At 35.5% G+C, this 576,716-nt stretch overlaps 13 protein-coding genes across 15 annotated transcripts; 7 read left to right on the top strand and 6 right to left on the bottom strand.

Moving 5' to 3' along the window:
- Positions 1-83,951: 83,951 nt before the first annotated feature.
- LOC101900508 (gamma-tubulin complex component 4 homolog) lies at positions 83,952-86,135 on the bottom strand. Its single transcript, XM_005187208.4, has one exon. The coding sequence runs from the start codon at positions 86,034-86,036 to the stop codon at positions 84,030-84,032; it is 2,007 nt and encodes a 668-aa protein (XP_005187265.2). The 5' UTR covers positions 86,037-86,135; the 3' UTR covers positions 83,952-84,029.
- A 9,359-nt stretch (positions 86,136-95,494) lies between these two features.
- On the bottom strand, positions 95,495-103,466 carry LOC101900218 (polycomb protein Scm). Its single transcript, XM_005187206.4, has 5 exons — positions 102,229-103,466; positions 100,174-101,091; positions 99,454-100,086; positions 98,706-99,305; positions 95,495-96,735 (listed from the first exon to the last, which is right to left on the bottom strand). The coding sequence occupies exons 1-5, from the start codon at positions 102,733-102,735 to the stop codon at positions 96,601-96,603; spliced, it is 2,793 nt and encodes a 930-aa protein (XP_005187263.1). The 5' UTR covers positions 102,736-103,466; the 3' UTR covers positions 95,495-96,600.
- Positions 103,467-131,647: 28,181 nt separating this feature from the next.
- On the top strand, positions 131,648-238,587 carry LOC101888397 (uncharacterized protein DDB_G0283357). The gene is made up of 4 exons (XM_059126480.1): positions 131,648-132,273; positions 182,774-182,909; positions 195,409-195,531; positions 227,088-238,587. Exons 2-4 carry the CDS (start codon positions 182,778-182,780, stop codon positions 227,835-227,837), a joined length of 1,005 nt encoding a protein of 334 aa, XP_058982463.1. The 5' UTR covers positions 131,648-132,273; positions 182,774-182,777; the 3' UTR covers positions 227,838-238,587.
- An 8,362-nt stretch (positions 238,588-246,949) lies between these two features.
- LOC101889360 (dynein axonemal heavy chain 5) lies at positions 246,950-383,041 on the bottom strand. The gene is given in 33 exon segments (XM_059126490.1): positions 246,950-248,551; positions 263,852-263,984; positions 280,847-280,903; positions 281,427-281,522; positions 299,269-299,425; positions 302,190-302,379; positions 307,569-308,061; positions 308,122-308,414; positions 308,477-308,629; positions 308,687-308,855; positions 310,992-312,560; positions 317,929-318,177; positions 318,249-320,926; positions 329,677-329,910; positions 329,966-330,551; positions 330,615-331,001; positions 347,243-347,453; positions 353,936-354,091; positions 356,070-356,242; positions 356,306-358,180; positions 358,240-358,439; positions 363,041-363,821; positions 363,881-364,095; positions 364,150-364,283; positions 364,343-364,397; positions 371,467-371,623; positions 371,683-371,802; positions 371,856-372,935; positions 375,901-376,008; positions 376,072-376,708; positions 376,926-377,076; positions 382,491-382,650; positions 382,713-383,041. Coding segments are annotated over 33 exon segments (14,076 nt in total). The 5' UTR covers positions 382,878-383,041; the 3' UTR covers positions 246,950-248,297.
- A 24,362-nt stretch (positions 383,042-407,403) lies between these two features.
- LOC101889534 (uncharacterized) lies at positions 407,404-412,962 on the top strand. The gene is made up of 6 exons (XM_059126491.1): positions 407,404-408,048; positions 411,728-411,838; positions 411,914-412,156; positions 412,219-412,370; positions 412,427-412,633; positions 412,698-412,962. The coding sequence occupies exons 1-6, from the start codon at positions 408,036-408,038 to the stop codon at positions 412,836-412,838; spliced, it is 867 nt and encodes a 288-aa protein (XP_058982474.1). The 5' UTR covers positions 407,404-408,035; the 3' UTR covers positions 412,839-412,962.
- A 6,341-nt stretch (positions 412,963-419,303) lies between these two features.
- LOC101889871 (coiled-coil domain-containing protein 149) lies at positions 419,304-426,760 on the top strand. The gene is made up of 6 exons (XM_059126456.1): positions 419,304-420,184; positions 420,241-420,384; positions 422,322-422,429; positions 422,535-422,628; positions 425,161-425,299; positions 425,361-426,760. Exons 1-6 carry the CDS (start codon positions 419,501-419,503, stop codon positions 426,178-426,180), a joined length of 1,989 nt encoding a protein of 662 aa, XP_058982439.1. The 5' UTR covers positions 419,304-419,500; the 3' UTR covers positions 426,181-426,760.
- Positions 426,761-427,928: 1,168 nt separating this feature from the next.
- LOC101888828 (protein Lilipod) lies at positions 427,929-477,104 on the bottom strand. Of its 2 annotated transcripts, XM_011294144.3 has the most exons (9): positions 476,139-477,104; positions 443,737-443,861; positions 443,444-443,583; positions 443,093-443,323; positions 442,824-442,892; positions 435,258-435,937; positions 434,948-435,179; positions 432,015-432,171; positions 427,929-428,112 (listed from the first exon to the last, which is right to left on the bottom strand). In XM_011294144.3, exons 1-9 carry the CDS (start codon positions 476,208-476,210, stop codon positions 428,085-428,087), a joined length of 1,734 nt encoding a protein of 577 aa, XP_011292446.1. In that variant the 5' UTR covers positions 476,211-477,104; the 3' UTR covers positions 427,929-428,084. The 2 variants fall into 2 exon arrangements, with proteins under 2 accessions (XP_011292446.1, XP_011292445.1); XM_011294143.3 differs by lacking the exon at positions 427,929-428,112 and having other exon boundaries at positions 430,741-432,171.
- LOC101889185 (tetratricopeptide repeat protein 12) lies at positions 437,022-438,027 on the top strand. Its single transcript, XM_005183307.4, has 4 exons — positions 437,022-437,244; positions 437,300-437,533; positions 437,598-437,720; positions 437,779-438,027. Exons 1-4 carry the CDS (start codon positions 437,108-437,110, stop codon positions 437,996-437,998), a joined length of 714 nt encoding a protein of 237 aa, XP_005183364.1. The 5' UTR covers positions 437,022-437,107; the 3' UTR covers positions 437,999-438,027.
- Positions 477,105-478,277: 1,173 nt separating the features above from the next.
- Positions 478,278-479,263, bottom strand: LOC101889007 (kxDL motif-containing protein CG10681). Its single transcript, XM_005183306.4, has 2 exons — positions 479,033-479,263; positions 478,278-478,954 (listed from the first exon to the last, which is right to left on the bottom strand). Exons 1-2 carry the CDS (start codon positions 479,227-479,229, stop codon positions 478,480-478,482), a joined length of 672 nt encoding a protein of 223 aa, XP_005183363.3. The 5' UTR covers positions 479,230-479,263; the 3' UTR covers positions 478,278-478,479.
- Positions 479,264-481,180: 1,917 nt separating this feature from the next.
- LOC101890036 (peptidyl-prolyl cis-trans isomerase sig-7) lies at positions 481,181-483,121 on the top strand. The gene has a single exon (XM_005183312.4). It carries the CDS (start codon positions 481,296-481,298, stop codon positions 483,060-483,062), a length of 1,767 nt encoding a protein of 588 aa, XP_005183369.2. The 5' UTR covers positions 481,181-481,295; the 3' UTR covers positions 483,063-483,121.
- Positions 483,066-483,862, bottom strand: LOC101892822 (complex III assembly factor LYRM7). Its single transcript, XM_011297958.3, has 4 exons — positions 483,721-483,862; positions 483,514-483,657; positions 483,366-483,447; positions 483,066-483,296 (listed from the first exon to the last, which is right to left on the bottom strand). Exons 1-4 carry the CDS (start codon positions 483,742-483,744, stop codon positions 483,133-483,135), a joined length of 414 nt encoding a protein of 137 aa, XP_011296260.2. The 5' UTR covers positions 483,745-483,862; the 3' UTR covers positions 483,066-483,132.
- Positions 483,863-518,894: 35,032 nt separating this feature from the next.
- On the top strand, positions 518,895-539,595 carry LOC101893781 (synaptic vesicle glycoprotein 2B-like). Its single transcript, XM_059126485.1, has 10 exons — positions 518,895-519,133; positions 522,428-522,797; positions 522,860-523,038; positions 534,146-534,327; positions 534,397-534,614; positions 534,679-534,844; positions 538,843-538,960; positions 539,027-539,186; positions 539,278-539,405; positions 539,478-539,595. Exons 1-10 carry the CDS (start codon positions 519,076-519,078, stop codon positions 539,525-539,527), a joined length of 1,629 nt encoding a protein of 542 aa, XP_058982468.1. The 5' UTR covers positions 518,895-519,075; the 3' UTR covers positions 539,528-539,595.
- LOC131804108 (uncharacterized) lies at positions 529,902-531,843 on the top strand. 2 transcript variants are annotated; one of them, XM_059126487.1, is made up of 2 exons: positions 529,902-531,066; positions 531,141-531,843. In XM_059126487.1, the coding sequence occupies exons 1-2, from the start codon at positions 529,974-529,976 to the stop codon at positions 531,212-531,214; spliced, it is 1,167 nt and encodes a 388-aa protein (XP_058982470.1). In that variant the 5' UTR covers positions 529,902-529,973; the 3' UTR covers positions 531,215-531,843. The 2 variants fall into 2 exon arrangements, with proteins under 2 accessions (XP_058982470.1, XP_058982469.1); XM_059126486.1 differs by having other exon boundaries at positions 529,902-531,071.
- Positions 539,596-576,716: the final 37,121 nt, after the last annotated feature.

The following is a 576,716-nucleotide window of genomic DNA, read 5'->3' as shown; positions in this document are numbered from 1 at the left end:
TATTTAGCTGCGAAATCTGCTAGACATAAATCTTCCAATTCATCTGGTCGTTGAATATAATGTTCCAAAATACCAACAACATATATATCTACAGAATCAGGGGGCAAATTCTGTAACTGTTCCCGAGACCTAAGCATTAATACTCGCTCTTCAGGTCGTCCAGTATTTATGTAAACCTCAGCATTGCTGCTTTCTGATAGCCGCATCCCTAAACAGCAATATGTGGCTTCTTGTGCAGATATCTCCGTACCCGAGATAAACTTGTGAGCAATATGTTGCAATTTTTGCTTTATTGTGTGATTGCCCGCTCGAATTTCTTCAACGGCAGCACGAAGGATTCTGGATACTCCACGATTTGACTTATTAATGTAATTAATAATATAACTACAACATGCGTATGGATCTAAAATATATTGAATATCCATATTTGCTCTGTGTAGCGACAATATAGTTGGATTATAAGCATTCACCATCCTATCTTGGAATCTTCTGCGTAAAAAAATTTTAGGTTTCTTTAAAGATGATCGCAGAGATAGCAAATAATTTTCATAAGTTAAGCTTATATTTTCATGAGCCAGAAAATATTCAAAATTATTTAATTCCGCCTCTATTTGGGAGCCCAAATTTGCATTTAACATATTTTGAATTCTTTCATAGTTTACTCTATACTCCTGCATATTTTCGCAGTTCTCAGGAAGCGGCAATAATATTTCAGTTGTAGGCATTGGTGGATATGGCATACCATAACGACAAATCTTTTCACCACGGAACTCCCTAGTGCATGACCGATTGTGATTGCGTCGTTGATAAGCAATATATTCCTGTAAACTATCATCGGAACCATTTGTGGAAATATATTTATCAATAAAAGTGATCACGGAAGAAAAGGAAGATGAGTCGTTCAGATCAACTTTTGGAGCATCCTTTAACCAGTACATTACATGAATGTGGGGAGATCCACGTTGTTGGAATTCAACTCTCCAATAATATTTTTCTACAAAATGGTTGTCGAAAATTCCATTATTCATTTTAAATAAAGAAAATAATTGCCTGAATCGGAAATCAAAGTAGCGGGAGCATGTAACCGCGTCGTTGCGGATTAAGCGAGCTTTTTCGGAGAAGGTGAGATTAGCAGCTTCCTCTTCCGAAAGATCAATATTGTCAACAGTTTTCGACAGGATTACTAAAAGTTCACACCATTTAGTTTCGGCAGCAGACAAAGTTATGAAGAATGTTGGAAGTCCAAATTGCCTGATCATGGCAACAGCCTTCTTTTTCTCTGCTTCCCAGTGGGCAGGAGAAGTGCGTATACCCTTGAGTATGCGAAAACCATCGTCGTGTTGAATAAGGCTATTCATATATGTTTCATCCAAAGCATTTGCGACTGTTACATTTCGGGATCTGGTATGTTTTCTCAATGCAATTGACATAGCACTTTTAATTGACAAAAGCTCTAGCTTTTTGTAGCTATACAATATCTTATCAATTCTGCAGCACCTTCTGTCATACCTCCGAAGTTCAGATCGTATAATTTTGGAATATGTTTCCGTGCAGGATCGTTTTTTACCACAATATATGGAAACAAAGGCCAACTCTTCAGAATCAGCGTCCATAATCATATCAACAGGTCGGCGACCTTCACCTGGAGCCATGACAACTCGTTGATGAGGCACATTTTCATCGACCCTACTCTCGAGCATTGTTTGGTGACCACCTGGATTAAGATTTTCCATCGCATATTCATCATGCGGAATGTCTGCCCTCTGGCCATCATTATGCATTTGACCTTCGAAAATTTGTTGAATTACCACTTGGTCTTCTTGATTCGCAACAAAAGGTACGACCTCTGAAGAGCTAAAACCTGCAAACCACGCCTCATCAATTGTTATACCATGGCTGCTTCTGGCTGCTTCAATTACTTTCGCCGGTCTGATTGTTTCAGTCATATAATCATGCTGATATTCCAAGCGGCGTTTAAGATGCAATTGAATTACCTGTGCATGATCAAAGCCTCTAGGAAGGGACGTAACTGTTTCATTCACCGATATAAGTACATTTACTACAGCACCACGAATTGCACTTTGCCTTTCAAAACCAAGGCAATAATGATCATGAAGGGCAATCTAGCAGTTACTAGACGTTCCTCTACTGACGTTAAGTCTTTGAGAGGATTTGGAATATTGGGAAAGTCTAAGCCGTTTGACAGGCAAATATTGGGTTTTTTCCCATTCTTAATATCTCTGCTGCAAGTTTTACAAAATGTATAAAAATCATTATCAGATGGAAAACGTTCAGACAAAAAGAAAACCTCCGAAACAAAATTTAAATTTGACATACCTTCTTTTTTTAGGAGTTCTACTTGGTGAGGAAACCACAAACCTCCGCAGCACGTACATATCCTTGTTGGTCCTTGCTTGATGGTTTCGTTATAACGATGAAATCTCTGTTCATTACGGCGGCTGATTATCCTCGCTGATTCCTCCTGTTGCTCTTCTTCACGATATAAAGGGTCCTGACGTCGGATCGTATGTTCGGCAGTGTTCCTCTGTTGCTCTTCTTCGTGATATAACGGGTCCTGGCGTCGGTTACAATGTTCGGCTGTGTTTCTCTGTTGCTCTTCCTCACGATATAAAGGGTCCTGTCGTCGGATAGCATGTTCGGCAGTGTTTCTCTGTTGCTCTTCTTCGTGATATAACGGGTCCTGGCGTCGGTTACAATGTTCGGCTGTGTTTCTCTGTTGCTCTTCTTCATGATAAAAGGGGTCCTGGCGTCGGATAGCATGTTCAGCAGTGTTCCTCCGCTGTTCATCTTCATGATAGATGGGATCCCGGCGTCGTAGTGCATGGGCTTCCGTGTCTCGTTGTTGCTCCGATGCTCGAAAATCATAATCCTGTCGTCGTAACCTTCTCCATTCTGTACCATATGATCTTTGAATAGCATGATGTTGGGTAGATCTAAGCACTTCTCGTTCTTCCTGCATTACCGTGTGGCGGCACTTTGTCTACGCGTTCTCGGCATTTTAAATTTTAATAATTATATTAATTTTTTTTTAACGTGTATACTATTTGAAGTTTTCACGTGTACTAAACAGGTGGTTTACAAATTAGGTGTATAAATATCAAATGACACAGGTAAAATTTTTGCATACATTTTGTAATGCCCCCGATTTTTACCTACTATTTATACTCAAATAATAACCTTTTGCACGTGAGCATTGCAAAACAACAATATTTTATTACTTTAGTGCAGGTAGATAATAAATTATGAGTAAATAAGTTGTAAACTTATCAATTTTCAGGTAGATTTTGCTACTACCTATAATATTTCAGCACTTATAAATTGTAAACAATTTAATATAGGTCAAAATATTTGAAGGCATTTATTATCGTCTAAATGGTTTTGACACATAAACATATTGCGTTAATAGATTCAGGTAAAGAATGCACGAATACGGTGAATTTAATTTTATGCAAAATCATGCACAATGAGCCTTCGCTTTCATTATAATAGCTGATTCCACAATCTCATTAGAATCAGTTGGGAACTAAGTTTTAGGCTGTATTCGGTCGTATTTGATATATGCATTTTGGTGTAGCATAAATATAAAAACAAATAAATGTATTTGTAAAACAATTTCATTCAATTTTTAGCATTCCAAAAATTTGTACGTATTTATATATGACAGACATAGCTATATCTGGATGGATATTCATCAATTTTAACGTGGACTGTGGACTGAACTAAATTTGGGCTGTTATTATGCTTGTCGTAAAGAATAATTATGATATATAGGAGCCATATATAATTCTGATTTTAACCCATAGTGACAGATATACATCTTATTTGGACGACTACGCATTCATATTCAAATCAAATCGGATGAAGATATATTTGGGAGCTATAGCTATATCTGAAACGACTTTTACTAAAATTGGTGTCCTTGCTTCTAGGCTGAATTTGGCCAGATATGCCAAAATTCATGCCATTTCGGTTGCTATTGGCCATTTGTTGCACAATTAACACGAAATCGGATGAAGATACATATGGGTGATATATCCAAATCTGAACAGATTTTCATAAAATTAAAATCGACTACTTTTGGACTTTATCTGATATCTGGTACCAAATATCATTCCTGTGAAGAGTATATATTACGAATGTAAGGAACTTAAAGAGCAAATCGGATGAAACATATATATGGGAGCTAGAGCTATATCTGAACCGATTTTTACTAAAATTTGTGTACTTGCTTATAGGCTGGATTCGGTCGGATTTGCCAAAATTCATGCCATTTGGGCTCATATTGGCCATTTGATGCACAATTAACACGAAATCGGATGAAGATATATATGGGAGGCATATCCAAATCGGAACACGATTTTAATAAAATTAAAATCAACTATTTTTGTGCTTTATCTGATATCTGGTACCAAATATCATTCCTGTGGAGTGCATATTACGAATGTGAGGGATTTAAAGACGAAATCGGATGAAACATATATATGGGAGCTAGAGCTATATCTGAACCGATTTTTACTAAAATTGGTGTACTTGCTTATAGGTTGGTTTCGGTTGAATTTGCCAAAATTCATGCCATTTGGGCTGATATTGGCGATTTGATGAACAATTAACACGAAATCGGATGAAGATATATATGGGAGGCATATCCAAATCGGAACTGATTCTAATAAAATTAAAATCAACTATTTTTGGGCTTTATCTGATATCTGGTACCAAATATCATTCCTGTGGAGTGCATATTACGAATGTGAGGGATTTAAAGACGAAATCGGATGAAACATACATATGGGAGCTAGAGCTATATCTGAACCGATTTTTACTAAAATTGGTGTACTTGCTTATAGGTTGGTTTCGGTTGAATTTGCCAAAATTCATGCCATTTGGGCTGATATTGGCCATTTGATGCACAATTAACATGAAATCGGATGAAGATATATATGGGAGGCATATCCAAATCGGAACAGATTTTAATAAAATTAAAATCAACTATTTTTGTGCTTTATCTGATATCTGGTACCAAATATCATTCCTGTGGAGTGCATATTACGAATGTGAGGGATTTAAAGACGAAATCGGATGAAACATATATATGGGAGCTAGAGCTATATCTGAACCGATTTTTACTAAAATTGGTGTACTTGCTTATAGGTTGGTTTCGGTTGAATTTGCCAAAATTCATGCCATTTGGGCTGATATTGGCGATTTGATGAACAATTAACACGAAATCGGATGAAGATATATATGGGAGGCATATCCAAATCGGAACAGATTCTAATAAAATTAAAATCAACTATTTTTGGGCTTTATCTGATATCTGGTACCAAATATCATTCCTGTGGAGTGCATATTACGAATGTGAGGGATTTAAAGACGAAATCGGATGAAACATACATATGGGAGCTAGAGCTATATCTGAACCGATTTTTACTAAAATTGGTGTACTTGCTTATAGGTTGGTTTCGGTTGAATTTGCCAAAATTAATGCCATTTGGGCTGATATTGGCCATTTGATGCACAATTAACACGAAATCGGATGAAGATATATATGGGAGGCATATCCAAATCGGAACAGATTCTAATAAAATTAAAATCAACTATTTTTGGGCTTTATCTGATATCTGGTACCAACTATCATTCCTGTGGAGTGCATATTACGAATGTGAGGGATTTAAAGACGAAATCGGATGAAACATACATATGGGAGCTAGAGCTATATCTGAACCGATTTTTACTAAAATTGGTGTACTTGCTTATAGGTTGATTTCGGTTGAATTTGCCAAAATTCATGCCATTTGGGCTGATATTGGCCATTTGATGCACAATTAACATGAAATCGGATGAAGATATATATGGGAGGCATATCCAAATCGGAACAGATTTTAATAAAATTGAAATCAACTATTTTTGTGCTTTATCTGATATCTGGTACCAAATATCATTCCTGTGGAGTGCATATTACGAATGTGAGGGATTTAAAGACCAAATCGGATGAAAGATATATATGGGAGCTATATCCAAATCTGAACCGATTTCGATAAAATTTAAAACAGCTATTCCTGTGCTCCATCTAATACCTGGTACCAAATATCACGGTTGTGGAGTGAATATTACGAATGTGAGAGGCTTAAAAAACAAATCGGATAAAACATATATATGGGAGCTATAGCTGTTTCTGAACCGATTTTCTCCAAATTTGTTGTATTTGCTTTAAGGCTGATCTCGGTCACATGTGCCAAAATTTGGGCCATTTGGGCTGATATTGGCCATTTGGTGGTCAATTAACCCGAAATCGGATGAAGATATATATGGGAGCTATATCCAAATCTGAACCGATTTCCATAAAATTTAAAACAGCTATTTCTGTGCTCCATCTACTACCTGGTACCAAATATCACGGTTGTGGAGTGAATATTACGAATGTGAGAGGCCTAAACACCAAATCGGATAAAACATATATATGGGAGCTATAGCTGTTTCTGAACTGATTTTCTCCAAATTTGTTGTATTTGCTTTGAGGCTAATCTCGGTCACATGTGCCAAAATTCGGGCCATTTGGGCTGATATTGGCCATTTGGTGGTCAATTAACCCGAATTCGGATGAAGATATATATGGGAGCTATATCCAAATCTGAACCGATTTCGATAAAATTTAAAACAACTATTTCTGTGCTCCATCTAATACCTGGTACCAAATATCACGGTTGTGGAGTGCATAGTAGGAATGTGAGGGACTTAAAGATCGAATCGGATGAAAGATATATATGGGAGCTATAGCTATATCTGAACCGATTTTCTCCAAATTTGATATACTTGCTTCTAGGCCGAACCCGGTTGGGTGTGCCAAAATTCAGGTAATTTGGACTGATAGTGGACATTTGGTGCATTTTAACCCGAAATCGGATGAAGATAAATATGGGAGCTATATCTAAATTTGATCCGATTCTCACCAATTTCAATAGGGTTCGTCCTTAGGCCAAAAAAATATTGTTTGGAAAATTTCATCTCAATCGGATAATAAATGCGACCTGCATTTTGTTCACAAGAATACATGGACAGACGGACGGACGGACGGACAGACGGACTGACATGCATAAATCGACTCAGAAAGTGATTCTATGAAGGTTCTCAAAAGTAACTATGGGTCTATCTCGTTTCCTTCTCCATGTTACAAACAAATGCACAAAGACATAATACCCTTACCACTATGTGGTGTAGGGTATAAATATATATCGAAGCCGAGTTGCACAAAATGGAAACGTACGAACCGAAATTCACTCTCTTTTTGGGCTGATATTAGCCATTATTTACACAATAAACCTTAAATCGGATTAAGGATATATATATGGAAGCTATATTCAAATCTTAGTCGTTCTTGATAAAATTTGGCCAAGGTATTCCCGAGCTTTGTCATTGTTCATTGTTGACGAATGCATGTTACGAATGTGAGGGACATAAGCACCAAATCGGTGAAAACATATATATGGGAGCTATAGCTATATCTGGACCGATTTTCTCCGCCTCTAATGCACTTTCTTCTTGTCTGAATTCGGTCAGATATGGCAGCTATACGAAGACGTGGACCTGGATAGACAATTTTCGGTCATAAATTGTAGTAGTCAAGACGAACGTCAGATACGATATTTGAAACAATTCCGGTAAATAATGTCGCTACAATCATCAAAATACCGAATATAGGAAGGTACCATTATTTGGTGGATATAAGAAAACGTGGATCGAAATGGCCCATCGACTTAGAATTTTACGCTGATTCAGAATATATATACTTTGTAGAAATGACAAAGTTAATATACCCTCCATAGAATAGTTGATATTGTAATTATGGACTGGTTTAAAATATTTTTAGATCCAATTATTTCCCTGTTGACAAAATTTCTCGTGTTTGTTGAAAACACAAACAAGACAACCCATTTCAGCTATTTCGTTAGCTTCAATTGCAACGAAATATATTTCTATAACAAATTTAAATCTGTCCACATTAATATTCCACTCTGCAATGTCTCGTCTCTTTCATCGCCAAAGTATATCTTTTACATTCGTGAAAGCATTACTAAAGTTTTCTTATTATTTGGAAAGATTTTCCCATCGAAATTGTCCTTGGAAAAGAAATTACACTAAAATGCTTAAAGAAGATATAAATGGATTTATTTTAAGTCTTTGTAAAACCATTTAATGTTTTTACAACGATTTCGAATGAATTAATAGTTTTAGATGAATAAACCAATCGGTATCACCTGAACAATTAAAAGGCACCCATAAGGGCAAATGTCCGCCAACATTGAAAAAATGTTATTGGAACATGATAAATTTTGAATAGGGTTACATTCTGTGATATAATAGCACGATTCTAGTTCGTCCATATTACCATTTTAATAGAAAAATTTAAAAAAAATTCTAAAAAAGCCGAAAAGTTAATATTTAAGGAGTCAAAAGGTTATTTAAAAATTAGCAATTTTTCATTTTTAGAAAATCTAATGTTAAAGCCCGTTTCAGTTAATTTTCGATGTTCAATAAAGTCGACATATTAATAATATTTAAACAATAATTTTGAGACTAAATATTCACATTAAACCATATCTACTGGAACCGTATGAAACACGTGACTCCTTTGACAAATGTTCATTGTTTCACTTAATATTTTTGCATACATTTGTCTCTATGTATGTGCATACATATGAACATTGATATTTGCATAAAAAAAATGCAAAAGTAACACCGTCAGTTGTGAATGTCATATTATGTGAAAATATAAAAATAAACATTCTAGTCGTATGAATGCAACGGTGCCAGGGAGACAGTGCTAAGCGACAATAATAAGTCTGAATGGCATGCTGGTGTTGACAGCTATAAATTGTTAAGTAAACAGCCACTCACAGTGGCAAGAAAAGAGACAATGGATATATTATGAAAATAAAATAATATTATAATATTATTTTGTTTAGAATTTAAGTAACATTTAAATGATCCTTTATATAAAAAGTGAGAACATATAAGACTATCTATATTAATAAAAGAGTAAAGTATTTGACTGACAAGCTGACTTAACGATTCATCAACACCCAGACAAAACGGCTGAAGCTAGAATCTTAAAATTTTGGATGTCCGGAGTGGTCACATTAGACTGGGTTTTGGAGATTCGTACTAGAACGGTACGAAAAGTATTAAAAGGAACTAAATATGGTAAACATTTTATATTTAAGAATGCTGCTATTGCATTCTAGGATTGAGAAATATATGTAATTTTGGAAACTCGTACTAAATGGTAATTTGGTGATAATCTGGTACAATTTAAATTTTGGGATAACCAATAGAGGTGGAATCTTGAAATTTGGAAATAAGATTACTTTTGCATTGTAGCACTGACGTATGTTGGTAGTTTTAGAAATTCGTACTTATGTGAAATAAATGGTACTAAATTTGGTACAATTTAAATTTTGGGTGGACTTGGAGTCCTGGAATTTGAAAATACTTGTAATAGTATGTTGTAGGTAGTTATGAAAATTTGTACTTAAGTGTACTAAATGGTACTACACTTGGTACAATTTCTATTTCGGTGAACCAATAAAGCTGGAATCCTGAAATTAAGATTACTAAGATTACTGTTGGAGTATAGGATTGGGTTATGTAGGAAATTCGTACTTATCAGTACCATATGGTTCTAAATTTTGTACAATTTGCACTTAGGTGAACCGATAAGGATGAATGCAACGAAAAGAAAATAGATTCAAAAGAGCTAAAGAGTTACTTCTCTTGGAAGAAAGTGGTGAACTGCCGCATTTGGTTTTTTCCGATGAGAAAACGTTCGTTGTCCAGCAGTTTGTAAACAAACAAAATTATTGTGTTTACTTGCCAAAGACGTTAGCTGAAAATGTTCAACTTCAGTTGGCCATCAGGACTCAAGCGACGGCCGCCATAACAGCGGATGGTCGCTCTCCGCTCGTATTAATCGGTCGTAGGATCAGAATAAATGCCGAATATTATCGCGAAAATATTCTGGAGGGTGTATTAAAGCCTTGGGCACGCAAACATTGTGGCCGCAGACCTTGGATATTCCAACAGGACTCAGCACCATCGTACTCAGCACGCGACACCCAAGAATGGTTTCAAAATGAGGTTCCTCGTTTCATTTTCAGCGTACAATGACCACCAAAATCTCCGGATACCAATCCATTAAACTATTGTGTCTAGAGTATTTTGGAAAGCAAGGTTGACACTAAAAATACGGAAGTGTTGATCACCTCAAGCAAGCGCTTCGCCGGAATGGTCCAAAATATCGCAGAGCAACATTCCGGCAGCGTGTGACGGTTTTATTGACCGTTTGAAGGTCCAAATTCGAACAAATCTAAACTTATTCTAAAATTTGATGCTATCTCCGACATTTTTTGCTTTCATTCGATAAAATTAAAAAAAAATATGGCGTTTGACTTTGTTGCAGTTTTTTATCTCACCCATAAAATAGTTGCTGAAATAAATGATTAACTGAGAATCATCGCTGAAGTAGAATGAAATTTTGCACGAGGCCCTGTTTTGGTGCGTATGCTTATGATAAGGCTGGGTTTTTGAAAATTCGTACTAAAAGTATACGAAAAGTACCTAAATGTACAAAAAATTTAATATTTTATATTGGACAAACGAAATTAGTAAGAGTTCTGAAATTTAGAATAAGATTCACCGATGAAGGGCAGGATATATGTACCAAAGGGTTTTTGCAAATTCGAACTTTGCGATTATGAAAAGTTCTTGAATGCTACTAACACTGTACAATTTGGTATAATGTGAACGGATAGAGCTAAAATGAAATGAAATTTGAAATTTAAATGAAATGAAATTTGCTATGAGAATTAAGGTTGAAAAGTAAATTTGATATTTGAAGGTAGTTTTTGAAATGTGTACTGTATTGGGGTCCCTGTTGGTAGTAGGTTTGAGAAAAAGAGGTGGTTTTTTGGGAAATGTGTACAAAAATACTAAATAGTACTATGTTTGTTACAATTTGGTCTAGGCTTAGCAGATAGTGCTTGCAGTTTGAAATTTGGAATAAAGGTTTATGTGTAGGCCAGATATGTGGAGGTGGTTTCGGAAAAGAACTGAATGTTACTACATTTGGTATTGGATGAAGAGATAGAGATAAAATTCTGAAAATTGATGGTTAGATTACTGATGGTACCTGAAATCGAAATATGGAGGTGATTAAGGAAATGTGTTCTATAATTGTACGAAATGTACTAAATAGTACTTATTTTGTAACAGTTTGGTTTTGGGGGGCGGGTGAAGATGGAATTTGTAAAATTCTGTTTTGGTTGGTATGTTTGTATTGGTGGTAGGTTTGTGATAAAAGGGCAGTTTTGGAAAATATGTACTACAAGTGCTCAAAAAGTATAAAATAGAACTATATTTGGTACGACTTTGTATTGGGTACAAAGATAATGCTTGCAGTTCGAAATTTTGTATTAGGGTCGCTGCTCACTTTGCCAGGACATATGGAGGTGGTTTCGGAAACATGTACTATAATGGTATGAAAATTACTGAATGGAACAATATCTTGTATTGGGTGAAGGGATAGGACTAGAATCCTCAAATTTGATATTGATGTCTCTGTTGGTATGTGGAATTTTATATAATTGTAGGAAAAGAAATATATGGTACCTAATTTGGAACACTTTGGTTTAGGGTGAGAAGATGAATCTGGAATATCTAAAGTTCTATGTTGGTTGGTAGGTTTGCTTTGGTGGTAGGTTATTGATAATATGGTAGTATTGGGAAAGTGTGCTATAACTGTACGAAAAGTACTAAGTTGTACTAAATGGTATGTTGGGTGAATGGATAAAGCTGGAATCCCGAAATTTGATATTAAAGTATCTGATTGTGTCTGTGGTTGAGATATGGAGGTGGCTTTGGAAATGAGTTCTATAATTGTACGAAAAGTACTAATTGGTACCTAATTTGGAGCCGTTTGGTTTAGGGTGAACGGTATTTCTAAAATTCTGTATTGGTTGGTAGGTTTATGATAAAAAAAGATGATTTTGGAAATGTGTACTACAAGTACATAGAAACCAGAATTGATTCTACACCTAAACGAAGTGGTCGTGTTCTTTTCTTGTCTTTAATAGTACTATGTTTGGTACATTTTGGTATTGGGTGAACATATCGGGCTTGAAATCTGAATTTTTGTGTTTTGGTCGCTGTACATGTGTAGGCTGGACATATGAAGGTGGTTTCGGAACTATAGGTGTACAAAAGCTACTAAGTGGAACTAAATTGGGTATTTGGAGAACGGTTAGAGCTGGAATCTCGAAATTTGATATGAAACGTCTCGGTTGGTATCTGGGTGTTTACTTTAGTTTTACGAAAAGTACTAAACAAATTTGGTATTAGGTGAACTAAATTGGCATTGGGTGGAGAGATAGGGCTAATATCTCAAAATTTGATATTAATGACAATATTGGTGTCTGTAGTTGAGAAAAAGAGGTTGTTTTGGAAATTCGTACTGTAAACGTACGAAAAGTGCAAAAAAAAAACACAACATGTACCGTTGGGTGTTGGGATAGAGTTGGAATTCTGAAGTTTGCTATCGAGGTCACTGTTTTTGTCCAGGGTGCAGAGAAGGAGGTGGTTTTGGACATGCATAGTATAACTGTACAAAAAGTATGGTAATAAAATTGTAATAGGGTCTTAGGTAGATCTCGAAATGTGAAATTTGATGTGGAGGCCTTTGTTAGTATACAGTTTTGAGGAAGAAGATGAACTTGGGTATGCGTACTATAATCTTCAAAAAATACAAAATGGTACGACTTAAGTGAATGAACAGAGCTTGAATCCTGAAATATTATATTGAGGTTAATGTTGGTTTCTAGAATTAAGATATGATGGTGTCAATTTTTATATTGAAAAAACGTTGAAATAGTTTTGGCCAGAAAATTTGGATGTGGGACCATTGAGCAAGGTTTAACCAATATCCACTTCGGGAAACTTACTCTTGTATAATTTTGTGGCAGACCCATTTCAATTGAGATTCCTAGAGTGATTACAAAATTTGGAAGGAGAAAATCAATTTGCAAAACTAAAGTTTGTTAAATGACCTTTTTTCGTCCTGCTACAAAACTTTGAGCTAACAATATATTTCCTCCACAATTTCTCGTGTATGGTTATGAATTAGTACCTGAAACACTCGCTGTTTTGTTTACACATTATGTTGTTGTTATTATTTTTTGTAATTTTCCCATAATAACAATGTCCTAGAATGCTACTTGATTAACTAACTACACCTAATATGCTAATGTGTATTGTAATGAATAGCAGCAGCAGCATCAGTAACAACAAGAACAACATCCTCATGACACATTCATATTTGCCTTGATGATGCATTCATGCATTTCAATGACTGAATTGTAAACAATGGCATGAACACATAGATATGAATGCATGAGTGTGTGTGAACATTAGCATTTTGTTATTATGTTAATGTATAGAAATGCAAATGATTACATAATACAGGTGGAAATTAAAACAAGTAAGGAAGTAGAAAAGCTAATTTTAAACTGACAATTATAACACAATCTTAATTTAAAGTTTGCCCCATTTATTTAAAACAATGTTAAAACATAGGATAAAATTTTATAAAATACTAGCAAGTACTCGCTACTTCGTCAGCGAAAGGTCCACCTTAAAATTTAGATTCGTTCCCAGATTTCGTGGTAGGTCTTTTCAGTACTCAAAATGCCTAATCTTTTCTTGTTGACAAAATTTGTAATCATATCTTCATACATAATTTTCAGACTTTCAAGGTTTTCTATATTGTTCAAGTTTTTTTTCCTTTTTGGAGAGAATAATGGAAACATTTTTATACCCTCCACCATAATATGGTTGGTATATTAAGTTTGTTATTCCGTTTTTAACACGTCGAAATATACGTTTTATATCCCCTAAAGTTTATTCTTGATCAGCATAAAATTCTATGTCGATTTATCAATGTATTGAAAATGGGCTATATAGGTCCACGTCTTCATGTAGCCCCCATATAACTGTACCCTCCGATATTCGGTATTTTGATGATTTTAGCGACATTATTTACCGGAATGGTTTCAAATTTGGTATTTGAAGTTCGTAATGGATTCTACAGCCTAAGACAGAAAATGAGCCATGTAGGTTCACGTCTTCATGTAGCCCCCATATAACGGTACCCCCGATATTCGGTATTTGGGTGATTTTAGCGGCATTATTTACCGGAATGGTTTCAAATTTGGTATTTGAAGGAGAAATATGACAGAAAATTGTCTGTGCAGGTCCACGTCTTCGTATAGCCCCCATATAGCGATACCCTCCGATATTCGGTATTGTGATGATTTTAGCGACATTATTTACCAGAATTGTTTCAAATTTGGTATTCGAAGTTCGTAATGGATACTACAGCCTACGACAGAAAATGAGCCCCCATATAACGGTACCCGTATATTCGATATTTGGATGATTTTAGCGACATTATTTACCTGATTTATTTCAAATTTTGTATTTGACAATTTTCTTATGCCAGACAATTGTCTGTGCAGGTCCACGTATTGTACCTCCCTATATTCCGTATTTTATTTATTTTAGCTACATTATAAACAGATTTTTTTTTCAAGATAAGCATTTGAATATTATAACAGCTTATGACAAAATTTTCCTATGCAGGTCCACGTCGTTGCATAGACCTAATATACGGCTACATTCGGTATTTTTAAGATTTTAACAGAATTTTTAATGGATTTTATTTTTTTGAAAATTGCCCAATTTGCACCAAATGGCGGAGGGTATCCAAAGTTCGGTCCGGCCGAACTTACTTAACGTTTTTACTTGTTATATAAGTAAAACCAATGTAGAATGGACCCACATCCAATTTTTTTCTGTCCAAAACTATTTCAAAGTCGCAATAGCAAATTTCAGTTCTATCCCAGTAAAAAAATTAGTAACATGTAGTACGCATATCCCAAAAAATCCTCACCTCGCCATCCCAGACAAAAAATTAGTATCATTTAGTACTTTTCGAACAATAATAGTACACAGTTCCTAAATTACCCACATATCCCAACACCACATACCAAGAGAGACCTCAAACTCAAATTTCGCGATTCCAAGTCTCAATACCAAATTTAGTAACATTTGGTACTTTTCATATAATTTTAGTATACATTTCCAAAACCTACTCCCCATCTCATATCTTAAGATCTCTTCTCTTCATCTTCATATCTCAATCCCTCTCAACCACAGACACCAACTGTGACATCCATTTAAAACAGCTCTTGAACTTCCCCCGTTACCAAACTTTGTTCAATTTAGTACTTTTCGAACAACAATAGTACGCATTTTCAAACCCGCCTTCATATCTGAGACCTTCCTTCACACAATACCAAATTAAGTACAATTTGAAGCTTTTCGTATAATTATAGTTCATATTTCCACAACCACCTCTATATCTTAATCTCAGTTATCAACAGAGTCCTCAATGTCAATACCGGCATTCCAGCTCTTTCCTTTCACCCAATATTTAATATTGTACCAATTAGTACTTTTCGTACAATTATAGTATACATTTACCAAACCAATTCCATATTTCAGACCTCAATATCAAATTTTGGGATTCTAAGCCCATCTCTTCATCCAATAACAAATTTAGTACTTTTCGAACAATTATAGAACGCCTTTTTAAAATAATCTCCATATCTAAACACCAGATGCCATGAGAGATACCTCAATATCCAATTTCGGGATTCCAGCTCTATAGATTCACCCAATATCAAACATAGCATCATTCAGTACTTTTCGTACTATTAGAGTCCACATTTTCAAAAAAAACCCATATCTTAATTCCAGATACCAACAGAGACCTCAATATCAAATTTGAGGATTCCAACCCTATCTTTTCACCCAACACAAAATTTAGTACCTTTAGTACTTTTTGTACAAACATAGGACACCTACAGTGACGTCAATTTCTAATTTCAGGATTTAAGCTTAGTGCCTCACCAAACATTAAATTTAGTAATATTTAGTACTTTTCGAAAAGTTATCGTACACATTTTCAAAAAAAAATCCATATCTTAATCCCAAATACCAACACAAACCTCAATATCAAATATCGCCGAATACCGAATTTAGTACCATTTAGTATTTTGCATACAAATTTAGAACGAATTTCACAGATGCCATCAGTAATCTAAATATCAAATTTCTGATTTATTTTCTCTATCCCTTCCCCTAATAACAAATGTAGTACCATCCAGTTCATTTCGTATAATTAAATTGTTTTAAATATAATACTATTTGGTACTTTTCGTGCACTTCCAAAACCAACTCCATATCTTAACCACAGACACCAACAGTAACATCTATATCAAATTTGAGAATTCTAGCTGTATGCCTTCACCCAGTACCAAATTTAGTACCATTTAGTACTATTTGTATAAATGTAGAACCCATTTCCAAATCCACCGCCAAATCTATTTTAAATAATATCTGTTCACCAAAGCCAAATTGTACCAAACGTAGTAATATTTAGTAATTTTCGTGCACTTATAGTTTTCATTTCAAAAACTTAAATTTAAACTTTGAATTTCCAATAACCTTTTTGTGCATCTAACCTGCACTCCATACTACTATCCCATTCCAATTTTAAGAGTTCTAACTCCATCGGTTCCATTTAGTACACATAAGTGCGAATTTCCAAAACTGCCAACATGCAACAGTCCTACAATACAATAACAATCTTATTTTCAAATTCCAAGATTCCAACTCTATTGGTTCACAAAAAAATTAAATTGTTCCAAATTTAGTACCATTTAGTACACATAAGTACGAATTTTCAAAACTACCTACATTCGTCAGTCCTAGAATGCAACTGTAATCTTATTTCTAAATTTCAGAATTCCAACTCTATCGTTTCACCCAAATCCAAATCGTACCAAATTGAATGGTACTATTCAGTACTTTAGTACCATTTAGTAATTCTACACTGAATTCGGTAGGATGTGCCAAATTCAGATCATTTGGACTTATATCGGACATTTGATGCACAATTAACCCGAAATCGGCTGAGGATATATATGGGAGCTACATCCAAATCTGAACCAATCTTGATACAACTTGGCAGAGCTATTTCTGGGCTGTATCTGATATCTTATACCAAACATAATTTTTGTGGGATGCATATTACGAATGGGTGGATTTAAACACCAAATCGGATGAAACTTATATATGAGATAGCTATATCTGAACCGACTGATATTGGCAATTTAGACCGAAATCGGCTGAGGATATGAATAGGAGATATATCCAAATCTGAACTGAACTTGACGAAATTTTAGGCACTTATTTCCGAGATGTATTTGATATCTGGTACCAAAGATCACTATTGTGGAGTGCATATTACGCTTGTGAGGGTCTTAAGCCCCGAACCGGATGAATTCGCTTCTAGACTGAATTCGGTGGGATGTACCAAAATACAGGTCATTTGGACTTATATTAGCCATTTGATGTAGAATTAACCCAAAATCGGTTGAAGATATATGGAAGCTATATTAAAATCTGATCCGGTTACCACCAATTTCAAAAAGGTTCGTCCTTGGGTCAAAAAAATATCGTTTGCAAAATTTAATCTCAATCGTATTATAAATGTGACCTGCATTTTGTTCACAAGAATTCATGGACGGACGGACTGACATGCATAAATCGACTCAGAAAATGATTCTTAGCGACTATTGGTCTATCTCGCTTCCCCCTCCCTGTTACAAACAAATGCACAAAGACATAACACCCTTTCCACTATGTGGTGAAGGGTATAATTATGTCGTGTCTCATATCATCCACAGATATTTTAAGTCAAGGATGTCTTGGGTATATATTAATTAATACAATGCGGGTTTTATCCTTCAAATTATGTGTTTGGAAAAAAAGTTTAAATATTTTATCGAACAAAGTAGATAATATTATGCAACTACGTGGATAATTATAACTTTATATATTACTAGCTAACTATATTACTAGCGCGCTTCGCTACTCCTTTCGCTTTTATATGCATTGAAAATTTTATATATGAATATTTGTTGGTTAAAAAATATAAATAAAAAAATTCTAAAATTTTATAAACGTTATTATTGTAATACTTTAATGCGGAAACAAACAAATAGCTCGATCTACAAACCCGTGAACATGCCATGAACAGCTGACTATGAGAAAATCAGGAACATGCTAAAATTAGTCCGCATACACGAAGAGATTGTCCTTCGGATTTATTACTTTCATAGCAAATGCCAAGCGTGCCGGAAACTGCAATCTTTTGAAGTTGAATGGTATTTCTGTTACAATTGGAGAATTCGAGGTAGCAACATACATCCAGTAATAATCCTACTCTCTCCACCATAGTATGGAGGGTATATTAAGTTTGTCACTCCATTTGTAACACCTCGAAATATACATTTTAGACCCCACAAAGTATATGTATTCTTGATCAGCATAAAATTCTATGTCGATTTAGCGATGTCCGTCCGTCTATCCGTCTGTCAGTCTGTGGAAATCACTCTAGCTTTCGAAAGAAATAAAGTAGGGTGATACTATTTTACTCAAACGTATATTATGTCTGCAGGACATCGGTACCTCCCGATATTCGGTACTTTGACAATTTTAGAGACATTATTCCCCAGAATTGGTTCAAATTTGTTATTTGATGTTCGAAATGCATACTACAGCTTATAACTTACAGCTTTCTTTACTTGTTTACTGTTAGCCTTATACCATAGCAAAAGCGTTGTGGGTCAATACTTCTTAATAAAATCATATCCCAATCTGAAACGATTTCAATATAATTTGACAAAATGTACATTTAAACCAAATTCCGTTACACCTCCATATTTCATTGAAATTGGAGGTACATACCGTGTTTGGTACATCAAATATGTGAAATCGGACGAGAATATATATGGGAGCTATGTCCAAATTTTTCCCGATTTCTAATTAATTTGTCAAATTTATTATTGTATCCAATTCCGCAACACATTCTGAATTTAATTGGAATAGGACATACATATATATGAGAGATGTACCCAGACCTCAACCGGTTTCAATCATTTTGCAAATTTATTTTTGAACCAAATTTAGTCACTCATGCAGAATTTCATTGGAATCGGACATACGTATCTTGTTTGGTGCATCAAATACGTGAAATCGGACGAAAACATATATGGGAGCTATATCCAAATCTGAACCGATTAAAATATAATTTAAACAATTTATTTTTGTACCAAATTCAGTCACTCATGCCGAATTTAATAGGAATCGGATATACGTATCGTGTTTGGTGCATCAATTACATGAAATCGGCCGAAAATATATATGGGAACTATATCCAAATCTGAACCGATTTCAATATAATTTGGCAAATATATTTTCTAATCAAATCCCGTCACACATTTCAAATTTCATTGAAATCGAACATATACAGCGTATTTAATGCAACAATTGCATGAAATCGGACGAAAATATATATGAGAGCTATATCCAAATCTGAACCGATTTCCATATAATTTGGCAAATATATTTCTAATCAAATCCAAATCCAATCCATGCCAGATTTAGAGACTGTATCTGTAATCGATCAATAGATATGTGCATATAAAATCCAATTTTTTGGGAGGTACCTCCGATTCTGATGCAATATCTCCAGTTCCGAGTGGAATTTCAAAAAATTTTATATCCTATGTTACTTTCAGGCGATGTTGTAGTATACTTGGAAATTTTCAGGAAAATCTGTTCAGCGGTTTTCGAGTCCATAAATTACAAACAAACGTACAAACATTTTCCTCTTTTATAGATATAGAAGAAGAAGATAGATAATGGGTAGTAGTTTTATCCATTTTTGTTCTATTCACGTACGGTTTTCCCCTTTTAGGGACTTTGAAGGGATTATTCCGTTAATTCTCTCTTTTTTTGCAAACAATAAAAAAAGATCTTAGATTATGATTATTCTAAAATATTGTTAAAAAATTGCCTCTACAAATTCCCTCCTAGACTGAATTTTAAATTCTCCATTTATTAAAGTTATAACTTTTGTTCACATACAGATTTTGGCAGCATATCAAGAACTTTGTCAACATTGCATTGTTGAAAATTTGACAGGCAAAAATGCTAATATTATGCAAATACTACGTTCACATATGGCGTTAATAATACAATTTGCCAAAAATAAAAAAAAAAAAATGGCGCCCAACTTCTAATGGTTGAGTAAGTTTAATTTGCTGAGAGAGAAGCTTGGCTTCAGTTTACACAAAAAATGTGGCAGAAGGAGCCACATATGACTTCTAGAGAAATATAAATAAAAATGTAAATGTTGCAGAGTAAGTTAACACTTTTTGAGAGAAAAAATTAAAACAAAGTTTTAAGTTTAGTTTAAAATGCATTTTTTTATTTTCTAATTTTCATTTACCTTTTTCGTAACGTAACGTAGTAAAATGATAAAACTGTATTCGCTTGCATGTTATAAACTCGAAGAATGGCAATACAATGTCTGTAATGACACAAAACTGTAATTTTCATTTGCAGCAGCAGCTGTACTTTCGAGCGGGAGGGAACAGAGAGTAGTGGGAGGCAAATAATGCTCTCATTGATGTCAATGACCTAACAAAATTTACACATTTTCACATCACTTCACACCGTTTGAGTGTGAATCGCTGCGTGAGTGTCTGTGCGAACGGGAGAATAAAGTTTGACTGGCGAACTCAATTGTCGCTCAATCCTCTTTACACGAAATTATGTGCGGAAGTTCGTCGTTTGCTTCATTTGCATAAGGCAAGACAGGAAGACATTATGACTGCTTCCGCTATAAAGAGAATGACTTCAATGCAAACACATACATACACACATATTTTTATGAGGATGCTAATGTAGGTATGGCAAAGACGTTTGTGTTGTGGGAAAATATGAAATGAGAAACTGGTAGTTATTTGCCAAAAATATTTTTATCGATCAAGTCAAACATGTTGGATATACAAGAGGACAATTTCTTGTCACTAAGGACTAAATATACCAAATAAGTTTTTAGTTACATTTTTTTGTCCAAACACGAACCAGCGCCTAATGATCTGGAATTCGTTTACACTGGCCCAAAACTTAATTTTTTAAGTCGCTGATTTTTCAAATATTAATGCGATTTAATAATGACACCAAAGTTGAGGAAGGTAATTTTTCTGCTGTATATGATCGCTGTAAGACATTTGATTGCCACAGAGTGCACTTTATGACCTTGAGACGGCTGAAATAAAAAATCGGATGGATCATATATGGGGCTATATTTACATCGGAATAGATCTTGTCCAAACTTGGCACACTTTATGCATTACATTGTGGGGTACACAAATTAAGAGCTGTGAAATCGACCACCAATTCAATTCAAGTGTTCCAGGACAAGTTATTACAAGTAAAAAACCTTAAGTTCGGCCGAGTCGAACTTTTAATACCCTCCACCTTAGAGTAAAGGAAACATTAAAACCCATTATGACCCACAAACACCAATTTTTAGACATGTTTTTGGGAAAATGTGGCAAAAATCATCCAAATACCGAACAACAGGAGGTACCTCTATATGGGACTATACAAAAACGTGGACCTATACATCCAATGTTTCGCCACCGCAGCCAGAACCCATTATGATCAACAAATACCAATTTTTAGACAAATCCGTGAAAAAATGTGACAAAAGCCATCAATATACCGAATATCGAGAGGTACCTTTATATGGGGGCTATACCAAAGCGTGGACCTATAGATGCAATGTTTCGCTACATGAACTAGGCCCCATTTTGACCCACCAGTACCAATTTTCAGACAAATCCGTGAAAAATGTGGCAAAAATCATCAAAATACCGAATATCGGGAGGTACGGTTATGTGGGGACTATACTAAAACGTAGACCGATATATCTCATTTTCAATTCCAACCACCCTAGACACAATACAAATTGTTCTGCTAAATTTTGGCGCTCTACGTCAAATAATGTGGTCTGTATCGTGATTTCAACAGGCAGACGGAGGTCCTTAAATGGACTTAGAATTTTATGCTGATTATGACTATAAATATACTTTATGGGGTCTACGACGAATATTTAGGGATGTTACAAACGGAATGACAAAGTTAATATACCCTACATTCCAAGGTGGAGGGTATAAAAACATTGTTCCGACTGGTACATCCCTCAGAACACGACCTGATATCATCGAAAGGTTGGTCCTCTTTGGATCAAATCCATTTCAGAACATTTGCAGTCGATGTAGGATTGTCCGTTAGTCTGTCTGACTGGTGTGCATGATAACTTCCGAAGGGAGTATTTGATTTTGCCAAATATTAATATTATTGTCAAACATAGATCGAGTTTGCAGATGGATAACATCTGTCCAATCCTTCTGGTACCTCCAAAAAAAGTTTAAAAATTTCTGAAAAAATATTTAAACCCATATAAAGAGAAAGGATCAATTGATTTTGTTCAAACTTTGCACATCCTAATATTTTTGCTAGTGCTGGGTTAGGTGTGAAAATTAACAATATTGGTCTACTTCATCATGTACATCCCCCACAAAGGTTGAAAATTGTGAATAATTATATCTCCTATAAAATGTGATGTAAGTGTCTGATAGTCTTAAAATTTCACAGATCTCAATATTTTTATAACCCAAGGTCTGGTGTGAATATGGAATTTATCGGTCCACTCCTTCTGGTACCTCCCCCACAAAGGGTCAAAATTTTGAATATTCATGAAGCTCATAAAACACGAAATTAACATACGATTTCATTCAGACTCGGCACATCTCAATCTTTCCATCAACACAAGATCTGTTATAAAGATGGTACAAATCGGAACATTCCTTCTGGTACCTCCCCCACAAAGGGTCAAAGTTTTCAATAACCAAAACGATCATAAAATACGAAATAAGCATCCGGTTCTTTTCATATTTCCCTCATCCCATTATTTCTACTAACACAAGATCTGCTGTGAAGATGGGATATATTTGTTCACTCTTTCTGCTACACCATTCACTACATTTAAGTACAACTTCAGTTTGAGGACGAAAGCATGTTTCCGGGGCCAACAAATCACAGGCATGAGGTAGTCCTTCCAAAATTCATTTTTACGTGTTCGGTATGATTAGAACAACATTTGCCAAATTAGTTTCGAAACGGCAGAAATATACATATAGCTCCTACACTTAAGTTTCATCCGATTTGACATTTTTGCACATCCGAGTCGGAATATGTACTCTATAATTCTGATATTCGTTACGAAATATCAGATACAGCTTAGAAATATTTTGGCAATTTTAGTCGAAATCGGTTCAGATTTAAATACATTTCTCATATTTATATTTCCATCAAAAATTTTTGTATATGGTACACCAGCAGTGCTACTTTTGTCTAATTGGATTGAGATTTAGATCATACGATAAAATCCCGACTAGATAAAATTTAGCCATATTGAAGTAAATGGCATGGTTTTAGATCTCATATATATGTTTCAGGCGATTTCTTCGGAGATATATAGTAAAACTAGGAGAAGAACATTTTTCCTTAACGTCGTCCTTCAAAAATTATGTGTTATAGGAGAATTTTGCTCAAACTCAAGTGAAGTATGACTAGAACCCTAAAATATGTTTCTGGTATTTATAAATTCCTCACGTTTATGTAAGACTAGCTGAAAACGGCGCATTTTGCTACTCTTTAACCTTTTATATGCATTCAAAATTTCATATATGAATATTTTGTGGTTATAAAAAAAATCAAAAATTTAAAATAAAATTCACTCCTTCCCCTTTTATATGCATTCAATATTTTGTGGTTATAAAAAATCAAAAATCAAATCATAAAAGCGTGCTGAATTCATTCCGTGTACACAAAAAGTTTGTCCTTTTCATAGGAAATGCCAAATGTATAGGAATCTCCAATCGTTTAAAGTTTAACCGGATTTTTTGCTATTACTGGGATTCGACGTAGCATTTGATATGATAGGTAACATATGAACCTATATACTTTCCCGTAATAATCGTAGTCTCAATTAAATTGTTGTGTACTTTTTGTACTGTTGCAATTTTAGACAAAATTCAATCACACATACCAAATTTCATTGAAATTTGACATACAGAGTTGTCCATATTCGACCGACCCATCTAACAACGCCATAACTTTTGACAGAGGTGTCTCATCGCTCAATGACATACCGCGTTTGAAGCGTCAGTCCAAGCAGAATTTTACCATGAACCAATACACGCCACTCGAGCGTCATCGAAATGGCCGAAGATGACGAGCAATTTTGGAACAAAATTATCATGTCCGATGAAGCCCACTTCACATTGAATGGGAAAAAGTCACAGTTTGGTGCGGCGTTAGTGCGAAAACGGTAATTGGGCCGTTTTTCTTGCAAAATGAAAATGGCCATGCTGTTACCATCAATCAGGAGCGTTATCGCGACATGATGACCAATTTTGTGATGTCAATTATTCGTCGAAAGCGTATGAGGCAGTTCTGGTTTCATCAAGACGGCGCTCTACCGCACACAAGTCGCATAACAATCGATTTTCGATTTTCTGAAGAATATATATATATATATATATATATATATATATATATATATATATATATATATATATATATATATATATATATATATATATATATATATATATATATATATATATATATATATACATATATATATATATATATATATATATATATATATATATATATATATATATATATATTCTTCAGAAAATCGAAAATCGATTGTTATGCGACTTGTGTGCGGTAGAGCGCCGTCTTGATGAAACCAGAACTGCCTCATACGCTTTCGACGAATAATTGACATCACAAAATTGGTCATCAATGGAAGACTGTATCTATAACCAATCAATAGATATATGCCTACCTGAGGTACCTCGCTTATAGAAATAGATGATCACCACACACTATTCTAAGGCGATTCAACGATGTATGTCCGTCTGTCTGTTGTAATCACGTTAGAGAGCACATTATTTGACGTTGAGCTTTGACATTTTGTACAACAGTTTTAATTGTGTCTAAAATGGTTGGTATTGAAAATGAGGTACATTGGTTTATGGGTATTTGAATGATTTTAGCCAATTTTTCAACGAAATTGTTTCAAATTTGGTATTTAGAGTTTGAAAAGGGTTCTAACTCCAGTAAAATAACATTGTATATATAAGTCTAAGTTATTCTATAGCGCCCATATTAAGTAGTTCCCTCCTAGTACTATACTCCCTGGTATAGAATTGTCCATAATGGTCCACGATATCGTCTAGCCCCCATACAATCTGACCCCCGATGTTCGGTATTTTGATGATTTTAGGGACATTATTCATTGTACAGCCTAAGACGGAAAATTGTCTATGTAGGTCCACGGGTTCATACAGCCTACATATATTTATTTCTTTATTCGGTATTTTGATGATATTAGCGACATTATTCACCAAAATCGTTTCAAATTTCGTACTTAAAGTTTGGAATCGTAGTACCGATTATGATAAGACAGAAAAATACTTATATAGACCAACGTCTTCGTATAGTTCCTATATATAGGCTTTCATTTAAGCGGTATTTTCGAGGGATTTTTTTTAAGTTTTTTCAAGTTACTTCCAACTGGTGTAGGGCATTAAAAGTTCGACCCAGTCGAACTTAGCTGCTTTTTTACTTGTCTCTTCTTACTTAGTGGCCAAAAAATGTGTAATGTTGATTTGTTAGGAGCAATGACTGCCAAAAATCGGTTAATAAACCCATTATTTGGTAATGCGAGTATATTACTGGCCAGCTACCTACCTGTGAAATGTCTTCCTGGCCTTTGGAAGTCCCGAAAATTGATGCTGGGGTACCTCTCCCACAAAGGGGCGATATTTTGAATAAATATAAGTGATTTAATATGCAACATTTTTCGCCGATTCTTTCACTACATTGCAATATGACGAAGATGGGATATATCAACTCCTTCTGGTAACTTCTTCACAAAAGGTCAAAGAAGAAATTAAGGACCGATTTTCTTCAAACTGCGAACATGACAATATTTCAGACAAGGTAAGACTTTATGTCAAGATGGGAAAAAACAATCTTAGGTCAAACAATGTGCTCAGGGTACATATCTGTCGGGAAACAGACTGAGGCTTTCTAATTGTTTTAAATGCACTTTGTTTACCATTTTGATATTACAAAGTGTCCGCTGACAAAATCGATATTTAAATTCTTTTTCTATTTATATAATTTTCAAACACCAAAAAAAAGAACATTTAAGTACTATCACATTTAATGGTTTAATGGTGCTTTTCACATGTTTTACATAAAAGTTTAAAAAAAAATAACAAATATTTCCGGACTTACACTTCATACCAAAAATTGTTGACATAGACCCATGTTATTTTTATATCCTACACCACAAGGTGGTCAGGGTATTATGTCTTTGTGCATTTGTTTGTAACAGGCAGAAGGAAACGAGATAGACCCATAGTTCCTTTTGATGATCTGCATAGAATCACATTCTGAGTCGATTTATGCATGTCCGTCCGTCCGTCTGTCCGTCCGTCCGTCTGTCCGTCCGTCTGTCCGTCCGTCTGTCCGTCCGTCTGTCCGTCCGTCCGTCTGTCCATGTATTTTTGTAAACAAAGTACAGGTCGCATTTATTGCCCAATCCAGATGAAATTTTGCAAAGATCTTTTGTTTGGCCCAAGGACGAACCCTATTGAAATTGGAGATAATCGGTCAAAATTTAGATATAGCTCCCATATATATCTTCGTCCGATTTGCCTTTTATTGTGCACCAAACGTGTAATATCAGCCCGAATTGTATGGAATTTTGCATATACACCCAAATTAGGCCTGAAAATATGTGTGCCAAAGTTGATCGAAATCGGTTCAGATATAGCTATAGCTCCCATATATATTTTTCATCCGATTTGTTATTTTTGTCCACCGCCGCCGTAATATGCACTCTGTAACAACAATATTTGGGGAAATATATCAAATGCAGCTCAGAAATACCTTTGCTAAATTTTATCGAGATCGGTTCAGATTTGGATATAGCTCCCATATATAACTTCGTCCGATTTACTTTTATTGTGCACCAAACGTCTAATATTTGTCCAAATGGGATGGAATTTGGCACTTACGACCGAATTGAGTCTAGAAGCTAGTATGTCAAATTTGGTTAAGATCGGTTCAGATATAGCTATAGCTTCCATATACATTATTCACCCGATTTGTTATATTTGTTACCCACAACCGTAATATGCACTCCGTAACAACGATATTCAGGGAAATATATCAAATACAGCTCAGAAATATCTTTGCCAAATTTTATCGAGATCGGTTCAGATTTGGATATAGCTCCCATATATATCTTTATCCGATTTCAAATTAATTGTGCACCAAATGGGCAATACAATTCCGAATTTAAAAGATACAAATGCTTCGGCATATCATAGCGTATATGATTGAATTCTCCCATAAAAACTTTTAATTTTTATGTGGAGCTCTACTAAATTAGCAAAGTGGTGTAGGGTATCATAAAGTCGGCCCCGCCCGACTTCAAGACTTTCTTTACTGGTTTTAATTAAAACTTTAATCTAAACTAAGTAAATCTCTTCTTACCTTATCATGCAAATATGTTCTATTTAAATATACTCTATTTCGGACTAAGTTAAATAACAAAATTCCAATGCAAAAAAAAAAATCTCACTTAATCTTCATTTGTACTCATTACATACATATTCGTTTTCTATTTACATCTTTCGTTCTTCTTTTCAAATCTAACACGACAATGCAATCAACAAAATTGGAACTGCAACTGATGTCCTTTTTTCGTTTTCCGTTTCACATTCGTTTTGCAGTCTAATCCCCATAGACCACAAATTGCCCTAACAAATACTACACCAGACACATGACCGACCATTCGACTCACACTCATACTTGCACAGAATTGTATTCCAAAATAACCAAACCAACACCACCACGACCACATGAAAAACGTCATGTGGCGGGTAGAATGCTGATGTGGTTGGCAATGTTTAAAATTTTAACAGTGGGAAAAATATTTTGTGTTAATGAATATTTGAATTATATATTTCTGTTGGATAAAATGATGTTTTAAGGGAAATATATGTCCTCAATTAAAATGCGGTTTATACATTACAAATAAATTCATTAAAAGGATATTCAAATTCCCCCAGTATCACGTCACTCTGCCTAGATGTTTTCCAAAGTGTAATGATTTAATGAGATATAGATCAAGTTCTAGTATAGCCTATTTCGATCGACCACTACAAGACATATTTATACAACGGGAAGAAATTTGAAAACTACATGTATAAACCAGTAAGGAGGACCAAAAGTCAGGTAGGGCCGACCATATGATACTCTACACCACCATGCGTATTTGGTACAGCTCCAGTAATAAAAAAGTTTTATAATGGTCATTTATGTGAAGTAGATCATATGAATTAATGGAAAATTATAAATTCCATATTCATCTCAGGTTTTAGGTAAAGATATATTTAGATATAGCAAATTGTAAAGAATCACTCACAGAATCACTTGTTTCGCAAGTTATGACAGATAAAAGTATTGAAAATTGTGATCCTTTGTGAAAGAGGTACCAGAAGGAGTTCACAAATATATATCATCTGAACAACAGATCTTGTATAAGCAAACTCGTTTATATTTGTGAAATTTGAAGAGAGTTGGATGCTTATTTCGCTTTCGTTGAGCCTTTGTGGGGGAGGTACCAGAAGGAGTGGACCGATATATTCCATCTTAACACCAGACCTTGGTTTGATAAAATATTGCGATGTTTGAAGTTTCAAGACAATCGGACTATTACGTCACATTTTATAACAGTTTCAATTATTAACTTTTGACCCTTTGTTGGAGTGGACCGACATTGTCCATTTTCGCGTCTGGCCGAGAACTGTGGCCAATATTAGAATTTGCAAAGTTGGAGCAAAATCGGATTATTCTTTACCTTTCTGCGCAATAAATTATTTTCCTTGAAAATTTTGACATTTTGTGTGGGAGGTACCAAAAGGAGTGGACCGATTTTGTCCATCTCCGAACTCGATCAAAATTTGACAATAATATTACGATGTACCTACTTTGGATGAAATCGGATAATCTCTTCGAGAGTTATCGTGCGCACAAGCCAGACAGACAGACGGACAGACAGACATCGCTAGATCAACTCCAAATTTCCTGAAGTGTCCCACGGATTTGGTCCAAAGAGACCCAGGGTCTAAAACTGTTATTTCGATAAGACACGTTTTGGCCGTATCAAATGTAGCCATATGGCTGAGGATATAAAAAATATTTATTGGAGCAATAGATATACCGGACCCAGTTCACCAAACGGAAAAATTCGGTTGAATATGAAAAAGTCAATCCAATTTGGGCTAATTTATGGTGGACAATAACCATAAAATAGAATAAAGGTATATAAAATTCTAAACCGTTCTCGATAAAATTTGGCAGAGATATTTTTGTGTTGTGGAGTGCATATTACGCATGTGCGGGACTTTAACACCAAATCGGATGAAACATATATATGGGAGCTATAGCTATATCTGAACCGATTTTCACAAAACTTCCTTTATTCCGTCGAAAGTGCCCAAATTCAGCCCATTTAGGCTGATATTTGCCCTTTTGTGCACAAAAAAACTTGAAATCGGATGAAGTTATATATGGGAGCTATATCCAAATCTGAACCGATCTTGACAAAGTTGTAGGTACTTATTTCTGAACTGTATCTGATATCTGGTACGGCAGATCATTGATGTGGAGTGCATATTACGCTTGTGAGTCACTTAAAACCCAATTCAGTCGCAATTGCCAAAAAATCGTTCATTTGGGCTGATATTAGCCATTTGGTGCACAATAAACGTCATATCGGATAAACATTATATGGGAGCTATATCCAAATCTGATGTGATCTTGACAAAATCTTAGGCACTTATTACCTACTTCCAGGCTAATTACGGTCACATGTTCCAAATACAATTCATTTGGGCTGATATTAACCATTTGCTGCAAAATAAACCCAAAATCGTTTGAAAATACACAGGGTGAGATGAAAAAACTGCAACCAATTTCAGACTGCTGTCATTTCTAAGCCAATCGTCCGACTGCTGTTAAAATTTTTCCAGTGACAGCTCAATATATTGTTTACAAGCTTACAAAAGCATTTTGGTGAGAAATTTGAAGAAAAAAGTAATTCGTGATGGAATTCAAGCGTGATAGTGTGATTTTTTTATATATGGCTGCAAAACCAGAGGTGGCTATTGTTAGAGCACTCCAGCATTTAAATGTGAATAAATATTTTGTATCTCGTACCATCGCTCGTTTCCGTGATACTGGTAGCGTAGCCCGACGTCAAGGAAGTGGACGGAAGAAAACACCAACATCAGCAGAAATGGTTCGAAAAGTAAAGAAGCATCTTGATCGAAACCCGCGTCGCAGTGGCCGAAAAATGGCTCGTGAGCTGAACATATCACAATATTCCATTAAGCAAATGTTGAAAAATGAGCTCGGGGTAAAGCCATTGAAATTCCAAAAGAACTTACACCGCAATTGGAAGAAAATAGACTCAAAAGAGCTAGAGAGTTGCTTCGCTTAGCAAAAAGTCGTGAACTGCCGAATTTTGTTTTCTCCGATGAGAAAACATTTGTTGTCCAGCAGTTTGTAAACAAACAAAATGATCGTGTTTACTTGCCAAAGAGGTCAGCTGAAAATGTGCACGTTCGGTTGGCCACCAGAACTCAATCGCCGGCCATGGTGATAGTGTGGACCGCCATAACAGTCGATGGTCGCTCTCCGCTCGTATTAATCGACCGTGGCATCAGAAAAAATGCCGTGAAAATATTCGGGAGGGTGTATTAAAGCAGACCTTGGACATTCCAACAGAACTCAGCACCATCGTACTCAGCACGCGCTGATGCTCTTGCAAGGGATAAAGTACCCGCAAGGAACTCCTTGTGTAGAATTGTCGACAATTCCGTTGAAAAATGTGGCTAAAATCATCAAAATACCGAATATGGGGGGGGTACCGTTATATAGGCTATATACGATATAGTGCACCGACATTGTATTCGAACTTGACCTGCCTGCAGACAAAAGAGAGATCTGTGCAGAATTTTAGCTTCCTATCTTAATTCCTTTTGACTGTAGCGTGATTACAACAGACGGACGGACAGGGCTAAATCGTCTTAGAATTTTACGCTGATCAAGAATATATATACTTTTATTTCGATGAGTTGCAAATGGAATGACGAACTTAATTTACCCTCCATACTATGTATGGGGGAGGGTATAAAAATGTAAAAATAATGGCGTTTGACTTTGTTGCAGTTTTTTTTATCGCACCCTGTATATTTGAGCTATATCTAAATTTGAACCGATTCTCACCAATTTCAATAGGGTTCCTCCTTGGACCAAACAAATATTGTTTGGAAAATTTCATCTCAATCGGATAATAAATGTGGCCTGCATTTTAATTACAAAAATACATGGACAAACGGACGGACAGACGGTCTAACATACATAAATCGACCGAGAAAGTGATTCTATAAAGATCCTCAAAAGTAACCATGGATCTATCTCGCTTCCTTCTTCATATTACAAACAAATTCACAAAGACATAATACTCTTACCACTATGTGGTGTAGGGTATAAAAGGACTAAGTAAAAGAAGTCTCCTATTGAATCCATCTTTTGCAAATCGTAAATTTTATCTGCATTTGTATGTTTCTATCTGCATTTGTATATGTTTTTAGTTCTGAAATGGGATGTTATCTAATTTCCACACAGCTGAGTGAAAAGTTCCCTTTTGTCTCTTTAAAAATAATAATTTTTAAATTTTAATTCCCACTGTATTTTTGTTCTAAACTAAACGTCATAAGCAGTTGTGTTAAGCACTACGCCGTATAACCGCAGACAAATTTGTGCTTAAGCACTCATACCAAACTAATGCAACAAAGCACTGTAGCATTTCTATCCAACTGGCGCGCGACAAAAAAATAAAATAGTAATAAAACTAAATTCGTAAAACGAATAATTGCCAAAGTGTTCTGCACAAATGGTAGCCAGCCTTGGTAATTTAATAACCATGACACCACTGTCCAAGGCTAAAGACATAATTGCGATGAGACAGAGAGAGACAAATGCTGCACAACTTAATTAGTGATGTGCCTACTTAAACTTTTGCCACGACAAATTAAGCTTAACCGAACAAAATAGTTTCGAGTTTCAAAAAGTTGTGAACTCTTTCACATACACACACACGCATAAACCATTTAAGATTTTTTAAAACATGAAAGGTTTAAAGGGCTTAATAGAATAACTTTACAGACTCAAATATCACTTCTATTCTATTTCATGGTTTTAAGCTTTGATACATACTGCAGGAACAAACATTTAAAAACAAAATATGATAAAACGGCCCAAAATCATGTAATTTCGGCATGGTGACACTGTGTGTGTGCAATTTTCCAATTCATAGGTTATTAACTATATTATGACACCGTAAAATTGTAGAAGACCAAAAAGGAGGCCGAGTAAGGTTCATACAAATGTTGCAAATCTCCATAAAATTTCATCCTAAAGTTCTAAATCATCAAGGTTAATTATACCCTACACCACATTTGTTGCATTTGTTTGTAACAAGCGAGATGGAAGCGAGATAGGTCAGGTCTCAGTTTGGCACAACCGAATTCAGTCTAGAAGCAAGTATGTCAAATTTGATGAAAATAGGCTCAGATATAGCTATAGCTCCCATATATATCTTTCAATCAATTTGGTGTATAAGTCCCTCACATCCGTAACAATGATCATTGGTACCAGGTATCAGATATAGCTCCAAAATACCTCTGTTAAATTTTATCGAGATCGGTTCAGATTAGGATATAGCTCCCATATATATCTTTATCCGACATCAGGTTTATTGTACACCATATGGCCAATATCAGTCCAAAAGTCCTGAATTTAAGCACAGCCGGATTCAGTCTAGAAGCAAGTACGTCAAATTTGATGAAAAGTGTCTAAAATTTTGTCAAGTTCAGAAATTCATTTGCCAAATTTTATAGAGAACGGCTAAGATTTGGATATGACTCATACATATCCTTAATCCGATTTCAGGTTTATTGTGCAGATAATGACTATATATTTTTATTTTTTAATATAATACTTCTCCAAGTGATATCATGCACTCTATAGCAAACTATAACTCCTCTAACGCCAAATGTTGAAAGGTGATATGATCTACTTGAAATAATTTCTTTTGTTACGGGAGCTCTTCTAAATATGCATAGTGGTGACTTACCCTTACTGATTTTATTTATAATTCCTTCACTGGTATACGGATACCAAAATTCAACCAAATGTTGAATTTCAAAAATACACGTAAGATGACCTTGGAATCCATGCATTTTAGAATTACAGGGTATTCGGGAATTCTATTTCATGATTTTTTTGTTATAAAATAAATTAGCCTTAAGTCGAGTCATTAAAGAGGTCTTTTAGGCCCTTTGCTTCCAAAATATTCGATAGCTGCATTAAAATCCAATATTTTTGGTAATAAAATGTTGTTATAGGTCTAAGAATACACAAAATCATGACTAAGAGACGGTCACTTTTTCTGAAATATTTATTTAAAACTTATTTTTATACCTCGTAGTGGAGTTTTGTCTAATCCACTGTCCACGTTTCCTTATAGCCCACATATAACGATACTTCTCTATATTAGACATTTTAATGTTTTTAGTAGCATTTGTCATGTATATGGCATCAACATTTCTCTGTGAGCGTATACGATGTGGTACAGTGCTCATAGTTCCAATAACTTTATGTTTTTTTTTTAAACATTAACTGCTTTCTTCAACCTATCTCACTGGCATTTGCAGTTTAAAATCGAACATGTTCGAATATAGTCTGTCTGTTGAAATCACGATACAGCCCACATTACAGGGTGAGATGAAAAAACTGCAACCAACTCTTAAAATTATTCCAGTGGCAGCTCATTATATTGTTTACAAGCGTACAAGACCATTTTGGTGAGAATTTTCCAGAAAAAATGTTATTCGTGATGGAATTTAAGCGTGATAGTGTGATTTCTTTATATTTGGCTGGAAAAACTCTACTTGCTACGTTAAAGCACTCCAGCATTTAAATGTGAATAAATCTTTAGTGTCTCGTATCATCGCTCGTTACCGTGATATGTCGTAGCCCGACGTCAAGGAAGTGGACAGAAAAAAACAGCAACATCAGCCGTAATGGTTCGAAAAGTAAATAAGCGACTTGATCGAAACCCACGTCGCAGTGGCCGAAAAACGGCTCGTGAGCTGAACATATCACAATATTCCATTCGACAAATATTGAAAAATGTACTCGGGTTAAAGCCATTGAAATTCCAAAAAGTGCAAGAACTTCACCGCAACGAAAAGAAATAGACTCAAAAGAGCTAAAGAGTTGCTTCGATTGGCAGAAAGTGGTGATCTGCCCATTATGTTTTCTACGATGAGAAAACATTCGTTGTCCAGCAGTTTGTTTTACTTGGCCACCAATATCTCCGGATACCATAACCTCAAGCAAGCGCTTCGCCGGGAATGGGCCAAAATACCGCAGAGCAACATTCGGGCAGCGTGTGACGGTTTCATTGGCCGTTTGAAGGTCTAAACTTATTTTAAAATTTGATGCCATTTCCGACATTAATTGCTTTCTTTCAATAAAATTTAAAAAATCTAAAAATTATGGCGTTTGACTTTCTTGAAGTTTTTATATCACCCCGTATATGCTATAAAATAGTGCCCCCGAATTCAAAAGTATACCTGCTCCAAAGCAGTCAAAAATATACAAGTTTTAATATTAACAATAATTGATGTAATTTTTAATGGTATATTAAGTATACAACTTTCATTTGTTCAGAGACTCGCCAAGAAATTTGATGTAGAATAATTCTTCCTTTGACACTTTCCCCAAAAAATGAAGTATAGAGAGAGATTTTGACTCGGATTGGATTTGTGTTCAATTAACAGTAAGAAAAGTCAACACATCATTTGACTTTAAGTACATTTTTTTACAATTTTCATAAAAACTATTGTAAATTGACATATGGTTTGTTTAAGATTTATTGTGAAATTTTGTGTAAAATATTTCTGCTTTTAACACGATCCCTCTAAAATGAAACTTTATGAAACTTTCCGGGGTCAAATCGAAAATCCAGGGAAAAATTTAATAAAAAAAATAGGAAATATGTTTTTTTTTTCTTTGTTGGAACATTGATGTAAATCCAATGGAAATATAGATTTCTCTTTTTGGCGACTTATAGTAAAATTAAACGAAGATTATTTTTGTACTCAGCGTCCGCCTTCTAAAATTATGACCTGTTCCCGTTTAAGATAGATAGAGAGAGAGAGAGTTTAATAATATTTTCAAAAAGGGACCAAAATTAAAATTTTCGGTCAAAATATTTCCCGTATTTTTATTGCCGAAGATACTATATACAAGGAATCCGAGGAATCTTTATCCCAAAGTTTAGAAGAGGGAAAATTTGCCCTCTTTATTTAGGTTACTTTGCGATGTAAGCTTTCAAGTTTCTTCTTTTCTTAGCTATACTTTCATAAACTGCTGAATTTCCCCGTAAGAGCGTAAATATATATTAATAAATAACGAAAATAGAGATTAATATAAGTATTCGATAAGAAATACTAAACGATATGCAATAATAAAAAAAAACAGTAAGGAAAAGTCAAAATTTGGGCTGGGCCGACTATTGAAATCGAATTAAGGATATATATGGCGCTATATACAAACCTTAGCCGTTCTCGATAAAATTTGGCAAAGGTATTTCCGAGCTTCATAAGATATCTGGTACTAAATATCATTGTTGTCGAATGCATATTACGAATGTGTTACACCAAATCGGAAGAAACATATATATGGGAGCTATAGTTATATCTGAACCGATTTACAGCAAATTTGAAGTACTGGTTTATAGGATGAATTCAGTCATAATTGCCAAAATTCAATTGGCATTTGCGCTGATATTAGCGCACAATAAACCCGATATCGAATAAAGATATATATGGGTGCTATATCCAAATCTTAAATTTTCGAGCAGTTTTTGATGTCCATTACCAAATATCATTCTTTTGGAGTGCATATTAGGCAGGTGATATTTGATATACTTGCTTCTAGACTGATTTCGCTGGGATGTACCGAAATACACGTCATTTGGATATTAGCCATTTGGTGTACAATTAACTCGAAATCGGTTAAAGATATATGGTAGTCATATCTAAATCTGGGGCATCTCAATCAATACGAACTGCAATTTGTTCACAAGAATACATGGACGGAAGGACTGACATGCATAAATTGACTCAGAAATAATATCCTCAAAAGTAATGAGTAAAAAATATTAAACAAATATTAAATTGAAAAATTCATAAATTTTTAATAATTAATTTAGTATTACGGAATGAATTGAATAAATTAATTAATAAATGAATATTGTGTTACATTCGTATATAGCAACTTCTTTCGATTTTTAACAGATTTCAAGCACACCAATTTAGGACCTCTGATTTTTTCAGTAAGAATACACATACATGTAAACGGTATCATGTGGTACCGTTGCAGTGATTGGCTTAAGACAGTGTGTTTATTCTGTGAAAAAATAATAGTGTCACTATAAGCTCTCTTAAATGTATTCTGTTCATGGATCACCTACGCCACTAGAGTGGAGATAAAATCAATTTGCAAGAGCTCAGTTGCACAAAATTGCATATCAGAACTATTTCGAGTATTCCATTATACTCCGTCGCAATCCTAGCTCTTCTAATTATAACAGTTACATTATTTGCTATCTTACTATTTGCTATCTTTTAATTTTCCTCTATCGTTACCCTCCCCCCACAATCAACAAATCTAAGCTCATTAAAGCATTTACTGACAATTAATTACAGACACCTTCCACGCTACACATACACTCACATCTACTGCCACAGACATACACAACTACACGCAAGTAATTTTGAACTTATTTTAAACTCAATTAAACATCAACTGAAAACGGTGAATGTTTAAGCATTGCGGTTCTTTGCACTGCTGCTGCTGCTGTTTTGGCTGCCATACCAGCTGCTGATGCTGTACTGCCGCTGTTGCTTTCAACTTCAACTTTAGACCACAAACGAAGCATGGAGATTTGCTATTTTTACAGCTGTGGTGTTAAGTACTTCACCGGCAAGAGTGCACTCGTGAGGTGTTGCACTTATTGTGAATATTTGTATGGGTGTATTCAGGTACGAATGTATGCCGATGGTGGCGAAAAAAGGGGCTTTGTTTATTTTTTCTGTTTGAACGAGGCTTTAGTTTTATAATCAGTGTGGCTGCTATACATTGAAATGTTATAAATTAGTGCAATACCGAAAGAAACTTCTATGTTTTGGAAAACTTTTTTTAGTTTTTGGAAAGCAGGAGAAGGATAATATAAAATATTGTCTTATGCGGGAGCCAAATATGGTGTATGTTCTATGGGGATCACTCGTACCGATGAGAGTATTAGGAATCCAGATTTGTTTATTAAATAATGTCGTAATTTACTATCTATGACTTCGTAACCCTTGATAAAATATTTGGGTTTAACCAAATAACCGTTAGGAGTCATTTAATTTAGTACGTTTTTTCATACTGTTGTTGAGGGTATATTAAGTTTGTCAATCCGTTTGTAACACCTCGAAATATACATTTTAGACCCCACAAAGTATATATATTCTTGATCCGCATAAAATTCTATGTCGATTTAGCTATGCCCGTACGTCTGTTCGCCTATCCGTTTAGCCGTCTGTGGAAATCACTGTAGAAATGAAGTAAGTTGATAAAAATTTACTCAAATGTCTATTATGTCTGCAGGACTTTTGGTACTGAAAATGGGTCATGTAGGTTCCCCCATATAACGGTACCTCACGATATTCGGTATTTAGATGATTTTGGCGACATTATTTACCGCAATTGTTTTAAATTTGGTATTTGAAGTTCGTACTGAATTCTACAGCCTATGACAGAAAATTTTCAGTGCAGGTTCACGTCTTCGTATAGCCCCCATATAACGGTACCACCCGATATGCGGCATTTTGATAATTTTTGTAACATTATTTACCGGAATTGTTTCAAATTTCGCATTTGTAGTTCGTAATGAATTCTACAGCCTGTGACAGAAAATTTTCAGTGCAGGCTCACATCTTCGTATAGCCCTTATATAACGGTACCTCCTGATTTTCGATATTTTGATGATTTTAGCGACATTATTCACCGGAATTATTTCACAATTGGTAATTGAAGCTCGAAGTGGATACTACATTGAACCTAAGAACCTAAGACAGAAAATTGTCTGTGCAGGTCCACGTCATCGTATAGCCCCATATAAAGGTACCTCCCGATATTCGGTATTTTGATGTATTTAGCGACATTATTAACCGGAATTGTTTCAAATTTGGTATTTGAAGTTCCTAATGGATACTAAAGCCTATGGCAAAAAAGGTCCACGTTTTATAACGCCCATGGTGTATCCCTATATTCGGTATTTTGCTGATTTTAGCTACATTATAAACAGAATTTTTTTTCAAGTTTCACATTTGAATTTTGTAATAGCTTACGACAAAAGTTGCCTATGCATGTCCACGTCATCGTATAGACCCTACATTCGGTATTTTTAAGATTTTAACTAAATTTTTAACGGATTTTATTTTTTTTCTAATTACCTCCAAATGGTGGAGGGTATTCAAAGTTCGGCCCGGCAGTATAAAAAATAAATTTTTTCACTTCGAGCTTAATTTTGAATCCCACAAATATGAAAATGGGATATGTCGATCCACTTCTTTTGAAAAAGGCAATAATTAAAAAAATCATATATCTTGGATAAGCCGAAGGAGTTCGAATTAGTTGAAACCGAGCACTCCATGAAAATATGAAACGAATCGCGGATTTTCTTTAAAATTCGCATGTCTCCATATAACGTCCGAAACACCAATACTGATCTACAAAGTCAAATATACGACTTCGTCCAAACGTAGCACAAAATAATATAAGTATCACATTAATGTCAGGCATCTATAAAACCACTTCTCTCACCACCCAAACATACGAGTCTAAATTTTGAATAATCGTGTATATAAAAAAACGGCTGAAGCTACAATTGCTCGAGTGTCAGTTTTGGTGCGTAGGTACTAAAATTTATTGCTTTTATTGGACAAACGAAATAAAGTAGAATTCTGAAATTGGGAATGAAAATCTCTGAGGAGTGCAGATAAATAAATGTCCCAAATGCTTTCGGGAAATTCGAACTTAAACGTTACGGAAAGTTCTAAAATGGTACAATTTGGCATTATGTGAATAGATAGAGTTAAAAACTAGAAATTTTATAGAAGAATGAATGTTGAAAAGTAAGTTTGATATATGAAAGTTTACTAAGGGTTCGAACTGTACTAAATGGTACTAAATTTATAACACTGGGTTAGAGTGAACGCATGAAGCTGGAATTTTGCATTTTTTATTGGCGTCCCTGTTGATACTATAAGTGCATGAAAAGTATGTAACTTAAACATACGGGGGTGGTTTCGGAAAAATGTACTATAATTTTACGAAAAATACTGAATGGTACTGAATTTGGTATTGGGTGAAGGAATAGAGATACAATACTGAAATTTGATATTTAGATTACTTATATTTGTACGTTGGTATGGGGTGAATAAATAGGGCTGAAATCCACTATTTTGATATGGATGTCACTGTTGTTTTATGTGGTTAAAATATGTAAGTGGTTTTGGAAATGTGTACTATAATTGTTGGAAAAGTGCTAAGTGGTAGTTAATTGGATATTGGGTGAAGAGACAGAACTGAAATAACGAAATTTGACATTGAGGTCTCTACTGGTATCTTTGGTATTGGGTGAAGTAATAGACCTGAAATCCTTAAATTTGATAGAGATAAAACTGTTGGTGTCTGTGGCTAAGATGTGGAGTTGGTTTTGGAAATGTGTACCATATTTGTCCGAAAATTACTAAGTGGTACTAAATTGGATACAGGGTGAAGAGACAGAGCTGAAATTCCGATATTTGATATTGAGGTCTGGTTTGTATCCAGAATTGAGATATGGAGATAGTCGTGTACTATAAATGTTCTAAAAGTACTAAATGGTACTAAATTTGGTATTCGGCGAAGGAATAAAGCTGGAATATCAAAAATTGATACTGAGATCTCTGCTCTGTTGGTATTTGGGATTACAGTCTGAAGTCACATTATTTGACGTAGACCTTCAAATTTTGGCAGAACGTTTTGTATTGTGTCTAGGATGGTTAGTATTGAAAATGAGATATATCGGTCCACGTTTTGGTATAGCCGCCATATAACTGTACATCCCGATATTCGGTATTTTGATGATTTTTGCCACATTTTTTCACGGATTTTTCTAAAAATTGGTATTTGTAGGGATCTAGCTCGTGTGGCAAGACATTAAAGGTTTAGGTCCACGTCTTGGTATAGGCCCCATACAAAGGTACCTCCCAATATTCGGTATTTTGATGATATTTGCCAATTTTTTCAAAGGATTTGTCTTAAAGTTGGTCTTTGTAGGTCATAATGGGTTCTAGCTCGTGTGGCGAAACATTGAAGGTCTAGGTCCACGTTTTGGTATAGACCCCATACAACGGTAACTCCCGATATTCGGTATTTTGATGATATTTGCCAATTTTTTCAAAGGATTTGTCTAAAAGTTGGTCTTTGTAGGTCATAATGGGTTCTAGCTCGCGTGGCGAAACATTAAAGGTATAGGTTCACGTTTTGGTGTAGACCCCATATAAGGCTACCTCTCGATATTCGGTATTTTGATGACTTTAGCGACATTATTCACCGAAACTGATTCGAATTTGGTATTTTAAGTTCGTAATAGATATTACAGCCTAAGACAGGAAATTGTCTATAAGGGTACCTCCCGATATTCGGTATTTTTATGACTTTCGCTACATTATTCAACGATTTTTCGTAAGTTTCGCATTTGAATATTGTAATGGATAATGACAAAAGTTACCTATGCAGGTCCATGTCGTCGTATTGACCCTAATATAACAGCTACAGTACCAAATGGTGGACGGTATGCAAAGTTCGGCCCGACCGAACTTACAGCTTTTTTACTTGTTTGTCATAAGTTGTAGTACACATTAAGATCTTCAAATATGAATTTGAAAGAATTCCGGCCTATAATGCCTCTACAATCATTAAAATATAAATTGGTAGGTACCGTTATATAGAGGCTATACGAAAACGTGAACCGGCATATGTGTGCAGAATTCTATCTCAATTTATTCGAAAGATAGCGTGCTTACAACAGACAGACAGACGGACTTAGAATTTTACACTCACCTATAATACCTATTCTTAATAGGCTCTAACATGAGTATTTCGAGGAGTTACCAACGGTATAACAAATTCAATATACCCTCCATAAAATGGTGGAGGGTATGAAAACGCCTAACACGAACTGTTAGAACGAATCAAAAATTTTAAGGTAGACTTTTCACTAACTAGTAACACCATAAAATTTGAAACGTCTTTGATTTCTTAAAATTTCCTTTATCTCAATATTTGTGTGAATACAAATATTTACCCAGCTTTGAGCATCTGTTCCATTCAAATAATCCAAAATCATTTGTACGAATTATTCCCTTCGAACAACAACTATCAACTTCTCTATTTGCTCGTTACAATACTCATCAATGGATGCCAATAGTTTCTAACATTACTCGTTTCCAAACATTTATCAGTTGTAAAATTTCATTGAAAATTAAAAGAATATGACATACTAAAATTCCTTTCAAAACAATAAGTCTTTATGTACAGCACCATTTTTGCAAGTATGTGTTTGTATATATTCTCCCACAAAAAGAATCCATGCCATATGGATTACAATAAAACAACTACAACGACAACAAAAAAAGTAGAACACTTTAGTTTACCAAGTCTCACTCACACAAAGCCGATGGCTCACATCAACATCTCCATCATCAGCGGAAACGACAACGCCAAGCATTGGCAATATCCACCAGCAGTGTAAACATCTGTGTGCTTTTGTTGCAAATGCTTTTTTTCATCCAACACTCCACATTGTATTGAATACTACTACTCCAGACCATATGGAGCATAAGGACTATGACTGCGACTGCTCAAGAGTATAATCACAAAGCAAACCTTTTAAAATATTTAGACGATAATTTACTGTTTAAATAGTCAATATTGGGAAACGGATTTTTCATCAGCATCATCATCACAGTAACATTTCTTTGCCTTGCGAAAACATATCAACATCATCGTTGATAGTTCGATAATGTTCGAGAGTATCAATCCATTGGTTGGATCCATGCTGTGTTATTCACGAAAATATTGTCTTTGTAAATAAAAGTTGTTTGTACAGCAAGGATTCAATAAAAAAGGAAACTCGTGAGTAGTGATTGAAGAATTAATGTTTTAAGGCTGGCCGTGCAATGCTTACGCCAGCCTACAAAAATGTAAGTCTTCAAAATATATTCATTATACCCTCAACCTACAGAGGGTATACATAATTTGATACTGTCAAAATATACCTCATCGAAATAACGGTTTTAGACCCTGGGTCTCTTTGGACTAAATCCGTTTCAGGACATTTGGAGTGGTCCAAACTTGTTATATCGTAATATTATTATCAAGCATAGATCGAGTTTGGAGATGGGCAATATCGGTCCACACCTTCTGGTGCCTCCCCTTCTGGTATCAATGTTTTTTGCTTGTATTAGAATACTTCGGTCCACCATATCTGGTACCTTACGCTCATTTGAACATTTTCTAAAAATTCGCACATATCTCATATAAAGTGAAGGAAGTAGTCGTTGTTGTTCCAATACGATACGAAATGTACAATATTGGCCCACTGTACAATTCCCACTACAATGTTGTGCCTTGTAGTACTTTTCGTAACGTTAATGTAGAAATTTAAATAAGTCACACCCTATCTTAATGCTCTACGCCAAGAGGGACCCTCATGTAAATCGTCAAAGTCCTTGTCTTTACGGATTGCTTGGGGACAATGTGGTACCATTTCGCACGTTCTCTTTAAGAAAAACATTTAAAAAATTAATCTTATTTCACTCCATTACAGTAAGAATTTCCTTACGTAATATTTTAAAAGTCCGACTGGCTAATTGAGAAACAACGCCCAAAAGAAACGGCATATGTTAGAATTTTAAAATTTCGCACAAGGGTCAGTTGATGCGCAGGCGTGTTATAATGCTGACCTTTTTTAATATCGAAATAAATGGGTATGAAAAGTACTAAAATGTACTTTGTATTGGACAAACGGAATGGGTCAGAATTCTGAAATATAGAATGAAAGAACCTAAGAATTTTTTTTGGAAATTCGAACTTTAAGGTTACGAAAAGTTCTAAAATGGTACTAAACTTTTGAAATGTTAATATTATTGAGAATGATCTAACTACTTGAAATTTAGTATGAAAATCAACGTTGGAATGTGTTCTAGATTTGTGAAATGTACTAAATTTTGCAACAGTTTGGTTAAGGTTGAAAGGTAGAAGCTGAAAATTTGTAGTCTGGTTCCTGTTGGCAGTAGGTTTGTGGTAAAGACTTGATGAAATGTGAACTAAAGTGCACGAAAAGTACTAAATAGTACTATTATTGGTACAATTTGATATTGGATGAACAGACAGTACTTGGCAGCGGCTCGCTCATGTGTAGCCTAGACATATGAATATATTTTCAGTAATGTGTCCAATAGTGCTAAATTTGGTATTGGGTAAAGGGATAGAAATAAAATTCTAAAATGCGTCCTATATTTGTACAAAAAGTACTAAATGGTATTGGGTCAAAAAGCCTAGAATGCTCACATTTGATATTGAGGTCTCTGTTGGTATCTGGGAGTGAGATATGGGGTTGGTTTTGGAAATGTGTTCTATAATTGTACTAAAAGTACTAAAAAGTGCTAAATTTTGGATTGGATGAAGGAATAGAGCAGATATCCTGAAATTTGGTATAGATGTCACTGTTTGTGTCTGTGGTTTAAATATAAAGGTGGTGGAAATGTGTACTAAAATTGTTCGAAAAGTACTAAGCGATACTAAATTAGATATTGGGTGAAGAGATAGAGCAGAAATCCTGAAATTTTATATAGATGTCACTATTGGTCTCTAGGTTTTAAATATGATGTTGGCAAATTGTTATTATGAAAAGTCATTGAAATAACTTTGGCCAGAAAAATTGGTTGCAGCATCATTGTGCAAGGATTTAACTAATATTATTTTCGGTAAACTTCAAAACAAAAGATTTTAAAGTCTTTCTGATGCAAAAATTAATTATTTTTCGATTATCCTTTTCGATAGAGGAAAAACTTAAATATGAATAAAGTATTATCGAACTGGTGCAGCCGAAGTTTAGTTTGGAAATTGTGTACAAGAAATAATGGACAAATTTTATGGTGGACGCAGACGAAGTAACGGGCACTTGCTAGTTGGAAAAAAGTAGTAAGTTCGGCCCGCAGAACAAAATTTGAAACAATTTCGGTGAATATTGCCGCTAAAAGCATGAAAATGTCGTATAGCCCCCATGTAATATGTGGGCTATACGCAGACGTGTGCATATGCCATTTTTTTGTCATAGGCTGTAGTACCCATTGGGAACCTCATGTACAAAACTTGAAAAAATTAAAATAATGTAGCAAAAATTATTAAAATACGAATTTGACAGGTACGGTTATATGGGGGCTATACGAAGACGTGGACCTGCACAGGCAATTTTCTGCCCATACAAGAACATATGGAGCGATAGTTATGATACGATACATATAATTTGTTGGTATTGTCACCCTCAGACGTTCCAAAATTATGGAATCAAACACGATAATTGCTTCTCAATTTTGTTGGTTATAACCTTAGATATATGGCTAGAGCGGGTATATATCATTTGATACGACCAAATCGAAATAACGGGTTTAGACCCTAGATCTCTTTGGACCAAATCCGTTTGAGGACATTTGGAGTCGATCTAGCGATGTCCGTCCGTTAGTCTGTATGTCTGGCTGTTGCGCACGAATACTCTCTAAGGAAGTATCCGATTTGTCTAAACTTGGTACATCGTAATATTAGTGTCGAACTTAGATCGAGTTCGGAGATGGGCAATATCGGTCCATTCCTTCTGGTACCTACCCCACAAAATGTCAACATTTTCAAAAAATATTTGACTGCACAGAAAGAGAAAGGATAATCCGATTAAGTTCCGGCTTTCCGAATCCTAATATTTGGATCAGTGCTAGGTGAGGTGCGAAAATGGATAATATCGACCCACTCCATCAAGTACCTCCACCACAAAGGGTCAACATTTGGAATAATTATAACTTTTATAAAATGTAAAATAAGAATCCGATTCTCTTAAAATTTTGCACATCTCAACATTTCCACCAACACAAGATCTGGTGTGAAGATGGAATATATCGGTGCGCTCCTGCTGGTACCTCCCCCACAAAGGGTCAACATTTTGAATACACATGAAGCACATAAAACTCGAAAATAATATTCGATTCCATTCAGACTTGGTACATCTGAATATTTCTATTAACGCAGGATCTGTTATAAATATGGTAGAGATCGGACCATTCCTTCAGGTCCTTCCCCACAAAGGGTCAAAATTTTGAATAACCAAAAGGATTATAAAATCTGAAAGTAGCATCCGGTTCTCTTTATATTTCACACATCCTATTATTTCTACTTACACAAGATCTGCTGTGAAGATCTTGTCCGTCGGTCCACTCTTTCTTGAACCTTCCCACACAGGGTCAACATTTGTCTGTCGGTCCACTCTTTCTTGAACCTTCCCACACAGGGTCAACATTTTGAATACCCATGAAGCTCATAAAACACGAAATTAACATCCGAATCAATGCAGACATGGTACATCTTAATACTTCCATCAACACAAGATCTGTTATGTATTAAGATGGTAGAGATCGGACCATTTCTTCTGCTACCTCCCCCGCATAGACTTAAAGATTTTGAAAAACAAACGCGAAAAAAGCATCCAACTCTCTTCACATTTCACACACACAAACATTTTTTTACCTGGTACCTCACCCACAAAAGCCAAAATTTTCAACATTTTTATCTGTCATAACTTGTGAAACAAGTGAGCGATTCTTTTCAACTAACTATATATAAAAATTTTTAAATGACTTCACATAAAATTGGATATAAATGTGTTACATTTTTATCTGTATTAGATGAAGTGCGAATATTAAATACTTCGGTCGACTATATCTGGTACCTCACGCATATTTTAAGATTTTCTAAAAATTATCACATATCTCATAAAACGTGAAGAAGGTAACCAATATAGCCCAAACTTAGCAATTCGTTATATTTATATAATATTTATTTAGGTCCGATACGAAATGAGCAATATTGGCCCATTCCTTCGGAACCTACTCCATGGAGGTTCAAACATTTGAATAATCATAACAGAAGTCAATATATATTTAAGTAATCGAACATTGGCAAAACTGACAGATATTTTTTATACCCTCCACCATACTATGGATGGTATATTAACTTTGTCATTCCGTTTGTAACTCCTCGAAATACTCATGTCAGACCCAACAAAGTATATATATTCTTGATCAGCGTAAAATTCTAAGTCGATTTAGCTATGTCTGTCTGTCTGTTGTAATCACGTTATCTTTCGAACGAATTGAGATAGAAGGCTAAAATTTTGCAGGCAGGTTAAGTTCGTAAATGGGTCATGTAGGCCCACGTTTTCATATAGCCCCCATATAACGGTACCTCCGGATATTCGATATTTTGATGATTTTGGCGACATTATTTACCGGAAGTTTTTCACATTTAGTGTTTGAAGTTTATAATGGAAACTACCGGCGTCTTCGTATAGCCCCCATATAACGGTACCTTCCGATATTCAGTATTTTGATGATTTTAGCGACATTATTAACCGGTATTGTTTCAAATTTCTTATTTGAAGTTCGTAATAGATACTAAAGCCTGTGATAGAAAATTGTCTGTGCAGGTCCACGTCTTCATATATCCCCCATATAACGGTACCTCCCAATATTCGGTATTTTCATGATTTTAGCGTCATTATTCACCGGAATTGTTTCAAATTTTGTATTTAGAGTTCGTAATGGGAACTACAGTCAGTGACAGAAAATTGTCTATACAGGTCCAGGTTTTCGTATCGACCCCATACATCAGTACCTTCCTTATATTCGGTATTTTGACGATTTTAGGTACAATATCCATCGTATTTGAAGTTCGTAATGGAAGCTACAGCCTGTGACAGAAAATTGTATATGCTGGTCCAGCTCTTCGCACAGCTCCGATATAAAGGTTCCTCACAATATACCATATTTTATTATAGTATGGTAATATGGTAATGGCTTATAACAAAGAATGCCTATGTAGGTCCGCGTTGTATAAACCCCAATATAACGGCTATATTCGGTATTTTTAAAATTTTAACAGAATTTTTTAGGGATTTTTTGTTTTGGAAATTTCCAAATTTGGTGGAGGGTATTCAAAGTTCGGCCCGACCGAACTTACTGCTTCTTAACTTGTTTAATATTTGTAGTTTGACATATACTCTGTATTGCCGCCGATACTCATTGATTGGTAGGATAAAAATAAGATATTTTCCCTTTTAAATTTTATAGGAATAACTCAAGATACCTCATGTTGTTGTTATTTTTGTAGTGCTGAGAGTGTTTTAAATTTCTATGAAATTTTTGCTGGATAAAAAATGTAATCAATTGGAAAGGTAATCAATACAATATATATACAAATTTCATTCAATATTTTCATGGTATTAAATATTGCTTCTCCTAATCGCTTTATCTTTATCTTTTCTGTATAAGTTTAGTAATATTGTATTACAATATATTCTTGTCAAGTTTATAGAATTTTCCCTTATTTTTATTACATCTTCCATTTCCCTTCCCGCAAAATTTCAATTAAAGTTAACTCGATTCTATTTTTCAAGAATTAGACGCTCCAGCCAATCTATTTCCGACCACAACAACGACACAACACCAAACAATGAGGATTGTAACAAAACTTCAATGAATTCTAAAAATAAAATAAAAACTAACTTCAATTAAAACCCCCCCGAAAGCTTACATTTTTATTAAATCCGAAACGAAAGGGGTAAGGGGCGAGAGGGTGAGACTACTGCATCAAATTCAAGCGATTCACGTTACACGAAATACCGCATGCAGTGGATGGATGGATGTGTGGATGGAACATGTTTTATCCAGTTGTAAAATACATTGTTCAAATTTCGATGCACGTACATGTAGGGACCGAGGGTGGTCGATGGATGTTATTCATCAACAAAATAAAATCTAAACTTTCGTATTTAACGAAATAAATAAAGTTTGGGGAATGGGGATGTATGAGACGGTGGTTAAACAAAATATTGGAAATGTGAAAAGAAATTAAAAACATTGATCAAATAAGGATTTTTTTAACGATTCACAATTGAAACAATCGAATAAAAAGTTTCAATGTAACTTGAAAAGTTGTTGGTCGATATACCCAAAACACTGCAGGGACGTAATTATGTGCTGTGGAAATTATGTTGATAATGCAGGCAAGGACGTAGGTACCATGTCATTTTTCATATAAAGAATTCTTTAAATTGTTCTGAAGAGGACCGGTGAAAGGTCACTATCTATAGAAGATTTACAAAAGGGTAACTAACAATAGAAGAACTTTAAAAAGGCCTGTGTTTTTTGAAGATATACAGGTTATGTTTAAGTTATTAAACACTCCATTAGCAGATAATGCGCTCCATGGCGCTGTAAATTTTATTTTTGATTGAATTATAAAAGTAATATTTATTTGTTGCAATATTTTATTGTTGCAAATTTTTATTGACCGGTTAACAATCAGTAGTCAAACACTGAGTTGTTTTTAGTATTATGGGATATTGAATATTTTTGTTGTAACACCATTGCAGAATGAAAATGGGTAAGAAAGATAATAGTAAATAATTGTAAGGACACGTTAAATAGTATCAGTCGGGATGGGTCAATATTGTCCATTTCGTATCGGAACTTAATAAACATGATGCATGAGGTACCCGATATAGTCGGCCGAAGTATTCCACTTTCATACTTCATCTACCACATTTAAAACAAGTAAAAAACTGTAAGTTCGGCTGGACCGAACTTTGAATACCATTCATCATTTGGAACGAATTTGGTCATTTTCAAAAATATAATAACTGTTAAAAATTCTGTTAAAATCTTAAAAATACAGAATATAGCTTTTATTTTACGGCTTTTTATTTGACAACTTTTGCCATAAGCCGTTACGATATTCAAATGCCAAACTTGAAAAAATCGGTGAATAATGTAGCTCATACCGAATATAGGGAGGGCTATACCAAAACGTGGACCTGAACAGATAATTTTCAGTCATAGGCTGTAGCATCCATTACGAACCTCAAATACCAACATTTAAAACGACTCCGGTGAATAATTTCGCTAAAATCATCAAAATACCGAATATCGAGAGGTATCGTTATACGGGGGCTATTTAAAAAAGGGGACTTGCACAGACAATTTTCTGGCACAGGCTGTAGCTTCCATTACCAACTTCAAATACGACATCTCAAAAAATTTTGGTGTGTATTATTGTACCTAAAATCGCCAAAATACCGACCTGCACAGACAATTTTCTGTCTTAGGCTGTAGAACCCATTACGAACTTCAAATACCAAATTTGAATCAATTCCGGTGAAAAATGTGGCTAATATCATCAAAATACCGAATATCGGAAGGTACCGTTATAGGGGGGCTATATAAAGACGTGGACTTGCACAGACAATTTTCTGTCATAGGCTGGAGCATCCGTTACGATTCCAAATTTGAAACAGCTCCGGTGAATAAATTAAATTACCAAAAAAGGGAGGTACCATTGTATGGGAGCTGTACCAAAACGTACATCACCCATTTGAAAAAAAAAATTTATCAACCTACTTCATTTCTTTGGAAAACTGACGGACATCGCATAATCAACATATAATTTTATGCAAATCAAGAATATATATACCTTGTGGGGTCTAAAATGTATATTTCGATCTGTTATAAACGGAATGACAAACTTAATACCCTCCATACTATGGTGGAGGGTATAAAAATATTGGTATGAGCAAACTTACAAGAAAATCGAACATTTATATCCAATTTTAGGCGAAATCATAAGTTCCTCATTCATCTCAGGTTTCTGGTTGAGAGGAATGTTTAGATGTAGCAAGTTGTCAAGAATCGCTGACTTTTTCGCAAGTTATGACAGATAAAAGTATAGAAAATTTTGACCCTTTGTGGGTGAGGTACCAAACGGGATGTTTTTATCTGTGAAATTTGAAGGGAGTTTCTTTGAGCGTTTTGTTTTTCAAAATCATATACGGGGGAGGTATCAGAAGAAATGGTCCGATCTCTACCATCTTTATAACAGATCTTGTGTTGATGGAAATATTGAGATATACCAACTCTGAAAGGAATCGGATGTTAATTTCGCGTTTTATGAGTTTCATGGTGGGGGAGATACCAGAATGAGTGCACCGATATATTCCACCTTCACAGCAAATCTTGTGTCAGTAGAAATAATGGGATGTGTGAAACATGAAGAGAACCGGATGCTTATTTCGAACATTAAATTCGTCTTTGTTATTCAAAACTTTGATTCGTTGTGGGGGAGGTACCAAAAGGAATGGTTCGATCTCTACCATCTTTATAAAATATCTTTTGCTGACAAAAATATTGAGATGTACCAAATCTGAATGAATGTTAATTTCGTGTTTTATGAGTTTCATGGATATTCAAAATGTTCACCCTCCATCCATCTTCAAAGAAGACCATGGGTTATATAAATATTGTGAAGGTACTTGATGGAGTGGACCGATATTTTTCATTTTCGCGCCTGATATAGAACTGATGGACATATAAGGATTTGTAATTTGGAGTAAAATCGGATCATCCTTGCTCTTTCTGTATTTATTTATTTTTTATTTTTTTATTTATTTATTTATTTTTTTTTTTTTTTTGAAAATGTAACCTTTTTGTGGGAGAGGCACCAGAAGGAGTGGACCGATATTCCCCATCTCCGAACTCGATTAAAGTTTGACAATAATATTACGATGTAAAATGAAATAACTCCCCAATGAAATGAAAAAACTCCCCAAAATAAAATGAAATAAGTCCCCATAATTGGGGATTTATTTCATAATGAAATAAGTACCCATTTTAATAAATGAAATAAACCCCAAAAATGTTTTTTCTCCAAAATAGATTTTTATTTTGTTTCTATTCAAAAAAATTATAATCCATACAAAATTTACGTTTATATACATTGTACTGTATAATTAATAAAAAATAATTTTATTATATATATCTATCTAAGATATATCAGGTAAATATTCTCATTGTGTCCTCCACAATACCTCGGAAACAAGGACATTTTAATGTATTGTTTTCTTCGGCAATTGCCTTAGCTTGGAGTTTGAGGACGCATTCATCGCATGTTTTCAAATGTCTGCATGGTAAAAGAACCGTGTTAGGAGCTTCTGTCATGCAGACAACACACAAATTTCCCTCTTCTTGTGTTTCCTCGACAACTACATCTTCTTCTTCTGAGGAAGAATCTTCTCGAACTTCTTGGAAAATATCTTTTTTCGGAACCATATTAATACATACACCATATCTATCGTACACTATACGAGATAAAAATGTTTCCACTGTTATCATTCCTTTTTCTAAAAGTTTTGTAGAATCTTCTATTTTGTTGTGTCTAACAGCACTGCTCTTTCGCTTTTTCTTGGACAAGGATCCACCACTCTCACACAACATGTTGAAATGACGATTCTTAAAAAAGTCGTCGTCGCGAAAGGTTCCAACAAATTTAAAAAAGTGGCCATTTTTTTTCCAAGAGTTTACCAAGCACACCGTTGTAGGCCACAACTGCAGAAGTTGTTCTAATTCTGCTATTGCAGACACTAATTTTCTTGCTTCCAATCTGTTCATTATAATTAGTGTTAGTAAACTAAAGAATTCATATATATATATATATATATATATATATATATATATATATATATGTATAAGCTGTTTGAAGCATCCATGTGGGACGATTTTGAAAGTTGCATCCATCAGATATGTCCTCTGTGATGGTTGAATGTTTTCCTTAATTAACTCAATTGATTTTAATGAGGAGAATAAACAGAATGAGTTATTTTCTTCCTTTATGCAGGCAGTAAAAAGTGTCTGGGGTTATCCTCATCTTTTGTCAATCCAAACTGTGTCCACACCGCCTCGTAATTAAATGATTCAATAACTTGAACGGCATTTTTCGGGGGAAATTAACACATTTTTACTAACAATCCTTTGCAGACCTCTATGTATTTTAGGAAACGAAATATTTTTCGAATCGTTTTGGTTGCTGAATATTAAATCAAAACAATATATGCGTATTTATAGGTATTTCAACTTAAATGTTTACTTACTTTTCGCATGCATTGCGGAAAGATGACCGTATAGTACTAATAGCAGTTCGATTTCCTTCCAAGACACTCCCAATTCCTTCACAATCCGTCTTAATTTGATTTAACACCTTTACTTCCTTGTAGTATTCTTCTTCATTGTCATGATTATGTTCAATGTACTTTTTAGCCAAATAACACTTTTCGTTTTCCACGTTCACTCTTGATTTACAACTTTTTATTCTGCATACATATTTAAGCACACCTTTATATGCAGATTTTTCACATAAATCATTTTTTGTTCCGGAACATACAACAACTGCGAAGTTTTTCTACGACCTGAAATAATTTCGAATTCCATTCTAGTCATTACGCGTTCTTCAACAAACTGATTGATAATCAATCTCTACCCGAAATATCACAGCGACTGTCCAGCAAGTGTAACGGGATATTTTATAAGTTTCTGAATAATTTACAATTTTAGAAAAATGAAATAAGTCCCCAAATTTATTTTTGGGGAATTGTTTCATTTTGATTTTTGGGTACTTATTTCATAGTGAAATAAGTTCCCAAGTTTGTATATGAAATAAATACCCAAAAAATGAAATAAATCCCCAAAAACTGAAATTTAGTTGTTGTTGTTTTGTGTGTACAATTTTGGGGATTTATTTCCTTTTCAGTTTGGGGACTTATTTCATTGGGGACTTATTTCGTAACGCCAGCTATCTCTGGTATTTGATTATATGTATCAACGAATTACTTTCAAATAATTGTTTTAATGCTTGTATGGACCTTTATTTTCCAAACCTACAAGAGTTGCACTTATGAACAGGAAATGTTAAACCTTTAGTTTCAATATGATTTGTACAATAAATAACCTCTTGCTATTTTCCATAATGTACATATCCTCCGTGAACCAAATGACACTTTTTCCACTCCAAGTAAATCAAGAAAACGCACACTTACCTTTCGATGCGAGTGTGTGTGTCAGTCAATCGCACAGAGACGGAAACTACGCATTTAAGACATTTGAATAAGTAAAGAACAGGAAATTGTATCCGTCTATTTCCGATGTACAGGCTATGGCATCCGGGAATTTTCGCAACAGTATTCTGTAGGTAAAGAGATTTGATTGCAAAAACCAATGGAAGAAATTTATTTAAAATAAAAATTTTATTGTTTTAATATATTTTTGGAGAAGGCAATAATTTGATACGATTGTGATTTGACTTTCTTTAAATTTCAAATCAGAATTATGTATGTTGTCTGATGGGCAAAATGGCCGACCTTAAATTTGACATGTTTTTGAACGATTTAATTGACTTGCCTTATAGAAGTCTGGTTCTTTTGTTTGACTGGAGTAAGTAGTTGTTGGTGAACTATATCCCACGTTTTGTTTGAACTTTAAATGTCATAAAATTCCTATTAAATGAAATACTCAATAAAAACAATTCTCAAACTTTTCAAACATATTCTGACAGCAAAATGACAATAAAATAGTTGACTTGGCAAGACGTTTGCACATTTCCAACTTGTGTTTAATGTCCCTCCATGCACAATGGGGTGGCAGTGGATGAAATTCGAAAGGAAATAAATAAATCTTCACAACAGATCTTTTGTTGGCAAAAATGTTTGAATGTGTGAAATTTGAAGAGGGTTGGATTTTTATTTCGCTTTCTTTGAGCGCTTGGGTTTTCAAAATCTTTACCAGAAGAAATGGTCCGATCTCTACCATCTTTATAACAGATCTTGTGTTGATGGAAATATTGAGCTGTATTATGTCCGAATGGAATCGAAAGTTAATTTCGCGTTTCATGAGCTTCATGGATATTCAAAATTTTGACCCTTTGTGGAGGACGTACCAAAAGAAATCATCCGATCACTACAATCTTTATAGAAAATCTTTTGTTGATAAAAATATTGAGATGTACCAACTCTAAATGGAATTGGATATTAATTTCGCGTTTTATAAGCTTCATGGATATTCAAAATATTTACCCTTTGTGGGAGAGGTACCAGAAGAAGTGGACCTATATATTCAATCTTCACACCAGAGCATTGGTTAATAAAAATATTGTGATGTATGTAATTTGAACACAATCGGACTCTTGCGTCAGATTTTATAAGAGCTATAATTATTTAAAATGTTGACCCTTGTGGGGGAGGTACTTGATGGAGTGGACATTGTCGCACCTGACATAGCACTGATTCAAATATTAGGATTTGCAAAGTTGAAGCAAAATCGCATTATTCTTTCTCTTCCTGGTCAGCAACATATTTTGAAAATGGACACGTTTTGTGGGAGAGGTACCAGAAGGAGTGGACCAATATTACCAATCTCTCGATACTCGATACAAGTTTGATAATAATATTACGATGTACCAAGGCTGGACCTAATCGGATACTTCCTTCGAAAGTTATCGTGCCCACCAGCCAGCCAGGTAGACGAACGGACGGTCATGGCTATATCGACTCCAAATGTCCTGAAACGGATTTGTTTCAAAGAGATCAGGGTTTAAAACGATTAATTCGATTAGGCACGCTTTGACCGTATCAATTGATATATACTCTCTCTGGCCATGTGGCTGAAGGTAGTGCTTAAAATCTGAAATTTGATATTCGGATCGCTGTTCATGTATAAGATATATAGAGGTCGTTGGAGGAAATGTGTACTATAATTGTACGAAAAGTTCTGAATGGTAATATATATGGTATTTGGTGAAGGGATAGTTATACAACTTTAGTATTTAGATTACTGATAGCATCTGTGTTTGAGATTTTGCGTTGGTTTGGAAATGCGTCCTATATTTGTACAAAAAGTACTTCATTTGGTATCGGGTGAAGGGATAGGCCTGGAATCCTCAAATTTGAGATTATTTTGGAAATGTATACTACAATTGTACGAAAAGTACTAAGTGGTACAGTTTTGGAAACGTGTACAACGGGATAGGCCTGGAATCTTCAAATTTGATATTGAGATCGCTGTTGTATCTGGAATTAAGATATGGAGATTGTTTTGGAAATGTGTACTACAATTACACGAAAAGTACTAAGTGGTACTGTTTTGGAAATGTGTCCAGCACCGGGTTGAACGGATGAGGATAACAGTTTGAAATGTTGGTATTGGTGTCCCTATTGGTGGTAGATTTTCAATTAAGAAGTGGTTTTGGAAATGTGTACTACAAGTGCATGAATATTACCGAATAGTACTACGTTTGGTACAATTTGGCTTTGGGTGGACAGTTAGTGCTTGAAATCTGAACTTTGGCATTTGAGTCGCTGTTCATGTGTAGCCTAGACACATGGAGGTGGTTCCGGAAATGTGTACTGTACGTCATATATTTGTACTAAGTGGTACTAAATTTGGTATCGGGCGAAGGGGTAGGGTTGGAATCCTCAAATTTGTATTGAGGTCTCTTTTGGTATCATGAATTGAGATATGAAGATGGTTTTGGAAATGTGAACTATAATTGTACAAAAAGCATCGGATTAAGGAATAGAGCTGAAATCCCGAAATTTGTTATAGATATCACTTTTGGTGTCTGTGGTTAAGTAATGGAGGTGGTGTTGGAAATGCTTCCTACACTTGTACAGTACTAAATTGTGATAACTTTGCTCTTGATGCCTAGGATGGAGAGATGCAGATTATTTGGTATTGTATGAAGGGACAGGGCTGTAATTCACAAATTTGAAATTGAGGTCTTTCTTGGCATCTAGAATTGAGATATGGAGATGATTTTGGAAATATGTCCTATGTTTGTACGAAAATATTCAATGGTACTATCATCAGTATTAGGCGAAGGAATAGAGCTGGAATCCCGATATTTGATATTTGGTATTTGCTGCTGGTATTTGGGACTGAGATATGGAGGATATCCGTTTAGTACGAAAAGTACTAAATAGTGCAAAATTTGGTATTGAGTGAATCTATATAGTTGGTACCTCGAAATTAGATATTGAAGTCTCTGTTGGTATCTTGGATAGAGATATAGAGGGGGTTTTGAAAATGTGTACTATGAAGTACTAAATTTTGGCACTGGGGGAAATTAAGGAGCTGAAATCCTGAAATTTGAATTCACTGATGGTAACTGAGGTTGGGTGAAGGCCTAGAGCTAAAAAATTAAATTTAATATTGATGTTACTGTTGGTTTCTAGCTTTTACTTATGGAGATATTGAAATAGTTTGGTACAAAAAAAAATTAGATGTTGGCCTATTCTGTAATGGTTTTACTGATATTCTCCTCGGTAAACTTCACAATGAAAGGATCTGAGGACTTTTTGGTGTAAAAGGTAAATATTTTCCTGAAATTTTGATTAAAAAATGTTTTCGAACTGAAGAAATTGTCCATATTGAATACTAAACAAGTTAAAAAGTAATAAGTTCGGGCTGGCCGAGCTTTGAATACCCTCTACCATTTAGAACGAAGTCATTACCATATTCAAATTCGAAACTTAAAATAAACGGTGAATAACGGAGCTAAAATAATAAATCAAAATATCGTATATAGGGAAGTAGCGTTATATCGGAGATGTGCGAAGACCTGAACCAGCATAGACAATTTTCTGCCATAGGCTTTTGCATCCATTACATACTTCAAATTCGCGTCTCAAACAATTTCGGTGGGTATTGTACCTAAACTCGTCAAAATACCGAATATAGGGAGGTACTGGTACGTAATTTCAAACAATTCCGGTGAATAATGTCGCTAAAATCATCAAAATACCGAATATAGGGAGGTACCGTTATATGGGGGCTCTACGAAGACGTGAACCTGCACAGATAATTCTCTGTCTTAGGCTGTAGAATCCATTACGAACTTCATATACCAAATTTTAAACAATTCCGGGGAATAATGTCGCTAAAATCATCAAAATACCGAAGGTACTGGTATGTGGGGCCTATACGAAGACCTGGACCTGAATAGACAATTTTCTGTAACAGACTGTAGATCCTATTACGAGCTCTAAATACGTAATTTGAAACAATTCCGGAGAATAATGACGCTAAAATCATCAAAATACCTGTCATAGGCTGTACCGATATATGGGGCCTCTACGAAAACGTGAACCTGGACAGACAATTTTCTGTCTTAGGTTGTAGTATCCCTTTCAAATACCAAATTGGAAACGATTCCGGTGAATAATGTCACTAAAATCATCAAAATACCGAATATCGGGAGGTACCGTTATATGGGGGCTATACGAAGACTAAGCCCATTTTCGAACTTAACCTGCCTACTGGAAAAATAACCATGTGTGCAAACGTTTAGCCTTCTATCTCTATTCGTGATTACAACAGATAGACAGACGGACAGACCGACAGCGGACATAAAATCGACTTAGAATTTTACGCTGATCAAGAATATATATACATTGTTGGGTCTGACATGAGTATTTCGAAGAGTTACAAACGGAATGACAAAGTTAATATACCCTCCATAGTATGGTGGAGGGTATAAAAAGTCTAACACGAACTGTTAGAACGAAAAGTTTAAAGGTGGACTTTTTTATTTGATGTTTGAGGTATTATTGAGAGACTCTATAAATATCGTTTTTCAAAAACCCTGTCAATAAAAAAATATTCACTTAAATCATAAAACATATGATCTTCGCCTTAACAAGGCAAAACTCAAAAAATATTCATATTTTTTTTGTACACCTACTTTTAATGTAAACCAACCCATTGTAAACTGAATGATAGAGTCAGAAGACGTCACATCACAAAAAAGAGGTTAAAAAGAAAAAAGCGTTTAGTTGAAGTTGTTCTAGCTGTTGTTGTTTCGTTCCGTGTGCTAAAGTTTGCACTCAAATACAAAGCACGTAAAGCCTTCACAGAAATAAATGCTCAAATATGTTTATTCCATACATTCACACAGACCCAACAACAATGCAGCCACATGCTTCCACACACTAGAACTCACATACACACACACTAACCCATTTAGCTGTAGAATTCTTTTCAAGGTATTTTAACGATTATGTTCCTGAATTTGCCTAGGATTAATATGAATCTAAAGTAATTTCAATTATACAAACATTTACAATCACAAACCATTTATCCTACGGCGGCCTATGCACCTCACAACCTGGCTATCCTTGTGTATGTAAGTTTGCTGTACACACACCCCACCCCATGGTCGGCAATAATTTTTAAAGAAAATTTAATATAATTTCTGTGAGAATCATTCAGTGGTAAATTACTTGAAATTATTTTAATGCGTGTTTTAATTTAATCGCATTAAAATAATATTATCAGAGCGGCATTTCACACAATCCAATTAAGTGCCGGGTTAAAATAACAGGATTTATAAACAAATGCACACACAGCCACACAGAAGTGCACATGTCATACAGGATAATGGGTTAAATGGTGTGTGCGAGGATGATGTGATTTAAATAAACATTCATATTTATTATGAAATCTTAAATGATATTTGAAGCAGTTCTCATTCACGGCGACCCCAAATGAACCTAATCTTATTATAATTTCAAAACAATATATGGTATATATGAACTAAATATTATTTATTAAACCTCGGCTGTGTGGCTACCCATATATCATTTGATAGTGTCATCTTATCCATCTATCTGGTTGTTATCACACAATCTCCAATTGTGTCCGAACTTACCCCATCGTAAAGCTTTTGTCAAACTTAGATAATGTCCGAAGATAAGTAATAGAGAACCACTTCTTCCCCTATAAATTGTAAACTGAACATAATTTTATTTCATAGAGAAGGAAACGAGATAGACCCAAACTTACTTTTGAGGGTCTTCATAGAATTACTTTCTGAGTCGATTTATGCATGTCCGTCCGTCTGTCGCATTTATTATCCGATTGGGATTAAATTTTGCAAACAATATTGGTTTGGCCCAAAGACGAAATCTATTGGAATTGACCATAATCGGATCAGATTTAGATATAGCCCCCATATATCTTCAACTGATTTCGGGTTAATTGCGCACCAGATGCCCAATATAAGTACAAATGAACTGTATTTTGGTACATCCCACCGAATTCAGTTTAGAAGCAAGTACATCAAATTCAAAATCGGTTCAGATATAGCTGTAGCTCCCATATATATTTTTCATCCGATTTGGGGTTTTAGGTCCTAATATTCGTAATATGCACTCCACAAGAATGATATTTGGTACCTGACGTCAGATACTGCTCGCAAATAACTCTGTCAAAATTTATCGAGATCGGTTCAGCTTAGGATATAGCTCCCATATATATCTTTATCCCATATCGGAATTATTGTGCACCAAATGCTAATATCAGGCCAAATGGACTGAATTTTGGCAATTACGACTCGATTCATACTAGAAATCAGTCAGTCAAATAAGCTGAATTTTGGCATATCCGACCATCTAGAAGCAAGCACATTAAATTTGGTGAAAATCGGTTCAGACATAGCTATAGCTCCCACATATATGATTCACCCGATTTGTTGTATAAGTCCCTCATACTCGTAATATGCACTCCACATGAATGATGTTTGGTACCGGACGTCAGATACTGCTCGAAAAAAAACTCTGCCAAATGTTATTAAGATCGGTTCAGGTTTGGATATAGCTCCCATATGTATCTTCAACCGATTTCGGGTTAATTGTTCACCAAATGGCCAATACCAGTCCAAAAGCCCTTAATTTTTGTGCATCCGATCGAATTCAGTCTAGTAAGTACGTTAAATTTGGTGAAAATCGGTTGAGATATAGCTATAGCTCACATATATATGTTTCATCCGATTTGGCGTTTAAGTCCCTCACATTCGTAAAATGCATTCGACAACAATCATATTTGGTGCCAGATATATTATAAACCTCGGAAATACCTCTGCCAATTTTTATCAAGATCAGCTTAGATTTAGATATAGCTCCCACATATATCTTCAACCGATTTCAGGTTAATTGTGAAGCATATCGTCAATATCTGTCAAAAAGTCCTGCATTTTGGTACATCCAACCAAATTCAGTCTAGAAGCAAGTACCTCAAATTTGGTGAAAATCGGGTGATGATATTTGGTTCCAGAGCTTGGAAATACATTTGCCAAATTTTATCAAGATCGGCTCAGATTTGGATATAGCTCCCATATATATATCCTTAATCCGATTTCAGGTTTATTGTGCAAATAATGGCTAATATCACCCCAAATGGAGTGATTTTCGGGACGAACGTTTCCATTGTATGCAACTCGGCTCCCATATATATTTTTTTTTAATATAATCATTCTCCAAGTGATATCATGCTTTCTATAGCAATGTTATTTGGTATGAAAGATTTAAATGGCTACGTCAAATTTAGGGAAAATCGATTAAGAATTGGATATGCCTCCAATATATTAGTTCCTTCTGAAATCAAACTATAACTGCTCTAAAGCCAAATGTTGAATGGTGGTATGATCTACTTCAAATAAATTCTTTTGTTATGGGAGCTCTATTAAATATGCATAGTGGTGTAGGGTATTATATAGTCGGCCCCGCCCGGCTTTTGACTTTTCCTTACTGGTTTATAATTTAGTTAATTTTTAATTTTTTTATATGGGTATAGGTGTACTACAAATATCTAATCGAAATTTCAATACCTTAATTTCAATACCTTCCTCTTATAAGGCAACGATCACTCCTCATATCTTAGCCAATGTTTTAAGTCATCATATAAGACCAGCTAATTCGACCCGAGTTGTCAAAAAGCAAACAATTGTGAATTATGAAAACGTAAACGAGACTTTTGACAGTATGAGAATTTTCCCATTTAAAAAGTGGATTTTCAGTGTGACTTACACAACCTGGTTAATGGGCCTTGTCCTCATAAAAATAATTGTGTATGTGAAAGACGGTGCATCGTGCGTATAATCACTTATAATTAAATCTAACAAAACTAATCATACGCCACATATAACACATTTGCCAAATAGCGTCAGATCATAATGCAAGCTCTAATTTTAAGAGGTTGATATTTGTAATCGATATTCCATTTAATTTGGTGAAATATTTCGTATTATTTAATCAAATAATTACATAACCAGAATTATAACCACTTTCAATAAAGTTCCAAACAAATTGGTTCTGCAAATTGTAATCTCAATTGGACAAGAAATGCGCTTTTAAAAGACGGACTGTCGAATGTATGTTATGTATGTTCATAAATCGACTTCAAAATTGATACTAAGTGGGTCTATCTTCTCCTATGAGAAAAATAATCGCCAACCGTATCAATAAAAAAACCAATAAAGAAAAGTCAAAAGTGGGCGGGCCCGACTATATGAGACCCTACACCACTATGTATATTTAGTAGAGCTCCCGTAACAAAAAAAGTATTTGAAGTAGTTCATACCACATATCAACATCTGGCTGTAGAACAGTTATAGTTTGGGTTCAGAGGGACGTATACATTTTAATCTTTTATACCAAATAACATGGTTCTAGGCTACATGATATCACTTCGAGAAGGATTATATTAAACCAGTAAGGAAAGCTCAAAAGTCGGGCGGGGCCGACTATATGATACCCCACACCACTATGCATATTTAGTAGAGCTCTCGTAAAAAGGTTTATACAGGGCATTTCAGAGCTCTATGAGATATTTGGTACAAAATCAAAATCTATCTAATTCTATCGTGCATTTTACGAACTATAGCTATCTCTGAACCGGGTTTCTCCAAATTTTACGTATTCTTCTTCTTCTTCTAGACTGGTGATTTGGGCTGATATTGACCATTTTGTGCACATTTAACCCGAAATCGGATGAAGATATATATGAGAGCTATATCCAAATCTGAACCGATTTCGAAAAAATTTAAAACAGCTATTCCTGTGCTCCATCTAATACCTGGTACCAAATATCACGGTTGTGGAGTGAATATTACGAATGTATGGGACTAAAATTCTAAATCGGATGAAACATATATATGGTTGCTATATTTATATCTGAACCGATTTTCACCGATTTCAATTTGATAAAACTGCTTCTAGGCTGAATTTGGTCCGATGTACTAAAATTCAGTCCATTTGGACTTATATCGGCCATTTGGTGCACAATTAACCCGAAATCGGATGAAGATATATATGGGAGCTATATCCAAATCTGAACCGATTTCGATAAAATTACAAACATCTATTTCTGGGCTGCATCTTATGTCTGGTACCAAATATCATTCTTGTGGAGTGCCAAAAAAATATTGTTTGGAAAATTTCATCTCAATCGGATAATAAATGCGACCTGCATTTTGTTCACAAGAATACATGGACAGACGGATGGACGGACGGACGGACGGACGGACGGACGGACGGACGGACAGACGGACGGACATGCATAAATCGACTCAGAAAGTGATTTTATGAAGGTTCTCAAAAGTAACTATGTGTCCATCTCGTTTCCTTCTCCATGTTACAAACAAATGCACAAAGACATAATACCCTTACCACTATGTGGTGTAGGGTATAAAAATGTACATTGGAGCCGAGTGCCATAAAATGGAAACGTAGGTCCCAAAATTCACCCATTTGTGCTGATATAAGTCATTATTTGCACAATAAACCTGAAATCGGATTAAGGATATATATGGGAGCTATGTCCAAATCATAGCAATTAAAGATAAAAATTTGGCAATGGCATTTCCGAGCTCTAAAAGGTATCTGGTACTAAATATTATTGTTGTCGAATGCATATTACGAATATGAGGGACTTAAACACAAAATCGGATGAAACTGTATATGTGAGCTATAGCTATATCTGAACCGATTTTCTCCAAATTTGATGTAATTGCTTCTAGACTGAGTTCGGTCGGATATACAAAAGCCCTGGACTTTTGGACAAAAATTGGCCATTTGGAGCACAATTAACCACCCGAAATCCGTTGAAGATATATATGGGAGCTAAATCCATATCTGATCCGATCTTAATAAAATTTGGCAGAGGTATTTCCGAGCTCTTTAAGATTTCGGTACAAATTGCATTGTTGTCGAATGCATATTACGAATGTCAGGGACTTGAACACCAAATCGGATGAAGCTATATATGTGAGCTATAGCTATATCTGAACCAGTTTTCACCAAATTTGATGCAATTGATGCTAGACTGAGTTAGGTCCGATTTACCAAATTCCAAGACTTTTGTACAGATATTGACCATTTGGAGCACAATTAACCCGAATCGGTTCAAGATATTTATGGGAGCTATATACAAATCAGAAACGATCTTGATACGATTTGGCAGAGGTATTTCTGGGCTGCATCTGATAGCAAACATAATTTTTGTGGGGTGCATATTAGGAATGTGGGTGACTTAAACATCAAATTGGATGAAACTTATGTATGGGAGCTATAGCTATATCTGAACCGCTTTTCTCCGAATTCGATGTACTTCCTTCCAGGCGGAATTTTGTTGGATATGTCAATTGGATAATAAATGCGACCTGCATTTTGTTCACAAGAATACTTGGACGGACGGACTGAATTGCACAAATCGACTCAGAAAGTGACTCTATGAATATCCTCAAAAGTAACTATGGGTCTATCTCGCTTCCTGCTCCATGTTACAAACAAATGCACAAAGACATAATACCCTTACCACTATGTGATGTAGGGTATAATTAAAACTTAAGTTATAAACTCATATAATCGGCCATCAGAAAAATGACTTTCTTCCAATAACATAACAAAATAACAGGATATAAATAATTTTTCCGGAGATTTAAAGCAATGGTGACAAAATAGATTGAGTGTTCAGCAAAAGGGGTATTCGTTTAGATTTAAATACGTAATCCTATCCGATTTGGTTCAAACTTGGCAACAAGCAAAAATCTATGTTGCATATCAACATAAATTCTTACCTCGCTTTTACTGCCTGATCGACCTCTGAACATTGCTTTAATTTTCTGAGTAAATTAATCGATTTTAGATTCTAAATTTTGTATTTTTGATGTTGTATATGATTCCGAAGACTTAATTGAAATAGCATAGACATCCCAAAATTACATCGGATCTGTAATTGAATCTACCAATTGAGCTAGCTTGTACAATAAATGATTGCTCACCCATAAAATGGCTCGAATGTGCTCGAAAAGGCGATGCAACCATCGTCCAATACATCGTCCAAAACTTTATTTGCGGTCATCTCTCGAAGAAGTGTTGATGGCTTCTTGTCAACCATCACACCCGATTATTACGCCATAATGTTGGGCTATGAGTTCATCCATTATAGATATTGTAGACCTATTACCTTGTTCAGATGATGGATGACTTACACCTTCTAAAATGACCTGATCCAGCATTTCTTCGTTGCCTTGACTTGCGGGTCATCAATTAAAGTCATCCGAATCATTTTTGATCAAATATTTCTTTATTTTCCAATCATTCTCTTGATTCGATTTTTTTCAGACTTTGTATTTTTTAATTAACAATTTATGAAAATTTAAAATTCATGGCTAAACTGATTTGAGCAAATTTCAATGTTAACAAAAGTTTCAAATAAATAAAAATCGGATAAAGTGATTTGTAAAAACCACTTAATGCTTTCAATTTAGAATTACAAGATAACTCTATCGAGCCAGGTGGTGGCAACTTGATATGCCAATAAAATTGTTGTGATTTGAATTCGCCACACATATGCACATATAGAAATTTTTGAACGATTTGAATATTTAGATAAGCCAAGTGTGAGTTAATCGAGAAAATATGTGTATGTCTGTCTTTTTACGCTTTATGAGACCAGGGCACATTTTAGAAATCTTCTTTATCTAGTAGCTACACAAAAATGAACATTAATTGACATTATTTCAAGGTATAACAAGTAAAAAAGCTGCTAAGTTTGGCCGGGCCGAACTTTTAATACCCTCCACAATTTGGAAGAAACTTGAAAATTTTTAAAAACTTCCGGAAACTAACACTTAAATGAAAACTGTTACGTAAACTTAAGATTTTTTTTCATAGCCTGTAGTACCCATTACGAACTTCAAATACGAAATTTGAAACAATTCCCGTAATTAATGTCGCAGAAATCATCAAAATACCGAGTATCTGGAGGTACCTTTATATGGGGCTATATGAAAACGTGGATATGCATACACAAATTTTTGTCATAGGCTGTAGCAGCCATTACGAACTTCAAACGCGAAAATTTAAATAATTCCGGTAAACAATGTCGGGAGGTAACTTTATATGGGGCTATACGAAGACGTGGACCTGCATACAAAAATGTTTGACATAGGCTGAAGTACCCATTACGAACTTTAAGTACAAATTTGAAACAATCCCGGTAAATAATGTCACAGAAATCATCAAAATATCGAATATCGGGAGGTAGCGTCTATTATAAAAATTTTGAGGAGTTACAAACGGAATGACAAAGTTGGAGTTGGAGATTGTTCATAAATAATGTTTTGCCAAAATGATTTTGGATAAAAATGATACGCAAATCGTTGATAAAGTCCATTAAAATCTTCTGTGGCTTGACATATTTTTAATGTCAAGTAAATTCGCCTTGGTATTTCTACCATGCTTTCAATTACTTTTAAATTCGAAAGCATTAAGCGTTTTTTCACCACAATTTTGAAAAGCCCCATATATATTCATATCAGTACATCGAACCAAGGTTTTTCTAAATTTGATGCTTTTTTAGGTAGCCGGCCTCCGGTCGAGGTTTTAGGTTTTTCTAAATTTGATACTTTTTTTAATTACCAGCCTTTGACCGGATCTTGAGATTTGCTACTCTGGATTTTCTAAATTTGATACGCCGGCTGGGCGAACTAGAGTCTTTCTAAATTTGATAATCTTTGAAGTAACCGGCCTTCGGAATGTGCTTGAAATTTTCTCCACTAGGTATGTCCAACACAGGCTCCGCGAACCAACGTTTTTGCAAATTTGATACTATTTTTAAGTAGACGGCTGAGTTTCTCTACTGGGGTTTGAAATCTTTTCCTCTGGGTAAGGCCAACACCGGCTACTCGAAGTAGTTTTTCATACTGACAAAATAAACAATATACTGAATAGAATCGGGTCGAGCTGGTTCAAAGGCCCATATATCTTGATCAAGGAAAGATGATAATTTGTAACATTTTGGAAAGTTTAAAATGTCAACTAAGCTTGGCATTTGTTTCGTGGACTCAAAAAATGGGACCTTTTCGACTTCTAGTGGATTTTTTACAAAATCCGCATTCAAAAAGTCGATACAACTCCCGAACCGTTTCCAATAAACCCAACATGTGACCACTTGTCGAATAGGTATTTTCATTATGATATGATATCGGTCCATATCGGGATTTGGAATTGAGCTTTCGGCTTAAATATCCGGGTATCCCGGTCCGTCCTCAAGAAAAAAATTCTTTTCCGGAATCAGGGCATAAAAACACAAAAAATATCACAAAAATCTGAGAGGTTTTACTAAACTAAAATTAAGCTGGAAATGTTTATTGAGGGTCACTCAGAGGTAAGATAATACACTTCGGTAATTATATTATATTAGGATGGAAAATTAAAAAAATATATATTATAGAGGTATCAGTCAGATCTAAAACGTAAGGCTTTTTTTGGAAATTAATTCGTATTGTTGCATATTGGTATTACTGATGCTCAATCTTTACAGGGTAATATAAAAAACTGCAACAAACTCAAACACCATAATTTTTACATTTTTTTCTAAATTTTATTGAATGAATAAATGTCGGAAATAGCATCAAATTTTAGAATAAGTTTAGATTTGTTCGAATTGGTAAACTTTGGCACGAATTATGGGCTTCAAACGGCCAATGAAACCATTACACGCTGTTCGAATGTTGCTCTGCGGTATTTTGGCCTATTCCCGGCGAACCGCTTGTTTGAGGTGATCGACCATTTGGTATTCTTTAGTGTCAACCTTGCTTTCCAAGATTGGTATCCGGAGATTTTGGTGGCCATTGTGCGCTGGAAATGAAGCGAAGAACCTCATTTTGTAACCATTCTTGGGTGGCGCGTGCTGAGTGCGATGGTGCTAAGTCGTGGAATGTCCAAGGTCTGCAGCCAAAATGCTTGCGTGCCCAAGGCTTTAATACACCCTCCAGAATATTTTGGCGATAATATTCGGCATTTATTCTGATGCCACGGTCGGTTAATACGTCCATCGGCTGTTATGGTGACCTACACCATCACCATGGCCAGCGCTTGCATTTTATTGGCAACAGAAGGTGCACATTTTCAGCTGACCTCTTTGGCAAGTAAACACGATCATTTTGTTTGTTTACAAACTACTGGAGGAGCAATGTTTTCTCATCGGAGAAAACCAACTTCGGCAGTTCACCACTTTCGAGTCTATTTTCTTTCTATTGCGGTGTTAGTTCTTGCACTTTTTGGAATCTCAATGGCTTTACACTGAGCTCATTTTTCTACATTTGCCGAATGGAATATTGCGATATGTTCAGCTCACGAGCCATTTTTCGGCCAATGCGACGCGGATTTCGATCAAGTCGCTTCTTTACTTTTCAAAACATTTCTGATGATGTTGCTGTTTTCTTCCGTCCACTTCCTTGACGTCGGGCTACGCTACCAGCAACCAGTATCGCGGTAACGAGCTATGGTACGAGACACAAAAGATTTATTCAAATTTAAATGCTAGAATGCTCAAACGATTGCCACTTGTGATTTTCTAGCTAAATATAAAGAAATTACACCATCACGCTTGACTTCCATCACGAATAACCTTTTTCCCGGTACGCTTGTAAACAATATAATTAGCTGTCACTGGAATAATTTTAATAGCTATCGGACGAGTGACTTAGAAATGACAGCAGTCTGAAGTTGGTTGCAGTTTTTTCATCTCACCCTGTATGTATAGAGCGGAAATAATTCCGGAACGTGGCAGATAATTTAATTTTTCCTTTCCAATGCCCGGAAGATTGAAAATCTTAGCATGAAATATGCACTAAAATCCCCCAAATTCCAATAAAAGATTTTAAAACAATTGCATGACCCAAACTAGTTATGTATATTTATTGTTAAAATAAAATTTAACCATTTACAAAACATGGTTATCTACGAATCACACTAGTGGACAACTATCTATGTACAAACATATGTATGTAACTACATACACATATGCAACCGTAACAATGAAACATTATAAATTGCTGTTTTTGGATTTCGCTGACATGAGGGTTTTTTTAGGTTAGATGTATTTTTTAACAAGCTGGCCACAGTCGTTTCGTTGCGGGATTCGAAAAAAATAAACGAAACGAAAAAAAAAATTAAAATGTCAACAACAAACGAGAATAAAAAATTATTTGATGAAAAATCAACAATTGAAGTACACATGTACAATAATGTATGTATGTATGTCACTATTAACATGGATCTGTGAATAACAAATAAAAAATACGTTGATAACAAAAAATTTTGCTCCCAAAAAAAACAAAGAGTTATTGTCCTCTGTTACAATAAAACATACCCAACAAATATTTAAACAATTTTTTAATAATAAAAAATTCACAATTTAAATGGAAGCAAAATAAAAGCATGCTCTCGTCTAAAATAACAGCCAAAAATATGGAACATAAAATTTATCCGCAATTCCATTGCCAGTCATTTCCTTCCGTTTTTTCTGCGTTTTTTATTTGCCAAGTTTTCCGTTTCCTCCTTCTCCCTTTCTATCTCTCTCTCTTGCACGTCCTAGTGCGTTTATTTATGTCTGTGTCTTTAACCTGCTGTTCCTCTTCATCAAGGAAGGATATTGAGGTCTTTATGAGTTTGAATAAAAAAATATAGACGATTTGTGAGTGTGTGTGTGTGTCTGTGTATTTGAGTTTCTATTGGTGCTTGGGTTAAGTGTGGAAAGTGTTTAGCTGTGAAGTTGGAAGTAGAGAATAAAATATGAGTATGTATGTGTATGTATTTTTTTTAATTTGAACTTTTAACATAACAGTGAACTTTAAAGGTTAATCTGTTCAAACAATTATTGCCGATGTTGAAAATTTTTTGGGGAAATTTATTGGCATAATTTTTAATTGCCGCAAGAGGAGACGACCGCAGTCTAAATAATCACATCAATAATTTGCTAAAGTATGTTCTATGGGAAAAAGTTAACAATATTGCTTTGACTATCCAAATGAAGTTGTTGTTTTAACTGAAAGAGCGAATTCTTCCCAAACCCTATCAAAAAATGCTGTCCAGTATTTCTTTGATCGAACATCCTTAGATAGTGTGGTAAAGAAAAAGTTACAGTGGAGGATATATATTTGGTATAATAATTGGTCATTACGGGGCGTTACGAGAGGAGAGTAACACAGAATCTGGTTTCTTGGCCAAAAAGCTCCAAGTTGAATGAATAATTATTTTTTTCACAATAAATTATATAAATAATACCTTATTGCCACAGTGACTTTTTAAGAATTCAAGGGTCGAAGTCCAACATTCGAATTTGTTTGTAATGCTGAGAGAGATTTTATATTTAGTTTTTCTACTGGTGCAATACTTTACTGTAACATACTGTGGTACATTATGTCTTTGTGCATTTTTTGTAACATGCAGGAGAAACCGAGATAGACCAATCGTGCCCTTTGCAATAGATTCACACTCTAAGCTGATTTCTGCTTGTATGTATTCAATGTAGTATTGTCAGCAAAGTATAGATCGTCATTATACTCAGCCATGTGGCTAGAGAGGGTAAATATCATTTGATACGGCTAAAACGTGTCTCATCGAAAAAACGGTTTTAGACCCCAGGTCTCTTTGACCAAATACGTTTCAGAACATTTAGAGAGGATCTAGCGATGTCCGACCGTCCGTCTGTCTGTCTGTCTGGCTGGCTAGTTCGCACGATAACTCTCGATGGGAGTATTCGATTGATCCAACTTTTCAAATCCTAATATTTGCATCAGTCCTAATCATCAGTTTATTAACCCAAGATCTGGTGTGAAAATGGAAAATATAGTTCCAGTCCTTCAGGTACCTACCCTACAACGGGTCAAGATTTTGAATAGCCACGAAGCTCATAAAATGCGAAATTAACATCCGGTTCCAATTCAGACTCAGTACATCATCAACATAAAATCTGTTATAAAGATGGTAGAGATCGGAACATTTCTTCTGCTACCTCTCTCACAAATTGTCAACATTTTGAATAACCAAAACGATCAACCCTTCAGGTACCTCCCTTACAATGGTTCAAAATTTTGAATAGCCACGAAGCTCATAAATCGCGAAATTAACATCCGGTTCCAATTCACACTAAATACATCATCAACACAAGGTCTGTTATAAAGAAGGTAGAGATCGAAACATTTCTACTGCTCATATAAATCTCATATATGGTATAGGAAGTATTCGATATAGTCCGAATCTGGTACGTTGTAATATTTTATCAGCCTTAGATCAGATAAAATTTGGTTAATATTGGCCTACTGCTTCGGGACCTCCCCAGAAAGGGTCAACCGTTTGAATAATCATAACTCATAGCTGGGATCTTAATCGGTAGGCAAAACCGAGGGATAGTATTTTACTTGTTATTATACGGCATAACGGGAAAATCTATACTTCGCAAATGGTAATATCAAATTTGGAATATTATACGATGATTTTCATATTGCAATAAATGTTTGACATGCGATATTACAAAATGCCAAATTTGACCTACATCGACTGATTTCTGTACTTCACATGAGATATGTGATAATTTCTGGAAAATGTAACAGATACAGTGGACCGATGTATTCCACTTCATCTTATACTGACAAAAATATTGAGATGTGGAAAATATAAGGAAAAACGAATACTTATTTACAATTCTCTGGGAATAATTGTTTTCAAAAGATTTACCAGAAGCAGTGAACCGATTGATGAAAATCGCTTATTTGTATCGCATGTTAGAGATATATAGTATTCAAAATGTTGACCCTTTGTGGGGAAGGAAGGTGACAGGTGATACATTCCATGTTCACACTAGTTCTTCTGTTAGTGCAAATATTGCAGTTTGTGACTCTTTGTGGAGAAGGTACCAGGAAATATTGCAGTTTGTCCCACTTTGTGGAGGAGGTATTTGAGGAGTGAGTCGATATATTTTCAGCAAATCTTGTGTTGATAGAAATAATGAGATGTGCCGAGTTTGAAAGAAATCTGATGCTCATTTTGCATTATTCAAAATTTAAACCTTTGTAGGGAGGTACCCGGAAGGGTGATATATATCCCATTTTCACACCAAACCTTTTGTCAATAAAACGTAAAAAACATTAGTACGGCCGGACCGAACAAATTTTCGGAAAATGTGCCAAAATCACCGAAATACAGAATATCGGGAGGTACCGTATATGGAATTCAAGCGTAATAGTGTGATTTCTTTATATTTGGCTGGAAAACCACAAGTGGATATCGTTAGGGCACTCCAGCATTTAAATGTGAATAAATCTTTTGTGTCTCGTACCATCGCTAGTTACCGTGATACTGGTAGCGTAGCCCGACGTCAAGGAAGTGGATGGAAGAAAACAGCCACATCAACAGAAATGGTTCGAAAAGTAAATAAGCGACCTAATCCAAACCCGCATCGCAGTGGTCGAAAAAGCTGAAGCTCGTAAGCTGAACATATCGCAATATTCCATTCGGCAAATATTGAAAAATGAGCTCGGGGTAAAGCCATTGAAACTCCAAAAACTACAAGAACTTACACCGCAGCAGAAAGAAAATAGACTCAAAAGAGCTAAAGAGTTGCTTCGCTTCGCCGAAAGTGGTGAACTGCCGAATTCGGGTTTCTCTGATGAGAAAACATTCGTTGTCCAGCAGTTTGTAAACAAACAAAATCATCGTTTTTACTTGCCAAAGAGGTCCGCAAAAAATGTGCACCTTCGGTTGGTCACCAGAACTCAAGCGCCGGCCATGGTGATGACGTGGGCTGCCATAACAGCCGATGGTCGCCCTCCGCTCGTATTAATCAACCGTGGCATCGCACTCAGCACGCGCCTCCCAGGAATGGTTACAAAAAAAGTTCCTCGCTCCATTTCCAGCGCACAATGGCCACCAAAATCTCCGAATACCAATTCGTTGGACTATTGCGTCTGGAGTATTTTGGAAACCAAGGTTGGCACTAAAAAATACCAAAGTGTCCATCACCTCAAGCAAGCGCTTCGCCGGGAAGGGGCCAAAATAACGCAGAGCAACATTCGGGCAGCGTGTGACGGTTTCATTGGCCATTTGAAGGCCATAATTCGTGCCAAAGGTGACCAATTGAAACAAACCTAAATTTATTCTAAAATTTGATGTTATTTCCGACATTTTTATACCCTCCACCATACTATGGAGGGTATATTAATTTTGTCATTCCGTTTGTAACGCCTCGAAATACTCATGTCAGACCCAACAAAGTATAAATATTCTTGATCAGCGTAAAATTCTAAGACGATTTAGCCATGTTCGTCTGTGTGTCTGTCTGTCTGTTGTAACCACGCTATCTTTCGAACAAATTGAGATAGAAGGCTAATATTTTGCACACATGTATATTTTGCCATTGGCAGGTTAAGTTCGTAAATGGGCCATGTAGGTCCAAGTTATCATATAGCCCCCATATAACGGTACCTCCCGATATTCGGTATTTTGATGATTTTAGCGACATTATTCACCGGAATTGTTTCAAATTTGGCATTTGAAGTTCTTAAGGGATACTACAGTGTAAGACAGAAAATTATCTGTGTAGGTCCACGTCTTCATATAGCCCCCATATACCGTACCCCCAATATTCGGCATTTTGATGATTTTAGCGACACTATTTACCGGGATTGTTTCAAATTTCGCATGTGAAGTTCGTAATGGATATTTCAGCCCATGCTAGAAAATTGTCTGTGCAGGTCCACGTCTACGTATAGCCCCCATATAACGGTACCCCCCATATTCGGAATATTGATGATTTTAGCTACATTATAAACAGATTTTTCTTCAAGTTTCGCATGTAAATATTGTAATAACTTATGAAAAAAGTTGCCTATGCAGGTCCACGTCGTCGTATAAGCATTCGGTATTTTTAAGGTTTTAACAGAATTCTTAACGGATTTTATTATTATTTTTTATTTTTTTTTTTTTTTTTGGAAATTGCCAAATTTGTACCAAATGGTGGAGGGTATTAAAAGTTCGGCCCGGCCGAACTTACAGCTTTTTTACTTGTTTACTTTCATTTCATGTTTTATTGGTTCCAAAAACGCTAAATATTTTGAGATCGTCTCCAAATGCAAGTGGCCCCTCTGTATCTCCAAATCTAACTAGCAAGTCTAACTTCATGCGAAAGTTCGTGTCCTTTGGTTTCTATTTGTGACCTTTATAACGGCTACCAAATCAGAATATTTATAGTTCTTGGTCCATTTCAACCCCTAAATAAATTGCGGACATCTTTAAAAACATCCAAAATTTCGTGAGGATCGGGCCATAATTGCAACCTGTAGAGTGATTACAAATTAACATGGGCAAACGGTTACAGAAATTAGACTACCTAACTATAAAAACGCGATTTTTTTAATAAAAAATGTTCAGGTATGACTTTCGTAAAACGACAGAAATACACTGAACTATGCCGGCAAAACTGGCGAATAGATTTAATGCGCGTCTCGCAATTTACGCGTCTTCCAATCATTGATTTTGAAAATATTCTGTTTTTTACCCTCCACAATAGTATGGAGGGTATATTAAGTTTGTCATTCCGTTTGTAACACCTCAAAATATACACTTTAGACCCCACAAAGTATATATATTCTTGATCAGCATACAATTCTATGTCGATTTATCAATGTCCGTCCGTCCGTCCGTCTATCCGCCTGTCCGTCTGTGGAAATCACTCTAGCTTCCGAACGAAATGAAGTAGGTTGATAAAATTTTACTCAAATGTGTATTATGTCTGCAGGCCTTTTGGTATTGAAAATGGGCCATATAGGTCCACGTCTTCGTATAGCCCCCATATAACGGTACCCCTGATATTCGGTGTTTTGATTATTTTAGCGACATTATTCACCGGAATTGTTTCAATTTTAGTATTTGAAGTTCGTAATGGATACCACATTCAAGAACAGAAAATGAGACATGTAGGTCCACGTCTTCGTATAGCCCCCATATAACGGTAACTCCCGATATTGGGTATTCTGATGATTTTAGAGACATTATTTACCGGAACTATTTCAAATTTTGTATTTGAAGTTCGTAATGAATACTTCAGCCTATGACAAAAAAATTGTGTGAGCAGGTCCACTTCTTCGTATAGCCCCCATATAACGGTACCCCCCGATATTCGGTATTTTGATGATTTTAGCGACATTATTTACCGAAACTATTTCAAATTTGGTATTTGAATTTCATAATGAATACTACTGCCTATGACAGAAAATTGTCTGTGCAGGTCCACGTTTTATAACCCCCATGGTACCTCCTTATATTCGGTATTTTGATGATTTTAGCTATATTATAAACTGATTTTTTTTTTATCAAGTTTCGCATTTGAATATTGTAATAGCTTGTGACAAAAGTTGCCTATGCAGGTCCACGTCATCGTATAGACCCTAATATACGGCTACATTCGGTATTTTTAAGATTTTAACAGAATTTTTAACGTGTTTTAATTATTTATTTATTTTATTTTTTTGAAAATTGTTAAATTATTCCAAACAATACTTACACAAATTTGGCAGAAGTCGGACACACTTAGAAAAAAATTGTAATCAGCTGGTAGCTCTACCTTACCTTTTTATTGTTCCATGGACATTTATAAATTTTGATCAAGATCTTCCTGGCAACATGTAAAGTGTTTTAAATATTTTCAAGAAATTCCTGGCTATAGAAATCGTTGATTTTTTAAAAAATATATATGAAAATTATCTAGCTATAAAACTTATTTCTAAATGTTTTCCAAAATCTTACATAATAAAAATTGTGTCCTTTTTATATATTTTTCAAAAAAAATTGTGGCTATAGAAAACATGGATTTTCAATAACTCTCCTGCCTTACCCGCTAGTAAACATTACCATTTTTCTCCACTAATAAACAAACGTTGTTTTTGTACAACAATATATAATAGAACAATATGTAAAAGTAAGCCAGACAATTTTGCAACAAAAAACATTTTTATGATCCTCCGGGCTATAGAAATCTTTAATTTGGTTAAATATTTTTCCATTTTTTTAGGGCATTTCAAAATTTTTTAAATTGGATTTTGTAAAAACTCTTTTATGGACTTCCTAGCCTTGAATCCCAAACTGTTAAATTACTATCTGCTCTTTTTAAATGAGTGTTTCGATCAAAATAGATAACATAGGAAGTAAAGAGGACATATTACCCTTTTTATTTAACTACTAATATCATCCCTTGGATATAAAAGTGCAATAAATTCACCCAAATAAGAAACCTTCAAAAAAATATACCAAAAATGTCATGCCCTTGTCAAAGTCAAGCAATAATTCCCAAATCGTTGCCGCCTCCCCTTTTTTTATTACCCATTCCTGTGAACTTCGCCATAATCCACACAGGTGGTTTTCCTAAAACTAAAGTTAAACAATTCAAAATCTTGACGAAAAATTGCAATACAGCCAAGTTTAATTATTTTCCATAAAAAAAAGTTTTCCTCGTTCTTATGAAGTTCTGGATAAGGATAAGTGTTATTTCCCAGATGTTGATGGCGACGATGCTGGGGCATGAACGTGCAATTATGCATGCAAATAAGTTGAAAAGAGATTTCCACGCTGAAAGGGGTTAGACGCAACGGAATGTTCCATTCAAATGGAGGAGAATGTTTCTATTCTGTTATTACTTGAAATTGTTATGTTTCGTTGGCAGGGAGCGAAGTCAGTCAGGACTTCCTCGTTGTCATCAAAAACAACAACAGCAACAAAAAAGGTGAGGAAATGGCAAATTTTCCTTTAGTCATGCTTTAAGAATAAATCTTTAGAGAATTCCTTTGCAGAAATTCAAGGAAATTAACTCCCATATTTTCATAATGAAGTTGGGACATTGCTATTTTTGTTGTAATTTAAACCATTTTTTTTTCTTTGCGGCATAAAACGTCCTACCATTTTGGTACCCATCTGTAAACGTTCATATTGAACATGACAAGATAATTACATGAACTTTTCTAATATTGTAGGCAAAACCTAGTCATGATTAATGACACTGGGCTATGTGGAAAAAAAACGGCTCAGGTCACAAAGATGAAAATGAAAAATTACACCGGACTTCCGTGCCGCAACAAAACAAAAAGAGAAAGGATTATAAAGGAAACCAAATTAATTGTTGGGTTCCGAGAACTTTTTTTTTGGTTTTTGGTTGAGCCGGTTCTCATTAATAACATTAGGAAAAGCTCGTAAATGAGATACCCTACAACAATCAAACCAAATATTTTTTTAATTTTTATACCCTCCACCATACATAGTATGGAGGGTATATTAAGTTCGTCATTCCGTTTGTAACTCATGGAAACAATAATTTTAGATCCAACCAGTAAAGAAAGTCTTAAAGACGGGCGGGGCCGACTCTATGATACCGTACACCACTTTGCTAATTTAGTAGAGCTCCGCATAACAATTAAATGTTTTTATGGGAGAATTTAATCATACACGCTGTGATTATAATTATAATTTAAAGTTCAAAAGACTAAATATGCCGAAGCATAAATTCGGACTTGTATTGCCCATTTAATTTATATGGGAGCTATATACAAATCTGAACCGATCGTAATAAAATTTGGCAAACATATTTCTGAGCTGTATTTCATATATTTGCCTGAATATCGTTGTTACAGAGTGCATATTACGGCTGTTGACAACAAATGCTACAAATCGGAAGAACAATATATATGGGAGCTATAGCTATATCCGAACCGATCTTCACCAAATTTTTTTTCATTCTAGCTTCTTGACTGAATTCGGTCGTAAGTGCCAAATTTCATCCCATTTGGGCAAATATTAGACGCTTGGTGCACAATAAAAGGTAAATCGGATGAAGTTACATATGGGAGATATATCCAAATCTGAACCGATCTCGATAAAATTTAGCGAATGTATTTCTGAGCTGCATTTGATATTTTTGCCCAAATATTGTTGCTACAGGTGCATATTACGGCTGCGGAGGACAAAAATAACAAATCGGATGAACAATATATATGGGAGCTATAGCTGTATCTGAACCGATTTCGATCAAATTTGGCATACTTATTTTCAGGCCCAATTTGGGAGCTATATCTAAATTTTGACCGATTATCTCCAATTTCAATAGGGTTCGTCCTTGGGCCAAACAAATGATATGTGCAAAATTTCATCTCAATCGGATAATAAATGCGACCTGCATTTTGTTCACAAGAATACATGGACAGACGGACGGACAGACAGACGGACTGACATACATAAATCAACTCAGAAAGTGATTCAATGGAGATCCTCAAAAGTAACTATGGCTCTATCTTGCTTCCTTCTCCATGTTACAAACAAATGCACAAGACATTATACCCTTACCACTATGTGGTGTAGGGTATAAAGAAAACTATGGCTTTGACTTTGTTGCAGTTTTTTTTATCTCACCCTGTATTTATTCCTGATCAGTGTAAAATTCTAAGGCGGTTTAGCCCTGTCCGTCTGTTCTAATCACGCTACTGTCAAAAGGAATTATGATGGGAAACTAAAATTTTGAACAGATCTGCCTTTTGTCTGCAAAGTCAAGTTCGAAGATGGGCTATATAAGTAAACGATATCTTATATCTTATATATTTTTCAACGGAATTGTCTGAAAATTCACACAAGTAGTTCCTTGTGAATACTTCTTCCCCTGGAAGAGAATTGTCTATATGGGTGCACGATATCGTATATCACCCATATAACAGTATAAGCGATATTCGTTATTTTAATGATTTTAGCCACATTGTCCGAAAAATCACACAAGAAGTTCTTTCTGGGTACTTTGCTCTCTGCAAGAGAATTGTTCATATAATTCACCGATATCGTATAGCCCCCATATAAAGGTATCCCCGATATTCGTTATTTTGATGATTTCAGCCAAATATTTTAATGGAATTTTCTTAAAATCCACACAATAAGTGCCTTCTGAGTACTTTGCCCCCTAGAACATAATTATGTAAATAGGTCCACGTTTAAGTATAGCGCCCATATAACGGTACGCCCAGAGATTCGGTATTTTCATGATGTTTCCGACATTATTCACCGGAATTGTTTCAAATTTCGTATATAAAGTTCAGAACAGTTACTACAGCCTATAGCACAAATTACTTATGCAGGACCACGTCTTCGTACAGCCCCATTTAACAGACTTCATTTGAGCGGTATTTTCCGACTGTTCTCATAGTAATTTTGTAAATCAGATATACATAGTTTTAGAAGTCAACTATGAATTAAAAATATTGAACTAAGGCAGGCGAGTCCGATTTTATGATATCCTGGGCCACTGTATATATTTAGCTAAACTAACAGCAACAAATATATGTTTTTACCAAAAAGCGCCCGCTACTTCATAAAAGAAAAGGGAATATAAATCAGTTTTGAAATTATATCCTTATCCATGGTACAATGAAGAGAAGGTAGGCCAACTTTGAAAAAATTGCAAGTATAGAGGTCTACCTGTTTGGCTTGTAATGTCAGAATTAGTATCAAAACAATAAAAAATCATTGCATTTTTTTTAATAAATAATTGAAAAACGCGATAACTGAATGAAAGATCAACACTTCTTTTCAAAATCATGTACTATTTATCTCTAAAGGTATATTTCGCTACAAAAACTCTAGTTTTTGTCGATGCATAAATGATGAAATAAACATGTTGAAAACACCCGAATTTGAATATTTTCTGGAAATTTTTTTTTGTTATTGAAAAGATAACACATACATAAACAAATAAAGATGACATATTAAGCCAAGAAAATAAAAAAATTAAAATCATATGGTATCATAGCCCTACCTTGATATCATTGTACCATGTCCTTATCCTTAATTGACCAAAGTCCCCAGTTCCACCCATTCATTCTTGGTTATTTGTTGTTATACGGTACATTTTTCAGCACATATTCAAGATCTATCCAAATAGAGGACACTAGCAAATGCCCGCTTCTTCAAATTTGTACTTAAATATAAATTTTATAAATTTAGTACCATTTAGCACAATTCTTATAATAAGAATACGTTTTCAACCCCACATCCTTATATCCTACTTTTTAAACGTGATTATCATAGCAAATTTTAAGTTTTTGTTTTACCTAAAAAACCTTTAGTACCACTACTGCAACCCTCCTCTCAAATTTCAGATTGCTAGCTTCATCCCTTCCCCAAATACCAAATTTAATATAATTTAGTATTTTTGAAGTTCGTATTTTCAAATCCACACCCATATTGGAATCCAACCCCATAAAACGGATTCCAAAATAGAATTTTAGATTTCCAAATCTATACTCTCCCCAAATACAAAATTTAGTACCATTTAATAGATTACGTTCCTTTTTAGTACGTGTTTCCAACCAAACAACCTCTAAATATCAACGCTACACACCAACAATGACCAAATGACAATTTTCCGATTTTGAGCACTAACCATTGACCCCAGTACCAAATGTAGTACTTTTCGTACAATTGTAGAACGTATTTCCGTTCACTCAAAACCAAATTGTACCAAATACAGTACAGTTTTTACACTTAGCACACATTACGAAAAACACCTACTTCTATAAACCTAACTTCGCAAACCTGACCAAATGCTAATATTTTAGCTTAATCCGTTCGAATAATACCAAATGGTAACATGTTCAGAGCTTTTTAGTACACCTATAATTGGAATATCCCAATGTTGAGTTATTGTCAAAATTCAAGAAGAGTTTTTAAAAGAGGAATTATAGCATATTCTAAAATGGTCATAACTCCTTAAATATTGACATTTCGGGGTTTTGTGATCAGTTTTAAAAAGAGGAAATATAGCATACTTTAAAATGGTCATAACTCCTTAACTATTGACATTTCGGGTTTTTTAGCTATGTTTTGTGATCAGTTTTTAAAAGAGGAATTATAGCATATTCTGAAATGGTCATAACTCCTTTGTTTAGTGATCAGTTTTTAAAAGAGGAAATATATCATATTTTACAATGAACATAACTCCTTAAATATTGACATTTCGGGGTTTTTAGCTATGTGTTTTAAAAGAGGAAATATGGCATATTTTGAAATTGTCATAACACCTTAAATATTGGCATTTCGGGGTTCTTAGCTATGTTGTGTGATCAGTTTATTAAAGAGACAAAATACCATAATTTAAAATGGTCATAACTCCTTACCTATTGACATTTCGGGGTTTTTAGCTAAGTTTTGTGATCAGTTTTTAAAAGAGGAATTATAGCATATTCTAAAATGGTCATTACTCCTTAAATATTGACATTTCGGGGTTTTTAGCTATGTTTTTTAAAAGAGGAAATATGACATATTTTGAAATGGTCATAACACCTTAAATATTGGCATTTCGGGGTTCTTAGCTATGTTTTGTGATCAGTTTTTAAAAGAGGAATTATAGCATATTCTAAAATGGTCATAACTCCTTAAATATTGACATTTCGGGTTTTTTTGCTATGTTTTGTGATCAGTTGTTAAAAGAGGAAATATAGCATATTTTAAAATGGTCATAACTCCTTAAATATTGACATTTCGGGGTTTTTAGCTATGATTTGTGATCAGTTTACTAAAGAGACAAAATACCATAATTTAAAATGGTCATAACTCCTTAAATATTGACATTTCGGGGTTTTTAGCTACATTTTGTTATCAGTTTTTAAAAGAGGAATTATATCATATTTTAAAATGGTCATAACTCCTTAAATTTTGACATTTCGGGGTTTTTAGCTATGTTTTGTGTTCAGTTTTTAAAAGAGGAAATATAGCATATTTTAAAATGGCCATAACTCTTTAAATATTGACATTTCGGTGTTTTTATCTATGTTTTGTGATTCGTTGTTAAAAGAGGAAATATAGCATATTTTAAAATGGTCATAACTCCTTAAATATTGACATTTCGGGGGTTTTAGCTATGTTTTGTGATCAGTTGTTAAAAGACGAAATATAGCATATTTTAAAATGGTCATAACTCCTTAAATATTGACATTTCGGGGTTTTTAGTTGTTTTGTGATAAATTTTTAAAAGAGGAAATATAGCATATTTTAAAATGGTCATAACTCCTCAAATATTGACATTTCGGGGTTTTTAGCTACGTTTTGTGATAAGTTTTTAAAGAGTAAGTATGGCATATTTTTAAATGGTCATAACTCCTTAAATATTGACATTTCGGGGTTTTTAGCTATGATTTGTGATCAGTTTACTAAAGAGACAAAATACCATAATTTAAAATGACCATAACTCCTTAAATATTTACATTTGGGGGTTTTAGCGGTTTTGTGATCAGTCTTTAAAAGAGGAAGTATAGCATATTTTAAAATGGTCATAACTCCTTAAATGTTGACATTTCGGGGTTCTTAGCTATGTTTTCCGATGAGTTTATTAAAGTGAAAAAATAACAAAATTTAAAATGGTGATAACTCCTTAGATATTGACATTTCGAGGTTTTTACCACCATATTTGACTTATTGTGTCAATTGTAAACGCATCCGAAATTTCAAGATTTTTGTTCTAACAATATAGGCTTTAGACTTAGTTCTAAAACAGATTTTTAATACTTTAGCCAAAAAAATGTGTATTTATATCCTCAGCCATATGGCTACAGAGACTATATATCATTTGATAAGGCCAAAACGTGCTTCATCGAAATAACGGTTTTTGACAGTAGTTTCCTTTGGATCAATTCGTTTCAGAACATTTGGAGAAAATAATTTAACTCATGGTACATCCGATTTTACAAATCATAAGTCAGGTGTTAAAATATCGACCTTTTTCATCAAAGGGTTAAAATCTCAGTATTTCTACCAACACCAGTTCTGGTATGAAGAACACATAGATCGTACCTCCTCCATAACCGGTCAAACTTTGAATAACCCTGAAGCTCATAAAAGCCCTTGACCTGAAGCTCCAATTTCTTTAAAATTCAGCACATTCCAATGTGTCTTCCAATACAAGATTTTTTTGGTAACTTTTCCACAAAGCGGTCAAATAAAATGAAATTCGAAATAAGAATCCGATTCTCTTTAAATTTCGCACATCCCAATATTTTTATTAACACAAGATCAAGCGTTAAGATGGAATATATTAGGCCCCTCCTGCTAGTGCCTCCCCCACCAAGGAGTTAAAATTATGAATAACAAAATGCTCAAAAAAGCAAAATATGCCTTCAATCCTTTCTAAACCACATACATTCTACTATTTCTACTAATACAAAATCTGTTGTAAATACTATAAACTACTAAGTTCGGCCGGGCCGAACTTTTAATACCCTCCACCATTTTAAAGGAACTTGAAAATTTTCAAAAAAAAAAAAATCCGAAAACTACCACCTAATTGAAACCGCTGCATGGGGACTATACGAAAACGTGGACCATTACGAACTTCAAATACGAAACTTGAAATAATTCCGATAAATAATGTCACTAAAATCATGAAAATGCCGAATATCGGGAGGTACCGTTATGTAGGGGCTATACGAAGACGTGGACCTGTATACGCAATTTTTCCCATAGGCTGCAGTACGAAATTTGAAACGAAGCCGGTGAATAATGTTGCTGAAATCATCAAAATACGGAATATATGGAGGTACGTTATATGGGAGCAATAATTCTTGTCATAGGCTGTAGTACCATTACGAACTTCAAATACGAAATTATAAATAATTCCGGTAAATAATGTCGCTAAAATCATCAAAATACCGAATATCTGGAGGTACCGTTATATGGGGACTATACGAAAACGTGGACCGACATGACCCATTTACGAACTTAACCTAAATTTTAGCCTTCTACTTCAATTCGTTCGTTCGAAAGATAGCGTGATTAGAGCAGACAGACAAACGCACCTCGCTAGATCGTCTTAGAATTTTACGCTGATCCAGAATATATATATATATATATATATATATATATATATATATATATATATATATATATATATATATATATATATATATATATATATATATATATATATATATATTCTGGATCAGCGTTACAAACGTAAAGCAAAGTTAATATACCCTCCATAGAATGGTGAAGGGAAAAAATGGAAATGTTGACCAGGAGGTAAGGTAAGTAATACCATGGTTTCGGGAAATACCGCCAAACTTTGACAGCTCTCCTGGTTTTTGTGTGGGGATATTCTCCAAGTGAGTTGTTTGAAAACAAATTCTATGACGCATGTGTACCTGACCAATAAAACCATTACAGGTGAATTCATTGTGTTTATTAAAAAAAGAACGTAGAAAAAATAAATTATTTAACAATTACAATATTTAAAATATGTAACTTATGAGATTCCAGCATTATCAATTTTTCTGCTGCTAAACCAGTGATTATAATCCAAACGTAACAGAAGCTGCGATAAGGGTGCAGTGCTTGTTGCTGATTTTAAACCAACCAACAAATTTATAAGCTGTTGAACTAAGGTGGCAAAACGTTCTCCCAATTTATCAGTGTTCTCATCGACATTCTCCTCGGACTTTTCATTATCGATTAATGTACAAAAATCATTACAAATATGAAAGACTTCATTGATGATCAAATAAACGGGATTATTACAATTCAATAGAGATGTCTGTAAGACGTTTGTACGGCTGGCGTCCTCATCGGTTTGCAAGAAGCACAATGATAAAATATTCGCTTGAAAGACACTATGTGCTCTTTGGATCTGCTCGAAATCTGCTTCATTTAATACTGTGTTCAAGAGTATGCTAAATTGACTGTCAAGAACATCGACTTGTATGTAATACTGAAGATTATCCACAAAGAACATAAGTTCGTTGCGTAAAAGCATAACCTTAACTTTGTGATCGGCCGATTTCAATTTGAATTTTCGTGAGGATTTGCACCATACCATGTGAAGATCATATTGCATTTTTTTGATTAGAATCAGAAAACGAAAAAGGATATTGTAACGTTCTAACACCTTTGGAGAGAATAACAAATGCAATGGCCAATTAATTTTGTACTGCAATTGAATTAGCTGCAAATAACCAAATTCCAAAGATTCATCGTTTTCTGGATGTGCCTTGGGCATGCTAACAGAAAACTGTTCCAACTCTTCGGAGACACCAATACTATGAGCTGCAGATTCAAACGCCTTGACAAAATCTCTTAATTTATTTGTATTCTCCGTTTCCTTGTTGATGATATAAATTTGACGTATATATTCCAGGAATAGTTCACCACGTCCCAGTAAAAAGAAATCCTTAAGCAGTTTCAATTGTTTAACCAAATCCGCCTGATTGACGGCAATCTCCGAGAGACGTGTGGTCACATAAGTTTTCAACTCATCGATAACACTTTCATAATGGGACACTATCAAATCCTCATCGTGCAACAAAGCTTGAATCTTGGCAAAGTAAATATGTTCCTTGTCATTCCAAAAGGATTGCTTCTGATCAAAATAACTATTTTCATCTTTATTCCAAATATGGCATTTCTTTTTGAGTTTATCAGTATCAACTTTGAATATCAGCACTGTTTGGCCAATGAACAGGACCTTCTCTGCCCACAGATATGACAAATAAGAAGGCAACAATTCATAGCGTACCTCATAACGCCAGATATCGGCATAATTGCTGGCCATTTCGGAATTGCATGTGGCAGCATAACGACCACTACCAGTTGTTGTTCCCTTATCACTGCCCAGGGTACTGTTACCATCCCCCTCGGAACATTGTATGAAAAATTCTCCATATGTATCCTGTAGTTTGGCATACAGAATCCAATGAGTCAATTGTTTCAGGAAGATGACATTCACCTTTTTCTGCAGCAATTTCACAGCTTTTATGGCTCGAGCGTCTCCATGTAAAGTATTCTGTTGCAAATATTGAATAATGGCACAGCCATGCAATCTTTGCACACAAACACCTCGTATCAAATTGGCCAGATATAAGGCCAGTGGTTCGTATTCCTGCAGCTTGTTGTAAATAAACATCAGCGACTGATGCGGATGCATAAGATATTTACGCTCCAACTCGGCCACATCTTCTAAATATTCATCCAACACTTCAGCAATTCCATTGGCAAATGCCTTTAGATAGAGACCATTCTGCAGTGACTCGTCTGTATCAAAAGCACAGGTATTTGATGAAATATTACGATTGATGCTGTAAATTTGTGAAAATCTTGCAATATCCCTCAACAAATTGATAATGCGTATTATATCCTCCAGGATATTTCTTTCACAAGGATGGAAATACTTATGCACAGCTTCTGAAACCAAGAACTCTTCAATTGGCAATTGGTCGCTGTGCAAATTAAGACATGACAGGAGAATGTCATGTATCATTGTTACAATTGGTTTTTGCCGGTTTTATTAATAAATAATAAATTTAAAATTATGACTTTTGGCGTACACAAACGCCAAACACCCAACACACAGAGATTTGCGAATGAAGAAGCAACAAGCCGAAAGTATAGAAACTGGAAAAGGCAAATTGCCAAAACAGCTGTTTATTCTTCTGTCAACAACTCAAAGGTCAGTCTGGCAACTTTTTGCCTGAGTTGCCGTGTTTTAACAAAAATAAAATGACAATTTTGTCCTTGTACCATAATAAGAAGTAGAACCCATTATGATCTTCAAATAACAAATTTTAAAGAAAAGTGGCTTAAATCGTCGAAATATAGAATGTCCTAAGGTTCCGTTCTATGTGCGCTATAGTGTAACGTGAACATATATATACATTGTTCTGTCAACTTAGCTAGAAGTACTTAGAAGTACAAATGCCAATTTTTATACAAATCCGCAGACTATATGTCACTATAACTATAGCTTTTGAATTTTTTCTTTTTCTCATAATATGAGTTTACAATTATATTGATCTCGTAAGATTTATGATTAGCTGTGTCTTTCGCATTTTAATGAAATTTCTGGAATTTTTTAAAAATACTCTGAATTTGTATAATTATTTTTGTTGGTTCCCCATCTTACGTGCCTTGTATAATTTTGATGTCTTTTAACATGAATATGGGTGAGGCGATTAGTGGAAACACGTATTTTAGATTTATTTTTAATTCAAGCGAAGGAAGATTTATTGTGGCTCATTTAAATTGCCAAAGCATAAGGCCTTCTAGTAATTCAGTTAAATTTGATGAACTTAGTGCAATGTTGGCTGGATCCAAAATTGATGCTTTTGGTATCTCGGAAACGTGGTTGAAGCCTTTTGTATCCAGGAAAGCGATTAGTATTCCAGGATATAACTGTTATAGAAATGATCGTGAGCAGTCAAGAGGTGGAGGTGTGTGCATTTTTGTATCTAAATCCCTCAAACACAAACTGGTTTTTAAGTCCTCAGTGTTGGGAAAGTGTGAATCGCTCTTTTTAGAACTATATTCTGGCAACACAAAGTGCGTTTTTGGGGTTGTTTATTTACCACCTGTAGGGGATCTGGTGGCTTTTGAAGAAATTCACTATGATTTGTTAAGGAGTTTTTCAAATGTGATTGTTGTTGGTGATTTTAATTGTGATATGTTCAAAGTTGCGAGAAGTAGTTTAATGCGTGCTATGTGCTCTAGGTTTAACTTATCCGTTTTACATAACTCTATACCGACGCACTTTGATGTGGCTCATGCCTCCTTTTCTTTGATTGATTTTATGCTAATAAGTGACAGCTTAAAGCCCCAGTATTCTAATCAAGTCCAATGTCCCTCATTATCACACCATGCTTTAATTTTTTCCTCTTTTGATATTAATATGAAAACCTTGGATGAAATTATAGAGTATAAGGATTACAATAATATAAACTGGGATGGCTTGCAACAAACCTTGAGTAATTTTGACACACCTTTATTCTTCTCAACTAGTGACGTCAATGCTAAATGTTTGCTACTTGATTTGCTTATAAAAGAGCTATTTCTTTTTGTACCTACAGTTAGAAGAAAAATTCATTCGTTTGATCATGAGTGGATGAGTAGAAGGGAAATTGTATTTGCTCAGTCTTTAAGAGATGCGTCATATAAAGCATTCCAAGAGAATAGCACTAATGAGAATTGGAGTATTTTCAAAAGATATCGTAACCGCGCTAAATCATTGATTAGAAAGGTGCGGCGTCAGTTCTATTCTAGACATTTTAATGGAATGAATTGTAAAGAATTATGGCGGGCTTTAAAAAGGTATGGTTGTTCAGGTGCTGAGGGTGCAAATTACGATGATGATGTTAATGCGCTGAATAACTTTTTCGCATCAGGTGCTGGTCCTGATGTAGTTGGATTGTTTGATGTTGATCACTTTGAAGATGTTAGTAATTCGTACTCATTTGAGTGTGTAGGTAGAGAGGATGTTGCAATTGCTTTAGGTAAAATTAAGTCTAAGTCTGTTGGCGTGGATGAAATACCACTTGAGTTTTTAAAGATTTCGTTTCCTCATATTTCTCACTTGATCTTGGACTTGTTTAACTCGATTATAACTACATCAGTTTTTCCTATAGCATGGAAGACAGCGCGTGTTGTTCCTATCCCGCGCGTGTTGTTCCTATCCCTTCTGCTATACGTTCCTTTGATGATATGCGGCCCATATCAATTTTACCTGTCTTATCCAAGGTATTTGAACATATATTAAAGAATCAAATTCTGTCTTTTACCAGAAATAAAATCTTTGAATCACAATATGCTTTCCGTGCTGGTCATAGCAGCACATCTTTGCTGTTGCATCTCACCGAGTCTATCAGAGGCAATATGAATAAAAATTATGACAGCATCTTGATTTCCTTGGATCTGTCTAAAGCGTTTAATTCTATATGTTATGCTACTATGATACGTAAACTCAGGTATGGCTTTAATTTTTCCTATACAGCGTGTAAACTGATTATGGATTATATGAATCATAGGTTTCAATTCGTTGAATTGAATGGTATAAGATCTAGGGTTGCACGCCTGACTTCTGGTGTACCACAGGGCTCTGTTTTAGGACCACTCTTATTTATACTTTATATTAATGATTTCTCTGCGTGTTTGAATACAAACTCCTGTGATGCATTCGTATTTGCTGATGATATTTTCTTATTGTTTAGTGCTGATAAGGGATGTGAGACTATTTTAGAAAATAATATAAATGTGTGTCTTAATTCAATACTCCAATGGACAAGCAGCAATTCTTTGACGATAAATCCTTTAAAAACAAAAGCAATTCGATTTACTTCTAATGAGATGGTAATAAATATTTTTATTGGACAAACTATGGTACAATTTTTAGATCAGCACAAGTGCTTGGGAGTCATTATTGATAGAAGGCTTAATTTTGGACCTCATATTGACTCTGTTCATGCTAGAGTTTATGGAATTTTACGTGGACTTTACTCAACTTGTTTCTGTTTTCCAAAATGGATTAAGTTCAGAATTGCTTATGCGCTATTAATGCCGTTGGTTTCCTACGCCTTAGAAGTCATATCTGGAACTGTCTATTACAATGTTCTTAAGTTGAAATGCATTGTTAACTCTATTATCCGATATGTCTATAATATTCGCCGGCGTGATCATGTTTCCCCATTTGTTAAGCAGTTTCTGGGATTGCCTTTCGAACGATATATTGACCTTCGCAATTTGCTTTTTTTTACAAAATTATTAAAACTGGTATACCCTTGCCTCTGTGCGATATGTTTAAATTTACCCGTTCCACTAGAAATACCCAGATTGTTTTACCAAGGATTTTTAACTCTCAATTTGAGAAGTCTTTTATAATTCGCGTTGCAAGATGCTGGAACTTCCTACCTGTTGACCTGCGCATTTTTTCGCATTCTAATAATGTGATTCGTTTAAAGTTATGTAGCCATTTAACTACTACTGAATTGTAACTTTGCATAATCTTACCTTTGCCTTACAAATTTCCATTTTTCACTTGTTGTTTCTTCGATTTATTCGCCTATCCTATAATTCTGTATTTAATCTTTAAGTATTTGCGGCTGGGGAGCCAACAAATTTAAACTCTAATTTAAACAAAAAAGATAGAGTAAGATAAAGTATTTTATAGTAATGTGTCATAAAATAAATATTTGTATTTGTATAATTAAGATTTTTTCTATTTGGTAATATTACATTGTAATGCTATTTTTGGCCTAAAAACGTTTCTGTGTTACGAAATCTTGAATAAATAAAAAAAATGTGTCTAAATCCATAAAAATATATATGGAGGCTATAATAAAACGTAGACCAATACAGCCAATGTTCTGCCACCAGCAGTAGAACTTGTTACTAACTCTTAATATCAAATTTAGAACAATTCCGTGAAAATAACGAATATTGATGGTGCTATACCAAAGCGTGAACCGATGTATCTCATTCTCAATACCAACCATATTAGACACAATACAAAATATTGTGCAAATTTAAAAGCCCTACTACGGTACAACAATTAAAAGGTAGGACAGAATAATTACAAGGTACCCTCAGCAATACGGCTACAGAGAGATATAATGGTTTTAGACTCTAGGTCTCTTTGGACCAAATCCGTTTCAGGACATTTGGAGTCGATCAAGCGATGTCTGTTCGTCTGTCTGGCTGGTGAGCACGATAGATCCCGAAGGGAGTATCTGATTTGATCCAAACTTGGTACATCGTAATATTATAGTTGAACTTAGATCGAGTTTGGAGATGGACAATGTAGGTCCACTCCTTCTGGAACCTCCCCCCACAAAAAGTCAACATTAAAAAAAAAATTCCGCACAGTAAGGGAAGCAATCTCCTTATTTTGCTCTAACTTTGCATATCCTAATATTTTCGTCAGTTCTAGGTCTGGTGTAAAAATGGATAATATCGGTCCACTCCATCAAGTGCCTCTCCCACAAAGGGTGACAATTTTGAATATTTATAACTCTTATAATATATGATGTAAGAGTCCGATTGTCTTCAAATTTCACACATCGTAATATTTTTATGAACCCAGGATCTGGCATTGAGACGGAATAAATCGGTCCACTCCTTCTGGTACCTCTCCCACATAGTGTTCAAGATTTTGAAAAACAAAACTTTGAGCGTTTTGTTGAAGGCGAAATAAGCATCCAACTCTCTTCAAATTTCACACATACAAACATTTTTGCTAACACAAGATTTGTTGCGAAGATGCTATATATCTACGAAACCCTTCTGGTACCTCACCACAAAGGTGTCCTAAATTGCGAAACAACACAGCAGTTCTTTACAACTTGCTGTATCTAAATGTATGTCTTTCAATCAGAAACCTGAGATAAATATGGAACTTATGATTTGGCATAAATTGGATATAAATGTTTGATTTTCTTATAATTTTGGCCATATCAATATTTTTATCTGTATTAGATGAAGCATGAAAATGGAATACTTCGGTCGATTTTATCTGGTACCTTACGCACATTTAATCATTTTCTAAAAATTATCACATATCTCATGTAAAGTGAAGGAAGTTACCAATATAGTCCAAACATGGCACGTCGCAATATTGATATCTTATTTATTTAGGTCCGATACGAAATGGACGATATTGTCTTTTTTTTTTTTGTCTTTTAAGTAGCCGGTCTTCAGTTGGGTCTTAAAATTTCCCCTCTGGGTATGTCCAATACGGCTAAGGGAACAAGTTTTTCTTAACTAATTTTTTTGTGTATTTGGACTTCGACCGGGACCAAAGCTACGTCCCATACTGGCTACGTGTACTTAATTTTTTGTATATATCATTAAAATGGACTAAACAGACCAGAGAAAGATAATAAAACATATTGTATCACTTTGGTTTCTAACCGGGTCTTGATCTTTGATTTTCGTGTAAGAACCACCCGTACAAAAAGAAAAATACTTTCCCTGATACAGGGAACAAATACCGAAATCTGATTCAAAACCGATTTTAGTGTAATTCAAGACATTTATTGTTTATGCTAAATTCTAAATCAACTGAAATTCGTAAAAATTGTCTAAATGATCCAATTAATACGTTTTATACGGACTCACCAAATTCTATACAAACGGCTGTCTCCATCCTTTAGCAGAGATTTCTTCAAAGATATTGATATTAGAGCACAACGTAGAGATTAAAAATTCGTTAACTAAATTGAAAGTATTTTTTTTTTAATTATTAACAATTTTAATTCAATTTTTTGACACATATATCAAATTTTTCAAAAGATACAAAATTTTAATTGAAATAAACATCCTGGGCGATCGTTGATTCACACACATTAAGTTACACTTTGAAATCAGTCTATGTCAATCATTTGCTTCTTCTTCCACAATCAAGATGTTCGATTTGGATTTGATATTTTTCGGATCATATATGTATTTTGAGACTCCTCTATGATGCGACTTAAGTTTTAAATGTGAAAATCCATGGTTGAGAGGTCTACATCTCAATCGATAGAGGTGGAAATGAGTGATGCTTAGTTTGTTCGAAAAAAATAACAAATTTATCTTCAGAGTACCACATCCACATCGGCTAATTTATAGAATTTTGACAAACAGGATGTGTGTGGAATTGGATATGTATATTTTCATACCCTACATCACATAGAGGTATAGGTTTTATGTCTTTGCGCATTTGTTTGTAACGTGGAGAAGGCGAGATATACCTATAGTTACTTTTGAGGATCTTCATCACTTTATGAGTCGATTTATGCATGTCAGTCCGCCTGACCATGTATTTTTGTGAACAAAATGCAGGTCGCATTTATTATCCGATTGAGATGAAGTTTTCCAAACATTATTTGTTTTGTCGAAGGACAAACCCTATTGAAATTGATGAGAATCGGCTAAAATTTAGATATAGCTCCCATATGCGTATATCTTCAATCGATTTCGGGTTAATTGTGCACCAAATGACCAATATCAGTCTAAATTACCTGAATTTTGGCACATCCGACTAAATTCAGTCTAGAAACAAGTACATCAAATTTTTTTCATCCACATGCGTAATATGCACTCCACAGCAATAATCTTTGGTACCAGATATCAGATACAGCCCAGAAATACCACTGTCAATTTTTTATCGAGACCGGATTAGATTTAGATTTAATCAGGTTTAATCTATACCAAATGGTTAATATCAGCCCAAATGGATTAAAATTTGGCACTTCCGACGGAATTTAGTCTAGAAGCAAGTACATCAAATTTCAGATTCAGATATAGCTATAGCTCCCATATACATGTTTCATCCGATTTGGTGTTAAAGTCCCTCACATTTGTAATATGCACTCCACAAAAAGAATATTTAATAACGGATATCAGATACAGCTCGGAAATACCTCTGCCAAAATTTATTGAGATCGGTTTAGATTTTTATATACTTTCGATATACACCATCATCCGATTTTACGGTTATTGTCCACCATATCCGATTTTACGGTTATTGTCCACCATATATGTAATATCAGCCCAAATTTAATAATTTTTTTCATATTCAACCGAATTTTTCCATTTGGTGAAACTTGGTCCGGTATATCTATTGTTCCAATAAATTTTTGATACTAGAAGTTCAAAAGCCTCCGTCCAATCCAATTTGTTAAAAATCGACAGAGTTGGATATAGTTCCTAAATTGTAACCAACTTCAGATTGCTGTCTTTTCTAAACCTCATTATATTGTTTACAAGCGTACAAAAGCGATGCAATTATAGCGTGATTTCTTTATATTTGGGTGGCAAATCACAAGTGGCTATCGTTAGAGCACTCCAGCATTTATGTGTGAATAAATCTTTTGTGTGTCGTACCATTCCTCGTTACCGCGATACTGGTAGCCTTGGCCGACGTCAAGGAAGTTCACAGAAGAAAACAGCAACATCTTGATCGAAACTTAATCGAAACCACGTCGCAGTGGCCGAATAATGGCTCGTGAGCTGAATATATCGCAATTTTCCATTCGGCAAATATTGAAAAATGAGCTCGGGGTAAAGCCATTGAAATTCTATGAAGTACAAAAACTTACACAGCACCACAAAAAAAAAAATAGACTCAAATGAGCTAAATAGTTGCTTCGCTTGACCGAAGGAGGTGAACTGCCGAATTTGGTTTTCTCCGATGAGAAAACAATCGTTGGTCAGCAGTTTGTAAAGAAAAAAAAATTATCGTGTTTGCTTGCCAAAGAGGTCAGCTGAAAATGTGCACCTTCGGTTGGCCACCAGAACTCAAGTTGATTGTGTTGGCCGCCATAACAGCCGATGGTCGCTCTCCGCTCTATTAATCGACCGCATAAATGCCGAATATTATCGCGAAAATATTCTGGAGAGTGTATTAAAGCCTTGGACACGCAAATATTTTGGCCTCACACCTTGGACATTCCAACAGGAATCACCATCGCACTCAACACGCGCCACCCAGAATGGTTACAAAATGAGGTGTCTCGCTTCATTTCCAGCGCACAATGGCCACCAAAATCTCAGTATAGCAATCCGTTGGACTATTGAGTGTGGAGTATTTTGGAAAGCAAGGTTGGCATTAAAAATACCTAAGTGTCGATCACTTCAAGCAAGCGCTTCGGTGAGAATGACCCAAAATACCGCAGAGCAACATTCGGGAAACGTGTGGCCCTTTGAAGGCCATAATTCGTGCCAAAGGTGACCAATTCGAACAAATCTAAACTCATTCTAAAAATTGATGCCATTTCCGACATGAATTCATTTAACTAATTAAAAAAAAAATGTAAAAATTATTGCGTTTGACTTTGTTGCAGTTTCTTTATCTCACGCTGTGTGTAATATCATCCCAAATTGAATAGATGTTTTCATATTCAACCGAATTTTTCCATTTGGTTAAGCTCGGTCCGGTATATTAATTGCTCCAATAAATTTTTGATACTAGAGGTACAAAAGCCTCCGTCCTATTTGTTGAAAATCCATTCAGAGTTGAATATAGTTCCCATATTGTGACTACTCTAAAGCCACACATTCACAGAAGGTTCATAGTTGGTATGATCTACCTCACATAAATTCCAAATGTAAACTTTTTTGTTACGATAGCTCTACTAAATACGAAGAGTGGTGTAGGTTATCAAATAGCAACGAACCGAACAAAAACCACGGTTCGAGTCACCTTAAAACCTATTTCAAAAACCGGACTGTGTTTCAAAGTGTAGCGTGAATCACTAAACCGAAGCAACCCAAATCGACAAGTGGTTTGTAGTCCTGTTTTAACAGAAGTTCGTGCTAGAAAATTTGTATAGGCTGTTCATAATATCGAAGTTCTACGACAAGACCGGACACACTCTATAACTTGACGAGTTCCCTAATGTGGCTGGCTTGAAAAAGTACCGAACACGAGTCCGTGATAGGTTTAAAATAAACAACATCGTGTAGGACATGAATTTCGATTTAATAACTCAAATCTTTTACATGGGATTTTTTTTTGAGGATAAAGATATTTGTTTGTTTTATATATTATTTATATACATTTCTTTGTTTCTATTATGGAATATTATGTATTTATTTCTTTTTGTTTTTTTTTTTTATTTCATATTCATTCATTTTCTTCTTTTTGTTAACATTAAAACTAAACTAAATTACAATTTGTTTTATATACGTACTTAATAAGTGATAAAAACGTTACAGAATAGATGCGATAAGAATGATTGATGCCAGTGAAACGCAAAAGAAAAAAATCAAAACTTTAATTTAAATATACAATTTTGCATAATAGTTTCGTTTCGTTTTGTTTTTTTTTTTTTATTCAATAGAATACAATATTTGTAGATTTGTGCCAAAAATAAAATACAAATAATTTACACATAAATGAGATAGATTGCTGCTATTTGAGGCATCCTTTTCCTAGGCTTTTAAGTTTCAAAATTTGTTATTTTATTTGAAAAGAAAAATCAAACTTAAAATTCACAATTTAATTATAATAATGAGAAAATTTCGATTTTTATTTTGTGTGTGTTTGTTTTGTGTTATCTTTATATGTATGTAATATTATCCTTTTTTCAATGCATATGTTTGACATTTGCCGCTGATTAAAAAATATGTATATGAATAACTAAAATACAAGAATAAAATAATACAGATTAAATTAAATAATAAAAATAGGTTTCCCAGGGGAAAACCCCAAGATTTGTGTATACGTATAGTAGGTAGATGGAAAAGTGTTTAACTAAAAAGAAAATCAGTTGATATTACAAAAAAGATAACAAGAAATTAAAATAAAAATATATTTTTTAATTGGTATACATCACACCACCGCCTTGGGCGCCTTCTATATTCACTACCGTGTTATTGCTATATATGTATGTACTGTTTGTTTTTGATATAGGGGGCGATAGTGTTTATTACACAAATCATATTTATAAACAAATTTATTAAAAAACCAAACCATAATCCTTAAAAATGTTATGTGTCCCGAAAAGTAATAATACACAATATTTGTGTAAAGGAAAATTAATTAAATCGTCACTTGAAATCTAGGCGAAATTCAATTTTTTGTGTCTTGTAAAATTATTGTGTAGCGCTATGTATGTTTGTGTATTAGTAGTATTGATCTGTTCCGTTCCGGTATTGTGCAATAAAAGAGATTTCATAAATGATACTATGTGTGACTGTGTGGTTGTGTTGTGTTCTTTTTCTGTCTATATAATTTATTGATTATATATGTTTGAATGCGTGTTATGGTTTCCTTTGAGAAGTTATATATCTACTTCATTGTTTTTTTATCTGTTTAAATATGTTTCTTGAGATATTTTCCCGTTTTTCATTTTCGTATATATTCTTTATGAGGGGATTTGTTGAATGGAATATTTGGTGTTTTGTCGGTTAAGGTAGTTCACTAAATATGTTATTTGTAGGTATGTAGGTTGATTGGTTGAATTGTTTTGTTTATATGAGGGCATCATGTATTGGTAACAGGTGGCGGAGAGGGTCTAAAGGCTGTATGAGCTGTCTGCTACAACTTCATTGTTGCTGCTGCTGTTTCGTTTTATTTACAGGGACATGTTGCGACGACCATTCACTTTATTAACTAAATTGCAAATTTTTAAGGCTGGTCCTAATTTGAGACCCATATATTTCATCATCATTTCTGAGGTTAACAATAACAAGGCTTTGCCATCAATTTCCTAAAAAAATACGAACAAAATACAATTATATAATAACGAAACGGATATATAAAAATTATTTTATGCAGAACAAAAAGTTTTATCAAGTAAGGTAAAAAGGCTGTCGGTTTTGCCGACAGATGTATGCCCTCAGCCAATGTTCGATTATTAAAAAATATATTTTGACTTCTGTTATGATTTTTCAAATTGTTGACCATCTATGGAGAAGGCTTTGGTCGAAGGAATTGGCCAATATTGTCCATTTCCTAAATAAATATGATATTAATATTGTGACGTGCCAGGTTTGGACTATATTGGTTAATTCCTTCACTTTATATGAGATATGTGAAAAATTTTAGAAAATGTAAAGGTAAATTTCGCGTTCTATGAGCTTCATGGATATTCAAAAATTTGACCCTTTGTGGGGAAGCTACCAAAAGGAGTGTCAGTAGAAATGGGATGGGATGATTTCACACATTCACATAAAGAGAACCGGACGTTTAGTTCGTATTTAATAATCGTTTTGGTTAAACGAAACTTTATCCCTTTGTAGGGGAGGTACCAGAAGGAATGGCCCGACCGATCTTTATAACAGATCTTATGTTGATAGAAATATTGAGATGTGCCAAGTCTGAACGGAATCCGATGTTGATTTCGCGTCTTATGAGCTTCATTGATATTCAAATTTTTCACCCTTGGTAGGAGAGGTACTACAACTAGTGGGCTGATATATTCCATTTTCACATCACACCTTGGGTTAATAAATTTGAATTTGAAGTCAATCTGACTGTTACATCACATTTTATAAGAGTCATAATTATTCAAAATTTTGACTCTTTGTGGAGGAGGCACTTCGTGGAGTGGACCGATATATTCCATTTTTGCACCTGACCTAGAACTAATGCAAATATTAGGATGTGCAAAGATGGAGCAAAATCGGAATATAGCTTCTCTTTCTGTGCAGAAAATATTTATTTGTTTTTTTTTTTTTTTTTTTAATTTCGAATTTTTGTGGGGGTGTTTCTTGAAGGAGTGGACCGATATTATCCATTTTCCCTCCTGATCTAGCATTATTGTGATTTGAAAAGATGGAGCAAAATCGAATTTTTGCTTTCTCTCTCTCTCTCTCTCTGTGCAGTAAAATATTTTCTTTGAAAATTGCGACATGTTGTGGGGAGGTACCAGGTGGAGTGGACCGATATTGCCCATATCCTAACTCGATGTAAGTTTGATAATAACATTATGATGTACCAAGTTTGGAACAAATCGGATAATCCCTTCGGTAGTTATAGTGTGCACCAGCCAGACAGACGAGCGAACATCTCTAGATCGACTCCAAATGTCTTGAAACGGATTTGGTCCAAAGAGACCTAGGGTCTAAAACCGTTATGTCGACTAGGCAAGTTTTGACCGTATCAAATTGTATATACCCCCTCTAGCCATATAGCTGAGGGGATAATTATTTAATATAGAAAACATAGGATATAAAAATTAACTTATGAAGTACAAAGCTAAACGAAGCTAGCCACCCTCCTTTTTCCAAAAGTTGGAATCCTATTGCAGCCTGGCATAATATTACGTGAACGTCTTAAAACATTTAATGCTACCTGTGGCGCTGAGGATGATAGTTGAAAGATTTCGAATTATATGTGTAATCCCCCACTTACATTTACAGTCAAATTGTTTATTACACTGACTAAGTGTTGACAATCCTACAAAGCATGGAGGTCAATTGGCAAACAATTCTGTCCACTAACTACTCCACAATCTCTGGGGGTCATATTCGACATCTGTTTATATCGAACTTCCTGTATATTTCGAAATTCGTTTATTTCCAAAAATTCTGTATCTTTTAGCAATGATTTTTTCCGAAAAGATCGCGATTAATCTGAAGGGACAAGTGGCAACTTTTTGGAACAACTATTATAGCAACTACTATTGCTACATTCTTAAATGTCTTAATATAATCCTCGGAAAATTGTACAACTTACATGTTTCCTGAAGAGATCACCGTGAACAGCCAATGAACTATCATTGCTCTCGATAAACTGTATAACTTCCTCAATTGACCAATCCCCTGGTTGGGCACGTAATGGAGGTAAAGCAGCACCCATTGTACCATTTGTATTATGTGGATTATGATGTACTGGCACAGTGACAGTACCACCGTATGAACATGTTGAGGGTATGACGGCCGTAGCCGAGGCTACCGTCGACGATGTAGACTGTGAGGCGCAGAATGGTGTAGATACGGATGTAGGTAACGAAGCACTAGATGATAGTGTGGAAGGAGATTTATAGGTTGTGGACGCTGTGGCCGAGGCAGCAGCAATTAAATTTGATTGTTCTGGATGTACTTCTGCTACCATGGGTGCCAAGTACTTGAAATTCGAATTGTTTAGGGAATGTTGATGTGATTGCTGCTGTTGTTGCTTGTGTTCGTCTCGATGCGTTCCAGTGGATGAAGTTGTCGACGACAGTGATAATGATGATGGTGTGGAGGAAGATGATGCTGCAGCAGCTGTCGCCGTATTACTATTTGAATGATGATGTATGCGCACTTGCCTTAAAGCCTGGGCCTGTGTTGCATTCTGAAAATATAAAATTTGGTTGATATCATTAATATTAAAAGTTTTAACGAATAAAATATATCATCTATTAAGTGGTTTAAAAATTTAGACCAAATGGCCTTCTTCCAGGAGTATAAACGTCGTGTGATTCTACCAAATAAAGACTAACCTGGACACCATTTGTGCTTGCCGCCGTCGCAGGAGCCACTGTCGACGGTTCAATTTTAATATGGGCATTATTCGGTAGAACACCAACACTGCCGCCATTGCTAGTTGTCGTCTCATTATGATTATTAATATTGCCACTATTGCCATGCATATTTTTGCCACTACTGCTATGTGGAGATTGATTTTTATTTGTCGATGATGTGGGTGCCGTTGGAGTACTATTGGAAGGCTCCTTGGCGTTGCTTTGATTGTTGAAATGATTATTTGTATTGGTTGTGGATGTTGCATTTGTTGTACTGCTCCCTGTATTGTTACTACCACTACTGTCCACAGATGAATTTGCCGCCGTTGTTGTGGAAGTGGCTACCTCCTGTTTAATGGTTATCTTTTCACTGCTGCTGGGAGTTTTACTGCGTTTTTCTGGAATTACTGGTGTCGAACTCTCGGACGAGCCAGTGGCGTTGGACGTTTGTGACAATGGTCTCTTCTTGGAATTCGAACATTTTTCACAATCCTCCGTATCTGGAGATAGCGATATTAGATTTGGACATGCCCTGCATGTTGTACATAGAGTTTCAATAAATTGTGCCAAACTATCGTCATCTCTCATGCGTAGAGGTGATGGAATTTTTACCTGAAATCAAGGAAAACCAAAATCAACTATTTCTAGTACACACCTCCTACTTGATAAACAAATTGACACATCTATCCCTTCACTTACCGTAAAATTCTTTCCTGCGGCCGTAACTATGTGAACATCACCTTCCAATGCAAACAATAGTTTTGATAATTGTTGCGTATCTGTACTGGCTGCCAACACCTCCTGAAGACATAACTTTGCTAGCGTTTGATGTGTTGGCCCCGTCACCATTGATGGTAGCTTTGCACTGTTGATAAACGGTCCACCCTTACAATTGGTATGGAAATGTGCTGTCACTGGTGTGGCTGGGACCATTGAATCGGTTTCCTGTATAAATGTATAGCGTTGGCGTGGACTACGATGTTTACTCGAACTGGAATCCATGCGTGATTTATGACCCGGCGGTTGCATTGGATGACAACTACGGGCGCACCAACCAACTGGGAATATATCACGAGATTTGTAGCTGCACCAATAGTCGAAAGCTCCACGCCACCCATCGAATGTCACATGGATCTGGTCGTCTTTAATCGCATCAACTGTTGCACAGCAAATCAATTGTGGATTCTTTTTGTCGACCGCCTCGAGCTTTTGGCCCACACGGAAGAGATTTTCGGGTGGATCAGCTGGCTCTGGCTGGAAAATCTCTTCCGGTGCTACCATGGCATTATTTAAAATTTTACATAGATAGCCGGGCCAGCTGGAGGCATTCATGCGAAACCCAAGTGGTGGTTGCAACATGCCGAAGTTCTTTTCACAATGGCCAATGGCATGAATCTCGTTCGAGTCGACCAAACGCCAGAAATCATTTTGACTGTCACTACCATCAAGGCGTAAACGTAAACGGGATCCGAGGACACCAACAACGGTCGCTATACAGGTTGAGGTAACATTACGTGGATCTAAAGCTTCTAGTTTCATGCCGATTTTAAAATCATTAACTGGTGGATTCAGCGCCTGTTTAAAACATTCTGGCGGAGCTGCCTCAGAACCAGTTTCCTGTAAAGAGAAATGAGATAATTTATGTTAATATGGTTTCGAAGCAAAACGTTAGCAGTGTAGCAGTTGAGAAACGCAATCGTTTTAACGACGGAGAATGTACAGCATGTATAGCTCTTGGAATCCTGAGCCTAATTCTCCCGTCGTTTTGACTGGGGAAAGAAAATATAAATTTTTATTAACTAGATAACTACACTCGTGCCTAAGTGGCTCACTCCGTAAAAGTCCAACTTCTCTGGAATGCCTTCGACAATCACAAAACGATGATCCAAAAAAGAGAAGCTTTGGATAGGGTATTAAGATCAATATACCCGGTACTTAAAATCTTACAAATTTCTTTTAGTAATACTGGTATCAAAATTGCTGTAGTGATCATCACCTGATAAGATCCATGACTACGACATGGAAGGGGGAAATATCAGATATATATAAGAAGATAAGTTGGAAAGACATTAGATCAGCATCTCTTTTAACGATCCCCCTGACTATCAGATCGGATTCATACACATTATTTGCATTTTAGCTACAATTTAATACAGCTCCTGCGTACTACCTACACTTTATCTTTTGGGTTGAGATCTTCCAAACAGCTAACTATAAGAAAAATGGAAAATTATAGAACAACAGCTTGATTTGAAAAGTTTTCGGATATCTCAAAAAGACCCTTGCCTTAAATTAGACTTGAAATGTTATCTCGAAACCATTTAAAGGAAGATGTCCGTGTTACATTGTATAAGAATTTCTTGATAGGTAGGAAATAGGGACTCTAATATGAATCACATTGTAATTTAAAATTTTGTTGTAAACTTCTCATGGCTTGGAAAATTATTTTGAATAATCTCTCAACTTCTAACGGAAGGTTCTTATACCCTATAATAACGTTCTTCTTTTCGTTTCCCCTAATTTCATATCTTAAACTATTCTTAGAATATCAGGAGAGTATTGGAATGAATTGCTGGTCATGCAGCTACCATCAGCATTACAGTGGTGGTAAGCACTGACAATACATCCGAAAAATTACCCTGAGAAAAAGTTGTTTGGGTTCTTAATTTATCCATTAGTTTGCTAGATTAACTGGGAGATAATCGAAACGTTATTGATACGTAAGAACACAAACCATGACACACATCAACTCACCTTTAAATAAGCATCCCAATCAAAAACATGAAAACTTTCATATTGGAATGGTCCAGTTGGTGTACACGAACCACCGCCGCCCATTCCCTTGCCACCCGGTGTATCTCCCCGCGAACCGTTGCTCAGCGATCTTGTTGGACCATTTTTCTTCTGATGTTTATTCATGCACATTAGCGAGCAGAATTCTTTATTGGGTGCTCCCTCGCGAATTACATTGTCACACTGGGCGCAAGCACCTTTACTATAGGCCTTACGAAATTCCGCTATACAGGTCTCCGAACAAAATTCCTTTTTACCATTCTGGGTTGGTAGAACATATTGCAACGGTTGTTTACTTTCGCCACACCAAGTGCAGGTTGCCCGTTTAGCCGGTCGGCCGCGAGATCTTTGATTCAGCGATTGTCCGGTCGATGTGGGAGTTGTGGCTACCGCTGATGATGACACCCCATTAGTTGCACTGCCATTAGTGCTACTACTGCTAGTGGAGTCTTGTCCACCACCAGACATAATTGTAATCTTTGAGGGATTTTATATTGAAGTTTTTAAACGCAGCAAATTGGCAAAGATTTTTTGGGGCTGGGGCTTTTAATGGGCCAATTGTTGTTGCTGTGAAAATTCTTCTTCTTAGCTTCTGACAAGCGAGTTGTTTGTGTTTTTCTTTTTCTTCGATTTGCAGCCTTTTCTTCGTTTTCTTTGGCTGCTGCTGCCAACAAAAATGCTGTTGGTTTTTCTTCGCCTTACGAAGACTTTCCTTTTATTTAGCGTTCAAAATATAATCCTCTCAGTATTTAAAACTTAGTTTTCTTTTTTTATTGCGGCATCCCATCAACTACACTTCAATTACCGCTTGGATTTATTTACGGAAAATGTAAATTAGTTGATATTTGTGTTTCGTTTTTTGACGGGCTTACGCGTTATGTTTTGTTGTGGTGCCTCACATACACACACGCATACATTGACACCGAAATTTGTGTGTGCCGATTTTTCTCTTTTTTTCTTCGATACTCTTTTTTTTTTGTAATTGGCAAACACGTATGTTTCTTTCTTGTTTTATTTTGTTTCAACAATCATTTTTATGTGAATTTTGTTGTTACTTTGTTGGCAAGTATTTTTTTCACAGTTTTGTAATAATTTATTTATGCTTTCAGTTAAATTCCACGCAAATTTTCAATAAATTCTCAGCACTGATATGGAAAGCAACACAAATATTACGCCATTTTTTACTTCTATATGAATTGCCCACGGTTGGTTAGGAGAGTAGTGAGCAAACATGGTGGAATGGAAGAAACGAAGAACATTTTTGGTGCGGACATATTGGCAACGCGGAAAACTATGAAACTGAGTTTGGAAATAATCGTTAATACCGGTAAAATAGCAATAATAATCGTTGGATTTGAAAAACGAAAAGCGAAATATAATATTGAAAAAAAAAAAATATTATATTCTTGACGTGTAGCATATTAAAGTAAATATTTAAATGATCACATCCCAACAAGGTTGTTCAATAATGGCGTTTCCACATTGTTTACTACTATCGACCAGTAGGTGGCGCAAAACATGCAATGTTTCTAGAACATTTAACATAATTCTATAGCTCCGAAACCTCGTACACATTCGTGAAATTTGAGTTTATAAAGAAAATATTCAGAAAATATTCAAATTCGGCTGTTTTCAAAATGCCTATTGCAACGTATGCATATGTCTACATAAAACATGATTTTGTAAATAAATGTTGACCATCCATTCAGTCTTCGCGTTTTTAATCAATAATTCAAAATCTATGCAACAAGTTGTTCGAGTTTTCATTGTTTTGAAAGACATTACAAGCCAAACAGGTACACCTTTATACAGGGTGAGATGAAAAAACTGCAACCAACTTCAGACTGCTGTCATTTCCAAGCCACTCAAGCGTGATAGTGTGATTTCTTTATATTTGGTTGGAAACCATTGGTGGCTATCGTTAGAGCACTCTAGCATTTAAATGTGAATAAATATTTAGTGTCTCGTACCATCGCTCGTTACCGTGATGCTGGTAGAGTAGCCCGAAGTCAAAAAAGTGGACGATATAAAATAGCAACATCAGCAAAAATGGTTCGAAAAGTAGAGAAGCGACTTGATCGAAACCCGCGTCGCAGTGGCCCAAATATGGGTCGTAAGCTGAACATATCGCAATATTCCATTCGGCAAATATTGAAAAATGAGCTCGGGGTAAAGCCATTGAAATTCTATGAAGTGCAAAAACTTACACAGCACCACAAAAAAAAAATAGACTCAAATGAGCTAAATAGTTGCTTCGCTTGACCGAAGGAGGTGAACTGCCGAATTTGGTTTTCTCCGATGAGAAAACAATCGTTGGTCAGCAGTTTGTAAAGAAAAAAAAAATTATCGTGTTTGCTTGCCAAAGAGGTCAGCTGAAAATGTGCACCTTCGGTTGGCCACCAGAACTCAAGCGCCGGTCATGTTGATTGTGTTGGCCGCCATAATAGCCGCCATAATAGACGATGGTATCGACCGTGGCATCGGAATAAATGCCGAATATTATCGCTTAAATATTCTGGAGGATGCTTTAAAGCCTTGGGCACGCAAACATTTTGGCCGCAGACCTTGGACATTCCAACAGGACTCATCGCACTCAGCACGCGCCACCCAAGACTGGTTACAAAATGAGGTTCATTTCCAGCACACAACGACCACCGAAATCTCCGGATATCAATCCGTTGGACTATTGTGTCTGGAGTATTTTGGAAAGCAAGGTTAGCACTAAAAAATACAAAAGTGTCGGTCACCTTAAGCAAGCGCTTCGACGGAAATGGGCCAAAATACCGCAGAGCAACATTCGGGTAGCATGTGACGGTTTCATTGGCCGTTTGAAAGCCGTAACTCGTGCCAAAGGTGACCAACTCGAACAAATCTAATATTATTCTAAAATTTGATGCTATTTCCGACAATTTTAGCTTTCGCTCAATAATTCCGCAACACATTTTGAATTTCATTGGAATCGGATATACATATCGTCTTTGGTGCATAAAATACATGGAATCGTCCGAAATATTTATATGGGAGCTATACCCAAACCTGAACCGATTTCAATGTAATTTGGCAATATTTTTTTGGTACCAAATTTCGTCTCTCTGTCCGAATCAGACATACTTTTCGCGTTGAGTGCATCAAATATGTAAAATCGGTCGAAAATATATATGGGAGCTATATCTAAATCAGAACCGATTTCAATATAATTTTGCAAAAATTATTTTCTGATCAAATCCCGTCACTTAATCTAAATTTCATTAAAGTAGAACATACTTATCATGTTTGGTGCATCAAATAAACGATATCAGTCGAAAATATATATGGGAGCTCCATCCAAATCTGCACCGATTTCAATATAATTTGACAAATGTATGTTCGTTTTAAATTTCTTTACACATTCCAAATGTGGAGACTGTATGTGTAATCGGTCAATTGATATGCGCATATAAAATCTAAATTTTTGGGAGGTACCTCTGGTTTTGATGCTATATATCCAGTTCCAAGTGGAATTTCAAAAATGTATATAGCCTATGTTACTTTTAGGCAATGTTGTGGTATATTTGGAAATTTTCAGGAAAAGCTGTTGAGCGGTTTTCGAGTACATAAATTAAAGACAAATAAACATACAACGATTTTCCCTCTTTTTTGGATATAGAAGATGTTATATCAAGATATAATAACATATTTTTCTACTACCAACGTCATCTATTGAATCAAAGCACGAATGATATGTCCTATCAAAGACATATAATATAATTAGATGCGACATTACATTTTCACTTTTCTCCAATAGATGGCGCTGGTAATAGAAAAATATGTTATGTCACGATATCGTGACATGTTATAATTTATCAGAGCTGACACTTTTTAAGGGTTGTTGTTGATTTTTATCGATACAATGTACAAGGAAATGCTCTGGAATAGATTTTTGAGAGCATGTCTATCATACCTGATATTTTTTTCGCGTATTTCCGCAATTTTTGGCGATATCGGAATAACATATTTTTCTAAAATTTCCAATGTATTTCTGTTATGTCGCCTGCCATCTATGCATTTTGTCAAGTCTTTATAGTTTTATGTCTCTGTCCTATCTTTGTTTTATGTGTGTAAACCTTACGTTAGTAATGTCTCTTTCTTACACTAGTTGTCGATAGGTGGCGCTAACAATCATAAAATATTTTATCTATTCACTGTTAACTTTGCGCAAAACATGAAAAGACATAATTTTAAATACCATAATAATCACAAAGGAATTTCATCGGAAAGAATGTAAAGTAGAATATTAATTGAGAAAAGTTTAAATAGGAATCGAAACGGACGAAATTTAAATATTCTCCACCATTTTAAAGGGGCTTGGAAAATTTCCAAAAGATTCCGTCGAAAAATAACCTGTCAAATGATAACCGTTATATGGATGCTATACGAAGACGTGGCCCTACATAGACCATTTTTTGTCATTGGCTGTAGTACCCATTACGAACTTAAAAAAATCGCTAAAATCATCAAAATACCGAATTTAGTTGTTCTGTTGTATGGTGGTCATTCGATATCGTGGGCCAATATAGACAATTCTCTTCCAACTACATAATGTTTTTCCAGCTCAGTGCCGGCCTTGCACCAAATATTTGCCGAACTTTTATATTCTGGAGGCTTATTTATGAACGAATGCTATCCCTGTTTATGACTGAAATTTACGGTTTTCTTCGAACAACTCTTCCATGAAATCCAGCTCTATGTAAAATTTTTCTGGATGTTTTGGCATAGATGCTTTTTTATACCCTCCACTATAGTATGGAGGTATATTAAGTTTGTCATTCCGTTTGTAACAACTCGAAATATACATTTTAGACCCCACAAAGTATATCTATTCTTGTTCAGCACAAAATTCTATGTCGCTTCAGCGATGTCCGTGAGTCTGTGGAAATCACACTAGCTTCCAAACGAAATTAAGTAGGTTGATAAAATTTTACTCAAATGTATAATATGTCTGCAGGACTTTTGGTATTGAAAATGGGCCATGTAGGTCGACGCTTTGGTATAGCCTCCATATAATGGTACTTCCCTATTTTCGGCATTTTGATGTTTTTAGCAACATTATTCGAGGGAATTGTTTAAAATTTGATTTTGTAAGTTCGTAATGGATACTACAGCCTAAGAAAGAAAATTGTCTGTGCAGGTCCCATCTTCGTATAGCCCTCATATAACCGCAACTCCCGATATTCGGTATTTTGATGATTTTAGCGACATTATTCGCTGAAATTATTTCAAATTTGGTATTTTAAGTTCGAAATGGATACTACATCCTAAGACAGAAATTACCTGTGCATTTCCTCGTCTTTATATAGCCCCCATATAACCGCACCTCCCGATATTCGGTATTTTGATGATTTTAGCGGTATTATTCGCCGAAATTATTTCAAATTTGGTATTTGAAGTTCGTAATGGATACTACAGCCTAAGACAGAAAATTGTCTGTACAGGTCCACGTCTTCGTATAGCCCTCATATAACGGTACCTCCCGATATTCGGTATTTTGATGATTTTAGCGACATTATTCGCCGAAATTAGTTCAAGTTTGGTATTTGAAGTTCGTAATGGATACTACAGCCCAAGACAGAAAATTGCCTGTGCCCCCATATAACGGTACCTTCCGATATTCGGTATTTTGATGACTTTAGCTACATTATTCAACGATTTTTTTTCTAAGTTTCGCATTTGAATATTGTAATGTCTATGACAAATGCTGCTTATGCAGGTCCATGTCATCGTATAGACCATGATATAACTACATTTGGTATTTTTATGATTTTAACAGATTTTATTTTTCTGAAAATTGCCAACTTCGTTCCAAATGGGTATTCAAAGTTTGGGCTAGCCGAACATACAGATTTTTTACTTGTTTATCATTATTTTAATATTTTCCACAATTTTCGTTGATGTTTTACTGGGATTATTTTTTGCCATATTGACCACTTTAAGCTCTTCCAGAACGGATAATATTTTTGGACTCCCAGACTGAGGCTTTGAAGCTAGAATGGCGGTTTCTTTGTTATTATTAATTACGCGCTGGAAAGAAGAATACGTTCTTCCAATAGTTTCACCAATTATTTTGAGGCTATGTCCTTCTTTCCACAATTTAATAATTATTTTCCTTTTATTCCTTATTTTATCTCCTTTGCTTTCCATGTGTGTATAACATCCGTAAACTTCACCTGGAACTTGTTCCTTATGCAACGTCTAGAATCTAATGACAATTCCTCTTGGATTTTTATGAAACATCAACAAATAAACTTTTAATTTTTGTACTCTCCACTCCATTATAGGGGGTAAATTAAGTCTGCCATTCAGTTTGTAAGTTCTTTATATAAAATGTATATATTTTTGATCAGCATAAGATTTTATATCGAATAATCCATGTCTGTTCGTCTGTAGAAATAACTCTATATAAAATCCACGTTTTAAAAGTTTATAGACAAAGGATATTTTTGTTGCTATTTTTTATCTACTAACTATATAAAATAAACTTAAACTTTTAAAAAGTGAGGCTCATTTTGCATATTACCTTAGGTTATGGCGAACACAATTCAATTCTTATAATGAGTCTGGAAAGTCTATGAAAATGTCACACAACAAGTTTAATGGCTAAAGTTTAATTTGTAGCCGCCAGTACAGAAAATCTATTAAAATGTTCATTACAAACGAAAATTAAATTTGAAATTTTATATTGAATATCAACTTTCTTAATAAATATCTACTTACCTTAACTAGCCAACAGTATGAGTAACTCCTTCGGGGAAATCTTTCATCGGAACCATTTCCAAATATTAGTTCATGTTGCAATATTTCAAAGCGAAACCGAAGACATAATCGCATTAACTGCCATTTTAACTTCATCGAATGGTCTAATCGACTTGAAATAAGATGCGATGTACGATGGTGGGTTGGAAAAGTTGTGGTAAATTGTCTGGCTTGTTCTTGATCGCTTTGAAATGATGTCTATACAAATGAATTGAGATACGTTTCGAATATGTCTTTAACTGATATGTAGAATTATTTATAATAGAGTTATAAATACCGAACCAAAGCAATGCTTTGAATCTGAAAGGAAACCTTAGCATTCATGAACAGATATTACTTGATTTGAGAGGGCTTTCCTTTTTTAGGAAAAGTGGACATTTTGAAAAAATATCTTGAATACCGTTGAGATAAAATCTGTACCTAAACATTTTATAATCGATAAATGTAATATAAAGAAATCGGTGGAATTAAATAAAAAACTATATGGGATAAATATGGAAGACGACTACATCTTGGTTTCATTTGACGTAGTTTCATTATTTACAAATATACCAATCCATCTAGCTAATAAAAACATAATACCGAAATGGGATGCTCTTCAAAAATATACATAATTACCAAAATCCTAATTGCAATCCTGTCTAAACGACAATAACTATTTCATATTTGATGGGTAAATATATTCGCTATATTATACATATTCAATATATGGTATGACCGTATCCTCCACAAAAGCTGGCATTGTCCAAAACAATCTTTTGCAGAAAGTAATAGAAGATCTCAACAAGAAAAAAAAAAACATTCAAATTTTTGACGAAATATGTCGATGACACATTTGCAATAATAAAGATAGGAGAAGAAATTAAAATTTTAAACAAATATTACAACAAGCTCGATATCAGATTGAACACACTTAAAAGAAAGAATTTAACGAAAAACAAGTAAAAAAAGCAGTAAAATCGGCCGGTCTGAACTTTGAACAACCTCCATCATTTCAAAAAAAAAAAAAAAAAAAAAAAAAACCATTAAAGAAAGTCTTAAAGTCAGGCGGGGCCGACTTTATGATACCCCATAACAATTAAAAGTTTTTATGGAAGAACTCAATCACACAAGCTATAATTATAATTATAATTATAATTTAATTTAAAGTTCAAAGGAAGCATTTGTATCCTTTTAAATTTGGACTTGTGTTGCCCATTTGGTGCACAAATAATTTAAAATCAGATAAAAATATATATGGGAGCTATATCCAAATCTGAATTTGATATATTTCCCTGAATATCGTTGTTACGGAGTGCATATTACGGTTGGGGTAACAAATATAACAAACCGGATGAACAATATATATGGAAGCTATAGCTATGTCTGAACCGATCTTCACCAAATTTGACATACTAGCTTCTAGACTCAATTCGGTCGTAAGTGCCAAATTCCATCCCATTTGGGCAAATATTAGACGTTTGGTGCACAATAACAGGTAAATCGGAAGAAGTTATATATGGGAGCTATATCCAAAACTGAACCGATCTCGATAAAATTTGGCAAAGATATTTCTGAGCTGTATTTAATATATTTCCCCAAATATTGTTGTTGCATAGTGCATATTACGTCTGCGGAGGACAAAAATAACAAATCGGATGAACAATATATATGGGAGCTACAGCTATACCTGAACCGATTTCGATCAAATTTTGCATACTTATTTGGAGGCCTAATTTGGGTGTATATGCAAAATTCTATACAATTCGGGACGATATTACACGTTTGGTGCACAATAAAAAACAAATCGGACGAAGATATATATGGGAGCTATATCTAAATTTTGACCGATTATCTCCAATTTCAATAGGGTTCGTCCTAGGGCCAAACAAATGATCTGCGCAAAATTTCATCTGGACCGGGCAATAAATGCGACCTGTACTTTGTTTACAAAAATACATAGACAGACGGACGGACGGACATGCATAAATCGACTCTGAATGTGAATCTAAGCAGATCATCAAAAGGAACTATGGGTCTATCTCGTTTCCTTTTGCCTGTTACAAACAAATGCACAAAGACATAATACCCTGACCACCTTGTGGTGTAGGGTATAAAAAATAATAATAAAATAGAATCCGGTGAAAATTCCGCTAAAATCTTAAAAATACCGAATAAATCTACGTGGACTCGCATAGGCAACTTCCTGTCACAGGCTATCGTACCCATTTCGAAGTGCAACTACAAAATTTGAAACTACTCCGGTGAAATGACGCTAAAATCATCAAAATACCGAATATTGGGAGGTATCGTTATATGATGGCTATACGAAGACGTGGACCTGCACAGACAATTTTCTGTCATAGGCTGTAGTATTCATTTCGAAATTCAAATACCAAATTTGAAACAATTCCGGTGAATAATGTTATATGGGGGCTATATGAAAACGTGGACCTACATGACCCATTTACGATTTAGCCTTCTATCTCAATTCGTTCGAAAGATAGCGTGATTACAACAGACAGATGTACAGACGGACATCACTAAATCGACTAAGAATGAACAAGAATACTTTTTTTGGTCTGACATGAGTATTTCGAGGAGTTACAAACGGAATGACAAAGTTAATATATCCTCATTAGAAATGTGGAGGGTATAAAAATATTTATTGGAGTAATAGATATGCCGCACCGAATTTCACCAAATGGTAAATATCGGTTGAATATAAAAAAAGCAAAAACCGTAAATTCGGATGAAGATGTATATCGAAGCTATATAAAAATCTGAATCGATCTTGATAACGTATTTTCGAGAAGAATATATATGGGAGCTGTAGCTATATCCGTACCGATATTCTTCAAATTTTATGTACTTTCATCTGGACTGAATTCGGTCGGATGTGTTAAATTTCGGTCATTGGTCATTTAGTGCACAATTAACCCGAAATTGGTTGAAGATATACAGGGTGAGATAAAAAAAACTGCAACAAACTCAAATGCCATAATTTTTACATTTTTTTTTTAAATTTTATTGAATGAAAGCACAACATGTCGGAAATAGCATCAATGTTTAGAATAAGTTTAGATTTGTTCGAATTGGCCACCATTGACACGAATTATGGCCTTCAAACGGCCAATGAAACCGTCAAGCGCTTGCTTGAGGTGATCGACACTTTGGTATTTTTTAGTGCCAACCTTGCTTTCCAAAATACTCCAGACACAATAATCCAACGGATTGGTATCCGGAGATTTTGGTGGCCATTATGCGTTGGAAATGAATTTGTATGTCAAATGTTAGTGAAGTATTGAGTGCGTGATGGAATTAAGTCTAAAATATTTTTTGTAAAATTATATTGAAATTGGTTCAGATTTGGATATTTATACCCTACACCACATAGTGGTAATGGTATTATGTCTTTATGCATTTGTTTGTAAGATGGAGAAGGAAGCGACCCATAGTTACTTTAAAGGATATTCATGGAATCACTAGAATCAGTCCGTCTGTCCATGTATTTTTAAGAACAAAATCCAGGTCGCATTTATTATCCGATTGAGATGAACTTTTCCAAACAATACTTGTTTGGCCCAAGCACGAACCCTATTGAAATTTGTGAGCATTGGTTCAAATTTAGATATATCTCCCATGTATGTTTCAGGTTAATTGTGCACTAAATAGCCAATATCAGTCCAAATGACCTGAATTTCGGTACATCCGACCGAATTCGGTCTAGAAACAAATACATCAAATTTGGGGAAAATGGGTTTAGCTATAGCTCCCATATACATATATGTTTCATCCGATTTGGTGTTTAAGTCCCCCACATTCGTAATTTGCATTCGTCAACGATGATATTTGGTATCAGATATATTATAGAGCTCGGAAATACCTTTACCAAATTTAATCGAGAACGGCTTAGATTTGGATATAGCTCCCATATATATTCTTAATCCGATTTCAGATTTATTGTGCAAATAATGACTAATATCAGCCCAAATGGAGTGAATTGCGGGACGTACGTTTCCATTTTGTGGAACTCAGCTCCGATATATATTAATACCCTATACCACATAGTGGTAAGGATATTATTTATGTCTTTGTTCATTTGTTTGTAACATGGAGAAGGAAGCGAAATATACCCATTTTTACTTTTGAGGATCTGAGTCGATTTATGCATGCCAGTTCGCCTGTCCTTTCGACCGTCGTCCGTCTGTCCATGTATATTTGTGAATAAAATTAGTGATAATCGGATCAGATTTAGATATAGCTCCTATATATTTTGAACCGAATTCGGGTTAATGACCTGAATTGGGTAACATCCGACCGAATTCAATCTAGATTCAAGTACATCAATTCTAGAAGCAAGTACATCAAATTTGGTGATAATCGGCTCAGATATACCTATAGTTCCTATTTATATTTTTCGTCCGATTTGGGGTTTTAAGTCCCTCACATGCGTAATACGCACTCCACAATAATAATCTTTGGTAACAGATATCATATACAGCTCAGAAATAAGTACCTATGTTTTTGTGAGATCGGCTTATATTTAGATATAGCTTCCATATATACCTTTATCCACAAGTGGCTATCGTTAGAGCACTCCAGCACTTAAATGTGAATAAATTTTTTATGTTTCGTACCATCGCTCGTTACCGTGATACAGGTAGCGTAGCCCGTCGTCAAGGAAGTGGACGGAAGAAAACAGCAACATCAGCTTGATCGAACCCCGCGTCGCAGTGGCCGAAGAATGGCTCGTGAGCTGAACATATCGCAATATTCCATTCGGCAAATATTGAAAAATGAGCTTGGGGTAAAGCCATTGAAATTCCAAAAAATGCAAAAACTTACTTAAACTTAACAGAAAGAAAATAGACTCAAAAGAGCTAAAGAGTTGCTTCGCTTGGCCGAAAGTTGTAAATTGCCGAATTTAGTTTTCTCCGATGAGAAAACATTCGTTGTCCAGGAGTTTGTAAACAAACAAACTAATCGTGTTTACTTGCCAAAGAGATCAGCTGAAAATGTGCACCTTTGGTTGGCCACCAGATCTCAAGCGCAGGCCATGGTGATGGTTTGGGCCACCATAACAGCCGATGGTCGCTCTCCGCTCGTATTAATCGACCGTGGTGTCACAAAAAATACCGAATATTAATTATTTTTATATATTATTAAAGCTGCAGACCTTGGACTTTCCAACAGCACTCAGCACGCGCCACCCAAAAATTGTTACAAAATGAGTCCATCAAATATAAAAAAAAGGCCGAAAATATTTATGGGAGTTATATCCATATCTGAGCTGATTACAATAAAATTTGGCAAATTTATTTTTATACCGCATTCCCTCACACGCATCAATAGATATGTCTATACAAAAACTATTTTTTTGGCGGTACCTTCGATTCTCATGTTATATCTCCAGTTCTAAGTGGAATTTCAAAAATTTATGTAGTATTTGTGGAAATTTTCAGGAAAATCAGTTTAGCAGTTTTTGAGAATATTAATTACAAACAAACAATCAACCAAACCTACAAACATATTCCTCTTTTATAGATATAGATAGATGCCTGAAATATCTAAGTTAACTATCTCACTCTCTCTCTTTAAATTCCCATATCGAATACCTTTCCAATACATATCCTCGTTTTACAGTACTCCTTAATCCCCACCCATCTTCTCGAAGTACAACTTTCGCAATTTCATGAAAATATTTAAGTAACGGCACAAGTAGACTTTTCCACTTTGCTGTCAAAACTTTATGGTATATACGTCAATTTCAATGCAATTATTATTACTTTGCAGACATTTTCCCACAACACAACCATTTTGCCAGTCGGCCTGCCTAGCCGCCTTCTGACACCAACAATATGCTCACTCTCTTGCCCCTAGATTATGCGTTCGCATCCGAAGTGGAAACATAAATATTTTGCAATAGTTTTCCCATGAGGATAAGTGACTTCCTTGGTCAAATAAATTATGGTGCGAGGAGTAAGACATCCTTTCCAACACCCTCACATGCTACCCCACCTCCCCCCATTCTTCAACTTAAAAATGCTTATTATTACACATTTCTATCTACTTGAAGCTTATTTTAGTTCCGTTTAATTCTTCATTGGCAAAGGATGAACTTTGTTGCTGTTTTGTAATCGAATAACTGCTCACAAAAATACCTTGAGAAAGTATTTCGAAACTATTTTAAGAAATAAACATAAATTGTTTGAAACTCCTGTGGTGTGTTTTGTTCGAGTTTTGGCTTGTTTGCTTTAGAGTTTTAACAAAAGCCAACATATTAGCTTGAGTATAATATGCTGAAATTTAATTGAATATTTCTCATGTTTATCCTCTTAGCCTCAAGATGAGAACGAATAGAAGAATTATTTCTGGCTTAAGTCATCGGTGAGCTTTTTCGTAACAAAAGTATTAATCGGTTTGCCGACAGATGTATACCCTCAGCCAATGTTCGATTATTTAAATATATATTGACTTCTGTTATGAATATTCAAATTGTTGACCATCTATGGAGTAGGGCCAATATTCTCCATTTCGTATCGGACCTAAATAAATATGATATAAATATTGCGACTTACTAGGTTTGGAATATATGAATTACTTCTTTCACTTTATGTGAGATATATGATAATTTTTAGAAAATGTTAAAATGTGCGTGAGGTTCCTGATATACAGGTTGAAATAAAAAAACTGCAACAAAGTCAAACGCTATAATTTTTACATTTTTTTTCAATTTTATTGAATGAAAGCAAAAAAATTCGGAAATAGCATCAAATTTTAGAATAAGTTAAGATTTGTGCGAATTGGTCACCTTTGCCACGAATTATGGTCTTCAAACGACCAATGTCACACGCTGACCGAATGTTGCTCTGCGGTATTATGGCCCATTCCCCGCGAAGCGCTTGCTTGATTTGATCTACACTTTCGTATTTTTCAGTGCCAAACTTACTTTCCAAAATATTCCAGACGCAATAGTCCAACGGATTGGTATCCGGAGATTTTGGTGACCATTGTACGCTGGAAATGAAGCGAGGGACCTCATTTTGTAACCATTCTTGGGTGGCGCCTGCTGAGTGCGATGGTACAGAGTCCTGTTGGAATGTCAAAGGTCTGCGGCAAAATGATTACGTGCCCAAGGCTTTAATACACCCTTCAGAATATTTTCGCGATAATATTCGGCATTTATTCTGATAGAACGGTCGATTAATACGAGCGGAGAGCGACAATCGGCTGTTATGGCGGCCTCCACCATCACCATGGCCGGTGCTTGAGTTCTGATGGCCAACCGAAGGTGCAGTTCACCACTTCCGGCCGAGCGAAGCAACTTTTTAGGTCTTTTGAGTCTATTTTCTTTCAGTTGCGGTGTAAATTCTTACACTGTTTGGAATTTCAATGGCTTTACCCCAGCTCATTTTTCAATATTTGCCGAATGGAAAATTGCGACATGTTCAGCTCACGAGCCATTTTTCGGCCATTGCAACGCGGGTTTCATTCAAGTCGCTTCTTTACTTTTCGAACCATTTCTGCTGATGTTGCTGTTTACTTCCGTCCACTTCCTTCATGTCGGGCTACGTTACCAGTATCACGGTAACGAGCGATGGAATGAGACAAAAAATATTTATTCACATTTAAATGTTCGAGTGCTCTAACGATAGCCACTTGTGGTTTTCCAGCCAAATATTACGAAATCTCACTATCACCCTTGAATTTCATCTCGAATAACAATGCTTTTGTACGCTTGTAATAATATAATGAGCTGTCATTGAAATAATTTTAACAGCTATCGGACGAGTTTCTTATAAATGACAGCAGTCTGAAGTTGGTTGCAGTTTTTTCATCTCACCCTGTATTTTGACTTGCGTTATAAATATTCAAACTGTTGACCCTTCATAGGAGAGGTTCTGAAGGAGTGGGCCAACATTTTCCATTTCGTATCTGACATAGATCTGATAAAAATTATTTAAAAAATTTTTGACCCGTTGTGGGGGAGGTGGTACCAGAAGGAGAGGTCCGAGATTGTCCATCTTCACAAAACATCTAGTGTTTATGGAAATATTAGAATATACCAAATATGAATGGAATCGGATCTTAATTTCGAGTTTTATGGATATTCAAAATTTTGACGCTTTGTGGGGGAGGTACCAGAAGGAGTGGACCGTTATATCCCATCTTCACATCACCACCAGAAAGAGTGGACCGATAAATCCCATATTCACAACAGATCTTGAGTTAGTAGAAGTTATATGATGTGTGAAATATAAAGAGAACCTGATGCTTATTCCCGTTTTATGACCTTCATGAATATTCAAAATATTGACCTTTTTTGGGGGAGGTAACAGAAGTAATGGTCCGATCTCTACCGTTTTTATAACAAATCCTGTGTTGATGGAAAAATTCAGATTTGCCAAGTCTGAATGGAATCGAATGTTAATTTCGCGTTTTATGAGCTTCGCGGGTATTCCAAATGATTACCCTTTGTGGGGGAGGTACCAGAAGGAGTGGACTGATACCTATCCATATTCACACCAGACCTTGGGTTAATAAAAATATTGTGATGTATGTAGATTGAAGACTATCGGACTCTTACATCACACTATATAAGAGTTTATATATTCAAAATGTTGACCTTTTGTGGCTGATGTACTCGATGTAGTTGATCGATATTGTCTATTTTCACTGAATCAAAAATTAAGATTTGCATAGTTGGAGCAAAATCGGATTATCCTTTCTCTTTCTGTTCGATAAAATATATATTTTTGAAAATTTTGTGGGGAAGGTACCAGAAGGAATGGCAGACAGACAGACGGATGGTCGGACGGATATCTCTAGATCGACTCGAAATGTCCTGAAAGAAATTTGGTCGATAAAGACCTAATGTCTAAAATCGTTATTTCGATAAGGCACGTATTGGCCGTATCAAATGACATATACTCTCTCCAGCCATACGGCTGCGGGTATAACAAGGTAGCTTTAGCTCATTTTCAGTACATAATTAATATAACTTTTGAGGAGTTACAAACGGAAGGACGAAGATAATATAGTATGGTGGAGGGTATAAAAGGTAAAGGGATGAGAGAGTCCCATTTTAAACTGCGAACGTCATGGAGATGGGATGTCGGAGTTTTTTTTTAAATATCATAAAACAGGAGGGTTATACCAAAACGTGAAACTACATTAAAAACACTGTGCAAAATAATCCTTAAATTTTAGGTATATAGGTGCCTTCGGCCATATAAAAGATAACAATACGAGGATTATTTCGGTCAACAATATTCAAGCGAGTCACCAAAAGTGTCTTATTGGTCCTTTTTTTAAAATATGGTTAAAAACTCTCCTTAAACGGGATAGAAGTAATTCAAAATTTTTCACAAAGTTATTTTTCATAAAATTCTATTATAGGTCCCAGAAGACATCAAAATTCCATCTTTAAAACATCAAAGTCAACCAGTAAGGAAAGTTCAAAAGTCGGGCAGGACTGACTATATGATACCCTACACCACTATACGTATTTAGTAGAGCTCCTGTAACCAAAAAGTATACATTTGGAATTTATGTGAAGTAGATCATACATAATATGAGCTAAATAACATCGTTGTATAATGCATGTTACGCATGGGAGGGACTTCAATACCAAATCGGATGAAACATTATATATATGGGGGCTATGGCTTTATCTGAACCGATTCTAACCAACGTTTTTCGACGACGAACGAATTCCGCCGGAAGTGCCAAAATTCAATCCATTTGGTGCACAAAAAACCTGAAATCAGATGAAGATATATACCGGAGATATATTCAAATCTGAATCGATCTCGACACAATTTGAAACATTTATTTCTGATCTGTATCCAAAGATTATTGCTTTGGAGTGCATGTAAGTGACTTAAACCCCAAATCGGATGAAACATATATATGGGAGCTATAGCTATGTCTGAACCGATTTTTACCAAATTTGAAGTACTTATTTTAAGGACGCATTAAGACGGAATTGCCAAAATTCAGTCCATTTGGGTTGATATTAGCCATTTGGTGCACAAAAAACCTGAAATCGGATAAATATATGTATGGGACCATTTTGACACTATTTGTGAGCTGTATCTGATATCTGGCACCAATATATATATATATATATATATATATATATATATATATATATATATATATATATATATATATATATATATATATATATATATATATATATATATAGGAGATTTAGCTATATCTGATTCGATTTTCGCCAAATTTGATGTACTTGCTTCTTGACTAATTCGGTCGGATGTGCCAAAATGCAGGTCATTTGCACAGATATTGACCATTTGGTGCACAATTAACCCGAAAACGGTTGAAGGTATATGGTAGCTATGTGTAAATTTGAGCCGATTCTCACTAATATTGTTCGGTAAATTTTATTTCAATCGGATAAAAAATATGACCTGCATTTTTTTCATAAGAATGCATGGACGGATAGACGGGCTGTCATGCATAAATCGACTCAGAAAGTGATTCTATGAAGATCCTCAAGAGTAACTATGGGTCTATCTCGCTTCCTTCTCCATGTTACAAACAAATGCACAAAGACAGACTTACCACTATGTGGTGTAGGGTATAAAAATCGCATGCGATAAAAAAAATATGACAAGAATTTGAAAAAGATGTAACAAAAAATATTCACTTTTTATTGACATATTTTTCCGCGATCTTATCTTTTTCTGGCAAGAGACCATTTCAAATTGGTGAGATTTGTCAAAATCAGCACAGCGGTTGTTGACTTATAAACGAAATAACTAAGATCAATTTTTTTACAAATATATTGTACCTAATTTACTATATATCCGATATTTTGGATATCAGCATCAATAAAATGATCAGACGACTTCTTCGTGTGTTTCTGGTTTCGCCAGGATTTAAGATATTCGCGTTTAATTGAAAATTAAAGATATTTTCTTACATAACTGGTAGGGTTTATTTCACCCGCTAAATATTGCCTGGTGACTATCCAAAGTGGTAGGCTTCTACCCAGCCGTAACCTTTAATTCCATGATAAATTTCGCGTTGTTGGTTGGTTTATAATTGTGGCCTGTAGAGCTACTGCAAAATCAGGAAATTTTTTGTGTGTTTGGTTCATATCAACCTCTTAATATTTTGTGATTATCTCCAAAAACAATAGGCTTCTGACACTAACGCCACCTATGTTTTTAATTTTGTGAGGGTCGGGCCATAATTGTGACCTGTAGTCTGATTACAAATTAACATAATTTTTTGTCCAATCAAACTTATAATACCCCCAACACATAGTGTTGTAGGGTATAAAAATATTTAATTACACCAGTACCTATCCATTTCAGAAGGCCTGGACATTTGATCCCGAATATCTCTGTAGTGAACTGCCGAATCCTAACAAGTTTCTATCTCTCTTAGAAAGCCTGGACATCGGCACCCGGCACAGTGAGCTGCCGAACCCGTACGAGTTCCGATAAATGTTAGAAGGTCTGGACATCTGATCCCGAATATCTCTACGGTGAACTGCCGAATCGAACCAGACTGCCGTACCCGAATAATTTTACGAGGAAACCCCAATTCGCCTTAATAGGACTGGACACATTGTCTCAATCACTTGTCAATATCCGACCATCATTTAAGAGTTCCTGATCGCCTTCGATTCATCGGTAACGGTAGATTGTAATTTAGTGTTTGAAGCAATAATCAATAATTATCTGTCTGTTTTTTTGTCATAGGAGTTATTCCAGACACAAAGCAAGGGAACTGATGAGGATTGGTCGCTCTTTCCGAAACATAGTTGTTCCCTGCCTTACCTCCTGGTAAACATTACCATCTTTCTTAAGCCTAACTATTTTGCAAATATTTTATTTTAAATTTTATTATGATTAAATTAATGTTTATATTACATTACATTTCTTTGGATGTTACCATCCACAAATATACCCCTCTATTCCAAAAGCCATGGAATTGATCAGTCTTGACATAATTTAAATTATTTATGCACAGAAATATTTAACCAAATTATTGCAAGAATTTAGATTTTTATTAATATTTAAAATATTCAAAGGACCAAGATCCATCACTCTCGTGTGCGCGTGTGAGTGTGCCCAACAAATTCAGATCTCCATTAGAGGGAGGGTGTAACAACGTCATTCAGTCGGTCGTCTTTAATCAATAAATTAAACCAAAATAATCAATGCATAATTAATGAAGACCCTGACGTACCTGTGATGACCCACCTTCAACAGCCATCCGCCTCATTCGACCTGACCTCATTGTAATGGCCATGTTCTGGTTAAACGGCAACATTTAGTCGCCTAAAAGTGAATGACATTCTCCATTAATAGCAGCAAACGATTTTATTTTTATTATTAAAGAAAAAAATAATTATTTTATTTTCCATGTGAATAGACAATTTGTTAAAAGCATCCAAATCGAGAAAGGCTGTCAGGGATGACAGGCCATCATCAGCGACCCCTATATCATTTGTAATGTGTGGTTGTGGTGTTGACCACCCAAAGGGTTGCAGTGTTAGTGACGGTTAGATTGAATGTCATTTGACCAACCATATTTCCTGAATGCCGAGTTATGCTGAGATTTTAATTAAAAAATGTGTGTTTAATGGGATTCGTCGCCGACGCCATGCCACCTTCTGTTTATAATTGCTTGATCATATTAAAAATATAAAATTTTAATTTATAGATAGAGGATGAGTGTGTCAATCATAGATGTACTCGTACACATATGTGTGTGTTTATGCATGTGTGTTTGTATGTATATTTATTAATGATATGCAAATATCGACGAAGAGCAAATTCATTTATTGTAGGTATATGTTTTGATTAAAGTTTGCTTGTGTGCGAGTGCACCTGTGCTTGTTGGGACTACGTTTGTTAGGAAGGAACAAGCTACAGTAATTATACACTGAGCTCAACTTAAATATGTTTTTAATATTTTAGCCACTCCGCTCTATGGCTACCAATGTTATATATTATTTTTTATATCGTCAAATTAAATCAATACTTCCCGAGAAAGACTGTTCCAATTTTTTAAGAGTATCCCTTTTTTGCTTAGCTATTTCTAAAAGTAAAATCAAAATAAAAGCTTCAAAATATTGCCACTGATAGGTCTTGTTATCCTTATTACATTTACATTTTTTGGGGGGAAATCCTTAATTACCGAGATATTAAGTTCGAAAACAAAAAATGCTTTAACCTAATTGTTCAGTATCTACTAAATCACTATGGATACCATAGCACAGCTCAAGACTGCATTTTTCAATTTTCCCCACATATAACGGTACCCCCGATTTTCGGTATTTTGACTGATTTGATTTGATTTTTGCCACATTTTTAACGGATTTGTCTAAAAATTGGTATTTGTAGTTCATAATGGGTCCTAGCTAGTGTGGCAAAATATTGTATGTATAGGCCCACGTTTTGGTATAGCCTCCATTTAAGGGTACCTGCTGATATTCGATACATTGATGAATATTCCTTCATTTTTCCACGGATTTGTCTAAAAATTGGTGTTTGTGGTCCATAATGGGTTCTAGCCTGATTGCAGAAAATTGAATATGTAGTTTCACGTTTTCCTATAGCGCACATAGTATATCGATAGCCACCGATATTCGGTATTTTGATAATCCTAGCCACATTTACGCACACAATTGTTTCAAATGTGGTATTTTATTAGATTTGATAGATGACAATCCTTAAAATATAAAATTGTCCATAGAGTTTCCTTTACCCTAAGGTGGAGGTTATTAAAAGTTCGCCCCGGCTGAATTTAATGTTTTTTTACTTATTAAATTTAATAATTTTTTTTGTAGCTCTGGAGTATGTCCAAACCGGTTTTGCGAACCAAAGGTTTTTAAAGTAGCCGGCCTTCGACTGGGGCTTCAGAGTTTCTCTTCTGGAGTATGTGCCATAACAGCTAATTTTTAAAATAACCGAAAAATATATGGACGGTACCTTTTTCAAATTTGGAGCGCTATGTTTCGTGAGTGTAAACCCAAATCCCGAATATATTTTGTTCTTGTAATCAGGATATAAAACTCTCCCTGTGATGATATTTGGAAGCTTTTATTTTATTTTTCGGGCTAGAAATATCAAAGTAAAAGAGGGACATTTTTGCAATCTGGAATCCTTGATAACGGTAAGAATTGATTTTTCCCCGAAACAAATTATATCGTTGTGATAAGGATAACAAGACCTACCTTCAGTAAATTTTGTTTCACCAGCTGGGCGTAGATACTGCGTACAAATTTGATATAAAGACCCAATTCTCCTGGTATATCGCCCAAAAAAGTTGTCAAACAAATAAATATCATTGCGTTTGGTCGGGTCGAACTTTTAATACTCTCCATCGTTGCGCAAAGAACACATTTTATATCAAAATATCCGAATTCAAACGTTTTCTACTTTAAACTACAAATACCAGCAAGACCGTTTGGATAAGGCTGTTAAAGTTTTCAATAAACCATAAAGTGGGTGAGGCCATTATATGGAGGCCATACTTACCAAAACACTTTTCATGAATCATCCCACATTATATCGTCTATATACCCTACACCACAAGGTGGTCAGGGTATTATGTCTTTGTGCATTTGTTTGTAACAGGCAAAAGGAAACGAGATAGACCAATAGTTCCTTTTGATGATCTGCATAGAATCACTTTCTGAGTTGATTTACGCATGTCAGTCCGTCTGTCCGTCCGTCTGTCCGTCTGTCCATGTATTTTTGTAAACAAAGTACAGTTCGCAGTTCGCACTCTGTAACAACAATATTTGTGGAAAATATATCAAATACAGCTCAGAAATACATTTGCTAAATTTTATCGAGATCGGTTCAGATTTGGATATAGCTCCCATATATAACTTCGCCCGATTTACCTTTTATTGTACACCAAAAGTCTAATATTTGCCCAAATGGGATGGAATTTGGCACATACGACCGAATTGAGCCTAGAAGGTAGTATGCCAAATTTGGTGAAGATCGGTTCAGTTATAGCTATAGCTCCCATATATATGGCTCATCCGATTTGTTGTATTTGTTACCCACAGTCGTAATATGCACTTCGTAACAACGATATTCAGGGAAATATATCAAATACAGTTCAGAAACACCTTTGCTAAATTTTATCGAGATCGGTTCAGATTTGGATATAGCTCCCATATATATTTTTATCCGATTTCAAATTAATTTTGCACCAACTGGGCAATACAAGTCCGAATTTAAAAGATACAAATGTTTCGGCATATTTAGTCCTTTGAATTTTATATTATAATTATAATCATAGGAATTCTCCCATAAAAACTTTTAATTGTTATGTGGAGCTAAACTAAATTAGCAAAGTAGTGTAGGGTATCATAAAATCGGCCCCGCCCGACTTTAGGACTTTCTTTACTGGTTTTAATATAATATTTTTTAAAGATCTCGACTTAACCATGCTCTCATATTTTGATTTATTGTTTTATTCTGCATTTGTATTTTAATGTTTACTTTATTAAATACAAGTTGGTCGTCAGTCAGAACATCACATTGATTTATCTAGTTTGATCTCATATTTTGTGGTAACCACTAAGATTTGGCATTGAAAACAATAGGAATTCAATTTGAAACCATTCACAGGCAATGTTCAAAGAAATTTAATTGAATCAATCAGCGATGGTACACTCAGCCATGAGATACAGTGGTCATAAAAGAACATTGCTTGAATATTAAATATCAGAACATGGCAATCTGACGAAGCAGAATTTTCAAATAAATTTATTGGTCAAGGGTATTGGTCTAGGACATTTTATATTTTTATACCCTCCACCATACATAGTATGGAGGGTATATTAAGTTCGTCATTCCGTTTGTAACTCATCGAAATAATTATTTTAGACCCAACAAAGTATACATATTATTGATCAGCGTAAAATTCTAAGACGATTTAGCCCTGTCCGTCTGTTGTAATCACGCTACAGTCTAAACGAATTAATATAGGAAGCAAAAAGTTTGCACAGATCTCTCTTTTGTCTGCAGGCAGGTCAAGTTCGAAGATGGGCTATATCGGTCCACGATATCGTATAGCCCCCATATAACGGTATCCCTGATATTCGGTATTTTGATGATTTTAGCTATATTTTCCAATGGTATTGTCTGAAAATCCACACAAGGAGTTCTTTGTGAGCACATTAACCCCTGAAAGGGATTTGGCTATATAGGTCCACAATATGGTATATCCCCCTTATAACGGTACCCCCGATATTCGGGATTTTGATGATTTTAGCCACACACAAGGAGTTCCAAGTGAGTACCTTACCGCCAGACATAGATCTGTTTATATAGGTCCACAGTATCGTATATTCTCCCATATATCGGCACCTTTCAATATTAGGTATTTTAAAGATTTTAACAGATTTTTTTTTGAAAATTTTCTAATTCGTTTAAAATGGTGGAGGGTATTCAAAGTTCGGCACGGCCGAACTTACTGTTTTTTTACTTGTTTTAATTTCACTTTATATTTATATATATTATATATATTATATTTGTTTCAATTGGTCACCTTTGGCACGAATTGTGGCCTTCAAACGGCCAATGAACCCGTCACACGCTTCCCGAATGTTGCTCTGCGGTATTTTGAACCATTCCCGGCGAAGTGCATGCTTGTGGTGATCAACACTTTAGTATTTTTTAGTGCCAACCTTGCTTTCCAAAATACTCCAGACACAATAGTCCAACGGATTGGTATCCGAAGATTTTGGTGGCCATTGTGCGCTGGAAATGAAGCGAGGAACCTCATTTTGAAACCATTCTTGGGTGGAGCGTGCTGAGTGCGATGGTGCTGAGTCCTGTTGGAATGTCCAAGATCTGTGGCCAAAATGTTTGTGTGCCCAAGTCTTTAATACACCCTCCAGAATATTTTTGCGTTTGGTCGATTAATACGAGCGGAGTGATCATCGGCTGTAATGGCGGCTCACACCATTACATTAGTGTTGGTTTCCATTTGTGGCATTATTTTTCGAACTTCATGCCTGACATTTCTTTCCCAATCCGGTGTACATATTTTATTTCCTTGCAGTGTATAAACATTTATTTGAAACTCATGTTAAGATTTATTAATTTATTGAAACATTTATTGAACTTGTTTTATTGAAAATGATGAGTAAGAGTTTGGCAACAAAAAAATTCATTCATAAAAATTTAGCAAATGTTTTGCAACAATGATGCTAAACATGTATCCCAATGACGATTTATCAGGAAACATTTTTGTGAAAGGACATTGGTAACAATGGTCAAAGTTTGGGTTTAACAAGTAAAAAAACATTAAGTTCGGCCGGGCCAAACTTTTAATACCCTCCACCTTAGGGTAAAGGAAACATTAGAGGAAATGTGGCAAAAACCATTAAAATGCCAAAAATCGGGAAATACCGTTATATGGGGGCTATGCCAAATCGTGGATCTACACATGCAATGTTTCGCCAACGGAGCTAGAAGCCATTATGACCTACAAATACCAATTTTCAGACAAATACATGAAAAATGTGGCAAAAATAATCAAAATACCGAATATCGGGAGGTACCGTTATATGGGGGCTTTATGAAAACGTTGACATATACATATAATGTTACCCCACTGGAGCCAGAAGTCATTATGACTTACAAAGGCCAATTTTTAGACAAATCCGTGGAAAAATGTGTCAATAATCATCAAATTATCGAATATCGGGAGGTACCGTTATATGGGGGCTACATGAAAACGTGGACCTATACATAAAATGATACCCCACTGGAGCCAGCATCCATTATGACTTACAAAGGTCAATTTTTAGACAAATCCGTGGAAAAATGTGGTAAAAATCACCAAAATACCGAATAACGGGAAGTACCGTTATATGGGGGTTACATGAAAACGTGGACCTATACATATAATGTTACCCCACTGGAGCTAGAATCCATTACGACTTACAAAGGTAAATTTTTAGACAAATCCGTGGAAAAATGTGGCAAAAATAATCAAAATACCGAATAACGGGAGGTACCGTTATATGGGGGTTACATGAAAACGTGGACCTATACATATAATGTTACCCCACTGGAGCTAGAATCCATTACGACTTACAAAGGTAAATTTTTAGACAAATCCGTGGAAAAATGTGGCAAAAATAATCAAAATACCGAATATCGGGAGGTACCGTTATATGGGGGCTATACCAAAACGTGGACCGATATATCCCATTTCCAATACCAACCATCCTAGGGACAATACACACACTTGTGCCAAATTTCAAAGGTCTACGTCAAATAATGTGGGCTCTATCGTGATTTCAACAGACAGACAGACGGACATTGCTAAATCGTCTTAGAATTTTATGCTGATTACGAATATATATACTTTATGGGGTCTACGACGAATATTTAGAGGTGTTACAAACGGAATGACAAAGTTAATATACCCTCCTACCCATGGTGGAGGGTATAAAAATTATGAAATTATAAGTTAAACCATAAAATTTTGGAGATTTCTCAAAATTGGAATTTCACAATATTTGTTTATAGAATGATGTACCAAATGGATTTTAAAAATGCGTACTATAAATCAAAAATAGCATCAGAAAACTGATATTATTTTGGAATTTTTGAAAAAAAAAACAGCCACTTCTCGCAGACTATAATTTATGTCACATAAGGGTTAACATAAGTTACTGTATCATTTAGCATTTATATGTGATGCGTTATTTTATGTTTCCATAATTGTAATTATGAAGGATCAGAAGTTAAAAGGCCTAAGAAATATACCTGCATGTTTTCTCATCCAGCCCATATGTGTATTTTTACATCCAATTACATTATTACATGACCACTAAAAGTCGATTAAAAAAGTAATTGTTTATCGACCTTAGACAAAAAATGTCATTATATGGAGACTTTTAATGACGAGAAAAATCTACTAATTTCGCGCGATATATTTTTATGCTTGATTATTATTACTATTTAGACTACTTATATTGCGGCTACCCCAGAAAATGATATATACAGGGTGAGATGAAAAAACTGCAACTAACTTCAGAATGCTGTCATTTCTAAGCCACTCGTCTGACAGCTGTTAAAATTATTCCAGAGACAGCTCATTATATTGTTTACAAGCGTACAAAAGAATTTATTGAGAATTTTCCAGAATAAAAGTTATTCGTGATGGAATTCAAGCGTGATAGTGTGATCTCTTTATATTTGGCTGGAAAACCACAATTGGCTATCGTTAGAGCACTCCAGCATTTAAATGTGAATAAATATTTCGTGTCTCGTACCATCGCTCGTTACAGTGATGCTGAAAGCGTAGCCCGACGTTAAGGAAGTGGACGGAAGAAAACAGCAACTTCAGCAGAAATTGTTCGAAAAGTAAAGAAGCGACTTGATCGAAACCCGCGTCGCAGTGGCTGAAAAATGGCTCGTGAGCTGAACATATCGCAATATTCCATTCGGCAAATATTGAAAAATGAGCTCAGGGTAAAGCCATTGAAATTCCAAAAAGTGCAAGAACTTACACCACAACAGAAAGAAACTAGACTCAAGAAAGCTAAAGAGTTGCTTCGCTTCGTCGAAAGTGGTGAACTGCCGAATTTGATTTTCATGGATGAGAAAATATTCGTTGTCCAGCAGTTTGTAAACAAACAAAATGATCGTGTTTACTTGCCAAAGAGGTCAGCTGAAAATGTGCACCGTTGGCCAATAGAACTCAAGCACCGGCAACGGTGATGGCCGATGGTCGCTCTCCGCTCGTATTAATCGACCGTGGCATCAGAATAAATGCCGAATATTATCGCGAAAATATTCTGGAGAGCGTATTAAAGCCTTGGGCACGCAAACATTTTGGCCGCATTCCACTTCCTTGACGAAGGGCTACGCTACACAAGACACAAAAGATTTATTCTGGAGTGCTTTTACGATAGCCTCTTTTGGTTTTCCAGCCAAATATATAGAAATCACACTATCACGTTTAAATTCCATCACGAATAACTTTATTGTCTGGAAAATTCTAACCAAAATGTTTTTGTACGCTTGTAAACAATATAATGAGCTATCACTGGAATAATTTTAACAGTTGTCGGACGAGTGGCTTAGAAATGACAGCAGTCTGAAATTGGTAGTAGTTTTTTTTATCTCACCCTGTAGGTCCACGTTTAGGTATGGCCCCCAAATAACTGGACCTCCCGATATTCGGTATTTTGATGATTTTAGCCACATATTCAATGGAATTGTCTTAAAATCCACACAACGAGTTCCCTCTGAGTATTTTACACCCTGGAAGAGAATTGTATATAAAGGTCCACGATATCGTATAGGCCCAATAAAACAATACCTCCCTCTATTCGATATTTTGATGTTTTTGCTACATTATTCACTGAAATTTTTTCACGTTTTGTTATTGAATATTTTAAAGGCCTATGACAAAAATGTCCTATCCATGTCCATGTCTTTGTATAGAACCCAATATAACGGTAACTCCCTATATTCGGCATATTTAACATTTCAACAGGATTTCTAACGGATTTTATTACTTTTTATTGAAAATGTTCAAATTCATTCCAAATGGTGGAGGGTATTCATACTCCCATAAAACTTTATTTTTAGGGAATAGTGTAAAAAAAGACATATTTTGGATAAGCATTTTGAAGCATTTTTTATTATACCCTACAACACTATGTGTTGGGGGTATTATAAGTTTGATTGGGCCAAAAATTATGTAACACCTCGAAATACTGGTTTCCCACATAGGAAAGTACATATGGATCTTCCTAGCTCGCCGAGCTGAGTCGATCTAGCTATGTATGTCCGTCTGTCCGTCTGTCCATGTTAATTTGTAATCACTCTACAGGTCGCAATTATGGCCCGATCCTAAAAAAATTTTGCACGAAGGTGGCGTTAGTGTCAGAATAGAAGCCTATTTCTTTTGGGGATGATCGCCAAATGTTTAGGGGTTGAAATGGACCAAATACTGAAAAAATGTCGGATTTTGCAGTAGCTATATTGGCAATTATAGACCAATCGACGCGGAATTTCGCATGTAGCTAGAGTATAGGCCGGGGAAGAAGCCTACCAAATTGGGTGGTCATCGGATAATATTTAGCGGGTAAAATATACCATATATTTTGTGTTGAAAAAATTCAAAATTTTTCATTAAACCGCGAATATTTTAAATCCCGGCGAAATCACAAAGCCATGACAAGTTTACTTCTGACCTTTACTTTGATGTTAAGATCCAACAAATCGAATATATAGCAAAATATGTGCGATATATATATGTCTATCAAAGAAGATATGTTTGAAAGATCTCATATATGTCGAGAATGGCTGAACTGATTTCGACAGTTCTCATTAATTCAGAATGGCCTCTTGATAGGAAAGAAAAAACGTCTAAAAGAACCGCATAAAAATATCTCTCTAAAGACGAAATAATTGATTTTGTAACATTTTATTATATTTTTTCAATTTTGCCATATTTTTGGCATATTTTCATTTTGAATTAAACATTTGTTGATATTTCTACAGCTAACAAAACTAAGTAGTTAGGATATCAGGATATCATATACAGATCGCATTTATGGCCCGATCCTTACGAAATTTTGCATGGAGATAAGATGAGGATCAGAATAGAAGCCTACTCTTTTTGGAGATGATCACCATATATTTAGGGGTTGAAATGGACCAAAAAACTGCAAAATTGTCAGGAGGTCGTAATTATCGCCCGATCCTCACGCACATTTGAATGGGGGTTACGGGACATTGCAAAAGCCAAGCAGTTTTGGATGGCCATCCAAAAATATTCAATGTGTGAAGGAGTTTGCCAACTTTTGTAGACAATATACGAAAATGTCCATTCCAGTGACTTTTTGGAGAATTCACAAATACAGGAAAGAAGCACATCTGACTATTTCGTTAATTAAATTGGAAATATATATAAACTGTATCGTTTATTATAGTGTTGTAGGGTATTCAACGGTCGGCCCCGCTCGACTGTAGCCTTTGCTTACATGTTTTTTTTTGTTTTTGATGACGTTAAATATCATTTTTCATAGTTGAACCCCAATGGCTAGAATAACTCCTTGTAAGAAACGGATTTTTCTCCCTTTCATAGTACAATTTCTTATTGTCACAAAATCACTGTCCATCCGAAATGATATGTTTAGCAACATTGTTCCCCAACATTGTCCTTTGGACGTACATATCAAATGTAATAATCAGTTTGGATACGCAACAGGATGTTTTACTACTTCACACAAGGAGTATGGTATTGGGGTATGGGTGCACCGTATGGATCTGTAACATCATGTATCCACGTGAATGTGTGTGTGTTTGTGCCACACAACACATATACAATTAACAACGCATGCTCTACAACAAACATTTGCGATTCGTTTGTGAATTTTCATTCTGTGTTTTACAAATGTCTATGGCTATGTGGGTGTGTGTGTGTGTGTGTGTGTGCGTGTACGTGTGCACGAATCCTCCTGCAGTGGTGTGTGTGCGTGTGTCTTACACCAATGAAGACAAACATTTTTGCTGATTTTGAATATAAAACGTTGTCGCTGAACGATTTCAACCTGAGTTATCTTTGCGTTGTCAGCCTGTTGCGTCGTTACACGCTCAAAACATTCGACCATTCAAAGAGTGGAAACACACAAAACGGCAAAACAAACAGTGAACAGGATTAACCAACAGTTAGAATTTTGAAAAAGAAACAGAAATTGCAAAATTAGTTTTCAAAAGTGCTTAACAAGGGTGAATTGAAAAGAAAGTTAGAAAGAAAAATTCCACTAAATAATATTGGAATTAAAGTGAACGTGATTTTGTGGAGAAAAACTTCGTTGCATTAAAACAGTGAAGGTGAATTTGTTTTTCAATTTTCTTGAGGTGAAAGTTTTTGAATTCAAAAATCTTTGATTTTAGTTTTTTCTTAAAAAAGAAATTAACAAAGAATTCCATTCCAGTGCTAATCTCTTGTGAATTTTAAAGCCTTCCAAAGGTATTTTTCAAAATTTAATTACAATTACAAAGCAATTCAAGTGATTTACATTTATTTCCAAAGAAAAAACAAGTGTAACAAAGTGAATAATCACCAAATTCCAATTTGAATCTGTAACGGTTGGGCGCCAAATCAAATCACATCAAATTCGCTTTGTAAGAGCGTCCCATTTTCATTTGCCAACGTTTTATTGGATTAATTTATAACCGCCATTTATTTGTAAGTATCGTAATTAAGATCTGGAAGTATTTTTCTTATTTTCGTCACACACGAAAATTTGTTTTCGTTCCTCTTTTTTTATTATTTCCATTTGGCTGATGATGGTCTCTTGTCTTCGTTGAAGTGCTGCGTAGGTTTTGTAATTTCTTAATTTGATGGATGGTCGGTTGTATGACTTTCTTTCATTCTTTCGTCAAGAAACAAAGTTCTTTCAATTACTTTTCGATGGACCCTTGGTTAGGGTGGGGGGGAAATTGAATGAGTTCCATGTAAATTATTGTATTTAATTTGCCTAATAGCCACCTGTGATTGGGAATGTAATGAAATGACTTGCACAAAGTAGTTAAGTGGCCAGAGCTGGTCTAATTTGTAGGAATATATTGGATTATTCTGAGAAAAGATCGCTTCCCGTAGATTAATAAAAGGCATATGTTTTATCTTACAAGGAAAAGTTATCTTAATTATCGGAAGACTCACAAAGTCCATACTAAAGAATGAGATGTTTTGCAATATTCCATATATTTACATTAAAATGAATGTTGAGTGCTGTAAAAGTTATTCAAATACAAAAAGGGATTTTCTGGGAACCTTCGTCTCCGTGCAAATAGAACACTCAAATAATAAAACCTTTAAATTTTAAAAAATTTTGATTTTTTTTTTAAATATCTCACTGAATTGGATTTTATTTGGTATTTTATTTTCTCAATAAAGGTCCACTTTTTGATCTGATAATAAAACCTTCGGATTTTTACAAATTTTGAGATTTGTTTAAATATCCCACCGAACTGGATTTAATTTGGTATTTAAGGGTTCCCAATAAAGATCCACTTTTTGATCCGAGTGCCATACAATGGTATCTTCAGATTTCCAGCACTTTAAAGGTCTTGGCCACAATATTCAATCGATATGGCTCGTGTTCGGTGTAGTGGTTGTGTTTTGATTGCCAGTATTTAGACCCTCCACCATACATGGTAAAAAGGGTATATTAAGTTCATTATTCCGCTGGTAACCCATCGAAATAATAATTTTAGACCTAATAAAGCATATTTATTCCTGATTAGCGTAAAATTCTAAGACGATTTAGACCTGTCCGTCCGTCCGTCCGTCTGTTGTAATCACGCCAGAGTCAAAACGAATTAAGATAGGAAGCTACAATTTTGCACAAATTAGTCTGTTGTCTGCAAGAAGGTCAAGTTCGAAGATGGGCTATATCGGTCCACGATATCGTATAGCCCCATATGACGGTACCATCCGATATTCGGTATTTTGATGATTTTAGAAATATTTTTAAATGGAATTGTCTGAAATTCTACACAAGGAGTTATTTGTGAGTACTTTAAACCCTGAAAGGGAATTGTCTATATAGCTCTACGATATTGTATATCCCCCATATAACGGTACCTCTCAATGTTCGGTACTTTGATGATTGTAGTCAAAATTTTTAATGAAATTATCTGAAAATCCACACAAGAAGATCTTTCTAAGCACTGTACCCCCTGGAAGAGAATTGTCTATATATGTACACGATATCGAATGGCCCCCATATAATGGTACACCCATATTCGCTATTTTTATGATTTTAGCGACATCTTTTTTTATCGAAATTTTCGTATTTAAAATTCGAAATGGTTACTACAGCCTATGACAAAAAATTGCGTAAGCAGGTCAACATCTTCACATAGCCCCTTTATAACGATACCTTCTGATATTCGGTATTTTGATGATTTTAAGAACATTGTTTACCGGAATTTTTTCCAACTTCGTATTAGAAGCTCGTACTAAAATATATGACGAAAAATTGTCTATGCAGGTCCAGGTCTTCGTATAACCTTCCTATGTTCCGTACCTTCCTATGTTCTGTATTTTGATTATTTTAGACACATTATTCACCAGAATTGTTTCTAATTTCGTATTTGAAGATCCTAATGGGCACTAGAGTCTGTGACAGAAAATTTTCTATGCAGGTCCAGGTCTTCGTATAGCCCCCATATAATAATTTACTTTTCAGCGGTATTTCTGACGGAATTTTTTGGACATTTTTCTAGTTCCATAAAAATAGTGGAGTGTATTAATAGTTTGGATTGGCCGAACTTAGCTGCTTTTATGCTTATTCAATATAGATTCATGTTTTGACATAAGCCTCATATAGGGGGCCCTGCCAAATTTGTAGGATATAAAAAATACGAAAATATGTGTGAAAAATGATTTTTTACTTTCAAGACCCCCTAAATTCGAAATTTTAACGAAATACTAACAAGTTATTTCTTGGACAGCAATAAATAGAAGGTATTCCTGAATACCCCAAAAAATACAGGATATTCTCCTTAAAACTTTGTTTAAACACTTTGACAAAAAACTTCAAGGTCAAAAGTCAAAGCGAGGCCGACTATATGATACCCTTCAACACTATGCGTATTCAGTAGAGCTTCCGTAACAAAAAAAGTTTATATTGGGAATTTATGCGAAGTAGATCATACCAACTATGAGCTAAATAACATTGCTACATAGAGCATGGTATGTTTTCGATAAGGTTTATATTAAAAAATATTTATTGGAGTAATAGGTATACCGGTAAACGGTAAAATTCGGTTGAATATTAAAAATATTTAAAAATATTGGGCTGATATTACATATATGGTGAGCAATAACCGTAAAATCGGATCAAGATGTATTTCGAGGCTGAACCGATCTCGATAAAATTTGACAGAGCTTTTCTCGAGCTGCATTTGATGTCCCGTTTCAAATATCATTGTTGTGGAGTGCATATTACGAATGTAAAAGACTTTAACAATTCATCGGGTGAAACATATATATGGGAGCTATAGCTATATCTGAACCGATTTTCTGTACTTGCTTCTAGATTGAATTCGGTCGGATGTGCCAAAATTTGTACTGATTTTGGTGCACAATACCGACATCGGTTGAAGATATACATATATGGGAGCTATATCTAATTTTGAACCGAATCTCAAGAATTTCAATTGGGTTCGTTCTTGGGCCAGACAAATATTGCTTGGAAAATTTCATCTCAATTAGAAAATAAATGCGAGCTGCAGTTTGTTTACAAAAATACAAGGACAGGCGGACACACTCAGAAAGTGATTCTATGAAGATCCTCAAAAGTAACTATAGGTCTCTATGTAACAAACAAATGCATAAAAATATAATAAGCCTTACCACTATGTGGAGTAGGGTATAAGAAAAAACATTAATTAAGAAATTATTTGTTTGGCCCAGCTCCTATATATATCTTTGCCCGATTTCAGGAATATTGTTCGTCAAATGTGTAATATTCGTCCAAATAGGATGTATTTCACCACGCCCGCCGAATTCAACGTAGTAGCATGTACTTTGAATTTGGTAAAAACCGTTTCAGATACATCCATAGTTTCCATATATATGTTTCATCCGATTTGGTGCTTAAGTCCCTCACAGTCTCAGTATTTTGGTATCAGATATCTCATGAAGTTTAGAAATTCTTCTGGCAAATTCTATCAAGATCAGTTTAGATTTGGATACCAAATATACCACCAAATGTGTAATATTAGCCCAAATGGGATGAATATTTTTAGAGATTACCAAATCTAGCCTAAATTATATAAATCGGTGAAGATTTAGCTTCCATACATATGTTTCATCCGATTATATATCTGGGTCACCCAAATCCATATTATACTCTCCACAACAAGGAATATCTGTACATTATATTAGATACATCCTAAAAATGCCTTAATCATGTTTTTCAATTCAATTCGAGAGATCACAGATACAATAAATTTACCTCAATCAAATTGAGTGGAAATCGATTCAAATTTAAACAGCTCTAAAGCCTTAATACGGAATTAATACTTAAATTTTCAATGTGATTGATCATTTGCTACAGACGACTCTACGAAATAGCTGCCCGAAAGCCATAATACGCATTCAAAGAAGGTTGGTATGATCTACTTCACATAAATTCCCAATATATATGTTAATTTGTTACGAGTAGCTCTACTAAATATGCATCCTATAGTCGGCACCTGGACCAGCACTTCAAAGTATCTCCCTTAGTAAAAGGCGGCATTTGTATTGTCTCGTGTCATTAAAAATTCTAGGAATAACAAAAAGATTTTGCATCATGAGCTTATAGCAATTATGATCAACAAATTAACCACATTTTTTTTTGAATATTAATTCCTTTGTGTAAATATTTACATCTCCTTCTTGGATACATCTCGTTTTTGTTATTCATATGAGAGGTATTGTGCTGGAATTTCCGTGAAAAAAATTTGTCATTTGTGCCCAAATGAAAACGAAAACAAATACATGTAAAACTTTTCAAATTCGTATATCAATGAAGAGTTTGCAAAGAACATATTACTTTTAATCAAACATTTATTCTTTTAATAATTCAAAAAGTAAAATGATAATACTTCAAATCGGACTTTGTCATTTTGGGAGAATTAAGTTGTTTGTGTCAAAGGAACTTAGAAAAGTTCACTTGCTACTCAAGGTATATTACATAAGGTATAAGTGGCAATTGGCTGTATTGTAAAATAGATATTCATTGCTTAAAAAGGGTCTGCCAAAGGATTTTAATATTAAACTCGTAATAGAAACGAAATATAAAATCCCAATTTGTTATATTTTACCAGTTTATATAATTTGAATGCACATATAAGTAATTATTTTTAAAATTTATTGAATTCAAGAAAAATGTTTGAGGATAAGTGTACCTCTTACACTGACAATTTATTTTAAATAACAAAAAAATTGTTTTTGTAAAAAAATGTTATTTTGTTGTTTGAAACTCGCTCGCGACCTGAAATTTTCGAAGAGTGGAAGTTTTATACGAAGTTTAAACGAAGTTTTTTTCACTCTTTTGCTTTGTGTGGGAGCGCCCGAACGTCACTCCTCTTTGAAAAATATGAGAGGGAGAAGAGTCACCCGATATATTATGAGAAATTGCTCTGAGTGTGAAATCGAGTGGAAAATTTTATTCTGTTTGCTGTGTGTATATGTAACAGCAAGCCTCTTTTGTTGTGGTTTGGAAAAATACACATCCATAGAAATACGACAACGGCATGAGAAAAACGAAAAGAGTGCTCGTAAGATTAGAATCTTCTCGTTTTTAACGAATTTAGCTTCCATTCTGAAACGAGAAAGCTTGGCTGCCCTTAAGATGCTACCAATTTTTTTTACCCAAAATGCAAGCTCCCGACTTGTATGACATGTGGTTTCAAAAAGTCGGTGGGTTATAACATGTGTTACAATGGATGTATTGAAAGGCGAGTTCGATGAACATTTTATTTCAAGTTCGGGACCAGTCAATAGGCCGTCTATATCGTGTGACTTTAGGCTATAGAGACGAACCCATTTCATTTGACTCATTGGATGGCATTATTGAAGAATTTATTCGTAAGATCACCAATGTTGGCAAGATAATGCCAAAAATGCACTATGAGGATGGACGCACAATATTTACACGAAATAATCTTCAAACAATAATTTATATGAACCGTACTATCAACTCAAATAAAGATTTCAAGCATTTTTCTGTATTTCATGTTCAAAAATAAAAAAATAAAAATTAATAAATAACAAGTAAAGAAGCTATAAGTTCGGCCGGGACGAACTTTGAATCCCCTTCACTATTTAGAACGAATTTGTTGATTTTCAAAAAATCCGTTAAAAAGTCTTTTTAAAATATTAAAACTACCGAACGTAGCCGATAAATTAGGGTCTATACGACGACGTGGACCTGAATAGGAAAATTTTATCATAAACCAATACAATATTCAAATGCAAAACTTGAAAAAAATCGGTGAAAATGTAGCTAAAATCATCAAAATACTGAATATAGGAAGGTATATGGGGGATATATCAAAACGTGGACCTGCATACGAAATATTTTGTAATAAGCTGTAGTTCCCGTTGCGAACCGAATATCGGGAGGTACCGTTATATAGGGGCTATACGAAGACGTGGACATGCACAGACAATTTTCTGTCTTAGGCTGTAGTACCCATAACGAACTTCAAATACCAAGTTTGAAACGATTCGCTAAAATCAAAAATACGTAATTTGTAACAATTCCGGTGAATAATGTCTGTCAGACGGCCAGAAAAGAACGGAATTTTATGTTGATCAAGAATATATACACTTTGTCGGGTCTAAAATGTATATTTCGAGGTGTTACAAACGGAGGGTATAACAATAAAATAATACAACTCAACATTTACATAAATGTATGGGAGAAAGTTATCACATGGTAGCCCACTATAAGTCTTTATACCCTACACCATATAGCGGTAAGTATTAGATATAGCTCTAATATATATCTTCAACCGATTTCGGCCAAAATCACCAAATGACCAATATAAGTCCATATGTAAGTTTTATCCGATTTGATGTTAAAGTTCCTCACTTTCATTATATGCACTCCACAAGAATGGTATTTGGTACCAGATATCGGATATAGCCCAGGAATACCTCTGCTAAATTCTGTCCAGATCGGTTCAGATTTGGATAAAGCTCCCAAAAAGATATTCATCCGATTTCGGGTTATTTGTGCACCAAATGGCCAATATAAGTCTAAATGACCAGAATTTTGGTACATATCACCGAATTCAGTCTAGAAACTAGTACACCAAATTTTGAAAATCGGTTCAGATATAGCTATAGTATCAATATATATGTTTCATCCGATGTGGTGTTAAAGTCCCTCACAGGTGTACTATGCACCACACAACAATAATCTTTAGAACCCGATATTAGATATAGCTTAGAAATAAGTGTTAAAAATTTTGTCGAAATCGGTTGAAATTAAGATATAACTCCCATATATATCTCTATCCGATATCAGGTTTATTGTGCACCCAATGGATAACATCAGACCAAATGGACGAAGAAATAAGTACTTCAAATTTGGTGAAAATCGGTTCAGATATAGCTAATATACACTCTTCAGCAATGACATTTAATACCGGGCATCAGAAACTGTTCGAGTATACCTCTGCCAAATTTTATCGAGGTCGGTTCAGATTTTTATATAGCTTCGATATACATCTTCATCCGATTTTACTGTTATTGCTCACCATATATGTAATATCAGCCCAAATTAAATAGATTTTTATACCCTCCACCTTGGAAAGGAGGGTATATTAACTGTGTCATTCCGTTTGTAACATCCTTAAATATTCGTCTTAGAACCCATAAAATATATATATATTTTCATAATCAGCATAAAATTCTAAGTCGATTTAACGATGTCCGTCTGTCTGTCTGTCTGTCCGCCTGTCTGTCTGTTGAAATCACGATACAGTCCACATTATTTGGCGTAGAGCGCCAAAATTTAGCAGAGCTATTTCCATTGTGCCTAGGATGGTTGGTATTGAAAATGAGATATATCCGTCCACGTTCTGGTATAGTCCCCATATAACGGTACCTCCCGATATTCGGTATTTTGATGATTTATGCCACATTTTTCCACGGATTTGTCTGGAAATTGGTATTTGTAGGTCATAACGGGTCCCTGAGTGTGTGGCAAAACATTGCATGTATAGGTCCACGTGTGGTACCATATAAAGGTACCTCCCGATATTCGGTATTTTAGTTTTTTTTGCACATTTTTTTCACGGATTTGTCTAAAAATTGGTATTTGTTGGTCATAATGGGTTCCAGCTCCGGTGGCGAAACATTGCATGCATGGGTCCATGATTTGATATAGCCCCCATATAACAGTACATCCCGATATTCGGTATTTTTATGGTTTTTGCCACATTTTTTCACTGATTTGTCTAAAAATTGGTATTTGTGGGTAATAATGGTTCCTAGTTCGTGTAGCGAAACATTGTAATTATAGATCCACGTTTTGGTATAGCCCCCATATAACGGTACCTCCCGATATTCGGTAATTTAATGGTTTTTGTCACATTTCTTCTAATGTTTCTTTTACCCTAAGGTGGAGGGTATTAAAAGTTTGGCCCGGACGAACTTAATGTTTTTTACTTGTTTCATATTCAACCGAATTTTATCATTTGGTGAAATTCGGTCCGGTATGTTTTCTATTGCTCCAATAAACATTTTTTAATATAATCCTTATCGAGGTCGTATCATGCACTATACAGCAATGTTATTTGATTCTAGAGGTACAAAAGCTCCGCCAAATTTATTGAAAATCGTTTCAGAGTTGGATATAGTTCCGAAAGTGTGAATATTTTAAAGCCTTGATACGCATTCAAATAAGGTTTATAGTCGTTATGATCTACTTCACGGAAATTCCCAATATAATCTTTTTTGTTACGGGAGCTCTACTGAATACGCCTAGTGGTGTAGGGTATCATAAAGTCGGTTCCGCCCGACTCTTGACCTTTCCTTACTGATTTTTACTTGTTTTAGTGATACTGTTTCTATTTTGTAATCGATCAATAATTTCCTATTCATCCTAAAAACTTAAATTTCAATATTTTAAAAAATTATTTATGTGGTAGTTGGGTCCTTCATATTTTTTACTTCCATTGTTAAAGTATACAATCTGTAAATTGAGTACTGAAAAGAAGCTTATTTATTTGAAGTAAATAATGCGAGAAAATTTATAAATATAACAACAAAACAAACACTTAGTATTACCTAAAATCTATAAATAGCCACTGAAATTAAGTTGTCCTGGCCAAATTTTCGATGGCTGTTTTCTCCAGCACTCACTGAAGGTTATGTTTACCAATAAAATAAAATTCTAACTCTAGGCAGAATAATTGTTTACTTTGTTCGTGAATTGTTTGAAAATATTTACTTGGACTTCCGTTTAATTAAAACTAGGCCGCGGAGCTAGTTCCCACACTTAAAATAACATAGGCTAATTTTATCCCATTACAATAATTTTACACATGACCTACAGTGGTGGTACATACAGATACGGTTATGTATGTAGTTGTTGTTCTTTTAAGGGACATAGTTTACGGTCGCACTTTTGTTAATGAAGTATGTAAAGTTTAAGTTAAACAAAATGCTAATCATCGAATAAATAAACGAAAAATGTAAAGGTTTCATGGAATAAATATTTTGAGGTTATTTTTAAAACGGTGGGTCCGCAGATTTGGAGGACAGGCATTGCCTTTTGAAAATTTTAATAATTTGATATTAAAATAATTTTGTTTATGCCGAAACGTTTGTTTATCCAAAATAATATGTATGTTTTATATGCCAGACTTTAAACAATCAAATTCAGATTTGATAAAGGTCACACATTTTTGAGAGATGCTAACAAATGGTAATGGACAAAAATATTAAATATGCAGTGCATTTTTGGGAAGCTGATTTTTCTGTATGACAGCATTTGTTATGGTAACTATACATTTTTGTGTGATAAAATTTCAAACAGTTTGGACTTTGAATATGAAAATCATTGCTTAGACCTATTTTTTCCAATTACGAAGTATTATGCCGCATTTATTTTAGAATAATAAATTTTTAAATTTTTGGCGAAAAACGCATTTGTTTATAGGAAAAGTTATTTTATATGAAAAGATTCATAACATTTCTCATTCTTCTTTGTGAAGATGGCATTTACTGTGTTAAAATCAACTCAAATCCTCAAAAAAAAAAAAAAAAAAAAAAAAAAAAAGTTGCAAAATATCAGTCGGTTTTGCCTACAGATGTATACCCTCAGCCAATGTTCGATTATTTAAATATATTTTGACTTCTGTTATGATTAATCAAATTGTTAACACTCTATGGAGTAGGTTCCGAAGGAATAGGTCAATAATGCCCATTTCGTATCGGACCTAAATAAATATGATATAAACATTGCGACGTCCCAGGTTTGGACTATATCAACTGCTTCCTTCACTTTGTATGAGGTATTTGCTAATTTTTAGAAAATGTTAAAAGTGTGTGCGAGTTGTCACATATGGTCGACTGAAGTATTCCATTTTCATACCTCATCTAATAAAGATAAAACTATTGGCATGGGCAAAATTACAAGAAAATCGAAAATTTGTATCCAATTTTATTCGGAACCATAAATTAATCTCAGGTTTCTGGTTGAGAGAAATATTTAGATATAGCAAGTTGTAAAGAATAGCTGACTTGTTTCGCAACATATGACAGATAAAAATATTGAAAATTGTGACCCTTGTTGTGGGTGAGGTACCAGAAGGGGTTTGCAGATCTATATCATCTTCACAACAGATCTTGTGTTAGCAAAAATGTTTTTATGTGGGAAATTTGAAGAGAGTTTGGTGCTTATTACGCTTTTTTTGAGCGTTTTGTTTTTCAAAAAAATTGAACTCTATGTGGGGGATGTACCAGAAGAAATAGTCCGAACTCTACCATCATTATAACAGATCTGGAGTTGATAGAAAAATTGATTTATGCCAAGTCTGAATGAAATCGGATGTTAATTTCGCGCTTTATGAGCTTCATGGATATTTAAAATTTCACCCTTTGTGGGGGAGGTACCAGAAGAAGTGGATCGATATATTCCATCTTCACAGCAGATCTCGTGTTAGTAGAAATTACGGAATGCGTGAAATATGAAGACAATCGGACTATTACATTTTATTAGAGTTAAAATTATGCAAAAATGTTAACCCTTTGTGGGAGAGGTACTTGATGGTACTTTTAAATTTCAAGCTTTTGTGGGTTACGTACCAGAAGGAGTGAACCAATATTGCCCATCTCCAAACGCGATCTTAGTTTGATAATAATATTACGATGCACCTAGTTTGGACCAATCGGATACTCCCTTCGAGGGTTATTGTGCGCACCAGACAGACAGACGGAGGGACGGACAGATCGGCTCCAAATGTCGTGAAACGGATTTGGTCCAAAGAGACCTGTGGTCTAAAACCGTTAATTCAATGAGGCACATTTTGGCAGTATCAAATGATGTATACTCTCTCTAGCCATATGGCTGAGGGTATAAAAATACAATCCCTCCGTTTTTTATACCTTCAGCCATTTGGCTACAGAGGTTGTATATCATTTGATACGGCTTAAACGTGTCTCATCGAAATAATGGTTTTGGGGACTATGCCAAAACTTGGACCTCTGTGTGCATATCTCTGCAAAGATATTCGCTACATGCTTGGAACACATACTCCCAATTTACAGCGAATTCAGTGTGAAATTGTGACTAAACCTCGCAAAAGATCATAAATATGACGGTACAATTATATGTGGCAGCCTTAAATGTAATTGAAAACGTCGGCTCTTTACTCAGGCAATCCTGAGTTTCAATTCGTTTTCGGGTTGAGAATAATCGGAATCTCGTTGAATCGTTTTAGATTATCGGAAACTACGATTTGTGGGTAATGGTAGTCGGATGTTGGATAGTGGTAGGGAATCGGAAATTGGTGTTCCGAATATTGAGGAAGTTTAGGGTATCACGGTTTAGACTTGGATTGGAATATTCAGGTGCGGTTAGTTGGTTCGTTCCCATTGGTTAGAAAGTCGGAACTAGGTACCTCTAATTCACAACCAAATCGAGTACTCTATCAAATATATGCCCACATAGGGTCAACATTTGGAATAATTATAACACCTATAAAATGTGAAATACGAGTCTGATTATCTTCGAATTCCACACCACACAAAATTTTTATTAACACAAGATCTGGTGTGAAGTATGAATTTATCGGTTTACTCCTTCTGGTACTTCTTCCACAATTTTGAATAGCCATGAAGCTCGTAAAACATGAAAAGAGCACCCGATTTGTTTCCAACTCTCAATATTTCTATCAACATAAAATCTATTCTAAAGATGATAGATAGCGGCCCACTCGTTCTGGTACCTTCCTCACAAAGGGTCAAAATTTTGTATAACCAAAACGATCATAGAATGCGATTTGAGCATCCAATTCTCTTAAAATTTCAAACACAACCCCATTTATCTACAAAGATAAGCTTTGATCGGTTGGATGTGAATTTATTTTTACACCCTCCGGTATACTATGGAGGGTACATTAACTTTGTCATTCCATTTATAACTCCTCGAAATACTCATGTCAGACCCGTCTGTTGTAATTACGCTATCGAATAAATTGAGATAAAAGACACAAATGAGTATTTTGCCAGTAGGTAGGTTAATTTCGTAATGAGCCATATAAGTCCACGTTTTCATAAAGTCCCTATATCTCAATATTCGGTATATTAATAATATGAATGAAAGTTCGTAATAGGTACTACCGTCAATGCCAAAAATCGCGTATGCAGGTCCACTTCTTCGTATAGCCCCCATATAACGGTAACTCTCAATATTCGGTATTTTGATTACTTAAGGAACATTTATATTATTTTTCTTTTCAAAATTTGTATTCAAAGTTCTTTATGAGTCCTACAACCTATAAAAAATCACGTATTCAGGTCCATATGTTCGTATAGCCCCATAAACGATATCTCCCTATATTCGGTATTTTGATGATTTTAGCGGTATTTTCCCCAGAATTGTTTCGAATTTCGTAATGGGTACTACAGCCTATGACAAAAAATGTCTTATGACGGAACATGTCTTCGTATAGCCTCCATTTGAGAGGTATTTTTCTATGAAATTATTTTGAAATTTTTCAAGTTCCTTCAAAACGGTGCGGTATTAAAAGATCGGCCTGCCTGGACTTACCTGCTTTTTTACTTGATTAAATGTAAATGTTAAATGACGAAAACATGGACCAACATGGCTCATTTTCGAACTCTCAGCGGGCAGAAAATTTGAGCCTTCTATTTAAAGTGTTCGAAGGATAGCTTGATTACAACCGACATACGAACAGACAGATAGATATAGCTAAACCGACTCAGTTCAAGAATATATGTGGAGGCTAGAATTAAATGTACAAGTAATGGATTTATGGCGCTAATTTTTAATTTGTTCGACTTTGTTTCTTTTATTTTAATTTTTATTCCAGATAATGACTTAAGTTAGAGAGTATCTAATATCTGGTTTCGCAAAATAGTACCTTATGTTTCATTTAAGTTGTACTTTTTTGGAAGAAAGCAGAATCTCTTTTTTACACAATTGTGGTCTTCCCACGAAATAAGTCTTTTGAAGTACATCTTTTCAAACACGTGGGATGCGTTCAAACAAGTTGTTGTTTATTACAACAAGGTTTTACTTCCAAGGATTTTTCCTTGCATTAAAGTTGGACAAAAAGTATTTCACTTTAAGTAAACATAAATACCTTTCATTGTGTGTCGCCCAGTTTCCATTATAGATGCCTGGATATAATCCTTGAACTTTTAATTATATTAAATATAATTACTCATAGTTTGCTTCTTAAATTTACCGAGCCACGCCACACCACAGCACTGGCCATCTTTTAAGACTCTAGTGAACAAAATTAACTTAAATAAACAATAAACAATGTCATAGCGCCAATATTCGTAAGGACAACGGCTCCTTAGACCGAAGCAGAGCCAATGTTAAGAGCTTAGGAACGAACTAACCAACGACCGGTGGTATAAAACACAGTAGATGGATTATAGTTATTTAATTCCAACGGGAAAGATGACAGACACTTGTGGTCTTTGCACTAATGGCGGGGGGTGGTGGTTGCGGTTTAGATAGTTGAATGTCACCGGAGAGATGAAGCACAAAAAAAAAAAAAAGCAAGGAGAAAAATTACAAAAATATTTTTGCTAAAAAAATTTGAAGATAAAAATTTTGTTGGGAATTTATTCCCAGGGTTGGATGTTTATTTTGCATAACTATATTTATCAAGGTTTTAGATTTATTTGGCTTTAGGCCAGAAGGAGAGCAGAATGTATAAATATTTTTCTCCATTTTTTAATAGTTCAGAGCAACAAAAAAAGGGGAGAGAATTTTAAAATATTTACATAGCTAAAAAATGAAAAAAAAACTTCTGATAAGAAACACTCATAGCTCGTGTTGGGATTTTCCAATCCATCATAAATGAAATGTCCCAACAAAAAGGGAACAGGAACTCCGCCAACGCACATAATCTAACAATTATATGCAAATACTTTTTTTCATTTCTTTTTTTTTCCCATTCCTAAGCTAATATTTATCTTACATTTAAATAATAGAAATCGTATCCTTTTTGGCATTGTTAAATGTTTCGAAACTTTTTTTGCCCAATTAGTTGTTCTACAATGTTATATGTGGGGGAATTACAAGTTTTTTTTTTTTTTTTAAATGGTAAATGCTGAAGTTTCAAGAATGGTAACGGATTTTAAAAAACAAGTAAATGTGATAATATTTTATAAAATATTGAGCTCTTAGTTTTATTTGGCGTAGATTTATTTGGAAAATAAAACATTTTGTAGATGATCAAAAACTGCCGAAAGAGATATCTTAAAAACCAGTATGGAACGGACAAAAGTTGTGTGGGCTCATACAACTAATATGTGGGAGCTATATCCGATCAATTAGTTATACCCTCAGTCATGTGGCTACAGAGGGTATGAATCATTTGATAAGGCCAAAACGTGCATTATCGAAATAACGGTTTTAGACCAAATCCGATTCAGGACAGTTGGAGTGGATCTAAAGTAGTCTACGTCCTCGAAGAGAATATCCGTCCAAGCTTAGAATATAGTAATATTATTATCAAACTTTGATCGAGTTCGGAGATGGGTAATATCGGCCCATTCCTTCAGGTACCTCCCCTAAAAAAGTCGAAATTTAAAAATATATATATTTTGCTGCACGGAAAGAGAGTCAATAATCCGATTTTCCCCCAACTTTGCAAATCCTAATATTTGCGTCTGTTCTAGGTCAGGAGCGAAAATGGACCATACCGGTCCACTCCATCAAGTACCCCCCACAAAAGGTCAAAATTTTGAATAATTAAAACTCTTATAAAATGTGATGTAAGAGTTTGATTGTGTTCAAATTTCACACATCCAACTTTGGTGTTAAGATGGATTGGTCCACTCCTTCTGGCACCTCTCCCACAAAAGGTCGAAATTTTGAATACCCATTAGCTCATAAAACGCGAAATTAACCTCCGATTCCGTTTAGACTTGACACATCTGAATATTTCCATCAACACAGGATCTGTTTTAAAAACGGTAGAGATCGGACCATTCGTTCAGGTGCAAAGGGTCAAAATTTTGAATATCCATGAAGGTCATAAAATACGAAATAAGGTTCATCAGGTTCCCTTTATATTTCACACATCCCATTATTTCTACTAACATAAGATCTGCTGTGAAGATGGGAAATAGCGTATATTCTTCACAAAGAGTCAAAATATCGAATATCCATGAAGGTCATAAAACGTGAAATTAACATCCGATTCCATTCAGAATTTGCACATCTCGAATTTTCTATCAACACAAGATCTGTTATAAAGATGGTAGAGATCGAACCATTACTTCTGGTACCTCCCCCACAAAGGGTTAAAGTTTTAAATAACCAAACAATTATACAATCCGAAATACGAAAGAAGCATCCAATTCTCTTCATATTTTACACATCCCATTATTTCTACTAATACGAGATCTGCTGCGAAGATGGGATATTTCGGTCCTCTCCTTCCTTTTATAGTGCCAACCTTGCTTTCCAAAAAAACTCCAGACACAATAGTCCAACGGATTGGTGAACGGAGATTTTGGTGGCGATGGAATTGTAACCATTCTTGGGTGGAGCGTGCTGAATTTGAATGCGATGAGTAGTCAAAATTTGAGAACTGTATTCAACTCTGAATAGATTTTCAACAAGTGTGACTGAGGCCTTTGTGCCTCAAGTAACAAATTGTTGTATATTGCATGATATGACATCGATAAAGATTATATTAAAAAATATTTATTGGAGCAATAGATATATCGGAGCGAGTTTCACCACACGGAAAAATTCGGATAAATATGAAAAAATGTTATCCGATGTGGGCTCATAATATATATATGGTGGTAATATCGAATGAAGATGTATAGCGAAAATATATAAAAATCTGAATCGATCTCTATAAAATATGGAGTGTTGTGGAGTCCATATAACGCATATGAGGGACTTTATGGGAGCTAAAACAATATCTGAACCTATTTTCAACAAAAATTTGAAGTGCTTGTATTCCGTCGGAAGTGGGAAAATTCAGTCAATTTGGGCTGATATCTGAACCGATCTTGACAAAATTTTAGGCACTTATTTCTGAGCTCTATCTGATGTCCGGCATCAAGTATCATTACGCATGTCGGGGACTAAAACCTCCAAATCCGATGAAGCATGTGTATGGGAGCTATAAATATATCTGAACCGGTTTTCTCCAAATTTGAATTTTTATTTTTTTTAGTTCTGGAACAGAGCAATTATGTACTTCTACGTTAGATTCGACCTCAATAGTCGGACACGCGCTCTCTCTCTGTTCAGGCGTTACTCATTACTTGGAATGAGTTTTTTTTGTCAAGGTAGTGGTTTACGAATGGTAATATATAAATATTCAGAAACACAGATGAGCTCAATATTCATGTATTTTCGTAGGACAGCGTTTTGTGGCTGTGCAAGCTTTGTATCTCACGATTATTTTCTTTCCTTTAATTATTCGATTTAATCTTTTGATAGACATTGATTTAGTATCTATACAAAATCAAACCGTTCAGTTTCCGTTATAATTTGATTATTCCCAATACATTTTTTTTGTGACTATCAAACATTCATTCCTGCCGAATATGATGACTCTTTTCCTGTTTTGCTGTCATTGATAATTTACTTCACAAAATTTTGCAGACCATTTTATTTTCTAGTTTTTCGAATAACAATAGAATTATCTTTCTATTTTTTCTTTTTTGTCCAACAACATATCCTTGTTTTTCTATTTTTTGGTATATAACAATCATGACATATGGATATGCTGGTCTGTTTCCGGTTGTGGACGAACGAAACGGAAGCAGTACCAGTACCAGCAGCATCAGCATGTTCCAGTTTTGTTGAAAGTTTGACAATGACTCAAAGTGGACACCACCAACCACGGTAGCCATCATCAAACAAATCAACGGACAAGCAACTTGACGCACTACCAACCCAACCCAACCGAACCAAACCAAACCGAACTGTCCTGTTAACAACATTTCTCACTCTCTCTGAATGGATTGTTCGCTTCAGCGTAAAGTGGTTTGTCCATATTTTTGCTATTCTATGCAAAAAATAACAAAAAACAAACCTTGACAATGAACCCTTTTCCCCAGCTGCGTTGGCGGCCAAGCAAAAGTGTCGTTCTTCTTCTTCTTCCTCGTCACTCGTCAAAGTGAAATTGTATTATTAAAGTGTCATTTATTTAATGGGCTTGTAAATATTTTTGCCGCTTCGTCTCTAGCGCAACACTTTGGGGAAATGTTCGAAATAGATTATTAATGAAATTCTGTCTATTTAATTACGCTACACTCAAGTAATAGTCTATGAAAATAAATTAAAGACACACTTTGAACTTGAAGATAAATTGTAAAAAGCAATTATTGTTTTAGTGGCTGGTGTTGAAAATGGGTTGGCTATTTTTGAAGAATATTATCTTTAATAATTAAAGCGTTGTATTGAGTGACGTATTTTCTATCTGGCCCTATGGTGATGGTAGTAGAAATAATAGATTGAACGGCTAATTTCGGAGAGAGTTTTGAAGGTATATTTAAGTAAGAGAATAAAATTCTTTAGTAAATTTTGAAGACAAATTACAGTTTTTTTTTTTTTTTTTTTGAATTTTAACCAACTCCACAAGGTGAACCAAAGCTCTGAGTTCTACGTCACAAATTTTTCAACAACCGATTTTTAAAACCGTGCGGGTATGCCAGGGTACTTGGCCTCACATGTAGTGTGGTTACAAATAAGTGGGAGTGGATTTAACACTCACTCGAAAACGAGCTAAGCCTCGAAATATAAATTTTGGACCCCACAAGGTATATACAGGGTGAGATAAAAAACTGCAACAAACACCATAATGTTTACATTCTTTTAAATTTTATTGAATGAGAGCAAAACGTGTTGGAAATGGCATAAAATTTTTGAATAAGTTTTGATTTGTTCGAATTGGTCACCTTTGGCACGAATTATTGCCTTTAAACGGCCAATCGCATACGCTGCCCGAATGTTACTCTGCTGTATTTAGCTTGAGATGATCGACATTTTGGTATTTTAGGTGCCAACCTTGCTTTCCAAAATACTCCAGACACAATATGTCCAACGGATTGGTATCCGGAGATTTTGGTGGCCATTGTGCGCTGTACATGAAGCGAGGAATCTCATTTTGTAACCATTCTTGGGTAGCGCGTGCTGAGTGCGATGGTACTGAGTGCTGTTGGAATGTTCAAGGTCTGCGGCCAAAATGTTTGCGTGCCTACTGCTTTAATATGCCCTCCAGAATATTTTCGCGTTAATATTCGGCATTTACTTTGATGCCACGATCGATTAATACGAGCGGAGAGCGAACATCGGCTGTTATGGCGGCCCACAACACAACCATGACCGGTGCTTGAGTTCTGGTGGCCAACCGAAGGTGCACATTTTCAGCTGACCTCATTTTGTTTGTTTACAAACGGTTGGACAACGAATGTTTTCTCATCGGAGAAAACCAAATTCGGTAGTTTACCATTTTCGGCCAAGCGAATCAACTCTTTAGCTCATTTGAGTCTATTTTATTTCTGTAGCGGTGTAAGTTCTTGCACTTTTTGGAACTTCAATGGCTTTACCCCGAGCTCATTTTTTCAATATTTTCCGAATGGAATAATGAGATAAGTTCAGCTCACGAGCCATTTTTCGGCCACTGCTACGCGAGATACGATCAGGTCGATTCTTTACCTTTCGAACCATTTCTGCTGATGTTGCTGTTTTCTTCTGGCCACTTCCTTGACGTCGGACAACGCTACCAGTGTCACGGTAACGAGCGATGGTACGAGACTCAAAAGATTTGTTCACATTTAAATGTTGGTGTGCTTTAACTATAGGCATTGTGGTTTTCCAGCCAAACATAAAAAATTAACACTATCACGCTTGAATTCCATCTCGAATAACTCGTTTTCTGGAAAATGCTCACTAAAATGCTTCGGTACGCTTGTAAACAATACAATGAGCTGTTGCTGGAATAATTTTAACAGCTGTCGGACTAGTGCCTTAGAAATGACAGCAGTCTGAAGTTGATTGCAGTTTTTTTCTCACCCTGTATAGCAGAAAACTGACGTGCTTCTAAAATCAGCTTTAGAATTGCGCTTGATATGGTTCTGGAAACTACAATTTTTTACATAACTCTCATGTTACGTTTCCGGTCGATTTTTATACCCTACACCACAAGGTGGTCAGGGTATTCTGTCTTTGTGCATTTGTTTGTAACACACAGTTCCTTTTGATGATCTGCAAAGAATCACATTCTGAGTCGATTTATGCATGTCCGTCCGTCGGTCTGTCCGCCCGTCTATGTATTTTTGTAAACAAAGTACAGTTCGCATTTATTGTCCTATTCAGATGAAATTTTGCACAAATCATTTGTTTGGCCCGAGGACGAACCCTCTTGAAATTGGAGATAATCGGTAGATATAGCTCCCATATATATCTTCCTCCGATTTGCTTTTTTTTGTGCACCAAACGTGTAATATCAGTCCGAATTGTATGGAATTTTGCACGTACTATCAGATTTGACCTGAAAATAAGTATGCCAAATTTGATCGAAATCGGTTCAGATATAGCTATAGCTCCCATATATATTATTCATCCGATTTGTTATTTTTGTCCTCCGCAGCCGTAGTATGCACCCTGTAACAACAATATTTGGGGAAATATATCAAATACAGCTCAGAAATACATTTACTAACCTTTATCGAGATCAGTTCAGATTTGGATATAGCTCCCATGTATAACTTCGTCCGATTTACCTTTGATTGTGCACCAAACGTCTAATATTTGGCCAAATTGGATGAAATTTGGCACTTACGACCGAATTGAGTCTAGAAGCTAGTATGTCAAATTTGATGAAGATCGGTTCAGATATAGCTATAGCTCCCATATATACTGTTCATCCGATTTGTCATATTTGTTACCCACAGCCATAATATGCACTTCGTAACAACGTTATTCAGGGAAATATATCAAATACAGCTCAGAAATATCTTTGCCAAATTTTATCGAGATCGGTTCTGATTTGGATATAGCTCCCATATATATTTTTATCCGATTTCAAATTACTTGTGCACCAAATGGGCAATACATGTCCGAATTTAAAAGATACATAGCGTGTATGATTGAATTCTCCCATAAAAACTTTTAATTGTTATGCGCAGCTCAACTAAATTAGCAAAGTGGTGTAGGGTATCATAAAGCCGGTCCCGCCCGACTTTAAGACTTTCTTTACCAGTTAATATTTGCCAAATGGAATATTGCGATATGTTCAGCTAACGAGTCATTTTTCGGCTAATGCGACGCTGGGTTCGATCAAGTCGATTCTTTTTAGTTTTCGAACCATTTCTGCTGATGTTACTGTTTTTTTCTGGCCACTTCCTTGACGTCGGGCAACTCTACCAGTGTCATGGTAACGAGCGATGGTAAGAGACACAAAAGATTTATTCACATTTAAATGCTGGAGTGCTCTAACGATAGCCACTTGTGATTTTCCAGCCAAATATAAAGAAATCCATCACGAATGTAAACATTATAATGAGCTGTCACTGAAATACTTTTAACATCTGTCGGACGAATGGCTTAGAAACGACAGCAGTCTGAAGTTGCTTGCAGTTTTTTCATCTCACCCGGTATAGTAGAAAACTGACGTGTTTCTACAATCTGCTTTGGAATTGCACTTGATATGGTTCTCCAAATTACAACTTTTTTACATAAGTCTTATGTTACGTTTCCTGTCAATTTTTGCCTTCTGAAGAAGTTTGCTGTATTTTTCCTTACTGGCCTAATCAGCGACATTAAATTCCGTTGCAATGTATATCAAAATTATAAATATTAACGAATCTAATATTTACTAACGGCATTTTAAATACCGCAACTTAATACATCACCATATCTTAAAGCTACATTTCTACCAGACAATTGCATTAATCTTCATTTCAAATCGAACATCAGAATACGCCATTCATTGCCTTCATCAAGCCATCAGCTGTCACGGCATCAATGGTGGTCAATTTTCCTCGTTTCGTTTTCTGTACAACAATGAATGTCTGTTTCCATATTCATATTCTACAGCGAAAGACTTTAACATTTATTTTCCCTTTCGACCATCCCCTCCCCTTCCATAGCATTTTATGGCAAACGAAATGATGTGTCAAAAGAACTTGTAAAATATTTACGTACATACATATGTCTATTTTTCCTTCCATGTTCGTCAGAGAATAGATAATTTACAACATTTTTCCAAACGTCAAATGGCACTCCCCTCCACAAATTCCACAAATACAAGCCAAACGTTTTGCTTACAAAAATTGTTTTTAATTAATTAAACGTTTAATATCCTTAGAATGACAGCAAAATGATGTAGTTGTCAAGTGAATGAACTGAAAAAAGTGAAGAAATAAATTAATGACTGAAAAAAAATGAAGGAAGGAATGTCTGACTAAATGAATGAGGGAATTGCCGAAGAAGTCCGCAAAGATAACACGAAAAAAGTGACAATATGGCTGTGTAAAGGTAATAATTATTATTGCTTTTCGCGTCAAAATAATGATAACAAATTAATTATAAGGTTTTAACAAATGTTTTAACAATTGTTTTATTTGTTATTTCTTATATTTGAGGGGGATGGTAAATCAATAATAGCACAAATGTATGGAATAAAATTTAATAAGTTAAAAATAATCATTTATGGGACATGTTTAAATAGCGAATCGAAGTATTCCACTTCTTCTCATTGTAATAAAAATATTGGGACTCCAAATGTCATGAAACAAATTTGGTCCAAAGGGACCTAGGGTCTAAGGCGGCTATTTCGATAAGGCACGTGTTTTCGTATCAAATTGTATACATGATGAAAAAACCGCAATCAACTTCAGACTGCTGTCATTTTTAAGCCACTCGTCCGTCAGCAGTTAAAATTATTCCAGTGACAGCTCATTATATTGTTTACAAGCGTACAAAAGCATTTTGTTAAGAATTTTTCAGAAAACAAGTTATTCGTGATGCAATTCAAGCGTGATAGTGTGATTTCTATATATATATATATATATATATATATATATATATATATATATATATATATATATATATATATATATATATATATATATATATGGGGTCTACGACGAATATAATTAGGGATGTTACACACGGAATGACAAAGTAAATATACTCGTGTTTACTTGCCAAAGAGGTCAGCCGAAAATGTGTATCTTCGGTTGGCCACCAGAACTCAAACGCCGGCCATGGTGATGGTGTGGGCCGCCATAACAGCCGATGGTTGCTCTCCGCTCGTATTAATTGACCGCGGCATCAGAATAAATGCCGCATATTCTCGCGAAAATATTCTGGAGGGTGTATTAAAGCCTTGGGCACGCTAACATTTTGGCCGCAGACGTTGGACGTTCCAACAGGATTCAACACCATTGCACTCAGCATGCGCCACCCAAAAATGGTTCCTCGCTACATTTCCAGCGCTCAATGGCCACCACAATCTCCGTATACCAATCCGTTGGACTATTGTGTCTGCAGTATTTTGGAAAACAAGGTTGGCACTTAAAAATACCAAAGTGTCGATCACCTCAAGCAAACGCTTCGCCGGGAGTTGGCCAAAATACCGTAGAGCAACATTCGGGCAACTTGTGACGGTTTTATTGCCCGTTTGAAGGGCATAATTCGTGCCAAAGGTGACCAATTCGACCAAATCTAAACTTATTCTAAAATTTGATGCTATTTCCGACATTTTTTGCTTTCATTCAATAAAATTAAAAAAAATGTAAAAATTATGGCGTTTGACTTTGTTGCAGCTTTTTAATCTAACTCTGTAGTTCTATGGTATAGTTCCCATATGACTGTACCTCCGTATATTCGGTATTATTACAATTTTAGCTACATTTTTCAACAGAAATATCTCAAACTTGATATTTGGAGTTCGTAATAGGCGCCGCTTTCTATGGTATATAGATGTCCACGTTTTCGTATGGGCTATACGTATATGTTTATACCTCTAGATTTTCGGTATTTTTGTGATTATTTGTGTAACGCTTCTCACCGGAATTGGTTCAGATTTGTTATTTGAAGTTCGTAATGGATAGTACCTTCGATAACAGGAAATTGCTCATACAGATCCATATCTTCGTATAGCCCACATATAATGGTACCTCTCAATATTCGATATTTTGATGATTTTTCATAAATTTTTCAACAGAATTATACAAATTTGGTATTTGAAGTGCGTAATAGTCACCACCTCCTTTGGCAAATAAGTGGCTTTATAGGAACAAGTTTTCATATAGCGCCGTAAACTGTACCTATAGGTATTTGACATTTTGATGATTTGTGTCATACTTTTCATCGGAATAGTTTCAAATATGGTATTTAGAGGTCGTAATGGATACCACCTCCAATAACCCTCATATAACCCTCTATTCGGTATTTTCATACCCTACACCACAAGGTGGTAAGGGTATTATGTCTTTGTGCATTTGTTTGTAACAGGTAAAAGGAGACGAGATAAACCCATAGTTCCTTTTGATGATCTGCATAGAATCACAATCTGAGTAGGTTTATGCATGTCCGTCCGTCCGTTTGTATTTGTATTTTCGTAAACAAAGTACAGTCCGCATTTATTGCCCTATCCAGACGAAATTTTGCACAAATCATTTGTTTGAACCAAGGACGAACCCTATTGAAATTGGAGATAATCGGTCAAAATTTAGATATAGCTCCAATATATATCTTCGTCCGATTTGCTTTTTATTGTGCACCAAACGTGTAATATCATTCCGAATAGTATGGAATTTTGCACGTACCTGAAAATAAGTATGCCAAATTTGATCGAAATCGGTTCAGATATAGCTATAGATCCCATACATATTGTTTATCCCATTTGTTATTTTTGCCCTCCGCAGCCGTAATATGCACTCTGTAACAACAATATTTGGGGAAATATATCAAATACAGCTCAGAAATACCTTTGCTAAGTTCTATCGAGATGGGTTCAGATTTGGATATAGCTCCCATATATAACTTCGTCCGATTTACCTTTGATTGTGCACCGAACTCTAATATTTGCCCAAATGGGATGCAATTTGCCACATGCGACCGAATTGAGTCTAGAAGCTAGTATGTCAAATTTGATCGGTTCAGATATAGCTATAGCTCCCATATATGCTGTTCATCCGATTTGTTATATTTGTTACCCACAGCCGTAATATGCACTCCGTAACAACGATATTCTGGGAAATATATCAAATACAGCTCAGAAATATCTTTGCCAAATTTTATCGAGATCGGTTTCGATTTGGATATAGCTCCCATATATATTTTTATCCGATTTCAAATTAATTGTGCACCAAATGGGCCATACAAGTCCGAATTTAAAATATACAAATGCTTCGGCATATTTAGTCCTTTGAACTTTAAATTATATTTATAATCATAGCGTGTATGATTGAATTTTCTCATAAAAAAAAAAAAAAAAAACTTTTAATTGTTATGCGGAGCTCTACTAAATTAGCAAAGTAGTGTAGGGTATCATAAAGTCGGCCCCGCCCGACTTTAGGACTTTCTTTACTGGTTTTTTCATAAAATCCTTCTCGAAGCGATATCATGCACTCTATAGCAATGGTATTTTGTATAAAAGATTAAAATGTCTCCGTCAAATTGAGTGAAAAACGATTCAGAATTAGTTATGCCTCCCATATAATGTTCCCTCTGAAGCCAAACTATAACTGTAATGATCTACTTCAAATAAATTCTTTTGTTATGAGATGTCTACTAAATATGCATAGTGGTGTAGGGTATCATATAGTCGGCCCCGCCCGACTTTTGACTTTACCTTGTGGTTTTTTCTTATATTTCCTGTTGGCTGATATACCAAGCTACCACTGAACCACTATAGTCCGGTCTTTGGTGTGTACCTCCCTCCCTACTTCCCCTAAGTATGGGAAAATACCTCCCATACTCTTCGGCCAGCAGGGATGGGAGAAAGAGGCGTGGGAATGAACGAAAAAGAACATTTTGGAGCCAGATTACGAGTTTTATTTTCATTTTAGAAATGTTTTTAAATTTATTGTTAAAAATTATGTTTTGTTTTGGTGTAAATTTTGCTGACGTCACTACCTTATAAATACACACTGCCTTCGGGTGTAATGGTAAACATGCCCGTCCCTTTTTTACAACTAATTATATATTTAACAACACACTAACAAAGAAATCCAACCTGTCACGTGTAACGCATAAACCAGGATCAAATTAAATTTATACCTCATGCTACCTCTCGCAAAGAAAAGAGGAAATAAATTGAGCTTTATTTTATAGATATTTGCCTTATGCAACATCTTTTGATGGCGTTGAGTAGCAGCATAAAATCAAATCACAGGAGATAAGACAATGCCCACTGATAATATTCGCCAGAAATACTAGGATTGTCACTTTGGTTTTGTGGTCGTTAATGCAATTTTCCGATGTAATAAAAAAAACGAAATAAAGAAATTTATGCTCTACGTCAGTCTTTTAGAAATTTATTGAGATTTTTTGTAAATCTAAAATAAAATAAAAAATAAGCTTCGAGAGGAGAGGTCCGAAATATGTAGGAGGGGAGAGGTATAAAAAGATTACTAAATTGTTTTTGTAAATCTTAAAATAAAAATACATGGAAACGGCAAAGATAAAGAGAGTGTGGAAGGTATTTCCTCGTCCTTTGTTGTGCTGCCCTGATATAAAATAATATGATTTTTGCAATATGATCCCATAAGAGATGGTCGTTGGTATATGACACCTTTCGTTGATAATGGCAAATTACCAAGAATAAGAGAATCAAAGACAAAAAAAACAAGTAAAAAAAGGTGTAAGTTCGGCCGGGCCGAACTTTGAATACCCTCCACCATTTGGTACAAATTTTCAAAAAAATAAAATCCGTTAAAAACTCTGTTCAAATCTTTAAAATACCGAATGTAGCTATTATATTAGGGTCTATACGACGACGTGGACCTGCATAGTTAACTTTTGTCACAATCTATTACAATATTCAAATGCGAAACTTAAAAAAAATCTGTTTATAATATAGCTAAAATCACCAAAATATCATATATAGGGAGGTACCATGGTGGATATAAAACGTGGAACTGCACAGACAATTTTCTGTCATAGGCTGTAGTATCCATTACGAACTTCAAATGCTATACTAAACTATATGCTATACTAAAACGTGGACCTACATGGCCCATTTTCAATACCAAAAGTCATAATACACATTTGAGTAAAATTTTATCAACCTACTTCATTTCGTTCGGAAGCTAGTAATATACCCTCCATACTATGGTGGAGGGTATAAAAGACTTCACTTGAGATTGAAAGAAAAAATGTTATGGTCATGTTTAGTGTTCTTCTTTTCTTTTGAGGGGTTAGAGCGATGGCATGATGTGAAATGGAAAATGTATAGCTACCGTGTCATCAGCGGCTATTAACACAATGTAATTCATCACAGTCCTGTCTGTCTGCATGTGTGTGCAAGTGTGTGAAATGATGTAAGTAGAATAAATCTCTTCTGCCAAGGATAATAAATCCTCGTTGCTGGGAATAATAAATCTGACAAGAAGCGTATACAAATTCTATGGTACTAATTTGAAAGGTCAATTTACCTTGAGGTGAGAGGTCAAATCGCCAGAAGTCCAACAGAAGTAAGAATGAAAATGTCGCAAATATGCGTCTTTGTTCGGTGCACATAATAATCTGACTAATGTGGGAAATCTTCATGATAACATTATAACAGATTAAGGTCTTAAGTTTTCCATTAGCAGTCTATTCAGGGAAATTTAACAGATTTACAAGGAAACTATTTATATTTGATACGAGATGTCTTTTGTGGTTCCATGGAATATTTTTCCCATGATTACCACAGTAAAATAAATATCTTCCTGCGAATTAATATCTAAGAAGCTAATTTTGTATCCATCACTAAGGGGGAAAATGATTACTTATCTGAAAAACAGATAATTAGACCACTAATTGCTTATGCTTTTCTTACATGACTTGGGATTTCTTTCCACCAAATGGAAATGCCTCGCATTTAGACTTATGTCGTATTGATAAATTTCTTATGTAAGGACTAACTCTAGCTAAATATGGGAAGCCGACCTGTTTATTTAGCGTGCTGGGTTAATCATATAGTAGCAAAAACATCAACTGACCAGCAAGCAACAACAACTTTCACGTTCAGGAATAGAGAGAACACGCAACGAGGGCAGGACCAACAAGCTATCCGTAAGCCAAGCATACGTTAGCAGCCTATTTAAATATTCTCTTACGGATAAAATTCCTTTTACTACATACAGAAAATAATTCTCATTTACTTCTTGGAACTTGTCACATAAAGTGATCAGTTCGTTGTGATCGCTATTAAAATTGCAAAATCTAGTTTATTTAACTGAACATCTCTTTTGACTGAACTAAAGGATGATTTTTTAAGATCTACAAGTTTTTTTTTTCAAAAAAAAAAAAAAAATAAAAAAGAGTGATTGAAAGTTTTTTTTTTTTAATTGAATTGAATATTATTTTGGAAGATTATTTCATGCTAATATGTCCATTATTACCGATGCTGTGTGACATATGTTCGTTAAGCTAAATGTGAGCTTTGTTGTGAACAGCGACAATTCCATAATTGGTGGCCATCATTAACACTGATCAATACAGCTGCGATACTTTTTTCAGTTCGCGCTCTATGTAAGCGTGTTAGTGGGTCAATGCTTCAGTGGTCTGATTAACCTAGCTATAAAATGGAATAAAGGCGCGCGATGAACTTTTTATACCCTCAGCCATAATCATTTGATACGGCCAAAAGGAAAGAAGGTCGAAATAACGATTTTAGACCCTGGATCCCCTTGAATCAAATCCATTTCAAGATTTGGGAAAATATATCTGGCTGTTGCGCACGATAACTCTTGAAGGGAGTATCGGATTTGATTCTAACTTGGTACCTCTTATTTTATTGTCAAAGTTAGCTCGTGTTCGTAGATGGGCAATATCGGTCCACTCCCTCTGGTACCTCCCCCACAAAATGTGAAAATTTTCAAAGGAAATAATTTACCTCACAAAACGAGAAAGGATAATCTGATTTTGCTCCAACTTTGCAAATCCTCAAATTTGCATCAGTGCTAGGTCAGGTGCGAAAATGGACAATATCGGTTCACTCCATCAAGTACCTCCCCCACAAAGGGTCAAAATTTGGAATAGTGAGACCTCTTGTAAAATGTGATTTAAGAGTTCGATTGTGTTTAAATTACACACATCACAAAATTTTTATTAATGCAAGGTATGTTGTGGAACGCGTAATTAACATCCAATTCCATTCGGACTTGTTACATCTTAATATTTTCATCAACAAAAGATCTGTTATAAAATTGGTAGAGATCGGACTATTTCTTATAGAGGTTCCCTCAAAGGTTGAACGTTTTGATTATAAAATCCGAATATATCACACGTCCCGTTATTTCTACTAACTAAAGATCTGCTGAGAAGATGGAATGCATCGGTCCACTCCTTCTGGAACCTCCGCCACAAAAGGTCAACATTTTGTATATCTTTGAAGATCATAAAACGCAAAATTAACATCCGATTCTATTCAGACTTGGCGAATCTCAATTTCTTTATCAACCATTTCGGACCATTTATTCTGGTACCTCCCCCACAAAGAGTCAACTTTTTAAATAACCAAAATGATCATAAAATACGAAATAAGCAGCCGGTTCTCATCAAATGTCAGACATGCCATTATTTTTATTGACACGAGATCTGCTGTAGATATGGGATATATCGACGCATTCCTACTGGTACTTCCCCCACAAAGGGTTCAACAATTTGAAAATAATACGCACATAAAACGCGAAATTGACATCCAACTATCTTTACATATCCAAACATTTTTGCTTACGCAAAATCTGTTGTGAAGATTATAGATATCTGCCAACCCCTTCTGGTTGCTCACGCAAAAAGGGTCACAATTTCCAATACTTATATCTGTCATAACTTGCGAAACAAGTCGGCGATTCTATACAACTTGCTATATCTGAATATTTAATCAAATTGCACAATATTTTCCAACTGCTTCGGAATTTCTCCCATAAAGGGACAACAGTTGAACTAATCATAACTCAAGGCTGGGAGTATACATCTGTCGGCAAAACCGACAAAGTTAATTTATATAATAAATATCAAGATTTTAGATGTATCCGTTCAGAAAATACCGAATGTTACGAAATTTACTGCTTATGATACTTTCAGTACACTTCTGGAATCCGAATTTAAAAAAAGACAGATATTCAAGCTTCTAACTTCATCCGTTTCGCCTGAGCCATAGGCAGTCAATTATTTCACTACTGATTTATATATAGACTTAGTACCATTTAGTACACATAAGCACGAATCTCTAAAACTACCTCCATATCCCAATTCCACACTCCGACAATAATCTTTTATTTTCAAATTTCAGGATACCAGCGCAATTGGTTCACCCAAATTCATATTGTACCAAAATTGGTACCTCTTAGTACACATAAGTACATATTTCCATAACTACCTATATCATATAATCCAATAAAAATCATATTCCCAAACATCAGGATTCCAACTCGATTCTTCTAAAACTAAAATTGTACCAAATTTAGTACACATAAGTACGAGTTTCCAAAACCACGTACATCCTCAGTCCTACAATGCAATATTAATCTTGTTTTCAAATTTCAGCTTGCAGGTTCGATCGGTTCACCCAATTCGAAATTTTTCCAAATTTGGTACAATTTAATACTTTTCGTGCACATAAGTAAGAATTTCGAAAACTTCCTTCACTCCGCCAGTTAGTTACTGGGTCCATCCATTCCTCTTAACTCAAATTGTGCTAGATTTAGTACCGTTTAAGAATAGAACGCATACATGAGTACACACTTCCAAAACTGCATCCCTAAACCTTGATTCCTATTCCAAATTTTCCATTTACGCAAAATTTAGGATTACTTGGCTGCTATTTGAAACAATTACATCCGCAATCGCATTTTAAATCAATATACCATCATTCAAACCGAATGACCTTTTGCGTAAGCATTGCAGTTACTGACGTCAAGTATCTGCCAGGTACTACTATCTTCCAGTTACGTGGCCAATTTAGACTGAAAAAAACTAGTGTGATTTTCTTTATCAAATTTCAAACTAATCAAATAATGTTGGAGCAGAAAAGGAAAGAAACTTGCATCTTAAAATAGAAAGGAAAAAAGGTACTGTTGCAAGTAGACAGATCTCATGACTTGTATTCTATTTTTTTGTACAACGGTCTAAGAAACATGGTCAATGGAGCAGTGGCGTAGGTTAAATGGGAACAGAAACGAAGAAGATGAAAATGCATATTGATAAATTGCTGAAATCGTTTGACTTGTGGAACCAGATAACACAATCTCCGCTCTTGAGATAAATTATTCACCTAGAAGACCTATTTGGCCCAAAGTTGATTTCCCAAAAATCTTTAACCTACGTCCCTGAACTGAAAAGCATTGATAATCTGAAAAAAAAAAAACACCTCACCCTGGCTTATTCAATTTGAAACCGTAATGTGTTGGCAAATATCCTTTTGTGTTCTTCTGCCACTCCATCAGTTGTTTCTTTTGTTCTGAACGTTTTTGTCTTGAGTTGGCGGTGGTGTGGCGGCGGCCAAGTTCAGGTGTAAATGTTTTTAAAATGACTATCTAACGATTGTACTTTAGCCGAGATGGTTTTTTGTCCCCTTTTTTGTTAGAACGTTGCCGTTGAGAATTGTGACCCGTCTTTTTTTTTTATTGGGCGATAAAAGGTAATTATTCTTTCTTCACTTCACTTTGATCTTTTTCGTTATTGTCATTCGAAGGGCAAAAAATGGTAAATTGGAAAATTAATTGACCGTAAAATTATGGAGTCCATTTATTGTTTTCCTTCTGCGGTTGAGTTGTGTACATTTTGAGGTTTCCCTTGGAAATGAGGCTAATTTGGTTTAAAAATACCCAAGATTTTAAAATTATGGGTGTATTATTTTCACATATATTTAAGGAAGTAATAATTATTTGGAAGTTGGAAAAATATAATAATTTGCGGATTTTTAGGAATAATCTATTTTAATGGACGCGGAAAATAATAATATTTTATTGAGTTGAAAATTTAAATTAACATGAAATTTACGTAATATCAGAATATATACCATGTAAAAATTTAAGTTATAGACAGATCAATTGGGTTGAATTGTTGAAGGCCTCCTAAAATAGAGGTTATTTTTATAAATGCAATGTGCCAAAACCTGTAAAACCTGTGAGACAATCTTCTACGCATAAGTTGAAAAGGCCTTTTAATTATCAGGTACTGAATGCTTTTTGAGAACTATATAAAGTTCATATATGACTCATGGGAGCTATATTTATATTTTAATCGATTTGGTCCAAACTTGGCAAAGTACTCACAGAGATAATGCCATTGAAAAGTGTGTCTAAAATTAAAATACCGAATGTCGGAAGGTACAGTTATATGGGGGATATACGATATCGTGTATCTATATAGACAATTCTCTTTCAGGGGGTAAAGACTCAGAAGGAAATTTTTGTGTGAATTTTAAGCGAATTCCTTTGAAAATGTGGCTTAAATTATCAAAATACCCAATATCGGGAGCACAATTGTACGGGGGTTATACGATATCGTGGGCCGATATAGCCCATTTTTGAACTTGACAGATCGGTGCAAAATTTTAGCGTCTTATCTTTATTCGTTTTGATTCTAGCGTGATTAAATAGAATATACAGGGTTGCCCATATTCGACGGACCCATCTGGCAACGCCATAACTTTTGACAGAGATTTATACGAATTAAGCGTTTATACGAAAAATTTTCAACTGGTAAGGCTCTTTCTAATCCGAAGAGGCTATATATAAAAGTCACCCAGGGCGATCGGCCGAGAATATCGCTGCCGTACGAGCCAGTGTTGAGAGGTCCCCAAGAACATCCTAAAAACGCCGTTCTCAGCAGTTGGGCATGGCTCGGTCCACTTTACAACGGATTATTCGCATTGATTTGCATTTGTTCCCGTACAAAATTCAATTGACGCAAAGAATGTTGCCTGCGGACAAGCCTCGTCGATTGGAATGGGCCCAAAGGGTCCCAAGTTCCGTCGAATATGGGCAACCCTTAAGGTCCAAAATTATTATATAAACGTAATGACGAACTTAATTTACCCTATGTGTAGTGCAGAACATAAAAAAGGAAAGAGGGAAACAGAATAAGAAAGTGGAAAGTAACTTTGTAATACACGAAGAAAAATTCTACGTGTTGTCTTTAGCCACGTTAGTCTTCTGGGTAGTTGAAGAATGACTGCTGTTTCTGAGTTCGAGAATATTATTTGTTCCTCCATAGGTCTATGTCTTACAACGCAGATAATTGGACAGTGGTAGATTAAATGTTCGACCATTTGAATGTCCTCCTCCTCCTCCTCATCTTGACACTTAGAAGTCATTGCCACTCCACTTAGAAGTCATTGCCACTCCACTTAGAAGTCATGCTACACTGACCTGTGATGATTTCCGCCACAAGTTTAATGTCTTGTAGGTGAAACAATTCCGGTGAGTAATGTCGCTAAAATCGTCAACTTAGACGTGGACTAGCATAGGCAATTTTCTGTCACAGACTGCATTACCTATTACGAACTTACAATATCAAATTGAAAACAATTCCGGTGAATAATGTCGTTAAAATCATAAAAATACCGAATATAGGGAGGTACCCTTGTATGTGGGCTATACGAAGACGTGGAGCTGCATGAGCAATTTTCTGTCGTAGACTGTAGTACCCATTAAGAACTTCAAATCCCAAATTTCGGTTAAAAGTGTGACACAAATCATCAAAATAGCGAATATCTGGAGGTAAAGTTATATACAGGATGAGATAAAAATGCAACAAAGCCAAACGCCATAATTTTTTTTACATATATTTTTTTAAATTTTATTAATGAAAGCAAAAAATGTCGGAAACATCATCAAATTTTAGAATAAGTTTAGATTTGTTCGAATTGGTCACCTTTGGCACGAATTATGGCCAAAGAAACCGTCACACGCTGCCCGAATGTTGCTCTGCGGTATTTTGGTCCATTCCCGGCGTAGCGCTTGCTTGAAGTGATTGACACTTTGGTATTTTTAGTGCCAACCATGCTTTCCAAAATACTCCAGACACAATAGTCCAACGGATCGGTATCCGGAGATCTTGGTGACCATTGTGCGCTGGAAATGAAGCGAGGAACCTCATTTTGTAACCATTATTGGGTGGCGCGTGCTGAGTGCGATGATGCTGAGTCCTGTTGGAATTTCCAAGGCCAGAATGTCCTCCAAAATATTTTCGTGATAATGTTCGGCATTTTTTTTTGAGGCCATGGTCGATAAATACGAGCGGAGAGCGACCATCGGCTTTTATGGCGGCCCACACCATAACCATGGCTGGCGTTTGAGTTCTGGTGGCTAACCGAAGGTGCATATTTTCAGCTGACCTCTTTGGCAAGTAAACGCGATAATTTTGTTTGTTTACCAACTGCTGGACAACGAATGTTTTCTTATCGGAGAAAACCAAATTTGGTAGCTCACTACTTTCTGCCAAGCGAAGCAACTCTTTAGCTCTTTTAAGTCTATTTTCTTTCCGCTGCGGTGTAAGATTTTGCACTTTTTCGAATTTCAATGTCTTTACCCCGAAGTCATTTTTCAATATTTGTCGAATGTAATATTGCGATATGTTTAGCTCACGTTTTCGGCCACTGCGACTCAGGTTTCGATCAATTCGCTTCTTTACTTTTCGAACCATTTCTGCTGATGTTGCTGTTTTCTTCCTTCCACCTCCTTGACGTCGAGCTACGCTCCCAGTATCACGATAACGGGCGATGGTACGAGACACAAAAGATTTATTCACATTTATATGCTGGATTGCTCTAACGATAACTACTTGTGGTTTTACAACCTAATATAAGGAAATCACACTATCACGCTTGAATTCCATCACGAATAACTTTTTTTCTGGAAAGTTCTCACCAAAATGCTTTTGTACGCTTGTAAAGTCCATTCCGGCCATTTGATTCACAATAAACCTCAAATCGGATGAGGATACATATTGGAGTTATATCCAAATCTGAACCGATCTCGATGAAATTTAGCAGAGATATTTATGGAGTATATATGATATCTTCATTTCATATTACGAATGTGAAAGACTTAGAATCCAAATCGGATAAAACATATATTGGGAGCTATAGCTACATCTGAACAGATTTTTACCAATTTACTCGGATATGGCGAAATACATCCTTTTCGGATAAATATTACACATATAACGCACCATAAAATTTAAATCGGATGAAAATATGTATGGGAGCTGTATCTAAATCTGAACTGATTATCACCAATTTTAATAGGGTTCGTCCTTGGCCCAAAGAAATGATTTGTGGCAAATTCAAGCTCAATCAGACAGTAAATGCGACCTGTACTTTGTTCACTAATATAAATGGAAGACGGGCGAACATGAATAAATCGACTTAAAATGTGATTCTATGAGGGTGTTTCTTAGTTTAGTGCTTTGACGGAGGAACTATCATAATTTTCACAATGTTCGAGAACGACTAAAGCACTGCCCCTAATTAACACTTTCGGTTGTTCTAATGAAAACTTACGTTTTCGATCAAGGTGTTACCTTTAATGGCCATTTAAACGACCATGGTTTTAAGAGGTCTTCCAAAGCTTTTCGTGGCCACTCGTTATTTATTTTTCCATTTTAAGGGTAAACGCTTTCAGTTTGGGGAGTCAACCAGTGGTAGCGGTTACAGTATAGAAATTTGGGTTAGTTCTTGGAAACGACGACTGATGAACTCTCAGAATTCATGAGGCTGTGGAAAGTGCTGCTTTCAGAAGTTGTAATGATTGCGTCTGGTGAAGTCCAGCCCTATCCCACGGCATTAGGGGAGGAGGAATACTCATTTAGCATTCAAAAAGTGAAACCAAAATAAGTTGCGAAAATGTATATAGGTTTACTTTTTGAAAAAAAAAAAAAAAAAAAAAAAACTCTATGCCGATTTTGGGGATTGTGACGGCTCCAGTCTCATTTTTTTAATAAATAGTTGTAATATGCCATTTGGGTTTTCCAGTATGTATGTCACACATCTGCTTGCCAAATATGTTCAAAATATGCTGATGTGGTCAGTATGTCATGCTTTGAATCGCACAAAGCAAAACTTCCAAATTTTAAAAAACTTTAACTTTTATGGCATCTGTGATTCAAATCAATTTAGAAAGTGTCCTTGCACAATATTAGTGAATTATTTCTTTTAAATATTATCCTTGATCGAAGCAAATTTCATTTGCTTACGTTCAATTCCCAAATTGAAATCTCCTCAAGGCACTTTCTCATTTATTTATTTCCCCAGAAGACATGCATATTTCTTCAAGGTAATAATAATAATAATAATAATAATTTACGGTAATTTATTACCAATCTCATCAACTTCATGTTCAGTTCACTTACAGGCCCCAAAAGTTATTTAAATATTTCATAATTTATTGAAACTCGTAAAAAACATCTCAAACGAAAAAAATGTCTAAGCCATTTTATCAGACAAGTCTTTTAAGCAAATACATGAAAAACAACAACTACAAGAACAAACAACAAATTTAATAAAACAAAATTAAATTTTAAATAGAATTTCAACTGGCAGTAAGTCAGTCAGTCAGCAAAGCCAACCAACCAGCCAACCATTTCGAACCCAGCCCAACCATCCTAGTCATGCACTCGGAATAGGCTTACAAACAAAAATTTTGTTTTGTTGTGAGAGTGTGTGCTCGCTCCTTTGAAAGTAAATAAACACTTCAACACCATACATATGTGCAAGTGTGTGTGTGTGCGAGTGAACTGAAGATTTCTTTTTTTTTTATTAAAACACATTCTTATGAAGTTGCTACCATAACATGTCAAGTGTCAACCGCAATGTTAGCCACATTTGAGAATGATGGAGAAAAAAAGAGAAAGCTGGAAAAAAAGTACAGATGTTTACCCCCTGTTTAAAGGTTGGGGATGGAAGCAAATCTTTTCACAAGATAATCCTGACAATGCATGAAGTACTTACATGTGTATGTTCAGCTTTCTTCTTTTTTGGTAATCGTTGTTGTTTTTTGTTGTTGCATTAAAAGCCATTCCTGCTATGTTCAGATTTGGTATTCTAATAAAATTGTGTACCAACCAGCATAATTGGTTCACTTTAGGTGGGAATTAATTTGCTTCGCAAGGTTAATGTGGTTGTTAAAATTAAATTTTTTGTAATTGGCTTGTTGCAAGCACTTGTAAATATAACTGGTTCGGCTTTTTTTCTCTGCCAAATTCAGACCTCGATTAGGAAATGAAATAACCAAATAAAATCATGAACACGTGAGTTTTGCTGTAATAGAGAAAACTCAAAATTAAGTATGAAATTACGATTATTAAAAATCAAGTTAGAAGGTTTTAGTCAGTGATTCGACCTTCAGCATTTGAACGATTGTTCATTTCAAACTTGTACTTTTTGGATGTACCAAAATATTGGACTTACATATCTCATCTTTATATTAGATGTTATGTTAGTACTGGATTTTAAATGCGAAGTTTAAAAAGAAATATAATGCTGTCTAATTGAGATGTGCAAAGTTTGAACAATTTTTATACCCTACACCACATAGTGGTAAGGGTATTATGTCTTTGTGCATTTGTTTGTAACATGGAGAAGGAAGCGAGATAGACCCATAGTTACGTTTGAGGATCTTCATAGAATCACTTTCTGAGTTGATTTATGCATGTCAGTCTGTCTGTCCGTCCGTCCGTCTGTCCGTCTGTCCATGTATTTTGTGAATAAAATGCAGGTCGCACTTATTATCCGATTGTGATGAAATTTTCCAAAAAAACATTTGTTTGGCTCAAGGACGAACCCTATTGAAATTGGAGATAATCGGTAAAAAATTTAGATATAGCTCCCATATATATCTTCGTCCGATTTGCCTTTTATTGTGCACCAAACGTGTAATATCAGCCCGAATAGTATGGAATTTTGCACATACGAACAAATTAGGCCTGAAAATAAGTATGCCAAATTTGATCGAAATCGGTTCAGATATAGATATAGCTCCCATATATATTGTTCTTCCGATATGTTATTTTTGTCCTCCGCAGCCGTAATATGCACTCTGTAACAACAATATTTGCGGAAATATATCAAATGCAGATCATAAATACCTTTGCTAAATTTTATCGAGATCGGTTCAGATTTGGATATAGCTCCCATATATAACTTCGTCCGATTTACTTTTTATTGTGCACCAAACGTTTAGTATTTGCCCAAATGGGATGAAATTTGGCACTTACGGCCGAATTGAGTCTAGAAGATAGTATGCCAAATTTGGTGAAGATCGGTTCAGATATAGCTATAGCTCCCATATATATTGTTCATCCGATTTGTTGTATTTGTTACCCACAGCCGTAATATGCACGCCGTAACAACGATATTCAGAAAAATATATCAAATACAGCTCAGAAATATCTTTACCAAATTTTATCGAGATCGGTTCAGATTTGGATATAGCTCCCATATATATCTTTATCCGATTTCAAATTATTTTTGCACCAAATGGGCAATACAAGTCCGAATTTAAAATATACAAATGCTTCGGCATATTTAGTCCTTTGAACTTTAAATAATAATTATAATCATAGCGTATATGATTAAATTCTCCCATAAAAACTCCTAATTGTTATGTGGAGCTCTACTAAATTAGCAAAGTGGTGTAGGGTATCATAAAGTCGGCCCCGCCCGACTTTAGGACTTTCTTTACTGATTTAAACTGTTTTCACTTTTTACTAGAGTTAAAATTATTCAACATTTTTACCCTTTGGGGAAGGCACGGGAAGCAGAGGGCCAATATTTCCCATGATCGCTCCTGACCTAAAAAAAAAAATTGTAATACTTTAATGTGCAAATAAACAAATAGCTTGGTCTACAAATGCGTAAGCATTATAGGAACAGCTGACCATTAGGAAAACAGGAACATGCCATGCATACCCGAAGGGTTTGTCCTTCGAATTTACTAATTTCATAGGAAATGCCAAGTTGAGTGGTATTTCTGTTCCAATTAATCAATTCGAGGTAGAAACATACTTCCCTGTAATATTCGCATCCTCAGTTAAATTGTTGTGTAGTTCTTTACTGTTAGCTTAATACCATTGCAAAGGCGTTGTGGGTTAATGCTTCTTAATAAAATCGCATTTCAATCTGAACCGATTTTAATATAATTTGACAAAATTTACATGTACACCAAATTCTGACACTCCTTCAATATTTCACTGAAATAGGTGCGTCAAACATCTGAAATCGGCCGAGAATATATACAGGGTGAGATAAAAAAAGCCAACAAAGTAAAATGTCATAATTTTTACATTTTTTTTTTAATTTTATTGAATGAAAGCAAAAAATATCGGAAATATCATCAAACTTTAGAATAAGTTTAGATTTGTTCGAATTGGTCGCCTTTGGTACGAGTTATGGTCTTTAAACGTCCAATGAAATCATCACACGCTGCCCAAATTTTGGTCTGCGGTATTTTGGCCCATTCCCGACGAAGCGCTTGCTTGCGATGATCGACACTTTGGTATTTTTTAGTGCCAACCTTTCTTTCCAAAATACTTCAGACACAATAGTCCAACGGATTGGTATCCGTTGATTTTGGTGACCATTGTGCGCTGGAAATGAAGCGAGGAACCTAATTTTGTAACCATTCTTGGGTGGCTCGTGCTAAGTGCGATGGTGCTGAGTCCTTTTGCAATGTCCAAGGTCTGCGGCCAAAATGTTTGCATGCCCAAGACAGTAATACACCCTCCAGAATATTTTCGCGATAATATTCGGCATTTATTCTGATGCCACGGTCGATTAATACGAGCCAAGAGCGGGCATCGGCTGTTATGGCGGCCCACACCATCACCATAGCCGGCGCTTGAGTTCTGATGGCCAACCGAAGGTGCACATTTTCAGCTGACCTCTTTGGCAAGTAATCACGATCATTTTGTTTGTTTACAAACTGCTGGACAACGAATGTTTCTCATAGGAGAAAACCAAATTCGGCAGTTCACCACTTACGGACAAGCGAAGCAACTCTCTCGCTCTTTTGAGTCTATTTTCTTTCAGTTGCGGTGGAAGTTCTTGCACTCTTTGGAATTTCAATGACTTTAGTCCGAGCTCATTTTTCAATAATTGCCGAATGGAATATTGCGATATATTAAGCACACGAGCCATTCTTTCTTTACTTTTCGAACCATTTCTGCTGATGTTGCTGCTTTCTTCCGTCCACTTCCTTGACGTCGGGCTACGCTACCGGTATCACTGTAACGAGCGATGGTACGAGACACAAACGATTTATTCATTTTTAAATGCTGGATTGCTCTAACGATAGCCACTTGTGGTCTTTCAGGCCAATATAAAGAAATCACACTATCACAATGAATTCCATCACGAATAACTTATTTCTGGAAAATTCTCACCAAAATGCTTTCGTACGCTAGTAAACAATATAATAAACAGCTGTCGGACGAGTGGCTTAGAAGGGACAGCAGTCTGAAGTTGGTTGCAGTTTTTTCATCTCACACTGTATGTATATCTCTTTTTTTTTTTTTGAAAATTTTTAAAACGAGTTGCTTAATATAATATAAAAAAGTCTGAGCTTGATTTCCTACAATAAAGATATTTCGAGGCACATAAATGAGTGAACTAGTTTTGTCCATTTTCGATTTCGACTTATGTGTAAACTATTTCCATGTGCTGGGTGTGGACTACATCGGGTACTACCTTCGCTCAATATGGAATGTTCATATTTTTATTGGAAATTTGGAGGTGACCGATACATTTTGTTTTTACACTAGCTCCAATATATATAAAAACTAGCTGGCCCGGTCCGCGTTGCCGGCCCGTAGTTTTTTTCTATTATGCATATTTGTCAAAGCATCATTTTTCACAGATATGACTGATATAAGTGTTCACGTACTGGACGATTAAAAGTGTTTTAAAAATGTTTTAATATACCTGTACCCATATTTAAGCCGTGGGCTTCAATATTTAAACCTTGGACTTCAAATGTGTGGATGTGCTATTCAAATTTTTTAAAAAGTATATATCAATCGTATCCCGATGTAAGGGATCAATTTAATTTTTAGTATTGTAAAAATCGTAGTAAAATTTCCCAGTCAAATGAGCAGTAATTTGGAATTTACTGTATTTTGTACACCTCATAATTAAGGGCTGAATGATTTAAGAATAGCCGAAGTTAATTACTTTTTTAAACCAATTAGCACCTTAGATTGTGCATTAGAGTCGTCATCAGTCCCCCTAACCATGTAGGTCTGTTTGTCCGCCAAAAGGTGGACTTGCAGGGGTTCTATTACATGGAGAAAATTCTAAAATTTGTAGATATGTTGAAATTTTTGAGTAAGATATCCACTCCTAATATACATTTTTAGCCAAATCCTTTGAAATATGGGAAAATCAGGAGGGACCTTTATATGGGCACTACTCCGAAACATCGACCTACATTGAAAACTTTCTTCTACCCCTTATAATCCAATATGACAAATAAAGGCCAAATCAAAAATATAGCTATTTTACACCCATTACCGAAAGATGGGAATTTATTTTATTTTCCATTTAAATTGTAAGATGGAGACCCCATAAAGTCCATATTTTTTTCATCATATAGTATAACTCAATGGCGATTCAACAAATATTCGGTCCCGTGCTACTTTCTTATATTGTAATTTGTTCATGTTTTCACAATTCATTTCATATAGATGTACATCTCAAATCTACGTTCCCAACCAATGTTCTCTTGGGGGTTACAAATTCAAATTTTCTTTTCTGACCACACATTAGATGTGAAAGTGGAATTGGGGATACTCCAATGTGGGGACTTTACTTAAATAAATTCCTATGGGGCAATTATCTGTATGATGGTTCCCCACCCCAAGGTAGCATATATACAATTTTTTAGCCAAATCAATTGATGAATGTGGTCAAGACCCTAGTCTGAAAATTTAAAATTTTATGAGAAGAGGTTATCTACCCCCTTAGAAACAAAGATGCCAAATAAGGGCCAAAAAAATGAAATAAGTGGCCAAGACCCCAAAAATAGCTTAAATCATACGATTATTATATAAATATGAAATCGGGTTGTACCCTTATCCGTGAGTTATGGTCGATATCATGACCTGCAAAAAAATACCAAGATACCTTAATCTTGATGTTTTTTTTGGTGAAAAATTGTATATAGTGAAAAATTATTCTTTATTTTGTTCCCAAAAAATCTACTGAATTCAATATGATAATACAAATTGAAAAAAATTGACAAAAGAAGAATAACAAATTGAAAAAATCTTCAACTTGTTCGCTGTTTTTTTACAACAAATGTTTAAAGATCCTTACAAAACTTGTCAATATAATGTACTATTATTTTAAAATTCGATTCCATTGAAATTTTTTTTCGATTTTTTCCCATTTGAGAATTTTTGCAATGAGATCTCTTTTTTCGTGATTTTTTAGCGATTTTGAAAAAGTAATTATCTATTAACTTTGGTGTGACCGTGTTAAATTATTTCGATATCATCTATTCCGTTTCGCCACCGCATAATTCGGTACTACACTTCCATGTAACCCGACATCAATTTCAGTTCTAAAGAAATCAATTTAAATAAATAAATTGTTATTAATATTCGAATTCAAAAATTAAATTATAAAAAACAGTACAATGCACATTAGAAAAAAGTAAGTCATAATGAAAAAAAAAAAAAATAATGCAAAATAAAACATTACTATTGTACATTTCAAAAGTCAAAATGAAAATGTTAATATATCACAATTTTACGCGATTTTTTGGATATTATCCTTTTCGGACAGGAGACAATTCCGAATTTGTATGAATCGTTAAAATCGGCCCAGCCGTTCTTAAGTTATAAGCGTAGTAACTAACACAACTTTCTTTATATATATATATATATATATATATATATATATATATATATATATATATATATATATATATATATATATATATATATATATATATAAAATAATAATATATATATTATATATATATATAGATATTAAGATGTAAATTTTGCAAAAACAAAAAAGAAAAAAAAACAAAAATTATGAAGATCAGACAGAGACTTTCCATTTTAAGGGAGGTATTATTATTATTCAAAATTTTGTTTTTTTTTTTTTGTGATATGTCATTTCTCAATATTATGATGTTCCAGGTTTGAACTATTTTGGATATAAGATTTAAATATGGTACTCCCATCGATAGTCATCGTGCGAAACAGCAGGCAGGCAGATATATAAACGAACTGACATGACTTTATCCACTCCAAGATTCTCGATCAAATATTCGAACTGAGTACACGTTTTTTTGGTGCCTGAAATTAAAATAACAAATTGTAGCCGTGGCCCTGATTGTATCCTTTCTGGAAAAAAAAATATTTGTTTATCTTTTCAAAAGTCTTAAAATATCTTGATACATGAACGAACCAATGTCGATGGTTCACTGGACTTTATCTGAAAATGTACCCTCTGACAAATCCGGGGATACGAGAAAATTTAATAAATTTTCCTCAGCACGTCAAATTGAAAAGGTTATTAACACAAATTCAGTTTTGCACAAGTCCAATGAGATTTCGGTGTTTGTATCCTCGATAAAAAGTCCCAGTCCCGCTCTCTCCTCTAGCACTGAGCCGTCTGTATAACAACAGTTTCCAGTCGGCATTTGTGGTAGGAATCCGTCGAGCCACGTGTCTCTGGTAGGGTTGAATGTTTCACATGAGGCAGCTACAAAAATTTCAGATATCCGGTCCGATACTAGATTTTCTATAGATTCTCCCGTTGTTACCTGTAAAATTGTTTGATGGTATGTAGTTTATCCACTTGTCCGTCGCCCTGAGCCTTAAGTCCGCGACAGCCGCTACATACCGTATCTAAATTTCTATTGTGTGCACTAAAACAATTGTCTCTAATGCCCTAGTTAGTGTTGTCCTTATTGCGCCGCAGATGCTTAAGCAGCACATTCGTTGGACTTTCTGTAGTATTTTGATGTTACATTTTTTATTCATAGCTGTCCACCAGACTACCGATGCGTCTAATTACGCTTTTGAATAGCCAGTGTGTCATCTTTGGATTGAAATCCCATTTAGAGACTATAGCCCTTTTACGCGTTGCCCAACATCTATGAGCTTTGTTTGCTCTTTCTTGGATGTGGTCCCTCCAAATGAGTTTCCTATCTAGAATCACATCCAGATATTAAACCTTATTGGAAATATTGATTGTTTTGTTCAGGAAGATCGGTTCAACGATATGGCCCAGTTTTCTTTTCCTAGGGAATAGACATATCTCAGTTTTTCTCCGGGTTAACGTTAAGACATCTCGGTCTGGCCCAGTTGTATGCAAGTTTCAAAGCCGACTCGGCTCTTCTGCACAGCAAGTTAGGGTTCTTTCCTTTTGAAAGATCCCTAAAAAGTCGAAAATGAACCCATTATAGGTATTAAGATCTAAAAACTACATTATAGCCTACACTCTTGCCTTTTCAAAACGGTTTCAAATGTGTTGATATCTCTTAAAAATGATTCTGGCAAGCCTGTAGTGCAAAACTGTCTCATCGTAACCCAAATCCGAGCATTATATGTGAAATCATCACGTTACAATAATTTCTTTTGATGATCTTAATATAAATAGATTCTGAGTCGAGTCCGCCCGACAGTCTATGTATTTGAACAGAGTACATTTGAAATTTTAGTAGTAACGTTTTAAAGGGTCACTAAATAAGAAAAAAAGGAAAAAAAATTGTAAAGGTATACTAAAAATTGCCTGAAATTTTTTATTTTGAGTTTATAATATTAATTATTACCCCATTGTAGCATTCACATCTCTTCCTCTTAACGATACAGGGAGGTTAGGTGAGCTGCTCTAAAATTAAGTTATTTTTGTCTGTAAGCTTTTGTTCAAATGTCATCTGCTTGTCTATTTTTGGTAGCTAAGTATTCTTAATAACGCTGTCACAATTTTAAATACCCACAACTAAGTACAGCACAAAGAAATGTACTTTAACAAAAAAACAAAAACAATTCCAAATTTAGAAAAGCTAAATCATAAATTTAAAAACTTTGACAATTTAAATAGTTTTAATAAAATTCTATAAATCTATTGGATTCTTGTGGATACCACAGCTTATACCATATTACATGTAAATAGTCAAACTACTACCTACAGTAATAAAACACACAAAAAACACACACACATTTGTGTACGAGTATTTGCAAATATTGCAATCATTTCCTAAACTGTCACCAAATGTTTCCTTTCACCGCAACTGGCACGGAAATGATAGAAATGTCACCTGTAGCCACCGCAAATTTCGAAACAGCTGAATATGATGAATGTCCTTAATGGATGAATAAGCACACAAACACGTAAAAAGCCACCACCAACACACTCATATGTTCACATGTTTATAAATGCATTCCAATATGCGGGAAAATTGCAAATTCATTGCAAAAATGTCAACAAATTTCGTGACAATTGAAGCCCTTTGGGGATGGTGGGAGTCGGTCGCTGTAAAGTAAAATATTTGCTTCAAATGGTCATATGTCATTCGGATAAAAATTATAATGAACGTAGATCAAAGAATTTAATTGAAAAACTGTGTTTTTTGGAATCGCTTTATCGTTGAGCTTATTGATTGATTACTTTCGTTTTTGGTGGGATATAGGAATTTATATTAGTGCTGTTAATGGTCGGAAAAATAAAAACAGGGATCAAGCAATAAATGAAAGTCAGACTGGAAATTCTCTCATCAATTTACAATAAATTGCCAAGGTGGTGTCTGTTGCAATTCTCGATTTTAGGTTATCAATATTCATTCGAATAGCAAGACAAAATATTAATAGCTTATAAACTTTTGGATATTTTTTATTTCTATTGAAAGATTCTAAAAACAAAATTGGTATGAAATGTCTATCAAAACGTTTCATAAAATAATGTTTACATAATGAGGAATAAGGTTTTAATTATTTTTGCCACATTTTTATACCCCCACCATACAATGGTGGCGAAATATTCGTCGGAGACCCCAAAGAGTATATATATTCCACATTATTTAATCTAGAGCTTGAAATCAGTCACAAAGGTTTATATTATATGCAGGCTGATTGGTATTAAAAATAAGCTATATGGGTCCCATACAACGGTACCTCCCAATTTACGATATTTTGAAGGTTTCCAACCAAATTAGATAAATACTTGACGATTGGGGTTCTCGATAGGTCTGTTCTCTTATTGACAAAAATATTCGCTATGAATCCACTAATTGGTATAGCCCCCATATATCATAACATGATGATTTTCGGTATTTTGAAGGTTTCTGCCACAATTCCCAACAAAATAAGATAAAACTTGAAAGTTGGGGTTCTCGGTAAGTCTGTTTTCTTCTTGCAAAAATGTTCGATTCAGGGCCTTTAATTGGCATAGCTCCCATTTTATGGTACCTCTCTTCTGGAAAGTAGTATTTTTCTGGAAAGTAGTCTTTATTTCGAACTTATTCCTATTAAGCATGTGCGAATTAAACACCATAAACCCTCCAAATTCGACCAAGTACTATTAGCAAATACTTTTCACAGCAAAGTTTGTTTTTGTATGCAAGATATTTGGGGTCGATCTAGCATTGTCCGTCTCGAGCGGAGTATACGATTTAGTCCAAACGTGGTGCATCGTAATTTTTTTCTATGGAACTTACCTGGTACCTCCCGCAAATAAGGCTCAATCATTTTAAAGTGCTCTCGTTAAATTTTAAAGTGTCCTACAAACTTAGCTCATCGCATTTTTATACCCTACACCACATAGTGGTGTAGCATGTAACATGGAGAAGGAAGCGAGATAGAACAATAGTTACTTTTAGGGATCTTCATAGAATCACTTTCTGAGTCGATTTATGCATGTCATTCCGTCTGCTCGTCTGTCTAAGTATTTTTGTGAACAAACTGCAGGTCGCATTAATTATCAGATCGAGATGAAATTTTGCAAGCTATATTTGTTTGGCCCAAGGACGAACCTTATTAAAATTGATGAGAATCGGTTCAAATATAAATATAGTTACCACATATTTTCAACCAAATGACCTAAATTTTGAAACATCCGACCGAATTAAGTCATAAGCCAGTACATCAAATTTGTTGAAAATCGGTTCCCATTGTAAAGATGAAGAAAGAATCCAATCTCCCACTTCGATTGTCAACTCTACTCTCTATTCGGTGATGAGAAAAGAAAACCAACCGAATGGTTTGGCTGTTGATTCAATTCTAGTTTTTATTTAAAAATATGTTTCTTAAGTACTACAGAAACTAATCTAACTTAACCTAATCGCATCTATTCTAATATTGAATGGAGAACATTGCAGGGCTGCTTGACATTTCATTCAAGTGGTCTTGTACATCTACTGAGCGCATCGATATCTGTGCGTTTTGGGTCATAACCTTTATTATCTCACACATTATCGCATGCGTCAGCGCACAAGATCACTGAATTCTTCATATGTGATATTTTATGGCGGCTAGGAAATATGAAGTTTTAGAATATTTATTGTTATTGCTAGATTTTGCCAGCGTCTCAACCGCCCTCAAAAGTATGCACAAAGTATTTTGTACAGCCATATATATGTTTCAACCGAGTTGGTGTCTTAAGTCCCTCACATGCGTAATATGAACTCCACAACAATGATATTCGATACAGGGCATCAGATACTGCTCGAAAATATCTCTGTCAAATTTTATCAAAAATTGGTTCCGATTTGGATATAGCTCCCATATATATCTTTATCCGATTTCAGATTTTTTGCGTACAAAATGGCTGATATCAACCCAAGTGGACTGAATTTTGGCACATCCGACTGAATTTATTCTAGAATCAAGTACTTGAAATTTGGTAAAAATCGGTTCAAATATAGCTACAGCTCCCACGTATATGTTTCATCCGATTTGGTGGTAAAGTCCTTTACATGCGTAATATGCACTTCCAGTAGTCTCAGCACACTCCTTGCTGCTTAAAATTGAGCTAGAATATCACCATGTAGTGGAAATTCAGCAGCACATTTAATACAGACAGGAGAGTGCCCTTGAGAGTTCCGGTTGTCAGTAAGTACGCGAAAAGTTTCATTTTCATTACGAAACCAGTAAGGAAAGCTCAAAAGTCGGGCGGAGCCGACTATATGATACCCTACACCACTATGCATATTAAGTAGAGCTCTCGTAAAAGAAAGGTTTACATTGGACATTTCTGAGCTCTATGAGATATCTTGTACAAAATATGATTATGGTAGAGTGCATATTCCGAAAGTTGGAGATTTAAACCCCAAATCGGATGAAACATATATATGGAGCTAGAGCTTTATCTGAACCGATTTTCACCAAGTTTTAAATGTTAACGCCTAGAATGAATTCGCTCTAAAGTGCAACTCTTCACTCACTTTGGTGAAATTAGCCATTTGGTGCACAAGAAACCTAAAATCGGACGAAGATATAGAGGGAAGCTATATCCAAATCTGATCCGACCTTGATAAAATTTGAATCATGTATTGCTAGGCTGAATCTGATATCTGGTGCTAAATATCAGTCTTGTGGAGTGCATATAACGAATGTAAGGGACTTAAACACCAAAATCGGATGAAACATATATATGGGAGCTATATATAAATTTGGACCGATTTTCACCAAATTTTAAGTATTAACTTCTTGAATGAATTCGCTGGGAAGTGCACTCACTTTGGGCTGAAATTAGACATTTGGTGCACAAGAAACCTAAAATCGGATGAAGATATACATGGCAGCTATATCCAAATCTGAACCGAACTTGATAAAATTTGATCTATGAATTTCTAGGCTGCATCTGATATCTGGTGCTAAATATCAGTCTTGTGGAGTGCATATAACGAATGTAAGGGACTTAAACACCAAAATCGGATGAAACATATATATGGGAGCTATATCTAAATTTGGACCGATTTTCACCAATTTCAATAGGGTTCGTCCATGAGCCAAACAAATGTTATTTAGAAAATTTCATCTCAATCGAATAATAAATGCGACCTACATTTTGTTTACAAAAATACGTGGACAGACGGACAGACAGACGGACGGACATGCATAAATCGACTCAAAATGTGATTCTATGCTGATCATTAAAATAACTTAGGGTCTATTTCGTTTCCATCTCCATCTTACAAACAAATGCACAAAGACATAATACCCTTATCACTATGTGGTTAAGGGTAAAAAAATTGTTCTCTGTAATAGAGAGTAATATAAAGTTATACCAATGAGGGAATTCTCCAGACTTAAGCAAACAACTGAGAGAATTACTATTTTACTTTGACGTATCATGGGGAGTGGTTCACCAGAGAAACGGAGGATTCATACAATAAATTTTCACAATTGCTCTAATTTAGACAAAAACCAGTAAGGAAAGGTCAAAAGTCGGGCGGGGCCGACTAAATGATACCCTACACCACTGTGTGTATTTAGTAGAGCACCCGTATCAAAAAAAGTTTTTATTGGGAATTTATGTGAATCATAATCATACCAACTATGATTCAAATAACATGCTGTATAGTGCATAATATGACTTCGATAAGGATTATATTAAATAATATTTATTGGAGCAATAGACGTACCGGACCGAGTTCCCCAAACGGTAAAATTCGGTTCAATATAAAGAAATCTATTCAATTTGGTCCGATATTGCATATATGGTGAGCAATAACCGTAAAATCGGGCGAAGATGTATATCGAAGCTATAAAAAATCTGAACCGATCTCGATAAAATTTGGCGGAGGTATTTTCGAGCATTATCTGATGTTCGTTATCAAATATCATTGTTGTGGTACTTTTCACATTTTGGTCATGCACGAATCTTGGACTTACCAATACTAATATACAAGGTGAAGGTTATACAACTAGTGATTACAGTCTACAATTTTCGACTTGAATTAAATTGACGTTTAGATATTTAATAGGAACTCTTGGGCTGGTTGTGAAACTTTTCTAGATGGTCATTTATACAAACGGCTTGAAGATGGTGTTCCTAACCAATAATAACCAACCAATAACACTCACGCTTAATGCCAATTGCAGCGTTTTCCAGGCGGAGTGACCAGTACTGGACCTGTGATTATGTAGAAAGTCATGTGGCTCTGTAGGCTATCAAGTCAAGTGCCTCTAATTCTAAAGCCTCTTCTGACTGCAGGAAAGCCCTTCCTTCCTTATATCACTGCTTTAAGAATCGCGGTATGCGGCAGATGGGAGACAGAAACACTAACTTTATTTGAACACTGACTCCATGACTACGCTGGTTACTGCACTTCACCCCATAAAGCTTTCCTTCAATTTTTCTATCTCTCCTATCACCACGATTTTTTTTTTCCAAGGATGAACACAACAGACCAAAAGTCTCCGAGGGAGGCAACTGCTGACTCCCATCTAGATGCGAATCCTAAAACCAAAGCCTACCAAACCGAATGATTCTTTGAAATTCTTTTATTAAATTGAAAAAAATCAAAGATTTTAGAAAATTATTCGAAATACTCATCTTATTTTACTTTTGTATAAAATCGAATTTGGAGATAAAAATACTAAAAATTATTATATTGTAGAAATTAATTTAATGGCCTGTATCAACATCTTAAACAAGGTTATAGATTATCCCCAATTTTCGAGGTAAAGTATACGTCATGATATACAACACATCTTATCCAAGATTGTTATGCAACTTGCAACACGTATGAAATGCACGTGGGAGTTTGAAACAATCAAATCTAACTCTTACATTTCTATATTTCGTTAAACTTATCAAAGATTTTGCATCTAAATATGCACATAATGTTTGTTAAATCCCAAACTTGTTGGGGAAACATCACGTATTGCAACCGTTATCTACCAAAACCTTAAAGAAAAAAACATGCAACAGATTATGTATTCTGATGATGTTGTGCACTTTTACTCCGACAACTGACCACAGCCATACTTAACGAATTTTACCCATACACAAATAAATGCTTATTTTTAAGTTGGACATTAAAGTAAAAAAAATAAGAAACACGAAAAAATGCATGATTTTTTGCCACAATTTTTATGAGCAAGCTCATTCGATGCATGCCACAGCAGGTGGTTGCAACAAGACGGCCAATTGAATGCGAAAATGGCCATTCACTTCATTGATATTCTTGCATCTGCGAATTGTGGCAGAAAAAAAGTGCAGCGTGTTTAAATATTTTCAACGGGTCTTGTTTTATAATGTCTCACCCTCTCCCTCTCTCTTCTCTTTTCTCTCACTTTCTTTCTCTTCAGCACTATGAAAGCCACAACGTGGTTGTGTCCAGTATTAACTTTATTGTGTGCCGCACAGTTAGTCTACACAGCACAGAGGGGCAATTATGGCAGTTATCACCCGGCCATGGATGCCATGGACTCGAATGTGTTACAGGTATGTATGCATGTGTGTGTGTGTTTGAATGTGTGTTTTTGGGAACATGAATGTAAATGGGTTTGAATGAATATTAATGAATTGAATCGTTGTCCTAGACCAGACCACATCCACAGATATGCTGGTTGCTTGTTACGCATAGGCCCTGTAAAAGGACTATTTATATCCATTGTGATGAATTGGCCAGAATGTTTGATAGTGTGTGTGTGTGTGCGTGTAAATAATGAATTATTTGTGTGGTGGTTATCAATTGCATTGTCTTAAATTTTATTATTGTTTTTCTACTTTTTTATGGGATAATTTAAACATGTGGTGATATTGAAATAAAGTTAAGGGATTGCAGCACCTGAATGTTCCATATGTTTATAAAAGGAGTTCAAAGTATGAAATAGTTAGAATTTCTTCCGAACCCATGTTTTACCGCAGTCTCAAGTGGTGACAAACCCGCAGAGAAAATCCCATTTTCATTCTGTTTACTTGACAGGGAACACTTTTGAAAAATTCAATGACGTCACATATAATGCTCTATTCAACGAATGATTGTCGTAATTTTAATTGAATTATTTAATTATCTACTTGTTCGTTTCGATATTTAATTCATTAAATTTTAAAAGCAATATTATGTTAATACAGTGCTCAATCAGAGGCTAATAGTAATTAATTGCCACTGACTAATTTAATGGAAAATATGAAGGTAACTGTCACTCATGGAATAGCGAGAATTCAATGGTGGAGACATGTTCCCAGGCTTTGTAGTTTTAATTGCATTGATAGGCTATAGCTTTATATGTGTTTGTCAAAATTATATTGAGATTATGTCAGGTCTAGAATATCATTATGGGCCTTTGGAAGTTTGATAGACCCATAATTGCTTTTGAGGATTTTCATACAATCAGTTTTTGAGTCGATCCGTCCGTCCGTCCATGTATTCTTGTGAACAAAATGCAGGTCGCAGTTGTTATCCGATTGAGATAAAATTTTCCAAACAATATTTGTTTGGCCCAAGGATGAACCCTATTGAAATTAGTGATAATCGAATCAGATTCATATATAGCTCCCATATATCTTGAACCGATTTCGGGTTAATTCTGCACCAAATGACCAATATAAGTTCAAATGACCTGCATTTCGGTACATCTCACCGAATTCAGTCTGGAAGCAAGTACATCAACTTTGGAGAAAATCGGTTCAGATATAGCTATAGCTCTCATATATATGTTCCATACGATTTGGGGCTTTAAGTCCCTCACATGCGTAACATGCACTGCACAAGAATGATATTTGGTACTGGACATCAGATACTGTTCGAAAATACCTCTATCAAATTATATCGATATCGGTTTAGATTAGGATGTAGCACCCATAGATATCTTTATCCGATATCAGGTTTATTGTGCACCAAATGGTTAATATCAGACCGAATGGAGTCAATTTTGGCATTCCGACCGAATTCAGTCTAGTAGCAAATAAATAAAATTTTGTGAAAATCAGTTCAGATATAGCTACAGCTCCCATATATATGTTTCATCAGATTTCGTGTTAAAGACTCTCATGTGCATAATATGCACTCCACAACAAAGATATTTGATACCGGGCATCATATAGAGGGTGAGATAAAAAATAACTGCAACAAAGTCAAACACCATAATTTTTTTTTAATTTTATTTAATGAAAGTAAAAATTTCGGAAATAGCATCAAATCTAAGAATAAGTTTAGATTTGTTCGAATTGGTCACCTTTGGCATTTTGGCCCATTCCCGGCGAAACTTTGGTATTTTTTAATGCCAACCTTTCTTTCCAAAATACTGTAGACACAATAGTCCAACGGATTTGTATCCGGAGATATTGGTGGCCATTGTGTGCTGGAAATGAAGCGAGGAACCTCATTTTATAACCATTCCTGGGAGACGCGTGCTGAGTGCGATGGTGCTCAGTCCTGTTGGAATGTCCAAGGTCTGCGGCCAAAATGTTTGCGTGCCCAACGCTTTAATACACTCTCCAGAATATTTTTGCAATAATATTCGGCATTTATTCTAATGCCTCGGTAGATTAATACGAGCGGAGACCGACCATCGGCTGTTATGGCGGCCCACATCATCACCATGGCCGTCGCTTGAGTTCTGGTGGCCATCCGATGGTGCACATTTTCAGCTTACCTCTCTGGAAAGTAAACACGATCATTTTGTTTGTTTAAAAACTGCTGGACAATGAATATTTTCTCATCGGAGAAAACCAAATTCGGCAGTTCACCACTTTCGGCTAAGCGAAGCAAATCTTTAGCTCTTTTGAGTCTATTTCTTTTTGTTGCGGTGTAAGTTCTTGCACTTTTTTATTTTTAGTTGCCGAATGGAATATTGGGATATGTTCAGCTCACGATCCATTTTTCGGCCACTGCGTTGCGGGTTTCGATCAAGTCGCTTCTTTACTTTTCGAACCATTTCTGCTGATGTTGCTGTTTCCTTCCGTCCACTTCTTTGAGGTCGGGCTACGCTACCAGTATCACAGTAAAGGGCGATAGTACGGGACACAAAAGATTTATTCACGTTTTAATGCTGATATGCTCTAACGATAGCCACTTGTGGTTTTCCAGCCAAATATGAAGAAATCACACCATCACGAAATTCTCACCATGGAAATTCTCACCAAAATGCTTTTGTACGCTTGTAAACAATATAATGAGCTGTCACTGGAATAATTTTAACAGCTGTCGGACGAGTGGCTTAGAAATGACGGCAGTCTGAAGTTGGTTGAAGTTTTTTCATCTCACCCTGCATACCAAAATTTAGACCTATACTGACAGTTCTATGCAACATTGTTTCTTATATAATTGTAACATATACTGCCAATTTGCAGCAAATTCAGGGCGAAATTGTGAATGAAACACCCAAAAAATCTTAAAGCTGTCTGTTATATGGGGGCTATACCAAAACGTGGACCTACATAGCCCATCTTACCTATAGACCTAAAACACGTCTGAGTAAAAAATTCCGCAGACGGACGGATATCGCCATATCGATATACATTTTTTATGCTGATCAAGAATATATATACTTTGTGGAATCAACAATTTATATTTCGAGGTGTTACAAACGGATTGACAAAGTTAATATAAACTCCAAGCTGTATCGAAGGATGGAAGATGGATGACCTTTACATTGAGCTTGAAATCCAAGATATCGCATACATTGCAAATTGTATGCACTCTCATATATTAAAGAAGGGGATGTTAGTTAGTCTAGTCTATGCATCGTTGACTGCTCAAGAACGACTGGAGATATTATCAGAAATTCTGAATGGTCTTTTGGCAGAAAGAGATAAAATCCAAAAAAAATCTCATAAACATATGCCAGCAATTTGACTTTAAGAATTTTATGCACCCTGCAACACAATTTGTGGGGGATACAGGGCGCATTTATCGTCCGATCCTCACGAAATTTAGCATGGAGTTAGGGTCATAATAGAAGCCTAAAGATGTTAAGAATGTTCGCAAAATACTTAGGGATTAAAATGTTCCAAAAAGTGAAAATTTACCTACAGGTTACAATTAAAGACCCATTGACATGGAATTTTGCATGAAATTGAAGGGCTATCGGATTATATTTAGTGAAGTAAAATGGCCCACAAGCGCGACGGAGGGCGTAAATATAGAACAAACAACAAAGGTAACCTTTTTAGTGATTTTTGGAATTTTTGTAAAAAAATCGACTAGAATGGGTTTGAACTTAATAGGGTTCTTGAATAAATTATAGTATTGTAGGGTATCACATTGACGGCCCCGCACGACTATAGCCTTCATTTAAAATAGAAATTTCGTGAAAAGCTATTAAACATATACATATGGTTTATTGTGAGAATTATGGTTTATTGTGTCTGAAAATCCACACAAGGACTTCCTTGTGGGTACTTTATACCACGAAAGAGTTCCCATATAACGGTACCCCCCGATATTCGGTATTTTGATGATTTTGCCCACATTTCAACGGAATTGTCTGAAAATCTACACAAGGAGTTCCTTGTGGGTACTTTATACCTTGGAAGAGAATTATTTATATAGGTCGACGATATCGATTAGCCCCATAAAACGGTACCCCCGATATTCGGTATTTGATGGTTTTAGCTACATTTTTCAATTGAATTGTCTGAAATTCCACACAAGTAGTCCCTTATGGGTATTTCACCCCCTGAAAGAGAATTGTCTATATAAGTCCACGATATCGTATAGCCCCCATATAACGGTACCCCCGAAATTCGGTATTTTGATAATTTTAGCCACATTTTTCAATGGAATTGTCTGAAATTCCACACAAGGAGTTCTTTGTGTGTACTTTATCCCTTGAAAGAGAATTATCTATATAGCTCCACGATATCGAATAGCTCCCATATAACGGTACCCCCGATATTCGGTATTTTGATGATTTCAGCCACATTTTTTAATTGAATTGTCCGAAATTCCATACAAGGATTTCCTTATGAGTATTTCTCCCCCTGAAAGAGAATTGTCTATATAGGTCCACGATATCGTATATTCGGTATATTGATGATTTTATCCACATTTTTCAACGGAAGTGTCTGATAATCCACACAATAAGTTGCTTGTGAGTACTTTACTCCCTGAAAAAGAGTTGTCTATATAGGTGCACTATATCGTATATCCCCCATATAACGGTACCCTCCGATATTCGGTATTTTGATGATTTCAGCCACATTTTTCAATGGAATTGTCTGAAAATCTACACAAGGAGTTCCTTGCGAGTCTATATTTGTTCACAATATCGTATATCCCCCCATATATCGGCACCGTCCTTTTCAATAGATTTTATTTTTTTGAAAATTCTCTAATTCGTTCCAAATTGTGAAGGGTACTCAAAGTTCGACCCGGTCGAACTTACAGCTTTTTTACTTGTGATTATTGTTGCCTCTTAATAATCCATGAACTTACTTCCACTTATTACTTTTTAATGAATTTATTATCTCATCTGAGAAAAATTACACTTTTATTAGTTAAAAGAGAATTCTCATAAAGCAAATATAGAGAAAATTGTATTATCAGATCCAGCTTTTTATAATTTTCTATCTAATTTTCCATGTCATTTGTGATTTTACAAATTCAAAGGATAACTTTTTTCACCTGCATATGAGTTATACGTTGACTTAATTAAAAACTTCATAATACATTGACACATGACAGATAAGTGTTTCCTTTGCATGACTGGTGATACTTTTTGCCTTTGGAATCAGTATTGCCTTAGGAAAATATGAGTTGACAAATAGACTGCATTTCCAAGTCTATCATCATCATTATCAGCCTGACAGTCATAAGTTAATTTAAAAATGTTTAGAATAAATCACTTTACAACACCTGTAAAACTTACATATTTACACATCATCAACAACAGCAACATCATCTTGTTCGAAGATGTGTCTGCGTGTGTGTGTAAAAATGCTCTGATCCCCAGTTGAAGCTGTTGATGTTGGATGATGTTGCCTTTTTTCCATTCCTGGTGAGAATTCAATTTGCTAGTTAGAACTTTGCAGCAAAACTAGTCGTTTAACTTCATTAGTTCCATATATTAAAGGAAAAAAATTTTGCTTGCCGCTTTCCATTTGCAATTCCCAGAACAGTTTATTTCCACAACGGTGCGGGGTTGCTTTACAAATTGCTTAGTTAACCTGTTTGCGCCATGGGTGAAATTGTCCAGGGAATAGTTTGTTTAAACACGACAAGTTGTAATTGAAAATCAGTGGTATTTGTAGAAAATACTATAAAGTTATATTTGTGGGGAGGGAGAACTCTCAAATGACTAAGGACAATTGTCATACCAATTGGCAAGGTTTACTGTGAGTCTTCGGGCAAATGAATTCGGAAATTTTCTCCACAGCCGTAAATCGCAGTCTCAATTTTTCATACCCTACACCACATAGTGGTAAGGGTATAATGTCTTTTTGGATTTCTTTGTAACATGGAGGTTTTGAGAATCTTCAAAGAATCACTTCCTGAGTCGATTTATGTATGGCAGTTCGTCTCTCCGTCTGCCCATGTATTTTTTTTTTGAAGAAAATGTAGGTCGCGTTTATTATCCGATTAAGACGAAATTTGTTATCTCAAACCCTTGACGAACCCTTGGTGAAAATTGGTGACAATCGGTTCAAATTTAGACATAGCTCCCATATATATCTTCAAGCGAATTCGGGTTACTTGCCAATATCAGTCCAAATGACCTGAATTTTGGTCATCCTACCAAATTCAGTCTAGAAGCAAGTACATCAAGTTTACAGAAAATCGGTTCCGATATAGCTATAGCTCCCATATGTATGTATCATTCGATTTGTTGTTTAAGTCGCTCACATTCGTAATATGCTTTCCAAAAGAATGATATTTTTATCATGATCGGTTCAGATTTGGATATAGCTCCCATATATATCTTCAGCCAATTTCAGGTTAATTGTTCACCAAATGACCTATATCTGCCAAAAAGTCCTGAATTTTGGTACATCCGACCGAACTTAGTCTGGAAAAAAGTATCAAATTTGAAAATCAGTTCAGAAATATCAATATCAATATCAGTTCAAATATAATTTTTTAAAATTTTATTGATAGAAGCCAAAAATGTCGGAAATTGCGTCAAATTTTAGAATAAGTTTAGATTTCTTCGAATTGGTCACCTTTGGCACAAATTATGGCCTTCAAATGACCAATGAAACCGTCACACGCTGCCCGAATGTTGCTCTCCGGTATTTTGTCTCATTCCCGGCGAAGCGTTTGCTTGAGGTGACACTTTGGTATTTTTTAGTTCCAACCTTGCTTTCTAAAACACTCTAGACACAATAGTGCAATGGATTGGTATTCGGAGATTTTGGTGGCCATTGTGTGCTGGAAATGAAGCGAAGAACCTCATTTTGTAACCATTCTTAGGTGGCGCGTGCTGTGTGCGATGGTGCTGAGTCCTGTTGGTATGTCCTAGGTATGCGGCTAAAATGTTTGCGTGCCCAAGGTTTTAATACACCCTCCAGAATATTTCGGCATTCATTTTGATGCCACGGTCGATTAATACGAGCGGAGAGCGACCATCTGCTGTAATGGCAGCCCACACCATCACCATGGTCAGCTCTTGAGTTCTGGTGGCCAATCGAAGTTGCACATTTTCAGCTGACCTCTTTGGCAAGTAAACACGATCATTTAGTTCGTTTACAAACTGGACAACGAATATTTTCTCATTGGGGAAAACCAAATACGGCAGTTCTACACTTTAGGCCAAGCGAAGCAACTCCTTAATTCTTTAGAACCTATTTTCTTTCTGTTGCGGTGTAAATTCCTGCACTTTTTGGAATTTTAATGACTTTGCTCTGAGCTCATTTTTCAATATTTGCGGAATGGAATATTGATATATTCAGCTCACGAGCCATCACTGCGACGCGGGTTTCGATCAAATCTCTTCTTTACTTTTCGAACCATTTCTGCTGATGTTGCTGTTTTCTTCCGCCCACTTCCTTGACGTCGGGCTACGCTACCAGTATCACGAGGGTAACGAGAGATGGTACGAGACACAAAAGGTTTATTCACATTTAAATGCTGGAATGCTTGAACGATAGCAACTTGTGGTTTTCCAGCCAAGTATAAAGAAATCACACTATCACGCTTGAATTCCATCACGATTAACAATTTTTTTCTGGAAAATTCTCACCAAAATGCTTTTGTACGCTTGTAAACAATAATGAGCTGTCACTGGAATAATTTTAACAGCTTTTGGATGAGTGGCGTAGAAATGACTGCAGTCTGAAGTTGGTTGCAGTTTTTCATCTTACCCTGTATATTTTTGTCCGATATCAGGTTTATTGTGCACCAAATGGCAAATTTAAGCCAAAATTGACTGCAGTTTGGCAATTCTGGCAGAATTCAGCCTAGAAGCAAGTTCTTCAAATTTGGAGGAAATCGGTTAAGATATAGATATATATATGTTTCATCCGATTTGGTATTTAAATTCGTAATATGCACTCGACAACAATGATATTTGGTAGCAGATACTTTATAGAAATACCTTTGCCAAATTTTATCGAGATCGATCCTTTATCAGATTTCAGGTTTATTGTGTCATTATTTTGCTAATATTAGTCCAAATGTAGTAAAATTTCGGGACGTATGTTTCTATTTTGTGGAACCCGCCTCCGATACATATTTTTTTTAATATAATCCTTCTCGATGTGATATAATGCACTGTATAGCAATGCTATTTGGTATAAAACTTAAAAACATCTTCGTCGAATTTAGTGAAAATGGATTCAGAATTGAATATGCCTCCCACATATTAGTCCCATCTGAACCCAAATTGTAACTGCTCTAAATCCAAATTTTGATAGGTGGTATGATCTACATCAAATAAATTCCTTTGTTACGGGGGCTTTACTAAATATGCATAGTGGTGTAGGGTATCATATAGTCGGCCCCGTCCGACTTTTGACTTTCCCCTTACTGGTTCATACCGGCTGCACTATAGTATTTTTGTGCTCGTTGAAACTGTACAAATTTTCACACCTTGGTATGTATATTATTTACCCCAAAAAAGAGAACTGTTTACAAAAAAAAAAGCCAACCAAAATACGAAATCTACTTTTGTCACAAAAAAGAATCAGATATACTTCAGTAACAACACCACAAAACTTATTATTATGTCTGCGAGCAATTTGACAAACAAAAATGTCAGCCATTGTTGTTTACAACAATGTAACATAAGTTCGTGCCCAAAATATGACGTATATCCTCTAATAATAAATGTGGTTTTCGTTTGGAGATTGCAAGGAAATCAAAGCAATGACTAAGCATCAAATCCGCGTCAACCAAGGACATATTTTTTATTGTCATTGAAATTTTGTTCAGCTTTTTCGCTGGCGAGTAACAGGTGCAAAATGTCCCATTTATGGTGACAACAATGGCTAAAAGGGACAATTCACAAACAAATCGGATATTAAAGTTTTATTGTTCGATTTGAATGGCTATTGAAGTGCTTTGATTTCATTATGCAAAAAAATATGGCTTTGGAAAATTCGCTTTGTGGCCTATAGTCTTTGGGGGTATATTAAAGACGCAAGAAAGAAAATTTCATGATGGGTCAAGTTTCCGTGTAATGACGTGTAGAATTTTACGATATTTTTGTAGAACATTTCGTACTTATAACCCGATTTTTTCTATGTCTTTTTCGTCCTTTTTTCTTTTAACCAAGGTGCAAATACAAAAAGGGAGTCTTTGATAGCGAAAAGTTCTAAAAAAATTCTGCTCAGAAGATTTTTGGTAAACTTCTTAAGAGCTGAAATCTAGAGTTGTGCCAATCTAGTTCGATCAAACACATTAGTTTCTTTTCTTGTTTCGTAGACTCCGGTCGCTTATGAGTGCGTATGAGTGTTATGAAATATATGCAATTTATGAGATCACTCATACGTTTAGGAACTGTTGTTCTGAACTATGAACTAGATTGACATAATTCAACCGGAAATCGATTTTGTCATGTTTTCCATTATATTATCATGTTCTTTTTCGCTTTTACCTCTACTTCTGCTCATGAAACTGGTATGACCATATATATCAGTAAATTTCGTATAAGCTACTTATAATGTAGAACGTTCAGGTACATATGAACTATATATCATTTCTTCTTGTTAGACAGACCTGAATTTTGAACTGGATATTCAAATATACAAATACGACATATAACCAGTTTAAAATAACTGATTAAACTATATGTGTATCATTAAAAAGCTTAACTTCAAATACCAATGAAATCGATTGGAGAATGCGGTTAGTCTTTGGAATACCATAAAGGAAGTAGTACTGATAGGGCGGTTTACCAGAACATAAATCTACGTAGAAAACTTGTATAGACCAAAAAGTGTCTCATCAAAATAATGGTTTTAGACCCTGCAATTATTCAAAAAAAAAAAAAGGACTCATGTGATTTAGTGGGTATATGAAAACTTTGCTTCTGGATTTACCGTCTAGGGTTCAAAATTTTAATTTAAAAATTTTAATAAAATAAATAATTACAATGTGCGACAATTTCAAAGGTCGTGGCTTGGTTCATGGATCAAAATCCCAAGAGGGTTTTGGGTTTCCAGGCCAAATTTTGTTGGGCCGATTATATATATAGCCTTAACCATGCACAAAGAACCTCAAATATTTTGCTCTATGCTTCGTAGAATTTAAGATGTAGCTTTAAAAATTGCAAATCCCTATAACATAACGTATGATTATATATCCCTTAATTGGATGCAAGACCTTCGAAACCTAAAATAACGGACCAGCGACGCGGACAGATATTGCTAGACACGAACCGTAATTTAATTTTAGCCATTAACTATACAATGTTGAAGTTAATAGATAATTTTGAAAATCGTTTTTTTACCCTCCACCATACATAGTATGATTAAATTTTGCACAGATAAGGCTCAATCGGTCCATGATATCGAATAGTCCTATACAACAGTACCCCCCGATATTCGGTATTTTGATGATTTTAGCCACATTTTTCATTGGAATTATCAGAACTTCTACACAAGGAGTTCTTAAGGCGTACTTTACCCGCTGGAAGAGATTTGTCTATATGGGTCCACGATATCGTATTAAAAATTCATTTTAGGGTTAAAGCCGTACTCATTTTAGAAGCATGACATTAAGACAAAAATATTTTCCATTAAATTGTATTATGAGTCACCAAAGAAAGAAGTCTCTATTGCAATTATATGCCAACACATCTTCAATGTTCCGAAAAAGCCGAAAATATTTATTAATTTTTGGTTAGTTTTTTCCCTTTCTTATTTCGATTTAACGCCAGAAAGTTTCATAATTTTTTTGTTTCACGTAGAAGGTATCCGAGGGAGAAATATTCTCCACAGAATAAATCATATATGTATGTATAATAGTTTTTTATAGAAAACGCATCCAATCCTTGTCAAAATCTCCCTCTATTTTTAATTCTTTGTCAAAGTAAGAATTATTCCAGATCAAATTTCATTAATCTCTGAACAAGAAAAACTTGTATACTTAATATTTTTCATTAAAAATAAAATCATAATTATACCCTACACCACAAGGTGGTCAGGGTATTATGTCTTTGTGCATTTGTTTGTAACAGGCAAAAGGAAACAAGATAGACCCATAGTTCCTTTTGATGATCTGCATAGAATCACATTCTGAGTCGATTTATGCATGTCCGTCCGTCCGTCCGTCTGTCGTCTGTCCATGTATTTTTGTAAACAAAGTACAGGTCGCATTTATTATCCGATCCAGATGAAATTTTGCACCAAACGTGTAATATCAGCCCGAATTGTATGGAATTTTGCATATACACCCAAATTAATATATAAAATAAGTATGCCAAATTTGATCGAAATCGGTTCAGATATAGCTATAGCTCCCATATATATTGTTGATCCGATTTGTTATTTTTGTCCTCCGCAGCCGTAATATGCACTCTGCAACAACAATATTTGGGGAAATATATCAAATACAGCTCAGAAATACATTTGCCAAATTTTATCGATATCGGTTCAGATTTGGATATAGCTCCCATATATAACTTCGTCCGATTTACCTTTTATTGTGCACCAAACGTCAAATATTTGTCTAAATGGGATGGAATTTGGCACTTACGGCCGAATTGAGTCTAGAAGCTAGTATGTCAAATTTGGCGAAGATCGATTCAGATATAGCTATAGCTTCCATATATATTGTTCATCCGGTTTGTTGTATTTGTTACCCACAACCGTAATATGCACTCCGTAACAACGATATTCAGTGAAATATATAAAATACAGCTCAGAAATATCTTTGCCAAATTTTATCGAGATCGGTTCAGATTTGGATATAGCTCCCATATATATTTTTATCCGATTTTAAACCAAGTGGGCAACACAAGTCCGAATTTAAAACATACAAATACTTCGGCATAACTTTAAATTATAATTATAATCATAGCGCGTATGATTGAATTCTCTCATAAAAACTTTTAATTGTTATGCGGAGCTCTACTAAATTAGCAAAGTGGTGTAGGGTATCATAAAGTCGGCCCCGCCCGACTTTAAGACTTTCCTTACTGGTTTTAAAATAGATTTGTGATTAATATTTTATTTTTCGAATCATTGTACCTTGTTATTATAAGCAAAAAATGGTGATAAAAATACCTAATTAAAATTAAAAAAGTAATGTTTGCCTTTAACGATGACATATCACATTTTCAGTTCATATTACAAAGGGAACACTGCAAATGTCAATCAAAACATTTTTAATTACTGCAAAGGAAGTGTTTCCGTCTATTTTTTTTTTGTTTCTAAAGCTCAGCCACTTGGCAAAGGAGACGTAAAAAAATCAAAACAGCACAAACATTCCATAAAAATAATAATTTCAAAATTTTATAACTTTTATTCTATTTGATACTGTTTCCTGTTTATTATCTGTTACTTATGATGTCCTCTTTTGTGCTCATGTTCATGTCTGCTTTTCTTTATTTTACAGAATGATTATTTCCTTTCGAAGCGTAACAAACCCTCATTGTCGATTGTGAATCCACTGGATGTGCTGCGGCAGCGTTTGCTTTTGGAAATAGCTCGCAGGCAAATGAAAGAAAACACAAGACAGGTAAGTTTCCCAGAAACCGACAAAATCAGAGAGGGAGTGAGAGAGAGTGAAGAAAAAAAAATAATAATTGAAATACTTTAATGCTGTGTTGGGAAATATTTTTGTTTGCAATAAAATATTTCAATCTTTTTGGATGAAATATTTTACCGTTTTCTTGCCAAAAGGACTGGCCGGGTTATGGCATGTTTTCCTTCCAAGATTGGCATTTCAGACGCAAAAACTTTTCCCATAAAATATGAAGTACATAAGTTGAAATAAATAAATTCCCATCAAAGACAATGCTACCTGCAAAAGGTATTCAGGATTTGGTAGTTTTTTGTTGCAAATCATATAATTTAAGTAATTTTTTTTGAGTTCAAACGAATATAATTGATATTGATAAAATTCTCAAAAAGAAATGGAACTTTTAAAGGAATTCCTTTTTGGGATTGTGTACAGGTATTTTCCAATATTAATTGGAAAATGCTCAATAAACATTCCATGCCGAATATATTGGGCAGAGTCTCAGGCTAATTCATTGAACTTTACAATTAGAATTTATTGTTTAGAAACTATTTCAACATGGGAATGCAATCCAAGGTATTACTTTGTTGTTGTTTGAAATGTAATTGAAAGGGAAGATATACTCAAAGCTTCCTTTGATATTTTGTTATTGCAATAAAAACAACGTTTGTTTATTAGTGGAGAACGATGGTAATGTTTACCAGGGGGTAAGGCAGGAAATACCTAGGTTTCGGAAAGAGCCACCAATCCTCTTCAGTTCCCTTGTTTTTTGTCTAAGTGGAGAATCCACAGGAGTTATTTTAAAAATAACTATTATTTCATTTAGGAAATGAAGCCACGTTTTAAAACTGGATTGTTTAAAGTTCATAGATTTCATAATGGGTTCTAACTTTACTGGGAAAAAAATTCTATATAGGTCCACGTTGTCCTGTAGCTTTCATATAACTGTAATTCCAAATATTCGGTATTTTGAAGATCTAGACAACATTACCTAATAGAATTATCTACAATTCGTAACGGGCTTTGCCTCCTGTTGCAGAATATTATCTATGGTAGGTACTGTTATGCGAGGCCTATAAGATTATGTGGACCTATAATCTTATAGGCCTGGCATAACAGTACCTCCCAATATTCGGAATTTGGACGATGTAAGCCACATTTCAAACGGAATTGTTTAAAATTCGTAGTGGATTTTACCTCCTGTGAGAGATCACTATCATTATAGGTTCAAGTCTTGTTATGCACCATCATGTTTTGGTACTTCCTGATGTTCGGCATTCTATTGATTTTAGCCATATTTTTTAGGGAAATCATTTAAAATTCGGTATGTAGAGTTTGAAAGGGGTTCTGTTTTCTGTGGCAGAAGACTGCTGACATAAGCTCATTAATTATTTTATGAGTCATAAGTCGGTACCTCCGAATATTTGGTATTTTAATGACTTTAGCCGCATTTTCAGCAGATTTGTTTTTAATTTGATGTTTGAAACTCGCAATAGAATGCAGGAAACAGTGGACTTTTCGGTATTTTCAGACTTTTTGCCAATCGACTTCACTGGCAAAATTCTTTTCATCTAAAGGGTTCAACTCATAATGGAGGGTATGAAAGAATAATAGGCAAATGTTTATCATTTATACCAAAAAGCCTTCAAAATCTTTCATTTTAAAGTTTACCGAGGAGGATATTAGTAAAACCGGATCCACATCCAATTATCCTCCCCAAAACTAGTTCAACGTCTTTAGATCCAGAAAAGCAATATGGACCTCAATATCAAATATCAGAATTTCAGCTCTATCCTTTCAGCCAATACCATATTTAGTAACATTTAGTACTCATATCCATACCAATCTGCACATGGCCATCCAAAAGACAAACAATTATTTTTCGAACACTTTTGGTAAGCATGAGCAAAACCACCCACAGATACCAAAAGAATTCTCCATATAAATTAGTACTTTTCGTACAAATATAAGACGCATTTCTAAAACATCGTCAAATCTCAAACACAGATACCACCATTAATCTAAATAACAAATCTTAGATATCTTATATCTTTATCCCTTCACCCAATGCCAAATATAGTACCATTCAGTACTTTTCATACAATTATAGAACACATTTCAAAAACACTTACATATGTCCAGCCTACACATGAAGAAAGATCCTTATACCAAATTTCAGATTTCAAGCACCAAATCTTCACCTAATACTAAATTGTGATAAATATTAAACTATTTATTACTTTTCGTGCATTTGTAGTACACATTGCCAAAACCACTTCTTTATCACAAACCTACCCCCAACAGGGACCTCAATACAAAATGTCAGCTTCATCCGTCCACCAATCTGTTTCAAATTTAGTACCTTGTAGTTCACATAAGTACAGCTTCCTACATGCCCCAATCCTACACTCCGATAGTAATCTTATTTTCAATTTTCAGAATACCAGGCAAATTTAGTACACTTTAGTACAAATTTTCGTAACTAACTACATCATACAGTCTAATCTTCATATTTTAAATTTTCAGAATTTCATTCTACCGGCCCACCCAAAATTTAATTTGTACCAATTTTACCATTTAGTACAAATTCCTTTTCCTTTCTTATTTCTTAATTTTAGCCTACACTCCACCATTAATTTTAATTTCCAATTTCAGGATTCAAATTTTAAATTGTACAAAATTTAGTACCGTTTAGTACTTTTCGCATAAATGAGTACACACTTCCAAAACAACGTTTATACAAATATGCCCACAAATTTCAAACTTTTACTCTAACCCTTCACATGATACATAAAAACACCCTTTGGTACATACCCCATATATTTCAACAGTGATCTTTATTCCGAATTTAAGAGTTCTAGCTCCATTGCTTCCTCGAATACAAAGGGTACAATAATTAATACATCTTAATAATATTGGTAATAATCGGATCAGATTTAGATATAGCTCCTACATATCTTTAACCGATTTCGGTTTAATAGTGCACCAAATGGCCAATATAAATCCAAATGACCTGAATTATTGCACATCCAGCCGAATTCAGTCGAGAAGCAAGTACATTAAATTTGGGGAAATCGGCTCAGATATAGATATAGCTCCCATATTTATGTTTCATCCGATTTGGCGTTTAAGTCCTTCACATTCATAATATGCATTCGACAACAATGACATTTGATACCAGAAATCAGATACACCACATGTATTATAGAGCTAGAGGCTTAGATTTGGAAATAGCTCCCATATATATTCTTAATCCGATTTTAGGTTTATTGTGCAAATAATGGCTTATAGCAGCCCTAATGGCGTGAATTTCGGGACGTACGTTTCCCTTTTTTGAAAATCGGCTACAATTTTTTATAATTAATTTTAGCGACATTATTTATCGGAATTTTTTCAAATTTCATATTTAAAGTTCGTAATGGGTACTACAGTCTGTGACAAAAATTTTTGTATGCAGGTCCACGTCTTCGTATAGTCCCCATATAACGGTTTTCATTTAAGTAGTAGTTTTCGTAAAAGATTAAAATGTCTCCGTCAAATTTAGATATGCCTCCCATATATTAGTTCCCTTTGAAACCAAATTATAACTGCTCTAAAGCCAAAATGTTGATAGGTGGTATGATCTATTTCAAATAAATTCTTTTTTGACGGGAGCTATACTAAATATGCATAGTGGTATAGGGTATCATAGAGTCGGTTTCGACCGACTTTTGACCTTTCCTTACAGGTTTAACTATTAGAGATCCTCTGTTTTCACCACACGTTTAGAATTCTTCAAATGTTTTTCAAAAAATGTAATGTTTTCCTCGAAGTCATACAGAAATTCTCCGTTGTTTTAACACTGTCAACAAATCTGCTCTTTTAACTTGAAGTTTATTGGTCCAAATTTAGATATATCTCTCATAATATGCTTCATCCGATTTGATATTTATATCATCCATAGCCTCAATATCCACTGCATAACAACGATATTCGGGACAGAATATCAAATATAATTCAGAGACACCTCTAGATCGAGATCTCTTCAGATTTGGATATAGCCCCCAAATATATCTTCATCCGGGGGGCTTGTCGAAATTTAATTATACCTAATGTTTTTTGGTCCATTCTTATACTTTTGCACAACTTTTTCATTCTAATGTCAAATATAATATACCTGTCTGGTTTTCATAATTTTGGTGTCCTTAGTCATAATTCACAAAAGAAGTGGTGTTGTGACAAAAAAGCTATCCTTAAATTTGGCATATCTAAAAAGTTATAACAAGAAATGCCAATCTACGTAAACATCGGTTGAAATAGTTAGTTATTCCCATCGTCGATGTGTATCCATCTTCTTAAATACATACCTCATACAATGAAGCCAATTTCTTAATAGCCAAAAATTTGTTGGAAATTACCTGGTCACACACACACACTTACACCAAGCAAGCCAAGTAAATATTGATCTATTACATTATTAAACTGTCATTACCCGAATCAAATGTCTGCCTATTTTCCTACGTGGCTGATTTTTGTTGTTGTTTATTTTGTCAGTCTGCTGTCAACGATACACTCAATTATATAATTACTAAATTTCTGGGTAAACCCCCAAACACACACATCATGTATACATAACAAATATACTCCTCTGATTGATGGATCGATTGATTTTGGCGTTTGTCACCAAAAGATGGGTTGGCAAGCACATATTTTACAGCACATATTACCTTGAGGCCATTGAACAACTTATGTCTTCATCTTCAACGTATGCGTGAGAAATCTGATCGATCTAATCGCAGTAAATAAGGTGCCGCAAGCAGTAGTATGAATTGTTGTCATAAATCCTTTCCAGAATAGAGGTTTATTGAAAAATTCGAAATCATCTTTCAATCATTCATTCACACCGTCATAAATGCAAACGTGTATTGGTCTTGTGTATATAACTCAATTTTAAACATTGCTGGAATTTCTTTAACAAAATAAACACCCATAAAGTACTTTCAAACAGACATACATAGATACATGCATTACTCTACGTCAACTTCGTCTGTCTGTTCGTTTGCGTAACATCCTCCGTTAAGTATCTTTTTACAATATTTACACAATTTCGAATATCTCTTTGCTCGATTACCTTCAAAGTAAGCATGCATTTACACAAAGTAGGAAAATTCTGGAAAATATGGGACGTGCAACGAAAAATGGAATTCAAACGTATTTTATATAAGGCAAAGAATTCTGCAACTCTTTTCATTAAAAGAGTGAAAACGTCATCAAGTTCGTCTTTTCCTCACTTTTTGTTCCCTCCACTATGTAACAACCATTAAAGAAAGGCTCAAAATCGGGCTGGCCCAACGTTATGATACCCTACAGCTAACCATAACAAATAAACGTTTTAACAGGGAATTTATCATTTTTGAACGCGTATTATGAAGTTAAAGAATACATACAGCCGAAAGGAACTTATATATGAAGGTATATTGTCTACTTAATCGATTTCTACTAAATTTGACGGACTGAATGGATATTCTTCAAAATCCATCTTATTTGGGCTGATATTACAACTTTTAAACCTGAAATCGGATGAAGATAAATGTGGGAGATATATCCAAATCTAGGTAGATCTCCATAAAATTAAGTAGCGGTATTTCTAGTAAGGAAAAGTCAAAAGTCGGGCTGGCCGTCTATATAATACCCTACACCACATCGATAAAATTTAGCAAATTTATTTCTGTATTTGATGTACTTCCCCGAATTTCGTTGTTTCGGAGTTAATATTGCTGCTGTGAAGCACAAAAATCTAAAATCGGATGCGCAATATATGGCGGAGCTATTATTATCTGAACCGATTTTCACCAAATTTAACATGCATGCTTCTAGGTTTCATTTGGTCATATGTACCAAATTTTAAACTATTTGACAAATATTACAGTACAGGGTTGCCCATAATCGACGCACCTTTGGGGCCATTCCAATCGACGAGGCTTGTCCGTAGGCAACATTCTTTGCGTTGAATTTTGTACGGGAACAAATGCAAATCAATGCAAATAATCCGTTGCAAAGTGGACCGAGCCATGTCCAACTGCTGAGAACGGCGTTTTTGGGATGTTCTTGGGGACCTCTCAACACTGGCTCGTACGGCAGCGATATTCTCGGCCGATCGCCTAGGTCGACTTTTATATGACCTCTTCGTATTAGAAAGAGCCTTACCAGTCGAAAATTTTTCGTATAAACGCTTAATGGTGTTCTTAAAAGGCGCACTTCTCACATTTTTTTTCACAATTGACTTCTTCTTTTGAATGTAAACTTTAACTATGTCAGAGCGCTCGCGTGGCGTGTATTGGTACATGGTAAAAATCTGCTTGGACTGACGCTTCAAACGTGGTATGTCATTAAGCGATGTGACATCTCTGTTAAAAGTTATGGCGTTGCCAGATGGGTCCGTCGAATATGGGCAACCCTGTACAATAAAAGGCAAATCGGAAGAACGTATGTATGGGAGCTTTATCTGAATTTTGAGCAATTATCTCAAATTTAAAAAGGGTCCTTAGACCAAACAAATGTTTAAAGCAAAATTTCATCTTGGTTGTAATATATGCGCCTGTACTTTGTTTCACAAATATACATGGACAGTCCGTCTGTCATGCCATGTATAAACCGACTCAGAAAGTGATTCTATGCAGATCATCAAAGGGAATAATTGGTTTATCTCGCTTCCTTCTCTATGTTACAAACAAATGCACAAAGACATAATACCCTGACCACTGAGGGGCGTAGGTTAAAGCTAGAATCTTGCAATTTTGGGTAAGAGTTAGACTTGGTCCGAAGGGGTCAGATAAGGCTGGGTTTTTGGAAATTCGTACTAGAACGGTACGAAAAGTACTAAAAGATACTAAAAATGATATCCTTTATATTTGACGAACCAGTACAGCTAGAACTCTTTAATTTCGTATGAGACTGAATGATAGAGTGTATGATTGATGTACCAAAGGGTTATTGGAAATTCGCACTAAAAATGTATGAAAAGTACTAAAATGTACCATATTGACTACCATTTCGTATCATGTGAACGGTTAGAGCTAGAAACTTCAAATTTGGAATGGGAATCAAGGTTGAGGTACTTTTCATACGAAAAGTACTAAATGGTGCAAAATGAAGTACCTTTTGAATTTAGAGGAACGGATGGAGCAGGAATCCTGAAAATTGAAATTAACATTATTGTCGGATTGTAGTATTGGAATATGGATGAAGTTTTCGAAATTTATAATTATGTGCACGAAAAGTACTAAATGGCATTACATTTGGTACAATTTGAGTGAACCGACAGAATTTGGATTTGGATGACTCAATAGAGCTTTAATTCTGAAATTTAGAAACAAGATTACTATTGCATTCTAAGACTGAGGAATATAGGTAGTTTAGAAAATTCGTACTTATGTGTACAAAATGGTACTGAAATTGATACAATTTAAATTTTGGGTGAACCGGTAGAGTTGGAATCCTACAATTTTAAATTAAGATTTCTTTTGAGCGGTATGCGTATGTGTACTAAATGGTACAAAATAAATTTTGGGTGAACCAGTAGAGTTGTAATACTGAAATTGTAGATATGGACAATTGTAATTATGTACTAAATGGTGCTAAATTTGGTACAAATTGGAATTTTGGTTAACCAATACAGCTTGATTTATGAAATAGGAAATGAGCTTTCTATGGGGCTGTATGTTTGAGATGGTAAATATCGTACAATTAGGTTATGTGTGAACGAATAGAGCTGGAATCTCAAAAATTAATATTAAGGTCACTATTGCTGTCTGTGGTTAAGATATGGCGGTCGTTTTGGAAATGCGTCCTATATTTGTACGAAAAGTACCAAATGGTACTAAATTTGGCATTGGGTGAAGGGATAGGGCTGGAATCATTAAATTTGATATTGAGGACAATGTTGCTGTATGAAAAGTGCAAAATAGTATTATTTTGGCATTTGGAGAAGGGATAGAGCAGAAGTGTTGAATTTTGATATGCATGTCACTGTTGGTGTCTATGGTTGAGAGAAGGAAGTGCCGTTAGGTGTTGGGATAGACGTGGAATTCTGAAATTTGATATCGAGGTCACTGTAGGTGCCTAGGGTGGAAATAAGCAGGTGCTTTTGGACATATTTAGTATAACTGTATGAACAGTAGAATAGTGCTTTTGGGATTGGGTTTTAGGATAAAGCTGGAATTCAGATATTTTATATGGAATCCACTGTTGGTATATTGTTTTGAGAGACGCAGGTGAATTTGGGAATGTGTACTATGATTTTTCCAAAAGTACTGAAATTTGATATTAATGTCGCTGTTGGTTTCTAGGATTTAGGTATGGTGTTGCCCATTTTTTATTATTAAAGAACGTTGAAATGGTTTTGGCCACAAAAAGTTGGATGTGTGTTGTGCAGGGAGTAAATACTATGCTCTTTGGTTGATTTCAAACGAAATATTTTTAAGAGTTTTCACATGATCCGGCCGAACTTTAGCTTTTTTATACCTTCGACAATAGATAGGGTCATGTATACAAATATTGTAACTCATCGAAATAATCATAGTTTACCCTATGCAACATGTATGTATTTGTGCTCAGAGTAAGATTGGAAGACTATTTCCACAGGTCCATCTGCCTAAATGTGGTAATTACAACAATTTTTTAATTATATTTTGAAGTTTAAAGGGATCAGTGTATGTTGTAATATTGTGCCATATATCGGTACAGCCCGATTTTGAGTATTTGTTTGTAAAATGGAGAAGGAAACGAGAAAGACCCATAGTTACTTTTGAGGATATTCATGTCAGTCCGTAGCATTTATTATCCGATTGCTTTGAAATTTTCCAAATAATATTTGTTTGGCCCAGGGACGATTTAGATAAACCTCCCATATATCTTCAACCGATTTCGGGTTAATTGTGCACCAAATGGCCAATATAAGTCCAAATCTAATTTTGGCACATCCAACCGAATTCAGCCTAGAAGCAAGTACAACAAATTTGGTGAAAATCGGTTTAGATATAGCTATAGCTCCCATATATATGTTTCATATGATTTGGTGTTTAACTCCCTCACATTGGTAATATGCTTTCGACAACAATGATATTTTGTACCAGATATCTTATAGAGCTCGGAAATACCTTTGCCAAATTTATTGAGGTAGGCTATGATTTCGATATAGCTCCCATAAATACCCTTAATCCGATTTCTGAAATAATGGATAATATCAGCCCAAATGGAGAGAATTTCCTCCATTTAAATATGCTCCGTTAAATATACATTGTGGGTAGGGTATCATATAGTCGGTCCTGCCCGACTTTTAACTTTTCCCTACTGGTTAATTTTGACACCATGTGAATATATCTGTACAATAGTTACAAATTCTTCCTTAAGTTGTTCGTACTCTTATAGAAATCCTGCCTTATTTTGCAATTTTGTCGAGTATCATGATTTATTTGACATTTAATAGTTTCGATTTCGGTTGACAGTTCTTTTCTGGCAATTTCATAATACTTTTGCTGGATAGGTGCAATGCATTAAAATTTGAGGCGTCTTAAAAATTGATGTAATATCCCATATACCGTGCATGCAAATTTTAAAACACCAACACAAATTTCTTGTTATATGGGAGTGAAAATATTTTGCCAGTTCCCTCCTTCTGACTTCTATCTTACCAACCAGCCCACCAACGTACCAACCTATTTGTACTGCTAAATTTCTGTTTGTCCCCTGGCATGCCTGTAACTTGAGGCATTTTCTTGTTTAACAACTTCGCCTGTATTTGTCGAAGACACATAGATATACGCCTGCACGCAAACACACATACTGGTACACGCAAGCCAGTACACATTAAGTTGTAATATATTTTGTTAACATATTTTCAGCACTTTTCCAAACCGCATCCAGGGGGAAAACTTTAAACATTTATTCGTTCAGAGAGAGAAATACCCTACAGGGAATGTTGTCAGTTATCTGCTGATAGCTGACGGATGAGTCGATAACATTTGCAATTTTATGATTTCCGACATATTATTGGTTTTGTGTACTTTAATATGGCAGCTGGAAAGCTTACGTCGTACAATAAAAGTTTAAAGACCTTTTGCTTAGAAATTATAAAAATTATGTAGTGTAACATTGTATGAAAATGAGTGAATATTTAAATATCAAACGTGAACTTACCATACTAAAACGTGAACTGCATTCGATTTGTGTACCAAATTGATATGTTTAATGAAAAACTATAATAAATTTATATTTATTTATAATTCAAATTCTGTTCGAAAACGTTGTCGGAACCATTAAAGAGATGGAGAAAGTAATATCCAGAAACTAGACCGATTTTGAAATTTTCTACAAGGTTGCCATTCTCAATGAAATAATTAGTGGATCAATTAAGTACATTTTCTCTTAAATCCTTCAATATTACCACGCGCCAAGTTATGAAATGTTTATTTTTTGCAAAATTTTGAACTTGTGTAGGGAAGAAGAAGAAGTGTGGCTTTATATAAATCTGGTAAAAACGTTACGATGACCAAGTTTGAACTAATCGGACAAGACCTTTGGGATTTATCGTGCTTTCAGACTAGACCGATTCCAAATGGCGGATTAACTTCAATGAAACCTAAAGTCTAAAAGCGATGCATCAATGATGTTCAAACGACATATACCCTCGTAGTCATAAGGCTAAGGGAACAAAAAGTAAAACTTTCACAATAATCAGGCTACTTAAATACCATCTCTCTGTTTTGCTACTTCACACCTTCTTGTCCTTCAACATCTTACTTTGGAGACTAAAGCCTTTAGGGACCGCCCCAAAATTGATATTTCATCCTTTGACTTACGTCGCTATATTTCTTTCTTTTCATCTCCCACCGCTGTGAGTAACGGTTAAATCGATCTCGAACCCTGTGAAAAGGTTTTTAGGACCTCATTCACTTTTAACGACGTAATGGGTATTTTAACCGATAATTCGTCGAGTACCCCGAGAGCGATAAGGCGAGGCGAGAAGTATTACGTTGTATGAAACTTCTTCCCGCTGTGGAGGCATCCGAACCACATCGTTCCCGAAGTCTCGCTACTAAAGCTACCAAGGGTGCCAGCAAAGGCAAATCATACAGACCAATATCGCTTTTGTCGCAAGTAGCAGAGAATCTTGAGCCCTTACTTCCCATCATCAGAGGAAACTATCCAGTTGTCAACTATCAATACGGATTCCGTCCACAACAGCATTGTACGTCATATCCACACATATCAGCCGAGGATTAAGCCCGAACAAGCCGTGCCACGCTTTTTGCGGATGTAGACAGAACTGCCCTCCAGCCATGTTTGTAACGTCGTATAATCAATTATATGTGTGGACACTAGTCGTACCTAGGATTCCGGAGCAAGAAGTCCAAACACCGTAGAGTGAAACAGACCATTTTCCTAGGTCGGGTGATATTTCTGGAACTGTTTAACATCTACTCCTCCGGAATTCCTCGCCCTCCAGACGGCGATCATAGCGTCGGGCCCAGGTGTTGTGCTTGTTTTCGAGGCAAATTAAAATATCCCTCACTAAATCAACGGACGCACTCTACAACATGGTCAAAGGTAATAGGTCGAGGAAAATTTAATTCCGACCACAAATTACGCAAAGATGCTAGTTGTCACATTCGCTGCCACAGCTATCTGCAACAAAATAAAAAGTAGGAAAAAGGTCCGGCGCCACTTGGGGTGCTGACAAGAAGACCTTGTTGACCACTTATAACGTGGTTGGTCAACTATTGGGCCTCAGTGTCAGCTATTGGGCCTCAGTGTGGTCTGCGAATACAAGTGCTACACAATGGAAGGCCATCCAGACCTGCCAGAATGCTACCCTTAGAATTGCGACACGGTGCCACCTCGTGATAACAGTGGACCACCTACATGAGGAGGCTAAGGTCCTTCCCGTATGTATGACAATACGTTTTTGTTGCAGTGCCTGCTTGGGAGTCATCCAAACTATAATATTTGTGGATAAAACTCTGCCATCCAGGCGTGTCAGGAAGGACACAAAGTCGATTTAGCCATGTCCGTCTGTCTGTCCGTCTGTTGTAATCACGCTATCTTTCGAACGAATTGAGATAGAAGGCTAAAACTTTGCACACGTGTTTATTTTCCCAGTAGGCAGGTTATGTTCGTAAATGGGCCATGTAAGTCCACGTTTTCATATAGCCCCCGTATAACGGTACCTCCCGATATTCGGTATTTTGATGATTTTAGCGACATTATTCACCGGAATAGTTTCAACTTTGGTATTTGAGATTAGTAATGGATGCTACAGCCTATGACAGAAAATTGCCTGTGCAGATCTACGTCTTCGTATAGCCCCCATATAACAGTACCTCTCAAAATTCTGTGTTTTTACGATTTTAGCGCCATTATTCACCGGAATTGTTTCAAATTACGTATTTAGAGTTCGTAATGGGAACTACAGTCTGTGACAGAAAAATGTCCAGGGTCCAGGTCTTCGTATAGGCCCCATATATCAGTACCTCCCTATATTCGGTATTTTGACGAGTTTAGGTACAATACCCACCGAAATTCTTTGAGATATCGTATTTGACGTTAGTAATGGATGCTATAGCCTGTGACAGAATATTGTCTATTCTGGTCCAGGTCTTCGCACAGCTCCGATATAATGGTACCTCCCTATATACGATATTTTGATGATTTTAGCTACATTATTCACCGTTTATTTCAAGTTTCGAATTTGAATATGGTAATGGCTAATGAAAAACAATGCCTATGTAGGTCCACGTCGTATTTTTAAAATTTAACAGAATTTTTTAAGGATTTTATTTTTTTTAATTTCCAAATTCGTTCCAAATGGTGGAGGGTATTCAAAGTTTGGCCCGGCCGAACTTACTGCTTTTTAACTTGTTAAACCTGAAGTTAGAACCGAGCTGGCAGACAACAACGAAATCTATTACTGAGACTGGGGATGAACTACTTTTGAATTTAGTTGAATATTCGGTGTGAAAAACATTATTTTTGGGTTATTTCTCAAAGTGAATGAAAATTATATCATTAGAGATGAGAAGTCAATTTTGAGCGCCTATAAAATAAATATCATATTCTAGGCAGGATATTAATGAGAACCGAAGGTTATATAAAAGATGCATAAAATGTACACGTTACAAAATTGATTTGGCTACTTTATAAAGGATTGCGGGTCATTTAGTCGGTTTTCGAAGCTATATTTTTGGTGGGTGCCATAAATTTCCAATATAAATGTGTATTTTGTATTTACTTGGTAATGAGGAATGTAAGTTATTTTGCATTATAATTGTTTCGTTTTCATTACCTTTTAATGGGTTATTCGATTCATGAAGCTTCCAAATTTTTGCTGGGTCGTTAACCTTTTCCCTACACGTGTAGCTTCAGATTAGGATAATGAGTTGCAACTTTGGTCCTGTTATTATGATCAAATCGGATCGTAAATAATATAATTTTAACAGTAGTATGATCATTCGCCTTCCCCTTCGAAGCGTAACCCAAAGCAATGCAATTCCAAAATAATCATTCTATTTCCACTCAATGTCAATATTTTCAAATAAATATTAGGGTACTCTCCTTTCGGCTATGTGTGAGCACAACATATCACCTAACTTAGTAACTTAAACTTGTTGTATAAAATTGTTGAGATTTGTATACAGACAGCAGCATTGCAAATCTTCTTGACTCGCGCGCTCAACTGAACGAGTTTCCTTAAGCAAACACATTTTCCAAGAAATTCCTGCCACTAAAGCCACACGGACTCCTTATACAAGTCGAATTATTTTCCGGTTGTTATTTTTCTTCAACTTTCTTTTTTTCCGCCATGCAACGGTGAAAAGTATTTCTCAACAACAACAACAAAATATTGACAGATAGAAATGTTAAGAAGTTACAAAACATTCGCGAGAATGATATTTACGCCGCGCTGCCGCGCTGGATGGCGGGTGACAAGCCATGAAAAGCTTTAATCCACCGGTGTTTGCTTAAATGTGGGTGTCGGTGTGTGTGTTTGCGCGCGGTATTTTCCTTTCATTCCAATGCCTGAAGGTATTGACGTTAAAGATTTTGCAAATATGGCATAGGTATTACTTGTTAAGACCGTATTCATGGTTGATGGAATGAATGTGGTGGGAGGCAAGAAAAAGAAAAACGAAACTTGAAACGGAGAGTGAGAAAACAAAACTGACAAAAGATATTTATCGTAATTTTATGCTACCGCAAAGTGCACACAAAACTTCATTAAATTGACGCTTGTTTGTTGTCCCTGTGTCAGTGATTGAAATGTTTGATAAAAAACTGCCATGTTGCCTGTTTATTTTTGGAGGACCAGAATTTGTTGTAGTTGTTTAGGAGGTGGGTATGATGTAGTTGGGAAAATGTTATTTTTTGATTAGAAATTATTTTGAAAGCAATACGAAGTCAATTTTTTAATATTCTTTTCAATGGAGAAATACTGACTGACTGAGACGAATCTTGAAATTTTGCACGAGGGTCAGACTTGGTGCGTACGCATGTGATAAGTCTGGGTTCTTGGAAATTCGTACTAAAAGGATTCGAAAAGTACTGAAACATACTACAAATTTAATAACATGTATTGGACAAAAGGAAATAGGCTCAGATTTATTGGTGGAGTTCAGGACAGATGTACCAAAGGGTTTTTGGAAATTCGAACTTTAAGGTTACGAAAAGTTCTAAAATGGTACCATTTGGTATTAGAGAAAAACGTTTGAAATTTGGTATGAAAATCAAGGTAGGAAATTAAGTTTGATATATGAAGCTGGTCTTGGAAATATGTACTAAGAGTACGAACTGTACTAAACAGTACTAAATTTAAAAAAGTCTAGTTTAGGGTTAACTGATGAAGCTAACATTTTGAAATTTGTTTTGGGCTCCCTGTTGGTAGGTAGGTTTGTGATAAAAAAGGGAGTTTGGACAAGGAAAAAAGCCTCCACCATTTGAAACGAATTAGGAAGTTTTCAAAAAAAATAAAATAGATTAAAAATTCTGTTAAAATCTAAAAATAAAGAATATCGTAAGGTGTCGATATATTTGGGGGGATATACGATATTGTGGACCCATATAGATAAATCTATGCCTGTGGGTAAAGGTCTCACCAAGAACTCCTTGTGTAGAATTTCAGACAATTCCCTTAAAAATGTGGGTAAAATCATTAAAATATCGGGGGTACCGTTATATGGTGGTTATACGATATCGTGGACCGATATAGCCCATCTTCAAACTTGACCTGCCTGCAGACCAAAGACAGATCAGTGCATAATTTTAGTTTCGTATCTTAATTCGTAAACAGACGGACGGACGGGCAGGGCTAAATCGTCTTAGAATTTTACCCTGATCAAGAATATATATACTTTGTTGGGTTTAAAATTATTATTTCGATGACCTACAAACGGAATGACGAACTTAATATACCCTCCATACTTTGTATGGTGGAGGGTATAAAAATCTGTACTATAAGTGGACTATAAGTGCAGTACTAAAGAGTTCAGCATTTGGTACAATTTTGTGTTGGTTAAACAGATAGTGTTTGAAATCTGAAAATTGGTCGCTGTTCATGTGTAGCCTGGACATATGGTGGTGGTTTTGTACAAAAAGTGCAGGGTGGGATAAAAAAAACTGCAACAAAGTCAAACGCCATAGTTTTTACATTTTTTTAAATTTTATGGAATGAAAGCCAGAAAAGTAGGAAATAACATCAAATTTTAGAATAAGTTTAGATTTGTTCGAATTGTTCACCTTTGGCACGAATTATTGCCTTCAAACGGCAAAGGAAACCGTCACACACTGCCCGAATGTTGCTTTGCACTATTTTGGCCCATTCCCGGCGAAGCGCTTGCTTGAGGTGATCGACACTTTGGTATTTTTTAGTGCCAACCTTGATTTCCAAAATACTCCAGAGACAATGGTCCAACGGATTGATATCCGGAGATTTTGGTGGCCATTGTGCGCTGGAAATTAAGCGAGGAACCTCATTTTGTAACCATTCGTGGGTGGCGTGTGCCGATTGTGATGGTGCTGAATCCTGTTGGAATGTCCAAGGTCTGCGGCCAAAATGTTTGCGTGCCCAAAGCTTTAATACACCCTCCAGAATATTTTCGCGATAATATTCGGCATTTATTCTTATGCCACGGTCGATTAATACGAGCTGAAAGCGACCATCGGCTGTTATGGTGGCCACACCATCACCAGGGCCGGCGCTTGAGTTCTGGTGGCAAAGCGAAGATGCACATTTTCAGCTGACCTCTTTGACAAGTAAACACGATCATTTTATTTTTTTACAAATTGCTGGACAACGAATGTTTTCTCATCGAAGAAAACCAAATTCGGCAGTTCACCTCTTTCGGCCAAGCAAAGCAATTCTTTAGCTCTTTTGAGTCCACTGTCACTGGAATAGTTTTAACAGCTGTCGGAAGAGTGGCTTAGAAATGACAGCAGTCTGATGTTGGTTGTAGTTTTTTCTTCTCACCCTGTATATGAGCACTTTCTGGAGGCTTTGCTCGTGATCCTTAATTAGGAGGGAATTGGGTGAAAATGGTTTCTAATTTTCAGCATTATATATCAGGCTTAACGCAGCTGGGACTCATGTTCTAGGATCTCAAGACAGGCATTTCATTTAAATTTTCTCACTCATTTCCATCCACTAACTATGACATAAAAAAAATTCGTCCATCTATTTCCAAGTTCTAAAATTAAAAATTACTGAGTGTGTCTTATCCCCTTTAAAGTTTGCTATAATTAATACTTTTGTCTGGCAATTAGAAATAATCCGCCCTCCTTAGCACGAGTCGTAAATCGCTTTAACAGTTGCGTACATTCGTAATGAACACTTTCTAAACATAGATTAAGTTTATTTTCCCACTTTTGTAGCCGTCGACGCACTCGTGTAACAGAACGAAAATAGAAGGTAAACATTTACCAGCCGAGTTACAATTGATTTGCCTTTTTTGGGACGTCAACAAAAGCGTGTTTAGACTTCAATTGTCCCCCCTTGTAAGTGTCGTTTTAAGGGAAAATGTTTCTGGGATGGATTACCCCATTTGTGATTTGCCTGCTACCGCTGCCGCTTTGTTCAATAAATATCCGTTTGCTGCGACTAAGTAAATAAATTATTATAAATTGGTTTATAAAATGTTTTTTTCTTGGGGGTCTTACTTAACACAAATTCAAAGCAGAAAAAAATGTTTGTTGATAAGAAAAAACATTTTCATCCAGCAAAGGGATGTGCAAAGGGATTTTTTGACACTGTCATTTATTTTACCTAATGGGTCAAGAAAAAAATCAAAGAGCGCATCTGTTGCCTGTTTTCCCAGAAGGATATTATGTAAAGGAATTTTGCATCCTTTGTTGTCGTAGATTATGAATAATGACTTTCAAAGTCTGAAAGGATGGTATTTAGAATAGAGAAATAATAGAATTTAAAAAAAAGAAACAAATTTTGAACATTAATTCCATAAGGGAGTTCAATTTACATAATGAAAAATTCAAATATGTGTGTTCTGTAAAAAAATTAACTACTACCTATTTTCCCGTTACATCGTCAGAGAAAGATCCACCTTATAATTTTATATTTGTTCGAACAGCTCGTGTTAGGCCTTTTTAGCACTTAAAATGCACAATTTGTTCAGTTTTACAAAATGTTTAAAACAAATCTTAGTACGTCGTACCAAATGGAAAAATGTTTACCTTTTGCCCCACAAAGTCTTAAAAATCTATCAATTTGAAATTTGCCGAGACGGTTATTATTAAAACTATTGCACAATGTTCCCACATGCATTTTTTCTCTTCAAAGCTATTCCAAGGTCTTCAGCTATTCCAACAGCGAACTCAATATCAAATTTCAGACTTCCAGCTCTATCCCTTCACCCAATACCGAATTTAGTACCCTTTAGTGCACATACCCAAAACAATCTACATCTCTACATCCTAGACACCAATAGTGATTCAAAATTAGTACCATTTCGAACAATTTTAGTACGCCTTTGCCCAACCACCCCCATATCTTAACCACATATATCAACAGGGACATCTATATATATATTCAAAGATTTCAGCCCTATTTCTTGATCTAGTAGAAATTTAGTACTATTTAGCACTTTTTGTACAATCTGTTCACCAAATTTCAAATTGAAATATTTATGGTACTACTTAAAATTTTTCTTGCACCTGTTGTACACATTACCAAAAGCACATATTTATCACAAACATACTATCAAAATAAACCTGAATAAAAAATTTCAAAATTTGACCCTAAACCAAATTGAGTACCATTTAGTACTATTTCGCACACTTAGTATACATCTCCAAAATTACCATCACATATTTACAACCTTGATTCTCACACAAATTTCAAGTTTTTAGTTCTATCCTTTCACATAAAATAAAGGGTACCATTTTAGTACAATTTTAGAATTTGTCGTAATCTTAAAGTGCAATTTTTCAAAAACCCTTTAGTATATCTATCCTGCACTCTATAAGTGGCATTCATTTCAAATTTCTGAATTATGGTTCACTTCGCTTGACCAATACAAAGTATTAAATTCTTGGTACATTTTAGTATTTTTCGTATCCATTTAATACGAATTTCCAAAAGCAATCATTATCACGCACATACGCACCAAGACCGACACTTGTGCAAAATTTCAAAATTCCAGCTTCAGCCGTCTCGTGTGGGTGTTGATTCCCGGTCAGTCAGTCAGTCAGTTATTTATTAGTTACTAGTTATACTTCACTAGTCTCTTATTAATGCTATTTGATGGAGCTACAGGGTGAGATGAATAAAACTGTTAACATTATATTGTTTACAAGCGTACAAAAGCATTTTGGCGAGAATTTTCCAGAAAAAAACTTATTCGTGATGGAATTCAAGCGGGATAGTGTGATCTCTTTATATTTGGCTGCAAAACCGCAAGTGGCTATCAGTAGAGCACTCCAGCATTTAAATGTGAATAAATTTTTTGTGTCTCGTACCATCGCTCGTTACCGTGATACTGGTAGAGTAGCCCGACGTCAAGGAAGTTGACGGAAGAAAACAGCAACACCAGCAGAAATGGTTCGAAAAGTAAAGAAGCGACTTGATCGAAACCCGCGTCGCAGTGGACGAAAAATAGCTTGTGAGCTGAACCTATCGCAATATTCCATTCGCCAAATATTGAAAAAATGAGCTCGAGTTGCTTCTCTAAAAGAGCTAAAGAGTTGCTTCTCTTGGCCGATTTGGTTTTCTAAGATGAGAAAACATTCGTTTTCCAGAAGTTTGTAAACAAACAAAATGATCGTGTTTACTTGCCAAAGAGGTCAGCTGAAAATGTGCATCTTCGGTTGGCCACCAGATATCAAGCGCCGGCCATGGTGATGGAGTGGGCAGCCACAACAGCCGCTCGTATTAATCGACCGTGTCATCAGAATAAATGCCGAATATTATCGCGAAAATATTCTGGAGGTATTAAAGCCATTCCAAAAGGACTCAGCACCACCGCACTCAGCACGCGCCTCCCAAGAATGGTTAGAAAATGAGGTTCCTCTCCTCATTTCCAGCGCACAATTGTCACCAAAATCTCCGGATACCAATTCGTTGGTCTATTGTGTCTGGAGTATTTTGAAAAGTAAGGTTGGCACTAAAAAATACCAAAGTGTCGATCACCTCAAGCCAACGCTTCGCCGGGAATGGGCCAAAATACCGCAGAGCAACATTCGGGCAGCGTGTGACGGTTTCATTGGCCGTTTGAAGGCTATAATTCATGCCAAGGGTGACCAATTCGAAGAAATCTAAACTTATTCTAAAATTTGATGCTATTTCCGAAATATTTTGCTTTCATTCAATAAAAAAAACGATTAAAAAAGCTGTAAGTTCGGCCGGGCCGATCTTTGAATATCCTCCACCATTTGGTACAAATTTGGCAATTTTCAAAATATTAAAATCCATTAGAAATTCTGTTTAAATCTTAAAAATACCGAATGTGGCCGTATATAAGGGTCTATACGACGACGAGGACTTGCATACGCAACTTTTGTCATAAGCCTACACAGACAATTTTCTGGCATAGGCTGTTGTATCCATTACGAATTTCAAATTCAAAATTTGAAATAATTCCGGTATATAATGTCGCTAAAATCAGCAAAATACCGTAAATCGTGGACCTGCACGGACTATATTTTGTCACAGGCTGCTATATCCACTACGAACTTCAAATGCCAAATTTGAAACAATTTCGGAAAATAATGTCGCTAAAATCATCGACCTACATGGCCCATTTTCTGTTTTAGGCTGCAGTATCCATTAAAAACTCCAAATACCAAATTTGAATTATTCCGGTAAATAATGTTGCTAAAATCATCAAAATACCGCATATCGGGAGGTACCGTTATATGGGAGCTATACGAAGATGTGCACCTACATTTTCAATACCAAAAGTCCTGCAGACATAATACACATTTGAGTAAATTTTTATCAACTGTTCATGTTGTTCGGAAGTTAGAGTGATTTCCACGGACGGACATCGTTAAATCGAAATAAAATTTTATGCTGATCAAGAATATATATACTTTGTGAGGTCTAAAATGTATATGCCGAGGTGTTACAAACGGAATGACAAACTTAAGATACCCTCCATACTATTGTGGTGGGTATAAAAACTTTGACTTTGTTGCAGTTTTTTTTTTTACTTCACCCTGTAGTGTTGTAGAAAAATATCGAACATCGGCAGTATTCGAGTGGCATATGCTTTTGCATATCTTTAAAGCATGCAATGCCAAATTGAAGAAAAAATCTTTAATATGTAGATAAAAAATTCAAAATATCTAATATCGGGTGGTACTGGAGACGGAGAGAGTAGGAACCAATTTATCAATCAATTTTGACATGGCATATTATATGTAAAATATCACATATTTTCCTAAATCAAAACTGTTAAATTAAAATGAAATCGTTAGTCAAACACAAATGGCTTTAATTCTCCTACAAATGAAATGTTATTTATAATTAATTCAAAACAACATTTCTAACACGTCTCAAAAATCTCCATCTTCATCACTGGCTTTTGATGGATAATTTAATTTTTAATTTCAATTTCGTCTACTCGTCAAATAAGAAAAAAAATATACCTTCAAATTGTAATTAACATTTGCCATTAACTTTTACAAATTGTTTTACGTAGCCACAAATCAACCTCTGATTACCTGGAGGGTTGGTTGGTTTCCTTTGTGTTTCAATTATTTTTTGCTATCCCGAGCGATTTAATTTCGCGGCTGCTATTCGACTCACGTTTTGTTTGGGTGCAGTTAACATCGTCTAAATTGTTGCTGTTCAAATAACACAAATTTGTGAATTTTAAAAAACATACGCTTCGTTTGTGTGCGTTTTTTTAGAGGGAATTAAAATTACACGTGAATTATATGTTTGTGAAGACAGACATCTCATAAAGAATTTAAGTCGTAAAATCCATCATTCTGGGTTTTTCTTCGTTGATTCAAGTGAAATTAAGTGGAAATTTAAAATTGCTTTGTTTCCTAAATTGAAGATTCTAAAGTGGGATTATTCTATTCTTTTGAGAGATAATAAACTTTGACATTCGCGTTCGTTACGTAATGGTTGAGAAAAGAGATTCCCTTGAATTTCGAAGGAAGGTGCTTTTTTAATATTTCAGCTCAATGTTGATTTAAGGTAAACCTACGCCATCATAAAGTGCCTTGAGGTAGGGAAGTAAATTTTTGACGAAAAGCTGTCTCACTTTGGGGGAAAATGTTGTAACTCATTGAAGAAATGCTTAAAACTGAACGCATAAATTAATGTCTTGAAAAGCTGTGGTAGTTTTGATTGGAAGTTAGGATTCTTACTACGGAAGAAGACCATTACTTTGGCAATGATTAGTCGAAATTGGTAAATGGTTTCCAAATTTCTGCCATTGTAATACTTGAACCTACCATTTGCCGTGATACCACTCACGGCTATATAGGTAAACAAATCTTTAAGATAAGAGTAAAGGAAACAGGTGTTGAAATTTTATGGTTTTATCGCCGACTGAACCAAGCTCATTCGTAGCTAGGTTCGCTACCTCAGCAATAACTTTGGGACCCACAAATTATAGGTGTGTCTGGTTACTTTTCCAGCAGGAATTGTCCAGTAACTTCTTTCTGAGAGAGTAAGGTAGTTTTATTCTCTTTTGCAAGGAAAATGCGAAAAGTAAACAGACGGTATTCCTGCAGAACCTTGCAACTAATCAGCTGATTTGTCAAAACAAACCAATTTGTCCCCCATTAAAAGAATTAAAACAGAGAAAGCAACACTAATTTTAAATGTTTTATAAATAAAAAATAAAATTAGCAATAAAATAAAAATATTATCAATATTATTATTATTAACGTTTTTCACATTTTGTAAAGTTGTTCTCCAAAAACAATTAGTCTTGCTAATTCCAAAAAAAAATTTCAAATTGAAAGCACAAAAATAAATAAACGAACAATAGAAAACATCTGATTGAATGTCGATGAATGAAAAGAAGAAGAGTTGCAAGTGATTGCAAGAAGAAATTTGTCCAGCAAGAATTTGCAAACTCTCACTGAAAGAACTGTCAAAAATTTCTCTCTCCAACCGCTCTCTTTTGCAGAACTTTTGGGTTAATAGACGACTTCCAGTAACAATTTGTAACAAGTGTTACAAATTTTAGGGTAACCAGACACACCTTATGTCTTCAAAATGAACAAATAAACCACTAAGGAGTGTATAAAAGTCGGGCGGGGCCGACTATGTGATACCCTACACCACTATGTGTATTTAGTTTAGTTTTAGAGCTCCCGTAACAAAAAGTTTACATTGGGAATTTATGTGAAGTAGATCATACCAACTATGAACCTTAGTTGAACCGAGTTAGTAAAATACGATGGAATATGAAAATCTATTCAATTTGGCCTGATATTACATATATGGTGGACATTCTTAAAATCGGATGAAGATGTCTATCGAAACTATAAAAAATCTGAACCGATCTCGATAAAATTTGGTAGAGGTATTTTCTAGCTGTATCCGATGTCCGGTATCAAATATCATTGTTGTGCAGTGCATATTACGCTTGTGAGGGACTTTAACAACAAATCGGATGTGACATATATATGGGAGCTATAGCTATATTTGAACTGATGTTCACAAAATTTTGAAGCATTTGCTTTTAGGCTGAACTCCATCGGATGTACCAAGAAGCAGTTAATTTGAAATTGATATTAGCCATTTGGTGCACAATAAACCTGATATCTGATAACGATATATATAGGAGCTATATCCAAATGTGAACCGATATTGACAAAATTTTAGGCACTTATTTCGTAGTTTTTTTTTGATATCTGGTACTAAAGATTATTAATGTTGTGGAGTGCATATTACGCATGTGAGGGTTTTAAAATCCCAAATCGCATGAAACATATATATGGGAGCTATATCTGAACCGATTTTTTCCAAATTTGATGAACGTGCTTCTAGACAGAATTTGGGTATGCCAGGTCGTTTGGACTTGTATCGGCCATTTGGTGCACAATTAACCCGAAGTCGGTTGAAGATGTATGGGAGCTATATCTAAATCTGATCCGATTATCACCAGGGTTCGTCCCTGGACCAAACAAATAATTTTTGCAAAATTTCATCGCAATCGGATAATATTGCTTTCAAGGATACATGGAAATCGACTCAGAAAGTGATTCTATGAAGATCCTCAGAATAACTATTGGTCTATCTGGCCATGTTACAAACAAATGCACAAAGACATAATACCCTATAGGCTGAAGTACCCCTTAAGTTCTCCAAATACGAAATGTGAAACAATTCTGATAAATAATGTCGCTAAAATCATCAAAATATTGAAAAAAGGGAGGTGTCGTTATATTGGGGCTATACGAAGACGTGGACCAGCATACGCAATTTTTAGGCATAGGCTGTACTACCCAAACAAACTTCGAATACGGCATTTGAAACAATTAGGGAGAATAATGTCACTAAAATCATCAAAAAATATAGGTTCTTATTGGACCTATAGTTGATAGAAATATTAAGATACACGAAGTTTGGAGGATTGCGCTAACCTGTGAGCGAAGGTATCAGAAGGAGTAGGGTAATATATACCATATCCACAACAGATCTTGTGTTAGTAAAAATATTAGGATGTGCAATGTTTGAAAGGAATTCGATGCTTCCTTTGCATTTTATGAGCGTCATTCATATTCAAAATTTTGAGCCATCGTCGGGAGGGTATCAGAGGGAGTGGTTTGATCTATTCAATGTTCATATGAAATACATAATTAGGAGAGATATCGGGATACACGAAATTTGAAGAGAATCTGACGAAATTTGAAGACAATCATTCTTCGTTCACAGTATATAAGCGTTGCGATTATTGTAAATGTTGACCCTTTATGATATATATATATATACCGGAAGGAGTGGCCCGATCTATCCCATCTTAACACCAGACATAGACTTGTTAGAAATATTGTGATGTGCGAGAGTTGAAAACAATCGGACTTTTCTTTAATATTAAAAATTTTTAACCTTAGTAGGGGAGGTCTGATCTATTTTAGGAGTGGTCCGATATATTTCATCTTCATATCATAACAAGGGTCGTCAGAAATATGCAAAATTTGAAGAAAATCCAACTCTTCTTTCACATAATATAAGCGATGCGATCATTCAAAAATGTTAGCCCTTTGTGGGGAGGTACCGGAAGGAGTGGTCCGATATTGGGAAATTCGAAATTTAAAGACAATCGAATCTTTATTAAAATTTTATAAACTTTGCAAGTATTAAAACTGTTGAACCTTTGTAGGGGAGGTAGCAGAAGGAGTAAACCAAGAGACATAGGGTATAAAACCCATTATTTCGATGAGTCGTTTAATGACATATACCCTCTGTTTTCATATGGACGAGGGTATAAAAACCCCTATACACATATCTTCTATTTATACCCTCCACCATACATAGTATGGAGGGTATATTAAGTTCTTCATTCTATTTGAACCCATCTAAATAATGATCAGCGTAAAATTCTAAGACGATTTAGCCCTGTCCGTCCTTCCTTCTGTTTGTCTGTCCGTCTGTTATAATCACGCTAGAGTCAAAACGAATAAAGATAGATTTCAATGTAATTACCTGAAAATCCACATAAGTTGTTCCTTCTGAGTACTTCACCCTCTGGAAGAGAATTGTCTATATAGGTCCAAGATATCGTATATCCCTCATATAGCGGTACCGCCCTATATTCGGTATTTTAATGATTTTAGCTATATTTTACAATGAAATCGTCTGAAAATCTACATAAGAAGTTCTTTCTACGCACTTTACCCCCTGGAAAAGAATTGTCTAAATAGGTCCGCGATATCGTATAACCTCCATACGGCCCGATATTCGATATTTTGATGATTTAAGGGACTTTATTCAGCGAAGTAGTTTTTACTTTCGTATTAAGAGTTCGTAATGGAAACTACAATCGAGGACAGAAAATTGTCTATGCAGGTTCAGGTCTTCGTATAGGCCCCATATATCGGTACCTCCCTATATTCGGTATATTTCAGGTGCAATATTCAGGAAATTGTTTGAAATTATAGACTCTAATTTTACGACTATAATCGGTATTTTTAAGATTTTAACAACATTTTTAACGGATTTTATTTTTTTGCAAAATTCCAAATTCGTTCTAAATGGTGGAGGGTATTCAAAGGTCGGCCCGGCCGAAATTACCGCTTTTTTACTCGTTTTACATCAATTTTCATAATATTTTCCTGTATTATGGAAAGAAAATTGTGGCACAGTGTAATAATAGTGCAGTTTTATATCAATTCTTCGCATTATACCTAATTTATTTATTATTTTGATTAGAACTGGGAATGTTTACTTTGAAGGTGTAAGAGTACGATAATTTGCAACTATGCAAAATCGAATTAATTTTTAACGAAGAGAAGAGGAAGACGTAGCAGCAGCCCGGATTGGCGAGCAGTTGTTGCATAGACGTCGTAGCGCATACGCGCATTCCATTTCGTTTAGTTTTTTTAAAATTATTTTATGTTTTCACATCGAACAATTCCTTTGTTATTTTATATTTTCGTAATATGAATTAAATCAACACACGTTTTATGTTCCATTAAAGTAAATCCTGACAAACGCATAAGTGTTATTCTCTTAATCTTTTAGTTCAGAAGTGGGATCTTAATATCCACATATATTAAACGCGCTCACGGCTATCGGAAATAATAATAAAAAAAAAAAAAAAAAACGTAATTGTGTCGTATTCCAAAAAAAAAGAAGTTCTAAAAAAAAACTATAAACGGAAAACGCATTGTTGCATAAAAAATCATATACGTACATATGTATAAAATTTTTTGTGAACATACACGAACATATATACGTTTAAGAACTTCATAATGTGATCGATCGCCTACGTGAGGAATGCAAAGTAACGGTATAACGATTTGGAAGAATATAAAAGGAAAGAGAGGATAACGTACCAACAAAGAAATAACGAACAACAGAAAATGTGATATGAAGTGCAACAACTCAAACGTAACTGGAAACGAAAGCAAAACGACTCAAATGGAAAATAAATAGGAACGAAACGAAATAAAAAAAAAAAAAAACGATAATTATCGAACATAAACAACTAATAAAAACGGACGGAAAACGAAAAAGGCTAAACGATTAGTAAACGGAGGGACAATTAAAAAGAGATCAAAACGAAACAACATGCCGAAAATAACATCATTAAAAGTTGATACATTAAAACGGTTACTTCGCGAAAGAAAATTAGACACGATGGGAAAGAAAAGTGAACTGGTCGAACGGTTATCTAGAGCTTTAGGTAGCGATGAGGTCGAGTGTGAAGATATTGATGGCGTAGAGGAGGAAGTGTCAATACAATCCCAAATTAATACTTTAAAAGATATGATGGAAAATGTGATGTCAATCATACAACAACAACGTCAAGTAACAACACCCATCGTCGATTTACCAGCAAACGAAAGCAACGAGTCCAAGGTGAATGAATCAGCTCTTACCCAGAAACCGAGTTACGAGCCCATCCAGAGAACGTACAGTGTACAAGAAATGGCGGAAATCTTACCGGAGTACGATCCAACAAAGGATTCAACATTCGGCGTAGAACAATTCATCGATAGAGTAGAGAAAGCAGCACAAGCCTACGAGTGTGAAGAAACTCTTTTGCTACTCGCCGTGTATAGAAAGTTAAAAGGCCCAGCAAAGTTATGGCTTGATTCGACTCCAGAATTTTTCGGAACGTGGAATGAGTTAGCAAACGCCTTAATGGAGGAATTCAGCACAAACGCGGATGAAGCAGATATTCATTTTAAAATGACATCAACCGTACGACGGCAAGACGAATCCATCAGCGAATACTGTTTTCGAATGAGCGCACTGGGAAGACGGTATGGTATCAGTGAAACAGCGGCAGTGAAATATACTCGTGACGGATTGAAGCATCGTGAGCTACAGCAAGCAATTGCACCAATACGGTTTCGAACAATGCGAGGGTTACGTGAAGCATCAGGACAATATTTTGCGAGCATCGCTAATTGTAGCAACAGGTCAAATCTAATGTCTTCAACAGGGAAACGCGATCCGTACACCAAGGAGGATGTCGATAAGCGTAAGAAAGCGGACCCAAAGGTAATGTGCTACAATTGTTCCGAACCAGGACATATTTCCAGTCAATGCCCAAAACCACCGCGAAGAGAACGATGCCGAGATTGTCACAAAGTTCATCCTAAAAATTCACCGACACATTGTGGACGTACAGAAACAAAAACTTGTAGCGTACGTAAAGTACTCAACCATAAACCTGTCACCATAAATGGTTTTACATACGATGCCTTGATTGATACCGGTAGTGAATGCAGCATGATCCATAAAACAGTCGCGTATAAGCTAGGAGTCGACATTAGAAAATGCAAGTTACGTATCAGTGGAGTTTGTGGTGGAACGTGTGTAATCGAAGAAGTCTTGACAACAAAACTTACGATTGATGATATTGAAATTACGGCAGAACTTTACGTTGCGGATGATCATATTTTTACCCCGGACTTAATTCTTGGAAAAGACATTTTTACGAACAATGAAATACAGCTGATAGTAAATGATAAGGAGCAACGATTAGAAAACGCCAAAGTATTCACGACACGGAAAACGGAACGAAAACCGATTGCCTTATCTGAAATCAATTGTGGAGTAAACGACGAAGATATCCGGATTATGTTGTGTGAACTGATAAACGAGCATAGAAATGTTATGGGAAGAGACATCAGCGAAATCGGATTAACGAACGAATTAAAAATGAAAATAGAATTGACGACAAAGGAACCTATTGTATCCAGGCCATACCGAATACCCGAACCGAAAAAGGAAATAGTAAAAACGATGATAAATGAACTTTTAGCGAACGATATTATAACAAAATCTACGTCCACGTATGCCAGCCCAATTGTACTTGTAAAAAAGAAAAACGGTCAGGATAGATTATGCGTCGATTATCGAAAATTAAACCAGCACGTAGTAAAGGAGATATTTCCAACTCCAAATATCGAAGAACGACTGCAAGAGATAAACCAATTCAAATACTACACGGTCCTGGACCTGAACAGCGGATATTACCAGGTTCCGATGGACGATAATAGTAAAATGTATACTGCATTTGTGACACCAGATGGGTTGTACGAATTTAAACGAATGCCTTTTGGACTTAAGAACGCGCCGGCAGTGTTTCAGCGTTTAATGGCACTAATCCGCGAGAGAGCTCGCGACGGAGATGTATTCCACTATATGGACGATATCGTTGCGGGAAGTAATAGTATTGGCGAAATGTTGGACAAATTGCGGAGAGTATTTTCAGTCTTACGAGAACTAAATTTAACGCTGAATTTCCAAAAATGCACATTCCTAAACGAATCTATAGAATTTCTTGGTCATAAACTACACTCCGACGGTCTAAGCCCAGGGAAGGCGAAAACGGCAGCAATTCTTGAATTTCCAACCCCCACAAATATAACAGCCGTACGACAATTTCTTGGATTGACCAGTTATTTTCGTAAATTCGTTCCCGCATACGCAGTCATCTCAGAACCTCTACGTGTATTATTGAGGAAGGATTGTTCGTTTTATTGGGGTGAGAAGCAGGAAGCGGCATTCCACGAATTAAAAACGTATTTGACATCCAACCCGATTTTGGTAGCGTACAACATGAATAGTGAACACCAGATTCATACGGACGCAAGCTCCATAGGTATTGCCGGAATATTGATGCAGAAGGAAACCGATGTGTGGAAACCTGTAGCTTTTTACAGCAGATCAACGACCGATGAGGAGAAAAACTATCATAGTTACGAACTTGAAACATTGGCAGTTGTCGAAACGTTGGAACGGTTTAAATATTATATATACGGCAAAGAAATAACGGTAATTACTGATTGTAGTGCATTAAAAACGACCATGCAGAAAAAGGAATTAATACCCCGAATTGCGAGATGGTGGCTACGTATACAGGACTTTGACGTCAAAATAGAACACCGAGCATCATCAAAAATGGAACACGTTGACGCTCTAAGCCGAGCACCATATGAGAAACCGAATGAAACCGAAACAGCATCGATGCGTATATCAAAAACCACCGTAAGTGAAGAAGATTGGTTATTCTCAATGCAACTTCAGGACGAGAAAATAAGGAAAATAGTCGACGGAGTTATCGCCAAAGAAAAAACGTTATGCAGCGAATATATCATTGAAAATGGAAGATTGTTCCGGAAAATAAACAATAAACTTTTGTGGGTAGTTCCTAAAGCAATACGCTGGAAGGTAGTTCAAGAACAACATGATAATGCTGGTCATTTAGGACTTGAAAAAACGATACAAGGGCTAACTCAACACTTCTGGTTTCCTCGAATGCGAAACTTTGTTAAGTCGTATATTAAGTCATGTATCGAGTGTGCATACAACAAACACGTTGGCGGAAAACGCGAAGGAGAGTATCATTTTAACAACATAACCCCGATCCCATTCCATACTGTGCATATGGATCACTTAGGGCCGTTTCCTAAAAGTTCTAAGCAAAACGAACATATATTGGTCATCGTGGACGCATTTACAAAATTTACAATAGTAAGGGCAGTAAGGAGTACAGCAACCAAGTACGTAATAAACATTTTAAAAGAAATCAGTGAATACTTTGGATTCCCAACACGCATCATAACGGACCGAGGAACGTCTTTCACCTCCAAAGATTTCCATCGGTTTTGTCAAGACAATGATATTAAACATATTCTTAACGCAGTAAGAACACCTAGAGCGAATGGTCACGCCGAAAGAACAAACCGTACAATACTTGGAATGCTTCTACCAATGGTGAAAGAAGATAGACGATGGGACGAACAAATACGACGGATCCAATGGTCAATAAATACAATGAAAAACAAAACTACTGGCCGTACACCACAAGAATTATTATTCGCGTATCAACCTAGAGATATACTACAGAACAAATTAGTATTAGCGTTGCATCACAGCGAAACATTTGATGAAGAGCACATGCAGGGAATACGAGACGAATCAGCTAATCGAATTAACCAGCAACGACAAGTCGCGAAACAACGGTACGATAAACGTCATGCGAGCCCAACACGATATAAGGAAGGTGATCTGGTTTTAATAGAAAACGAACCGACAGCTACTGGACATTCTAGAAAGTTAGAGCCCCTATATAAAGGTCCTTTTATAATAACGCACGTTTTAGAAAACGATCGATATGTTATTGAAGATTTACCAGGTGCTAACCGAAAACAACGTCATTATAAATCAATTCACGCATCTGATAAATTAAAACAATGGTGTACCCTACCACCCAACGATGACGACAATAGTGAAAGCGGATTCAAAGAAGAAGTTTCAATCGAGGACGATTGATCGACAGAATGGCCGACTGTAAGAGTACGATAATTTGCAACTATGCAAAATCGAATTAATTTTTAACGAAGAGAAGAGGAAGACGTAGCAGCAGCCCGGATTGGCGAGCAGTTGTTGCATAGATGTCGTAGCGCATACGCGCATTCCATTTCGTTTAGTTTTTTTAAAATTATTTTATGTTTTCACATCGAACAATTCCTTTGTTATTTTATATTTTCGTAATATGAATTAAATCAATAAACGTTTTATGTTCCATTAAAGTAAATCCTGACAAACGCATAAGTGTTATTCTCTTAATCTTTTAAAGGTTATAAATTTAATATATTTCCTCTCAGAAATACAATGTAAGACATCTAGGAAATACTAACATTTTATTTAATTGTTCTCAACATATGTTTAACAAATGGCCCCTGGCCGTTAAAAATTGTACATAAATATTGAATAGAATTTAATTTCCCCCAACGACGATGTCCCTCACTGAAAAACTTTGTAATTCATGTTTCTATTATCCATTTTCTTTTTCTCGTTTTTCTTTCATGACTTTCATTCGTTTTGTGCCCTGGATGGTGACCATTATTCGTGGTAAAAGGTGGAATTGAATCGGGCTATATTGAAAAATGTTGGCAAACGTATGCTGAACAAACATCCCCATCCGTTGTTGCCCACTCTGGAGCAACAATGGATGGATGCCATGAACGGCGGTGATGGTGGCCAGCAATCACAGCGACACCAAATGAACGATGATGTTGCTGGTGACATGCAACGCGAATCGATGGCAATGCAACCCTACGACGATTTGGAATTAATACCCTCAACATTAATTTTTGATTATCTGCAGCAGCGACAACAACAACAACAACGACGACGACCTTGGATGGCAAACGACAGAAGGACATCAATGTCGTTCGATAGCTACGATGATGAGAATGTCAATGGAGCAAATGATGGTGGCATGGATGACTTGGATGTGGTTAGCGATGGCATTAAACTGGCATTCCAACCAATGGTGGTGGCTGCCAATGGCCAGAGTGATGAACGCCACGAAACCACAATGAAAAAACCAATCAATCTCAGTGGTCACGAGGGTGAGCCCAAAGAGAGTCTTTTGTCCTCTTTAAAACATCACAAAAACAGCAACAACGATTTCAAATTAAACGATTTAGCGACTCTGGCTCTTAATGAGGGTTCAAATGCTCCTAACGATAATTCTGACGATAGCAACACCAATGCCAACAACAACAACAAGAGTGTGACTAGCAACAAAAACGGCATTAACGATGATAATCAGGTTGAGCGTTATTTGTATCATTTGCATAAAAATCATTTAACGAGAAAGTAAACGCTTAACTAACGCTTCCAAGACCCCACAGCATCCCAGCACCCCCTGTCTCAAATCAAGCATACGCATAAAATCCCAAGGAATGAAGAAAAACTAAAGAAAACACACGGATTGACAGAGCTTCCTTTCAATTTGAACGATTATCCTTTATTGTCCTTGCAAATAATTCAAACGAGATTTCAGAGAATTCCACACAACCCAACCAAAAAGGTAAAGAAAATGAGCAGCTAAAGTGAGGAAAAAGAAAAAAGACATTGGAAAACAAAAGAAAAACACAAGTCACGCATTTTAACAAAATAAAAAAAAAAAACAAAATGAACGAAACGAACATAACCTAAAAATAAAACTAAAAAAACGCTCCTTATTCCCAAACTCCTCCCACACACAAATGTTAAACACAAAACAGCTTAAACGAATATATTGATTATAATTAATTATTATTATATAAAAAAAGTAAATAATGATATATGTATATGTACTTATATAAATACACGACAATTACCCCAACTACCCACCCACCAAACAACAAACATCAAACCAAACAACCAGCCAAACACGCATACAAATACTCCCACACACACACTCTCATAAACAAAAAATATGCTGTAAACATAATAAAAACAATTTATGAGTGTAAACATTGTTATAAAATACAACTGGCTAAATGTCTTAAAGAAATATTGCAAAAAAAAGAATAATTAAAAAAATATGAAATCAAAATTAAAAGAGAAAAAAAAAAAACGTTATTAATTTTAAACACACAAATCAAGTGTAGAAAAAAATGTAAAAAATCCAAAAAATTAAACAGAGAACTACCACCCCAAACGAATGCATGTACAAGTTTATTTTAATAACAATAAAAATTCTGAAATTAAAAAAAAAACAAAACACTTAACGCTCTTTATTTTGACACACTACAACATCCAAGGGCAGTTATGAGAAGTTGAGTAATTTACAGTAAATATAGGCCACCTTAAAAGCTTTCAATGTTTGTGCGTTTTGGCTTGGCAGACAAAAAATAAATAAATTTTGAAGCAAACTGTTCTGAAATTATCTAAAAATTCTAATTTTGAAAGCCACCACATACTTCGGAGCCCCAGAAAATGGGATGATAGGACACACCTTTCCCGTTTCCTCAATTTATTTATCTGGTTTGATCAAATCAGAAACCACTCTTAAGAGATAATGAGACGAATAATTTATTTCTAAATCGGAAGTTTTATCCGATTCGATAGTATGCCAAAGAATATTCTCTTTGACACATGTGTAATAGATTAGTATCTTTTATTGACCATTACACCCAGATATTTAAGTTTTTCAACCAGAGGCATGGTTTTACTCTTAATTTTCAGGACCGGATAAAAGGATCTAAAGTTGGCTTTACTCTTGAGAAGTACAACGGTATATTTGTCCACATTCATCTTGAGGCCTCACATACGGGAGTATCTATATATGGAATTGCTCATGATGCACGTTAAGACGAGTAAATTAACTTGACAAGATGACATAAACGTCATAAAAGAGTTATAAAATACTTGATAGGATCGGTCCCAAGTTTCCCAGTTTGCTTGCGTCTCCTATATCGACTCTAAAGAGCCTATATTTCAGGAGAATTCAAGTCTGAATGTTTTTACTCGATTCCAATTTACTGCTCCTTGAAGAGAATGCCGCTGTCTTGTCAAAGTCGGTATGTATGGATTTGCTCATGATGCATGTTAAGACGAATAAATTAACTCTTGATCCAGACTTTCACAAGATGACATAAACGTCAGATAAGAGTTATAATGTACCTGATAGGATCGGCCCCAAAAGGTAGGCCTGAATGACCCTTGCCAATATAATTCTTGCGTTCGAAAAATTATCTCCTCTTTCGACTCTAAAGACCCTATATTTCAGGAAATTGCCAGTCTGTATGTTTTTAATCGATTCTAATTTACTGCTTCTTGAAGAGAATACCGTTGTATACGTCGGAGTTAATGTCTTCTCAAAGTCGAGCCCTACGGTCAAAGCTTCTTATTATTTTTTTTGGATCCTTTTGGCTTCGAAAATAGTTGATGGAGGAGTTAAAAAGTTTATCAAAGCCAAACAGCAAGGAAATTTATCTATAGCTTCCAAAATTATTTAGAGGAGATCATGTCTTTCGGATTGATGTAAATTCTGAATCTCGATTTATAATTATCAATCTGTATTCCACGCTAGGAAGGTTTTAATTAAATTATTCTAACTATTTTACAATCTCTATTTCTTTGTGGTGGAACTACTTAACGCTATTTGAAATGCCTCGAAATATTGGTCTTGGACCCACAATAAATGAAGTTAGGCTTAAAATAAAATTACGTTAGGGTTAGAATAGTAGTCTATTGTTAAAGGTGATGAAATGGATCAACAAGATTCATAGACGCGTAATTTTACACGGGGTTACAGTTTAGGATAAGGAAAAGGCCTACCATTTTGGTTGAATCTAAGTTTTCAAATGTTGTTTCGAATTTCTATAAGTGCGACAGAGGATGTAAATATACGGAATGACCTTAACACAATAATTTATTAAATTATTTCTAACCCCTTAAGAACCAAACATAATTTTTAGAGTGATCTTTTAAGTAATCCGATTATGTATCCCAATATCCAGTCCAAGGGGTTTCAGATATATAAAATCTTAACCGTAAATTTTAGTGTTATAGGATATCCCATGGTCGGCGCGCCCTTCTGTAGCCTTTGCTATATTGTCTATATTAAGATTGTCTTTTCGTTTGTTTGTATGTCTATCTGTCTGTGGAAATTACTCCAGCTTACTAACGAAATTAAGTAGGCTCATTTTGATATAGCCCCATATAACTGTACCGCCACATTTAAGGTGTTTTAGATGTTTTAGTCATATTTTTAAACGGAATTTGCTGTAAATATGCAGTTAGTGTTCCACATATATGGGAAACATCTTTGCAAAGAACTGTCTATATAGATCCAAGTATAAGAATAATCTCCGCCTAACTGTACCCCTCGATGTTCGGTATTTCGTTGATTTGTATCGCATTTTGCACCGGATTTGTATCAAATTTGATATTTGGAGTTCGTAATAGACAACTGACAGAAAATTTCTTATAAAGGTCCACGTCTTCATATGATCTCCATATAACGGTACCTATATTCGTACCTATTAGTACACTAACATAGTGTACTGTACCGGTACAGTATCACTAAAAAAATTTTTAGCGGTAGTGTTCCGGTACATTACCACTAAAAAATATTTTAGTGATACTGTACCGGAACACAACGATGATCGTAGTGTACCGCAGTCGGAGCGCTAAAAAATCGTAGTGTACCGCAGTCGGAACACTAAAAAATCGTGGTGTACCGGAGTCGGAGCACTAAAAAAACGTAGTGTTCCGCAATCGGAGCATTAAAAATCTACACTACGATTTTACCACATTAAAAAAATTGAAATCATAAAACTGATTTTAAACACTCAGCTATACACTGTAAAATATTTAGTTTTTTACACCTACATTCATTTATTTTTTGGTACCACAAAATAGCAGGTAAATTATTTGCATAATAACCCATTACAATGCAACCACTAAAATACCCTTTTTCGCGGAAAATTTCAATTTTCAATGGTTAAATACAAATTATTATGACTTCAGATTTGGTCCTTTTTATTCTTTCTTCCTATTCCCATATTTTTCTACTTTCTTCAATCTTGCAACCAATCTAAACATACATGACAAATAAAATAAATCCAGCTTTTATTTTCATAATATTGAATTATGCTAGTAATTTTTGCATTATCAAAAACATAAAACATCTAATTTTTCTCACAAATCGTAAACAACAAATATGTGGTACACTACCGATATATTATTTTTTTTAATGTTCCGCCATGCGGTACACTACGATTTTGTAGTGCTCCGACTGCGGAACGCTACGTTTTTTAGTGCTCCGACTGCGGTACAGTACGATTCTCGTTGTGCTCCGGTACAGTATCACTAAAATATTTTTTAATGGTTGTGCTCCGGTACGGTACATTATCTTAGTGTACCACTCCACCTCGGAACGGTACAGAACACTACGGTACAGTACCATACTGTTTATTTTCGAACGCTGTCTTTGACAGATAATTTGCTGTTCCCCGTTTTTGTATAGCTTTGTATAACTATAACAACTGATATCCGGAATTTTTAATATTTGTCAATTCAAAAGGAAATTGTTTACATTCTGCAAATTTCTTCCAAATGTTGGAGGGTTTTAAGGGTTCCGCCCGTCCGAACTTCGCTGTTTTTATGGAGGGTATATTAAGTTTGTCATTCCATTTGTAACACCTCGAAACATATATTTTAGACCGTATATGTATTCCTGATCAGCATAAAATTCTATGTCGAGTTAGCTATGTCCGTCTGTGGAAATCACTCTAACTTCCGAACGAATTGAAATAGATTGCTAAAATTTCGCTCAAATGTATGTTATGTCTACAGGACTTTTGGTATTGAAAATGGGCCATATAGGTCCACGTCTTCGTATAGCCCCAATACCACGGTACCTCCATATATTCGTCATTTTCATAATTTTACTGACATTATTCACCTGAAATGTTTCAAATTTGGTATTTGAAGTTCGTAATGGATAGTACAGCCTCAGGCAGAAAAATTTCTGTGCAGGTTCACGTCTTCCTATAGCCCCCACGTAACAGTAACCGCGGATATTCAGTATTTTGATAATTTTAGCGACATTATTCACCGAAATTGTTTGAAATTTTGTATTTGAAGTACGTAATGGATACTACAGCATATGACTGAAAATTGTCTGTGCAGGTCCACGTTTTAATATTGCCATAGCTACATTATTGACCGATTTTTTTTTTTCAAATTTCGCATGTTTGAATGTTATAATGGCTTATGATAATATAACGGCTAAATTCGGTAGCTTTAAGATTTTTACAGAATTTTTAATTGGTTTTTATTTGAAAATTGCCAAATTCGTTCCATATGGTGGAGGCCCGGCCGAATTTTGAGCGTTTTTACTTGTTTACTTGTAATTTTTTTTTCTTTTTTGCGAAAGGGGATTGAACTTGCGAGTTGGCACACCAATGAACTCAAATCGGAGAAATTAAATTTAAAAGCGAACTACCGGCCTATTATATACTTAGAAGTTATATCAAGGGATATGATATTTCCAATGCTTAACATTTTGATTTACAATGAAATAAGTAATTTTACTCAAAGTTATTTTTCTTGACTCTGACTTTATTACACACGTGCCTAGCTGATCTCTTTAAAAATGTCTATTTTAAAGCAAAACTCTCTTGGATTTTATATTAAAACAATGTAAATTATACAGGTAACGAAATATTTTAAAATTCGAAATCTGTCCAAATTTATGTTCCACTTGCAGATTCACTATATAATTGCAATGCGTTTGACAACTTTCCTTCAATATTAACATCTTCTGGTTTATGGCTAACATGTAGGCGGAAATAGATAACCACCAATAGGTCTTGGATATTTTAATCAACTGTTTCTTCTTCTAAGTATAGAGTGGTGGAACTTTGCCTCTTCTCATCAGGAAAGCCCATACTTTCCCCAAGTGTACGGGCTTCCCACTAAGTGTTGATGAAATTAAGATTTTTTTTTTAAAGATTTAAAGCTTTGTTACCTTATTCTACTTCCTCTTGCCCTTGGATAATAACAGTTTTTCTTTCATCAATCGCACAATAGAAACACAATACTCTTCCGCGGGCGGATTAAATAAATGAAACCATATTCAATATAAATTAAAATTATTAACAGTAGACCTATTAAAAAACCCTTTGTCCCATTTTGCTGTATGTCTCGCAAAAAAAAAAAAAAAATTACATCAAACGATTTTACCACTTAACTCTACTTTTTACTAAAACACAACTGATAACGACTCTATAAGGGCAGCTGTTACCAAATAAGTGAAACATTAAAAAAACAAAAATAAAAAAAATAATAAAAATACCTTTTGTTAGACTTTATTTCTTATGCTGTGTATATTTTACTGAATACTATACTAATACTCAATGGAAATTAAAAACCAAATCTCTTAGCAAAGAAAAATACAAATTAAATTTACGTGTCATTTAATAAAAGCCTTTAATGTCAAAAGAAAATAAAAACTTAATAAAGACTACCAATATTACACTTTAACTCATGAAACTCATACATTTTTATTTTTATTATTTGAGGTCCGTGTTAATTATTATTGCAGTTCGAACGCATTTTCAGGTCATCTGCAAAGTGTTGCAAAAAGTCAGTTTTCTGGAAGAGGACATATACTAGTTAAAATGACTAGGGAGAATATAATTAGTCGACTTATAAACACAACTGATAAGGGGTCTTTATTGACGTCCATAAAGGAGTCATCACCGGAGAACTTTATAGATAAAGTAAAAGGATTTTTTTGGTGTTTATCTTATACGATCGAAAATAATTTTTTATATATGACTATTTCGACTAGTCCTAATATAAGATATAAAATTATCATTTTAAGATGACTTCATGGAACTTGTTAAAGATGTCTTGAAATGAGCCTCAAAAATGTTTCAAATAAGTCTTTAAGTCCATTTGAAACTGTTGTTTAAGTGTGACTTTAATGTAGTCTTTACAGGCGACTAAAATGGTGTTCATGGACGACCCGAAAGGAGCAACTTAAAAGGAATTTTTTTATATACGAATTTAAAAATTGTCGTCATTTTAGGAGGGTTAATAGACGAGTCTTTGACTATTATTTTGTGACGTTCCTGAAACTCTAGTTAGTATTCAGAAATTTTGTAAAGAACCAAATTAAAAACGAAACAAAGAAAATTACACTCTAGAGTATCTGAAGTTTTTTTAAACATTGCTGATTTTTCTCATCGAGAACAGATTTTTAATAAATGACTCTTACCATTCTTAGGGTATGCCCTAATCGTGTTATACTTCACAGTTCCCCAATTCACTATTTCTTATGTGAAAGTCCACTAATTCTGCTACATTTCCTACAGCAGTTCAAAATTTTGGGAATAAACTTAAATGTCATATTGAGCTTGGAGTACCAAAAAAGTTTAATATTGGCACATTGTAATATTTTTATATGATTTAGGACAGTATCGAATGTGAATAATATTAGCCAACTCTTTCTGATACCTCTCTAAAGGTTGAATAATAATAACTCTAGTTTAATGTGAAATCAGTTTCCGACTTTTGGCACATCGTAATATTTAAATTAGACTTGGTTCAACGGGAAAGTGGACAATATTGGCTAATTCCTTCGAGTACCCCCTCACATTTTTTTAACTTAGGTCAGGGGTGTGTTTTTGGGCCCTAGATCTCCTCGGACCAAATCTGTTTCAGGACATTTGATCTATCTATTCCTCGAACGGAATATCCGATTTGATCCAAACTGGGTACATTGTAATATTATTGTCAAACTTAAGTCGAGTTCAGAGATGGACAATATCGGTCAACCTCTTCAGGTACCTCTCACACAAAAGGTTAAGATTTTAACACAAAATAATATACCGTATAGAACAGGAAGGGATCATCCAACCAGGTGCAATATCGGACCACTACATCCTGTATCTCCCTCACAAAGGGTCAAAATTTTGAATAATTTTAACTTTCATGAAAAGCGAAAAAAAGCATTCGATTATCCTGAAACATCACACATCCCAATATATCTACCAACTCAAGATCTCGGATATTGGTCCACTCTTTCTTCTAGCTCTTCCGCTACGCGAATTAAACGCGAAATGAGCATCCGATTCCCTTCAAACTAGGATCAATATGTTTATCAGCATAACATTTACTGTCAACTTAGAATGTATCGGACTACTCCTTTTTGTACCTCCCCCACAACGAGTAAAAATTTTGAATAATTATAACTCTCATAAAATTCGAAATACGCATTCGATTATCTTCACATTTTACACATCCCAATCCTCCGTCCGTCCGTCTGTATGTCTGTCTGGCTGGTGTGCACAATAACTCTCGAAGGGAGTATCTGATTTGGTCCAAACACGGTGCATCGTAATATTTTTGTCAAACTTAGATCGAGCTCGAAGATGGGCAATACCGGTCCACACCCTCTGGTATCTTCCCCCCAAAAGGTCGAAATTTTCATAAAATATATTTTCTACACAGAAAGAGAAACGATAATCCGATTTTGCTTCAACTTTGCAAATCGTAATATTTGCATCAGTGCTAGGTCAACTGCGAAAAAGGACAATACCTCCCCCACAAAGGATCAATTTTTTGAGTAATTTCAACCTTATAAAATGTGATGTAAGAGTCCGAATAATTTTAACCCTTATACATTGTAAAAGGTCTGAGATTTTTTCAAAATCTTTTTCGATAAAAGATCTGATGTATGTCGGTTCAATATTTCTGGTAAATCCCCCAAAAAGTTGAATCATTTTTATATATTTCATGTATTGTAATGGAAGTAGTCGATACAGCTCAAACCTGATACGTCGAAATACTAATATCAGACTTAGGTCACATGCTAAATCCAAAATATTGGCCCATTACTTCGGTATATACGCTTTAAAGGTTCAACATTTAATAGAAGGACTTATGACATGTGTCCGCAACATCGAGTGCACTATTTTAACTTGCTTATGCTGAATCTAGTAAAATGTGAAATCAGTATCACATAGCCAATTAGACAGTATTTGATCTCGCATCAAGGTGTGATTTGTGGGTTCCCTCTGTGTGATACCTCTCCCTCAAAGGGTCGCAATTTCTTAATAGTCATTCACTTTTATAAACCTCGAAGTTATTTCCCAGTTCTATTCAAACTTCGCACATTGCTATATTGGTACTGACATTAGATCTTGTGAAAAGTTGAGATAGGTTGATCAAATCTTTAATGTACGAGGGAATGTATCAGTTGGAACATAAAGATTGATGGATCTAATATTTTTGTGATAGTAGAAGTCCTATCCGTTAGAAGCATGAGAACTGAAAACTTTTGTCGTCTACCTTAATTGAATGTTCACACACGCAATCTGATCAGCTATAGGTTTTTATCCTGTGATCTGTGATCTCCGAATGTCTACCCTAAAGGACGCTATGGTTTGTCGATCATTCTGATCTGGTATTTTGTAACCGAAAGTGTGGAGGTGTAGCTAAGAAAACGTCTGACGATCTCTTGATGCCTGTGGCAGATATGTGGTCCAAACTTCTGGTCAGGGACCTAGCTAGATATATGTAAGACCATAAGAAGAAATATTACAAATGTCTTGTGAGCTGATTGTATGTCCCAATATCGGGATGATATCCCAATCCTTAATTATATCCGACTAGTCTGCTACCAAGAGTCAACTACCCTATTATTTGTCCATATTATTTTCCGTATACGTGACAAGTTTGTTACTTTTCGCGACGTCCTGGAATAAATATGCTCCATACTATGGACATACGCAGAAATGCAGTTTGAAACTATTTCCGAGAAGCTCATCTTGCCAATAACTTACATTTCCATAGAAAATGGCAGCAATTTAGGTGGGGGCCCTTGTCCCAGGGAACTCTAATGGACATGAAGTCTTATAACACACGTGTGTAAGTGAATCTCTATCTCCGTGTATCGAACTAATCCAGGCGTCGTCAATATATTGTTTGCATTTAGACATCAGTGGAACTCAATCATAAGCATTCGGAATTTTCCTCGGAATTTTATCGGCCTCTCAGGAGCCGATAATTGTGCTTTCGACTACTCAAATATAATTAGCACCCTTCATCATTTTCCTGATTTTTCGCAGGCTTTGATTTTGAATTTATAAAAATAACCCCCATTTAAAAACCATGAAGACTATTTCTTTCGCAACTGCAAACATTTTCAAATAGATGTACACCCATTTGGGTTGATTATATGTACACAAATTAATATTTATTCAATAAGAAATTAAGAGAAAACTTTTTATTTTATTTCCACAATATGGAATACATAAACCCCAAAAACAGAAAACATAACCTTTGTATAACTAGTCTGAAGAAAAATTATCATTTTATTAACATACATATATACAAATATGAAATAAATTAAAAATAATTAAGCATAAATGTTTACTGAAAAATTCCAACTAAACATGAATATGTATGTGCTACTCCACATCAGTCGTAATTTCATTGAATGATTGAATTTCTTTGAAAAAAATTAACTCATATTTAAATTTTAGTTTTATTGAATAAAATGAAAATATTTTTTGGTTGTTGAAAATAAACACAGAAACACACACATGTACACAAAATGAAAATCTTTAGATGATGAGGAGCAGCAGCAGCAGCCGCAATACCTAGACATAGAACAAACACCTACCAGTGCGGTCAAATGTTATCCCCCCAAAAAAAAGAATTCCTTCAAAAAAAGAAGAAAATAAATATTACTTTAAATAACTGGTCATATAAACGATAAAATTCAAATAAAATATTTTTAACCAAAAAAAAAATATGTAAATATTTACCAAAAGAATGTTAAAAGTAAAAAAGTAAAATATACAAAATCAAATCGAAATATTCCATAATTATTATGTATTTATAATTATTCTGCAAGAATGAGTCGCTGCAACCGCCGTTGATGATGATGACGAGAGGATGATGATGCCGATGTTACAAACATTGATAAGTCAATAAAGTGAAAAAAGCTAGACAGAGAAAAAAAGCCAAAACAAATATTTGTTGTTGATTCATTTCAATTATTTATTTATGGATGTATGAAATACTATATTTGACTTGATAAAATATGTTACTAAATTAATAAAGGCTAAAAGTTCCTTCAAACTGAAAATTTACAGATAATGGGTTAAAGGTTCATTCAAAAAATTAATTTGGTAAGTATTTGCAATGCAGGTTCTAGGAAGAGGGAATATCTTTCTAATACCGACTTAACGATTCATCAAAGCCCAGACGAAACGGCTGAAGGTAAAATCATAAAATTTTAGGTAAGGGCCAATCTTGGTCCGAAGGGGTGAGATAAGAATAGGTTTTTAGATATACGTACTGGAATGGTACGAAAAGCATTAGAAGTTATTAAATATGACACCCTTTGAATTTAAAGAAGCAGTAGAGCTAGAACTTTTAAATTTGAAATGAGGGTCAATGTACTTCATTTGGTACCATTTTGTATCATGTGAACAGTTAGAGTTAAAGACTTGAAATTTGGAATGGGAATCAAGGATGAGGAGTAGAGTGGATGTGAGGAGGTAGTTTCGGAAATATATGAAAAGTACTAAACGGTACTAAATTTGTAGAAACGGATGGAGCTGGAATTCTGAAAAATGAATTAAGAATTAAATTACTATTGCATTCAAAGTCTGAGGAATGTAGGTAGTTTTTTGTATTAAATGGTAATAAATTTGGTACAATTTAAATTTTGGGAGAACAAATAGAGTTGGAATCCTGAAATTTGGAAATAAGGATACGGGTGAGATGGAAAAACTGCAACCAACTTCAGACTGCTGTCATTTCTAAGCAACTTGGCTGAAAGTGGTGAACTGCCGAATTTAATTTTCTCCGATGAGAAAACATTCGTTGTCCAGCAGTTCGTAAACAAACAAAATTATCGTGTTTACTTGCAAAGAGGTCAGTTGAAAATGTGCACCTTCGTTGGCCACCAGAACTCAAGCGCCGGCCATGGTGATGGTGTGGGCCGCCATAACAGCCGATTGTCGCTCTCCGCTCGTATTAATCGACCGTGGTATCAGAATAAATGTCGAATATTATAGCGAAAATATTCTGGAGGGTGTATTAAAGCCTTGGACACGCAAAAATTTTGGCCGCAGACCTTGGACATTCCAACAGGACTCAACAGCATCGCACTCAGTACGCGCCACGCAAGAATGGTTACAAAATGAGGTTTCTTGCTTCATTTCCAGGGCACAATGGCCACCAAAATCTCCGGATACGAATCCGTTGGACTATTGTTTCTGGGGTATTTTGGAAAGCAAGGCTGGCACTAAAAACTACCAAAGTGTCGATCACTTTAAGCAAGCGCTCCGCCGGGAATACACCACAATACCGCAGAGCAACATTCGGGCAGCGCGTGACGGTTTCATTGGCCGTTTGAAGGCCATAATTCGTGCCAAAGGTGCCCAATTCGAACAAATCTAAACTTATTCTAAAATTTGATGGTATTTCCGACATTTTTTGCTTTCATTGATTAAAATTTAAAAAAATTTAAAAGTTATGGCGTTTGACTTTGTTGCATTTTTTTATCTCAACCTGTATGTCACGATATTTAGCAAATGTACGAGTATAAAGTTAGAGTTCCTAAAATTAAAATTACTTACTAAAATTAGAGTTCCTAAAAATTACTGGTATGTAACGACAGCATTTTGTAAAATGTAAACTCAAATGATACTAAAATTAAATAAATGTACGATATTCTGTGTCATATAACTAAACTGGGCGTACGTTAAATCATAAGGATCGCTGTTCATGTATTGCCTGGACATATGCAGGTGGTTTTGGAAATCTTTAATATAATTGTACGAAAAGTACTAAAAAGTACTATATTTGGTGTTGGGTGATGGGATAGAGATAAAACTCTGAAATTTGTTATATTGATACTGATGGTATTTGCGCTTGAAATTTGACGGCCGCTTGGAAGTGCGTCCTATATTTGTACGAAAAGTACTAAATTTGGTATTGAGTGAAGGGATAGGCCTGGAATCCATAATTTTGATATTGAGGAGATAGTTTTTGATATTGTTCGCAAAGCACTAAATGGTATTGGAAAAAAGGATAAGGCTGGAATCCCGAAATTTGATATAAAGGTATTTGTTGGTATCTGGAATTGAAGTATGGAGGTGGTTTTTAAAATGTGTACCATAATTGTACGAAAAGTACTAATTAGTACTGAATTGTGTTTGAAATTTGGCGGAGGTTTGAAAATACATCCTATATTTTTACGAAAAGTACTAAATGGTACTAAAATTGTACTAAAAAGGACTACATATGTTATTAGGTCAAGGAATAGATTTGGAATGCTGAAATGAAGATATAGATATCAATGTTGGGGCCTGTGGTTGGGAGAAGGAACTGGTTTTGGATATACGTACTATATTGGTACTAAAATTGGCAATTGGGGAAATTACAGAGCTAAAATCCTGGAATTTGATATTGTTTGTTTCTACAGTTTAAATATGAAGACCTTAAGATAGCTAGGACAAAAAAATTGGATGTGCAATGGTTTTACTGACAATTTCCTTAGAAAACTTAGAAAATGTAAGACCTTGAAGACTTTCGGTGGAAAAGATAACATTTCTTTTCTATTATTCTTTTCGAAAGAGTAACAACTTGAATAATATATTACTCCATGGTACAATGAAATAGAGACAACCTCATTTCAAATTAGTATTCCAGCTCGGCATTTTCTGTAATTTGCCTTTTCGAATTTCAATGCATAAAAAACAGATTCCATCTCTGATTTTGTGTGTTTGTGTACAGTGGATTTATGAATATAGATTTTGACAATTAGATGATGTCAAATGTACAAATTTGAAAAAAATGCTAACATATGATTACATGACATTACCTTCTTAATCCTACCATGTATTTAACCTTGAAAGTCTGAAAATTTAGAACCATGTGTGAATTTTAATTTAAAAATTTTCTCAAACTGAACAAGTAGTGATTTTTGAGTACTAACAAATGAAATGGCCAAACTTTGAATATCCTACACAATTTGAAAGAAATTTGCAAATTTCTAGAAAAATATTGCTAAAATTACAAGAATATCGAATATAGAGATTTACCGTTTGGAGGCCTATACAAAAACGTGGACCTGTATATGAAATATTCGTCATGGACTAATACGAAATTTGAAACAATTCCGGTGTATAATGTCGCTAAAATCGTCAAAATACCAAATACCTTTATATGGGACCTATACGAAGACGTGGACCTGTACAAGCAAATTATCTTTCATATGATTTCCGGTGAAAAGAGAGGCACCAATCAGCAAAACTCCGAATATCAGTTATATGGGGGCTATACAAAAACTTAGACCTATATTGACAGTTTAATGCAAAGATATTTCTTATAATAATATATAATGGGAACGCATGTTCCATGTTCCACAATTTACAATGAATTCGTGTAAATATATATATATATATATTATATATATATATATATATATATATATATATATATATATATATATATATATATATATATATATATATATATATATATATATATATATATATATATATATATATATATATATATATTTTTTTTTTTTTTTTAAGTCCCGCAGACCTAACACACATATATATATAAATATATGTATAAATATATATATATATATATATATATATATATATATATATATATATATATATATATTTATTTATTTATTTATTTATTTATTTATTTACATATACAATATAGCCCAGTCCCGCAGACCTAACCTAACACATCTGAGTAATATTTTATAGACCTACTTCATTTCGTTCGGAACCTAGAGTGATTTCCATAGATGGACAGTCGAACAGCAAGACAGACGGACGGACATGGCTTAATTGGAAAGACAAAGTTAATATACCCTCCATAGAATAGAGGAGGATAAATACATATATATAATAAAAAGCGAAATGTGCATCCGAATCTCTTCAAATTTTACACATACAAAGATTTTTACTAACGCAAGATCTAATGTGATCTGGTGTGGCCGATATCAATCTACCCACCGCTTCTGGTACCTCCTCCACATATATCACACTTTTCAGTACTTATACATATCTCTCATAACTTGCGAAACAAGTCTGTGGTTCTTTACAAAGTGGTGTATCTGAACTGAATATGGAATTTATCGCCAACTCCTTCTGGTACCTCCCCCACAGAAGGCTTAAAATTCCTATAAAATTGGGAATGAATTCTTATTTTTATACCCTCCACCATAGTATGGAGGGCATATCTCATATAAAGTGGAAGAAACCGTTCGATATAGTCCAAATCTATATCAAACCTTTCCGTGGACCTTTCGGAACCATTCCAAGGCAATCAAGTCAAAATACGTATTTAAATAAACACACATTGGCTGAGTGTATACATCTGTCGGCAAACCCGACTAATACTTTTTAGTTCGGTTTAATCTAAGTTCATATGAAACCTCTCTAAGCTAGATCAAAAGTCAGCAGCGCACGAATAGTATGCCATGCCTTAGGAGTATGTCCACAAAGGAATATGGCGATATTTTAGCTCCTCCTATTTTTAGAATATGAAACAAGCTTTAAATCTACATATGAGTAATTACGAAAAATTATCACTATAACACTGATTTTAGCGCTTATGTATGTATATTATAACCCTGTCCTATCACAACTCAACAAATTTTGCTTTTAAACAGTTTTGAAGATATATAACAGTTGGGTATATTCCATATATTATTGTTCTAGAAAATATAAAATACAGCTTACTTACTTACTTTTTGCAAAATAGTGCCCATTTAAAAATATGAAATATACATACAATATTTTATTTTCTCTATGGTGTATGGCTTTATTACTACATTTATTGTTTTTTTATAACATTGTACAACTACATAAGTATAAATGAGTATAAACCTTTATAAACACATGGACACACACTCATTTCATTCATATTTCCACATTCATAATAAAATTGTAAATAATTCGAAACCGTAAACGCTCTATTGTGTTAATCTTTTAAATACGCGCAATTATTATTTGCCTTCGGCAATTTAATTCATTATTTTCTTTTAATTGCTTTGGAAGCGAGGAACAAATTTAAACATTGGAATAAGAGAGTACTCAGTAGTGCAAAGTTAAGTGTATAAATGTGTGTATGTAGGTAGGTGTATTGAAAATAAAGCAATTGCTTCATTAATTGGACTATATGTGTGAGAATTGTTTAAAAAATGTGGAACTAATTTTTTCCTCCACCACTGTATGGAGGGTATATTAACTTTGTCATTCCTTTTGTAACACCCCGAAATATACATTTTAGACCCCACAAAGTATATATATTCTTGATCAGCATAAAATTCTATTGTCGGTACCCCCGATATTCACTATTTTGATGATTTTAGGGACATTATTTACCGGAGTTGGTTCAAATTTCGCATTTGAAGTTCCACGTTTTATAGCCCCCATGGTACCTCCCTATATTCGGTATTTTGATGATTTTAGCTACATTATAAACAGATCTTTTTCAAGTTTCGCATTTGAATATTGTAATAGCTATGCAGGTACACGCCATCGTATAGACTAATTCTTCATTTCATAGATTTTAACAGAAAAAATAAGCTATAACGAAACCGTCGTTACTCATTACGTAGTAATGCAAAAAGTAATTTCTTTAGCTGTGTAATTTGAAATAATTCAAGAAAGTTTGTTTGTATTGTCATTTAATTCGTTATTTGGTTCATTATTGCTGAGTAGATGAAAGACTTCAAACAGTCCTCAATTTCTAATGACGGGAAGTGTGTTGGGGGTTGAACAGCAAATATGTAGAGTGTGTGTTCAATACCGGGAGAGTCGAATTTAAGTGAAATTCATTTCGTTAGATATGTAAGTTAATTTGTAAATAACTTTGAAATTGGTTGGGAAGCCCATTTTTAGGTAATTGAGAGTTTCGATGTAGTTAAATTTGTATTTTAATTAAAAGTAAAAATTAAATAAATTTACAACAGAAATCTAATTCGCAAGGATCAAGATAACCCCAAAAGCGTTATCTATTTAGCTTAAACCATGCTTCGCAAGATTTAGGAAACAGTTGTTTCTATTTGATAGAGTTTTGAATCACTTCTGTAATCATTGGTTAAAAGTGGTAAAGAAAGGTGATAACTATTTGATACCCTGCAGCACTATGAATATTTAGTATAGTTTCCCGTAAAAAATAAACGTTTATCTTGGGAATTTAAGTGAAGTATGTATAGCCTAAACCATGCTTCGCAGGATTTAGGAAAGAGCTTTTTTATATCCGCCACCAGACCGTATGGTATATATATATATATATATATATATATATATATATATATATATATATATATATATATATATATATATATATATATATATATATATATATATATTTCAGGTATTTCAGAGCTGGTATCGGGTACCAAATATTATTGTTGTAGAGTGCATATGACGAATATGAGGGAATTTAACATCAATCGTGTGAAACATTTATATGGGATTTTCAAATTCCAAATTAAAAGTACTTGCTTCTAGGTTAAATTCGTTCGTATGTCGGAACGTCGGATAGTAACGATTTGGTGCACAAAAATCTGAAATCGGTTAATGATATATATGGGATCTAAATCCAAATCTGAGCTAACAGATGTATTTCTGCTCTATTTGAGATATCTGGAACCAAATATCATTATTATGGAGCACGAATGTGAAGAACTTTAACACCAAATTAGATATAACATGTATACGGGAGCTACAGCTATATCTTAACCGATTTTCAGAAAATTTGAAATACTTGCTTCTAGACTGAATTCGAACTCGTGTATTAAAACACACTCAATTTGGGCTAATATAACCCATTTGGCGCACAATAAACGAAAAATTGGGCGAAGATATATATGGGAGGTATACTTAAATGTGGACCAATTATCAGCAATTTCAATAGGGTTCATGCTTGGGTCAGACAAATGACTTCCATCTCCATGTTACAAACATAAGCACAAAGACATAATACACTGTGTAATATTTATGTAGTGCCCATGCTTCACATGCAAAATTATAAATACTCGGTTACAAAGCTGAAAGAATGTAAAACAAACAAGTAAAACAGAAGTAAGTTTGAATACCCTCCACCATTTGAAAGGAATTTGGAAATGTTCGGAAAAAAAATTCATTGAAAACTATTGCCAAAACAAAAAAAAGAATATAGGAAGTTACCATAGTATTGAGGTCTTGGACCTTCATAGGCAATTTTCTGTCCCAGGATGTTGTATAAATAACGAACTTCACATATGAAATTTGAAACAATTTTGGTGAATAATATCGTTATATGAGGGCCATACGAATTCGTGGGTATGCATACGCGATTATTTGTTATAGCCTATAGTACCTATTACGAACTTTCAACACAAAAATTCCGGTCGTTAAAATCATCAAAATACCGAATATCGGGAGGTACCGTTATATGAGGGCTATACGAAGATGTAGACCGACATGGCTCATTTACTAATTTAACCTGCCTACTGGCAAAATACACATGTATGCTCAATTTTAGCCTTCTTTCCCAGTTCGTTCGAAAGATAGCGTGATTACAACAGACAGACGGACATCGCTAAATCGACTTTACGCTGATCCAGAATACAGATACTTTGCAGGGTCTGGCATAAGTATTTCGAGGCGTTACAAACGGAATGACAGTGTTGGGATAAAAAAACATTAAGTTCGGGCGGACATAACTATTGCGAGTCTCAAACACCAAACTAGGAATAACTCGTGAAAAAATGTGGATATGATCATCAAAGCACCGATTATAGCCCGGAAAAATACCGAATATCGGGAGGGGTACCGATAGGATATAGAATAGGATGATAAAACCCATTACAAACTCTGAGTATCAAATTACAAAAAAAAAATATTTAAAAACAAGTAAAAAAGCAGTAAGTTCGGCCGGGCCGAACTTTGAATACCCTCCACCATTTGGAACGAATTAGAAAATTTTCAAAAAAATAAAATCCATTAATTTTTTTTAATCTTTACAATATCTAATATAGGAAGCTGCCGATATATGGGGGTATATATGATATAGTGGACCTATTAAGACAAATCTAGGACTGGGTGTAAAGTACTCACAAGGAACTCCTTGTGTGGATTTTTAGATAATTCCGTTGAAAAATGTGGGTAAAATCATTAAAATACCGAATATCGGGGGGTACAGTTATATGGGGGATATACGATATCGTAGACCTATGTAGACAATTCTGTTCCGTGTGGATTTTCAGACAATTCCGTTGAAAAATGTGGCTAACATCATAAAAACACCGAATATCGGGGGTACAGTTATATGGGGGATATACGATATCGTGGACCTATATAGACAATTCTCTCTCAGGGGTAAAGCACCCACAAGGAACTCCTTGTGTGGATTTTCAGACAATTCCGTTGAAAAATGTGGGTAAAGTTATCAAAATACCGAATATCGGAGGGTACCGTTATATGGGGGCAAACAAAATAGAGATCTGTGCAAAATTTTAGCTTCCTATCTTAATTCGTTTAGACTGTAGCGTGATTACAACAGACTGACGGACCGGGCTAAATCGTCTTAAAATTTGAAGCTGATCAAGAATATATGTACTTTGTCGGGTCTAAAATGATTATTTCGATGATTTACAAACGGAATGACCAACTTAATACACCTTCCATACTATGTATGGTGGAGGGTATAAAAATAGCTAAAATCATCACAACAGGAATATCGGGAGGTTCGTTTTATAGGTGCTTTGGGAAATCGTAGACGTTTATTAACAATGCTTTGCCACCAGATGTAGAACCCTTTGTCAATTCCTAATACCAAATTTGGGACGATTCCGTAAAAAATGTGTCTTAAATCATTAAAATACCAAATAATGCTACCATTGTATGGGAGTATTGTAAAATGTGGACCGATATAGCGATTTTCGATATTAACCATCTGCCAAATTTGAAAGCTCTACGTTAAATAATGTTGGCTGTATCGTGATTTCAACAGACAGACAAGCAGAATTCTATGCTGATCAGGAATATGTATACTTTATGGGGTCTACGTCGAATATTTAGGGACATTACAAACGGAATGACGAAGTTCGAGGTGGAGGGTATAAAAAATTCGCTCATAGATAAGGATTAAATCAACTTGGCTTGGTCACCCTTACGGTTGGACGCGCATTTTATACTAATACCTTGGCCTCAAAAGTTCTTCAACCACTAGGTAGATTTTGGGTTCATATTTCTAATTTTTTTTAGTTGAGGCAAGAAAAATGAGATAAATCACAGACCATTTAGTGGGGTTCCCAAGTTCCAATTAGAATTTTAAATGGGCTTAACGGTAGATTCTGTATTGTAACTATTAAAAATACAAGAATACTATGTGGCGAATTTTCTTGTCTCACTATATAGACCATAGAGGTAAAAATTAAATGTTGCCTAATTATGAGAGAAGCCATATAAATTGAATTGATTCTACAAAAGCTTAAGTTTATGTATTTGGTGGTCCCAGAAGATGAACAATGCATCTATTTTCGTATTTCAAAAAGTGTATTGCGAGTAGTTTTCTAAGCAATAAAATGTCTAACATAATTCTTGAAGATTATATCTTTTGGTATTGCTAATGTTGTGGTCTTTAGGATAATTGTTTATTTTTAGCTTCTAGCCATTCACACACACTTTGCTCATTACTCTGTTTCACACACACACATCTACTGACAAACTCACACACACATATACCAATAACGATATAACAATATCCTTTTTCCATCCTTAACATAAATTCTTCACTTAATATCACATAGCAGGGCCACGCCACGCAGTGTCCAATGTTTTGGATTAAAATCCGTCTCAAAGTCAATGGATCCAACATATTTCAAGTCGGTACGCTGTGGCTTACGATAAATGGGACATTCGTACAGCTTAGGGTCCTTGCCGGCCGTGGTATTAATAGCATAAATGTAAATCACAGGCATTTGCTCGTAGAGCACTTTCATTTTCGATTCAATTAATTTACCGCTGCGGCGATCCAACGAAGCACCTGGAAGTAAAGAAGAAAAAATAGAAAATAAAATGGGAATTATTAAAAGGCCAGATAGTCGAGTGAGTGCGTGGGAGAGAGTGGATTTTAATAAACAAATGAATGAAAATGAGAAAACAAATTTATTCAAATGTTAATAATTTGCTTTGTTTGCTTCTTTAGAAGGTTGGGTATTGTTATCTAAGGAAGAGAGGAAATCATGACAGGCAATTAGAAATCATTAAAATAAGTAGCGGTGACTTTGAACGGGAGTTAAGAAGAATAAATGTTATAAGCAATAATACTAAAATGTACTTTTTATTTAAAAATAATGTCGCAACACTCGACCATAGATAAATCATAGAATTCTTTTCTCTATATATAAAATAGTAGTGAACTAACAGACTGATCGACGGATAATCCTAGACGAAATGGCTGAAGCTAGAATCTAATTTTACACGATGGTCTCTCTTGGCGCGTAGGCGTGTAATAAGGCTGGATTTTTGGAAATTCGTACTAAAAAGTCACGAAAAGTACTAATATTTACTACAATGTACAAAAAGTACTAAAATGTACTACAAATTGAATACTTTGTATGGGAAAAACTGAATGAGCTAGAAATGGATTGAAATTTGAAATGAGAGTAAATGATAGAGTGCAGGATAGGGTTTTTGGATATTCGAACTTTAAGGTTACGAAAAGTTCTAAAATGGAAGTAAAATTTGATATATGAAGGTGGTTGTGGAAATTCGTACTATATATAAGAACTGTACTAAATGGCAATAAATTCGGAATAATTTTGTTTAAGATGAACGGATAAAGTTGAAATTTTTTATGGGGGTCCCTGTTGTTGGTTGCCAGGTTGCCCAGCTACCAAAGAGAGCCCTCAATATTAAATTTCCGAATTTTATTTCTATCCCGTCGTCCAATACCAAATTTAGTACCACTTAGTACTTTACTTAGTACAAATATTTGGCACAATTTGGTATTTTGTAAAGAGATAGTGCTTGAAGTTTGAAATGTGGTACTAGGGTCGCTGTTAATATGTAACTTGGAAATATGAAGGTGATTTCGGGAATGTGTACTGTAATTGTACGGAAAGTACTATTTGGTATTGGGTGAAGGCATAGAAATAAAGTTCGGGAATCTGATATTAAGGTTTCTGTTGGTACATGAAATTGACATCTGGTGGAGGTTTACCAAATGCATACTATAATTGTTCGAATGGTACTAAATTTAACTAAATTTGGTGAAGGAATATAATTGGAACTATGAAATGGTACTAAATTTGGTATTGGACCAAGAGATAGAGCTGGAATCCCGAAGTCTGCTATCCGATCCCGATCTTTCTTGGAATTTTCGTTTGAGATTTAGCAGTTTTTTTGAAATGCGTCCTATTTTTGTACGAAAAGTACTAAGAAGTACTAAATTTGGTATTGAGTGAAGGAATAGAGCTGGAATCCCGAAATTTTATATTGAGGTCTCTGTAGGTGGTAGGTTTGTGCCAAATAGGTAGTTTTGGAAATGTGTACTTCACAAGAAGTACTAAAAAGTATTAAATTTGGTATTGGATGAAGGAATAGAGTTGAAATCCTGAAATGTTATATGGGTGTCACTTTTGGTATCTGAGGGTATGTAAGGTTATTGTTCGAAAGTACTAAATGATATTTGAAGTCACGGCTTGTTTCTTGGAGACGTTGAAATAGTTTCAGGCAGAAAAATTAGATATGGGTCCATTGTGCAATGGTTTTACTAATATCCCTGTCGTTAAACTTTAAAATGAAAGATTTTATATCTAAAAAGAGATATGAAGTTTTGATATCAAAATGTTTGTCAAACTGAACAAATTGTGAATTTTGAGTACTAATAAAGCCTTACACGAACTGTTGGAATGAATCTAAAAATTTAAGGTGGATTTCTCGCTGACGAAGCCCTGGGCTGCTAGTAAGAGATATGAATATTGGAAAATTTGAGCCTTTGTGGGAGAGGTACTGACCTTATATAGTTAGTCACTGTTAAATATATGAGGATTTGCAGAGTTTGCACAAAATTAGATGAAGCTAAATTATTTTCTGTGAAAGTTTTGAACTTTTGTTGGGGAGGTATCAGAAGAAGTGGGCGGATATTTCTCATCTTCGAACTCGTTCTAAGTTTTATAATAATATTGCGCAGCACCAATTTTATACTGATTTGGACCAAAGGAACTTACGGTCTACAATCGTTATTTCGATGAGCTATCATTTGACCATATAAAATGAACTATATCATCTGTGTCCATATGGCTGAGGGGAAAAAATAATCAAAATTCTCATTATTATCGCAAAATCAAGACATCATTAATAGGTTACATTTGATTTTAAATTCCTTAAAAATGATTAAGCCGTTTTTTATGCCCTACTACACCATTTATATTATGGTTATCACCTGGAGGGCCCAGCCGATTATTGCCTTTGCTTACTTGCTATGAAATAAAAATGAAAGCAAAGCTTAACTGACTGACATACAAATTATGAAACTGTAGGAATGTATATTCAGTCTTCTGAAAAGAAAGACAGAATTCATATCCGAATTTACAAACATCCACCAAAGCAGAATACGTGCTAGCGTAGGGTATAGGTTTTGTGCATTATTTTTTGCAATCACTATTCAGCAATATTTTACAGCCACATTAATTAATAATGCTAAAAGTCATGTTTTGTTTAGCGTTGTTATATTTTTTCTGCTGTGACATCTATGCTAATTAAAATCCCCAACAACTGTTGCGATACAATAGCCCTGACCTTAGATTGTTAAGTCTCCTACGGAAATATTTCTTGCTAAAAGGCAACATTTGTAAATAGCCAGGTGGACTGAATAGGCCATGGTAAGCATTGTAATTTATGCGGACTAACAGCAACAGACTGCTGTTTTGCAATAGAAAAAATATACATCCAGCAGCACCTGTTGATATAAATATTCGAATAAAAGAGATGGAGAAAATAGTTATTATGAAGTTTACAACAAATCACAGCTTTATTGTTGTGTATACACATCCGTTGGTATTTTTGCAACGGGTTTTTTGTTGTATTGTTCGGTAATTGTCTATCTAACAAATTGCCTTTTGAATTTGCTGTCATTTCTGTAGATTGTCATGTGGAAGCATTTGCCATGCTTGTGTGGGAGGATAGGGTGTCGAATAAATAGAATGATTGGTTTTTAAATAAGGGGAATTTTAAGGAGGAAACTTATTGGCTGATGCGATATAGAACAAACTTGCATTTCATTAGGATACTCATATACAGATTCAACCGTTTTTATACCCTCCACCATAGTATGGAGGGTATTTTAAGTTTGTCATTCCGTTTGTAACACCTCGAAATATAAATTTTAGACCCCACAAAGTATATATATTCTTGATCAGCATAAAATTCTATTTAGCAATGTTCGTCCGTCTGTCCGTCTGTGGAAATCACTCTAGCTTCCGAACGATATGAAGTAGGTTGATAAAATTTTACTCAAATGTGTATTATGTCTGCAGGACTTTTAGTATTGAAAATGGGCCATGTAGGTCCACGTCTTCGTATAGCCCCCATTTAACGGAACCTCTCGATATTCGGTATTTTGATGATTTTAGCGAAGTTCGTAAGTTCGTTTGAAGTTCGTAACAGTTACTACAGCCTATGACAAAAATTGTCTGAGCAGGTCTACGTCTTCGTATAGCCCCCATATAACGGTACCCCCCCCCCCCCCGATATTCGGTATTTGATGATTTCGGTATTTCGATGATTTTAGCGACATTATTCACCGGAATAGTTTCATATTTAGTATTTGAAGTTCGAAATGGATACTACAGCCTGAGACAGAAAATTGTCTGTGCAGGTCCACGTCTTCGTATAGCCCCCATATAACTGCACCTCCCGATATTTGGTATTTTGATGATTTTAACGACATTATTAACCGGAATTCTTTCAAATTTGGTATTTGAAGTTCGCAATGGATACTACAGCCTAACAAAGAGAATTGTCTATGCAGGTCCATGTCGTCGTATAGACCCTAATGTGCTAATGCCACATTCGGTATTTTTAAGATTCTAACAGAATTTTTAACGGATTTTTTTTTGAGAATTGCCAATTTCGTTCCAAATGGTGGAGGGTATTCAAAGTTCGGACCGGACGAACCTACAGCTTTTTTACTTTTTCTTATAGTAGAGTTGTGTCAGCACTACATCTGATAAATCAACTCATATTTCCCATTCCACTATAAAACCACAGAAAAAAATCTTCAAATGATTTCATCGTCAAAACAATATTAATGTCCGGAATTATTACACCAAAACAAATTACCCTTTCAGCCATTTCAAATCAATTTGTGCCTTTTTCATTGTGTGGGATGATGTCTTTCTGGACTTGTCCAACAACTGATAATCATAAAAATTTCCCTATTTTGTAGAACACATTAATTGCACATTTTGGTTTGGAATTGTCCATTAATGTCCTCCATTCGAATGTGCGTGGGAAGCAAAGCTGTGCTGGTGGCCAGCATTGCTGTAATGCGTTTGCTGCAGTTTTCAACATTTGTTTGAAATTTGTTTTTGATTTCAATTAATGTCCTCCATTGTATGTGGTTAATTATGCATTTAACCAGTGTTTGAGATAAAATCGTATTTTAATGATTCAACAACATTCGGTTGATGTGAAATTTGAAAATGATTTTTTTTTAAACGAAGGTAAAGTGGCTATACATAATTTAATAATTTTGACCATAAATGGATTTATATAAATAATGGTTTTAGACACTATTTCTCCTTTGGTCACTAAAGTTAATTTGTAGGTTTAAGCTTAGTATATTATATTTTTATAAAATTTAATTCAGGTTTTTTAAAAGTGGACTATTAAGGGCCATTTCTTCCTCCATCTCTCTCACTAAAGTTTTTTTTGGAAATTCATAAGTCTCAAATTTTGGGAAGAAAGTCTCCGGCTTGGTCCAATTTTAGCGCACTTTAATTAGTTTGTTAAACTGTGATACGGAGCTTAACTTGTATATATTACTTCACAATTGTTGATATTTAAATGGCTTCTTGACCAGAAATCGTGGTCCTTTTTAATTGTTTTCCAAGGTCGTGCAGACCAAAATTTTTGTTTTTTTTATAAAAATCATTGTCATTATTCCCTACACCACATAGTGGTAAGGGTATTATGTCTTTTGGCATTTGGTTGTAACATGAAGAAGAAAGCGAGATAGAAACATAGTTACTTTTGAAGATCTTCATAGAATCACATTTTGAGTCGATTTATGCATGTCAGTCCGTCCGTCCATGTATGTTTGTAAACAAAATGCAGTTCGCATTTATTATCCGATTGAGATGAAATTGTGCAAACAATATTTGTTTGGCCAAAGGACATATTGGAATTGGTGATAATCGGATCAGATTTAGATATAGCTATAGTGCATCAAATTGCTAATAAAAGTCCAAATTACTTTATTTTGGTACATCCCACCGAATTCTGTCTCACATGCGTAATATGTACTCCAGAAGAATGATATTTGGCACCGGACATTACTTCAAATTTGGTGTAAATCGGTTCAGATATAGGTATAGCTCCCATATATATGTTTCATACGATTTGGGGAAATATGCATTCCACAACAATGATCTTTGGTACTAAATATCAGATACAGCTCCGAAATAAGTGTGTCAAATTTTGTCAAGATCGGTTCAGATTTGGATATAGCGCCCATATATATCCATATTTGTAGTTCATAATTGGTGTTATTTCTATGACCGAATATGGTATGTGCATGTCCAAGTCTTCGGCCCCATAAATTCGATAATTTTTTGATGTCAGCTACAGTATTATCTCAAACATGATATTTGGAATTTGTAATAGACACCGCCCTCGCTAAACTTTTCAAGGACTTTCAAACCAAGAATCGTGAATCTTTGAAGATTTCTGGCCAAGAATCGTGGATTTTAAAAATCTAGTTTCAAGAGCTTTCGCAACAAGAATCATGAACCTTAAAAATGAATTCTGAAGGATCTTCGGACCGAAAATAAATTTGTAAATGTGTGAACAGGTCTTATTTATTTTCAATGAATTCCGAGCCAAAATCGTCGGGTTTTTGAATTCTCAAGAACTTTTGAGCTGAGAATCGTGGTTTAAGTTAAAGTTATTTTCAAGAACGTTTGTGGTAAAATGAATGGATTTTTTTATAAAATTATTTTGAAGAAATTCTGGGTCAAACATTATTGATTTTTTTAATTTTATTATAAATTATTTATATTTATTGCAAGGACTTTCGGCCCAAGAAAAATAGGCTTGTATTTTATTCGTTTATACACACCTCCGGTCCACGATCTGTGAATTTGTTTTAAATAGTTCCAAGACTTTCGCACAAGATTTTTAAATTAATTTTTAAAGACTTTCAGGTTAAAAATCGATCGAGTTGCCAATTTTTTTCTAGGCCAGAATAGTGAATTTATTTCTAATTTTTTCAAGGACTTTCGCGTAGAAATCCAGTCATTTTCAAAGTTTAAATTCTAGGATTTCAGAGGAATTGTGTAAAATGTTGAAGTGTGTGAAATATATTTTTAATCAGGCAAAACTAATTATTTTTTATCTAGTTTTAAGTATTTCCCGGTAATTTGATTGCATTATAAAAACGATTTTCAAGGACCTCCGAGCTAAAAATCGATGGTTTTGTATTCATTGACTTTTGGGCCGAAAACCGCAGTTTTTAATACCCCACTCTGTGGTATAGGGATTTATTCCTTTGTACATTTGTTTGTTATATGGATAAGGTAGCTAGATAGAACCATAGTTATTTTCTATGATCTGCATAGAATCAAATTTTTGCATGTCCGTCCGCCTGTCCATATATTTTTATAAGCAAAGTACAGATCTAAATTTTGCACAGATCATTTGTTTGGCCCAAGTTCAAAATATAGATATATCTTCGTCCAATTTATTTTTATTGTACGCCAAACCTGTAATATGAGTCCAAATAGAATGGAATTTGGTACTATAAGCAAGTACGTCAAATTTGGTGAAAGTCGATTCAGTTATATATTTATAGATGCCATATAAACTGATCATTTTTCTTTGTCTCCCCAACAGCAGTGAAATGCATCCATAGCAACAATATATGGGATAATATATCAAAATTGCTCAGAAATACCTGTACCAATTTTTCTTTTTTGAGATCGGTTTCGATTTGAGAATAGCTCCCATACATACCTCCATCCGATTTCAAGTTTATTATTTACCAGATTCTAAAAATAATCCCGAATTTAATGGATTTTGGCACATATGTACGACCGAATTTAGAGTATAAGCAAATATTTCGAATTTGGTAAAAATCACTTTAGACATATCCATAGATCCATCTATATGTTTCTCTCTGTTTTGTATTGAAGTCCAACAAAGATATTTGCTGCCAGCTATCAGTATAATATAGAAGTATATCTACTAAATAATATAGAGATCGGTCCAGTCCGATTTTAAGTCGGTCATTGCTGTATAGTGCATGATATGACTTCGAAGCGTTAAATTAATAAATATTTATTGGAGCAATAGATAAACCGGACAGAGTTTCACCAATTGTTAAAATTTGGTTAAATATGAAAAAATCTATGCAATTTGGGCTGATATTACACGAATGAAGATGTATATCGAAGCTATATAAAAATCTGAACTGATCTCGATAAAATTTGGCAGAGGTATTTTCGTGCTGAGTCTGATGCCTGCTATCAAATATCATTGTTGTAGAGTGCATATTATGCATGCGAGGGACTTATCGCCCCAAATCGGATGAAACATATATAAGGGAGCTATAGCTATATTTGAACTGATTTTCACCAAAAATTTGAAGTACTTGTTTCTGCGATGAATTCAGTCAGAATTGCCAACAATCCGTTCATTTTGGCTGAATTTAGCCAATAAACATGATATCGGATACAAATATATATGGGAGCTATATCCAAATCTGATCCGTTCTCGCTATAATTTGACAGAGCTATTTCGAGGCTGAATCTGATATTTGGTACCAAATATTACTCTTGTGGAGTGCATATTACGCATGTGTGGGACTTAAACACCAAATCGGATGAAACATATATATGAGATCTATAGCTACACCTGAAACGAATTTCACCAAATTCGATCAGCTTGCTTATGGACTGAATTCGGTCGGATGTACCATTTGGACTGATATTAGCCATTTTGTACATTATTAACCCAAAATCGGTTGAAAATATATATAGGAGCTGTATCTAAATTTGAACCGATTCTCACCAATTTCAATAGAGTTTGTTCTTGAGCCAAAAAAATATTGTTTAAAAAATTTCATCTCAATCGGATAATAAATGCCACCTGCATTTTGTTCACAAGAATACATGGACGGACGGACTGACAAGCATAAATCGACCCAGAAAGTGATCCTTTGAATATCCTCAAAGTAACTATTTATCCCGCTTCCTTCTCCGTCTTACAAACGAAAACTTTCACAAAGACATTATACCCTTACCACTATGTGGTGTAGGGTAGAAAAAAGGTTCCTAGTTGGTATAATCTACTTCACATAAGTTCCTCACATAAAATTTTAATTATTACTGGTAGTTTTTATACCCTATACCACATAGTGGTAAGGGTATTATGTCTTTGTGCATTTTTTTTGTAACATGGAGAAGGAAGCGAGATAGACCCATAGTTATTTTTGACGATCTCCATAGAATCACTTTCTGAGTTGATTTATGCATGTCAGTCCGTCTGTCCGTCCGTCCGTCTGTCCATGTATTCTCATGAACAAAATGCAGGTCGCATTTATTATCCGATGAGATGAAAACAACATTTGTTTGGCCCAAGGACAAACCGTATTGAAATTGGAGATAATCGGTAAAAAATTAGATATAGCTCCCATATATATATTCGTCCCATTTGCCTTTTATTGTGCACCAAACGTGTAATATCAGCCCGAATAGAATGGAATTTTGCACGTACGATAAGATTGGACTTGAAAATAAGTATGCCAAATTTGATCGAAATCGGTTCAGATATAGCTATAGCTCCCATATATATTGTTCATCCGATTTGTTATTTTTGTCCTCCGCAGCCGTAATATGCACTCTGTAACAACAATATTTTGAGAAATATGTCAAATGCAGCTCAGAAATACATTTGCTAAATTTTATCGAGATCGGTTCAGATTTGGATATAGCTCCCATATATAACTTCGTCCGATTTACCTTTTATTGTACACCAAACGTCTAATATTTTCCAAATGGGATGGAATTTGGCGCATGCGACCGAATTGAGTCTAGAAGGTAGTATGCCAAAATTTGGTGAAGATCGGTTCAGATATAGCTATAGCTCCCATATATATTGTTCATCCGATTTGTTTTATTTGTTACCCACAGCCGTAATATGCACTCCGTAACAACTATATTCAGGGAAATATATCAAATACAGCTCAGAAATATCTTTGCCAAATTTTATCGAGATCGGTTCAGATTTGGATATAGCTCCCATATATATATTTATCTGATTTCAAACTAATTTTGCACCAAATGGACAATACAAGTCCGAATTTAAAAGATACAAATGCTTCGGCATATTTATTTGGTCCTTTGAAGTGTATGATTGAATTCTCCCATAAAATCTTTTAATTGTTATGCGGAGCTCTACAAAATTATCAAAGTGGTGTAGGATATCATAAAGTCGGCCCCGCCCGACATTAGGACTTTCTTTACTGGTTTTTATATACATTTTTTAGAATATTTTATCAAAGGATTTCCTAGAAACAATGTGCGAATTTTTGAGAAGCGTTTTTGTAAAGACTTCATGACCAAAAATCGACGAGGATTGTTAAGAATTTTGTTCATGGATTATGTGCATAAAAATTTAACAGGGACTTTCCATCCAAAAATCAAAATTTTTAATAAAAATTTTTTTTTAGGAACTCCTGCAAAAATTGAGAGTTATATTTATAATTCAGAAAAATAACATTTGGTCCATATCATAAGTATATATTATCAATACTGTTGAAAAATTAAGATATTTGAAGCACTTTTTGATTTTATATTGTTGTTAATTGACGATTTTTCGGCCAAATAAATTGTTTTTGAAAATCACCAAAAATGTTGATCCTAAAACATAAAAAAGGCTTATTGGATTTCGATTTTTTGCTTTCCAATTACCAACTTATTGGTATTATCTATTATTTTTTTTAAAAACAGATTTTTTATCTTCCTCAGTCTGCGAGAGCATATTTGCGCCTGATTCCGTTTCCATTTAATGTCTTATATTACTCTTGAATCAGCTAGTGGCCTTTGTCTACAAACATTCACACTATTTAAAAATATAAGTTTTCTTTTTTAAGACTTCCATTTCCCTTTTCATCTTCTTACCTTATTCCCTAATGGGAATGTGAAAATAATTGGCTTATCTTCAATTATAAAAATTAAGTTGAGTGATGCAATGTTTTTTGCTTCTGATGATGATGTGTGGTTGTTGTTGCTGTTGTTGTGGCACATTAAATACTTAAAATAATTCGTCACTATCCATCAGTATCTGGTTAAAGTGCTGGCAATTTGTTATGCCAATAATCAAGTATTTATTCCTCTCATGTGGAAAACACGATTGAGTGACGTTCTCTCCCCCGAAAAAAAGAGCTTCGAAAGTAACGAAACAAGCAGAAGCATCTGCATGCAACAAGATTTCCTTGTAGTGAAGGTAAGTCACGTCGTGTATCTTCTTCCCCATTGAAGTGATAGCTTTATATGTATGCAGATGACCACACTTGTAAAGATGCATAAGTATGTATGTATGCATGCACATCAACTGAATTAATGGTATGTCAGATGAGTGTGTGTGTGTGTGTTGGAGTGCAGTCTTTGAAGGTAGCCAAGTGGATGTTCAAAAAAAATAATCAACTTCCAGGTAAAGCCAGAAATATTCATACACATAAATATGTGTGTTCATGAAGTTGGTCGGTCGGTTGGGGTTTCTTGAAACTGTAAAAAATTCTACTTTATTAGAATATCATGTAAACAAGAACAAGAATTCAAATGCAGCAGCAATGAACATTCGTTGCCATAGAATATTTGAAAAAAATATATATATTTTCATTTGAGGCATCATTATGAACAGCAACATTTCGTTATTATGTAAAGGTGTTTTCTAAGTATTTCTGAATGCTTCTCAGGGCATTGTCCAGTTATCTTCACACTTTGAGTTCATTTCCAAGAATATATTGCACTGTGAAGAATTTTTTGTAAAAAAGGAAACCGAAATATGAGAATAAAATAAAGTATTTAATTTTGTTTAAAAAAGGACAATAGAACAAAGAAGAAAGGACATAAAACGCCTATCAAATTGTGTAGATTTCATTATTGTGTACCTTTGGCGTCGCAGCATCAATTTGGTAGGCGGAGCAGCCAAATTCAGTACAAAAAGCAACCAGTAAAGGCAAGTCAATAAATTTTGTATCCAAATTGGACCCCAATATTCAAAATTTGACCGAATATCAGGGAGAACCTATAACGAGTGGACCAATTAGATGTTTGATTTTGTTTAAGTGGTACGGAAACGGTCCTCCATGCCTATCGTCCACAGACATATCTCGCTGAGCTTAATGAGAAGAATCTATCGGCCATAGCTATCTACAGGGTGAGATGAAAAACTGCAACCAACTTCAGAATGCTGTCATTTCCAAGCCACTCATCCGACAGTTATTAAAATTATTCCAGTTACAGCTCATTATATTGTTTACAAGTGTACAAAAGCATTTTGGTGAGAATTTTCCAGAAAAGAAGTTATTCGTGATGGAATTCAAACGTGATAGTGTGATTTCTTTATATTTGGCTGGAAAACCACAAGTGGCTATCATTAGAGCACTCCAGCATTTAAATGTGAATAAATCTTTTGTACCATCGCTCGTTACCGTGATACTGCTAGCGTAGCCCGACGTCAAGGAAGTGGACGAAAGAAAACAGCAACATCGGCAGAAATGGTTCGAAAAGTAAAGAAGCGACTTGATCAAAACCCGCGTCGCAGTGGCCGAAAAATGGCTCGTGAGCTGAACATATCGCAATATTCCATTCGGCAAATATTGAAAAATGAGCTCGGGGTAAAATCATTGAAATTCCAAAAAGTGGAAGAACTTACACCGCAACAGAAAGAAAATAGACTCAAAAGATCTACAGAGTTGGTCCAAGAAGACCTAGGGCCTAAAACCGTTATTCCAATGTCACGTTTTGGCCGTATCAAATGATATATACCCTCTGTAACCATATGGTTATGGTCATACGATGTATGAAATTTTTATTAAAAGAATTTGTTAAACTAAACATATTATTCATATTGGGTACTAAGAAGGCCCAGCACGAACAGTGGTCTGCGAATACTAATGCAATAGAAAAGAATTCCTAAATTCAAGCCTGATAAGTTGATTTTTGTGACTTCCGTGAACCATTTACTCTAGGATGCTTTCGTTAGTACTTGGGTATGGCATCGCTAAAACATCCCCCATCAGGCGTGTCAGGGTGGCGGAATTTTTGAAATATGTAAAGCACATATAAGGGTACAAAAAGTACTAACATTTATTAACATATGTTCTAAACATGCATTTGAAAATTTACACGAAAGCTACTTTTGCTCCAAATCTGTAATTTTGGAAATTGGAACGTAAAGGGATAGAAAATTAGTAATGCGTGCAAATTGTTTAACATTGTTACTAAGCGATAGGTAACAGCTAGGATTTTGAATTTCATAGTATACTAAATATTTTTGGGAAAGCTGTGCTTTAAAGGAACGAAAAGTATTAGTATTGAGCAATTAGAAAGAGCTAGAACTTAGTTATACCCTAAATTTTATTCCTATTTGAGGGTATGCGTCAAAAATCCATTTTTCAATAATAACAGGAAAAACTGAGCAGAATTTGAAAGTATAGCTAAAAATATAAGACACGTGTATCCGGATTTTGAAAGCTTACTTCGCAAAGAAACTTAATTGGAATGGAAAAGTTCCGCTCTCTATGTTTGGTAGGAAATTTTAACAATCAAGCGAGATTTTTTTCAAGATATGGTTAAAAATTTCCTTAAAATGGGATCGTAGGAAGTCAAAATGTTCCCAGTTTCCCAGTAGACAACCAAAAACTATATCTTACCTAATCACCACATTAAAGCCGTACTTTATGTAAGTAATCCTACAAGGTATAATGTTGATTTCAAAGGCAAATGTATTCTTCATAACAGTTCGCCTGAAAGTTATGTTGGTATTTTTTCACACAAAAGTAGTGGTCCATTCTACCCGCTGTCCTTAACTCTAACTTCATGCGAGATTTCGTTTCCTTTTCTATTTGTGATCTTTATAACGTTTGCAAAATCAGGAACATCATCACAATTTCAACCCCTAAATATATTGCGGACATTTTTATATAATAACATATTAGCTTCATTATTGACATTTTTTTTTTGTGAAGAGGGCGTTCTGAATTAACAAAATTTGCCAAAATCGGTTCAGACATTCTTGAGATATAAGCATTCTAGCTAACATCCCCATCCTTTGCATATACACATTGTACATATTTCGCAATATATGTCCGAAATATTTACTATCAGTATCTACGTAATGGTCAGAATAAACCTTTTCGTCCATTTGCGATTTCGCCGGGATAAAAAATATTTGCGATTTAATGGAAAAAATGACTTTTATTCAACACAAATCTATTTCACCCACTAAATATAAACCGATGACCATCCTAATTGGAAGGCTTCTGACCAGCCCCATGCTAAGTTCCGCGTCGATTGGTCTATAATTGGACCTGTACAGCAAAATCAGGAAAATTTTCCCTAAATATTTTGCGATCATCTCCAAATGCAAAAAGCTAATATTCTGACCATAACCCCACCTCCATTTTCAATTTCACCTCCATTGTTAACTCGCTGATTTTACACTAAATAATCCTCGTATTGTAATCAGTAATGTTGCTAAAGACACTTCATACCTAAAATGAACGGATTGCAAGGAATCTTAATTTCAAACCAGTAAAGAAAGTCTTAAAGTCGGGCGAAGCCGACTTTATGATACCCTACACCACTTTGCTAATTTAGTAGAGCTCCACATAACAATTAAAAGTTTTTATGGGAGAATTCAATCATACACGCTATGATATAAAGTTCAAAGGACTAAATTTGCCGAAACATTTGTATCTTTTAAATTCGGAATTGTATTGCCCATTTGGTGCACAATTAATTTGAAATCGGTTAAAGATATATATGGGAGCTATATCCAAATCTGAACCGATCTCGATAAAATTTGTTGCGGAGTGCATATTACGGTTGTGGGTAACAAATATAACAAATCGGACGAATAATATATATGGAAGCTATAGCTATATCTGAAGCGATCTTCACCAAATTTGACATACTAGCTTCTAGACTCAATTCGGTCGTAAGTGCCAAATTCCATCCCATTTGGACAAATATTAGACGTTTGGTGCACAATAAAAGGTAAATCGGACGAAGTTATATATGGGAGCTATATCCAAATCTGAACCGATCTCGATAAAATTTAGCAAATGTGTTTCTGAGCTGTATTTGATTTATTTCCCCAAATATTGTTGTTGCCGAGTGCATATGATGAACAATATATATGGGAGCTATAGCTATATCTGAACCGATTTCGATCAAATTCGGCATACATATTTTCAGGCCTAATTTGGGTGTGTATGCAAAATTCCATACAATTCGGACTGATATTACACGTTTGGTGCACAATAAAAGGCAAATAGGACGAAGATATATATGGGAGCTATATCTAAATTTTGACCGATTATCTCCAATTTCAATAGGGTTCGTCCTTGGGCCAAAAAAATGATCTGTGCAAAATTTCATCTGGATCGGGCAATAAATGCGACCTGTACTTTGTTTACAAAAATACATGGACAGACGGACAGACGGACGGACGGACGGACGGACAGACGGACGGACGGACATGCATAAATTGACTCAGAATGTGATTCTATGCAGATAATCAAAAGGAACTATGGGTCTATCTCGTTTCCTTCTGCCTGTTACAAACAAATGCACAAAGACATAATACCCTGACCACCTTGTGGTGTAGGGTATAAAAATTTTACATATTTTAACTTAATATATTGAATGCAATGCGACATCATGGCGTATGAAAATTCATTAATTTCCTTTTGGTGTATCATACGCCCCAATGAACAGTCATTCAATTTAAATTAATTTAAATTACATAAATTTTCACTATTAATTTGCCACAACAAATTTCCACATTAAATTTCAATTCATATTTTCCATTCATATTCAGTTGGACTTACCCTCCAAAAACAATCCATAAACATATACACCTTCCTGGGGATACTCGGTGATGTCCTCCTTGTTGTAGCGAGTTATTTGGTTTTGTAATACGACCGAGTCAAGTGCCCATCCTTTGTGAGCTCGTGTTACTTCCTGCAGGCGACCGGGGACAATCGGCAACATACAAAGCGACCCAAAAATGCCGGCACATGTTGGCAAAGATAAAAAGGGCAATACATGGTATTTACATTATGATGAGAGTGCAGTACATTGCGAGTGGGAGTAGGTGGGTTACGTAAGTGTGTTTAGGAAGTCAAGTTTCCAGCCGGCCATAGAGCAAAGGCCACATAGAAGTATGGAAGAGAAGAAACAAAACACAATACACAAAAAGTCAGTTAGAGTAAAATAGACATAAAAGCAAGAAAAATAGCAGGAGGAGAAACATCCATTAAAATGAAATAAAACAATAGCAACACTAGCTGTAGATCTTCATAAACGCATTGTTATGACGTCGTAAATTTTCATACGTGTTAAAGACCAGCAGAACTCGTTTGAGGTAAATCGTATTACTATTTTTAGCTGTGTTTGCTTTTGCAGTTAAATTCGAATATGTGGTAACCAAATTCGATAGTCGGAATAAAAGGAATAATTTTCGGCAAAAAATTTAAAGCGAAAAATGCTTTATTTGAAAATATACTCAGGTTATATGATAAATGGATTTCTATTTGATTACGCATTCTCAATTAAATGATCAATCTTTCCGCTTGATTAATAGCCATCCTGCATAGATTAATAGTCATTGTTTCATTAAAGCCTGAACTACCTAAATTTCAAAATAGACTTAAAGTCCATTTTTGCTGTTGGATTAGTAAACTTAATAGAGCCAATAAGATAAATCGGAATATTTAAAGGAGTGAGCAGGGAGTTCTTCTAATCACAATTATTTTGTATGTTACTTTAAAAATATATATATTTGGAACATTCATTCCGAATTCATTCATTTTCCGAAACTACAATACATACGGCAATTTTTCTCATTCGCGTATTTCTTTGTCTTTGACACTCAGGGCTGTCATAGAAACCAATTTTGTCACTATTGGTTTTAAAAACGACAAGAAAAAATGATTTGGTGTCATGAAAATCAATGTTATCGGTTTTATTTTCGAATTAGAATTTTATCAGTTTTGGTTGTCATAGAAGCCAATATTATTGGTTTTGTTATTGGAAATAAAACAAGTTGCTTAGAGCTGTCACTTTTCATTTGCTTTGGATTTTTTAAACAATTTTTAAAGGATATTCAAAGGACTAAAAATGTGGATTTTTTAAACAATTTTTAAAGGATATTCAAAGGACTACAAATGTGGATATTTTAAAAAATGTTTAAAGGACTTGAAACTTGGATTTTTTAAAGAATTTTTAAAGGACATTTAAAGGACAATAAAGGTGGATTTTTTAAGATTTTTAAAGGACTATAAACGTGGATTTTTTAAAGATTTTTTAAAGGACTATAAACGTGGATTTTTTAAAGGACTATAAACGTGGATTTTTTAAAGATTTTTTTAAAGGACTATAAACGTGGATTTTTAAAGGACTATAAACGTGGATTTTTTAAAGATTTTTTTAAAGGACTATAAACGTGGATTTTTAAAGGACTATAAACGTGGATTTTTTAAAGATTTTTTTAAAGGACTATAAACGTGGATTTTTTAAAGATTTTTAAAGGACTATAAACGTGGATTTTTTAAAAATGTTTTAAAGGACTATAAACGTGGATTTTTTAAAGATTTTTTAAAGGACTATAAACGTGGATTTTTTAAAGGACTATAAACGTGAATTTTTTATAGATTTTTCAAAGGACTATAAACGTGGATTTTTTAAAGGACTATAAACGTGGATTTTGTAAAGATTTTTAAAGGACTATAAACGTGGATTTTTTAAAGGACTATAAACGTGGATTTTTTAAAGATTTTTAAAGGACTATAAACGTGGATTTTTTAAAGGACTATAAACGTGGATTTTTTAAAGATTTTTAAAGGACTATAAACGTGGATTTTTTAAAGGACTATAAACGTGGATTTTTTAAAGATTTTTAAAGGACTATAAACGTGGATTTTTTAAAAATGTTTTAAAGGACTATAAACGTGGATTTTAAAAATTTTTAAAGGACTATAAACGTGGATTTTTTAAAAAATTTTAAAGGACTATAAACGTGGATTTTTTAAAAATTTTTAAAGGACTATGAACGTGGATTTTTTAAAAAATTTTTAAAGGACTATAAACGTGGATTTTTTAAAGGACTATAAACGTGGATTTTTTAATGGACTATAAACGTGGATTTTTTAAAAAAAATTTTAAAGGACTATAAACGTGGATTTTTTAATGGACTATAAACGTGGATTTTTTAATGGACTATAAACGTGGATTTTTTAAAAAAAATTTTAAAGGACTATAAACGTGGATTTTTTAAAAAATTTTAAAGGACTATAAACGTGGATTTTTTAATGGACTATAAACGTGGATTTTTTAAAAAAATTTTAAAGGACTATAAACGTGGATTTTTTAATGGACTATAAACGTGGATTTTTTAAAAAAATTTTAAAGGACTATAAACGTGGATTTTTTAATGGACTATAAACGTGGATTTTTTAAAAAAATTTTAAAGGACTATAAACGTGGATTTTTTAATGGACTATAAACGTGGATTTTTTAAAAAAATTTTAAAGGACTATAAACGTGGATTTTTTAAAAAAAATTTAAAGGACTATAAACGTGGATTTTTTAATGGACTATAAACGTGGATTTTTTAAAAAAATTTTAAAGGACTATAAACGTGGATTTTTTAATGGACTATAAACGTGGATTTTTAAAAAAAATTTAAAGGACTATAAACGTGGATTTTTAATGGACTATAAACGTGGATTTTTTAAAAAAATTTTAAAGGACTATAAACGTGGATTTTTTAATGGACTATAAACGTGGATTTTTTAAAAAAATTTTAAAGGACTATAAACGTGGATTTTTTAATGGACTATAAACGTGGATTTTTTAAAAAAAATTTTAAAGGACTATAAACGTGGATTTTTTAATGGACTATAAACGTGGATTTTTTAAAAAAAAATTTAAAGGACTATAAACGTGGATTTTTTAATGGACTATAAACGTGGATTTTTTAAAAAAAATTTTAAAGGACTATAAACGTGGATTTTTTAATGGACTATAAACGTGGATTTTTTAAAAAAAATTTTAAAGGACTATAAACGTGGATTTTTTAATGGACTATAAACGTGGATTTTTTAATGGACTATAAACGTGGATTTTTTAAAGGACTATAAACGTGGATTTTTTAAAGGACTATAAACGTGGATTTTTTTAAGTTTTTTTTAAAGGATATTTAAGGACCATAAACCATAAATCTGCAAAGCAGCTTTATGAGTAAGTTCACAATAAAAAAATTTACTTACGCTATCTCCGGCCAGTAGGTTGCTGAAATCTCTAAGAGCTTTTCTCGTCACCTTTTCTGAGCGTTCTTCGTCCAACAACACAAAAACTACCACCGCTGATGCCATCTTACTTTATTTACAGCGACTTATTCCTTTTTTATTTACTTCACTCTTACTGATATTTCAATGACAAATAAACAAACAACACATGTAAGCAACAACAGCTGTTTCGAACATTGGTTTTATTTACATTCGAAATTGACAAAACCAACTTGGTTTCATGACACCAAATGAAACCAACATTGGTTTACAAAAACGACAATAAGCCAAACCGACATGTTTTCTGTGACAGCCCTGACTGATATGGAATTTGAAATCGGATGGAAATAATGTATGGAAGCCGTTTATTAATCCGAATCGAATTTGACGATTTGCATGTTTTGAGATTACTGAGATTCCTACTGATTTCTGTAGTTCTTTCAAATAGTTTCTTTACACTGTATGTCTGTGGAAAATGGTTTGCAATTTAAGCTAGACACTTAAATCACTCCATCGTATCTTAGCACTGGTCCACCTGATTAAGAAAGAGATCTGTCAAAGATCTTGACAACATTTTCCAGTCACTTGGCCAAAATTTGATAGTTAGGAACTAAATGGGTATGGCACATGTGTAAAAAATTATATGCTATCGAATTATAGCAGCAACCATGTAAAAGCTCACCTGAATTATTAGAATGGCGAGGGGCTTTGCAATATTTACACTCTACGCCATACATGGTATTATGTTTTTTGTGAATTTGTTTGTAACACGCAGAAGGAAACGAAATAGATCCTCTTGATGATCTTTATAGAGTGGCGCGTGCTGATGCCTCGGTCGATTAATACGAGCGGAGAGCGGCAATCGGCTGTTATGGCGGTCCACAACATCACCATGGCCGGCGCTTGAGTTCTGGTGGCCAACCGAAGGTGCACATTTTCAGCTAAGCTCCTTGACAAGTGCACCCGATCATTTTGTTTGTTTACAAACTGCTGGATAACGAATGTTTTCTCATCGGAACAAACCAAAATTCGGCAGTTCACCGCTTTCGCCCAAGCCAAGCAACTCTTTAGCTCTTTTGAGTCTATTTTCTTCTTGTTGCGGTGTAAGTTCTTGCATTTTTTGGAATATCATTGGCTTCACCCCGAGCTCATTTTTCAATATTTGCCGAATGGAATACTGTGATATGTTAAGCTCAAGAGCCATTTTCGGCCACTGCGACGCGTTTTTTGATCAAGTCGCTTCTTTACTTTTCGAACCATTTCTGCTGATGTTGCTCTTTTCTTCCGTCTACACAAAGTATCACGAGACACAAAAGATTTATTCACATTTCAATGCTGGAGTACTTTGACGATAGTCACTTGTGGTTTTGCAGCCTAATATAACGAAATCACACTATGAGTAATATGAAATTTATGAAACCACTCATGCGTTTAGGAACTGGTAAACTAAACTATGAACTAAGTTGACACAACTCTATATATAATAACAGCACCCCATCTCCGCAGAATTATTAGAATTGCAAAGGGCTTAGAAGTATTTTCCACTCAAATAGGCTGTAAGAAATTAATTTTTGTTAACCTCATGATTGAAGGCATAAGCCAATTATACCTTGTCATTCAGTTTGCAACACTTCAAAATATTCCTTGGGCCCATAAAGTTTGTATTCTTGATCTATACCTTCTAAACCTTTTTCAGATTTAATTCGAAACTATTTAATTGTAGTTTGAGAATTCTGTTTGTAATTCGAGATCTTTCAGTTGGCATTCGAGAATTCCAATTGTAATTCCAATTTTTCCATTTGTACAACAAATAACCTTCAGCCAATGTTCGATTATTTAAACGTATGTTGACTTCTGTTATGATTATTCAAATTGTTGACCCTATATGGAGTAGGTTCCAAAGGATTGGGCCAATATTGTCCATTTCGTTTCGGACCTAAATAAAAACGATATAAATATTGCGACGTGCCAGGTTTGGCCTGTTGGTTGGTTACTTACTTCACTTTAATGTGCGTGAGCTATCAGTGATAGTCGACCGAAGTATTTGCCGACTAAATTTTATTTCCTGTAGTTTATACAAACTTTTCCGGTATAATTACTAGATATAGTCTAGCCGTTTGGCATATTAAAGCCAATTTTTATTTGTACTAAAATTTATGTTTCTATATCTATGCATATTTCAGCACAAATCGTATCGTAGTTTTGCGTTAAACATATTTACATACAAATTGTCTACATTTTTATATCAAATGTTGACATAAATTGAAACATTGAACTTTATACCCGTTGTGGCTTGGGTGATATGTCTAATTTCCCCTCGCACAACTTTGTAATTGGACCGCCCCCACAAACTATCTAGGTGTATTTTATTGCAGGTCTTGTTTCCTTCCACCCACCTTCGGCAAAAGTTCTTTCACCTGTCTTAGCAAAATCAACAGGCAAAGGTTAAATGGGAAAACGTGCGAAATATTTATCGCCAATACTTTGTTGCTATATTGAGTTTTTCGTTCAGCCGGTAGTACCGTTTTTACGACAATGACAACAACGACAGCAGCAACGACAACGAGAGCACCAACAGTAATAATGGTGACCGTAAAACAATATTTGTCTTCCCAGGGGGAAGGTGACAGAGTAAATGGGAAATGCGAAGGTGTCATCTTTTTATCCTAATACTAATATAGTTATAAAAATTTTAGCTGAAAGGATCAGGTTAAGAATTTCAGTATGGCTTTAAGGATTAGGGATCGTGAAGAGGGAATTTTGAATAATAAAAATGATTACTTGCATGAGTTTAAAAAAAAAATTATAAAGAGACTTGGGAATGGTTACAAATAAGTATTAGGCGACTTGGATAATTACTAAGGAAAGGGCTTCGGAACATTACTTTTATTTATTGCAATCAGTACTCTTCATTTAATTAAAACAATTTAAAATATACCAGTGGGTTTAGCCTACAGATGTATACCCTCAGCAAATTTTCGACTATTTAAATATATTTTGACTTGTGTTATGATAATTCAAATTGTTGACCCTCTATGGAGTAGGTTCCGAAGGAATGCTCCAATATTGTCTATTTCGTATTGGTCCCAATAATGGAATATTCCATATTCATCACAGCTTTCTGGCAAAGAGAGATTTATTTAGATATATCAAGTTGTAAAGAATCGCTGACTTATTTCGGAATTTATGACAGATAAACCTATTGAAAATTATTACCCCAATGTGGGTGAGGTGCCAGAAGGGGTTCGCAAATATATATCATCTCATAATGAGATGTACCATGTCTGGATGGGGTCAGACGTTAATTTCGCGTTTTATGAGCTTTATTGATATTCAAAATTTCGACCATTTGTGGGGGATGTACCAGAAGAAGTGGACCGATATATCCCATCTTCACAGCAGATCTTGTGTTAGTAGAAATAATGGGATGTGTGAAATATGAAGAGAACCGGATGCTTATTTTGGATTGTATAATCGCTTTTGTTATTTAAAACTTCGACCCATTGTGGGAAAGGCGTCAGAAAAAAGGATCCGATCTCTACAATCTTTATCTAGATATTGCGTTGATAGAAATGTTGAGATGTTCCAAGTATGAATAAAATCGGATGTTAATTTCGAGTTTTATAAGCTTCATGGATATTCAAAATGTTGACCCTTTGTGGGGGAGGTACGAGAAGGAATGGTACAATCTCTACGATCTTTACAACATATCTTGGGTTACAAAAAATATTGTTATGTAGGAAACTTGAAGACAATCAGGATCTTATGTCACATTTTATTAGAGTTATAATTATTCAAAATTTAGACCCTTTATGGGAAAGTACTTCATGGAGTGGATAGATATTGTCCATTATCTCTCCTGACCTAGCGCTGATGGAAATATTGAGATTTTCAAATTTGGAGTAAAATCCAAGTATCCTTTTTATTTGTGTGCAATAAAATGTATTTTTGAAAATTTTGACCTTTTGTGGGAGAGGTACCGGAAGGAGTGTACCGATATTGCCCATCTCCGAACTCGATCTATGTTTGATAATAATATTACGATGTACTAAGTTTGGACCAAATCGGATAGTCCCTTCGAGAGTTATCGTGCGCTCCAGCCAGACAGACAGACGGACGGAAATCGCTAGATCGACTCGAAATGTCCTGAAACAGATAACTGATATTTCGATGTGCACGTTTTGGCTGTATAAAATGATATATACTCTCTGTAGCCATGTGGCTAAGGGGAATAAAAACTGGACACTTCAGCCCAAAAAATCCGAAATATTATTCCAATTTGCTATTTAAAATACTACTGAATAATTGTATGAACATCTCTGGACTTCTGTGCCCATATACTATTTATTGATATCAGTACTCTTTATTTTATTAAAAAATCGTATTTTTCTAACTGAACACTTCAGCCAACAAAATTCGAAATATTATTAGAATTTGCCATTTGAAGTACTATTGAATAATTGCATGAACCTCTCTGGACTTTTGTGCCCACATAAGTGTATACTGAACATCATCTTCCATGGCTATGGGCATGTATTTGACACATTTAGGATCCAGATATGGATAAATGGTATTTTATGCCACTTCGAGTAGGGAAACATATACAGAGGAACATAAATATGTACAAACTGAAGTTGAACACACACAATCACTGGTCATCCCACACACACATACGTGGTTATGCTAAAATATTGTATTTTCACACGCACACCACTCTATACTAAAAATTTTTCTCTTGCAAAATATAAAAATACTCATTTAAGTGGAGGCCTACAATGGAATTCTATCTCAAATTAAATCGACACCAATATGAACCTCCAAAGGGAAATATACATATTAGGAAATGTGAGTGTAGTTTTGAAACTATATTTATTTTTTTCTATTTTTTATGACTTCAATTCATTAATTAATTTAATAGTCAAGTTTTTGCCGTTCTTAGGTTTAATATGTTTAAGGATTAACAATTTAATAATTAACAAGTGCCAGAAACTGCGGTAAGGAAACAAGTTTTTTATACCCTCAGGCATATGGCTACAGAGGGTATATATGTATCATTTGATACGCCCAAAACGTGTCTCATCGAAATAACGATTTTAGATCCTAGGTCTCTTTGGACCAAATTCGTTTCAGAACATTTAGAGTAGATCTGGCGATGTCCGTCCGCCTGTTTGGCTGGTGCGCACGATAAAGCTCGAAGGCAGTATCCGATTTGGTCCAAACTTGGTACATCGTAATATTATTATCAAACCTAGATTGAGTTCGGAGATGGGCAATATCGGTCAACTCCCCCACAAAAGGTTGGAATTTAAATAAGAATGTTTTACTGCACGGAAAGAGAAAGGATACTCCGATTTTGCCCCAACTTTGCAAATCCTAATATTTGCATCAGTGTTAGGTCAGGTGCGAAAATGCACAATATCGGTCCACTCAACCAAGTACCTCCCCCACAAAGGTCAACATTTTGAATAATTATAACTCTTATAAAATCACACATCGTAATATTTTCATTAACCCAAGATTTGCTCTGAAGATGGAATATATCGGTCCACTTCTTCTAGTACCTCCCCCACAAAGGGTCAAAATAATTTTGAATAACTATGAAGCTCATATAACGCGAAATTTACTTTTGAATCCATTCAGACTTGGCACATCTCAATATTTCTATCAACATAAGATCTGTTATAAGTAAGGTAGGGATCGGACCATTTCTTCTGGTACTTCCCCCACAAAGGGTCAACGTTTTGAATAACCAAAACGATTATAAAATCCGAAATAAGAATTGAATAACCAAAACGATTGTAAAATCCGAAATAAAAATCCTGTTCTTTTCATATTTCACACATCCTATTATTTTTACTAACACAATATCTGCTGTGAGATATATGGGTCCACTCGTTTTGGTACCTCCAAAACAATGGGTCAAAATTTTTAATATCTGTGAAACTCATAAACATCATAAACTGTGAAAATGGAATAATTCGGCCGACTCTATTTGGTACTTCACACACATTTGAACATTTTCTAAAAATTATCACATGTGTCATATAAAGTGAAGGAAGTTGTCGATATAGTCCAAACATGGCACTTCGCAATATTTATATCATATTTATTTAGGTTCGATACGAAATGGACAATATTGGGCCATTCCTTTGGAGTAGGTTTCGATAGAGCATCAACAATTTGTATAATCATAATAGAAGTCAAAATATATTTAAATATTCCAAAATTGGCTGAGGTTACGCATCGGTCGGCAAAACCGACTGATACTATTTTACTGGTTTTTTATACACTTCGTACCCATCTAATACCAAAAACACGGCCTTATCTCACACCTCCGCTCCCATTTTGAAATTCGGCCAAAAATTCAGGAGTCTCTCTTTGGCCTTTTCGTCAGTCAGTAAATAAGTTAGTCACTCAGTTCTGATTTTATAGATTATCTCCGGACTTTTTGGTATCCCACTGACTAATATGGATCATCGTTATAATATAGCCCCAACTTTTAACCTTCCTCCCGTTTAGAGCTTTCTTAAAGACTAAGCCATATATTTGTTCAGTTTGACAGTTACTTGGTACATAATCGTCTCATACTAAATATTATAAAATCGTCTTGTATTTAAAACAACATATCATAATTCTCAAGGAATTCCAAAATTTGAATACACCACATTTAAAAAAAATATTACTCACAAATCCCGTATTACGTCTGCAAATAATATGTAATTATGTCTCATTTTTTGTGTTTTAATATTAACTAGCTGAACCCGGTGCGCTTCGCTACCCCTTTTGATTTTATATGCGTTCAAAATTTTATTTACGAATATATGTTGATTAAAAAAAAAAACAAATTAAAAAATTAAAAAAAAATTATTGCACTACTTTAATGCGTAAATAACCAAAACCATTAGAAAAGCAGTAACATGACATACATACACGAAGGGTTTGTCCTTCGGATTTATTTATTTCATAGCAAATACCAAGCGTGCAGTAAACTGCAATCTTTTGAAGTTGAGTGGCATTTCTATTGCAATTAGTGAATTCGAGATAGCAACATACTTCGCTGATAATAATAATTTAAAAAAAATACTTTTACACCAAACTCCGCCACACCTTTCATATTTCATTGAAATTGGTGCGTCAAATATGTCAAATCGGCCGATAATATATATATATGGGAGCTATATCAAAATCTTAACTAATTTCTAATTAATTTGTCACATTTATTATTGTTACTAAATTCCGCCACACATTCTGAATTTCATTGATATCGGTCATATATATCATGTTTGGTGCATAACATATATGAAATCGGCCAAAATATATATGTTAGCTATATCCAAACCTCAACTGATTTCAATATAATTTGGCAATTTTTTCTGGTGCCAGATTTTGTCTCTCTCGCTTTGGGTGCATCAAATATGTGAAATCGGCTGAGTATATATATGGGAGCTATAATCAAATCTGAGCATATTTGAATATAATTTGTCAAATTTATTTTTGTACCAAATTTAGCCACTCATGCCGAATTTCATTGGAATCGGAAATACGTATCGTGTTTTGTGCATCAAATATGTGAAATAGGCGGAAAATATATGGGAGCTATATCCAAATCTGAACCGATTTTAATATAATTTGACTAATTTATTTTCTAATCAAAATCCCGTTACATATTCCAAATTTTTTTGGAATCGAACATACATATCGTGTATGGTGCATAAAATACATGAAATCGGTCGAAAATATATATGAGAGCTATATCCAAATCTGAACCGATTTTAATATAATTTGACAAATGTATTTTTTTTTTAATTTCCGCTACACATTCCAAATTTCATTGAAATTAGAGATACATAGCGTGTTTGGTGCATCAAATACATGAAATCGGTCGAAAACATATATGGGAGCTATATCCAGATCTGTACCGATTTAAATATAATTTGGGAAATCAATTTTTTAGATAAAATCCATCACACGTTTCAAATTTCATTGAAATTGGGGATACATAGCGTGTTTGGTGCATCAAATTTCCAAATTTGGAGACTGTATCTTCAACCAATCAATAGATATGTGCATATAAAATCAAAATTTTTGGGAGGTACCTCCGATTCTGACGCTATATCTCCAGTTTCAAATGGAAATTCAAAGATGTATATAGCCTATGTTACTTTCAGGCGATGTTGCAGTATATATGGAAATTTTCAGGAAAATCTATTCAGCGGTTTTCGAGTCCATAAATTACAAACAAACAAACAAACAAACATACAAACATTTTCCTCTTTTATAGATATAGATTTATTTTAGTCCGATACGAAATGGAAAATATTTGCCAATTCCTCATAACATAAGTCAAAATATATTTAACTATTCAAAAATTGGCTGAGGGTATGCATCTGTCGGCAAAACCGAATGATACTATTTTACTGGTATTTTATACATTCAAATACCAAAAACACAGCCTTTCTCACACCTCCGCTCCCATTTTGAAATTCTGCCAAAATTTCAGGAGCCTTTTTTTAGCCGTTTCGCCAGCCAGTAAATAAGTCAGTCACTCAGCTCTGATTTTATAGATTACTAGCGGAACCAGGTGCGCTTCGCTACCCCTTTTGATTTTATATGCATTCAAAATTTTATATATTTTGTGGTTAAAAAAATAAAACAAATTCAAGAATATAAAAAACGTATTTATTGTAAAACTTGAATGCGCAAACAAACAAATCTATCGGTCTACAACGCGTAAACATGCCACACACAGAAGTCCATGAGAAAAGCAGGAACATGCCAAATTTAGTCTGCATATACGAAGAATTTGTCCTTCGGATTTATTAATTTCATAGCAAAAGCCAAGCATGCAGGAAACTGCAATCTTTTGAAGTTGATTGGAATTTCTGTTGCTATTAGAGAATTCGAGGACGCAATATACTTACCCATAATGATCGTATCCTCAAATAAATTTTTGTGCAGTTTTTTACTGTTAGCCTAATACCATAGCAAAGGCGTTGTGGGACATAATATCCAAAACTAAACCGATTTCAATATTATTTAACAAAATTTATTTTTGGACCAAAGTTCGTCACACCTTCCATATATCATTGAAATTGGTGGATTTTTGTTTTTTTGTTTTTTTTTTTTTTTTTTTTGAGGTATATCCAAACCTCAAACTATTTCAATATAATTTGGAAAATTAATTTTTATTCCATAACACATTCTGATATTCACTTATTCCAAATTTCATTGGAATCGTGTTTGCTGCATCAAATATGTGAAGTCGGCCGAAAATATTTATAGGAGCTATATCCAAATCTCAGCCGATATCAATATAATTTGGATTTTTCTTTGTACTAAATTACGCCACTTCTGCCACACATTCTGATTTTTTTTTAATCGGACATACACATTGTGTTTAAATACATGAAATCGGCCGAAATATATATGTGGAACCTATATCCAAATTTGAACGAATTTCAATATAATTCGACTATTTTATGTACTCTATTCCGTCCTTTATTCCAAATTACATTGCAATTAGACATACATATCGTGTTTGGAGTATCAAATGTGTGAAATCGGCCGAAAATATATACGGGAGCAATATTTAAATCTCAACCGATTTAAATATAATTTGCAACATTTATTTCTGTACCGAATTCCGCAACACATTTTGAATTTCATTGGAATCGGACACACATATCGCGTTGGGGGCATCAAAATTGTGAAATCGGCCGAAAATGCATATGGGAGCTATAATTAAGTCTTAACCGATTTAAATATAATTTGACTAATTTATTTTCTGGTCAAAATCCCGACACACATTCCAAATTTCATTGAAGTCAAACATACAAATCGTATTTGTTGTATCAAATAAAGGAAAAAGGTCGAAAATATATATGGGAACTATATCCAAACCTGAACCGATTTCAATATAATTTGGCAAATGTACGTTTGTTTTAAATTCCCTTACACATTCTAAATTTCATTGGAATTAGAGATACATAGTGTGTTTGGTGCATCAAATACTTGAAATCGGCTGAAAATGTATATGGGAGCTATATCCAAATCTGAACTGATTTCAATATAATTTGGCAAACAAATTTGTTAGACAAATTCCATCATACATTCCAAATTTCATTGAAATATGGAGTACACAGCGTGTTCAACGCATCAAATATATGAAATCGACCGAAAATATATATGGGAGCTATATCTAAATCTAAGCCGATTTCAATATAATTTGCCAAATTTATTTTTCTTTCAAATTCCGTTACGCATTCCAAATTTAAAGACTGTATCTGCAATCGATTAATAGATATGTGAATTTAAAATCCAAAATTTTGGGAGGTAACTCCGATTCTGATGCTATATCTCCAGTTCCAAGTGGAATTTCAAAAATTTATATAGCCTATGTTACTTTCAGGCGATGTTATAGTATACTTAGAAATTTTCAGAAAAATCTGTTCAGAGGTTTTCGATTCCATAAATTACAAACAAACAAATATATAAACATTTTTCTCTTTTATAGATATAGATCACCGAACTTATTGGTATCACAACTGACTAATATGGATCACAGTTATAATATAGCCCCTATTTTAATCTTCCTCCCGTGTAGAGCTATCTTAAAGACTAACCCGTATCTTCGTTCAGTTTAGCAGTTACTTGGTACATAGTCGTATCATACTAAATATTATAAAATCGTGTTGTATTTAAAACAACATTCCATAAATCTCAAGGAATTCCAAAATTTGAATACACCACATTTGAAAAAAAAGAAAAATTACTCACAATTCCGGTATTATATCTGCAATTAATATGTAATTATGTCTCATTTTTTGTGTTTTAATATTAATGAGCGGAGATTAAAAAAACAGAAATCCTTAAAAAAGTATCCACAAACAAAATGTCAATTGCAGTTTCCCACAAAATAAAGCCTACAGATCCAACTGTATAAATGATGGGTATCAACATAATTAAATAATTTTTAAGATTAAATGAAATGGCCACAGCAACAACAGCAATTACCATAATTAACTTTGGGGTAGTGAATTCATTAATAACATAAACGTGATTTGTTCATTTTAATGAGATTTTAAAGACCTCATACAGTTTGCAGGAAGGTTTTGCAATCCGCTTTATTTATGCCTATCAGTGATGATTAATGTGGAAAAATAACAAAAATAATAACATAAATGTTTTCATGTAACGGTATTTAAATGTAGTAAGTGAATGAGTTACAACAAACAACATGGAATGACAGAATTATGTAATACATATTACTTTATGCGAAATGCTGAATCAATTAAAAATTACATGATGTTACTTTTTAAAGCGTTCAGTGTTTCGCAGAGCTTATATTTGAACACAAACCGAGTGAGAGAGGACCTACGCTAACCCCAGAAAAGGGGTTTTAAGTCACATACGCAATATGCACAACAAGGATATTTGATATCAAATTGGATAGACTTTTTTATATTCGACCAAATTTTTCCATATGGTGGAACTCGTCCGGTTTTTGTATTGCTCCAATGAATTTATTTTAAGATAATTGTTAGCGAAGTCATATCATGCCCTATAAGACAATGTCATTTGGTACTAGAGGTACAAAAGTCCACGTCAATTTTTTTTTAAAAATCGATTCAGACTTGTATTTAGTTCCCAAATTGTGACTTCTCTAAAGACATAATACACATTCAAATAAAGTTCATAGTTGATATGATCTACTTCACAAAAATTCCCAATACGGAGCTCTACTAAATACGCATAGTGGCGTAAGGTATAATATAGTCCGACTTTCGGCCTTTTCTTATATTTTTTTAAGGAGAAACAAATCTACCATTAACCTCAAATGTAAAGTTTCAGCTGAGTTGGTTGGAAATTGTGGCAGAAACCTTCAAAATACTGAAAATCGGACCTGTGGACCTGTGTAGCGAATATTTTTCTGCAGAATAGAACAGACCTTTTAAGAACCCCAAAAGTCAAGTTTCAGCTGATTTGGTTGGACATTGTGACAGAAACCTTCAAAATGCCGTTATATGCGGCTATATCTAAACGTGGACCAATATAGCCAATTTTCAATACCAATCAGCCATAATATAAAGCTTTGTGCTACATTTCATCTATCTCTATCGTGATTTCAACTGACAGATGGACATCGCTAAATCGAATTATAATTTTATCGGCGTAAAATTCTAAGACGATTTAACCCTGTCTATCCGTCTGTTGTAATCAAGCTACAGTCTAAAGGAAATAAGATAGAAAGCTAAAATTTTGCATAGATCTCTCTTTTGTCTGCAGGCAGGTCTAGTTCGACGATGGGCTATATCGGTCCACGATATCGTATAGCCACCATATAACGGTACCCCCGATATTCGGTATTTTGATGATTTCAGCCACATTTTTCAATGGAATTGTCTGAAATTCCGCACAAGGGGTTCTTTGTGAGCACTTTACCCCCTGAGATAGAGTTCTCTATATAGGTTAACGATATCGTATAGCCCCCATTTTACGGTTCCCCCAATATTCGGTATTTTGATAATTTTAGCCATATTTTTCAATTGAATTGTTTGAAATTCCACAAATGGAGTCCCTTATGAGTATTTCATTCCCTGAAAGAGAATTTTCTATATAGGTCCACGATATCGTATATCCCCCATATAACGGTACCCTCCGATATTCGGTATTTTGATGATTTCAGCCACATTTTTCAATGGAATTGTCTGAAATTCCACACAAGGGGTTCTTTGTGAGCACTGAAGAGGATTTGTCTATATAGATCCACAATATCGTATATCCCCCCATACATCGGCACTTTCCGATATTATGTAACAGAATTTTCAATGGATTTTATGTTTTTGAAAATTTTCTAATTCGTTCCAAATGGTGGAGGGTATTCAAAGTTCGGCCCGGTCGAACTTACTGCTTTTTTACTTGTTTTTTTTTTAATTTATGCAATAAAGGAGACTAGCATTTCTTCTCATACCAACTTTTCGATAAGATCTTAATTTTGTAATATATCATCGGCAACTACTACAATTCTACAATTAACAAAACTGCCTTTGAAAAAGTTCTGAACATGGATCTATCAATAGCTGTTATTATTTTACAAAATTCTGAATGGGTTCGGGGTCGACATTTTGGACTCTCAGCCCAAAGAGTAAATTCTTTCAAAATACTCTCTAACATATATATTATTGTCTTTAGGACTTCAATATTATATCGCCTCTAAATTGTATAGCGTTATTTTCAATCCTTCGGAGGAATTTTTTTCCAATAGAAATTAATTAAGATAAGACTTCTGTGAGGTGGAAGATTAAAATTTCATTTGTTGCTGGCATATTAAAAGCTAGCGCGTGAGCATGCATCGCATAAGCCTACTCCATCATGGAGAATATCATAATCATAGATCTTAAATCATTCTTACAATACCAGAAATCTTTGATCTTTCAAAATTTCATAAAAACCCATACATTCACACCATTTGATTAATAACATAACTAAATATATCAAACAAGAAATCATTTGCAACATGTTGCATGTCATACTCACCTGACGCATTGCCGTGAGAAATCCTTGAGGATTGAAGAAGCCTGTCATCCAAAAGACCTGTTTTCCGCGCAACGCAACGATGCATTGTGACGAGTCAGGCATGAAGAAATTCAAACAGAAATTGAAAGTAGAAAGGAGATGTCATAAAAGTGACACAGATTAAAGATATTTGATGTCACGTTACTTTGCTTAGTTTGATAAATTAAAAATGAAAAAGCAAAAACCATGTGTTGAGAACTTTCGTGAACGAGTGCAAAAATAGAAATAAAACATGGAACCCGTATAAATATGTTACTCGCAACGGAATGATGGAAAGCATTTAAATGTAATTACGATTTTATTTAATAAAAACATTTACTCTCACACACACACTCACCGGGCGAAACAATACCACGGATTTCTATTTCAGTTTACATGGATTTGTGTCATTTGCTTCGTTTTATTTAGTTTAGAACTACAAAAAAATACATCCATGGTTTGCCATAGTTGATGAGTGGGTGTGTTTGTATGTGTTCGTCCGATGCTTTTAACTTAAATTCCATCGTTTAAGTGGACAGCCACATAGCAGCGCATAACTTACCTTTGGACGATCCGTTGATATCCAGGTACGAAATTGTGCATTACGCTCCAGTAGTTCGGTGTACCAAAAGCCCAAAGTTGTTGACTCCCAGGATATCTGCAAATGACAGAATATTTCATTGAGACAAAAAGAGAACGAGAGATAAAATAAATTGTATGTCCGTCTGTCTGTTTATTCTAGCTGTTGCTGTCGCCGTTTTATATTTCTGAAATTCTTTTGATACCGTTTCGCTGCATTTCACATTAAAAAAACATTTCATTATATTCAAGCGGTGTTTAAATATTTCAAATTATTTGCTCAAAAAAGAAAGGGGTCACATGGGGTTGGGATTTGGGTCATAGAAACAGGTAGACTCTTATAAAAATGGAAATGATGTCTCACCACTAATTCTAGAGATTTAGAGAAAAATGCGGCAACATATAACATCGATTAAAATAAATCTGTCATACATTATAACTCCTTATGTTAAAGTCAATTAAAATATATAGTCAAAAGTATATAACATATTTATTATACCCTCCACCATAGTATGGAGGGAACATTTTTATACCCTCCATCATACTATGGAGGGTATATTCATTTTGTCATTGCGTTTGTAACTCATCGAAATAATGTTCTTAGACCCAACAAAGTATATATATTCTTTATCAGCGAAAAATTCTAAGACGATTTAGCCATGTCCGTCTGCCTGTCTGTTGTAATCGAACGAATTGAGATAGAAGGTTAAAATTTTCCACACATGTTTATTTTGCCGGTAGTCAGGTTAAGTTTGTAAATGGCCCATGTAGGTCCACGTTTTCATATAGCCCCCATATAACAGTACCTCCCGATATTCGGTATTTTGATGATTTTAGCGACATCATTCGCCGGAATTGTTTCAAACTTGGCATTTGAAGTTCGAAATGGATACTACAGCCTGAGACAGAAAATTGTCTGTGCAAGTCCACGTCTTCGTATAGCCCCCATATAACGGTGCCTCTCTCTATTCGGTATTTTGATGATTTTAGCGACATTATTCATCGGAAACGTTTCAAATTTGGTGTTTGAAGTTCGAAATGGATTCTACAGTCTGTGACAGAAAAAAGTCTTCGTATAGCCCCATATAATGGTTTCGAATTTGAATATGGTAATGGCTTGTGACAAACACTGCCTATGTGCACGTCGTACAGGCCCTAATATAACGATGTTTTTAAAATGTTAACGGAATTTTTGGCGAAATTTATCTTTTTCGAAAATTTTTAAATTTGGTCTAAATGGTGGAGGATATTCAAAGTTCGGCCCGGCCGAACTTTCTGCTTTTTTACTTGTTACTTTGTAATTCCGTTTATAACACCTCGAAATATATATTTAAGACCCCACAAGGTTTTAATACACTCTCCAAAATATTTTCGGCTGGAAAACCACAAGTGGCTATCGTTAAATCTGGTAGCGTAGCCCGACGTCAAAGAAGTGAACGGAAGAAAACAGCAACATTAGCAGAAATGGTTCGAAAAGTAAGGAAGAGACTTGATCGAAACCCTCGTCGCAGTTTCCGAAAAATTGCTCGTGAGCTGAACATATCGCAATATTCCATTCGGCAAATAATAAAAAAATAGATCGCGGTAAAGCCATTGAAATTCCAAAAAGTGCAAGAACTTACCCCGCAACAGAAATACAATGGACTCAAAATAGCTAAAGAGTTGCTTCGCTTTGCCGAAAGTGGTGAACTTTCGAATTTGGTTTTCTCCGATGAGGAAACATTCGTTGCCTAGCAGTGAACAAAAAAATGATCGTGTTTACTTCCCAAAGAGGTCAGCTGAAAATGTGCACCTTCCGTTGGCCACCAGAACTCAAGCGCCGGCCATGGTGATGGTGTGGGCCGCCATAACAACTGCATTCTGCAGGGTGTATTACCCAAGAATGGTTACAAAATGAGGTTCCTCGCTTCATTTCCAGCGCACAATGTCCACCAAAATCTCCGGATACCAATCCATTGTATTATTGTGTCTGGAGTATTTTGGAATGCAAGGTTGTCACTAAAAAATACCAAAGTGTCGATCACCGCAAGCAAGCGCTTCGCCGGGAATGGGCCAAAATTCCGCAGAGCAACATTCGGACAGCGTGTGATGGTTTCATTGGCCGTCTGAAGGTCATAATTCGTGCCACAGGTGACCAATTCGAACAAATCTAATCTTATTCTAAAAATTTGATACTATTTCCGTCATTTTTTGCTTTCATTCAATAAAATTTAAAAAAGAAATGTAAAAATTATGACATTTGACTTTGTTGCAGTTTTTTTATCTTACCCTTTATATGGGAGCTATATCTAAATTTTAACCGATTCTCACCAATTTGAATATTTGTTTGCAAAATTTCATCTCAATCGGATAATGAATGTTTTGTTTTGTTTTGTTTTGTTCACAAGAATATGGACATAAAGACGGATAGGCGGACTGACATGCATAAATCGACACAGAAAGTGATCCTATGATGATCCTCAAAAGAAACTATCTCGCTTCCTTCTCCATGTTACAAACAAATGCGCAAAGACATAATGCCCTTACCATTATGTGGTGTAGGGTATAAAAATATACAGGTTGATCAAATCATTAACATTCGTCATTCGATACGTCACAAACATTATGCCTTTCCAGTTGTTTTAAGTACTTTAAGCTCCAAGTACAGGTTTTCTTCAAACGCTTACAAGTCCCCTTCAAACAATTTACAACAATTGAATTTATTCCCATTCATGATGTTGTTACATAATTTTCAATGACAGAATGAATGGCGGCGAGGCTCTGTTCTGTTTTTAAAACAATTTAATTAAAACAAATAAACACTGTGGCTATTTACTTAAAAAAAAAAACATTGTCGGCTGCAGCAACAACAACAATGCTGCTAAGTGTCATTTTATAAAACAATGTATGAATGGAATTTCTCAAACTTATCTCGCTGCGTTTTGTAAAGCGGATAAATGTCAGGAACAGGGAAGTAGGTCAAGCAGCAGTAGCTGAATAAATGTATGTCCCTAATGAAGTACGTCGACTATTTAAAGTGTAAGGTGAGAATGCTTAAAGGTAGGAACAATGGAGATACTAAAACAATGGATTAAAAGTTGAAATTGTCTTTAAGGGCAGTATTAAATTCAAGGAAATTTTTGGATTATAACTTGGAAGGTTATGTTAAAATGAGGGACGATTTAAACGCCATAACTAAAAAAAGCGAGATTATAGAAAATAAATTTATGTTCAATTTGCAATCAGAAATTCCGAACTCTTTGAAAGATCCTTTAGAGATTTATATTCGTATATTCCGTTTCAAAATAAATTTTGGAAAATTACACTTTTACCAATTTGTTAATAAATTTGAATTAAAAACCTCCGAGTTTTCTTCCAGTCTTTTTCATGAAGCTATGAAAGATAATAATATACAGGGTGAGACGAAAAAACTGCAACCAACTTCCTACTGTTGTCATTTCTTAGCCAATCTAAACCGACAACTGTTAAAATTATTCCAGTGACAGCTCATCATATTGTGTACAACCGTACAAAAGCATTTTAGTGAGAATTTTCCAGAAAAAAGGTTATTCGTGATGGAATTCAAGCGTGATAGTGTGATTTCTTTATATTTGGCTGGAAAACCACAAGTGGCTATCGTTAGAGCACTCCAACATTTAAATGTGAATAACTCTTTTGTGTCTCGTATCATCGCTCGTTACCGTGATACTGGTAGCGAAGCCCGATGTCAAGGAAGTGGACGGAAGAAAACAGTAACATCAACAAAATTGGTTCGAAAATAAAGAAGCGACTTGATCGAAACCCGCATCGCAGTGGCCGAAAACTGGCTCGTAAGCTGAACATATCGCAATTTTCCATTCGGCAAATATTGAAAACTGAGCTCGGGGTAAAGCCATTGAAATGCCAAAAAGTGCAAGAACTTACACTGCAACAGAAAGAAAATAGAGTCAAAAGAGCTAAAGAGTTGCTTCGCTTGGCCGTAAGTGGTGAGAGGCCGAATTTGGTTTTCTCCGAAGAGAAAACATTCGTTGTCCAGCAGTTTGCAAACAAACCAAAAGATCGTGTTTACTTGTCAAAGAGGTCAGCTGAAAATGTGCACCTTCGGTTGGCCACCAGAACTCAACCGCCGACCATGGTGATGGTGTGGGCCACCATAAGAGCTGACAGGTCGTTCTCCGCTCGTATTTAACATCAGAAAAAATGCCGAATATTATCACGAAAATATTATGGCGGGTGTATTAAAGCCTTGGGCAGGCAAACATTTTGGCCGCACACCTTAGACATTCCAACAGCACTCAGCACCATCGCACTCAGCACGCGCCACCCGTGAGTGGTTACAAAACGAGGTTCCTCACTCCAATTCCAGCGCACAATGGCCACCAAAATTTCCGGATACCAATCCGTTGGACTATTGTGTCCGGAGTATTTTGGAAAGCAAGGCCGGCACTAAAAAATACCAAAGTGTTGATCACCTCAAGCAAGCGCTTCGCCGTGAATGGGACGAAATATCGCAGAGCAACATTCGTGCAGCGTGTGATGGTTTCATTGGCCATTTGAAGGCCATAATTCGTGCCAAAGGTGACCGATTCGAACAAATCTAAACGGATTCTAAAATGTGATGTTATTTCCGACATTTTTTGATTTCATTCAATAAAATTTAAAAAAAAAATGTAAAAGTTATAGCGTTTGACTTTGTTGCAGTTTTTATCTCATCCTGTATGTTTTAGAAATTTTTTTATGAAATTATAAAAAAAAATATTTCAGCTGCACAATCCTCACCAAACCTCCATTCAACCTGACATTTAAAACCTTTGATTAAAATGACACTTTTCATTCAGGATATCCAATTTTAATTGTCCCAATTATTTGATACTGTTGTTTAAAGCTAATGTTCTGCAATTTCCTTTTTTATGTTAAATTTTGCCCCTAGCCAATAAAAAAACGAACACATTTGATTATTATCGCTCACATCCTAACATGTGATTAATGATTTTGGCAATGCCTTTGGCAGCGAATAAAACATTTCCCACTCGATTCCCTCCCCCGCACTCCCAATCGTTGACGAAGTGATGTAAAACATTAATTCAACATGAAAATGTTGATGGGTACCTGTTGATATATTAGATTTATTCCCTAATTTAGAAAATAATGTTTCATGGTTATGCGATATCCGCAGGGTTCTATTTGAACATGAAGGTAATGTATTATGAGCGAGATCTACCATATAAAATGAAAACCATGTAGGTGGATTGAAAGTGAGTAATGTTAAATGGAATGAAAAAGTAAATTGTAATCTTAATTTTAGAATTCCAAAAATATTGCGCTGCGATTCCCAGAAAAAAACATTTGTTTTTTTTTTTTTTTTCAAATTATATTATACTTTTTTAATTCAGCGGTATAGCTTAGATTTGGGCAAAAGCAGTCCCATTTTAAAACATGTGTTTCATTAGGTAGCTTTCTCATCAGTATTATCAAGGAGAGGAGAGCAATCACAAAGCAAATCTTAAATTATTTCAATAAATAGACATAGTCTGATCGCATACATCTATGTGTAAATTTCGCTTGACTTTTTTAAACTTTTTATATGGCTATGGCATAACGGGTTTACATCCTAGGCCTCTTTAGACCAAATCCGTTTCAAGACAGTTGGAATCGATATAGGGTTGTCCGCCCGCGTACAATTGTAGTCCGCATCTACAAACACTCAACCATATCTCAACGCCAGATACCAACATAAACCACAACATCAAATTTGAGGACTCCAGCCTTATCCCTTCACCAAATACCAAATTTAGTATCATTTATCAGATTTCTTACAAATATAGGAAGTATTTCCCAAACCACCTTCACATCATAGCCACAGACATCAACAGAAACCACAATATGAAATTTCGCGATTCCAGTTCTATCCCTTCCCACATTCGTAGGAATGTGGACGCATTTCCAACACCACCTTCATATCTCAACCACAGACACCAACATTTTTTTCTTCACCCAATACAAATTTTAGTAATTTTAGTACAATTATAGTTCACATTTCCAAAAGAAAAACTCCATATCTCAAATCCAGATACCAACAAAGACCTCAGTATCGAATTTTGGGATTCCAGCCCTTTCCCTTCACCCAACACCAAATGAATGGTACTTCATAAGTATTTTCCGTACAAATATAGGAAGCATATCCAATAACACATACATATCTTAACCAGAATACGTATTTGCAAACCTACACCAGTTATCAACACCAGTTACCAACATAGACCACAACATCAAATTTGAAGACTCCAGACTTATCCCTTCGCCGAACGCCAAATTTAATATAATTTATTAAGTTTCGAACAAATATAGGACGCACTTCCCAGACCAACTTCATTATCTTAGCCACAGACATCAACAGAGACCACAATAGCAAATTTAGCGATTCCAGCTCTATCCCTTTACCCAATTCAAAATTTATTACCACATAATACTTCTCGTGCGAATGTAGTACGCATATCCAAAACCACCACCATATCTCAACCACAGACACCAACAGCAACCTCAATATTAATTTTGAGGATTTCAGCTCTATTCCTTCTCCCAATACCAAAATTAGTATTTTTTATACCCTACACCACAAGGTGGTCAATTTTATCGAAATCGGTTTAGATATAGCTATAGCTCCAATATATATTGTTCATCCGATTTGTTATTTTTGTCCTCCGCAGCCGTAATATGCACTCTGTAACAACAATATTTGGGGAAATATATCAAATGCAGCTCAGAAATACCTTTGCTAAATTTTATCGAGATCGGTTTAGATTTGGATATAGCTCCCATATATAACTTCGTCTGATTTACCATTTATTGTGCACCAAACTTCTAATACTTGTCCAAATGGGATGGAATTTGGCACATACGACCGAATTTAGTCTAGAAGGTAGTATGCCAAATTTGGTGAAGATCGGTTCAGACATAGTTATAGCTCCCATATATATGGTTCATCCGATTTATTGTATTTGTTACCCACAGCCGTAATATGCACTCCGTAACAACGATATTCAGGGAAATATATCAAATACAGCTCAGAAATATCTTTGCCAAATTTTATCGAGATCGGTTCAGATTTGGATATAGTTCCCATATATATTTTTATCCGATTTCAAATTAATTTCGCACCAAATGGGCAATACAAGTCCGAATTTGAACTTTAAATTATAATTATAATCATAGCGTGTATGATTGAATTCTCCCATAAAAACTTTTAATTATTAAGTGGAGCTCAACTAAATTAGCAAAGTGGTGTAGGGTATCATAAAATCGGCCCCGCCCGACTTTAGGACTGGTTATTTATGGTCTTTACTGGTTGTACAATTGTAGTACAAATTTCCAAAAGCAAATCCATATCTCAATTCCAGATAGCAACAAAGACCTAAGTATCAAATTTTGGGATTCCAGCCCTTTCACTTCACCCAACGCCAAATTTAGTGCCATTAAGTATTTTCCTTACAAATATAGGACGCATTTCTAATACCATTATAAGATATCAACACCAGATACGAACAGAGTGCTCAGTATCAAATTGAGGATTTCAGTCTTATCCCTTTATCCAATACCCAAATTTAGTAGTTTTTGCACGAATATATATAACAATTCCAAAATCACCTTCATATCTTTACCGCAGACAGACACTAGAGCTAAATATCAAATTTCGGGATTTCAGCTCCATCACTTCATCCAATATCCAATTCAGAACCAATTAGTACTTTTCGTATAGTTATTGTACCCATTTGCAAAACTGCCACTAGCTACCAACTGAAGTGATAGGGCTCGCTTCACCCAATACCAAATTGTACTTTTGTACACATATTTTTTTAAATTGCGCACATCCCAAAACTTCTATGAACACAAGATCTGCTATGCAGATGGAATATAGCGAACCCCTCCTTCTTCACAACTGGCCAAAAATCAAAATAATGATAACTCCCATAAAATGCGATATAAGGATCCGATTCTCATAAAATTTCATACATTTTCGTTGACACAATATCTGGTGTGTTTGCTTGACATATTGGTCTACTGTTTCTGGTACCTCCCCCATTAGGGGGTCAACATTTTGAAAAACAAAATGCACCTGCCTAATAAACATCCGATTCTCTTCAAATTTCACACATTTCAATATTTTTACTAACGCAGGATCTTGTGTGAAGATGATAGATGTCGGCCCTCACCTTCTGGTATCTCCCCTATAAAGGGTCAACCTTTTAATTACTTATGTCTCTCACAACTTAATTATTGGAAAAAATTGGAAAAAAAAATGTAAAAAGAAATTTTCGATATTTTTTTTTTTTAATTTTTCACATCCCAATTAATATTTTATCTAAAGTGAAGAAAAGTGACAATATTGGCTCCATCCCACTGAACCTCCCCCATGATGGGGCAAATCGACTCAGAAAGTGATTCTATGCAGATCATTAAAAGGAGCTATGGGTCTATCTCGTTTCCTTTTGCCTGTTACAAACAAATGCCCAAAGACATAATACCCTGACCACCCTGTGGTGTAGATATGATTACATGATATATGTAAAATGTGGATGTTTAAATTAAATTCATTAAATTACTGATTACTATAATAAATATAATGGAAAATCCTTAAAATGTAGAGCCCAATATGAACTACAAATACCAAATTTTTCACAAATCCGTAAGAAAATAGAGTTCAAATCGTAAAACTACCAAATATCGGAAGGTACCGTTATATATGTGCCATAGGAAAACGTGGACCTACATATGCAATCTGCTACAGGAACTAGATCTTATTACGAACTATAGACAAATCCGTAAAAAAATGTGACTGTAACCATCAAAACACCGCATATCAGTGACCAAACGGGCAAGAGAGTAGAGAATTAAAGGTTTTCAAATGGAATGACAAATTTAATATACCCTTCCTCGGCGTATATACAGGGTGAGATGAAAAAATTACAACCAAATTCAGACTGCTGTCATTTCTAAGTCACTCATGCGACATCTGTTAAAATTATTCCAGTGACAGCTCTTTATATTGTGTACAAAAGCATTTTTGTGAGAATTTTCCACAAAAAAAGTTATTTGTGATGAAATTCAAGCGCCGTCGGAAAACAGCAACATCAGCAGAAATCGTTCGAAAAGTAAAGAAGCGACTTGGTCGAAACCCGCGTCACAGTGGCCGAAAAATGGCTCATGAGCTGAACATACCGCAATATTCCATTCGGCATATATTAAAAAATTAGCTCGGGCTAAATCATTTAAAATCCAAAAAGTGCAAGAACTTACACCGCAACAGAAAGAAAATAAAGTCAAAAGAGCTAAAGATTTGCTTAGCTTGGCCGGACGTGGAGAACTGCCGAATTTGATTTTCTTCGATGGAAAAACATTCGTTGTCCAGCGGTTTTTAAACGAACAAAATGATCGTGTTTACTTGCCAAAGAGGTCAGCTGAAAATGTTGGCCACCAGAACTCAAGCGACGGTCATGATGATAGTGTGGGCCGCCATAACAGCCGATGGTCGCTCTCCGCTCGTATTAATCGACCGCGGCATCAGAATAAATGCCGAATATTATCGCGAAAATATTCTGGAGGGTGTATTAAAGCCTTGGACACGCAAACATTTTGGCCGCAGACGTTGGACATTCCAACAGGACTCAGCATCATCGCACTCAGCACTCGCCACCCATGAATGGTTACAAAATGAGGTTCCTCGCTTCATATTCAGCTATTGGACTATTGTGTCTGGAGTATTTAGGAAAGCAATGTTGGCACTAAAAAATACCAAAGTGTCGATCACCTCAAGCAAGCGCTTCGCCGGGAATGGGCCAAAATACCGCAGAGCAACATTCGGGCAATGTGTGACGGTTTCATTGGCCGTTTGTAGGCCATAATTCTTGCCAAAGGTGACCAATTCGAACAAATCTAAACTTATTCTAAAATTTGATTCTATTTTCGACATGTTTTGCTTTCATTCAATAACATTTAAAAAAATTTAAAAATTATGCCATTTGACTTTGTTGCAGTTTTTTAACCCACCCTGTATTTTGGTATTAGTTGAACAGATAGTGCCTGAAATCTGAAATTGTTCATTGTTCATGTTTAGCTTGGACATATGGAGGTAATTTCAAAGAGGAGTACTATAATTGTACGAAAATTACAAAATGGTACTATATTTGGTGTTGGATGAAGGGATGGAGATACAATTTTAAAATTTGATTCTTATATTACTGATGGTGTTTGCGATTTGGCGGTGGTTTGGAAATGCGTCCTATATTTGTACGAAAAGTAGTAAATGGTACTAAAATTGGTATTGGGTGAAGGGGTAGAGCTAAAATTCTGAAATTTGATATTGAAGTTACTGTTAGTTTACATATGGAAAAATTGAAATAATTTTGGACAGAAAATTGGATGTTGGCTTATAGTGCAATGGTTTACTTAACTTAATAATGAAAGATTTTGTAGATTTTTGATATAAAAGGTAAACATTTCCCCATTATTCTTTCCGAAACAGAAAGACTTGAATAATATACAAAACCTTGAAAGTTTGAAAATTTAATATATAGTAGTAGTGTGAAGTTTTAAATAACAATTTTTGTGACACTGAACCATTTGTGCATTATGAGTACTAAAGAGGCCTAATACAAATTATAAAATTTTGACAATAAATCAATATTTCACTCTCTTTCACTTTACCGGAGGCCTCAAACTCCAGGGCTTTAATGTGGCTTATATGTTTGGCTTTTTTGAGAAAACACAATGACTGGTTCCGCAATTAGTTTTGGCCCCTGTTAACATAGGTGTTATATTCTACCACGGATTTTATTCAGTTTCTTATTTATGAAAATGTCACTATAAAAAGCTGACCACATGTGACTTGTACATCGTATTAGGTTTTTCACCTGAGATTTGGCAGAGCTCTAATGTCTAGTTATCCTAATTGGAATATTCCCGCTTTTCCACAGAATTGTTAAAATGTTAACATTTTAAAAGAACATTATTTGTAATTGAATCCTTAAATATCCTTTTATACAAAAATCTTGTTCTTATTTTCCCACAAAATAGGATTTTTTCATTTTAATACCACCTAAGTCGTTTACTTAAGATCTTAACAATTATCTTTCTTGAAGGGCCCTCAAAAAACATTTCATGAAATCCATTGTTTATGCGTTCTAAATAAATTAAAGATAAAATCATAAAAAACAGCGCCAACTTTAAAGATTTCAAGTAAAATTGAGAATCATGAAAAATAAATAATAATTTAATAATAAAAAACGAGATTTTGCATTAATTATTGGGATTTATTGGCCAGACCCAAATCAATAAATGTAAACATTCAAACGAACAGAACAAAACAAAGTAAAGAAACCTGACAAAGGTAACAACGAATACCACCATCACCCATCCCCGCAAAAACCGGATTACAAATCAAACAAAAATCTATAAACGGAAATCCAAGAAACAAATCGTAATTTGATGTTTTCTGATGTCTGTCCAATTTAACATGACCGGTGTTTTCTTTTTTTCTTAAGCCTTTAAGTATTCGCTTCAGTGTGAGGGTGGGGGATGGTGGATATCTGTAGAGTATATGTAGTGATATTAAAGCCATGAAAAACAGCACACATCAACGGTGCTTTTATGTGTGTGTGTGCATTTAAGCTGAAAATCGAGCTGTTTTTTTTTTTCTCTTTCATTTTTGATGGTGTCAAAATCATATTTTGTCTCGTGTTGGGGTTTTTCGTTGATTTCCTTTTGTCAAGCCAAAGGTGTTCGTCCTGCGTCATTGAGCAAAACCTGAAACTTAAATTGGCCTTTTTTCCGCATTGTTGCCACGGCTTGCAGAATAAATGTTCGGAGAAAAAAATGAGAATGAACCAAAAAACTTCCCTTTACTATCTCCTCTCCTCTGCTGGCGAAATGTTTTTGATCGGGCCTAGATTCACACTGATGTCCCGTTAAAAACATTCACAACATCAAAAGCATACGGCGGGCGGTCCAAAAATGTCATGAATATAAAACAAAAAGCATTTCCATGAATTTTAAAAACATCTTTGTTAGTATGAATATGTGAAAGGTGAAGTTAAAAAAAAAAACAAAAAATAAATAAACGGAGTCATATGCATTGGTTAACACAAAATAAACTGAAAAACTCTAGACACAAAAGTGTAAAGCTTAGATCTGTTTTAGAAAAAAGTGGGGATTGCGAGTATCAATGTTGTTCTCGAAATTGTAAGCACGATATTTTTTCTACAAAATATTTTTTATGATTATGAGTTTATCGCTATTTGAGTTTCTAGAACTACTTTCCTTCGTTTAAGAAAACAATAGATGAAGCTTCCAGTTACTGACTTTTAGGAAAATAGAAAATAGTAGAAAAACCCTCATCCATTTGGAAAAAAATTGGAAATTTTCCATTAGAAAAGCAGTAACTGACATACATACACGAAGGTTTTGTCCTTCGGATTTATTTATTTTATAGCAAATATCAAGCGTGCGTAAGTCGTTGTGGGTCAATGGCTCCTATTAAAATCATATCCCAATCTGATCCGATTTAAATATGATTTAAAAAAATTTACTTTTACGCCAAATTCCGCCACACCTTTCATATTTCATTGAAATTGGTGCTTCAAATATGTGAAATCGGCGGAGAATATATATGTGGGAGCTATATCCAAATCTGAACCGATTTCAATATAATTTGACAAATTTATTTTCGGATCAAATCCCGTCACACATTCCATATTTCATTTTTTCAAATGAACGAAATCGATCGAAAATATATATGGGAGCTATATCCAAATCTGAACCGATTACAATATAATTTAGCTAACTTATTTTTTTTTCCAAATTCCTTTAGGCATTCCAAATTTGAAGACTGTATCTGTAATCGATCAATAGATATGTGCATATAAAATCTAAATTTTTGGGAGGTACCTCCGATTCTGATGCTATATCTCCAGTTCCAAGTGGAATTTCAAAAATGTATAAAGCCTATGTTACTTTCAGGCGATGTTGCAGTATACATGGAAATTTTCAGAAAAATCTGTTCAGCGGTTTTCGAGTCCATAAATTACAAACAAACAAACATACAAACATTTTCCTCTTTTAAAGATATAGATAAATAATAGAATTCGTTATAAATTCTGTTAAAAACTTAATCATGCCGTATACAGGATGAGATAAAAAAGACTCCCACAAAGTGAAACACCATATTTTTTACATTTAGATATTTTCGAATTGGTCACTTTTGCCACGAATTATGGCCATCAAACGGCCAATGAAACCTTCACACGCTGCCCGAATGTTGCTCTGCGGTATTTTAGACCATTCCCGGCGAAGCGCTTGCTTGAGGAGATCGACACTTTGGTATTTTTAGTGCCAACCTTGCTTTCCAAAATACTCCAGACACAATAGTCCAACGGATTGGTATCCGGAACCGCATTTTGTGACTATTTTAGGATGGCGCGTGCTGAGTGCGATGGCGCTGAGTCCTGTTGGAATGTCCAACGTCTGCGGCCAAAATGTTTGCGTGTCCAAGGCTTTAATACACCCTCCAGAATATTTTCGCGATAATATTCGGCATTTATTCTGATTAACGGTCGATTAATATGAGCGGAGAGCGACAATCGGCTGTTATGGCGGTCCACACTATCACCATGACCGTCGCTTGAGTTCTGGTGGCCAACATTGCAAATATAAAACTTTAGCAATTCTGGTGAATAATACCGAATATAGGAAGTTACCGATATTTATGAACTAAACGAAGACCTGCTTAGACAATTTTCTGTCATAGGGTGTAGTTCTCATTAGGAACTTCAAATGCGAATTTTGAAACAAATCCCGTGAATAAAGTCGCTAAAATCATAAAAATACGGAACATCGGGAGGTACCGACATTTAGGGGCTATACGAAGACCTGGACCTGCACAGACAATTTTACGTCATAAACTGTAGAACCTATTAGGAAATCCAAACACGAAATATGACACAATTCCGGTCTATAATGTCGCTAAAACCATCAAAATACCGAAAATAGGGAGGTACCGTTATATGGGGGCTATACGAAGACGGGCTATAGGGACTTCAGCATAGCCAATTTTCTGTCACAGGCTGTAGCACCCATTACGAACTATCACAACGAAATTTGAAAAAACATTCCGGTGATCAATGTCGCCAAATACATCAAACTGCCGAATATAGGGAAGTACAATTATATGGGGGCTATACCTAAACGTGGACCTATAGCCCATTTTCAATACCGAAAGTCGCTAACACACATTTGAGTAAAATTTCATCATATTCGGTCTTTATTCTCATGCCACGGTCGATTAATACGAGCGGAGAGCGACTATCGACTGTTATGGCGGCCCACACCATGGCCGGCGTTTGAGTTCTGGTGGCCAATCGAAGGTGCCACCTCTTGGCAAGTAAACACGATCATTTTGTTTGTTTACAAACTGCTGGACAATGAATGTTTTATCATCGGAGAAAACCAAATTCGGCAGTTCACCACTTTCGACCAAGCGAATTAGCTCTTTCGAGTCTAGTTTCTTTCTATTGCGGTATAAGTTCTTGCACTTTTTGGAATTTCAATGATTTTAGCCCGAGCTCACCTTTCAATAGTTGCCGAATGCAATATTGCAATATGTTTAGCTCACGAGCCATTTGTCGGCCATTGCGAAGCGGGTTCCGATCAAGTCGCTTTTTTAATTTTCGAACCATTTCTGCTGATGTTGCTTTCTGGTTTCTAGCGTCCACTACCTTGACGTCGGGCTACGCTACCAGTATAACGGCAACGAGCGATGGTACGAGACACAAAAGATTTATTCACATTTAAATGCTGGAGTGTTTTAACTATCACGCTTGAATTCCATCACGAATAACTTTTTTTCTGGAAAATTCTCACCAAAATGCTTTTGTACGTGTGTAAGCAATATAATTTTAACAGCCGTCGGAAGAGTGGCTTAGAAAAATACAGAAGTTCGTTGCAGTTTTTTCATCTCACCCTGTACAGTACATGAGATTACATCGAGAAGGATTATATTAAAAATTTTTATATCGAAGCCGAGGTTCACAAAATGGAAACGTACGCACCGAAATTCACTCCGTTTTGGCTTGTATTAGCTATTATTTGCACAATAAACCTGAAATCGGATTAACGATATATATAGGAGCTATGTCCAAATCTTATCTGCTCTCGATAACATTTGGCGAATGTATTTCCAAGCTCTTTAAGATATCTGGTACACAATTTCATTGTTATTACGAATGTGGGGGACTTAAATATTAAATCGGATGAAACATATATATGGAAGCTATAGCTATATCTGCAACGATTTTCATCAAATTTGATGTACTTGCTCCTAGACTGATTTCGGTCGGATGTACCAAAATTCAGGATTTTTGGACAGACATTGGCCGTATGGTGCACAATTAAACCGAATCGGATATATGGGAGCTATACCTAAATCTGATCCGATTATCACCAATTTCATGGTAGACGCATGTGCTCTCCGTTCATTGTTTATATGCTATTTTGACTTGCGTATTTTAATAGTTTTGCGGTTGTCATTATTTTTTTTAAAGAAACTGTGAATGCAGATGCAATATGGTTGTCATTACCAGCAATACTGAAAGCGGCAGTTCTAAATTTTTTCGAATTTTTGTTTTTTTAATGTTGATGTGCATCGATATTGTCAATTTCTGAACTTATTCCAAGTTTAGTAAACACATAACCATATGCCCGTCAGAGGGTGCACTCCCTCCAGAGACTGTGAGTTAATTAAATTCAATTCCACTGTAACAGTTTTAATCAGACCAATTAAATGGTAAAATGCAATACATCACTCATTTCTGTCAAAATCAAAATCCATAGATTTTTTTTACTTGTCACTATTTTCTCCCCATTTGAGTCCACTGCATTTACAACTGACTTCGATTCAAACATAATTTCGTCCATTTCAATCTATTTATGAAAACAGATTTGTAAATCTAAATCGGATTTAATAATAGACACAAAAATATACATTCATACATAAAATTACATGCATACATATGCCAATCCATATCCAATTACAAATAATTTGCATAATCTACAGCTACAATGTTACGGAATCGACCACCGAACAAACAAAAAAGCCGATTATAATGTGGCAAATATGGCAAATTCCCATGCATGTACCGTCAGTCGGTCAGTCAGTGGGACATACATCATCAGTAACTGTTACGTTTCAATGTCATTTGCAATACATTTGATTATTTATTTAAATTAAAAATCAGCAAAATGATGTTATCTCAACAACCCCACGCGAATTTATTTTATGTAATTTTTCCAGTTGACAATTTAAAACAGTTTCTGATTAAATTTGGTAACAGGGATAAATGTTTCGCAGTTTTGCAATGTTCTTAATGCGTAAGAGAGTTCGGTAAGTAGTAAATCAAAGTTTACAGCAAATCAAATCATAATTAGCAGGAAAATCTTAACTAATCTTAAATTAAAACTTATTTGAAAATAATTAATTTTATAGGAATCCTAAATTTAGTCCTTAATTTGAAGGCCAATTGGTTATTCTGTAGAAATAACACATTATAAATTCAATTCATATATCTTCACAATACAACTTTATATATTATGAAAAATTTCCTCTTGGAGAAATTCATGGCAACCTATGTTAATGTTCCTTATTATTCCCAAAAGACAAGTTTTGAGAGGTATAAAACAATTGACTTCTCCAAAAAAGGAAACATATTATTAATTAACAGCTTAAGCCAGCGCTCCGATTTTTTTAATTGCCCTAGCGAGTGATAGTAAGTTTTAAGAAGTTTGCTCATCCATCTTTATTTCCTATACCACATAGTTGTAAGGGTATTGTGTTTTTGTGCATTTGTTTGTAAAATGGAGAAGGAATCGATATGGACCCATAGTTACTTTTGAGGATGTTCATAGAATCACTTTCTGAGTCGACTTATGCATGTCAGTCTGTCCATGTAATTTTGTGAACAAAATGCAGATCGCATTTATTATCCAATTGAAATTAAATTTTCTATTTGTTTGGCCCAAGGACGAACCCTATTGAAATCGGAGAATCGATTCAAATTAACCGATTTCGGGTTAATTGGGCACCAAATGGCCAATATCAGACCAAATGACCTAAATTTTGACACATTCGATCGAATTCAGTCTAGAAGCAATTACATCAAATTCACAGAAAATCGGTTCAATAAAGCTATAGCACCCATATATATGTATCATCCGATTTGGAGTTTTAGGTCCCTCACATGAGCAATATGCACTCCACAAGAATTATATTTGGTACCAGAAAACTTATGGAGGTCAAAAATAGCTCTGTCAAATTTTATCGAGATGGGATCAGATTAGGATATAGTACCAATATATATCTTTATCCGATATCAAGTTTATTGTGCACCAAGTGGCTAATATCAGGCCAAATGAACTGAATTTTGGCAATATTCACAAGAACGGTGGATTTCTCGTGCAAAAACAACATAGCAACCCACTATCATATGCTTTGTTGGTAAAGATTGGCGACAATGCACTATAACGCATTTATTTCTGGATGAGAATACTTAAAATTAAAATAACGGTGTGACCAAAATCTAAAACTACGCTGCAATACTATAATCTGCTCGATTTCGAGTTCATATTCCCCTCATTCGTAAACGGATAAAGCCTACTCGTTCTTATTTGGATTGCGTAGAAATATAGAGTATACTCTGTTCTTTTTTTACTCGTAGGAGTACACCATTGAATCCGAGTAGAGAAAGAGCTCTGCTTTGAATTTAACTAATGTCGCTCAGTACACAATAACTTGCTTGACTTACCTTCATCCAAGACTCTGGTATACGAGCATCGTACATAGCATCCAAGGAATCCTTTAAGGCTGGACTCATTATAATGGTGCCATCAATAGCCAACTTCAGATCACACAAACAGGAGTAGACACGTTTTATAACTTTTTGCATTCGATCGATTTCTTGCCTAGAAAGTTGGAAAAAAATAAAAGATTTTTAAATATATTGGAATATGCTACTATACATTTGTTATGAATATAAAGAAGCTAAAATTCACATTTCGGAATCGGAGCCAGAGTCTATAGTCGGAAATATAGCTTATAAAAATTCCAATCATTTTCTTTGAAAATCTTGATAATTCTTAACGCTTACAAATTCTTCATATCGAGATTTGCCTCCAGGATCACAAGGCTCTCCGAAAAAGCGCAGTTTTCTAAAACTAATGAACAAATTATAATCATTGCAGTATGTAATTCAAAAGTAGGTCCTTGACGCGGCACTTTCTTCCGTATTTTAATGTTTCAGGTGAGCCACTAATTTTTTTACACAAGACAACGTTTGCTAAAATCCCATTTTATTTCATGCATATATAAATGACAAGCAAGTGCCAGCTACTTTGTCAGGAAAAAGTCCACCTTAAAATTTTAGATTCGTTCCAACAGTTCGTGTTATCCCTTTTATACCATCCACCATATAAAGTAACCCATCGAACTAATAATTTTAGACCCAACAAAGTATATATATTCTTGTTCAGCGTAAAATTCTAAGGCAATTTAGCCATGTCCGTCCTTCTGTTGTAATCACGCTACAGTCAAAACAAATTAAGATAGGAAGCTAAAATTTTGCCCATTTCAATCTTTTGTCTGCAGCAGGTCAAGTTCAAAGATGGGCTATATCGGCCCATGATATCGTATAGCCTCCATATAACGGTACCCCGCGATATTCTGCATTTTGAGGATTTTATCATTTTTCAGTCGAATTGTCTGACTTCTTTTTGAGTACTTTACCTCCTGAAAGAGAATTGTCAATATAGGTCCACAATATCGTATATCCCCATATAACGGCACCTTCCGATATTCAGTATTTTTAGGATTTTTACCACATTTTTTCAATGGAATTTTCTGATAGTCCACACAAAGAGTTTCTTGTGAGCACAGGGTGAGATAAAAAAAAAAACTACAACAAAATCAAAAGTCATAAGTTTTACATTTTTGTATTGAATGAAAGCAAAAATGTCGGAAATAGCATCAAATTTTAGAATAAGTTTAAATTTGTTCGAATTGGTCACCTTTGGCAGGAATTATGGTCTTCAAACCGTCACACGCTGCCCGAATGATGCTCTGCGGTATTTCCGGCGAAGGGCTTGCTTGAGGTGATCGTCACTTTGTTATTTTTTAGTGCGACCTAAAACCTCAGTTTGTAACTATTTTGTAACCATTCTTGGATGGCTAAGTGCGATGATGCTGAGTCCTGGCGTGTCCAAGGCTTTAATACACCCTCCGGAATATTTTCTCGATAAAATTCGGCATTTATTCTGATGCCACGGCCGATTAATACGAGCAGAGAGCGACCATCAGCTATTATGGCGGCAGTTCACCACTTTCGGCCAAGCGAAGCAACTCTTTAGCTCTTTTGAGTCTATTTTCTTTCCGTTGCGGTATAAGTTCTTGCACTTTTTGGAATTTCAATGGAATTTTGCGATATTTTCATATATTCAGCTCACGAGCCATTGTCGGCTACAGCAACGAGGGTTTCGATTAAGTCGCTTTTTTACTTTTCGAACCATTTCTGCTGATGTTGCTGTTTTCTTCCGTCCACTTCCTTGACGTCGGGCTACGCTTCCAGTATCATGTTAACGAGCGATTGTACGAGGCACAAAAGATTTATTCACATTTAAATGCTGGAGTGCTCTAACGATAGCCACTCGTGGTTTTCCAGCCAAATATAAAGAAATCACACTATTACGCTTGAATTCCATCACGAATATTTTTTTTTCTGGAGAATTCTCTCCAAATGGATTTGTACGCTTGTAAACAATAAAGTGAGCTGTCACTGGAATAATGTCGGACAAGTGGCTTAGAAATGACAGCAATCTGAAGTTGGTTGCAGTTTTTTCATCTCACCCTGTATTCTAGTAAAATTTTACACATTCCAATATTTCTTCTAACACAAGACCTGGTTTTTTATGTCTCTTATAATCTGCGAAACAAGTCAGCGATTCTTTTAAAACTTGGCAACCCAAGATCTGATGTAAATATAGAATTTATCGGCTTACTCCTTCTTGTACCTCCCCCACAAAAAGGTTTAAATTTTAATTAATTAGTTGCATAAACTTGTAAATAAATTTTAGATGCTCATCCCATTTTTTCAGTATTAATAGGTCTCTGGTACCTTTGATTAATTTTGTTGGTAATTATTAGCCAATTCTTTGCGGAGAGGATAGTTTTCCATTTTTATATTAAACGTCTCACGTCCACAAATGTTGGCCTGCAGATTCCATCAATGAAAATATGACTGAAAGTGGTACCGTATGGTACCGTCGCAGCGATATGTATTAACATGTATCTAAAGTATACATTTTCAATTTTCCTATTTATTCCAATTTTAAGAAGAACAAAATATATATATCTCCCTTTTTTATCAAGTGTGTAAAATTATCTACATTAAATACCGTAACCTTAATTCGCTGTGAAGTGCGGAAAACTTATAAACTTCAAATTAAAAATGACAAAAAGCTTCTTGTGTGCACGCTAATCTAATTATCGCACAAGAAAAGCAATCCTAATGCCTTGCGCTCCGATAATGTCTTTCACCCAATACCAATATTCAATGTCAAGTCAAGCATATTAACCATGTTTTCATTATCATCATCGCCGTCTTCTTCATCATTATCATTATCATCTTGGTAATCCAATCATTCCCAAGGTACTCATATGGTGGAAAGCACTTACCTCAAGAATATGTTCATCGGCAATAGGATACCCATACGAACGAGATTCTCACGCACCTCATAGTCGTTGTACTGAGGTGGCAATTTCCTCAGCATATCATCGGCCAATTGATAGACAATACTTTCACGGGTTTCACCACCGCCACCGCCGCCCTCCTTTGGCTGTACACTTAGGATGGTATCGAGAATACCTGAAAATGAGGAGGAGAGACACACCGAGTTATGTTAACAAATTTTGGGGAGAGTTTTCAAATATGCACACAAGGATATTCGAAAATGTGAGTGTAAGTCTGTGTAGAGTTTGGTATTTACGTCAGCAGCTCGCTGTCTTGATGCACACTTTGGGTATTTCATTGTAAGTTCTGTAGCATCTAATGGATTGCTACTTTATCCGGATAATTAGACATTTTTCAATATGAATTAATAAATAATGAACAGATGGTAAATGTAAGCCTACAGTGGTTTGGGAAAGCGGAACATAATCTCATCGAACATGTGTATGTGAGTTGAACGACTTAGTCGAAGCGAGGGGAAAATAGAATTAGTGAAATGAGAATAGTTTCATAAATTTTTCATTCATTTCAAATTTCAAAAAGGGTAAATTATTATTTAGTTCCTGGTGATTGCAACACTAAATTATCAAAATTTGTTATCCGTTTATTGAAAAGTATGTGTTGGCTGATGTAAAGGAATGTTTGTGGCTAGGGTGTTTTGTTGCAATCCATAAGGACTCGATTTCCATGTATAATGTATATTCTCTGGAATTCTGTCCAACGTGTAATGGTCCAAAAATTGTGACATCCACTTTCATAATCAGTAAAAATGTCGTATTATTTTTGTTCTATTGAACAAGTTAAATAGTTACAGCCGGTTTTGCTTACTGATGTATACCCCCAACTTTGCGTTATGATTATTCAAACTTCTGACCCTTTATGAGTGAGATATGCCAAAATACAGGTTATTCGGATTTATATTAGCCATTTGGTGCACAATTAACCCGAAATCGGTTGAAGATATATGGAGCTATATCTAAATCTGATACTATTTCAAAAGGCTTTGTCTTTGGGCCAAACAAATATTGTTTGGAAAATTTCTCAATCGGATAAAGAATTCAACCTGCATTTTCTTCTCAAGAATACATTGACGGACGGACTGACATGCATAAATCGACTCAGAAAGTGATTCTCAGTGATCCTCAAAAGTAACTGTGAGTCTATCTCGCTTCCTCGATGGAGTGATCCCACACTGTCCATTTTCGCACCTAACCTACCGTTGATAAAAATATTGGGATTTGCAAAGTTTGCACAAAATCGAACTGTCCTTTCTCTTTCTGTGTGGAACAAACCCATATAAAACCCCTCAGCCATAAAACGCCCCTCATCGTAATAATGGTTTTAGACTTTAAGACTCCCTTTCAGGGCATTTGGAGTCGATCTAGCGATATACGTCCGTCCGTCTGTTTTTTGGCTGGCTGGAGCGCACGATAACTCTCGAAAGATTATCAGATTTGATCCAATCTTGGTACATCGTAATATTATTATCAAACTTAGATCGAGTTCGCAGTCGGTCCACTCCTTCTGGTAACTCCCCCACAAAAGGTTTTCCAAAAATATTTTGCTGCACAGAACAAGAAAGGATACTCCGATTTTACTCCAACTTTGCAAATCCTAATATTTGCAGTGTTAGGTTAGGTGCGAAAATGGACAAATCGGTCCACTCCATCAAGTATCTCCCCCATCATTATAACTCTCACCCATTTTCTGGTGTGAAAATTGGTCCACTCCATCTGGCACCTCTCCCACAAAGGGTCAAATTTTTGAATATCCATGAACCGCATAAAACGGTAAATTATTTAGATACAAATCAATATTTCCATCAAGACAAGATCTGTTATAATCGGACCATTCTTTAGGTACCTCCCCAACAAAGGGTCAATGTTTTGAATAAACAAAACTATTATAAAAAAATTGGAAATAGTAACCGATTCTCTTCATATTTTACATTTCCAATGATTTCTACTAACACAAAATCTGCTGTGAAGATGGGATATATCGGTCCACTCCTTCTGGTACCTCCCCCACAAAGGGTCAAAATTCTAAATATCCATGAAGCTCATAAAAAATTAACATCAGATTCCCTTAAGACTTGTGCATCTCAATGTTTCCGTTAACACAAGATCTGTTATAAAGATGATAGAGATGGACCATTTCTTCTGATACCTCCCCCGACAAAGGGTCAAATATTTGAAAAATAAAACGCTCAAAGAAAGCGAAATAAGCATTCAAATTTCACATACACAAACATTTTTGCTGACAAAAGATCTGTTGTGGAGATGATAGGGGATATACCTACTGGTACCTCACCCACAAAGGGCCACAATTTTCAATACTTGTATCTGTCATAACTTGCGAAACAAATCAGCGATTCTTTACAACTTGCTATATCTAAAAATATATCTCTCTTTGCCAGAAACCTGAGATAAATATGGAATTTATGATTTTCCATTAATTGGATATAAATATTCGATTTTCTTGTAATATTGCACTACCAATATTTTTATATGTATTAGATGAAGTATGAAAATGAAATACTTCGGTCTACTATATTTGGTACCTCACGCAAATGCTAAAATTTTCTAAAAATTATCATATATGTCATGTAAAGTGAAGGAAGTTACCAATATAGTCTAAACCAGGCACGTCGCAATGTTTGTATCATATTTATTTAGTTCTGATACGAAATGGACAATATTGGCCCATCCTTCCAAAACCCGCTCCATAGAGGGTCAAGAGTTTTAATAATCATAACAAAAGTCAAAATATTTTAAAATAATCGTACATTGTCTGAGGATATACACCTGTCGGCAAAACCGACAGATACTTTTTAACTTGTTCACAATTAATTTATCATACCAAATGTCGAGATTTTAGCTCTTTCCGTTCACATAATAATAAAAGTGGAACCAAATTTAGTGGATTTTAGTACATGTATAGTTCGAAATTCGAATAGGACACTTATAGCTAGAAATTGCAAAAACTTGGCCTTATTTCACCCCTACACACCCACATCGATCTACATGCAAAATTTTAAGATTCTAGCTTCAAACTATTCTCGTGGGTGTTGATGAATCAGACAGTCTATTATTTTGTATATAGACTAGCTGAGCCCGGTGCACTTCGCTTCCCTTTCGGTTTTGTATTATGCATTCAAAATGTTATACACCAATATTTTGTGATTTATAAATAAAAGTGAAATAATGTCATATACTGCTGACCATGAGAAAAGCAGAAACACCAAATTTAGTCCGCATACCCAAAGAGTTTGTCCTGGGTGTTATTAGGTTATTATTTAGACCAAATTCTGTCACAAATTCCAAACTCAATTGAAACTGGAGATACATAGGGTGTTTGGTGCATCAAATAAACGAAATCAGTAAAATATACATATGGTAGCTATATCGAAATCTGAACCGTTTTTTATATATTTTGGGAAATTCATTTTGGTACCGAATTCTGTTACTATTCAAAATTTCATTGAAATTGGAGATACATAGTGTGTTTGGTGCATCAAATGCATGACATCGGCCGAAAATGTATATGGAAGATTTCTATATAATTTGGCAAATTTATTTTGGTACCAAATTCCGTAACATATTCCAAATTTCATTGAAATTGGAGATACACAGCGTGTTTGTTCCAGCAAATATACGAAATCGACAGAAAATGTATATAATTTGGCAAATTTATTTTAGTACCAAATTCCATTACACATTTAAAATTTCATTGTAATTGGAGATACATAGTGCGTTTGGTTCAACAAATATACGAAGTAGGCCGAAAATATATATATGGGAATTATATCCAAATCTGACCCGATTTCATCATAATTTGGAAAATTAATTTTTGCACCGATTTCCGTCTCACATTCCAAATTTGAATACTGTATCTATAACCGATCAATAAATATGTCTATGAAAAACTAATTTTTTTGTAGGAACCTATCTCCAGTTCCAAATTGAATTTCAAAAATTTATGTAGCCTATGTTACTTTCAGGCGATGCTGTAATATGTGTGAAAATTTTCAGGAAAATCTGTTTAGCAGTTTTCGAGTCTATTAATTACAAACAAACAATCCTCTTCCTCTTTTATAGACATATATGTATTAATATCCTTTGATCTGATACAATCACATAACATTTGGTTTTGATTCGCAAAAATATGCAAGAGTTCCAAGAAATCTTTAATCGAATATTTTTTTGGAAAAAAAGTCTATCTATCTATTTTTGTTAGCTCCCGATATAAACTTTGAAAAAATGTATTGTAAGCTCCACTTTTACAAAAGTTGCCACTTTGTGAGGGAAGTACGAGAATGAGTGAGTCAATATTACGAGAAAAATATTATATATTTTTTTAAGCAATTTGGACACAGTTTTATTATTCAAATTTGAATTTTTGTAGGAGGTACCAGAGACTGGGCGGGTTCTGCTTATCTCCAAACTCGGTCTAAAAATGTTATGATGCACCAAGTTTGGATCATCTCGAATACTACCTAATTAAATGGTATCACAAAATCTCAAATCTATATCAACTATAGTCGATATTGTTTAGAAAATCAATTCTTGACCAATTGCAGAAGATCGAAAAATATTTTTTTCTCATTTTTCCTCTTTTTTTGGACCGAATTATAAAATATGTTGCTGAATAGGATCTAAAACGGAAGTAAGTTTTCAAATATGTTCTATAAGGACTACATTCTGTTCCATTAGTTTTTTGGTGAATGTATAGTGATGAGATTAGGAAGTACTTTTCGGATTTATTTCTATAGGAAAAGAAGTACAACATTTTGTATGCTCTAGTTTGAATAGAAAAACCTTAAATCTTTCGGTAAACTTCGACACGGAAAGATGCATCGAGTGCGTACTAATTGTGGAGGGAACAAATCTGGTCGTAAGAGATTATATCTATAATTGAGTTCAAGCTGACGCTATTTACTCTTTCGCCACTTTACAATATTTTACAAAGCTTTTGATAATTTCCGTCAGACTTCAAAAATTCCGAAAACTTCAAAAATTTTGTCGAAAACAAGATTGCAAAACACCCAAATTACAAAACGTGAAATTGCTTTGTTTTACAAAGCAAATTAAATCAAAACATTTAAATGCAATTTTTGTATCATTAAAAATTTAAATTAAGCTAATAATAAAAGCAAATTCTATTAGCAGAACAAGATCCCTAAATATTCAATTGCTACTTAAAAAACAATGAACAAAGACAAAACAAACACAACGATAATCATCGTTAATGGACGTTTATGTATCCACATTGCTCTTTCCCCTTACTTTGTTCACCCTCCATTCCAAATTTCTCTTCCAGGCACTCACCTTTAGCCGAATTGATTTGGTACGTGATGTCGGCATTGGAATGCAAACCAAAGACCTCTGGCGTATCGTTGGCTGGCAAATTGCTGATGGCATCAATGAATCCTTGCAAGCTTTTGGTGTTCGGCACTTTATAGCCTTTATAGAATTCAAACGATGGATTTAGCAAGGCTTCACAAAACCACACGGCTGTAAAAGTGGTCAGCAAACGTTTATCAAAGTCATCGGTAACACGACCCCCGTACTGAACTTCACCAATCATGTAGACCAGAGTTTGCCAGGAGACACCCTTCTTGGGATCCATTTCATCCAGATGATTTTGTACGAATTGTACACTGGCGGCAAAGTCGGCTGCATTAAACTCGTAGGGTATGTTCCAACCCAGGGGGCCAAATTTGCGACGTTCCTGGACGATGGTGTGCAAAAAGGCCACGGTATACAAAAGTGGTGGCCACTGAGGGGCTGATGTGTAATCCAGGAAATCTTGTGTAAAGGACTAAAATGAAATGCAAAATAAATTGGTTTGTAAATTTTTCCTTTCAGATTTGGAACATACCTGATAACTTCTCTTCAAACTTGCCCTTATACCCTGCGGCGGTTCATTGGTAAATTTAATGGCCATCTGCAGCAGGCCAATGGGAAATTCATTGTGTGGTTCTGTGGTAACCCACAAACGAAATGATTCATCCACATGTTCCGTCTCCACCAACATATCAATTATCTCGGTACAAAATGGCAACGAGAGGTGGACATTTTGCAGCAGCACCCAACCACCACCGGCCATTGAGTCCATTATCATTTTTCGAGCATGGAATTCTTGGCCTTGGCCCATGGAAACGGCTTTTAGAGCTGAAGAATTCAAATATTTTTATTTATAAATATGAAATAAGAAAAAAATGTTCAGTACTTACGTATCTCCTTCTGTTTAGCCAAAGCTGAAATTTGTGTAGTTGGATCTGACCCAATGGATAACAGGCAAACGAATGGTGTCCTCGGTTCAGATTCTGACCATGTCAGTTCTAAATCTAATATTTGCATTTCACTGTATTCCGGACCCAATGATTCTGTAAAGAATATAATTTATCTAAAATTTATTCCAAGTATTTTTAAGTAATTCTTACCTTCAATATATTTCTTAGCTTGTGAAATGGTACGATCTGGACACCAAGACCTAATTAGCAAAAGTTTACGAAAACTATCCAATGATGACTGATAACCACACGGAATTTCCTCGTTTTCCGGTTTTTCCGATTCGTACCAGATACGCCATTCACGTTCGTTTAATTCGATCTGCAAATAAATATATATAATATTCATTTTAATAAATCAATGACCAGAGTAATGTTAAGTAGGCGTTCCGATAGCCAATTTTAATAGCCGAAGTTGACTTATTGTGAGATGAAAAAACTGCAACCAACTTCCAACTGCTGTCATTTCTAAGCCACTCCTACGACAGCTGTTAAAATTATTCCAGTGACAACTCATTATATTCTTTACAAGCATACAAAAGCATTTTGGTGAGAATTTTCCAGAAAAAAAAGTTACTCGTGATGGAATTGAAGCGTCATAGTGCCTCGAACCATCGCTCGTTACCGTGATACTGGTAGCGTAGCTCGAAGTCAAGAAAGTGGACGGAAGAAAACAGCAACATCAGCAGAAATGGTTCGAAAAGTAAGTTGCTTCAACTTGATCGAAACCCGCGTCGCAGTGACCAAAAAATGGTTCGTGAGCTGAACATATCGCAATATTCCATTCGGAACATTTTGAAAAATGAGTTCGGGGTAAACCCATTTAAATTCCAAGAAGTGCAAGAACTTACACCGCAACAGAAAGAAAATAGACTCAAAAGAGCTAAAGAGTTGCTCCGCTTGGTGAACTCCGAAAGTGGTGAACTGCCGAATTTGGTTTTCTCCCAAAGATGTCAGCTGAAAATGTGCAGCTTCGGCTGGATATCAGAACTCAAGCGCCGGCCATGGTGATGGTGTGGACCGCCATAACAGCCGATTGTCGCTCTCCGCTCGTATTAATCGACCGTGGCATTAAAATAAATCCCGAATATTGTCGCGAAAATATTCTGGAGGGTGTATTAAAGCCTTGGGCACGCAAACATTTTGCCGCAGACCTTGGGCATTTCAACAGGACTCAACACCATCGCATTCAGCACGCGCCACCCAAGAATGGTTACAAAATGAGGTTCCTCGCTTCATTTCAAGCGCACAATGGCCACCAAAATCTCGGGATACCAATCCTTTGGACTATTGTGTCTGAAGTATTTTGGAAAGCAAGGTTGGCACTAAAAAATACCATAGTGTCGATCACCTCAAGCAAGCGCTTCGTCGGAAATGGGTCAAAAAACCGCAGACAGCGTGTGACGGTTTCATTGGCCGTTTGAAGGCCATAATACGTGTCAAAGGTGACCATTTCGAACAAATCTACACTTATTCTAAAATTTGATGCTATTTCCGACATATTTTGCTTTCATTCAATAATATTTAAAAAAAAATGTAAAAATTATGGCGTTTGACTTTGTTGCATTTTTTTATCTCACCCTGTATATCTTCCTATGTCGAGGAGCAATTTTCGAGGTGTTACATAGTGTTGTATTGGGATGCCAGATTACATCATCGTCAACAATCCAACATATCCACCTTATTATTCCCGGTTATCTAAAAAATCGTCAAGAAAGTGAAACTCAACGCTAGTATTCCCAATCGTCGTAAACATCGAAATCTCGATCATCAATTGCACCTCGGCAGCTACATATACAGCACTCCTGAGAAACTTCGAATCTATTCGTCCACATACCTTTTTGGTCCAAATTATCGCATTTTAAAATGAGTAGATTGTAATTTAGTATTTAAATCTATAAAACACCCAATTTTAACCCATCGGAAAAGAAGAATTCTGTTCTCGTTATTTCATATGGTTTGCGGGTCCTTAAATATGGCTGCGACTGGGCATACCCTCGACGACGAGAAAACCACGTTACATCGTTTGCATCTGTCGTTGACACAAACTAAATTAGTTCTCGGAAAGAATAGAATCTGCTCAATTTTGAGCGAATTTTACTTAAACTCGAAAATGGCATTGTAAAAAAGTATACACGATAATTTTTTTATACGCAGAGGCACTTCTGCTCGAATTAGAGCCAGTTTCATTCTTTACTCGAATTCGAGCGTCCGATTCAGAGCTCTGAGGTACACAGATGAACATTGAGGGTAATTAAAACTATTTTTTGTCTAGTAGTAATACAAAAGGTAGTTTGATTATATTACTATGTAATGGGTTATTAGGTTCATTTAACTCCCACAGTTTGCAGGGAAGGGGCTGAATGCTGCCTACCTTGCGGTAGTGAAGACGAACGTTCAATTTTGCCTATAGATACCACATATATTCTCACTAAACATAAGCAAAAAATAAACTTACCAATTCCAAAACATTTACAAATGTATCCAGTTTACTGATCTCCACCAAATTCAACCATGTTATATCCAATATCCAGCGGAAAGGTTTCGGTTGTACAGCATTCAGATCCAGCGAAGCACCTCCCTTGATAAAGGCCATGAATTCCTCATGGCTTATATTGCCATTGTGATAGTCGATTTTTATTGCCAACATCAGAGTGAACAGCTGCTTATGGCGCTCGTAGAGACTGCGATTGGTAAACTTGTAAACCTCATACGTCAAATAGCGCAAAATAATATTTATACGCTCCTCCGTAACATTCGACTTGGTCGATTTGGTAATCGAATTGTTGAAGATGACCAAAAATTGTTTCAACGAGTTCTGGTACATGACATTGACATTGCTCATTTCGACAATCAGGAAATACAGAATAGAACCACGGGCAGCCACAGCACGGAACTCCTCACGTGCCTTCATAATTTTACGTTCCGTGACCTCGGCAATTTTTAATTTTTCATTAACTTCCTCCGCCGTGGTTTTGGTTACACGCAAAACCTCAATTAGGTCTTCATCATCCACCAAGGAACCCTGAGAGGAGCTCAAGCGATACAAGAGATTTGCCTCCAATTCCTTCATATTCCGTTGATTTTGCATAACCGTTTCGAAGAGGGAGACACGTTCCGCCTCCAAATCAGATTTCTCCATTAGAATCACTCTACCCAACAGCTGATCCTCCAGACCACGCATTGTAACCGTGAAATCAATAATCGATGTCTTGGCGCTTACTTCAGGACTAAAAGCCGGATTTGGTAATTTTGTGGTAATGTACAGCATAAAGCCCGGCATGACATCGCATTCCTTGTCGCCCACCAACACTTTTTCAATACTACCCGATTTTATAAAGTTTTTCTCCAACACATTATCCAGCACGGGATCCAATTCAATACCCACATCTTCAATTAGCAGCGGACGACCCAAAGACAAGGCATCCTCCAAATGGGTACGAAAATATTTGTGATTCAACGAAGTTATTTGCAGCTCATGTTGTTCCTCTTTAGATTTGATCCATATTTTACCCTGGGCCTGGGGATCAATTAGCATTGGATAACTACTGGACTTGGTGGCTATCAAAGCATTTTGCACCGACAATTCATCATTGGGCAGGCCTTGCAGATTCCATTCCGACACCGTGGAAGAATCAACCAACATGCTGATAATATTCAAACCCGTCGTAAAGGGGATTGTCTTCTGCTTCAAAATACTCATCCAAGTTCGTATGAGATTTGCTCGAAATTCTTGATTATAGGGACCACAATATGACAAGAACCCAGTTGCTAGTAGAACATCTCCCACCAATTTTCCCAATTGTATTTTAAATTCTTTCGATTGATTGGTCCAACGTATTTTCTCATCCGACAGACCATTGATCAGTGCCGTGGCTGCTGTCATTTTGCGTAGACATGCATTGGCCGCGTCCGTCAGACGTTGCTTTTCGCCCACAGCATTATCGTATAAATTCTTTACAGCCTGCAGAGCTTCTTCGCGTTCACGCAGTTGATCTTCGGCAGCGGCTAAGTCATCCATGGCAAGCTGGTTAGGAAATGAAAAGTAAAGAATACGGTTTGTTTTATTTTGAAAACTGTTATGATAAAATATGTGTGAACTCGAAATTGACAATTATAACAAGTAAAAAAGCTGTAAGTACGACCGGTCCGAACTTTGTATACCCTCCACCATTTGTTATAAATTTGGCAATTTTCCAAAAAATAAAATTCGTTAAAAATCCTTTTAAAGTCTTAAAAATACCGAATGTAGCCGTTTATTAGGGTCTATACCACGACGTGGACCTGCATAGGCAACTTTTGTCACTATTACAATATTCAAATGCGAAACTTGAAAAAAAAAACTTTTTATAATGTAGCTAAAATCATCAAAATAAAGAATAGAGGGAGTTACCATGGGGGTTATATAATGTATTGTATCCATTACGAACTTCAAATAACAAATTTGAAACAATTCCGGTAAAAAATGTCTCTATAATCATTAAAATACCGAATATCGGGAGGTACCGTTATATGGGGGCTACACGAAGACGTGGATCTGCGTAGACAATTTTCTATCTTAGGCTATAGAATCCATTAAGGACTTCAAATACCAGATTTGAAACAATTTCGGTGAAAAATGTCCCTATAATCATTAAAATACCGAATATCGGGAGGTACCGTTATATGGGAGCTATACAAAGACGTGGACCTGCATAGACAATTTTCTGTCTGTAGTATCCCTTTCGAACTTCAAATACCAAATTTGAAACGATTCCGGTTAATAGTGTCACTAAAATCATCAAAATACCGAATATCGGGAGGTACCGTTATATGGGGGCTATACGAAGACGTGGACCTGCACAGACAATTTTCCATCTTAGGCTGTAATATCCATTACGAACTTAAAATGCCAAATTTGAAACAATTCCGGTGAATAAATTCGCTAAAATCATCAAAATACCAAATATCGGGAGGTACTGTTATATGGCTATACCAAAACGTGGACCTACATGGCCCATTACCAAAAGGCCTGCAGACATAACATACATTTGAGTAAAATTTTATCAATCTATTTCAATTCGCACGGAAGCTAGAGTTATTTCCACAGACAGACAGACAGACGGATAGACGGACGGACATCGCTAAATCGACATAGAATTTTATGCTGATCAAGAATATATATACTTTGTGGTGTTACAAACGGAATGACAAACTTAATATACCCTCCATACTATGGTGGAGGTTATAAAAAAAGACTTTTACCGATAAAACACTTCCCAATTCATTTACCTCTTTAATTAATTTTTAGAACATGTCACATCTCAATGTGTACTGAAAATCTCCATGTTTCAATTAAAATTTTCCACCCTTTAACACTGTTTGCACACTTAAAAAGCGATGTTTTAAAAATCCAGCCATTTCTCAACGAAGAATGACCATGCATTTCATAGCTCTAATCGATTTTTATACCCTCAGCCATATGGCTACAGTACAATACAGGGTATATATAAATTGATTCGTCCAAAATGCTCCTCATCGAAATAACGGTTATAGACCCTTGGTCTCTTTGGACCAAAACCATTTCAGGATATATGCAGTTAATCTTGGGGTGTTTGTCCGTCTGTCTGGCTGGTGCGCACGATAACTCTTGAAGGGAGCACCGATTTTGTATAAACTGTGTATGGGTATTATTTTCTAATTTAGACCTAATTCGGAGATGCGCAATTTCGGTCGACTCCCGGTACCTCCGCCACAAAAGTTCAACATTCTCATAGAAAATAATTTATCTCATAGAATAAGAAAGGATTATCCAATTTTGTTCAAATTTCGCAAATCCTTATATTTTGAATAGTTCTAATTTCGGTGCGAAAATCAAGTACCTCCACACAAAGAGTCAACATTTTGAATAATATAAAGAAATAAAAACAAGTAAACAAAGACTATAGCCGTGCCGGGCCGACCATGTGATACCCTACAACACTACAATATGTTAGAAGCCCCCTTATGTCCAAATTCATTTTTGGAAGATTTCGCTTTTGAAAATATGTCATACAGCAGTGCCCACATATTACCCTAAGCTTTCGGGCCAGGGACATTTGCCTAATATTTACGCACTCCGTCATGTTATTAGTTGTTGTGTTCCATTTTACAGCTAAATATAATCCAATAGACTTCTTCGCTGTCCTTAACTTTCTTCTCCTGAAAAATACCGTGTCGATTGGTTTCAAATGTGAGATCACGAAAATTTTTCTGTTTTTTGTTCATTTGAACCTCTAAATATTTTGCGATTATCTCCAAATGCGGACATCAGCCTAACCCAACCCTTATGAAAATTTTCCAGAGGATCGGACGATAATTGCAATCTGCATATAATAACCCCAACATGTGTTGTAAGGTGAAAAAATATTACAAAATGTACACTTCAATGTTATAAGTCAAATTGAAAAAATCGCATGCGATAAAAAATTTGAAAAAAAAAAATAAAAAATTGCAAAATCTATATAACCATCACCATATTGGCATATTTTTTTGCGATTTTTTTTTTAAATTGTATTCTTTTATGCCAAGAGGCATCTATGTAACAGTCAGAATTTACCTTTTCGTCTATTTTTATTTTCGCCAGGATTAAAGATATTCACGGTTTAATGGAAAATTTGACTTTTATTTAACACATTAAATCTATTCCACCACTGACTATTACCCGATGACCATCCAGATTGAAAGGCTTCTGTCCAGCCCTAAGCTCTAGCCCCATTCTAACTTCCGCCTCGATTGGTCTATAATTGTGACATGTAAAGCAACTGCAAAATGAGGAAAAATTTCAGTTTTTGGTCCAATAGGCTTCTATTCTGACCCTAACCCCACTTTCATTTCCTATTTCGTGATGATCGGGCCAGAATTGCGGCCTGTAGCATGATTACAAATTAACATGGACAGTCGCACAGACGGACGGACACACTTAGCTAAATCGACTCAGCTCGGCGAGATAGGAAGATCCATATATACTTTGCTATGTGGGAAACCAATATTTCGAGGTGTTGCATAAATTTTGGCCCAATCAAAATTATAATACCTCCAATACATAGTGTTGTAGGGTATGAAGATTCCGATTGTGTTCAATTTACATACATTTTAATATTTTTACCAGCAAAAGATCTGGTGTGAAGATGAGCTTAATCGGTCCACATCTTCTGGTACCTCCCCCACGACAGGTAAAAATTAGAAATAGCCCTGCAGCTCATTAAACACGAAATGAGCGTCAGATTTGTTCAAATTTCACACATCCCAATATTTCTACTTACGCTAGATCTAGTGTGAAGATGGTAAATATATGACCACTCCTTCTGTTACCTACCCAACAAAGGGTAAACATTTTGAATAAATATAACTCTTATATAATATGAACGGGCCACTCCTTCTAGTACCCCCCACCTCCCCCTACAAGGGGTCAATTCTTAGAATAACCATTAAACTCAAAAAACGCGAAATGAGCATCCGATTGCTGCCAGACTCCGCATATCCCACTACTATCAACACAAGATCTGTTATGAAGATCAACAATATTGGACTACTCCTTCTGGTACCTCCCCCACATTATAACTCTCATAAAACGCGACATAAGTTAGGTTAGGTTGAAAAGAGGGGCGAAACAATTCGCCGCATACCCTGTTGGACATACACACTATAGGCCTGTTGTGCGCTCTAGACTAAGGGTTTTTGAAATAAGACGGGCAGCTTACAGTCTGATATATTTGAAATTCAGTTGCCTTGATGAAATTCATTAACATTCTTTAAGGTCTGGTATGGAGTCGTTCCCTAAGAATTGGGAAGAATTGGGGAAATGCGACATTAATATCTGATTTTCTTCAAATTTCACACATCCAAATATCTCTTTCAGCACACGATATTGTATAAAGATTCTACATATCGGCCCACTCCTTCTGGTATGTCTCCCACAAAGGTTAACAATTATCAATACTTACAATATTGGCCCACTCCTTCAGAACCACTTCTATGTAGGGTCAACAGTTTGAATAATCATAAGTCGAAAAATATTTTAATAACCCGACATTGGGTATGCAGCTGTCGGCAATGCTGACTGATTCGATTTAATTTGTTTTATTGTGCGACATATGTGTGATATTCGTACAAATAGGATGTATTTCGGCACATCCGACCGAAGTCCTCCTACAAGCAAGTATCTTCCATAAATTAGTTTCTTCTGATATCAAATTGCAACGTCTGTATAATCATAATACGCATTCAGAGAAAGGTTCATAGCTGGTATGATCTCCTTCACATAAATTCTCAATATAAATGTTATATCATAAAAGCGGCCCCTCTTGACTTTTGACCTTTCTTTGCTGATTTCTATTAGAATAGAATATAACCGTCAATATTGGACCATATTAGGGTAATGCATGATCGTTTTCAAATTATATGTTCCTTCAATAAATTCGACGCAGAAAACAAACAAGAAAAAAATAAAAAAAATATTAGATATATTTTACTTATTTGATTTTTCAGGACAATATTCTCCACATGGTACTGGGGTGGTATTTTATACCTCCACCTAACATAGTATGGAGTGTAAATTATGTTTGTCATTCCGTTTGCTACTCCTCGAAATAATCATGCATTAATCAGCGTAAAATTCTAAGATGATTTGGCAATATCCATCTGTATGTTGTATTCACGCTATTTCTCGACATTCGGAATTCTGGCAGTCTTAGCCCATTTTTAGCGGAATCGTGTAAATTCGGTGTGTAGAGTTTGTAATAGGCTCTGCCTTCTGTGGCAGTAGATTGCCTGAATAGGTCCATGTTTCTCCCATAAAGGAAAAACGTCTACCATTTTACAATGGATGATGGGTAGGACTTCACTAGATTCCAATGCAGTTTCCTTGGCTCAACTCGAAAGAGAACATAACGAACAATAGAAAACATGTTTTAAAATGAATTATCATCAGCTAAATTAAGTCTGGTGCAGATAGTCCGATTAGACCCCTTTAATACTAACAACTAGTAAAAGTTCAAGTTTTAAACTTTAAAAATACTTCTATTCAGATCCCGTAGACAAACAGTTCATAATTAACTGCTTCATTTTGAGCAAAATTCCTCAAAATAATATACCTCTTCAAATATTTACACTAGAAACAGTTACGGACAATTTCTATTGTTGCTATTCCTTGACATTGTTTCCAATCAATAATATTTCAAAAAAAAAGTCAATCATTCCTAGCTTCTACAAATCGATATGGCTTCCATCCTGTGATAACTTCAAAAACCACATACGTACATAGCAGACACAACCCACCCGAACATGCATTCATCATATTTTGATATTTTCAATCAAAGATACATGAAACCCAGACAAAACTCATTTGCTTATTCCACACTCCCACCCTTACTTACCTTCAATCTTGCCTCCTGCAATGTTAAATTAGCCTTTAAAGGTAAAACTTCTTTGTTGACACTGTGAAAGAAGCCCATAGCTTTCGTCCAGGACAGGAGACCGGCAACATCGCCACACACCCGACGTGCCATATCCATGTTGTAGTCTTCCATGCGGAAATATGGTTGTAATAAATCAATCATTTCATCATTTATGGTATCCTTGGGATAGTTTTGTAATTGCAGCAGGAATGTGGCACTGGCCATCATCTGATTGTGGGCGATAGAAATAGAAAATGGTAAGATTCCTAAAAATGTGTGCGTTTGTGTTTGCAACAAACCTTAAGAGATTCCTGCCAAGATGGCTTGGGACATGGTGTCCCCGAGTCAGGAATGCAAGGATGCAGTTTCCGTTTGAACAGAATCAGGACACAGTCCATGATACGCATAATAAGGTGAGGGGGACGACCCAACTTCCGCACCGTGGCAATATGAGCCGGTTTTATGGTATTCAAAGCCATTTCAGCCTCCTCCAGGGCCGGTTTGGCTGCCTCCAATTTCTCCTCGGCCAAGGCCTTTTCCTCGGCAATACAGGCCACCAGGGCCTCAGCTTTATCCTTGACAATCAGCACCTGATTTTTAACTATTTCCGCCTGCATGGCTCTTTCGGTTACCTCCACCAATACCGATTCGGCTTTCTTGGAGGCCTCCACCAATTCCTCCTCCATAACCACTAAATCTTTTTTCAATATTTCCACTGAGGCAGAGGCCTCCTTCAGCTTTTCCAACCCCGTGTCCATTTTCTCCACTCCATCACCCAGTTCCTTTTGCTTCTGCTGATAGATGTTCTTGTAGCCTGCTATGAAATTTAAGTATGACTTGGGAGTAACATGCGTTGCCCTCCTAAAACGCTGGAAATACTCCTGCGATGTTTCCGACACTACATCCTGTATTGAGCCCAAAGCATTCACCAACTCCTCCTTCACTTCCGGTGTACACTCTATCTCAAAGTCACTCAGAAAGTGTCGTGACACGGAGACAAGGGCATCCTTTGGCCACGGTTGGAACCAATCGATGGTGCAGCCCGAGACGAGAGCGGGGAAACGTTGCACTCTCGAACGGAAGGTCTCGCCCACGGGCGAGAAACAAAAGGCCACATGCAGATTGGCACACGTTCGGGCCAAAAAGAACTCCATCACACTTTCCGGGGTGGCGGTCTTGCGTTGATTCTCGCGTTTCATGATGGGTGTGAGTTCCTGGACGATTTCCGCCTGTTCGTCGCGCGAAAAGAGATTCGAAATCACACCCGACGACAAAATGTTGTTTAAATACTCCAGGAAACCCTCCTCCTTAATATCCATGTCGGTGAAGAGGAAGGTGGTGCCCTTACCCTGAACACCACACGTGCGATACAGTAACTTGAGGTCCTCCAAAAAGTTAGCCACATTATAGGAACGCGTCAGGGCAATTTGGAACGTCTTATAGCCGGCTATAAACGAGGCCAATTTCGTGAGCGATTGTTTGCCGGAGCCACCCACCCCGACCAGCATGACATTGCCGCGCGGATGCCGTATTATGCGGGAAATCTTTACCAAATGCAGCATTGCATCCGGAAAGAAGACCAAGTCCATCCCAGAACCTCGCACCATTTCATTGAACTGAGCAAGGAACATAACCAGACGCTCGCGGAGCACTTCATGAGAGGTAACCGGCTCGTAGACTTTGGGCAATTCCATGTCGGCATCTTCGCCCTCTTCGCCTGTAGGTTCGGGTGCATCACGCATAAAGTCCACGAACACCGGATTCGGCACGATCATCTGCACATAATTTTCGCCTAATTCCGAGCGCACCAGACAAGCCAATTCCGAGCCGAACCACTCCTTGTCGGGAATGTTGGTGAAACGATCGGCAAATACACGAATACATTCATGTTTCCACAGCGACATGAGAACACTCTCTGAGGTGATGACCGTGGGCAGGGTGCCCACCATGCCCTGCCAGATACGCGACAGGTCACGCAAACTGAAGACATAGTGAAATTTTGCCGGCGTTGGCAGCAGCTTTTCGCGTGTCCTCTGCCACAGATATCTCGTGACGACAATCAATTTCTTCACCAAATTTCGGACTTCGGGTATAAAGCAACGCTTCGTATTGTAATGGCCCTCGCCAATTACCCGGAATATCTTGTCAATTGAATCATTATCTGGAATATTACAATTGAAGACACAAAACTGGCGCTTCAAACGTGAAGGTATATCGTTTCGACCTCCTCCGGGTAAACCCATCGCCGCCACATATTGCACATCCACAATTGTGGTGAAATCACCCGGCTTCTCCAGGCTATAGAAACCCTTCATGTCCATCGACTGTCTCACGATTTCATTGGTCACCTGATCACCCCATTCATTGATTTCCGGCAGATTGACATCATCGATGAAGACAATCAACTTTCGACCTCCTGGCGGACCGAATGTAACACCCACACGCTTCTCAACATAACTCTCAATTGTCCGCTGAAACTGATACGGACTAGTGGCCGATGAGAAATTAAACGACCTTCCCATATAAGTTTCCACATTCATTTTGCGCATGAAATTCTTCATGATCACCGTCTTGCCCGTGCCCTGCTCACCAATCAGCATTACGGCCTTCTCCTGATTGGCTATCGTTCCAATCAAATAATCCATTCGCACATTATCGACAATCGGCACCAGAATACTCAAATAATCGGGTGTGGAAACTTCCGGATACATATAGGGTGTCACCAGAGTCTTCCAGGATTGCCAGGTGCCGGCCGGCGATACAAAGAAATCAAATATGGTATTCTCACTGGCTGTGCCCTTGGCATAGTCCAAGTCGGGAAATGATTGCTTCACATAGTTGTTCATTTTGATGCGATCCGATGCACTCAGATAGGCGCCCAAACCCCAGGCTAAAGCAAAGATGTAGAGGCGATGTAAATGTTCCGGTGTACAGGTATCTTCTTTTTCTTCGACGGCAGGCTCTTCGGCAGCTTCTTCTATGGAGAGGAAAAGTAGACAAATGGGGGATTAGTTCAAATGGCTGTCAGACGAATAGAAAACACACTTTAGTCGAGAGCGTTTTTTTTTTTCAGACGATATCACATTTTAGTAGAGTTAGTAGACAGATTTTTTCACAGACACAGATTCGAGTGGATATATTAAAAAAAATAAAATAGAAATGCATTACTTGGAAAGACTTTTCAAAAACTTAAACTTTTCATCAAATAACTACACAACATAAATTAACCTGCTTCTCTTTAAACTATATACCAACAGTGGTCTCGATACAAAATTTCAAAATTCCATCTCTATCCCAACAATCAACGGCACCTCTTTCGCTCAAACACAGACACCAACCATGACATCCATTTCAAATTTCAGGTTTTCTGCTCTATCCCTTCACTCAATACCAAAATAATACTATTTTGTACTTTTCCAGCTCTATTGGTTCAATACAATCCCTATTTGTGCCAAATTTAGTACACATAAGTACAAATTTCCATAACAACCTGCATCATACAATCTGATAGAAATCTTATATGCAAATTTTGGTATTCCAGCCCTGTCGGTTCACCCAAATCCAAATTGTCAAATGTCAAATTTAGTATATATAAGTACAAATATTTAAAACTACCTCCATATCCCAATCCCACACTCCGACATTAATTTTATTTCCAAATTTCGGGACACAGCTCTATTTGTTCACCCAAATTCAAACTATTCCAAATTTAGTACACATAACTACTATTTCATAATAGAATTCAATAGAATTTGTCCATGTTTCAGGATTCCAACTCTATCGGTTCTCCCTAAATTTAAATTGTATCAAATATAGTACCATTTAGTACACATACCTCAGTCCTACAACAATAATAATAATCTTATTTCCGAATTTCCGCATTCCAGGTCTATTGGTTTACCCAAATCGAAACTGTACCAAATTTTCGTGAACGTAAGTATATATTTCGAAAACGACCTCTATATCTCAATCCTACTCTCCTCCAGTAAGGATAAATTCAAATTCTAGGATTCCACCTACATCAGTTCCTCCAACTTCGAATTGTACCAAATTTAGTACCATTTAGAACTTTTTGTATACACGACCAGACATATCCAAAACTACCTGCTTTCATGACCCCTACTCCTCAACCTTCATGCACATTCCAAATTTTAATATCAAGTTTTTACCATGATACGAAATGGTACTAAATATAGTACATTTTTGTGTTTTTCGTACACTTATAGGCGAATTTCCAAAAACTCTTTGGTGCATTCATCATACATTTCATAAGTGTCCCTTATTCCAAATTTAAGATCTCTAGCTCTACTGGCTCGCCAAATACCATATATAACACCTTTTAGTCATTTTCGTAGCGTTTTAGTACGAATTTCCAAAAACCCTGCCTTATCTGACCCCCTCAATCAATTCTTTTACTCTTTTATTAATATACGAGGCACCACGAGGGACCAACTGCCATGCTAGACTAATAGATCTCAAGAAGCCTGCTTGGCATCCCCAGTAAAAAAAACCATCTGGATTTCATGTTGTACCGATTACATAGGCAGCGAATGGCACTTACAACAAAAACATAACACTAACATGCTCTACAGCTGAAAGGGACATCTCAGCATAATACTCACACACAATTATGCTAAAATAACAATCAGCAACATTTAGAAGTCGAATGGCCCACTACCACGGAATACTTATTTCGGGAACTCCCTACAACTGTTCTACCAAAAAACATCTATAAGGTAACCTGTCCCTCCAAATGTTTAGTATTGGATAATAGAAACGATACATTCGGCATCGACATAAATCGGTTAGGACAAGACCTTTCTCATACAAAGCATTATAAGGGCCACACGCTTCAGTAGGAAATTAGTACTCAAGTCAATGTATAGTTTCCATTGCCCAATATCAAAATCTAAGCAAAAATTTCGTATGTGGCACTTTCAATTTTCATAGTAATCATAACTACATACCATCTGCATTACCAAAAGCCAACAATGACCTAATTAGTCCTTCTTATAAAAATCATTAAGTAAAAAAGATGTAATGTAGCTGGTATATTAGTCATTAGTCATTACAATATTCAAATGCGAAACTTAAAATACCTGGCAACTCTTGAAGTGTCTAGTCGTGCTATTTTTGTGTCTAACAAAGTGTTAAAATAATTTTAATATATTTTGTGTTAATTGTGATTTTTCCCGGTGAAGTTTCTAAAAATTTGTTAAATCTAATTTTGCCAGTTAAGTGGTTTGTGATAGTCTGTTGTAAAACGCGCTAGTTTTTACAGAATATTGATTTTAATTTTGTGTCTGTCTGAGTTCGCTTTCAGTGATTATTTTGTTTTGTTCATCATTTTGACGTTTGTCATCTTATCGTTCTGTGTTTACTTGTTCTTATATTTACTAGTTTTCAGATTTCAGAGCATACTTTCAGGCGGTAACTATTTAAGCCTTACTAACTCTTTAACCCACAAAAAATTTTAACCCTTATATAACCCTTCAAAAAAAATATATATATATTAAAAAAAATTATTCTTTGATAATGGAATGTTTAAATAAAGACTGCAAAATTACAAGTCTAAAAGAACGCTTGTTGACTTGTTGGCTGTGCGAGAAGCATGAACATTTGAAATGCTTAGGTTTTAATGGTAAGCATTTTGATATCATAACTGATCGCAAATATGGGCTTCGCTGGTCATGTGACAATTGTAGGTCCCTTGAAGTAGATTTTTATCGTCTATTCAAGGAATCTAAAATTGAATTAGCTGCCATGAAGAAAGAGTTTAGTGTCGTTACTTCCAAACTCGAAAATTTTGAAAAAATGTTTATAAAATTTGAATACGCAGATGGTTCACCGAAACGTAAAAAATTCTCAGCTATTGCTTCCGGTGTTAATTTAATATCCCTAAACACACCAGTTGTGGCTCCGCCACGCAATGCTGCTGAGTCTTTACCATCGGAAAGCCATTTGGCGCCACCGGCGCTGTGTTCACCTTTGCCAATCGTTTCAAGTCAAGTTTCAAGTCTTAATGAATTCTCAACGATTGAAACTCCATCTTCTGAATCCGTACCCATAATGCCCTTAGGTCCTCTAAGTCCGACTGTACCATCAATAGTTGTTAATCCTATTTCAAATGTTGATGCTTCAGCTCCTAATTCATCCGCAAAAACTGTAATTGGTCCTTGTCAATCTGGGAGTAGTAATGAACTAGTTGTAGTTGCTCCCAGGAAAAGTATTTTTATATCTAGATTACATTCCAATACAACTATAAATAACATATCTAATTACTTAAAATCTAAAGTGCAAAACCTGGGTGATAATGACTGTAGAATTATTAAATTTAATTCGTCATTACCACGAGATATATCATCGTTCAAAATAATCGTGCCTCATGATATGTTTGATACATTGTTAAATAGATCTTTTTGGCCAGATGGTGTTCTTGTAAAGGAATTTGTGTTTAGAGAGAAAACTAATGCTAATAAACCTGTCAAGATCCCTTCAAGTGTGCCGGTCTCAAAAAACTAATCAATTCTCTATCTATTCTTTACCAAAATGTAAGGGGCCTTAATTCTAAACTGAAAAATATTTATTTAAAATCCTTTTGCTGTGATTTCAAAATTCTCGTTTTCACGGAAACTTGGCTTAAACCAGGCATACGTGACACTGAGATTTTGTCTGATCAGTACCAAATTTACCGGAAAGACAGATTGAATAAAGTTGGTGGAGGAGTATTCATTGCCGTCCACAATTCTATTGCCTCGGAGCGCATTTTGCTTACAGAATGTCCTAATATAGAATTTGTTTGTGTTAAGCTAAATTATTTAAATAATACGTTTATTCTTACGTGCTCTTATATTGCTCCAAATTCAAATGTAGATATTTATCTTAAACATTCAGACCTAATAAAAGAAGTTTCAACGTGTCGGCCTTTAAATTCAGAATTGATTTGCTTTGGTGATTTTAATTTGCCCAGTTTAACTTGGGTCCCAGGTGATAACAATGTTGATTATGTACCCATTTCATCCTCAGAATTATCCTCTGATATGTTACAGTTCTGGGAAAACATTTCTGATCAATGTCTGTATCAAATAAATAACATCTATAATGCGAGAGGTAAACTCTTGGACTTAGTGTTTTCATCGACTACAAACTCTTCCGTATGTAGAATTTCTCCTTTCTCCGAGCCTGAAGACTTGTATCACCCTACTCTATCGATAAACCTTGAACTAAAAAATATTCCTATGATTAAGACATTATCGTCTTCTAAAACACGAAAGTTTAACTTTAGTAAGACAAATGTGGATCAGCTACGTACTACATTATCCAATATTAATTGGGTCTGTGAAGGTAACATTGATTCTCGAGTCTCGTGTTTCTATAATAAACTTAATGATGCATTTAAAGTCTCAGTTCCTGTCCAAATCTTGTGCTCAGATATGGGCCCACCTTGGTTTACCCCACATCTGAGACGGTTGCGAAATGTAAAAAGTAGACTATTTAAAAAATTTAAAAAATGCTGTACAACGATAAACTTTAGTAATTACACTATAGCCAGAAATATCTACAACATTCAAAATACTAAATGTTATTCTAATTATCTAATAAGAGTGAGAGTTAACTTAAACCGAAATCCAAAATATTTTTACAAATTCGTGAATTCAAAGAGAAAAGTCCGGGAATATCCTAGAAACATGAAGCTCGGGAGTAAAGAATCATGTGACCCTAAAGAAATCGCAAATATGTTTGCAGAATTCTTTCAGAATACCTACTCTAAATTTACCTCAAATTTTACTACTTACCCTTATAATGTTAATAAGCTAAATCAGTTCCCTCGTATCACATTCACGGAGACTGACGTATTAAACGGTTTATTATCATTGAAATATTCTAACTCACCAGGTCCTGATGGTGTACCAACATCTATTTTAATCTCATGTGCTCATGAACTTTATAGACCACTAACGACAATTTTTAATGACTCATTGACATTAGGTTACTTTCCTCTATTTTGGCGTTCTAGTTATATTATTCCTTTACATAAATCCAATAGTAGATGTGTTATTGAAAATTATAGAGGCATAGCAAAACTAAGTGCTATTCCCAAACTTTTTGAGCTTTTGGTCACACGTAGAATAACTCATTTTGTCTCACCTGTAATATCACCTCAACAACATGGTTTTGTTAGAGCTAGATCTACTTTGACGAATTTATTAGAACTTACTTGTCAAGTGCACAATGGTTTTTCAAACAAGTGTCAAACTGATGTTATTTATACAGATTTCAGTAAAGCATTTGATACCGTTGCACATGAATTATTAATTTATAAACTTGATTCCATGGGGTTTCCTACAATACTCTTATCATGGATATTGACATATTTACAGAAACGTACCCAAAAAGTATCATTTAAAGATATTCTTTCTAATAATATAAATGTAAACTCAGGAGTTCCTCAAGGTAGTCATTTAGGTCCACTACTTTTCGTACTTTACTTAAATGACCTTCCATCTGTTATTCGTCGCTCTAAAATTTTGATGTTTGCTGATGATGTTAAATTATATTCTAATCTCGAGTCTTATAACCAATTAAATAATCTTCAATGCGATTTAAATTGTCTTGTGAATTGGTGTAGTGAAAATGGGATGTCATTAAATTTAAAAAAGTGTAAAAAGCTATCTTTCTATAGATCCCAGCCTGTTAAAAGTGACTATTTTATTGGCTCATATAAATTGGATAATGTAGACTCCTTTGTAGATCTGGGTGTAATTCTGGATAGAAAACTTAGCTTCAATTTACATATAGATTCTTGTGTTAATAAAGCCAAGTCGTTGCTTGGATTTATAAAACGTTGGTCTAAAGAATTTGATGATCCTTATGTTACTAAACGTTTATTCATTAGTCTTGTTCGACCAACTTTGGAGTATGGTTGTGTACTTTGGAGTCCCTTCTATAAATTATATTCTGACAAGATAGAATCTGTACAGATTCAATTTCTTCTGTTTGCTCTTAGAGGCTTAGGATGGAATTCGAATGAAGCTCTTCCACCTTATGAAAATCGCTTAAAACTTATAGATCTTCCGTCACTTCACAAAAGGCGTCAAATGCTAAGATGCATTTTCATAATAAAACTCTTGCGCGGGCAAATTCAATCTGAATTTCTCTTAAGCGAAATAAACTTTAATGTCCCTTCGCGTAGCACGCGAAACTACTTGCCTCTTAAATTGACAATAGCAAAATCTAATTACGAACTATGTAATCCTCTGCGGTCTTTATGTGATGAATATAACAAACTATACAATATAATGTCTTTATCTGAACCCTTGCATGTTATAAAAAAATCTATCTTGTGTTCTTAAAATGTAGAAACAGTTGCCAGAAATAATTAATTGGATTTTAGTTTTGTTGTAGTCTATATGTCTGTATTGTGTATATTAATGTACTTTATTGTTTAGCCGGCTGATAATTACTGTAGCCGGTTTCCCCTAGCCTACTAACCCCCTATATTTCGGACTATAGGGTGTACGCGCTCCCTTCGTTATGGGGAGGTGGCCCCCTCGGTCGGCAGGGGCGGGAAAGTGTGGCGATGGGAACGATCGAAAAAAAAAAAAAAAAAAAAAAAAAAAAAAAAAAAAAAAAAAAAAAAAAAAATCGGTGAAATGTAGGTAAAATCAAAATGTAGGTAAAATCATCAAAATACCATGTATCGGGAGGTACCGCTATATGGGGGCTATACGAAGACGTGTACCTGTACAGACAATTTTGTATCTTAGGCTGTGGTATGCATTAAGAACATCAAATACCAAATTTGAAACAATTCCGGTGAATAATGTAGCTAAAATCATCTAAATACCGAATATCGGGAGGTACCGTTATATGAGGGCTATACGAAGTCTTGGACCTGCACAGACAATTTTCTGTCTTAGGCTGTAGTATCCATTTCGAACATCAAATACCAAATTTGAAACAATTCCGGTGAATAATGTCGCTAAAATCAACAAAATACCGAATATCAGGTGGTACCGTTATATTTAGGCTATACCAAAACGTGAACATATATGGCCCACTTTCAATACCAAAAGTCCTGCACACATAATATACATTTGAGTAAAATTTTATCAATCTACTTCAATTCGTTCGGAAGTTAGAGTGATTTCCACAGACGGACGGATATCGCTAAATCGACATAGAATTTTATGCTGATCAAGAATATATATGCTTTATCTAAATGTATATTTCGATGTGTTACAAACGGAATGCCAAACTTAATATACCCTTCATACTATGGTGGAGGGTATAAAAATCAAAATAACTAACTTTGATCATACCATGGTAACAGCGGTGAACATGTCCGACTACAAAACCTAAGGTCGCTCCAGCAAACAAAAAAGAAAAAAAAAAACACTAATAAAATACTAAAATTTTGCCGACCCCCATACAAGACGTTAAACAACAATTACAGCGGCTGAGTACAGTTATACCAGTCAATCAGCAAACAATATAACAACTTTTAATGCCCTTACCATAAGGTTTGAATATTGGGTCCGTTCCAGTTTTGCCAGTTAAATCGGTTGGTAAAGTCTTAAAAATGCCGTTAGTCGATGCTACCGGTGGTTGATATTGTGGTTGTTATCTATTGCGAAATTTAAATACCAAGTTAAAAAAAAAATCTGCAAATATTTGAAGTGCCGCCTTATGATTGATAAAAGAACTAACGAAGCCTATTCCAGACAGAACCTACACACCAAATTTAAAACGATTCCCCTTAAAAGCGTGACTAAAATCATAAGAATACCGAATATTGGAAAGTACCGAAACATGGGAGGCTATAACAAAACGTGAAACTATGTCGACAATTTTCTGTCGCAGGAGGTGGAACCCGTTACAATCCCTTTATACCGAATTTGAACAAATTCCGTTTTAAAATGGGTCTTAAATCGTCCGAAAACGTGGACCGACCTGAGTGAGCCTCTATTTAATTATATAGTCTGGTGTATACACATATCGCAGGAAGAGCATTGGAGTTAAATTCTCAACCGGGTGCCGTGATGTATATATCAGCATAGACGTACGATAGTCCTTAAATCCAGATAAGTTCCAGATTTACACCATATATGTAAGGGGGGTGAAGCTCAGTGTGATGTTAAAATAAACATATATATTTCATATTGCACTTTATGAGACTAATGCTTAGTCAAAATTTTGACCCTTTGACGGAGTAGTATCAGAAGTAGTGGGCCGAAAATATCGATTTTCCCATTATAACTCAAAATATGGCGTAACTTTTGAAAAGTGATCCACAATTTCTGAAAATGTCTTTCCAAGGTCATGCAGGTGAAAATATTAATAAAAGGACTTAGTTTAGTGCTACAATTAGTTGTTAACAAGTTTGAGTTTGTTTATACACAGATTAAGCAAAATTACAGCAACCACAAGACACAAAGAAAACGGTGTTACATTAGAGTCGGAAAATATCTGAAAATGAATAACAAAACAGAAGAAAGGAAGTCGTTGTACGTTACCCTCGTCGTCATCTTGCATTGAATTGCGGCGTTCTTCTTTTACTTCTTTGATTTTTTGTTTGGCTGAAAACGGATTTTTTAAATTAAATTCTGATCATAATTTTTATTTGCCAGGACAACTGCTGCGACGAAACATCTCACCTCGATGTTGGGTGTATAAATATTTTAATAAGCTTATTTACAAATCGCAGGTCTAACCCATTGTACTCACCATCTTGACTGTCTTTGCTGCATAAGCTGACAGCTTGTTCATCCTCCTTCTTGACTGGAACTAGGCCTTCCAATATCAAAAGCATTTGACGCACAACATTACATTGCAGTACCGGCATAAGTAACTTGAGATTTTGGGTACCCCAATTGATTAACTGGACAAAGGTGCGTTCGAACAAATCCCAAAAGACAGTCTTCTCACCAGGTGCCCTATTCTTCAACCAGGCTTGAACAACTACAAAGAAAATGCTTCGAATTGGATAAAACTTAAGTAAGATGTTGTAACCCACTTGGCCTTGAATCCAAACCCGACGAACTCATATAAACCATACCATTCCTGGACACTGTGGCCGGTGAGGCATTATCTATGTTATGAGGCTCGAAAATAATTTTGACAGTCGGTGCCATGGTCAAACGATCACCATTGGCCAATGTCAGGGTTTTGTTGTCGTCGAGCACGGAATTTAAATTTTCAATCCAAATACTATCCACTGGTCCATCTAGAACCAGCCATACATATTCACCACTTTTTAGCTTCAATGTCTTACGCCACAGGGCAGAGAAAATGCCATCGGTCCAATCATTCGTTGCCACATCCAAGCGGCCAAACATTTGGGCTGCTGTTATGGCTTTGGGATTCATACGCATTTCCCGATGCACATCTCCCATTTGTGTGAGGGCCTTCATTAAGGTGTGTATACAGGTGGTCTTTCCAGCACCGCTAGGACCCAGAGTCATAATGCCATGACGGACATTTTGGGTTTCGTAGAGTTGTATTAGCTTAAGAACCCACGGAGGATGGTAAACCAAATTTGCCTCTTCGGTTTGTTGGGCAATGGCTGCCTCCAATTCAGGGTAATTGGTTTTCTCGAGGGTCTGCAAGAAGCAATCACAAATAAAAAGTAAATCAAAAGCCTCAACCTTCATCCTCCCACTTACCTGATTGGGAAACAAATCCGACACCAGCGATATGAACAACGGCTCATCGTCATCTATCAACTTGGACAAATTCATATCGCGCAAGACTCGCATCACAATCGTACTCTCGCTATCCTTTGAGTTCCTTCGCTTTGCCGCACCCAATGTCCTTAGCACCGATAGAATATTCCTTAGACCAAAATCGTAGTGAACCTGTTTGGTCAACTGCTCTTCACATAGTTTGTAGAGGGTGTAGAATTTCCGTGCCAATGTTATGTTCTCCAAAAATCCACAAGAAGCCAATTTCACTCTAATAATAATCTGACGATCCGGCACCATCATGGCCACTGTGCGAAATTGTATTTTCAAGTTTTCCGGCAATTCTTTGCGTCCAGCATAACCAGGATTCTGGAAGGATAGAAATGGATGTTTTAAAAGGTTTTTTTGTTTTGACAAAGCCAGTTCGGAAAAACCTCAGGCATAACTGACGATAAGCCTCACGTCTTTCTTAAAAGCAAGATTCCAACCGAGATGTCAAAATTCATGCAACATGCATACATTTATTAGAGAATGTTTAATGGTATAAGCCAAATACTAAGGAATGATAATTAGCTGAGTTATTCAGGTAACTTTCTAGCAGGGAATTTTATCGCCACTCATGGATAACTAAAATCGTCTATTCACCAGAAACTAAGCTTGGGCATTTCGACGAACCAGTTTTAAACAAGACAATAAATATATCCAGTGAAGTCAAATATCTAGGAGTACAGTAATTGATAAGTAGTGTAATATTAGAATTTTGCACAAAGTCCAACGAAAGTGCTGTCTCTTCCAGATCTATGTCATATCAAGGATACATTTTAACAATATACGAGAGTTTGTTAAAATTACTGAAATCTTAACATATGCTCGATTTGAGTTTGTCATGACATCTTTCTCTATAAGGGAACAGTAGAGAGTACAACAGTCCGAATTGTAGGCTTATGTGTATGTCCGCTAGGTCTTTTAGATACTAGGTTAGTGCCTCTTTTTAACCTAACCTTAGTTGATGACAGAGTTACATCCTGGGATGGAGGGAGACATATCTGAAACCTATTTCAAACATGTTTTATATGTAAGTGTTGACGAATCACCAAATCATGGTTCCCGATACAACGGAATTGAGGTTGGCTGAAGTAGTCCAAACTATTTATACCAAATATACAAAAGTTTTAGTCTGACTCTCGTTATCGTCACGTCTGCAACTATAGTATGGGAAACATATTTAGTGTGACATTCCGTTTAAATCAGAGCTCCGGAATCATCGAACGAGTTTCATTCTCTACTCGAATTCGGTACCTCTGACAGAAATGGAGTTTCATCTATTTTTTTTTTGCGATTTTGACTTTTGCTCGTTTTAGTGTGGCTTTTGTTCACGATATCCCGTCCACCAGTTCAAACCAACATTACAAACTGTTTGCAACACCACACATATACAAATCACATTCTATCTCCCGAGTTTAGATTTGTACGAATTGGTCATCTTTGGCACAAATTATGACCTTCAAAGGGCCAATGAAACCGTCACATTCCCGGCGAAGCGCTTGCTTGAGGTGATCGACACTTTGGTATTTTTTAGTGCCAATCTTGCTTTCCAAAGTACTCCAGAAAAAATAGTCCAACAGATTGGTATCCGGTATCCTCATTTTGTAACTATTCGCCCAAGGTCTGCGGCCAAAATGTTTGTGTGCCCAAGGCTTTAATACACCCTGCAGAATATTTTCGCGATAATATTCGACATTTATTCTGATGCCACGGACGATTTATACGAACGGAGAGCGACCATTGGCTGTTATGCCGACGCTTGAGTTCTGGTGGCCAACCGAAGGTGCAAATTTTCATCTCACCTCTTTGCCAAGTAAACAGGATAATTTGGTTTGTTTACAAACTGCTGGATAAAAAATTTTTCTCATCGGAGAAACCAAAATTCAGCAGTTAACCACTTTCGGCCAAGTAAAGCAACTCTTTAGCTCTTTTGAGTCTATTTTCTTTCTGTTGAGGTGTAAGTTCTTGCACATTTTGGAATTTCAATGTCTTTACCCCGAACTCATTTTTTGATACTTGCCCAATGGAATATTGCGACATGCTCAGCTCACGAACCATTTTTCGGCCACTGCGACGCGGGTTTCGATCAAGTCGCTTCTTTACTTTTCGAACCATTTCTGCTAATGTTGCTGTTTTCTTCCCTCCACTTCTTTGACGTCGGGCTACGCTACCAGTATCACGGTAACGAGCAATGGTACGAGACACAAAAGTTTTATTCTCATTTAAATGCTGGAGTGCTCTAACGATAGCCACTTGTGGTTTTCCAGCCAATAAAGAAATCACATCATGAATTCCATCATGAATAACTTTTTTGTTCTGGAAAATTCTCACCAAAATGTTTTTGTACGCTTGTAAACAATGTAATGAGCTGTCAATGGAATAATTTTAACAGCTGTCAGACGAGTGGCTTATTAATGAAGTCAGAAGTCTGACGTTGGTTGTTTTTTCATCTCACCCTGTATATCTTCAACCCAATGACCTGAATATTGGCACATCCAATCGAATTCAGTCTAGAAGCAAGTACATCATATTTGGTGAAAATCAGTTCAGTTATAGCAATAGCTCATCCGATTAAGTAAGTCACATTCGTATTATGCACTTTACAAGAATGATATTAGATATCTGATACAGCCCAGAAATACCTCTACCACATTTTATCAAGATCGGTTTAGATTTGGATATAGCTCCCATATAGGCCTTTATCCGATTCCATCAATTCCGACAAAATTCATCCTAGAAACAAGTACTTCAAATTATATATATATATATATATATATATATATATATATATATATATATATATATATATCCGATTTCAGGTATATTGTGCACCAAATGGCTAATATCAGCCCAGATAAAATGAATTTTGGAACTTCCGACGGAATTCACCCTAGAAAAAAGTACTTCAAATATTGTGAAAATCGGTCTAGATATTCTTATAGCTCCCATAAATATGTGTCATCCTATTTTGTATTTAAGTCCCTCATATGCATAATATGCACTCCACAATGATGATTTTTGATACCGGATGCAGATACAGGTGGAAAATACCTCTACCAAATTTTCAGATTTTTATGTAGCTTCGATATACATCTTCATCCGATTTTACGGTTATTGTGCAACATATATGTTATATCAGCCCAAATTGGATAAATTTCTTCATATTCAAACGAATTTTACCATTTTGTGAGACTCGGTCCGGTATATCTATTGCTCCAATAAATATCTTTTTATATATTAACATTATCGAAGTCATATCATATACTATACAACCATATTATTTGGTACTAGAACCTATGTCAAATTTATTGAAAATCTATTAAAGGCATGATTCGCATTCAAATAAGATTCATAGTTGGTATGATCCACTTCATATATGTAAATGCAAAATATATATATATATATATTTTTTTTTTTTTTTTTTTTTGTTAAGGAAGTTCTGGTAAATACGCAGAACTTTCGACCTTTCCATACTGAATTTCACCTGCAGATTATAAGCTCCCTAAATGGAAGAAAATTTTAAACTTAATGGCTTACAAAAAGTAAGCAAATGCTTGTCAAAATTGACGACCTGGAGATTAAATTGACTACACTATTCAGCGGTTATTGACAATTTTTCAAGTTGGGGATTGATGGCTTTACAATTCTCCTCTAAAAATGTTCCTCCCACATTTAAATTTTCCCAGAAACCCACAATTGGAAATAAACCATTTTACAACGCTTTGTACTCAACTATTTCCAAAAATACCATATTCCACACATGTGTGTGCGCGTTTTAGAAACGTGCCACCATTTGTCACGTGTAAACTAAATTTCTTAAACTAAGAAAAATCTATAAAAGCACTCATGGCAAAATTGCCCTCTCCAGAAAAAAGGAATAGAAACGTCTTTCAAATAAATAATATTGGAAAGCTCCCAACGTATTTATGAGCCTTTCAACAAAAACCTACCTCAATATGTATTTTAGGCAAAAACCAAATACAATGGATACCATTTTACCTTTTAAGAGTGCATGTATGTATGGGTTTGTGTCCATGTGAGTATACTCTACCATGTTTTACTATCAATTGAATTCCACTTAATGCCCACCATGGTACGTGATTAATTTCAGCATCCAACACCAAGAGACACGTAACATTTAATATAAAACAAATACAGCTACAGGATGATCCTTGCCGGTACACCACACGCACCTTTCACATTCTCTCACACATACAAGCAAACTCACACACACTCAGGTGGAATTCTTAAGAATCTCCCAAGAAATATTATTTATGTTACCTTTTGTATTTCGTGGCAAACGTGGGAACGGCATCCAAGTGTAAATATTAAAATATTAATGAAAAATATTTGAATAAGACCCAGGCGCGATAAGTGTTGACGTGTGTTGCTTATGTTGCTCTTGCCACATGTGGCACGAAAACAAGACATCAACACGAATGAATTGCTGAAGAAGATGAACAACGCTAAGGAAAACATTGATAGTAAGCCAACCTATGAATAATGTATCCCATATTAGTTCGTTGCTCCGGCATCAAGAGTAACATTTAAATGTAAACTACAAAATTTGTTTACGTTCTAATTAGACTTGTCGACAGAAAATAATTCTATAACAAGTTAAAAAGTATCAGTCGGTATTGCCGACAGATGTATACCTTCATCCAATGTTCGAATATTTAAATATATTGTAACTTCTGTTATGATTATTTAAATTGTTGACCCTCTATGGAGTGGGGTTTGAAAGAATTCTCCAATATTGTCCATTTCGTATCGGACCTAAATAAATATGGTATAAATATTGTGACGTGCAAGGTTTGGATTATATAGCGACTACTTCCTTCACTTTATATGACATTTGTGATTTTTATACAATGTTAAAATGTGCGTACCAGATATAGTCGACCGAAGTATTCCACTTTAATACTTCATCTTATACAGACAAAAAATATTAGTATATCGGAAATTTATGTTTAATTTTGTGCGAAATCATAAATTTCATTCTCATCTCAGGTTACTGGTTGAGAGAAATATTTAGATAAAGCAAGTTGTAAAGAATCGTTGACTTTTTCCGCAAGTTATGGCAGATAAAGGTATTGAAAATTGGGACCCATTGTGGGTGAGGTACGGAAAGGGGTTGACATATATATTTATATACATATATCATCTTCATAATAGATCTTCTGTTAGAAAATAAATTTTATATTTGCAATTGCGTGTTTTATACATTCAGCTATACAGATTTGATACGGCCAAAACGTGCCTCATCGAAATAACGGTTTAAGACCCTAAGGTTCTTTGGACCAAATCCGTATCAGGACATTTGGAGTCGATCTAGCGATGTCCGTCCGTCCGTCAGTCTGTCTGGCTGGTGGGCACGATAACTCACGAAGGGAGTATCGTTTAGATCCAAAGTTGGTACATCGTAATATTATTGTCAAACTTAGATCGAGTTCGGAGATGGGCAATATCGGTCCACTACTTCTGGTAACTCCCATACAAAATTTCAAAATTTTCTAAGAAAATAATTAATTGCACAGAAAGAGAGAGGATAATCCGATTTTACTCCAACATTGCGAATCCTAATATTATCATCAGTGCTAGGTGAGGTGCGAATATCGACAATATGTGTCCACTCCATCAGGTACCTCCCCCACAAAGGGTAAAAATTTTGAATAATTATAACTCTTATAAAATGTAATCTAAGAGTCCGATCGTCTTCAAATTTTACACATCTCAATAATTTTATTAACCCAAGGTCTGGTGTGAAATTAAAATTTATCGGTCTACTCCCTCTGGTGTAGACCGAAATTTTAAAAAAATATATTTTCTGCACAAAAAGACAAAAAAAATCTGAGTTTGCTCCAACTTTGCAAATACGAATATTTCTATCGGTGCGAAAATGGGCATTGTCGGAGCACTCCATCAAATACCTCCCCCACAAAGGGTCAAAATTTTGAATAATTACAACTAATATAAAATGTGATGTAACAGTCCGATTGTCTTGAAAATTCACAAATCCAAATATTTTTTTCAACCCAGGTCTGGTGTTAAGATTATTCTTTAGCTTGTTTTTTAATAATCTTAAAACGTATCTGGGGGCTGTACCAGAAGGAATGATCCGATCTCAACCATCTTTATAACAGATCTTGTGTTTATAGAAATATTAAGATGTGCCAAGTCCGAATGGAATCGGATATTAATTTCGCATTTTATAAGTTTCATGGTTGTTCAACATTTTGACCCTTTGTGGGGCAGGTACTAGATGGAATGGACTGATATATCCCTTCAAATGTTGGCCCTTTGTGTAGGAGGTACCAAGGAATGGTCCGATCTACCATCCATCTACCATCTTTAAAACAGATCTTGTGTTGATAAATTGTATTGAATAAAAACAAAAAAATGTCGGAAATAGCATCAAATTTTAGAATACGTTTAGATTTGTCCGAATTGGTCAACTTTGGCACGAATTATGGCCTTTAAACGGCCATTGAAACCGTCATACGCTGCCCGAATGTTGCTCTGCGGTATTTTGGTCCATTCACTTTGGTATTTTTTAGTGCCAACCTTGCTTCCAAAATATTCCAGACATTCCGTTGTGCGCTGGAAATGAAAATTCCCATTCTTGGGTGGCGCGTGCTGAGCGCGATGGTGCTCAGTCCTGTTGGAATGTCTAAGATCCGCGGCCAAAATGTTTGCGTGCCCAAGCCTTTAATACATATTCGGCATTTATTCTGATGCCACGGTCGATTTATACGAGACGAGAGCGACCATCGGCTGTTATGGCGGTCCACACCATCACCACGGCCGGCGCTTGAGTTCGAGTGGTTGGTGATGATTTTCAGCTGACCTCGATCATTTTGTTTGTTCACAAACTGTTGGACAACGAATTTTTTCCATCGGAGAAAACCAAATTCGGCAGTTCACCATTTTCGGCCAAGAGAAGCAACTCTTTAGCTCTTTTGAGTTTTTTTATTTGCGTTGCAGTGTAAGTTCTTGCACTTTTTGGAATTTCAATGGCTTTACCCCGAGCTCATTTCTCAATATTTCCGAATGGAATATTGCGATATGTTCATCTCACGGGCCATTTTTCGGCCACTGCAACGCGGTTTTTGATTAAGTCGCTTTTTTACTTTTCGAACCATTACTGCTGATGTTGCTGTTTTCTTCCGTCCACTTCCTTGACGTCGGGCTACGCTACCAGTAACACGGTAAAGAGCGATGATACGAGACACAAACGATTTATTCACATTTAAATGCAGGAGTGCTCTAACGATAGCCACTTGTGGCTGTCCCTGAAATAATTTTAACAGCTGTCGGACGAGTGGCCTAGAAATGAAAGCAGTCTGAAGTTGGTTGCAATTTTTTTCATCTTACCCTGTATGTGGATGTACAGTTAAATGTGGACTATACCAAAACTTAGACCGATATTGATAGTTCTATGAAAGGATGTTTCCTACACAATGGGAACACATGCTGCCCTTTTACAGCAACTTCGGGTTAAAATTGCGACTAAAACACTCAAAATACCTTAAATCTGTGGGTACAGTCGTATGGGGGCTATACCAAAACGGGGATCTATATAGCGCATTTTCAAGACAAAAAGTCCTGAGTAACATTTTTTCAAGCTACTTCATTTTTTCGGAAGCTAAGGGTATTTCCACAGATGGACAAACTGACCAAGATTATATATAATTTGTCGGATTTAAAATTTATGTTTCGAGATGTTGCAAATGGAGTAACAAAAAATGGAAAATATGGGTTCACTCCTTTTGGTACCTCCCCTACAAGTTTTCAAAGATTTCGAAACAATTCCTACACAGTTCCCATGAACAACAGTTCGAGTACCCGATACAGTCCAAGCTAGGTAGCATCTTTGAAGAAGCACGGTCCAATGATGCCACCAGCCCATAAAACGCACCAAACTGTTACTTTCTCACAAAGTAGTTATAGCTTTTGCAATGTTTTTGGCTGATATTAATTTAAAAATCGATAATTATACTCGTTTACGTACCCATTAAGTCGAAAGATGAGCTTCGTCGCTGAATGAGATAGTCGTCTTGAGAGAGCACGCATTTTGATAATAAAATTCCAAATTTTAAGCCAAACTGTGAGATATTTGGCAGTGAAACAAAACACGAAACGTGCGTGAGTTGTTTCAACCAGTGTTGCTATAAATATAATACCTAAAAAATCACCCTTTACAAACAATACCAGAAAAATCACAACTCCAGAGGGTGTACGGGACTCAGAGCCCTCATGTAGGTCCTGAGGCACCTTGTCGACCACCTGTTATAGTAGTAGCGTCTAAGGTCAATATCCTTATGATAATATTGCCCTTATATGAGGTAATGAGATTTATGATCCATGGCTCCATACCAAAATTTGGATTTAAGTTCCAAGGACCCGGAAAACATTTACTTGAAATGTTCAATATGGATTTAAATAGACGGAAAATTTTGTCATTACAGGGAACTGAAATTAATCCTCTAATATGGTTTGTTCAAAACACAAATAAAACTATTCAACATCATTTTCAATACGTATCTTTTTGAATAATATTTTTCACGAATTTCATAAATAAATTTAACTAAAATATACTGTTCTCGTTGAATTGTTTTTTTTTTTTTCTTTTTCTGCGATAATCACTTAAGTAGTCCTTCATGCTTGTTGATGTCTGTCGGTTTGACACCCACTTCGGTTGCGTCAATTCAAAAAAAAAAAAAAAACAAGTAAAAAAACATTAAGTTCGGCCGGGCCAAACTTTTAATACCCTCCACCTAGGGGAAAGAAACATTAGGAGAAATGTGGCAAAAACCATTAAAATGCCGAATATCGGGAGGTACCGTTATATGGGGGCTACACCAAAACGTGGACCTATAATTACAATGTTTCGCCACACGAACTAGGACCCATTATGACAGACAAATACCAATTTTTAGACAAATCAGTGAAAAAATGTGGCAAAAACCATCAAAATACCGAATATCGGGAGGTACCGTTATATGGGGGCTATACCAAATCATGGACCCATACATGCAATGTTTCGCCACCGGAGCTGGAACCCATTATGACCAACAAACACCAATTTTCAGACAAATCCGTGAAAAAATGTGTCAAAAACCATGAAAATACCGAATATCGGGAGGTACCGTTATATGGGGGCTATACCAAATCATGGACCCATACATGCAATGTTTCGCCTCCGGAGCTGGAAACCATTATGACCCACAAATACCAATTTTTCGACAAATCCGTGAATAAATGTGGCAAAAAAAATAAAATACTGAATATCGGGAGGTACCTTTATATGGGGGCTATACCACAACGTGGACCTATACATGCAATGTTTTGCCACACGCTCAGGGACACGTTATGACCTACAAATACCAATTTCCAGACAAATCCGTGAAAAATGTGGCATAAATCATCAAAATACCGAATATCGGGAGGTACCGTTATATGGGGACTATACCAGAACGTGGACCGATATATCTCATTTTCAATACCAACTATCCTAGACACAATGCAAATAGCTCTGCTAAATTTTGGCGCTCTACGTCAGATAATGTGGGCTGTATCGTGATTTCAACAGACAGAGAGACAGAGAGACAGACAGACGGACAGACAGACGGACAGACAGACAGACGGACATCGTTAAATCGACTTAGAATTTAATGCTGATTATGAATATATATACTTTATGGGGTCTAAGACGAATATTTAAGGATGTTACAAACGGAATGACAAAGTTAATATACCCTCCTTTCCAAGGTGGAGGGTATAAAAACGAACAAAAAATAAATAAATTGATGCTTTCAAATTAAATTCGGTTGGTTGTAATTCATCATAAATTTTATTTTTTTATTCGCATCTCATTCTGCCATGGTGTGTGTGTGAGTGAGAGTATATGTGTGTGTGTGCACCTTGGAAGATGACAGAACCACAAGATGATGTACTTCACCTAAATATCTTACCGTATCTATTAATCAAATAAGGAAAACTTTCGCGTTTCGCACTTAGGGCGACTTTCGCTGTCTATGTGTGGGTGGGATTTCAAACCCACCATTACAACAGCAATTCCCCAAATACCGAGCAAAGATAAATAATAAAGTTTCTCTTAACTTCCCTTAAACTAAGTTCGAATAATATTTTAGTTACAAAAACAACAACGACAAAAACGGCAAAGGGAAGTCGGAAAATTATTTTCAACAATGTTTTGTAAATGATTCAACCGACTTTAATGAGTGGCTGAGGAAGGTGGGCGGGAGTGGTTCACTGGATGTTGTACTCAAAGTCATTACCGCCCCTAGGGCCACCGGGCAAATGTTCTTCGTTGGCAAAGGTGTTGATTGTGTCCATTGTAAAAGTAGTCATGGTATCATGGTTCTGTAACAAGGAAGAGACTGAGAAATACAAGTCTGCTGAGTTAGAGCATCGTCTTGTCTTTGGTCTCTTGCCATGCCACCAAACATGTTCGCCAAGATGTTCATTGCTGCCTTCAAACTATCTCTGGGGTACATTTAACAAACGGTAAAGTGAATATAATGAAGTGATTAATTGACTGAATAGACAACAACAACAATAGCAACGACAACAAAAACTGTTGTATTCTTAAAAATTGAATTAAACTTTGATAATGTTTTTCGGTAGAGCGGCAACAGCTGATGTTGTTGCCGGCTGTTTTCCTCTGTTCCGTGTTTAAAGGTCAATTGCGCGCATCCAAGTGAAACGAAATTTGTTATAAATTTGTTTTTATCGGGAGAGGGAAATTAGGAAGATTGATATCAATAAGCCGATATACATATCTTTAAAAGGAGGCTTATTTGTCTCGGACAGCAGACAGCGGCAGTTTAGGAAATTTATTTCCAAACATTTTCGTGTAAATGTTTACAATAATCATCAGCCTCTTAAGAAGCGATTTTTCGTTTGTTTCTAGTAAACTTAAACTTCAGCATCAGGAGAACCAAGGTAAAAGAGAAATGTTATAGAAATTTGTCATAAAATCCTATAAAATTTCCGCTTTTAAAAATCTCAAGACCGACCGAGGCCTACTTAAACTAGTTAAATAGAATCAGTCTGTTTTGCTAAAAGATGTATATCTCAAGCCTTGATTTATGATTATTCTAACAGTTGACCCTTTTTGGGGGAGGTTCCGAAGCTGTTGGACAATATTTCCTGTTAGTATCTGACCTACGTCTGATATAAGTATTACAATTTGCCATATTTTTACTTCGTATACTTTATATGAGATATGTGCAATTTTTTGGAAAGTTTTGAAATATGCGTGAGGTACCAGATATAGCGGACCGAAACATTCCACTTCATCTAATACAGATAAAAATATTGGTATGTGCAAAATTTATAGGTTATTCCGATTAATTACATATTTATATCAGATTTCGGGTTAAGAGAAATATTTACATATAACAAGTTGTAAAGAATTGCCGACTTGTTACGCAAGTTATGACAGATATAAGTATTGGAAATTGTGACCCTTTGTGGGTGAAGTACCAGAAAGGGTTGGCAGATATCTATCATCTTCACAACAGATTTTGCCTTAGCCAAAATTTTTGGATGAGTGAAATTTGATGTGAGTTGAATGCTTATTTCGGATGGTGGAAATGCTAGGAGGAGTGCGCCGATATATCCTATTTTCACAGCAGATCTTGTGTCAGTAAAAATAATTGGATATGTGAAATTTGAAGAGAACCGGATGCTTATTTCGGATTTTATGATCGTTTTTGTTATTGAAAATTTTGACTCTTTGTGGGTGAGGTACCAGAATCGGTTGACAGAAGTGCCAGAGGGAATAATCCGATATCTACCATCTTTATAACAGATATTGTCTTAATAGAAATATTGAGATGTTCCAAGTCTGAATGGAATCGGATATTAATTTCGCGTTTTATGAGCTTCATTGATATTCAAAATGTTGGACCTTTGTGGGGGAGGTACCAGAAGGGGACTGATGTATTCCATCCTCACACTAGACCTTGGGTTAATAAAAATATTTGTATTAACCCAAGGTCTAGTGTAAAGATGGATTGGGTGATTTTTTTTTTTTTTTTCTTTTTTTTTTTTGAAAATTTTGGTCTTTTATGGGAGATGTGGACCGATATTGCCCATCTCCGAACTCGATCTAAGTTTGATAATAATATTACGATGTAATAAGTTTGGACCAAATCGGACACTCCCTTCGAAAGTTATGCGCACCAGCCAGACGGACGGACTTCTCTACATCGACTCCAAATGTCCTGAAACAGATTTGGTCCAAAGAGACCTAGGGTCTAAAACCGTTATTTCGATGAGGCACGTTTTGGCCGTATCAAATGATATACACCCTCTGTAGCCATATGGCAAATTCATCACTCTACACTATATGGCCAGATCCTTGCGGAATGTAGCAGTTGAAAAGAATATGTCAAAATTGAACTACGCAGATAGACAATCTGAGGCGCAGTCGCGGTCAAAATTTGCATGAAATAATTTTCAAATATTAAATTATATGGACTGTACTATCAATTCAAATAAAGATTTAATTTTTTTTTTTTTTAACTTCATGTTTTTTCTTTACTTCTTCTTTCTTAAAGCTCTTAAAAAATAACTCTTTATAAAAATTTCCTATTTTCGCGACTGCCTTAAAATTTGTAAGGAAATCCATAATTCAGATATATACATATACCTAATCGAATTCTGCTTTCAAAATTAATCATGCGTAGCAGGCAGTTAGACCGACGGTCGAATCAAAATACCATAAAACGGATTTAATTTAAACCAACCTGGACACAAAGTTTCTGATTGCTATGAGACACATTTTTACACACTTTCCCATATGATTGTAAATCTGTATATTGAAATCAAAATAGAGTCCAAATTAGCACAAGTCAATTTTATGTCTGGTCAGATATGACGAAAATGATGTGATATTTGGATTTTCCGCTTCTCGGGGTATGTAAATCTTTAAATTTAAGTTCAGACGTTTCAGACTTATGCTCTCGCAAAATGAGCATTTGCCCCACGAAAAATGTATTCTAGGTCGACGTTTTCCATCTTATATTGCAGTTCCGGTCAATTTATAATCAAAATGATATTGTTATTTATATTTCGAAGTATTTATATATAGAACTTACAATTTATTATTATTATTATTATTATTTTATTATTATTATTATTATTATTATTATTATTATTATTATTATTATTATTATTATTATTATTATTATTATTATTATTATTATTATTATATTATTATTATTATTATTATTATTATTATTATTATTATTATTATTATTATTATTATTATTATTATTATTATTATTATTATTATTATTATTATTATTATATTATTATTATTATTATTATTATTATTATTATTATTATTATTATTATTATTATTATTATTATATTATTATTATTATTATTATTATTATTATTATTATTATTATTATTATTATTATTATTATTATTATTATTATTATTATTATTATTATTATTATTATTATTATTATTATTATTATTATTATTATGATTATTATTATTATTATTATTATTATTATTATTATTATTATTATTATTATTATTATTATTATTATTATTATTATTATTATTATTATTATTTTATTATTATTATTATTATTATTATTATTATATTATTATTATTATTATATTATTATTATTATTATTATTATTATTATTATTATATTATTATTATTATTATTATTATTATTATTATTATTATTATATTATTATTATTATTATTATTATTATATTATTATTATTATTATTATTATTATTATTATTATTATTATTATTATTATTATACCCTTTGTGCATTTGTTTGTAACAGGCAAAAGGAAACGAGATAGACCCATAGTTCCTTTTGATGATCTCCATAGAATCACATTCTGACTCGATTTATGCATGTCCGTCCGTCCGTCTGTCCATGTATTTTTGTAAACAAAGTACAGGTCGCATTTATTGCCCGATCCAGATGAAATTTTGCAAAGATCTTTTGTTTGTCCCAAGGACGAACCATATTGAAATTGGAGATAATCGCTCAAAATTTAGATATAGCTCCCATATATATCTTCGTCCGATTTGCCTTTTATTGTGCACCAAACGTGTAATATGAGCCAGAATAGTATGGAATTTTGCATATACACCTAAATTAGGTCTAAAAATAAGTATGCCAAATTTGATCGAAATCGGTTCAGATATAGCTATAGCTCCCATATATATTTTTCATCCGATTTGTTATTTTTGTCCACCGCCGCCGTAATATGCACTCTGTAACAACAATATTTGGGGAAATATATCAAATGCAGCTCAGAAATACCTTTGCTAAATTTTATCGAGATCGGTTCAAATTTGGATATAGCTCCCATATATAACTTCGTCCGATTTACCTTTTATTGTGCACCAAACGTCTAATATTTGTCCAAATGGGATGGAATTTGGCACTTACGACCGAATTGAGTCTAGAAGCTAGTATGTCAAATTTGGTGAAGATCGGTTCAGATATAGCTATAGCCTCCATATATATTATTCATCCGATTTGTTATATTTGTTACCCACAACCGTATATGCACTCCGTAACAACGATATTCAGGGAAATATATCAAATAAAGCTCAGAAATATCTTTGCCAAATTTTATCGAGATCGGTTCAGATTTGGATATAGCTCCCATATATATCTTCATCCGATTTCAAATTAATTATGCTCCAAATGGGCAATACAAGTCCGAATTTAAAAGATACAAATGCTTCGGAATATTTAGTCCTTTGAACTTAAAATTATAATTATAATCATAACGTGTATGATTGAATTCTCTCATAAAAACTTTTAATTGTTATGTGGAGCTCTACTTAATTAGCAAAGTGGTGTAGGGTATCATAAAGTCGGCCCCGCCCGACTTGAAGACTTTCTTTACTGGTTTTTATTCTTATTATTATTATTGGTACTTTTAATGACCATATTCCTTGGAGTTAACAGTTTAGACCCAAAATGATATATATTCATTTTGGGTCTAAACCATAATGTAACTTTCCGGTGTTCGATATTCAAATTCAATACTACCAACAGAGCAAAAACTATTTCAATTTGTTTTCATATTACAGTGATGTCCATCCCCTAAATACTCCAAAACAAATACATTCAATTCTTTATAAAGGGTTTTTTTTTAAATTTTGATGAAACTTTTTTTTATTTATTTCAGTATACTCTGACAAATCATCAAGAATATACTCACGCTTGAACAACGCTACGAAATTATCCAAATTTACTTTGAAAATCAGGCTCTAGAGCAGTTGACAAATGACCCGTTATTTTATCGCAAAATTGCGTTCAGCGATGAGGTGCATTTTTGGCTTAACGGGTTTGTTAATAAGCAAAATTGCCACATATGGAGTGAGACCATTCCACAAGAGACCCTATAGACTAAATTACATTCAGAAAAATGCACCGTATGGTGCGGTTTTCACGCTGGTGGCATCATCGGACCTTATTTCTTTAAAAATGAGGCCGGAGCTCGCGTTACGGTCAATGGAGATCGTTACCACACCATGATCAATGATTTTTTGTTTAAAAATATGGATGACATTGATCCGGAGGAGATGTGGTTTCAACTGGATGGCGCTACGTGTCATATGTCGAACGCAACCATCGACTTATTGAAATCAAAATTTGGCGATAAGTTGATTTCGAGAAGAGGACCTGTCAATTGACCTCCAAGGTCGTGCGGGGCTACGTGAAGTCACTGGTTTATGCTCATAAACCAGCAACAATTGACGCCTTGGAGGCCAGCATTGTTCGTGTTATTTGTGACATACGGCCAGCAGTGCTCGAAAAAGTGGCCAAAAATTGGACGCCCAGAATGCACTTCGTCAAGAACAGCCGCGGTGTCCATATACCCAAAATCATTTTCAAATTTTAATGTCACGTATTGATCTTTCGAATAAAAAAAATGATTAAATTTTATTGTTTTGTGTTATTTTTTACAATTTCATGTTCTATCAAGTTAAAAAAACACCCTTTACAAAGTCGAATGTAATTATAAACAAATAATGGATACAGGAAGCAAATACAAAAGTCTTTCCAACACAGACAACAGTTTTAATACTATTGTTACTATAAATTAAAACAAATTTTACACTTTCTCTCTCATCCATCCAAGACTAAGAATAATTTCAGTATACAAATTTTTTCCAAGACGTTGTACGACGCAGAACCCATTCATCATTCCATTTGGCAGTTATTTTCAAATAAAAACTCACAGCACTACAAAAGCGAAGTAATTAAAAGTTCGCTAATAAATTCCGAGTAAAAATGTGAAAAAGAACAGAGGCAGAAAAATCGGAAGCATATAAAATCGCCAACAACAATTTCATTGAAGACCGTAAAAATAATTACTCCCTAGAAAAATACATTTACAATGGCCTTTCATAAAAGTCGTCGTCGCCGCCATCATCATTATCATCGCCGTCGTCGTAATTGAACTTAAACTGTAACATTCTTAAACAACGCATTTTGTTGTTCATTTTTTCTCTTCCACTATTCCTTTACTTACCATCGTGATGAATATTCCAAATTCCGGATTCATTTCAATCGTATCGCCATCTGTGAATATGAATGTCTTTTTCTTTTCCTTCTTGGCCGTCAAGACAACGGCAACCTGTTGCGCAGCTACGGACAGTACTGGCAGTTCAATGCGATTGAACTCATCGAAGCAGCCCCATGATCCGGATTGGGCTAAGCCTTTATAGATGCGACCCAAGCCTCTGCAATAGAAGACGTGTCGAGAATTAATCCTTTCACATGGCCAAACGAGAAATGCAATTTTAAAATAACACAGTCACACACACATGCGTTGAATCATAAACATAAATTATAAACAATGATAGTACAGTACATGGTGGATAATTGCAATAATTAAAGTGTATTTTATAAGAAGTAAGTGCAATATTATTATTATACTATAATTATGGAATGTCAGGTGTCACGGTTATATATAACTAATCGAGAACGGAAAATCTATAGGAAAATTATCTGCCAGAGAAAGTGGTGCCTATTATGAACTCCAGACACCAAGTTTGAAATAATTCTGTTAAAAAAGTAGCTTAAATCATCCAAATACCAATAATTCGAAAGTACTGTTACATATGGGGCTGTAGGAAGTCCCTGATCTGTACATGCCATTTTCTGTCATAGAAGGTAATACCCATTACAAGCTCTAAATTTAAAAGAATTCCGGTGAAAAATGACTCACAACTTACCAAAATACCGAGGTCTATACTTAAACGAAGACAGTTCTCGCCAAGGATATTATCGACATATTTACAGCAAATTTGATTCAAAGTTGTGACTAAAACACCCAAAACACCTTAAATCTGCCAATACTATTATATAGGTCGTCATATGCGTGGACGCATATGATCCGTTTTCAATACCAAAAGTAAGACTTTTTCAACCTACTTAATTTCGTTCAAAAGCTATCAGCGAAGGCCTGCAGGATGAGATGAAAAAACTGCAACCAACTTAAAGACTGCTGTAATTTCTAAGGCACTCGTCCGACAGCTGTTAAAATTATTCCAGTGACATCTCATTATATTGTTTACAAGCGTACAAAAGCATTTTGTTGAGCATTTTCCAGAAAAAAGTTATTCGTAATGAAGAAAACAGCAACATCAGCAGAAATTGTTCGAAAAGTAAAGAAGCGGCTTGATCGAAACTAGCGTCGCAGTGGCCAAAAAATGGCTCGTGAGCATAACGTATCGCAATATTCTATTCGCAATATTCATTGAAATTTCAAAAAGTGCAAGAACTTACAGCGCAACAGAAAGAAAATAGACTCAAAAGAGCTAAAGAGCTGCTTCGCTTGGCCGAAAGTGGTGAACTGCCGAACCTGGTTTTCTCCGATGAGAAAAGATTCGTTGTAAAGCAGTTTGTAAACAAACAAAATGATCGTGTTTACTTGCCAAAGAGGTCAGCTGAAAATGTGCACCTTCGGTTGGTCACCAGAGCTTAAACGCAGACCATGGTGATGGTATGGGTCGCTATAACAGGTCGCTCTGCGATCATATTAATCGACCATGGCATCACAATAAATGCCGAATATTATCGCGAAAATATTCTGGAAGGTGTATTAAAGCCTTAGGCACGCAAACAAATTTGGCCACCAAAGAATGGTTACAAAATGAGGTTCCTCGCTTCATTTCCAGCTCACAATGGCCACCAAAATCTCCTGATATCATCCGCTGGACTATTGTGTCTGGAGTATTTTGGAAAGTAAGGTTGGAACTAAAAAATATCAAAGTGTCGATCACCTCAAGCAAGCGCTTCGCCGGGAATGGGCCAAAATACCGCAGAGCAACATTCGGGCAGCGTGTGACGATTTCATTGGCCGTTTGAAGGCCATAATTCGAACCAAAAGTAACCAATTCGAACAAATCTAAACTTATTCTAAAATTTGATGCTATTTCCGAATTTTTTGTTTTTCATTCGATAAAATTTGAAAAAATGTAAAAATTATGGCATTTGACTTTTTTGCAGTTTTTTTATCTCACCCTGTATTCATCGGACCCCAAACACATACACATTAAGCTGCCGAATCCGAAAGAGTTCTTGTCCTTCTGCCTACACTTTGGCTGCTGACTCTAAGTTCAGTGAGCTGCCAAACTCGAATGAATTTCAATCCGCCTCCGAAGACCTGCACATCAACACCCTAATACTCACATCGCAAGCCCCGATTACTTCCAAATCGTCAACATATCGAACGCAGACGTTCCAAAAAGCAAGAACCTCATTTTTCTGGTAACACTCAACCTATCGACAACCAACGACCATACGTTTCTGATCACCTTCAAACCGTCAATTTCATCTTATCGTATATCAATATGAGTAGATTGTAATTTAATCAAAAAGGCAGTAAGTTCGGCCGAACTTGAATATCCTCTACCATTTGGAACGAATTTGGACATTTTCAAAAAAAAAATCGGTGGAAATTCTGTTAGAATCTTAAAAATAACGAATGTAGCCGTCATATTGTCTATACAAAGACGTGGACCTGCATTGGCAATTTTGATCATAAGCCATAGCAATATTCAAATACGAAACATGAAAAAAATCGGTGAATAACGTAGCTAAAATCATCAAAATACCGAATATAGGGAGGTACTGTTTTATCGGGGCGAAGACCTGTACCTGCATAGACAATTTTTGGTCACAGGCTAGGAATTTCCGTGAATATTGTACCTAAAATCGTCAAAATACCGAATATTGGGGGTACTGATATATAAGCCCCATATACGAAGACCTGGACCTGCATAGACAATTTTCTGTCATAGACTGTAGTTCCCATTACGAACTATAAATGCGAAATTTGAAACAACTCCGGTGAATAATGTTTCTAAGATTGACAAAATATCGAATATATACCGTTATATGAGGGCTATACGATATCGTGGACTAATATAGACAATTCTCTTCCATGGGTTACTCTGAAGGAACTTTCTGTGTTAATTCTCAAACAGTTCCATTCAGGAATTTTGCCACAATCACTAAAATACCGAATATTGCGGTTTACCGTTACATGGGGGTAATACGATATCGTAGACAAACAGACATTTATCTTCCAGGGGATAAAGTACTCAGACGGAACTCCTTATGTGGATTTTCAGACAATTTCATTGAAAATTGGGCTACAATCATCAAAATACCAAATATCGGAGGGTATCGTTATATGGGGGCTATACGATATCATTGACCGATATCGCCCATCTTGCCTGCAGACAAAAGACTGATCTGTGCAAAATTTTAGCTTCCTATCTTTATTCGTCTTGACTCTAGCGTGATTACAATAGAAGGACGGACAGAAAGGGCTAAATTGTCTTAGATTTTACGCGGATCAAAAATATATATACTTTGTTGGGTCTAAAATAATTATTTCGATGAGTTACAAACTATGTATGGTGAAGGTTATAAAAAATATTAAAACAGGCTTTTAACACCAGAAAAGGAGAAACCTACTCTTCTTATTTCATAAGATTATGTGGGTCTTTATGGAGACTTTTGGTACAGCTGAACATCTGCTGACGAGAAAACCACGTTACACGTAGTCAACTGTTATACTATCATACCTAACCAAAGGTTGCATCTGGATAATATTAGACACGTAGGCACATAATTCAACGAATACGCATGTGTGTGTTTAGGTGTGCGGCTATATCTATTATTATTTATCCATTTTAAAATCAATTACGTTAAAATATTTCCGTCGATATAATAATTAAAACCACATGTCACGTTATTGTTACTATTATAAAATTGGGGAATCAGATGAATCTATAACTATAAAAGAGGAAAATGTTTGTACGTTTGATTGTTTGTAATTTATGGACACAAAAACCACTAAACAGATTTTCCGGAAATTATCTATGTATACTACAGCATCGCCTGAAAGTAACATGGGCTATAAACATTTTTGAAATTCTACTTGGAACTGCAGGTATATCTTCAAAATCTAAGCTACCTCCAAAAAAAATGAGATATTCTATGCAAATATCTATTGATCGTTATATTCGTCTTAGAATTTGGAATGTGTGACGAAATTTGGTACAAAATAAATTTATATTGAGATCGGTTCTGATTTGGATATAGCTCCCATATATATTTTCGACCGACTTCATGCATTTTATGTACCAACCACAATGTTTGTATCCGATTCCAATGAAATTTGAAGTGAGTAACGGAGTTTTGTATAAAAACAAATTTGTCGAATTATATTAAAATCAGTTCAATATATAACTCCCATATATGTGTTATGCCGATTTCATGTATTTTATGCACAAACAAATTCTTTGGATCTGCCAGGCGTTTCATCACATTATTTAGTACTCAGAGTTTGTGTTCATATTATTTTGTTAAGAAACATAGATCTACCACACCTAAACAATGGTATTAGGCTAACAGTAAACTAGTAAGGAAAGGTCAAAAGTCGGGCGGGGCCGACTATATGATACCCTACACTACCAGGCGTAGAGTGTAGAGCTCCCGTAACAAAAATGTTTATATTGAGAATTTATGTGAAATAGATCATACCAACTATGAATTTTTTGGAGCAATAGATATACCGGACCGAGTTTCAAAAAATGGTAAAATTCGGTTCAATGTTAAAAATCTATTCAATTTGGACTGATATCAAAAATATGGTGAGCAATAACCGCAATCGGATGAAGATGTATATCGCAACTATATAAAAATCTGAATCGATCTCGATAAAATTTGGCAGAGGTATTATTGAGCAGTATCTGATGCCCGGTATCAAATATCATTGTTGAGGAGTGCATATTACGCATATGAGGGACCTTAACACCAAATCGGATGAAACATAAATGGGAGCTATAGCTGATCTGTACCAATTTTCACCAAAATCTGAAGTGCTTACTTCTAGGCTGAATTCGGTCGGAATTGCCAAAATTCAATCTAGTTGGGCTGATGTTAGCCATTTGGTGCACAAAAAAACCTGAAATCGGAAATATATATATATATATATATATATATATATATATATATATATATATATATATATATATATATATATATTATATATATATATATATATATATATATATATATATATATATATATATATATATATATATATATATATATATATAAAAGGTATACCCTAATCTGATCCGATCTCGATAAAATTTGACAGAGGAATTTTCGATATCCATAAGTTATCTAGTGCTAGTGTTCTGGTGGAGCGCATATCACGAATGTGAGGGACTTAGATACAAAATCGGATGAAACATATATATGAAAGGCTTAATCATATCTTAACCGATTTTCACAAAATTTTAAATACTTGCTTCTAAACTGAATTCGGTCGTATGTGCCATTTGGGCTGATATATATATATATATCATTTGGTGTACAATAAGAATCACATCGGACGAAGATATATATGCTAGCTATATCCAAATCTGCACCGATATCGAGAAAATTTGTTCAAGGTATTTCTCAGTACTTGAATAAGTATTTCCCCGAATAAGTCAAATTCTGCTGTGGAGTACAAAAATAACAAATCGGATAAACAATATATATAAGAGAACAATAGCTTTGTCTGAAGCCATTTCCACTAAATTTGATACACATGTTTCTACGCTCAATTTGGTCGAGTGTGCCAAATTCCATGATATTCGAACTAATATTATACATTTGGTGCACAATAAAATGCAAATCGAAGGAAGATATACAGGGGTGCCCATATTCGACGGACCCATCTGGCAATGCCATAACTTTTGACAGAGATGTCACATCGTTTAATGACGTACCGCGTTTGAAGCGTCAGTCCAAGCAGATTTTTACGATGAAACACGCGAGCGCTCTGAAATAGTTGAAATTTACATTCAACAGAAGAAGTCAATTGTGAAAACTCAACGTGCTTTTAAAACATTAAAAAATGTGAGAAGTGCGCCTTCTAAGAACACCATTAAGCGTTTATACAAAAAATTTTCGACTGGTAAGGCTCTTTCTAATCCGAAGAGGCCATATAAAAGTCGACCAAGGCGATCGGCCGAGAATATCGCTGCCGTACGAGCCAGTGTTGAGTGGTCCCCAAGAACATCCCAAAAACGCCGTTCTCAGCAGTTGGGCATGGCTCGGTCCACTTTACAACGGATTATTCGCATTGATTTGCATTTGTTCCCATACAAAATTCAATTGACGCAAAGAATGTTGCCTGCGGACAGGTCTCGTCGATTGGAATGGGCCCAAAGGTCCGTCGAATATGGCCAATCCTGTATATGTGAGCTACATCCAAATCTAATCCGATTATCACCAAATTTGTCCTCGGGACAAACAAATGATTTGTAAAAAATATCATCTCTATCGGGCAATAAATGCGATCTGTCCTTTTTTTATAAAAATACATTGCGGACAGAATGTGATTCTATACAGGTCATCAAAAGGAACTGTGGGGTCTCTCTCGCTTTCTTCTCCATGTCGCAAATAAATGCACAAATACATAATACCCTGACCGCAATGTGGTTTAGGGAAATATACCCTTTGCAAAAAGTTCTTCAAAAATATCACCCTTTTCAAAAACCCCAAAATAATATCCATATATTTGCTCATTGATTAAAATAAACCGCAAATAAAGTTGCGGGCAACATCATGTCTTAAAGAAACAATTTTCTCTCCCCCCAAGAATTTCAAAATTTATTTCCATTTCCATTACAAAACACAATTTACTCACCTGTAATCCATTTGATCGGAACAATTAAATACAACCACATACTTGGCCAAAGTTTTTCCCATGTCCTTAACCGTTTCAGTTTTACCAGTACCAGCTGGACCGCAGGGAGCACCACCCATGCTTAAGGTTAGCGCCTGGGCCAATGTTATGTAGCATCTGTGTAGCAATGGTAAAGGTAGCAGCAGCAGCATCATTAATAATGAAACGAATGGAAAAAAGGGGGAAATGAAAAAATCAATATGGGTATAAGTTGGCAAAGGACTTTCTATGGGGAATTTATTGCTCAACTGGTGAGAGTTAAAGTGGCATATTTGAAGGAGCGTATTTAACTGGAAAGTTTCTTTCTAGCGTGGTAACTTCTTACCACATACTATTTGGGGTTTCCATTTGAAATTGAACATATTCAAAAAAAGTGTTGAAAGGCAAACTTAAATTGAACAATTTAATGTAGATGTATATAAAAATGAGAGGAAATTATGGAAACAGCTACAGTAAAATTTTAAAATTATATTTTGGGTTTGAGCTACCGAAATGGAGAGCAGCATGTTTCATAAAGTTGAAAATTAAAAAAAAAATAATTTCAGAAGAAGATATTTATTTTATTTCCCCGAACTTATTTTCCCACGGCAGAGGCTTCTACGATACCGAATTGACCCGAAGCAACAACATCCCAGTTTCGGCCAGCGGCTGCCAACCCAGTATGTATATGTTTGTGTTTGTTTATTTTTTCTGAAGTGGAAGCAGAATATCCCGGAATGCTTGCTGTAGATTTTATTGATCCGTGCCGTTATTGGTCCACTGCAGTCTCCAGAACAACAACCAAAACGGCAGCATTTAACGCCACATGTTGCTGTTCCAACTCCGGATTGTGCATCGTTTTTGCAATTCAATTACAACGGACTCCGAGGCAAAATTGATGAGATAATGGTTATGGTTACAACGTACTTAGGTAGGATCGCAGCAGAAGTCGAGGGGGGGGGGGGGTTGATTAGCGTTCCTGTTACATCATTCTGTTCAGTACAGACCTATCTCGCTTGAGCTAGTCTCTAGTGACCCTTGCATGGAAAGTATAGGGGTAGCAGTCAAGTGTGGATGTGCCGAGGTAGAGGTGCTTAATGTGTATATCCCGCCGATTAATATCTGTGAACCGCGTTATTTGCAGATATCAGCACATTTCATAATCTCTGAACACAGCACATTCCTTAACCACGCCAGGAGCTTTCCTGGCCAGAGTTCAGAGAATTCACCAACTGCTGCTTCAGAGAACTGCCCAACCCTTCTGATGTTCGGGTAGCAGATTGGATTTTCCGAAACATCATCAAAGCTGTATCCGCTCGCTATATACCTGCTGGTCGAAAATACTCGAGGTAAGACCAAACTTCCCAGCAGAGGCAGCGGGATTAGCAAATGAGGCACATGCCTTAAGAACTGCGACCGGGTGCCTTCTCATGACACCTGTGGACAATCTACATGAGGCGAAAGTCCTTCTCTGAAGTCAGTATAATCATTTTCTTTCGTTGCAGTACGTGATTGGGTGTTACCGCGAGAGTCATCCCAATCATCATATGGCGGATACAACATCCCCACCCAGGCGTGTCAGGAACGACACGACACGATCTAGAGAGGGAGGTCCAACGATATAAAAGAGAACCTCTAGATCAAGAAGCCTATCAGGCATGTATGATATTCTGATACTATTAGCAGTTATAGAATGAAAGCCGTCCTCGGAATCCACCCCCAGCTGCCTAGACAAACCAGGGTAGTTTTGGCGCAATTACGTTTAATATGGTGTAGTCGTCTCAATTCGTATTCGTATTCGATTTGACAAAGATGTGCGTGACGTCAACCCGGCGTGTGATACAGGCCCGCACAATACGCTGCACCCCTTTAATTGCACAGCCAAACCTCCACTCCAGAAAATCTCTGACTACAGCTCATTAAAGTAGTAATAGTAGTTCAACCTGGAGCATGAACCAGATAAGCAGAAGCAAACATGTACTACTGCTACAATAACAACAACTGTTCCGAAAAAAAAAACTTTGTGAATTCAAGACGTGGAAAATACTGATGGAATCAATTGCAACAAAAGTACCAGTCATCTGGAAGAGCTATGAACATTTTAATAAAATCTTACCGATCAGTGAGTGGAGTAATAACCAAACGATCCGTGCAACCTAAATATTCATTTTGATATGTAAACGTTACATCTGTAACTGAGATCCAGGTTTTATCCAAATCCTCCTTGAAATAGAAACGACACTGTTTTAGCCACTCAAAATCATTGGCCGACTTGATGTTCATGCGACACTACAAAAACAACAACAATTAGACACAAATTTCAAGATATACTCCAATGAAGGTTGAGCTCACCAATATATCAAAAATATCCCTTTGATGGACATGGATTGTAATCAACGTCTCAAAGTTCGTCCTCTCCATTTTCGTCAAATTTCTTGTCGTCTGATCAATCAAGGTATTCAAAATATCCAGAAATTTATTATTGGTCTCTGACATGACTTTCCTCTCTTGCCTGGCCTGCATCAGAGCCATTTCTGCATCACGTGTCCAAATCATTTGTATGCCTAGAAGACCTATTTGGGCTGGCGCCTTGTCGAGGAAGGCGAGCAAACTGAAATTTGGATCATTGATGGTGGCATAAGCGGTCCGTATGATCGAATGCAATGACGCCTGCGCTGTGACCAGCAATTGAGTTAGCCATGTCTCGACGGAACCCTCGGCCCGTATGGCCCGGTCGAGTTGGATCATTTCGCCCTCACTCGAGATGATGGCCATCATTTTGTTGTACTCGATGTCGTGGAATTTTATATGGCGGGTATTGTCGAATATGGACAGCAGGTGATTCTGAATGGTATGCGAATCGGAAGCTTGACCCAGAATCTCCAGCAGGGCTGGATCCGATACAAAAAAGAAGCGGGGGAACATCATGCGCTTGCGCTCCAAATAGCCGCTAAGGGATTTCTGACAGATTTCCAATTGTTCCTGGAGATGAGGCAGCAGCTGTTTCAGCAAATCATCGCCCACACAACAGGCCACCACGCCCGGGGTCTCATGGGCCCTTTGCATAATTTTTTGCCAGGATTTATCGATTTTCGAGAAACGTTTAGCCTCTTTGGGCAATTGTTTGGCAATGTCACCGCCAACAAATACCGCCTCCAAATAGACCCACATATTTTGCACCAAAAGCCATCTTTCCAAGATTTCATTGGAATTGGAGAGATCATAGACCCACTGTTGAATTTGTTTGCGGAATGGAGCATTATAACGATTCGATAGCAGTGAACCCAAAACCATGAGACTATCTTCCAATTGTCCTATTGTTTCGGCAGTGGTGTCACCACGCAACAGCAGTTCTCCACGATTGTTGAAACTCATGAATTGCAATTCATGCACAGACCATTCATTGGTGACCTGTTTCAATTTTGCCTCAATATCCTTCTCCTTCATGGCACTAATGCAAATATCCTCTATATCCTCCTTGTATTTCAGCAGAGGAGCTTCCAAAATATTTTTCAAAGAAAATCCCTCCGAATCAAATTCAAATGTGTATTGGGTTACATCCATAATACGCTGCCAATGCCTTGGCTTCATGGCCTTATTGGCCATCAATTCCAGCAGGGGACACATGTCATTAAAATCATCAATTGTCTTCTTCAAGGCATGGAAAGCCGGCCATTCCTTGAGGGCCTTGGGCAGTTTGCGACAACGATTTTGAAACTCCATCAATTCATTGTTGATCTCCTCAATGTCCACCTCATTCCAGGGTATATCATAATAACTGCTCACCCGATCAATGACATCATTGTAAAGCTTATACAGCTTTTGCAGTAAATTCAATTCCTTGCGTATCTGGCCCAATTCCGGATAGTCCGTTTGAGGTAGACCGAACAGTTCCTCCCCACTCTGATATGTTTGTAAACGCCTCCACATACCCTCAAAACGATTTTGAAATAATATCAAACGATCGGAGGCCTCACGTGGTGTCAGCCCCGGTTGCATTGGCCCCGCTGTGCGATATTCCAAAACATAATTGATTTTGTCCTGCTTGAAATTGTCCAAATTATTTTTCAAATCATCCTGGAAGGATGGTTGCATTTCCAACAATTTAACCTGGGCTTGCAGGGCGCAAGCCAGCAGATTTTGAAAGGTTGCCCTTAAATTGTCGACCAAATCGAATTGTTCACGTTCCACTTGGACCTCGTAGCGGGTGAGGACATTGAAAGCTTCCTGGAAAATTAGACATTTCATATGTAAGGAATATGTTCGTATTGATTTTAGGTGCTTACCTCAATTGGATCAATGCGCAACTCCATATCCACCTCTTGCTCCCTTATCTTACCCAATGTCTCCATAATCATGCGCACATCATCCAAGTCACGGATTGGTCGATCCAGTTTACGATCCATTTCATTGATAACTGCATAAACATAGTCCATTTCTTTTTTGTATTTCTTTTTCATGGCCTGGCCGATTTTGTGATTGCAGGCTATAAAAAATATGGCAAATGGATAATTTCTCAAATTATTCTGAATTTTTTTTTTTAAATTTGAAAATATGTTCAAAGATAATCAAATTATAATAGTCATTGTCAACACTGGTCCACTATTTAGAATAGGTCCCATCATGGTAGAAATACCAGGTAGCAACATAGGCGAAAATTACAACAAAGCAACTTTTTTAGAAACTTGATATGTCAAAGTTTTAACCAGGGCGAATTTATTTGAAGATATTTAAAATTTGGGGCAAATTGGTTTGCACCAATCAGAACTCTTCATTCTGAAACATTGAAAAAGTTTGTTTTGGTTTATTCATGTGTATATATTAGTTGAGATTAGTATATTTTTTAACATATAAACTGAAAATACTACAATAACTGGAAGTGTATACGTATTATACCATCAGTCATATCGCTAGAGAAGGTCTGTATAATTTCATATGACCAAAATGTATCTGATCGAAATAACGCCTCTTTCAACGAAATCCGTTTCAGGACATTTGGAGGCGACCCGTCCGTCTGTCTTGCTGGTGCGTACGATAGCTGTAGAATGGATCATCATCCAAACATAGTGCATCGCAATATTATTAACAAACATAATGCGGAGATGGGCAATGTCGTCCCACTCCTTCCGGTTCCTCCCTCACGACATTTTTAACAGCACAGAATCCAGTGCGAAAATACAAAATATATGTTATGTTATCACTTATTTTGTATTCTCTTAATAAAATAAATAATTCTCCTTGTAGCAATATCGGTCCAATCCTCCTGGTACCTCCCCCACAAAAGGTCAACATTTTCATTGAAAATAATTTACCGCATATAAAGATAACGGATTGTTGGATTTTCTTCAAACTTTGCAAATCGTAATATTTGCATTACCCCAAGATTGGGTGGGAGAATGGACAAGATTGGACTACTCCTTCTAATACCTCCCCCACTTATGCTCGTTATATACTTTGGGTTGAAGTGATGAGAACATATTTTGGCGTTTGGGTTTAAAGTGATCCCACAAATCGCACTCCACTTCAACCTCTTCATCTCTTCCTTGGGTACATTGAAAAATGTTGTTTGTCGTTCATTATCCTTTCTTTTGCAAACAGCACAGCACCTCATATTCTGTTTTTTTTTTTTATTTGAATTATATCACAAAATTTGATTTTTATATTTTTGTGTTTATTTTTTCCTCTATGATGTTTGAATTTCTGTTATGTATTTCTACGGCGAATTCGAATTACAACAACTTGTTTGACATATCAAGTTGACTACAGCTGGCCTGAAAGGGTTACCTTGTAATTCTACCATGGGTCCCATATTATGTCCCCCCAAAACAAGTTAAAAAGTCATACGGTTTGGCCGATAGATATTTAACCTCCGGTAATGTCCGTTAATTTAAATATATTTTGACTTGCGATATGATTATTCCAACTTTGACCCTTTCCGGCGGTTCCGGAGGATATTGGCCATTTCGTAGCTGATATATATTTTACAACGATATATACAGGGTGAGATATACAAAACTGCAACGAAGTCAAACGCCATAAGTTAAATGTCGGATATAGAATCAAATTTTAGAATACGTTTAGATTTGTTCAACTTGGTCACGAAATGAATGAAACCGTCACACGCTGCCCGAATGTTGCTCTGCGGATTTCGGCCCGTTCCCGGCGAAACGCTTGCTTGAGTTGATCGACACTTTGGTATTTTTAATGCCAACCTTGCTTTCCAAAATACTCCAGACAGATTTTGGTGGCAATTGTGCGCTGGAAATGAAGCGAGGAACCTTTGTTACCATTCCCGGGTAACGCTTGCTGAGTGCGATGGTGCTGAGTCCTGTTGGAATGTCCAAGGTCTGCGGCTAAAATGTTTTCGTGCCCAAGACTTTAATACATCCTCCAGATTAGTTTCGCGATAATATTTGGCATTTATTCTGATGCCACGTTCGATAAATACGAGCGAAGAGCGACCATCAGCTGTTATGGCGGCCCACACCATCACCATGGCCGGCGCCTGAGTTCTGGTGGCCAACCAACGCTGCACATTTTCAGCTGACCTCTTTGGCAAGTAAACACGATCATTTTATTTGTTTACAAACTGCTGGACAACGAATGTTTTCTCATCGGAGAGAACTAAATGCGGCAGTTCACCACTTTCGACCAAGCGAAGCAACTCTTAGCTCTTTTGAGTCTATTTTCTTTCTGTTGCGGTGTAAGTTCTTGCACTTTTTGGAATTTCAATGGCTTTACCCCGAGCTCATTTTTCATTATTTGCCGAATGGAATATTGCGATATGTCCAGCTCTCACGAGCCATTTTTCGGCCACTGCGACGTGGGTTTCGATCAAGTCGCTTCTTTACTTTTCGAACCATTTCTACTGATGTCGCTGCTTTCTTCCGTCCACCTTCTAGACGTCGGGCTACGCTACCAGTATCACAGTAACGAGCGACGGTTAGAGACACAAAATATTTATTCACATTTAAATGCTGGAGTGCCCTAACGATAGCCACTTGTGGTTTTCCAGCCAAATATAAAGATATAACACTATCACGCTTGAATTCCATTACGAATAACTTGTTTTCTGGAAAATTCTCAACAAAATGCTTTTGTACGCTTATAACTAATATAATGAGCTGTCACTGGAATAAATTTAACAGCTGTCGGACGAGTGGCTTACAAATGACAGCAGTCTGAATTTGGTTGCAGTTTTTTCATCTCACCCAATATATCTTGATCAGCATAAAATTCTATATCGATTTAGCGATGTCCGTCCGTCTGTGAAAATCAGTCTAGCTTCCGAACGAAATGAAGTATATTGATAAAATTGCACTCAAATGTATATTATGTCGGCAGGACTTTTGGTATTGAAAATGGGCCATGTAAGTCCACGGTTTGCCATGGCCCCCATATAACCCTATATTAGGTATTTTGATGATTTTTGCGACATTATTCATCGGAATTGTTTCAAATTTGATATTTGAAGTCCGTAATGGATATTGCAGCCTGAGGCAGAAAATTGTCTGTGCTGGTTCATATTTTGGTATAGCCTCCATATAAGCTACATTATTCGCCGATTTTTTTCAAGTTTCGCATTCGAATATTGTAATGGCTTATGACAAAAGTTGCCTATGCAGGTCCACGTAGTCGTTTAGAACCTAATATGACGGCTACGCTTGGTATTTTTAAGATTTTAATAGAATTTTTAACGAATTTCATTTTTTTTTTTTTTTTTGAAAATTGTCAAATTCGTTCGGGTTACAGTTTTTTTTTTAATTTTTTTTTTAAACATTTTCGGTAGTGAAGTAGAATTTTTGTTTTCTGTAATCAAGTCAAAACAGTTACTCCAAACAACGAATTTCATTTTTTCAATTAATCTCCGGTTTTTGTGATTTCGCCCCTCTGTGCGTCGCTTCAGAGAACTGTCCTAACTTCTGATAATGGGTTGGCTAAAAGAATTTCCCACATGTCATCAAAGCTAAAACTGGTTGCTACGTACTATTCACAGGAATTTTTTGAAATTTGGTATTTGAAGTTCGTAGTGAATACTACAGCCTATGACAGAAAATTGTCTGTGCTGGTTCATATTTTGGTATAGCCTCCATATAAGAGTACCTCCCTATATTGATGATTTCAGCTACATTATTCACCGATTTTTTTCAAGTTTCGCATTTGAATATTGTATTGGCTTATGACAAAAGTTGCCTATGCAGGTCCACGTAGTCGTTTAGAACCTAATATGACGGCTACACTTGGTATTTTTAAGATTTTAATAGAATTTTTAACGAATTTTATTTTTTGAAAATTGCCAAATTCGTTCCAAATGGTGGAGGATTACAGTTTTTTTACTTTTTTTAAACATTTTCGGTAGTGAAGTAGAATTTTTGTTTTCTGTAATCAAGTCAAAACAGTTTCTCCAAACAACGAATTTTATTATTTTAATTAATCTCCGTTTTTTTGTGATTTCGCTCTTTGTGCGACGTTTTAGAGAACTATCCTATCCCTTTGATAATCGGTTGGCTAAAAGGATTTCCCAGATATCATCAAAGCAAAAAAGCTTCCTATGTACCTTTTGGAAATAACAACCATCGAAGCAAAGTCACTTTCCAGAAAAATTCGTAATGGGTTCTAATTTTTGTGGGTAGGCCCACGTTTTCGAAGAGCCTTATATGATTTTTTTTGTATTGCCGGCTCTAAAGTACTGTACAAACAATTTGTATACCCTCATCCAAATGGCAGCAAATGGTATAAATCATGGACAAAATCCTTTCCAGGAAATTTGGAGTCGATCTTACGAATGTTAGAGTTAGGGGAACGTTAAAACCCCACTCAGCTCTAACTTCAAAACACTACAATCGTTGCAGTCAAGGAAATGTCGTAAATCCTACTCAACCTCAACAAAACATAAACTACTACTACTATTGCCAAAGGGGACGTAATAAACCTCACATAGCTCATCAGCTTTCAACAGACAACTGACCTCAAACAACTCTAAAACACCTTCATTTATACTGTGACCTGCATTCTAAAGCCGCCGGAGTGAATTTGTTCCAATACATTATAACTCTTCAAACATTTCATTTAGTTGTAAATACTTACATTTAATTTCGATCGCTAAGCCATATTTTAAACGTTCATTGTACACAGCCAAACAATTTCCGAAAACTTCCATATCCGGTTCGATCAACAGATTCGCATCCAGATCGGCCAAACAACGTAAAGTTGTCTCAAATTCTTGCAAACCAAATTCCATCAGCTGTCGTGTGGTTCGATCATTTTTCCACAGGAAATGATAGGGTTTCCAACGTTTGATGTAGGTTTGGATTTCCGGCTTTATACCCTTGGTACAGTTCGAAAGTAAATTGAACGCCTTTGCCACCTCTTTATTGTCCATTATGGCGGAATAGAATGACTTCAGCATGTGGGGCATTTGTGGCTTCTGCACCGAATCTAGGGTGTACAATTTACGGCGTTTTGTATTGTGATTGCGGCCAACTCGAGGCTGGGGTGTCAAGGAGACTTGCTATATATAGAGGATAGGAACGTTTTAAGATCAAATATATCAAGATTTAAGCCGACTTACCGGCTGTTCCTTGCCACTTGTCCACTGGGCCACTCCTTTGGAAATGCCGGTAATAGTTTTTCCAGCCGTTATAAGAATCTCCTGTAATTCCTCCAAATTGGGTTTAATCACCACATTTGGTATCTGCAGTTGGGCATAGAGGGCAAATATTGGTTTCTTGACCACTGGATCATCATCATCGGACACAAAGCGGCGCCTTATGGTATCCAAGGCAGCTCGTATCACCTTGATCAGTACATCAATGACTTTACGGCTGTAATAACGTCTCATTTCCACAACAGCATTGCACACCATATCCTAGAACAGATCGAATGATAAAGGAAGACGAACATTGAAGGTATTTTCTGTACTCAAACCTGCATTCCTTTGGGCAAACTCTCGGTTGTGGCCAGCAATGTCAGAGGGTTATCAAAACAAGACCACAAAATACTCCAATCTTGTTGCTGATTGCCAGCATTACCGCCACCAGCTGCTCCACCAGAACCTCGGGAGCTAGCATTACCTCCACCTCCGCCTCCTCCTTCATTTTCACCTCCTTTACGTGAAGAGGAGCTTTGATCTTTAGCACTTGCTGAAATAGTGGTCAGGTATGAAAATATTTCCACATACATTCTTTAATACCAACCATCAAACAAAGTCACAACATCATCGCCAGCCATCTCTTTAAATTTCTCCGAAGCTTTATCGACCAAATTCAAAACTTCTTCTACCGCTTCAGATACCATTTGACTCTTTCGGTTGAGTTCAATGGCCGCTTTCCTGATAATGAAGAAATATTATTTGAGCTATGTCATTTTGTACCATGAATTACTTCTTACCTGCAGGACTCTTCGCTCTTTTCCAAAAATTCATCGACTGTCCAGATTTCATCGTCTAAATTAAGAAAAGAAAAAATCAACGTACTTCGGATTTTGTACTTTTATGAGAACCCTAAAAACAAATAGTGACCTTAATATCAAATTTCAGAATTTCAGTTCTATCTCTTCACCCAATACCAAACTTAACTACATTTAGTAGGCATATCCACAACAATTAGTACCATTTAGTACTTGCAAAACCACCCCAGATTTTAACACCAGAGACTAACAGTATCAAATTTCAAGATTTGAGCTCTATTCCTTCATCCAGTACCAAATTCAGTAAAATTTTGTACATTACGTATAATTTTAGCACTCGTTTACAATCATAGACACCAATAATTATCGCAGCATTAAATGTCACAGTTTCAGCTCTATCCCTTCTTCATCCGTAATATAAATATCAAATTTCAAAAATTTATCTCTTTCCCTTCAAGTAATGCTCAAAATAGTACTCTTGAGTACTTTTCGTACAATTGTAGTAAACATTTATGAAATCGTCTCTATATCTTTATTACAGATAACAAGAGTGACAACTATATCAAATTTCAAATTTCAGGATTTCCTTCACCCAATTTATTTATTACTTTTCGAAGAATTACAGGGTGAAATAAAAAACAGGGTGAGATCAAAAGCCATAATTTTTATTTTTTTTTTAATTTTATTGAACAAAAGCAAAAAATGTCAGTAAAAGTATCAAATTTTAGAATAAGTTTAGATTTGTTCGAATTGGTCTCCTTTGGCACGAATTATGGCCTTCAAACGGCCAATGAAACCGTCACACACTGCCCGAATGTTGCTTTGTGGTATTTTGGCCCCTTCCCGGCGTAGCGCTTGCTTGAGGAGATCGACACTTTGGTATTTTTTGGTGCCAACCTTGCTTTCAAAAATACTCCAGATGCAATAGTCCAACGGATTCGTATTCGGAGATTTTGGTGCCCATTATGCACTGGAAATGAGGTGAGGAACCTCATTTTGTAACCATTCTTGGTGCGTGCTGAGTGCGATTGTGCTGAGTCCTGTTGGAATATCCAAGGTCTGCGGCCAAAATGTTTGCATGCCCGAGGCTTTAATACACCCTCCAGAATATTTTCGCGATAATATTCTGCATTTATTCTGATGCCACGGTCGATTAATTCGTAAAGTAAAGACGATCATGTTTTTTTTGTTTACAAACTGCTGGACAACGAATGTTTTCTCATCGGAGAAAATCAAATTCGGCAGTTCACCACTTTCGGCCAAGCGAAGTAACTGTTTAGCTCTTTTGAGTCTCTTTTCTTTCTGTTGCTGTGTAAGTTTTTGAACTTTTTGGTAATCCAATTTCTTTACCCCGAGTTCATTTTTCAATATTATAATTATTTCAATATGGTACCAGTCATTTTTTTTTTTCGTACAAATATAGTACAACCACCTCCATATCTTAACCACAGACACTAACAATGACCTCAATATCTAATTTTTAGGATTTCAGGTCTATTCTGTTCCAAATTTAGTGCCATTTGGTACAGTTCGCAAACTTAGAAGACATTTCCATAACCACCTTCATATATTAAACATACTTTCCAACTTTGATTCTCATACCAAATTTCAAGTTCTACTGTTTTAAATGGTACTATTTTAAAAGCTTAGTAACATTTCTTAAGCAATCTTAAAGGTGGATTTTCCGAAAACCATTTTGTACATCAGTGACTCTCATTCTAAATTTCAAAATTAAAGCTCTATCTGTTCACCACAATTTTAGTACCATTTAGTGCACTTAAGTACTTCAGAACAACCTACATTATACAATTCAATAAAAATTTAATATTTAAATTTCAGGATTCCAGCCCTATCGGTTCGCCCAAATGCAAATTGTACAAAATTTTGTGCTGTATAGTGTACATAAGTACGAATTCCCAAAACTTCCTACATACACCAAACCTACACTCCTACAGAAATCCCAATTCCAAATTCTGGGATTCCACCCCTATTGGTTCGGTCAAATACAAATTGTAGTTTATTTAGTACATATCAGTACAAAGGATTTCAACGTTCAACCAAAATTAAAAATTGTATAAAATTAAGTACCATTTAGTACACATAAGTACGAATTTCCAAAACTACCTACATAGCTCAGTCCTACAATGCGATAATAAACGTATTTTCAAATTTCAGGATCTTAACGCTACCGGCTCAACCAATATTTAAAATGTACAAATTTAAGTACCATTTTGTACATATAAGTATGATTTCCAAAAACTACCTACAAAGCTCAGTCCTACAATGCAATAGTAAACGTATTTCCAAATTTCAGGATTCCAACTCTATTGGCTCAACCAAAATTCAAATTGTACCAAATTTAGTACCCTTTAGTACAAATAAGTACGAATTTCCAAAACTACCTACAGTCCTAGAATGTAATAGTAATCTTTTTTGTATATTTAAGAATTCTAGCTCTATCGGTTCACCCAAATCAAATTTGTACACAATTTAGTAGTTTAGTTGCAGTGTTAGTACTTTCCGTGCACATAAGTACAAATTTCGAAAACTTCCTCCATATTCCAATCCTACACTGCGCCTGTAATGTTAATTTCAGGATTTCAGCTCTATTCGTACCTCCAAGTTCAAATCGTACTAAATTTAGTACAGTTTAGTACTTTTCATATTCATCGACTCTACTCCTCAATGTTAATTCCCACTCCAAATTTTAGCTCCAACCGTTCATATGATACGAAATGGGATCAAATGTTGAACATTTTAGTACTTTTCGTACACTTATCGAAATCTACCTTATTCGTACCGTTCTAGTACGAATTTCGAAAGAAACAAAACAGCCTTATCTGACCCCTTCGGACCAAGAGTGATTCTAGCTTCAGCCGTTGATTATTTAATGTTAATTATTCTGTTGATTATTCTGATTAATTCTTACTGAGAACATTTCCCCATAAAATTTCAAAATTACTCTCTTCACTCGCTCTCATTTTTTAGACGTTCGAATAATATTTTATAATTTGTATAAATCATTTAGTTATGGAACACACCCATTATTTAGAAAAGCAATAACAGAAGGACAAATAAAAAATACCGTTAGAATACAGTTAAAGCAAATCATAAAATAATAAGCATTTCAGTTTCGTCTGAGCCTTCAAAGCCTCAAGATGCGTATAAAGAGAACTAAACGACGACGGGTTACTCCAATACCGATGCGACCTCCAACACCATTTCATCCTCCAACATCGAGTATTGCTGAGGTCACACTTCCAGCAGCAGTCTCCAATCGAGTTGAATTGAAAGTTGAAGAGATTGTTGCTGATATTCCTCAGCTGACAATCACTCCCGAGGCTGGATGGGAGGAAACACCAAATGCCACCCAATCAAATGTAAAAATTGTGGACAATGCATCACAAGCGAAAATAATTCCCAAAGCTGAAAGAGACGAAAATAACACGCACTCAAAAGGTTCCTCCACGGCGACCATTCCTAAAGCTGAGACAACTACGGACACTGCCGGGGAACCAAAAATGTCGCCGAGAGCTCGAAATATACCCATAGTTTTGGCTTCAGCTACATCATCTATAGAACCAGTTCAGCCTGATCAGCATTCGATTGGCCACTTCCAACCAGCAGCTCATAATCGAATTTCGGATGAAGATTTAATTCGTTGGCTGTACACGTTACGCATCCAAAGACCACGATATCGACGTCATCAAACCGTGCTTTACTATCCCGATCGGCCGGCCGTGAAGGTGACATTTCTCGATGATAACTTTGCTCGACTGCAGTGTCGAGGTTTAATGGTTTTCATTCGATTGCTCTCAAATGAGAGACTTAACATCAGTCAATCAATAGCTCCACATACGTAATGGCGCGACGCTCCGAGGCAGTAGCACTTGTTGGGATAACTGTGGAACAGTTTGTTTTGTTTTTATTTCCTCTGTTTTTGTTTTTATTTTTATATTTAACTACGAAAGAAGTGTAATGTTTTTGTAAATTTATGTATGAACGTATGTAAAAATAAACTATGTACAAAGGAGTACAGTAAACGGTAGCTAATGTGGATATCAAGAATCATTGGAAAGAAAGAATTGAGTGCACAAGAATAATGTCTGCTTTGGACAAATAATTTATTATAAAGATGTTCGCGCAAGAAAGATCGATTTAGCAATGTCCGTCCGTATGTGGAAATTACTGTAGCTTCCGAACGAAATGAAGTAGTTTGATAAAGTTTTACTCATATGTATATTATGTCTGCAGAACTTTTGGTATTGAAAATAGGCCATATAGGTCCACGTTTTGGTATATTATGGTACCTCCCTATTTTCGGTATTTTGGTGATTTAAGCGACTTTATTCAGCGAAATTTTTTCAAATTTTGTATTTGAAGTTCGTAATGAATACTACAGCCTAAGACAGAAAATTGTCTGTCCAGGTCCACATCTTCGTATTTTGGTATTTTAAGTTCAAAATAGACATTACAGGCTAAAACAGAAAATTGTGTGTGCAAGTCCACGTCTTCGTATAGATCTCATGTAGCGGTATTTAAGCGACATTATTCATCGGAATATTTTCAAATTTGGTATTTGAAGTTCGTAATGAATACTACAGCCTTAGACAGAAAATTGACTGTCCAGGTCCACGTCCTCGTTTAGCCCCCATACAATGGTAATTGATAATTTTAACTGCATTATTCACGGATATGTTTTGCAAGTTACGTATTTGAATGGCTTATGACAAAAGTTGCCTATGCAGGTCCACGTCGTCGTATAGACCCTAATATAACGGCTACATTCGGTATTTTTAAGATTTTAATAGAATTTTTAACGGATTTTATTTTTTGAAAATTGCCAAATTCTTACTTGTTGTGAACCGAATTGTTACCTCTCAACTTCGAATTATTTAATTTGGAATTTTAATAATTTCATATGAAACTCGAAACAAAAAATTTGAAAAACAAGTTTAAATGTATCAGTAGGTTTAGCCGACAGATGTATACCCTCAGCCAATGTTCGATTATTTAAATGTATTTTGACTTCTTTATAATTATTCAATATGTTGATACTGAAAAAACTGCAACTAACTTCAGACTGCTGTCATTTCTAAGCCACTCGTCCGACAGCTGTTAAAATTATTCCAGTGACAACTCATTATATTGTTTACAAGGGTACAAAAGCATTATGGTGAGAATTTTCCAGAAAAAAAATCATTCGTGATAGAATTTAAGCGTAATAGTGTGATTTCTATATATTTGGCTGGAAAACGAAATGGTTCGAAAAGTAAAGAAGCGACTTGATCGAAACCCGCATCGCATTGGCCGAAAAATGGCTCGTGAGCTGAACACATCGCAATATTCCATTCAGCAAATATTGAAAAATAAGCTCGGGGTAAATCCATTGAAATTCCAAAAAGGGCAAGAACTTACACCATAACAGAAAGAAAATAGACTCAAAAGAGCTAAAGAGTTGCTTCGCTTGGCGAAAGTGGTTAACTGCCGAATTTGGGAAAACATTCCGATGAGAAAACATTCAAAACAAACAAAATGATGTGTTTACATGCCAAAGAGGCCAGCTGAAAATGTGTACCTTCGGTTGGCCACAAGAACTCAAGCGCCGGCCATGGTGATTGTGTGGGCCGCCATAACAGCCGATGGTCGCTCTCCGCGTCAGAATAATTGTCGAATATTATCGGGAAAATATTTTGGAGGGTGTATTACAGCCTTGGGCACGCAAACATTTTAGCCGCAGACTTTGGGCATTCCAACAAGACTCAGCACCATCGCACTCAGCATGCGCCACCCATGAACGGTTACAAAATGAGGTTCCTCGCTTCGTTTCCAGCACACTATGGCCACCAAAATCTCCGGATACCAATCGTTGGTCTTTTGTGTCTGGAGTATATTGGAAAGCAATGTGGGCACCAAAAAAATACCAAAGTGTCGATCACCTAAAGCAAGCGCCTCGCTGGGAATGGGCCAAAATGCCGCAGAACAACATTCGGGCAGCGTGTGACGGTTTCATTGGCCGTTTGAAGGCCATAATTCGTGCCAAAGGTGAACAATTCGAAGAAATTTAAACTTATTCTAAAATTTGATGCTATTTCCGACATTTTTTGCTTGTATTCAAAAAAAATTTAAAAGAAAAAAAATGTAAAAATTATAGCGTTCTCACCCTGTATACCTAAAATTCACGGACTTCGAAGAATCTTAATCTGAAAATTTCAAAAGTGTGAAAGGGTTTGGTGGATTAAATACTTTTCGGTGTACACTTTCAAACGCCGATACACGTGTTTTCTTTTTAGCTCCGGATTTTCACCGTAATTATTGAAAAAATGTTTTTTGTAGCACAGTGTAATAATCAGAGAAGATATAAAGAGAGAAGATGTCAGTGCTGACAAAGTGAATATTCTCCCCCAAAAATTGCTTTATAAATTTGGATAAATTTTTGCTTGCTTTATAAATTTGGATAAATACCGTTGTATGGGGGCTATACCAAAACGTGGACCTACATACAATGTTTCGCCAACAAAGCTAGAACTCATTATGACACATAAATAACAATTTTGAAACAAATCCGTGAAAAATGTGGCAAAAATCATCAAAATACCGAATATCGGAGCTATACAAAAACGTGGACCAATATATCTCATTTTCAATACCAATCATCCTAGACACAATACAAATTGTTCTGCTAAATTTTGAAGCTCTGCGTCAAATAAAGTGTGCTGTATCGTGATTTTAACAGACAGACAGATGGACATTGTTAAATCGACTTAGAATTTTATCCTGATCATGAATATATATACTCTATGGGGTCTACGATGAATATTTAGGAATGTTACAAACGGAATGACAAATTTAATATACCCTCCTTTTCAAGGTGGGGGGTATAAAAACATATAAAAACTTTAAACTTATATCGAATCGGGTTTTTCTGTTTATTTTAGAGATGAAAACTAAAATACCTAACAAAACCCCATTTTCTGAATGTCTTCATTTTTTTCTTAAAATGGCTTATTTTTGCCTAAGACCCCACAAAAGTTTCAAAATTTTAGAAAAATCTTAATTTTAATCCTCTGGTAATTTTCTTGTCAGAAAATTGCCCAAAAACTTACCTCCTGGTAAAACTTGCAGCTTAATCTCCTGCATACACATGAGAACATGTAAAATACGATTCGAGTATATGTCATGGATACGAGCCACTAGCACTTCAAAAGTTTCAATAGCTTGCTTGCATCTTTCGTAAAATTTGCTCCAATTCTGATCGGTCCACTGCAAACAAATAAATAATAATTAGAAATATTTAAGAGAATAAGGCTCTATCTACTCACATTGATGGTTGTTAGTCCTGGCTTCAACATGGCCGTCAAACGAACTAATTGCGGCAAGAACAGTGGCCTGACTTCCAATTTCACTGCTCTGACCGTGGTCAAAAACATTTTTATGAGATTCTAAAAAAATAATATTTTCAAAATCTGAAATACAGAGAAATGCGTCTTCTCACATTCAATGAATCCTGTATGGTGATAAAATAATCCTGGCGACTCATTAGTGTGGCCGCAACAATAGGAAGATCAACTTTGATTTTAGCCAACAACTTTGCCTCGCGTATCAACAATGGTATGGTGGGATGTAAATTAACAAAGATGCGATCACCCTGCAACGACAGCAAAGGCTGTAGCAAACACGCATCGGCCACACTAACATCCTGATCCAACCATATGGCTATAATTTCATCTTCATATTCTCCCAACAAATTGGCGACATGATTGAAACGTATTTCCACATCTCGGGTGGGTGGTAAAGCACCCAAAACCGGATGATCACAAACCGAATCAATCAATTCTCGAATATGACAATGTAGCGAACGACTCCAGTAGATACGACCAGCAATTGGTGGAAAATTCCTTTGCACCGGAGGATCATCGCGATGTTTGCGAAACAACTTGATGACACGTTCCACCTCTTTGTCAACATAGCGGACTATCCTCATATATTTCTCATCCATTTTGGTGAGAGGTATTTTCTCGCTCACCTTTTCGAAGCGGACCAAAAATCTTATGCACTGGGGTGTCTCCCACACCGTATCAAAGTTGGTCTCTATCAACGTAGCAATGGTATCCTTGAGAACATCCGTTTTACTTATGAACTTTTCATAATCATCATTAAATTCTGCATTGCGATGATCCAAATAATCATATTTCTTAGAGAGTATCTCCTTCTTGGCTTCCTCAAAATGATTGGATGCCTCCTCCAAAGCTTCGGCCAACAACAGTCCCTCCAAACGACGCTCAAACAAATGATTATAGTCATCGATCAAATTAAACATGGATGTAATTTTTGATAATCTCTCACAGAAGGTATCAAATTTTCCGAAAACAAAATTCTCCGAAAATCCAAATGGTGTTTGATTGGGTAAGAATGGTTGCTCTCGTACGGTGTAATAGGTCTCGTGATAAATGTGATTCAGTTTAATGCAATTACTTAGCTTGGTGCGTACTAAAGTGCGGTCCTGTGTCCAAATGGTTTCTTTGCAGCGACAGGTGATGTAGGATTTGCAAGTTTCTATCATTTGATTGGTGATCTGTAGAAAAGAGAGAGAGAGAGAAAAGAACATCATCAATTTGGTGGGAAATGTAAAGAAAAGTGATAGTAAATCAAGAATTAGCAAAATTACATAAAGCGTTTCCTAATTGGGCGCCACGTCCTTTTGTTGCACTAAGCGGCAACACACTGACTGCAATCTTCAATTAAGGCGTTAGACCAACTTACGGTAGTTCACAGGACTTACGGGAGTACGCGTTATTTTAACTTTATGCAACAATGGAGGCATGGCGCCCAAATGAGAAGATGATACGAGCTAATACTATCTAATAAGATGAAAATAATATGCGTGCGATTCAACGGTTGACACCATAGGTTTCGCAGATGACAGTCATAAGGCTCTTGCTAGCAGAACATTAGAAAGACAGTTGGTTGAATTTGGCAAGACGTGTTGGATGATGTACAGATCTTTACTGCATACTGAACCCATGTACTGCGTATACACATCAAAGAGTCTCCAATTTGAGTTGAGACGGCTAAACCACCCAGAACGTAGTTGGGCCAACAAACATCATGAAGAGAGCTCAGAAAAGCTCGCTCGAATTACAGTAAAGCAAGAACAAATTCGAGTGGAAGAACTCCTGTGAGCAGAAATCGAGAAAACTACTCAAATAAGAGCGAGTTTTCGATTGGGAGTAAAATGCACTCAACATCGGAAAACATTGAAGAACATTTTAGAATGGTAGAAAAACTCGACTTTTATCCACATCTACAAACGAAACAAAACCTTGCTTCTACCGTTTTTCTATTCTCACCTTCCTCTCCCACAGTTCACAGCAACATCAAAACCGATTTGCTGTTACACACATATGGATACACAAACCAGCATGCCAAAAACTTTTTCCATTTTCCACTCGATTTCACTCTTAGAGTAAATTCCCACACTATTCCGAACGATACGACTCCTACTCTAATTTTTCAAACAGGAGTGACTCGGGGGCGCTCCCACACTAAACAAAAGAGTGGAGGGTAATCTCCATATGAAACTCCTACACTTCGAGCAATCTCGCTAGCGAGCAAGTTTCACTCCTGAGTGAAATCGTGCAAATCTCCGCTTTGGTTAAAATCACTTAAGGAGCACTTTGGGCGCCATTGTCCCTTTTGTGTCGCGGAGTTATTTTACAGGTCCAACACTAATTTTCTCTTGGAAGGAAATGAACGTCTGGTGCCGTCCTAGATAATGACCGGAGAGACGTAACGCTGGCTGATAGCTTCACGTTTTGCACTATGAAAGAGAACGCACTTCGTAGGATAAGGGGTGATTGCCACAGCTCAGCGGACATATCCACCGTTTTTACAGGTCTGACATATGATGTAACCTGGCAGTCCATCGATTTAGAATATCATTGAGTCAAATAATTGATTCTGGCTAGTTGGCGAGCATAAGCAAAGAAATGTGGCTAGAACATCTGAAGAATTGCAGCACCAGTATCAGATCGAATAAATTGTGGTAAACTATTAATTTGCTCTCGAGTCGTGGAAGAGGGATAATCAGATGTCTGCCTCATTTAACGGCATATAAGTGACATGATGCTGAGGGGGTTTACATGATTATCGCCTTGACGGCTTCAAACATGATGCAACATTGCACAGGGGTCGGGATACGATGCGTCGACAAGCGCCCCTTTGAGAGTGGTGCTCTCCACAGAGTTCTAAGTCTATTCCGCAGGTACCAATTCGAAGATAAGCTATATAAGAGTGAGGGCTATTCACCTCTTCCGCTCTGATGCTGGCGAACGGCAACCGATTAGATTTGATTATAAATGACAGATGTGAAGAGAGATAGAGAGTGTTATTATAACCGGCAGCTCATGGAGCACTCTGAGAGTCAGAGAACGAAGAGAAGAATACCACGTTGTGTACGTTTTCAGCCAGGGTGAGAGTCACTCTTGGTCGAAGGGGTCAGATAAGGCTGGGTTTTTGAAAATGCTTACTATAACGTTACGAAAAGTATTAAAAGGTACCCCTTGAATTTGAGAAATAGAGCTAGAACATTTCGAATGAGGATCACTGATGGAGTGTATGATAAAAATACCAAATGGCTTTTGGAAATTTGTACTATAAATGTACGAAAAGTACTAAAATGAACTGCTTTGGTACCATTTCGTAGCAGGTGAATGGTTAGAGCTAAAAACTTGAATTTTGGAATGGGAATCAATATTGAGGAGTAGAGTCGATGTATGGTTGTAGTTTTGGAAGTATGTACTCGTGTATACAATAAATTCTAAACGGTACTAAATTTAGTTCAATTTGAATTTGCTGAAACGGAAGGAGATGGAATTCGGAAATTTGAAATAAACATTATTGACGGAGCGTAGAATAGGAATATGAAGAAAGTCTTCTAAATTTACACTTATGTGCACGAAAAGTACTAAATTTTGTGTTTGCAAATTCGTACCTATAAATACATTAATAAAAGAGTAAAGTAGTTTTCTGACTGACAGATTAAATAACTGACTCACTTAAGGATCCATCAAGGTGAATGTGTCAGATAATGAATATACAAAAAGTACTAAGTACGAAAAGTGGGCGATAGCTCCTAAACTGTTTAACCTCCAACGAGCAAAGCATATTCGCTCTTAATCGAGTGGTGAAGAAAAATATTTTATACTCGATTTATTCTTTTTACTCGCGCTCGAATAGATCAATTTTCATTCTCCACTCGAATTCGAGCGAGCATTTCTTGCCCTCACACTGATCAGGCCTCTTAGTTCCCTAATGAAAGATTTCTAATGGCTATTTATTTTTCTTTCTTTATTTTCTTGGTAGCAAGCATGAACACAGTGGAGCAGAGTTGGAAACTTCTTATTAGATCGCCGCCGCTGTGATTATAGCATATCCTTAAGCCGTTTATCGATAAAATATATATCCCCAACTCCCCATTTCTCATATACATTTGTATCCCCAGAGTAGAGGGAAATTACCGTTCAACAGTTTCGACTTACTTTTACCATTAGTGCTGAAGTCCTTTCGGAAGTGTTGTAAAATTGTGAGACACTATAGATCAAGCGTACTGTCTGTAGAAGACTTAAAATCGATTCCTTCATGCAGACCTGAAAAATCAAAAATCTAAATTATTACTTTGAAACCATATTGAAATATGTAATTCTCCTCACCGGATCATCCAAATACAACGAATGACAACAATGTTCCATTGCTTGGATAAATTTCGAATTATCTCTGGCCTCATTGTAGCAAAATGTTATCTTACGATCGGTCTCCTTCCAATCACGTATTACCTTTGAATTGGCCAAGAGCAAACAATGTAGGGTGTACTGTACCTCCTTTGTCTGTAGGTGGGCCAGCAGTTGAGAGAATTGGGCGCCACGTTTCTTCCAATATTCCAATTCATCCTGAGGACCACTTGAATCATTCTCTTTACGCAACTGATCCGATTCCCCTAGTATCTTCGTAATACCCTTAATCCAATTGGTTACTCTCTCCTCGAGCTGCCCACAAAATTCTTGATTTTTAGATAAATCCTTCAGTTCTTCGACATGATTGATGTGATCGAACATATCACAGCCATCGTCGAAAACATTGAAGTGATCGCAAACTTGCTCACAAACCCGCAAAGCACTGCAGAATGAACGGAGTCCCGGCAGCAGTTGCCCCTTGATAAGGCCACAGCTGACATCTTCTTCCTCACCCTCCAGACTGGGAAAGGCCAGGGCTTGCATGAAGACGTACTCAATGATGCGTTCAATCGAGGTGACCAGCCCCACGTTTTTAGCATCGATTATGCCACAGAATCTGTAGAAAAGTGACAAATTCAGGTAATGTTAATATCAACTTCTCATACTCAACAATAGGTAGCCATTTTATTTCTATTCCCAAAAAAATTTGCTTTTAGTAACGCCATGCAGACTCATTAATCTCCCCCAAAGGCCTTCCACAATTCATATTTCACAATATTTACATTATTAAGGGAATTTAAAACAAACAAAACCCAAGTTTTCATTTTACTCACAAATCCTTTTGAAATCCTTCCTCAGGCAATTGTTTGTTGGTATTTATGCGAAATATGTAGATACATATTCCGGTAAAGGCACAAGTCCAACCATCGGTGAGAAAGAGTTTTTTCTGCTTTGCTGGTGCCGAACCGCCCGGTGATGTACCGCCTCCATAGATGAAATACAAGAAAAAAAGAAATTGACAATGTGAACAATAAATATATATATATTTTTTTGGTTATATTTTGTGAGAATGGAATGGCAATGGAAATGAAGAATGGCAAAATTCATATGAACAATAATTATGATGAAATATTGATTTTTGAGGAAAATTTTAAAGAGTTAATTATTTTAATGCAGAATGATGAATATTCTCACAATGAATGGGAAATGCGACAAAGGAAAGCATGACTGCATTATTCCTTTTTATCATTACGGCTTAAATACGGCCAGTTATCAACGACGAAATACTTGTGAAAGCTTTTATCTCTTTGGAGGATGTATGTACATATGTTTATAGAAGCCCGTCAATGTAAAATATGTCCAGCTGAAACAATGGAAAACATACTGGACCTGGCAATGAGACACATTTTAAAAGTGTTTCTTGGAACTTTTTGGAGAGATGGTGAGGATAGAAACAAAATAAATTCCTACTTCATATTGTGCTTAACGTTTTCATGGCTTTTTCTAACTTTTTCGAAAGTTTTAATCGATCTGTTAACGAAATAAAAAGTTGTATTTTTAATGTATTTATGGTGGAACCAGGAAAGTAATCTCGTGCAATCATATAATTCGTTCATTCATTTGATCCATCATTTGATATCTTTCCACTGTCCAAAATTTTTAGATATGGGGGTACATGTGTACATCGGTTTAATTTCAAATGGTTATTCTCAGGTCTTGATCCCTAAAGACAATCTAAATAGGAGTATTTTACAGCTAAGAGTACTTGCTTCAAAAAAAGGGTATGAAATCTACATTTGAGAAAAGATAAATTCAACTCACTCCCTTCGGTCGGGTACGGAATAAAATATTGATTTTATGCTTCACGGAACACCGAAAAAAATATAAACAGGTTAAAAAGTATTAGTCGGTTATGCCGACAGATAATTTTGAAATATGTTATGATTATTCAAATTGTTGACCATCTATGGAGTAGGTTCCGAAGGAATGAGTCAATATTGTCCTATTCGTATGGGACTTAAAAATATATGATATAAATATTGCGAGTATATGGGTTACTTCCTTCACTTTATATGAGACTAGCTGAACCCGGTGCGCTTCGCTACCCCTTTTGATTTTATATGCATTCAAAATTTTATTTACGAATATATGTTGGTTAAAAAAAAAAAAAAACAAATTTAAAAATTAAAAAAAAATTATTGCACTACTTTAATGCGTAAATAACCAAAACCATTAGAAAAGCAGTAACATGACCTACATACACGAAGGGTTTGTCTTTCGGATTTATTTATTTCATAGAAAATACCAAGCGTGCAGTAAACTGCAATTTTTTTAAGTAGAGTGGCATTCCTATCGCAATTAGTGAATTCGAGATAGCAACATACTTCGCCGTAATAAGCGTATTTCAAATAAATTGTTGTGTTGTTTTTTAGTGTTAGCCTAAGGCGTTGTGGGTCAATGGTTCTTATTAAAATCATATCCCAATCTGATCCGATTTAAATATAATTTAAAAAAAAAAATACTTTTACACCAAACTCCGCCACACCTTTCATATTTAATTGAAATTGGTGCGTCAAATATGTGAAATCGGCCGAGAATATATATATGGGAGCTATATCCAAATCCTAACTAATTTCCAATTAATTTATCGCATTTATTATTATAACAAAATTCCGCCACACATTCTGAATTTCATTGGAATCGGTCATATATATCGTGTTTGGTGCATAATATGTATGAAATCGGCCGAAATATATATGTTAGCTATATCCAAATAATTTGTCAAATTTATTTTTGTACCAAATTTAGCCACTCATGCCGAATTTCATTGGAATCGGAAATACGTATCGTGTTTTGTGCATCAAATATGTGAAATCGGCGGAAAATATATATGGGAGCTATATCCAAATCTGAACCGATTTTAATATAATTTGACGAATTTATTTTCTAATCAAAATCCCGTTACATATTCCAAATTTCTTTGGAATCGAACATACATATCGTGTATGGTGCATAAAATACATGAAATCGGTCAAAAATATATATGGGAGCTATATCCAAATCTGAACCGATTTCAATTTAATTTGACAAATTCATTTTGGCTCCCAATTCCGTTACTTATTTTAAATTTCATTACAATTGGAAATACATATAGTGTTTGGTCCACCAAATACATGAAATCGGACGAAAATGGTGCATCAGTTGCTTGAAATCGGCCGAAAATATATATGGGAGCTATATCCAAATCTGAACCGATTTCAATATAATTTGACAAATTTATTTTCGGATTAAATTTCGTCACACATTCCAAATTTCATTGGAATCGAACATTCATATTGTGTTTGTCGCATCAAATGAATGAAATCGGTCGAAAATATATATGGGAGCTATATCCAAATCTGAACCGATTACAATATAATTTGGCAAACTTATTTTTGTTCCAAATTCCGTTACGTATTCCAAATTTGGAGACTGTATCTTCAACCAATCAATAGATATGTGCATATAAAATCTAAATTTTTGGGAGGTATCTCCGATTCTGATGCTATATCTCCAGTTCCAAGTGGAAATTCAAAAATGTATATAACAAACATTTTCCTCTTTTATAGATATAGATATGTGATAATTTTTAGAAAATGTCAAAATGTGGGGAAAGTATTCCATTTTCATACTTTACCTAATCCAGATAGAATATATTATGGGCAAAAATTACAAAAAAAAATCGAACAACTATATTCAATCGAAATAAATTCCATATTCATCTCAGGTTTCTGGTTGAGAGACATATATTCAGATATAGCAAATTGTAAAGAATCACAGACTTGTTTCGCAAGATGTGCCAAATAAAAGTATTGAAAATTGCGACCCTTTGTGGGTGAGGTACCAGAAGGAGTTCGCATATATATATCATCTTCACAACAGATTTTGTGTTAGCAAAACTCTTTGTATGTGTGAAATTTGAAGAAACAAAACGTTCAGCGTTTTGTTTTTCAAAATCTTGATCCCCGTGTGGGGGAGGTACACAGAAGAAATGGCCCCGTCTCTCCCATCTTTATAGCAGATCTTGTGTTGATAGAAATATTGAGATGTGCCATGTTTGAATGAAATCAGAGGAATGATATCGCGTTTTATGAGCTTCATGAATATTCAAAATCTTGACTATTTGTGGGGAGGTGTCAGAAGGAGTGAATAAATATATTCTATCTTCACACCAGACCACACAAACCTAGTATTTGCAAATTTGGAGCAAAATTTGATTATCCTTAAACTACCTGTGCAGTAAATTATTTTCTTTGAAAATATTGACATTTTGTGAGGGAGCTACCAGATGGAGTGGGCCGATATTTCCCATCTCAGAACTCGATCTTAATGTACCATGTTTGGACCAAATCGGATACTACCTTCGAGATTGAGCGCACTAGCCAGACAGACAAACGGTTATTTCGTTGAGGCACATTTTGACCATATCAAATGATATATACCCTCTGTAGCTATATGGCTGAGGGTATAATAAAATCCGAAGACGTGGACTTGAATTGACAATTTCTGTCACAGGCCATTACAATATTCAAATATGAAACTTAAAATAATTCCGCTGAAAAATGTCTCAACAAATACTCAATATAGGGAGGTATCGATATTTAGGAGCTATACGTGGACCTGCATAGCCAATTTTCTGTCACAGGCTATAGTACCCATTACGAGCTTTAAATACAAAATGTGAACCAAATTCGGTAATAATGTCGCTAAAATCATCAGAATGCCGAATATAGAGAGGTACCGTTATATGCGGGCTATACGAAAACCTGGGCTTGCATAGACAATTTTATTTCACAGACTGTAGTAGCCGTTACGAATTGGAAATGCTAAATGTTAAACTAAAATCATCAAAATACCGAAAATAGGGAAATACCGATATATGGGGTTATACGAGAAGGTATATTTTTATCACAGGCTGTAGTACCCATTATGAACTGCAAATACGAAAATTTGAACAATTCCGGTGGATTATAACGTAAAAATCATAGAAATTCCGCATAGCCAATTATCTGTAACAAACTGTAGCATCCATAACGTACTACAAATTCGAAATGTTAAATAATTCCGGTGATTAATGACGTAAGATCATCAAAATACCGAATTTTGGAAGGTACAGTTATATGAGGGTTATACCGAAACGTGGACCTATATAGCTCATTTCCAATACCAAAAGTCCTGCAGACCAAGCACACATTTGAGTAAATTTTAAATATTGGGATGTGTGAAATTTGAAGACAATCGGACTCTTACTCTCAAAAATGTTAGTTGTAATAAATCAAAATGTTGACCCTTTGTGAGGGAGGTACTTGATGAAGTGGACCGATATTGTCTATTTCCGCACCTGTCCTAGCACTGATGGAAATATTGGGATTTGCAAAGTTAGAGCAAAATCGGATAATCGTTTCTCTTTCTGTGCATAAAGTATTTTTTGTTTTGAATATTTTGATCTTTTGTGTGGGAGGTACCAGAAGGAGTGAACTGATATACTCCATCTTAACACCAGACCTTACGCTAATATAAATAAAACTGATATACTCCATCTTAACACCAGACTTTAGGCTAATATAAATATTGGGATGTGTGAAATTTGAAGACAATCGGACTCTTACATCACATTTCCATTTTCGCACCTGACCTAGCACAGATGGAAATTTTAGAATTTGTAAAGTTGGAACAAATTCGGAAAAACCCTTCTCTTTCTGGACAGAAAATATATAAATTTTTTTGAAAATTGGAACGTTTTGTTGGTTGGTACCAGAAGGAGTAAACCGATATTGCCCATCTCCGAACTCGATCCAAGTTTGACAAAAATATTACGATGTACCAATTTTGGACCAAATCGGATACTCCTTTCGAGAGTTATCGTGCGCAAATGTTCTAAATCGGATTTGGCCCAAAGATACCTAGGGTCTAAAACCGTTATTTCGACTAGGCACGTTTTGACGGTATCAAATGATATATACTCTCTCTAGCCATATGGCTGAGGGTATAAAAATGTGAACTTTTCGCTGACGAAGCAATGAGCACTTGCCATCATTAATTATATTTTCTTTTAGTGCCAGCTTTGAGACCGATTTTAGTGACAATTTAAAAAACGTTTGTAACTTTGAATAGCTGATTTTAAAACAATATGTTTTGTCCTGGTCACATTTTCATTCCAAGAGGTTGTGATTTGGTGTTTGTGCAAAATTTCTTCAAATTAATGTACTACAAGTTAACATTTCAAATTATAATTCGCAAAAATATGCTTCGATTTGGAAGTTTTGGCATATGGCCCAAATACAAACGAAGTAGAAGACTTTAGGCGCTGTACATATACTTGTAATACATCTTACTCATTCAACAAAATAAATACATACCTTGAGGCGTCTTAGACGTGCTCGGAGTCATGCCCGAACGTGATGGTCCCGGCTTATTGGGATCTTGAACGGGTTGAGGTTCGGGTTCATCGACCTCCTGGAAAAACCACAATAGCTTATTTTTCATATTGGGCAAGAAAAGTTGATTGATTTCATCCAACTGCAAAAAAAAAATACCAACATTTCAGAAAGCAACAAATTAAACAAAGAATGACATCTCACCATATCACCCTCAAAGATGTAGTCCATCAATTGATGGCGCGGTAATTGCGTGGCATCAATCAACAGCTGAAAGGTGAATTCCAAACGGGGATCCATTTCCCCACGCCTTGCTTTGCGTTCGCATTCCTCACGACGACGCTGTGCTTCGTCAGCGTCAGTAGCCATTTTAGGTTGTTGAATTTAGGGTCCATTGGGAAACAAATTAAACAGAGTTTACAGCGGGGATTGTCGGGAAATTTGGGGGGAGGATATTCGGTTTCGTAGAACAATTTTTGTGTTTTCAAAAATCAAAAAATACATTTTTTCTTAATACGGAACGAATTTCAAAATTCAAAATTTTTCGTTCAACAATATTATTATAACAAAATACAAAAAAACAAGTTCAAAATATTCTATCGTCAAGGTAGAATATGTGTACATATGTGTACATATGTAGGAAATTTATTAAGTTTTTTTTTTACAAAAGAAGGGATCAAAAATTAATTCCCTTCGATTTGTAGGATTTTGGAAAAAAATAATTTTGGGATAGTAGACCAACACAAACGTTAAGCATTGCAACATTTAAGATCCTTACCACCATTTGGGGAAGTTGGTAAAAAAACCTTTCAAAAACTTCGAATAATGATACAGAAAACGCATGACGTTTGAGTTGGTCTTCTAAAAATATGTGCCAATAACAAAAGCATGCAGCTGGTGAGGGAAGAGTAAAAATGAAAAATGTAATTATAAAAAAAATGTTTGTTAATCAATAAATGTGTGTTGTTTTTTCGATTAGTGTTTTTAGTAAAATGTATATATTTTTTAATTGTTAAGCTTTCCATAAGCTTTTCAGTGTATTTATAAATCGATAAAGCCAATCGATTGTTTCAAACCCAGTCGTAATTTCCTGGATTTGATCTTGTGCCAATTAACAAAAACGAGCAAGAACAATTCGGAAGTTTTTGTACCTTTTTCCAGGAGACAACCACTCTTTCCAGTTTGTTTTTATTACCTTTACTACCATTCTTCTGGAAGATTTTTGTGAAGTGAAAGATTAGTAAAAATTTAACAGCAATTACAAAATTAAATAAAAGCGAAAGATGGGCAAAAGAAAAACTCTGACACAAGATTTGACATTAGCATATTTCAGTTCGGACGATATAATCAGGGCTAACCTCAAAAAAAATTGACATATCAAAGCTGGCGGCAAATTTTATCCCTCACAGCAAATAGAAAACAGTTTTGAGAATTATTTATTTCCTAGAATTAATAAAAATTACACATTCAAACTAAGATACAAATCTAAGGGAGCTACATGGTACAATAGTTGTGTTCCAGAACCTACAAATTAGTACTAATTAGTACTAATTCTGCTACAACGCGTTCCCGTACTGCAAAAGCTAGCAAAACTTGCAGCTCTCTCGAGAAAAAAATGGCGCTGAGTGGTGCACATTTCTGCTTGTTTTAGCTACATGAATTTGGCCGAGCAGAAATGTGCAAATTGTGAATTTGACATTTAATTGGCAGGGCTAACAAGGTTGAAAAATGTATTGATACATTTCAATGTTCCCGCGTCATAACAAAAATAAAGAAATGATCATCTTAAAAACTAAAGGAAAAACTAATATTTGTAGTGCAAAAAAAAACAAAAAGAAAAAATATGGAGCACTTTTGGATGATTCCAGTAGTGAAGAGGACTGGCTGAAAGATGAATCAGATTATTAATTATTATTATAGATTATTAATTTTAACGTATCGTCTTCAATACTATTTTTTTAAAATTTTGGCGTCCGTTTCAGTAAGGTTTCACCAGTCCGATTTGGACTGTTTACTCTTGGAATTTTGAATTTTGACATTTTATCGCATTTCTGCTAATTTTCCGTTCCCTTATTTTTTGAGCACACCTAATTGAGAATGACATTTCGAACTGTTCTCTCTTCTGCTAGTTTTACTACTAAAAAAGTACTGGAACACAACTAATGATATCAAGGTAGGGCTATGATACCATATGATTTCAATTTTTTTATTTTCTTGGCTTAATATGTCATCTTTATTTGTTTGTGTATGTGTTTTATTTTCAATAACAAAAAAATTGTTCAGAAAATATTCAAATTCGGTTGTTTTCAAAATGTTTATTTCATCGTATGTATCGACAAAATCTAGAGTTTTTGTAGCGAAATAATCCTTTAAAGATATATAGAACCTGGTTTTGAAAAGAAGTGTTGACTTTTCATTCAGTTTTCGCGGTTTTCAATTATTTATTCAAAGTAAATGCAACAAGTTGTTTGATTTTTTTATTGTTTTGATAGTAATTCTGACATTACAAGCCAAACAGGTAGACCTCTATATTTGCAATTTTTTCAAAGTTGACCTACCTTCTCTTCATTGTACCATGGGGAGCTGACAACAAAAACCTTTCGAATCACAAAGAAAACAAGACAAAAGGAAGCTTTGATTGTTTGAAATTTCAAAACCATCATTTGATCGAATTTGATAAACCTATTTAAGAGCAGAAACTCATGGAACTCTAAAAGGCTGTAGCCAAAGATACTCTGGAGTAAGGTGGGTAGGTTTGGCAGGTCATAGATGCAGGGTATTGATCGGGACTGTATCTTACGATGATCAGATGTTCCGCGCATCTTCATCAATTCGCGCCCAATGCGAATTCAGACAGCTGCCCTATACTGAACTAAGTCTACTCTAGTTTTCCTCGGCAGCCGACGTTCTTTAGCTGCAATAAATAAAGGGTGAGGTCCGAAGACTGAATTCGTAAAGTAGTGGTTGATTACATCGGTAAATGCATTAGTATAAACGCAGCTCAGATCTGCCCGATAGGCTTCTTGATCTAGGACCCAGTTTCTAGCTTGTGCGGACAACTTGAACATGTTTTCGTCGTTATTATACTCTCCACCTTGAAAAGAAGGGTATCTTATCCCATCTGTCTATCTGTTGGAATCACGATACGTAGATCTTCAAACAACAGTTTGTGTTGTTGCTAGGATGGTTGGTATTGGGGTACCCACCATATAACAGTACCTCCCAATATTCAGTATTCTGATTTTAGCCACATTTTTTCACAGAATTGTCCAAAAATGGTATTTGTTGTTCGTAACGGGTACCAGCTTCGGTGGCAGAATATTTTACATATATGTCCACGTTTTCGTATAGCCCCTATATAACGGTACCCACCGACATAATCGTAGTCACACTTACGCACGACATAGTTTCAAATTCGGTATTTAAGAATAGCAATAGATAATAATCACTATTGTATAAAATTGTTTGTATAGATTCCCGTTTTGCTATGGCTCCCATATAACGGCTTCGCCCACTTTATAGTTGAAAAGTTTAACTGCATTATCCAAACGGTCTTACTGGGATTTGTAGTTTAAAGTGGAACATGTTTGAATCCAGATACCTTTATATGAAAATATTTTTCTCACCCAAAGGTGGAGGATATTAAAAGTTCGACCTGGCCCACATTGATTTGGTGACGGAAATTTTCATATCAAATACCCACAACGTGACGCATATGTTATCAACGAAAGGACCCGACGCCATGATCGTACAGTCTTCTGCATATTTTACCATCTCAATACAGACTGGAGGGCACGGAATTCGGAAAATGTTGAGGTTAAATAGTTCCTAAAATATAACCCCACCTTGACTAACTCCCTGTTTCACTCTGCGGGATGTGAACTTCTTGTTTCCCAATTCCATATACGACTGGCGCCCAAACATATAGTTGATTACCCAACCCTTTAAAGGGTTATCTTGACTTATCAAAGGGCCTTTGTTCAACAATGTCATTTATATTTATTGCGGGCCCAACGCCTTGGATGACTTTACGTATCGGATGACATTCGTAACATCAGCCACCTTAAGCTGTGGCGGTACCCCCTCGGCAGTATGAGATCTTATACGTCGTAGTATTCCTCTTTTCGCCCTGTCGCTATCTGTATACTCGACAAATTGACGATTGCAGTAACCAGAGCGTATCTTTGAATCCATCATAATTACGTCATTAAACGTGACTGCGATCCTATAATCCTTTTTCTCAGGGTTTAAGAGTGATTGACACTTCAGATGGGCCTTCCATTTCTTCCGCTAATGCTCCAGTACCAACTATTTGGCCTTTACTGTAAGTTCGCTGACACCGTAGCTTATCTTTTCTAGTCCACTGCCTCTGCTGGTAAGTTTGGTCTTATTTTAGATATTCGACCTGTACGTATATGGCGAGCGGCTGCAGCTTTAGGCATGTCTCGGAAAAACCTTTCTGCTACCCGAACATAAGCACAATTGGACAATTCTCAGTCGCGGCGGTTAGTGAACTCTCTGAAAGCTGGATAGTGAGCTTTCCACGGTTAAGGAAAGTGCGCTGTTCAGACGTTATGACATCGGGCAACTAGCTTATGGAGACGATTATCGGGAGATGGTCTGATCTAAGAGAAATTGCAGGCTTTCCAAGTAACGTCCTTAAGTCTGGCTAACTATGACACTCTTCTTCCATTCGGACGGGGGCAAACTCATCGGTCCACATTCAGAATTGGTCCAATCTGCTTTGTCAACGTTAATCCCCTCTGGTCATTACCTAAGACGGAATGCCTCAACTTGTGGTGGACATTGGTCAAAAGCGTGTTAATATCTGACAAATAACGCGGTTCGAAGCTGTTCACTCGCGGATTACACACATTAAGCACCTCTACCCCGGCAGTTCCACACTTTACTGCTACCCCATACATTCCAAATACGTTTTAGAATAGCTAAAATGAGCTGAACCTGTATTGAACAGAATGGTGTAATAGGAACACTCCTTGCTCAATACGTTATAATCATAAGAACGTTGTAGGCTACATTTTACATTACATGACATCTTGCATCGCTACGATTTAAATATTCCTCCGATTCAAAATTTCCACTAACTCATCTATTTTCCGGCGGAGTCCGTTGTAATTGAACTGCCAAAATAATATGGAAAAAATTCGAATACATATTCATTGAGTTGGTAGCCTATAGCCGATGTTGTTTTCGGTCAATTCAGTATGGCGAGTTAATCTTTTATCCGCTGTTTAATAGTTTCATGCTTGATCGAAAGAATGTTGCTCTGCGGTATTTTGGCACATTCCCTGCGAAGCGCTTGCTTGAGGTGATCGTCATTTTGGTATTTTTTAGTGTCAACCTTGATTTCCAAAATATTCCAGACACAATAGTCCAACGGACTGGTATCTGGAGATTTTGGTGGCGTTTGTGCGCTGGAAATGAAGCGAGGAACCTCATTTTGTAACCATTCTTGGGTAATACGCGTGCTGAGTGCGATGGTGCTGAGTCCTGTTGGAATGTCCAAAGTCTGTGTGCCCAAGACTTTATTACACCCTGCAGAATATTTTCGCGATAATATTCGGCATTTATTCTGATGCCACAGTCGATTAATACGAGCGGAGAGCGACCATCGGCTGTTATGACGGCCCACACCATCACCATGGCCGGCGCTCGAGTTCTGGTGGTGCACATTTTCAGCTGACCTCTCTGGCAAGTAAACACGATCATTTTGTTTCTTTACAAACAGCTGGACAACGAATGTTTTCTCATCGGAGAAAACCAAATTCGGCAGTTTACCACTTTCGACCAGGCGAAGCAACTTTTTAGCTCTTTTGAGTCTATTTTCTTTCTGTGTTGGTGTAAGTTCTTGCACTTTTTGGAATTTCAATGGTTTTACGCTGAGCTCATTTTTATATATTTGCCGAATGGAATATTGCGATATATTCAGCTCACGAGCCATTTTCCGGCCACTGCGACGAGGAAAATTCTCACCAAATGCTATTGTACGCTTGTAAACAATATAATGAGCTGTCACTGGAACAATCTTAACAGCTATCGGACGAGTGGCTTAGAAATGACAGCAATCTGAAGTTGGTTGCAGTTTTTTCATCTCACCCTGTGTACAAAGCGTAGGATTTCTCGGTGACCTCTCTTGTTATGAACAGTATGTAGAATTCGTAACATTTAAACGTCTCTTTAACAAGAATCCTCTTCGATTGGCCAACATGGGTTTTATTCTGAAAAGGGACGTGTTACGAGGATACAAAATATGTCCTATGCAGCGGTTGTGTTTTTACATATATATGATACTTCAAGTATTCAACCATAGGCCGGAAGGACATGTAGTTAGGGAGTTGCTTTCCTATATTTAGTGATTCCTTTTTGGATGTGTGGGTCTAAGTTTACTTGTTAGCCTCAAGACCTTGCCTCGTTATTGAAATAGTCAGCTTCTGCACTCGGCGGTTAAGTTCCACAACTTCGGATTGGAATCCGAATACAGTTGTTTCTTTAATAGCTGTTATAGTTTAAGTACTTCTAATCCATATTTTACCCAATCTTCGAAATAAACTTTTAGGTATTTTTAATCAGCTGCTCACGTCAAAGTATACTCCCTCATTCGCGAATACAAAATGGCCTCCGTTGCAAAACTTATCGACGTAAGGAACCTATAAGGGTCTTAGAACATTCTTATTTATCCTCTTGTAAATCTCATACAAATCTCCAAAGCAATTCACAATCAATTTTAACCTCCACCTCCGAAACTATTTCATGACACTCCTGTTTACATTTTCACAAGCAGTCAGTCAGACATTAAATAACTTTGCATTTCTCCATAACATCTCCTCCTGCCAATTGTATTTCACATCAACAACTCAACGACATGCCAAAATATAACAAACACCTGCACACAACAAACCCCTTCACAATAAAAACATACACATGCACGTACACACACACACACAAACAGGCCAAACAATTCACTCAGTTATCGAAATCACTGCAAAACACTGACGACGACATTTCCTACTGGGTTCTTTGCTACAACATCAGTTATCGATTAAACAAATATTTCTCCCACAGATGGCATGCTCAAACTGTTGGCTGCATGCTCAATGATTACATAACCTGCTAGAAGACACTGAGGGATTACTTTTCACGTTACGCAATTGAGACAATTCAAATGAAACTAGGATTTTCACATTTTTCACCTGGAGTAAATCTCCCTCTTCTTCCTCTTCTTCGGAACTGGATTCATTGCGTATCTGTGCCGCATGCTGTGCAAATTGTGCTCTGGTATTTTTGTGGACAAACATCGCTCGAGAATTGGAGTTTTTCCAACTTTACTTGATGCCACAAAAAACGGAAAATTCAATTGCAATATCCACAAAAATCAAAAAAGGATATTTTTCTCCTGCTTTTCCTTTGCCAAAAAAAGGGTTTTCACAAAATTCAAAAGGATTTTTCACAAAATTCAAAATTATTTTTCACAATATATAGTATTTTTGGTATTATTTTCTTCTTTGATTTCAAGTTACTAGTTTTCCGTCTATCTTCAAGGGCTGTCGATTGTGTAATGTGAAAAATTCAACTAGATTTGCTCCTTGCAGGCTATGGCTTAGATGGCTGAATAGTGAAGTTTGAATTGTAACCGCTTAGTAACCGGTTGTTAGGTTGCCAAAATAAACAACTCGCTACCAACTGGATATCAGTTTGGAGACTTCGTGCGTGTGAATGTTCGCTGTTTTGTTGATAGCAAGAGGCATGCATGCACACTCGCACGCACACATACAATGTGGTTGTTTGTGAGGAAATAGTAACAATGGAGCCCACTGCCATCTATTGTTTGTTGTTAAACGCACGTACATGTGCATGTCCGTGAGAGAGAGATTATATCATTGTATTGCTCAAATCTTTGAGATCGGGAGATCAAATTGAAGAATGGACCAGGGGCGTATCATCATTATACATGTTAGGAAATTGTACACAATATACACAATATGGGTATCAAATTAAAGGAAATTTTGAGCACAATATGAATATGAATAATAAAGAACAAACAAAAGCGCAAAAATTAAAAACCCAGTTGAAATTATGGTAACAACATACACATTAATGTATACTCTTTTCCTATTATTTTTATTATTATATTATAAACTAGCAAAAGAGCGAGTTAACAAAATCACTCTGTGAAAAGTACTACAACCAGAAGTACGGTGACAGAAAACAAGTTAAATGAAAAATAAGTGATGCTTAACAAAAGTGGTCGATCATGCTACTATTTATTATTTCCCCAACTTTGTGTAGCAAAAAATTGTTGTTTGGAGAGATTACCATTGGCCACCAATGTTTTCTCAGTCAGAAATTGTTAAAATCTAAATCAAGATTCCATGAATATTGAAAATATGATTTTAATTGTTTTTATTTGTCTCTTGTATGGTGCGGTGCAGACACAGATTTCGTTACGGTTGTGAACGGAATTGTGAAAAACATATTCAGCTTCCGTTGATATAAACACTGCTTTCGCACAAATATAATTTCATAAATGTAGATAAAGTAGTTTGTAAAGCAAAAATGCAAATGTTCTTTCCAAAATCATGTATCATGGTTGAAGAATACAGGTAAATGCATCAACGCTTTGGAACATTGATATGTAAATTTTTTTTAAATGTATTTTCATTGTCAAAATGCTTCTTCATAAATCCATTGTATATACACAAGCCAAAAGTCTCCAAAACGCGTTAAACCTCGAGTTATCCATGAATGGACGATACGTCAAAACCTGTACAACAATTGAATATTTGTTTTTTTTTTTTTTTTGTTTGTTTGGATAAAAATTAAATATACTATTTTCAAATAAAATAAAATATTTTCGTAATTAAATGAAACGGTTTTCCAAATTAAATTAAATCTTTTACAAAATAAATAAGACCTTTTGCAATTGAAATTAAACCTTTTTTCGAGGGAAATGTTCTGTTTCAGAACCTGCAAAATCTACTAGTTTTGCAATTTTTTTGCGATATCATAAAGGAAAAATCGGTTATAGTAGTAAATATTTTTACATTCTTGTAGTTATAGAACACTTTTAAATTTGTAGAAACGAACCTAACAGTACGTTTACAAATATATGGGTTATCCCAAAGGATTTAGATTAAAATTGTCATACTTCAAATAAATCCTCCTGAAGTAGGTTAACCCTGCAAAAAGTACTAACGTAAACATGGCAAATCAATACACTTTAATTGTTGTTAATGGTTAAATATGTGTTTTATTGATTATTAATATTTGTGTAAACTAATATTATTTCTTATTTTTTAATTATTGTAAAAACAAATTGTTCTTTATTGATTTAATATTAACATTTCAATACTAAATATATTTAATTTTTAACGATAAAACAAGAAATTGAAACATTTTTTGTTATTATTACATTAAATTATGTGGGCAAGTCTGAAATGCGGAATGAAGCCTTTTTAACAATGTTCTACAGTATATCAAATTTTTTATTTAATCTAATGAAGAGGTTCCAGATTTTTAGCTTGTGTAATTTTTAACTTAATTTGTAACCAGAGCGGTCTTGTTGTATCTGCTATTGAATGATTATTCTAACACGTCCTCATTATTTTGCAGGTCCCGGAGTTGGTTCGTTTAAATGATGCACTGCTAAACGGATAACATGGGACATGTGCAAAATATATGTTCAATCATCACTACCTCTTCTTCATCTTCACATTGTCTAAAGAAGTCAGGAACATCTGAAACCGCGGTGTCCCGTTAGTAGGCTCATCACAATTTTTAGATCAGACCTACTAAGTTATAGATGGCCTTAGATACCCTGCATCCTGTTTCTAAGTGCCATCTTCTTTCAACTTCTTCTAAGAGATATTTTTTGAAGCCACTGGGGTAATAGCTTATTGCTGCTCATCAATCGAATGGGATTCACCTCAAGCTTCATCGCTATGTCCTGGAACCTAACAAAGCTTAATAAGTCCAACGTTTCAAGAAGCGTTGACTTGGTATCTTTGAGGGCCACTTGACTTTCGATATTTACACATGTACTGCTATTTCGGCTGCCTTCTTGATTGCAAGAATCACCGCCTATGAGTTTTTAATCGCTAGGTTAGGGCACGGGTGCCTTCATCCACAACTCTTTTTTATAGATGTACCGGCAGATAAAAAAAGACAAGTAAAAAATCAGTAAGTTCGGCCGGGCCGAAGTTTAAATACTTTAATAATATAAAAAATAAAATCCATTAAAAATTCTATTAAAATCTTAAAAATACCGAACGGATTCGATGAGTTACAAACGGAAGGACGAATTCAATATATTCTCCATACTATGTATGGTGGAGATTAAAAAAATTGAATCCGTTAAAAAATTCTGTCAAATACCGAATATAGAATCTTGTCATAATTTTGGGGTCTATACGAAGACGTGGACCTACATAGGCAATTTTCTGTCACCAATTACGAAGTAGCAAAAATCATCAAAATAACAAGTACCCAAATTTAGGAACTATACGAAGACGAAATACACATGGATAATAAAAGTGACAGCACATATGTAAATCCCTTATCGTTTGATATCGAAATATATAATTGTTACCATTATCGATTTGGCATATGAGATTACCTCTTGAATTCTGCCATGAGATTAATGCTATGTTCTCATCTCATTTCAATCACGTTGTTCGCTCTCAGGTACGCGAATTAACCCGTTCATACGGCGTGATTCGTAATGCACAGTAAAATAATTTTTTTTTTTTCAAAAAATTTGTTTATTGATTTTAATGGGAATTTATACGAAAATACATGAAATTCTCACTAATGTGCATAGAATAAATTATTGTTTTTCGCCCAAAGATTTACAATTTTCATTCATGTTTTCAAATTTTTTGTGTAAATCTTTACATTTTAAACATATTTTTGTAATTTTCTACTTTTAAATTCTGCTGGAGAGACACTTGTCAAACATTTTTTCTGCCGATACAAACATTTTGAAAACATTTCCTCTTTTTGCCAGTTTTCTGTGGAAATTTCAACTTGTGGACAAAATGCGTACCTCGGATGAGAGAGAAAACAAAATTTACTTTCGTTGAATGTACAGGGTTGCCCATATTCGACGGACCCATGTTTTTTTTTTTTTTTTTTAAATCAAAGAAAAAAATGGCGGTTGGCAATGTTAATAATTTAATTTGTTCCAAGTAGATTTGTTTACATCAATTTTTGAATATGATATCTCTCAAATGGCCGCCTCTGGCGTTGATGACGTATTGTGTCCTTTTTGCTGCATTTTCCATCGTTTTTGCCAACATTTCGGGCGGAATAGCGGCTATTTCCGTCGAATATGGGCAACCCTGTACATACGTCATTCAACATTGTAGTTTTCATTCATAATTTTCAGTCTTCCCGATTTTTTTTTAATTTATTACATTTTTCTATTTTTAATTTTAAAATGTCATAATTTATTATTTCGATAAATGCTCTCATTTGTTAGGAATGACACACATTTTATCTTAGTTCGGAGAGTGATTTGAATAGAACAAAGAACAAAAATCTTTGTTCAATGTAGTGGCGCATGTAGACACTTGAAATAATCTCATTTCTATTTTTTTTGTGTGGTTGTTTGGCACACCATGATTCAAGGTTAGGACACCTCTGTTCATTTGCATTGCATTAGCTAATGTTAACTTGCATTTATTCATGTTAAATTCCCTATTATCAGAGACTTAGGAATGCAGTTCTATTATTAGAACATTAAAATGCATTCTCATTCACTTTAATATATCGTATTGTATGCTAGTAACTTCCGAGGGGGTGTGCTAGATACTTTGCTAGCCTCGCCCCTATCTCGTCGGTAGCCTAGTGGGAGTGTCTCTGGTTCCCATCCGCGAGACCCAGGTTCGAATCTCGCTGCGGGTAAATTTTTTTTTTGTTTTCTTTTTATTTTTTTTATGAAATCGATTATTTTTTGGTTTATTTGGTCTCAAAACATTAATGGTTTCGAATGCCAATGGTGATATTCAATCACACAATCAATTTTCGGAGTCACCTAGTATACTTTTGGTTGCCATAATTTCCCCTTACAAGGGTGGTGAGAAATTATGCTTTTCTTCTTCCACTTATTTATTAGTTTATTGTCAACCAATACGTTTGCGAATTTTTTTTGTAATGAAATGTTGAAGTATTGGTAATTCGAATGAGCCATGTTTGATTTTGGAAGTTTTTTCATGTATTGATATTCAGCCATAATCTTAGTGTAATAACCGAGATTACAAAAGGAGGTAGCAGAGGAGCCATCTTGGTCATTTTCGAGAAACTTTTGGTTAGTGAACACTAAATTTTAAATATTGTTGGCGAAAAGGAACTTCTATTGGTTGCTCCTAATATCCCAAGTGTTTTTTTATTAAACTGGCGGAGGGGAAAAAAAAAGCTGACAAAATCATTGATTTTGTTTAAAACAATTTTTGGGTGCAAACGTTGTGTTTTTTTGTGCAAACGTTTTGACCTTCCGATTGGTTTTCAACATCCCCTGGTTGTTGGATTGGAGTTCCATATATTTCCTGGGTCTGCAGTTTTTCTTTTATATCCTGGTGATACCATAAAATCTGGAATTTAACATAGTCATTGGTGAGATTTCTTTATTATATGAAAGCCCTATTTCCTTAGCGCTGATTTTCTATTGTGCATTTCAATCTGTTTTTAGGAATACCCTTTTCCCCGGTGCATTTTGCATACCGGTGTCCCCTTCACTCTACAAGTGTGTTTTTTTTGCCCAGAGAGGAGACTGAGATTCTGACTGAGATTCGATTTAGTTGATAGAGTGCGTTGGTTACAGCGAGTGCTGCCGATTACATCTCGCATAAAGTAAAGTTCGGCATAGAAATTCTGTGATTTAGTTCACGAAATGGTGTTTGAAGAAGTTTTTAATAACCAAAAGTGTATTCACTAAGAAAGAAAACCTGCTTAAAATTAGCTTGAAAATCCAACATAAATTGCTTTGAAAAAAAAGAAAAATTTTAACTTAGTTTTTGTTACAATAATTTTAAGAGAGAGAGAGAGAGAGATAAAAAAATATATTAAAAGTGAAACAATCAAATTTGAAACAAAACGAAAAACCAAAGAGCAAAAGTTTGTGTGTGTACTTGGTCATGTAAAAAAAAAATCATAATTTTCTGTACCATCTTTTTGTAAAAAAAGAAAAAAAAATAACAACAAAAATATAATCAGTACTTGAAGAAGAAGAAGAGTAACACCAAATATTCAAATACGCATTTACTTAAACCATATCGTATTAAGAGATTGCTGATCGCTTTGCTGTTACCCCAGTTCGAAAGGCCTTTCATCGTGGGAGTTCAATCGATCACCAAGTAAGTTCGAATTCTCTTATATCGTATCGCATTGAACAAGCACAAATCATTGGTTTTTTGTGAGAGTAACTGTTCCGTTATCTCTCTTGGAATTGCCTATTGCATTCATTTAATTGAGAATATAGAAGATAATTTATAAAATCATAATTATAAATTATTTTTAATTATTTTAAAAACCTGATTAATTGAATTAATTACTGAAATAATTCTTTTAAAGGATTCCTTTATTTGTGTTTGTTCAATGTTAATTTGTTTCCTGTGTACATACGATTGCCAATGGATATGCCAATGTTACACTGAACAATAACAGACGAAGTGCTGTTAACCTACCTTCGTTAACATTTCAATGAGAGCTACAGTTTTGAAAGCACTGTTTGCATTGCTTCTACTGAATGTTTCATTTATATTTATTTTTGTTTGAATTAAAAATTATTAAATTAGTTTTATTTACTGGCATATCTGTTGACATCGGCAATTAAATACTTATTTTTATATTTGGTGTGATTATTGAATCAAATTAAAAAAAAAACGAAAAAAAACTATTTGATCAAATCGACTGCTGTTAACATACTCGTATGTATGTATGTTTGTACATACGGTTGTAACAAAGCAGGTCGTTGACACAACAGCTGATTTGCTGTAAAACAAAAAGCAAATGTAACGATCATACACACATACATTTTTCTTTTGCGTTACATACTGATATGAAATATTTTTGTTTGGTGATTATTTGATTGTTTTTCTCTTCGAATGTTTTTATTGAAAATATGATAAATCTTGATATAAAAAAATAATGTTATGTTTTTGATATAATTTAATTTAATTACTAATTTTTTTTATATTTTCCTTTAAAATTTCAGTTATGATCTCATATACTTAGATTTTTTTTGAAATTAAGTTATTTTTTTCATGATTTTTTTTTAGTATTCATAATTATTAAGTTTGATTTTTTTAATTTTTTTTTTTGATTTTCTTGATGCGTTAGGAGAATGGATTTATTATTATTCTTGAATTTAGTATTACAATTTAATTCGAATTCCTTTGAGATTGTATGATTTTGTTGTACCTAGCTATAGGCTGGAAAAAATGATATTTTTGATTATCAATAAAAATTGGAATTATTTGAATATGGCTTAAACGTTTTTGAGGTTTGTTTTTGAAGGGTAGGAAAAGTGGGAGTATAACAATTGGGTTTATCATGATGTCTTTGATTTTGTTTAGTTTTTGGTGGATCATTTGATAAACAGGATGGGTGGGCTTATCATGCAACTACCAACTATGCATGACTACTCATACCGTGATGAGAATTAATCCTCTTTCTTTTCTGTCTGGACTATAGTAGATTTTCCTCTAGTTTTTCTCTCTTTTTATTGTCTTTCTATTTTTCTTGTGAATTTGCACGCATTATATTATTAAACTGGTAGTAACTACGGACAAGAAACGAATTGAATTTTGACCAAGATCCCCCCCATACGACGAGCAATAAGGCTGGATAAATATGCGTGCCAGGCCATAGAATTCAATCCGATATATTTGCATAGCAATTTCAACCTAGCTATCCGATACATACTACAGTTTTTGGCGCCCAACGTGGGGCCCGAGTGGAATCAAAAATATTAGAAAAATACATCTTGATATTTCGATATCGTCATCTGTTTCGCTCAGGTCCTTTTCAACTTTTCTTCTTTTTAATATTTTTATTTTTCCTTTTCTTTGTATTTCTTAGTCAGAGTTATAGCGATTCTTTGAAATATATAGGTTTTACGTGCGTGATTGCTGATTCCTATAACCAAGAATAACTATATCCTGCCCTCCAGCTGTCTAATGTGAAAAATTCGATTTAGATGAGTGTTTGAAAGAACTCTGGATGTGGACTAGTTTCTACTTCTGACTTCAGTCACAACAACTAAGTTGATTTTTTTTACTTTCTTTTGCGATTTGGAATTTTAAAATATTATCGATGATATTTTAAACCATCGTAAATACTATTGTAGTCCAATTTTACTTCTCTTTCTATTTCTTTGCTGATTTCTAAATATTTTCTCACAGTATGATGATTTTTATACAATTTTTCCCACTTTATTCCTTATACCTGATCAAAATCAAACCGCTTGTCAGATATTTTCCGAATTTTTCTCTTGGTTCAGTTTATTAGATTGCCATTATTTTTACTTATTTTTTGTTTCTTTTATGTTTACTTTTTATTTATAAAATGCCTCTTGAAAGAAGTTCTGAAGATGTTTCTGTTGCTGGAGCTACGATTGTTGATAACGTGTCAGTGTGTACGATCTGTAGTTTAGTGATTCAGAATCCATCGTCTTTATCGGAAACGATATGTAGACATTCGTTTCATAGAATTTGCATTTCGAATTATATTAAAACTCATTCTAATTGTCCAGTATGTGGTGTAAAAATTATTAAGGATAATAAGCCTTCAAATCCTACTGTTGCACAGAAATCTGTCCCTACTGATCGTCAAACTAGAGCATCTTCGAAAGCGAAGAATTTTGATGCTAATAGGTCGGAAGAAACTCGTCAAGATGTTGTTGTAAGTGCGAATCCTTCTACATCTATGGCAAATCAACAATCCAGATTAACGTTGGATAGTGTTAGAGATATGGTAACCTCATTGATTGATAGTCAACAATCCCAGATTGTTGAAGCCGTTTCAAACCAAATTTCTTCGTTGGTAGAAAGGAGTGTTGAAGCCAGTATAGCTAGGCTTAATATTAATAAATCTCGTCATGAGGGAAATGCATCCTCTCCTGTTGTGAATGGTAATGCTATGTCAATGCCTAATGTTTGCGATGTGGAGCAGAGAACTTTGGAGCAATTATTAGGTTTACCGTCTTCAAATAATAATCAGGTTAATAATGGTTTTGGCCCTGTTAACATAGACAGCAATTCTGTGAATAGGTCTCGATATAGTAATCCGAATTCTTGTCAAGATTTGTTGTCTCGCCCGGATAAAGTTAGCCAAATTATTGCCAACTGGAAGATCAAGTTCAACGGCAGTTCCACCTGTTTGCCTGTAGATAATTTTATATACCGTGTTGAAGCTTTGACTAAGCAAACTTTAAATGGCGATTTCGAAGTTTTGTGTCGCAGTGCTAGTGCTCTGTTTGAGGGCAAAGCCAGCGATTGGTTTTGGCGGTTCCACCGTACAGTTCGTGAAGTCCAATGGGGTAATCTGTGCAGTGCACTTAGGCAGCAATACAGAGACTCCAGAACTGACGTCGACTTCCGGGAAATGATACGTGATAGAAAACAAAAACCGAATGAACCTTTCGATATTTTCTATGATGCTGTTATAGATTTAGTGGACCGACTGGATAGGCCTTTAGATGATAAAACACTGGTTGAAATCCTAAGAAGAAATCTCCAACCCGAAATTCAGCATGAAATTCTGAATATGTCCATAAACTCAGTAGGTCAGTTGAGAGAAATATGTAGGCGTAGAGAATTTTTTATGCAAGATTTAAATAGAAGGCATGGTTTCACTGGTAACAGGCATAGTAACTTTAGCAGACGTGCTGCAGAAATAGAGTATGAGGAAAGTAATAGAGATTTGTTGGAATACGAGGAGTTGTCAGAATTATCGACTGTGTGCTGGAATTGTAGGAAACCAGGACACCGATATCAGGAATGTTTATCAGATCGAACGGTGTTCTGCTATGGTTGTGGATCTCCACAAGTGTACAAACCCAATTGTGGGAAATGCATTAATATTTCAAAAAACTTGCAGAGTCCTGCACTGAAAAGTGCACCCAAACCGAAGACCTGTCAGCAGGCTTCCCAAACCATGTAAGGATTCTGACTCGATGCACTTCTAATAACAGCAATGAAAACACTGAATGCAATGAAAAAACTAATTTTTACCCTGATTGTCCCAAAATTCCTGACGGATTCCACAAAAATAAACCAGAACTAGATTTAAATTCTTCTCCAGGGTGTAAAGGACCTAGTCCTATGGTTCCTTTTCATGTAAGATTAGAGAGGTATACTGAAGTAAGGGATCGAATTTTTAATCAAGAGCCAAAAATATCCAGATCGAAGAAAAGAATTACAACATTTTGGAAAAATGTGAAGAAGGTTAAGAAAAATTTTACCATATCCGTTTTGGAAAAATCTGGAGATATACGTCCCTATGCTGAGGTACATTTACTAGGTAAACAAATGGTAGGTTTGTTAGATACTGGTGCCTCGGTTTCATGCCTTGGTTCACAATCTGCCATTGATTTCTTATCGTCTAATGTTCCGTATAAAAAATTGAATACAACTGTAAACACAGCTGATGGTAAACCACAGAGAATAGCTGGTGTGTTTACGACAACTATTGTATTTCGAGAGGAAAGTCATCCAATAACTATTTACATAGTACCGAATTTGTCTCAAAATTTAATATTGGGTATAGATTTTTGGAAGCGATTCGATCTACTTCCAACATCCTTGTTGAACAATATTTCAAGTTTAGCCTTATTTAACAGTAATCCATTGGATCAAAGAGAACTAACTACAGATCAAAAATATTTACTTCAGTCCGCCATAGATAAGTTTCCTTCGTTCGCGAAAGAGGGTCTAGGGAAAACTAGTCTAATTTTCCATAAAATAAATACTGGTTCTGCGACGCCTATAAAGCAGAGGCATTTCCCTGTCTCTCCGGCGATCGAGAAACTTATTTATGATGAACTGGACCGAATGTTAGCAATGGGAGTCATAGAGGAGTCTTCAAGTCCTTGGTCCTCTCCCATTGTTCTACATAGGAAACCAGGGAAAAATCGTTTGTGCCTCGATAGTAGGAAGTTGAACGCCGTGACGGAAGGGGATGCCTACCCACTTCCGCATATAGAGGGTATTTTGAGTCGTCTGCCCAAAGCAGAATATATTTCTAGTCTCGACTTAAAGGATGCTTTTTGGCAGATACCACTAGACGAATCGTCGAAAGGTAAGACTGCATTTACAGTTCCTGGGAGACCGCTCTATCATTTTAAAGTAATGCCGTTCGGCTTATGCAATGCGCCGCAAACCATGTGCCGACTCATGGATAGAGTGATACCAGCGTCTCTCAGGACTGAGGTTTTGGTCTACCTGGATGATCTACTAGTGGTATCTCCAACCTTTGAGAGACATATGGAAGTATTGAAGGAGGTAGCTAATTCTCTTAGAATGTCAGGACTGACAATAAATGTCGAAAAGAGCAAATTTTGCATGAAAGAAGTTCGCTATTTGGGTCACGTAGTAGGGGAAGGTACCATTCGTACAGATCCGGATAAAATTTCGGCTATAACCGATTTTCCAACCCCGAGATCTGTTAAGCAGGTGAGGCGTTTCTTAGGTATGTCAGGTTGGTACCGAAAGTTCATTAGGAACTACGCTTCTATTTCGAGCCCTTTAACAGACTTATTAAAAACTAATCGTAAATTTATATGGACCAATGAGGCCCAAAAATCATTTGAAGAGTTGAAATCCATTCTAAGCACAGCCCCTGTCTTGCATAGTCCTGACTTCACACAGCCGTTTTTCATACACTGTGATGCAAGCAAGACAGGAATAGGAGGAGTTTTGGTGCAAAAGAATACGGAGGGTGATGAGTTTCCGATTGCATTTATGTCTAAGAAACTCAACCAAGCCCAACGTAACTATAGCGTCACCGAACAAGAATGCTTAGCAGCAATGCTTTGCATCAAAAAGTTTAGAGCTTATGTCGAGGGACATGAGTTCACGGTGATCACCGATCATGCTTCTCTTAAATGGCTCATGTCCCAAACCGACTTAAGCACAAGGCTGGCTAGATGGGCATTAAAACTTCAATGTTATCGGTTCAAAATAGAGCATAGGAAAGGCTCACAGAATGTAGTTCCTGATGCGCTTTCGCGTACCAACACTGAAGATCTCTCTGAGATTCACTGGTTGTCTGAAGTGGCGAATACTCAAGGTGTTTTTGTGGATTTGAATTCCGAACATTTTTCCTCTGAGGAGTATAAAGATCTTGTACGGAGGGTTGGAAGTAACATAAATCTTACTCCCGATCTAAAAATAATTGACGGCTATTTATATCGACGAACAGATCATGCTGTAGGTGATCCACTTATTGACGATTTGGCATGGAAGCTCTGGATTCCACCGAGCATGGTTCCCGAAGTCCTTCGTAAACATCACGATGATCCTTTGTCTTCTCACTGTGGTATCGGTAAAACTCTAGAACGTATACGACGTTATTATTTTTGGCCAAATCTTGTTTTTGATGTTAAAAATTATATAAATTCGTGTGAGGTGTGCAAAAGTACAAAACATCCTAATTTCACTATGCGACCACCTATAGGAGATACAGGTATGACCCATAGGTTTTTCCAACGATTATACGTGGATTTCATAGGACCTTATCCAAGATCTCGTACCGGAAATATAGGGATATTTATTGTCCTTGACCACTTCTCAAAGTTTTGTTTCCTTCGTCCAGTGAAAAAGTTTACAGCGGATGCTGTTATAAAATACTTAGAAGAAGACTTATTTCACACATATGGGGTACCTGAGAGCATTATATCTGATAATGGTACACAATTCAAGGGGAAGAAATTCAATGAACTCTTGGATGGTTATAAAGTAAACCATATTTATACAGCGGTTCATTCTCCGCAAGCTAATTCGTCAGAAAGGGTTAATAGATCCGTAATTTCCGCTATTAAGGCCTATGTTAGATCATACCAAAAAGATTGGGACGAAAAACTTAGTCATATTGCATGTGCATTACGGTCAACAGTCCATACATCCATTGGTACTTCCCCATACTTTATGGTATTTGGTCAGCATATGGTCACTAATGGATCGACTTACAGCTTACTGAGGAAATTAAATGCGTTGGAAGATAGATCCATCAGTTTCAACAGGGATGATTCATTTAACATTGTTAGGAATAGAGCAATTCAAAATATGAGGAAAATATTTGAACGCAACGAAAAACAATACAATCTTAGATCACGAGAAGTGTCATATAAAGTCGGACAAGAAGTTTTTAGAAGGAACTTTAGCCAGAGTAACTTCGAAAAAGGTTATAGTTCGAAATTGGCACCGACCTTTATAAAGTGTAGAGTTCGTCGGAAATGTGGAAACTGCAATTACGAACTCGAAGACCTCCAAGGCAAATTAATAGGTATTTACCACGCAAAGGATATTAGGCAATAACCGGTATCTACATGCGGTATCATCCTTAACTTTTTTTAGCCGTTAAGTCTGATTTTTGGCGGGGGGTAATGTAGTGGCGCATGTAGACACTTGAAATAATCTCATTTCTATTTTTTTTGTGTGGTTGTTTGGCACACCATGATTCAAGGTTAGGACACCTCTGTTCATTTGCATTGCATTAGCTAATGTTAACTTGCATTTATTCATGTTAAATTCCCTATTATCAGAGACTTAGGAATGCAGTTCTATTATTAGAACATTAAAATGCATTCTCATTCACTTTAATATATCGTATTGTATGCTAGTAACTTCCGAGGGGGTGTGCTAGATACTTTGCTAGCCTCGCCCCTATCTCGTCGGTAGCCTAGTGGGAGTGTCTCTGGTTCCCATCCGCGAGACCCAGGTTCGAATCTCGCTGCGGGTAAATTTTTTTTTTGTTTTCTTTTTATTTTTTTTATGAAATCGATTATTTTTTGGTTTATTTGGTCTCAAAACATTAATGGTTTCGAATGCCAATGGTGATATTCAATCACACAATCAATTTTCGGAGTCACCTAGTATACTTTTGGTTGCCATAATTTCCCCTTACAAGGGTGGTGAGAAATTATGCTTTTCTTCTTCCACTTATTTATTAGTTTATTGTCAACCAATACGTTTGCGAATTTTTTTTGTAATGAAATGTTGAAGTATTGGTAATTCGAATGAGCCATGTTTGATTTTGGAAGTTTTTTCATGTATTGATATTCAGCCATAATCTTAGTGTAATAACCGAGATTACAAAAGGAGGTAGCAGAGGAGCCATCTTGGTCATTTTCGAGAAACTTTTGGTTAGTGAACACTAAATTTTAAATATTGTTGGCGAAAAGGAACTTCTATTGGTTGCTCCTAATATCCCAAGTGTTTTTTTATTAAACTGGCGGAGGGGAAAAAAAAAGCTGACAAAATCATTGATTTTGTTTAAAACAATTTTTGGGTGCAAACGTTGTGTTTTTTTGTGCAAACGTTTTGACCTTCCGATTGGTTTTCAACATCCCCTGGTTGTTGGATTGGAGTTCCATATATTTCCTGGGTCTGCAGTTTTTCTTTTATATCCTGGTGATACCATAAAATCTGGAATTTAACATAGTCATTGGTGAGATTTCTTTATTATATGAAAGCCCTATTTCCTTAGCGCTGATTTTCTATTGTGCATTTCAATCTGTTTTTAGGAATACCCTTTTCCCCGGTGCATTTTGCATACCGGTGTCCCCTTCACTCTACAAGTGTGTTTTTTTTGCCCAGAGAGGAGACTGAGATTCTGACTGAGATTCGATTTAGTTGATAGAGTGCGTTGGTTACAGCGAGTGCTGCCGATTACATCTCGCATAAAGTAAAGTTCGGCATAGAAATTCTGTGATTTAGTTCACGAAATGGTGTTTGAAGAAGTTTTTAATAACCAAAAGTGTATTCACTAAGAAAGAAAACCTGCTTAAAATTAGCTTGAAAATCCAACATAAATTGCTTTGAAAAAAAAGAAAAATTTTAACTTAGTTTTTGTTACAATAATTTTAAGAGAGAGAGAGAGAGAGATAAAAAAATATATTAAAAGTGAAACAATCAAATTTGAAACAAAACGAAAAACCAAAGAGCAAAAGTTTGTGTGTGTACTTGGTCATGTAAAAAAAAAATCATAATTTTCTGTACCATCTTTTTGTAAAAAAAAGAAAAAAAAATAACAACAAAAATATAATCAGTACTTGAAGAAGAAGAAGAGTAACACCAAATATTCAAATACGCATTTACTTAAACCATATCGTATTAAGAGATTGCTGATCGCTTTGCTGTTACCCCAGTTCGAAAGGCCTTTCATCGTGGGAGTTCAATCGATCACCAAGTAAGTTCGAATTCTCTTATATCGTATCGCATTGAACAAGCACAAATCATTGGTTTTTTGTGAGAGTAACTGTTCCGTTATCTCTCTTGGAATTGCCTATTGCATTCATTTAATTGAGAATATAGAAGATAATTTATAAAATCATAATTATAAATTATTTTTAATTATTTTAAAAACCTGATTAATTGAATTAATTACTGAAATAATTCTTTTAAAGGATTCCTTTATTTGTGTTTGTTCAATGTTAATTTGTTTCCTGTGTACATACGATTGCCAATGGATATGCCAATGTTACACTGAACAATAACAGACGAAGTGCTGTTAACCTACCTTCGTTAACATTTCAATGAGAGCTACAGTTTTGAAAGCACTGTTTGCATTGCTTCTACTGAATGTTTCATTTATATTTATTTTTGTTTGAATTAAAAATTATTAAATTAGTTTTATTTACTGGCATATCTGTTGACATCGGCAATTAAATACTTATTTTTATATTTGGTGTGATTATTGAATCAAATTAAAAAAAAAACGAAAAAAAACTATTTGATCAAATCGACTGCTGTTAACATACTCGTATGTATGTATGTTTGTACATACGGTTGTAACAAAGCAGGTCGTTGACACAACAGCTGATTTGCTGTAAAACAAAAAGCAAATGTAACGATCATACACACATACATTTTTCTTTTGCGTTACATACTGATATGAAATATTTTTGTTTGGTGATTATTTGATTGTTTTTCTCTTCGAATGTTTTTATTGAAAATATGATAAATCTTGATATAAAAAAATAATGTTATGTTTTTGATATAATTTAATTTAATTACTAATTTTTTTTATATTTTCCTTTAAAATTTCAGTTATGATCTCATATACTTAGATTTTTTTTGAAATTAAGTTATTTTTTTCATGATTTTTTTTTTTTTTTTTTTTTTAGTATTCATAATTATTAAGTTTGATTTTTTTAATTTTTTTTTTGATTTTCTTGATGCGTTAGGAGAATGGATTTATTATTATTCTTGAATTTAGTATTACAATTTAATTCGAATTCCTTTGAGATTGTATGATTTTGTTGTACCTAGCTATAGGCTGGAAAAAATGATATTTTTGATTATCAATAAAAATTGGAATTATTTGAATATGGCTTAAACGTTTTTGAGGTTTGTTTTTGAAGGGTAGGAAAAGTGGGAGTATAACAATTGGGTTTATCATGATGTCTTTGATTTTGTTTAGTTTTTGGTGGATCATTTGATAAACAGGATGGGTGGGCTTATCATGCAACTACCAACTATGCATGACTACTCATACCGTGATGAGAATTAATCCTCTTTCTTTTCTGTCTGGACTATAGTAGATTTTCCTCTAGTTTTTCTCTCTTTTTATTGTCTTTCTATTTTTCTTGTGAATTTGCACGCATTATATTATTAAACTGGTAGTAACTACGGACAAGAAACGAATTGAATTTTGACCAAGATCCCCCCCATACGACGAGCAATAAGGCTGGATAAATATGCGTGCCAGGCCATAGAATTCAATCCGATATATTTGCATAGCAATTTCAACCTAGCTATCCGATACATACTACATCAATCAGCAAATTTTGTGTGGGGAATTAAGTAGATATTAATTAATTAATGGTCGAACAAGGAATAGAATTACGTGCCATGTGAACTTAGCATAAGTAAGTAAGAAGTAGAGAAGTAAGTAAAAATGACAACCTTAGAGAAAAACAAAGAAATTAAGAAGTACTTCCAATACGTTTTGATATAGGGGAATAACGTATTTGACGTACTTTGTCTTTATTTTTTTTTTTTTTTACTTTGAATAAAGTACATTAGAGCCAATTACAACGGCAATGTTCCCCAATTCGTTCTTCATTCCTTTTGTTGTTGTTATAATTAAATAAAATATAGTTAAAAAAGGTACGATAAGATTATACAAAAAATACAAATCCATCAACTAGCCTTTATGATTACAATTGACACAATAATGATAGATAACATGTTCAACTGTCACATATGCGTATATTATAAATTCTATTACTTTAAATTAGATAAATTCGATGGAAATAACAATAGTAGAAACACAGTGGGAGCATTTGTCGCCAAACGGTCACTGCAGACATAATGTTTGACAGCTATAATAAATTGTAGTAAATAACAATTTGTAAAAGTTGTTACGAAAGGTTGTTGAATAAATCAAAAGTCCGATGAAGAGAGAGAGAGAGAGAGAGAGTAATGTCACGTTTGTGTTCGATATTTTTGTTAGAGTTAACCTACATTAAAATGATTTTTTTAAGTATATGTAATGGATATGAACATTTTTATCCAAATGTGGGTTAACCCCTTTATATTTAAGTCTAATCAACAGATTTTAACCAAATTTAAATATTTTCAGAAGAAAACACGCATTTTTTACTTTCGTCTGGAATCCGAAGATAAATTTTATTATAACAATCACTTTTTATATGTAAAGTTCATCATCTCTATATCGCATTCTTAAATTAATAAAAACACAAATATTCTAGATCACTTGTGTCATTTTTACCCACTTCTGTCTGCTTGAAGTGGATAAAGTTGAGTAAATTATTGCACCTCATGACGGGAACAATAAATTGATGTCGAAAGATAAGAACAGTTAAATGATATTATTAAGAATTGAAAATATTTGTGAGACTTCAGGGTATTCATATGATGTGATCTTGTTGTTAGTCCTACACACTCTGCTATCTCTCTTGCTCTCACACAAATGTCCACTGAATGGAAAAGAACAGTACTAAATTGTTATCGCCTGTCCGGTATAATCTACAAGTGTGATAATAACAGTCGAAAACTCTTAAAGGTAAAATAAAAAAACAATGGAAGTGACAATCACTTCTTACCTAGTACGAATCAACTCAAGACAGTAAGTCTAACAGACGTCCGTGAGTCCGGTTGAATTAACACCATCGCAGTAATGTGTCGAATTTTATAGTAGTTTTTATAGCGGCGCGATAAGAAAAGATTAGAGTGTGGCTAAGTTATTTATGGTTTTCCATTCAATTTTAATCGCAACAAAAAGAAAACTAACTGAGAAAGTGAATAAAAGTAAAAAAGAATAATAATGCATGAATCAGGTAAAGCAAAAAGCTTTAAAATCTACTAAAATAAGGATTTTGTAATTTATCAAAAGAAACACCTGCAAAATATACAAAACAAAAACTTCAAAATCTAGAAAAAAAAAAACATTAATTAACCAAAAGAAGCGCCTGCAAAATAAACAAAAGAAGATAAAATCTAACAAATAAATCTTTTAAAAGTACCATTTTATAATATTCCAAACTGGGAATCGAAGCGCAGAGCTATTACCTACAGATTCTTAGCATAGCTGCAAATCAGATAGGCTATACCAGATACTTAAACGATCAGGCCCGAGTTTATGTTAAGCAAGTGCATAAATATCCAACGAAGCTTCTCAGGACTTGGTGAAAGGAAGGCGCCAACCAATTAAGGTGACAATATATAAAACGCTTTTTTGACTGGCTTAAGTGTCAAAATCGGGGCCAAAATCGAACTAAGTCAACCTAAAACTCCTTTGTTGCTCTACGAAGAAGCCAGCCGATGAATTGAGCTAGTCAAGAAAGCGTATGTATTCTCACCTTTAGTGTGCTAAAGTTACAGCGAAATACGATTCAGATATACTATGTATTATTCATTTTGGCGAAGATTCCTCGATTCCATTAGTACTTAATTAGGCGGGAGGGAAATGTGTCAAAAACGAGCTTCAGAATAAAGTCGCAAGTCTCTAATCCACCACTAAATCCTTGGCAAGGATTCAGATAAAGCTTTTTATGTCCGCAACCATTCATTTGGCTTTGCAGGTTCAGTTGACAAATTTATCGTGATTGATTCCCAGGCGGCTACAAGCGCTAATAGCGCCTTGTTTTAACCCTCGGAAAACACAACCTCGGCTTTATTACTTAAAAGGATAACGGCTCAAAATGTGGATACAAAAGCACGGAGGCCAAAATGCTCTTGGCATGAGTAAAAACTAAACTTCATAACCAGGAATGCCCTCTCTCCAAACCTAGAATTAATTCCCAAAAAGAGAACCTAAAGGTTCAAATGCATAGAAAGTTTTGCGCCAAGGCTTGGTGTACTAAAATTTTTTTCTGGTTGGCTTTTTAGGTACATTAGCTTTCTCTCCCCGAAACAAATCCAATGTTATCGGTTTAAAGGTGAGAATACATAAAACACTTTTTATACTCAAAGCCATATGGCTACAGAGGGTATATATCATTTGACACAGCCAAAACGTGCCTTATCGAAATAACGATTTTAGACCCTACTTCTCTTTGGACCAAATCCGTTTTAGGACATTTGGAGCCGATCTAGTGATGTCCATCCACTGGTGCGCACGATAATTCTCGATGGGAGTATACGATTTGATCTAAACTTGGTACATCGAAATGTTATTGTCAAACTTATATCGAGCTCGGATATAGGCAATATCGGTCCACTCCTTCTGGTACCTCCCCCACAAAGGGTCAACATTTTGAATATCCATGAATATAAAACGCGAAATTAACATCCGATTTCATTCAGACTTGGTGAATCCCAATATTTCTATCAACACAAGATCTGCTATAAAGATAGTAGAGATCGGACAATTCCTTCCGGTACCTCCTCCACAAAAGGTTAAAATTGTTAATAACCAAAACGATCATAAAGTCTGTATTAAGCGTCTGGTTCTCTAGAAATTACACACATCACTCCTTTTGGTACCTCCTCTATAAAGGGTAAACATTTTTAGTATCCATGAAGCTCATAAAACATGAGAATAACGTTCGATTCTATTCAGAATTGATCCATCTCAATATTTCCGTCAACACAAGATCTGTTATAAAGATGGTAGAGATCGCACCAATTCTTCTGGTACCTCCCTCACATAGGGTTCAACATTTTAAAACCCAAACGCTCAAACAAAAGCGAAATAACCATCCAAATCCATAAATCTCCTCAAATTCCCACATGTAACATAACAGAAGGAATCTTTTGAGGATCTTCATAGAATTACTTTCTAAGTCGATTTATGCATGTCAGTCCGTCCATCTGTTCAAGTATTTTTGTAAACAAAATGCAGTTCGCATTTAATATCCGATTGAGATGAAATTTTCCGAGCAATATTTGTTTGGCCCAAGGACACACCCTATTGAAATTGGTGAGAATCGGTTCAAATTTAGATATAGCTCTTATATATATCTTCATTCGATTTCGGGTTAATTGTGCACCAAATAGCCAATATCAGTCCGAATGATATGCATTTTGGCACATCTGACCGAATTCAGACTAGAAGCAACAACATCAAATTCAACTCGGTTCTGATATAGCTATAGCTCCCATATATACAGGGTGAGATGAAAAAATTGCAACCAACTTCAGACTACTGTCATTTTTAAGCCACTAGTCCGACAGGTATTAAAATTATTCCAGTGGCAGCTCATTATATTGTTTACAAGCTTACAAAAGCATATTGGTGAGAATTTTCCAGAAAAAAAGTAATTCGTGATGGAATTCAAGCGGGATAGTGTGATTTCTTTATATTTGGCTGGAAAACCACAAGTGGCTATCGTTAGAGCACTCCAGCATTTAACTGGGAATAAATCTTTTGTGTCTCGTACCATCGCTCGTTACCGTGATACTGGTAGCTTAGCCCGATGTCAAGGAAGTGGACGCAAGAAAACAGCAACATCAGCAGAAATGGTTCGAAAAGTAAAAAGCGACTTGAACGAAACCCGCGTCGCAGTGGCCGAAAAATGGCTCGTGACCTGACCCCATCGCAATATTCCATTCGACAAATATTGAAAAATGAGCTCGGGGTATTGAAAAAATGATTGAAATTCCAAAAAGTTCAAGAACTTACATCGCAACTGGTAGAAAATAGACTGAAAAGAGCTAAAGATTTGCTTCGCTTGACCGAAAGAGGTGAACTGCCGAATTTGGTTTTCTCCGATGAGTAACCATTCCTTGTCCTTGTTGTTATCTCGAAAATATTCTGGAGGCTGTATTAAAGCCTCGGGCACTCAAACATTTTGGCCGCAGACTTTGGACATTCCAACAGGACTCAGCACCATCGCACTCAGCACGCGCCGCCCAAGAATGGTTACAAAATGAGATTCCTCTCTTCATTTCCAGCGCACAATGGCCACCAAAATTTCCGAATACCAATCCGTTGGGCTATTGCGTCAGGAGTGTTTTGGAAAGCAAGGTTGGCACTAAAAAATACCAAAGTGGCGATCACCTCAAGCAAGCGTTTCGCCGGGAGTAGGCCAAAATACCGCAGAGCAATATTCGGGCAGCGTGTGACGGTTTCAATGGCCGTTTGAAGGCCATAATTCGTGCCAAAGGTGACCAATTCTTACAAATCTGAACTTATTCTAAAATTTGATGCTGTTTCCGACATTTTTTGCTTTAATTCAATAAAATTAAAAAAAATGTGAAAATTGTGACGTTTGACTTTGTTGCGGTTTTTTATCTCACCCTGTGTGTTCCACCCGATTCGGGGTTTAAAGTCCCTCACATGCGTAATATGCCCTCCACAAAAATGATATTTGGTAGCAGATAACTTATGAATCTCCATAATACCTCTATCAACTTTTATCGAGGTCGATTCAGATTAGGATATAGCTCCCATATATATCTTTATCAGATTTCAGGTTTTTCGCACCAATGACAAACGTCAGCATTGTTACTTCCGAAGTCCGCTTTGCTTTGTGCATCCCATTATTGATTTATGTAACATATTTCTTCTTCTAGTTAAATCTCGCTCATCAACGCCCCAGCTGGAGTACTTGAAAACTGGACAGTCTGACGTTTTACAACTTCTGCAAAAGTGGAACTTAATGGAATTACAAAAGACTTTCAAAGGTAGCAACAGCTTTCAAAAAAAAACTTCTTTTCGCTAATTTATTTAATCTTATATTTTGTGCTAATACTTTGTAGATCATGATATAACCCTACGCTCTCTAATGTACCTGAACGAAGCGGATATTAACGAACTAATACCTAAAATTGGTTTACGAACAATATTTCGTGCCCTTTTACAAGAATGGAGAGAAACACAATGTAATACAGGAAATGCCTACAGTCAAGTACAAAGCTCATATCTGGATAATGAATCATTTTTGGAACAAATTGAATTGAAAACTGAATGTAATTCAGAGGATTTGGAGAGGGATACAACAGGTAAAGAATGGAAAATAATACTTCTTTCAAAGAATTGTTTAAAATAATTACCACCTTTTTAGATCAAGCGCTTTCTGAACGATCATTCAATTCCGAATATCAACATCAAGTACAGGATGAAAACAACAATGATAGAATACATGTTCTCCAAGCGGATCCTAAATATAAACAGGCTAAACAAACTTTTTCGAAAACATACCAAGGCGAAAGATTTGTATGATCATTATGAAGAGGTAGAGGCTGTATACTAATCAAATTTCTATTCCTTAGATTGTTGTCGATATTTTGAAACGATACACCGAAGGCCAAGCAATCTTAGAGTTTTATAAAACAAATCAATTCTTGGACATAAAAAATCGCAAACGTATTGTCAACATTCTAATACGGGAAGTTGTCGAATCCAAAGTCGCCAAATATACCGCCATATTTCATGATATGGCCCGACAGCTCATTGAGCTATTTCCCACTGAAAAATATGTAAGGAACAAAGGTATAAATTTTTTCTACGTTGTGGTATTAATTTTCCAATTCTTATCTACAGGAAACATATTTTGTACCCCACTCTGGATCCCAATCGGCAAGAGGCGCCTTGTATTATCGTTATTCAAATTATACACGACAGTTACGCAAAGAGGGTCTTTTGGCCTACAAGAAGTCAAAACCTCGGACAGTTACAAAATAAAACAAGCAAAAAACAAAAATTTTGACCGGCCCGAACTTTTAATACCCTCCAGCTTTGGGTAAAGAAAACATTTTTATCTAAAAGTATCTGAATTTAATCGTGTTCCACTTTAAACTGCAAATACCAGTAAGACCGTTTGGATAATGCAGTTAAACTTTTCAATAAACCATAAAATGGGTGAGGTCGTTGTATGGGGGCTATATCAAAATGGGAACCTCCATAGACAATTTTACACTTCAAGAATTGTCATCTACCAAATCTTCTTAAACACTTAATTTGAAACAAATTCATGGGTAATTGTGACTAGGATTATCAAAGTACCGAGTATCGGTGGGTATCGTTATATGTGCACTATAGGAAAACGTGGAACTAAATTTTCAATGATCTGCCGCCGGAGCCAGAACCTATTATGAACTACAAATACCAATTTATAGACAAATCCGTGGAAAAATGTGGCAAAAAACTTTAAAATACTGAATATGTGGAGCTACCATTATGTGGGGGCTCTGCGAAAACGTGGATCTATCTACTATGTTTCGCCACAGGAGCTAGAACTACAAATACCACTTTTTAGGTAAATCCGTTGAAAAATGTGGGAAAAATACCAAATATAGAGCGGTACTTTTTATGGGGGAAGTAGACCTATACATACAATATTGCGCTAACGGAGCTACAGCCCATTATCACCTACAAATTCCAATTTTTAGACAGTTCCGTCCATCCATCCTAGGCACAATACAAATTATTTTGCCAAATTTTAGAGCTCTACGCCAAATAATGTAGGCTGTATCGTGATTTCAACAGACAGACAGACGGACATCGTTAAATCGACTTAGAATTTTATGCTGATTATGAATATATATGATACGACGAATATTTACAAATGTTACAAATGGTAAAATTCGGTTGAATATGAACAAATATATTCAATTTTGGCTGATATTACAGGGTGAGATGAAAAAACTGCAACCAACTTCAGACTGCTGTCATTTCTAAGCCACTCGTCCGACAGCTGTTCAAATTATTCCATTGACAGCTCTTTATATTGTTTAAAAGCGTACAAAAGGATATTGGTGAGACTTTTCCAGAAAAAAAGTTATTCGTAGGAAGTGGACGGAAGAAAACAGCAAAATCAGCAGAAATGGTTCGGAAAGTAAAGAAGCGTCTTGATCGATAGCCGCGTCGCTGTGGCCGAAAAATGGCTCGTGAGCTGAACATACCGCAATATTTCATTCGGCAAATATTGAAAAATGAGCTCGGTATGAAGCCATTGCAAGAACTTACACCGCAATAGAAAGAAAAGAGACTCAAAAGAGCTAAAGAGTTGTTTCGCTTGGCCGAAAGTGGTGAACTGCCAAATTTGGTTTTCTCCGATGAGAAAACATTCGTTGTCCAGGAGTTTGTAAACAAACAAAATGATCGTGTTTTCTTGCCATAGAGGTCAGCTGAAAATTTACACCTTCAGTTGACCACCAGAACTCAAGCGCCGGCCATGGTGATGGTGTTGGCCGCCATAACAGCATCTACCAGTATTCTTCTACCATGCCTGCACCGGATTTAACTTTTAACTGTCTAGGTGAAATTTTATCCTCTCCCGATTTTATTAGAAAAAATTTATTTAAAAATTATTTGTTTTATAAGAATAAACATGGTAGAATTAAGAAGGTAAAGTCATGCAATCATATGTTTATATTTATTTTAAATGTATATTTATAAATTCATAGTAACACAAATCAGAGATGGGAACCGTTTTTCTATGCAGTGAAATTTAACAAGATATTTATTTGAAATGACTTTACCTTCTTAATTTTGCCATGAATATTTGAAATTATAAAAAGTAAAAAAAACATTTTTTTTCATTTAAACAAAACAGGTATTTTTATTCGTTGCAAAAGAAGAGAGAATTTCAACAAAATGTGATGAGTTGGTAAAATTTACCACCACCTCGGTAGTTATAGGTTTAAATAAATCCGGTCGTGAGAAGATCTCTTTTTGTATGGTACTCGTAAATCTAGTTGAGTAAGTCTGGATTCAACAGTAAATCCTGATAATGTCTGTCTCGATAAAATTAAGAAACTAAACGAGCTATAAGTAAATTAATTTTAATTTACAACTACCCATGGTACAATGATATCAAGGTAGGGCTATGATACCATATGATTTCAATTTTTTTTATTTTCTTGTCTTAAAATGTCATCTTTATTTTTTATATATGTGTTTTATTTTCGATAACAAATAAATTGTTCAGAAAACATTCAAATTCGGGTATTTTCAAAATGTTCATTTCAACGCATGCATCGACAAAATCTAGAGTTTTTGTAGCGAAATAATCCTTTAGAGATATATAGTACATGATTTTGAAAAGAAGTGTTGACCTTTCATTCAGTTATCGCGGTTTTCAATTATTTATTCAAAATAAATGCAACAAGTTGTTTAATTTTTTATTGTTTTGATACTAATTCTGACATTACAAGCCAAACAGGTAGACCTCTATACTTGCATTTTTTTTTTAAAGTTGACCTACCTTCTCTTCATTGTACCATGGATTCACATATAACTACCAACCTGTAGATATTTACAGAACAAATTGTTTACAATTGTTGCTTTCTTTTTTAACTGCTTTACCGGCTCAGTCATTGCCCATTTGAATGTATCAAAAAATAAAGAAAGGATACAAGTGAGCCGTCAGCACAAATGCACATCATATTTTCAAGTTCAATGATTCATAAACAAAAGCTGATTTGTTTACAGCAAGAAAGAAGATAACCATGACAATACTTCCCCTTCCCCCCACTATTTTTGTTATTGCCTCTTCGTATCGCTTATAGTTTGTAAACAAAAATCCAAACAAATTGCAGCAACAGTTTGTTCATTATTGAGGAGATTACTCCATTAGGATTTGTTTATAAACAACAAGTAAAAAAACATTAATTTCGGCCGGGCCAAACTTTTAATACCCTCCACCTTAGGATAAAGGAAACATTAGAGGAAATGTGGCAAAAACCATTAAAATGTCGAATATCGGGAGGTACCGTTATATGTGGGCTCTACCAAATCGTGGACCTACACATACAAGGTTCCGCCAACGGAGCTAGAACCCATTATGACCAACAAATACCAATTTTTAGACAAATCCGTTAAAAATTGTGGCAAAAATAATCAAAATATCGAATATCGGGAGGTACCATTATATGAAGGCTATACCAAAACGTGGACCTATACATGCTATGTTTTGCCACACATACAGGGACCCGTTATGACCTACAAATACCAATTTTCAGACAAATCCGTTAAATAATGTGGCATAAATCATCAAAATACCGAATATCGGGAGGTACCGTTATATGGGGACTATACCAGAACGTGGACCGATATATCTTATTCTCAATACCAACCATCCTAGACACAATACCAATTGCTCTGCTAAATTTTGGCGCTCTACGTCAAATAATGTGGGCTGTATCGTGATTTCAACAGACAGACAGACGGACAGACAGACAGACAGACAGACAGACAGACAGACGTCTGTCTGACATCGTTAAATCGACTTAGAATTTTATGCTGATTATGAATATATATACTTTATGGGGTCTATGACGAATATTTAAGGATGTTACAAACGGAATGACAAAGTTAATATACCCTCCTTTCCAAGGTGGAGGGTATAAAAACGTTTGCTGCTGAATAGCATTGCGGAATATGATAGGTAAACGCTGTCAAGAACCTTGACATGGCAGCTTGGGGAAATTGCAAACGAGAATACCTGTTGGATTGCAAATGATATATTCTGTTAACGAGTTGAAGAGAAAGAAAGAAAAACAAGGGGAAAGATATGGCGATAAAGGGAAGGCATTTGTTTGTTTTAATTTAAGGAGTTTTTTGATACAAACATACATTTAGTTATTTTAATAAACTCGACTGAAATTTTTCTTGACAATTTTTTCTTTCGAGTTGAACTTTTAATGATCTAAGGAGATGGCATTGAAAATTAGAATCTAGCGAAGTCCCATGCATGAACAAATATACTATACGTTTCGTCACTGGTTAAGTGGCTCATTAGGTATATTAGATGCTATTTTAGTGGATAGACAAAGAAAGGCAAAACTTTGAAATGTCATACACAGTTGTTGCCTGAGTTGTGTTCTCCATCTACATTTCACTATTTTTACCACAGCGTTCATATACTTAAAATCAAATTAAAAAGTATCAGTTGGTATTGCCGACAGATGTATACCTTCAGCCAATGTTCCACAAATTGAGTATATTTTGACTTCTGTTATGATTATTGAAATTGTTGGAGTAGGTTCTGAAATTACAGTTTGGGTTCACTAAATTTGACGGGGACATTTTAATCTTTTATACCAAATAAATTTGATTGTACGAAACGTACATCCCGAAATTCACTCCATTTGGGCTGACATTAGCAATTTGGTGCACAATAAACCTGAAATCGGATTAAGAATATATATGGGAGCTATATCCAAAACTTATCCGATCTCAATAAAATTTGGCAAAGGTATTTCGGAGCTTTATAATCTGGTACATCTGGTACCAAATATCATTGTTGTTGAATACATATTGCTCAACCGATTTTCTCCGAATTCGATGTACTTGCTTCTAGACTGAATTCGGCCGGATGTATCTAAACTCAGGAATTTGGACTGATATTGGCCATTTGTTGCACAATTAACCCGAAATCGGTTTAAGATATATGTGGGAGCTATATCCAAATCTGAACCGATCTTGACAAAATTTGTCGAATGCATGTTATGAATGTGAGGGACTTAAAGGCCAAATCGGATGAAACATATATCTGTACCGATTTTCACCGAATTTGATGTACCTGCTTCTAGACTGAATTCCGTCGGATGTGCAAGATTTTTGTCCATTTGGTGCACAATTAACCCGAAAGCGGTTGAAGATATATGATCCGATTATCACCAATTTCAATAGGGTTCGTCCCTGGGCAAACAAAAATTTTTTGGAAATTTTCATCTCAATCGGATAATAATTGCGACCTGTATTTTGTTCACAAGAATACATGGTCGAAATGACACATGGACTGATAAGCATAAATCGACTCAGAAAATGATTTTATGAAGATCCTCAATAGTAACTATGGGTCTATCTCGCCTCCTTCTCCCTGTTACAAACAAATGCATAAAGGCATAATACCCTTACCACTATGTGGGGTAGGGTATAAAAACAAGTTCAAAAGTAGCAGGAGGTTTTGCCGATAGATATAATATACATATACTCTCAGCCAATGTGCGATTATTTAAATATATTTTGACTTGTGTTATGATTATTCAAATTGTTGACCCTCTTCGGAGTAGGTTCCGAAGGAATGGGCCAGTATTGTCCATTTCGTTTTGGACCTAAATATTATATATTGCTTACTTCCTTCACTTTATATGAGATATGTGATAATTTTTAGAAAATGTTAAAATGTGCGTGAGGTACCAAATATAGTCGATCGAAGCATTCCATTTTCAGACTTCATCTAATACAGATAACAATATTGGCAAAATTACAAGAACATCGCACATTTACAAGGGGAGATGAAAAAACTGCAACCAACTTCAGACTGCTGCCATTTCCAAGCCACACGTCCGACAGCTTCGCTTGGCCGAAAGTGGCGAACTGCGGCATTTGATTTTCTCCGATGAGAAAACATTCGTTGTCCAGCAGTTTGTTTGAAGACCATAATTCGTGCCAAAGGTGGTCACCTTTTCGAACAAATCTAAACTTATTCTAAAATTCGATGCTATTTCCGACATTTTTTGCTTTTATTCAATAAATGCATATTTTCGACGTGAATGGGCAACACATTGTAAAATTTTTGGGATAACACTTTATTGACTTACTATTTTAGCCCCAAACCCCAAAATTGCATTCTTCTCCCCATATAAGAATTTTGTTAAAAAAAAAAATGAAAAATAAATAAAACCAATTGTTGCAGGTGTAAAAGTCTATTCATGGTACAATGAAATGAAGGTAACCTCATTTCAAATTAGCGTTCCCAACTCTGCATTTTAATTTACCTTGTCAAATTTCAATGCATAAAAAATAGCTTCAATCTTTGATTGTGTATATACAATGAATTTGTGAATATAGATTTTGACAATGGGATGTTGTCAAATGTATGAATTTGAAAAAATTGTAAACATATGATTACATGACTTTACCTTCTTTGTTCTACCATGAGTCTATTTGAAACTATAAGACTCCAGCACAGAGTTCAATTTTTCTAGTTTCTTTAAAGTTGATCAAACTTTCTTATTCATGCAAAAATAACGCTCATATCCATTTATTTTGCTGCATAACATTTTTGAAATGAATGGCAACGCCATACTATTGATATATGTTATCGATTTCTAGTTATGGCCCCAGTAGCATCACTACCGCTTGTTTTTCAAAGAAAATGCCTTTTTGTTTTGATTCCTAATTTTTATCGGCCCTTTTCTCGTTTTTCCACATTTACGCGTTTCCATTTCCGTGGGGAAGCTTTGGAATACCTTTTTCTACGCCGACATATCTTCAAAGAAGCTCTGTAATACCGAAAAAAAGCTCATTGGTGTGTGTTTTAGAAAAATCTTTCATTCATACGGGCATTTTGTTTAATTTTTATTCCGAATTAAATGCAACAAACAACATAAAAAATGTCAGATGACGAATCGCTGTCACTGGATCAATATAAATTAAAGGAATCTACTATGTGGACACAACGGAAACGTTCACAACAGCTTGGAATAAGTGGTGGAGGAGGTGCTAGTGGTGTCGGTCAGTCTTCTACGTCGACCAACAACTACGATGACATGTTTGGTTTGGAACATATGGAAAACTATAGTATCGAGACAACGGCACTTCATCGAAAACTCCAAAGTAAAATGGAAGCCCTGCGTATACTCCGCAAGGAACTGGAAAAATTCCGTACCGAACGTGACCAGTTTAAGCTAATGGCCGAAACACTTCAGTTGCGTTATGCGGCCTTGAGACGCAACAGCAGTTTTTCAGATTTAGCCAGCGATGTTAGTATGGGAATGGCAAACGGTGGTGTCAAGACCAATGTGGCAAAGATTCTTCATGAAACAAGGGAGCGGAATATAAAACTGACCACCGAAGTAGAAGCATTAAAACAAAAGTTATACGAAGTTCAGGGTGACATTGAAGTTTTACGAAATCAAAAATCCACAGCAGAGGCTAAGAGAGATTCCACACGCAATGCTAAAGGCAACAATAACAAAGAGGATGTGGTGCTTGACAGTTGCTCAAAGGAAGTGTTGTTACAATGGAAACAAGAACGCTCAAATTTCATTTGCCACCTGGAGCAGTTGAAGAAAAAAGTAGGAGTGTAATATTAATTATTCATATCGGATAATTAATTTTTGTATTTTTTCAGAATGCTCAATTAGCTTTTGATTTGAAAGCAGTCATCGATGAGAAAGAGGAATTGACCAACGAAAGAGATGCCTACAAATGTAAGGCCCATCGACTGAATCATGAATTACAGGTGGCATTAAAGGCAAAAGAAACCCATCCAAAGGCAAGTATAATAATGGGTGAATTTTTAAAGGGCTATATGTGGAAGATATATGGATTCAAGTGAATTTAGTCTGATTCGTCAGTTGTTAGTTATCATAACAGATTTACTTGTGATTCTATGAAATGAAAGGGACTTAGCTTGTTTAGCATTTTGGGCCAGACTCTGGAGTATTGCTTATTCTATGATATCATCCTATATTTGCAGTAAGATTGATTAGAGAACTGTTTTACTAGACCATGGAGCGTCCATTCAGCTCATTCAGTAGCCGCAGTACAGATGCTCTTATTCACATAAGGGGGGTTACATCCCTGGGACTGTTTAACCTCCACCTTTCTTGAATGCTCGCCCCTAGATGTCACAGAGATTGTAAAATCATGGCGTCAGGTTGCATAGTTCCTGACGTATGTGTAAAGCTGAACAGCTTTCTCGCAGAGCTCGCAGCGAGTAATATGGAAATATCCACATTAAGTCAACGAACACACTCGTTACGTGGTCTGTGAAGATGAGAATACATCTGAATGTGCAGGTCGAGAGACATTTAATTCCAACCACGAACTACCCCAAGATTTTAGGGGTCTCATTCGACCAGTTGTCATTTTTGCTGTTCCAGAACTACAAGAATTTAAAGCATCTTCCCGTGCAGGGTTCCAGTACCGTGTGAGTCATCCAAACCCTAATATGGCGGATAAAACTTCCCCACCGAGTTGGTTCACTAAGGACCAAACGATCTAGAGAGAGAGGTCCTCTAGATCATGAATTGATGCTACTGTAGGCACAGATGCTATTAATAAGTACAGTATTAATGTCGTCCTTGGAGTCCAACCACATCCATTGAAATTAAGATGTGTGAAACGTTTATGCAGCGTGTGATACAGTCCTGCAGAATACGCTGCATCTTTTTAATTGCCCTTTCAAGCCTACTCCTGAAGATGTTTGACTACAGCCTGTGAATATGGGTAAAATTTTAAGTAAGTGGATTTGGAGTTGAGCAGTTACAAAAACAACATACAGAGTGAGATAAAACAGCTGCAACAAAGTCAAACGCCATAATTTTTATTTTAAATTTTATTTATTTTTAAATTTTATTGAATGAAAGCAAAAATGTCGGATATAGCATCAAATTTTAGAATAAGTTTAGATTGGTTTTAATTTGGTCACCTTTGGCACGAATTATAGCCTTCAAACGACCAATGAAACCGTCACACGCTGCTCGAATGCTGACTGCGGTATTTTGGCCCATTCCCGGCGAAGCGCTTGCTTAGGTGATCAACACTTTGGTATTTTTTACTACCAACCTTGCTTTCCAAAATAAAAGAGTCCAACGAGGAACCTCAATTTGTAACCATTCTTGGGGGGCGCATGCTCTTTAGCTCTTTTGAGTCTATTTTCTTTCTGTTGCGGTGTAAGTTCTTGCACTTTTTGGAATTTCAATGACTTTACTCCGAGCTCATTTTTCAATATTTGCCGAAAGGAATATTGCGATATGTTCAGCTCACGAGCCATTTTTCGATCTCTGCGACGCGTGTTTCGATCAAGTCGCTTATTTACTTTTCGAACCATTTCTGCTGATGTTGCTGTTTTCTTCCGTCCGTTTTAAACGAATTGGTTCTAAATTGAAATTTCTCGTTACCATTATTCTATGCAGGTCTAGTCTCCCAATTAATTCTATTTTAAAGGTCTTTGTCTTAATTGTTATCTGTATGGGCGAATTTTTGGATTTTTGGGTTCGCAACGGATAATATTTATTTGTTAGACCAGGTTTTGAATTCATCCCCATATGACGGTGGCCCCAATTATTCATTGAGAATATGGCCTTGCAATTGTGTGCAATTTAACTGATCAAATTGTGGAGGGTATAAAAAGTTCGATCCGATCCCAACATTTACTGAGATCATTAGATGCTTCAATTTAAATTAATTTTTTTCTTTTAATTCCAGTTCCTTGATATTGACAGTATCATTTTGGAGAACAAGTACCTGAATGAACGTTTAAAGCATATTGAAAGTGAAGTGGATTTAACCAAACAAGCCGTTAGTAAATATAAGGTAATTTTTATATTCTTATATTTTTTCGTAGATACTAACTATATAAGCTAACCAAATGCTAACATATCATAATTAACCTTTTCATCCTTTAACATACAAAAAAAGACCATGTTGGAAGCAAAACGTAAAAAGGGTATAATGAAATTAGGTGCACAAAGTTCAGTAAATGTCGATGAAAATATACTGTCACATAAACAAGGTAATGGGTTATCATTAAATTGTTTCCATCTTGATGTTGCGTCGTATTCTTAATTTTGTTGTGCTGTTAGTTTTTTATTTCTCTTTTCTTTATTTTTATTTTGTAATGAAAATTTCAATTTTAATTTCTTTATGAAAATTTAGTAGAAAAATCAGTTTTATAATCGGAAAAATATAGATAGCAGAACTACATCTAAAACAATTTAATATGCAATAGTTTATTATGGACACATTTGAGAATATGATTCAGCCTCTACTAGGTCACCGAAGTGTAAACATATTTTATAAAGATGTAAAAACTAAAATAGATATATGAAATTAGCCTTTTGTAAACGCGTTTTCGGAAACTTATCCAGATAAAGAATGTTCGTTCAGCACTACTGCTAAAGACATCCACTAAAAAACGTTATGTAGTCTATTGGTTCTAGAAGAATTCTCTATAATTACCGACAAAAACTGTTGTTTCGATACTCTATCCCTCTCTCGAGAAAAATAACTTACCAACCTAGGGTTCTTTGATCGAGGTATTATTCTCGGCAATGGTTAAAACTACACAGATTCTGATTTCGCTTTTGTCGCCAATAGCAAAGACTCTCGAGGCTTTACTCCTCCCCAGCATTAGATAAAACTATCCAGTTACCAACCATCAGCACGAATGCCGTCTACAACATAGTACCACCACAGCATTATACGCCATTTCCACACATATTAATAGAGGATTGAACCAGAACAAACCGTGTGACAGAACAGTGTTGGTAGCCCTTGACCTATCAAAGGCATTTGATAGGTCAATCATGCAAGAAGTCACGTAGAGTGAAACAGGGAGTTCCCCAATGTGGGGTAATATCTCCAGAACTGTTTGACCCCTATCTTTCCGGAATTCCTCGCCCTCCAGACGGTTTAGAGATTGTTACGTATGCGGATGATTGTACGATTATGGCGTCGGCCCCGTTTGTCGATGACATCTGTGAAAGGCTGAACCGCTATTTTGCGGGCTTGCCGTATACTTCCACGCAAGGAATATGAAAATATCTGACGCGAAATTAACGGCCACACTCTTTACCACATGGTGTGCGGAGATGAGAACACAGCTGAATGTGCAGGTCGAGGTGAATTTAATACCGACCACGAACTACCCCACGATTCTACGGGTCACATTCGACAGCATGATCAAGTCGTCCGCGCAAGCCACATTTGCGACAAGATGAAAAGTACGAACAAGGTCCTCAAGGCGCTAATCGGCAGCAGTTGGGGTGCGGACAAGGAAACCTTGTTGACCTCTTACAATGCGATAGACCGGTCTGTGGTCAGCTATGCGGCTCCAATGTGGTATGCGAATACTAGTGCTACGCAGTGGGAGCACATCTAGACCTGTCAGAATGCTGCCCTGAGAACTGCAACAGGGTGCCTGATGATACATGAGGTGGCGAAAGTCCTTTCCTTGCGTCAGCATAATAAAATGCTTTCGTTGCAGTACCTGCTTGGATATTACCGTGAGAGTCATTCCAACCATCATATGGTGGATACGATTCCCCCAACCAGGCGTGTCAGAAAAGACATACACGATCTAGAGAGGGAGGTCCAATGCTTTAAGAGAGAACCTCTAGTTCAGTAGGCATATCTGCCTAGACAAATCAGTGTAGTTTTAGCGCAATTACGTTCAGGGTGGTTTAGTCGTCTCAATTCGTATTGGGCACGAATTGATGAAGATGTGCGTGACGTCAACCCTGCGTGTGATACAGGTCCGCACAATACGCTGCACCTCTTTAATTGCCCAGCTAAACCTACCCAACTCATTGAATAGTGAGTGAAAGATCAATGACAGCCAGTGGCCCTTGGTGAAAAACCATCTTAAATATACAGTTGATCGGTGCCAGAGTCATCTGCTAGCAAAACAGCGAGTCTAAGGATTTCTTCGTCTAATAAATCTGTGTCCGTCGAAGTATCTGCAAAGGAAGAGATTTGTCGAATGTATCACTCAAATATATTTCCTGTCGGAAAACCCGGTATGCATTATCACAATACTGCGTAGACAAAACTCCAAACTTCTTGGTCAGTTCAAGTACGTAAAGCGTTCGCATCACAGGAGTATCGGGGATTCGGGGCTACTTTGCCTAGTACAGGGCTCTGTTGCCCAATTCATCCTTTCACCCACAAAGTCCGAAGTGAACTTATCTTTAGAAATCGATTAACTCATTAAACCTAAGTACCCTCTTTGCGGGGTGGGATATTCTGAGAGTTGCAATTAAGCACTCAGCATCAGATCTGATGTTGCAGTTTAATATACGTGAACCCCTATCCTTTTTTTCAAATAATTTTGGGTGAGACTATCTTCGCTATAAAGTGAAACTGAATCTTGATATTCATTTTACGTTTTAATTTTTCAAAGTTTGTTTTTTTTTTTTTCAATTTATTGCATATTTTAATTTTTTTAATTCTTTGTTTATTTCAATTTATTTTTAATTTTCCTTCCTTTTAACGTTGAACAATAATCTTTTTAAATAATTAAAATAATTTACTTACCTTTTTACAGTTAAAAATTTATTGGAAAGTGGCATTGACTTACCTACAAAAACTGAGACCATTCAAGATTTGAAAACACTATGCCTGACCTTACTGGATAATTTGAATGATAAGAATTTGGCATTGAATCATCAAAAGAAAACCAACAAGTATGTTAGAGGTCAATTGTTCATTTTTTTTCTGTAATTATCATATTTTTTATTTATCAAGGATTCTGGCTACAAAAATAGCTGAATTGGAACAACGTATGAAAGTTCTGGCTGGCATTGAGACCTCCAACGATGATGATGGGGGTTTCTCTCCCTCCGAATTTCTACTAAAAGGCTATTGTCCATCCATGGTTGACTCAACTAATTCCAAAACAGATCAAAATAATGATGAAGAGAGTAAACAAAAAGGTGGTGGAGGTGTTGTTTCATCAGCCACAACCGGACGCAGCACTACCTCCTGTGGTGCTGAAAGTCATGTTACCGAAGATTCTGGTACAATGTCCTCCGAAAATGAAGAATCAATAAAAATGCCATTGGCCACAAACTCAGATGATGGCATGTCATCGTTGTCAACCGAGTCGGGTAGAAGTATTTTATCCTCGGAGTATGATATTACCAATAATGATGTGGTCGGAGGAGGAGTTGGTGGAATAAATCTCAATGATTTTACTGATGCTGCCTTGTATGCCTATAAAACGGCATCTTCAACTTCCGGCTCGGCTGCTGATAGAACAATACAGCAAAGTAAAGATAGTAAACGAGCAGTGTTACCACTTCCAAATTCCATTGTCCAAGAACGTAATGATGATCTAAAGGATTTACCACCTGAATTGGCTGCCTTGGTGCAAAAAGCTCTACATGAGCTAGATTTGAGGGATTTTGATGAAGTAGTTGGTGGGGTTTGCGAAGATGTTGGGGTCGAGGCCAAAGAGGATTTATCCATGAATTTAGAAACGGAGGCGGATGAATTGTTGGAAGATGAGCTGAATAGTGAAGATGGAGCAATTGGTGGTTGTTCCAGTCTAATAAGGGCCAACTAAAAATGAACATTGTTATGATAGTTAATTATTTTTCTTTCTACCATTTCTTTACTCCTCACATATACACCAAAGAATTCTTTCTTTTCACTATTTATGTCTTTCACCATGACTTTACTAACCAAACAAAATAATTCATATCAATTATGAATGAAAACTAACCCACTTTTATTCTCCAAAATGAAACAAACATTCCCTTATCTATTATATCCTATACTCTGTCAAGCATTCCAAAAAAAGCAAACCCCCTAAAAACAACTGAATAACAAAACAACCAATATATTTTCTAGTCATTGTATTTTAAAAGAGGGGGAAAATTCCCAGAAACAAAAAATGAATATTTAACAAAACCTAAAATATTTAACTGCCGCCCTATTCTCACTTAAATATAGAAACAAAACTAAAAATATCTAAAATCAAACTAAAGACAAAGTTTAAAAAGTACCTTTTATAACAACAACAGTTCTCACACATGAATATCATAATCTCTTGGAATCTAACTCTTTCTATGTCATTTCCATCATCATTACACTTTGTTATTACTTAATTTGCAATAATTATTGTAAGCATCTGTTTATTTTCCTCAAAGAAGTGAAGTGAAACAGTGGAAGCCTGTGAAAACACCACATACCAAAAAAAGCCACACACAATAATCCTCAAACGTAATATAAACAATGCAATCGATGATGAATGAATAAGATGAAACAAAACGGCTTATAGCATATTTATACATACATAAATAAATTGTTAAAACCATAAATTAAAAGACTAAACAAAAAGAAAAAAATAAAAGAAATAATGCTATTTAAACGTTATAAATCAGATAAAGACTATTATTTAAAATGTTTCTTAGGTAAGGCATATGATTATGCTGACGTAAGGGAAGAACTTTCGCCACCTCATGTAGATGATCCACTGGTGTCATGAGAAGGCACCCTGTCGCAGTTCTCAGGGCAGCGTTCTGGTAGGTCTGGATGTGCTTCCACTGCGTAGCACTAGTATTCACAAACCATACTGAAGCCACATAGCTGACCACAGACCGACCTTTCGCGTTACAAGAGGTCGCCTTTTCTGGCATTTTTGCCTGGCTTCAGTAACGGGATCACTCTGTCCATTTTCCAGGCTTCGGGAACTATGTGGGTGGCTAAAGATAGGTTAAGGACTTTAGTTAGATACTGAACTCCCGGTGTATCCAGTTGTTTTAAAACTACCGTCCGGGCCCAATGCTTTCGATGACTTAGTGTTTCGGATGACATTCGCAACATCACCCATCGTAAAGTGTGGAGGTACATCCTCGGCGGGATAGCTCTTATACGACGTAGTACTCTTCGCCTCGCCCTATCACTCTCGGGGTGCTCGACGAATTGACGGTTAAAGTGGCTAGCGCACCTCTTCGGATCAGTCACCGTTACGTCGTTAAATGTGACTGCTGTCCTATCATCCTTTTTCTCAAGGTTCGAGAGTAACTTTACAGTTACCCACAGTTTACTTAAATCGGTTCCAATGCTGCAACATTTCAGATGGTCTACCCATTTTTTCCGCTTATGCCCCTGTACCAACCTGAATACTTCCAATGTCAGTTCACTCATTCGCTCGTAGAACCCGCTGCCGTCGTGTATGTCTACAAAACGACATCCACAACAATACAAAATAGTTAATATAGTAAACGAATTTTTAGCTTAAACCAGGTTTTGGGACACTCACTAAAGACGTAAACTTATACCAAATTTCGAAAATAAAATTTTCTCATCTAAGATTTTTAGTATTTTTCATTTTATTATGTTTACGTAGAAAATAATTTTCGGATTAGTCGCTGCTTTTTCGATTATATTTACACATAAATTTATATCCTTAAAACAAATTTTTGGTACAATAATAATGATTGATCTTGAAATACTTTCTTCATATCATCCCAGTGTAAAAATTGCACTTAATCTGAAATTAAACATAAAACAAAAGAGGAAACAAAAGAAAAAAAAAAAACATATAAATACACATAATTCAAACATAAGAAAATGGTGGGCATTTGATGGTAAAATGATATTTGAAAAATGAAATAGAATGATACATGAATGAATAAGTTTTTTACATAGCCGTCGAACACATGACATAGTTTTACAGCACAAATTGAAAAAGTTCCATATAGACCGCCGTCTGTGAATTTCTCTTTAGTCACGAATAATTTTAATGAGGATATGTATTTTCTTTTAAAAACTCTAAATTGTATCAAATAACTCGTGTTTATACCGGGACTTCCATAAATGTATTTCACATTGAAACTGTATAACACTTAAACGTAGACAGTCCAAAAATAAGTATAAAAGCAGCTAAGTTTGGCCGGGCCGAGGTCCGAACTTTTTATACCCTCCACCATTTGGAAGAAACTTGAAAAATTAAAAAAAAAATCAATGAAAAAATACTTACTAATGTGGCTGTAGTAACGGTTCCGAACTTTATATACGAATATGAAAACAATTCCGGTAAATAATGTCGCAAGAATCATTAAAATACTGAATATCTGGGGACACCGTTATATGATAGCTATACTAAAACGTAGACCTATTTATTTCCTCTAGGGGGAACTCCTTGTGTGAATTTTCAGACAATTCCGTTGAAAAATGTGGCTAAAATCATCAAAGTGCCGAATATGAAGGGGTACTGTTATGTGGGGGTTATACGATATCGTGTAACTTATAGACACATCTCTTCTAGGGAATAAAATACTCACAAGGAACTCCTTGTCTGAATTTTCAGACAATTCCATTGAAAAATGTGGCTAAAATCATCAAATATCGAATATCGGGAATATCGTGGACCGATATAGCCCACCTTCAAACTTGACCTACCTGCAGATAAAAAAGTTAAAAAAGTTTAGATTCCTATCTTAATTCGTTTTGACTGTAGCGTGATTACGACAGACGGACGGACAGTCCTAAATCGTTTTAGAATTTTACCCCGATTAAGAAGATACCTTGTTGGGTCTAAAATTATTTTTTCGATGAGTTACAAACGGAATGACGAACTTAATATACCCTCCATACTATGCATGGTGGAGGGTAAAACAGTTAAAAGGGATATGAAGATTGGCCAGGGGGATTCTTTTATACTCCTGACAATCAAGTGGTCTTTGTTTATAATTGAATTGAGTGTAAATTTGGGCTAAAATCCGATCCGATAGATATTACATCTCAACATTTCACGTAACCCGAGATCTGCTGTGATTATGAGATTTTTCGACCCACTCGGAATTCAACATTTTAAGTAGTAAAACGTCACATAAAATTAAAAAAATATTCGATGTTTCTTCCAACATTGTTTTACTTTTACCTGCATTAGATCTAGTGTGAATACGGAACTGATCGACCCACATAGGGCCAACTTTTCGAATAATTATAACGTACATAACTTGCGAAATAAGTCGGCTATTTTCTTCGAACTTACTGTATCTTAATATTTTTATAAACCATAGATCTAATATAAATGTGGAATATATCTGTCCACACCTTTTAATACCTCCCTCACAAAAATTGAAAATATTTGAAAAATCAATATTTTTATCAGTATTAGATAAAGTGCGTAGATAGAAGACATCGGGCCATTCTTTCTTGTAACTCCCCCACAACAGGGGTAAACTATGCGGCTCCGGCGTTATCCACCATCGTTGGTGATACACAGTGAAATGCCGCCCTTAGAACCGCAACAGGGTGCCTCCTCATTACACCTATCGACCACCTACATGAGGAGGCGAAGGTCTTACCGGTGCGACAACATAATAAAATGCTGTCAATGCAATACCTGCTTGGGTGTTACAGACATCGTCAGATCACCATCTGGTGGATAGGCAACCTCCGCCCAAGCACGTAAGGAAAGACCTTCACGATATGGAGAGAGTGAGGTACAGAGAGAAATAGAGTGAATACTGTATATGGAGACCACCTCAATCCCATCGCAGCTGAAGAGCGAGAACTGCCACAAAAAACCCGAGTAGTTTTGGATCAGTTAAGATCCGGATTCCTATTGGGCCCGGATTGACAGCGATGTGCAGAACATCTGCCCAACTTGTGGCAGAGATCCATATGGCACGCTGCACCTATTTCGCTGCCCAGGAACACGATTGAGAGGAGTCAGAACGAACACAGCAGTATTAGATGTTACAACAACAACAAGAGGTTAATATTTTCCAAAAATACATGTGAGTATCTTAAATAGTATAAAGGAAGTAGGCTATATAGTCCAAACATGGCACGCCGTAATACTTATATTAGACTTGGGTCAGCACTCCTGCTCTACTTTTTGTTTCGCTGATTTAGACTTGTACGAATATGTTCATTTTCTTTTTTTTGTCATACCCACAGTATTATCAGGAAAATTAATTTGATATTTATACCCTACAACACTATATGTTGGGGGCATGAAAAAATACTTCGTATACCTTATTATTGATATTAATTTCTTATTATGTTTTTCAATTTCAATATTCAATTCATTATTCAATATTCATTATGAGCCGTCCGAATCTTTTTTTTTTTTTTAAATTTCTTGCAAAAATCCAAAACAACATAATTTTGTTAACATTAATTTAGTGGTTATTTTATTTTTTGTTTTATCATGGATGGTATTATATTTCGAACACATAAAAAGTTTTTGTTTTTTTATTTTTAGAACAGAACTTAATTAGGATAATTAAAAATCTATAGATTTCTACTGCTAAAATCAAATAAAAGTATATAAAGCTTTGAAGGTAAGGACGCACATTCTTTTGTTTCGAATTGTAATTGAATTTGCGACACTTTATAAAATAAAGATAATTTTGAGGGGGACAAATAAAACATATTGAAAATAATATAATTTCCCTCGGTGAAAAGAGCATTTATGTCAAATTAGAAAGGATTCTTTTATGGATAATAAAAAAATGTCATTGTGGAATTAGCTTCAAGTGGATGTAGTATTAATTCAAAGTATTAATGTCTTTGTGATTGTCTTTTTCTTTTTGTTTTAATACTTTAAAAAAAGATCCTTTTTAAATTTATAAAAAAAATTAGAAAATAATGATAAAAATAGTATATGAAAGAAAAATGAGAAATGATAAATTCGTTTGCAAATAAATATTTATATATATGTATAGATAGAATATTTAAATCATTATGTATAATTTGTTACTAAGTTGTCTTGTTAGTTTAAATTACAATTCTAGTAAATTTTATATTATTTTGCTAATTTAGAATACAATGAAATAATGATAAATTTTTCGTTTTTAGTACAGAAACAATGCAGTAGAAGTTTAATGCCATAAATATAGTATTAGTAGTTTGTTATGTTATAATTATATTTAAAGATATTTTAAAATTTTCTTTTGTATAGGATAGCTAGAATATTTTCTGTAAGGAGAACATTACACATTATCTCGTTAAATTGATTGCGCATTGTGAACCTAAAACTAAGTTTCGACTTTTAAATGTCTCGCATAAAAATTGGCAAAATTTCTTAAAAACGACACAAGAAAACCATCCCCATTTAAATGTTGTTCCACCACTCGTCTCCACTGGATTAAAGAGGCAGGCGATGTAGTGGTGTTGGTGGCGGCCAGAGATGATTTCGATGAATGCAATGAAATTTTACTACTGTTACCAGCTTCTATTGTCGCTGAGCCATGCAAATGAATTTGATGATGTTGATGATAATGATAAAGAGATGGATGCTGACTTGTGGCTGCAGTTATCGTTGCTGCTGCTGTTGTTGCAGTCATTGACAGTGGAATGATTTTAGTGCGCCGTTTTAGTAAATATCAGTTGATGAATGACATGTAATTTGTGAAAATTACATAATTTTCTACTAACCGCGCACACAATTCTTGTCTCACGGTGGCTGTAAACTTATTGGCCACAACCAGTGCCGTTGTTGTGCCAAATACTAAGTTGTACAGTAGTACAATTTGGAAATTTCCCAGCCATTCGATGGCACCAAAATCTCCCAGCAGATCGAAATTTGTGATGCCTGTAAAAGAAAGTAACAAAAGTGTTAGTATGAGAAATTGGATTTTATATTTTGCTTAGAAATAAAGTTTTTAAAGTATTCATTTAGGCACCAAGAGTACAGTAACTCTTCGTCCTCTCTATATTATTGGAAGAAAGTATAGGCTTTATATAATGGTACCTTCTGATTGGAAATATGTTGAAGGAACTCAATGGGGTTTCTAATCAAAGCTGTTAATTTGATGTCAATAGAAGTAGCTCCCATATTGCTAAACCTTCCGATTTTCGAATGTTTCTGCTCTAATTTTAACCAGATTACATGTTATTTGACGTTTAGGTTCTTATTAGATCCACCTATGTGGCAATCGGAGCTGTTAAATTATCGAAATTTGTTCTGATATCATGTTCTATCCCCGAAACAGTTCATTTGCCGCTTTGCTACCAATTATTGTCCAAGAAAACAATAAACCTCAATTAGGATTTAGCGTTTTTGGCGTTTTGGATTACATTCGTGGGTCTTGTGCAAAATCGTAGAATGTGGTAGAGATTCAAATTTGACTCTTCAATTTTCCAACTTTGCTTTCAAAATATGGTGATCTTCGCAATTATTCCCACGATTTTTTACCTCACATCACAGTAAAATAGAAAAGTCGAATTTCCGAGATTCTTAGTAACAAACTATTTCCTAGTCCGGCCCGGGGTTTAAGTATGAAGTTTGGTTTTATTTAAGGATGTGCAGCTGCACAGGAATCGGCAGGTGTTTCACTCTGATTCCTTGGGCTGTTGTGTTAATCTTAGCAAAAACATTGAGATGGGAAAGAGGGTGAGATAAAAAAACTGCAACAAAGTCAAACGCCATATTTTTAACATATTTTTTAAATCCGATTGAATGAAAGCAAAAAATGTCGGAAATAGCAACAAATTTTAGAATAAGTTTAGATTTGTACGAATTGGTCACCTTTGACACGAATTATGGTCTTCAAATGGCCAATGAAACCATCACACTCGGCCCCAATGTTGCTCTTGGGTATTTTGGTACATTCGCGGCGGAGCGCTTGCTTGAGGTGATCGACACTTGGGTATTTTTTAGTGCCAACCTTGCTTTCCAAAATACTCCAAACACAATAGTCCAACGGATTGGTATACGGAGATTTTGGTGGCCATTGTGCGCTGGAAATGAAGCGATGAACCTCATTTTGTAACCATTCTTGGGTGGCGCGTGCTGAGTGCGATGGTGTTGAGTTCTGTTGGAATGTCCAAGGTCTGCTTCCAAAATGTTTGCGTGCCCAAGGCTTTAATTAACCCTCCAGAATATTTTCGCGATAATATTCGGCATTTATTCTGATGCCACGGTCGATTAATACGGAGCGGAGAGCGATCATCGTCTGTTATGGCGGCCCACACGATTAGCATGGCCGGCGCTAAAGTTTTTTTGGGAAACCGATGGCGCACATTTTCAGCTGACATCTTTGGCAAGTAAACACGATCATTTTATTTGTTTAAAAACTGCTGGACAACGAATGTTTTCACATCGGAGAAAACCAAATTCGGCAGTTCACCACTTTCGGCCAAGCGAAGCAACTCTTTAGCTCTTTGGAGTCTATTTTCTTTCTGTTGCGGTGTAAGTTATTGCATTTTTTGGAATTTCAATGACTTTACCCCGAGCTCATTTTTCGTTATTTGCCGAATGGAATATTGCGATATGTTCAGCTCACGAGCCATTTTTCGGTAACTGCAACGCGGGTTTCGATCAAGTCGCTTCTTTACTGTTCGAACTATTTCTGCTGATGCTGTTGTTTTCTTCCGTCCACTTCCTTGACGCCGGGCTACGTTACCAGTATGATGGCAACGAGCGATGGTACGAGACACAAAAGATTTAATCACATTTAAATGCTGGAGTTGTGGTTTTCCAGCCAAATATCACGCTAGAATTCCATCAGGAATAACTTTTTCTGGAAAATTCTCACCAAAATGCTTTTGTACGCTTGTAAACAATACAATGAGCTGTCACTAGAATAATTTTAACAGCTGTCGGACGAGTGGCTTAGAAATGACAGCAGTCTGCAATTGGTTGCAGTTTTTTCATCTCACCCTGTATGTTTCATCCGATTTAGTTTTTAAGTCCCTCATATGCGTAATATGCACCTCAAAACAATAATATTTGTTAACAGAAATCAGATACAGTCCAAAAATTCCTCTGCTAAATTGTATCAAGATTTGGTGTTTAAGTCCCTCACATTCGCTATATTCATTCGACAACAATGATATTTTGTACAAGATATCTTATAGAGCTCGGAAATACTTTTTATTTTATCGAGATCGGAAAGATTTGGATATAGCTCCTAAATATCTTTAATCCGATTTCAGGTTTATTGTGCAATTAGTGGCTAATATCAGCCCACATGGGGTGAATTTCCGTACGTACGTTTCCATTTTGTGGAACTCGGCTTTTTAATATAATCCTTCCCGAAGTGATATCCTACACTCTATAGCAATGTTATTTGGTATCAAAGATTAAAATGTCTCCGTCAAATTTAGTGAACATCGATTCAGAATTGGATATGCCTCCCTTATATTAGTTACCTCTGAAACCAAACTATAACTGCTCTAAAGCCAAATGTTGATAGGTGGTATGATATACTTTAAAAAATTATTTTGTTACGGGAGCTCTACTAAATATGCATAGTGGTGTGTGTAGGGTATCATATAGTCGACCCGCACGACTTTTGAATTTCCTTAGCGGTTTTATTTTTGTTTTTTTGGTTTCATTTCTTCAAACTTTACTTTACACAACTTACCTATAATACGGCTAAGCAATGGCAAGGCGGAGCTTAGAATCAACACTAATGCACAGTTGAGTATCAATTGTGATAGTGATGTTTTACGCCGTTGTGGCCGGACATTTCGCATAAATGGCATGGTATAAAAGCCAACGGCTGAAGTGGCTCCCAAATAAAATATGAGACACACTTCGAGACCAGCTCCAATTGGTCCCAATTTGGATAGAGATGATATACCCAATGTAAATTGCTATAAACGAAATAAGAAAAAATAATACATTTAATTGCCTTCCCACACAAAATATGTAAATGCTTCATTAAAACTTACCCTGGTACTTAGCGGCAATGCTTTAATACCAATCAACAACTCCAATGTGTTCTGCACCACCAACAGCACTGTTATGCCGGTGAAAAACAATAGCAACAGCATGGCCAGCGGATAGACAAAATTTCTCTGGAATGCCGATGATTTTCTTAATTTATCCAATTCTTTACGTTCAGACTCTAATTCTCTCAGTCTTTCATTGAGCTTAGCAAGATTATCATGACTTTCGCCATTTAGGGGTTTTCTTTGGATTAGATGGGATAATGATGGCGTTCTATGGCTAACATGATTGTAGTAATTACTGAAATTATTACTACGAAATTCATTATGATGGTGATGATGATTATTGGCTGTGTGGGATGAGGAATTTAAATAATTGCCACCGCCAATAATTGTTATGGTACTGGCAAGATAGTTGCCATTTGGCATATCATAGCTGCCTCGACTGTAGCTGTTGTTGGACGACGATGTTGTAGATGTTGTGTAACTACCGTTACCATTGCTGAGAAGAGATTCATTGATGCTAACATTTTGCAATTCCAAATTGGCTAGTTTTCTTTTAACACTAGCCTCTTCCATGTGAAATGCAATGTATTCCTCGTTGACATCGCGCAAAAGGTGTGGTTTGACCAAAACTTGACCCACCACACCGAATAAACGAACAAAACCAAAGGGGGTGCAGACTGTAAAGAAAAAGACAAGATTTAAAAAAAAATTTATTTGGTAAATGTTTGGGTTGTTCCAGGGCTGCAAAAATATTAAAATTTTTACAAGAATAATTTATAATATCGAAAAAAAAAAATTGGAAAATAGTAGATTCTTGAAAGTTAAAATCTTATTTAAAAAACTTCAAGTGACAAAAACAAGCCAGGATTGGCCGATCCACGCTATCGAACTCCACAGATGGTGTATATTTTGAATAATATAAAAAAGCTAAATAGTTGCTTCGTTTGGCCAAAATTGGGAAACAGCCGAATTTGTTTTTTTCCGATGAGAAAATATTCGTTGGCCAGCAGTAAAATAACAAAATGATCGTGTTACTTGCTTAAGAGATCAGCTGAAAATGTGCAACTTCGATTGGCCGCCAGAACTCAAGCCCCGGCCATGGTGATGGTGTGGACCGCCATAACAGCCGATGGTCACTCTCCGCTCGTATTAACCGACCGTGGCATCTGAATAAATGCCGAATATATTCTGGAGGGTCCGTGGGCACGCAAACATTTTGGCCGCAGACATTCCAACAGGACTCATCACCATAGCACTCAGCACGCGCAACCCAAGAATAGTTACAAAATGAGGTTCATCGCTTCATTTCCAGTGCTCCGGATACCAATCCGTTGGACTATTGTGTCTGGAGTATTTTGGAAAGCAAGGTTGGCACTAAAAAATGCCAAAGTGTCGATCACCTCAAGCAACCGCTTCGCCAGAAATGGGCCGAAATACCGCAGAGCAACATTCGGGCAGCGTGTGACGGTTTCGTTGGCCTTTTGAAGGCCACAATTCGTGCCAAAAATACCAATTCGAACAAATCTAAACTTATTCTAAAATTTGATGCTATTGCCGACATTTTTTGCTTTCATTAAATAAAATTAAAATTTTATCTCACCCTGTAAGCAGCTAGACATGGCATATATATTCCCATTAAGAAAATAAATAAATGTCCGTTTCCTTATAACATCCTAGAAAATTCCGTACAAATATTTTCAAAACAGTTACCATAGCAACACTAATCCAAACAATAGTGTTTGACAATATTGTTTACAGGAATCAAATTAAGGATAAATGAAAATTACTTCCTAAGAGGATCAGACAAATTTTGAAGAGATTCCAACCTAAAACAATAACGAAACGCCATGAACAACCCACCAGGATTCGATGAAGATTTCTTGGAATTTGAATCAAAAGTCAATCAAGTGATGAAGCTATTGGAAGATATTAATAACGCCAATAAAAAGGAGGATGACGGCAGCAGTCCTTCCAAAAAGGCAGCGTGAGTCAAAATCATCATGGAATTTCGAATAATTAATTAATCTTCTCTTTCCAAGGCCCAAGAATATTTTCGATGAAATAGATGAGAATAACTTCATTGTGACGGTTAAAGAAAGTCGCACGGTGTTGAATCGAAGTATTCTCGAAAATGAAGACGAAAGCGATGGCAAGAAGAATGACAATCCGAATGTTATGGATAAATTTACATTTATGCAGCAATTTGAAAAGGATGCCGATGAGAGGGCCAAGGCCAGAAGAGAACGGGAACGCATTGCACAACATTTCAGGACGTAAGTTTGAAAATAAGAAGATCTATTTTAAATAGTTTTCAATATTTAACTTTTCCATTATAAGTCTGGGCAATGAAGCCTTTCGCAAACAAAACTATGAAAAGGCCATTAACATGTACACCAAGGCAATGGAACATATACGGGATAGTCCAATTTTATACAACAATCGTGCTTTGGCCTATATGAAGTAAGTATTTTTTAGACAACATATTTTTATCTCTTCAAATAAATACTATTATTTGCAGATTGAAAAACTATAAACGTGGCATTATGGATTGTGATTATGTGCTAAACAAATTGGAAGAGAAAAATATTCGTAGTTGGCTGTATCGTGCCGCGGCATATAAACGTTTGGGTGATGAAAAGAATTTCGAGACTAGCATAAAATTGGCCAGAAAAAATAATCCAAAAAAGGGTGATTTTATTGATGATTTCTTGGAAAAATTCAAAACGGAATCGATTTAAAAAAAATATGTGGATAAATTAATTTACAATCAACAATTTTAAATTTTATTTGGTTTTATAAGATAATGAAGGAATATAACAGCTTCATTGTGGAGCAAGTTTAAAAATATCCTAAATACGTACATTTTTTAAAGCATCAAAGAGAGCTCAACGTTTAACGTATACAAACTTATAGTTGAGAAATGTCCAGAATATATCCATTAAAAACCATTTCGGGAACTGCGAATCCAAAATCCTCTGTTTCTATCAAGTGAAGGGAATGACACTATCTTCTTACTCTTGGTTATATTAAAACCTAAATCCTAGACTGGAGCCTAAGCACAACAGAATAACTATGGCGGAAGTAAAAAGTTGCGCCCGGCATCCTCAAACATTGACACTTTAAGACACCTGTTGACCTCTAGCTAAGACGGGTGGAAGTAGTCCGTATTCTCCAGTTTTCTAATAACAATTGTTCTTAATTTGACTTTGCTTGACACACTTCAGCGGGACTTAGGGATAAACGTGATGAATTTCAGCGATCGAGCCCTACAAATCATAGATTTAGTGAAATTACATTGAAAGATGAAATTATCTCAGTCAAGTCCGGGAATCTAGAGGGAGAGATTGTGGTTGGGTTTTAGGAATCGTCACACAGCGAACGGTAGCTTCATTTAAACATCCTCGGTCCATTGTGTTCTTCCCAGAAAGAATAAATTTGATGTTTAGAGGAAAGAGCAAAAAAAAAGAGATTTAAGAGAGAACTATACTTAGCAGGGTGGCCTACCTATCTACCTGTCTACCTTTTCTTCATCTTCACATAGTCTTGAGGTCAGATATCTTGTACAAAAGTGGCTAGTTAGTAGGTATACAACGAGACCTACAGACAACTCGAAATATAAGATCTTTTCGACGCGAGGGATTGTATCCGCCACTAAATTAAGAGTCGCACTGTGGGTATGAGAACACAGCTGAATTTGCAGGTCGAGGCAAATTCAAGCCTCATATATCTGTTATAAATTGAAAAGTAGGAACAAGGTTCTCAAGACGCTAGTCGGTAACACTTGGGGTGTGGACATGAAGACCTTGTTGACCTCTTATAATGTGATAGATCGGTCTGTGGCACCGACGTAGCCAGGGAGGGAACCAAGGACCCATCCGAAGTGTTTTTTTTTCATTTTTTTTTTTTTTTTTTTTTTTGGAATTTTTCATGAGAACCTCATTATTTGTCGGTTAGAGGCTTTTTAATCAGGACTGACTCAGACGCGGTCAGTGTAGCATTAAAAGAGTACAATATAAATAGAATCTTCAGAAACCAACCGTAGTCTAATTATGTCAAACCAAAAACCGATAATGACCAGGTTCGGATTTTGAATGTTTGAATTCTTCTAATAAAGAAGTTAAAATCTCAAAGTGGAATCTCAAATTGGCAATTTTTTAGTTGCAAAATCGCAGGGCCTATATAGTCCATCTTCACACCAAAAAAAGTAGTAGAAAAATTGGGATGTGCGAAATTTAAAGTGAATCGGATGCTTATTTCGCATTTTATGAGAGTTATAATTATTTAAAATGTTGACGATTCGTGGGGTTGGTACTTGATGGAGTGGGCCGATATATTCCATTTGCGCACCTGACGTAGCATATTATGATATAAATATTAGGATTTCCAAACTTTTCACAAAATTGGATGTTCTTTCTAGTTCTGTATGGTAACTTTCGACCTTTTTTTAAACGTGTTTAAATGAAAGCAAAAAATTGCTTGAGGTTGAGGTGATCGACACTTTGGTATTTTTTAGTGACAACCGTGCTTTCCAAAATACTCCAACGGATTGGTATCCGGAGATTTTGGTGGCCACTGTGTACTGGAAATAAAGCGAGGAACCTCATTTTGTAACCATTCTTAGTTACCATTCTTGGTTGGTTACTCATTTTGTAACCATTCTTGCTGAGTACGATGGTGCTGAGTCCTGTGGGAATGTCCAAGGTCTGCGGCCAAATTGTTTGCATGCCAAGGCTTTGCAAAAATTATTACATCCTCCACTACTCCTTTCGATCAAGTTGCTTATATACTTTTCAAACCATTTCAGCTGATGTTGCTGTTTTCTTCCGTCCACTTCCTCGACGTCGGGCTCCCTACCAGTATCACGGCAACGAGCGATGGTACGAGACACAAAAGACTTATTAACATTTAAATGCTGGAGTGCTCTAACGATTGACACTTGTGGTTTTCCAGCCAAATATAAAGAAATCACACTATCACGCTTGAATTCCATCACGGCTTACTTTTTTCTGGAAAATGCTCAACAAAATGCTTTTGTACGCTTGTAAACAGTATAATGAGCTGTCACTGGAATAATTTAAACAGCTGTCGGACGAGTGGCTTAGAAATGACAGCAGTCTGAAGTTGGTTGCAGTTTTTTCATCTCACCCTGTATAAAACCACTATTTCGATCTCATATGGCTGATGGTATATAAAAATAGCATAGAATCTTCACTAGATCTTTTTAAAATGACTATATTTAACAAATTTTGAGAAATAAAAAATAGTTTTCGATTGGCATATATGTTATTTTCCAAATTTTTACTAATTTTTCTTTTCCATACTTTCTGGGTAAAGTAGATGGATTTTCACCTATCCCCTTTTGCCAGTTTTTATATTAAAAAATAATGCTCCACAATGAATTGGTGGGTCACATTTCCAACATGGGTAATACCCATCATTTGGGAAATATCCGGGTAATACCCATCATTTGGGAAAATATCCGGGAATTCACACATTTCTTATAAATTTACCGGTATTTACCAATTTTCTAATTTCGCTAATAAACTAACAACTACCTACAGCGTTTTGCTAATTGAACAAACTGTTACCAACAGATTTCAAACAATGATAAGAATTAGTGTTTTATGGCTGTGTATCGAAAGAAAACAAATGACGGAAAATACATATTATAAAGTCCAAAATATTAGTTTCTGGGAACACATAAAAGTATCACTTTGTTTAAACAAATTTTGTTGCATTTCTATTAAAAAAGTTCACGATGAACCTTGAGCTGTTTGGTATATTATGACCACTTAAATGCGTTTCTCTATCACTTAGATATCAATAAAATCTAGCTGATTAAACAAATACCCCTATGTACGGCATTTGTTTTAATAGCCAAATGACCAATATATTTTTGCAAATTTAAAAAACTATTCCCACCAGATATCTAATAAAGATAAAAATTCGTTATTAGTGAGAGTGTTTCAAGAAAACGTTAGTTATTAGGAGTACATATGTACTCTTCCTACTATCAGGTTGAATATTCTAGTTGCTGATTGCACAAAAAATAATTTTGTATAAATACATTTAGTTGCATTTCTAGCTAAAAAATTCCATTTTGAACTTTGTTCTGTTTTGTACATTTCGGCCACTTCAATTTCCCAAAAAAATATCAATACAATCTATCTGATAAAACAAATGGCATATCGACATAATTAAATTCGTACGAACACACAAGTGTTGGGGGTATTGTGTTATATTGATGAATATATTTGATAATAAAGTATGATTGATGGCAATGCAACGCAATTGTCTGATAGTGCCACAGTGGCGAATGTAATTAGTCACATTATTAAAACAAACAAGTTAAAAAGCAGTAAGTTCGGCCGGGCCGAACTTTGAATACCCTCCACCATTTGGAACAAATTTTAGGTATTTTCAAAAAATAAAATCCGTTTAAAATTCTGTTAAAATCTTAAAAATATCGAATACAGCCCTTATATTAGGATCTATACGACGTGGACCTACATACGCTTTGTTTTTCATAAGCCATTACCATATTCAAATTCGAAACTTGAAATAAACGGTGATAATGTAGCTACATCTCAAACAACTTCGGAGAGTATTGTACCTAAAATCGAAAAAATACCGAATATAGGGAGGTACTGATATATAGGGCCTATACGAAGACCTGGACCTGCACAGACAATTTTCTGTCATAGACTGTAGTATCCACTACGAACTTCAAATACCAAATTTGAAACAATTTTGGTGAATAATGTCACTAAAATCATCAAAATACCTAATATAGGGAGGAACTGTTATATGGGGGCTATACGAAGACGTGGACCAACACGGACAATTTTCTGTCTTAGACTGTAGTATTCATTACGAATTTCAAATACCAAATTTGAGACAATTCCGGTGAATAGTGCCGCTAAAATCATCCAAATACCGAATATCTGGAGGTACCGTTTTATGGGCGCTATATCAAAACATGGACCTGCACAGACAATTTTCCGTCATATGCGGTAGTATTCATTCCGAACTTCAAATACCAAATTTGAAACAATTCCGGTAATTAATGTCACTAAAATCATCAAAATAGCAAATATAGGGAGGTATCGTTATATGGGGACTCTACGAAGACCTGGACCTGCACAAACAATTTTCTGTCATAGGCTGTAGTATCCATTTCGAACTTCAAATACCAAATTTGAAACAATTCCGGTGAATAATGTCGCTAAAATCATCAAAATACCGAATATCGGGAGGTACCGTTATATGGGGGATATATGGAAACGTGGACCTATATGGCCCATTTATAAACTAAACCTGGCAAAATAAACATGTGTGAAAAATTCTAGCCTTCTATCTCAATTCGTTCGAAAGATAGCGTGATTACAACAGACAAACGGGCAAACAGACAGACGGACATCGCTAAATCGACTTAGAATTTTACGCTGTTGGGTCTGACATGAGTATATCGAGGAGTTACAAACGGAATGACAAAGTTAATACACCCTCTATAATATGGAGGAGGGATACAAAAATTTAAGTAGTAAAAAAATATCAACTTACGGAGTAGTAGTAGCACACCCAAAAACGATACGCATGAATACAAAAATGGCAAATGAACACTGCCCAAATCTGTAGGGAGAAAAAAGAACAAAAAGACAACAGTTTATGGATGTGGGAGCAATGCAAAATAAAAGAACCACAAACATGTAACTGCACCCAACGTAGAAACTGTCGTGGCTTTGCTAAATTAATAACCCAGCCAAATGTAGTTTCCGCTGAAATGCAGTCGTTTTTTTTTTTTTTTTGCTTTTGTAAATTGGCATACTTACTGAACAATGAGAGAAATCCAATTTTTTCTGGATCCATTACGGCTGACAGCACATATGTCAGGCCCAGCACAACAAATGCCAATAGGCTAAATACTGTAAATGTTTCATAGGCTCGTGCTATGATTCCCTTTTTATGGCCCGAAAAGCCTGTTGATTCAGTGAATAGATAGGCAAATGGCAGGAAAACGAATAATGCCAAATTGGAGAATAGAAAAACATGGTTCCAAAGACCTGCAATAAAATCAAACAAAAAAATTGTATTAACAACATTTGAAATCAATCAGCCATAACATAAGATTGCAACGGCCATTTATAATCAATCAATGGCTCAGCAGCAAGTAACTCACTTACCTTGGATCAATGAACTGTTTAGCCATTTGACGTAGTAACTGTTCGGATAGAGTAACAATACTTCATTGCTGGCAATTGAAACGGGCAGTAGAAGAGCCGCACCAACCGCAATCGCCATTGAAAATGTACAAAGCCATGAACTGTTTTGATGGGTTTGTTTAGTTGCCAGATGTAGAGATGCCGGAGGGAAAAGGAAATAAAAGAATGAAGATGATGATGTTTTTGATTAGTTTAAGAATAAAAAATATAATTTAAAAATGGTTGCTGTATCATTGTTCAATTTTTGTTCCTACCTTATGCGATAGACCAGCAATTCATCGTCATCATTGGAAAATAGATCATCACGATCTTTACGTCTGAACCGTGAAATTAACACGTACGATGCAAAGTATAAAACTATTAAAAGCAATAGGAATATCTGAAAAGATAGGAAAATAGAGATTTTGTTACTAGGAGTGGCTGGCTGGTTATAATTAGTTTTATTTTTTTTCGAAACATGTATATGGTGTATGGTATAGGGAAATCTGTTAATTGTTGAAAAGAAAGTGAAAAGGTGAAAAAATAAAAAAGAATACACAGTGGTCAGGAATAGAAATTACATCCAGTATATTTAATAAATGATTGCGGTAAGAAGATAATCTGGTAGGATTCCAGCGGGTATGTCTGTGTGGGTGGTGTGCTTTCTCATCATGGATAAGAGATTTCATATACCCTCGAAAGTCAAAGCGAACTGAGAACTTCATGACATGTTCTAGAACTAGGCGCCCAATGTCTTTCTTGGTTGTCGACAGTGATTGCTCTTTATACCCTTAGCCTTGGAGTGAAACGGGAGCTGGAGTCTACTGTGAAAGTCTAAGTATCCAAAGGTCCTTCAGACTAAACAACGACTGTAGCGTTTTTCAGGCAGAAATCTTTGCTGTCAGGAAGGTCATAGAACTGCTAGAATCAATGAACTGAAGCGGGGCCGAAGGCTCTAAATTCTATGGCAGTTCTGGATAGCAGGAATGCTCTAGAAAATGTTAAATCGTTTGTCAAACTCTGTTGAGTCCCTGGACAGTGCAATATATCTGGCAATGAATCGGCGGATGAAATGGCCAGACGCGGATCTGAGTCAGTATATCCTGAGATTGAGAGATCAATGAAGCCAACTTTATGACACTTCATCCAAGTACTGCATAAGCTTTATCTTGGGAGATTTCAACAGAACTGGCTAACAGGAAGGGACATAATGTCTCCAAAAAGATTTGGCTGGTAAATTCCGAAAGGAGATCGAGGTCACTCATATCCATGACGAAGCTGGACTTGAAGCTTGTGGTGGGCCTAATTACAGGACACTACAACATAAAGGCCATGACATCCAAATAGGGGGGCGGGGGTGTGACGACACTGAATACTGCTGAATACAGGCTTTGTCAGGACGAGGAGGAAACTGAGACGGTGGAGCACCATAAGACCAAAATGGCTAAGGACGACGACCGTGGATGCAAACCTACTATTCTACTCTTTATTCAGATTCTCTCTTCTTCACTATCCGTTATTCATTTCCTTCTCTTCTCTTTATTCTGTTCTCCTGTCTTCTTTAAATTAGGGTGAACACATCATGTTCATCTGATGTCCATGAAGATAAATTAAAATCAGAGCACACATTTGCACGTTTCCCCTCTGAAGAGAAACTAGCTTGCGAGCGCGATTCCTCGAAGAGTGGGAGTTTTATACAGAATTTACTCTTCTTAGTGGGAATCAAATCGTTTGAAACAGAGTGATGGGATGTGTGAAATATGAACGGATGCTTATTTCGGATTTTATAATCGTTTTTGTTATTCAAAACTTTTTCTCATTGTGGGGAAGGTACAAGAAGGGAAGGTCCGGTCTCTACCATCTTTATAACAGATCTTGTGTTGATAGAAATATTGAGATCTGAATGGAATCGGATGTTCATTTCGTGTTTAATGAGCTTCATAGATATTCAAAATTTTGACCATTTGTGGGGGAGGTACCAAAAGTAGTGAACCGAAACATTCCTTCTCAACACCAGACTTAGGGTTAATATAAATATTGGGATGTGTGAAATTTGAAGACAATCAGACTCTTAAAACACATTATAAGAACTATAATTACTCAACATTTTTACTTTTGTGGGAGAGGCACTTAATGGAGTGGACTGTTATTGTCCATTTTCGCACCTAACATATCATTGATGGAAACATTAGGATTTGCAAAGTTAGAGCAAAATTGGATCATCCTTTCTCTTTCTGTGCAGTAAATATATTTTTTTGAATATTTTGACCTTTTGTGTGGGAGTTACCAGAAGGAGTGGCCGATATTGCCCATCTCCGAACTCGATATATGTTTGATAATAATATTGCACGGATGTGCCAAGTTTGGACCATATCGGATACTCCCTTCGAGAATTATGGTGCGCACCAGCCAGTGAGACAGACAGACAGACGGACGGACGACGGACATCGCTAGATCGACTCCAAATGTCCTAAAACGGATTTGGTCCAAAGAAAGCTAGGGTCTAGAATCGTTATTTCGATGAGGTACGTTTTGGCCGTATCAAAAGATATACACCCTCTCTAGCTATATGGCTAAGGGTATAATAAAAACCCACAGGAAACTTAATATCATTATTATTGCCAACATTAAAGCTAAATAATATATTCTATAGATTTTAAGATTAGAAAAATCAAGAAATTAGTATCAAATTGCGATTATGAATGACCAAATTATGAATGATTATTTGGCGAACATGAAAATGCATTCGTCAAATAAATTTGCCATGCCACTTTTGAGCAGACAATTTGCGTGTGTTAACAACCATTTAACATATTCAAATAAAACGAAAACAATATATATATCGTCCGTTCACCCGCAATAACCTTCAAAAATTCATAAAAAACGAAATCAGTTCAAACTTTGCTACCAACAAAAATTGGTCTCGAGGAATTTTTTCGCAAACATTAAAAATAGATTTGCAAATTGGTTGAGTTTTTTTCGTTCGATTTTTTTATATTTTCTGCATTCTGTCAAAATTTATTGGCTACCCCTCTTTTCATTACTGTCGTCATCATCATCATCATCAGTGTTCGTTCACACAAGATCATGATCAGTTAACACACAAAAGCATCATATCCGAGAAATTAACCTGTTGTTGTTGTTTTCCTCCCCAATTGGCTGGCTTTGTGCAGATATAGAAATTGGCCATAATAACAAATGATAGCAAAAGAAATAACAATAATACCGCACAGCGGCACAACTTAATTTAATTGAAAGCAACAATTTGCAACAACAATTGAGCCAGCCATCGATCGAATAGCCAGTTCAGTTTAGTGTGGCCTCAAGATTGGCGCTAATATCAACAGAGAGTTGAAAAAAAAAAAACGAAAAAGATATTTTTTTGTTCAATTTCACTTCGATTTGCACACGTTATTTTCTTTTAATAATTCCCTACTCAGACGAGTGTGGGGATGTTTAATTTTGAGCATTTGTTTGTAGCAAAGAAAAATAAAAATAAATAAATAATGATATATGTTTTATGCTGGAATTCTTTTAAAGACATTCTCGGTTTTTCATCCATCTGCCACTTTCATTTGGAATAAATCATTCCTTCTCTCTTAAAGACTGCATCTTCTGTGAAGAAGTCTGTTCTATAAAAAAAAACCTTCTTCATGTTATAAAACTCAACGAAGAGATAATCCGCTCTGCCAAAATCTCTTATATCTATTTCTAAAAACTTTTGAATATTTTTATAAACTCAGACATATGGCTAGAGAGGTTATATATAATTTGATACGGCCAAAACGTGCCTCATCGAAATAACAGATTTAGACCATAGGTCTCTTTGGAGCAAATCTGTATCCGATCGGGAGTATCCGATTTGGTCCAAACTTGGTACATCGCAATATTGTTATCAAACTAAGATCGAGTTCGGATATGGGCAATATTGGTCTACTCCTTCTGATAATTCCCTCACAAAACGACAACACTTTCAAAGAAAATAATTTACTGCCCAGAAAGAGAAAGGATAATCCGATCTTGCTCCAACTTTGCAAATCATAATATTTGCATCAGTTCTAGGTCAGGTGCGAAAATGGACAATGAATAATTATAACTCTTATAAAATGTGATGTAAGAGTCCGATTGCCTTAAAATTGCATACATCATAATATTTTTATTAACCCCAGGTTTGATGAAAAGATGGATTATATCGGTCCACTTCTTCTGGTACTTCCCCCACAAAGGGTCAAAATTTCCAATAACCGAAAAGATTATTAATTCCAAAATAAGCATCTGGTTCTCTTCATATTTCACACATTACATTCTTCCTACTAACACAAGATCTTGTGCGAAAATGGACAATATCGGTCCACTCCTTCTTGTATTTCCACCACAAAGGGTCAAAATTTTGAATGTTCATGAAGCTCGTAGAACACGAAATTACCATCCGAATCCATTTAGTCTTGGTACATCTCAATATTACAATTCAACACAAGATATGTTATAAAGATGGTGGAGATAGGATCATTCCTTCTGGAACCTCTCTACAAAGGGTTAAACTTTTGAATAACTAAACCGATCATAATATCCGAAGAAAACTTCCGCATCTCTTCATATTTCACACATACAATTATTTCTGCTAACACACTATCTGCTGTGAATATGGCATATATCGGTCCGCTCCTTCTGGTACCTCCCCCACAAAGGGTCAACAAATTGCGAAATTTTGAATATCCATGAAGATCATAATTTGCGAAATTAACATCCGATTTCATTCAGTCTTGGTACATCTCAATATTTCGATCAACACAAGATCTATTATAAATATGGTAAGGATCGGACCGTGGCTTCTGGTACCTTCCCCACATATAGTTCAAGATATTGAAAAAATAAACACCAAACTCTCTTGTAATTTCTGCAAACCCCTCCTGGTACCTCAACCCAAAAAAGGGTCACAATTTTCAATAGTTTTATCTGTCTTAACTTGCGAAACAAGTCAGCGATTCTTTACAACTTGCTAAATCTAAATATTTCTCTCAACCAAAAACCGGAGATGAACATGGAATTTAAGATTTCACATAAAATTGGATATTGATGTTCGATTTTAAAAATTACTTTAAGAGTAAAATCGAGTTTGCTGATTTCTTGGTTCGTGAATGTGTTTAGTAACAGTCAACTGATGTTGCTTGATTAGTAAAGCAACCGAAACTAAGAATGAAGCGGATTTGAGTCGAGGAATTCTGAGTTTCTGTACATTGGGCCCTTCTATGTGTAATTTCTCCACAATTTTCAAATTTCCAGAAAATTCGAAAAATCCCAGAGTCCGAAATTTATTTTTCCTAGGTCAATATAGGTCAACCCCGATTCATTTTAGGTTTTTTGCAGTGGGTTTACTACTGGACTTCTCATGTTCATTTCCCTCCTGTTTTTGGTTTAGTTTCGTTAAAGGATGCACAGCTGTATTGCAATCTGAAACTGCTTCGCTCGGAAACCTTTGGTCTATGAAGAACGTTGGAGTTTCTATCTCCCACGTGCCAAAAAGCATGTGTCTCTTGATGGATAATATGGTATAGTAGGTGTTAATATCTGCATAGTAGGTGTTAATATCTGCATAGTAGGTGTTCAATCGTCTCTACCTTTTCACATAGTCTACTGTAGTTAGGAACACTGTTATCCCATTTTGAGGTTAGATATCTGATATCTATACGCACAAAAGTATGATTGATTATACAATGTACTTAATTACAAATCAAAAGGTTTTATGATCAATTCCTGCATAATATCTATAATTTTATATAATTTTTCAAAATTGAACAAATTATTTTATTTAATATTAGCTCATATTAGGTTACAACAAAAGGTATTTAATTCTGATGTAGAGTATAACATTGTCGACTTCAGCGCGCCTGTTTTTCCTTCTTCTTGATAAAACAAGAAAAATGCTTTTCCTCAATACGTATTGTGAAAACAACGCCACGATGGACATACATCCACACGCACACATGTATACATCACTATACATTATACGCATACAATTTGGGTATTTCATCAACAAGTGTTTTCTTTTCTTAGTTGAATGTGATTGTGTTTTTTTGCTTTTGTTGATTTGATTTTCGAGAAAAAAATTGGTCAACACGCCAATTACAATTCGGCGAGAGGTGAAGGTGGACAGACTGGTTGGTAGATAAATATTTATGCTTGCCATTCTACATATTTTTGCAATTACTACATAGACGCCAGGCGACGGGTTTTTTTTTTCCTTTTTGTTCAATTACAAAGTCCACTTGGCTCACCAATTGGTTCTTTTGTGGTTTTATTGTAATCTATTGCCGATATTACTGATAATAATTTTTATCTCGGTTATTGGGGTTCTTTAGCGATTATTATTTGATTCATTTATAACTACCATCAGACAAAGTTTGAAATCGCTGGCTGATTTATTTTTTGTGATTAGACAGGTGTTTTTTCACTGGAATTTGTTCATGAACTTCACATTAGTTGAGTGATGGTTTTTCACGTGAAGGTCAATCGTCAATCATATTTTTGGTACAGCGATATAATAATTCACAGTAAAAAATATAAATTTCAAAAACTGGGCCTTTATCGTATGACTACAGGGGATACCTCCCTGTCTGGCGCACGATAACTCTTGAAAGGAGTATCAATTCGTCCAAAATTTAGATTAAGTTTAGTGATGGCTTGGTGGTAAAATTTACCACCCTTATTTTTTTTAATTTTTAAATTTTTTTTGATAATTATTTTGTTTAATAAGTATAAGTAGATTTTAAGTCACAATTTCAACAAAATATCAAGAGGGGGTGAAATTTACTCAATAGCCATATACTAAAAAAATGGCGCCCAATGTGGGACTCTGAACATAGTATATAAAAGTTCGTAAAAAGCATTAGGTACGGCCGCACTTTTTGTAGCCTTGCCAGTAAATCATAATATAGAAATTTGTGATGACAAAAATGTTGATTTTAGTCAGGAAAATTAAATTTCAAACGAAGGTGCTACGTAATAGCCATATACTAAAATGTGAATTCTTTATGAATTTGTACTTTATACTTTGAATTCAAAGTGGCAGGGATTACATATGTGTAAACCTATGCAAATAATGAATATTTCTGCGAAGTATGGAATATCAATAATTTGAGATAGTGTATGTGGCTATATCAAAACCTAGACCTACGACGAATGATGTTGGGGAGGATATATTTTATATCAAACAACTACCATTTCGAACTAAAAATTTGCATTTAAATGTTTGCATTTAGTATTGAGAAATAGTGGCGCCCAACGTGGGCGCTGAGCAGATGATATAAGAATGCGGAAATGCGCATTAGGTCTTTTTTATGGCTTTGCCTGGAACTTAAAATATAACCAAATCGATTGGCCTCAAATTCCTAAACCGTGGGGATTCGATAACATAGCTCCTGAACTAACGGACATATAAATATTAAATGGTTGCCTATTATACTGAGAAATGTGGGCTGGATTATACGTAGGTATTTCGAAAACATGCATTTTAAATATTTATAAAAAATTCAAAAAAAAAAAAAAAAAAAACAAATTACAGTCATATCTGCTAGGAAATGAGGCTAGAATATTTAATTCTACGAGTAAGAACTAAAAGAAAGAATATTCCTTGTTTTTTTTCTGCCAATCGAATAAATGCGAGTGGTCTTTGCCAATTTTCGAGTGGGAGTAAAATCCGAAAGTGTTGTTGTTTTTGTACACAAAATCCACCGGCCCCTCGCTTTGTACATGAACACTTTTCAAATTCGTAAACAAAATAATTGTTTAACACGATTGTACTCAAAGAGTAAACGCTGACTTTACTTCGAGCATTTTGGCTCACACTCTTATTTTTCAAACAGCGCTACCACATAAAGATTATGAGTGGAGAGTAAACTTCGTGTAAAACACATTCTCTTCGAGCGAGATAATCTAATCTCTACTTACAATTTACATCACCCAAACCCAGTCTTCCAGGAGTTCTAATACTCGAATATGAGTGGTGCGTTAAACTAGCTCGTATATCAGAAATGTGTCTATAAACTCAAAAAATACAATTTCTTTTGTAATATTGCAAAAGAAACCTAGCAGCTGAAAAATGGGAGCCCATTTTTTTACATACGTGGATCTCCCCAGACTTTTGACATGGAACACATTTATTTGCCATTTGAAATCTTCGAATCATCAGCAGGGAGAAGTTAGACAAATTGTTTAAATTAAAATAAATTGGAAAGAAGATAATGAGTTAATCAAATCAAAACAAGACCAATGGCGCCCAACGGTGGGGAGACATGCCCACAAGTACATTAGCTAAGCAAATTATTTAAATAAAATAAATAACTGTAAATATGTTAATTTGTAAAAATCAAATTAAAAAAAATGCAAAAAACCATAAAATTACGTTTGCAAATTGTGAATAATTTGCGGTTGATTCGAATACCATTGTAGAAGAGATGGCAAAGCCGGCGGAATAAATAGACAGCAATGATGCTTCACATCGCTGCGATAAATAAGTATCGCAACAATAAACGAATAAATCAATGACTGACACAAACAAAGCAACAACAAAACAGCAATTGTTGAAGTGACAAGCGAATCAAATGTATTTGCGGCTCAAAAAAAACTAGCAAGTAAAAGTGAAAATAGTAAAAGTCATGGTTGCTGGTAAAGAGCCAGGCTTGGGTTCGAGAAAATGGAAGGGAAGGTGTTGTGGTGTTTTGTTCAAAACTATTATATTACAATGCAAAAACAAAATACGAAAATAAAACTGATACTTATTTTTATTCCCCCTTTTCAGCCCACAATTTTTACGATTTCCCCTAAAACAAACTTTAACAGTTATTTCCGGTGTTGATATAGAAAAAATGTATTTTTGTTCTTAAATACACAAATAAAAAAGCAAAAAATAAAGAAAAACACCAGCTGTTTACACATTTTTGACACCTACCAACAAATTCAAATACCCACCACAGTCAACCTGCAACCAGTCGTCCGTCCGTCGGTTCGGTTTACTCAGGTTTTGTACGTGATTTGTTAGCTTAACATTTTTTTTTTGGTTGGATAAAAGTTGACATTTTAAATGTTCGCATGCCAGACAATTATTGCCTTCGCACCACTAACCCAGAAGTCAAAAGAACAGTTAATTTTCTTTATTGCAGTGCGTTTATGTGTGTGTGGGTCAATTAATAAGAAATTCCAGTTAATTACATGTTAAAAAAAAACAAGTTTTTATTAAAATTAGAACGATATAATATTTTATGTGTTAAATAAATAATTAGAGAGATTTTTAATAATTTTAACATTTTAGTTTCGAGGTTTTCTCATCTCATACCAAAGGTGACCTATTTTAAGTTTAGCTAAGGATTTTGAAGTGAGAACGTATTTAATTATAAATAAACCAAATACATTCTCATAATATTTTTATACCCTCAGACATATGGCTAGAGAGGGTATATATCATTTGATACGGCCAAAACGTGCCTCATCGAAATAACGGTTTCAGACCCTAGGTCTCTCTGAAGTCGATCCAAGGATGTCCGTCCGTCTGTCTGGCTGGCTGATGATAACATCGCAATATTTTTGTCAAACTTAGATCAAGTTCGGAGATGGGAAAAGTCGGTCCACTCCTTCTGGTTTACTGCACATAAAGAGAAAAGATAAACTAAATTTTCACCAACTTTGCAAATCCTAATATTTGCATTAGGTCGAGGTCAGGTGCGAAAATGGACAATATGGGCCCACTCCATCAAGTACCTACCCCACAAAGGATCAAAATTCGGAATATCCATGAAGCTCACAAAACGCGAAATTAACATCCGATTCCATTCAGACTTGGCATATCTCAATATTTCTATCGACACAATATCTGTTATAAAGATGGTAGAGATCGGATCATTCCTTTGAACTCCCCCACAAAGGGTCAAAGTTTTAAATTACCAAAACGATTATAAAATCCGAAATAAGCATCGGATTCTCTTCACATTCCCTTATTTCTCCTAACACAAGATCTTCTGTGAAGATGGAATGTATCGGTTCACTCCTTCTGGTACCTCCCCCACAATGAGTAAAAATTTGGAATACCAATGAAGCCATTAAAACGCGAAATTAACATCCGATTCCATTCAGACTTAGTACATCTCGGCACATCGGAACATTTCTTCTCTTATCACCCCCTGAAAGGGTCAAAATTTTGAATAACCAAACGATAATAAAATCCGAAATAAGCAGACTTAGGTCAGATACGAATTGGGCTATATTGGCCAACTACTTCGGAACCACCCTCATAATGGGTCAACAGTAGCCGCAGTGCTTTTATTACTTCAGAACGACATCTGTATGTCAGTATTCTAAAAATGTAGTATTTTCGTCCCAGATATCAACAGTAGACGGATATTCTAACACATCCAACATACCCAGAAATAGACCTTTGGACTATTTCATCACTTCTGATCATTTTTTCCAGCGTACTCAGAATAAGCTCTTGTATAAATCACCACATTCATCTCATGATTTGTGAACGACATCTACATGTCAGTATTGTCTGCTGACCCAAAATACTTGTCAGGTTAAAGTACTTCATGCGTGGAAAATCGAAAACCTAATGTGTAACCGAAAATAGCCTTTAGAATTAAACAACTATATTCCCCTCATTTCTACTGAGCGACATCTACATATCAATAATGCGGATTTGTTGGAAGTCAGCGAAACATATATTCGCTTTCGATACGATGTCGCGATGTCGTACAGTAAGGATTGTACACTACAGTTTTGTCTTGTCTACAACTTACTGAAAATGGTTGGCATCAGAAGTATTTCATATTAACCAGAGCTCCGAAATGTTCTCACGAATTTGAGGAGATAGTGGAATTTGCTCAAAATCGAGCAGGCATTTCGCTACTGGTTCAATCTATTGCAAGGGAATATATTCTGGTGCTCTTCTCTTCTTAGTTTTTGTACACTAACCCTCCCTCATGTTCATAGCCATGTCTATATATCTATACACACACAAGAACAAATAAAACATTTTTATTCTAAACCTCCGATATACTCATTCGAACTCGAGAAGCAAGTGAAATTTACTCAAATTCGAATGGGAGCACTTGTGGAGGTTAAAAAAAAACAAGCATATTCTTTTTTCTATACCACTCAACAAGGGCGAGTAGACTCTGCTCTTTTTCTTTTGGGTGGGAGTAAAATAAGCTCGAAATCGCAGATTTCTTGAATAACATTGTTTTATTTCCAACTATGGGTATTTTATAAACCCACAACTACAAATAAAGCAGAAGCAAATATGTTGGAAAACATTGTCTTCAACCTGTACCAAAAAATTCGGTCACATGCAGTTATATATTTTTCTCAAAAAATGAAATTTGATCAAATTAAACAAGAACACAATTTTAGGTTTCTAAAAACAGAACGGCTTTTAGATGTTATTTATAGACACCTTGTTAGTGTTTGGAAAGTAATTACTTTCTATGAAAAGCCCATTTTAAAATAAGGGTTTAGTACGCTGTTTGGTAAGTAGTTACTGGTACTAAAATTCACTTAATACAACTGAAAATGTGTTCCTCTAAATCGATTATCTTGCATGCAAAACCTGTCAATATTCAGAGTTTTAGGAACTTGCAACAAAGAAATACACGCAAACTATTTTTAGAATTTTTATAAAAAAAACAATTACGCTTCAATTTAATGTCTTTGACTTATTTTACGATAGACGAATCCATTTGACTAATTATGGATGTAGCTTTTGTAAAAATAGATAAATAAACGAAATAACCTCTAGATATCAAAAAGATAAATCAAAAGACAACAAAAATGCATTGTGTTTATTGTACTGCCATTCTTCCTCAGATAACACAACCGAAATAAACAACAATAATAGGAAAGGTAAATAAATAATCATAAATAAAACAACGAAAAAAAATTGAAAATGAAGCCAAATGATGATATCAAAAACTTTCACTTAAACATTAGTCATTCAATAATAAATATACACATTTTTTTCAACCAATAGAGAATGCAAAAGAAATGAATTGTGTGTGCATATAAAAAATATAATGTAAATTAATAGTGTTTTTTGCTGTAGCTTTTTCTTTCTTTTAAGAAATGTAAGCTTTTGAGCGTCACTTCAATATCTTCAAAAAAAATTAAAAATTGACATCCACAAAAAACAAAGGGCAACAGAAATGAGCAAAACAAAAAACGCCAAAATGGAAGTAGTGAAGAGGAATTATTGCCGCCGGAGGTTATTATATAATGTGCAATTTGTATATATGTGTGTGTTAACTTTATAAGCAATTACTTGCCACTTAATTATTATAAACAAAGAATAAAACACACAACTTTTTTTTTGATGGGACCATCAAAGTTCATGTTTTAAAACTTAATATTGTTACAGTGAGAAAAAATATGGGATAGAAACGGCAAATAGTGATTAGGAATTATGTAAAATTCTAAAAAGTTTAAACAAATACAATTATATGTACAGGGTGAGATAAAAAAAACTGCAACAAAGTCAAACGCAATTATTTTTTAAATTTTATTAAATGAAAGCAAAAAATGGCGAAAATAGCATCAAATTTTAGAATAAGTTTAGATTTGTTCGAATTGGTCACCTTTGTCACGAATTATGGCCTTCAAACGGCCATTGAAACCGTCACACGCTGCCCGAATGTTGCTCTGTGGTATTTTGGCCCATTTCCGACGAAGCGCTTACCTGAGGTGACCGACACTTTGGTATTTTTTAGTGCCAACCTTGCTTTCCAAAAGACTTCAAACACAATAGTCCGACGGATTGGTATCCAGAGATTTTGGTGGTCATTGTGCGCTGGAAATGAAGCGGGGAACCTCATTTTGTAACCATTCTTAGGTGGCGCGTGCTGAGTGCGATAGTGCTGAGTCCTGTTGGAATGTCCAAGGTCTGCGGCCAAATTGTTTGCGTGCCCAAGGCTTTAATACAGCCTCAAGAATATTTTCGCGATAATATTCGCATTTATTCTGATGCCATGGTCGATTAATATGAGCGGAGAGCGACCATCGGCTGTTATGGCGGCCCACACCATCACCATGACCGGCACTTGAGTTCTGGTGATTGTTTACAAACTGCTGGACAACGAATGTTTTCTCATCGGAGAAAACCAAATTCGGCAGTTCACCACTTTCGGTCAAGTGGAGCAACTCTTTAGCTCTTTTGAGTCTATTTTCTTTCTGTTGCTGCCTAAGTTCTTGCACTTTTTGAAATTTCAATGGCTTTACCCCGAGCTCATTCTTCAATATTTGCCGAATGGAATATTGCGATATGTTCAGCTGACGAGCCATTTTTTTAAGTCGCTTCTTCACTTTTCTAACCATTTCTGCTGATGTTGCTGTTTTCTTCCGTCCACTTCCTTGACGTCGAGCTACGCTACCAGTATCACGGTAACGAACGATATTATGAGACGCCAAAGATTTATTCACATTTAAATGCTGGAGTGCTGTAGCCACTTGTTTTTTTTCCAGCCAAATATAAAGAAATCACACCATCACGCTTGAATTCCATCAAAAATAACTTTTTTCTGGAATATTCTCAACAAAATGCTTTTGTACGCTTGTAAACAATATAATGAGCTGTCTCTGGAATAATTTTAGTAGTTGTCGGACGTGTGGCTTAGAAATGATAGCAATCTGAAATTGGTTGCAGTTTTTTCATTTCAGCCTGTATAGGAAGAACTTATTATTTTCCCTCTGGTTATGTTGTCATTATTTTTTGGTATACTGGTAATGCAGAGGGTATGTGGTAGTCCTTGATAGTATATACGGCTAACACATTTTTCGTATTTCCGTCCAACAGTTTTGGTATAGCCTCCATTAGATTGAATTGAATCCAAAATCTAATATACGACAAGGCTACCGACACCAAAACTCTGACCATGTTTGAAGAAGCAGTTTGTTGGTACACCTCATACCTCCTTCACAGTGTACTTCTATAAAAAAAATTGCACATATTTGCCTACCAGGGACGTGCATAGAAATGCTTTAGGATCCATTTTCAGGGGGTCAACTAGTAAAAACAAATTTCGTTGCAAAAAGTAAAAAAATACAAAGTAGTAACCAATTCGTATGAGACCTGGTCCTCAGAGCCCCCTGATACCCACATATGTAAATTGTATGAAATTGCTGAAACGCATGCGACATGCATGCATTTTTTATATTTTAATTTCAAATAATTGTTCCTCATTAGTTTTGAATGAAAACGAAAATAAAAAAATAAACAAGTAACAAGTAACAACAAAGACTGAAAAAACAACAAAAAATATCTAAACAATTGATGATGTTGTTATGCACGTTTGATAATGAAAATATGACATCAAAGTTTTTTGTTAAACATTTTTCTAGACACACAAACAGACATACAAAAAATATTCATTAAATGTTTGCATATAAATCAAATTGTGGCCAAAGGTGCCACCGAGAGATAGTTAACTAAAAATACTTTTTTGAAAAATATCAACATCAGTTGTTGGTGGCAAACTAAAAAAACATACATATTTTTTCTTTTTCGAAATAAACATCAATGATAAATCGCTGAACACATTTCACATATTGTGGCCAAAATTGTAAAAACAAAATTTGGAGGTACAACCGAATAAAAACGAGGGGGAAATCGATGTAGAACGATATATAGCGGAACCACTAACAAAAAGTGCTACAGACGCCAGCCAATTTTTATTCATTTAAGGGAGCAATGACAAAATAGAGAGATTCTTCAAAGGGACTGTTTCCTCACTATTGAGCGTTTCCTCTGTATATTCTGTTCTCTTACCATAGATATTTGTTTGTTTATATTTATTTATTTTGTTTTCGCTGTGGTTTTTGTCAACAGATTTTCAAAATTATTTTTATGCTTTTAGATTTTGTTATTTGTTTTTATGTTGTTTTTTTAGTCAAGAGCACCAAGTCAATGACATTTGTTGAACTCGGAAAGTACATGCCTTATTGAAGCCAGCACCAAAACTGGCCAAAGAGGGGGAATAAAACGAGGTAGAGGGGTACATATTTCATAAGGGAGGCTATAACAGATTTCATGTTATTATAGAAGAATATAAGATCTTCTTATGGAGGACTAATATATATTCCTATCGAAAATCATGATGTCTTATTATAGAAGACGTATGGGGTTCCTATGGTCTTCTTATAGAAGACTATAGGGACTTCTTAAAAAAGGCCATAAGGTCTTCTCGCCGAAGACCATAGAGACTTGTCTTAGAAGAGCATAAGACCTTCCATATAATACCATAAGGTCTTTTCATAGAAGACCATAAGGTCTACTCATGGAAGACCATAAGGTCTTCTCATAGAAGACCATAACGTCTTCTCATAGAAGACCATAACGTCTTCTCATAGAAGACCATTAGGTCTTCTCATAGAAGATCATAAGGTCTTCTCATAGAATACCATAAGTTCTTCTCATAGAAAATCACCACAACCTTTGATGCTCCCCGTTACTACTTTCGTTCATTGAACCCTCCTCCTCTTCAGAAAAACAAATTGTGGTTAAAAGTCAATTTACGCCTAAAATTCCCAACAAAAAACACCAAATATTTAAAAATAAATATCAACACCAACACAAACACTCACACGCAATTTGAATATTTTTCTGCACTGCAGTCCAAAAACTACATTCAAATGCATTTTCAACGTGCGTTCTTTTTTGGCCATAAAATGTGTTTTATGTCGTTGGTTTTTTTTCAATTTTCGTTGTTTGCAGTTGTTGCTGAGTAGGCCGACATAATTCAATTCAATTGCTTTAGCTAGGCGGCCAACGAATAACAAAAAAACAAACAAAGTTTGGTGGCAACAAACAGCAAAATGTCTGGCTGGAGTGGGCGCTCTTACAAACTAAAAATACACATTATGCCATGATAATTTATGGCTTGTAAATATGCAAGGAAAAAATATAAAAAATTTAACTATGCGAAATTTGCAATGATAATGCTCCTCTGTCGGTAAAAATGTATTTTTTTTGCATCTAAAAGTCTTTAGGAATTTTTATGAGATGCAAGTTGGTGCAAGATTGTAATAAGTAAAAGAGAAATGTTTTTTTTAACAATATACGCTCCAGCAAATTATATTTTAAGAAATACGATGAAAGCTATGTGTCAATATGAAACGATTTTCTTATATGTCATTAAAGGAAAATATATGTACAAGTTATACATAAATCTGACTCGATATAGATTTATTACAGCTTTGAAAAGCTTAAATATCAAATAGAATAAAAAATATATATTTACCGGACTTCACTTCATTTGACAAACTTACTTCTAGACAACATTTTTCGTATGTGGCAACGTATACAGGGTGAGACGAAAAAACTGCAACCAACTTCAGACTGCTGTCATTTCTAAGCCTCTCGTCCGACAGCTTGTAAAATTATTCCAGTGAAAGCTCATTATATTGTTTACAAGCGTACAATAGCATTTTGGTGAGAAAAGTTATTCGTGATGGAATTCAAGCGTGATAGTGTGATTTCTTTATATTTGGCTGGAAAACCACAAGTGGCTATCGTTAGAGCACTCCGGCATTTAAATGTGAATAAATTTTTTGTGTCTCGTACCATCCATCGCTCGTTACCGTGATACTGGTAGCGTAGCCCGACGTCAAGGAAGTGGACGGAAGAAAACAGCAACATCAGCAGAAATGATTCGAAAAGTAAAGAAGCGACTTGATCGAAACCCGCATTGCAGTGGCCGAAAAAATGGCTCGTGAGCTGAACATATCTCAATATTCCATTCGGCAAATATTAAAAAATGAGCTCGGGGTAAAGCCATTGAAATTCCAAAAAGTGCAAGAATTTACACCGAAACAGAAACAGAAAGGAAATAGACTCAAAAGAGCTAAAGAGTTGCTTAACATGGCCGAAAGTGGTGAACCGCCGAATTTGGTTTTCTTCGATGAGAAAACATTCGTTGTCCAGCAGTTTGTAAACAAACAAAATAATCGTGTTTACTTGCCAAAGAGGTCAGCTGAAAATGTGCACCTTCGATTGGCCTACAGAACTCAAGCGCCGGCCATGGTGATGGTGTGGGCCGCCATAACAGCCGATGATCGCTTTCCGCTCGTATTAATCGACCATGGCATCAGAATAAATACCGAATATTATCACAAAAATATCTTGGAGGGTGTATTAAAGCCTTGACCTTGGACATTCCAACAGGACTCTGCACGCGCCGCCCACGAATGGTTACAAAATGAGGTTTCTCGCTTCATTTCCAGCACAGAATGGCCACCAAAATCTCCGGATACCAATCCATTGGACTATAGTGTCTGGAGTATTTTTGAAAACAAGGTTGGCACTAAATACTATCAAAGTGTCGATCACCTCAAACAAGCACTTCGCCTGGAATAGGCCAAAATACCGCAGAGCAACATTCGGGCAGCGTGTGACGGTTTCATTCGCCATAATTCGTGCCAAAGGTGACATATTCGAACAAATCTACACTTATTCTTAAATTTGATGCTATTTCCAAAATTTTTTGCTTTCATTCAAAAAAAAATTAAAAAAAAAAATGTAAAAATTATGGCGCTTGAATTTTTTTATCTCACCCTGTATAGGGGAGCTATATCAATTATGACGAAACTGAGAACATTTTGCAAAACTTCATTTAAATTTGACAATTAGTATGTTTACAAAAATACATGGATAGAAGAACAAGTATAAAACGACCAAGTATAAAACGACCAAAAAAGTGATTATATCTCGATCACCAAAAAAAACTATTAATCCATCTTCTCTTCTTGGGACGCAGTCTGGTATATAGTAAACAAAAAATCTTTAAAACAGCTAAACACACGAAATACAATATTTCCTCACCAATATCAATTATGACATCGGCAACCATCAAAACCATAAACATTCTGACGTATTATGTTGCCAATATTCTTTTGTTTATATCGAAAATGTTTATTTAGAATTCAATTTATTTATTTCGAAAACACAGCAATACCACATTGCCAACACGAAATTGTTTTTGTTATGAGTTTAATTTCCATTAGCGCGTACATCTTTGTTTGAAATCTTGTTCATGAACCAAAGATTATTTTACAAAAAAAAAAAAATAATAAATAAATAAATAAAAAATTGATATATAGTAAATAATACGAGACATGTGGAGGAAATGAGATTCCTATAGGAAATAAACAAAAATGAAGACTGGCGAATATTCAAGTGTGGATGGCTTGCCTATATGGAGAGTAACAGACGACATGGTAGTTTAAAATCAGGTATTGCCGTTCAGTAAAGTATTTGAAGGCATAAAGAGGACTTAAAGATGTTTGTTATAGCTAAAAGTGAAAAAAAAACAAGCAAAAAAGCATCGGTCGGTTTTGTATACCCTCATTAAATTTTCGATTATATAAATATATTTTGACTTATGTTATGATTATTCAAATTGTTGACCCTCTATGGAGTTTTATGCGAAATCATATATTACATATTCATCACAAGTTTCTGGTTGAGAGAAATAGTTAGCTATAGCAATTTGAAAAGAATCGCTGACTTGTTTCGCACGTTATGACAGATATAAGTATTGAAAATTGTGACTCTTTGTGGGTGAGGTACTGGATGGGGTTCGCAGATCACACAACAGATCTTGTGTTAGCAAAGATGTTTCTGTGTGTGAAATTTGAAGAGAATGCTTATTTTGCTTTCTTTGAGCTTTTTGTTTTTAAAAACCTTGGACCCTATGTGGAGGAGGTACCAGAAGATCTCTTTCATCTTTATAACAGATCCTTTGTTGATGGAAATATTTATATGTACCAAGTCTGAATGGAATCGGATGTTAATTTTGCGTTTTATGGGCCTAATGGATTCTAAAAATGTTGACCCTTTTTGGGGGAGGTACCAGAAGGAGTGGACCTGCAAAATGTTCCTTTCAGCAAGTTCAATTGACAATTAAGAAATTTTTCGATTTCATTATTAATTTCAAATATTGAAATCAGAAGTATTTTATCGATTAGAAAATCTAATATAAATATTTTTTCTAGCAGCGTATTTCTTTATCTTACTTATTTTTGTTTGAGACTGTAGTTTCGGTGTTTGATTCTGACGTGTGCCAATTGCGGTGAAACACATACAACTCTCCCTTCGTCTTCATCATATTTCTGCTATCAGCTATCTCTGTGATACTAATTGTAGAAATGCAAAGTTAAATTTTATCATTTATTTTTTACTTCTGATTCAATTGGGACATAAATTTGGCTTCTTATGACCAGACAGACAGCGAGACAACTCATCGAATGTTTTGGTGTTTTGTATTGTTTGTTTTTTTTTTTTGTGATTTTTTGATAGTAGGAAGCTAGAAAAATATTTTGTTTGAACTTATACAGGGTGTGCCAACATAAATGTGCTAAAAGTATTTTTTAGTACCAGAAGCCTGGTTCTAATATATCTGATTAGATTTGTTCCCAACTTTTGGTCGGAACTTGATGGAATGATCCAAATTCAATCTAATTAGCGCAGCAATCTAATTAACATCAAATAAGAGGACAAATATAGATATCCAAATCTGAACCGATCCCGAAACAAATTCAAAATGGTGCTTCGCAGCTGTATATAGAGTATAATACAGTTATAGGGGAATGAAGTGCCAAATCGTATGAACAATTATATTTCTGAACCGATGTCCACCAAAATGTACGTACTTCTAGACAAAATTCGGTTGTGTGAGACAAAATCCAAATTGTTTGAGCTTATATTACATATTTGGTGAACAATAAACTTGAGATAGGGCGAAGAGATATATGAAAACTATCATTAAATCCGAACCTATCTCGACGAAATTTGACAAATGTGTTCCACTCTTGATGAGTACTGATTTAGTTATTATCATAGTGTTGTTGTATTTATAATTATGTGTATTTCTCAATCCGCATATGAAATAAAACTAAGCACCTTAAAACATTGTGCTGCTACTTTTTCACTAGATTTCACTCTTACATATATTTTGCGTATTTTGATTCCCAATCTAATTTTTTAAAAACATGAATAACTCGCAACTCTCCCATATAAAACAAAAGAGTGGAGTGTAAACTTCGTACAAAACTCGCACTCTTTGAGCACAACTCCGCTTGCGAGCAAGCTTCTCTCGCGAATAACAACGAGAGGATCCGACTTCAAAATATGTGGAAAAATGAAGAGCGATAATGTCGCTGAAAAATGGTATTATTATAACCTCTACCGTAGAAAGGGAAGCTAAATTAGGTTTGGAATACCTCGAAATATATGGATCGATCACTGAAATTTGGCTTCGAATTCAATCTGCTGTAATTTGACATTTCGGGTTCTCGGTGGGAAGTTCAACTCCTTGTTAGAAATATTTAATGTTGTTACACTTTTTTAAAATTCTTCAAATTGCGAAAATTAGGAGGTAATTTTCAAATTTCCAAACAAATGAACTATTATTTTACATTTCGAATCCTCTGTCAATCTAGGTGATCATTCTGATGCATTCCTCATACAACATTACCTATATTTTCGATATTTTGAAGGTTTCGACTCCAATTCTTAGAATCATCTGTGGATTTGCTACTCGCAAAACTATACAGTATGAGTGCTCTTTCTGTTATAGCTCTCTATGACATGGACAAATGAAGATATAGACAACGAAATGTTAGTTTTGTCTTTTTATCCAGGTGGCTCTCATCATGTTTTGCATAGTCAACATGCTGATTTACGCGTTCAAGCCACTCGACTTCGAAAACACTCGACTTCGAAAACACAAGAAAACAATTTTTCAAGAATTTATATTCTCATATTTTTCGATGTCACTGCATAGTTTTCACTTGTCTTTTATTATGGAACAATTTTCAACTGACAAATATCCTACAGTTTTTGTTATTTTTAACGTTTTAGAATTGAGTGACTTCAAAATTCCCACTTAAACCCCTGAAACGATATAGACGACATCTGCTAAGAGAGCATTTCGTTGTCTATATTTTCATTTGTCTATGATTTTCTGCTGTTGTCCTCTTTATTTTCGGTATTATGAAGGTTTCGGCAATAAGTAATATTTTTCTTAAATTTTGGTTTGTTCTTCCAAAAATACTCAAAATATTTAGTTTTGCTTATATTGTATTTTCCAGAACTACAATAACATAAACGTTTTTACTACCATAACCGATTTTCCCCTTGTGACATCGAAGAAAATAGCAAAACTAGTAGATTTTGCAGGTACTGAAACAGAGCAATAATGTAACTTCCAAATTTTTAAGATTTTGAATTATAATTTACTTCTTTTTTACAAATAAATTAATTTCATAAGACCATTTAGTTAAACCGACCATAACGTAACATAGCTTCCAAATTTTAAAAATTTTAAGTTCACTTCGTTTTTTATAAATGTATCGATTTTATCATAAATGTTATAAGACCATACATTTTGCAACACCCTGTACTTAATAAAATATGTAGCAAACAAAATAAATTAAGATGTTTTCTTTTCAAGAAGATTTTTCCAAAATTTATTTGTAGTATGCAAACAAATAAAGAAAAATATTTAAAAATTATAATCCAAATATTCATCAAATGCTGACGTGAGCAATGGCATGTTGACGCTGCTGAACTAAGATGAGGTAATAACAAAGAAAAAGCTAATGGCACAAAGAATGCGGAATAGACTCAACTTAGAATTTAGAACAAGGGAAATGCATAGAGAACAAAGCATCGGAAAGAAGCTTTCCTGGATATAAAGATGAAAAATTCTTTCTGAAAATGAAAGGTCTTGGTTGATACATTAAACCCCATTGCTGCGATGGCTGCAGCCGGCCATGGTGATGGTGTGGGCCGCCATAACAGCCGATGACAGCTTTCCGCTCGTATTAATCGACCGTGGCATCAGGATTGGACATTCCAACAGGATTCAGCACCATCGTAATCAGCACGCGCCACCCAAGAATGGTTACAAAATGAGGTTCCTCGCTTCAATTCCAGCGCACAATGGCCACCAAAATCTCCGGATACCAATCCGTTGGACTATTGTGTCTGGAGTATTTTGGATATCGAGGTTGGCACTAAAAAATACCAAAGTGTCGATCACCTCAAGCAAGCGCTTCGCTGGGAATAAGACAAAATACCGCAGAGCAACTTTCGGGCAGCGTGTGACGGTTTCATTGGCCGTTTAAAGGCCATAATTCGTGCCAAAGGTGACCAATTCGAACTAATATAAACTTATTCTAAAAGTTGATGCTTTCACTCAATAAAATTTAAAAAAAATGTAAAAATTATTTTTTGCAGTTATTTATATCTCACCCTGTAAATATACTTTGTGGGGTCTAGAATGTACATTTCCAGGTGTTAGAAACGAAATGACAAACTTAATATTCCCTTCATATTATGGTGAAGGGAAAGTAATCATTTTCAGTATGGGATGTGTAGCCTGGAAATCAAATCAAAGTTATTCTCTCAAAAACCAAAGACAACACTTCTATTTCAGTTATGATCTTCATTACATTTTGAGTAATATTTGAAATTTCCTATCCACACAATCTGTTAGAAATTATATTAATCATATTCCAAATAGAAATTCAAATCTGTAATTATCTATGCCCACGAAATAAATGCCTGAGGCAACCTACAAAACTATCGATCTCTTTTACGTTGGCATAGGTCAGTGTTTAGAAATATTAAATGTATTTTTACAAAGTTGAGAAGTATTGAAGTTTTTAATTACATTTAGACGCCCCTTCGATCAAATCGCAATTGAACAAATTTCAAACTAAAACGAAAAATGATAAGATTATTTAAAAATAAAACAAAGATAATGGCAATGTTAAGTTCTAAAACAAAGGCAAAAAAATATTGAAAGAAAAATTGTTTGTGATTAAAGAAGCCAAGTTGTTTGATTTTAAATGGTATAGACGAAGGCAGAGAAAGTAATTGATTTTTGAGCTGATAACAAATTAAACTCTAGGAACACTATCAACAATATATTTCTAGGGGAAATCCAATCAAACGCATAAGTAGATATATAAAATTTATTTCAAGTTCGCTTTGAACTTAACCCATCATTTAATAACAAAAAATATGTATGCAACCAACATCATCACCAGCTGCCGGCGGGCTGAAGTCAATGTCCGTTCGCAATTTTTTTTACCCACATCACAGCAGCACACCATTAATGGTAATTAATTTGTAGACGACGTTCACGACGACGACGACGAGTCTTCCACGCTTAACGAATCGTAAAAATGATGGGTTGCTTTTTCTTCTTCTTCTTTCATTTTCATTCAGTTATAAAATAGTATTTTTTTATAAATTTATTCGCAAATGCCAAAAAGAAAAAACACAGAAAATGATGTAACGTACGTCACTTTCAATACACCCAATAATCAGCAAAACAAAATGCATTCAAATATTTGTGTTTTTTTTTCTACTCCAAACAAAGAAATAAAACGTTGTCATATGTCTTGTAGTTGAAGTGCAAAAAGTATGCATTGAAATGAAATCCATTTATTAAATAAATATTAAGTCATGTTCGTTATTTGAGACAGGTGTTTAAATAAAATTTACTAACAAGCATTTTCATTTTCTTGTTTTCATATTTGAAAGCCTCCAACCAACATGTGGCTTAAATACTACCAACTTTAGCTGGCTGATGCACAATTTAGCTCCCAAAGGGGGTAACAGATTCTGTCACGGATTTATATCAAAGTCAGATCGTCAGTCTTTTCTCTCTAAATTACACCCTCAACCATATGGCTAGAGAGGGTATATATCGATTTTAGACCCTAGATCTCTTTGGACCAAATTAGTTTCAGGTCATTTGGAGTCGATCTAGCTATGTCCGTCCGTCTGTCTGGCTGGTGCGCACGATTACTCTCGAAAGGAGTATCCGTTTTATTTCAAACTTGATACATCGTAATAATTTGCCAATCTTAGATCGAGTTCGGAGATGGACAATATCGGTCCACTCCTTCTGGTACCTTCCCAACAAAATGTCGACATTTTAAAAGAAACTGCACAGAAAGAGAAAGGATAATCCGATCCGATAGGTCATGTGTGAAAATAGACAATATCGGTCTACTCCATCAAGTACTTCCTCCACATAGGATCAAAATTTTGAATAATGTTAACTCTTATAAAATGTGATGTAAGTGTCCGATTGTCAAATTACAAACATCACAATATTTTTATTAACACAAGGTCTGGTGTGAAGATGGAATATATCGGTCCACTCGTTCTGGTCCCCTACTTCTGGCTCTTAAAACGCGAAATTAACATCCAATTCCATTCAGACTTGGCACATTTCAATATTTCTATCAACACAAGATCTGTTATAATGATGGTAGAGATCGGTCCATTTCCTTTGGTACCTCCCCCACAAAGGGTCAAAATCTTGAATATTCATGAAGCTCATAAAACACGAAAATAACATCAGATTCTATTCAGACTTGACACATATCAATATTTCCATAAACTCAAGATCTGTTTTATAGATGGTAGGGTTCGGACCATTCCTTCTGGTACCTCCCACACAAAGGGTCAAAGTTTTGAATAACAAAAACGATTATAAAATCCGAAATAAGCATCCGGTTCTCTCCAAATTACACACATCACAATATTTTTATATCGGTTCACTTCTTCTGGTACCTCCCCCACCAAGTCTACTCCATCAAGTACTTCCCCCAAATATTAACATCAGATTCCATTCAGACTTAGTACATATCAATATCACAAGATATGTTATATAGATGGTAGAGTTCGGTCCATTCCTTCTGGTACCTCCCACACAAAGGGTCAACATTTTGAAGAATCAAAACGATCATAAAATCCGAAATAAGCATCCGGTACTCGTCATATTCCACACATCCCATGATTTCTTCCATACATTTCATTACATCTCAATATTTCCATCAACACAAGATCTTTTATGAAGATGGTAGAGATCGGACCATTTCTTTTGGTACAAAAAACCCTCAAAGATAGCGAATTAAGCATCCAACTCTGTTCAATTTCACACATCGAAAAATTTTTGCTAAAAAAAGATCTGTTGTGAAGATAATATATATCTGCCAACCCCTTCAGTTACCTCACCCACAAAGGGTCACAATTTCCAATACTTATATCTGTCATAACTTGTGAAACAAGTCGGCGATTCTTTACAACTTGCTATATCTAAATATTTATCTCAACCAGAATATGAGAGATGAGATGACAGTGGGATTTATGATTTCGCATAAAATTGGATATAAATGTTCGATTTTCTTGTTATTTTGTCCATTCCAATATTTTTTATATGTATTAGATGAAATGTATGCAAATGGAATAATTCGGTCCGCTATATCTTTTACCTCAGGCATATTTCCACATTTTCCAAAAATTTGCACATATTTCATATAAAGTATAGGATGTAGTCGATATAGTTCAAATCTGGAACGTTGTAATATTTACATCCCTCTTAGATAAGATACGAATTGATCAAAATTGGCCAACTGCTTCGGAACGTCACCCATAAAGGGTCAACAGTTTGAATAATCATAACTCAAGACTGGGTGTATACATCTGTCGGCATAACCGACGACTGATACTATTTTACTCATTTTTTTTTTCAATTGTGAAAATCATTATTCTCATAAAAATAACTGAAAATCCTACATATCCATATAAATCCGTAAGTCGAAACAGTTGTTTCATCTTCTTAACAACCACATACGATGAACTTTAAACGCATTGTAATACATTGTTTATCAACATTTTCTCCTCAGCTACTTCACTTTCTCAATCAGTTGTGGAAATATTTATTTACACCTTTCTGTTTTCCTTTTCATGCCGGTTTATATATGTACATTTTTTACAAATACAGGTTTCTTTTACAATAAAACGAATGCAAAAGTCTACTCAGCCCAGTTCATAATGCCAATGTGCTAATCGAAAATGTTCCTTCTATAGAGGGTTTTGATTCGCAGCACCATGGGATAAATTGAATATTCATGTTTGTTCACGGTGTGATTCGGTTTTCGTTTTCAAAGAATTTATGTGTTTACATACTTGGAGGGAAACTACATGATGACATGCATAGATTTCGTCACTTGTTGTTTATGTGTGTACACCGATGTATGTATGAAAGAGTAAATTATTTGCAAATTTCACTTGTTATGCTAATTATTTTTGTTTGTTTAGATGTTAATATTTCAGTCGACACCTGATTGATTTAGTATTTCACATTGTTAGATGTTACTAAGGAAACGAATGATAAGTGTGCATTATACTCTAAACAAAACAAAGCTAAAGTAAAACAACGATCAAATGCATCAAATCTCTTTGAATAAGGATTGGGGAAAATTGGAAAAGAAAAAAATAAAAAGGTAGTAAGTTCGGTCATTTGGAAGGAATTTGCAAATTTTCAAAAAATTTCGGTGATAAATACCAACACCGGCAATTCCCTGTCAGAGGCTGCAACCCCCTTTACGAATTTACAATACGAAACCTGAAACAATTCAGGTGGATAATGTCGATAAAACCATCAATATACCGAATATAGTGAGGTACCTCTATATGGGGGCTATACCAAGACCTGGACCGGCAAATGCAACTTTCTGTCATAGGCTGTAGTACCCATTGGGAACTTTGAATACAAAATATCAAACTATTCCGGTGAATAATGTCTTTAAAATCATCACCAACCTTCGGTTGGCCACCAGCACTTAAGCGCCGGCCTTGGTATTGGCGTGGGCCGCCATATTAGCCGAGTATTATCGCGAAAATATTCTGGAGGGTGTATTAAAGCCTTGGGCACGCAAACATTTTTGGCCGCAGACCTTGGACATTCCCGAAGGACTCAGCACGTGCCACCCAAGAATGGTTACAAAACCACCACCAAAATCTCCGGATACCAATCCGTTGAACTATTGTGTCTGGAGTGTTTTGGAAAGCAAGGTTAGCACTAAAAATACCAAAGTGTCGATCACCTCAAGCAAGCGTTTCGCCGGGAATGGGCCAAAATGCCGCAGAGCAACATTCGGGCAGCGTGTGACGGTTTCATTGGCCGTTTGAAGGTCATAATTCGAACAAATCTAAACTTATTCTAAAATTTGATACTATTTCCGACATATTTTGCTTTCATTCAATAAAATTAAAAAAAAGTACAAATTATGGCGTTTGACTTTTTTTCAGAAGAAGAAGGTTTTTAATAATTCCACAAATACATTACAACTATAAAAGAAGAGGTTTTTCCAACTGTAAACAACCCGAAGGTGTTCTACGGTCCATAAAGGAAGTCATGTGGCCTGTTACGACTTCTAAAATACATATTGATGATAAAATAAAAAAATGCACCATGTTCAGCCAGGAAAATGGTAAAAAATTAATTTACATGTAAATCTGTTAGAAAACGTAGATAAGGACCTCAAACTACCTTTATTATGGGATAGCCGATAAATTTATGATGTGTCCAAATCTGCAGCAAAATAGTTACAAAATAAGTTTAGAATCCCCAAATACCGAATTTCAGAAGGTTCTGTAATGTGGGGTCCCTGCGAAAACGTTGACTGTAATGGCCTAATTAGGGGCATGTCATGCCTATAGGCATGCCAGTATACTGACAAAACACACACATGTGCAAAATTTTAAGCGTCCTATCTCAATTCCACCTCCGAAACACATACAAACGGACTTCGCTTATTGAATTTAGAAATTTGCTTCTGATCAAAAATGTTAGGTTCTAATGTGATTGTTTCGAGGAGTTGCAAACGAAATGTCAAAGTTAATATACCGTTCACAGTTCGGACCGACCATGTAAAACCCTACATCAGTATAACTCACTCTGACCTTTTTGTAGATCTGAAAAAAATCCTCAAGAAATCGGTATTAATACTTGGAATACCTAAAATTTCACTCTAAAAATTAAGCTTCGTTTTCTAAATTTCGAACATTCTATTCATCTATGTTCGCTGCAAGAACATTTGATGTACTTATGCATGAATTTGTTTCCATTCGATTCTTGGAATGTTATCTAGTTATTTCGTATCGATTCCCCATTGTTGCTGTAACAGCAATTTATGTTGTAATCCGTTCAACTAACCTAATTCAAGCTCTAAGCTGAAGAATTTAGCTACCTTAATAGACAGTAGCCAAAGATCCTTTGGGATGAGTCGGATAGTTTTGACAGGGCAATTAAAAAGGTGGTGCGTATTTGTTCGGGTCTGTATCGGGCACAGGGCGGACGTTTGCACATCTTCATCAATTCGTGTTCAGTACGAATTGAGTAGACTGCACCATCCTGAACCAAAGTTCGACCAAAACTACTCTGTTTTGCTAAGGAAGCCGACATTCTTCAACTGCAGTGTATAAGGTGGTGGATATGTGACTGCATCAGTATAAATGCTACTCTGACCCGGCTTTCTATATCTTTTAGATCCTTCTTTATCCTGGGCGACTTGAACGTCCTGTCGAATGTGACCTATAGAATCGTGGGGTAGTATTTGGTCGGAATTAAATTTTTCTCTGCACATTAAAGAGTATGGTAGTTGATTTAGTGGCGGTCATTTTCATATTGCTCGCATAGGTTACGATCTCTTTCGCAGGTCGTTCGTAAGACGAGGACTTTCGGGAAGGTAGAGATTAAACAGTTCTGGAGATATCATCCCATTTCGAGCAATTTCTTGTTTAGTTGATGATTATCCAACGTATCAACGTATTTGGCTGGAAGGTAGCTGTCCCTACATCAAACAGCCCTATATTTACACTATCTGCTATGTTAATGCTAATTCCAAATAATATTTTAAAATTTAGATTCGTCTGTATATTCCATTTCATGTCCATTTCACCCGCTAAATATCCGATGACCAACTGGTGGGTTTCTGCGCTGCAAAATTCCATAAATATTCTACGAACCCTTTTCAAAAAATAATAATAATCGGCATGTCGACAATAGGTAAATGCCAAAGCAATATTATACTAAATTTAAAAATGTCTCAAATTAAAGAAAAAATAAACTAATGAAATTAGAGTAACCTGAATTTAAGATCTCAGTAAATTTGTGTCTTTTTCCAAAACACCAACTCTGTTAAACTTCAAAAATGACGTGCATCATTAAGTGAATTTATTCAATCACCCTTTCACCAATCCCCTTTACAATCAAAATTGCATTTGAAAACTAACAACTCAGTTTCATCACACTTCTCTCCCTGTACAGTTATGCGCAAACCTAACGCCACATAAAGCCTAACATTCAAATGCAACCCATACTTTCCCTTTCAAGGACACTAGCGGGAAAGGCTATGCCTTTTTCAGACAGCTGTTTCGAAACAGCACATGAAGAACACTCACACACACACACCCAGCGAGCAAACAGAATAAGCTTTTAAATGTTTTTGGTGGCGTCAAAAATACTAGGGCATACAAACAAAACTGAAGAAAAAAAACATGTACAACAATTTGAGCAATGAATGAATATGTCATGAAAAATTAACAACGATACGAAGAAAACAAAATAAACTCAATCAAATTAGGAAAAAAACAACCACCATCCGCGCTGGCAGCAACCAAAATATAATTAAGGGCAGATAAAAGTGATGCGCCGAGAGGGTAGGTATAAGGGTAGTTGCTGTACTGACTTTTAGTTTTAAGAGAATAATATCATCGAAAAGGAAGAGATTATTTGCAAATACCAATATACGATGCCGCTAAACAACAGATGTTTGGTTGATTTGGTATTGTTTGTGCATTAGAGTGATTTCAACAGAAATAGCACGTGTTGGAACATCAATTTAAAATTCAAAACGTTTTGCACCTTTCTGTTAGTAAAATTGCAAATGCAGATACAGACATTAAATATCTCTTTGGCTTCAGAAGAGTGAATACTTTTGAATATAAACTAACACGGCAAACACTAAACTTGCTACAAATTATTCAAATATGAAATGTGCTCAATGGAAGGAATGTGATCCAAAGTTTCTACCACATATCTCCTTTAACTCGCTAGTCTTTGGACAGAAATGCAGTCAGGACATTATTGCCGAAACATATGAATAGGAATCAAGATTTATACTTTTTGGCTCAGTCTAAGCGGCCTCATTTACCCATTTAAATAGCGGAGTTTTTTTTTTTTTTTTTTTTTTTTTTTGTTTTTGTTCTGTCCTTTTGGTAGCAGAAAACTTTTTAGATTAGAGGTGAGATTAGATTAGAGGTGAAGCTCATAACCGTGGCAATGCCTAATGAGGGCGCCAGGGATCCCAAAATCAGAGCCAATTTAGTTTTTATTTATTACTGCTTCACTTTGCTACATTCATGTGTCGTCGTGAAGGAAAAGAGGTCCTCTAGAGCATCTGCACCATGGCGTTATATCGACCCTGAAAGTAAACCTTAGGAACTCACTGCAAACCGATGTTGGGCTGTTGCGTTTAGGTGTTTGCTTATTTTAGAGGGGACAAGCAGTGGCGTATTTTTACATATTCTTCACGTGCAAGAAGGCCGCAAGCTCCATGTATGTAATATGTAAGGCACTTCTATGGATAGAAAATAATAAAACTTGTACGACATATCTCAATAAGTCATCCTCTATTTCGATTACGAAATAAGGCTAAGATGCGGCTTACACGCTAAACTGTATATGGTATTGTTAGCACCGGATCTTCAAAATTCACCCTTAAAACCGTTTCTAACGAGACTGAAGGACTCGACATGAGCGAAGTGCTATGAGGTTTCTGTTGCTGAATAGTTAGATGAAGACACAATTCTAGTGTATGCGGTAAATTGGCTTTGGTTTTCTAATCGATGTGACTATACATACTGACGGTCCCAAAATAAGAAGACGCAATAGCCGATGTTTACTATGGAAAACTGAACCTCGATTTCTTGTACAAGCTACATACAAGGGTATCGTATTATAGCCAGAGGTCTTTGCTATCATAAAGGCTGTAGAATATAGAGAAACACTGAAAACTCAAATCGCTGAAAGCTTAAATCGCGCTGGTTTAGTGGTGTTCGCTGGTTAAATCATCATATAGGCCTGACAAAGTTCAGAGGGTCGCATCGATGCTAATTTCAGGGGAATTTTGATTTTAGTATGTGATGTGTAAAAGGCTAGGATAAAACCAGTGGTTGCATATCACAATGAATGAATTTCGAGCCGTTAGATATTCACATACTGCGACTTGCAACTGAACCTCTAACAACACACCAAGATGTAAAGCGGAACGGGCGCAGGAGTCTTTTGCGATAAGCCAAACATTAGTAACTCATTTGAGATTTACAACGACTGCAGCGTTTTTAGATGGAACTATTTGCTATTATTAACGCCACCGAATCAGTGAACTTGACGGCCCCTTGTTGTAATAAATGTTTTGTGTTTTTGTTTTTTTCTGCTAATCTGGTGCTAACTCCAAATTCAATAATTTTGCTACCTTCACAGCCTGTAGCCAAAGATATTCAGGAGTTATACGGATATGTTTAACAGGGCAATTACAGAAATTCAGGTCTGTGTCGCACATGTTTCGCACGTCTTTATCAATTCGTGCCCAATACGGATTGGACGACTGCACCATCCAGAATGTAGTCTAGCATGCGTTCTTCAAGTGCAGTGGATAAAGATGGACACCAAGACCCTAGGCTGAAGTTATAGGCTTTATTTTATTACGGTGGACCTCACTCTCATATAGGTCCTCTCTGACACGCCTGGATGGGGGAGTCTTATCCAACATAAGATGGTTCGGATGACTTCTAAGGTAACACCCAAAAAAGTAACGCAACGAATACGTATGGTTAGGTTCTTCATTGTCTCCACATTTGGAGGGTCAATTGGTGTCATGAGGAGGCACCCTGTTGCAGTTTGCAGGGCAGCGTTCAGGTCTGGATACTTTACCACTGTGTTTCACTAGTATTCGCCACATAGCTCAATACAGACCAACAATTGCCTTATAAGAGGTCAACAAGGTTTCCGTTCCGCGTCCTAGCGCTGCAGGCTTGCGCCCTGAGGAACTTGTTCCTACTTTTCAACTTAACGTAGATAACTGAGGCTTGCGCGCACTGCTTGAACATACTTTCGAATGTGACCCCTCGACCGGCTCATTCAGGTGTGTTCTTATCTAAACGGAAATTCGGCATTTTAATAATCAAAGCATATTTTAAGCCCCTATTTTAGTTGTTAACTTATGAAAAGTCAAACATATATCTCGATTTCACCTGTCAACTACCATACGGTAACACCTAGTACCACAATTTATTACCAGTTATATCCATGGCGAAAATACATTCTCCCTTGATAATATCATTACATTTTCGAAATAAAAGGTAAATAGCTATTTGTTTTGCATTTATGTCTTATCTATTGTCCCAGTGACATAGATCTCTAGCAACCAGCAAGAAGATAATTTAATAACAATTTCCAAATATACATTTTTTCTTCCCTATACAACTTCTTCAGTTTATAACAAAGCGAATGGTAAGTATAAAATATTTGATTACATTGTCGTAGAGGTATTTTGTTGTTCACAAAAGAAGGAGAATCCTCGACACCATCCCAAATTCCTATGGATATTTTTACCAATCCTGTATGCCGCTACTAAACGCATTTAAGAAAAGGTTCACATTAAATTGGTTATTTTCTAGAACAATAAAATATGACTTTAGTTCTCCCCATAACCATTTCCATTATCCTGTCATGTTTTTATTTTGTGTTGTCTTTTTTTCTTCGATACTCACAATGTGTTCTCGTACAGTGTTGTGGAATATTTGTAGTTTCATGTCGGTAACTTCTTCCTCTTCATCATCCATGTTATCGAAGAATTGATGATTTTTGTCACTAACAGTGGCCAGTTTAAAGATGATGTTGTCTTTTGTTAAATTAAAATTTAGAAATAAACACTGAATTTATATCTTTTGGCTATTGCAGCACAGCAAATATTAAACTTTGTTCTAAAGTAAGCGAATTATTTTGTAGTAATCACAACACTAGCGCAGCGCATGTACACACAGAATCATAGTAGCATTTATGGTAGGGGTCAATTAAATTTTTAGTTGAATTTCTATTTTCCACACAATATTTTTGGTAGCATTTACTTTTTGGGGGAACCGAAACAAAAAAATCTATGCCTTTTGTTGATATACATTCTTCACATGCAGTCAGTTCGTCACAAAACACTTGTTGTTGTTATTTTCTCTATTTTGTATTTCAATGCTTTCTCTCTCACACACTCTTCTCTTCTGCTTAATTAATTGAAATTTTTTGTTTATTTTAATTATGAAGTTATGTCAAAAAGCTATATCAAATATCCTTTTTTTGGAAAATTTCCAACCTTTGTTCCTTCAATTTATGAGAGAAAAATCTCACCCCCTCTCGATGACGCCTTGGTTTGTTGGAATTGGAATTTAACACACGCACGCACTCACGTTTCCACTTTTAATTTATTGTTTCTATAGCTGTTGTTGTTTTTATGCTAGAAATATTTTGTTGTTATTTTTTTGTATATTTTGCATTGAAAAGACGGACATCGACTGATAAGAAGGGACAATTGGCATTTGTTTTCACTCTCCCCAGCCACTAACTTTTGATTTGTATTAATATTTTAAATAACTTTTATTAATTTTGTTTTACATTAAATAAATTTTGCGTGACAAATTGGAAAAAAGCCTAGTAAATAGAAGCGGACCATACAGCAATTTTCCGAATTTTCTCCGACGCGTTCAAAAAAACAACTGAAAGAATGACAGAAGAAATAAAAATGATTTTTTTTGTTTCCCAGCTGGCTGTGTTTGGCGTTGCCAGATGTAATTTTTTAACAATATTGCTTTGATAATGAAAACTTAAAATATAAACATTAATTAATTGTAATTATTAAATGTGTTAAAATAGATTAACTAACACGAGTTATTGATGTTGTGAAATAAAGATATACAAAACAATACTGTATTTAAAAAAAAACAAAACAACCCTATCACTGGCAACTCTTAACTGATAAAGGGAAATTCTCTTATTATAACGTATGCCAATTGTCAACATGCAATAAATGGGGTAGATGAATTTCTAAAGTAATAACTGCTCACTATTGGTCTATTCCAGAACTGCGATAATGTAAAAGTTTTAACTATGATAATCGATTTTTTCTTTATTGTATCGAAGAACAGAACAGACCTTATAAGAAATATCAGAGCATATTTTATTAAGTATATAGACTTCATGGACATTTACTAATTTCACGATATTCCGCTAAGCTGTGATCTGTTGTGGTTCTCACTTAAAAGCTACTAATTAGAATGTATTCTAAGCAGTAGAATTGATTTGCTGTGATCTTTGAACTGATGACTATACGTAAATAATCAAGAGGATGATAAAATCATTCAATCATTGAAAATCAAGTCTGACGCAAGGCTATAATAACGACGAGCTCTAAAAACAACATACACTACGGACTAGCAAGAAAGAGCTTAAAAACTTTGTATTTATTAAAACCATGGTAATTACTACCCTGAGGCTATCATATACAACCATGGTAGACCATGTGGACAACTGGACGCTCAAGTTGTTCCCATTTATTTGATATTTTTCATTGTTTTTATAATAAGTTAGAAGGCGCCAATAACGAATGAAATGCCTGGATTTTTTTTTTTTTCAAAAATTGGGTTTGAACGGCTTAATAATTCAATTCAAAGGCAACAACTTGTCAATATCATTAATAAGCCACATATTATGTATATTTTTCAATTAATTAATTTTGAAAATATTTGGATTTTATTTTTCACAAGTATAAATACATGTACAAACTTGACAAAATCCGAAAATTAGTACATTTTTAGATTCCTTAATGTTCAAGATTTAATTTTGTAAACAATTCAAATAAAAGGTTTTATTGTATTCAAAGACGACTTCATCGAATTGAGATCTTTATTCACTACCAAATAAACATGCGAAGTGACCTTTAAATGCCAATAACATTTGATCTTACAAATAAAAGAATTTATAAATTATGGGGTAATCTAAATGTAAGTAACTAAAATATCTTTGGATAAATAATTTTGATTTATGGGCATTTCCTGCACGATATTCTTAACCAGTATCTTCGGAGGTACAATCTGAAGAATCATTGGGATTGGTGGTTTCAATGGAACAAACACGTTTAATCAAATCATTTTCAATGGGTTTGCCATTGTCCATGGTTTCTTCCATTTGAACATATTCCACAGTAGTTGATTTTTGAGTTTTACTGCCGGCCGACGTTGCAGCATCTGCTGTCTGCGATTGTGATTTTTCTTTATTTTTACGAATTTCTGTTTCATCTTCAGCTTCCTCAGCCAAACTACTGCGCTGCGGTTGTGGTGCTTCAGCATATGCCTGTGGATATTGATGGCTTAGTTTTTGTTTGATAGATCTTATCTTACGAAATATATAATCCAAATCTTTTTTCATATCAGCCAGAACTTTACAATGTCGCTTGAAGTCATCGGTTGCCTGTTTCAGACGTGACTGGGACAGGGCATTGCAATTCAAGAGCATTTCATTGGTTTTCTCAAAACGCTGCAACCTGTAAACATAAGATTAGACAAAGTAAATCTTGCATTGTTTAATCAACAAAGCACTGAATTAATGTTGTTGTACAAACATTTGTTTTTGGGCTCTGATTATGTTTTCCACATCACTCTGATTAACCAGCCCAGCTAGCCCTTGTATGAAAGCCTCCGATGCAGTGTAGTTGAAACCATCCATGCTGAAGTCTTCGTCACCGTCTTTATTGGTGACTTCATTGTTTTCTTTTTCAGCATTTTGGTAGGAGTTTAATTCTTCTTCGTTGCTCATCATTTTCCCCTAATTTTTTTGTTTTGATTTTATTTTCTCTCTTATTTGTTTACGTTCTTTTTACATATGTTACCATATGTGAATTTTGCAGAAGGTGTCATGAGCACTGGCAACGTTGCCACTTTCACAGGCATTTTGTGGGGATTAGGTAAATTGTGGAGTTTTTCATTATTTGATTTTAATATAACAAAAGATTCTAATTGAACTGTATTAAATAAATCTAAACGAATTAAAACTCCAATTATAGGTTTAACTCTAGTTTAGTAAAAAATGCTTACATTTTTTTCAGTGCTAGGTATTTTTATCCTGATTCTGGAAAACTATATTTTCTTGGGGGACGGGCCCGGGACCTCAGATTTTGACCCGAAAGTCTGTGTTTAAGACCCGAATCCACTTACCCCATATAGACAATATAGGTATCGTTGAAAAGCTTATGAAAATACCTATCCAAAGGCAATACGAGCAAAGTCTTTTTTTATTGAATAATGAACTGGGTAGAATCGCGTTACGCGGGTGAAAAGACCCATATATCTAGACCCGAAAAAGGTATTAGCACAAATTGTAGCATTTTGAAAAGGTGTCAGCTTTAATTTGGCATCAATTTTATTGACCCTTTTTCGACTTTTTTGGGGGTTGTATAAAAAATCCGGGTCCAAATCGATAAATTGATTATAACTTCCGAACCGCTTATAAATAACCCTATCATGTGACAACTAGGATAGGTATAAGCTCTCAAATATTCTCTGTTTCAGAAACAGCAACGGTTTCAGAAACTGCGAGAATGCAACAAGTTGTTTTCATTTATATGATATTTTTCCTCATTTTTATATTAACTTTGTCTTTTCGTTTGTCTGTCTGTCCGTGTGTCTGTTGAAATCACGATATTATTTGACGTAGATCTTCAAAATTTGGCAGAATAATTTGTATTGTGTTAAGGATGGGTTTTAGTATAACCGACATATAACGATACCTCCCGATATTCGGTACTTTTATAATTTTTGCAACGGATGTGTCTAAAAATTGGTATTTTTAGGTTTTAGGATTTTAACTCCGGTGGTGAAATATTGTATGCATAGGTCCACGTTTTTGTATAGCACCATATAACGGTACCTCCCGATATTCGATATTTTGATGATTTTTTGCCACTTTTTCCTCTAATTTGTCTAAAAATTTGTAATTGTAGTTCATAATGCTAGCTCCAGTGGAAAATTTGTGTGTATGGCATATACAACGATACCCACAGATATTCGGAATTTTGATAAGCCTGGTCACATTTACCGACGAAATTGTTTCAAATTTGGTATTTAAGAAGATTTGGTAGATGACAATCCTTGAAGTATAAAATTGCCTATATACGTTTCCTTTTTTGTATGGGGCCCATATAACGGCCTCACCCACTTTGCATTTCCAACCGCAGCATTATCCAACCGTTCTTACTTGTATTTGTAGTTTAAAGTGGAACATGTTTGAATTCAGATAATTTTATAAAAAATAGTTTTCTTTACCCAAAGGTGGAGAGTATTCAAAATTGTGACCAGTCGTACACAATGTTTTTTACTTGTTTTTATTTTCTTGAAGTTCTGGAATATATAGAGAAAAAAAAAAACGAATTGAAAATGTTTCAAATTCTTTTGCAAAACCTTCAATACTTCATCGCTAATAGACAATATATTTTACGATTATGGGGAAATCTTTACAACTCATAAGTTTTTCACATTTGTTAGTCAATTAAGGAAAGTCTCAAATAAATACATTTTTGTTGCATGTCTATTTAAATATGATACCATGCAAGAATGTACATGTTTTGTAATTTCCTGATATTATACAAGAGTAATACAGTAATATTTTCACATTTTTTAGTAGTAGAAAGTTCATTAAAGCGTCTTTATAACGCACATCAAGATATGGCAACACTACAATTAAAATTGTTTATTTTCATGACCACACTGAACATACACCAGAGAGTCGTCATCTGTCAAAAGTTTTTGCGGGACGTTTTGTTTATTTCCATCATAGCAAAGCAAAAAACGTTTTATTTACCAAATTTACAGAAAATATAATTTCCAACAATGTCTGTGGTTATAGAAACCACAATTGGCGACATTACTGTCGACCTGTTCGTCGACGAGAGACCGGTGGCGTGCCTGAACTTCATGAAACTGTGCAAACTCAAATACTACAATTACAACCTCTTCCATACCATAGAGCAAGGTTTCATAGCACAGACGGGTGATCCAACTGGAGCGGGTGATGGCGGCAGTTCTATATGGGGTGTTGTTGAGGGACAACACAAGCGGTTCTTTGAGGGTGAAACTTTGCCAAAGATTCATCATTCCAGTGCTGGTCTTCTCTCGTTGGTCGGGGCCGGCAAACAACTGCTGGGCAGTCAATTCTTTTTCACTTTGGGTGACAACCTGACATCTTTGGACGGGCAGCATTGTGTCATTGGGGAGGTGGTAGAGGGTCATGAGACGTTGAGAAAGTTAAATGAAGCCATTGTAGATGAAAACTTTAGGCCATATCAAGATATTCGCATTACACATACGGTAATATTAGATGATCCATTTCCTGACCCCAGAGGATTTAGGCAGCCAAGTAGATCACCCTCACCATCGGCGGAGAGAATGCAAAATGGTCGCATAGCTGCAGATGAAGACATAGACGACACCGACGGCAAAACAATGGAGGAAATACAGGAGATGCTGGCTGAACGCGAAGCTAAGGCCAGAGCAACAATATTGGAGATTGTGGGCGATTTGCCAGATGCAGATATGGCACCACCTGAAAATGTTCTATTCGTTTGCAAGTTGAATCCTGTGACGACAGATGATGATTTGGAAATTATATTCAGTCGATTTGGCCGAGTTAAGAGTTGTGAAGTAATAAGAGACCGTAAGACTGGAGATTCTCTTCAGTATGCCTTTGTGGAATTTGAGGATCAGAAGTCCTGCGAAGCTGCATATTTTAAAATGGACAATGTGCTCATAGATGATAGACGAATTCATGTGGATTTCTCACAATCTGTTTCTCGCATCAAGTGGCGTGGTAAAGGACGAGGTGTTGAAGGTGATTCTAAAGGTCTGGATTTTAATAATTTGCGTGACAAGGGAAATGTCGATCGCAAACCAAACAAACAAAATGAGAGACAACGTTCGCCAAGAAGAGATAACAATAGGCAACGTGAACGCAGGCGAACACGTTCGAGATCCCGGTCACGAGGTAGAATGACCTCAGCGGAAAGGCGTAAAGCTAGAGAGGAACGTCACAGAGAACTGGATAAGCAAAGGAGATCAAGATCGACATCGAGATCGAGGCATAGATCACCACCACGCCGAGACAATAGACGAGGTGATAGGGAGAGATCACCCATAAGAAGATATGACGACCGATACTCTCCCAAGAGAAGAAACGATGAACGGTATAATGACAGAAGGCATGACGATGAACATCGTAGAAACCGAGACAGGCGAGAATCACCACACAGAAATAAGGAGAGAATACAAAATGGACGATCTATGGAAAAGAAACGACACGACCAGTCTCCAGTAAGAAGACAATCTCGAAGAGATGAAACTTCGTACGAAGAAAGCAGAGATGTCAGGAAACGTAAAAAGGATGATGGCAAAAAGAAGTCAAAAAAATCTAAAAGAGATACCAGTAGCAGTGAGGAATCGTCTTCCGAAAGTGAATCGTCTGACAGTGAAAGCACATCTTCTTCGTCTAGCGAAAGTGATAGCTCATCCGAAGACGAGCGTCGGAAGAAAAAGAAATCGAAAAAATCAAAAAAGAAAAAATCCAAATCAAAGAAAAGCAAATCGAAAAAACATAAAAAGTGAATGTAAAATATAGTATGATAAATCTTTATTAAAGAAGACAACAAACAATTAAACTAGAATTTAAATATTATTATTGCTTTTGATTTGAGGATTCTGCAGCTTGGTTTGCTGCACCACCACCGCCACAGCAGCCGGTTGCAGGTTGACCTTTACGACGACGAGGTGGTTCTATCACAGCATCTGGATTAAAGGCAATATTATCCAGGCGGGTTGTTTCTGGTGTAATACGTAACTCTGTATGGGGAAAGAAGACATTAATAATAATAATAGACGAAAAGTTTAACACAAATAAAGAATATTTACCATAAACACCCTCATCCTTCTTCTTAGCCTGTATGACATTTGTGCGTAACTCTTTATCCACATCCAAAGCAAGTTTCACCATCTACGGAAAGATTTTTAACGAAATTGTTAGGGATATTCGTGGGGTATTCTAATATTCAAACCTTACCTTTTTGATTTCTTCCACATTGGTCTCCTGCATGTTTTTCCTGAAATGTGAATTGATTTCATTACGTCCCAACGCCAAGGCATTGTCATCGCCGGCAAATATCAATTGTCTTGTTCGATGGAGTTTCCGAAAAGCTTTCAATACCTTGAATTTTTGTGAAGATTTTAATTAAGAATTTTGTAGAAATTTCGATTTTAATTTGGTTACCTCACGACGAATTTGTTGAGACATTTTTTTCCAATGTTTATGTTGTTATGATTGTTCCAGCTGACAGCTAACATTTGTTGTCAATAGTTTGAAAGTCATTGCAGCGCATGTGTTTCGTATACTTTACGTAATGATAACGTAACTGAGAACCAGTGTTTTTTATTATTTTTGGGCTATGTTTATATTACATTCTTCGGAGTAGCCCATGGCAGAAGAATTCTTCTGCCATGGGAGTTGCCGATTTAACATAATCCATAATGATTAATTCTATGTAAAATTTTGCATTTTCGATAATTCGATAAGGATATCAAATATCATTGTCGTGGAGTGCATATTACGAATGTGAGGGACTTTAACATCAAATCGGATGAAACATATATACAGGGTGAGATGAAAAAACTGTAACCAATTTACTGCTGTCATTCCTAAGCCACTCGTCCGACAGATGTTAAAATTATACCGGAAACAGTTCATTATATTGTTTACAAGCGTACAAAAGCATATTGGTGAAAATTTTCCAGAAAAAAAGTTATTCGTGATGGAATTCAAGCGTGATAGTGTGATTTCTTTATATTTGGCTGGAAAACCACAAGTGGCCGCCGTTAGAGCAATCCAGCATTTAAATGTAAATAAATCTTTTGTGTCTCGTACCATTGCTCGTTACCTTGATACTGGTAGCGTAGCCCGACATCAAGGAAGTGGACGGAAGAAAACAGGAACATAAGCAGAAATGGTTCGAAAAGTAAAGAAGCGACTTGATCGAACCCCCTCGTAGTGGCCGAAAAATGGCTCGTGAGCTGAACATATCGCAATATTCCATTCACAAATATTAGCCAAATATGAGCTCGGGGTAAAGCCATTTAAATACCAAAAAGTGCAAGAACTTACACCGCAACAGAAAGAAAATAGACTCAAAAGAGCAAAAGAGTTGCTTCGCTTGGCCGAAAGTGGTGAACTGCCGAATTTGGTTTTCTCCGATGAGAAAACATTCGTTGTCCAGCAGTTTGTAAACAAACAAAATGATCGTGTTTATTTCCCAAAGAGGTCAGCTGAAAATGTGCACCTTCGGTTGGCCACCAGAACTTAAGCGCCGGCCATGGTGATGGTGTGGGCCGCCATAACAGCCGATGGTCGCTCTCCGCTCGTATTAATCGACCGTGGCATCAGAATAACTGCCGAATATTATCGCGAAAATATTCTGGAGGGCGTATTAAGCCCTTGGGCACGCAAACATTTAGGTCGCCGACCATGGACATTCCAACTGGACTCAGCACCATCGCCACCCAATCCAAGACTGGTTACAAAATGAGGTTCCTCGCTTCATTTCCAGGGCACAATGGCCACTAAAATCTCCGGATACCAATCCGTTGGACTGTTGTGTCTGGAGTATTTTGGAAAGCAAGGTTGGCACTAAAAAATACCAAAGTGTCGATTACATCAAGCAAGCGCTTCTTCGGCAATGGGCCAAAATACCGCAGAGCAACATTCGGGCAGCGTGTGACGGGTTCATTGGCCGTATGAAGGCCATAATTCGTGCCAAAGATGACCAATTCGAACAAATCTAAACAAATTCTAAAATTTAATGCTATTTCCAACATTTTTCACTTTCATTCAATAAAATTAAATTATTAAAAAATTATGGCGTTTGTCTTTTTTGCAAGTTTTTTTATCTCACCCTGTATATGAGAGCCATAGCTATATCTGAACTAATTTGCACCAAGTACTGGTTTCTAGGATGAATTCAGTCGAAATTGCCAAGATTCAGTTCATTCGGGCTAATATTATCCATTTGGTGTACAATTAATTTGAACCGTTTATCACCAATTTCCAAACAAATATTTTTTGGAAAATTTCATCTCAATCAGATAATAAATTCGACCTGCATTTTCTTCACAAAAATAAATGAACAGACGGACGGACGGAAGACATGCATAAATCGACTCAGAAAGTGATTCTATAAAGATACCCAAAGGTAATTATGCGTCTATCTCGCTTCCTTCTCCATGTTATGCTAGGAACACAATTGGAGCGAACGACGAATTTCGCCCTACGCGGCGACAAAATGAGCCGCGAAAATTCGTCGTATGGAACACAATACCGACGAAATTATAAAACAGCTGATGAAGTTGTTTACTTTTTGCTCATTTGTTGACTACAATGAATTATACAAGAACACATAATTCTTTACGTTCTCTATTATAATTTCACTTATGTCCATCTTCTCTATTATAAATTCACTGATATCCATCTTCACTCAGGCGCAAGTACACAAATAAATAAACAAATTAATTATGTTTTTTTTTATACGAGTAATGCTAGGAACACAATTGGAGCGAACGACGAATTTTTTCGCGGCGTATGTTCGTCGTCAAAAATAAAACACATATGTGTATATGGAAGTGCACACAATCACGGCACCGGCGAAAATTTCGTCGGTCGCCGCGAACTCAATTAGCTTTATTTCTATTTCATACGCCGGCGACCGGCGAACAAAACAGTACAAGGTGGCCATACTTTTACGAATTTTATGTGTTTTAGTAAATAAAGTTACTTTTTACTTTAAAATTTGTTATGGTCACTCTACTATCTGTTACTCGTATAAAAAAACATAATTAATTTGTTTATTTATTTGTGTACTTGCGCCTGAGTGAAGATGGATATCAGTGAATTTATAATAGAGAAGATGGACATAAGTGAAATTATAATAGAGAACGTAAAGAATTATGTGTTCTTGTATAATTCATTGTAGTCAACAAATGAGCAAAAAGTAAACAACTTCATCAGCTGTTTTATAATTTCGTCGGTATTGTGTTCCATACGACGAATTTTCGCGGCTCATTTTGTCGCCGCGTAGGGCGAAATTCGTCGTTCGCTCCAATTGTGTTCCTAGCATAACAGATAGTAGAGTGACCATAACAAATTTTAAAGTAAAAAGTAACTTTATTTACTAAAACACATAAAATTCGTACAAGTATGGCCACCTTGTACTGTTTTGTTCGCCGGTCGCCGGCGTATGAAATAGAAATAAAGCTAATTGAGTTCGCGGCGACCGACGAAATTTTCGCCGGTGCCGTGATAGTGTGCACTTCCATATACACATATGTGTTTTATTTTTGACGACGAACATACGCCGCGAAAAAATTCGTCGTTCGCTCCAATTGTGTTCCTAGCATTACAAACAAATGCACAAAGACATAATACCCTTACAACTCTAGGTGTGTTTGATTACTTTTCCTGCAGGAATAGTCCAGCAACTTCTATCTGAGAGGGTAAGGTATTAGGTGTGTCTGGTTACCCTAAAATTTGTAACAATTGTTACAAATTGTTACTGGAAGTCGTCTGTTAACCCAAAAGTTCTGCAAAAGAGAGCGGTTGGAGAGAGAAATTTTGACAGTTCTTTCAGTGAGAGTTTGCAAATTCTTGCTGGAAAAATTTCTTCTTGCAATCACTTGCAACTCTTCTTCTTCTCATTTATCGACATTCAATCAGATGTTTTCTATTGTTTGTTTATTTATTTTTTCGCTTTCAATTTGAAAATATTTTTTTTGGAATTAGCAAGACTAATAGTTTTTGGAGAAAAACTTTACAAAATGTGAAAAACGTAAATGTTAATATGTAATAAGAAAATAAAAGACTATTTCCAACATTTTTATTTAAAAAAACTTGTAAAATTAGTATTGCTTCCTTTGTTTTAATTCTCCTTATGGGGGACAAATTGGTTTGTTTTGATTTGATCAGCTGATTAGTTGCAAGCTTCTGCAGGAATACCGTCTGTTTTCTTTTCGCATTTTCCTTGCAAAAGAGAATAAAACTACCTTACTCTCTCAGAAAGAAGTTACTGGACAATTGCTACAGGAAAAGTAACCAGACACACCTATTTTTACTCTGTGAAAACTGTGAAAAGTAAACAGACGGAATCTCTTCAAAAACTTGTCAAAACAAGATAATTTGTGCGTCATAGACAAAGATTTCCAAGATATCCAAAATAAAGGTGTTTTTAAATTGCTTGTCCAAATATAAGTCACCGGAAGGAGAAGAAGAAGAGTTGCAAGTGATTGCAAGAAGAAATTTGTCCTGCAAGAATTTGCAAACTCTCCGTAAATGAACTGTCAAAATTGTTCTCTCAAATCGCTCTCTTTTGAAGATCTTTTGTGTTAACAGACGACTAGTAAAATGTGCAACAATTGTTACAAATTTTAGAGAGTATAAAAATACATGCTTAATAATATCAAATTTCTCCATTTTGTATACCCTCCACCTTGGAAAAGACCCCATAATGTATATATTCGACGGACCCATCTGGCAACGCCATAACTTTTGACAGAGATGTCTCATCGCTTAATGACATACTGCGTTTGAAGCGTCAGTCCAAGAAGATTTTTACCATGAACCAATACACGCCACGCGAGCGCTCTGAAATTTACATTCAACAGAAGAAGTCAATTGTGAAAACTCAACCTGTTTGATGTAGAGCGTCAAAATTTACCAGAATAATTTGTATTGTGTCTAGGATGGTTGGTATTGAAAATGATATATATCGGTCCACGCTTTGTTATAATCCCCATAAAACGGTATTCGGTATTTTGATAATTTTTGCCACATTTTTTCACGGATTTGTTTGAAAATTGGTATTTGTAGTTCAGAATGTATGTATGGGTCCGCGCTTTGGTATAGCTCCCATATAACGGTACCTGGTCTTCGTTTTTGTATAGCTCTATATAGCGGTACATACCGATATTCGGTATTTTGATGATTTTTGGTATTAGTGGGTCATAATTGGTTCTAATGTTTCCATTACCTCAAGATGGAGGATATTAAAGGTTCGACCCGGCCGAACTTAATGTTTTTTTACTTGTTATTTTCACAAAATATTTCGCGCTATTTATTAGATTTTTCTTGTTATACCCTCTACCATTCTATGTCATTCCGTTTGTAACTCCTCGAAATACTCAAGATAGATCCTACAAAGTATATATATTCTGGAATTGTTTCAAGTTTTGTATTTGAAGTTCGTAATATATGAAATATTTTTTCACCATTTCAATTGTCTGTAACGTTAGCATTTATGAACAACATAAATTGATTTCAGTGACACCATATTCATGCAACTTTCACAGTGGTCCCAAGAGGTTTTCCTTCTTGAATTACTTGGAAATCTTAACACACACAAACACATGAGCATTGATTCCAATGATTTCATGAGAAATCACACAATGTAATTGTAATGTAATAGCTTTTGCTTTTTCCAAGAATTTCGTAATATTGTTGCTTTGAGAATGGTTAAAAGTCTTGGAATCAATGTAAGACTATAAGTTATAAAGTTACCACACATGATACTCTTTAAAGAGGGTTAACGAGAATTTCATGTGGGAGCAAATTCTATTGCTTTCCTTATTGGAAGTTTAGAACAACAATATAATAAACATGAGGGATACAGCCGTTATTGTTAACAAAGTTGGGGAGGAAATATTACAATGGGTTAACAAAAAATAAGATTATTAAGTTCATGTATTAATTATCAAAATAAATTTTCAATTAATATTTTGGAAAATACAGTCAAATTAAGTGGAAATCGATTCTGATTAAAATGTATCACCCTTGGTACAATCCCTGGTAGAAGAATATACGCATCGACACAGCTGCTTGGACAATGAGCTTTCAAAACATTTTTGAAATTGAAAATTTTCAATGAAAAATTATTCAGATTTGTGACAATTCTTGAAAAAACCTCCGATTGGTTTCGTATATGAAAATATATAAAAATATACTTATTTTTAAAAAATAAATAACGCCAAAATGCTTTTGTATGTTTGTAAACAATATAATGAGCTGTCACTGGAATAATTTTAACAGCTGTCAGACGAGTGGTTTAGAAATGACAGAAGCCCGTAATTGGTTGCAGTTTTTTCATCTCACCCTGTAAGTGTCTCGGACAGTCAGCGGTTATGGTGGGAGGGCTTTGATATAATTGACCGAGTGCCAATTATATCCTGACCGGCGCCCATACACTACCAAGTCTGGAATAATTTTAACAGTTGTCGGACGAGTGGCTTAGAAATGACAGAAGTCTGAAATTGGTTGCAATTTATATATACTATATTGCAATTATAGGAAAAGGTAAAAAAGGTAATCGTACGGCGCAGGTTCTATATAAATCCTCTCATCCATAAGAAAATCCTCGACCTTATGGATGAGATCATAATGAGCGTTTCAGCCTAACAGACCTCTCCGACGACTTAATGAACAATCTCACCCTCACCGTCCGTTACCGACCTGAATGAGACCACGTCTCCGTATAGCCTCCACATAAGGGTACATCCCAATATTCAGAATTTTGATAATTTTAGCGACATTATTCACCGGAGTTGTCCAAATTTCGTATTTAGAGTATGTAATAGGAACTACATTCTATGACAGAAAATTGTCTATACAGGTCCAGGTCTTCGTATAACCCTGATATAAGGGTACCTCCCTATAATCGGTGTTTTGATGATTTTAGCAGGATTTTTTTCAAGTTTCGTATTTGAATATGGTAATGGCTTATGACAAAAGTTGCCTTCTTCGTATAGAACTCAATATAACGGCTATATTCGGTATTTTTAAAATTTTAACAGAATTTTTAACGGATTTTTTTGAAATCTTCCAAATTCGTTCCAAATGATGGAGGGTATTCAAAGTTCGCCTCGGCCGAACTTACTGCTTTTTTCTTGCTATTTCACTACAAATATCCATCACCTTCCATCTTTCTCAACTTATATTCCTTTTCCGGAGAATGATCACAATGGAACGCGAGGTCTCCGAGTGAGGTAGTTACAATTTCTGTTGTAACTACACAACCTCTTACCAAACCTAACCTACTGGGGTTTCCATAACCTTTTGTACCTTTTTACGCTTTTATTGAGCATTTTAAATAAGAGTATTTACGTAGGTACACACATACATATGTTATTTAATTTAATTGGTTCCCTTGGTTCTAAGTAAAATATTTTCTACGCATCACTAGCAACTTTAATAGATTTTATCACTGTCTCATTGTATCAAATACCAGTAATACAACTTGTCATTCAACACATTGTGTGCAGGAAACTGCAACTTTTTTAAGTAGAGTGGCATTTCTATTGCTATTAGTGAATTCGAGATAGCAACATACTTCGCCGTAATAAGCGTATTTCAAATAAATTGTTGAGTTGTTTTTAAGTGTTAGCCTAAGGCGTTGTGGGTCAATGGTTCTTATTAAAATCATATCCCAATCTGATCCGATTTAAATATAATTTTAAAAAAATTACTTTTACACCAAACTCCGCCACACCTTTCATATTTCATTGAAATTGGTGCGCCAAATATGTGAAATCGGCCGAGAATATATATATGGGAGCTATATCCAAATCTGAACCGATTTCAATTTAATTTGACAAATTCATTTTGGCTCCCAATTCCGTTACTTATTTTAAATTTCATTACAATTGGAAATACATGTCGTGTTTGGTCCACCAAATACATGAAATCGGCCTATATCCAAATCTGAACCGATTTCAATATAATTTGGGAAGTCAATTTTTTAGATAAAATCTATCACACGTTTCAAATTTCATTGAAATTGGGGATACATAGCGTGTTTGGTGCATCAAATGCTTGAAATCGGCCCAAAATATATATATATATATTTATATTTCGATATAATTTGACAAATTTATTTTCGGATTAAATCCCGTCACACATTCCAAATTTCATTGGAATCGAACATTCATATTGTGTTTGAGGCATCAAATGAACGAAATCGGTCTAAAATATATATGGGAGCTATATCCAAATCTGAACCGATTACAATATAATTTGGCAAACTTATTTTTGTTCCAAATTCCGTTACGTATTCCAAATTTGGAGACTGTATCTTCAACCAATCAATAGATATGTGCATATAAAATCTAAATTTTTGGGAGGTACCTCCGATTCTGATGCTATATCTCCAGTTCCAAGTGGAAATTCAAAAATGTATATAGCCTATGTTACTTTCAGGCGATGTTGCAGTATATATGGAAATTTTCAGGAAAATCTATTCAGCGGTTTTCGAGTCCATAAATTACAAACAAACAAACAAACAAACAAACATACAAACATTTTCCTCTTTTATAGATATAGATATTTCATTTAATATATATTAAAGTAAGTCTCATCAAAATAACATGTTTAGGTCTTATGTCTCTTCGGAGAAAATGCGTATCTATACCCAAGTGAAAAAATGTGTTCTACACCATGGCTATTCAAGAACAAGAGCTCGCCAGTCTAAATTCTCTTAGTTCTTTGAAATCATCAACAAATATGTTAAAACATTTATACTTGAGTTTGTATCAATACACTCTATAAATTATCTTGGATAATATTCATACCGTTATATTTGGGGCTATACGCAGACATGGACCTGAACAGACAATTTCCTGCAATAGGCTGTAGCATCCATTACAAACATCAAATACCATAATTGAAAAAACTCCGGTGAATAATGTCGCTAAAATCATCAAAAAACCGAATATTGGGAGGTACCGTTGTATAGGGGCTATACGAAGACGTGGACCTGCACAGACCATTTTCTGTCATAGGCTGCAGTATCCATTACGATCTCTTAAATTGTCGTTGAAATTTCATGAGATTTACAAAGGAGTGGTTTTGACAAAGTTTAGACCAAATAGCAAAAGCTATCACTGCAAGATGTGTACGTCCTCCGAGAGTACAATACTTCTATGCAAATGTTATCATTTTAGAATGCCTACATTTGTTAACATTTTATGCAAAAGTACTGGTCGTTTTAATATGCCTACAACATAGACATGTTAAAAAGTTTCTTAAAGGAAACTCTACAAACATTTTTATAGCACGATACCATCAAGCGTAAATGTTACATTTTCTGTTAAATCCTTAGAGAAACCATAACAGGCATTCGTCTCCTTGACAGATTATGAATATATAGAACACAATAAAAATGTTTTGCTATTCAGTTTGCCAGTAAATGTTGAATAGGCAACATTGGAAATAGGAGAAAGGTCATATTAATTTGTCTAATGAAGTAAAACAATATCGACGTCGATTTGTTTACAACCCCAACTTAGTACATTTTTAAAGGACATTTAGCGTATAAATAAAATTTCGTGATACAAAAATGTTTTAGTAAACTAAATATATTCTTGATAGAGAGTTCTATGGAGATTTTGCCATGTCTATCTGTCTATCCGTCAGTTGATATCCTGATAGACGTCGTAATATTTGAAATAGACCTTTGATCAGACATTTATATTATTCCTAGGAGATTTGAAAAAAAAGGTAAATTGAATGCTCTGGAACTTCACATGTTGGATTTAAAGAATGTCCCGCTTAAAATTTCAAATATGTATGTCTATTGCACTAGGTCTATCACACAGAATTGATAAATTCGGTTGTACGAAAAATTTTACTGTTTACATACACTCCATATAACGACATCGGTCCATATTAGGTGTTTAGAGAGTCTAGCTATATTTTTGTGTATTAATCCAATGGAAAATTTGGAAAATTTCCCTTTGTGGGGGAAGTACAAGATGGAGTGGACCGATATTGTCCATTTCCGAACTCGATCTAAGTTATCGTGCGCACCAGCAAGACAGACGGACGGACGAACACCTCTAAATCGCCTCCAAATGTCCTGAAACGGATTTGGTACAAGAGACCTATGTTCTAAAACCATTACTTCGATGTGACGCGATCTGTAGCCATATGGCTGAAATGGTCCTATGATAAATTTAAGAATTTTAGCTCTTCTCCAGGAAAATTTTTGCATTGTCAGACAAATGTCGGACTCTTAAATTGGAATATTTCACACAACACGAGTGAATAGATATATAAAGTTCCTCTTGGTATGCTAATTAAGAAACTATCGCGTTTTTTGAAATTCGTAATTTAAGTGAAGTACTAAATTGCACTAGAAGTTATACCAATGGTGTTGGATATTCTAAATCGGTTTGTAGTAAATGTGTCACGAGCTAGAATTCCAATTTTTTTTACAAGGGACATTCTATTTGTGTGGTACAAACAATGGTACTATGGGTAGTGTTCGAGAGGCAGATGGAGTTCTTTTTATTATTTATTGATATTTTATGGTTAATTATTATTTTGTAATTTATTAATATATTTTTATTTATTATTAATTCTTATTATTTTATTACAATTTTTAATACACTTTTACGTTTAAAAAAAACACCATTTTTTTGGGAAGGACGCAAACGAATTTGCGGTCACTTGCTAGCAGCAAAAATAATTCTCATGAACTAAGTTCACAAAAATTAAGCTGAAACGATAACTTTTCAATCTGAACAACATTCTTCGAATAACCATTACTGAAAGAAATGTGGAAATTCCTTGAAGTGTGCACAAAATTGCAGGTCTTTATCACAGTATCGTTTTACATGGAATTTTGACATTCATAGTTCAATAAATAGTTCGGTCTGACACCCACAGTGTCAACGTTATGTTTGTGTCTCAAATAATTTTCGCACACTCAGATTTCAATATCGCAACGACAGTTGGATAATAAAATTTATTACGAAAATTGGCCACAAACCAGATATTAAATTTAACATCTGCAATTCGAAATCAAAAAAGAATGAAAATAATAAAAAAAAAATATTTTATTTGTATATATATTTATATTTTTCTGTGTGTATGTGTGTGTATTTCACAATAATATTTAACCATTGCAACAACAACTGCAGTACAAACATAATATGAAATTTATTCGTTGAATTCTGTCACATTTTTTTCAGCTTTGTTCCATGTGGAGCAATAAATGTTTTCCCCGTGAACAATGAATATGTACGGTAAGTCTCTGCTGGGAGAGTTCTGACATTGTTGTGTACAACATTTAATTTGCAGAATCTCCTAGGACCTCAAATAGACAACGTATGTTGATTTTTATGTTGAATATAAAAAAATCAATATTTTTTGGTGGGGGCTTGAATTTCCATACCTCCATCTCTTTATTTCTATAGGTTGCTTGAACTCACACATAGGGGCCATAAAAAGAGATGCGTAAAAAATTGCAAACATGGATGTAAGTTCAGCTACATACTTGTAGCTGATGAAATTCTAACAGTATAAAATTTTACATACATATATATAATTGTGAGTATGTTGTTAATTCGTATTTATATCTAACCAAACAATGTAAAAGGAAATCCATGTAGAACGAAGCAAAAAGAAAAGCGGATTTATTACTATTTTTTTATTACAAAACAATTATGGTATATTTAAAAGTGTGTGGTTATATTTTGCTTTAGGTTTTTACGGGCATTTGTATTATACCTTTAAATATCTGTAGGGGACATTGAATAAACCAAAGGAAACATATCGTGTTCGGAGATGGGCAATATCGGTCCACTCCTTTTGGTCCCTCCCCCACAAAAGGTCGAAATTTTCAAAGGAAATATTTTACTGTACAGAGAGAGAGAGAGAGAGAGAAAGATAATCCAATTTTGCTCGAACTTTGCAAATCCTAATATTTGCATCAGTGCCAGGTAAGGTTCGAAAATGAACAAAATCGGTCCAGTACCTCCCCCACAAAGGGTCAACATTTTGAATAACTATAACTCTTATAAATTGTAAAGTAAGAGTCCGATTGCCTTCAAATGACACACGTCACAATATTTTTATACCCTCCACCATACTATGGAGGATATATTAATTTTGTCATTTTGTCATTCCGTTCCGATTTAAGCCATGTCCGTCTGTCTGTCTGTGTGTCTGTTTGTCTGTTTGTCTGTTTGTCTGTTTGTCTGTTTGTCTGTTTGTCTGTTTGTCTGTCTGTCTGTCTGTCTGTCTGTCCATCTGTCTGTCTGTCTGTTGTAATCACGCTATCTTTCGAACAAATTGAGATAGAAGGCTAAATTTTTGCAGACATATATATTTTGTCAGTAGGCAGGTTAAGTTCGTAAATGGGCCATGTAGGTCCAAGTTATCATATAGCCCCCATATAACGTTACCTCTCGATATTCGGTATTTTGATGATTTTAGCGACATTATTTACCGGAATTGTTTCAAATTTGGCATTTGAAGTTCGTAATGGATACTACTTGAAGTTCCTAATAGATACTGCAGCATAAAACAGAAAATGGGCCATGTAGATCTACGTCTTCGTATAGCCCCCATATACCGTACCCCCCCCCCCCCCCCCCCCCCCCCCTATTCGGTACTTTGATGATTTTAGCGACATTATTTGCAGGGCCCATGCCAGAAAATTGTCTGCGCCCCCATATAACGGTACCCCCTATATTCGGTATTTTGATGATTTAAGCTACAATATAAACAGATTTTTATTCGAGTTTCGCATTTAAATATTGTGATAACTTATGACAAAAGTCGCCTATGCAGGTCCACGTCGTCGTATAGGCATACGGTATTTTTAATATTTTAACAGAATTTTTAACAGATTTTATTTTTTTGGAAATTGTCAAATTTGTACCAAATGGTGGAGGGTATTAAAAGTTCGGCCCGACAGAACTTACAGCTTTTTTACTTGTTATTAACTAAAGATGTGGTTTGAACACGGAATATATGGGTCCACTCCTTCTGGTACCTACCCCACAAAGGAGTGCTCATAAAAACATCAGATTCAATTTAGACTTGACACATCTCAAAATTTCTGTCAACAGAAGATCTGTTATAAATAAGCATCTCTCCTTGCGATATTTTTTAGCATTTTCACTACAATGTTTCGGGCCCGCAAAGGCGGAATCCATGCATGGCAGTTCTGTAGTGCGTATGATACATTCATGAAAAAATATTAATTTATCATACGCCATGATGTTTAAATAAATTAACAAGTTAAAAAGTATCAGTCGGTTTTGCCGACAGATGAATACCCGCACTCAATGTTCGATTATTTAAATATATTTTGACTTCTGTTATGATTATTCAAATTGTTGACCCTCTTTGGAGTTAGTTCCGAAGGAATGGACCAATATTGCCCATTTCGTGTCGGACCTAAATAAATATGATTTAAATATTGCGACATATCTGATAATTGTTAGAAGATGTTAAAATGTGCGTGTGGTACCAGATATTGTCGACCGAAGTATTTAATTTTTATACCCTCCACCTTGGAAAGTAGGGTATATTAACTTTGTCAATTCGTTGTAACATCCATTAATATTCATCGTAGACATCATAAAGTGTATGCATAAAATTGTAAGTCGATTTAACGATGTCCGTTTTTTCGTCTGTCTGTCTGTTAAAATCACGATACAGCCCACATTATTTGTCGTAAAGCGTCAAAATTCAGCACAACATTTTGTATTGTGCCTAGGATGGTGGCTATTGAAAATGAGATATATCGGTTCAGGTTTTGGTTAGCCTCCATACAAGTGTACATCCCGATATTCGGTATTTTGATGATTTTTGCCACATTTGTTGACCATGATGGGTTCTAGCTCCGGTGGCGAAACATCCTTTGCATAGTTTCAAGTTTTTGTATAGCCCCATATACCCGTACTTCCCGATATTCGGTATTTTGATTATTTTTGCCACATTTTCCCACTGATTTGTCTAAAAATTGGAATTTGTTGGCCATGATGGGTTTTAGCTCCGGTGGCGAAACATTGTACGTATAGGCACACGTTTTGGAATAGCCCCCATATAACGGTACCTCCCGATATTCGGAATTTTGATGATTTTTGCCACATTTTTTCACGTATTTGTCTAAAAATTGATATTTGTGGGTCATAACGGTTTCTAGCTTCGGTGGCGAAACATTGAATATTTAGGTTCACGTTTTCCTATAGCCGATATATTCCATCTTAACACCAGATCTTAACTTTATAAAAATATGTGGGATGTGTGAAAGACAATCGGATTCTAACATCACAATTTATAAGAGTTGTAATTATTCAAAATGTTGACCCTTTGTGGGGGAAGCACTTGATGGAGTGGACCGATATTATCAATTTTCGCATTTGACTGAAAACTGAGGCAAATATTAGGATTTGCAAAATTGATGCAAAATTAGATTATTGCTTCTCTTTCTGTTAAGAAAATATTTTTTTTTTTTTGATAATTTCGACCTTTTGTGTGGAAGGTACTAGATGCAGTGGACCGATGTAGTCTATCTAAACACCAGACCTTGGTTATTAAAATACTTGGGATGTGTGAAATCCATTGTGAAATTGGTCCAAAGAGACTTAGGGTCTAAAATCGTTATTTCGATGAGGCAAGTTTTGTCCGTATCAAATTATATATATTCTCTCTAGCTATATGGTTGATATAGCCCTAAAATACACTTCACAACAAGAATATCTGGTACAGACTTTCTTTCCTTTATTTTGCAAAATTGAAAAAAAGATTTTCATGATATATAATCTCTGCGAAACTTGATGAAGAATATTTTTGACGCCATTCTTCGATGATGATAAAAAAAGAAAAAGTACTTTGCATCAACTCATATGAAGTACGACTTAACCCCCACACCAGATACCCAAAATGTGCTGTTTCCAAGGAATCCTTATCCAAAAATTTTAAAATATGTAAAAGAGGGAACTTGCTCCTCCATTTTGGTTTTTTGAGATTTAAGTTTTCAATATAAGTGCCTTCTATTTTATACCCTACACTACATAGTGGTAAGGGTATTATGTATTTGTGAATTTGTTTGTAACATGGAGAAGGAAGCGAGATAGACCCATAGTTATTTTTGAGGATCTCCATAGAATCACTTTCTGAGTTGATTTATGCATGTCAGTCCGTCCGTCCGTCTGGCCATGTATTCTTGTGAACAAAATGCAGGTCGCATTTATTATCCGATTAAGATGAAATTTTGCACAAGCCATTTGTTTGGCCCAAGGACGAACCCTATTGAAATTGGAGATATTCGGTCAAAATTTAGATGTAGCTCTCATATATATCATCGTCCGATTTGCTTTTTATTGTGCACCAAACGTGTAATATCAGCCCGAATAGTATGGAATTTTTCACATACAACCAAATTAGGCCTGCAAATATGTGTTCCAAATTTGATCGAAATCGGGTCAGATATAGCTATAGCTCCCATATAAATTTTTCATCCGATTTGTTTTTTTGTCCTCCGCAGCAGTAATATGCACTCTATAACAACAATATTTGGGGAAATATATCAAATGCAGCTCAGAAATACCCTAGCTAAATTTAATCGAGATCGGTTCAGATTTGGATATAGCTCCCATATATAACTTCGTCCGATTTACCTTTTATTGTGCACCAAACGTCTAATATTTGCCCAAATGGGATGGAATTTGGCACATGCGACCGAATTGAGTCTAGAAGCTAGCATGCCAAATTTGGTGAAGATCGGTTCAGATATAGCTATAGCTCCCATATATACTGTTCATCCGATTTGTTATATTTGTTACCCACATCTGTAATATACACTCCGTAACAACGATATTCAGGGAAATATATCAAATACAGCTCAGAAATATCTTTGCCAAATTTTATCGAGATCGGTTTAGATTTGGATATAGCTCCCATTTATATTTTTATCCGATTTCAAATTAATTGTGCACCAAATGGGCAATATAAATCCGAATTTAAAAGATACAGAATGCTTCGGCATATTTAGGCCTTTGAACTTTAAATTATAATTATAATCATAGCATGTATGATAGAATTCTCCCATAAAACCTTTCATTGTTATGTGGAGCTTTACTAAATTAGCAAAGTGGTGTAGGGTATCATAAAGTCGACCCCGCCCGACTTTAGGTCTTTCTTTACTGGTTATACCCTTCACTTCTTCTTCGTATAGTCCCCATGTAGCGGTACCTACCGATATTCGGTATTTTGATGATATTAGCTGCATTACTCACCGGAATTGTTTCAAATTTCGTATTTAAAGTTCGTAATCGGTACTACAGTCTATGACAAAAAGTTACCTACCTATACAGGTTCACGTCTTTCGACACATTTAGTTTTTTAATGTTTCAAGTTCCTTCCAAATGGTGGAGGGTATTAAAAGTTCGGACATTCTGAACTCAGATGTTTTTTACTTGCTAGCTCTATTTTTTTTGTGATTGTTGAAAAAACACAACAAAAGTATATCGCAAACGAGGAAACGTGTCAGAAAAACTGCCAATCATTTGCTTTCCAATTTTAGAATCTTAAGAGGTTTCTGCCATATTTTCTTAACACATTCACTGGAATTTTATAAGTTTCAGAATTTTATTTTATACTAGCTGGCCCGGTCCGCGTTGCTGGCCCGTAGTTTTTGTCTATTATGCATATTTGTCAAAGCATAATTATTCAAAGATATGAATGTTATTAATGTTCACATACTGGTCGATTAGTTTTTAATTTTTAGTCAAATGAGCAGTAATTTGGAATTTACTATACTTTGTACAATTCATAATTGAGGGCTAATTGATTTAAGAATAGGCAAAGTTAATTACTTTTTTAAACCCATTAGCACATCAGATTGTGCATTAGAGTCCTCATAAGTCCCCTTAACCATGTCGGTCTGTTTGTCCGCCAAAAGGTGGACTTGAGGGGGTACTATTACAAGGAGAAAATTCTAAAATTTGTAGATATGTTGAAATTTTTGTGTAAGATTTTCATCCCGAAATATACATTTTTAACCAAATCCTTTGAAATATGATAAAATGCGAAACATCGACATACATTGAAAACTTACAAATTCAATAGAATACAAATTTGTCTTTTCTGACCACACATTAGATGTGAAAGTGGACTTGGGGATACTCCAATGTGGGGACTTTACATGAATAAATTTCTATGTGGCAATTATCTGTACGATGGTTCCTTAACAATAACAATTAAAAATACAATTTTTTAGTGGTCAAGACCAATATGGGGCCTACTCCGAAAATTTTATGCGAAGAGGTTCTCTACCCCCTTAGAAACAAAGATGCCAAATAAGGGCCAAAAATAGAAGAAAGTGGCGAAGACTCCAAAAATAGCTTAAATCATACGATATCATGACCTGCAAAAGCGATTTAAGGTATTCCTAATGTTCAGAAAGAATTTTTGGAAGGATAGAAATCCTTTTCTTACTAAAAGTCCCATTCGCTCTACTATTTTGCACCCTTTATATTTGGTATTTTACTGATTATACTCCCAAAATTTTTTGCATTTTGAGCTCTCATTGGACGGATTATTGTCACATGAAAGAAGTAGGTCCATGCTTTGAAATTAGCCCCATTAGTCTTTTTCGGTCATTTTTGTTTGTTTAAATGTGTGCGCATCTTCCAGCTGAAGCACGATGTGGAGTTGAAAGGTAGATGTCAGTTAACATCGTATTTCGCACTTATTTCATTTTTTTTGGTGAAAAATTGTATATAGTGAAAAATTATTCTTTATTTTGTTCACAAAAAATCCACTGAATTCAATATGATATTACAAATTGAAAAAAAATTGACAAACGAAGAATAACAAATTGAAAAAATCTTCAACTTGTTCGCTGATTTTTTATTGCAACTGTTCCTTACAAACTTTGTCAATAGAATGTACTTTTATTTTAAAATTCAATTCCATTGAATTTTTTTTTTCGATTTTTTCCCGATTTGAGAATTGTTGCAATGAGATCTCTTTTTTTAACGATTTTGAAAAGTAATTATCTTTTAACTTTGGTGTGGCCGCATTAAATTATTTCGATATCATCTATTCCGTTTCGCCACCACATAATTCGCTACTACACTTCCATGTAACCCGCCATCAATTTCAGTTCTCAAGAAATCAAGTCAATTAAACCAATTGGTATTAATATTCGAATTCAAAAATAAAATATAAAAAACACTACAAATGTACATTAGAAAAAAGTAAGTCAAAATGGAAAAAATCATGCAAACTAAAACATTACTATTGTACATTTCAAAAGTCAAAATGAAAATGTTAACATATCACATTTCTACGCGATTTTTTTTGGATATTATTCCTTTCGGATAAGAGACAATTCCGAATTTGTATGAATCATTAAAATCAGTTCAGCGGTTCTTAAGTTACAAGCGTAGTAACTAACACAACTTTCATTTATATATATATAGATGTATAGATAGATTAAAAAGTATGCGTGGTCAGTTCCTCAGCCCCAAAACAAATACTTAGGGTTGGAGGGAAGGTCAACAGTATCTCGTGTAATAATTTTTAAACCAATATCTTGTTTATTTGGGAAATATAAGGATTTTAGATAAATCGAAATAGTGGGCGTAAAAGGAGGCGTGGTCAATATTGTTTTCTTTAAAAACCTAACTCGGGGTATGACAAACGTTTGTACAAAAAATTATGCAAATCGATCCAGCCGTTTTCAACTGATTCCGTTACCAACAAACAACAATTGATTTTTATATATATAGAATTAAATAGAGCTACACATTTTTTTCTTTCACACTGAATAAACTTTTCTGCTTCTTACAAACTTTCTACATTGAAAATTTTACTCGATTCAGGAAACAATTCACCAGAAAATATAAATCTTACACTGACATTTCACGCACCCACATAATTTGCATTCCGGCGAAACATTTTCACACGATACGTTGTTACAACAACAAAAAATTCTCCGCATTTCATGCAACACATTTCATGATTTTATCACACGCTGACATAAAATTGAATATTGACACCGAATTTCAAGTAATTGCAATAACATGACGACATGTGCTCTCTTCCAGTCAGTTTAACAGAGAGTCATCCCAGCACGCACGTGTTTGCAAGAATTTCCTGAAATTTAAATATCATCATCTCACTCCCCGTGGAGGAAAAAAAAATGACGCGAATATTGGCCACTGACGAGATATTAAATTTAACAATTGCGGTTGAAAGTAGTAAACTGACAAAAAAGTGTTTTATTTTTATTTAATATGCCACAAAAATATTTAACGGTTCTGGCAACAACAAAACGTGTGGCATAATGGGAACATAATTCGAAATTTATTAGTTGGCTGTTGTCACATTCATTGGTTTTGGTCTTTCTGGGCTAATAAAACGAATACAGTCAGGAAATCGGTTAGGGAAGTGGGAGTAGTATTTTATTTGAAGAATTTGTTTAAGAACAAAATAATGTATTTTTAAAAAATAAAAGAATAATATTCATAGAAAAACCCATCTTCCACACCCCCTGATATCTTGTAGGACTTTATTTCCTTGCTCTCACATTGGAAATGTTGGACATAAAACTGTAGCTTGCCACTGGATATGGGCTACACGTGTTTGCGCGTAAAGCCATTTCAATTTTCACTGGCATTTTTTATGGATTTCTTTTAAACAAAGGAATGTGAAAGCAAATCCATGTAAAACAGAAACGGAAAGCGAATTTATTAAGTTTTCTTTTTATTTTATTAGAAGCAATCATGCTGTATTAGGCAGAGTATGTAGTTGCTATGGTTTAACTCCTAAAATGGGTATAAAACTTGCAAGAGTCTATTTTATGAATACATAACATTTTTTTCAAAAGAATTTAAAGATATCTTTAGTAGTTCATTTTTCTAAGCCTAGAAGCCATGGTTTTTCGTGCTACACTTATTTCTGACACCAAAGTTTGTTGTTGGAAAACCCCATCTGATATTTGGGTGGCTGATTGCAACTTTCAGGTCAACATCAATGCTCAATATGTATCAGCTGGCAAAATGCATTTGTGGCAAAAATCAGTCTAGATAAGGATATACCTACCATATATATGGTCCACTAATGTAGTCATAAATTAAATAGTTTTGACTCGATCTCTTTCAAATTCAGATAATATAAAATTCAGGGGGAGAGAATGTAGTCTGGGCATATTTTGATAACAATCGGTTTAGATTTGGATGTAGTTCCCTTTCATATGTTATACCGATATACATATTTGGCTTTAGAATTTTTTAAAGAATAACCCCTTATTTTGATCCTGATGGTAATGTAGGACATGTAGTCGTCATTACTAATAATGCTGAAAGTAGCACATAAGCCATGAAAGACATGCAAAATTTCGTGGCATCTGGTATGCAATTTTATACTTTATACGAAATCAATATTAATCATAAGCTAAGAAGAGTTATTTTCATGAATTTGTGATTTTACCGGGAGGTGATTTTCAACATTAAAATATTCGCGATTGAATGAAGATTGGTATTTTCAACAGCTGAATATTATCCAATAACCGGATTTTTCCTATTCCGCGTCGGATGGTATATATTAGTCACATGTAGAGCAAATGCAAAATGATCCGCTAAATATTATACTATACTGACCCCGTATAAAATTTTGTGAGGATGGGGTCATAATTGAAAACTGGAGTTCGATTTCAAAATAATACAGGGAGAGATGAAAAAACTACAGCCAACTTCAGACTGCTGTCATTTCAAAGCCACTCGTCCGACAGCAGTAACAATTATTCCAGTGACAGCTCATTATATTGCTTACAAGCTTGCAAAAGCTATTTTGTGACAATTTTCCAGAAAAAAAGTTATTCGTGATGGAATTAAAGCGTGATAGTATGATTTCTTTATGTTTGGCTGGAAAACCACAAGTGGCTATCGTTAGAGCACTCCAGTATTTAAATGTGAATAAATCTTTTTGTGTCTCGTACCATTGCTCGTAGCCCGACTTCAAGGAAGTGGACGGAAGAAAACAGCAACATCAGCAGAAATGGTTCTAAAAGTAAAGAAGCGACTTGATCGAAATCCGCGTCGCAGTGGCCGAAAAATGGTTCGTGAGCTGAACATATCGTAATATTCCATTCGACAAATCTTGAAAAATGACCTCGGGGTAAAGCCATTAAAATTCTAATAAATTGCAAGAACTTACACCGCCACAGAAAAAAATAGACTCAAAAGAGCTAAAGAGTTGCTTCGCTTAGCCGAAAGTGGTGAACTGCCGAATTTGGTCTTTTCTGATGAGAAAACATTTGTTGTCCGGCAGTTTGTAAACAAACAAAATGATCGTGTTTACTTGCCAAAGAGGTCAGCTGAAAATGGACACCTTCGGTTGGCCACCAGAATTCAAGCGCCGGCTATGGTGATGGTGTGGGCCGCCATAACAGCCGATGGTAGCTCTCCGCTCGCATTAATTGACCGTGGCATCAGAATAAAAAAAATAAATAAAAAATAAAATATTCTGGAGGGTGTATTCAAACCTTGGGCATGCAAACATTTTGGCCGCCGACTTTGGACATTCCTACAGGACTCAGCACCATCGCACTCAGCACGCGCCACCCAAGAATGGTTACAAAATGAGGTTCCTCGCTTCATTTCCAGCGCACAATGGCCACCAAAATCTCCGGATACCAATCCGTTGGACTATTGTGTCTGGAGTATTTTAGAAAGCAAGGTTGGCACAAAAAAATTCCAAAGTGTCGATCACCTCAAGCAAGCGCTTTTTCGGGAATGGGCCGAAATACCGTAGAGCAACATTCGGGCAGCGTGTAATGTTTTCATTGGCCGTTTGAATGCCATATTTCATGCCAAAGGTGACAAATTCGAACAAACCTAAACTTATTCTAAAATTTGATGCTATTTCCGACATTTTTGTTTTTATTCGATAAAATTAAAAAAAAAATAAAAATTATGGCGTTTGAATTTGTTGCAGTTGTTTTTATCTCACCCTGTATGTGCAGATGTGCAAAACTAAGGATGCATTCATGGAACAATGAAGAGAAGGCAGGGTTAGCAATCACCCTAATACAATTTTTTTCTTTTGTTAGTCTTGTTATGTCAAAGAATATATATAATTTTTCTATATGTATGTATCGTTTTGAATATTAAACAACATAATTTTTAAAATCTTCAATTTTTTTTAAATTTAAAATAACATAACAGCTTTTTTTTCGTTTGGGAAGAAAAGGAATTGTTGTTCGTTTTTCGCGATTTTCTTTTTATACAAATCAAATACAAAAAAAAACGGAAAAGTTAAAAATTATCAATCGGTTCTGCTGACCCTAATACCCTCAGCGATTGTTCGATTATTTAAATATATATTTCTTCTGTTATGATTATTCAAATATAAATATGGGGTAACTTGGTAACAGGTTGGTAACTGCCTTCGCTTTACATGACACATGTGATAATTTTTAGAAAATGTTTACATGTGTGTTAGGTTCTAGGTATAGTCGAGCGAAGTATTCCATTTACATGCTTCATTTAATACCTATGAAAAATTGTAGGTGAGATTCCAGAAGGGGTTCGCAGATATATATCATGTTTTCAACAGATCTGGTATTAGTAAAAATGTTTGTGTTGTGAAATTTTAGGAGAGTAGGATGCTTATTTCGCTTTCTTTGAGCGTTTTGTTTTTCGAAATCTTGAACCCTATGTGGGGCAGGTAGCAAAAGAAATGTTCCGACCTCTACCATCTTTATAACAGATCTTGCGTTGATGGAAATATTGAGATGTACCAAGTCTGGAATGGAATCGGATGTTAATTTTGCTTTTTATGAGCTTCAGGATATTCAAAATTTTGAACCTTTGTGGGGGAGGTACCATCTATACAACAGATCTTGTGTTAGTAGAAATAATGAGATGTGTGAGATATAAAGAGAACCTGATGCTGATTTCGCGTTTTATGACCTTCATGGTTATTTAAAATTTTGACTCTTTGTAGGAAAGGTACCAGAAGGAATGGTCCAATCTTCACCGTTTTTATAAAAGATCGATATATTCAGATGTACCAAGTCTGAATGAAATCGGATGTTAATAATATTTCATTACCAATGGTATAACTTCAATTTTATTGTGGCAAAAACATCAGACCATTTATTTCGAAATATGATATTTTTTTGAATACCGGAAACACCTTTTACTGGAAAATCCATTGTAGAAATATTGGAATATGCAAAGTTTTCAGGAAATTGGACTTCGTTTCACTTTTTATGACATGTATTTGTAGTCAAAACTTTAAATCTTATGTTGGGGAGGTTCATGAAAGGGTGGTACGGTACTCTTCATATTCGATCATGTTGAGATTTGTGAAGTTTAAAGAAAATTGACTACCACAGTATTTAAGATATATTATTGAGCTGAGTTGTGCATGATTTAAATATTTTATGCTAAACTGTGGACAGGGTTCGCTCAATATGTCATTAATTTTTTTTTTAATTCCATCTGGGATGACAATAAAATCCTATATTCAAACTAGTAAAGAAGCAGCTAAGTTCGATCAGCCCGAATTATTAATACCCTCCACCATTTGGAAGGAGCTTGAAAAATATCTAAAAAATTCCGTCGAAATATATAGCTTAAATTAAAACCGTTATATGAGGGCTATACGAAGTCGTGGATCTGTATAAGTCCAATTTTTTGTCGTAAGCTGTAGTACCGATTCCGAACTTCAAATGCTAAATTTGAAACAATTCCGGTGAAGAAGGTCGCTAAAATCATCAAAACACCGAACATTGGGAGGTACCGTTATGTGGGGGCTAAACAAAAACAGACCCATTTACGAACATAATCTTCTGGCAAAATGCACATATGTGCAAAATTCTAGCCTTCTTTCTCAATTCGCTCGGACCACTTCTTCTGGTACCTCCCCCACAAAATGTCAACATTTTCACAGAAAATAATTTGCGGAATAGAACAAGAAAAGAGCATCCAATTGTGTGTAAACTTTAAAAATATTTGCATCAGTGCTATGTCAGGTGCGGAAATGGACAATATCGGTTTATTCTTCTCATGAAATTTTACATATCCCAATATTTCTACTAGTAAAAGATCTGGCGTGATGATGGTAAATATGAATCTACTCCTTCGGGTACCTCCTCCAGAAAGAGATAAACATTTTGAATAATTATATCTCTCATAAAATACAAAATAACCATAAGATACTCTTCAAATTTCACAAATACCAAAATGTGATGTGAGACCCTTTCAGGTCTCTCCCCCACATCGGGTCACATTTTTGAATAATTATGACACTCATAAAATGCGAAATAAACATTCGATTCTTTTCAATTTTCTCACATCGCAATATTTTTTATTAAAACAAGACCTGGCGTGAGACCCTTTCAGGTCTCTCCCCCACATCGGGTCACATTTTTGAATAATTATGACACTCATAAAATGCGAAATAAACATTCGATTCTTTTCAATTTTCTCACATCGCAATATTTTTATTAAAACAAGACCTGGCGTGAAGATGATATATATCGGCCTACCCCTTCTGGTACCTTACCCACAAGGGATCACAATTTTAAATACTTAAATCTCTAATAATTTGCGAAACAAGTCAGCGATTCCTTTTAAATATTTCACTGACATGAATCTAGAATCTCAATCTTCCTGGAGCTGGAAACACTTTGTAATTGATTCTTAATTCAGTAAATAGCATTTAAAAATCATAAATAATTTCCAGTCCCCTTCGGTGTGACCTTCGAATTAATGTGGCGCTTTCGGTGACAAAATTGTATGTACTTAGGACCATAAAAGAATATTGAATATTGACGACAATATATGTATATGTACGTCCGTCGATACTCAATACGAGCAACCAAGTTGTCCAAAATATCAATATTTACAGAATTTAATTTCTAATAAACAAGTTGATGTGCGGTTTTGAACTTTTTTTGTCTGGCCATGAAATCCAGACACCACTTTTGTTTGTACACTTCTTTTTCGGTCTAGTTTGATAGGGCCCATAAAAAATTAAACAAAAAGAAAATTAATTTAATAATACTACAAAAACAATGAGAGGGCGAGTCTACTGTTTTCTAGAAGGTTGAGGTCAAGGAAAAGAAACCATTCTGGCTGGTGGTTAATAAAAGACATACCGACTTCCAATTAAAACAAGATTTTCTTTATGAAAAGCCGCAAAAGTTCAATGTCTTCATTTAAATAAAACTGGAGACTGTATTTAGGGAGGTGTGCAAGGAGTGTGTAAGAAGATTGGGAAAATTTCTTCATTTGAAACGTTTTGCATAAGAATTTTGTAATCAAAAGGAAATGTGGGAAATGAATAAACACGATAGACAATTTCTAATTAATATTTATGTGGGTACTCTGAAGAGTTGTCACACAATTAAATTTGTGCACAAATTTTATAAAAAACAAGTAAAAAAGTATCGGTCGGTTTTGCCGACGGATATATACCCTCAGCCAATGTTTGATTATTTAAAAATATTTTGACTTATGTTATGATTATTCAAATGTTTAACACCTTATGCAGTAGGTTCCGAAAGAATGGGCCAATATTGGTCATTTCGTATCGTAAATATGATATAAATATTGCGACGTGCTAGGATGGACTTTGTTGTGTTGATGGAAATATTGCGATGTACCGAGTCTTGAATGGAATCGGATGCCAATTTCGCTTTTTATGAGCTTCATGGATGTTCAAGATCATCACAACGGATCTTTTCTTAGTGGAAATAACGGGATGTGTGAAATATAAAGAGAACCAGATGCTTATTTCGGATTTTAAAAACGTTTTGGTTATTCAAAACTTTGACCCTTTGTGGGGGAGGTACCAGAAAGAATGATCCGATCCCTACCGTTTTTTTTTTAACAGATTCTGTGTCGATAGAAATATTTGGATGTGCCAAGTCTAAATGGAATCCGATGTCAATTTCGCGTTTTATGAGCCTAATGAATATTAAAAATTTCGACCTTTTGTGGGGGAGGTACTAGAAGGAGTGGACCGATATGTTCTATCTTAACATCAGACCTTGGATTAATATGAATATTGTGATGTGAGAAATTTGAAGAAAATCGGACTCTCATATCACATTTTATAATAGTTGTAATTATTCAAAATTTTGACCATTTGTGGGGGAGGTACTTGATTTATTGAACCGATATTGCACATTTTCACACCTTACCTAGCACTGACGCAAATATTAGGATTTGCAAAGTTGGAGCAAACCCGGATAATTGATTCTCTTTCTCTGCAGAAAAAAAATATTTTTTTTCGACCTTTTGTGGGGAAGTTACGAGAAGGAGTGGACCGATATACTCCATCTTCAACTCAGACCTTGGGTTAATAAAAAGTATTCTGATGTGTGTAATGTTTGAGTTAGAGATTTAGAATTATTCAAAATTTTGACCCTTTGTGGGGGAGGTACTGGATGGAGTGAACTGATTTTATTAATTTTTTTCACAGGACCTGCAACTGACGTAAATATTAGGATTTGCAAAGATGGAGCAAAATCGGATTATCGCTTCTCTTTCTGTGCAGAAAATATATTCTTTGAAAATTTCGGCGTTTTGTGGGGAAGGTACCAAAAGGAGTGGATCGATATTGCTCATCCCTGAACTCCAAATGTCCTGAAACGGATCTGGTCCAAAGAGACCTAGGGTCTAAAAACGTTATTTCGACTAGACACGTTTTCACCGTATCAAATAATATATACCCTCTCCAGCCATATGACTGAGGGTATAATCATGGTACAATAAGGAGGTAGAACAGCTTCGTAAAACTACAGAAATACAGCCCTGAGGCTATGGCCGCTTCCTGTCAATTTCATTTAAAATTATATACAACAAGTTGTTTTCATTTTTTTCATATTTTTTTTAATGACTTAAATAGCGCGAAAAATGAATTAAATCCCTGGATTTTCTCTCAAAAATATGATCCAATCTTTCAATTTCATGGCTAAACTGGTTAATAGCATTAATGCGCGAGCCGCAATGTACGTGTCTTCCAATCATTGGATTTAAAAATATTTTGTTTTCATTTTTCAAAACAATAAATACATACACCAAATTGGCAGAGTTCGGGCACACTTAGAAAAAAATTGTAATCAGCTGGTAGATCTACCTTTCCTTTTTATTGTACCATGGGTATAATAACAAAATGAGAATCAAGCCAATATATATTGCAGCAACAAATCACTATAGTTTCTAACGAATGAAATATAATCAAAAAATAAATCCAATTTTAAAACTAATTTCATCACAAGCACACACGTGTTTCGTTCCCTGAGCTCTTCTCGCAGTTCATTACAATAACTTTGTTTGTAAATATTTTAATAAACTTATTTCAAAAGTCACATTCATATTCTCATGTGTCAGGTACTCGTGTATGTACGCATGTAGATATGCTGCTGATGCATTGCACATTCAAATATATTTCCATGACAATTTCTCAGTAGAAATTAAATGTGTAATAATGAATGCATTCATTCATTCACTCACTTAAACATAAATAATCGCATTTTCATTTACATGACATGAGATTTCTCATGTCTTTCTGATTCTGAGATACCAACAATGTTGAGTACGTGACATTAAATAAATACAAAGTTCATTAGAAATATACTCATGTGAATAGCAAAGATTTCTCGTTAATGTGAATGCCAAATATTGTATCGTAGGTATAATTAATACTAATTTTTTGTTGTTATTCATTGATAACAAAAATTCCCAGTAACTTTAAATTCATCTGGAAAATGTGGGGGAAACTTTTCAAATTCCTTAAAATCGGGAGGCTTTGAAGGACAAAAGGGGAGATTATAAATTGTCATTGAGTTTGGTTTGAGCATATCTCAACAAGAACTCTGTTCTGGAGACTTATTATGTCCAATATACATTTAACAAGTTAGAAAGTATCAGTCGATTTTGCCGACAGATGTATACCCTCCGTCAGTGTCCGTTAATCAGATATACATTTTGGAACATGCCAGATTTGGACTAGGAAGTACTCGATCTTCCTTTATATGAAATATGTGATAATTTTTAGAAAATGTTGAAGTGTACGTGGGGTTCCAGATACAGTGAACCGATGTATTCATTTCCCCAAACAAAATCGAACAACTATTTCCAATATTATGCGAAAATTGTTAATCAAAATGTTAACATTTTGTGGGGAAGGAAGAGAAGGAGTGACATTTATATTCCATATTCACATCAGATCTCTGGTTGAGAAAAATATAAAAAATATATATATTAACAAGTAACAAGTAAAAAAGCAGCTAAGTTCGGCCGGGCAGAACTTTTTATACACTCCACCATTTGGAAGAAACTTGAAAATTTTCTAGAAAAAACCATCGGAAAATACCGCTCAAATAAAACCCTTTATATGGGGGCTATACGAAGACGTGGTCCTACATAAGTAATTTGTGTCATAGGCTGCAGTAACTGTTCCGAACTTTATATACGAAATTTGAAACAATTCCGGTTAATAATGTCGCAAAAATCGTGAAAATAGAAATTTTGTTGAAATCATCAAAATACGGAATATGGGGGGTCCGTTATATGGGGACTATACGATATCGTGGACCTATATATATAATTCTCTGCCGAGGTATAAAGTACCCACAAGGAACTCCTTGTGTGGATTTTCAGACAATTCCGTTGAAAAATGTGGGTAAAATCATCAAAATACCGAATATCGGGGGGTACCGTTATATGGGGGATATACGATATCGTGGATCGATATAGCCCATCTTCGAACTTGACCTGCCTGCAGACAAAAGAGAGATCTGTCCAAAATTTTAGCTTCCTATCTTAATTCGTTTAAACTGTAACGTAATTCAACAGACGGACAGACGGACGGACAGGGCTAAATCGTCTTAGAATTTTATGCTGATCAAGAACTTAATATACCCTCCATACTTTTTTGGTGGAGGGTATAAAAATGTGGCTAAAATCATCAAAATCCTGAATATCGGGGGGTACAGTTATATGGGGGCTATACGATATCGTGGACCGATATAGCCCATCTTCGAACTTGACCTGCCTGCAGACAACAGACAGATCTGTGCAAAATTTTAGCTTCCTATCTTAATTCGTTTGGACTGTAGCGAGATAACAACAGACGGGCAGGCGTCTTAGATCGTCTTAGACTTTTACGCCGATCAAGAATATATATATTTTGTTCTGTCTAAAATTATTATTTCGATGAGTTACAAATAATATACCCTCCATACTATGTATGGTGGAGGGTATAAAAAAGCAGCAAGGCCGGGCCGAACTTTTAACACCCTCCACCATTTTGAAGTAGCTTGAAAATTTTCAAGAAAAAAAAAAACAAGTTAAAAAGCAGTAAGTTCTGCTGGACCGAACTTTGAATACCCTTCACCATTTGGAACGAATTTGGAAATTTTCAAAAAAAAAAGTCCTTAAAAAATTCTGTTAAAATTTTAAAAATACCGAATATAGCCGTTATATTGGGGTCTATACGACATGGACCTACATAGGCCTTGTTTGTCATAAGCCATTACCATATTGTAATTCGAAACTTGAAATAAACGGCGAATAATGTAGCTAAAATCATCAAAATATCGTATATAGGGCGGTACCGTTATATCGGAGCTGTGCGAAGACCTGGACCAGCATAGACAATTTTCTGTCACAGGCCATAGCATCCATTACGAACGTCAAATACGACATCTCAAAAAATTTCGGTGGGTATTGTACCTACCGAATATAGGGAGGTACTGATATATGGGGCCTGTACCTGCATAGACAAATTTCTGTCACAGACTGTAGTTTCCATTACGAACTCTAAATATGTAATTTGAAACAATTTTGTTAAATAATGTGGTACCGTTATATGGGGGCTAAACGAAGACGTGGACCTGCACAGACAATTTTTTGTCTTAGGCTGTAGTATCCATTTCGAACTTCAAATACCAAATTTGAATTTTGATAATGTCGCTAAAATCATCAAAATACCGAATATCGGGAGGTACTTATATATGGGGGCTATATGAAAACGTGGACCTACATGGCCCATTTACGAACTTAACCTGTCTACTGGAAAAATAAACACGTGTGCAAAATTTAAGCCTTCTATCTCAATTCGTTCGAAAGATAGCGTGATTACAACAGACAGACAGACGGACAGACATACAGACGGACAGACAGATAGACAGACAGACGGACATGGCTAAATCGACTTAGAATTTTACGCTGATCAAGAATATTTTGAGGATTAATAAACGGAATGACAAAGTTAATATACCCTCCATAGTATGGCGGAGGGTATAAAAACCCTAGAAAAATACCTGTAAAATTCGAAGGGGTGGTACTTCAGAAGAAATTTATCACAAACTGTAGCACCGTTTCCGAACTCCAAACAAGAACATTTTAAACAATTCCGGTGAATGATGCCAATAAAATCATTGAAATACTGAATATACTGCGCTATACGTGGTCCTGGGGCTATACATGGTCCCATTAGAACTTTAAATACGAAATTTTAAACAATTCCGGTACAACATATAGGTAAAATCATCAAAATATCGAATATAAAGAGGTACCGTTATATAGACACTGTATGAAAACATGGACCGACATGGCCGGCCCATTTACGAACTTAACTTGCCTTCTAAAAAAACATGTATGCAAAATTTTAGTATTCTTTCTCAATTCGTTCCAAAAATAGCGAGATTGTAACAGCCAGATAGACATCGCTTGATCGACGTACAATTCAACGCTGATCAAGAATATATATACTTAGTTGGGTCTGACACAAGTATTTCGGAATGGCGAAATTAATATAACCTTCATGGTATTATGGAGGGTATAAATTTGTAACCCTTTGTGGAGGAGGTAACAGAAGCTGTGGGCCGATTAGCATCCTTTATTAGTGAAAGTATAGGGATATGTGAAATTTGAAGATAATCGAAGGCTTATACGCATTTTTGAGGGTTTTTTATTTTAACATTCCAACCACTTTGAGAGGGAGATACCAGAAGGAGTGGTCGACACCTACCATCCTCATCTTGGCAGAACTATTGAGATGTTTGAAATTTTATAGAAATGAAAAGAATGAATCGGATCCTTTTTTCACATTTCCTGAGCGATTTGGTTATTCAAAATGTTAACCCTTTGTGGGGGAGGTATCAGAAGGAGTGGACCGATATATCTCATCTTCAAATAGATCTTGTGTAAATAGATAGATTCAGTTGTGTGAAATTTGATGAGAATCAGATTTTTATTTCGCATTTTATGGGCGTCTTCTTATTCAAAATTTTGACCCCTTTGTGTGGGTGGTACCAGAAGAATTGAACCAACACATCCTATATTCGCTTCAGATCTTTCTTGAAGAAAATCTAATGCTTATTTCGTATTTTACAACAGATGTAAATATTTTATATTTACTTTTGACCCTTTGTGTGCCTATAATGTTTCTTTCATTTTCGCACATTACCTAGTTCTGACAAAATTATGGGATTTGCAAATTTCGCACAAAATCGAATGATCCATTCTCTTTCTATGAGGAAAATTACTTTCTTTAAAAATATTGACCTTTTGCGAGGGAGGTGCCAGAAGGAGTGGACCGATATTGCCCATCTCCGAACTCGATTTAAATTTGACAATAATAATACGAAGCACCAAATTTGGACCAAATCTGAAACTCTCTTCTCTCTTCGAGAGTTATTGTGTGCACCAGCTAGACAGAAAGACAGTCGAATAGACACTCCTACGTTTTGGACGTATCGAATGACAAGTACCCTCTGTAGCTATATGCATGTTATCACATATGCCTGAGGTTTCACAACTGAGTAGTAGGATTATTGTGTGCTCAAGATTAATTCCTGATGAGGATGATGCTCAGTATACTGCAAGTTAGTAATTTACATCAGCGACATGAGGAGAGACTCATTGTGGACCACAATTAGATCTGTCAAATTTATTTAAATTCTAATTATGTGGATTAGAACTTTTGATGCCCGCTAAGTCCCCAAGTCCATTCTTTGCAGGCCTTCCATATGTATTCACCCTAGAGTCCAAACTACTTGTGTTAGGAAGCTAACACTTTGACAAGCAGATTAAGTTCGGTCCAAGATATTGCATAGTCCCCAAATTTCAGGTATTTTTGTTATTTTACCTACGTTTTAATACCTTTGGCAGAATAACACAGGTTTATGATTTCACATAGCCCCATTCACCGATTCGATCTTATTTTCGGCATTGTTGCCTGATACTCCTGATTTTACTGTCACTCTACAGGTCACAATAAAAGTCCATTCGATACGGAATTTGGAATAGGAAGTTCTTACTTCCTATGACAATTTCGTGTCAAAATATGAAGTAGCAGCTAGTGGAGCAAAAATGTGTTTTATGAAACCATTGTTTGGTAAAAAGTATTTTTCTGGGTACAAACAGTTTAGTAGTGCCTTCAAGTCCATCTCTGTTTCGGAAATTTCAATCAGTTGTGAAATTCACTAACTCTTGTTGCCGTTACCTAAAAAATCGCTATCGTTTAAATTGGTTAATATAATTTTTATTTATCCTTGTTAAATTTGTCATAACTGTTCTTAAACTATTTATCCTTGCAACTTAATATTCCACCGAACTATTTTCCTTGTATATTTAGTGAATTATTGCAACTTTGGAAACTCGACGTCTAGGGATCACTTATCCCATTTAATGAAATGTTGCATCGTCGTTGGAGTCATTAACGTTTTCTTTGTCGAACTTTTGCGCTTAAAGATGCCATGTTGCAGCTCGGCATGCTTATATTGCAATGCTCTTGTATATTTTATCCTCTTGATTGCACCCATCGGAGTAATTTTGAAATATTCACTTTTAATGAATCTAACAAAGATGCTCAATAATTAAGAGAAATAATAAGTTGCTCTAATTAAGAGTGGCGGAGGGGGAGAGGTTTTCTTTGAAACGGGCACAGAGAAATCGGGCGAAACGATGAGTTAATGATGCGCTAAAGAGATGAATTTAATAGTCAATGAGTGAAGTCTTAAATTAATATATAATTAATTCTAATATTTTGAATACGCAATGTTTATGTGAAGAACAATTTCATGAAATAATAAGAAAACAATTATGAGGTGTTTGTTTATTCCAAATATTAACCCCCGATTTGATAAAAAAAAAACAAGTAAAACAGCCGTAAGTTCGGCCGGGCCGAACTTTGAATACCCTCCACCATTTGAAAAAAACTTGGAAATTTTCAAAAAAATAACATTCGCCAGAAATTCTGTTAAAATCTTAAAAATGCCGAATATAGCCGTTATATTGGGGTCTATACGAAGGCATGGACCTGCATAGGCAACTTTTGTCATAAGCCATTACAATATTGAAATACGAAACATCAATATGCCGAATATAGGAAGGTACTGATGTAGGACTTGTACGAAGGCCTGAACCTGCATAGACAATTTTCTGACATAGACTGTGGTTCCCATTACGAACTCTAAATATGAAATTTGAAACAACTCCGGTGAATGATGTCGCTAAAATTATCAGAATACCGATTATTGGAATGTACTATTATAGGAGGCTATACGAAGGCGTGGGTCTGCATAAGCAATTTTTTGTCATAGGCTATAGTACACATTACGAATTCTAGGTACGCAATTTAAAACAACTTCGATGAATAACGTCCCAAAAATCGCCAAAATGTCTAATATCGGGGAGTTCCGTTGGATGTGGGCTATACGATATCTTGAACCTTTTTAGGTATTTCTCTTCCAGGGAGTAAAGTGCTTCGAAAGAACTTATGGATTTTTAGACAATTCCATTGAAAAATGTGGCTAAAATGCCGAATAAAGGGAGGTATCGTTGTATTGGGGATAAACGAAACGATCATCCAGGGGATGAAGAAGTCAGAAGGAAATCCTTATCTGGATTTTCACACAATTTTATTGAAAAATTTGGCTACAATCATCAAAATACCTAATATCATTTCAAGGGGGAAAATACTCAAAAGGAACTTCTAGTGTTTATTTTCAGACAATTTCATTGAAAAATGTGTCTGAAATCATAAAAATATCGATTATTGGGGGTACCGTTGTATGGGGGCTATACGATATCGTGGGCCTATATAAACAATTCTCTTCCAGAGGGTAAAAGAGAAAGAAAGAACTCCTCGTGTAGAACTCATTTGTGGTTGAAATCATCAAAATACCGAATATCGGGGGGTACCTTTGTATGGGGGCTTTACGACATGTTGGACCGATATAGCCCATCTTCGAACTTGACCTGCCAACGGACAAAAATTGATCTGTGCAAAATTTTAGCTTCCTACCTTTGTTCGTTTTGACTCTGGCGTGATTACAACAGACGGACAGACGGATGGACGGAAAGCGCTAAATGGTCTTAGATTTTACACTGATCAAGAATATATATACTTTGTTATGTCTAAAACAAGTAAGCAAAGGCTATAGTCGTGTAGGCCGACCATGTGATACCCTACAACACTACAATATGTTAGAAACCCCCTTATGTCCAAATCCATTTTGGAATATTTTCCTTTTGAAATTATGTCATGGAACACTGCCCAGATATTACCCTTAGCGTTTTGACCAGGGACATTTGTCCAATATTTACGCACTCCATCGTGCTGTTAGTTGTTGTGGTCCATTTTACAGCTACATATCCCAATGGTTATCCAAAATGCTAGAATTCTTCCCTGTTCTTAACTATCTTTAATTGTGTGAATAGGAAATTTTTCAGTTTCAACCCCTAAATATTATGCGATCATCTCCAAAAGAAATAGGGTTCTATTCTGACCCTAGCCCCACATCCATTTTAAATTTCGTGTAGATCGGACCATAATTGCGACCTGTAGAGTGATTACAAATTAACATGGGCAGACGGACAGACGACTCAGCTCGGCGAGATAGAATTGTTGGCCCAATCAAACTTATAATACCCCCAACACATAGTGTTGTAGGGTATAATGATTATTTCGATGAGTTACAAACGGCATGACGAACTTAATATGCCATCCATACTATGTATGGTGGAGGGTATAAAAATGTAATCAAGAATGTTAGTTTCCCAGTAGATTTTATGGAAATATTTAATCCGTTGAAGATTTTCAAAAGTGAATAACATCAATGAGTAGACAGCGTAGTTCCTCAAAATGATAAGAGTTGTGACGTTGTTAATGCTTTGTCAAAATTCGCAGGTGGTGATAAAAAAACAGCAGCTACACTGATAAGACGCTGATAAGATGATAAATACTCTTTACATTTTATCATTCTCTGGAAACAAGAAATGTGGGAAATCTTTCACATAGCTGTCATTGTTTGTCAAAAGGTGACATTATTTCGCCTTTTAATATGGAAACTGCGCCAAGACGTTAAGTTATACTTCATCTTTAAGCAAAGGTTTCCCTGTAATGTTATTTAATTTTTACAATGGAAGGAGGCTAATCCCATCTGCAACTTGACCTGTAACGATGGCGACGTCAGCCTCAACGCAGTTGTGAAATTTGAACCGATATGCAGTAAGTCGCCACATCAACTCTAATAAAGATAAGAGAGAATTCAGTAGATTTTAATCTTATAAGTAGATTAAGTTTCAGATGGACTGTCATCCTGAATCATATTGACATTGTAGTCGCGTCTGTCTGTAACGTACAATGTGTCGGAAGCTGTTGCCGATTTTTGTAACATAGATTGTGTATAAATAATTACATAAAAGAAGAAATTGTTTGTGTGATATTACTTTTTGTGTTTAAAATCTTAACTTTTGATTCGAAATGGAAACATCGGATGCGAAAAATAAATATGTCAACAACGAATCTGTTGCAGATAAAGGTATGGTGATGAAATGCGTAAATACCGAATATTAAAAAAAAAAAACAAGTAAAAAAGCAGTAAGTTCGGCCAGCCGATCTATGAATACCCTTTACCATTTGGAACTATTTTGGCAATTTTCAAAAAATTAAAATCCGTTAAAAATTCTGTTAAAATTTAGCCTTTATATTAGGGTCTATACGACGACGAGGACCTGGGGCTAGATTCTTGTTCTATGAAAGTATAAAATGAAAAATATATCCTTTATAAACTTTTTCATTTGACAATTCTTTCCTATATAAAAATTTTCATTTCACATTTTCATAGAACCAGAATTGAGGTCCTGCATAGGCAACTTTTGTAATAAACCATTGCAATATTCAAATGCGAAATTTGAATAAAAAAAATTCGGTGAATAATGTAGCTAAAATCATTAAAATTCCGAATATAGGGAAATACCGTTATATTGGGGCTATACGAAGACGTAGACCTGCACAGACAATTTTCTGCCATAGGCTGTAATATCCATTACGAACTTCAAACACCAAATTTGAAACAATTCCGGTGAATAATGTCACTAAAATCCTCAAAATACCGAATATCGGAAGGTACCGTTATATGGGGATATACGAAGATGTGGAACTGCGCAGACAATTTCCTGTTTTAGGCTGTAGTACCCATTACAAACTTCAAATATCAAATTTGAAATAATTCCGGTGAATAATGTCGCAAAAATCATCAAAGTACCAAATATCGGGGGGTACCGTTATATCGGGTGCTACATCATCCATTTTCAATACCAAAAGTCCTGCAGACATAATACACATTTGAGTAAAAATTTTATCAACATACTTCATTTTGTTCGGAAGCAAGAGTGATTTCTACAGACGGACAGGTGGATAGACGGACGGACATCGCTAAATCGACATAGAATTTTATGCTGATCAAGAATATATATACTTTGTGTATATTTCGATGTGTTATAAACGAAACGACAAATTTAATATAACCTCCATACTATGGTGGAGGGTATAAAAAGTTTGCCTTTTACACGAAACAGAGGATATTAGCAAATCCATTACACAATGGACCCACATTCAAATTTTCTGTCCAGATCTATGTTTAATGATTTCAAAATATCGTGAGGGACTGTTATATGCGGGCTATACAAAAACATGGACCCATGCATAGAGCCGAAGCTAGAACCCATTATGACCAATTTTTAGACAAATCTGTGAAAAATGTGGCAAACATTATCAAAACACCGAATATCGGGAGGTCCCGCTATATGGGGCCTATACCAAAACGGGGACCTATATATACTATGTTCCGCCACCGGAGCTAGAACCTATTAGGAAACTACAAATACCAATTTTTAGACAAATCCGTGGAAAAATGGGGAAAAAATCATCGAAAAATATATAAAAAATTTTTGTATGTGTAAAATTTGGAGAGAGTTGGATGCTTATTTCGCTTTTTTGAGCGTTTTGTTTTTCAAAATATTGAACTTATGTGGTGGGAGGTGCCAGAAGAAATTTTACGATTTCTACCATCTTCATAACAAATCTTGTGTTAGTAGAAATAATGGTATGTGTGAAATGTGAAGAGAACCAAATGCTTATTTCGGATTTTATAGTCGTCTTGGTTCTTCAAATCTTTGACCCTTTGTGGGGAGGTACCAAAAAAAAAAAAAAAAATACTGCGATCTCTACCATCTTTATAACAAATTTTGTGTTGATGGAGATATTGAATTGTACCAAGTCTGGATGGATGTTAATTTTCTTTTTTACGACCTTCATTGATATTACGAAATTTTGAAACTTTGTGGGAGAGGTACCAGAAAGAGTGAACCGATATATCCCATATTTATAGTAGATCTCGTGTTAATAGAAATAATGAGACATGGTCCGATCTCTGCCATCTTTATGATAGATATTGTGGTAATTGAGATATTGAGATGTACCAAGTCTGGATGGTTTCCCGTTTTATGAGCTTCAATGATATTGAAAATATTGATCCTTTGTGGGGGAGGTACCAGAAGGAGTGGACCGATACATTCCATCTTCACATCAGACCTTGGGCTAAAACAACTATTGTGATGCGTGTAATTTGACGGCAAACGGACTCTTACATCACATTTTTTAGGAGTTATAATTATTTAAAATTTTAACCCTTTGTGGGGGTGGTACTCGATGGAGTGGGCCGATGTTGTCCATTTTTGCACTTGACCTAGCACTGATGCAAGTTTTAGAATTTGCAAAGTTGGAGCAAGATCGTATTATCCTTTCTCTTTCTATTCAGTAAAATAGGACCGGAGGGAGTGGACCGATGTTGTACATCTCCGAACTAGATCTAAGTTTGACAATAGTATTACGTTGTACCAAGTTTGGGGTCCCTTCGTGAGTTATCGTGCGCCCCAGTCAGCCAGACAGACGGGTCGACGTACGGACACGCCTAGATTAACTCCAAATGTTCTGAAACGGATTTAATTCAAAGAGACCTAGAGTCTAAAACCGTAATTTTGATGTGACACGTAATGTGACATCTATATGGCTGAAGATATAATTAGCAAGTGCCCGCTACTTCGTCAGCTAAAAGACCACCTTAACCTTTTAGATTCGTTCCTAGTATGGAGGGTATATTAAATTTGTCATTCCGTTTGTAACACCTCGAAATATACATTTTAGATCCCACAAATTATATATATTCTTGATCAGCATAAATTCTATGCCGATTTAGCGATGTCCGTCAGTCTGTGGAAATCACTTTAGCTTTCGAACTAAATGAAATAGGTTGATAAAATTGTACTCAAATGTATATTATGTCTGCAGGAGTATTGGTATTGAAAATGGGCCACGTGGGTCCAAGTTTTGGTATAACCCCCAAATAAATGTACTCCCCCCAATATTCGGCATTTTGATGATTTTAGCGATATTATTCACCGTAATTGTTTTAAATTTGGTTTTTGAGGTTTGTAATGGATATTACAGCCTATGACAGAAAATTATCTGTGCAGGTCCACGCTTTGGTATTGCCCCCATATAATGGTACCTCCCTATATATTCGGCATCTCGATAATTTTAGTGACATTGTTCATCGGAATTGTTTGAAATTTGGTATTTGAAGTCCGTAATGGATACTATCCATTACTACGTAATGGATACTACGGCTATGTACCAAGACTGGCTCACGTGCAAAATTTCATGATTTTTGCTTCAGCCGTCGATTATCGGTCAGCCAATTATATATCTACTCTTTTATATATTTAATTTTTTTTCTCTGAATATTCTATTATTTTATTCTTCCTATTTTCAGAACAAAATGAGCCAGCAGATTTCGAAAAAGCTCTACACGCCACCGGATTTGGTTGCTTCAATTTGCTGTTAGTACTCGCTGCAATTCCTGCCAAATTATCCATTGTCTTCTCAACAACGACCATGGCTTATATCCTGCCAATTGCAGAATGTGATTTGAAGTTGACGTTGTTCAATAAGGGGGTCCTGAATGCTGTCACATTTGCCGGTATGATTTCATCGGCCATTGTTTGGGGCTATTTGGCCGATACACAGGGTCGGAAGAAAATTCTGGCTTTTGGCTTGTTGGCTGATGCAGTGTGTGTTTTCTGCAGTTCTTTAAGTCAGAATTTTGGAATGTTGGTAACATTTAAGTTTTTGGGTGGATTGATGTAAGTGATTGCGGATTGATACTGGAAATTTTTTTTAATATATAATAATTGATTGTTTTTAGAGTCAATGGACCCAGTGCCGTATTGGTTACATATTTAACCGAATTACATGCAGCCCATCATCGGCCAAGAGTTTTGTTGTTTTTAGGTATTATTACATCGTTTGGAACATTGATGTTGCCGTTGTTGGCATGGTTGATATTGCCAAGGGATTGGGAGTTTGTCATCAAGGGATTTAATGGTGAGTTTATACAAGATTTGTATTTGAAAGAATAGGGTCTTAACACTGAATAGTACCCTTGCCTAGTTTACATATCATGTTACTGCATATGTAACATAACTTTCCTACCATACACTACATAGTGGTAAGGGTATTATGTCTTTGTGCATTTGTTGGGAACATGGAGATAGAAACGAGATAGACCCATAGTTACTTTAAGGATCTTCATAGAATCACTTTCTGACTCCATCTGTACGTCTGTCCATGTATTCTTGTGATCAAAATGCAGGTCGCATTTATTATCCGACTGAGATGAAATTTTGTTACATCAGGTTTGGTGTTTTAAGTGCCTCACATGTGTAAAATGCACTCCACAAGAATAATATTTAATACCAGTGTTCATAAAACTATGAACATGAAAGACTGCTGCAATAAATTAGATCGTTAAGTGATTTAGGCTATAAAATGTTTATGTAATTTTAACCCAACATTCTAGAGTACTTGTAAATGTGTGTGCATGAAAGATAAGAGCATAAGGGATGATAACACTTCATGCTGCTGGAGACGCATTGATAATAAAGAATATTCTCCCATAAACATGCGCTCAGCTGGGGAGTAAATATAGATCACAGCAATTGTGTGTTGCATTAGGCCTATGCATAGAATTAGAAATGTCAAGTGTTTGTAGCCTTAAGTAGATGCATAAGATTAAACCCCCCTAAGATTTCTGTTGTGTACTAGCACTTAAGTAATACATTTTGTTCAATAAAATTAGAATTAAACTGACAAACGAACAAACAAGTTCTAGAATTTGATTCTCCCGCTAACATTGGTCCTTCGACAAAAAAAAAAAACCAGCGGCCACAAAAATATATTTCAAAAAAAAAAAAGAGAATTATATTTTTGTAAAAAAAAAAACAAAACAGAAAAAAAAGCCATAGGGGCAAAACAAAAAAAGCCATAGGGGCAAATAAAAAACAAAAAAAAAGCCATAGGGGCAAAACAAAAAAAAGCCATAGGGGCAAATAAAAAACAAAAAAAAAAGCCATAGGGGCAAAGAAAAAACAAAAAAAGCCATAGGGGCAAAGAAAAAATCAAAAAAAGCCATAGGGGCAACAAAAGCAAAAAAATAAAACAGAATAATTTTGAAAAAAGCCACAGGGGCATTAAAAGAAAAGAAGCTAAAACTACAAATTTTACTTGCTTCACAAAACAAGGAAAAATGGCGTCGAGACATAACTTGTATAAGCTCCAAAGCCTACTCCTTAAAGAAGTAATTGGGATTAAGGAAAAACTGCAAGCAGGCATGGTTCGGAAAGCAGCCATGGGTGACACACTACGATCCCTGGAAAGCAAAATGAAGGAAGCCACTACGAACCACGAAATGCTGAGAGTGCATGGCGAAAACACTGATCCCTATTTCAAAGAAAATGTTTGGGATCTCATCAACTTGAACTATGGAAAAGCAAAGGAACTCCTAGCGAGTTTGGAAGAAGAGGTCGAGCGAGAACCGCAAAGGGTAATAAAAGAAGCAGAGCCCGAAGTGCATGGGCTAATGCTCGATCAACAGTTAAAGGCCTTCCAAGAGGAAATGCAACAACAGATGCAACAACAAATGCAACAATTTATGTTGATGTTCGAGAAGAATAAAAGAGAAAATGAGGAAGAAAGACAAACCCATATAGAATCATCACCAATGGGCAATCAGGCGAATATAAAAGTAAGCGCAATCATCTACCAATTCAGGAAAAAAGTAAACAAACTCGCCGATGCCGTTGAATGCGATTTAGCTGGACTATCAAAATATGCTTTGGAGTACATGAAGTCATCGTGGGAGAAGCATATGGATGAAATTAGGAAATTGCATCTCGAGCTCTCAACGGTGCATGGAATGGAAGAGGTAGATCTCGAATTTGAAGAAATTGAAGAAAAGTTTGAGAGCAAAATGCAGGATATGATAAGAAGGATAGATGGTCTTAAAGAGGAGTCACTGGAAGTAGAACTAAAAAGAGTTCAAATACCATCCTTTAGTGGTCATGTGGAAGAGTGGAGTTCATTTCACGATTTATTTAAAAAGATGATTGATGAAAACTCCAAATTATCAAAAGTTCAAAAACTGTACTACCTCAAGACAAATCTAAAAGGAGAGGCATTTCGCTTGGTGCAACATCTTCAAGTGACCGAGGCAAATTATGAAGCAGCATGGGAATTACTGGAAAAAAGATATGGCAACAGGAGAATTTTATTCACTAAATTGGTAGATAGAATACTGGACCATCAAAACATCAACAGCCTGTCAGCAATAAGCATAAGAAATTTGCTGGACAATGTAAATGAAAGTATTCAGGCGTTGAAAGCAATGGATATTCCCCTAGAGCAAGCGGATCCCATTTTAGCCCGAATAATTATACGGAAACTGGATAAGGATGGGCTTATTCTTTATGAGCAGAATGTAAAGAAATCCAAGGACATCCAAAAACTTGAGGATGTGATGGACTTCCTGGAGCAGCAGTTTCAAGCCTTGGAAGCTTCAGTAGGCAGAAAACACAATAACATAGGACTGTACAAACTCCAAGAAAAATCAGCAGTGGTAGCGGAATTAAAACAATGTAAGTTCTGTAAAATGAGCGGACATGATATCGCATGGTGCAGAAAATTTTCGGCGTTATCTTCGAATGAAAGATACAATTGGGCAAGATCAGCACAGGTCTGCCTCAGATGCTTAAGCCACAACAAGGATAAAAAATGTTACAATGAAATTAAATGCCAGAAGTGTGGAATGAATCACATCACAGTGATGCATTTAGAGCGAAGAGGACATACGAAAGCAATGACCACCAATACAACAACAAATGTTCTGCTAGCAACAGCCCAAGTTCGTATAAAATCACTGCATGGAGAATTTGTAACAGTCAAAGCGCTGATAGACCAAGGATCACAAATTACATCCATATCAGAGGACGCGGCTCAACTGTTGCAGCTACCAAGGAAGAAGACAGAAGTGAGGTTACAAGGTCTAGGAGAGACCCTAGTTGGCGTGGCGAAATCTAAAGTTGCACTGGAACTACGACCCAGATTTTTGAGCAACATAATGATTAAGGCAGAAGCACTAGTCCTTCCAGCACTTGCATCAGCACATCCCGACAGAAGGTTTCAATATGACGTGGATAAATGGAGAAATGTAAATTTGGCAGATCCAAATTTCAACAGCCCGGAAAGAATCGATTTAGTCATTGGAGCCGATCTTTACTCACAAATATTGGAAGAAGGAGTTCGCCACGATGAGCAAATTGTGGGACAAATACGAAGTTGGGTTGGATTTTATCTGGAACAGTAGTAGTAAATCCTGGATTGAACATAAAGAAATCGGCAGCAACAACAACAATTGAGAGGTTCTGGGAAATAGAGGAAATAGAAGATGAAAAAAACGACCGAAGAAGACGAATACTGCCTTAAGTTATATGAAGACACAACACGCCGAGACAATTCAGGAAGATTTGTCGTGCGTTTGCCGTTAATTGAAGAAAAAGATTTGGGAGATTCATATAAAAGAGCCATGGCGAGGTTTATAAACTTGGAAAAAAGATTAGAAAATAATGCGGAATTAAAGTCAGAGTACGAGAAAACAATGAACGAGCTCATATCCATGGGCCAAATGGTAAAGGTGGATCCAAGTAAGAAGGCTTTGTATTATATGCCGCACCAAGCAGTGGTACGTGAAACAAGTCTAACCACAAAAGTTAGAGTGGTATTTGATGCTTCATCGACAACTTCAAATGGGAAGTCGCTGAATGACATACTTCACGTGGGACCAAGGCTTCAAAAAGATATATTTGACATTGTAACAAAGTGGAGATCGTGGAAGTTTGTCATCTCAGCTGATGTGGAGAAAATGTTTCGTCAGATTAAAGTTGAAAAAGAAGACCAGGAATACCAACATGTGTTGTGGAGGAGTAATCCGTCGGAGCCTATCCAACAATATAAACTTACTACGGTAACATATGGCACTGCATCAGCACCATTTCTGGCTGTAAGATCGCTCATAGAAATTGGAAATAGGTGCCAGAATCAAGAAATCGCTCAGAGGATCAAAGAAGATTTCTACATGGACGACCTTTTAACAGGAGCGAATACAAAACAAGAATGCAGGGAGGTGCAGAAGAAGATAACGCTGCAACTGGAGGATTATGGGTTTCATTTAAGAAAATGGATATCAAACTCTCCTGAAGTATTGAGTGCGGTGAAATTGAATGAAGAAAATGAAGTGCTGAGAATAGAAGAAGATGAATGCTTGAAAACATTGGGATTACAATAGAATCCACAGATCGATTGCTTTACATTTAGTATGCAAATTAAAAAAGAAGACAAGTTGACAAAACGAATAGCATTGTCAAGACTGGCACAAATATTCGATCCATTAGGTTGGCTGACGCCAGTCACGGTAACAGCAAAACTATTTATACAGCAGTTATGGATACAACAAATAGAATGGGATGTGCCATTGGAGGAGAAATTGAGTGGAGATTGGCGGCAGTTTACATACAGTCTGCCTGCTTTAGAAAATTTAAGGATTCCAAGATGGTTTGGAATATTGGAAGACAAAACTGCACAGTTACATGGGTTTGCAGATGCTTCCGAGAAGGCTTATGCAGCAGTCGTATACCTTAAGGTAAATTCGCAGGTGACCATAGTGGCTGCAAAAAGTAAGGTAAATCCAGTAAAAAATAGGAAGACGCTTCCAAAGCTGGAACTTTGTGCAACACATCTATTGGCTAAACTACTACAGAAGATCAAAGGAGTATTGAAGTCAGCAACACCAACTTTTGCTTGGAGTGATTCCATGATTTCCTTGGCATGGATTCACAACTCCAAAAACAAGGATAAGTTCATAAAAACAAGGGTGATGGATATTTTGGAGAGAATACCCGAAGCGAAATGGGGCTACGTCAAGTCAAAGGAGAATCCAGCAGATATGGGTTCAAGGGGTGTCCCACCGGAGACTTTGACAAACAATACATTGTGGTGGGAAGGCCCCGAATGGCTGAAAAAAGATGAACAAGATTGGCCAAAAAGCAACATAAATCAAACAGTAGCAACAACAGTAAAGTTTTCGACTGAAAACCACTTATATGAAAGTATGATGAAGTATTCGTCATTTAAGAAACAGATACGTGTAATGGCTTATCTACTGCGTTTTATAAAAGGGCTAAAAAAGAAGCGAGCAGTAAATGAGCATTTGACGGCAAAAGAGTTGGAAGAAGCAGAGATGGAGATAATAAAACTACATCAAGAAAGAGAATGGCCAGTGGAACTAAGGAAATTGAAGACATTGGGAACGGTGGATCATCAAAGTAAAATAGCTTCACTACATCCACAGTTGGATCGAAATGGCATAATGCGGGTTGGTGGAAGACTTGCTTTGTCAGAGCTGAACTATAACCAAAAGCATCCAATAATTATTCAAAAGTCAAGATTAGCGGGAAATATCATTCGAAATTGTCATATTCAAACGATGCATGGAGGAAATCGACTTATGGAAAATATACTAAGACGAAAATATTGGATTATTGGAGCTAAAAATAGGATAAAACTTTGCATTAGGTGTTGTCCAAGATGTACGCGCTTTAGAGGTGAAGTGCGAAATCAATTGATGGGAAATTTACCAGCTTACCGTGTCAGTATAAATCAACCCTTTCAACACTGTGGCATTGATTATGCGGGTCCGCTACAAATACGGTGCTCCAAAACAAGAGGAGTGAAGGCTATGAAGGGTTACGTAGCGGTGTTCGTATGCATGGTAACTAAGGCGGTTCATTTGGAAGCTGTCAGCGAACTTACAACGGAAGCATTTCTGGCGGCGCTAAGGCGATTTTTCGCGAGAAGAGGAAAATCAACCGACTTATATTCAGACAACGGAACGAACTTCGTAGGGGCAGCAAGGCAGCTTGACAGAGACTTTTTGGATGCCGTTAAAAACAACACGAAGTTAGCTCCCATTTTGGAAAATGAAAAAAATAAGTTGGCATTTCATTCCGCCGGCAGCTCCTCACGTTGGAGGAATTTGGGAAGCAGCAGTGAAGTCCATGAAATATCACCTAAAAAGAATAATTGGTGATACGAAATTGACTTACGAGGAGTTGAGTACGGTGCTATCTCAGATTGAAGCAGTATTAAATTCGAGGCCGCTACATGAACTTGGAAGCGGTACAGAATATATTGACACTTTAACACCTGGACATTTCTTAATTGGCCGTCCGATGTTAGAATCACCGGCGACTATCGATGAAGGTAACTTAGGATGTCTTAATAGATGGAAACTGCTACAACGAATTAAAAGTCATTTTTGGAGCAGATGGAAAGAGGAGTATCTAACCACATTACAAAACCGAATGAAATGGAAGAAACAAAATAATAATGTGGAAATAGGCAATGTGGTGATATTGAAAACGAAGAAACGCACGCGGCGCGATGGCCACTGGCCAAGGTGGTAGAAGTCCATCCAGGGAAGGACGGAGTTGTAAGGATTGTGACAGTTAAAACACAAGACGGCGTGATAAAGAGGCCAATTAACAAATTATGTCCATTGGAGCATATGGACGAGGAATCTGAAGAATTGCCCAGACAGGAAAAACAGGCGGAAATTACACATACTAATATGACAAGATGTGAGCGAAAAATAAGGAAACAACCAATAACGTGGGCAATGATGCTGAACTTATTTTACTAATATCTACCAAGGCATCATCTGTACATGAACTGAATAGTTCGGCTGCGGTATATTTGGATCCCATGTCTCAAATTCACATGGTTTCCTCATCATGGAATATGGTTGTGTACTTTGAGCTGAAACCATATTTAGAAACATTAGACCTGGCTTCCGAATTGCTGAAAACATCAAAAGCTTATGCCCACGACTTCAAACTTTTGAGGAGCAGTGTTGGTCCACGATTAACAATATGGAACTCAAGATTAATAAGATAAAGACCAACAATCGATTATTCCTCAGAGAAGACAATCGTCAAAAAAGAGGAGCTCCGTTGAAATTTGTAGGTTCGTTTCAACACTGGGCATTTGGGATAATGGACGATGACGATCGAGTAGCTATGGAGAGCAATATGAAAAATCTATTAGCCAACCAAAAGGATTTGAAGAAGTTAGCAAAACAACAGACATCTGTAGTCGACGCTACAGTAAATCTTTTAAGGAAAACCACAGAGGAAGTGAATTCGCACTTTTCGGATATCAAAGGCAAAATTGAGAACATAAGTGCTACAATGAATGAGAATTACTTCGTGTATAGAGAATCCATACGATTCTTTATAATAGCAAAACAAATTCATGAGCTTTTGGAAGAATGTGACGAAGTCCAAAAAGAAGTTGTTGATGCATTAATTGATGTAAACAGCGGTAAGTTTCATCCCGTCCTGATAACACCCAAACAATTACAAGCAGAGATAGTAAAAATACGAGATGCTCTGCCTGAAAAATATGTACTGCCAGGAAAGCGTACAGGAATGGAATTAAAAGAGATCTTACATTTGATGACGTGCCACGGATCGTTTGTGGGGTCCCAACTGGTAATTAATATAAAAATACCGCTGTTCAATCGGCAGTCATCCCAGTTTTACAAAGTAATTCCGATACCATTTGAAGAAGGAAATACGATATTGATAGCCCGGGTGAATTCCCCGTACATTGTATATAATTTTGAGCTGGATTCTTTTCATTTCTTAACACAGCCTATGCTGAATGAGTGCAAAGAGACGTTGGGTAAGGAGATAATGTGCGAAGAGAATTTTCCATGGAGAGATGCAACTACAAATAATTGTGAATTATCTCCTCTGAGACCGCACATAAAACTAAACTGCGCCTATGACGAAGTGGAACGAATGCCTTATTGGATGCCATTGAAACGAAATGGCAATTGGCTTTTTAAAACCTTTTCAAGTACAACAGCTCATTTGCAATGCTCTCACAAACAACAGACGATTATGGAACTTCCAAAGCAAGGAATTCTCACGCTGGATGCAGACTGTACAGCGAGGATCGGTAAAGTAACGTTGGTAGCTGTGCATAGAGTTCATAACGAGATAAACACAGAATTCCATTCGTTTCTTTTGAAGGATGTAAGTCCGGACGAAAAAGAATCAATCAAACCCCTTGGAAATATACTTATCAATCATCATCAAGAAATTGACGAGCTAAAGAAATTCGTGGACAAGTTAAAGAAAGAAAATGTGGAATTGCGAGGCTTGAAGTTCCATCACATCTCATCACACGTAGCTTTTATTTTAGTAATTATAGTAATAATAATTCTAATTATTTTATTTATAAGAAGACAGAAAAAATTAAAACGCATAACCGAAATTCAATTTCCCCGAGGCCAGGATGTCTAAATAAATTATTTGCCGCCCGGGAAAATGTTCATAAAACTATGAACATGAAAGACTGCTGCAATAAATTAGATCGTTAAGTGATTTAGGCTATAAAATGTTTATGTAATTTTAACCCAACATTCTAGAGTACTTGTAAATGTGTGTGCATGAAAGATAAGAGCATAAGGGATGATAACACTTCATGCTGCTGGAGACGCATTGATAATAAAGAATATTCTCCCATAAACATGCGCTCAGCTGGGGAGTAAATATAGATCACAGCAATTGTGTGTTGCATTAGGCCTATGCATAGAATTAGAAATGTCAAGTGTTTGTAGCCTTAAGTAGATGCATAAGATTAAACCCCCCTAAGATTTCTGTTGTGTACTAGCACTTAAGTAATACATTTTGTTCAATAAAATTAGAATTAAACTGACAAACGAACAAACAAGTTCTAGAATTTGATTCTCCCGCTAACAACCAGATATCAGATCCATCCCAAAAATACCTCTGTCAAATTTCACAGAGATTGGATTAGATAGCTCCAATATACCGGTGTGAGATAAAAAAAAACTCCTACAAAGTTCAACGCTATAATTTTTAAATTTTTTTCATTTTTATTGAAGGAAAGCAAAGAATATCGGAAATAGCATCAAATTTTATAATAAGTTTAGATTTGTTCGAATTGGTCACTTTTGGCACGAATTATGGCCTTCAAACGGCCAATGAAACCGTCACACGCTGTCCGAATGTTGTTCTGCGATATTTTGGCTCATTCCCGGCGAAGCGCTTGCTTGGGGTGATCGACACTTTGGTATTTTTAGTGCCAACCTTCCTTTCCAAAATACTCCAGACACAATAGTCCAACGGATTGGTATCCGGAGATTTTGGTGGCCATTGTGCGCTGGAAATGAAGCGAGGAACCTCATTTTGTAACCATTCTTGGGTTGCGCGTGCTGAGTGCGATGGTTCTAAGTCCTGTTGGAATGTCCAAGGCCTGTGGCCAAAATGTTTGGGTGCCCAAGGCTTAATACACTCTCCAGAATATTTTCGCGATAATATTCGACATTTATTCTGATGCCACGGTCGATTAATACGAGCGGAGAGCGATCATCGTCTGTTATGACGGCCCAAACAATCACCATGGCCGGCGCTTGAGTTCTGGTGCCCAACCGAAGTTGTACATTTTCAGCTGACCTCTTTGGCAAGTAAAGACGATCATTTGGTTTGTTAACAGTTGGCAGTTCACAACTTTCGGCCAAGCGAAGCAACTCTTTAGCTCTTTTGTGTCTATTTTCTTTCTGTTGCGGTGTTAGTTCTTGCACTTTTTGGAAATTTAATGGCTTTAACCCGAGCCCATTTTTCAATATTTGCCAAATAGAATATTGGGATATGTTTAGCTCACGAGCCATTTTTCGGCCACTGAAACGCGGGTTTAAATCAAGTCGCTTCTTTACATTTCGAACCATTTCTGCTGGTCGTGGTAGTTTCGACTAAATTCATCCCAGAAACAAGTACATTAAATTTGGTGAAAATCTGTTCAGATATAACCATAGCTCCCATATATATTTTCCATCCGATTTGCGATTTTTTTCCTCACATGCGTAATATGCACTCCACAAGAATGATATTTGGTACCGGGCTTCAGATGCTGCTCGAAAATACGTATATCAAAGTTTGTGGAGATAGGTTTAGATTAGGATATAGCTCCCACATATAATTCTTTATCCTATATTAGGTTTACCGTGCACCAAATGGCTAATATCAGCCCAAATAAACTGAACCTTGGAAATTTCGACTAAATTCATCCCAGAAGCAAGTACATTAAATTTAGTGAAAATCGGTTCAGATATAGCTATAGCTCCCATATATATGTTTCATCCGATTTTAGGCTTTAAGTCCCTCACGTGCGTAATATGTACCCCACACCAATAATATTTGATACCGCATATCAGATACAGCTGAGAAAGGAGTGAATATTTTGTCAATATCGGTTCAGATTTGAATATAGCTCCCATATATATCTCTGTCCGATTTCAGGTTTTTTGTGCACCAAATGTCTAATAGCAGCCCAAATGGACTGAAATCTAGCATAACCGACAGGATTCATCCTAAAAGTAAGTACTTCAAATTGTGGTGAAAATCGGCTCAGATATATCTATAGCTTCCATATATATGTTTCGTCGATTAGGTGTTAAAGTCCCTTATATACGTTATATCCACAACAATGATATTTGATACAGGGCTTCAGATACTGCTCCAAAATACCTCTGCCAATTCTATCGAGTTCGGTTCAGATTTTTCGATATACAGGTACATACGCCTCCCTCAAATTTGTTGCAAATCGATTCAGAGTTGGATATAGTTCTTAAATTGTGACTATTCTAAAGCCATAAGGTTCATAGTTGGTATATTAACTTCACATAAATTCCAAATATAAACTGCGGGAGCTCTACTAAATACGCATAGTGGTAAAGGGTATTATATAGTCGACCCCACTCGACTTTTCACCTTTCCTTTTTTGATTTAGGTTTATATTTCTATCAATAAATCTAAAATCAAAATCGACTTTTTAGTTAGTTAATTTGGACGTAAAAATCTAAAATCTATTTTTAGTTAAGTAGTCAAAACTGATAGACAGAGACCGCGTCTTGATTGTTGAAATCAAAAGTTGAAGAGTTCGATAGTTGACTTTTGTTTTACGTATCCTCAATTTGAACTCTTACATTTGTTTTATTTTTACATTTTTCCAGTACACACCTGGCAGATATTTCTCCTGGTCTGTGGCCTGCCAAGTTTCATAAGCGGTGTCATACTTCTATTTCTACCCGAAAGTCCGAAATTCTTAATGTCACAAGGACATAATGGAGAGGCTATGAGGGCATTTCAAACAATCTATGCCCTAAATACTCGAAAACCCAAGAACACATTTCCAGTTAGTATAAAAGCTTCTCATCATTTCACTTTTCTCCCCAAGAACGAATACCTTATTTTAATTTCATAGATCAAACGCCTTATTGAAGAAGTTCCGACACGTGATGTTGTAAGCAACGAAGCGGTTTTTACAATTGAAAAAACCTCAGACGTAACACCGAAACGCCTGCATCGCAGCATGTCTCAAAGTTTGCGCGATGGTTGGCAACAAACGAAGCCCATGTTCAGTAAGCCGTTGCTAACAAGAGCTCTGCATGTCTATCTCATGCAGTTTTCAATATTGATGGGGTAGGTGGAGGTTTTTATTTTTTTGTACAATTACTGATTTGTTGATCCAAATTCTTACTTTCAGATATAACACCATACGCCTGTGGTTACCTCAATTATTCGCTTCCATCTCCGAATATGAGCAGCAATATGCCAATACCGATGAATCGACAAATTTGTGTGCCATTTTGGACTACAGTGTTAACAAGACAGCAACAATTGTTTCGAGCTATGAACAAGATTGTGTTGAGGTAAGTATCAGATATAATTCAAGGGAAAAAGTCTGATGGATATTAGGCATTATTTCAGTATCTAGTCAATACTAGTGGCAATTATATAAGTAAAGACATCCAAAAATATAACTCAATGGGACCAATTTTTATACCCTCCACCATACTATGGAGGGCATACTGACTTTGTCTTTCCGTTGCAAAATTCGATGTTGATATAGCGATGTCCGTCTGTCTGTCAGTTGTAATTACGCTATCTTTGGAATGAATTGAGCTAGAAAGATAACATTTTACACACATGTGTATTATGCCAGTAGGCAGGTTAAGTTCGTAAATGGGCCATGTCGGCTCACGTTTTCTTATAACCCCCATATATCAGTACCTTCGGTATTCGACGTTTTAAGCTACATTTTCAAACTGAATTATTTAAAATTCGATTCTTAGAGTTTGTACCCTCAGCTTTATGGCTTCAGAGGGTATATTTCATTTGATACGACCAAAACGTGTCTCATTGAAATAACGGATTAAGACATTGGGTCTCTTTGGCTCGAATCCGTTTCAGAACATTTGGAGTCGATCTAGAGGTGTCCGTCCATCTGTCGAGTTGGCTGGTGCGCACGATAACTCTCGAAGGGAGTATCCGATTTGGTACTTCGTAATATTATTGTCAAACTTAGATAAATTTCGAAAATGGGAAATATCGGTCCACTCTCTTCGGTACCTCCCCCATAAAAGTTCAACATTTTCATAGAAAATAATTTACCGTATATTTTTTTCAGTGGAAGGTAAGGTGCGAAAAAAGGACAATATCGGCCCACTCCATTAAGTACCTCCCCCATAAGGGGTAAAAATTTTGAATAAGTATAACTCTTATAAGATGAAATAAGAGTCTGATCGTCTTCGAATTCGGCACATGCCAATATTTCTATATAAAGAAGATCTGGTATAAAGATGGAATATATGAGACCACTCCTTCTGGTACCTTCCCTACCACGGGTCACAATTTTGAATAGCCATGAAGCTAGTGAAACGCGAAATAAGCATCCTATTCCTTTCAAACGCGGTACATCTCAATATTTCTATCAACACGAGATCTGAAGAGAATATGGAATATATCGACCCACTTCCCGTGGTAGCTCCCCCACAAAGGGTTAATGGGTAGAAAGCTATCGGCCCACACATTCTGGTACCTCTCCTTACAGAGGATTTCAAATTTCAATATTTATATCTTTTATAACTTGCGAAGCAAGTCAGCAATACTTTTCTCTCTCCACGGAGATCTGAAGTGAATTTGGAGTCTATCGGCCAACTCCTTCTGGTACCTCTCCCAAAGAAATTCAACATTTTGATTATCATTTGTTCTTTACATTTTGCACATACCAATATTTTTATCAGTATTGTATGAAGTGGTGTACTTTTGTCCGATACATCTGGTACCTCACGCATATTTCAAAATTTTACAAAAATTATTACATATTTCATAAATTGTGAAGAAAGTAGTCATATAGTCAACATCTTGTTCGTTGTAATGTTTATATTAGACTTATTGGGCAACCATTTCGGAACCTCTCCCACAAAAGGTCAAAAGCTTTTAGTTGGTAGGATGGTTAATGCTAGATAGGGCTTAGACTTCATGGTTTCAGCTCTATCCCTGTACCCAATATGAAATTTTGTAACATTTAGTAAGCATTTTAAAAACAATTTACCTCTCTCCATTCTGGACCCCATTTTGGTACTATAATTGTTTGAAAATATCAAATTTCAGAATTTCAGCTCCTTAACTTCGCCATTACCAAATTTAGTAAAACTTACCACAATTATAGTACGCATATCCAAAACCATCTCATCCACAGACACAAAAAGCGACCTCAATATTAAATTTCAGGTCTTCAGCTATAGCTCTTCGCCCAATACCCAATTTAGTACCACTTAGTACTTTTCGTACAAATATGTGACGAATCTCCAAACCCAGCCCCCCCATATCTTATCCAGAGACACCAATAGTGACGTCTATATCAAATTTGAGCCCAGCCCTATTACTTCACCCAATATCAAATTTAGCACCCTTTAATACTTTACATACAAATATAAAACGCATTTCCAAACCACCGCCAAATCTTAAACACAGATACCGTCAGTAATCTAAATATCAAATTTCAAGATTTCAGCTCTACCCCTTCACCCAATACCCAATTTAGTACCACTTAGTACTTTAAGACTTCATGGTGTCTGCGACCGAAACATTAACAATATTAGGGAAGTATCTAATATTTTCAAATTACAGACACTCGTCCGACAGCTGTTAAAATTATTTCAGCTGCCACTGTTTACAAGCGTACAAAAGCATTTTGGTGAGAACTTTCCAGAAAAAAAGTTATTCGTAATGGAATTCAAGCGCGAAAAATCGCAATATTCCATTCGGCAAATATTGAAATTCCAACAAGTAAAAAACCAGTAAGTTCAGCCCGGCCGAACTTTAAATACCATCCACCATTTGGGATGAATTAAGAAATTTAAAAAAAATAACAAATAAATAAATAAAATAAATAAATAAAATCCATTAAAAATTCTGTTAAAATCTTAAAAATACCGAATATCGGAAGGTGAACATATATGGGGCATATACGATATTGCGGATTTATATAGACAATTCTATCTCAGATAAAGTACTCACACGGAACTCCTTGTATGCAGTTTCAGAAAATTCCGTTGAAAAGTGTATATAAAATCATCTAGATACCGAATATCGGGGGTATCGTTATATATGGGATATACGATATTGTGGACCTATCTAGACAATTCTCCTCCAGGGGGTAAATTACTCATAAAGAACTCTTTGTGTGTAATTTTAGACAAATCCATTGAAAAATGTGACTAAATTCCTAAAAATACAGAATATCGGGGGGTACAGTTATATGGCGGCTATACGATATCGTGAACCGATATAGGCCATCTTCGAACTTGTTCTGCCTGCAGACAAAAGACAGATCTGTGCAAAATTTTTGCTTCCTATCTTAATTCGTTTTGGCTGTAGCGTGATTACAACAGGCGGACAGGTGGACGTCTTAAAATTTGACGCTGATCAAGAATATATTTACTTTGTTGGGTTTAAAATTGTTAATTCGATGAGTTACAAATGGAATGACAAACTTTATATACCCTCCATACTATGTATGGTGGAGGGTATAAAAGGTGCAAGAACTTACAACAGAAAGAAAATAGACTCAAAAGAGCTAAAGAGTTGCTTCGCTTGGCCGAAAGTGGTAAACTGCCGAATTTGGTTTTCTCCGATGAGAAAACATTCGTTGCCCAGCAGTTTGTAAACAAACAAAATAATTGTTTTTATTTGCCAAAGAAGTCAGCTGAAAATGTGCACCTTCGGTTGGCCACTCAAGAACTCAAGCGCCCGGCGTGGTGATGGTGTGCCCGCCATAATAGCCGAGGGTCGCTCTCCGCTCGTATTAATCGACTGTGGCATCAGAATAAATGCCGAATATTATCGCGAAAATATTCTGGATGGTGTATTATAGCCTTGGGCACGCAAACATTTTGGCCGCAGACCTTGGACATTCCAAGAGGGCTCAGCAACATCGCACTCAGCACGCGCCACACAAGAATAGTTACAAAATGAGGTTCCTCGCTTCATTTCCAGCGCACAATGGCCACCAAAATATCCGGATACCAATTCAAAAAAATTTAAGAATTATGGTGTTTGACTTTGTTGCGGTTTTTTATCTCACCCTGTATATCATATAATACATTCCATTATTTTTCCTAAAATTTTTTCTACACCGCCAACACGGAGTTGGTTTGTCAAAATAACCAATGCACATTAATGTTAATTTGAAAATAACTGTCTTGCTTACTCAACTGCTCTCTCTCCATCTCATTTCTTTTCACGTATACTGTCATTTACCTTGTTATTTTACAGTTAATCCTAAAAGATTTCCAAATATTTCTAATTTTTACATTATTCAAATTTGTAATTTTTATAAATTTAATTTTTTGGTAAATTTTAGCACAAAAATGTTTCAGTTGACATGTACATGAACAACATGATTGTATCGATTTCGGGAATTGTGGGTTATTGTTTTGCTGGACTAATTGTGCGTGCTGTGGGCAACAAGCGCTTGTTAAGTAAATAAAGAAGCAGATGATGAATCAACTTCGAAACTAGTAGTTAACATTCCTATCATTCTGTAGCATATGGTCTGCTGATATCCGGAGGATTGGGATTGAGTCTGTATTGGTCCAGCAGTGGTTTGACTACATTAATTATATCCTCAATGTTTATAACTTTGTGTGGCATATCGACATCTTCACTGATGGGAATGGTGGTTGGCTTATTTCCAACTACATTAAGGTAAGTAGTTGTGAGAGGATTCATGTCCATACCGCTGATTAAATTTAAATGAAAACGATAATGGCATTCGATTGCATTTGTGTTTTAACAGGACAATGATTGTTGCACTGTCGATGATGTTCGGACGCTTGGGCGCCTTGTCGGGAAATTTAATGTTTCCGGTGTTAATTGAAATTGGCTGTATACCACCATTTGCAATGGTCGGATCGGTGTTGATATGTGAGTGAAGTTTTTTTTTTTCATTTAAAATATTGTTTTTTGATTTGTTTTTTGTTTTCATTTCTTTTGTAGTCGCTGCTGCTCTGTCGTTTATTTTGCCAAAGAGGTCAATATTTACCTAGGAATATTGATATTTAACAAATGTTTATAGAGATATTATTTTTTTAATAAATTATATAGTCAATTCGAAATTAAAATGGTTTTTATGAATTTAACATATGATTTGTAGGGAGAATTTAACACTGTGCAACACAAAAAATAATTACAGGAAAAATCCTGCAGATTATGAAAGTAGAGTCAAAAATTGAAGACACACGTGGCTTTTTTTAAGTTTACATTGTAAAGTATCCTAAACAGTGGGCAAGTTCCCCTCTCTTCCACACTTTTGGCAATTTTCGCATTAATGCCATGTTTACGTTAGAAGTTTTTGTACGGTTAACCTATTTTGAGGGGATTTATTTGAAGTAAAAGTAATGGATATGACAATTTAAATCCAAATCCAGTGGGTTAACCCTCATATATATAAACGTACTATAAGATTCCTTGAAATCCATTTGTTTTACATTCAAAAATATTACAGATATCAATAAAGGATTTTATATTCCCAGTCGAATTTTTTAATAAAGATGTCTCCGTAGTCTGAGTACTCCGCAACTCTGATTGCGACAACTCGAAAATACAACATCTCCACCTTACCTTCTAAATTTCCTTTTCTTATTTATCCTCCACTCGAGCCTTACTCTTCTATTTCTAATTGTAATTTGTCTTTGCGCATTTGTCTGTAACATGGAGAAGGAAGCGAAATAGAGCCATAGTTAGTTCCGAGAATCCTCATGGAAACACTTTCTCAGTCGATTTATTTATTCTGTCCGTCCATCTGTCCACGTATTTTTGTGAACAAAATGCAGGTCCCATCTATTATCCGATTAAGATGAAATTTTCCAAATAGTATTTGTTTTTCTAAGGAATTGGTGAGAATCGGTCTGAATTTAGACATAGCTCCGATTTCGGGTCTATCGTGCACCAAATGGCCAATATCAGTTTAAATGATCTGAATTCTGACACATCCGACAGAATACAGTCAAGAAGCAAGTACATCAAATTTGAAGCATGTACATTAAAAATCGATTCAGATATAGCTATAGCTCCCATACAGGGTGAGATAAAACACTGTAACAAAGTCAAACGCCATAATTTTTACATTTTTTTTTTAAATTTTATTGAATGAAAGCAAAAATATCGGAAATGGCATCAAATTTTAGAATAAGTTTAGATTTGTTCGAATCGGTCAACTTAGGCATGGATTATGGCCTAGGAAAACCGTCACACGCTGCCCGAATGTTGCTCTGCGGTATTTTGGCCCATTCCCGGGGAAGCGCTTGTTTGAGGTGACCGACACTTTAGCATTTTTTAGTGCCAACGTTGCTTTCCGTAATACTCCAGAAGCAATAGTCCAACGGATTGGTATCAGAATAACCTGGTGACCATTGTGCTCTGTAAATGAAGAGAGGAACCTCATCTTGTAACCATTATTGGGTGGTGAGTGCTAAGTGCGATGGTGCTGAGTCCTGTTGAAATGCCCAAGGTGTGCGGCCAAGGCTTTAGTACACCCTCCAGAATATTTTCGCGACAATATTCGGCATTTATTCTGATGCCACGGTCGATTAATACGAGCCGATAGCAACCATCGGCTATTATGGTGGCCTACACCATCACCACGGCCGGCGCTTGAGTTCTGGTGGCCAACCGAAGGTGCACATTTTCAGCTGACCTCTTTGGCAAGCAAATATGATCATTTTGTTTGTTTACAAACTGCTAGACAACGAATGTTTTCTCATCGGAAGAAACCAAATTCGGCAGTTCACCACTTTCGGCCAAGCGAAGCAACTCTTTAGCTCTTTTGAGTCTATTGCGGTATAAATTTCCGAGCTCATTTTTTCAATATTTGCCGAATAGAGTATTGCGTGATGTTCAGCTCACGAGCCTTTATTCGGCCATTGCGACGCGGGTTTCGATCAAGTCGCTTCTTTACATTTCGAATCATTTCAACTGATGTTGCTGTTTTCTTCCATCCACTTCCTTGACGTCGGGCTATGCTACCAGTACAAGACACAAAAGATTTATTCACATTTAAATGCTGGAGAGCTCTAACGATAGCCACTTGTGGTCTTCGAGCCAAATATAAAGAAATTACACTATCATGCTGTATTTCCATTACGAATAACTTTTTTTTTGGAAATGCTTTTGTACGCTTGTAAATATTATAATGAGCTGTCACTGGAATAATTTTAGCAGCTGTCAGACGAGTGGCTTAGAAATGACAGCAGCATAAGTAATATTTTGATTCTGACTTGTCCTATCTTTATACGTCTATGTTTTTGCTTCCTTGCGTCTGATGCAGAACAATTAAGTGCTTGCATAAACTCGAAAATACAAGTTCCTTTTCTTATTTTTTAACTTTTTTTCTTATTAACCCTCCTTTCGGGTTTCACACAATTACCTGTAGGATCTCCGAATTTTGCATTCATAATTTATGGAAACAACGGGACTTCTGAACTAAGCTAAGACATGCTGAGATGTTCATCCATGCTGTTGGTAATGTGTGAGCTTGTTGTTACATCGTTTTTTTTTGTTGGTTAATATGTTCCCATCAAAATACTCTGCACGTTTCTGCCTACATGCCACTCACAAGATACCTATTAAAAGGTTAAGGAACTTTGCATGTTGTGTTTTGCAAAAATTTGTTCATGAATGTCGTCGGCAGGAGGCCACATTAACCGAGACGACGTTTTAATTAATCATTCATTTTGGCAAATGAATTATTCGTGAAACGGAAGTGGAAGAATAATTTAATGAATTTGTCAAGAGTTAATAAAACGAGCTGCTTTCTTGTTGGTATATATTGAGATTTAGCCGATCATGTATCACATTGTGAGTGTTTAATTTATTGTTTTGTGTACGACGTTTTTTGTAGAACACAGAGTGTTATACATTTATTGTAATTAATGATGATGGTATGGGTTGATAGAATTATCGTGTTCAAATTAATTTTGGTTTGTATAAAAATGAATAGGACTCTTAATCCCCATTACCAAACCATGAGTTTCCTAATAAATTTACGTCAATAGTAACTACTACAAATCAAACTAATAATCTATTTTTTACCAAAAAATAGATCCTTTGAAAAGTTCTGCTAAAATCATAAATTTTCGTTCACAGGCTGTAGCACTACATTTGACACATATTCCGGTGAATAAAGTCGCTAAAATCATCAAAATACCGAATATATGGATGTACCGTTATATGGGGGCTAAACGAAGACATGGACGTTTCTGTGTAATTTTTTGTCATAGGATGTAGTACCCATTAAGAACTTCAAATTCTAAATTTGATACATTGCCGGTGAAAAGTGGACCTATATAGCCCATTTTCAATACCAAAAGTCCTGCATTGCAAACAAACATCAGAGTAAAATCGTCAAAAAATACCGCTTGAACAAATCCGTTATATAGGAGCTTTATGAAGACATGGACCAGCATAAATTGGCATAAAGGCTTATAATTTTCTGCCATAGTACCGATTTCGGACTTCAAATATGAAATTTGTCGCTAAAATCATCAAAATTCCAATTATCAGGTGGTATCGTTATATGGGGGATATACCAAGACGTAGGCCTGCCATTTACTTGTTGTTGTAATACTCATTAGGAACTTCAAATTCACAATTTGAAACGTTTCTGTTGAAAAGTGTGACACAAATCATCAAAATTCGGAATATCTGGAGGTACAGTTATGTGGAGACTAAACCAAAACTCTGACCCACATTGACAGTTCTATGCAAGGATGTTTCTTACATAATGGGAAACACATACAGCAAATTAGGGTTAAAACTACAATACAACGCCCAAAAAAAACCATAAATCTGTCGGTACAGTTATATGTGGTCTAAAAATTCTGCAGACCTAACACGCATCTGAGTAAGATTTTTCAACTTACTTCATTTTGTTCGGAAGTTAGGGTGATCTCCACAGATAGACGGATATCACTTATACATTTACTTTTTTAGGGTCGTGGGATATCTGCCTAAATTGAACTAAAGGATAGATCGTTTGAGGCGCAGTTGTTGGTCAATGTTTTCATGAAATAGTCTTCAAGCATTAAATTAGAGGGTGAGATAAAAAAACTGCAACAAAGTCAAACGCCATATTTTTAATTTTTTTTTTAATTTGATTGAATGAAATCAAAAATATCGGAAATAGCATCAAATTTTAGAATAAGTTTAGATTTGTTCGAAATGGTCACCTTTGGCACGAACTATGGCCTTCAACCAGCAAATGAAACCGTCATACGCTGTCCCAATGTTGCTCTTCGGTATTTTGGCCCATTACTGGTGAAGCGCTTACTTGAGGTGATCGACACTTTGGTATTTTTTAGTGCCTACCTTGCTTTCCAAAATACTCCAGACACAATAGTCCAACGGATTGGTATCCGGAGATTTTGGTGGCCATTGTGCGCTAGAAATGAAGCGAAGAACCTCATTTTGTAAACATTCTTGGGTGGAGCATGACTTATGTAATGGGTATTTTTCTTTAGAAATAAAACCTTCAATTAAATTAACAAACGAGCTGTTTGATGTCTTTATTCTTTGCTTTTGGTCTTAAGACTAACTTAAAAATATATTTCTTGTTGGTTTGCCATTCATTGTAGCGAACTTTTTTGCTGACGCGGCACTGAATGACCGTCTGTGTATGTGGGAACGGAAACAGAAGTGTCAAATATCATTTGAGACGTTTGCTTCACGCCACGTTTATGAGACGAATAAATGTTTTTCTGTTTATATGTATTTTCGTTATATTCAAGTAAACACGATCATTTTGTTTGTTTATAAAGTGCTGGACAACTAATGTTTTCTTATCGAAGAAACCCATATTCGGCAGTTCACCACTTTCGGCCAAGCGAAGCAACTCTTTAGCTCTTTTGAGTCTACTTTCTTTCTGTTGCGGTGTATGTTCTGGCACTTTTTGGAATGGAATAATGCGATATGTTCAGCTCACGATTCATTTTTCGGCCACTGCGACGCGGGTTTCGATCAAGTCGCTTCTTTACTTTTCCAATCATTTCTGCTGATATTGCTGTTTTCTTCCGTCCATTTCATTGACGTCGGGCTACGCTACCAGTATCACGGTAACAAGGGATGGTACGAGACACAAAATATTTATTCACATTTAAATGCTGAAGTGCTCTAACGATAGCCACCTGGGGTTTTCCAGCTAAAAATATAGAAATTTCACTATCACGCTTGAATTCCATCACGAATAACTTTTTTTCCTGCTTTTATACGCTTGTAAACAATATAATGACCTGTAACTGGAATAATTTTAACAGCTGTCGGAAGAGTGGCTTGGAAATGACAGCAGTCCGAAGTTGGTTACAGTTTTTTCATCTCACCCTGTACATTGAAGGGTCACTTCTGACCGTTACAGTGATGCTGACAGCCAATATATCGCCCTGCTGTAGCCTTGCTTACTTGTTTTTGTCACACAATTGTTCATCACACCCCATCTTCTACAGCACAGCAACATAAAAACCCGTATTCTGTTATGAACATACGCGCACCCACCCACAAATCAGAAAACGAAATATTTTTGAGCAAATTCTTGTTTTGTTTGCTTACACTCTTCGAGCAATCCTGCTCGTGAGCAAGTTTCTCTCCCGAGTAAAAATAAACAAGTATGTGAACCCATTTGAACCCATTCTTCGAATTGCAATAAACAATTACTTCGTTTATGTTTATGTTTTCACTCTATACAGTTGTGAGGGTATTGAATGTTTAATTAAAGGTATTCCATAGTCCAATTACATTGACCTTTTTAAAAATAACCTATTTTTTTGTTTGATTTGAGAGGAAAAAAAATAGAAAGAGAACAAAACAATGCTACTGAAAATTTCACCATTAATTAAATGAAACCTTTGACAAGGGTTTACAACCTGTCTGCTCAAGTAGGCAGGTGAGTGCCAAAGTAGTTATTTACGTCAGAAGAACATTTTAACAATGATTTTGAAAAGGGGCGCTACGAGTTTTTTTTGTTAGATGCCAACAGAATTTCAATACTTATTTTTAGCACAGCTCTTGATAGCCATCAAAATGCACATAAAAATGATAGTATATATCAAATTAATTTGGGAAAATGTCAATGAATTTTGAAAAACGTGGAAGGTGTATTGATAGCATGTATACCAAGTCGCTTTGATGCTTATGAATGCACATATGTAGGGCTTGAAATTAGGAGTAATCAAATATCATCTCCGTAGCATAACTATCATAATAGGTATAGCAAGTCAAAAAGAATCAGTCGGATTTACCGACAGATGTATGCCCTCTGCCAATGTTCGATTATTTAAATATATTTTGACTTCTGTTATGATTATTCAAATGCTTGATTCTCTATGGAGTAGGTTCCGAAGGAATAGGCCAATATTGTTCATTTCGTATTGGACCTAAATAAATCTAATTAAAGGGGTCGATTTTAGGAGTCTTGGCCTCTTTTTCATTTTCATGGCCCTTATTTTTGCATCTTTGTTCCTAAGGGGGTAGAAAACCTCTTCACAACTTCCATTTTTCGGAGTAGGGCCCATTTTACAGGTAATTGCCTACATAGCCCCTCCCATTATGTGTACCCCAAGTCAAGTGGACAATGTGTGGTCGGAGAAGAAAATGTTGTATTCTATGAATTTGTAACCCTCAAGAGATTATTGGTTGGGAACGTAGATTTTGGATGTACGTCCATATGAAATGAACTCCGGAATGTCAACTGGGACTCATTCAGTTGGAAATTGTGGACGAAATTAGAAAGTAGCACGGGACCGAACATTTGTTTAATCGTTATTGACTTATACTATGATAACTTATGGGGTCTCCAACGCACAATTTAAATGGCAAAAAATAATTCCCATCTAACGGTAGTGGATGTAAAAGATTAATTATCTTTGACTATTCTAAAATCACTCTGCCCTCAATTATGAGGTGAAAATATAGCCAAAATTATCAAAATACCCAATATTGGGAAGTTACGTTTTATGGCGGCTATACGAAGACGTGGATTTGTACAGGACTTTTTCTGTCATAGGAATTAATGGTCATTGCAAATTCCGAATTTGTAACAATTCTGTGGCTAAAATCATAAAATTGCCGAATATAAGAAAGTACATTTATATACGAAGATGTGAACCTATATAGGCTATTTTCTATTACAGGAGGTAGTAGCTATTATCAAATACTAAATTTGAAGCAATTTCGGTGAAAAGTGTGACACAAGTTATTAATATATCGAATATCTGGGGGTACAGTTATATGGGGACTATACCAAAACATGAACCTATGGGTATGTGCTATGCTAGGATACTTTCTACATACTGGACAGTACAATATTCTAAGCGTTGGCAGGTTTTTAAAATTCAAATTGCAGGTTTTTAAAATTCAATTTATAGCCTATGACTGAAAAATAAGATCAGACTAATCAAAATATCTTACACCGACGGTAGGTGTATACAATTTTTGCCATGAATATTTATTTCTATTTAGAAATATCGCTGGAATATAGTCAGATTTGTGATTTTTTGTGCTTCAAAAATGTGCATTAAAGACTAAAAGTACGGCCCGGCAACGCGGACCGGGCCAGCTAGTATGATATAAATATTGCGACGTGCCAGGTTTGGACTTTATTAGTTACTTCCTTCACTTTATATGAGATATGTGATAATTTTTAGAAAATGTTAAAATGTGCGTGAGGTACCAAATATAGTCGACTGAAGTATTCAATTTTAATACTTCATCTAATACAGATAAAAACATTGGTATGGGCAAACTGCAAGAAAATCGAACATTAATATTTAATTTTATGCGAAATTATAAATTCCATATTCATCTCAGATTTCTGGTTGAGAGAAATATTTAGATATAGCAAGTTGTATAGAATCGCCGATGTGTTTTCGCTATTATGACAGATAAAAGTATGGAAAAGTGTGACCCTTTCTGGGAGAGGTACCGGAAGAGGTTCGCAGATGTATATCATCTTCAAAACAGATCTTGTGTTAGCAAAAATGTTGGTATGTGTGAAATTTGAAGTTGGATGCTTATTTCGGATTTTATGATCGTTTTGGTTATTCAAAATGTTGACCCTTTGGGGGGAAGGTATCCGAAGAAATGGTCCGATCTTCATTTTCTTTATAACAGATGTTGTGTTGATGGAAATGATGAGATGTGCCAAATCTGAATGAAATTGAATGTTAATTTCGCGTTTTATGACCTTCATGCATTTCCAAAATGTTGACGCTTTGTGGGGGAGGTACTTGATAGAGTGGACCGATATTATCCATTTTCTCACCTGATGCAAATGTTAGGATTTGCAAAGTTGCAGCAAAATCGGATTATCATTTCTCTTTCTGTGCAATAAAATATATATATTTTTTAAGTATTGACCTTTTTTGGGGGTGTTACCAGAAAGAGTGCGCCGTTACATCCTATTTTCACAGCAGATCTTTTTTTTAGTAAAAATAATGGCTTGTGTGAAATTTGTAGAGAACTGGAATTTGTGGAGAACTGAAATTTGTGAAGAAATAGTCCGATCTCTACCATCTTTATAACAGATCTTGTGTTGATAGAATGGAATCGTTTTATGAGCGTCATAGATATTGAAAACGTTGACGCTTTTGTGGGGAAGGCACCAGAAGGAGTGAACCGATGTATTCCATCTTCACATCAGACCTTGGGTTAATAAAAAAATTGTGATGTGTGTAATTTGAAGACAATAGGGCTTTATATTTAATAACAAGTAAAAAAGCTGTAAGTTCTTTCTTCTTCTTTGGATACCCTCCACCATTAGGCACAAATTTGGCAATTAAAAAAAAAATAAAATCCGTTAAAAATTCTGTTAAAATCTTAAAAATACCGAATGTAGCCGTATATTAGCGTCTATACGACGACGTGGACCTGCATAGGCAACATTTGTCACAAGCTATTACAGTATTCAAATGCGAAATTTGAAAAAAATCTGTTTATAATGTAGCTAAAATCATCAAAATACCCAATAGAGGAAGGTACCATGGGGGTTATAAAACGTGGACCTGCACAGACAATTTTCTAGCATAGGCTGTAGTATCCATTACGAACTTCAAATACAAAATGTGAAATAATTCCGGTAAATAATGTCGCTAAAATCATCAAAATACCGAATATCGGTGGTTCCATTATATGGGGGCTATACGAAGATGTGGACCCGCACAGACAATTTTCTGTCATAAGCTGTAGTACCCATTACGAACTTCAAATACCAAATTTCAAATAGTTGCGGTAAATAATGTCTCTAAAATCATTAAAATATCCAATATAGGGAGGTACCGTTATATGAGGGCTATACGAAGACGTGGACCTACATGGCTTATTTTCTGTCTTAGGATGTAGTATCTATTACGATCTTCAAATACCAAACTTGAAACAATTCCGGTAAATAATGTCGCTAAAATCATCAAAATACCGAATATAAGGAGGTACCGTTATATGGGTGCTATACGAAGACGTAGACCTACATGGCCCATTTTCAGTACCAAAAGTCTTGCAGATATAATACACATTTGAGTAAAATTTTATCAATCTACTTCATTTCGTTCGGAAGCTAGAGTGATTTCCAAAGACGGACAGATGGATAGACGGATAGAGGGATAGACGGACAGACGGATAGACGGACGGACATTGCTAAATCGACATAGAATTTTATGCTGATCAAGAATATATACTTTGTGGGGTCTAAAATACCCTCCATACTATGGTGGAGGGTATAAAAGTGTTGCCCTTATCCGAGAGTTATCATGCGCGCCAGCCAGCCAGCCCTACACACGGACAGACATTGCTTGATCGACTCCAAATATCCTGAAACGGATTTGGTACAAGGAGACCTAGGATCCAAAATCGATATTTCGACGGGGCATATTTTGGTCGTATAAAATGTTATATACCCTCTTTACCCATAAGAATTTGGGGCATAACTTTGGCATTTGTCTCTGAGATACAATAAAAAAACGCTCCATCCCATAGTTCCATAATATGCACTCTACTGCAATGACATTTAATACGAGAGGTTACGTATATCATACAAATGTATAAAGTTAGCAGCTTGAAGAACATAATTTTATATATTTTATGTCTCTAAGAGATACAAATATTCAACCTATCTCAACTCTACATTGTCCATGCTGCTAGTTAACACAAGTATCCGAAGATGAAGCCAACACTTCCATGGATAAACACAACTTGGCTGTTGTGCAATTTTCTTTATTTTCCAAGAATTTTGTTTCACAGAGCATTGCCATTACCTACAAAAGTTGTCCACCATGCAACTGAGCCAAATAAACTCTTGCTGACACTTTATATTATTGTTTGTAAATATAATGTCATCCTGAAAAGTCCTTTAGATATGATTCGATGAACATTTCTTGTCCCTGAAGTCTATTCAGCATCATTTTATTTGTGTCTGTTTTAAAGCCAATGATATTTGATTTCTATTGCGTATTGCTGTGACATCCTCTATTAGTTTTTCTAGGAAATTCCCATCGAAGGTGTGGTTGTCAAGTTTCCACAGAAGGTATGAGTGGTAGTACAAAAATTAAATTTATTTTCTTAGGTTTTTTTTAAGGTTATTTATGTTGACATATTAATCAAAGTTTGGAGACATTTTCAAATCAACATCGAGATTTTTTTGTATTAATGACATAAACCGGTTAGACATTGAACTGTGCTCTCAAAGGGAAGGGAAGGACTGTTAAGAATGCTGCTGATAACAAATATCCGCTATGAATTTCGAATATTGTAAACAATCATCATTTTCCTCGTAACAAGTATCGAATGTCCAATTTTCCTAAGCAATCTGAAACCATTTCCAGCGAACTCAGTAGCGAAGTCCTTGACAACGAATGTAAAGCAAAATCGGTTTCTGTGTAAAATTTCTAATGATAGTCTTTTTGAATTTGTGCGTTTCAACAGAATGCCACTCCATCAGGGTAACCATAAGATTAACATTTATTGGAATTTTTCAATGACGAAATGAACAGCCAGTTGCTTGTAGTTCGATATGACAAAACTGCTAAACGTTATGACATCATTTGGAAGAAGACCCTTTGCTTCAAAAACATAGCATATCGAAGAATATCATTTTTAGAATATGTGTACAAGGCAATAAATTTAGTTACAAGTAAACAAGCAGTAAGTTCGGCGGGCAAAACTTTGAATACCCTCCACCTTTTGAGTCGAATTTTTAAAATTTTGAAGTTAAAATTGTAAAAATTCTGAATATAGGGAGGTACATTCATAAGGGGGCTATACCTATAACCCATTTTGAATACCAAAAGCAGACAAAAACCAGTAAGGAAAAGTCAAAAGTCGGGCAGGGCCGACTTAATGATACCCTTCGCCACTATGCGTATTTAGTAGAGTTCCCAGAGGGAACGAGTATATGGGAGGCATATGCATTTCTGAATCGATTTTCACTATGTTAGACGGAGACATTTTAATCTTTTATAGCAAACTAGCTGGCCCGGTCCGCGTTGCCGGCCCATAGTTTTTGTCTATTATGCATATTTGTCAAAACATAATTATTCAAAGATATGAATGTTATAAAAGTTCACGTACTGGTCGATTAGTTTTTAATTTTTAGTCAAATGAGCAGTAATTTGGAATTTACTGTACTTTGTACAACTCATAATTGAGGGCTAATTGATTTAAGAATAGGCAAAGTTAATTACTTTTTTAAACCCATTACCATGTCGGTCTGTTTGTCCGCCAAAAGGTGGACTTGAGGGGGTACTATTACATGGAGAAAATTCTAAAATTTGTAGATATGTTGAAATTTTTGTGTAAGATTTTCACCCCCAAATACACATTTTTAGCCAAATCCTTTGAAATATGGTAAAATGCGAAACATCGACCTACATTGAAAACTTTCTTATAATCCTTATAATCCAAGATGACAAATAGAGGCCAAATCGAAAATATAGCAGAACAACATAGCATGACTTCATCATTGAGGTCAGACTGATTTCAGAATGGTCAAATATAATTACTATTTTACACCCATTACCGTAATATGGGAACTAATTTTATTTGTCATTGAAATTGTAAATTGTAGACCCCATAAAGTCCATATTTTTCATCATAGTATAATTCAATGACGATTCAACAAATATTCGGTCCCGTGCTACTTTCTTATATTTGTAATTTGTTCATGTTTTCACAATTTATTTCATATAGATGTATATCCCAAATCTACGTTCCCAACCAATATTCTCTTGGGGGTTACAAATTCAATAGAATACAAATTTTTCTTTTCTAATCACACACTTGGGGATACTCCAATGTGGGGACTTTACATGATTAAATTTCTATTTGGCAATTATCTGTACGATGGTTCCTTACCCAAGGGTAGCATAAATACAATTTTTTAGTGGTCAAGACCAATATTGGCGCTACTCCGAAAATTTAGTGCGTAGAGGTTCTCTACTCCCTTAGAAACAAAGATGCCAAATAAGGGCCAAAAATAGAAGAAAGTGGCGAAGACTCCAAAAATGGATTAAATCATACGATGATTATTTATGATCGATATCATGACCTGCAAAAGCGATTTAAGCTATCTTAAATGTTCAGGAAGAATTTTTGGAAGGATAGAAATCCTTTTCTCACTAAAAGTCCCATTCGCTCTACTATTTTGCACCCCTAATATTTGGTGTTTTACTGATTGTACTCCCAAAAATTTTTGCATTTTGAGCTCTCATTGGACGGTTGAGATTTTTTACAGCAACTGTTTAAAGATCCTTACAAAGTTTGTCAATAGAATGTACTTTTATTTTAAAATTCAATTCCATTGAAAATTTTTTTTCGATATTTTCCCGTTTTGAGAATTGTTGCAATGAGATCTCTTTTTTTGTGATTTTTTTTTTAACGATTTTGAAAAAGTAATTATCTTTTAACTTTGGTGTGACCGCATTAAATTATTTCGACATCATCTATTCCGTTTCGCCACCACATAATTTGGTACTACATTTCCATGTAACTCGCCATCAATTTCATTTCTCAAGAAATCAAGTCAATTAAATAATTTGGTATTAATATTTGAATCCAAAAATAAAAAATAAAAAACACTACAAATGTACATTAGAAAAAAGTAAGTCAAAATGGAAAAAAAATCATGCAAAATAAAACATTACTATTGTACATTTCAAAAGTCAAAATGAAAATGTTAAAATATCACATTTTTACGCGATTTTTTTGGATATTATCCTTTTCGGAGAGGAGACAATTCCGAATTTGTATGAATCGTTAAAATCAGTCCAGCGGTTCTTGAGTTATAAGCGTAGTAACTAACACAACTTACATTTATATATATAGATAATATTGTTATACAGGGTGAAATAAAAAAGAAACTGCAACAAAATCAAACGCCATAATTTTGTCGCTTTTTTTTTTGAAATTTTACTGAATGAACGCAAAAAATGTCGGAAATAGCATTAACTTTTAGAATAAGTTTAAATTTGTTAAAATTGGTCACCTTTGGCACGAATTATGGTCTTGAAACTGCCAATGAAATCGTCACACGCTGCCCGAATGTTGCTCTGCGGTATTTTGGCGCATTCCTGGCGAAGCGCTTGCTTGAGGTGATCGACACTTTGGTATTTTTTAGTGCCTACCTTGCTTTCCAAAATACTCCAGACACAATAGTCCAAAGGATTGGTATCCGGAGATTTTGGTGGCCATTGTGCGCTGGAAATAAAGCGAGGAACCTCATTTTGTAACCATTCTTGGGTGGCGCGTGCTGAGTGCGATGGTGCTGAGTCCTGTTGGAATGTCCATGGTCTGCGGCCAATATGTTTGCGCTTTAATGCACCTTCCAGAGTATTTTCGCCATAATATTCGGCATTTATTCTGATGACACGGTCGATTAATATGAGCGAAGAGCGACCTTGGCTATTATGGCGGCCCATACCATCACCATGGCCGGCGCTTGAAATCTGGTGGCCAACCGAAGGTGCACATTTTCAGCTGACCTCTTTGGCGAGTAAACCAGATCATTTTGTTTGTTTACAAACAGCTGGACAACGGATGTATTCTCATCGGAGAAACCAAATTCAGTTAACCACTTTCGGCCAAGCGATGCAACTCTTTAGCTCTTTTGAGTCTATTTTCTTTCCGTTGCGGTGTAAGTTCTGGCCCTTTTTGGAATTTCAATGGCTCTATTCCGAGCTCATTTTTCAATATTTGCCGAATGGAATATTGCGATATGTTCAGCTCACGAGCCATTTTTCGGCCACTGCGGCTTTCGATTAAATCGCGGCTTAACTCTAGGTTAGTAAAAACTCGGCAATTTTTTCGAAATTTTTTCCAGTGTTAGATATTTTCGCTTCTTTATTTTTCTAACCATTTCTGCTGATGTTGCTCTTTTCTTCCGTCCACTTCCTTCACGTCGGGCTACGCTACCAGTATCACGGTAACGAGTGATGATATGAGACACCAAATATTTATTCACATTTAAATGCTGGAGTGCTCTAACGATAACCACTTGTGGTTTTCCAGCCAAATATAATGAAATCACTTCAAGCGTGAATTCCATCACGAATAACTTTTGTTTTCTGATTTTGTACACTTGTGAACAATATAATGAGCTGTCACTGAAATAATTTTAGCAGCTGTCGGACGAGTGGCTTAGAAATGACAGCTGTCTGAAATTGGTTGCAGTTATTTCATCTCACCCTGTATATTAAAAAATATTGTTACGAATATAACTTTAGATTTAAGTTAATTTAGATGAATTCCGTTAATTTAAGAATTTAAACGTAAATTTCTACTACGCAGTTTATTTGAATAACTTCACAGCAACAACTACTGTGTAGATTTTTCTACATCCTTCCATTTCCTCTTTCATTTTCTATTTTGTTGCTGACGTACAATTCTTGTTAAACGTCATCATTGATGATCGCTTAATTCCTCTTTCTTTGTTACCCCCTCGCCTGTGTATGTGTTGTTGTTATTGTTCACTCAATGTAAGTTTGTATGTGTTGTTGTTATTGTTCACTCAATGTAAGTTTGTATGTGTTCGTTGCATTGGTAGATTGTTCGTAATCTAGGCGTTACCAGATCGTCTAGAAACTTCTGTAGCGACAGGCGAGGCTCATATAAATAGGGGAAATGGAAAGGCAGTTAGTCAGTTGTGAATGAGATCGCGAATTGAAACCGTCGAGTAAAGTAAAGTGCAAATAAAATCATTGTAATAATCGTAATCCGAAAGAAAACAACGTCTACACGGGATTAAGTAAAATCCAAGAACGTAACAATTGGTGTCGGAAGTGAGATTACGATAATACTACGATGAAGTTTAAGGATCTACGAGTGGAAGACTTGAAGAAGGAACTTAATAAATTGGAATTGTCCTCTACTGACAACAAGGCTGAACTACAAAAACGTCTATTGGATGAGTTCGAGCGCCGTGGTATGAACATCGATACATATGAGTTTGACAGTAAGGATGAAGTGGATTTATCGGAAATGGGCGAATCCAACGGTGGGGAAGTCTCGTCAGTAGCTGCCAGGGGTGACGATTTCAGAGAAATGCTAGCCAAAATGTTTGAGGAAAATTTCAGAAGGTTCGAAGAAAATTCAAGAATAACGAACGAGAAACTCGAGTACATTGCAGAAGTTATTGGAAGGAGAGTGGAAACCGTGGAGGTCCAAATTAAAGAGTTGGATAAGAAAGTGCAGTCGATTGACGAGAAATTTCTGTCCCACGACCATAGGGTTACAAATCTGGAGAAGAAAATTTCGGAACTGGAAATCAAAGGTGGTCCGGTGCGAGTTCCTGATAACACACTAAAAATCAAACCTCCTGTATTCGACGGCTCTACGTCATTCAATGTTTTCAAGTTACAGTTCGAGACAGTGGCTTCTAGAAATTCGTGGAACGACAGCGACAAAGCGGTTGCACTACTTCTGGCATTGAAGGGCAGTGCTACTGATGTTATACAGAGTATTCCTGTCGCTTCTAGAAACAACTATGAAGATGTTATTGCTGCACTGGAACGTAAGTACGGTGGCGAACATAAACGAAACATCTACCTTATGGAATTAAGGGGAAGAGTACAGAGGGCAAACGAGACGTTACAAGACTTTGCAGCTGAGGTGGAACGTTTGGTGCTAATGACGTATCCAGGAGAGGATCACCCATTGCTGGACCGTATGAAAATCGAAACCTTTGTGAATGGCATACGTGACCCTGAGATTAAGTATGCAACATATGCGTCACCAAAAGCATCATTTTCCGAAACTGTGTCGTTTGCCCTTGCCCAAGAGACGGCAAGAATAGTTGTTAAGCCCCAGACCCACAAGATTCGCCAACTGGAGACCGAAGGTTGCGAACCCAAATCTCTCGTTAACTCGATCGAAGACGCCATGAGGCGGGTAATAGAAGAGACAAAGTTAGTTGGGATGACTAAGCCCAGGGTTAGATGCTACAACTGCGATAAAGCAGGTCATATTGCGCGCGAATGCAGAGCTAAGCGCAAACGATCCAGGTCATCGTCACCACCTCCAACGAAAGATGGTAGAAGAATGGCCCAACAGTCCACCAATGAGTCACAGTTAAACTAAATCGAGCCAGTCCAGCGGGGCATGAACTGGCTCCCATCGACGATGGCCCCACAATCTCCATAGCAATAGTACAACAGAAAAGTCACAACCTAACAACAACTGGGTTCATCAATGGTGATAAGCGAGTTCTGACGTTAGATACTGGCGCATCAAAGTCCATCGTAAGATCAGATCTGGTAAAGGGAAAAATAACGCAACTTAATGGAGTCAGACTGCGCACAGCAACGGGGGAGCCCGCGGCAGTACACGGCAAGATTACCCTGAGACTAACTATTGCCAATAAATCGGAGAATTACGAGTTTATAGTTGCCGATATCGTAGACGAAGTGATAATAGGCGCAGATTTTATGATTGCCTTTGGTATCAATCTGGATATGAAAGAACGTGTGATGACCTGGTCTAACGTCGAAATTCCGTTAAACGTGGGCTACGATGAAAGTACACCCATTAGACGTCTGACCACGGACCATCCAGAGATAATACCGCCCTGTGCCGAAGCAATAATATGGGTACCAATGAATGGAGATTGTGGAGCCGATAAGTTGTGGGTGGTGGAACCAGCAGAAAGCAGAGACAGTAACATCCTAATAGCGAATGCCCTGGTGAAAAGCAACAAGGACGGATTAATTCCTGTTAGAGTTTTGAACCTGTCAAACAAGCAAGAGCAAATTTGCCAATTTTCCGATGTTGGACAATGCACACCAGCTGAAGCTGTAGTTAATTTGGAAACTAGCACCGAAAAGCCAGCTGCCATGGAGAAGAAGCACCTCGACGGCTACATAAAAGAGTGGACACACCAATTATCACCTTCCGAGAGGAACAAGGCTAAGCAGCTATTATGGAAATATGCCTCTACCTTTGCGTTGACAAAAGAGCACCAAGGAAGAACATCAGTGGTGAAGCATGAAATCAATACAGCAGACGCGAGACCCATTAAACAGCCTCCAAGAAGTGTTCCCCTGGCAAAAAGAGACGAGGTTCAGAAGCTGATAAGTGAAATGGAAAAGAGTGGTGTAATAGAACCATCGTCAAGTCCATGGTGCTCCCCAGTGGTCTTGGTCAAGAAGAAAGACGGAAGCACCCGATTTTGTGTGGACTACAGAAAGTTGAATGATGTCACCAAGAAAGACAGCTATCCGCTCCCAAGAATCGACGACACATTGGACACATTAGCCGTGACGTCATGGTTCTTCACCCTCGACCTGCAGAGTGGGTACTGGCAAGTAGAGATCGCCGAGAAAGATAAGGAGAAAACAGCGTTTGGCGTAAATGGGGGTCTCTGGCAGTTCAATGTCATGCCATTCGGACTCTGCAACGCCCCGGCTACATTTGAAAGGCTGATGGAGCGTGTGTTAAAAGGGCTGCAGTGGAAGTCGTGCCTCATATACCTGGATGACATCATAGTCATGGGACGCAACTTCGCGAACACATCAAGAACTTAAAGGATGTTCTACAGCAGCTTTCGTCTTCAGGCCTCAAGCTGAACCCAAAGAAGTGCAGTCTCTTCCAACGAGAGGTGAAGTTCCTGGGGCACCACGTGACGCCGGAGGGCATATCGACGGATAAGGAGAAAATTCAAGCCGTCAGAGATTGGCCGCAGCCCCGAAATCTCCATGAGCTGCGAAGCTTTCTGGGTCTCTGCACATACTACCGTCGATTTGTCCAAAATTTTGCCAACATCGCCGCCTGTCTACACCGTTTGACGCAAAAAGGCCAGAGGTTTCAGTGGGGCAACGACCAGGAGGAGGCATTCAGAAAGCTCAAAGACATGCTATGCAGAGCCCCCATTTTGGCATACCCTATACCTGGCGGCAAGTTTGTCCTGGACACAGACGCAAGTGCGTGCGGCATCGGTGGCGTCCTTTCCCAGGAAATCGACGGACAGGAAAAAGTCATCGGGTACTACAGCCGGACATTGTCGAAACCTGAGAGGAATTACTGTGTGACGAGGAGAGAGCTGCTTGCTGTCCTTGAGTGCGTTAAACACTTCCACAAATACCTATATGGCCAGCATTTCCTGCTGAGGACCGACCACGCTGCTCTCCAATGGTTGCTGCAGTTTAAGAATCCGGAAGGTCAACTAGCCCGTTGGATCGAGAGGCTCCAGAGTTATGACTTCAGAATCGAGCACAGAAAAGGCGGAAAACACGGTAATGCTGATGCCCTGTCTCGTCGGCCATGCAAAGTAGAATGCAAGCACTGCTCAAAGGCTGAGAATAAAGAGAATATCGTGGATGTCCGACTATTGCAATTTGAGTCGGGTGAAGATTGGTCGACGGAACAACGAAGAGATCCCATTCTGGGCAAAGTAATTTCGGCCATAGAAACGGGCAAACGACCTAGTCGCAAAGAAATTACCTCCGAAAGCCCTCTTTTAAAATCCTATTGGGCCCAGTGGGACAGTCTACTTATAATAGATGGTTGCCTATCGCAAATGGGAAAGTGAGGACGGTAAATCTCACCGGAACTTGATCGTCGTCCCAGACTCCAAAATAAGAGATGTCTTGTCGGAGTTTCACGATGGGCCAAGTGGAGGACATCTTGGCATAGCAAAAACCGCTGAAAAGGTAAAGCAGAGATTCTACTGGGTCGGCTGTCAAAAATCCATTGCCGACTGGATCGCCAATTGTGAAAGGTGCATAAGAGCTAAAGGTCCAACACGGAAGAGTCGAGGCTACATGCAGCAGTATAATTCAGGAGCCCCTTTTGAAAGAATCGCAATGGATGTAGCTGGACCGTTCCCAACAAGCGACTCTGGGAACCGGTATGTCTTAGTGGTCATGGATTACTTCAGTAAATGGCCAGAGGTTTATGCTATCTCAAATCAAGAAGCCAGGACAATTGTGGATGTGTTCAGCAGAAATTGGATTTGTCGCTATGGTGTTCCATCTGAGGTTCATTCCGATCAAGGGAGGAATTTTGAATCAGCGATCTTCAAGGAAATGTGTGACTCCTACGGAATCAAGAAAACCAGAACGACGCCCCTACATCCACAATCAGATGGCATGGTGGAAAGATTCAATCGCACCCTGGAAGAACATCTACGGAAAGTGGTGGACAGTGGCCAACGAGACTGGGATGAGCATATTCCCAAGTTTTTACTGGCTTATAGATCGGCCATTCATGATTCCACATCCCGGACCCCAGCCAAAGTTCTGTTCGGAAATGAATTAAAGCTACCTGGCGATTTGATATTCGAGGCTACCCCAAACGACGATGTGAACCAAGATGAAGACAGTCAAAACTCTTTTAGTAAAGTCCACGATGCAGTCCGACATCGAATAAAAATGGTTAGCAACCGCATGAAGGCAAGGTACGATCGAGCGGCAAATACCGATGGGTTTCAAGAAGGGCAACTGGTACTATTGTTCAACCCACAACGAAAGAAAGGACTATGCCCCAAATTACAAACGCACTGGGAAGGACCCTACAAGATTGTCACGAAAATAAATGACGTCGTTTATCGCATCCAGAGGAGCGACAGTCCCAGGTCGAAGATGAAAGTTGTACATTTGGAGCGGCTGACCCCCTACGGAACGGGAAATGTGCCTATTCGGGACGAACAGGCTTAAGCGGGGGGCAATGTTACGAATATAACTTTAGATTTAAGTTAATTTAGATGAATTCCGTTAATTTAAGAATTTGAATTGTAACGTAAATTTCTACTACGCAGTTTATTTGAATAACTTCACAGCAACAACTACTGTATAGATTTTTCTACATCCTTCCATTTCCTCTTTCATTTTCTATTTTGTTGCTGACGTACAATTCTTGTTAAACGTCATCATTGATGATCGCTTAATTCCTCTTTCTTTGTTACCCCCTCGCCTGTGTATGTGTTGTTGTTATTGTTCACTCAATGTAAGTTTGTATGTGTTGTTGTTATTGTTCACTCAATGTAAGTTTGTATGTGTTCGTTGCATTGGTAGATTGTTCGTAATCTAGGCGTTACCAGATCGTCTAGAAACTTCTGTAGCGACAGGCGAGGCTCATATAAATAGGGGAAATGGAAAGGCAGTTAGTCAGTTGTGAATGAGATCGCGAATTGAAACCGTCGAGTAAAGTAAAGTGCAAATAAAATCATTGTAATAATCGTAATCCGAAAGAACCCGCGTTTTATTTGGTACGAGCTGTACTGGGAAATAAAACAACGTCTATACGGGATTAAGTAAAATCCAAGAACGTAACAATATGTATCGGACAAAGCAAACATACATCCCGAAATTCACTCCATTTGAACTGATATTAGCCAAATAATGGCACAATAAATCTGAAATCGAATTAAGGATTTGTGTGGAAGCAATATCCAAATCTAAGGCGATCTTGATAAAATTTGGCAATTTTTTCCGAGATCTATAAGATATCTTCTATCAAATAATCTTGTATCCATATTACGAATGTGAGGGACTTAAACATCAAATCGGATGAAACATATGTATGAAAGCTATAGCTATATCTAAACCAATTTTCACCAAATTTGATATACTTGCTTCTAGAATTCGATGTATTTTTTTCTAGACTGAAGCCGGATGTGCCAACATTCAGGTCTTTTGGACTTATATTGGCCATTTGGTCCACAATCCACCCGAAATCGGTTAAAGATATATGATCTGATTATGACCAATTTCAATAGAATTGGTCCTTTGGCCAAAAAAGTATTGTTTGCAAAATTTCATCTCAATCGGATAAAAAATGCGACCTGCATTTTGTTCACAAGAATACGTGGACGGACGGACAGACGGACTGATATGCATAAATCGACTCAGAAAGTGATTATAAAGACCATCAAAAGTAACTATGGGTCTATCTCGGTTCCTTCTCCATGTTACAAACAAATACACAAAGACATAATACCCATACAAAAATGTGGTGTAGGGTATAATAATACATCAAGGATGCTACATTTGACCAAATAAAGATGTTTCAACCGATGGTATATATAAAAATTCTAAAAGTCATAACATGCACTCCATAGCAAAATACAGGGTTGCCCATATTCGACGGGCCCATGACTCTTTGGGCCCATTCTAATCGACGAGGCTTGTCCGCAGGCAACATTCTTTGCGTCAATTGAATTTTGTACGGAACAAATGCAAATCAATGCGAATAATCCGTTGTAAAAGAACGGCGTTTTTGGGATGTTCTTAGGAACCTCTCAACACTAGCTCGTACGGCAGCGATATTCTCGGCCGATCGCCTTGATCGACTTTTATATGGCCTCTTCGGATTAGAAAGAGCCTTACGAGTCGAAAATTTTTCGTATAAACGCTTAATGGTGTTCTTAGAAGGCGCACTTCTCACATTTTTTAATGTTTTAAAAGCAATTGACTTCTTCTGTTGAATGTTAATTTTAGAGCGCTCGCGTGGTGTGTATTGGTTCATGGTAAAAATCTGCTTGGACTGACGCTTCAAACGCGGTATGTCATTAAGCGATGTGACATCTCTGTCAAAAGTTATGGCGTTGCCAGATGGGTCCGTCGAATATGGACAACCCTGTATTGTTGCTCGGTGGGTCACATACAACATTAATCTACCTCAGTCAAGTTAAAGTGGAAATCGATTAAGGTATAGCATACCTAGGATAGTTTTAACCTATTTTAAATTTAAACCGCTCTAAAGCCTTAATTCGTAAAAAATACCTAAATTGCCAATAAGAACGTTCATTTGCTACAGGTGACCCTACTAAATATTCATAGTGGTATTGGATATTATATCGGTACCGGCCGACTTTTGTCTTTCCTTACTGGTTTCAGTTATTAACGCAAACTTACTTTTAATTCATATGTATGTACGTATTATGTACATCTTCATTAAATGAAATTGAATCCGGTCAGAATGAACGATTAAACAAATGTTAATTGGAAGAAATCAAATTACTTGCAATTTATTCAACTGTGCCCACAATATAATGGAAATATCAAATCTGAGGGATAACAAAATTCATTGGAAATGTTAATTTGAAATTTTTATTTAATTACATTGCATCAAGTGTCCAGACCGCATCTTTAATTAATTGTTTCATTTCTTTGTTCGTGTCCGGTTTACAATATAATTGATTATTTCTAAAGGTATTTTGTAAGTGATAGTATTTTCATAATTTATTCATGTTTTGAATAAACTTGTGATAAGATATTTAAATTCCATTATCTTTCTAATTAATTCATTAAATTGCCTAATGAGATCTTATTGGATAATCGAATGAGATGAATAGAAATATATTGGGATTAAGGTAGAGATGTTAAATTTTGTGCAAAAACATAATTTGTTACATCATGTCAAGTTCAAGGAAGGGTAAAGTTGGATACCGTTGTAAATTAGCAACCTGCCATGTAAGTTATTTTGAAGGTATTCACCACACACTTAATTGAATTGTGTTGTCATTTAATATTAGAAGTTATTTTTGGTGGATTAACATCATAAAAGAGAGTCCTACTTTCGCCATATTTTCGTGAGAATTGGTTGTAATTGTGTGTTGCGAGATCTCATGAAAGTGATAACTCATTGCAAAAACGAATCTCTGTTAGTTTGCCTTTTGTTATGTCAACGTATAGGAGTATCCCAGTCAGCATTTTTTGAAATTTTTAATCACATTCGAGTCTTTTTTGATCGGCTTGAGCGATTGAAAAGCTGGAATATGAGCGCATTTTCTGGTCATAAAAGACTCAGTTGTCGGGAGAAAAACGTGACCTCCCGCGACTCTTCTAAATAAATCATATATGAGTCTTCCTCTAGATTAGTTAAGAGTTTTTTCGACCATTTTCTGATCGTTCTACGAGTCTTTTTCGAGTCGTTTTCCAATCATTTATTGCGCTAAAACGCTTAATTTTTGAATATTTTTCGAGTCTTTTTTAAGTCATTTTTTGATCATTTATGAGTCTTAAGTGAGTAATTTATTAGTCTTTTAAGTGTCATATATCACTCATATGTATATTCATTTTTGAGTCTTTTTTGAGTCCCCTTTGTCTTAAATTCGAGTCATTTATGACTATTTTATGAGTGTTTACGATTCTACGAATCACGTACGTGATTTCTAAATATACGGATGTACCGTAAAAAAATTTGTTTATATATGTTCATATAAAAATTTATTTAAAGTAAAAATAATTCAGATTTTATGATTATAATTTGTACTGTAATTTCAATAAATGCAATTGTAAAAAATATTGGAAAAAATTAAATAAAAAAATGAAAAAAAAAAAATTGAAAAATAATTAAAAAAATAACTAACACTTTTCTGCACTCAGATTTACCCTGTCCCCTTCCAGCTGTATTGGCAGGCTAATTTATCTGGAATTAGATTATGAAAAAATTATATATGCATTAATAGTTTATAAAGTAGTGAATTAACAAATCAAATACCCAATTTTCTATACTTACAAGTCGAGTTCTATCTCATTTCTGCACCAACTCACGTTTATGGACATTTTGTTCATTTGTTTCATATTCAGTTTTACTTCTTTTTTGCCATCGTAAATTAGCCTTTTCTATTTTTGTAATTCAACTTGCTGACATTTTCTTTATAAAAATTAATAAATAAACAAAGAGATAAACGTGCACTTTTTCATATTTTTCACTCTTTAATATTATACACTTTTGCTACGTACTTTTTATAAATAAACAATAATTCAACTTTTCGATAGTCAGTCCAGAAACAAAATGACCCTTGCATAACAAAAGAAGCAGCATTTATGCACTCATCTGTGCAAAATATGATCCAAAAATACATAATTTTGATCACTGTTCAAACAGCTGCAAGATCTTTTTAAGACTAATCATTTTTCAATCTCTAGATGATCGCAATACGATAATAAATAACGGAAAAATACTCACATTTTGTACATCTCAATGATTGATTTGCGATTCCCCTACATTTTGTTGTTGTATATTAAATTGATCTATTTTTACTCATTAGAGAGAATCATTTTCGAGTCGTTTTTCGATCAAACAAGTCAGTTAATAATTTTTTGAAAAAGTCACTTCCAAATGCTAGCTGGGAGCTCTCATATGCCATTTCCTTCGTTTGCCCGGCAGTGTTATATAAGAGAGGGAACAAAATTATAGGCAATTTTATTGTTATGGAAACCTTCTAAATCTCATTTTCTGTCTTAGACTGTAGTATCCATTACGAACTATAAATACCAATTTTGACACAATTTAATACCAAAAGTCCTGCAGATATAATACACATTTGAGTACATTTTTATTAACTTTCTTCATTTCGTTCGGAAGCTAGTGTGATTTCCACAGACGGATAGACGGACGGACATAGAATCGACATAGAATTTTATGCAGATCATGAATGTATATTTCGAGGTGTTACAAACGGAATGTCAAATTTAATATACCCTCCATACAATGGCCCTTATTGTTATATTTGAAAAAAACCTTTAATATACCTAATAACGGGAACCATATATACCATTTAAATCATTATCATTGACCCATATTAACCAGTAAAATTGACTTGTAGACTCACTAAAATTATTATTACCACAAACGGATATTCGAAAATGCTCTTAGAATTATGTCCCGGTTAAAATATATAATTTATAGATTCTTACAAACAAATGAGATACCTAATATACGTCTACTGATTAAAGGGCATATACAACGCAACGCCATAACTTTTGACAGAGATGTCACATCGCTTAATGACATACCGCGTTTGAAGCGTCAGTCCAAGCAGATTTTTACCATGAACCAATACACGCCACGCGAGCGCTCTGAAATAGTTGAAATTTACATTTAACAGAAGAACTCAATTGTGAAAACTCAACGTGCTTTTAAAACATTAAAAAATGTGAGAAGTGCGCCTTCTAAGAACACCATAAAGCGTTTATACGAAAAATTTTCGACTGGTAAGGCTCTTTCTAATCCGAAGAGGCCATATCAAAGTCGACCAAGGTGAACGGCCGAGAATATCGCTGCCGTACGAGCCAGTGTTGAGAGGTCCCCAAGAACATCCCAAAAACGCCGTTCTCAGCAGTTGGGCATGGCTCGGTCCACTTTACAACGGATTATTCGCATTGATTTGCATTTGTTCCCGTACAAAATTCAATTGACTCAAAGAATGTTGCCTGCGGACAAGCCTCGTCGATTGGAATGGGCCCAAAGGTCCGTCGAATATGGGCAACCCTCTACCCTAATAAACGGAGCTACAACGTTTGTAACTCATGGAAATAATTTTATAAACCACTCCAAAGTAAATATTTTTCATCCATCCGTCTGTGTTAATGACTCCAACATTTAAAGGGATCCACGTACATGCTCATTTAACAGTATCACCCAATTTAAGGTTTTGATAATGTTTATATTAATTGACGTAGAATTAAAAATATATCTCTCCTGAATAATCAGCGATAAATTTTTCAGTTTTTTTGTTCAGTTTGAGGCATTAACCGCATTTGCGTTTTCAGACATATTATTATGACAATTATACAAACCACACATTTGTAACAGAAAATAACCACCATTATTTGTTTTTGTCTGGTTTGCATTGATGTTTTGACAGACCTTATACTAAACTAATGTCAGCCAGTTCAGTGTCAGTTCGAATAATATTTTCTGTTCATGACAATTTTTGTGGGGTTTATCTGTTAAAGAGGATATTGATTCTGTTTATATTTACGTAAACAGCCAAACTTTTGCATTCCCTTTAAATATGTAGATTTTACTTGTTGGCTGATATATAAACATGTGGATATGCATTAACATTTTTACAGCCTTAAAAAGATTAAAATGCGTAAAATTGAACGATTTCTTATTCTAATCCACATATGAGACAAAATTAAAGAGAAATATTATTTACAATTTTCACAACCTCTTCAATAAAAGTCCTTAGAAAGATTGCATATGGTTTATAAATTAACGACATTTCTAGAGGCCCAGCCCCAATGCGGATGGGGGCCAAAAGTATGGATTTATTATAGTGAGGGTGATTTTTTTTGCGAAACATGTTTTGTAGAGCTTCACATCGAAATATTACCACTTAAATGGAACCGTTATTCTATTATCTGGTCACTGACGCCATAGTAGAATATATTTTTTACCAATGTATATTGCCAAGGTCACAGTTATGATTTACAAACAACAGCCACAATGATTGAGCAAAATGAGATGTTTGACAGACATTTCAAGGTGGTAATGCAAAACAAACAAATGACAAATAATAGCACTTAGCTTTGTGTCTGGGCTACAGCACGTGTAAACCATAAGCAGACAATTTGCATCATTATTTATCATATTTTATTCTATACCCTTACTTACATTTTGTGGATCGCCACATTCATACGTAAAAGAGTTGAACAATTTTTTACTTTTCAATGAATAACAAGTAAGCAAAGGCTACAGTCGAGCGGGGCCGACCGTTGAATACCCTACAACACTACAATAAACGATACAGTTTATATAGGCGAGATACTCGAAAGAATTCCACAAGATATTGTGACAAATAATAAAAGAAAACCATCAGGTTTCGTTCTCTGATTTTCGAATAATAGCAACTTAAACTAATTTGCTCATTTCCAATTTATTGGTAGATGTTGCACGTAAATGGACTTCCTAGATCTGGAACCAATATTACCCAAAGACCTATCATCTCTCAGAAGTGGCATAAGATTAACATTTATTATTGGTTTTTGACTGAAACGCATCTATATGAGATACAGACATTTGATTATATTCTTCAAAGAAATCAGCGTTAACGAAATAGTCAGAAGTGCGTCTTTCCTGTATTTGTGAATTCTCCAAGAAATCACCGTAATGGACTTTTCGTATTTTGGCTACAAAAGTTGGCAAACTATTTCACACATTGAATATTTTTGGATAGCCATCCAAAACTGCTTGGCTTTTGCAATGCCCGGTAACCCCCATTCATTCGATAATTACGACCTGCTGACAATTTTGCAATTTTTTGGTCCATTTCAACCCCTAAATATATGGCGATCATCTCCAAAAAGAGTAGGCTTCTATTCTGACCCTCATCTTATCACCATGAAAAATTTCGTAAGGATCGGGCCATAAATGCGATCTGTATATGATATCCTGATATCCTAACTACTTAGTTTTGTTAGCTGTAGAAATATTACCAAATATTTAATTCAAAATTAAAATATGCCAAAAATATGACAAAATTGAAAAAATATGAGAAAATTTTACAAAATTAATATTTTCATCTTTAGAGAGATATTTTTATGCGATTTTTTCAGACGTGTTTTCTTTCCTGCCAAGAGGCCATTCTGAATTAATGAGAACTGTCGAAATCAGTTCAGCCGTTCTCGACATATAAGAGATCTTTCAAGCATATCTTCTTTGATAGACATATATATCGCACATATTTTGCTATATATCCGATTTGTTGGATGTTAACATCAATGTAAAGATCAGAAGTAGTCTTGTCATGGCCTTGTGATTTAGCCGGGATTTCAAATATTCGCGGTTTAATGAAAAATTTTGAATTTTTTCAACACAAAAGATATGGTCTATTTTACCCGCTTAATATAATCCGATGACCACGCAAATTGGTAAGCTTCTTCCCCGCCCTAAACTCTAGCCACTTGCGAAATTCCGCGTCGATTGGCCTATAATTGCGACCTGTATAGCTACTGCAAAATCCGATTTTTTTTCAGTATTTGGTCCATTTCAACACCTAAACATTTGGCGATCATCTCCAAAAGAAATAGGGTTCTATTCTGACATTAACCCCACCTACATTTTAAATTTCGTGAAGATCGGGCCATAATTGCGACCTGTAGAGTGATTACAAATTAACATGGACAGACGGACAGACGGACAGACGGACGGACGGACATACATAGCTAGATCGACTCAGCTCGGCGAGCTAGGAAGATCCATATATACTTTCCTATATGGGAAACCAATATTTCGAGGTGTTACATAAATTCTGGCCCAATCAAACTTATAATACCCCCAACACATAGTGTTGTAGGGTATAAAAATTGCCATTGCCAACAATCTGCCAATACAGTATTTTTTTAAAAATCTCACAACATTTATCAATATTCCGAATATTATATAACACCGTTATATGAACTTATAAGAAAACTTGAAGTAATATTGACCTTTTTGCCATAGGGATTGCTGCTCCTTGCGAACTTTAGGTAAGAAAGAAAGTTTTTTTTTTTGGCAGAAGTATTTCTGGGCTAGACTGAATTCGGTCGGATGTACCAAAGTACAGGTCATTTGGACTTATATTAGCCATTTGGTGCACAATTAATCCAAAATCAGTTGAAGATATATGTATATGGGAGCTATATCGAAATTTGAACCGATTCTCACCAATTTCAATAGAGTTTGTCTTTGGGACAAACAAATATTATTTGGAATATTTCATCTCTGTCGGATAATAAATGCGACCTTCATTTTGTTCACAAGAGTCCATGGACAGACCGACGGACGGACGAACTAACATCTATGAAAGTGATTCTATGAAGATCCTCAAAAGTAACTATGGGTCTATCTTGCTTCGTTCTCCATGTTACAAACAAATGCAAAAGACATAACACCCTTACCACTACGTGGTGTAGGGTATAATTACCACTATGTGGTGTGGGTCGGCTGGGCCGGGTCGAACTTTGAATACCCTCCACCGTTTGGAACGAAAAAATGTAATCCGTTAAAAACCCGAATATAAGGAGTAATCGTTATTTTGGGTTCTATACTATGATGTGGACCTGTATAGGCAATTCTGCCACAGGCTGTAGAACACCATTACGAAGTGCAAATACGAAATTGGAAACAATTCCTGTGAATAATGAAATCAGCAAAATACCAAATATACACCATTATATGTACTGAATATTATACCATTAAATGAGGGCTATTCAAAGACCTGACCCGTTTTTCGGTCATAAACTAAAGTTTATTCCAATTAGGAATTTAAATTCGAAACCATTCCGTTGAAATCAATAATCAAAATACCGAATATAGGGAGGTACCAATATATGCGGCTATAGAAGACCTGGACCTGCATAGCCAAATTTTCATCACAAGCTGGAGTACCCATTACGAACTATCAATATAAATTTTGAAATGTCGCTAAAATCATCAGAATTTCGAATATCGGGAGGTATAGTTATATGGGGGCTATAACTAAACGTGGACTTATATAGCCCATTTTCAATGCGAAATATCCTGTATACGAATTACACATTTGAGTAAAGATTGATCAACCTACTTAATTTCGTTGGGAACCTAGAGTGATTTACACAGACGGAAGGACATCCCTAAATAGAAGTAGAATTTTATGCTGATCAAGAATATATGTACTTTGTGGGGTGTAAAATGTATGTTTCGAGGTGTTACAAACGGAATGACAAACTTAATATACCCTCCATACTATGGTGGAGGAGAACTCTCCTTGCTCGAGTTCTTCATAAATTAAAGTGATTACCATTGGTGGACACACAGATGTGCATGTGGACATATTATTAAAATTATTCGCTGATTGAATGTTTGAAGGGTCTTAAAAATGATTTTATGACCCTGAAGGGAAATAAATTGGTTTAAAACTAATTTAAAATTAAAAAAAAAACCAACTACAAGTGGACAATTGTCCATTCCTGCATTACTTTGAAACTAAATATAAACTAGTTACTTTTAAACTAACTATAAACCAATTACTTTTAAGCCAATTTTTAGTCAGTTGAAAAATATGTTAAAAAAGTTCAAAAAGATTTTTTTTTTATTTATTTATTCATTTTTTTTGTTAATCAAATTTGTTTTTATTTTCTATTTGAAGGAGAAGCGATTTTCAGATACCCTGGCTGCACTGTTTTTCTAAGCATATGTACTTGTGTATTAAGGTTGGCAGCACTAGCTTGTATTATTGTACGTTGCATTTATATCGAAGTATTTTTGGAAATGTATTATGCGAATTATTGCAAAGTAGTTTGATATAACCAATCATTTTTTGTTTTTGAATTTATTTTCGTTTTGGTGATTGAAGTGGTTGATATCCAGATGACTTTTCAACCAATTTGAAGTTAGTTGTAGAAAAATGCATTTATAACTAACGATTTTCTCAACTGGTTGAAAAATGCCCCGCTGGTAAGTTAGTTAGTAAATGCATTATTCTACAACTAACTTCAAATTAGTTGAAAAGTCATCTGAATATCAACCAGTAGTGGTTACTTTGCTTTTTGATCACCAGATGACTTTTCAACTAATTTGTAGTTAGTTGTAGAATAATGCATTTATAACTAACGATTTTCTCAACAGTTGAAAAAAGTCTTGCAGGGGAGTTACAATTGGAGTGACCAACTCAAGATAACAATTGGTAACATTTTCATCCCTCACCATATACAAAATGTTACCAATTGTTTTTCATGCAAATTTCATTTCAATTTCAATCCGCTTGTCTACTTTTCGACTTTATGTGTGAACATTTTGCTGTTCTGTAAAACCGTACAATGCATTGATGTGGAACAGACAAGAATTTATTGATAAAACCTACAAAAACAACAAACATTTCGGATTAAAAAAACTGCGAAAAAAAACGTTATTCATCATGTGTCCCAAAAGGTGAACTTCGTAACACAACAGTTTATGAACATGTCCACGAACATATGATGGATGCCCGTGAAAGGGTACAATGAAACAGTTTTTAAATATTTTGTGTAAATTTAAAAAGATATCTGTATGGAAAAGGGAATTTTCAAGAGAAATTGAATGTATTTGAAGAAAGAGTAAAACAATAAAAAGTCAGCTTGGAAATTTATTAAAAAAAATCATTAAATATAAATAGTTTAACCAATGATGTTTTGTCAGCTATTCAATAAAAAATATGTTAAGTGAAAAATTGATTCGAACTTTAATCGAATTTAAATTAAATAATTAAACTGGAATACGCCGTTTTAGGCTCCATAAATCAAAAAACCACATCTCAATAAAACTGTAATTAGGACCAAATCGAAGTAGATTTTAAGAATATTAGCTAAAAACCTTAAAATATATAATTAATAAAATTTTTAAGGGCCGCATTTTTATGATGTTAAAGACCCACACATGGTTTAAGATCCACCGCATTATATCTTCCGCTGTATATCTATATAAAGTAGAAAATGGTTTAAGACCCTATGTCTCATTGAAGAAATTGGATAGAGAGTCCGATTCCGTTCAATCATCAAACTAAGATAGAAATCAAATCAAAATCTTCTGGTATCACCCCCAAAAATGCTTAAAACTTTAAACAAAAAATTGTCTATCTCATATACATATTTATAAATATAATAACAATAACACACTTTATACCGCACTTAGGTCAGGTTGGAATATGCGCAACATAGACCTAGCCTTTCTAGTACAGTTTAACGATATGCGCTTTAACAAAACAACTCTTATGAAGCGTAAACTCTGAGTTCGATTTTGCTCAAAATTCCCCAATTTAAAAATTTTTTGTCTGTAGTAGGTCAAGTGAATAAATTCTATTTTATATTTCTACTAGCTGGCCCGGTCCGCGTTGCCGGCCCCTACTTTTAGTCTATAATGCATATTTTTTTAAGCATTATAGAATTATGAAAGCGGCACAATTTTTATTATAAGTAAAATAACTCCATAGTAATTTCTAAATAGAAATAAACATTCATGGGAAAAATTATAATAGATAATAATCTACCGTCGGTTTTAGATATTTTGAATAGCCTGATTTTATTTTTCAGCCTAAGGCTATAATTGAGTGTTAAAAACCTGTATGATATAGAACTTCTATAATAGCCCCACGTGAAAACTCAGCTAAATTTTTGGTATTGAATTTCCAATGTTAAGAATACCGTGCTGCGTGGTATTTAGTTTTGTCCACCTCATAATTGAGGGCGGAATGATTTTAAAATAGTCAAAGATAATTGCTTTTTTACACCCATTACCGTGAAATATTAATTAATTTATTTTTGTCATTTAAATTGTGAGTTGGAGAACCCATAAAGTCCATATTTTTCATCATAGTATAATTCAATAACGAACAAAAAAATTAATATTCGTTATTTTTTAATGTTTCTGCCACAATTTGATATTTCGGAGTTTATGGCATGTAGATGTTAATCCCACATCTACGTTCCCAACCAATATTCTCTTTGGAGTTTCAAATTCAATAGTATATCAAATTTTCTTTTCTGACCAAACATTGGTTAGGAAAGCGGATTTGTGGGTACACTAATGTGAGAACTATATTCGAATAAATGCCTATGTGGACAATTATCTGAGGGACGATTCTCTACCCCCGAGTTGCCTAAATACAATTTTTTAGCCAAATCAATTGATGAATGTGGTCAAGACCAAGATGGACTCTACTCCGAAAATTGAAAATATTATGAGAAGAGGTTTTTACACCCTTAGAAACAAAGATGCCAAATAAAGGCCTAAAGATGAAAAAAATGTCGAAGACCCCGAACATGGCTTAAATTATATGATGGTTATACCAAAACATGATCATATTTTGCGAGGATGGTTTCTTATCAAATTAAAATGAGTGTAAGAAAAATGTGGTTAAAATGTAAACAATACTTGAAATAGGGTTGTACCCTTATCCGGGGGTCATATATCATGACCTGCAAAAGCGATTTAAGACATCTTGAAAGTTTAGGAAGAATTTCTTTCTTTTTTCCTAAATGTCCAATTCGCTCTACCATTTTGCACCCTTTATATTCGGTATTTCACTGACTGCAGTTCCAATGAATTGCATTTTGAGTTCTCATTGGGCGGATTATTGCCATATGAAAGATGTAGGTCCACGTAGGTCACTCATTTTATTTTAAATATTATTCATTCAGATTTCAAGGCAATAAAAAATGTTCACTTCAATATAGTATGTCAAATTGAAAAAAATCACACCAAAAAGAAATTTTTTATTAATATTTTTATTGGATACCATTCCAAAATTGTATGAATTGTCAAGCCGTTCTTTAGTTATACCTTATGTAATTTTTCCCCGATTTGAGAATTTTTGCAATGAGATCTCTTTTTTCAAGATTTTTAGAAATTTTGACTTAAATTTGGTGTGACCGCGTTAAATTATTTCGATAACATCTATTTCGTTTCGCCACCACATAATTTGGTACTACACTTCAATGTAACCCGGCTTCTATTTCAGTTCTCAAGAAATCGAGTCAAAATAAATTGGTATTAATATTCGAATCAAAAAGAAAAAAAAAATATTATAAAAAACACTACAAATGTACATTAGAAAAAAGTAAGTAAAAATGGAAAAAAATCATGCAAAATAAAACATTACGATTGTACATTTCAGAAGTCAAAATGAAAATGTTAATATATCACATTTTTACGCGATTTTTTTGAATATTATCCTTTTCGGAAAAGAGACAATTCAGAATTTGTATGAATCGTTAAAATCAGATCAGCGGTTCTTGAGTTATAAGCGTAGTAACTAACACAACTTACATTTATATATATAGATTTCTGGTACATCCAAACTTTCAGAAATAAATTTTGTATCTAACATAAAGCGAAGAGGGATTACCTGATATAGATCAAACTTCATAAGTGAAAATATTTAAGTGAAAAATTTACAATGTTGACAAATGTTGAATAATTAAAATTAATTAAAATTACAATTATCAAGAAAAAAACTCATAACACGTTATGTTAGTACTTAAATCAGTTCAATTTTCGATCTTTCAAATATTTTTATAATGTCATATCAAGTATGAAAATTTGATCAAAATTTCCAAAAATTATAAAATGCTAATTTTGCTTTTTACTCTCCCAAACTTCGCAAATTCCGATTATATTGTTTTAAGAATAATGTTTTAATGGGGGAAAATTTCAGATTTTTTAAAAAGTACATTTTAGAATACTTTTTACGAGGTATTCTCTACAATAACCGTGGATTGTTTAAAGAACATTTTTAACAAGATTTTTCGGTAAAAATTATGGATTCTACTAACGATGTATGTATTTATGAATGTCCGTTCGTCCGCCCATGTATTTTTGTAAGCAAAATATGCGACCTTCATTGTTCGATTGTGAGGAATTTTCTCTAGTGTAGCACAAACTCAAAATGTTTCTATGCAAATTTAAATTACCCTCTTCTTCGCCTACGAGCCTATCCTAATTGTTTTTTAGACCAAAAAACATAAAACCTATTTGCGAACTGTTTAAGAATTGGATTATTCAAATATTCAATCGTTCATAATATAAAAAGTAACAGATCTCGAAAAATATTGAGTTGAAAAACAAAATCAATTTAAGTCAAAATGTTCTAAATAAATAATTCCGCGTTTTCCGTTGAATTATGTAAAATGGTTAGGTGATATAAATCCTTCAGACCGCCAGCCCCAACGTAGGTTGACAAATAAATATTTTGTTTTTGAAATTTCTCATAAGTCATTAAAAAAATCTCTACATTACCAGAATTTCCTCTTGACTGACAAATTGCTACTTTAAGTAACATGGATGTGGGTGTCTTCTCAAGTATAAAGCATTTTTTTTATAACATAACCAGGGAAGGTGCTAATATAACAATAAATAAAAGAAATAGCGGAACAGTGAGGAGTGCCAGGTTGTGTGTCATTCATAATTCCAAAGGTTATTTAGTCCCAACATTTAGGCAAAACAACTCCGAATAGGATTTTTCATTGCTTTGAATATTTTTAGAGTATTGGAACAGAGAGATATCTGATATAAAAAACGAAATTTTGTTTAAATAAATGGGAAAATTTTCAAGGCCATGGAAAAATTCGATATAAAAACAAAGAAAATTGCCACAAATAAATATTTTTGTTAAGGAATAAATTTCAAGTACAATATTTCCAATTTGGTTACCCTAATTTGCATTTGATGGACAAATAGGCTTATTTTGTTTTGTTGTCTAGTCATACCCAAATGATGTTGGATGCTAAACATACCTTGAAATTTAAATATTATCTTTATATTCTAAAATTCAATGGAAGAATGTGTTACCTTAGAAAAAAAGGAATGAAGGCGGGAGTGATTATTTCTAAATGTCCGAAAACATATGATTGTTTCGCATATGTCCAAAAATGTTAAAAAAGCAATACATTTTCAATAAAAATAGTGTTTAGTTGGTAAATTGAAAGTGCTGAGCAAATATTTTTTTAATGTTTAATTGTAATGTCTTCATATCCATCCTATCAATGCATAGTTGTCACCTGCAGGTATGAATCTTACAATTTATGAAACTATGACTTTTATTATTATAAATTATACTGCTAAAAGTATTTTGGATTTATCTACTGTATCTATAAAAGAGATTGATTGTTTGTTTATTTGTAATTTATAGACTCAACATCTGCTAAGAATATTTTCCTGAAAATTTCCAAATATACTATAGCATAGCTTGAAATTAACATAGGCTATATACATTTTTGAAATTCCACTTGGAACGGGAGACACAGCATTATAATCGGAGGTACCTTCAAAAAATTTAGCTTTTGTATGCACATATCTATTGATCGATTACAGATACAGTCTCAAAATTTGGAATGCATAACAGAATTTGGAACAAAAATAAATTTGCCAAATTACATTGAAATCAGTTCAGATTTGGATAAAGCTTCCATATATATTTTAGGCCGATTTCACATGCCTGAGGCACCAAACACGATATGTTTGTCTGATTCCAATGAAATTCTGAACGAGTGACGTAATTTGGCACAATAATAAATTTGCCAAAATAAATTGAAATTCGTTGATATTTGGATATTTTCGATATATTTCGGCTAAGATCATGTATTTTATACAAAAAAGACGATATGTATGTCCGATCCCAATTAAAGTCAGAGTGTGTTGTGGAATTAGGTACACAAATAAATTTTCCAAATTATATTGAAATCGGTTCAGATTTGGATGTAGCCCCCTTATATATTTACGCTCTATTTCGTATATTTGATCCACCAAATCCGACGTATCTCCAATTTCAATGAAATATGGAAGGAGTGAGTGAATTTGATAAAAAAATAAATTTTGTCAAATTATATTGAAATCGATTCAGATTGGTATATAATTTTATCAAGAAACATTGACCCACAACGCTTTGGAATGGTATTAAGCTAACTGTAAAAAACTACACAATTTAATTGACTATACGATTATTACGGGGAACCATGTTGCTACCTCGAATTCTCAATTGCAGCAGAAATGACATTCAACTTCAAAAGATTGCAGATTCCCGCACGCTTGGCATTTACTATGAAATTAATAAATCCGAAGGACTAAGTCTTGGTGTATGTGGACTAAATTTGACATGTTCCTGCTTTTCCTGGCATGTTCAATGAGATTGAATCTTGAAATCTGTTTAAAAAAATTGTATTGAAAGTGTAGTATAACAACATGGAGTAATAGTCAAATAACGCATACCAACAGGAAATCATAACTAAAGGAATGACATGGCAATCCACCAAAACCGCTAGTTTCATTGTTGTTGTCATAGTTGTTGATCTAGTTTCACTGCATTTTGGTGTAACAAATGTTTCTCTCCTCTGTCCTTTTCTTTGTTTCTCTACCTTCCAAGAATAAGAATTATGTCAAACATTGCTGATCATGTAATTAATATGTATGAACGTCTAATCAGGACGAAGCAAAAGTTCATGAATAATTTTTTGAGAGATATTGTGATTTTATTAGAAAGGATTTATTTCA

Source organism: Musca domestica, unplaced genomic scaffold (assembly GCF_030504385.1).
Source record: "Musca domestica strain aabys unplaced genomic scaffold, Musca_domestica.polishedcontigs.V.1.1 39, whole genome shotgun sequence".
NCBI classification, from domain to species: Eukaryota; Metazoa; Arthropoda; class Insecta; order Diptera; family Muscidae; genus Musca; species Musca domestica.
The sequence above is the reverse complement of the archived record's forward strand: the minus strand, read 5'-3'. Positions and strand labels throughout refer to the sequence as shown.

Coding starts and splice junctions, on each gene's coding strand:
- LOC101900508 (XM_005187208.4), bottom strand. CDS start 86,036: ATGATACATGACATTCTCCTGTCATGTCTTAATTTGCACAGCGACCAA.
- LOC101900218 (XM_005187206.4), bottom strand. CDS start 102,735: ATGTCTGGTGGTGGACAAGACTCCACTAGCAGTAGTAGCACTAATGGC. Junction 101,092..102,228: donor ATTGGGATGCTTATTTAAAG/GTGAGTTGATGT, acceptor TTCTCTTTACAG/GAAACTGGTTCTGAGGCAGC. Junction 100,087..100,173: donor CCGCAGGAAAGAATTTTACG/GTAAGTGAAGGG, acceptor CCTTGATTTCAG/GTAAAAATTCCATCACCTCT.
- LOC101888397 (XM_059126480.1), top strand. CDS start 182,778: ATGAAAGCCACAACGTGGTTGTGTCCAGTATTAACTTTATTGTGTGCC. Junction 182,910..195,408: donor TGGACTCGAATGTGTTACAG/GTATGTATGCAT, acceptor TTTATTTTACAG/AATGATTATTTCCTTTCGAA. Junction 195,532..227,087: donor TGAAAGAAAACACAAGACAG/GTAAGTTTCCCA, acceptor TCGTGGTAAAAG/GTGGAATTGAATCGGGCTAT.
- LOC101889534 (XM_059126491.1), top strand. Junction 411,839..411,913: donor ATTACAAAAGACTTTCAAAG/GTAGCAACAGCT, acceptor AATACTTTGTAG/ATCATGATATAACCCTACGC. Junction 412,634..412,697: donor TATTTCCCACTGAAAAATAT/GTAAGGAACAAA, acceptor TCTTATCTACAG/GAAACATATTTTGTACCCCA.
- LOC101889871 (XM_059126456.1), top strand. CDS start 419,501: ATGTCAGATGACGAATCGCTGTCACTGGATCAATATAAATTAAAGGAA. Junction 420,385..422,321: donor CAAAAGAAACCCATCCAAAG/GCAAGTATAATA, acceptor TTTTAATTCCAG/TTCCTTGATATTGACAGTAT. Junction 422,430..422,534: donor AAGCCGTTAGTAAATATAAG/GTAATTTTTATA, acceptor ATACAAAAAAAG/ACCATGTTGGAAGCAAAACG.
- LOC101889185 (XM_005183307.4), top strand. CDS start 437,108: ATGAACAACCCACCAGGATTCGATGAAGATTTCTTGGAATTTGAATCA. Junction 437,245..437,299: donor AGTCCTTCCAAAAAGGCAGC/GTGAGTCAAAAT, acceptor TCTCTTTCCAAG/GCCCAAGAATATTTTCGATG. Junction 437,721..437,778: donor CGTGCTTTGGCCTATATGAA/GTAAGTATTTTT, acceptor TATTATTTGCAG/ATTGAAAAACTATAAACGTG.
- LOC101888828 (XM_011294143.3), bottom strand. CDS start 476,210: ATGGATGATGAAGAGGAAGAAGTTACCGACATGAAACTACAAATATTC. Junction 443,324..443,443: donor AAACAGTTCATTGATCCAAG/GTAAGTGAGTTA, acceptor ATTTTATTGCAG/GTCTTTGGAACCATGTTTTT. Junction 432,172..434,947: donor ATTGCTTAGCCGTATTATAG/GTAAGTTGTGTA, acceptor TTTCTTTTACAG/GCATCACAAATTTCGATCTG.
- LOC101889007 (XM_005183306.4), bottom strand. CDS start 479,229: ATGATGAGCAACGAAGAAGAATTAAACTCCTACCAAAATGCTGAAAAA. Junction 478,955..479,032: donor ATCAGAGCCCAAAAACAAAT/GTTTGTACAACA, acceptor TTATGTTTACAG/GTTGCAGCGTTTTGAGAAAA.
- LOC101890036 (XM_005183312.4), top strand. CDS start 481,296: ATGTCTGTGGTTATAGAAACCACAATTGGCGACATTACTGTCGACCTG.
- LOC101892822 (XM_011297958.3), bottom strand. CDS start 483,744: ATGTCTCAACAAATTCGTCGTGAG. Junction 483,658..483,720: donor CTCAACAAATTCGTCGTGAG/GTAACCAAATTA, acceptor CAAAAATTCAAG/GTATTGAAAGCTTTTCGGAA. Junction 483,297..483,365: donor GAAGGATGAGGGTGTTTATG/GTAAATATTCTT, acceptor TTCCCCATACAG/AGTTACGTATTACACCAGAA.
- LOC101893781 (XM_059126485.1), top strand. CDS start 519,076: ATGGAAACATCGGATGCGAAAAATAAATATGTCAACAACGAATCTGTT. Junction 534,615..534,678: donor CAGTTTTCAATATTGATGGG/GTAGGTGGAGGT, acceptor TCTTACTTTCAG/ATATAACACCATACGCCTGT. Junction 539,406..539,477: donor GGTCGGATCGGTGTTGATAT/GTGAGTGAAGTT, acceptor TTTCTTTTGTAG/TCGCTGCTGCTCTGTCGTTT.
- LOC131804108 (XM_059126486.1), top strand. CDS start 529,974: ATGGAACTCAAGATTAATAAGATAAAGACCAACAATCGATTATTCCTC. Junction 531,072..531,140: donor GTACAGCGAGGATCGGTAAA/GTAACGTTGGTA, acceptor TTTCTTTTGAAG/GATGTAAGTCCGGACGAAAA.